The sequence below is a fragment of the Camelus dromedarius genome, chromosome 7, assembly GCF_036321535.1.
Source record: "Camelus dromedarius isolate mCamDro1 chromosome 7, mCamDro1.pat, whole genome shotgun sequence".
Taxonomy (NCBI): domain Eukaryota; kingdom Metazoa; phylum Chordata; class Mammalia; order Artiodactyla; family Camelidae; genus Camelus; species Camelus dromedarius.
The window spans coordinates 9,216,384-9,793,099 of NC_087442.1; the positions used below are offsets into that span (position 1 = coordinate 9,216,384).

At 40.0% G+C, this 576,716-nt stretch overlaps 5 protein-coding genes, 1 long non-coding RNA gene and 1 pseudogene across 20 annotated transcripts; 4 read left to right on the plus strand and 3 right to left on the minus strand.

The window, feature by feature from the left end:
* Nucleotides 1-121,755: 121,755 nt before the first annotated feature.
* On the plus strand, nucleotides 121,756-458,827 carry TPK1 (thiamin pyrophosphokinase 1). 13 transcript variants are annotated; one of them, XM_010986883.3, is made up of 9 exons: nucleotides 121,756-122,006; nucleotides 123,290-123,348; nucleotides 180,797-180,868; nucleotides 235,399-235,468; nucleotides 267,036-267,108; nucleotides 284,467-284,562; nucleotides 310,313-310,459; nucleotides 356,633-356,744; nucleotides 457,249-458,827. In XM_010986883.3, exons 2-9 carry the CDS (start codon nucleotides 123,306-123,308, stop codon nucleotides 457,365-457,367), a joined length of 732 nt encoding a protein of 243 aa, XP_010985185.1. In that variant the 5' UTR covers nucleotides 121,756-122,006; nucleotides 123,290-123,305; the 3' UTR covers nucleotides 457,368-458,827. The 13 variants fall into 13 exon arrangements, with proteins under 13 accessions (XP_010985185.1, XP_031311405.1, XP_010985193.1 ...); XM_010986891.3 differs by lacking the exon at nucleotides 121,756-122,006 and adding an exon at nucleotides 122,108-122,265; XM_031455543.2 differs by lacking the exon at nucleotides 121,756-122,006 and adding an exon at nucleotides 122,881-122,953.
* Nucleotides 458,828-483,199: 24,372 nt separating this feature from the next.
* On the plus strand, nucleotides 483,200-487,679 carry LOC105095050 (kinesin-1 heavy chain-like; annotated as a pseudogene).
* Nucleotides 487,680-498,495: 10,816 nt separating this feature from the next.
* On the plus strand, nucleotides 498,496-504,276 carry NOBOX (NOBOX oogenesis homeobox). Its single transcript, XM_064487793.1, has 8 exons — nucleotides 498,496-498,535; nucleotides 500,328-500,870; nucleotides 501,272-501,378; nucleotides 501,684-501,793; nucleotides 502,056-502,141; nucleotides 502,363-502,594; nucleotides 502,927-503,231; nucleotides 503,885-504,276. The coding sequence occupies exons 1-8, from the start codon at nucleotides 498,496-498,498 to the stop codon at nucleotides 504,184-504,186; spliced, it is 1,725 nt and encodes a 574-aa protein (XP_064343863.1). The 3' UTR covers nucleotides 504,187-504,276.
* An 11,903-nt stretch (nucleotides 504,277-516,179) lies between these two features.
* On the minus strand, nucleotides 516,180-540,432 carry ARHGEF5 (Rho guanine nucleotide exchange factor 5). Its single transcript, XM_031455539.2, has 15 exons — nucleotides 540,341-540,432; nucleotides 530,816-533,915; nucleotides 530,205-530,262; nucleotides 529,727-529,791; nucleotides 529,274-529,527; nucleotides 524,810-524,970; nucleotides 524,127-524,279; nucleotides 523,693-523,822; nucleotides 523,346-523,420; nucleotides 522,818-522,907; nucleotides 521,537-521,694; nucleotides 520,770-520,931; nucleotides 519,396-519,466; nucleotides 517,586-517,690; nucleotides 516,180-516,911 (listed from the first exon to the last, which is right to left on the minus strand). Exons 2-15 carry the CDS (start codon nucleotides 533,901-533,903, stop codon nucleotides 516,754-516,756), a joined length of 4,728 nt encoding a protein of 1,575 aa, XP_031311399.1. The 5' UTR covers nucleotides 533,904-533,915; nucleotides 540,341-540,432; the 3' UTR covers nucleotides 516,180-516,753.
* Nucleotides 540,433-540,646: 214 nt separating this feature from the next.
* LOC116154100 (uncharacterized) lies at nucleotides 540,647-545,015 on the plus strand. 3 transcript variants are annotated; one of them, XR_010381552.1, is made up of 3 exons: nucleotides 540,647-541,098; nucleotides 541,656-541,814; nucleotides 543,629-545,015. It is a non-coding gene; the product is annotated as an uncharacterized LOC116154100 (long non-coding RNA). The 3 variants fall into 3 exon arrangements; XR_004137961.2 differs by having other exon boundaries at nucleotides 541,659-541,814; XR_010381553.1 differs by having other exon boundaries at nucleotides 540,647-541,041; nucleotides 541,659-541,814.
* A 12,999-nt stretch (nucleotides 545,016-558,014) lies between these two features.
* LOC105095066 (olfactory receptor 2A1/2A42) lies at nucleotides 558,015-558,977 on the minus strand. Its single transcript, XM_031454539.2, has one exon. The coding sequence runs from the start codon at nucleotides 558,975-558,977 to the stop codon at nucleotides 558,015-558,017; it is 963 nt and encodes a 320-aa protein (XP_031310399.1).
* Nucleotides 558,978-574,047: 15,070 nt separating this feature from the next.
* On the minus strand, nucleotides 574,048-574,989 carry LOC105095075 (olfactory receptor 2A1/2A42). The gene has a single exon (XM_010987194.2). It carries the CDS (start codon nucleotides 574,987-574,989, stop codon nucleotides 574,048-574,050), a length of 942 nt encoding a protein of 313 aa, XP_010985496.2.
* Between the last annotated feature and the right edge of the window lie 1,727 nt (nucleotides 574,990-576,716).

Sequence of the window (576,716 nt, forward strand, 5' to 3'; positions counted from 1 at the left end):
TATATTATAAATCTCAGCATTTTTACTTAGAGATGTAAATGGCCCAGGCAAAAGGATCAGCTACAAGAAGAACTCTAAAGCAATAATCAGCTTGTGATGTTGAAAGCCTGGAATGAATGCTAGTGTAACTGAAGCTTAGGAAACGAAAGGAAGAGTGACAGAAGATGAGCATGGAGAGGTAGATGGGGGCTAAAATCCTGGACAAAGTGTTTTGATACCATCTAAAGAGCCATGGGCAGCCTCTGGAAGGATACAGAGAAAGGATTGATATAGTCTGATTTTGGAGAGCTGGCATGGATTAATTTCCATTAATTACGAGTGATTTTTACCATTCTCTTTTGTAACTATTGCCATGAACATGGGCTACAGAGCAGTTATTCTAAACATGGAATTGTGAGTTTTTGGCAGACATCCCTCAACATTCAACTGGCTTGTATTTAATAGTCCTGTGCAGTATTTGAACTCAACTTGATACTTAGGCCAACATTTTGCAAATAACGTGTTGCTGAGTCCAAACTACTACAATAGCCTCTTAAATTAATTCGTGTTTCCATTTTGGCTTTTGCCCGCATACAACCCAGTCAACACCCATGAGTCAGTATAATTTTTAAACATCAGTCAATCAAATCACATAATTTTCCTGCTTAAAACTTCCAATGTGGAGACTTCCGGGTTTCTTCCCAGGATGTGAAGACCTGGAAAGAACATCACTCTCAACCATACATTGCAAAAAAAAACTAAGCAAACTTGAAGTTCATGGCTTTGAACCCATCAGGTGTAGAAGGCAAGGTATATTCATTGTTAGGCTTAAAACTGAATTATCTCAGTCTCTACTGTCCTACAGAAACTATCCAGCTTTCCACAAAATTATGAGGCATATTAAACAGCAACAAGGTACAACATATTGCCAAAAGGCAAAGCAATCAATACAACCATACCCAGGTATGACACAGATGTTGAAACTACTTGACAGGGAACTTAAAATAACTATGACTAATGTGTTAATGGCTTCTTATTAATTCAAGATCAGATGGGAAATGTCACCAAGGAGTGGAAGGAAAGAAGGGAGCGAGGGAGGAAGGAAGGAAGGAGAGAAGGAAGGAAGGGATGAGGGGAGAGAGGGAGGTAGAGAGGGAGGGAGGGAAGGAGGGAGAAATGAAGTGAGAGAGAAAGAAAGAAATGCTAGAAGTGAAAAGTGGTAAGATCAATAAAGAATGCCTTTGTAGACATGACACAACTGAGAATAAATTCAGTAAATTTGAAGTCAGTAAACATCTAAAATTTTTAAAAGCCCTCAAAACTCAACAATAAAAAAGCAAACAACCCAATAAAAAATGTAATAAATGTTTGGACATTTCACCAAGGAAGATACACTGATGGCAAATAAGCACATAAAAAGAGGCTGGATATTTTTAACATAAATTAAAACCACAATAAGGATACTACCAAGTACATTTTAGAATGGCTCATATTTTTTTTAATTGAGAATGTCATGTACTTGGAAGGACAATGAATAGCTGGAACTCTCATGCATTGCTAGTGAGAGTACAAAATGCTACAGCTACTTTGGAAAATAGTTTGACATTTTCTTAAAAGTTAAGCACATACTTACCATATGACCAGCAATCCCATTTCTAGGTACTTACCTCAGAAAAATGAAAACTATGTTCATATAAATACCTTTCCATGAATATTCATCGTTTTTATTTTTAAACTGTAAAAACTGGAACTAACAGATATTCTTCAAATGGTAAATTGGTGAACTTTCATCCATTCAATACAATACTACTCAGCAATCAAAAGGAATGGACTCGATTCACACAGTATGGATGAATTTCACATGCATTATGCCAAGTAAAAGAAGCCATATCTAAAAGCTACATAATATGTGACACCATTTATATGGCATTCTGTAAAAGGCAAAACTACAGGTAGGGAAGTAGATCAAAGGTTGTCAGAGGCTGAAAGAGAAGGAAGGAGTTGATTCCAAATGGGCAGTGTGAGGCATCTGGGGGATGATGAAGTGTTGTGCTTCATGACTGCAGAGGTCAACACAGGACTTCATCCATTTACCAAAATCCACAGGACTGTATACCACAAAGAGTATATTTTACAGTATCTAAATTAAAAAAAAAAACTTTCCAATAGCCTCTACAACACTTTAAATAAAATTTAAGTTCATTTTCACGTCCTATAAGGCTTTGCACATTGTTTCTTCTGCCTGTCTTCAACCTCATCTCATTGTTCACTAAGCTACTGTCTCACAGTTCTTAGTAAACTGCATCCTTTTCCATTTCATGCTGTTGCACGTGCCATCAAATCCCTGGAACATCCTTTATCGCAGGTCTTTGGTGGGTCCCTTCCTTCCCTCCACATCTCAACTTTAACGTCAACTCCAGAGACCTTCCTCAACATCCAGTTAAAGCGGGCTTTTCACGTATCTTTCCTTCCCTCTATGACATTTCCCTGTTTAGTAAACATCACACAGCTATCAGAATCTGAAATTATCTTGCTCATTTGTTTACTGAGTTCTGTTTTGCCTTATTTGTTGATTGTCTCTACCTCTAGAATACAAGCTCCAGGGAGGAAGGGGTTACTTTCCTTTTTCACAAATAGAAAATGCCTGGAATATAATTGGTACTTGATAAGTATTTGTTAAGTGAATGACTGAATTTTAAAGCTATTATGTAAAACCTTCTGACCCAGTTCCTCCAAATGTCTCCCAGGCAACCCTAGACTTTTATAAAAAACAAAGAAAAAAGAAGAAAAAGAATTGGCTTGTATGTAAGTACAGCATTTCTGGAATGGGGTGGATTGTTAATTAATTGAGCAAATCATTTTTAAAAAGGCTATTGAGCAAGATCGTAAATCTCTACAGTAGCCTTAAGGCACAGGGTTTTGCTATAATTTTGTCTGAACATGGATTCATTCATTATTGGACTGTGGGAGTGCTTGCTTGAGAACAAATACATTCAGATACAGATTACTTTTTATCTGAAAAAACAATAATACTATAAATCTCATTGTGAGAGACATAAGAGCAGAAACTATTTTGTTTTCCCTATCATGGCATTTCAGATGTTTAGCACAGACCCATGCACACAGTAGTAGCACAATAAATGTTTGATGCATGCATTAAATAATGGATTAACACAATCCCTCTATAGACAAACCCAATGTACAAATGTACAGCATGATATAAAGAAATCACATTAGAAGAGATGGGTTCTCCTGCCAGGCTTTCCACTAATTAGTGGTGTGACCTTAACCTTTCTGATCCCCAGTTTCTGGAGAATAAAGGAGCTGAGTTAGATGGCTTCTCATGTCCTTTCCTTTTTTTTTTTTTTTTCTATGTTGTGTTCAGAAATTCATTGTAAGACAGCATTTAGAACCAGAAAGCTTTTTCCCAGCAGTCAATATTTTCAAGTGAAACAAAATCTCTCAACTACCCCCAAAGAAAAACCTGGTTTATCCTGAATTTAATGTGTTAAAACAAAGTAAAATGTATGTGTGTGTTAAAGAAAAAACAAAAAAACAAACAAGCATTACAACTATAGAATTGAATAAAACTGAAAAACAATAGAATTGAATATAGCTTATCTCATTGAACATAGTGTATCTTGAAAGCAGCTCCTAGAGGCAAAGTAATTTTAATTAGTAGAGAATGAATTGGTAGACGAAAACTATTTTAGGAATTCTGAAAATGTTCTGAGCATTTTCAAGGCCTTTTACATCCTGATGACACTGTTTTGCTTATTATATTATTATACCTACTGTTTCAAAATGTGTGACTTTTCTTCTTCTAATAATAATGTACCTGTCATAAATTTTATGCTTAACAATTGTGTTAAGTTCTTCTTTGACCTTCTAAATAGAAGAGAGAAAGATGAAGATGATTATACATTTTCCCAAGGCGGGAGGCAGGAGTGTGAAATGGGCAAGGAAGAAGGGATTAAAGACACAGTAACAGCACGTGTTGGGCTTAAGAGAAAGTGACTGTTAAACGAGGAATGAACTCAGCCTTGGGCTTTGGGGGAAAAGCAGTGGGATCAGTGGGATTACTGGGGACAAAGGAAACAAAAGGTAGGAAGGAGACATTGAGTCAAATCATTCACCCCTCCAGTGTCCATTTGCTGAGGACACCTTGGGTGGTTTCTAAGTGGACTAGAAGGTGGTACAGAGCTGCTTCAGGGCAGGTGATCAGAAACAATTCTCCCTTTCTTGTTCTTTAAACATGTGTACCTGATCCCTGCAAAGCTGGGCTTCCTGTCTTCCTGTGCTGTTAGTTTGGTCTGTTTGTCATCTCATCGATTCATAATAGCACTACCTCCTATTTACTTTGATATCATATAAAATATAGCCAACTTCCAGAGTCAGATAGCATTTTTGTTAACTTTTGAAAAATTTAAATTCTTGCGTTATCTCCCTCTAATAGATTATATGATGTAAATAGACAGAGTTCATTTACATCGTATAATTATGACTGTACAGCTGCCAGGCTACTGTGACTTCTAGAAGAAAACAGCCCTGAACAGTCTAAATGACAACCTCTTTGTTGACAAAGTAGCTTCTGATGATATGGAAATAATAGCCATGGTCCAAATAATACATCATTTGGTTGGAAATGTATTCCAAATGAAAATAAAAACAGTGCTACGTGGTCTGGTAAAAACCACAAGGAATCTAAATTTTGTCAGCTCCCTCCCTCCTCTTTGAAGGAGTCTCAGGTGATATTCCTCCCTGTGTGGACCACAGATCACCTGCACCCAAATCACCTGGGACCTTGTTAAATGCAGATTCCTGAAATCTACCCTCAGTTGCAGAATCAGAGTCTTTGCAGACGAGCCCGATAGTCTGAATTTCAGCAAGCTTCCTGCAGTCCATTTGTGTTCACGAAAATGTCAGCATCTCTAGTGGAAGGCAGGATCCCATTGTGTCAGAGTTTGGCAACCACAAAGAACACTGTCCTTCCTCTCTCCCCTCCACCCCTCGCGGTGCTTCCAGGCTTCTCTTGCCAATGACATAGATCAGATGCTTCCAAGTACTCGAAAGCCCAAAGGTTAATGAGGCATCTCATTCATATTTCATGATTGCTGTTTGCCCTTCTCTGCCTCTGGGACGCACAATGGAAAAGTGCAATCAATAGAATAATATCAGAAGCACCAGACAATTAGAAGATACTAGAAATAATCCATGGACTCCTCCTGTGTTTAAAGCAAATGCCCTGAATTAACAAATGATCTACAGAGATCGTTATTTCACTAGAATTTCCCAGTGTGTGTGGAGGAGGCGGAGTAAGGGGTTGGAATAAATATACCAAACCCTAGGAATAAATAGCACCTACCAATTTCCTTTTTCAATATCCCATTCTCCAAATGCCTGTTTTCATACTGTCTCCCTGTTCCTTGTCATTGAGACCATCATTCTGTGACTTTGTTCTTTGTGTTTACAGACTAGTCAGAGCTCTTTACTCGCAGGCTAATATGCTCACACATGGGACCATTATGGAAAAGACAGGAGAAATTCAGTATGTCTGTAGTGAAAACTAATGCCTCTGACATTCACTTGCTAAACTCTCTAAACCGTTGCTACATTTTAAAGCTCATTTATTGGGTGAGATTTTTTTCTAAAACCTTTTGGGAGAGGGGTTCTTTATTAATTACTGTTCTTTGCATTTCGTCTTCTCTGGTTTCCTTTAGCTGATCTATAGAGCCATTTGTTTCCTGTTTTTAAGTTGATTTATAATAGTAATAGAAACCACTGTGGAGTAGATAAAGTATTCCAGAAATTTTGTATGCATTATTTTTAAACCTTAAACAGGTATTTTCCAAAAATATAGTATTTGGAGCTCTAAAGGTTTTTTAAAAAAATAGGATTTGGGGATTAGGTAATTTAGGAACTGCTTCCAACTGCTTCCTGCCTTTAGGATTCTCAAAACACATGCACATATTAAATCATCGGAGGAAGTCTACAGTGGAAATAAAAAGCTGCAAAACTATTTATCCTGGAGTTTCTTATGTTAACTTGACCGTGGAACTTTTTTTTTTTTTAAGTGAAATCACTTTGGAAAATGCTGCATTAGATCATATTTGAAAAAACCATATTATTGTTATTATTATAATCTTACTTTAAATAAGGAACACTGAGGCAGTAAAAAGATAAGATGTTTTGCCCAAAGCCATACAACCGAGTGGCAAAGCTGAATTCAAATAAATCCAACCCAAATATCCTCTTTGTTTCTGTCACTTCCACTATGTTCTTTCTCTTTAATTCCCAAATCATTTCTAAAATTCTGCGAATTCAAAGAAGGAAACTCATCTCTGCCAAAAGATATTGTATACCAAGGGAAAATTCTCATTTAGCAATTATCCATAATACCTGTAAGATAAAGCAATTTAAAATATTTTTCCTTGTTAGATATTGTTTATATAATAATGAAATGTAAGCCATTAGTATACAACATCATTTTGCTCTAGAGTCATTTTTAGTGTTAAATTTTAGGACAAAATTTCTGAAGTCACAGTTCATCCCAAGCAATTTTTAAAGAGTTGGAGACATTGAGGCAGAATTTAGCAAGAAAGCATACCTCAGAGCAGGTCATCAAGGAAAAGCTTCCTCAAAAAAAAAAAAAAAAAAGGTTTGGGAGGAAGGAAGTTGGGAAGGCAGGGGAGGGAGGGATGAAAGAGAACAGAAAAGTTAAGTAATTAAATTTGGGATAAGTGAGATGGGGAGAATAAGATTTGGACTTCATGAGATCAGAGGACACAGTTCCTCACTTGTAGGAAACTCTCCTGCAGACATTTTTGCCCAGGGAGGTCAAAGTGACAATTACAAAAGTGTCAATACTGCATCGTTCATAATAAAAAAATTAGAAACAACTTATGCCCCAAATAAGGAAAAGTTTAAATAAATTAAGGTATGGAATATCGAGGCAGGTTTATATGAACAGATAGGAAATAACTACACGATAGTTTATTTCCCATTAAAACAGGGTCGCAGAATAATATGTAGAGCATGATCCCAAATTGTGAAGGGGGAAGGTGGAAGCACGGATGTGAAGGAGGTTGGGAGGGAGCACCTTGCTCGCACTCCCATATTTGTCATTGTTTATATTTAATAGCAATAGGCATGTAATCCCAGATTAACTTTACTTATTTAAAAGGGATTTTAAGGTGGAGGGATATAGCTCAGTGGTACAGAACATGCTCAGCATGCGTGAGGTCCCAGGTTCAATCCCCAGGACCTCCACTGAAAAAAAAAAAAAGGTGATGTGAAAAATAATTTTAAGAAACCAACCAAGCAGAAATTGTATGTAATGCAGGCAGTCGACTGTAGAAAACAAAGCATCATTTGTATCCAGACAACCCAAATTAAACTATAATCCTGCAACCCATTATCTGGATAGCTTTAATATTTCCCTAAATTTATCCAAGCCTTTACTTCATCAACATAAAATAGGGACAATTAACATATGTCTTTCAGTACTCCAAGGCTTGGAGGTGATGTATATAAAAAGTGCCCAAGAGATGGTATTTAATAATAACAGCAAATCACTTTGATGAATTAACAGTATATTGCATATTTTATTGTATGTTTTTCGGTATCTCGTTTCATTTATCCATTGCTAGATGCAAGTCCTTTAAAAAATACGTTGTGACTCGTACTCAGTTCTCTGTCTCCTTTGCCATATTTACTATCCACTACCTGGTATCATAGAATATTGCACATTGGGGAAATAAAATAGAATTATGCAAATTTTAGAGCTGGAAAGTATCTAAGTTTACCTAGTTCAGTTTCCAAATTTGCTACAGAGAGAGCAGTTGCTTGTCACAATTAGCTCATTTAATTCTTCAGATTTATAGTGTGTATCCGAAAGTATTGGCTCACATAAGTGTATACAACCATTATACGATGTTGAAATCTGTCCTCTTGGGAAATCTTTGCACTTAATTCACACGGGTGAGCTTCATTTCCTGGTAAGGAGGTGACAGTGTCAGAACACAGAATATTTGAGAGTAGGCATGTCTGAGAACTACCACTGCTTAAACAAACTTTGAGAAGGCAGAGTTGTTGGGGGTGGGGCAGATGAGAAGACTGGTACAAGAAACAAACTTCCCTTATTTGGCTGTTCTCCAAATTCATTGCATCATGTGACCTAAAAATAACCTCTTGCGCCTGCTTCGGTGCACATGTATGTTAGACTGTGATGCTGTCCAAAGCCGTGAGGGTGGGGAGCGCTAAGGTGATGAAAAAAACCTACCTTCTTGGCGTTCCTGGTACCCACATCGATGCAGGGTCATTGGAATAGTATGGAATATTTTTCGGTAGCAGCATTTCGGTGTTACATTAGTACACTTCAGGTTTTGTGCATTTCACTGCAGATAAAAATGACAATGGAGGTAAATCTCTTAACAAAGTAGGTGTTTCATATTTAAGGGCCAGAGGGTTAACTCCCTATGAAGTGAATTGTTTTACTTTGGGCAATGAGCAGTATAGAAAGCATAGCCTTTTCTACTGTAAGATATTTTTAGTAATACAAAATACGTATAGAAAATAACGTAACGGACCAGGTGTGCTGAAAGAACAAACAAAATATTACAGATATAAATGTTGCTCCTCTCTCCTTTTCCAGTGGTAATCACTACCCTGAACGTGGCATTATTCATCTCTTTCGTGTTTTAATACTTTGACTATAAAGTGTATATCTTTAAACTACATAGTGACGTTTGCAAGTAGCCAAAGTACATATAAATTATATCATTCTTTATAGGGGCTTATATGTCTTGTGTTATTTGTTTAAAGCTTTGTTTTCGAGATTTGTACAATATTAATACACATAGTTCCGATTTATTCACTTTAATTGCTATTGGTATTAAACACTTGTAAGAATATATTGCAATTTTTCCATTCTTTTATGGATGGGTATCTGTTATTTTCAGTTTAATTGCAAACAACTTAGTAATTCATATAAATTCATATATGTAGTTCTTATACATATAATTCTTATGTATATTTCTTACATATATAAAATTCTTTACATATGAGAACTATATTTTTATATATATATCAATACATATTGATATATAAATATATATATCTCCTTCAACTCATATATAAATAAATATCTTTATCTATATATCTATATCTATATCTATAGATCTATATCTCCTTCAGCTCATAGGCATGAGTTATCTAATTGCTAGTTTTAGGGTCATCTTGAGCCTTGCTAGATATTGCAAAATTGTTCTTCAAACTCATATTCTGATTTATACTCTAATTATATACATAAGAATTTTTTTGTTGTTCTAACATCTTCACCAATACATGACAGGGTCCAACTTTATAATTTTAAAAGAGTCAGTTTTCCTTTTCCTTAAGTATTTATTACGTTACTGAAATTTATTTTGGTTTTTTGCCATATATTTTGCAGATAACATCAGGTAAAAGAGAAATGAAAAAGGAAATTGGGATAAAGTACAAAATAATAATGATAAAACTTTGAAGGACTTCTAAGTATAAAAATGAGGAAATATTAGACATCTATCTTAAGGACTTTAACATAAGTTGAAATATAAATTCCCATTGCAAATTCAGACCAAAAGAACTCTCCCAGATGAAGTCCCTTAATGCTTTGTACACGGTACACACTTCCATGATAATTACAAATCTCTTATGACATTATACAATACAGACTAGCTAAAAATGGTAAAAGTAATTTTTTCCTGTGCTTACTATTTTAAAAACATGTTAGAACGTAATGATATGTTTGGGGTTTTATCTGAACGCTTTTTGTTTACTGACTTTGAATAGCTTTTTAGGCAACACTCACATTTCTTGTTTTCATCCTTCGTTTGTTATTCACAGTTACAAAACTCTTCTAAAGCTCTGTGATCTAAAGAAGGTCGAGAATAAGTATCTCCTTTCGCTGGACAATTAGGAGCCCATAACTGTGAACTTCCTATTGAATGCCAGACTTCATTCAAGGTGTTCTCACTTGGGTTTTTCACAGACTGATACTGATTTCCGTCTCCAATGCAGTGTCTTTTCATGTAGTAACACCTTAAGCAGAGGAGAGATTTGGAAAGAATTTGAATTTTTATCCGTTGAATACTTGTTTTCAAAACTTTCACATATATCATTCCTTTCCTTCATCTCAACTGAGCAGGGCTAAATCATTTTCCCTCAGAATTATGTTTCATATTGTAGGTTCAGGATTTCAAATAAGAAAGGGAATGCGTCAACCATCACAATAATTTAGAGGAAGAAGTGTCAAGGAAGGTAAAAGACAGCCCCTCCCAACTTCCCAGGGGTTCTATGGGGGTGGAGGCAGGTAACCCTTTCATTAGTTTGCCATAGTCTATGGCCTTGCAGGTTGACAGTGTTGGTTTCTCAGCACAAAGATGGGGACAATCACATTAACCGAGCTTATAAAGCTAACATAAAAATAAGAATATGGAATAAGTGAAGAAATTCAAAATTGATACAGGCTCAAGCTTGAGCATCACAAAAATGTCAGGGGTAAGAAGAAACCATTTAAGAATCCTAATTATCTTCCAAGAGGTCCTGCAAGATGCTGTATCTATTGAAGAAATTAAAGTTAAATATAAAGTCCCTCCCATAAATAAAACTTCATGATAGCTTCATAGATGAACTGTACCACCCAATTAAGGAGCACATAATACCAATGCTACACTCACTTCCAAAAGATCGAAGAGGCGGGAACACTTCCTGACTTATTTTATAAAGTCAGCATTATCAAAATACTAAAACTATACAAAAACATTACAAGGAAGGAGAACTAGAGACTAACATCACTCATGGCATAGATGAAAAAGTTCTAAATGAATTTCAGCAAATTGAGTCCAACAATATATAAAAAAAGATAATCCATCCTGGTTAAGTGGGGATTCTTCCAGAAATTCAAAGCTGGTTTATGTTCAAAAGTCAGTTGATGTATCAACTGATGAGTGGTAAGTAAAATGTGGTGTATCCACACAATGGAAAATTACTCAGCCAGGAAAAGAAATGAGGTTCATGCTACAACATGGATGAAACTTAAAGATGTTATGCTAAGATAAATAATCCAGTCACAAAAGACCATGTATTATATTATTCCATTTATAGGAAATATCCAGAAGAGGCAAACATGGACACAGGAAATAGATTAGTCATTGCCTAGGACTGGGGACTCAGTTGAGAGGGAATTGGAAGGAAATGGGGAGTGATTGCTAAAGGGTACAGGATTTATTTTTGGAGTGATAAAAATGGTCTAAAATTGGCAAGGGTCACACAGTTCTGTGAATGTGCTAAAAACCATTAAATTATATGCTTTAAATGGGTGAACTGTGTGACATGTAAGTTGCATCTCAACAAAGCTGGTTAAAAGTGATCAGCGTAATTTCCCATATTAACAAACTAAAAGAGAAAATCATGTGATCATCTCAATAGAGGAAGAACAAGCATTTGCCAAAACTCATTTCTCATAAAAACTTCAGCAAACTAGGACTAGGAGGGAATTTTCCTGCTTGATAAAAGGCACTTAGGAGAAAGCTACAGTTAACATCCTCCCGAATGTATTCCCCCTAAGATTACATCTGTGTCTGTCATACACACCAGTGAGGAGAAAGTTAAGTCAAGAGCTGCACGTTGTCTGCTTAGAATCTTGATCCAGTTGGATGAGTTTTGAAAAGATGACACTGGATTTCTACTTCAAAAATATAATCGAGAATATTAGCATTTTAGGAACAACAAATACTTACAATCTGCTAACTGACATTCTTCTATTAATAAGTTAAGTGGTCTAAGTTGCCCAAACAAGTATACATTTTTCCCACTATTTGCAATGGAAGGATTTTTGATTGAAGTATAAAACACATACTTTGAAAAATTTATACTTTTTGGAAAAGTCTATTTTGGGGGAAGGAAGGAAGGGGGCGCTCATGACTGTTTTACCAGTGTGCTTGGTGACTAAGATGTATATTTTGAACTCAGTTTATATGGAGAAAAAAACTGAAGGATAATGATTTTTACAAAAACAAAACAAGCGTTGTTAGCACTTTTTTATTGTTGTTATGATTAATCTTTTACAGTTTTGCTTTTGTTTTTTAGTAGTTGTTTGGGCCACCAGGAAAGATGTGTTTTCCTGAGCAGTTGGGTGTTTTCTGGTTCGGTTTTTTTTTTTATTTTAATCCCACAGGACACTATGAATTGTGTGATCCATTACATTTCGTATTTAGGTTGGTTGCTTTTAGTATCTATGCACAACCATGCACCTGAAATTTGTGTGGGAAAACATTCATCCTCATTTCATTTTATTTTTTCTACTCCGATTTTCACTCTGTCCCGATTTTGTCAACAATTTATTTTATATTTTAAGCTGATGACCCCCTGAGATCATCCTATCATGTGAGTTTCACATGCTATTACCTCAGAATCCAACCCAGTCTGCTGCCGTAAACAGTCCTTTTTACTCTCCCCAGATATTAGAGAAAGACAAAAAGAAGTGGAGATGTATACAAGCCCTTACATCTCTTTAAGGCAAGGATGCCTCTCAGTTTCTGTTTACAGCCAGTTGACTCAGGGTGTAGACAACCCTGCTTTCGTGTCCTGTGCTAACACTTTCTGTACAGCAATACCTAATGTAGGGCACTGCTCTGATTTTTTCCATTCCTTTAAGATAACACTGACATAGGGCTGTTATTATAGTAAACAGTTACTTCTCTGGAGAAAAGGGGGCTCTCTGTGCCCACAGATTAGGCCAAAATAAATACTTGTCTATTTCATGCCATTTTGTAAAAGCTTTGATATCCTTTCCCATATAAAGCAAGTATATTAATATACAGTTAAAAATCTATCTCTGTTTATGTTATATTGCTAATGTGCAAATCTGTACAAAAGTTAAAAAAAATCCAGAAAGACTTCTCTCCTCAATTATTTTCTGGAATGAAAAAAATAGGGCTAAAAATAAAGATGTCACCATTCTGCCAAATGATAATCTGAAAATCCTAAATATTGGTGGAAAGTGGAGCATCAAGACTCAAACGCTGCTGTTGGAAGTGTAAACTGGAACATACACTTCAGAAAGCAGTTAAGAAGTGTCTTGTAAAGTTGAACTTCCACATATCCTCTGACTTAGTAAGTCCACTTCTAAGAAGATAGCCTAGTCGTACTGTCCAATACAGAAGTCACTAACCACAGGTAAAAAATTTTTATATTTTTAATTTTAATTAGAATTAAATCACTCAGTTGTAATAAGCAGACTTAATGACCAGATCTTGGTCTCTAATACCATTTTTGAATAAAAGGAGCCAGGATCCTTGGACAGGTGGCTTATTCTAGAATTGGGGCAAGAAATATTCAAGATGAAATTGGAGCATCTTGAAGTGAGAGGAAGCAAGTGCTAAACACAGACACACACAGACACATACACAGACACACACACACACACACACACACACACACACACACACACACTCTGATGGGAGTTAGGAAGCAACTGAAAAAGCTGCTTTTTGGTCCCAATGACCAAAGCTGGAATAATTTGAGGAAGAAACTAAACTAAACTGAATGATAACCCAAAGTATAAAATAAATATCCAAGAGTCCATACTGATATGAATTGATTACTGAATCAAAAAGTAAATGGGGGAGAAACAACAAGGACCTACTGTACAGCATAGGAAACTATACTCAATATCTTATAATAACCTATAATGGAGAAGAATCTGAAAAAGAATGTGTGTGTATATACATGTACATACACAAACACACACATATATATGTATGTATAACTGAATCACTTTGCTGTGCACCTGAAACTACACAACATTGTAAATCAACTCTACTTCAATTGGAAAGAAAAAAATAAATGGAGGAGAAAAGTCAAATCTTACTTGCAGAAGAATTCTAAAGAATCCCCATTTCATAAATGTGGGCTGCACATAGTGACTTCGTTGCAAAAAATACAGTAAGGAAAGGTGGGAGGTGGTGGGGAGGAAGGGAGGGAGAGTAAATTGCACAGAGGAGAAACCTGACAGACACCACCTTAGCCAAGCGAGCAAGGTCAGCGTCAGTCAGCAGGGATACGTCGTGCTGATGGCTTTTGTAGTGTGGGCCCTGGGTGTGGTGTGGTTAATATGTCACTCTCCCTCTGCTGTCTTCCTCCCCCAAACCCATAACTGCAGCCTAATCATAAGGAAAACATCAGAAAATCCCAACAGAAAAACACTATACAAAACACATGACCAGTATTCCTCAAAATTGCCATGGTCATCAAAAACAAGGACAATCACAGGAATTGTCACAGTCAAGAGGCACTTAAGTTGACTTGCTGGCTAAGCGTGAGATGTATCCTAGATGGTATCCTAAGACAGAAAAAGGACATCAGGGGAAGATATTATGAGTAAATTATAGCTTAACACAAGTGAGTATCAGTTAGGTATGGGCTTAATGTGTCAATGTTGGTTCATTAATTGTTAACAAATGTGCAGTACTAATGTAAGATGTTGAAAACAGGAGACAGTAGGTGAGAGATATATGGGAATTCTCTGGGCTATCTTAAGAATTTTCAGTAAGTCTAAAACTGTTTTATAAACTGAAGTTTTTTTTAAAGAAGAGATATAATCAGAGAAACAAATTACCAGTAAAAACACATGAGGAAATCCTAGATAACGTGTACTAGCCCCTTTCCCATTAATCTTTGCATCATAATAACAAATTTATTTCAACACTCCATGGATTGATTTTTCTTAGAAATTAAGTGCACAAAATTCATTTTTAAAAATTAAGTTAGCCATAGTTTATTTTCTATGTCCATGAGTCTATTTCTGGTTTGTAAATCAAATTTGTATCTTTTTAGATTCCATATATAAGTGATATCATCTGATATTTGTCTTTCTCTGTCTGACTTACTTCACTTAGTATGATAATCTCTAGGTCCACCCATGTTGCTGCAAATGGCATTATTTCATTCTTTTTATGGCTGAGCAGTATTCCATTGTATATATATAAATATACATATATATATATTTTTATATATACCACATCTCCTTTACCCATTCCATATGCATGCATATCTACAGAAAACAAACTATAGTTCATTAGAAAGTGGGGGGAGGGATAAATTAGGAATTTGGGATGAAAAGACACACACTACTATATATAAAATAGATAAACAACAAAGACCTACTGTAGAGCACAGGGAACAATATTTAATTTCTTGTAATAATCTATAAAGGAAAAGAATCTGAAATATATATATATATCTGAATCACTTTGCTGTACACCTGAAACTAACATTGTAAATCAACTACACTTCAATAAAAATAAAATTTAATAAAAATAATAAATAAATAAAAATTAAGTTAGATAAGAAATCCAGTTTCTCAGCGTACTAGCCACATTACAAGTGCTCAAAAGCCCCATGTGGGTCTTAGCTGTGATGACACAGAGTGTAGACAGAACATTTCCATCAATGCAGAAATTTTGGTTAGACAACGCTGCTCTGGAGAAACTCTTACAAGTGTGTTCATATGATGTATAAGAATCTTCACAGGAGCATTGCTTCTTATTTTTAAAAATTATAAAAACAAAACCAAATGATGTCTATCAACAGAGAAATGAATAAATCATGACATAGCCACAAAGTAGAATCCTGTACTACAGTGAAAATTAATGAGTGTTCATACATCAACATGAATGAATCTTAATAATGTTGAGTGAAAGAGGAAAATTTCAAAAGTCTCTATTATGAACTCAGTTTTAAAAATTCAGAAACTACATTGCTTAGGAATACATTTGTATGTGGCAAAATTATAAGGAGAAATAAGAGAATAGTGCAGTCATAAAATTCAGTTCAGTCCTCTGGGATGGAGGACACAGGAGGCATTTATTGGAGAAATATTCAGAGCTTCAATGGCATGGGTAGAAGTCTTTTGCTAAGACTGGGTGGTGGCTCCAGATATGTTTGTTTTATTATTACACTTTACAATATGCATTTTATTACAGATTTTGCATGTATCTGTCAAAGCGTTCTCCGATTTCTCCTTTTGTTACACATCACTCATCACTTTTCTCAAGTATGGATTTCTCATTCCCGTGATTGAGTTTTGCTCCCCCAGAGCAGTTGAAGTTGCTGGCTCTCACAGCCCTTACTGTTTGTTTCCTGACCCTGAAAATGGTTTTTGTGCTTCCAAATTTGCATTACTACATTTGAGGCTGGGTTTGTAGCCTAATTTAGCAGCTCAAAACTCAAAATGAATATTCATATAGCTTCTCAATTCAGGGGACATTACCTTGCAAGTCAAACGAGCAAGGCCAATGCCGACAATCTATTGTTTAATCTCATATCATCCAAATATTGACTTTTTATATAATGGAGCATCATTACCTCGAAGAATCAACAGCACTTAAAATGCACAAAACGTTCAGAACTCACCGAGTAGACTTTAGTAATATTCTACTACAAAATACCATTGATGCTATTTCATTCATATTTCAAAATCCTCTCCTTGATTTACTTAACTAAATCTCCACCCACTCTTTCTAATTCTTTATTAAATACTAATTTGCTTTTATATCCTGCTAGGGTTTCAAAAAGAGTAGTCAGGTAGGAAAGCCTGTTTAAGGTTATTTTTTTAAGTTATTTCCCATGCTGGTTTTCTGAATTATTATATTATTGGTATTCACATTTTAAAACAAAGCATGTATTTAAAACCACCACAGATGGATATTCTGGTTATTTTTAATAATGCATACATTTTTGAATTATTTAACTTATTTTTAATTATAATGTTGAAAAATGCTCTGCTATTTAGAAATTAAATATTAGGAAAAACCAAATGAAGTTAATAGAAAAATAAGCAGTCTTTCCCAGTTAGCTAAACATTTCTTTTTTTTAAACCATTTTTATAAACCGAAGTATAGTCAGTTTCTGGTGTACAGCATAATGTTTCAATCATATATAAGCATAAACATGTACTCCTTTTCATATTTAAGCATTTCCAACTGATGTAAATTAGAAAGGAAACTCCATGGTGCAAAGGTGTAACCATTGATTTCTACTGCAATCACTGTTCCATTGTCTTTTCATGTACACACTGAAATATGAGCTACTTAGTAGAAATAGCTAATACCGATTTCCAAAATAAAATATTTGGGTCAATGAATTACAGTAATCAATATCCACTTTTAAATGGCTTAGTGTTAGGAAACTCCAACACCAGCCTCATTTCTGCTTTCACAATGTTAAGAAAATAAAAAGTCAAAACCTTACACTATTGTAAAAAAGTGGTGAAAGTTGACTAAACCTGTCATAAATCTCCATGAAGAACAAGGTCAGTAGAACTGGACAGAAGAACACTCAGGAGCGAGGTTCTCTGCCACCACCCACCTGGAAATAGGTAGAAATACTCCCCCTCATTTTTCCCTTTGTCTGTGCCTTGAAGCCACCAAAAATTTGCTCCAAATCCTGCAAACATCTGAGGTAGCCTAGGATACACTTTTACCCAGCAGTAACTCATTCCCTATACTCACTTAGAAACTCCAAATTCCAATCAACAGAAAGTGGCGGGAACTGGCAATGGCAGGATGAAAATCGGAAGGTGCCATTTCCACAGCGTGGGGATGGGAAGAGCAGACGATAATAGAAACAGGAAGAACCCTGGCAGCAGTGTTCACTGCAGATTGAACTTTCTATTTTCTGATTTGTCTTTGTTTTCAAAAAAGCCAGTATTATGAGTAGAAGCAACCACACTGGGTGAAACTGAACAGACACCTACTACGCAGACCGCCTCTCCAGCCGTCCCCCTACTCCTCACCGCCTGCCCCGTCCTGACACCATACAGCACACACTCCTCTGAGAACCATTTTTCTCCTCTAATCTGCGCGGTGACCACGGCTTTGATTCTATGTAACTCTGGTCCATGGGCCACCGACGATAGGACCACGGGGGATAAACAGCTGGGCCAATAAACTTGTTCCCCAATTAGTTTAGATTTGGGGAAAGTTTCAGATCAGGCAGGTTAGTTTCACCACAGAAGAGATGTTCTCTGAGAGCTAATGACAGCTACGTTTTAGGCTAGACCAGCGACAATAGCAGAACTGAGTGAATCCTAGGAGGCTGGCCAAAAAGAGGAGAAGGGTGTGGGGAAGGGATGGAAGGAGGGAGGGAGGGAAAAGGAGAAGGAGGAGAGATGGGAAGTGATCACAGGAGCAAAGATGAGAGATGGAGAAAGTCCCAGTGCCATTTCGTCCCGGGACCAGTGGCTCCCGATGCCCCTCAGTTTCCAAGATACACTTTAGCATCTTCATATTAATTTTGTTTTTGTTCTAACTTAAGCTACCTAGATGAATGTCGGCTACTTAAAGCCAATATAGTTCCAGTACCTCCATTAAATAAACAAACAAACAAATAAATGAACCTAATTGCCTCCTCCTCCCTCCTAAAAAAATTAATTAAACAAATAAAATTTTAAAATATTCCAAGGGCCCCTGTTATGATTTTCTCACCAGGGCTTGCTGTGAAATCCACATGGATCTTTTCCCACCACTAACACCTATAATATCGTAGGGTCTGGTGGATCTTATGACCAAAGTGCCAGGGAAGCCAGAAGTCTATGAGAAGGAACATAATTCTTCACACTCTTGCGTTCCCTGGCAAGAGTACGTTCCATCTCCTGGGGTCACTGCTGAAGTATTAAATTCATACTCCAACAAGGAGCCACTAAGAAAATTAATTTTGCTTATCTAGTCTTACATTCTGGCCTCCTTTTTCAAGCACTTGAGCTGACAGATAATAAATACATTGATAACTGACCCAAAGATTTAATAATATGCTTTCCAGGAAGTCTGTTGAGCTCATTCCTTCCGGCAACCATCTCCGTATCCTCCAGAACCTCTCTTACAAGAGTATGTGCTCTGCTTTGTTATCATATCCACACTCAGGACTTTCTTAAATGTAGATGATTCTGAAATCTCCATTTCTAGACCCAGTCTTATCCAGATCAAACCCACAGCCCCCTCCACTCTCTCCCATTCTAGGACTTCCCCACCACCCCATCCTGCTTCTCAAGGGAGGGAAATCAGACAGAGGCAGAGTGGAATATCACAGACAGCAGCAGATATCAAAAAAGTCTTCACCTATGTGAGATTACCTTTGAGGCTGGTCTGGATGAGTGAACTGAATTTTTATAACCAAAGAATGGAGGAAGGTAGGTCCAGGCAGAGAGAATTAAAACATCGAAGATACAGAAGGATAAAGTTTGAGGAAGAGAAGTGATCCAGGGTGATGTGACAAGCCTTATAATTTTCCAGTTAGATGGGCTATTTTTGCTGTTGTTTTGTGTTTTTTTTAATCTGAGAGACATTTCAAGGAACATAAGTCAACAGGCATAAGATAACTGGCCAGGTATTGTGTTTTACATATGGACTCATCCATATGGTTTTAAAAAAGGATTTTTTATTCCCCGGGTCATATATATGATATATCAGTTAATAATGTCTCATATAATACTCACCCCTTTTTGCAATATCATCTTATTGTAAACTCACATAAAACTTACTGACAACTATCACCTTAGTACTTTTTTTCACATTAATGATTCTGGCTTTCATTCTTTTTTTTTTTTCCTTCAAATTTGGTATTTCCCTAGTGAATTGCTTTCCATTAATCTTGATTAAACCTCACTCTATTGATTTCTGTCCTTCCTCTGACTTCTTAGAAACCTGCTGTATATCTGTTCTGTTTTCTGTGATATTAGCTGTCCCTCCTGGCACTGGGTAACATTTAAGAAAGTTTTAAAAATCCAGCAACATTGAATAAACCTCCCTTTCAAACGTTGGGTGCTATTTTAATTCAAACAGGATGAAAAAAACATGTGCATGCATATTTTACCTTAGGATGGAAAATTCTCTGTGTTCCAATAATTCGCTCTTGCCTCATTTGAGAGAATTATAACATTTAAGAATAAACTACTAAAAAAATCAAGCTTTAAGATAAGCCTCCCTTTGCAATGGGACAAAATAAAGAGAAAAGTTTATCTCCTAGAATCAAGAGGGACTTACTATTTGAGAGTTATGATAAGAAGCAGAATAAAAATAATGTATAATTACTTTTGATTTGTATGTGTATAGAATATTATACATTCATTCGTTCATGTAATCTTCATGAGAGTTCTAAGAACTAACACTCAAGTAATACAATGTGATGTGGCGAGGTGAAATTTAAACCCAGGTTTGTCCGACTCTTTTCTACTGTCACAGTATGTTTTACTTTTAATTAATTCATTCAACTTAATAACTATTTTTTGAGAGTCTCCTATTTTCCAACACACTGCTGGATGCTAGAGATACAGTGATGGACAGATACATTTTCAGGCCTCACAGATCTTAATGTCTGTGACAAGGCAAGTCCCTTAGACTCACCCATATTCTTTGCTGCACAGAAAATGAAATTGTCAGACATGAGCTCCTTCAACTGACCTTCTCTCCACCTCAAAATGTATTTATCGCCCTCCCATCTTCACTTCTCTCCCTTTCAGTTCAGAGGAAGAAATGTCCATCCTCCTCTCCTGGACCTCCTGCCAAATGCCAAAACTGGTTTGGATCCCAGGCACTCCCAACATTTCTGGAAATGTTTTCTGTCAATTATCCCAATTGACATCTCCCTCATCTTCAGTGTTTCCTTCTCAACTGATTGTTCCCTTTGGCCAACAATCTCCAAAATAAATTTTAAAAAAATGTTTGGTCTTAATATCTTTCTCAAGCTACTGCTTTTGCTTTTGCCTTCAGCAACAGCATTGACAGATTTTAGACTCGTTTTATCACTTTCATCCATCCTAGTCCCTCTTCATACCAAAACAATATGAATTTTGCCTCACCATTATTCCACAAGAAAGCAAAGGGGAGTATAAAGTACCCCAGTCTTTCACTCATAGGTGCAGTCATTCTGAGGAAGGTATTTTCCTCGGCTCCCAGAGTTTCCCCAGATGAGACCTCGGTCACCCTTGGTGGCCGAGCACTGCTCACCGGCTGCATTCCCTGCACCTGTCACTTCCTGCTTTCCTTCCCACGTGGTCTGGACATTATCCACTCAAGTCTTCATCCCAGGGTCCGCTTCTGAGAGAACCCAAATTAAGAAAAGACATTTTCAAACCAAGTTTCTGTGCATTCTAATGCTTTACTTTCCAAATATTCTCTTCCCTCCCATCCCTTCTGTAATTTTCTATTTTAAGCTATTTAGTCGTCTTTTGGCTCCTGTCCTAACTCGTCTTGCTGCCTCCACATCGTCTTCCTCTAAACCATCCCTTATATACTTTGAGTACACAGTTTCCTAAAATATAAACCTTCTTATGTCATTCCTTTGATTGAAAACTTTTGCTGTCTCCCTTATTGTCCATGAATGAAGTTAATGTCACTGACACGGAATTTTAGGTCCTTCCTAAATTTGCACCAACCTCCATTTTTGGCCTTCTGTCCTTCCATGCTCCCCATGGTTCAGCCATATTGAATTAATTACACTTTCCCTAAGCACACACCATTTACCTTCCTAATCCTTGCCTTTGCACTCACTGTTTCTTCTTCATGGAGTGCTCTTCCCTCTTTCCATCCCTCCCTCCCTCAGAAACATATTCATTCTTCAGACCCCATTCAGATGTGTCATCTCTAGAAAACATTCCTTTTTTTTTTTTTTTTTTCTGAACAGGGCTATATGTCTTATGTGACGGTATAGCACTTCATGCAGATCTCTGTCATACCACTTAGATTTTATTCAAATTAATGTTTACTTATCTTTCCTCTTCACTAGACTATGAGTTCTCCTAAGTCAAACCATGGCTTACTGATCTTCTTGTTTCTGAGCACTGGCAGTGATATCTAGCAACAGTAATTGGATAAAGAAATTAACGTTAGACATTAAAATTAACTGGCATGAAGGGAAAGAAGCAAGTGGGATTATTTTAGGTGTTTTGCTGTCCTGTCTCCTCCACCCCCTCCTCCCCCACCACCACCACCTATAAACCAAAATTATTGAAGTAGACTTCATTTTAAAGCAAGTTTCAGGTACAGTGTATTTTTGAAATAAGAAGGCCATTCCAGCTCTAAAAATATTTCTCAGACTGCCTCTCCAATTCATGAAAATCTTTTACTAAAACACAAACCTTTTACTTCAATATTAGAGAAAAAATGCTAAAATTCAAGTGACTTGGAAATTAACAAATGTCTATAAATTAGTTGTATTGACAAAATAAATTACATCTAATTCTGATGTAAGGAGAGGACTGAAAACCAAGAAGGCAGTGAGTCCCTTTGCACTGAGAAACAAAGTTTATGTGCAGAAGAAGTTTTATATTCTATATTTCTATGCATGTTCTTCTAAGTTCGGATTCTTGCTTCTGCTACCAAGTTATGTTTATTAATGTCCTATTCCCTTCGGACCATGCTCTCCTCTGCCAAGGGTAATACCAGATAAACTTGACTAGAGGGAAAGTAGACCAGTAGGTCTCATTCTTGTCTGATCACCAGAGGAGTATACGAGAATTTCTCAATCTCTCCTCAAAGTTTAAGTTCAAAACTCCAGGTTTGAGGCTCAGATATCTGAATTTTTTTTAAGCTTTCCCAGTGATTTTAATGTTCATCGAGATTTGGAAATCTCTAGCCTGGCAAATATATGACCTGTTTTGTATTTCATTTATCTGAGTTAAGTAAATACTTACTGAGTCTTGATTCTATGCTTAGCATAGAGGGATCGTATAGGTATTGTTTCACAGTGTATATGACCCTCCCCAGCCCGGACCCCTGCTCCCCTAGTGTTTTCCGTCACTGGACATTCATTGCCTCTAGCAGCGTTGTTATGGGTCAATCAGTTTGAGAGAGACAATGGAAGTCTGCCTAGAATATGAAAGTGATTTGAAAGAACGTACTGTTTGACACAGAGATTTCCTTTCCCTTTCCCTTTAGCCACCCACCTTTATTCAGGTGAGAAGGTTTCTGTACTGAAGGTAAGAAGGGGAAAGTGACAGATCACCCAGATACACTTAAATATTCAAGAGAAGAGGGTTTGGAAGAAAGGAAGATCCGAAGTCATCTCCCTGTTCTTAACAACCCCCATCCGGACACACACATACATGCACCCCTGTAGTGTTAAGGATTGTTAGAGGAAACATGGCAGCATGGCCAGAGACAGCCTCCAGGATTTCCCTTGACTAGTGGATAATAGAAAACCAAGCAAATTTTCCCCAAGTCCTGGAGAGGATCAAGGAATTACCTACCAGTCAGTGAGCCAGACCTGAGAATGTCCTAAATTCTGGTTGACATAGCTGCAACCTGTGTGGTCCAATGAGATGGGACAAAAGCCAGCCTGAATAGGTAATAACCAATTATCACACTCCTCATCCTCCCGAGACTTATGGGCAGCCTCAGACATGAGCGATATCCAGAAGTGAGGACATCTTGGATGGATTGAGGCCAGATTTTTACCAAATAGAAGAATGAGGGCAAAAATAAAATAACTTCTACTTATAGGAATTGAAAGAGAAATATGTCTCTTGCATAACTGAGTTTGTGGTCTAGTATTTATGCCAGTGCTTTAGCATTTACCTTATGTTGCGGGGGACTCTAAAAACAGCAAATTGCAGCGTCCCTTCCTCTAGATGCAGGGGAAGGAAAACAGGCTTTCAATTCAGACACACCCAGAGTGAATCCTGGGCTCCACCAAAAGCTAGGTGTTTATATTCACCAAGGCTCACTTCCGTCACCTATAAACTGGGAACGGTGTTTTAGAATTGCATGAAGGGTAGAAGTTAAAACCCTGGATACATGTTAGGAGCTCAATACATGTTGGTTCCTTTATTTCTTTAGAGTTTTTATTTTAATAAAGGCCATATTTATCTAAAAGAAAGCATAATCATGCCAAGGTATAATGACTCAATCTTGTAATTTCTGTAAAGCATAAAGCATGACTTTGGGATTTCCGTCCCTGTGTGAATCTGTGGGAAGAAAGCAATGTTCTCCTGCATGTGGGTGACAACTCCCGCCTGACATTAATATATCAACGAAGAGCTGCTGATTTCACCAGCTCCGAAATTTCCTAGATGTTTTGATCAGAGTTTAACCCAACTCACTCAGGTTACAGTGGCCACATAGAGCTAATCTGTAAACTCAGGGTATTGTTCTGATTATCATAGCAGGGGGAAGCTTTTTATGTTTGCTCAGAGTGGTAAGATTTTGTGCAACTGAATTTGAATTGTAAAATCCATTTCAAGCCCACCCTCTTTAAGTCCTGGTCTCTGTGGATGTAGCAAGTAAAATGAGGTTTCTAATTTACAGTCAGTGTTATGATGCACAAGGCAACCATAGCTTTCAGGTAAGGAACGTGGGGACTTGACACAGCAATTTAGAATTTTTACAGTTAGTATCATTTTCTTGTTAATGGGTCCGTTGACAATCATAATATTGCACCATAAAAGTTTGCGTTAACTTTACTTTGCTATTCCCTAATTTTACCCTATTTTTTCTTTTTCAAACAATTGTTGACAGTTATAACTGAAGAGAATTAGAAAGTTTAAGCAACTCAGAAACAGCCAAGTGGCGATCTCTGGGCAGAAGTCCACCCATAGGTGGTTTTATTTTCTCCCAACAAAATGTTTCTTCCTCCTGTTCTTTATTTTTTGTTGTTGTTGTAACTATTAGTTTCTATTTTTCTGGTTTTTTTTTTAAATCAAAGTATGATTTAGATACAATAAAGTGCCCAAATTTTAAGTGAATGTTTGTAAATGTGTATACCTATGTAGACCACATACCAATTAAGATACTGAACATTTCCACAGAGTTTCCTCATAGCCCTCTTAAATAACCAAAGAACCCAAGATAATCACTATTCCACTATCTACCTCCATAGATTCATTTTGCTTGCTTTTCAATTTTGCATAGAGGGCATCATACAGTGCATCGCCTTCTGTGTGTATGAGCACAGCTGCTATGAATAGTCTTGTACATGTCTTTTGGTGGACATAAGTGCTCCTTTCTAATGTGTGTCTACCCAGGAATTAAATTGCTAAGTCACAAGTTATAAATAGTTTATAAATATGCTTACTGCAACTGCCAGTTTTCCAAAATGATTGAATTAATTTATAGACTCATCAGCAATATATGAGTTCCAGCTGCTTCACATCCTTACCAATACTTGGTAAAATGTTTTCAGTAAATTTTAATTTGAATATATTGAGGGTCTGCATGCATGTTCCTCGGGCCATATAACTCCCTGTTGTCTTACACCTAGCCATTTCATATTCTCAATTTAAGTACAAGGGCCTTGCAGGCTTTTGAGTTAGCCAACTAACTACGAATTTCACCCAATATCTCATTTATCAGATTACGAAAACTGGTCCCAAGAAGTTTAACTGGTTAACCCAGCATCACATCACTAGTGACAAATTTAGAATTGGATCTCAGGCTGGACTTCTAGACCCAGCCTCTTTCCACTGCATGGCACTGCCACCCACTGACACGCAGCCCCTATTATAACTCTTAGCTCTACTTGCTAAATCTCCATGCAAATAACTTTATAAAGGAAACACCTGTCAGTGATGTGCTTCACTTGGCGCCATATTGTTGGCACATATACCACTCTCTGCTGCTTGTCTGCTTGAACAATAAATGGAAAACATAGATTCAAGTATATGTTGTAAAAGAGGTAGCATGCGGTGATTTAAAACAAAGACTGGAATGGGAATTAGCTGACCACATGCTCGTTTTTACAGTCTTCTTCAAGGAGGAAGGACCCTGCTAACAATGGCAATAGTACCATTATCATCCTGCCTCAAGGGCTGTATTACCAGATCCACAAAATCTTCCTGGAAAAGTGTGGTTTACTGGCAGGTATTTCTTCCTGGTCTCCGCCTTCTTTGTATGGTATCAACATTTGCTTAAAAGCAGAGAGGGGTATAAACAAAGTTATGTGAGTAAATATGGTATCATTTGAATTAGGCAAAGACTATTAAAGAAGGCTGAAGAGTAACCAAGGGCACTCTGGTGCTGTCTGTTGACTTTTCCTCAGTTTCCTCATATATAAAGTGAGTTAGCTAAATTATTTGTAAGATTGCCTCCGGCTTGGTAGTTGTATGAATGGATTAACCATAAATATAATTTATATGATAGAGGGAAAACATAAAACAAACCCAGAGTTTATTTATGAATATCTGGTTTGGAAAACGAACTTAATTATGTAAAATGGAGACACCTGTCACCTGATAAACTGGTATTTCCATTAATTGGCCTTTGGCATGAACTTGCTCTTATTATTATTCCATCATCAATCACCCTCTTCTTCCTCCTCACTTGCCTTCCAACTGTATTTGATTAAACAGTTCCATGTTTAGTATTTGACAAAGCAATAGTTTCTTTTCCTAAAGAGTTACACTGTATCAAAGTGATATATTCCTTACTGTTTTATCTTAGAAATATGGGATCAATTATTATGCTACACAAGGACAAAAATCTGAAAGTAATAAATCTATCTCAAACAATACAAAATTGTATTTATAGAGTCAGAAATGAAATCAACATTAGTCATCTTTTCTAAATGATCCGAAGCCTGTTTCTTCTCCCAAGAGGATCTGAAGCAATAGAATAAAAACTCAGGAAGAACTTTTGGGATTTCTCATACCTAAAAAAAGAATAAGTCCTGTTAAAAAAAACACAACTAAATTAAAATTACCAGAGAGTTTTTTGATTTGTTTTGACAGATTGGAAACTCCAGAGAACAGACATTCTTTCCTCACTCTGGGATCACCTTTTCCCCTTGTCATATGAGGATTCACGTTTTCTTTAATTAGAAATTGATCAGAAGCCTAATAAAGTCTGATGAGTGATAGCACTAAAAATCCCTTTTGCAAAATGCTGAACTCGATCCACTCACAAATGTTCTCGTGTTGCATTCACTCCATGCCCCCCGTCCATATCTGAAGGAAGGATGGGGGTGGGAGGATGCAACTCACTTTTCTTTGTGAAGGTTCTCAGTACATTTTTAATTACCAGGAGCAGTTCTGATGAGTAGGTCAGGGTAACTGAAGAAGTATAAATCATCTTTTTTTGTTGTTGTACAGAGTAAGGTGAATTAATTTAAAGATTTACTTGAGGGAGTTTAGAGATTTATACAGGTGGAGGAACCTAGGCTTAGTGGAGAGAAATCATTTATGCCAACAAGACCTTTGGTTTGTGATTCACTCAGACCAAGATCTTCAGCCCTCCCCTGCACCGTCACATCTTCCTTGTAGTCAGGACTTCCTGTGACTCTGAATTTATTGTGTATGTAGGTTGATATATATATAGAGAGAGTATATATCCATACCATAAAGCTTCTACATAGAGAGAGAGCACAGATCATTCCTGCTCTATGGCTCCACATGTCCGGAGCTGTAGGTAAATTTCCCTTGTAACGCATAGGTAAAAGAACTCACTATTCTTTACCAACCAGGAATCAAACAAAAATTCCATGGAAAGACAGGTTAAATGAAAAAGTCTAACCTAAAAGGAAAGTAGGCAGAGCACAGTTAATGCAAAAACAAGATACGGAGAGACACCCTGGCTAGAAGGTTCCACTTGGGTTCAGAAAGGGGCACACCCGGCATCAGAGTCACCACCAGGGCTCGGGCTAAGGCTGTTACATGCGCAACAGTAAAACAGAGGGACAGACAGGGGAAAGGGGGTGACGGCTAGACGGCAAAGTAAGTGATAAGAGACGAGAAGCTGTAATGTAATCACAGACAAACGTGTCAAGAGGCTGAATTAGACAGGACAGGCTTAGCTAGGATCAGAGGGACCGCAGCCAGCAACGAAGAACAGCAAAGCTTATCTGAGGAAAGTACCTGAGATGACGTCTGTCTTTCCAAGGGTTCTATTTGTTGCCGTAGTTCATGGTGATGCTTCATCTGGGGAAACGACACACATCCCCTTGGCAGTTCTGCTCCAGCTCTTTCTTCCTCGGGAGGAGGATCACAGGCCCCGAGGGGGTGGTTTCATTCTCATCTAACCGAATCTTCTCTCCATCTCTGCTGAATGCCAGTCATTGAAGCCAGCCCAGAGCCATACCCAAGAAACTAGTGAAGGCTCTGAGTCTCCTTAAACTTTCATTGTTAGCTTCTGCCCCAAGATTAGGGCTCCAATCCAACAGCTGAGCTTTTACCTGAGGTTCTGATAGAAACCAAAAGAAAAAATAAATAAATTCAAAGAGCCGCAGAAGCCAGGTACAGCAAAATATGCAGTTCCAGGGAAAAAAGAATTTAACTAGCTGACTGCTGTCTAGTGGGAAAATTGCAGCTGGATCAGCATTGAATCTGAGTGAAACTAAAAAGAATGAAAAGAGAGTGGGTAGGCAAGAGATCCAAGTATTCTTTCACAGGGGAATCAGACAAAAATTTTGTTAAGATTCCATTTAATATTTGAAGAAATCAGTAACACAAATATATTTTTGATTGTTGCTTACAAAATAAAGTGTGTTTACAGTCTTTAAAAAAATCATTGACTTTGGATGTGAGGGCAATCTGGCTGCGACATCTATCACGCCATTGATCGCCAGGGTTGATTCGGCGGATCTGGCTGGCTAGGCGGGTGTCTCCTTCCTCCCTCACCGCTCCACGTGCGTCCCTCCCGAAGCTGCGCGATGGGTGGAAGAGGACGACCAACCCCGTTAGAGGAGGACCGTTCTTCTCGGTCAAGGGTATAGGAGTACCTGTGCTGCCCTGCTAGAACCTCCAAACAAGCCCTCAAAACAAACATTGACTTTGAAATGACTGAAACAACTTGCTCGTATCCTGATGCTACTTAAAATCAACTCACATGCCACTGCTTGTCCACATACTTCAGTAAAAGTGCAGCTGAGTCTTAGCGGTGGGGAGGGCTGCTGCAAATAATGAAGAAACTAAGGACTGTTTTCCATACAACACATCTCTTTCATACACACACACACACACACACACACACACACACTACTAGCTCAGCCTAAACAGAGGGAAACAGAGGAGAGCCAGGCAATCTTGCTGCTACGGCATGGAAAATGCCACGGCTTTGAAGCTTTGAGGGATACAGAGAACGTAATGTAGCTTTGGAACTTAGAGAATGTAGAATATCGGGGTAGAGATGGTGCAATCCTGGAGCGGCATGGATAGCGGAGGATGGAGGAGAGGTGATGGCACTTAGACAGCAGAGAAAGACAGAACCGGCAGTGGGAGCCAATGCCACCACGTCCGGTTGCATTCAGACTGGCCCAATGAATAGGCAAAAAGATTTATTGTGATCCACAGTAGAGTCCCACAGCGGTAAGGCCCTCTCGGGCAGCTGTGTGTGCTGGAAACTGCACTGAATAGGCTGGAGAGGGAATGAGGGGAACAACTTTATCACAAAATGGCAGAACAAACTTGTATCATGACTGAATACGTAGTATCTTCGGGGACCCTGAGAACTGGGGGCCGACAGAGATGACTTTATATATGTGGAGTTCCTTTAGTCAAACTTGGGGATAGAAGCCAATGAAAATTAACCATACAGAGAGTAGCTACAATCCCCAGTTATGGGAGTGTAAATTGGGAAAGTCATTCTACAAACATCTGGCAGTGCTTAGTGACATAAAGTGTGGGTACATCTTATGATCCCTTAATATGAGAAAAATTCCAATAGAGTCTTAGAAAATGTTCATTACAGCTTGGTTTGTAATAGCACAAATTTGAAAGCAATGCAGGCATTCCTTGTTAGATTATTGGTTAAGTGTAGTAAGTGCCCACCATGGAATGCTGGGCAGCAGCAGAACAAGGAATGACAAATGTGTGACAGCATATGGTTTGATCTCAAAAACAGAAGAGTGGAGAGAATACAAATAAACTAATGCAATAGCTAACACATAGGTAACATTTATTACTTGTCAGGTACTATTCCAAGCACTTTTTGTTAATGAACTCTTTGCTTCTTGCAAAAAACCTATGAGGCTATATACAAGGAAATCACAGCACAGACAGATTGACTCGTCCACGACAAAGCAGCTAATGTGGGGTAAAGAGCGTATTCAGAACCAGGCCACCTGTCTTAAAATCCAAGCTCTTAGCCACCACGTGATCTTGATATCTTCTGTCAATAAAAAGTAGAAAGCTACCCTGAGCTGAATGCATTACTGTAATTTAAAAACACATGCATCCCAAATTTAAAGTACAAATGTAATGAAGATACATACCATTCCAAGAATACGTAACCAAAAAAAAAAGAAAGAAAACAGAATGAATGTGCCTATTTTGGGTTGATCAGGTGGGGGCGAGAGTGAAGAATGGGATCAAAAGAGGAAGATAAATAAAATGAAATACACAAATAAATGACGGAAAATAGAAGTAAGGCTCAGAACTGATAAGGCAGATGAGAGACTTAAGAGAAAGCAAGGGGGCCTCTGCTGGAAGTGTGGGTCCAGCAGGGTCCAGGCTGAGAGGGAAACTTAAGTCTGAGATGAATGGTCCACCATGTAAATTGAGGTGGACTCAGTAACTGAGGGAAGCATTACTCCAGGATAGAGTCCTTTCCGTGGTTGGTAATTACTGTACGATACTCATTAAATGACTTGTCTACTTATTCACCAAAGCAAAATATATTTTTAATTGAAACATAATTAACATGACATTGTATTAGCTTTACGTGTACAACATAATGATTTGATATATGTACATATTGTTAAATGATCAACACACAAAAAATGTGTTTAACATCCATCATCACAGATAGGTACTTTTTTTTTCTTGTGATAAGAACTTTTAAAATCTAATCTCTTAGCAACTTTCAAATATACAATACAGTATTACTAACTATAGTCACCATGCTGTGCGTTACACCCCATGGCTTGTTTAATTTGTAGCTGGAAGTGTGTACTTTTTACCTATTTTGCTCACCCCTCACCCCACCTCCCCATCTCCTCCCTCTGGCAACTACCAATCTGTTTCTCTGTATCTATGAGTTTAGTGTTTTTAGATTCTACGTATAAGTGAGACCATACAGTATTTGTCTTTCTCTGTCTGACTTACTTCACTTAACCTTTTAGCATGATGTCCTCAGGGTCCATCAATGGTGTTGCAAAAGACAGGACTGTCATCATTTTACAACTGAATGATAGTCTATGTTACATCTATCTATCAATCACATTCTATCTAGTCACCCATTGGCAGGTGATTAATACTGTTTCCAAATCTTGGCTATTGTGAATCATGCTGCTGTGAACATAGGGGTGCAGATAACTTTTTGAGATACTGATTTTGTTTCCTCTTGATAATACCCATAAATGAAATTGCTGGATCATATGGTAGTTCTATTTTTAATTTTTTGAGAAATCTTACTGTTTTCCTTAGTGGCTTTACCGATTTACATTCCCACCAACAGTGCATAGGGCTTTCCTTTCCTCCAAATCCTTGCCAAAACTTATTTCTTGTCTTTTTTATTTCTTGTCTTTTTGATAAAAGCCATTCTAATGGCTATGTGATTTTTGATGTGCATTCCCCTGATCACTAGTGATGTTGGGCACCTTTTCATGTACCTGTCAGCAGCCATTTGTATGTCTTCTTTGGAAAAATATCCGCTTGGTTCTTCTGCCCGTTTTTTAATCAGATTGGGTTTTTTTGCTATTGGATTGTATGGATCCTTTATATATTTTGGGGTATTAATTTCTTATCAGATACATGACTAGCAAATATTTTCTCCCATTCCGTTGGTTGCCTTTTCTTTTTGTTGGTGGTTCCTTTGCTGGGCAGAAGCTTTTTAGTTTGATGTGGTCCCAGTTATTCAGTTTTGCTGATGTTGCCTTTGCTGTTGGTATCAGATTGAAACATCATTGCCAACATTGGTGTCAAGGAGTTTATCCCCTGTTTTCTTTTAGGAATTTTACGGTTTTATGTCTGAGGCAAAGCGGAGTACATTAAACCCAAATTTAGTCAGAATAGTGCCCATAATTTACACCTTTGACATACTAATTCTCTTTGTTCTTTATGTCAAGGATAAAATGATAGTTTTTTATCTTGTATCTAATTTATAATGAATCTTTCTGATAGTAATAAGCATAACAAAGTAGAATTGACGACTCAAATTATGCACTAATATTTACTAATGACTGTAAAGTACTGGAAATGCTAAAAATTTCTTTAAAAAATAGATCTGCCAAATTTGGCTGAAGAAAATTGTGCACTTTTTGCACACAGGAAATAGTAGACACAAAAGAACACTGACGGTAGTGGAAATTTTAATCTCCAATATCAGACTAATGGATGAATTTAATCTTTGTTGTAAAATGTATGCATCAAATTGTTTTCAACTTAAATGGTTTCATTAAAATAAAAATAAAATGGAAAAATTTTGAAATGGCTTATCCCTGCTATATAGAAAAGTGATTAAGTAATTTAATTATAGTTAGCTCCAGGAAATTCTCAGTGAAAATCCGTCCATGATGATACAAAACTGACTTGATGTATCTGTAGTAAAGGGAAATCAGCCCTTCTTGGGGTCACAGCCAGGGGGTACATCAGGTTCTTATGTCCTCTTTACAAACATTAAGCTGACACCAGATACCACAGCCATTTGGAGGTGAGGTAGGGCAGGCAAGCCCACCTAAATGTACTATGTAAAGTGTATGTATGTATGTATGTATACATACTGGAAATTTTGATTAAAATTTTCAATTGCAGAGCAATCGCTGCTGGCTAAGGAGAACAGGGACTCTGTGCAGGAAATGTATTTTGATATGGGCTTTAAAGGATGAATTAAGATTGTAATGGGTAGGGACCATGGGGTTAGGGGAGTGGGCATTCTAGTTAATGGGAACAGTCTAAGAAAATTAATATAACAGGAAATATATAAAGAAGGAATGATCAAAAACTCAAAAGAAGTGATCTTCATGGCTTGATCACAGGTTTTATTTTGGGAAATAGTAAAACATACAGCTGGAAAGTTAGGCTTGAGCCAAAGTTTGGAAATTCTTGAAAACCAGGCTGTGTAGTTAGAATATGATTAGGTAAACCATTGAACAATCCCAGGTTTTTGTTTGTTTAATCAAAAAATTCATGAAAATCAAAAGACACTTTCAAAATCCTGGAAAATTTAGAAGAAAGTGTTAGAAATTATACATTAAAAGACAGGATCCAATGATGTAATTTTGCACTGACTTATCCTTATGTCTTTATAAAATATCACACTAGAAAGAGAGAGCCCTTGTAAGGTACTTGTAAGGCAATTGTTACCCTCTTTCAACAAGTAGGATAAATTTACTGCTTAAAATCCAGCCCAACTTTTTTTTTTATTGAAGTAGAGTCAATTTACAATATTGTGTTAATTTCTGGTGCACAGCATAGTGAGAGATATATATATATATACTTTTTCATTATAAGCCATTACAGGATATTGAATATAGTTCCCTGTGCTATACAGTAGGACCTTGTTGTTTATCTATTTTATATACAGTAGTTAGTATCTGCAAATCCCAAAGTCCCAATTTATCCCTCCCCACCCTCTTTCCCTTCTGGTAACCATAAGTTTGTTTTCTTTGTCTGTGAGTCTGTCTCTGTTTTGTAAATCAGTTCATTTGGTCTTTTTTGCTTGTTTGTTTAAGATTCCACATAGAATTGATATTATGTGGTATTTTTCTTTCTCTTTCTGGCTTACTTCACTTAGAATGATGATCTCCAGGTCCACCTGTGTTGCTGCAAGTGGCATTATTTTATTCTTTTTTATGACTGAATAGTATTCCATTGTATACCACAGCTTCTTTATCCAGTCATCTGTTGATGGCCATTTAGGTTGCTTCCATGTCTTGGCTGTTGTAAACCGTGCTATATAAACATTGGGATGCATGTATCTTTTCGAATTAAGAGTTTCCTCCAGATATATGCTCAGGAGTGGGACTGCTGGATCATAGAGTAAGTCTATTTTCAGTTTTTTAAGGAAAAATGAGTACTTTTTTTTTAAATGGAGGTACTGGGGATTGAACCCAGGACCTTGTGCATGCTAAGCATGCACTCTACCACTAAGTTATTACCCTGGGACTTTTGTTGGTGGCTGTCACATTGGTCTCAGGGCTCTTCCTCTCTTCTGATGAGCCAAGATAGCTGTGGTTGTAGTGGAGAGATGCCTGGACTTCTCAGCTCAGCCCCTCCAGAGTTTTGTGACTTGGGCCACTGCCTTAACCTCCTGGGCTTCATTATCTTTCCCTGCAAGTTGAAAAACTTGACCTAAGATAACTTCTAATTGCCTTCAAGCTTTGGCTTTTTATGTCTCTAGGACATTCCTTGAGTAAGCGACTCCAGCGTCTTCAGAACTGCTTTCCCCAGTGCAATGCAAAAAGTTCTTGACAACAGGTGTTAAGAGATAATGTCCAAATTTATAAGCACATAAAGCAGAAGTGGTTCTTTCTATACTCAGCTTAAAATATAGACCTTACTAATTTGCCTCATTTCCAAATACCTTTAAGTATGTACAGCTGAGCTACCTGTGAGCATATCCTATTTTAGGTGTGACATCATTCTGCTGCACAGATTAGAAAAAAAAATCAAATTCTCTTCCTTTCTTTCCAGTCTGCTTTTAATACTAATCATGGCAGAATTAAAAACAGCAATCAATAATATAAAGGTTGAAATCAGAATACCTGGGTTTGACTGTCATGACTACCTCTTACTTAGTTACCTTGGCCAAGTTATTTAATTTCCCTAAGCCCTAGTTTCTACATTCGTAAAGCGATAATTTTGTGAGGATTAAACAAGATAATGGTAATAAAGACTTGACATATAATAAGAGCTCACTAAACAGGAAAATATAATAATAATGTTAAACATATAGAAAATATTGACAAGAAAAAGGGGATCTTTTTAAATACAGAAACATCCCTTAAGAAACTGACTCACCTGGGAAACTAACCTGCTGAGATTTGCCTTCATCTAATCAAGTGATTCTCCATGTTGACTTCATGAGCGAATCATTGGGGAGTTTTTAAACACTACTGGTTCGCAAGCCCCACCCAGATACAGCAAATCAGAATACCTGGCTCACTTAGAGGAGGAGATGTGCTGGAAGGCTGAGTTGATACTCAGAGAGCTCTCAAATCTCGAGATCCAGACGTAATTTAAACTTTAGAGAATGCAAATCTAATTGGGTTGCCTCCTCCTATTAATACCTGAAATTTATAGACCTGGACTGATGTGTCAGTAAATTCGTAATACATTTCATACAGGAAAGCAGTGATTTCCCCCCCCAAACCTGGGATTCCTATATGTTCTGGATAGTCTTAGATAATTTCCATTTCAAATATTCTGATAAATGTCCAGATTTGGAGCTTGGAATCTGCTGTCATCTAGCTCAGACCTAAAGGCAGAGAGCAGGCCTAAATGACGGCCAGATTAGTAACAGTGAGCCACACTGGATGGTTTTGTTAGCTATGTTGGGTCACTAGGGATCTGATAACAGGACATGGGGTAACATAGAAAAATAGAGCTTTAAAGGTTTTTATTCCCAGTATAAAATTTAGGCTTTTTTTCCTTAGTTTGATAAAGAAATTTTGCACTTAGGAGGTTTTATTATTCTTAAAAATACACTTTAGTAGTAATAAGGCCCAAATAACTAAATTAAAGGGATTAAAATAAAGAGAAGAAAATTTTAAACTTCATATGACTGTTTCCACTTCAATTTTGTAAGAATATGAATTACAACAGTGTTATTTTAGTGACAACTTTTGTATGTTCAAATCACTTTCACTACGCATGAGCCATCCCCATGCCTGCTATGAAAGACTTTTCCATTTTTCCAGTGATATAGCCATCACTCAAAATGTTGAACTTCAATATATTGCTATGTCTATATTTAGAAATGACATGTGGTACAAAATGATATTATCATTTATCTTCAAAACAAATAATTCTTATTAAGAATTAATTTTCACGTTGGCCATTGGGAGATCCTAGACTATGCCTCCTACAGCATTTTATTGATTAAATTGGCCTAAGTAAACATCACTATCAGTCAGCAAAAATCCTGATGTCATGTCTCAGCAAAGATTTCAAAACGTAATACCTTTGAAGAATGAAGCAATTTGCATTATAAGCAAAGAAATCTTTCATAAAAATCATAGCAAGTTTAACATCTTATTACACTGGAAATTAATAGGAAATATTTTCTTTAAAAAAAAAATCAGGAGTAGAAAAAGCATTGCTCAGTTCTAGCCTCAGATCTTTGTCTAATTAATAATGTGACCCCAGAGAGATTTCTTAAATTATCTGGGCCTCCACTTTCCCCCTCCATCTCTAAAATCCTTTCTAGCTTCAGTATTCTTTAATTCTTTCATTATATGTGCTGTCATGTTTGGCATTGAGAGAAGCAAAAGCTCATTTCCATCATGTAAAAAGTGAGAGAGTTTCTCTTTGGTTATGTGCTGATCTTTAACACGACAATTTCGGTGTGCTTGGCACTCCTATTTCTCCATTAAAATGAATAAACTTACTTTCTAGCCTAAATGACTGTTCTGTGATTTGGGACACAAATTTAAGGAGATGTTTAATCTTCTATAATAAGGGACTCCCAAATACAGTGGCCTAAATCAGACAGTTCATCTCTTCCATGGATCACTCCAGCTGCTCTAGGGTTGGAGGGGGGCTCTTTTTCACAAGGTCACTCTGGCAGCCAGTTTCTTTCCTTCATGGTACTCCTCCATCCCTTTAGGGTGTTGTCCTCATCATCATTTGGGGGTTGAAATTTTCCTTAGTAAAGAAGTTCTAGTTTCAAAACCTCGGTTTCCAGATGAAGACATATTCATGGAAGGTAAATGATCTGTCCAGCATAATACAAATTCTTACAGTTAGCGTGACTCCAGTACTCTGTCACTGACAGCAGCAATGCTGGTCCTCCATCACTTCAGACTCAGACCAGCCACTACTTAAGTGTAAGTAAAGACCTTTGATTTTAGAGTGAAGCAGACATTTCTTAAATTCAAGATTTCTCATTGGAGGAAGTGGCATAACATTGCTTACCTATAAAATGGGTGTAATCCTGATTTCATGGAGTTGAAATTAGTTTGAAATAATGTAATGTAAATAAACATGCTTATCACGGAAGTAGACACAGAGCAAAGGCTTTGGCATGCTCCTCACCCTTCCTCACACAGATATGGAAGACCATACTCTTCTGTGCTCAAGTCCTGCACTGTGATGGTGCGACATTCCACCATGCTCACATCTCTTACATGACCAGCAATGGATTCAGATGGTCCTCTCTGGTTATCAAGCCACATTTGCATATATTATCTCATTGGCTACAACACTGTGAGGCGGGAAGTGCTGAGAGAATCACCTTCATCATACAACCATGTGCAAATCACTGTATCACACTTTCTATTTGCACAGCACTTTAGCACTTCTGCACACACTGCCCCATCTGACGATCAAAACTTTGTGAAGAGGGACAAGCACATCTCATTATCATCATTTTATTGATGAGAAAACTGGGTTTGAGGGAAGTCATTAGTTTGATTTATATGTAAATACATATATAATATATATATTCTGATAAAAATCAAACTAATGACTTCTCTCTATTTATAATAGACTTCTGTAATAATGATAACATTATAAAAATGATAATATTATAGTCATAATAATGACATATATATAGTTCTGAAATACTCTTTTTTAATGAAAAAAAGTGAAGGGATAAATCTGTTTCTAAATTTCAAACATTGCTTTGTTTTGAAGTCTCAGAGAAAACTGTATCCCACAGTTCGGACAAGATCTTGAGTGTTTTCTCCATAGGGACCAGGACACTCCCCACTGTGCTGTACCAGCAGGTGTCTAAGGGGTCAGAGCCACAGAAATCAGGGGTTACTTACCCTCAGCTCTTTTCTCTGAGAAGTTGTAGACAGCCACTTCTGTGACTGTGGAGCCTGCCTGACGATTCTGTCCCTCTCCTCCACTGGGAGACACCTCACCAGGAAGGAACCAGCAGTCTCAGTCCTAGGCGCCAGAAGTCTTGGTTCACCACACCATGGTGTCATGGTTTCATTGGGCCCGATCACCATCTCTTCTGCAGGACACACTGACCCTCTTAGTTCATTGTCTCTGGAAATCCTGTCTCCGGAGACTCATTCTTTTATATCCAGGAATGCTCTGGGCTGTGAGTCTATTTTTACCAAGCAGGGGTCTATTTAACAGAAATAGAAAATGTTAAGGAACTAATGGCCTTCGTTCAGGGGCTCTGTGACAGCAGGTGCAGTGTCTCCATGATTTTCTTGTGCTTTCATCATCATGGCCATATGATTGCCACTGTGGCTGCAGCCCTCACATTCCTTTTAAGACAAGATAAAGTTGGATTAGGGGAAAGGTCACACCTGCAAACGTCTGCTTGACCACTTCTCTCGCTGGCCAGATCTCTGCCATGTGGCCACTAGTACCTGCAAGGAAAGCTAATCACTTCAGCTAGAGTAACATCTCCTCTCATTGATCTCAGGGGAACAAAGTCTGCATATTTGGATTATGGAGAACTTCCTTTTGATTTCTCCCTACTACTTTTTTTAAAAATCAAAATAGAAAAAAAATGGGGAAAGATCATGAGTTTCTCTTTCTTCTCTGACGAGGACCTAGTGACACTCTCCCAATCACCTAAAATTTTCCTTGGCAAATATATACATACTGATATGGAAAAACTTGGAAAATATTTTGTGTATAAATGCAGGTAATACCTAGAAGAAGATCTGGAAAGATATATATTAAAATCTTGACAGTCATAAACTGTGAGAAGAAAAATTAGTTTCATTTATTTTGCTTTATTTAGTTTCTAATAACAACATATTTGTGTATTATCTGAATACATTCTTTATAAGAAGATACAGACTAAAAAATCCTGGAAAACTAAGTTCTTGATGTTTTAGTTACCACCTATCTTCTTCATAAATACTCTGTGTCCATACAGGAGATGTTTCTTTAGAGAAGATCTACATGGTCAGTCTCTGTCAAAGTGATTTTAATGAAATCGATTCCTTAAAGAATTGTTGCCTTCTGTACACCTGGACATTTAAAAACATGATTTAAATGGAGCAAAACAAATTTAGTTCTGCCATAAACTCTTCACATTAGTTTCTACTCCTTGGAAATAACATATAAGGTACTAATAAGATTTATTCTATGATGTTTGGTCAAACTAATATGACATATAAGTGCCCATATGTACTACTGGAAAGAGGGCAGTTGTATGTAATGACTCTATAAATTATACCAAAACATTAGACTGCGATTGGACTTCCTGGCAACAAAGAGATGGCATAATAAGCCCAAAATGGAATGATGCTCCACGTGGGATTATTAAAGCCGCAATCTTCAAAAGAGTATAAGTGCAAAACTGAAAGTACAATTAGTCGCAGAAGAATACTGATTGTACCCAGTAGTTTTATAAATAAATGACAAAATCAGAATACATAGTTCTGTGATTAGCTATTAAAACATTATGTAGGCAGAATGTATGTCAAAATGTCATTATGCTTAAGAGAATATCACCAATGGGAGAAACGCATGCCTCATCACAACCGATAAATCACACTGCACATTCCCACCTGGGTACCATGCAGATTGCTCCCTTTGAAGAAAGAAATTGCCTCAATTTGCTAAAAAATTTTTCAATTATATATATATGTATTTGTTAATGGAAGTATTTGGACACTTCAATATACCTTTCTATGATTTTAGTTATTTTTGGTAGGAAATCTCCCTGTTGTTTCCGCGGGCTTTAGGTATTTTTCACTTCATCTGTGATGATCTGCAACTTCATTGCATGTATTTAGGTGTAGAAAGTTTATAGACCACAGAACGACTGAGTAGATTTCTGCCTAGTTCAGATGGTGTTAGAGGTGAGTTTTACCAAATCTTTATAATTCAAACACTTCTTAAGAGAATCAAAAACAAAGGAACGTTATCCAGTGCATTGTCTGAATCAATTATTAATATGATACTGAAACCAAACCAAACTATTACAGAAAGAGAAAACTATAAATGAATTTTATTTATAACTTTAGAAGAAAATATTTCCAATAAAATATTAGTAAATTAAATCCAAAGGTACATATAAAAGTGTATGTCATGATAAAGTAGAATTATCCCAGGAATACAAGACTGATTCAACATTAAAATTTTTTAATGTTTCCAACACATTAAAGATAAAAAGTAAAAAATACATATTCATCTAAATACAGAAAAATTATTTGAAGAAATCAATAACTATTTATGATTTTTAAATGCTTAATAAACACTGAATATAAGGAGAATTACTTTAAATGATACAGTGAACTTAGCAAAAAACTAAAACAAATTTCATTTACTGGTGAAATATTAGGAAACATTGTCATTAATGCTGGAAGTAAGATAGGAAAGCCTGCTATGATTACTTTCAGTCAGTATTCTTCAGGAAATAGTAGTCAACACAATAAGAAAAGAAGAAAGGAAATAGGAGATATATGGATATTAATGAACAGTGACATGGTAATGAGTGTGAGTCTTGTCCTACCATTGGTGAGAAACTATCACACTCAACAAATATTGGATGAAGCAACTGTTTCCAAGAATTGGACAACAGCTGTGTAGGATGTGGTCCTTGAGAGAAGGGAAAAACCTAATGAGCTCTGCTGTCAAACTACAGCACAGAGAAATGAAACCCAAACAGAAGGCAGTGGTGCTGGGCTGAGGACACTGATTGGAGTTTGGGCTTGGAGGGACCTGGACTTTGTCAGCAAGGAGCAGGAGAGGATGAACCCTGGACAACTCCAGGGGAACTCCATTTTGTTTTTAGCCCAATCCTGCCAGCTGTGCAAACATACAGCAAATCTTGCTGAGGCTTGCTTCAGCTCTGGGGCTGAACAAGAGGCTCTGAGCTAAGTAGAGATCCTAAGAATAATACCTTTGTGGAGAAAATTGTGCAAACTTACTACAATATACAAATTAGTTATAAATACATGAAGATATAGACCATGTTTACCAGGAGGTGATATTAAATTTATCCTCTTCCAGTTAACATATAAATTCAATTTAATTCCAGTCAGAAGTTTCTGTGAAAATTAACATGGGAAAAAATAAAAGTGTTTGCAAACTCAAGACAATCTTTAGAAATGAAGGCAAAGAGGGGATGATCACACCTCAGAACAGAGAAGATGTTATGAAGACACAATAATCAAAAGACAGAAAGAAAAGGTGGATGAGTTTGACTACATCACACTCAAAACTTCTGTGGGGCTAAAGAAACTGTAAGCAATATTTAAGATCAGGGAAAGATCAGAAAAGAATTATCTAGACTGTATGCGAAATTCTTGGATATCAGTCACAAAAAATACATTAATCTAATGTAAAACTGAGAAAAATAAGAAAAGACAATTGGCAGAAGAGTTAATGCTAATGGAAAGTAAATATACAAAAAGTTGCTTAACCTCAACAATAATCAGGGAACCCCATTTTCTTTCCATCGAGGCAAATAAAAATAAGTCTGACAGTATAAAGTTCCGGTGAAGCTATGAGGAAGAGAAATCCTCATTCACTGCAGGTGGGAGTGGAAATAAGCATAGCCCCTCAGATGGGAACTAGGCAGAATCTAATGCCATGAAAACATTCATAACCTGAGCCCCTGCGATTTCATTTCTGGGTATATAACTGCTTCCTCCCCAATCCCCCCAAAAAACTTTATATATGTGCTCAAGGAAACATATTCAAGGATGTTTGTTGCAGCATATTTTTAATAGCAAAAATAAAGAGGGGAGACATCTAATTGTACATAAATATAAGAATGAACAAATTGCAGTGTCCTTATGATAAAATATTTTTTATAAATTCAAAAGAATGAACTGTATATCTATATATGATTTAAGCTTAACATAATGGCAGGTTATAAAAAGCAAATAACAAAATATGTGTAGTACTATATATACACGCACACACATGTAGATAATACACACATACATATATACAAAAACGTAAAACACAATATACAATGCCTAGGTGTGTATATTTTGTTTGTTTGTTTGTTTATGAGAAATGGAAACATTAAACATCACAGAATTTACCCTAAGTCAGAACTGTGGGTGGTGTAGCTAAATCTGTCATGTTTCATTTAAGAAAAAAAATGCTAAAGGAGATTTGAGATAAAATATTAAGATTTGTCAATTTTGGATGGGAAAAAGTGAATAGTTTTATATTAGTCTTTATCCCCTTTTGTTCTTTTAAATATCTTAAAGCTTAAAAAAATGAATGTTTGTATAACAAGTGACAGGAATTTGTGGCAGTGAAAAATAATTGAGGAAACCGTGGGTCCTTGCAAATACTATCGCAAGTTCCAAGTCACTTGGGCTATCTGGCTCTGCTGCTCAATATAGCTTTGAAATACCTAGGTTTTCTTTTTCATGGGAAGAGATAATTTAGCGTGGCTTAAGCTTTAAAAAGAAACTTTTTGTTGTTCTACCTTAAATGACTCCCATCTGAAATATTTGTTGGTAACACAGAAACTGGAGAGAATTTTTTTGTTCCCTATTATCCGGCAGTGAAGTTTTCCCCGAGAACGTTTTGAAGCAAAAACCAGATACAAGGCCATGGTCGAACGGTACCTTTAAAGGGTTGTTGCTTGGACCGGTACTTACTTAAAGCATTCCCCAGGGCCCATCAAAATAGAGCTGAGATGCTATGTTCATTCAAACAAATGTCTTGCAATTTATATCTAATGAAATTTTCTCTAATGTTGTTTCCTTCACTCCTCCCTTGTTCATCAATTAAGAGGGAGTAGAATTAAGCCCAACCACAGCATAATGTGAGAAAGTTTCCCAGCATTCCTTAACTGAGGAGTAAGCAAATCACACATGGTTTTTCAAATGTCTGCAATATATCAGAATTGGAGAGAGGAAGTTAATGTGAACTTGGGGAAAATATTACAGCTAATATTGTTCAGTTGCAGACCCTGGATATGTTTTTCTCTTTGATCTTGAAATTATTGGTTACTTTTATGGAATTTGCCAGTAAAATAATTCCAGTTTTATTACTATCCACATCCTGTGGTTTTATTTCCTAATAAAAATATATGTGGTGTTAGTGTTGTCCTGAAATGTAATTGATCTCTGAGAGATATAATTTGCTATCTGGAAAATGGTCTTTTGAATTTCTATAAAGTAGTGTAAATGGATGAATGAAATGCAAAGGGAGACTGTAGTACCAAAAAGTAATAATAGAGATAAAAATTATTTTTCATTATTTTGGCATTGGGTAGTTTTAAGTTTAGTTTACCGAGTTGTTTTAGAATTGTATATTTCAATAGAAATCTTCAAAAATTAGTTTTGATGTTATGAGATCTTTTTCATTCCTCAAATTATTATGTTATCAGTCATTTTAAGTTGAAACCCTCCTTTTCCCCTAGAAATGCGAGCAGATATACTTGGGATGAAATTAGAGATCATAGGACATTTAACTGGGCAGTGTTTAAAAATGAAAATTCCTGATGTGTTTAGAGATCAGTCACAGAAACATGCGGAAACATCCCAGAGAACTTGAGATATTTACTGAGGGTGTGTGTGAAACACACATCCTAAGTATTATGAGAGGCTCACAGACTAAAGACCTAACTGGAGAAAAAAGATGTTATCAGCCCACATTGCAGCCCTCCTTCCCCCAGCTCCTCCCCTGTACCTGCCCACAAATCCCAGCCCAGCTGTCAATCAATTTCATCAGTCCAGTAAGGACACTCCTCTCTGTCTGTTTCACTTCCCTATGTCCCATTTTGGAAAGTAGCCCCTAGGAGAAAGCTCATTTTTCCTGCTTGCTTCCTCTCAAGAACCACACCCAGCACATCTGTTGTCCAATTCTTGAAAACCGTTGCTTGGCACATTTTGTGCAGTGTTACAGTTGTTAATGACAGCAGGGTCAATCTGATATTCATGATGACTTCAGGGTCAGATGGGAAGTCTGTTCTCTTTCTTTCATATCCGTATGCCTCTTGTTTCCTCTTTTCTTATTTTCTCCCACACTGGGGCCTGAGCTACCTGAGGGCAGGGATTAGATATTTGCTTCAAGATAAACCTACAGCCCAGAGAAATGCATATTGAGTGAAGCTAAAGAGAACAAAAATTTAAATATTGTTGATGAACAAAGTTTTTCGCAACCCCATGTTTTTATTATTTCTTCTGAATAAAGATGACTCAGTTTGGAGTCTCTCTTTAGAACAAGAATATATGTATTGGATGTAACAGTCTCCATATACAGATACATAATTCCTGATCCACAGTTCTGAAAACCACTAAAACCCCCTTTTTTTTCTTTTTTTTTTTTTTTGCAAATTTTGTGCCAAAACCTATTTGGTAGCAAACTGGACCTCAGCTGGCCTGAGTGGTCAATGGTGTCTCAAAGCTCCTCCCATATACAGGCCCTAGTACTGATTGTTTTTTCATCCTGTAAATTTTGGTTTAATTGAACAAGAAACATTTCAGAAAAAGTGAATGTTTAGGTAACATTGAAAGTAAAGGAAGCATCTGTCATTATCAATGGTGTAGAACATGGACATAATGATGACTATAACGCATCTTACTGAAGAGAACAGCTTGGGAGCTGCCACTACATGTGATTTAAAGAAAGGAGACAAGAAGATGTTTTATGGTGATAGTGGTGACAAGAACCACTGAAAACTGGGAAATCATTTCAGAAGTAAAAACTGAAGAGCTTGACTGTGCGTTGATTAAAAGGTTCTGACAGCAAAAAACAAAAACAAAGATGCAAGTGTGTCATTGGTCAGTTTGCTGGACAAGCAACCAACCATGAAATATTGATCATTTCCCATAATATGCTTATCAGAGTTTTTGCCTAAGCAGGTCAAACATATTTAACATTCTGTTTTTCCAAAACTGGACTACTAAGAAAATGTGACTTCATCAAAATCCATAGGTAATGAATCTTAAGCAACTGTTATTTTCATGGGGGGAATGCCAAACAATGCTAGTAGGGGACTTTGTTCTTAGAATTAGGCTAGCCAGATCTCATGCCAGTAGCATTTCAAAACATTATTTTTCAATGTAAGTGAATTAATGAAAATCATCCAAAAAGATACCATAAAACTAATAAAAATTGAATCATCAAGTCAAATAATAATATGTAAATTTATACATGTTTATCTGTACTGTATATTAAAAATTGCATTGTTAAAAGTAGGGATTTTTTTAAGACTTTGAGCATTTTCTATTTTTCTAGCTTTCTTGTTGTGCCAGCCTATTTCACAGTAAACACAGCTAAAGAAACAAAGTAGAGAGAAAAGAGAAAATACAGAGCTACCAAATTTGTGTTAGTCTATAATACTATGAAGGTAAATTGTAGTGTTATCATAATATTCTGGTTAATTTCTATGAGGAAGAATTGGAGAAGCATTGCAGAAGTTTTGATTTATTCACCCACATGAAAATTGATTCTTTCCACTCCCTACCATTTTTTTATTTATGCAACTAACTATGTCTAATATTATTAGAGATCACAGCAAGTAGAGCATTCTAAAACTTTTTTGTGCATCATATTAGATTTTAAGGAAGTTACTGGATTTTCACTTATTTTGATATAATTTTGTTTGTATAGATGAAACCACCAAATGAATTTTTTCACTTTCTTGAATGGAAACCCAATTTAATAAACCCTGTCTTGATCCAAATTACGGTTTGGAAACCTAGAAACAATGGGTCTACTTTTTGATTTCCATAGTATAAATGACAAGTCTGAAAAATGTGTCTAATTTCATGGATTGTTTTCTAAGTTTATAAAATCTTTCCTTTCATACTTAATAATTTAATGAAAAATATATAAATCAGTTTCCTCTTTCTCTAATAAATGTTTACAAAAACATAAAAAGTATATATTCAAACATAAACAATATTCCTGTCAGTTGTTTAAATACAATTCCAAGTGATTGTTTAAGAATTGAATGCCTCCTCTACCCACTGGAAAAAAGTAGATTGTAAAAGCTGTTAAGAAAACACAAAATGATCTAATCCTAAATAATAATAAAAGATATATAGACCGCAGCAACCTTGAGATATGACTTTACCTTACTAAATTAGCAAAGGAAATTCTAATTTTAAATTTAACTTTGTTGGAAGATGAATATAATCCTGTACTGTTAAAAGGCTTTCCTGGAAAGCAATAGAACGACAGATATTGACTCATAAAAATGTTCACATGTCAATTATTTAAAATAATGGTGGTGAAAGTATAGCCTCATATGAGGTTATTTAGTATATGTGGTGAGATGGAAAGGTCACAGTAGCAAATGTTATCTTCACTATAATTGAAACGGTTAGTAAAAAAAAACCAAAATCTTGCTCTCACAGAGGATTTGAGAAAAAGACAAAGCCTTGCCTACAGAGAACAAAGTATTACTTGTGAATTTTCTCTGCATTTTTTAAGAAATAGCAACAAGGAAATTACTTTTCTTTATTATTATTGAAATATAGTCAGTTACAGTGTGTCATTTTCTGGTCTACAGCATAATGTCCCAGTCATGTGTATGTGTGTGTATATATATATTTGTTTTCATATTCTTTTTCATTAAAGGTTAAGATTTGCACAGGTTAGCCACTATATATAAAAACAGATTAAAAAACAAATTTCTTCTGTCCAGCGCAGGGAACAATATTCAGTATCTTGTAATAACCTTTAATGGAAATTACTTTTATACTCTAGAGCCACAATACCCAGTATAGTAGCCACTAGCCACACATAGCTAGTAAACACGTGAAAAGTGGCTACTTCAGATATTCCTACAAATAAAAACTGTGCTCTGGATTTCAAAGACTTAGTATAAAAAAAGAATGTAAAATATATGATGAGTAATTTTTCTTTTGATTACAAATTCAAATTATGATATTCGGCTCTATTGAGTTAAACTGTATTATTGAATTAATTGTGCCTGTGTCTATGTACATTTTAAAATGAGACCGCTAGGTCACTAGACAAGATTATGTGATTAAAGAAGGCCCTTCGGCAAAGAATTGCAGATTCTTAAGACAGGAACCCAGCAAAGATGCAGGTGACTATATAGTGGATGCAGATTCAGGTAGGGCACTGACATCTTTTCCAGGGAGATTGTTTGATGGGATCCTCCAATATTAGTGAGACAGCTTTTGGTTGCAGGCAGCATGAAATTCAACTCCACTATATTAAATAAAACAGAATGCGTTGGTTCCTGAAACTCAAAAGTGTACAGATATTTCAAGTACATTTTTTAAGTTGAAATATAGTTGAAATAATATTATGTTAGTTTCAGGTATACTGCATCGTAATTTGACATTGACATACATTATGAAATGATCACCACAGTAAATCTAGTACCCTTCTGTCCCCAAAAGTTATTACATGTTATTGACCGTACTCCTTATGCTGTATTTCACATGTCTGTGGATTATGTATTCTATAATTTGTACCTCTTTATTCCCTGCACCAATTTTGCCTCACTCCCTACCACTCCTACCCCTCTGGAGACAACCCATTTGTTCTCTGTATCTATGAGTCTGTTTTCACTTTGTTTTGTTTTTTAGATTCCACATTTAAGTGAGATTATATAGATTTATCTTTGCTGTCTTAGTTCATTTAGCAAAATACCTCTAGATTCACCCATTTTGTCTTCAATGGCAAGATTTCATTTTTAATGACTAATACTCCACTATATGTGTATATATATGTGTGTGTATATATGTGTGTGTATGTATATATACATATATATATAATATCTTCTTTATCCATTCATCCGTCAGTGGACACTTAAGTTGCTTCCATATATTACCTTTTGTAAATAATGCTGCAATAAACACTGTTGTGCATACATCTTTTCAAATCAGTGTTTTTGTTTTATGCCAGTCAATACCCAGAAATGAAATTGCTGGATCACATGGCAGTTCTATTTTTAATTTTTTGAGGAGCCTCCATAAAGTTTTCCATAGTGGCTGCACCGATTTACAATCCCACCAACAGTGCATGAAGGTTTCCTTTTCTCCACAGCCTCACCAACTTTTGGTATATTGTCTTTGATGATAGCCATTATGACAGGTGTGAGGTGGATTCTCATTATGGTTTTGATTTGTATTCCCCTAATGATTAGTGATGTTAAGCATCTTTTCGTGTGTCTGTTGGCCATCTGTATAGCTTCTTTGGAAAAATGTCTATTCATATCCTCTGCCCATTTTATAGTCAAGTTGTTTGTTTTTCTGATGTTGAGTTCTGTGAGTTTTGCCATCATCTTCATTCTCAGAGGGAGTCCCAGTTGCCTTCTGCCTCTTCAGAAGGCTCTCCAAGGTCAAGTGCGGGTCTCATACAGGCTCTCTTCAAACTGCTGCCTCTGCGTAGAACTCAGAGAAAAATGAGATTTTACAAATGCCCTATAAGAGTGAAATCCCCTTTTCCTATAGCCCTCCAGCAGCCTGTACTCAAGCCCTGCTAGTTTTCAAAGCCAGACATTCTGAGGGCTTATCTTCCTCATGGAGAAACTCCAGGCTGGGGTGCTCAGTGTGGGGCTTGGACTTCTCACTCCTTGGGGCAGACCTCTCTGATTTTGCTATTCCGCCCATTTGTGATCACTGACCTGGGAGTGTGGGTCCTGGCTCTACTGAATCACCAGCCCTCCAACATGTCTCATTGTGGTTCCTTCCTTTTGTCTTTAGTTGTGGAAAATCTTCTCTGTTAGTCTTCAGGTTATTCTCATAGACAGTTGCTCTGTAAGTAGCTGTAACGTTGGTGTGTCTGTGAGAGGTGATGGGTTCAAGGTCTACCTACTCTTCCATCTTGGCCACCTCTAATTCAGACCCGCCTTGATGCCGTGGCTCAACTATGTCACAAATATCCAACTTCCTTCTGCATACAAGAATCCCCTTGTGGTTCTCCTAATGGCAGCAAGATGGTTACCGGTAATAATGGGCTTTATGCTTCCTGTTTTAAGACCTGTATGTGAAAGTGTATTTGTCTTTTGTTGTTTTTGTTGCTTTCATGGAATGAAGAGGAAGTTTCTTTTCCAAAAGATACTAAAAAAATGCCTCCCCCTCCCATCTCATTGGCCTTCATTGATTCCCAGTCTCATCTCTAAGCCAATCACTACTGCCTAGAGTTAAGATGAGCTGATTGAATTAAGGCAGTCATGGACCACCACCTGTATTTGAGAGCTTGGGGCTGGAGGTCAGTCCTGCCCAAATTGCACAGCTGGTAAATACATAGTCATTAAGAAAAAAAGGAAAGTACAAATGTCCACTCTACAACCTCTGGCATAAACAGGGAGGCAAGAATTCTAATAGAAGTTTTAATCAACATCTTAGCATGGGGTAAAAAGTACCCACAAGGGAAAAATGAATATATAAGCTTTACGAGACATTTTTAAAAATTTGTACTATCCCAAATTTCTTTGCTTTTAATCCCTGGGGTGGGGTGGGGGTTGTTTTGTTTGTTTGTTTTCTCTCATAGTCTTAGCAACATAACCATCAAATTCAAGGGTCATAAATGCTTCTTTTTGTTCGTATCAAGGAAGGAACTAGCGAGGGGATACTGAGCTGAAAAGCAAGGAGGACACAGACCTGAGCAAGTATTAAGGATTTGGAAGGATGAACATTAAACCCCCTCTCCATGTTTTGCTTATCTGTCCATGTCCTAGTTAATCAAAAGGGGCAATGTCCCGAGTGGGCCTCACTTAATCCATTTAAAGAGACGAGGCCTCCCTTGAGTCCAGAGAACCCAGACAGCAGAGGGGAAGGAGATCTGTAAAAACAGCTCTCTGTTCTGGGACTCCCACACTCCCCTCATTGCTGCTGATCTGCTGATCCACTTTGCCGGCGTAAACTAGCATCCAGGCTCGTGGTGGCTCTCCCTTGGGTTAGGATCTCCCTGGCTCCTCGGCCAGGTATGGGGCACAGCTCTGCGGTGGGGGTTCTGGCTTCAGCAGAATTTCCTCATCACCAAGGTCAGAGGCAGCAAGAACAGACGTGGCTTTCGGTCTGTCCCTGTGAGGTCCCAGCTCATGCTGTGGATTTCCATCCTGGTCACGGTCTTCCTGATGCCTGTCTGTGGTCCCTGGGCTCCAGCATTACATGTGGAGACAGTTTTGTTGGTGGGGACGGCTTAGTCAGGCCTCACAACTCTGTCAGCCAACTCATTGCAATAAATAAGGGGGCACCTGGGGCTGCGATTCTGGAGGGAAAGGAAGTTCAGAGAGGTAAACCTGTATTGGACTCTACTTTTTCCCATGAGAGATGTGTTGATTCAAATCAGTGGCTGAGAGACTCAGAAGGTAAGAATGAAGTGGAGGCTGAGTGGGGCCAAGGGGCATTTTACTTCAGGAATAGTCACAGAAGAGAGGCCCAGCTTAACACCCATAGCTTTCAGATGTCAGGACAAAGATCTACACCTTTGAAAGAAGAGTGTTCTGGATATAGACCAGCTTTAAGGACTGAAGACCAGCTTTGATTCGGTTCATTTTCTGATTCACTTGATCCACCCTTAGCCTAACTGCTTGCCAGAAACAAAAGGAAGTATTTACTAGAGAAAGATAAGGCCAAGAGCCATAAATTATCTCCACAATTAAAAAGAAAAAAGAAAAAAAAAACACTAAAAAAAGACACTTTTTTAAACTATAATTAAGAAGACTAAGAGGAAAAAAATGAGGTATAGATATTGGCATTACCAGAGATTTTTAAATGCTGATGATATGGACAGTATATTTAATAAGAAACAATATCTTTAAGATACAAAAGGAAAGTAACTACCAAATTAAAATGGCATACTTAGTAAAAAAAAATCCTTCACAAATAAATGCAAAATCAAGTCATTTCAGACAAACAAAACTAAGGGAATCCATCTGTAGCAGAACCCATGCAAGAAAATATTAAAGGGGTTCTTCAGGAAGAATGATAATGATCAGAGTTGGAAGCATAGAGATGCAGGAAGGTGGGAACAGCAAGAGAGAAGTAAATATGTGGATAAATCTAAATGAACATGAACTTATTAACAATAGTGCTAGAGTCTTATAGGTTTGAAATATAAAGATAAATAAGGCATAACTTACAAGCACTAATTACAAGAAAGCTATTTTAGCTATAATAGCAGACAACATAGACTTTAAAACAAAAAGCATTACTAGAAATTACAGGAAACATTTTCACACTTTCTAAGAATAAAAGAGTCCATTCACCACAAAGATATTAAAAAATTTAAATTTGTATCTATGTAATAACATGGCCACAAAATATATAAAGCAAAAATTGGTAGAACTTAAAGGAGAAAAATGCACATCCTCTATCATATTAGGAGATTATCACACTTGTCTCAGTAACTCATAAAACAAAAGATCAACTAAAATAAAGAACTTAAGAGCTATTTGACCTAATTAGCATATCTAGAACACCTGAATTATAGACTTTGCACTCTTTCAAGAATACAAGGAACACTTACCAAAGTAAATTATATATTAAGTCAATCTCTTTCATAAGCAAAGATGCAAAACAAAGGAAAATTTGCAAATCAAGTCCTGCAATATATAAAAAAGATGATACATCAGAATCATGTTGGTTTTAATCCAGCAATGCAAACCATACAAGATCAATTTAATATTTTAGAACCAATTAATACAATGTACCACATTAACAGAATAAAGGAAAAATGATCATCTCAATAGGTACATAAAAAGTGATAGAATCTCGGATCCATTTATAATTTTAAAAAAGTTATAACATACTAGGGTAGAAGGACATTTCCTCTATCTGATAAAGAGTATCTATAAAAATCCTATAATATAAATCATATCAATAGTGAAATATTAAAAGATATCCCCCTGAGATTGGAAATAATACACAGATACTTGGGAATAAAACTGTTATTACTGTCACACCACCTGACTGTACAGGTAGAAAATCAAAGTATTGATAGATGAATTATTATAATTAATGTTACTATAATTATTGTGTGAATATAACAAGAGCTTGGCTTAAAAGTCAATGTAAAAGTCCAATCTAATTATTTCAGAAAACCAAGGAATTAAATGTTTTAATTTTTAAATTTAATTTTTAAAGGTGAAAATAGAGGATGTACCATGTTCACAGACTGGAAGACTCAAATTTGCACACATCAATTCACCTAAAATTATTCCATGTATTCAATGCAATTCTAGTCAGGTTCTCAGAATGATGTAGATCAATGAAGTTAGAACACTCCCTCACACCATACACAAAATTAACTCAAAATGGCTTAAACACTTAAACACAAGAATATAAAAAGTAAAACAAATGAGCAACTACCACCATACAGAAACAGGCACAGACATAATAGAGAACAAACTAGTTGTTACCACATGGGAGGGAGTGGAGATGGGGACAAAAATAAGCAAAGGGGATTAAGAAGTATAAGCTACCATGTGTGAAATAAATAAGTTACAAGAATATAATGTTCAGCATAAGGAATAAGTCAATATTTTATAACTTTGTGTGGAGTATAATCTATAAAAATATCAGATTATTGTGCCACACGCCTGAAATAATGTAATGTGGTGAATAAACTATACTTCAACAACAAAAAAAAAAAGTCAGCAAAAAAATGCATTTCAATAAGAAGGAAACTCAAAATGGCCAATAAATATGCAAAAAAGTGATCAATCTGATGGATCATCAGGTAAAATCGACCTAAAACTGCAAAGAAGGAAGACAGCAGAACCACCAGAATGGCTAGAATTAAAAATGACTGAGAAGACCGAGCATTTTTGAGCAAAGAGATGTTTCAGAAACTACTGGGAGTATAAATTGGCACAAGCACTTTGGGAAATGGCTCGAGAATATCTGCTGAGGTTAAGTATACCCAGACCCCATGACCCAACAACGCTACTCCTAGTCATTTTGAGGTTTTCAATATTCATTTTTACAAATTATACCCTGAATGCATATATGAAATGTTCCACATCAGAGACAGATTTCTTATTTATTACCTCACAGTCAATAAAAAGTGTGTTGCCCACTATATGCCTTTTGCCCCAGGTCTTAACTCCTGGGACCATGCAATTAAAGCTAACAGAACTTTTCCATACATGAATGGCAGGTTCTCCATAAGCCAGGGAAGAGAAAGAGATAATTTTCTCTTCCCTTCTGAAAGTGTCTCTTCCTGACACTTGGTATACAAATAATATCTCTCCAGGAGCCGGACAGTCACATAATCTTGACTTCTGTGAGACCCAGAGTTGTGGGGCCTCACTGGTTTTTGAAATGTAAATACCCAGATAGATTAGGATAAATAAAGACAGACAAGTCTCTGGGTATGAAGCTAACATAGGTGCCTATCTCTTTGGCTTTGGGGGAGGTCAAAGAAGTTCCACTATACTTTGCATCAGAGCAATTATCTCCTTCATTAAGGAAACGAATGGCTATAGATCTAATCTTTACGGTATGTGAATGTATTTCTAAGATAAGTGAAAGCAAATGTCTCTTGTAGCGTATTTGTTTTCATGGCTAGGACTTTTACATGAAACATGAAAAATCCAGGAATTGTTTTACTTCTCCACAATTATATACCCAACAGAAATGTGTACACATGTGTACCAAAGACATGTTCAACAATGTTCATGGTAGCTTTATTTTTCCTCTTTTCTTTTTTTCTTTCCTTCTTTCTTTCTCTCTTCTTTTCTTTCTTTCTCTCTCTCCCTCTCTCTCTCTTTCTCTCTTTCTAATTGAAATATATTGACATACAACCTTTTGTAAGTTTAGAGTATACAACATGTTGATTTGATGCATTTATATATTCCAATATGATCGCCACTGTAGTGTTAGCATACACCTTTATTATTTCACATAATTATAATTTCTTTTCCCCCCAGCTTTATTGAGATATAATTGACATGTAACACTGTGTGGGCTTAAGGTGTACAATGTGTTCATTTGATACACTTATATACTGCAAATGATTGCCACCATAGTGTTAGCTGACCAACACCTCTATTACATTATATAAATACATTACTTTTAGGAGGTCAAAACTGGAAACTCCCCAAATGTCTATCAAAAGTAGAGTAGATAATTATCTATTACATTATATTCATACAGTAGAACTCAATATGGCAATAAAAATAAAGGAAACTGCACTACATGCAACAACACAGATGATTTCACACATAGCTTTAAGCAAAAGAAGACAGACAGGAAGAAACATATACTCTGTGATTCCATTGATATAAAATTTTTAGATAGGTAAAACTAATCTATGATTTTAGAAGTTGGGACAATGCTTAACTTTCGTAAGGAAAATGGGGACAGTGAGTGGGAGGGGAGCAAATCAGGGGGTTCTGATAATAGTATGCATTGATCTGGATAATGGTCACATGGGTGTGTTTATTTTGTGAAAAATATGGGCTGTTCAATTATGATTTGTATACTTTTCTTTATGTATATATATTTTAAATTGAAGTATAGTTGATTTACAATAACGTGTCAGTTTCAGGTGTACAGCAAAGTGATTCAGTTATACACACACACACACATATACATATTCTTTTTCAGAATCTTTTCCATTATAGGTTATTACAAGATATTGAATACAGTTCCCTGTGCTAACAGTAGGTCCTTGTTTTTTTTATCTATTTTACATCCAATAGTGTGTATCTGTTGATCCCCTACTCCCAATTTATCCCTCTTCTGCCTTCCCTTTTAGTAACAATCAGTTTGTTTTCTATGTCTGTGAGTCTACTTCTGTTTTGTAAATAAGTTCATTTGTATCACTTTTCAGATTCCACCTATAAATGATAGCATATATTTGCCTTTGTCTGATTACTTCACTTAGTATGGTAATTGCCAAATCACCAGGTCCCTCCATGTTGCTGCAAAGGGCATTATTTCATTCTTTTTTATGGCTGAGTAGTATTCCATACACATACATACCACCACTTTTTTATTCAGTCATCTGTCAATGGACATTTAAGTTGCTTCCACCTCTTGGCTATTATAAATAGTGACACTATGAACATTGGGGTGCATGTATCTTTTTGAATTAGAGTTTTTGTCTTTTCTGGATTTATGCCCAGGAGTGGGATTGCTGGATCATACAGTACGTCTGTCTTTAGTTTTTTAAGGAAACTCCATACTGTTCTCTATTGTGAATATACTTTATATTCAAATGTTCATTTTTTAAAAAGGGGGAAATTTCTCCTAAGGGTTCCCACAGTTCTGTAAGAATTCAAGGTCAGCAAAAATTCCAGCTTCTGGAAATGCTAAAACAGAGAAGAGCAGCATAACACAAGTGTCTGTGTTCCCCTCCCTGTCCTTGGGGTTCCTCTACGCCTCCACCTTAGTCCTCCTTTTCTCTCAAGTCTGCTTGGCAGAGGAAGACAGATGACGTAGTGAGAGTAATTAATCGTGTGGTTAATATTGTTTATTCCTAAATGGTTTTCCTAATGGAAAATAGATAGGATTTGAGGGTCTCTTGTTTGTTATTCCCAATAGGAATTAGAACGGAGCTGATAGCTTTGAGGCTCTGTGTACAAGCAGGGAAGGCATTTATACCGATTAGTGCTGTCTCTTCCACATCGCTTATTAAATAGTTTGAATATGACCTCTGGCTTAGATTTTTTTAAATAAATAAAAGGAAAAAACTTTCCTTTCAAAGCAAATAGACACTAATTATAAATTTAAAATTTAAATTTTCTCTAATGGAAAAATCCTAATCACTGAGAGGATAAAATAAAGCAAGCTGACAGTTTTCTACACCAAAGGGACTATAGGTGATCACTAGTAAATTGAGAGAGAGCACTAATGTTCCAAAGCAATTTTCTAAAGCCAGAATCATTCCCTCACACACCTGCGGAAGATTCAGAAGCCTGGGGGGGGGAAGTAAACATTTATTTCAAAAATAAACTTTAAAGTTTGGAAATAAAAACAGACAAGCTGTTTTCTTTTATCAGAAAATGTGACTCTACACTACCAGAGGTACTGTAATCAGAATTTCAAAGAGCAGAAATAACAGGTGACAACTTACTCGGAGACACTCAAACCTACCGAACCGCAGAACAAGTGCAATTTACATCCATTAAACCTCGTATAAGCAGAGAGAGCTAGAGATGAAGAGACAAAGATTCTAACTCCAATTTTGCCGCTGACTATATGAATTTTCTTCTCTGTAAAACAGGAACAAGCACTCAGTTTCTATCATGAGAAACTAAAGAGTAAGGTGAAAATTATTCCACAGGAAGTAGCTTACAAATTACATTTGTAATTATTACTAAAAGCTTCTGGGGACTCTGTGTTTCTGTCTCCTTTTCGTTGTCTCCTCATTCTCTCCCTTTATGTTTTTTCCTCCCTCCCTTTTACCTCTTTTTTTTAAACCTTTTTTCTTTTCTTTCAACCTTCACTATCACTTTCTTAATTGTCCATAGTATGGTATTTTAACTGACAATATATTATATATATATGTGTATGTATATAGATGTATTGTGTGTGTGTGTATATATATATATACACACACCATATGGCCAGTTAAATATATATTATATGTAATATATACATATTATACATATATACACATTACATATGTATATAATATGTACATGTTATATAATATATATTATACAGTTAAATATATATACACTATATTTCTTTCTTAAACATCAACTAAATTGTTACTTTTACTTGTTTGCAACACAAAATTAATTTTGTTTCAACGAGTTACTTACTGGTTTACAAGAGAAAAAGTTAAAATTTTTTCTTAACCCTGGTCTAAAAGAATCATCCTTGGATTTATTGAAATAAAAGATTTTGTTTCTTGGTGAACAATATTTCAGGGTCACAAGGAACCAACCTACTAGTGATTTTCTTTTCAGGGACATTGAACATAACATCACTTCATTTCTTTTGGCTGCCCTGTATCTTCCCCTTGGGTGACTGTGTATCTGGCCTGCCTCCCCTCCCTGTCTACTTTCTGAATATGAAATGAGATCCTAGGATGACTGATCAATGTTTATCAATCAATAAGCACTTTCTCAGCACTCATAATATGCATAGCTTCTGTTAGATCTTTGGAAAACTGGGGTTAAGAAAGAAGTGTTTTTTTTCCTTTAAGTAACTTGCTTCATGCGTGTACCCAGAAAGAGTATAAATATAATCTTTTAAATAAGAATAGATGCATTTGGTTTTATTCACTCAACAAACACAGAGAACTCTTTGCTTGGTATTGTTAGACTGGTGAGAATACCAAGAAAATTAGGGAAGGAGTCCTATCCTCAAGGAAAGTACCATCTGAAAGGGAAGAAAGATAAGTCAACAGACAATTATGTTACAGTGCAGTGTAGAAAGTATCCTAGTCGCAGACGGGAAGCAAACAGAGAAAGGATTAACTCTGCCTGAGGGAGTCAAGGCTCCACAGAGGAGGAAGCTTCCCCGGAGGTCAAGGAAATTCACCAGGTGATGGAGCGAGAAAACAGCGCGTGAAACACGGGCTTGTCGCTTGTTGGCTTCTGTTCCTCAGATGCTGGTATCCTTCAGGGCTCTCCGCAAGATCCTCTCTACTTCCTGCCCCATGTGCCTTGTTAGAGTGGTTTCCTCCACCCCACAACGCCCATGGGAAAACTCCGCCCAAATTGGTGTCTTCAGCCTCAGAACTACTACATGTTTATCTATTGGCCAGGAATCTACGTTTAAAGGGCCTAGTGCCACTTCATGCTCATCAAGTCCAAACTAAACTTAACTTTGCTCGCTGTTTCTATGCATAAGGGTGCACCAGCCCCTTGACTGGTCTACTCTGATCCATTCTCAGTACTTGGGGCTGAATGATGTCACTAAAATGAAGATTTAGTCTGGATATTTTCCTGTTTGAACCTGTCAAAGCTTTTCCATTGTTCTCAGAAAATGTCCGAGATGGTTTTACAAGATGCTGGATTATCTGGTCATTGTTTGCATCACCACCCGCCCCGCAGCCATCTTTCTTGCTGTCCTAACCCCTCATCGTACATCCCCGGTGATACTGAGTTTCCCCAAGTTCCTCACATTTGCCACTCTGTGTTCTTTTCCTTGAACATGCTCTTCTCCTATAATCTGTCTTGGGTAAAACCTCATTCTCCAGATCTCAGATTAAAGGTTCCTGCCCCTGAAATGCAATTCCTGACCCCCACAATGCAGGCTGGAACCCCATCTTCTATGGCCCCCTGCACAGCTCTTCGTGCATGATTTGTAGTGACCATTTCCTTACCTGGTTATCCCCTCTTGACGGCAAGGTCCATGAAAGACTGAATATGTCTGTCTTGAATAGTGTTCTGTTCCTTGGCACATAAGTGCTCAACATGTGAGAAAAAAGATCAGAACCGATGAAAATACGGTAAAAATGAGAAAGAAAAAAAAGGAGGGAGAAAGCAGTCTAAAGAGTGCTGGGTGCACGTAAACCACAAGAAGGAAGGCTCGGCTCCACAGAGGGCGGACGACTTGATTCCAGGCAGAGAGCAAAGGCATTGAAACTGGCTAGCTGATGTAGAGTGAATTTTTAAAGCTTAGGTCTAAATTAAGGACTGGCTTAGACATCGCCAATTTCATGTCTAAGTCTTAGTCTCCCTTCTCATTCAAGTACTTCCTTGAAAGGAAGGATTATAATCACCTTAAGAGAGGACCCCAAAATTTTTGACTGTTCATCCTTCCTGAGAAGTCTTTTTTTTTTTCTCCAGTTCCTTCGCTTACCCTGAACTCTTGAAGGGCTTGGACCACCACTGAGAATTAACACTATGTATTGAGACATCTCTCTCACACACACCCGCCTCTCAAAAAGGGATGGATCGTTACGGAATCCGAATTGAAATAATAATACAGGCCGGCACTTGTGCGTCCCAGCTTGGTTAAGACATTTGTTCAAATAAGTTAGTATTTCTGTCTCAACTGATTGAAACAAATGCACCTACTTATGCAAAGGGAATAAAACTGAAGTAGAAGTAGGAAAAGACGTTGGTTATTTGTTAAGAGATCAACTTATTAGTTAAATAAGTACTTGATACATATCATTGGATTTGTTCACATAACTCTTAGACGTGATTGAATCTTCCATTCAGTTTTTCTATGATTAGTAATTAGCTGACATATTAGTACAAAGAAAAGTGCCAAGTACAAAGGGCTGTAATAGCTTTAACAAGGCTGACCTAAAATGTAGTTACTTCTTCCACAAACAGCATCACCCAAGTACGTGTCATTCTGGACAGTGGTAGGAAGCAGACCTAGAATTGTCTGACAGGCAGTCATTAAATTACTAGAATTTGCTCTTGTGAAATAAACTCAGTGTATTTCTTTCTTTAAAGTTCTGCATTGGCTCAAGAGCTAAATTTTATAAGTTATAAGTGTATAAATGATGGACTTTGGGTAAGTCAATAACTGAAAAACTGATGAATGTTCAATAATTGTGTGCAAGTAGATTTTTAAACATTTCGCCAGAAAAAGCAAACAGCTTGGGACCCACGTATCAGAAAGAGTCCAACAAGATGAGAGGACAGGGTAGCGTTCCCTCATGGAGGAGAAAGTCCTTCTGAGAATGGATGAAGCGTGGTTTAAGACAAGACTCTCTGAGAAGAATCCAATCCCAGGGTCTACAGAGAACAACAAAGGCCTGAACGGAACTTCCTCTGTGGGGCCTGTCGGTCCCAGGATCACTGAGGAACCGGGAGACGTGAGCGAGGACACCTGCCAGCCACTGAGGCGCTGACCTCTGAAGAAACCCCCCTCTCTTTCTAGAGAATCTATATCACAGACAGGCTGCTTTTGATTGAAACTGCCCCCCTCCCCAAACACACACACTCACACATACAAACTAGCTTAACTCACAAAGATAATTAATTATCTTATTTAACTGAAAAGCCCAAGATAATTAGCTCCCTGGGCTTCAGGTAAGTCTCAGTGGCTTAAAATACATGAACTGGACCCACTTTCTATCTCTCCATTTCTTTGCTCTGCCTCCGTAATGTAGCCTGCACTTTTGCTAGGCTCTCCTCTTGAAACCCCAAAGCAGCCTCCGCATCTCACAGAACTGCACAATCCCAGGGTTCAAGTCCAAGAGGGTCTGCTGCCTAGCGAATTCAAAGTCCCAGCTTTGAGTCTCACTGGAGACCTTTTGGCCAGACTGGAGACAAATGTCTTAGCCAACTAGTGGAGCCGAGGAGATGGGGTGTGTTGATTGGCTTAAGCCAGTTTAGTGGTTTAAGCCAGTTAGATTCTAACTTCGGAGTTGACAGCAAGTTCTAACTCAACTCACGTGGCTGAAAAATGTGGGGTATTGTTAGGAAAGAAGAAAAAAGGCTAGGTTCTGGAGAAGCATGCGAGAAATACCCTATTTCACATCATGTTTGTGACACCGAACACTTACTGTGTGCTTAGAATACACCAGCACTGTGTGAGCAGCCAGACTCGGGGAGGATGAGGTATACGGGGAAGTACAAGATGTGGAGATGAATATAGCATGGTCACTGACCTTAAGGAGCTTAACCCTCTGTTTGCAGAGACAAATATTAATAATTTCCTTGGCAAATCATGTCAGGGGCAATGACAAATGTGTGTCCTTCATACGTACGCACCGGGGGTAACTGCTGGAGAATTTGGCAATGAACCTTGGTCCCCGTCCTACTTTCACATCCCTGGTTCCCACATCCTCTGTGATAAGTTTCTTCTATATGGCATATTTTGGCAAAGCAGAAAGCATCCAGATTATTGTGAAATTGTTATAAGGAGATGGAGAAAGAAACAAATTTTTTCATTTTCAAATTTTAAAGGTTTTATGAAACCATTGATTGCCAAGGATGAGAGTACTCATCTATTTAAATCATATTCTATGTTTTCTTTCATAGTTCTCTTTAAATTTAATTTAAATAGCTGTCATGCCTTCTCTACCATTATGTCTTGCCTGCCTCCCCCCTGCTGATGGTGTTTTTAAGCAATGACAAAATGACATTAAAAATTCAATCAAAATGGCTATTTTTTTTCCATCACTCTTTGACTAGAATGATATATTAAATGTGAAGAATAGCTTTTTTCCCTCAGCCTGAGAAAAGATATTAGAATCTATCATCAAGATTCACACTTTTAAAATACCAAGGCTTGCTTAGGTTTTATAAAGTCACATTTTCTGTGACTGGAGCATTCCCGAAGTGTCTGGTTATCCCATGAAGTACTAAAAATTTTACAGTACTCTGCTGAGGTTTTAGAAAACATATTATGAGCATCTGTGATAAGAAACCTAGTAGAAGATGCTCCACCATTAGAAGAGAGGCAGGATTCCTCACTGTCGCTAGTGCCACTATCTGGGATTGAATGAGAGACCATAAAATCTGGTAAAGCCATTTTAACCCAGAAAATAGAGACGAAATAAATTCCTAAGGGTTAGTAAAGGTAAGAACCCCAAGAAACCCCAAGAAATCCTTCTAAGGGAGGCTAGCAGAGGTATGCAGACCCAAAAACATAAGTGCCAACAGGGCTATCAGATTCTAGGTTGAGAACGAGTAACCAACAAGAGAATATGGCTCTCGGGACTAGCAGGGACATGAGAGCACAGGGAGGGAGGGGCTTGTGATGGGGACCTTTTGTGCCACATGGGCGTGCGGTCTGAGCAGATTGGAATCAGACTTCACATCTCTGCTTCTGAACCTGCAGCCACACGTGCATGTAGTTTTGACTGGCTGATGCCAGAAGCCAATAGGCCCCTGCAAGCTTAGTTCTAAGGCTCTGGAATTCACATAAGGTGGTTCTGTCCCAAGGAAGATTCCTGTTGGTGGAAGGCCAGCAGGAAAAACATGTACATTTAAAGACAGTCCTCTTTCTTCCTCCTAATTAACTCTAAGACATAAATTACAGAGTGATTCTTTCTTGTTTCCCAATTGTTCTGTCTGTGCCCAGAGTAAGTAAGCGATTGGACCGCTGCAGTTTCTTTCCAGTCCACAGTAGAAAGTTGTGATTCCAGTGATGCGGCCACCTTCACCTCTAGGTTCCCGGAGACGCCAACACATCCCTGATGATGTGCAAAGAAATTGTTCCTGTGCTTTTTATGACATCTACTTAAGGCTAAAATGTGTATCTCACGTGGAATCTTTCTCCCTTATTTTGCCCTAAAAGTGGACTACATCTGCTATCCTTTCTCAATATCTCTAACTTTGTAAAGTCCCACCAGCCTATAACCAGAGAATCTAATTCAATGTTTTGACAGGCTAGCCAGTTTGTTAGATTATTTGGAGTTAAGTATGTTAGTGACCAATAAGAGTTTAATATGTTTTCTAGAGCAAAAAAGAAAAAAAATACATATTGTATGTATTTTTATATAATGTATATATTTTTAACAGAGCTTTTTAATATTTGAACAAAAATATCATCAGGGGATTACAAAAGAATAGCCTTTCAATGTCCCTCACAGGAACCATGGCTGCCCACCTTATACGTAGAAGATTTCCTCCTCCGTGCCAATCCTGCTGCAATCCTTTGTGTTTTCTTCTGCACTCAAGTATTTTCACGTTCATTTTATGTATGTGTACCTACTTGTTTATTGATCTGCCTGCCCTTTAAATCCTTGCACCTCAGTGATGCCTTAAATTCTAAGTTACCAGGGAAAAGAGAATCTGCTCAATTCTCCTTAATACAGCATCACATTTAGGTAAATGTACTTAATAAGTGGTTTTGATCTCAAGAAAAAAAGTGCATGCAATATTATGTCACAGGGTTATTTCTTCATGACATCTTTTGAGGGTTCTGCTGTTCACCTTCCTTTACAATTAACTTTTAAAAAATCTCTCTTCATAGAAGCCCCAATATAGAGGACAACAAGCAGCAGTCCTTAAGAGTGAAAAAAAAAAAAACAAAACAGTCAGGGTCCCCTCGTGTCTGGATGTAGCCCTGGTCACAGAACTCTGAGTTTCACTCCTCGGTATGCAGTACAGATCACGTCGTTTTATAGGACACGCGTCTCCCCTGAGGATTTAAGATGACAGCTTTCTACCCAAGCCACTGAATTCCGCATCTCTGGATGTCAAAAATGCACCTCTCTCTTTTTTTTTAATCTCTTCTTTTACAAATGGGGGAATTGAGATCCTTGGAGGTTAAATGGCTTGCTCATGGGGACACAGCTAATTAGCAGACTTGCAGACATCATTCATCAGCCTTAAAAATGTCCTTCCAGTATGTTGTCAAGTATAACCTATTACCCTTAGGAAAGCTCCTTTCCGAAGAGCTAGGAGGTTCGTCAATACTACTCGCCTTCCTTCATAATTAACTTTTGTTTTATGTCTCTTAACAGAGTCCATAAAATAGAGGACAAGCAGCAGTTGGTATTTTTAACCTACTGTAGTTTCTGTATGTTATTAAACCAAATTTAAAACAATGTAAATTATTTAAAAGAAGTAAGCAAAGTCTCATCAACAAAATAAAACTATAGCTTTTTGATTGTGTTTCTTCCCAGACTTCTTTCTTTAATCTATTTATACAGATTTTTAGAAGGCTCTAGTATAGTTGTGTTTGTTATATGCATAGTTATGTGTCTAATTGTTCTGTTTTTTCCCTCAACATTATCTTGTTCATTGTTCTATCTTTCTACAAAATTCTACAAAAATATATACAAAATAACTGCACCATCGTGATACAAGAGGATAATGAACTTAACCTTTTCCCTATTTTTGGAAACCATGCCTGGGACAAATATCCTCACGCCAAGTGAAAGCTTCTGTGAAACAGCGCATGCAAATATTGAATGTTGTTTTGACACAACATACATTTGCTTTGCCAGGATAGGGCTGGCAACAGAATGAACTTGTCTTTGAGATGTTTAAACGTTTTCCTTGGATAGCCAACCATTTTACTGAACTGTAAACTCTATGGGTAAATATTTATGTCTCTTAGTTTAGAGTAGGATAGGCAGTTATACTTTATATTATTATATACCTAGAATTGGCCAAAATACATTATACACATTATATACTTACAATTTACTTAATATACATTAACCAGAACCTTCCCAGAAACTCTATAGGGGAGGTGTTATTATTCTATTTGATAAATTTCTAAATGGAGAACTGAGGCTCAGAGAGGTTCAGTGATTGCCAGAGCCAGTTTCCAGTTAATTGACTTCAAGCCCATGTTCTTGACATTGGACTGTCTTGCTACGTTGGGTACCATATCAACACTGAGCAGCAGTGAGAGGATTCAACGGCCAGTTGTTTGCTGGGAGGTGGGTTGGCAAAAGGCTTTATGTGCTGCGAATGGTTGTGACCGTGAGACATTAAATTTATGGTCCTCAATTAGAAGCTTTACTCTGTTTCAGTGTTTTGTCATTCCATACTTGTAAATAGCTTCCCGTGAAGCATCTGGGAGCCCAGAAAAAAAACAATAATAGTCTTTTTCCTTATAGTAAACACAAATAACTTCACTTAAAAAATGACAACAATAAGAATAATTTTACTATTATTAATAGCTCATATTCTGTAGACGTGTCTGTTAGCCTCTCTACTAAGCTACCTCAAACACTGAAATATATTTCCAAAATTATATGAAATTTTCTTTATACTTTTGTCTTTATTTCTCTTTGTTTCAAATTCTACTTACTTTTTTCAGGTGTTGTCACATCATTTGTTTTATAATTTTAGATTTTTTTCGCATAATCTGTGGCCCTTTCTTTTTGAACATTTGTGGTTTTATCTCTTACTTTACCTACAAAGCAATTCAAAGTTCATTATTAAAACAAGACAATTTTTCTGACATTTCTGGTTGGTATAAGAAGAAATGGATATAGAATATATATATATATGCTATACTGTACACCAAAAACTAGCACAACATTGTAAATCAACTATACTTCAATTTAAAAAAAAAAAAAGAAGAAATAGATTTGACCTTTTACAAATTTATATCAAAGCTTAACTAGACCTCTAATTTATATGCTTGTAATCCCCTATGTTTAAAAATTGTTCTTTGGAAGAGTAGGCTTCCAAACACGTGGAGTTTCCCTGGCTTTCACCTGGCTTAAGTGCATCTTAATATATGACGTTGTACACCTGATACGGTCTCTAAGGTCAGATCTGAGCTTGCATCAGACTCTACCATTATTTATCAGTATGACCTGTAGCAAGAAGCTGTTTAACCCCTCTGAACCTCAGTTCTTTCATCAAAAAAAAAAAAAAAAATTGAAATACTTTTGTGGGATTTTTAGCATTGAATAATAGAACTTATATAAAACATTTTGTGCTTTTAGCAAAAAGTACTATAAAAGGGTAACCTGTTAAATAGTTTCCTCTTTCCACAGCTTTAGATTCATCTAGAATGCAGCGAAGCTTATTTCATCCCTCCCAGGGGACTTACAAGGCATTTTGGTTTTAAATACAAAGTGCCTTTGACCAGTGAGAAAGGTAAGCATTCTCTTTTGTGTTACCTGGGTCTGATGTCTGGTTTCTTAAGAAGTCAAACACTAGCTGACTAGCCGTCAGGTTCTGTTGATGGAGAAATGTGTACGAGGAAATGTTGGGATTTGTTTTATTTTATTGAAGGAAAAAGAGATGAAAAGATAAAGGCAGCTGGTTTTTGGATGGATGCTTGGGATCTGAAGAAGTGTTATAGGAACTTAGAGGGTGGAGCCTCAAGGCTGCTCAGATGGAGGTGGAAGGATGCCACTACTTGATGGGACTTGCTTAGGGAGACTTCTGACAGGCCCCTAGGCCTGTGCTTAGCAGACAAAATCTACTCATCTGCTGAGTACGGAGCTTGGCAATGGCACTGAACAGCAGTGGCAGAGTGATGGTGGGTGACCTGCTGTCTCCCAAATCGCAATAGGACTGAAATCACCCTCAGCAGTGGTGGCAGCCACAGCCCAAAAGACCAATGCTCCTCCCTACTAGGGAGTTAGAAAAGTGATGGAGCTCTTTAAAGACTCATGAATTCTTGAAAAATTCCAAAGAAGAGGAAAAGATCACCATTAGAACAATAACTGATGTTGGACTTCTTGCCAATTTTTTTTTCCTAGTGGTGGGTGAGAAGGGAGCATCTTAAGCTTTTTATAATTAAAGCAAAAAAATGTGACTTTTAATTGAAGTGTAATTAACTTGCAATATTATATTAGTTTCAGGTGTACAACATAGTGATTCAATATTTTTATACATTAAGAAATGATCACCACAATAAGTCTAGTAACCATCTGTCACCATACAAAGTTATTGAAATATTTTTAATGTATTCCCTATGCAGTACATTACATCCCTGTGGCTTATTTATTTTATAACTGGAAGTTTGTGTCTCTAAATCTCCTTCACCTATTTTGCCCATCCACCACCCATCTCCTCTCTGGCAACCTCCAGTTCTCTGTAACTCAGAGGCTGTTTTCTATATTTTGTTTTTTCATTTCTTTTTTAGACTCCACATATAAGTGAAATCATATGGCATTTGTCTTTCTATTTCTGATTTATTTCACTTAGTATAATACCCTCTAGGTTCATCCATATTATTATGAATGGCAAGATTTCATTCTTTTTTTATAGCTGAGTAATATTCCTGTGTGTGTGTGTGTGTATACACACACATACAAATATACCACATTTTCTTTATCCATTCATCTATCAGTGGATACTTAAGTTGCTTCCATATCTTTGTAGATTGCCTTGATGAGTGCGGTTATTTTAACAATAACTCTTACAAGCCACGAGTATAGTATATATGTCCATTTACTTGCTCTATCTTCACTTTCTTTCATCAGTGTTTTATAGTTTTCAGAGTACAGATCTTTCACCTCCTTGGATAAATTTGCTTCTTGATACTATTGTAAATAGGATAGTTTTCTTAGTTTCTTTTTCTAATAGTTTGCTATTAGTGTATAGAAGCACAACAGGTTTCTGTATATTAATTTTGTATCATACAACTTTAATGAATTCATGTATTAGTTTTAATATTTTTTGATGAACTCTTTAGAATTTTCTATATTAGTGTCATATGATCTGCAAATAATGACAGTTTTTCTTCCTTTGCAATTTGGATTCCTTTTATTTCTTTTTCTTAACTGATTGCTATGGCTAGGACTTCCAATAATATGTTGAATAAAAGTGGCAAGTGGGCATTCTTGTCTTGTTTCTGATCTTAAAGGAAAGTCATTTAGCTTTCCATTACTGACTGTGATTTTAGCTGTGACTTTGTCAGATAAGATCTTTGTTATATAGGGTATATTCCCTATATACCCTTTTGTTATATGTTTTTATCATCAATAGATACTAAATTTTGTCAAATACTTTTTCTGTATCTATTGAGATGCTCATATGATTTTTTTCTCCATTTTCTTAATGCAATGTATCACATTGATTGATTTGTAGATATTGAACCATTCTGACATCCTTGGAATATATCTCACTTAACCATGATGTATGATTCTTTAAATGAATTGTTGGATTTAGTTTGATAATATTTTGTTGATGGTTTTTGCATCTATATTCATCAAGGATATTGGCCATTAATGTTCTTTTTCTGTAGTGTCTTTGTCTGGTTTTGGTATCAGGTAATGTAGGCCTCATGGAATGAGTTTGGAAGCTTTCCTTCATTCTCAAATGGGGCCTGGCTGCTGGGGCAGCCTAGACAGGCCAGTTAGAGTACTGTGTTCCCCCTCATGCTATCGAGGAGGAGGGGAACACTGCAAATGGTGCTCTCCAGCACCACCAACCCAGGACAAAGTTCCAGCTGTTTCTTGCCTATTTGGCAGGTGCTATAGGGTTAGTAAGTAGACTTCTTTCACATTTAGTCTCAGTGCCCTTTAAACTGCTGCCTTTTCCTTGACAGGAGAGTTTGCATATGGGCCTGTCCGTACTGTAGATCACTGTGCTGGGATGAATTCTTGTTGATATCATGTCTCCATCTCTCCTACTTATTTCTGTGTGGCCCCTTTATTGTTTGTTGTGCAGAAGCTGTTCAGTCAGCCTTCAGTACTTCTTCAGGAGGAATTGCTCCATATGCAGGTGTAGATTTGGTGTCTCTGTGAGTTCAGGGTCTTCCTATGCCACCATCTTGGAACAGAAGCCCCAGAATGTGACATGATTTACACTCTAAGTAATGTGAGGCAATTTATGGCTATTGCACATATCTGAAAAAAAAGAACAATTATTTATTGACCATATGATAATTGGAAAACCTTGTAATTATTTTTGGCAACAACATTGAAGTAATAAATGCGTATGTGATATTATTATTATTTCATCTTTGTGAGTCCTTTTTTCAAATAAAATCCTGTGCTTTGGAAAGTAGGGATAAACCATAGGAAGACTGACTCTCCTGTATTCTCTCCTCTAGTCCCTCCCTTTTCCTTTCTCCTATATCTCTTTGCTTGTTTCTTCTGTCTCTCCTTTGCATTTTCAATTCCTCTTTCTCTTTCTTTCCTTCTCTCCAAATTCTGGCTCTTCCTCAATTTCTCCTCTTTCCCTCTTAATTCTTATTTTACCTTCCACAGCTCCCCACGTCCCTGGTCCCTGTGACACCTCTGTTTCTATTTCCCACTCGCCTTCCTTCTTACCACCCCTGCCATTAACTCCACTCCATTTCCCACCTGGCATTGACTTTTTCAAATTGGAATTTTCTTTAAATAGAATCAGTGATCTAGATCTATATTCCCTCCCTCTGTCCACAAGGAAAATCTCAGCACTCACACCATTGTTATGTGGGAAGTTTCAATTGTAAGCACTTGAGTATTTTATTTTCCAGGCAAGGATTCTGAAATCTGCATATGCCTGCAAAGAAAACTTGATATTTAAGTAAAAAGTGCCTAAAACATCTATAAAACCTTTTTTTTTAATAGTTTGTCTTTCAGGTTAAAAAAACAAACAAACATGGTCATTGGTAACAGAAAAGGTTCTTTGGGGATGAACTAAAGAAGCTAAAAAGAAGCACATATTCAGATAAAGTGTCTTGTGAGGCAAAACCGTAACACTTCAGTATAATAAGATTTCGTATTAAAATAGCTGAAGTAGAAAAAAGTATATGTGATATTCTGCCTACCCAAGTAATTATGACTTACAATCTCTTTTATTGCTTCAGCTCCAAGGCCTGACCTTGTTTACCCTTGGAACTTCTGTTCTAGAGGCAGCAAGAGCACTGTGTGGGCTGAGGACTGTCAGCAGGATTCCCGACTCTTACAGTGGCGTTGATTTGAATAGATGGGCAAAGCGTTTCCTTTTGCTGTTTCAGGGACTGGTAGTATTTTTCTGAGAGGCTGATCAACTAAGACAGTAGAGTCAGTTCATTCACATGCAGTGTGCTTTTTACCTTGAGACTTTTTCAACAAATCTCTAACAGGAACCTTGGAAATGTTTTCTAACCAATAAAATGAGTCCCTGGGAACAGAAATTTCCTAAGGAAGAGGGAACATGCAAGTAGAGGGGGAAAATAGGAGAGATGAAGCCTTACGCCTTCCTGTAAATATTATTCAGCTTTAAGATGAGGAACATTATCATGATAACCTCATGATTAAAGGTAAGAGAATGCAGACTTCTCTATGGTAAAACTTGAAGAGAAGGACTTTTGAACACTCAAAATATACTGCCCATCGTTACCTCGCCTGATGTTTCACAATTAGAGAGTGATTCCTTTGGATAAGTCCCTTCATCTCCTGTTAGCAGAATATAATCCATTAGAAGTCATAAATCAGTAAAGAAAACCTGGGGACAATTTTCCTGAGAGTTGATTTTGCATCAACACTGTCGTAAAAACATAATTTGAGTCACACATATGGTTTTAACTTTTCTAGGAATGACATTAAAAAGGTAAAAGAAAACAGAAACAGGTAAAATTAATCTTAGTAACACATTTTATTTAACCCAACATAGCCAAAATATTATCATTTAAACACATGATAAGCATAAAAATAGTAATGAGCTATTTTACTTTTTTTGTGCCAGACACAAAAGGACAAATATCACACAAGTCAGCATACAAGAGTTACCTAAAATAGTGAAACTCAGAGAGACAGAAAGTAGAATGATAGTTGCCAGGGGCTTAGCAATGGGAAATGGGCAATCATTTTTCAATAGGTGCAAAATCAGTTTGGGATTATGAAAAAGTTCTGGAAATGGTAGTGATGGTAATTGTATAAGATTGTGAATGACTTAATGCCACCGATTATATACTTAAAAATGGCTAAAATGGTAAATGTTATGTTATGTATATTTTACCACAATAAAAAGAGAAAGAAAATTCACTGCTGTAAACCCTGTGTTAATACTCCAGCCTCTTGGCTTTGTATTTATTTCCTTTACTTTGAGAATAGCTTTACCATATTGCTTCATGATCACAGTTTAGGAAGTGTTATTATATTATTAATTACAAAATTACACCTTATTTGCTATACAGTTGAGTGCAAGGTGGTTTATGCACCAATAAGTGGGTTTAACTTTCACTTGTAATTAGAAATGCTAGGGCCAGCTGAGACTCAGTCAGAAACAATGGCTAAAAACTGAGTTCCTGTTACAGAGGTGGGTGTGTTGAAAAGGAGAAAAACAATTCAGTTTAGTGAAATAATTGTTATTTAAAAAATACAGTACATGTTGTGCTGAACACTGGAATTTGACACAACATTGTAAACTGATTATAAATCAATAAAAAATGTTAAAAAAATACAGTACATGAAATTCTGGCTTCTGATGAGGTTTTTTAAAAAATGCTTTATTATTAGTAAATGAACAAAAATTAGTAAATGAACAAAAAAATTCAGTTTTTTCCATAAGGACTCCCACCAGCATGGTAATCAGCCTATCAAGATGTGTGGGAATCCAAAGTGGAAAAAAGGAGCATTTTTCTAACTTAAAAGTCAATTAATTGGCAGATATTTACTGAGCTTTAGAATAACAGAATCTTGAAACTCAAAGCTAAAAGAAACCTTATATTTAAGGGTGAGAGAGTAAGTTCCCAACTTCCCTATCACTGCATGTGTCCTGCCCACAGAAGCAATGTGATCGTGGAAAGCCCATGTTTAGCTGTTGAAGATACCTGTGGTCAAATCCCAACAGTAACATAATTAACTATAAAGCATGAAGAAGAAGTTAGACTTTTCGAGCCTCTGTTTACTCACCTATAAAATGGGAAATATTCACTTTTCAGAACTTCCATGAAGATTCAAGATAATTTACATGCAATATCTGACATTGATAAATGAACGTTATTCTCACTCTTCTTTTGGAAGTTGGATTAGGACTTACTCAACCTCTAGACCTACTATACCTTTGAGAAGAGTAAAATCTTTCTTTCTTTCTGTACCTTATTGAATAATTACAGTAATAATTAAATAGTTTGTTTAGTTACCTGTTTAACACCTCTTTCCCTTGTAACACCTTTCCCTTCTAATATTTATGTAACCTACATGAAGTCAGGGAACTCTGTGTTCTTCACAAATGCATTCCCAGATCTTTGAGAAATCATGCAAATAGATAAAGAACACTGGGAAGAAGAGAACCTTAAGGCAAAGATGGCAACCAAGGATGGAAACCACAATTCTGAGAGCAAGAGATTCATGCTCTAGCAGGACAGAGTTAGGCAGGGCCAAAAGTTAACAGGTCCACCTGGTTCAGTTGGACACCATCTCTACTCTGCTACTGTTGCAGCAAAGTGTGTTACAGCTCAGTGTTACAGCTCAGTTGGGACAGCAACCTGGATCCAGGCAAGAGACCAAGCAGCACTTGGAGGGTTGGAGAACTCAGGTTTATTACGCCAGTGGGCCCAGAGGAGTTAACACTCCAAGCTCTAGACCCCGTCTGTAGGTTTACACAGGCTTTTATAGGCTACCAGTCTAGACTTTGCAACATTTTGCAACATCATATGCAAATAAGGTATAACAAAAGTGACTAATTAGGAACAAGCTTTGTAGAAGTGGACCAATCAGGAGTGAGGGAAATAGACCAGTCAGGAGTGAGATCCATGCAAATGAAGAACTACAAATGGACCAATCAGGATTTAGCTCAGGGAACCAATAGAATCTTAGGGATAAGTTCCACTTTCCTAGAAGTAAGCCTTTTCAGAGTTTAACAAACGAGATAATACTGCAGGGCCAGGGAACCGAATGGTGCTGGCAGAAGGGTAGTGGCCCTGCCTGGGGGTCCTGCCATCTTTTTCATGGGGCTTCCCACCTCACCACCTTCTCCACATGGTTCATACTCTACATACATGACTTACTAAGGTGTGTGTGCTGCCTCGCACGGTGCCCAGCACATAATGGATGTTAAAAGATATTTGGACAAATCAATTACAAATCAGCCTTCATGTACCAGTGTAAGCGATGCCCCGACCTTGTATGATGTAATGGCACTGGTTATATAATCTGTTACTTTTTGACCAAAACAATCATAGAAATAACCATATGGTGCTCTTGGCATAGATGCAATTGTAGAAACAACACTTGATCTAGGTTTGGGAAATGTGTCTCTTAACAGCAATTTGATCTTGGTTTCTCCATCTCTGAAATAAGGGAGTTTGAATGCGTGACCTATAGTTTCCTTCCAGATATACTATTATTTGATTTTTAGGTACATATAAGTCATCCAGATAAAGAGAAAATTGTAAAAGGTGTAATTAAAACAGTGAGTAATTTCTAGTGATTCATAAGCAATACAGTAGCTTCTGGCCCCCACAGTGTTCTGGGCAGCTCATGTATATCCATCAGGTCTTAATTAAGTACTTACACGAATGTTTAAGATAATGGTTCTCATCACTCTAATATCCACTGAGAACTCTTGGGCACCTTCTCCATAGTGCTTCCCTTGGATAGAAGCTGCCTGAACCTGAGCAAGTATTTCTTTTTCTACTATGTTGACAATGTGGGCAGTAGAAAATAGACCCTTGGGAAAGCAGAACCATAAATGTATTCACTCCACCACTGAACTCATTGTTGGGTTGTAAGAGCAAACCCTCCATGAAAGATACTTGGGTGCCTATGTCTCCATCCCACCTTACCTAATACAACCCAGGAGGGTACTTCACTCTACCCTCTAATTTAAGAGGTAAACAAAGTTGTCTTTCTTGCATCTGTTCCCTCTCAAGTTTGTTTAGCTTTATTCCCTTCAGCTCCCACTTTCACTGTGTCCGATCCTCTGAAGTGGATGTAGCCATGACCTATTAGTAGCAGCCTCTTTGCTAAGGTGGTGTCCATCACCAATGGACCTTGCAAAGAGATGAGGGTGGATCAAGCTCTCTTCCGTCTTGCCTTTCTGTTCCCGCAGAATCCCCAAGATTAGGACACTGGCATTTGTATGGACAAGACAGGGTGATAGTCAAAATATGTAACGACTGGCATTGCAAGAATATGAATCTATAAGAAAGAATGAGGGTCTTTATTGCTACAGTAGGGACCTGAAGGATCCCTGATATGCCAGCAGTTAACCATTTACTTGCTGGATTCTCAGGAGGCCAGGAGTCCCAGGGATGGGTGTACAGTGGCCAGAATGGTAGGCAAAGGAACATTTAGGGGATCTCAGGGCAGCATAATAAGTAAGGAAGAATTTAAATATTGTAACAATTCATATGGTCATAACACTGTGTGCTGATGGAATATCAGCCTTAAGTATACATATGAATTATTCTACTAAAGAGTTAAGACAATCTCAAAAGAGAATTACAGTAGGAAGAAAAAGGTTAAAGTTCTAGATAAATTGGACCTCCCCTTGCAACTCTAAAGTAAAGGTAGATAAAAATGTAAACCCTAATCCTCTGGTCCAAAATGCCCACCTCCTACCATCCTCAGAATCGTGTCTCAATTACCACATGGCTCCTTAACTCTTAATGTTTGGATTTCCAACCCTTTTCTCTTGGGAAGACCACTACTTCTTCCTACAGAAAGAAATCTCTCTTGATGAACCACTTTCCCCTTCACCCAATACCATGCCCACATGTAAGCCCACAGGCTTGAGGACTCCTGAGAAGGCTCCAGCCAGCTAGACAGTGACGCCCCATTATCTTCACACTGCTGGGGTCAGAGTGGCCCCCAGTGCTATAGGAAAGCAAAGTTGGGATCCTCTGGTCTGAGCTTCTTTTCAATATTCTTGCCAATGTGAACTAGAGGCCTCCCAGTTCTTTAACTTTTATCAAGTTGTTTATCAAGTAGCAAGCACACCTACTTAAAACGCTCATTAACCATTTTCAGACTACATCATTGTTGTGAACTGAGCTGTGTCTCCCCCAAAATTCATATGTTGAAGCCTAACCTGCAATATGACTGTACTTAATTAAAGTAAGAAAGTTACGCAAAGGTTAAGGTTACACAAAGTCATCAAGGTGGAGACCCACTCTTACGGGATTAACGTCCTTGTAGGAAGAGACACCAGAGAGCTCGCTGTGTTTGCCATGTGAGAACATAGCAAGAAGGCGACCATCTGCAAACCAGGAAGAGAGACCTCACGAGAAACATGTCAACGTGCACCTTGATCTTGGACTTCTCAGCATCTAGAACTGTGAGAAATTCAATTTCTATTATTTAAGCCTCCTGGTCTGTGGTATTTGGTGTTGACAGCTCAAGCAGACTAAAATAATAGTTTAATCTCATATTAAGAATGAAAATACTTTCTCAGTTGGTATGGGATTGCCACATCCTTTGAGCCAAATGGTCTTATTTATTCTGGAAAAGCACTGTTTTGTTTTCCTTTGTTTGAGATTTGTCTTTCACTGTTCTGACCCAGAAGCCTATTTGAATTATTTTTTTAAAAAAAGAACACAAACAGTTTTAATGGTTATTTTCGAAGCTTCTGAAATAGCTCCAAAAAGGGACCTTCTGATAAGAAGGACTGGGTGGAGGCATTGCTTCTCATTCCATATGCCACACTAATTCGAATATCTTGCAACTCTGTGTAGCTACTTCCCACTTACAAAGAACTCTCTCTTGAGTTTTCACAAACCTGGATATATGGATAACTTCTTTCATTTCAAAGATGATAAATGTGAGGCCAATAATAATTGAGAAATTTGCCAAAGACAACCAAATAAAAGTCTATGGCACAGATAATAAACTAAGTCCTCTTTCTATGAGTCTAACATTTTTTCTACTATGCATTTTTTCTCAGTTTTATTCATGTTTTACTAATCTTCTCCCTTTATAGTAATAAGGTCCAAGAGTTCAGAATTGTGTCTGACTAGTCACTTTTACACAGCATCTTATTCAGATGGCTACTTGAAGCAATTTAATTCAGGAGACATTTATTGAGCATCTACTATGTGCAAAGAATTCTGTTCCAGGCTTTCAGGAACTCACAATTTGATGATAGCCTTTAATACAATTACATTGTATTTAAAAATATGTTTTCAGAGACATGCCTTAATTGATTCTGGAATAAGTAAGGTTCAGAAATCACAGTGAACCTCTTGTATTGTGGTCTCTTTAAACCCACCCAACTGTTTTGGTAACAACGAAGCTGACTTGTTCTTTTCTTATGTGAGACACCCCTGATCCCAGTTATTTGGCCCAACGTGTATAGTTGACCCAAGCTTGGCCAATGAGTCTTTTTTCTGGCATTTTGAATTTGAACATCCAGAGATCCAAATAAGTTTCCATTTGGAAACTGATGGCTTGAAACTTGGCTCTTGGGAGTCTCCATGTGACCTACTAACTGGAGAAAGGTGGTCTGCAAAGTAAGAATAAAGCCAACAGATGGAAAGAAGCAGGGATGATGGAGGTCCTCTTGCCTTTAGGTCCCTGTTTTAGCAGTTCCCAAGATCTTTGGGGAAAGTTGCTCCTGCCCTTTCTGAAATTTGGTTTCTGCTATTTTTCTTGTTTACAAAAGCTAATAATTGGGGGGGTTCTTTGAGTTTATTTGTTTGTTTTTAGTGTTTTGGGGTTTTTTTTGCTTTTTTTTTTTTTTTTTTTGCTTAGGCTAAGTCAAGCTGGGTTTATGGCTTCCAATCAAAAGCCTCAATGATACAAAGAGCCACATGTCATTTTTGTAGCAAAAGTGGAGGAAGGAATTCAATTCACCACAGTCCTAAGAAGAAAAATAAAAAAATAAATTTGAAAGTTCCTTAATGAAGCCTATTCTGTCATTTGACTTGAAAAGACTATGTTCACATAGAACAATTGAGTTTTGTTTATGGAAGGATACTTGGAAATCGCTCCATGGCAATATCTGAGTGTGGCTTTTTTTTTTTTTTTTTTTTTTTTTTTACATTTGAGGCTCCCAAGGCTCTGAGCCTTTAAACGTCACGCCCAGCTGTATCAAGAATGGAATCATGTCACCAGAGTCAAAGTAATATGTTTCTTTCCATGCAAATACGGAATAAGTGTCCAGGAATACAGTAAATGACTGCTAAGAGTAACACACTGTGCCAGACACTGGAGAAATTATTGTGCACCTGATTTATGATATCGTACAAAGTAGATTAAACATTACATTTATCTGCCATTAACAACAGTTTCTATTCTCTCTCCCAACTCTTTTTTTCAGTCTGTTATCCCTCTAAGATGTTTACCCTCTGTGTGAGGTTTTTTCCCCCAGCAAAGTTGTTTTAAATTCTACCCTATAGATTTGTGTACATTTTGTTTTTCCCATTGCTCTAAGCACAATGCATCAAAACTGAGTTGCATGTTTGATAGTCATCAGTCTGCAAGTGACAACTGAAGAAGGGATTCAATCGTTGACTATGGATTCTTTTTCCAAGGGACAAAAATTTTTGGAAATATCCATGATAAGGAGGCTATAACAGAATGAGAAAGAATCATGGAAAAACGATAGATGAAATTGAGTTCTTCAAATTCTCTCCTCCCTCTGCCAAATTTCTTCCTTGCTTCTGTCTTCTTCCCATATTTTACTTGGCTCACTCTTCCAGTCTCAGTTGAGATCTCATTCCCTTATGGAAGCCTTTTCCAGAGCCCCAGAGTAGGAGTATGACTTCCTGTCATAAATTTTCATTGCATTTCATATTTCCCCTCTTATAGCACTTATTATATTTTTATTATTTATTTATTATGTTTATTATTTTTCATTTGTTAATATTTGCATTTCCCTCAAAGATAAAGCTTAAAGGGTCATTTCTTTCTTGTTCTCTGGTGTATTTGTGATACTAACCAGGACTTGGCACAGCAAAGACATCTAATAAATCTTGTATTTACTAATTGACTGAAAATGTATCACCATAGAAACCAAAAAAAAGGAAAACATTTCAAAAAACAGGAAACTCATTCATTAGTATGTTTATTCACTATTCAATCATACATTTAATAAATTTTTATAGCTTGTCTTATATACCTGACTTATGGAGATGGGAAGAAAAAACCTACTGCCCTCTAGGAATATAATGAAGGGAGAGTAACTTCCACAAGTTCTTCTAAGCAAATGTGGTCATTTCTAGAGGAACACAGAGCTATGTGAAATAAATCATAAGTATTACCAAATATTACAGAGACGTCAAAAAGAATCAGGCATATAAAATATGTAACATACACACTTAGCGTTGAATTAGTAAATTAAAAATTTGCAATGTCTTTTGATATGTTTGAAAGTATTATCAAATAATATTTTTAGTCTTACTTTTTACTGAAGTGTAGTTGATTTACAATATTAGTTTCAGGTGTACAGCAAAGCAATTCAGTTATACATATATACATACATATTTTTTTTCATTTCTTTTTCATTATGGCTCATTACAAGAAATTAAATATAATTCCCTGAGCTATACAATAGGTGCTTGTTGTTTTATCTATTTCATATATAGTAATGTATATCTGTTAATCCCAAACTCCTCATCTATCCCTCCCCGCTCCCCATCCATAACCCCCGCCCTGGTAACCACCATTTGTTTTCTATTTCCATGAGTCAGTTTCTGGTTTATAAATCAAATATGTATTTTTTTATCAAATAATATTTGATATGTTTAAAGCTTGCCTTCTTTTGCCTTCTTTTAAAAAGTATATACTTAATTCTTGTGCTGTGAAAAGTCTGTATACAGCCCCATAGGTTTTTTTTTTAATCTTAGGCCAAAACAGCATGTTATATTTAAAATATATACTCAAGTGATTCAAAATATTTATTCAATTAATTCATCAATAAATACTCATGATACCCTATTTGCTCAATATGGTACGAAATGCTAAAAACAACCCTGAATTTAAGACTTAAAAAGCTGCTAACTGTGTAGGATAGTCTATCAGAAAGGAGATAATAAATATTGCATTATTCTCTGCTATTTATATGTGTATTCTACCCACTCTAGTGAATAATGTTAAAAGTACAATCAAAGACAAAATACTAGAGATCCTGAACCCCAGTTTAATTAGGCTTGGCAAGGATTTATTATGAGTGTAGAGAGACCGTCGAGTAGTTTAAAGAAGTGAAGCTCAGTAGAGATTATCTATGCAGTGTGCATGGATATTTATAACTCCACTGGGCTCTTTTAACTCTACAAATAACCTAATTTTTCTGTTGCCCAAATAACTTTCTCTTTTGGAGAAAATAAATTTCCTTGAACAATAGGAGCACTTATTGTTAAGTGTAGGAACTGGCTTTATTGTTGGTCAAAAGAGGCTATAAATCAAGTGATTCTTACTCTATCTGTGAAATCTATGACTAGCAATCGGGTGGGTGGAAGAGCTTGGCCTGATGAAATTGATACAGGAAAAAAGAAGGTGGGGCGAGAGGATGGCCGTGTCCCAAGTCTTGCTTGAGTCCCTGGGACGCACCTTGCCAGTGTGGGTCCTTGTCTTCGTGCAGGAAAGAATTCAAGAGCAAGCCACAGTTGAGTAAAGGTAGATTTATGCAAAGAGATACATACTCCATAGACAGAGTACAGGCTGTCACAGAAGGCAAGAGAAAGGCCAGGAGATATGGGGGTTGGGTGCTCAGTTTAAGGTGAAAGTAGATACACATTCCATAAGCAGAGTGCGGTCTGTCTCACTCAGAAAGAAGGGTGGTGCTGCTAGTTTTCATGGGCTGGGTAACTTCATATGCTAACAAGCGGGAGGATTATTCCAACTACTTTGGGGAAGGGGCTGGGATTCCCAGGAACTGGGCCATCGCCCACTCTGACCTTGTATGGTCAGCCTGGAAACTGTCCTGGCACCTGTGGGAGGACCATTTAGCAGCTATTGTATTTCAATGAGCGTATATTGAAGTTCAAGGTCAACTGGGAGTTAACTCTTCCACCATTGTGGTGCTCATTGCTGTGTGAGTCTTCTAGTGGCTGTGCTCTGCCCCCTTCCCTCCTGTCTCAAAATGATCTTGCTCTTGCTGCGTTTAATCCTTGAAGGCACATGTTCTGGACTGTCTGGGCTCCACTAACTTGTGAAATTGTGATTATTCCTTTTGGGGACAATGCCACTGGGCCTTATCTCACGATAAGATAAAGTGACTAAGTTATATTCTGGGAATGCTGCTGCTCACTCAGTTAAGAAACTGGCTTTTCTAGGGTCTGCACAATCAAGTCCCTGGAACAAAATGTGACTGCCTGATGGGACAGCCTACCTTGCACTTACAAATGGCCATGCAAACCAGTGGAACAGGTTTACTAACATTATATTATAGATGCCAGTTTATTCCGTTGAGTGAGCTTGTTGGCCTTTAAATGCCATCTCGTTTTGTTGATGCATCTTTTGCACCCTTCCTCTATGGAAGAGTTCCAGGAAATGTAGGTGTAATTAATAAAATAGATACTCAGAGCTTTGTTATTCTAATACAATCCATTGTCACGTCAAAAGCATCTTTCAATAGAATAATGAAAACCTGGAACATTACGTCCTTGAATGTTCCTTACAGTCACTGTAAACAGTTAAGGGAATTTGTTTTCCTTTTTTTTACTCTGTTTGAACTTCTAACTAACCTATTTTTTTTTTTTTCCACTCTACTCTCTTGCCATTGCTGGGTCAGTATTTATACAGCTGTTCTCATCCCTGAGCTGCTGAATAAGGGCCTGATTATTTCAAATAACTTTCATAATTAGCTTTCAAGAAGCAAATTGCTGTGTTATGTACAGTATCTGTGATTACGATAAACTGTTCTTTTTTGTAACATTTCAACGTGGGCTTGAATTGGCAAGCCCCAGCATCTCGGTGCGCATTCTGTGAACTCAATATATTGAAAAACACAGAAGAATATTTGACAATCGATAGAACCGGTTTAGTTCTTGGAGCTCCGTTTGGTATTTAAAGGATCTATTAAATCAAAAAAATCTTAAAACGCTGTGTTGTGGTTCTCCCTGGGGGTACTTCTGTGACTCCGAAGTGGTAGCGATAACTTAGCGAGCCCAGTAATTCAGGCGGAGACGTCTCACGCGAGCTGCATGTGTTGTGACGGTTCTTTACTTAGGCACTCACTCAGCAGATACTTAGGGAAACACAGGATCCCTTAGAAATACTGTCAGGTACCCACCAGGGAAGTGCTCCCCAAGGCTGCTCTCAGATGTGGCCACAGAGGAGGATGCCCGGGCAGACTCTCTCATGGAGCAGATCTTGGCAATGGGAAGCTGCCTGACCAAGAACCCACCACCCTGCCCGAGACAGAGGCCACCAAAGCTGGGGACAGTGACCGCGGACGCCATTTTCCCATCTCTTATTTCCAAAGGGAAATATTTTCTGCAGTCATTTTTTCTCCCCTCTGTCCTGTTTCCTGGGTGTGTTGGGGTGGCTAAATGTATAATTTAGGCATAAGTTGCTACATGATTAGGAAATAGATCTATCCGTACCCAAGAAGAATTTATCACCCAGAAATCCAGGATTTGAAACTGGATGGGACTTTTAGGAGAAAGTGAATGAATTTCTGAGTATACATATTGTGGGGCCAACTAGCACCCCTGAAAGTCCAACAACCCCCACTCCTGGGCCCCCAGGTGTCCACCTGCAGTCCCTCAAAAGATAAAGTGCATTCTTTTCTGGCGTGTGTTTGCCCAGCAGACCTAACAGCCTTAGGAAATGCCTGCTCTCACAGCAGCTCAGGCTGCTTTGTTTCAACCCATGTCTCCTTCTTACTGGAGTCATAAGTCCCACCACCCCTTCATAGACCCTAACTTTCTCATGGGCCCACAACCAGTCAAAAACCTGTGCACACGCTGATCGTGCTGCCCCCAATTCATTGTGTTCACCACCCCCTCCCCGTAAAAGACCCTCAGCTTTCACCATCGGTGCTCACACAGGCGCCTCTCATCTGTGTGGCCCACTGCCATCTATGGCAGTGTATCTAATTGACTCCTTTCCTGTTTTCATCCTGTCTTTGGTAAATTCTTTTACCACCCACTGGCCCACCAGATCCCATGGCACATATGATAGTTGCCTCATTGGGAGTGTCGACAACAAATTAATCAGCCGATCTAAAAAAGAAACGGAAATTTTTATTCAAGCCAAATTTGAGGATTATAACCCAGGAAGAGCATCTCAGAAACTTCTACAAGTGTCCACCCGTTAGAAGTCAAGGCACAGTTATGTAAGTTTTTTGAGACAGAGGGCTGTACATCAAATGACGTGTTACTGACAGTTTATGTAATCCAGGTCTAAGGGTCACCCTGGTGAGTCATATGACCCCTTGCAAGGTCAAGAAGGAATGTTCTCTTTTAAGGAGCTGTCTTGTTGGTGCTGGGAGAATGTTGCTCTTTACGGCTGAGCAGGTGTCCCTGCCGATGGGCGAGGTAGATGCATAATACAGATACACAGTGCACAGTGAGGGGGCACAGGAGGTCAAAGGGCAGAGAAGGATTTTCTATGTTTAAATCTTTTTTCTCTTGCCATAAAATACAAATTTTATTTCACAGGAGCATATATATATGTGTGCTTACGGAGCATACTTGAAATTGTGAATGTAAGTGTATGTATTGTATATGCTGGGAATGAAAGGGTTCTGCACCCAACTCCGGTGTGCGTGCATGTGGGGCGTGGTTTTCATACCACCGAGTAATTCTCAGACACAGGTTGGGTGTCCCATAATTCAACTCACTTCTGACACTATCTACCCAGAGAGAGCATCAGATTCCTGGGGTTAAGGGCTCAGTTTCACAAGACTGCCCCCCACCAACTTCAGATGCCTGTCACAGGTCCAGGTCGTCCCCTGTGCTTCTGACTGACCAGCTATAGATTGGAGGTTCCAATGACTCCTTCCTCAGGTTAGATTAATTTGCTAGAGCAGCTCAGAGAAACACTATTTACTGACTAGATTACCAGCATACTATAAAAGGTTATAACTCAGGAACAGCCGGATGGAAGAGCTGCATAGGAAAGGTGTGTGGAAAGGACATGGAGCCTCCATGCCTTCTCCAGATGCACCATTCTCCTGGCAACTCCACATGGTTACCAACCTGGAAGCTCTCTGAACCCTGTCCTTTCGGGATTTTATGGAGGTCCCATCACATAGGCATGATCGATTAAATCTTTGACCATTGGTGGTTGATCCAACCTGCACCCTTTTCCTCTCCCCAGAAATCAGAGGGTGGGACTGAAAGTTCCAGCCCTCTATTCGTGGTTGGTTCTCCTGGCATTCAGCCCCTGCCCTGGGATAGGATCCAGATGTCACCTCATTAACATAAAAGTTGTGGTGAAGAGGCTTTTGCTATGAATAACAAGACACTCATTCCACCTTATGGCTCTGAAGTGATTTCAGGAATTGAGGACAAAAGACCAAACACTACGATAAAAGATGCTTCCATTGCTCTTATCGCTCAGGAAATCCCAAGGATTTGGGGCCAGGAAACGCAAAGACCACATATATCTGAGAAGTAGCTTTTGGTTATTTGAGTGGCCAAATATGTATTTCTTATAAATCACAATATTGCAGGATTCCAAGAGGTGAAATCTAACAGACATTCATTGTTTCTCCCTCTTCTTCATTTCTTCTTTGTTGTAGTATAAAACCTCTCTTTTCCTTTCTCTAACTGCTTCTCTGATGGTCCTGACAATTACAAACCCCAGTTACGTGCCTCAGGAGTAGCTAAGACTGGCCACAAGGGTTCTCTAGACCTTTGTCCAGAGATGGACACTGGGCCCAAGCAGACTCATCAGACCCCTGTGCAGGGAGTAGTCTTCACGCTGGGAGAGCAGAGACGGGCACTGAGTGCTGGAGCCTTGGGAGTCCAGGCAGGGTCTCCCACAGATGAGCTTGACATGGAAGGAGGAAGGAAGGCTGCTGGTTGAGCCTCATATTATGCCAATGATGAAGTTGTCCCACTACCTAAGCAGGAAGCAAAACAAAAAAGGCTCATTTCAGATGAAACCACAGTCAGTGGAGGACCAACCCCAAACAGTGACGTGGAGATCCAGCGGAGTTGTGAGCATGGACTAAGAAACCTTGTTTGAAGACGTCTGTAAGTTCCTACAACTCTGAGAAGAGAATGCAAGCCTCCGAACCTGTCTTTGTTGGACCCGTGTCTTTGCCTACACCCAAAGTTAGAATTTGGTGGAAGTAGTGTACTTTGGTGGTGAATCCAGGAAGCAAAGTGAAGAAGTGGGAAGTTGAGACAGTAAAGCTAGGAGAAACTGTGACAAGGATGGCAAAGAACACGTCACTGATGTGGGCAGTGGGACCCCATCTTGCTGGGACCCTCTGAGGGACAACAGAGAGCAAGGGTTGTGGATGTTTATCCACCAACCATTCTCCTTCTTTAATTGAGTGTTGCCTCTGAACATTAACTTTCCCCGGGCATCCAGCTTGCCCACAAGTTTGTTCATGCAGCCAGAGGATGCTGTCAGACAGAGAGACACAGACAGATGAAACTCTCTGTGGGTGCCTCTCGGGATGAGCCCAGGGGATGTGTGCAGGCCGCTGAGACAGTCTGCTGTAATTTGTCACCAAACTTGGGGAGTAGCATTCTAATTACTTTATCTATTTGATTTAGAAAAATAAAGAAGATGCTAATCAAAATGACAAAATAAGCCATTTCATGGAAACCAAGTCCTTCCACCCCAACTCCAAATATGAGTAAGTGCAAGTGAAAATACTTACTTTAAAAGTGGTGTATTAGCGCCAGGCTCGAAAACAAGGAAAGGAATCTCCAGCCGACATAAACAGAAAGAAAGGCTGTGGTAGGGATTAGGCATTCCATGGTCCACGGGGATAACCAAACTATGACTCAGGTTTAGGACTGTAAAACCTGAGGGAAGACTACTGTTTTCAAAATGAACCAATCATCCTAGATGTGGAAAATACAGCCATTGAAAGAAAAATGAAGAAATATGTCAAGTATTTTTTCAAGTATTACAAATATGCAAAACTGACTTAATACAATGCACTGCTCTAAATTTCTGATGGAAAAATTATTTTCAAGCAAGAATTGAGTGTATATCTCACTGAATTATCAGTTGGTATAATGGCAGAATAAAGATAATTTTAGATAAACAGGGAACTTAAAATTTACTTCTCACACATCCATTCTGTGAAAGATGCCTGGAGATGTACTCCAACGAAATGAAGTTGAAAACAAAGAAAGAGAAGACAAAGCCTCCCAAAGACAGAAGTTAAAGGATGATCTGAGGTCAGAGCCACACCACTGACCTAGGGAGCAGCCAGCTCATATTGGTGCAGGAGACAGAGGACTCCAATGTCAAAAGAAAGGGGGCAGCAATATTTAATAGGTAGTATGATTGGAAAGAGAAGGCATTCCAGAGAGAATGTGGAAAAATCAAGGAGGAGAGAAAAAACATCATGTGTTTAGGAAAGTTCCAATATTTCAGAACCCCCAGAGATGATCAGAGAAGAGTCTGGGGAGGTGAGCAGAGCCAAGATCACTCAGGGGGTTGTGCCCAGCATGAGGAACTTGCTGTCATCACAGCCTCCAGTCCTATCCCTCACCCAAGCATGTGAGAATCAGGCCCCACCAGAACTCACGCCGGTCCTCTCAATCCCTTTGACTCAACACTGTGCTGTGCTCAAGTGGCCAAAGCCAAATGCGGCAAAATTTGAAGTAATCGAGTGTCATCTTTGATGACATTTTATGTATCCTTTGCTTCAATGGCTGGACCTACCCTCTGGCGTCTAGAATTTCTGCTTCAATCCTTCCACAACCAAAATGTACTTTGATGAAAGCTTCTAAAATGAATCGTCTATTTCTGAAGGCTGCTATAAATGAATGTGCTGTTATCATTTTAAGCTTTTTTTTTTTTTTAAATTGTAAAGTGAAAAGCTTAGCTCTCTGTTTAGAAGGCTTTCTATTGTTAACAATCAGCCGACAGTGATCCAGTCAAGGACACTTTCTGAACGTGTGCAAAATTATCATCATTTTCAAACAGATAAACCAGGCAGAAAGTCCCCTAGGGTTTCCAAATAGTCATCCCTGATATAATAAAATCATGCTTTTAAATTTAGCAAGCTTTAAAAAACCATGTAAGCACATAATTAAGGGAAATAATCATTTTATAATAAAAACGTTTAAGTATGTTCAGAATACTAGCAATAAGATGATGCCCATGTTTAAAATACAAACTCAAGTTAAATGCTAAAAATTAAAAACAGTTGGATTTTGGGGGGTTTACTTTTTAGAGCACTTTTCTTCTTTGTAGTCCCCGGGCTAAGATTATACTCTGATAAACCATCTTAATACCACTAACTTTTCCTCAAAGGTAATTTTGGCATTATTATTACTTGCACTTTTCTTCAGCCTAGGATTCACTACTGTATATACAGATAGAAATTTTTTTTCAGTTATACAAATACTGTCTATTAAAACATGCTCTCAGAGGAATAGAAGCAAATTAAGTTAACAATAGATATTACAATACATAGCAATGAGGGATACAATATTACCTGTTGGGAAAGACAAGAGAACGTAGTGTTAGAACAGTTCTAAAACTTTACTCTACATTTAGCCCAAACCAGCTCATAGCTAAAAACAATCACCATATTAGCAGATTTATCCATGTTAACCTTTGATGATGTATAAATAATGGCAAATGTCCCCTTTATTCACTTGAGAAGCTAGAAAAAAATCAGATTTCTGCAAAACAAATACTTCTTTTCTAACACAATAAATACTAAAAATAACAGCGCTTAAATGTAAAGCTGATATTAAGATAAATTCAAAATGTATATAAACATGCTCTATACTGTAACGTGCTGAGCAAACTTAGTATCAATGCCATAAAATAATGAACACGATAGAAACTTAATCCCTAAGAAAGATACTAACCTCTTCTCCTAGCAGAAGCAGGGCCAGTTCATAAAAATAAGATAATGTCAAGGGATTCCTAAATCCCCTAAAATTGGGGATTTAGATTGAATTTATGACCAAATCATTCATGAATTCCTTTTGTGCTAAAATATATTAAGGTCTCTAATGTAATGGATATCTACTGGTATTGCTTCCAAAGGGTTTGTTAGTTTTCTTAATGTGATTTTTTTTCTGTAGGATTTTTGGTTTCCCCATTGCAGTCTTAAAGCCATTGTGGTGACTATATGTGAAATGACCATATAGTTTATCACCCAAACCAGGCCACTTTTGAGAAGAAAGGTAATGCTATCAGGTGTAAACAGGTCCCATCCTGAGCAACCTGGGACCTGTGATCATCCTGGCTGTCAGAGAAGAACATGATTGTTTCCACTTCATGGAATTCTGCAGCTGTCCTTTATAGATTGAGGTTTGATTTTTAAGTAGGACCTACCCCAAAATGTTAATCATTTCCATTTAGCTTTTTCAGATATTTCACAACCTTTGAAAATTGGATATTTTTAACAATTGGAGATTTATTTAGACATATAAACTGTATTTTCCCAATTCTTCTGGGGATCAGTTGAAACAAGTGAAATATAAAGGATGGTATATGGTACCAAAAGAGTCATTTATTATTACAAACATGTAATTTCATTAATTCTATAATTTGTCAATAAACATTGTAAGTGCTTATTGTATGCAAGTTGCTACCCATAGTGTATTGTAGGTGACATAAAAAGAAACATACAATCAATATACAGCTTGGTAAAGACTATCCTATGAGCATGTGCAAATAACTGGTAACGGGCATGCCCAAGAGGAATACCCAGAGGAGGTGAGGCTGAAGCTGGGTCTTAAAATACAAGCTCATTAATCAAATAAGGACATTTCAATTCTTCTGTGTAAAAGCATGGAAGAACTCAGAAGCATGTCATGTCCACGTAGGGAGATGTGAGACTATTTCAGTAAGACTGAGTATCGTTTTCCGTGGAACTGAAAGATCAGTTGAAACCCTGTCATGACAGGCACTGGGCAAGAATAAGGATAAGGGGAAATTAGGACGGTTAAGTTCCAAAGACAGTACATAAGGTGAGAATTACATTTAGTTAAAATTGACCTTGAAAGTCACTTATATCGCCCATAAAGTACAGTATTCATTTGAAAAACATAATCGTAGTTGGTGTTCTTTCCTATGCCCGGTGAGGTTTGAGAATGACTAAATTTCCTACAGGAAGGAAGGAATGAAATTGACACACACGTTATTTGGTCATTCAGATCTTTCTACTTTTTGAGATAACTAGAAAATCCCTCGAATGAATGAGGAGGCAGGGAACAATCCTGTGCTAGCTTACAAATTCTCTTTTCATATGAAGCCTCTATAACTGTAACACAAACTAATTAGATTAGATGATGTGACTTCCTGTGTTGATTAAATTCATTTGATACAGACCATGCAAAATACATTTTATAGATATAGAATATCTATGCATTTATAGATACAGAATTTCTACACATTTTATAGATGGAATATATCTACAGCTACAAACTCATAATCTATGATAATTTGCTGTGAGTTAAATCACATTTCTCCATCAGAAACGATTTATATGACGAATTTGTTTTAGAGAAATTTCAGTTTACTAAGAATAAACTTAAATTTTTGAGTAACTCTTAAAGTATTGTCACACGAATACGAACTTGTAATTTAAAAATGGCATTGAAGCCTCTACTATAAAAATACTCTGTTAGCGTTAGTTTCCAACATGCTTGAAAAAAAAATTTGTTTTAAAAAATTTCCTTTTATGCATCTTTTCACTAATTTAACCTATCTCTCAAACTGCCCCTCCTACTCTGTGATACTAATTTAAGTAGGTAGTATATTACTGTTTCGCCATTCTCCATTTCCAATTAAGAATGATATTAAGCAAATCAAATTAAAAATAAAGCAGAGGGTGCAAAACCAAGCTGAGATGTATAAAGGCTGCTGATAAAGCAATAACACAAATAAGTAGAACGTCACACTGTGGTTTTTTAAAAGGATTCATTTTTAATGATAGATCACTCATTTTATGAGTATTGCAAAGCTGGGCTGAAATCTTCCAAAAGTCATTTTTATTTTTTAAAGTAATTTCAAATATACCGAAGCTACTAACACAGAATGTAAAATGAATTAGAGGTAGACACTTTCAAATGAGGAGCAAAGAGATAAGGTGTTTATCTATTTTGTCTATGTTATTTATCTTTATCTTGGTGCTTTTAAATTAATTGTACTGAGCTAATGGAAATGTGAAGTTAGCATTATAAAAAGAACCTGAGAGCTAGAGTGAGTAAGCATTTATTGAGTATCTACCGTTTAATGATCCGAGACAAGGCTGTGGGCAGAGGTAATACAGGAAAAATGGGGTGTGAGAAGATGGTTATGTCCCTGGTCTCAGCGAGTCCCTTTGAGGGTCCTTGGCTTCTTGCAGGAAAGAATTCAATAGTGAGCCACAGTAGCATGAAGGTAGATTTATTCAGAGAGTTACACACTCCATAGACAGAGTGCAGGCCTTCTCAGAAGACAGGAGAAAGTGACCAGGAGGACGGGGTTGTCGGTTTTTATGAGCTCAGTAACTTCATAGGCTAACAAGTGGGAGGGTTAGTCCAGCTGCTTTGGGGAAGGGGCTGGGATTCCCAGGAACTGGGCCATCACCCACTTTTTGACCTTGTATGGTCAGCCTTTAAACTGTCCTGGCGCCTGTGGGAGTGCCAGTTAGCAGCTACTGTGTTACAGTGAGCGCATAGTGAAGCTCACGGTCAGCTGGGAGTTGACTCTTCCACCGTCTTGGCGATAACTGCTGTGCATTCTTTTAGTGGCTGTGTCCTGCCTGCTTCCCTTCTGTCTTTTAGTGGCTTTTTAGTGGCTGTGTCCTGCCTGCTTCCCTTCTGTCTCAGAGGGAGTATCTTTATAAATACATTCAAAATGATAATCCAAGATTTTTTTAAAAAGAAACATTTCAGTATATTTCATTGGAGGGCTTCTTTTTGTTATTTAGTACTTCTGTATACCTCACCTTCCTCTACAAAACGGTTTAAAGTTACCAATTTCTGAGGATATTTTAAGGCATGTGTGAAAATAATGCTATAAATCAGTATATGTCATAGAAACTCTGTAAGCATGGATACAAGCGAAAATGCTATTGGATTCTGAAGAGAACAAACCATTTCTGTCTTTGGTGATCAGAGACATCTTTAAAGATTCACTGTTGTTTGAAGCTGGTTACAAATAATAAATAGGATTTCAATAAACAGAGTTGCAGGAACAGTGTATTTCAGATTCCAGACATAACTTGCATAAAGGAAACAAGGTAGGTGACCACTGGCTGCATTTGAGCAGAGTGAATGCGTCTGCCTGTTGATGCCGGTTGATTGACTGGTTAATTGTTTGGAAGAGAGAACAAAAGATGATCCTTTTGCTCATTGGGTTTTTTTCAAGCACTGAGTTCATGAAAGGAAAATGATGAGATTAGAAGGAGGAGTGCAGAGCAGGTGGGCTTAAAAACCAGAGGTCTGGAATCAATACCTGAGCAAGTTACTTAACCCTTCAGGACCTCTATTCTTTTCTTCTAAAACGAAGTTAGTAACTGGTTACTGCAAACCTTAAATAGGACAGCATAGGTGGAACACCTAGCCCATAGTACTGATGTGATTTTTTTTTTTTAACTGTTGGAAAGAAACGGGATAATGAAAGGCTTTGAATGAATATTAATAAAAATAATCATTTTACTGAGTGCTTATAAAGTGCCAAGCTTTAATCATTTGACAGGTATTAATTTCCAAGAGATTGAGGGAGTAAATTCTCCAAGGTCACAGAGCTAGAGCCAGGATTTAGACATCAAAAACATCATGAGCACAGCTGTGAACGCAGGGGCCCTCGGGTCAGGTTGCTTGGGTTGAATTCTCCAGGCGTCACCACTTTCTTAGCTGTGTGACCTTGTCTAGTAATAACCATTTCTTTGCCTCAATTTCTTCTTCATGTGTGAAATAGAGTTAATCCATCATAGGGGTGAGTCTATGTTACAGTAAAACTTTATGAAAACAAATAGCAGGCCAGAGTGGCCCTCCCGCCCACCCTGACCCTACCGGCTGGTGACGTTTGGAAAATCATTTAACTAACTTTTCTAACCTCACTTTCCCCTTCTGTTATATCAACATCAAAGCATTATTGTGGAGATAAAATTAAATGATGTGTATAGAAATGCTTCATAAATTCAAACTACCATAGACTTTAGATTTTATAGTATAAAGTTCACAAAATATAAATTGCTCTAATGGAAGATAATGTCCATTTCTATTGAAGTGTCCCAATCTCAGAATTCAGTGATGTTTAAAAAGTTTCCTTCCTAAAATTTACTAGAATCCATGACTAGTCTCAAAAGTTTACAATAGTTTTTGTTTATTGTTGATCTCTTGTATGAAGTCTGTTCCTCCTGCTCTGGGTTCTTGTGGGCACTATATTCTGAAACAGATCAGGTAAAGACAGAGTCCACTGACATGGAGGTAGTGATACATGCTGAGAAGAAATCAATTTACAGGCAACATTTGCCCATATACTTAGCAATATACTGATTTGGTTCATTCTTTCAACAAATATTGATTGACCATTTATTATAAGCCAAGCACTTCAATGTCCTAGAGACACAAAGGGGAATAAGACATAGCTCCTGGTCTGTGTGAACAGATCAGTTACAAAAAACTGTACTGTTTCAGAAAATGAAAATTTTTGAATGGGTTCAGTAAGCAAGCAGCATTTGAGCTGGACAAAGATTTTGCTAAGTGGAGAATGGATATGTGTGCAAAGACAGGCATGAAAGGACATGCCACGAGAGGGTGGTGTTTTACAAAATGCACCCATTTGCATGCTTTCTTCATAACATTGATCATGTCCATACACTATGTTCCATTATCCACGATTTTCTTTCAAGCAGTGCATAGTTTAAAGCAAGTTTATTCACAAAGAAAATTTCAGTTTTGTTTTACTAGTAAAATTTTTCTCTGATACAAGTACTAAAATTCATAATTATGTAAGTAAAAATTATAATGAATAAAAAATAATAATCAATATAAAATGTTAATTCCTATACCATTAAAAATGATTTCCTTGGCCGCCAGTTATATGCATTTCACATTTTGGGGAGCAATATTTGAAGGTGTGGGGAATTCAAGCAGGGATTATAAATTACCTCATAGAAACACAGAATGTTTAGTCTGGAAGGACTCTTAGAAGCCATGTAATCTAATTGCCAACATTTTACTAAGGCCAAAAGGAAAAGCATTTTGCCCAAGAAGACAAAGATATATCTTGAATTGAGAACTTACAACTTCTAATCTAATGTTCTTTCCAGTGCTACATGGAATTGGATTTAGCTTTCAATACTTAACGACTCTGATAAATACACTTACAGATCTCCAGTTTTAGCCTGCGTCATCTGAAAATTTGCTTGAAAGAAAAGATTTAATATGCCCTGTTTATGGGTAATGGCATTAATAACTTTAAAAAACATTGATGAGATTTCTAATTTCACTTGATACCACTGTTAGCCTACTGCCCAAAGCTGAAGGACTGAATAATGTCACTTGAAATAAGGCACCATATGTGTTTATCTCTGCCCTATTGTGAAAACTCCACTAACATAACTGTGAAGGATTATTTACCAAAAGGTATGGCTCTTCCCCCCCAAAAAAGGAAAATAAAAGGAGACAACAGTAGATAGAATGTAGCAATAAAATTTGGGGTGGGGGGGAATAAGAAAATAAGCAGATCCTGAATTAGCAGAGTGGAGAGAGCTAAAATTAAAGTGCCAGCAAACCAGGGCATGGGAACCCCAAAAGCAGAACTCAGGAGATCCCAGCACACCTGAATTGAGGGATAGAATTCAAAGTGGAAGTGAAAATAGAAGGATCAGTTGAGAGTCTCGATAAGAGCAATTAGACCCTGCTGTCCCCTTCCCAAAGCACACAACCAGCGAACTGGCCCTGAGTGATTAAGTCAGCAAGTCCCTGAACTTGGGACCCCAGGGATAGCTGACTGCTGCACTTGAATAAAAGAGTTAATAGAAATAAGCTTAAAGGGTAGGAGACCCCCCTTCCCAACCCCACTGTAGGAATTAGAAGATACTAACCAGGCCAAAAGACAGGACCTTCAAATACGACGCCTGAATATCCCTTAAGCAAATAAAACAATTTCCCCAGTCAATTGTCCTAGAGTAAGGCTGGCAACCCACCAACCGACTGTGCCTCCTGCCCCCAAATTGGCTTTTTAAAAATTCATTCATTTATTTATAATTTTTTATAATGTTTTTACTGAAGTATAATTGATTTTCAACGTTGTGTTAGTTTCAAGTATACAGCAAAGTGATTCAGTTATAAATATGTATATATAGGTACATTCTTTTTCAGATTCTTTTCCACTATAGGTTATTACAAGTTATTGAACATAGTTCCCTGTGCTATAGAGTAGGACCTTGTTGTTCATCTGTTTTATACATAATAGTGTGTATATTGTTAATCCCAAACTCTTAATTTACCCCTCTCCCCATCTTCCACTTTGGTAACCAAAAGTTTGTTTCCTACGTTTTGTGAGTCTATTTCTGGTTTGTAAATAAGTTCATTTGTATCATTCTTTTAAGATTCCACATATAAGTGACATCATATAATATTTATCTTTCTCTGTCTGACTTATTTCAATTAATGTGATGATATCTAGGTCTATCCATATTGCTGCAAATGGCATTATTTCATTCTTTTTTATGGTTGAGTAATATTCCATTGTATGTATATGTGTGTGTGTGTGTGGTATATATATATACCACATCTTTATTTATTGGTTAGTGGACATTTAGGTTGCTCCCATTTCTTGGCTACTGGAATGGTGCTGCTGTGAACATCGGGGAGCATTTATCTTTTCAAATTAGAGTTTTTTCCAGACATATGCCCAGAAGTGGGATTGCTGGATCATATGCTAAGTCTGTTTTTAGTTTTTTAAGGAATCTCCGTACTGTTTTCCATAGAGGCTGCACCACTTTATTCTGACCAACAGTGTAGGAGGGTTCCCTTTTCTCCACAGCCTCTCCAGCATTTATTATTTGTAGATTTTTACTGATGGCCATTCTGACTGGTGTGAGGTGATAACTCATTGTAGGTTTGATTTGCATTTCTCTAATAAGTAGTGATATTGAGCATCTTTTCTTGTGTCTGTTGTCTATCTGGATGTCTTCTTTGGAGAAATGTGTATTTATGTCTTCTGCCTATGTTTTGATTGGGTTGTTTGTTTTTTTGATGTTGACCTGTATGACCTGTTTGTATATTTTGGAAAATCACTCCTTGTTGGTCACATTGTCTGTAAATAATTTCTCCCATTCTGTAGGTTGTCTTTTCATTTTATTTATGGTTTCCTTTGCTGTGCAAGAGCTTTCAAGTTTAATTAGATTCCATTTGTTTATTTTTGCTTCTATTTCCATTACTCTAGAAGCTGGTTTGAAAAAACATATATTGCTTAAATTTATGTCAGACGGTTCTGCCTATGTTTTCCTCTAGGAATTTTAAGAGTATCCAGTCTTACATGTAGGTCTCTAATCCATTTGGAGTTTATTTTTTGTATATGATATTAGAGAATGTTCTAACGTCGTTCTGTTATAGGCAGCTGTCCAGTGTTCCCAACAACAGTTGTTGAAGAGACTGTCTTTTCTCCATTGTATATTCTTGCCTCCTTTGTTGCAGAGTTAATTGACCATAAGTGTGTGGGTTTATTTCTGAGCTTTTTCTATCCTGTTCCATTGACCAATGTGTCTGTTTCTGTGCCAGAATATGCTGTTTTGATTACTGTAGCCTTGTGATATACAGAATGGCTTTTTAATAACTGTATTTAAAATATGCATGGACCATGGATCACCAGACATTTTAAGGATCGTTTTAACACAAAGGACATGACAAAAGTAGATAGAAAAATAATTGAGAGTATAGAGATAAAGAAACTAGAAAAGCTTAAGTAAAATTGCATTTAATAATTTCAGAAAGATAGAAGATGGTTACAATCATTAAACAAGAACAGATTGCTAGCAACAATTAAGAACATTTAAAAATCAAGAAAAAGTTCTTGGAAATAATACGGTAGGAAAAAATTTTTTAATCCTCGAAATGCCAGGAATTGAAAAGAGGAAATAACCCCCCAAAAAATAGAACCAAAAGACAAATTAAGAGAAAATAGGACTAGGAGAGAAAATAGGACTAGGAGAGAAAATATTTTAAAAAGCTGATCTCCCTAGAGAAAATTGTATGGAATTGATCTATTTTAGTGATAACAGGGACATTTTCCCAAGTAGCTTCTTGGATTTCTTCTATTCATACTGTATGTGTTTGCGTTGGACTTGCTCCAAATTGGGTTATCAAATATTTTTACTGAATATTTTAAATATTTAAAATCAGTCAAGTGGCAGCTTAATCGTAAGAAAACAGTAAAATATATATACCGTCATCCTATTCCTGTCTTATTAACTTCAGCCAATTTGGCTGTCATTACTTTAAGAAACCTGCTATGTTGCAGATCTGAAACTCTGGTCTCCAGATATCTGCTTCAGTGAGCTGGGGGGATGGAGGAATGGATGAGGGGACAGAATGGGGCTGATGATAGAGGAGGGTCAGGGCTGAGGGGAGTAGGTAAGAGCTGCCTGGTCAAAATCAGCCAAGTCCTCTAAGGTGCAGTAGTTCTGCAAAGCCCCTCCAATAATATGGCCACCCACAGATGGCCAGAGCTGGACAGTAATAAAAGCAGTAAAAACTTATTTTATTCAGGAACTATTGCAATAGGGGGAAAGAGACTTCAGTATACTAGGTCAGTTCCAAATCCAGCATGGACAAGGGAGGATTTATAGACATGGAACAAGTAGGCAATGGGGTGGGTAGGTGAGGGGGCGGGTGTCAGATAACAGATAACCGAATGCTCTGTGCTTTGGAAAACAGGCCCTATAGATGGTTAGATGTATATCTAAGGAAAAGGTGTAATGATTCCAGGTTCCTGCATCTTGCCATGCATGGAAAAGCACTAAAATCATTAACTTGAGGTGTCTGTTTTTTGTGATTAGCAGCATCCTTTACTAAGAGTGTCTGCTTGGCTGCATGTAATCCCTAGCCAACAATTGCATATGTACACACATAGATAGTGGTTTCTCCCCTACCTCTTTGGAGCAGTTTCCCCAGAGCTATCAAGAGGCTGTATCCTGAGCTGTCGTCTTCATTGAAGTCCCTGAATCAAACTTAAACTCACACCCTTACGTTGTGTGTTCTTCTTCCAGTCAACACTTGGAAAACCAGTAACTCTATTTTTTAATGGGTACCATATTTTAGTTATTCTGTTTAAAATACAAAGACGTGACTTAGAAAACAAAGACTCCTCAAAGACTTTTAATGAAAAGCAAAACCTTGACTGCAGCATGCTGATCCTCAACTTCTTTCCCAGGAGGCAACAATTGTCGACCCTTTAATTTTTTCTTCTTGTTTTCTCCCTACTCTGCATAATATGCTTTTACTAACATCTCTTATTTTTTTCCATTTTATGCATTATCCATTGATTTTTTTTCTATTATAATAGATAAAGATGTAATTCATTTACACTACTTCCACCTCACTCCCCCAATCCACCCAACATAGGAACGTCACTCTTTAGGTTAAAGCAATAAACCATGGTTACATTACTCTAATTATGTACTATTGTTTACTGCAGAGCAAAGTAGTTATCTTGTGATTCTTTTCCCATTCTTATATAACCAATTGTCCCCCTGGAATTTCAAATTAATTCTTCATCTGTTCTTCCATTATTTGTCTTTCTCATATTTGAACTTTTTCCAAGTTCCTGATTACAGCATATATTCTACCAAGAACCAGGGCCTCTCTCAGTAGTTTCTGTTTTAGTTGCAACATTCTCTCATGTTTTCATTCCCCTTCACTTCTGAATTGTTCGGGAAGGTAGAGGTAATTGCCTTTATTTTTGTAATCCATCCTTTCAGTTCTATCCAGGTGCCATCTTTGTCTTCTTCAGGGCACTCAGACCACTGTGTTTTGCCCACCTCTGACTTATGATGATTTATCTCCCATGGCCAAGGTTCACTGTTGAACTGCAGAAAGTACACAGGCTTGGAGTCAGCCAGACTCAGATTTAAAATCTCAATCTGCCACTCACCGACGATCCGCTCTTATGCCATGTAATCACTCTGGTCCTTCAGTTTGCCACTGTACATCAAGGAATGGATTAAAGAATTCTTCGAGAAATATGCATTTCCTTACTGAGCATGCAACATATCCCTGGGCACTCTTCTAAACTCCTGACATACATTTTCTCATTTTATCCTCATACCAATTTGTGAAGTAGATAGTATTATAATCCCCATTTTACATCTGAAGACTCTGTGACATAAGGAGTTTAAGGGATGTGCCTCAAGTCACAAAGCAGAAAGGGGTGGAACCAGGAATCACACTCAAGAATCTGACTTCTGAACCCAGATTCTCAATTCTTATGTTATGCTTCCTCTTAGTGTGAAAATGCATCTTGACAACCTGTTCACCGTGATAATAAACCGTACGGCTTCTCCAATGCATCCATGTCCCAGGATTTATCTGTAAAGGATGATCAGCCTCATGGAACATTCTGTTAAAAAACTGATCAGCCAGAACTAAACTCTAGGCAGAGCCAGAAGCTGGCAAACAGGGTAGTGAGCAGGGTGACTGGGGACGTGCCACACAGCAGGGCTGTGCTTTAATGAGCTTTCTCCCCTCCATCATTTCCTGAACCACCTGACCATTATGTAAAAGGCTCATCACCCTTCACTGCAGCTATGAACACAAGCCTCTATCATTATGGATAACAAGTTTATCCTCCTTAACCTCCTTCCTTGGCTTATTGAAAAGATTACATGAGAATGTGATTCCCCAAATGACTGCCCCAAGTTGAAAAGTATCTCAAGTGATTGAGATGACAATTTCAGACACACACATATATATACTCACATAGATGCATTCCTGAGCCTCACATCTAGAGATTCTGACTACATACGTCCAGGGAAGGCTACATAATATATTTTTTAAAAGCTCCTCAGGTGATTCTGATGATCAGCCAGGTTCGGGGACCACTACTCAAAGCGCCCAACTCAGTTATCACCCAGGAAACACTAGCTCTCTTCCTATCGGAACACAGCAGTCCGCTGGCATCATTCTTCAGTTCCTTTCTTTGATCTTAAGAACGTCTATCCAGAAGTTAGCCCATACATCCTCTACGTAGATCATCAATGAACTGAAATCACAAGTTTGTCTCTCGGCAGGTGTGTCACTAGCTTATATGTACTACAGCTTTGCCTTTTAAATTGATTTTTCAGTAGCTCTTTTTCCTTCTGCCACTTTTCCATATTAATTTCCACAGAAATACCCAAATTCTCATTTTCCACTGTTTCTTCCACCCAGGACTTTCCTCTGGTCCTGCTCCTTTCCAATTTGCTCTCGGGTCTAAGTGTTAGAGCAGACAGATAGCTAGATATGAGCAGAGAAAGGGGGACACAGGCCAAATGGCAGGAATTGAGTGATAAAGGAGGGCCAGGGGCCAAATGCGGGAAACTGTACATCCTGTAAACAGCAGGAGTCCTTGGGCAGACAGAGAAAAGCAGGAACCTGGGGACTGATAAGAAACCACACATTTTGGGGTGACAAACGGCCTGGAGGCTCAAAAAGAGGTGGAAAAAGGCAGGAATCTCCAGTGTCCAAATGTAACCGTTTCCTCATTATACCCTCATTACAACAAAATTAGCCTTACAGTTTACAAGTTCTCATCATGCAGCGATGCCTTGACACTCTGGATCCAAACTAAAATAGGACAAAAATCCATCCTCCCCTCAGAAAGGAGGAGCTGGAATGGGAATCAGGGAATATGACCCCAAATCCTTGCCTCCCCAGTGAACATTCCACTCATTCATTTTTACACTCCATGCAACCCATCTGCGAAAAAAACTCAGGGCAGCCGCTCTGCTCTCCCCTTGAGAGCATACTATCTGTAGCTTAATAAACCCTCACTTCACTTTCTTCACCTCCTCGTCTTGTCTCTGAATTCTTTCTGCTACAAGACAAGAGCCTAATCACCAGCAGCACGAGTCATCCTGCTCCTTCTCCTGTCCCGGACGCAGAAGTGGCCACAGACACCTGCTTATCTGGAGGACAAGGCCTGAGAGAGGAACGAGGGTCAAGAAGGCACCTAGTTATCTAATTCCCCGCTGCTTCCTTCCCAGCCCCAGCGGCCCTGCTGTCTCAGCAGGAAGCCCGCAAATTGAAGATAATGGTGGGAAGGCTTTATGAGAGCAGGAGTGGGGAAGAGACCAGGGCACAGAGAGAAAAGATATCATTATCAAAAGATTGATGCCTTGTACTTTAAGACCAGAGAAAAGACAGAGGAAAATAGATGGGGAGAGAGATCTGTTGACCTGGGTTAAGAGCGGCTAAGGGGCTTGCACCGGACTGTCCGGAAGGATGAAGTCTGTGACCTCGAAAACAGGACTATTTGCTGTAAGAAGCGATGCAGGATTAGGTGTTTGAAATAAAGTTCCTCATTTGTACAATAAGCCCGGTTCTGATAAACCTCAAGCTGAGATGGTGTGGGCAGAGCACAGACTAGAGCGAGGGCTTTCATGCTGGGTGGGTGGATGCTCTGTTTTCCCCCCAAGGAATGGTGGCGGCAGGAGGCGTTCTGATTTGACTTAAAATCACACTGTTGATTCAATTAAATAATTGACATTTTAATTTCTGACGTTTATGAGTTCATATATATTTTCAGGAAAGTAAAAGTAGTCAGTGGGTTGTTAGCACTGTGTATCTGATTTGCCCAATCCTGAGTTTGCCAGATTGTTCAGCTATCCAGTGCCTGGCGCTTGATTTTCCCCTGGAGGACAAATCTGTAGGATGGGAAACACCAGCACCGGCTCGGGGGGTGAGGATGTAGAAGGGCTGGGACCGAGGTGCATTACTTCTTTTTAAAAATATTACAGAACAAAAACCACAGTCAAACAAATACTGTAACCGAGGAATCGGGCATGCCCCAGCCCGGGACACCTTCTGCCTTGCCTGGTGAACTTTTGCTTATCTTCCATTTTTGCCTCAGAGCTACTCCATGATAAACTAGTTTGTGGCCACTCCAGGCGTTTCTGTCTGGTTATGCTACCACAGTGGTTTGAACTGACTGGATACAGTACTCTGTTCATCATGATGTATTTTAAATAACTGGATGCATCGATTTCCCAGTTACATTTTGAGTTTCTCCCAGGAACTGTATTTTATTCATCTTCCTCATCCTTCTGGGGCAGAACGGTGACAGAAGGGGAGGGAAAAACTTACAAATGAGCGGTTGTAAACACAATGGAAATAGACAGCTTAAAATATTTTAGGGGTGTGTAGGCATGAAACTCTACCCAGTGCTCCAGCCACCCCGGGTTGGACTGGACATCGACCTCTAACTAAGACTGGATAGACTGAAAGTTCAGTTGCAAGAGAAAGACAGAAGAGATCCGTCAGGGCTCTCAGCATCTTGTTGATGTGTTGAATTTCCACTCCATAGCAGCTGAGAGCTCCGGCTTTGGGTCCGACAATGTGCAGTTGACCAGCCATGAGGCCTTAGGCAAGTCACTACCTCTCAAAGCTTATCTCCTCTTCTGTAAGATGGGAAAGTTAAGGAAATGAAGCCAGCACAGTCCTTGGTGCCCAATCAAGAATAAAATGTTAAATAAGATGATGATGACAATAATGATCATCCGGATTTATACAAGGAGGAAAAAACTTTGTCCTGGAAAAGTAAGTTATGAGTCACTAGCCATGCATGATGGCTGTCAGAGACTCTAGCATCAAACTCAGAAATAGAAACGAAGTACTGAGCCAAGGCCATCTGTGTGCCTGTGAGGTAGGCAGGGATGTCTGTGTGTCTGTGCCGTGGGGGGATGAGTGTGTGTGTGCACGTGATTGAGACAGTGAGAGTGAGATTGGTGAAAAAAGGCTGTGGGTGAAGAGTGATTGCCAGGTTACAGTGTATCTCATGTGCTATAGAAGAATAAACGGCTTTCCAAAGTTTTACAGACTGAATTTTGTCCCCATAAAAAAATGCATGTGGAGGAGCCCTAACCCCCACTGTGACTGTATTTGGATATAGAGTCTTTAAGGAGATAATTAAAGATGGATATGGTTGTACGGATGAGGCTTTAATCCACCAGGACTGGTATCCTTATAAGAAGACAGAGACACCAGGAGCACGTGCTCACAGGAAAATAAGACCAGGTGTGGTTGCACGAGGAGAAGGCTGCCCGCAAGCCAAGAAGGGTTGCTTCGCCAGAAACCAGCCCTGCTGGCATCATCATCTTGGACTTCCAGCTCCCAGAACAGCGACGAAGTTAATTTCTGTCGTTTAAGCTACCTTGACTGTGGTGTCTTACTCTGGCCGCCGTAGGAACTAAGACGTTGAATAGAGCAGTCTTTTGTTTCTTACAAAAATTTCCCTCTCTCTGGAAGCAGGGATTTGGGAACCATATAGTCTGACCCTTAAAGTCATCCTCTGTGGATTCCACCTCTCCTCACGCTCACACAAGCCTTCCTCCTGCTCAGGGCCTGGGAGGACGCCCCGTCATCAAAGACCTTCTTGAGGCTTGACCAGGGAGCAGATATTTACAGCAGGTTCCTTTTTTTTCTGCTAAATAAATGTCTTCCTAATGACACATGAATAGCAAGTGTGAAGCCATAATTCTCATCCAAAGACGCCCAACTCTGATGTCTGTACCCTTTCTGTTGGAAGAATGGCCTCCCGGTTTCCCAGTGCGGCACATAGGAGGGGGCCGCGAAGCGTGGCTGCTCGGTTGATTCAAAACTGAACAGTATGTCAGCTTGTCTTTTTCACACTAAGAATTTACACTTATTCATGCTTGTGTGTTACCAGATACAAGGCCATGTGCCTGATCCACAGTGAGGCCAAATAAACCAAAACGCCAGAGTCTGGAGCAGAGACAGGTACATTGCAGGACTGAGCCAGGGGGACAGTATGGTTTATGCCCAAGAAAACCCCAAACTCCCCAAAGGTTTCAGCTAAGCAGTTTTAGAGGCCAGGTGAGGGGGAGGGGTTGCAGGGGGCGTGATCAGCTCGTGCACAATTCTCTGATTGGCTGATGATGCTGAGGGAACAGGGGGTCAACACTATCAACCCTGAGGCGCCAGAAGGTCTGGGGGCCACGTGTTCATGATCACCAAGTAGCTAATTTCTTCCATCTGGTGGTGGTTTTTAGCATCTGAAAAACTCAGGAAATATGCATGAGATACTATTATCTGGATACTTCAGAAAGGAGCTGCAGCAGAGGGTATGAGTGAGATATCTTTTCTGCTCAGTTTCACTAGTTGATTTTATATCTATATATATAGAGAGATAATATATATTCTATGTTATAAATATACATAAAAGATATATATATATATATATATATATATATATATATATATACACACACACACACACACACACTTTATTTTATTGTACTTGATTTTGGACAGGAGGAAAGAAATCTGAGAAACAACTAGAGGATAAATTTGCATAAAGGAGCTGAAAAATATAATTATCAGGAGCCTGCACTGAGGTGTTTAAATTTGCCAATGAAATCTTCAGCATTACCTTTCTAATGCTGGATTAAATACACAGATGTACTTTTTTTTAAATTTTTATCTCTTTTTCTAGGAGGATCAGTCTTTACTATCTCCCTTACCTTTAGAAAAAGCACCTGTTTGGGATTTCTCAGGTTCCCAAGGCTCCAGCTCCAGCATGGAATTCGCTGATGCTCAGAAGGGGCTGCCACATGCTTACACCTCCTGCCCCAACCCCCAGGCTATTCGGGCTGCTGCTTACTGCGCTGACAATGCAGGTAAAAGGAGCAAGTGGATTCAGATGCTGCTTGAGTCAAGACACGAGAAATAAAAAAAAAGGAAGGAAGGGAAAAAGAGAATCTAACCCACCTGCCTATTTCCTTCTGTTAAATACACAGAACTCACTTTTTCCCAAAGTTTCTAGTTGGAGTTGTGGGGGAATGCAAGCCCTTACTAGCTTCAGATTGTTGTAATACTACACATTTTTGGAGATTCACACTGGTTAATTAGTTGTTTTCTTTTTTTTTTTTTAGTTGTTTTCTTTATTTGTTTACGTAGCAACCAAATAAACCTGATTAACATTTCTCTCAATGCTTAGTCACAGGTCCTGTAAAACTTGAGATGGGCTTTTTTTCCCTTTAATTTTCATAAAAGTTCAAGAGGGAAACAAGCAAAAAAATCTCTATTTCTTCTCTACAAAACAAACAGACTTGCAGACACAGTAAACAATCTTATGATTACCGGGGAAAGGGGGTGGGAAGGGATAAATTTGGGAGTCTGAGATTTGCAAATGTTAGCCACTATATATAAAAATAGATTTAAAAAAACAAGTTTCTTCTGTATAGCACAGGGAACTATGTTCAATATCTTGTAATAACCTTTAGTGAAAAAGAATATGAAAACGAATATATGTATGTATATGCATGACTGGGACATTGTGCTGTACACCAGAAACTGACACATTGTAACTGACTGTACTTCAATATAAAAAAATATATATATATATATATTTATATATCTATGTAAGGCACCACTGCTCTCTAATTTTCATCTCCTGAATATTTGAGGATAGAGCAGGGAGGAATGATGACATCTCACATTACTCCTGTAATGGACTTTTCATAGGTTGATTCTGTCCATTTTTTAAAAACGTATCTTTTTTTCCCCCAGAATTTCTATTTCAAGTATTTGCTGTCTGTAGTTTCTGAGGGCTGGTCCCAAACTCAGAGTTTTTCCCATTCTATCCCAGCTCCTCCTAAACATTTTTAAAATGTGAGAATAGAGATGGTAGTTTGGGATACTCTACAGTAATTTAATTATTTTGAGTGAATCACCACGTTAGTAAAATTTCGAGGTTCCAGAAGAAAACAATGGTCTCTTCATATTCAGGCTTGTCTATCAAGGGAAAAAAAATGATTCTAAATACTGTAAGTAAAATTATGTATCTGCTTATAAATTTGATAAAGAATTTTTTTAGAGAATTAGAGTTGATTCCTAAAATTTAATTAGGGGAGATGGGAGGACAGAGAAACACTTTTTCAACGTAATTACAACCAAATACAAAAATAAGACATTGAAACAAATCATTTTTGGCAAGCCACAGTATTGCAATACGAAAAACAAAACAAAACAAAACAAAACAAAACAAAACAAAAAAACACTTCAAAAGAATCAAATGAGAAAAGCAGAATTTGAAACTGAAAGTAAATACCTGGAAAAGAGTTGTGATTGCCTGCATATCTCATTGGCAGATATTTGCACAGGAAGAAAGCTGGGAGAATCGAAATGATGCTGAGAAGCTAAAGCACAATGTTAGAAGTGATTCAGTTTTTCTTTCTTAATCTTAGTACTAAGATTAGTACTAAGTACTTAATATTAGTACTCACGACTCCCTCGGATATTACAAAGTGAATAGGAAGTAGTAAGCTAACTAAAATTAGCCAGCATTTTTCTCTCTGGAAAGCAAGTGTCTGTTGGAAAGCAAAATATTCTTGTAAGTGACAGAAAAGCAAAGCATATACACGTTTGAAATGTAGCGTTTATATTCAAGATTTCTTTTCCTTTTCTTTCCTTTCATATTTGGACTTAGAAACCAAGTGTCCTCAATCCAGACACAGAAGGAGTGGTGACTGCGATGAGATGAATTAATATGTGTTTAGGTAGGTTGGTTACATATTAGGGAATTGACAATGAGGATGCCATTTCCAAGATACAAATGGGAAGGACAAAGTCTGCCGTAACTACGGTAGTTGCGGCCCTCTTTTCTCTTCACACAGCATCCTTAAGAAGATAAACACTTGTTGCTTTTGTTTTTTTATGTTAAGAGTACCCTGTACATTATTAGAACTAATAAATCAGTTCAGCAAGGTTGCAGAATACAAGATCAATATTAAAAAAGCAATTGGGTTACTGTATGTGTGCAATGAACATTTCAAAAACAAAATTAAGAAAGCAGTTTAATTTACAATAACATCAACAAGAATAAAATACTTAGAAAATAAATTTAACCAAAGAAGGGCTAAACTTATACTCTGAAAACTATAAAATAGTATTGAAATTAAAGAAGATACAAATAAATGGAACATGGCAATATTTCCCAAACTGATCTATAAATTCATTGCAATCCTTATGAGAAGCTCAGCTGATTTCTTTCTAGAAGTTGACAAACTGATTCTATATACATGTGGAATGACAGGGAACACAGAGAGCCAAAACAATTTTAATAGAGTAAAAAAGTAGGAGAACTCACACGTCCCAATTTCAAAACTTACTACAAAACAACAGTAATCAAGACAGTACAATACAAGCTCAAGGATAGACATATGGACCAATGAAATAAAATTGAATATCCAGAAATAAAAGCATATGTCTATGGTCAGCTGTTTTTCAACAAGAGTGACCAGACCATTTAATGAAGAAAGAATAGTCTTTTCAACAAATGATGCTGTGGCAAGTGGGTAATTAACATGAAAAAAAAAAAAGGAAGAAAGGAAAGAAAGTAATTGGATTCTTATCTCACACCATACACAAAAAATTAATTCAAAATGGATCAAAAACCTAAATGTAACTTCTAAAGGTTTAAAACTCTAAGAAGAAAACATAGGGGTAAATCTTCATGACCTCAGATTTGGCAAAAAATAATTTAAATATGATACCAAAAAAATGAGCAGCAATAGATGGAAATACATCATTTGAAAGTCTTCAAAATTGAAAGCTTTTGTGTTTCAAAGGACACCATGAAGAAAGTAACATCACACAAAATGGGAGAAAAAATTTGCATGTCACAAAGGCATCATATCCGTGATACGGAAAGACCTTACAACTTTAAAAATGGACAAAGGAGCTGAATAGACATTTCTCCAAGAAAAATATACAAAAGTCAAGTGTTTGCTGCACTTGAAAAGATGCTCAACACCTTTAGTCATCAGGGAACTTCAAATCAAAACTGCACGAGATAACAATCCACATACCCACAAGCGTGGTTAGAATTTAAAAGACAGACAGTAACAAATGATGGTGAGGGTGTGGAGAAATCAGAACCCTTACACACTCCTGATGGGAATATAAGGTGGTACAGCTGCTTTGGAAAATAATTTGACAATTCCTCAAACAATCAAACGTCGAGTTACCCCGTGATGCAGCATTTCCATTCCGAGGGATACAGCCAAGAGACGTAAAACCATATGTCCATAAAACCTGTACATGAGTGATTAGAGCAGCATATGCGTAATAGCCAAAAAGTGAGAGTGACAGAAATATTCATCAGCTGATAAATGGATAAGCAAAATGTAGTGCATCCATATAACAGAATATGATTTGACTGTGAAAAGGAATGATGTAATGATATGCACTATGACACCAGGAGCCTAGAAAACATACGGTAATTGAAGTAAGCCAGTCACAGAAGTCCACATACTATATGATGCCCTTCATATGAAATTCCAGAACAGGGAAATGCATACACATAGAAGGTACAATTGCTTAGGACTCAATGATTGCTTGGAGATGGGGGTTAGGGTGGGAAAGAGAAGTGGTAGTTAAAGGGTACAGGGTTTCCTTTTGAGGTGAGGCAATGTCGTAAAACTGACTACAGTGATTGTTGTATGTATTTGTGACTATATGAAAATTTATTGAAATTATACATCATAAACGGGTGAATTATATGGTGTATGAATTATATGGTGTATGAATTATATCTCAATAAAGCTGTTTTTTTAAAAAAGTAAGTGAACCACATCAGTAATCTGAAAAGTAAAGAAAATTATGCTATAAAATGTCTGATACATTATGCATTTTCGTCTAATCCCTTATGGCACCAGTATTTCCAAAATTGCAGCACCATTATTTTTTACAGTAGTAAACACATCAAAAATCATCTTTGCGTCCCCAAGGCTTGCAGAGAAAAATTAAAACTCCTTACTTTGGAATTCAAACTTCTTCACAATCTAGCTTTATACTACCTTCAGAAAACATTTAATTTTGAAAGTTATATGAGCACAAGGACATAATTAAGGTCATATAAAAGGGTTTATAGAACAAAGTGCAAATGTCCTTCTTACCGCAAATTCCTAGTTTCCCACCCTGGGAATTGACTAGTTGCCAATTTCTTCTGTATCTTCCAGAGATGTTTGCTACAGCTCTGTTGTGCACCCAACCTTTCCTCATCTGTCCAACACCCAAAATGGGCTGCCTTTTTACTACTGTCATTTCATGTGTGTAAACATTATGTTCTCAATGAAAGAAAACTATGTGCTGTACTTTTAAAAATTTCACCCATAACACCAAAAAGCCAGGCCCTTCCACATTGTAGATATCCCAGGAAATATTTGTTGATTGGCAAGATTAGAAGAAACTGCACAGAAAAATCTCGGCTGTCTGCTGACAGTAGAGACTCACACTGTTAAGGAAAAACATTTAGACAGGGATAGTATATGGAGGAGATGCTTTCTTGAATGTTTTCACAAATGCATAGAGATAAAAACACTGTATTAACTTCCATGGAGAATCACCAAACTTGGTATTGTTCTGATAATTTTACATATTGACTGAGAATAAGCTATGCTCCCCCCATGGAAATTCATGGTCAAATAATTGTGCTCCTGAAAAGTTACAATTACGCCTGCCAAAGCAATACATTTTTGTCTTGACATCAAAGGAATGTTCTGCTGGATTACAGATTCATTTCTAGTAACAAAAGATTTTCTGCTTGCAGCTCAAAGCCTAACAATGAAAATAACAACAGAACAATGGCTCTATTCTAATCTCTGTAAGTATTTGATTCTTGGTATTAAGAAAAGTAATGTTTCTCTTCAACAAGCATCTGTAACAGTTTCTCTTCTTCTCACATCTTTGCCTAGATATATTCTCTGACTCTTGTAAATTAATCACCATTACATTTACTTCCTTTCTTCTTTCTACATGGTTTATACCATTTAATGACAATCTTAGTCTTTATACTCTATTTTCACTTTGCTTTACTAATTGGGAACAAAGCAAATGGTCCCCTGACGGGCACAGACACAAAAGTGTGATGGATTCATCTTTCATTATTAAGTAATAATAATGCTTTGAGATTGAACCTGGTTCTCCAAGACCCACCAGTCTTCATCTTCCCGGGCATTAATTAATTAATAAAATTAACTATTAATGGCAGCGCATTACCAACTTACCTGGGCAAAATGCTGGCAGGGAGACTAAAAAAACCTCACTAGTTAATGAGTTGGGTGAATGAGCAGTCTGAATATATTAAGGTTTGAATTGTAAAATGTTAAAAACAAACAACCAGCCACTTTGCAATAACAATCGTTATTGAGAGCTTAACAATCAAAATAATCAAGTCATTTATTTGAATGATTCCAGTTGCAGAACTTCAGGTAGGACCTGGATATGTTTATTTGTTTGTACTGTTGTTAAAATAAGGATATGATTAAATATTCCATTTCTTCCTTCCGAAGGGTAGTGATTAAGTCTGCATTTTTTTAATTGAAGTATAGTTGTTTACGATGTTGTGTTAGTTTCACATGTACAGCAAAGTGATTCAGTTATACATATACACACATATATATATATATATTATTTTTCAGATTCGTTTCAATTATAGGTTATTACAAGATACTGAATATAGTTTTCCCTGTGCTATATAGTAGGTCCTTGTTGTTTATCTATTTTATATATAGCAGTATGTATATGTTAATCACATACTTCTAATTTATCCCTCCCCACTACCCCTTTTCCCTTTGGTAATCATGGTTTGTTTTCTTTATCTGTGAGTCTATTAAGTCTACATTTTATTTCAAGATTTCTTTTCAGCCACGTGCCTTAACTTGACTCAAACTAATATGGCAAATAGACCAGATCAGAACTTGCAAATCTATTTGCATTTCAAAAGAGAGGAAACATGTCAATTAACTCCAAATTTTCCTATACTTTATAGATATGGTTGCTGATTGACACTGAGCTTAAACGTAACTTCCATAACCTCATCCATTTTGTAATATGTTTAATAAAACATATTTAATAATATACTCACTTAAGAGGGCTTCACACTGCTATTTAAGAAGTGATAGAATGATGTCTTATATTTGAGCACCTTAGTAATATTAACTGACGCTCATTACAGGCAATGGAATGATCCACTGGTAGAGCTTCAATGGCGGACCCAGAGATGACAAGCTATTCAGTGAGCAATTTACTGAGTATCTCATTACCTTTGCTCTGGCCACATACACTGTAAGTTCATTCTGCTAACCTTAATAAGGTTGCTTTTGAAGCTCTTTATTTCTAAGATTTAAATGGGAACTCTGTCATATGTCAGCCTACAATGAAACCTAAATAACCAGACCAATAAAAGAAGATGTGCTAAAGACCTCATGGGCTGCAGAGGATGAGTTAAACACGCACCCTTTCTCTTAAGTGAGGCTATTTGTAGCCTGTATGAAAACTTAAGCAAGGAATAGGTTTCTAAATCCTCTGAGCACTGATGTTCCTTCATCCTTTTAGGTCAGTGAGGCTCATCTCTCTCTAAGGCTGACCTATATAATCCTCAGCCCATAAAGTTATTCTAAACAGAATAATTAAAAAATCCATGAAGTGTATACATTAAAATTTAAGTTACAAAGAACTTGGATATTTCTAACTGAGCCAGGATAGTATTAGACAAGTGATTTTGTATGACCAACACATCCAAAGATTTGGTTCTCTATACAGAAAGAACAACTGTATGTTTTATATGCACTTTACTAGTGAATGAAATAGTATTCAGAAGATGTATCATTTTTGTGGTTTGTTTGATAAAATAACGGGAAAATACTGAGGTCTTAGAGGATAAGCCCTTTCCATCCCATCCCTGACACTTAGCTACTCAGCCTCTGCTGGAAAATGCTGAGTTACAGCAAGCTGAATACTTCATTATTGAGGGGTCCAAGATAAGATAAATTCTTCCTTATGTTTAACCAAGAGCAGCTTTTTGTAACTTCTGCTCTTTTTACCTCTTATAGAAACATAAGTCAACCTAAATTCAAGGAGTAAATCATATTGTAAATGACCTCAAAAATGCATTTCAAACTTGGTTTTCTTGAATTCTTGATTAAACAGCCCAATTTACATACAAGAAGGCATTTTACTTCCAAGGCATTTTACTAGAATTTCAATGAGCACGAGAAGCCCTAATATGAAGAAAAAGATATTGTTGGCATGCAAGAGATCAAAGGTATAGTTGCAAATACTTTTCCTCCCACTTTTGTGGCCTTTCCTCCGTTTTCTTCATTTCTCCTTTAAACTAAAACTTCTTTCCCCTGGGAGTCATTTCAGTCGGGTTCCTCTCTGATTAAAGCAAATGGCATTGTTAGTCCAAGGAGATGGTTTGTTAGAATAAGTGAATACTTAATTGGTGAGATGTAAAGAGTAGGATATCATTCCAAGGAACCACTTCCCTCTCCATTTAACCCAAGTAAGATACCAGGGAGTGAAATATACAGAGCCACTGACAGTGCTTAGTAATGCACAGCCACGCATTATTTGCAAATAGCTCTGCATCTTGCAGGAAATAACACCTAGAACACCAGAACCCATCGTGCATTAGCCTCTACCTCTCCAGTAGGAAGTTATCCTCAAGGTCGCAGAGTCATATGACTTTCTCTTTCAAATGCCACTATTCAAACTGACTTCCACCTCTTTGCACTGTGCAGAATCAGACAAAATCATCATCATGTGGCATGCTCACATCCCTTGGAAGGTCCCTCATTGTGTGGATGTGGTACATGAGGACTGCAGCAGGTCCTTGGTTGCCAAAGATAAAGGCTAAGTGTGAATTTGAACTGCATCCAAAGCCTGATACTTATTTGCATTAAAACTGTCAGGTGATCCTACAAAGCATGCCTGGTGCCTGTTTCACTGGGCCAATGGCCTTCTAAGTGTATTACTGACTTCCAAGTTCCATCCCACTCTCTGAGACTTGACTTGGAGAGCCAAGAGACATGAAATTGTTGACACAAGAGGATAGAATGTCCGTTATAAAAAATTCCCTTTGTCTCTTTTATATTGGTGACTTTTTTTTGTTTTTTGTTTTTTTTTTTAATTATGGGGCAGTTAAGAATAGTGTTCAGGCAATCAGGTTTTGGACAGGCTTAACATTTAAACTTTGTTACTGGTTTTAAGCATTTTCACTCTGAACTCTCTATATCTGCATAGATTTATTTTAACTAGGTGTTGATTTAATGATTAATCAGATTAACCTTTTCAATTCTTGTGTTTTTCAAGAATTCATCTTCTGTGATGTGACAATATCACAGTACTAATTGCTTCGTACCTTCTAAATAGACGTTTGGGGTTCTTTTAAAAAATGTATTTATGAAGGTGTAACTTTCTTTTTCCTTTTACTTATAAGCACGTGAACAATTGTTAATGAAGTTTTCATTGGAAAAGTAGGTAAGAATGCTGGAGTGCGAGAGTCACTTTTAGCCTTTCTATTCAGAATATGTGGTGGATTGTGATGGATGGGAACTATATTCTATTGTGTTTCCTGGAAAAATTTTCTTAGCCTTTCTTGGCCTCAGATTCTCCACTCATAAAATGAATATAAAAATGTCATATTTTATCCAACCAAGACACCACTGATTGTAACATACACCATTATTTTTTGTACCACCAAGGGAAACAAAATACTACTTAAACTATAACACAATACTTTCTTATCCCTTCAAATTCTTGTTTTATACTTATTGAAAGATCTTTTTTGAGCTTTATTTAGATATATTTAATCATTTGTTACACATTTGTCTCTATGATTTTCTGTATACACAATAATTCTCAATACAGTAGATAAAAAAAGCTATAACCAAACCGTGAATTCACAGGCAATGGAATTTATTTACACTGGCTGACAATGACTATAACCCTCCATCAATTTTAGACACTCCCAAAGTTGGCGGTGTCAATTTGGGAAGCCTTAGACTCTACAAAGTATATAATTCTGTTATCGACAGTAGAAATAATTATTATCATTATTGCTATTATTTTATAGTTGCTGTTATTGTCAAAATATTTGTTTACCACAGACAAATATGTTCCCAACTGAATACCCAAGATGATCTGCTTCCTATAGAAAACGTTGTGTCAATGTTAATTTTTGAGTGTAGAAGAGAAAATAAATTCTCCTTTTTCCAGCATAATTTTTTGTGGGGGCTTCTCTGACTAATGTCATCAATAATTCAATATCCAATTATTTTATTGTTTGCCTGTGTTCCCGGAGCTATCAAAGACTTGCAGGTACTATGGACAGCGCCACTCTTGAATAAATGTCCCTCTCATTAAGCAGGTGCGAGTACCTTTTAGCAGTAACGCTCTGTGACATTGACCTAAGTGTAGAAGCCAGGCCATTCTATTTGCTTTTTTCAACTTCTACCTCCTCCTGTGACAGGGAACCTTAAAAAAAAAAAATGATAGCTCCATTCTGTCAAGCTTTACAGACTTTAGGGCTTTATATAAATTCCACTGAAGCTACATACTCTAACTTGATGGCCTCATCCCAGCTCAACACTGCACTCAACTGCTTCAGAGTCACCAGAAGTATCTTTGGAATTGTTTGGCATGTGCTACCCTGTGACTCCCTTTTGGAGGCTCATAATGCGAGGTATACAGTAATGCAGAATTTATTTCTCTAAGTTCTGTAACCTTCCTGGTTCACTCAACCAAATAAGAATCGCATTAGACCACATAATGCAAAAAATAAATTCTCAGGTAGGATCTTTGCAAGGAGAAAAAAATGTTTATAGCTCATACTTAAACTCCCTTTGTCTATGTGATGAAAACAAACCCAACCTGTTAAAAATCAATCACTTTTGCTTTTTCAATAAAAATAAGGGTGGGTCATTAACCAAAAAAAAAAAAAATAAAATAAAATAAGAAAAGCCAGGGTCTACTGTTGTCAGTAATAGTATGTACATTCCTGCTCATGAGACTAAAATATAAAAATAATCTTTTCAAAATCAACATGTGTTAAAATTCTGTGGGTTTTCCACACTTTGAGACTTTCAGTGACTCGATAGTTTCTGTATCTTCTCAACGTGTATCTTCCTAAATTGCTTAAATCTTCCTTTAAATGACCTAGTCACACACATCATTCCAAGGAGAGCCCTGACTGAGGGACTTTGGATGCAGCCCAGTATTTTCATCCTGAGGTGTGCTGCTCTACCGCCCTCTACTGTAAGTATCAGTAATTTCTACAAGCCTGCCAGAATGTATATGGTATTTCTATTAATTTAAAAGCAGAAAACCAAGCAAAAGCTCTAGTTTGGAAAGAAAGAAAAAAAAAAAAAGCACAAAGGTAACGTAAAAAAAATAGGCAGTAATTTTTCATTATTTATTAATTATCCCCAAGAGATGCTAGTTATAGTCACCATTATTAAAACAACTTTCCAAAAATATGATAAATCATGGTAAGCTGAGTTGTCTGTATTTGTGGTGGCACGAGGGAATTATCTCAGAGTCTTAGGTTGGAACTTTTTTGTTCACTCCAGGACAAGAAAATGAGGTAAACAAGAAGTGCAGTGAAGTCCACAAACTTTGCCTCTGCTCCCAATCTCCTCTTTCTAAGTGTCTCCTTTCTCTACTGAGAAAAGAAGTTCATTTATTTTTCTCTCTTACCAAAAATGAAATGGAATTGGTGGTCAATTGCTTGTTCTTGTTTATAGTTGGATCAATTTCACTTATCAAATGTTCATTCCAGTTAAGATTCATAACACTGTGTTTCTTTCTGTTCTTCCTTTAACAATTATTTTGGGAGCATATTCTATGTCCCAAGTACCTTGTTAAGAGCTGGAACAAGACTGGTTCCTGTCTTTAAGGAATTTACAGTCTATGAGAAGATACAAACATTTAAGAAAAAATTGGGAATAAGTATTTAATTATAATTTTCCAGAATAATATTACAAGCACAGCAAGTAGCGTATGTAAAGGACCTTAGTCGGAAGAGGATTTGGTGCATTCCAGAAACTGAAAGGTCTGTGTGCTAAAGAAATGTGCTACATGTGGCTGGAGAATGGGACAAAAGCAGATCAAGCTGGGTCGAGTTAAGGATTTTGGCGTTTATCCAAAGAACATTTGGAAACCATCTGGTCATTTTAGGCAGAAGACTGATGTGATTAGACTTGTGTTTAAGAGAGATCACTGTGCCGTCTGCAAGAGGAAAGTGGGGGCGAATGCATATTTTTCAGGAGACAAGACTAAATGCATATTTTTTCAGGGGATATTGCCTAAGTGAATTATGATGGAGGCCTGAAGTAAGGAGGAGGAAGTGGACAACATGGAGAAATCTTTAGAAGGTGTGATGGGAAGGACTTGATGTGTGGTTGTATGAGAGCGTATAAGGAGAGGTTGTGCAAAACTCAATTGGGAGACGGTCCACAATAAGAAGTTGTGACACTAAGCTTCCCTGAAAAGGAGAGGTTGTGGAACTGGACAATGACAGAAGAGGAGTTCTGAATCAGAGAAGGTGTGGATTCATTATTAGGTATGGTAAGTTTTCTGTGTAATTCAAAACTGTCCCTTTATTCCTCTCCCCTGATCACACACAGCACCAATGCATACACAGAGAAATCCCAACATTTCAAAGGAATTTCAGCCACGTTCCAGCTATATGTCAGATAAGTGATATAGAAGACACTCCTCGCACTATAAATGTATTGAAATGCCAAATATATTTAAATATATACATGTGTGAACGTATATGCATGTCTTAGTTTTATATGTGTATATTATGTGTTTATGTGTATATATGCATATATGAAATGGAATTGATGATCAATTACTTGCTTTTGTTTACAGTTGGATCAATGTCACTTATCAAATATTCATTCCAATTAAGGCTTGTAATATTGTATTTCTTTCTTTCTGTTCTTCCTTCAACAAATATTTATTGAGCATATGTGCATGCTGATTCAACTGTTGCAAACAGGGATTGAGACCCTCATACAGACCTTACAATGGGAGACTAGAACACCCAAGCACATCTGGGGCAAAAGACATTGGCTTGAAAAGGAAATTTAAAAGTCAGCTGCAAATGAATTAATGAGAATTAGATTTCTGCTACTTATCAGAACAAAAATTGTAAACTGAAAGTTAAAGTAAAATCTAATTCAGAAATATTTAAATCCAAAGGATGTTGTCCTAACCAGATACAAAACTGCTGTTTACATGTAATCAAAAATTTTGTTTCCACATATGGAAAGAAGTAACCATGAAAGTGTCTGTAGATATAACCAACACGAGAATTAAGACCTCAGAACTGTAGATGATTTAACAATCTGAAACGGACTGCAAAATAAACTTAAAATGATTTAAAAAGTGAAAGTAAGAATAGATACCATAGTAATATAAAGCAGTAAGTATGAATAAAAGATCAGGCAGATTTTAAAATAAATGGAAAAGCTAATTCTGAAAATATCAAAAAGTTAAGTGAAAATACTTTCAGAATAAAGTTAAATAACAGAAAAAAAAATTGAAGAGAGAATTGCTGGAGCACCGTAACAGAAAATGAAAGGTTTATCTTCTGGAGCTATTTAACTGAAAAGATCTGAACTCAGTAATAATTGAATTTTGAAAGAAAGGTTTTAGAGATAATGACTGTTATGGGGAATGGTAATGAAATCAATCACCCATTCTATTATGTGGTCCGCTAATCAGAAACTCCTCATCATGAACACAGAGCTTCCAAAAAACTTTTTGGGATTTAAGTTTCAATCTTATACTTAATGAAAATAGCTTTCTCCCATATAGAAGAATCCGGTGCAGGACCTGCCTTTCTGCATAAACAACTAAAAACTGCATAAAAGGGAACCTCCTTAAGGCTATCAAGGGATTTCTTAACAGAGACCTTACAGGACAGGAGAGAGTGGGATGATATATTCAAAGTACTGGGAAAAAAAAAAACAAAACTGCCATCCAGGAGTACTTTGCCCAGCAAATCTGTCCTTCAGAAATGAAGGCAATTTAAGGACTTTTCACAACCAACAAAGGCTGAGGGAATTCTTCACCAGTAGATCTGCCTTATAAGGAATGCTGAAAGGAGTTCTTTAAGCTGAAATGAAAGGATGTTAATTACTAACAGGAGAACATACGAAACCAAAAAACGATATATTTACCTTTATATATAGTCCAAGTCAGAATACTCTTATGACTGTAATACAGTATTATTAACCACGTAATTCCAGAATAAAGAGTAAAGGACAAGAGTATTAAAAATAGCTATAATAATTTGCTAATGAATACACAATATAAAAAGAGATAAATTGTGACATCAAATTTGCGACTTAAAACTCAGCTTGTAAAACTCCACAAAAATCTAGTTAGGGGTTTGAAAAGTATTGCATTAAATGTATTACATTATTTGGAGATTCTTATTTTTATTTTTTAGTGGTAATGAGTCTTCTCAGTTAAGAACCGGTTATGTCTTATTATTTATAAAAGTGTTAAAAAAAACAAGACCAGTTTTAACATAATTTTTTTTTTGGCAGGCCCAAAAATTTCTATTATCTATTGATTGAAAAGCACATCACCATCAAGACTACAATAGATAAGGTGAAGCTTTTGAGGAGTAAAGAGCAGAGCGGCAGAATATGCCACCTTAGACAGGCCACTCTGGCAGAGGGAGTATTTTTGACCTAAAGGCCCTTGAGAAGCAGCAGGTGCTAGAAGACACCTGCGCTGCTCCTTTTCTTCCTGAAAGCAGGAAATGAACCTCCCACGTGGAAGCTGCCCTCCCTATTCCAGGAGGAAAGAAACATTCTTATCACTAGAGGCAGGGAGTGCCGGCCTAGAAGGTTCTGTACAAAGAGACCTTGTTAAAATAACTCTCATCTTCCTTTAAGCTCCCATATGTTTTAGTTCCTTCCGGGTTGGAAGACATTTAGGTTTTGCTCCTTCCTTGGGTCCTCATTTCTTTAGGAGGATTCCCATGTCACATAAAATTTAAATAAATCTGTAACCTTCTTTTTTTTTTTTTTTTTTTTTTACTGTCAATTTAATTCTCAGGCCCCACCAGTGGACCTAAAAGGGTAAAGTTTTTGCCCCTACCTTTATGCATATAGCTCCTATATTTATATTCATTTAAAATTAATTTCCCATCCCCTTAACTAGTCTTCCCTCATCTTAGTAAACAAAGTTAATCCCTTGTAGCAAAAGCCAAAAATTTAGGAGTCAAATCTCTTACAACCTCTATTTGGTGCGTAACCAAGAAGAGTTGGTTCTGACCCCAAAATACATCCCAAATCTTTTCACTTCTGTGCTTCTCTACTGGAGTCACTCTAGGTCAATTAGTTATCATTCATTAGCTGATGGCTCAATTCAGACTGAAGTTGGGAACCATTTAACTAATAAATAAATAAATAAGAATGGCTTTAAGAAGATATAAGCATAAGGCTCTTTCACAAATATAACAGCGGTTGAAACAAAATAAGAATTTGCTCCCCTCCAGTACGGAAAGCTGGGTTTCTGACTCCTAAAACAAGGATGTTTTCTATTATGCCAGTGGCTGCTAGTCAATGGGAGTTCATGGAGTGGCCAGGTGTCCCCAAAGCCTTTTATGCATTAACTATTATCCATAGATTGAATAAATATTATTTCTAGCTCCTATTTATTCTAGGGTATGCTAGATATTTTTCAGTGATAAGTAGATCTTTTTGTGGTAACAAATTCCTCACAAATATATTTACATATACATGTATTTATAATAATATTTAAATTACGTAATTTGTATATACAAATTATATAAATTATGTATGTGTGTATATATATGTGTATAGCATTTGTATATACATTGAGTGCTAACTATGTACCATGTATGGCGTTTGACACTCAGAACATAGCAGTGAACAGGTCAGGCCAAGTCCCTGCCGTATCATGGAAAAAAGGTCAGTACATAAGTTAACCAGGTAAGTGTTCTAAAGAAGAGAAACAGTGTGCCACTAAGACAGAGGGAAACTAGGGGAGGTAACCTTACAGAGGAAAATCAAGGACGGCTTCTTTGAAGAGGTCACATTTGAGCTTGGAATGAGCCAATTATGTGAAGAACTTGGCAGGGTCGAGTGATGAGCATTCCAGGAGAGGAAGAAACAGAAAGACCTTGCTCTGTTTAAAAAGCACAGCAGAAGCAAGTATGTGGGAAGAATGATACAAGGTAAAGGTGGAGGCAGGAAGGGTCCAGCTTATTCAGGACCTTTTTCATTTGGATTTTATTCTTAAATCGCCTAATGAGTTTTTAGCAAGCAGGAACATGATCAGCTTTGTAATTTAAGAAGAGCTTTGGCCACCATGTGTGGACTAGATTAGAGAACGCGGGGACAGAGGAGGGCGGGGTCTGCAGATACAACAGAGCCCGGTGAGACACACGCTAGTTGGCTAGTTAGCTCTAAACATCTGTTTTCCCTTTCTTGTTTAGTAATAGTGCCCATTTTTATCTGGCCCTCCTGCATCTCATCTAAGAGATTGTATTTTTCCAGCTTCCCTTAAAGCAAGCTGGAGCCACGTGATTAAGCCCCACCGGACAATTAAGTTTAGACAAAACTATTGTGTAAGACAAAACTATTCAGGAAGCCTTTAAGGATGTTGAACTCCACCTGAGCCTCTGCCCTGGGAAAACAGTGATGGCTAAGAAATTTCCTGCCCTTTTGTTTTCTGAACCATGTCCCCCCCTCCCCACCTTCTTGTGTTCCAGGAAGAGTTACCTCTAAGAACTATCCTTCCCCTTAGGACTCGGATAAGACTTCCAACCTTACTGTCTTACGACGCCCATGAGATTCTCAGATGTCCCTCATTTTTGCCTGAACCTTTGAGGAGGTCAGACACAGTCCCTCCAACTGGAGATTCCCTTTTTATTTTTCACTTGAGATATAACTGAGATAAAGCATTATCTTAGTTTCAGATGTAGCCAACTCTCCATTCTTTGTCTCATGAATAATTAGCTGATACTAGAAATGTTTGTCTGCCTGAAAATAGCTAAACGCAGAGATAAACATGTCCTGTTCAGCTGACTGAGATTTCCCGTGATTACAAACTGTAAATCACCCCACCTGAGACTATTCTCTGTCTCCCAATAAATATCTCAGGCAAAACCACACAGGGGAGATGTCGTAGCAAAGAACAAAGTCTGATTCCGTATTAGATCTGTTCCTTTGCCCCTAACCCTGTGCTGTTTCCTGTGCTGAGTCGTGCTGCTTCTGCACCTTTTGTAAAAGAATGTTGCCTATGGCCTGAAATAGACAGGACAGCCCATTCTCCAGGCTCTGACCTTTAAAGGTATAACACTTTCCCCTTCATATAAAGATTTAAAAAGTTGCAGAATAGAAAATAACATTTGTCTTGTTGGAGGTTTATAGGGACATCATGACCTGACCTACGTGGACGGCTGCAAGAACAAAGGATTCTGACACCAAGAAGCTTGCACCAACCAACCAACCACACCCCTCCTCTTTTTAGTGTAAAAGCAGCCTGAGTTCTGACTCGGGGAAGATGTTTCTCTAGGACATTAGTCTGCCATCTTCTCAGTCTGCTGGCTTTCCAAATAAAGTCCTTATTGCTTGCCCCAACACCCCATCTCCCGATTTATTGGCGTGTCATGCAGCGAGCAGAACAAGTTTGGACTCAGGAACAGAGACACTTGGATGTTAGGATCTAGGGTGTGCTCTTTATTGCAATAGCCTGAGTAAAATCATCTCCTTAATTGCCAGGTGCATTTTTTCTTTCACATCTTTTTATAAGGCAGGTGGTATATCTTCTTTGCCCTTTCTCCTTTCTAATGCTTGAAATGTGTAGGTGAAAGCTGGAGCTCAAGCGGCCCTCTTGGACCATGAGGTAGCATACATTTAAAATGAACCATCACACTGTGGGAAAGGCCATAAAAGTAGCACAGAAGAATGTAATGAGCTCACAGAGCAAAGGAAGATTAATTGTGAGAGGCTTGAGTGAATCTCAGGGAAGACTTCAGAGACATTGATACTTTAGATAGACTTTAAAATAGTAAGAATTTTGATTGATGGATGAGAGGAAATGACAAGCATGATAGAATCTTGATCCATATTGACTTGAACAGGCTGGAATAGTGATCAATAGGACAAAAGTTGGCACCTTGCTGACTTTATGGAATGAAAGAAAAGAAATTAAAATTATTTATTAAAGAGTGCAGAAGAATGATGCCAAGGAAAGAAATGGAGATCCTGGGAGGACTAGGTTAACGATTTTGGGTTTAGCCCCTTGACTGAGGTAACAGTGAAATATTTAAGTGGAGACATCCTGAAGGCAGCTAGAAATACTGCTGGGGTTGTTAAAGTGAGATCAGGATAGACTGCATTTTGAAGTTGAGAGAAGAATTTGATTTTCTGAACAAAAAATGCTGAAGTAGATGAGCTGATAGAAGCTGATTGAGGAGCACAAATTTCAAGACCTCTTCGTGGCAGCAGTAAGAACAGCCGTTACCGCAAAGAGGTATTAACACCTGTGATCATGGTGGCTCCTAGCTTTCCCCCAACAGTTGTTCGGAGCAACACTGTTAAGCAAGATTTTAAAAGACATGCCAAGAAAACAGTGTTACAAGCTTCAGTGTCTTTGAGACATTCTGGGTTTGGAGATAAACAGCTTCTTTACTTCTGGTCTTTGGGAGATGTTTAAAGCTGGATAATGGGTTATAAATCTCAAAGAAGGTTGGTAACTGTGTACAGTGTTTTCAAAATTTCACTGCAGAAAAATTTTATGATGGAATGTTTTGGAACAACATACCATATATTTCGAAGTACACCAGTTCAAGAAAATGGGGGCAGAGTGGAAGATAACTGGGGAGGGAGATGGGAAGGCCGTCTTTGTATCCTGGAGAAAAATGAGTAACCTACCAGAAGTTCCTTCCTACCCCGTGGAATGTTTTGGGGTCATAGGATCTATTGAAAATTTGCTTGAAGCTATGGAATCTCTCCTCCGAAAACTGGATCAAGTGTGTGTTTGTTGCTTTCCCCGGAAGCCCAAACTATGACAAGGATTAACAATAATGACCATTAATTTCCCTTTAACATACATTTTTACAAACTTAAATTTCTTTAATAGGCTCATTGCAAATATATTAAATAATAAAACACAAAAGTATATAAAAATAAAAAGTGATATTTCCTTAAGCCTAGTGCCTCCTGTGTACTTCATCCCTTTATCTCAGAGGTAATTTTTAACAATTCTCTTTGTGTGGATATCCAGATAGATTTAAAAATATAGATGAGGATTTTTCTATCACTTGCATTTATAAAATTTACTCTGTCATGGATATTTTGCTATATGAGGGCATATTGATTTAGCTTATCTTTTTAGTAACTTCTGGTATGATGTACCATAATTTTTCTTTTTTTTCCTACCACTTAATGCATTTAAACATTTATTGAAGCTCGACTCCGGGTGAGGTATCTTGTTTGCCTGGAGAAATAGCAATGGACAGAATGGAAATGGTTCTGGCTCTTAGGAAACTCCCACTCTTAGCAGGAGGAGACAAATCATAAACAAGTAAACAAATAAGTTAAGTAAGTGCAGATTGTGAGTATCGCTCTGCAGGAGAATAAACAAAGAGTTCTAGATGAGATAAAGACTAACCAGTAACCAGGGAAAGGAAGTCAGTTTTGTGCTGAGGCTTGATGGATGAGTCAGGGGTGAGAATGCTTCTGGGCAATTGCAAAGAGTTTCATTATGAACCTTCAGTAAATACTCATTGCTTGCCTACTCTTTGCCAGCAACTGTGCTTGAGTGTGAGGATTGAAAAGTGAACAATTAAAATTTGGCCCTTTTTCTCTTGGAGCCTACATTTTAGAGTAATTAAATAAAATACAGAAGACTTCAACATAGTGACTGGAACATAATTGCTCAATAAATAGAAATTTGCATAATTATTTCAACTATTAAAAGATTATTTGCAATCTGGTATGTACGTTTATCTCATTGTTCCAATTTGCTTCTCCAGTTGCTAGTGATGTGTTATCTGCCATTTACATGTTATTTGCCATATGAATACCTTGTGTAATTTTCACACCTATATCCTAATAGGTGACACAGTTGAAATGGCCCGGCTACTGCAACTGTGATCGAAAACTCATGGTATTTAATTTTACAACTATAAATGTGAAGTCCCTCTCAGTTTGATCTCCAGCTGACTATGCGATAGGTGTGCACTTGGGTTAGTAGTGGTTCATGTAAAAAAATACCTGTAAGTTCTATTTGATCTGGCAGCTGAAAAAGTTAATGAGTATCAGCAGTGCTGTACTTTTCTATGGTTGGATTACTCCTGGAACGTTGTGACCAGTGTCAGATAAACACGGGTTTTAGTTAAAGCCTTGAAAACAGATTTTGTTTAGAAACTGCTGACAGTAGGGAAATAGCCGAGCTCCCTTTCTATTTATGCAGAGGTCACTGGAACATTTTAAAGTGGGGGTGGGGCGGGGAGCGTGGGCGCCCAATGGAGTCAGAGAAGTGAAACATTACAAAGGGTCAGTATAAATGCGGTTAGACCAGCTTGATTTGCTAGCTGGCAGCTGCGGAAGTTAGGACTCTATCTTACCAGAGACTGGGAGACAGAGACCCTGTCCTTCCTGATGACTGCTATTTGCAGGGAATGGCTCTCAAGTCCTTGAGAGACATCTTTGAATTGTAAGAGATACATATTCTTAATTGCAAGCCCTTTGGGAGGTCAGGAGTCTGTCTTCAGCTGTTGGCTAGAACAAAGAGTAAGCTCTCTTGGCACCACGGAGCTTTCTCAGGTAGGCATTTTAACAGGGGTGTGTCTTTTCCTAGGGACAGGCCTTTTGATGTTAAAAACCGTGGTAGTGTTTGGCCACGTGTCTTAGCCAGGGGCGTTGGCACGAGTTGTCCCGGGCTGGAGGTTGTGCGGTTCTCACCAGCACTCGGAATCACAATTTACGAGCAACATTAAACACAGAGGATGGGAACCAGGATGGTGGAGTCTAACCATCATGTCATGTAAGAACCGCGAAAGAACAAGAGTCCATCCTGTTAAAGGTAAAGCCCAGGGAGGCTTAACTCTGGCGATGTGGCTTGCTCAGTCTTGGAAAAGGCTGCGTGGCCACAGAACGAACTCTTCATCTTGGGAGCGTTGGAGCGAGTGTAGCTACAAGAGCGTGGCCTAAAGTTCCTTCCAACTAAATCATTCTGGGGTTGTTTTCACCAAGGGAAGGAAGGCTTGGGCGAAGGCATGCTCCTTAGGTCCACGGGCTACACGCGAGAGATCAAAGAGAAAGAGGACCGAGAAAAAGAGCTGTGGGTAACTGGGGACGTCGGCTTGGCGCTGATGCCAGGTCGACAAAGGGAGACGGAAACTGCTGCTCGGCTTGGAGCCAACAGCAGCCTCTATGCCAAGTTCAGTGACGAAGGTTCGGCAAAAACGCCAGCGCTAACTCGGGAGCAGGTCCAGCCTAGAGGCTCTAAAGGTCAGGGCTGCGCGGAGGAAGCGGGCGGCGGGGCGGGCCGGCAGTCGGGCGCCCGTGCGGCCGGGGACGCTCGGCTCGGGCGGGGCTCGCGGCTCGCACGCGCCGCCGGCTCCCGGAAGGAGGCGGGGCCGCCTCGCGCGCCCTTAAACCTGCGAGCGCGGGCCGCGCGCCGCCCAGGCTCCTCAGTCGCGCGCCGAGCGGTCGATCACCCTCGCTCTGGCCCCCGCGCTCCGCTCGCTGGTGGCTCCACCCGCCATTGTGTAAGTGCGACTGCGGCCTGGCGCGCCTCCCGCCTTGTCGCCGCGGCGGCGGGCTGGGGCGGGGAAGAGGCGGTCCCGCTCCCTTCGCTCCCCGGTTCCCAGGATGCTGACGGCGGCGCGGGGAGAGGCTGGCGGGGGTGGCCCCTCCGAGGCCCGCGTCGCTCCCACAGGCTTCGCGCCGCGCGCCTGGCCGAGCCCCACAGTCCCCGGGCCCGGACGCCGCCTGGGCCGCCCCGCATCCCGGGGTTAAAGCGGCCCGGCGGCCCGGAGACCTCGCGCGCTGTCCGTTACGATAGGAGAAGTACTAATGTGGCGTTTTAATGTTTTCTAACGCAGAGGCCGTTAGCCCGATATGGAGCATGCCATTACCCCGCTGGAACCCCTGCTTCCCGCTGGTACTGTATGCCTCCCCCGTCTCGCAGGGACATGGGTGCGCTCCTTCCCGAGTCCGGGGGAGGTTACAAGGGCTGCGCTCTAGACCCAGAAAGGTTTCCAAGCTGCCTCTGAGTCCCTACTATTAGACAAATTATTCAACCTCTCCTCAGTTTCCTTATCTGAAAAAAACAAGGATGGTTATTAGCCCCTGCCTGCCGTGTGGAGTTGTGAGGACTAAATGACCATTATATGCCCTCCACCTGGGGAGGAATAAGCCCCACCTGTAACGTTAGCTCTTAGGCGCCAAACAACAGTCCGAGTTAATCTTTAACGTAGCAGAACATTCGACACTAAAGGGCAGTCTTTATGGTCGCCTGCACATTGTGCCCATTTTTAATCCATTGAAAATGCCCGAGATTATCCAATAAAAGTGCTTTAAAGACAGAATACGTAAGGATTTTTATTATCTTAAAGTGTTAAGTCATTGTAATTCACGTGGAAACAGAGAACGAGTTCTTATGAATTGTTAGTTGCACCCAATATCAACTGACTTGTGTGATAATTTCATAATATTAAACATATTTTTATTTACCGGTTTAATTGTGTTTCTCTGGTGTAGAACTTCTAGTTTATCAGTTTCCAGTTTAAACGTAATGTGTAACTTCTCAATATTCAAAGTTATTTTCTGTAAACCTGTGAATTGAGTTTTGGGGCAGGGTATTGAATTTGATTTGAACTGGTCAGTTTTCCTACATCCTGGGAGTATTTATAGTAAAACGGTCAAAGGATAAGTAGTAACAGCAGGGGACACTGACTTTCCTCACTCTCCATTCAGTTGCTCTGCTAAGTTGTTTCCACATAGTTTATTTTACAAGTGAAGGAAGCAGGTAGTAATGGAGCTAGCGTCTGAACCCAGATATATTTGACTTGGTTAAGAAGTTGGGTGTTTAATCATTACTGCAAAGAGCTTTTCGTCAGTTAAGAAAATCACTGGCAAACAAACATTTTGCGAATAAAATTTCATAGTTCTTAGTTAACCAGTGGTCATGGGACCAACAGCATTTCCAAGAGTAAACATTGGATTCAGGTGGCCTGTTGACGTTCAGATTTGTCTCTAAACCTAGGCGCTTGTCTGATGGAAGGTTTCTAGTGTTTTCTGTGTTGAAAGAGGTGCATCACAGAGGTAGCGCTGCCTAGAAAGGGTCACAGCGAGGCATCACAGTCCCTGGGTTTAGGTCCCAGCTTTGCCAGTTGTGTTTCATTTTCTTCATCTGTAAAGCAGGAATATTTCGCAGGGTTATTGCGAGTATAAATGAGTGGTGATGCCTGTAAGGCGCTTAGCCTTGATAACGGTAAGCTGTTCCGTTCAGCTGTGAGACTGAAGCGGCTGGATATCAGGGTCGGTTCTGAGAAGGAAAAGGTCTGGAGCAATAGGCGGTAGGAAACATGAGCAGTTCTGCTCGCTTTGTTTATCACCGGCCTAGGAAGAAGGCCCTCACTCCTCAGTTAGACCTCTGTAAGCTCCTCGCTGGGGCAGGGGATGTGGGGGAACTGCTACAAACTGTGAGCCTGTATGAAGCACAGATTTCCCAGAATCCTGAGCTCCTTTGGGGAGTTCTGTGGGATTTCGTGCTTCTAGTTTCTTCCTCTTGTTCCTAAGGGTAAAAGTATGTAGAGATTCGTGTCTCATCTCAAACACTGGCCTAGAAACGAGGGCTTTGACTCCAGATGTGTGAGATTTAAAAACAGAACCGTGTATTAGAGGGGCCCTTGCAATGCCTGCGCCCTTACAGTATTTCAGTAAGTGTTTAGGGTTAACTTTACATTTAGAGGGATTCCCTTCATCAAACAGGTATTTACTACTTTCTAGCAGAGAAGTAGTTTTTCTGTTAATAACTTATGTGAATTTAATTTGTGGGCAGGAGGTACCTGTAATGCTTACCCAGATTTAGTATAGTGGGAAATCTAACCAGCTGGTTCTCTTCAGATTCACTAATTGCTAGATGGACCAAAATGCTCATCTCTGGAATGATCGCCAGCTGAAAGAAATATATATTTTTTAATCTTTGTTTTTTGTAACTAAAGTAAATAGTTATTAAAGAAAAATAACTATCTAATGTAGAATGTGAAAGTTTCCTGTAATCCTAGAAATAACCATTATTAACAGTTGGCAAATGTTCTAAATATCTATTTTCATATCTATACCCAGCATATGATTACTCTTGTTTTAAGTCAAATGGGTTTGTATTATAAATTGTTTTGTAATTTGCTCTTGGGGCAGTGAGTGAAAATAGATCAGTGTCCTTATGTTACAAACTTTGTGCTCTTTGTTCCTTTTCTTTTTAACAAGATAGAAGTGTTTTTAACGTGCAAAAACAAAATTCAAGAGAGTAAATATTACAGTTCTTACTCAGTGATCATTCAGCAAGTCCTGTATCTGGCAACATCCAGTTAAGGAGATAGAAAGGAGCTGTACCAAATGGAAGACTTTTATAAACCGAGGGGGACAGGAACAAGGAAGTGACATTAGCAAAAAGGCTGGTTCCAGCAAGGTCACTTTGCTTTAGGGAATGACAGGCAGATTACTGCACTAGTGCTGACGGGTAGTTCCTGATTGACTAGTTTAAGATTCCATGTTTGAAACTGTACATAATTGTGTTCAGTGTCAAGTCTTGGTTTGGTAATGTGGGGCTTAGCGTAAGTGATTCCATATTGGGCCTGTTGTCTCGTTTTTAACCCTGCAGTGAAAAGTCCATCCTACTTAGCATTCTAAAACTAGGTGTTTTTCTAAATAGGGCCTATCTATCTATCCATCTGTCTACTATCCACCTCTCTCTCTTTTTCTGTAAATAAATATAGGCCTATTGTATGCCCTTTTCTGCAGCTTATTTCACTGACTACTTTCTTGTGGTCTGTATGTGTAGGTATCCCAAGTTTTGTTTTGCTTTTTGAATGGGCAGCATAGACTCAAAGGGACTAGGCTTTCTTAATAGACATTTAGGCTATTTCTAGTTTTTACTGTTATAGTCTGTAATGCTTCTGTTTAATCATAATGTTTTTGCATATTTATGTGAATATATCAGTAGGATAAATTTTCAGAAATGAGTACTCTAACAAAAGATGTGTTTGCTAGTGGATATCTTTTGATACTAGGTGCAGTATGGCTAGAAATGCGATCCCTTCTATCCAGGAGTTTGCAGTCTTGGAATCAAGAACAGAACAAGACAGACTCCAGTTAGACGTTGAATTTATGTATGACCAAACCCACACAGGAACCGGAGGGACTTGGGAGAGGGGGGTGAGGGCGGGCTGGAGGAGGAAAGGAATCACTGGGTGGACAGACGTCAGGTGGGCATCCAGAGAAGCTCTGGGTTTAAACTGAGAGAGGCCTCGGGCAAGCAGGAGAGCGTCCTAGTGAGTGAGAGAAGGGTCTTCCTTGAGGGAGAGCTCGGGGCTGCGTCTGTCCATGAACTCATTCAGTTCATCCGGTGGCGAGTGACGAGAAAGCAGGTTGGAGAGTATTGATGGAGGTTTTGGGAGAATGTGGCTGAGCAGTAAAAACCAAATTGTGGAGCATAGAGAAATTTATTGCAGGGGAGGAGATAGAAAGCTTTTGTAAATTTCTGTATCTTCCCACCCTTGGAAAATTCTATATACAAGGAGCCTTTCATATACCCCAAAACTCAATTCAATTGTGTCATCCATGTCATGGTTCAGCATGGCTAATCACATAAAGGTTAAAGCCCTTATCTTGCCCTTAAAGGGCCCTTCACTATCTGATTCCGAACTGGTTTTCCAGAATGCTTTTTCTTACTCTCGTCGCTGAGCTGAGCTGAGCTCCCCACTGCTTACTTATGTGAACATTTGGAGCGTCAACACTCTTGCCTTAGCTCTTGCTACATTTATCACCTGGAATGTTCTTTTTCAGTCTTTATAATTGTCATTCTTAAGTTCTAGCCATTCCAGTGGGTACCTAGAGGTATCTCTGATTTTAATTTGCATTTCCCACATGGCAGAACGCTGATCTTGTCACATGTTCATTGGTTGTTGGCACATCTCTTGTGAAATGTTTGTCTCTTGGCCATTTTTCTATTGGGTTGTCTGATTTTTTAAAATTAAATTTGTAGGATTAAAAAAATTGAGATATAATTGATATATAACATTGTATTACTTTTGATTTGATATACACATATATTGCCAAATGATTACCAAATAGGAGTTTCTGTATATATTCTGGTTACAGTTCTTTAAATCTTAATTTTCTCATCAATAAAATAGAATGTCATTTTCCATGGAAAGTTGTTATGAAGATTAAGGGGTATCTATAAAGCATTTAACACTGATAAATAGTAAGGATGCAAACATTTTGGTGTTTTTCTCACTGCCTTCTTCACTTTTTATCAAAAGATTTAAAAAATTGATGAATAATATTTAACTGGTAAGCGCATTCTATTGCTGTTTTAAACTCTATATAGGTGCCTTTTTAAAATATTATAAATCTGGACTATTGTGCTGCTTCAGTGTTCAGTGTCTGATCATTTCAGTATCATGAACTCAGTATTTGGAACTCCATATATTCGAAAGTAAAGTTTATGTTAAACACTTCATAGCTAAAATAAAAGTTGAGTCAAACTATCCTCAGAATCTTTTTATATGTGCTTATTTCATAAACTTATGACACAGCAAAATTAGAGGTTTTAATTCCTGGTTTACTAAAAATACTGATACTTAGGCATTTTTTATATTTTTTGTAACAGTGCATATGCATTATGAAAATGCATTTTTAATATATTTTTGCAACATAGTACATTATGCATTATGAAAAAGATAAAAATGCGTTTCGGTCTCGCAGAGATGACCACTGTTACCTGCATGTTTGTGGACATGTGATGTGTGTGTATTTATGTTCCTCCAGGTATTTGCTGTGTATAAATATACAGTTAGGTGTTTTTAAACCAGAATGAGAATATACTGTAAGTTGCTTTATTCAGTTCATGACTCCATTTTCTATTTTGAATTTAGTAACATCTAATACCCAACCGTGTTTAAATTTTCTTTCTCAAAATAGCTTTTCCAGGTGCTTGTTCCAAACTAGGACTGACTACCAGTTCATTTGGTTCAGGCTTCTGCAGTCTAGCACAGTTGTTCCTCACATTTTAAATCCCCCTTAACGTTGAATAATGACATTTTATTAAATAAAGCTTTTACATTGATCTGAAGTGGACTGATGGAATAAAAAAATACAGCAAATTGATAGGAATCATCATTCACTTAAAAATATATAATAAACTCCAACTCAAAAGTTTCATTTTAAAAATAAAAAGTTTCATTTTATTTTCCCCACATAATTTCATCATAAATTTAAGCTAGAAGGCCTTTTATCTATCACTGTATATTTCTTTGCAAAAAAGATTATATACATTTAAATTTTAAAAAGATTCTTATGGCCATAATGCTCTGCGGAGTTATTTCTTCTGAACTGAATTACCATTATTGAGGTTTATTATGAATTGAATTACCATTTTAAGTATGATGAATACACACTTGATCAAGTCAGTATGATTATATTACACATTGTTGTAATAACTAACATTTATGTAACACTGTGCTGGGCATACTATTAATACTTCAACAGGGTGAAGCCTATAGAAAAGTTTTGGAACTAGGAGTCCCAGGTTTGGATTTTAGCCGTCCTTGGGCATGGCACTTAATTTCTCAAAGCCTTAGTTTCTTTATGTAAAATAAGAATATATACAAACATGAACTCCTTGGGCAAATTTAAGCAACTCTAAAGTATAAAAAGCAAATTTAAGAAGTAGGATTTATGCACTGGTAAAATGCTCAGTACTGATGAACTTTATTACACTAACTATTAAATTTTGAAATCTCTGTATTCATTTTTCTAACTATTTCTCAAAGGAGATAGCTACTTATTTTAGTAAATGTGTTCAGTCCAGTAAGGCAAGTCTACTAGAACTATTCTGTTTCCTGAATTCTGTATTCTTCCATGCTGCTTGAATTTTTTATTTATAGATGCATGAAATTATTAGTGGTGGTCAGTTTTTTTTTTGGTGCCTTATGATTAAGTGGAAATGAATCTGGGAATATCCCATTCAGTGTAGTATTCCTGCCATCTCTTGTATTCCTGGAACTTAATTTCCATTGAAAATGCCTGATTAAGCTCATAAAACGTGTATAAAACCTGAAGGTAGAAATTAGCAACCCCCAGTTTACTAGGGGCTACTTTGGGAACCACTGGGTAATCTGTACCTAGAGTTCTGTTCCTTTGTAATGTAAACGTGTACTGGCCACGCACATCAGTAGTTCTCTGTATTTTGCAGCAACACGTCTCTGAAGTACCCTTGGTGACGACATTCATTGGTACCAAGCATAGCCGAAAACCATCAACTCCCTTCTTTAATCTCTACTCAGAAATCCTTGTATGAATGACATAAGGGTAGATGTGAGTTACTTGCATTTGCATTTATTTTTAAGTTAAAGTTTAAAAAGTGTTCAGGATAGAGTAGTAAGACACTTCTTGGTCCCACATCCCAGCTAATTAAGCATTCTCGTTCGCGTTGAACTTTCTGGTTCGCGTCTTTAGATCTGGGCCGTCTAATATAGTAGCCACCAGTTACATGTGACTGTTGAATACTTGAAATGAGGCTTGTGTGACCGAAAGTGTTTGGAACAATGTATTAGTTTACTGGGGCTACGGAAACAGAGTGCCATAGATTGGATGGCGTAAACAACTTGATTTTCTCACAGTTCTCAGATGAATGTGTTGGTGGGTGTGGTTTCTTGTGAGGTGGCTCCTTGGTTTGTCTTTGCTGTGTCCTCACGTGTTGCCCCTTGGTCTGTGTGTCATCTGTGCTCTGATCTGTTCTTACACGGGTACAAGTCCTGTTGGGTTAGACCCACTCCTATGATTTCATTTGACCTTAATTACCCATTTAAATACCCAATCTCTGAATATAGTCACATTCTGAGGTACTGGAAATTGGGACTTCAACATAGGGATTTATGGGGGACACAATTCAGCCCAAAACAAATAGGGTATGTCAATTTACTTTTTCAGCTATAACGTTTTTTAAACTGACTTGGTCCATATTTCAGAATTTTCATGATTACCAAATAAGGGAGGTTTTAATAACACTCCAATTGCATATAGCTGGTATGTGAATGAAAGAGTTCATTTCAGTCTTACTTAGTTGCTGCTTTATATGTTTATACAAAATTTTCTCTACTCATTCAATACTGTGAGTAAATTTCGTATATAATTAAAAAAATTTTATTAGCCAGTTCCAAAAGGTAAAACAGGTGAGCTTAATTCTAATTGCATCTTTTATTTAACCTAATGTGTTTAAATTATGTGATTTCAGCATGTTATCAAAAATAATTATTAATTTAATATTTTCCTCTTTTTGTACTAAATTTTCAGACTCTAATGTGTGGTTTATACATCTAGCACATCTTGATTCAGATGCTACATTTTCATTAGAAATACTTTACATTTAGTTTGTGATAATTTGTGAAATGTTTTTGTTCGTATCAGCAAGGGCCAGTTCATAGACTCATGCTTTTGGCATAAACTTCATCCACAGGGGATAGAATGTTTCTTTTCCACAGACAGCCTTTGGAAACAGGTATTGGAGATAGAACTAGGACTCTAACCTAGATTTTCTGGCTAAATATTTTCCCTAATGTCAACAGGGCTTTTGTGTTTAAATTAAAGGGTTATGTCTGCTTTGAAACTTGAAAACTTGCTGGTTTGGTTTTGTTTTGTTTCGTTTCAAAGAAATTCTCATCTCTTTGTGGATGGCTAAGGTTGGGGCTTAAGGATTATGACGTCTTTGTTATCCAGGGCTAGCTAAGATATCCAAGAGGCAAAATAATGGACTTTCCATTTTCAAGGGTGAATCCTCTTTACTCTTCTGCCCAATTAGAAACCCATTCCAGGCAGTCATCAGGTCTCCTCAATGTTCATGGGAAACTTCCTGCTTTGACTCTTCATGCTTTTCCTTGGTGAATTACTCATAATTGTTGGAATCCTTACTTTTTATTCTCTACTTTATTTCTAACTTACTACGACTTTGTCACCTTAACTTCACTTTGTGTGTTTGATATAATTTAACTTTCCCCTGTAGTTTACTTGATTTTCAAATTTGCCTCAGTTTTTGTTGTTTTAATTAGTTTCATTATATTTGATGACAAAAATGTTTGGTTCATCTTCCCTTCTTAATAGCCAAATTGTTTCTTTTGCCTTAAGTAATATCTCATTAACTTTATAAGCCATCTTTTCCACATGATTTGGAGAATCAATTTCCTGTGTTGTAGTGGTGCCAAGTCTGCAGCATCCCTCCCCCCTTATCTTTCCATATTAGCATTTTAATAGCTGCATGCTTTCAGAAACTAAAGCTTCCTCGAGTGAGTTTAAACATGATCTTAATTAAAAAAAATCTTGTAAATTGGTGCTTTGTAGTATTATCAGAAATAATGCTATTCTTCTAGGCAAAGCAATGGAAAATATCAAGTGATGCTGTGGGGCTGGTTTTAATATGTGCAATGCTAAAATGTTATGGGTTGATCACACCAAAAAAAAAAAATCTGTGCGTTTTGATACATTAGCACCAGATGTCTTGAGGTTTTCTAGGAAAATGAGGTGTGTTTGTGCATTAAATTCCCATTCAAATGAATTGTATCATCTTTTTTTCTTGGTTAAATCCATCAGAAAGAGTTATTCTTTGTAGGTGGCAAACAGATGCTCAAACAAATGGATTTCATTCTGAGAGCATTCCTGTATCTTTATCACACCATTGTCTTTGAAGGTGTTCATTTATCACGGTGGAATAGTTTCTTTTGTTTTTATGACTTCAGAGAATTTAAGCTTTTGATTTACTCCTAGGTCAGGTGTAAGTTGTGTAAATTGGGCTCCTGGCCCAGTTGCTGCTAAGTTGAGGCAACTTTATTTTTCTTTTTCAAAGTAGGAAAACTGCCCTTGTAGTTTATTCCTAATCTGAGTAAAAATACTGTGAGTAGTGATTCTGTTACCCCAAAAGGGGAAGGGAAAAGACCCCAGTTCTTATAAGCAAAAGAAAAGAATTCAGGCGGGAGATGGAGCATATGTAGTGAAAGATTTTTTTTTTAAAGATTTTATTTAGGAAAGGAAAAGTACACCTCCAAGAATGGGAGGTGGGCCGCTCCCAGGGAGGAAGAGCCAAGGTCTTTGTTTGCCCTTTGTCTTGGACCCTGGCTTAGAGGTGGTCTTTAGATTGGTTGACGGCTCTTGCCCTGGAGTGCTTAGTCGTGTTTGTCCCCTTTGCGCATGTCCTTACCCATGATGCACACAGAAAAACCCACGGTGATGGGGTGAGGGGCACTGAACTGTAGTGCTAATTATATTACAGTGAGCCTTGGCTCATGTCTGGTTGGGTTCTTCCCGCTACCTTGCAGTCGTGGCTGTCGGTTCTGACGGGTTTCTTGCCCGCACTCATTTCGAGGAAGTAAAGCCCCTTTATGCTGGAGGTGGGCACAGCGCCATCTTCCCGACCATCCTCCCTCTCCTGCACCTGTCTGCCTGGTGCCCCTGCTTGTCTAACTATCCTACGATTCCTGAGCACGGAGAGAAGAGCTTTGAAATCCTCGTGTCCCTAGGGAAGTGCATCTTTGGTAGCGTCCCTCTGAGATGGCTATCCGGCTTTTTTGCTTGAATATATTCAGGTAGCTTGATCTTTTTGAGAAAATATATGCCATTTTTGGTCAACTGATTGTTAAAAATGTGTATTTAAACTAAGCTGAAACTGACCTTTGGTTTTCTTATTTTCCAACTGAAATCATGCAGAAGACTTTCACTTGCTTTCTACTTAGCTGCCTTCAAATACTGACAGAACTTAACTAGATCTTTTTCTTTTTTCCCTCTTTTTCCAGGCTAAATATTGTAGTTATTTTTTCAGCAAATACTTGAATACCTGCCATGGAGCAGGAACTGTTCTAGGCGTTGGAAGGCAGACCTGCAATTTTCCTTACATGTGTCTCAGATCCACTTTCCCAGTATAGGCTTCAGTCATCTACACCTGGAAAATCAGATGTTCTTTCGAAGGATGCTTACGAGAGCCTGTTTACCATGTTTTAAAAATACTTAATTTTTTTAGGGTAGTTTTAGGTTTATAGCGAGATCAAGAGGAAGGCATATAGAGTTCTCCTGTCCCCCCTGCCCATGCACAGATAGCCTCCCTCATTATCAGCATCCACCACCAGGATGGTGCATTTGTTAAAACTGATGAACCAACGGTGATGGATCAGAATCACCCGAAGTCCACGGTTTGCCTTAGGGTGCACTCTTGGTGGTGTGCATTCTCTGGGTTTGGACAAACGTATAATGAAATACATCCATAACAGAATCATACAGAGCATTTTCACTGCCCTAAAAATCCTCTGTGCTCTGCCTGTTTATCTGTCCTTCCGACACTGATCTTTTAATTTTTTCCCATAGTTTTGCCCTTTCCAGAATGTCATATAGTTGGAGTCATACAGTGTGTCATTTTTTCAGATTGACTTCTTTTACCTGTTAATACGGATTTAAGTTTCCTCCACATCTTCTCACGGCTGATAGCTCATTTCCTCTTAGCGCTGAATAATATTCCATGGTCTGGATGGGCTGTAGCTTATCTAGTCACCTACCCGAAGACTTCTTGGTTGCTTTCAAGATTTGACAATTAGGAATAAAGTTGCTGTAAACATTCCTGGGCAGGTTTTTGTGTGGACATAAGTTTTCAGCTTGTTTGGGTAAATACCAGGGAGTGTGACTGCTGGACCATATGCTGAGATTAAGTTTGGTTTTGTAAGTTACCACCTAGCTATCTTCCAAAGGGGCTGTACGTGTTGCTTTCCCAGCTGGCGTTGTCAGTGTTCCAGGCTCTGGCCATCGTCATAGGTGTGTGGTTGTATCTGTGGTATTGTTGTTTTAATGTGCATTTCCCTGGTGACGTTTGATGTGGACCTTGTTTTCGTGTGCTTAATTGGCACACGTAGAACTTCTTCGGTGAGGTATTAAAGTCTTCAGCTCATTTTTGAAATTGAGTTGTTTGTTTTCTTATTGTTGAGTTTCAAATGTTCTTTGTATTGTATATTTTGAAAAACAGTCCTTTATCAGATATGTCTTTTAAAAATATTTACTCCCAGGCTGTGGCGTGTCTCTTCATTCTCTTGATGTTGTCCTTGGCAGAGCAGAAAGCTTTCATTTTAATGAAAACCAGTTTCTCAATTACTGCTTTCACACATTATGCTTTAGTATTGGATCTAAGAAGGCTTCATAGTACCCATGGTCGTCTGGTTTACTTCTTATGTTCTAGTAATTTTATAGACTTGTATTTTACATTTGGATCTTTGGTCCATTTTCAGTTGATGTGTGTGAAGGCTGTAAGGTCTGTGTCTAAATTTTTATTTTTGTCTGTGTATGTCCAGTTGTTCCAGATCCATTTGTTGAAGAGCCTATCCTTGTTCCATTGCCTTTGTTCCTTTGGCAAAGACTGTATTTATGAGGGTCCATTTCTGGACTCTCCGTTATTTTTCACTGATGTATTTGTCTAATATTTTCGCCAGTACCACACTGGGAGAGTTTTGAGTTTCTCACCATTAAGTTGATGATTGCTGTAGGTATTTTGTAGATAGTCTTTATCAAGTCGAGAAAGTTCCCTCTGTTCCTAGTTTACTGAGGGTTTTAGTCATGAATGGGTGTTATATTTTTCAGATTTTTTTTTTCTGCGTGTAGTGAAATGATCATGTTATTTTTCTTTTTTAGTCTGTTGATGTGATGGATTACATTAATTGATGTTTGAATCAGCCTTGCATACCGGAAATAAATCCCACTGTGGTGTATTCTCTTTATACCTTTTTTTTGGATTCAATTTGCTAATATATTGCTGAGGAATTTTTCTCTATCTATGATCATAAAAAATATTGGTCTGTAGTTTTCTTGTAATGTCTTTGTCTGGTTTTGGCATTAGGATAATGGTGGCCTTATAGAATGAGTTAGGAAGTATTCCTTCTGCTTCTATCCTATGAAAGAGGTTGTGCAGAACTGGTATGATTTTTCTCCTTAAATGTTGGTAGAATTCACCAGTGAACCCATCTGGGTCTCATGCTTTCCATTTATGAAGGTTATTGTTGATTCAATGTCTTAAATAGATGTAGACCTATTCAGATCATTTTATTTTTTCTTGTGTGAGTTTTGGCAGACTGTGTCTGTGGAAAAATTGGTCCATTTCATCTAGGTTATCAAAAATGTGTGGGCATACAGTTGTTCATTTTATTCCTTTAAATCCTTTTAATTTCCATGGGATCTGGAGTGATCTGGACCCCTCTTTCATTTCTGTGTTTTCTGTTATTTTAAATTGTGGCACCTGCAGGACATTGAGAATCCTGATAGGGAAGGTTTTGGTAAATCATCAGCAGGGAAACAGTGCATGGTTTCCAGAAAACCCAGATAATGGAGCTTTGCTTGCCCCTCTTCATGTTTGTATATTTCCTTACGCGATGTTCTAAGACCTTGCTACTTAGACTGAAGTCCACAAACCAGCACCATTTATGTTACCCGGGGGGCTTGTAAGAAATGCAGGATCTCAGGCTTCACTTAAGACCAACTGACAGAATAAGAATCTGCATTTTAACCTGACCCCTGCATGAGTCTTAAGCTACTTTAAGTTTGAGAAGCACTGACCTAAGAAACATGATTCCTTTTTAACATAATTTTAAAAAAATCCATCAAATTTAGGGATAACATTTATCATTATTCATGGCTGCCGTTAAGCCAGTAGCATACAGTGGTTTTCTTTCGAGCTTTATTGTCTTCTGTGGAAAGGCACAGTCTGATAATGCATTCAGGACACACACACAGTGGCAGGCACTGGCTGACCTGGCTGTGATGCTGTGGTCCCCTTCTCTATAACCAGCAGTATCTGAAGTGCATGTCCCCTTTGCTGACAGTCTGTGCTTTTCAAAATATCTGCGTGGGATTCTGATTTTCTCTCCATATAGTTCGGGGTATAACTTGAGGCTTCTCTCTGACATAATTTGGTTTTGATGCTGTTAATACTTATAATTATTTTTTCATCTCTACAGAAGAAACATGTCCATATTTTTAGACTGTGTAATATTTCATTCATTGAGACAACATTTGGGTGCCTCCTATACACGTGGCCTCATGCTAAATCCATGCAATCGAAATATGTGGTCCAGACGTTTATGGGGATTATAGCCTAACAGGGCAAACAGATGAACAATTCAGAACTTAGAGTGCAGTGTGATAAGACACATCATGGGGAATTCCTGGGTATTAAGTGGATCACATAGAAAGGATTTGGGACTCCTGGAAAGGCTCCTGGAAAGAATCTTTTAAGCTGGGAAATCTACTTATTTCATATCTTGAAAAAATTTTTCTGTAATTAACGCTGTGAGATAGATGTATAGCTTAGTTCACTTTATTTGTTGAATGAAAATTTCTGAGAGTGGAATTACACAAGCAAAGATCTGAGTCTCTACAATTTCTAGCATATGTTACAGATGGCATTGCAGAAAGGCAGTACCAAGTTATGTGTCCAGGAATAGCAGTCAAGCAGAGTGTCCCCTTCAGTGCACACTTGCTGGCCATGATGCTCTGCAGTTCTTGATGGAAATACTCCTGGATTGTAACTACTCCCCTGCTCCCCTCCCATTTTTGATCTTTGCTTTACTCCTGTTAGTACCTATAATAATCTAAGTCGGGAAGGTTGTTCAAGACTTGAACATGAGCATAAGAAATTACCTGAAGACCCTTCGGTGGAATGCTAGGCTTGGCTAATGGACCTTCCAGTGGCTGTATTTGGGGTGTATACCTTTCACTTTCTTTTGTCGAGGTTGTTTAGGGTAGAACTTGTGATTGATAGTTCTGCAAATGATTCTTATCCGTAAAAAGGTTTTTATCCAGTAGCGATACAATTGATTGAGGCTCCGAAGAAATGACCCTCAATATTTTATTGCACTGTAGCAAAGATTTGTAAATTTTCTTTCTGTTCATGGCACTCTTACTATATCTGTCATTTTTTCATAGTGTCACTAGGCCAAAAGGAATACCTATATGTTCCTTTTATTAAGTAGTTAGGTCCAAACAACTAAAATTGTGCACTGTTCTGGTTAGTTCACCCAGCCACCCTGAGTGCCAAGGCACTCATTTTGTAAATCCTTCTTACAATGGAATCACCATTTTTGCATCTATTAGCAAATTCATTTTAGTAATCAGACACAGAATCCTGTGTCTTTGTTCAAATTTGAGCTCATTAATTAATGAGTTGAATAATATCTTTGGCATTTGTTCATTTTATATTTGCACGAAAGTCATATTTTTAAACTTTTGGAAAACTACACTTTAGCACCAATTAATTTCTATTTCAAGATTTAAAAGGTGAATAAGTAGATCATTTAAAATTTCTCTGAACTCAGTTTCCTTACCTGTAAATGATTCATCACAAGCTGTGAGCATTAAAAGTAAAAATGCATCTAGAGAAACCAGCATAGAGCCTCGAAGGAGAAAGGGCAAAGTGGGCAGGACACAGGTACCTCCCCGGCATGGTGCAAGGTGCAGTTGGTACATAGTGTTTGTTGGCGGAAGACATACAAGCAGAGACGTAGCAGAGTGCATGTGAGTCCCCAGACTCGCGTCCTGCCCACGCCTGCTTAGGCTGGGCACATCTGGACTGGCGTGTGCCTTGGAAATGACTGCAAGAGAGGACTTTCACCCTGTAGTGTTCCACATCTTTGCTGGAACCTCTAGGTGCCTCTGTCCTAGTAGGAACTTCTGGTTTGTGGAAGTGGGAACCTTTGTTCCTTGGCAGCTCACCTGAGCCTGTTCTTTGATTATCTCTGATCAGCTGAGCTAGCTCCCTGAAAAGATCCAGATCTTGGGGAAGGGAGGAGAAGGAATGAACCTCCAGGGCCATCTGCATTTGTATTTGTGTTTCCTCCCTTGTTTTCTAAGAAGATGAAGTGGACGTTGGGGTCAATAACTTTACTTCTAGGCAACAGTTATATAATTGTATGCCTTTTAATTTTTGTATGCTTGATCTCCATGTGCTAAATATTACCTTTTAACTATAGAAGTGACAACTGTTTTCCTAACCAGTCAATTCTGAAAGTGGTTCCCCCCCCCAAATTTAAAATGTTTGAATTGATACATTTTAAATTTTATAAAACTTAAAATAAATTTTAATTCTGAAATTTGCAAATAGGATAGGATGCATTTGGGGCTGATGAGGTATCTGAAGAATGGCAGGTAAAAGAAGCTGATAGATTTGTGATAGAGTTGAAAGACTAGGAACATTGACAGGAGTGTCAAGAGTAGGACAAGACTGGGGGAAAATGAGATGATGGGGATTTGCAGGTGTTGGTGCCTGAGGCTTTTAGGTAATTTTCAAAACCAGATTAGTTGTGAAAGTTCTGATTGGAGCCTTCTGGAAACTTTATTCAGCTTTTGTTCAAAACCATATAATAGTTTAATTTCTACTATCTCTTTTTTTTTAAATTGATGTACAGTTGATTTACAATATTGTGTTAGTTTCCAGTGTACAACAAAGTGATTCAGTTATGCATATATATATATATACACATATATATTCTTTTCCATTATAGTTTATTACAAGATAATGAATATAATTCCCTGTACTATACAGGAGAACCTTACTGTTTATTTTATGTATAGTGGTTTGTATATGTTAATCCCAAACTCCTAATTTATTCCTTCCCCCTACCCTTCCCCTCTGGTAACCATAAGTTTGTTTTCTGTGTCTGTGAATCTGTTTCTGTTTTGTAAATGAATTCATCTGTATCATATTTTAGATTCCACATATAAGTGATATATGATACTTGGTTTCTATCTTTCTTAATAAGATAATCTCTAGGTCCATCCATGTTGTTGCACATGGCATCATTTCATTCTTTTTTATAGCTGAGTAGTATTCCATTGTGTATATATTCCGCAGCTTTATCCATTCATCTGCTGATGGACATTTAGGTTGCTTCCGTGTGTTGGCTATTCTAAACAGTGCTGCTATGAACATTGGGTGCATGTATCTTTTCAAATTAAAATTTTCTCCAGATATGTATACTTTTTCTCCAGATACATATTTCTCTTTCTTGATTCAGATTACCATTAGCATAGGAACAGTTTGTTTTTCAAAGTTCTCTATTGCCTATAATCAGCTCACCTGCATTAGTGTTACCTGTTTCAGTGGATCTGTTGGGATGTGCCTACAATAATTTCTGTTGATTAAAAAAATCTCACGTGAAGGGAACACGTGTGCATGCTAGCTCATGCTCATGCCTCCATAGAAGCTAATGATTAAGCTGACGTGTGTGCTGGACTTTGATACTAGGTAACTGGAAGGATTATGCCTACTGTAGTATCGGATACTTGAAATCGATCATAAATTCACCCTTTCTATCACTGTTAGGAGTGAGTTATTGTTTCCACTTGCCGGGTGAGAACAAGACTTGAGATAAAGTCTGACATTATTACACTTTTGTCCTTCAACTGTTTTTCGAAGTGCAAATGGCTTATGTTTAGTCAATCTTCCTGTTGTGAAGTTGAATCATTTTTTATGGCATCTAGGAGCTGGAGTTGCTGCTGCCACTGTTGACAGACACAGAAGAACTACTTAGTTGGGAAAAGAACCTTTGAAAGATGGTTGAGTTCTGCCAGGAATTTTCTGCTCTCTTGTACCACCATGGCTCACACGACTTGAGCCCTGTGTGAGCCGCATAGCCGTCCTTCATGTTTATCTTTTTGTGTCTGCGTGGTAGCAGTTTGTGCTTGCATTATCAGCACAGATGATGGCTGATGATTATCAGTATTTGCTGAGTGCTTACTGAAGTGAAGAGCCCTTCCTAGAGTTTTTTTTTAAATTTTTTTTTGTGGGGGTGGTGGTGATTAGATTGGTTTATTTATTTTTTTAATGGAGATACTGGGGCTTGAGCCCAGGACCCCGTTCTACCACTGATCTATACCCTCCCCCTCTTCCTAGAGTTTTACATGAACACGTTGTTTATTCTCATAACCACTCTTAAGAGAAGTATTGTTACTCCCATTTTAGAGATGAAAATACTGAGGTGCAGAGAGGTTGCTGTTGTGCTCAAGGTCTCATATCTCATAAGTGGCAAAGTCATGGTTTAGACCTAAGCATTCTGGCCACAGAGCCTGACACAGAAGCAGTGTGCGATGCTGATTCTGTGTGTGTACCTGCAGGGTGCCTGATGTAGCCTTATTCCTCTCCTTTGAAGGCATTCCCAACCCCTGTATCTCCTCTCTGGGACCACTTCAGACTTGCTCTCATCCTGGTCAGTGAGACCATGCCGCCTTTAGCTGGGAAACAGTTGTATCAGTTAGAAACAGATTTGATAATAAATAACAGAAAATCTCATCTCACAGTAGGTTAAACAATTAAGGGTTTATTTTTCTTAAGTGCTAAGAGGTCTGCACGTAGGTGGCTGAGAGCAGTTGCAGCTGCTGAATCCTGTTGATAGGGACACAGACCTGTTCTCTGGGTTCTCCCATCCTTCCTGTGTTGGCTGTTGGCTTCATGCTTGTTTCATTCCAAGCAGAAAGTAAAGGATGCAGGGATTTAAAAAGGGGGGCAGCCAGCATCATTCATCTTTTTGTATCAGGAAAGAAAAAGGTTTTCCAGAAGTCTCACAAAGTTGACTTTTATGTCTCACTGCCCAGAACTAGGTCACATTACCATTTCTGGAGCCCAGTCACATGGAGTCATGTGATGACGGCTTGACTAGTCACAGCGTATCGCGCTGGACTGCGGTAGAGACATACTGTCACCTACATGGATTGCAGTTGTGTTGACAGAGAGGACAGCGGGTTGGATGGGGGTGGGTCCTGGGGAGACAGCCGACAAAGCTGACCGCGGGGATGGCTTCCTGCCCAGCAGGGAGGAGGCCCTGTCACTGCAGTCTTGGTCAGGATCCCGGCGCTCTAGTCCTGGTAAGAGTTTCCTGGATATACTTGTCTTTTTTTTTTTTTTTTTTTTTTTAAATCTCAAATGAAGCAGCTCATGCCCTGCTTTTTCTCCAAGGCCTTTTTCTAATATTCCCAGGAGTCTCCTTTCTTTGGATCTGGAAGTTTGCCCTGTGTGTTGCTTCCCACCCTTTCCAAAGCGTCTCAAGTGAGAGTCCTGCAGACTTCCAGTCTGGTGACCGAGGCCTTGTGGCTTCTTGACAAGTTTCTCTGATGCTCTCTTTTGTCCCAAACTATAATCTGCTTAAAAAGATTTTTAGAATTCCCCTGCCTGAGCTGCTTGGTCAGGATACTGTGCTGGATTGAACCTTCCTAATTCAGTAGTTCTGTTCATTGTGTCCCTAATCATTGGTGAGGCCCTACTTGAGGATAGTTAGGGGGTCTGATTATGTGGCAAGCACATAAAATGACAGTAGCATGCTACCAATGCTTTGTCGATAGTAGGTGCATAGATACTTGATCAGTGCTTAGGGAACCTGAGAGCAAAGAGGTTGAGAAATCCACGAGGTTTTTTTTCCCCTAGGAGCTGAGATCTTGAATTACATAAATGCTTAGTGTTACCAGTTTAAGCAAATAAAAAAGAGTTAGCAAACATTGTATGGGACATGGTGACACAAAAAGTAAATTTTTATTTATCTCAAATTCAAATTTAAATGGGTGTCCAGGCATTGACATTAAAAATTATTTGGCAACCCTACAGTGTATTGACTTACCAAGGCAGTGATATGTCGTAAATACCTAGAATGCAGTTGGAGTGGGGTCAGGACATAATTTTAGCTTTGATCCTCACATTTATTGGTTTTTTTTTTTTTTTTGGTTTCCTTTGATATTTCTGAGTTTGCTATTTATGTCTAAGAGGAAGGATTGTCTAGTTCTGAAATTTAGGAGAGACAAGGGACTTGAGATCAAAGAAGTAGATCAAGGATCATGAGGCAGAACCACTTACTGAGCGGTGCTGTAATTGGTCAGCGTACTTGTCTGAGTTCTTCAAGGGCAAGGACATGCCCTCTTACTCATTTTTGTATCTCCTGTGCTTAGTGTTCTACTCCATATACTTGGAGAATAAAGAATAAGGTCGGTGCTCATTTAAGTTGACTTGCCAGGATGCTCAGCTCCAAATCCCTGCCTTGCAGGCACCATGATTTCTTTTCCTCTCCTTGCGTGGTGTCAGAACCCTAAAGAACAGGCACAGAATCACGCCCAGCCTCTGCTTGACTTCCTCCGCTTCTGGTCTTGCCCCTGAGTGTTAGCAGCACCTGCTCGTGCGATTGTGAGTCTGATGGAACCTCCCGTGCAGTTTGTCTGCAGTAGTTACTATTGAAGTTGTTTCCATGGTGATTTTCCATTTCTCTCTCTCCTTTTACTTTTATTAATTGGAATTCTTTTGTAAATAAGAGCTGTTTCTTCTCTATTTATATAAGTAGGAGCTCACAGATATTTTCTTAAATGGATTATAGTCCAACACAGTTGTTTATTTTGTTTCCCAAATTGTTCTAGCTTTGACTGGTGATAAATCAGACTGGCTTCTGGGCCCTCGTGACATATTCCCATCCTTCTGAGCATTCTTAATTTCTGGCATTGCAGGTGTTCTGGGCTCATCTCGGTGCCTTTTACACTGGAGAGTGCTATTTAGAAGCCAAGATCTCAGGGCTACCTGTGCTCATTGTTGCTTTTCTGTCAGTTGCATCAAGGCCCTCTCAGTAGATGGAGCCAGGCAAGTATGTATTCTAACTCTTGCGTGCACACAGAGCTGTATTTATTTCTGTACGTATCTATCTGTGTGTATATTAAAATGCTGTGAATTCATACTGATGTCTCAGATTACCACCCAGCGTCGCAGTGTTCATTCTAGCCTTTCCACCTTATTTGCAATTTCTCCAACAATGAGAAATCTGATTCTCATTATCTACAGTATGTTTACTTATTTGTTGAAACCTAGTATACATATAACGTGCTTTGAGACTTGGTAGCATACAACCCTGTGAGAAACAAATTTACTAACTAGAGTACACAATTTGTTTATAGTTCTTGTTGTCTTCAGCCTTACTGTATCCAGTCAAAATACTGTTTTCCAAGGTTACTTTTAATGCACTGTTATTCTGCAAATTAAATAGTTGTTATAATTGTATCAGAATTAGGCGTCAATGGAGAAAAATAGGAAAAATAGGTAGTAAATACAGGAATTAGGGCCATTCTTAAGAAAAGTATATGTGTTTAAATGTGTTTCTCAGAATTCGGGACTTTTTGACTTCTGGATCAGTTGCACAGAGGCATTTTAGATGATTTTGATTCAATTTGCAGTTTGCTAGAGAGGTGATGTAATACAAAAATACAGTATTTAAATTTCTTTATGTGTGTGTTTTATTGATATGTTACCAAAACTTAAAAATATGTAAGAATTTAAAAGGTCTCCTTTGGCTGTGCTTGTAAAAGCTAGGTTACAGTGCATATGAGAATGACACGTTGCATATTTTCAGCCAGGTCCCTTTCACCCATTGTTGTAAAATAATGAGTAACCTTTTTCTTAAAGGTAGTTTTACTAGAATACTGTAGTATTTTTGCAGAACTTAAGCAGTGTGATACATTAAATCTCTCTTACAGTGGCCAAATTATTGTTCTGTTGCTTTTCTAAAAGGGGCTGAGTTTGAGAAAGATTGGGAAAGATTGTCTACTGGTTACATCGGGATAGCCAGATTAAAGAAATGGAGGCTAAGAGAGAATCCTGGAGCCTAAGATTTCTTACCTTTAGTGGAACATCTAATTTGGGTAGTATATGGTAGTGGCTGAAACCAAGTGAATGAACCAAGATTCTGATTGAATAGAGGTAAATTAGAAATGATTTAGTAAAGAGAAGTTTAAGATAGGACTTTGGACTAAATCAAACATCTGAACTGGAAAGCCATTGTAAAAAGAGAGATAGTGATTTCACATTTAAAAGAGTTTGAAAAACAATAGTTATATTTGCTCTGACTGACACATTTATGTGAGTCATCACTTACAGAAAAATATCTGTGTGCACAGTCACTTCAAAGAAATAACTCCATTAGATGGCATCTGGGTAAATGCCATGTAAATAGCCAGCGTAATTCAGTGTATGTTACAGTTTATAACATGTTACATAAATGTCCTATTAGAGAAAACATGTGCTGTCCCGGTATAATGAAAATGTAAATATATTCATTACTATGTGTTAGGACTTTGTGTACCAAAAACAGTCAGGCTTTAATGTATTTAGTTTAATAATCTTTGGAGGATTTGCTAGTTAACAAAATTCAGTGGGTCCTGTAAGGATTAATTATTGGTTTGAGTGCATCAAAGTTATGTCTATTAAAGAGTTCACTTAAATATATAGAATACAAAACAGGATCTCAGGAAAGCAATAAAAATGATTTCTTTGGCTTAATGATGTGACTCAGAATTAGAACTGCACATGCCACCTGCATCTTAATACATTACAGTGAGCAATATTATTAAAACAAAATGATTTATTATAGTTTGTTCTGGCCTGCTCTCCTTTCTTTTCCTCTGAGCCTTTAATTAAAAAAATTTTTTCCCCTCTTTTTTCTTTCAAGTCTCCTTCCAACCTGCTCTTGATCTTTAAAGGAGTTTGGGGAATAAATCAAGGAAGCGAAGGAGTCCTCAAAACAGACTTTGGAAGTGGACTGCAGATACTTAAGTCTTACACATTCTCCAGATCACCTGTGACATCCATTGTCCCTTTGTCTAAACAGCCGTCTCCTCTATCTCAGCCCTGTCTCATCCCAGAGTCTTTCATGCATAGACAGGTTTGTTTTTTTATGTAGAATTCTGTTAGTAAATTACTTATTCCAATATGTTCACTCTATTTTTGACAAAACTAAGCAGTATTTGAAAGCATAGAAACACAATCCAAAACAAATTACTGCAAAGTCATGAATGCAGGATTGCTTGGTAATTATGTGCTAAATGGTTTATCTTGCCTTCGAATTACATGAGTGAAGGCCATGGGTTGTGAACACTTTAAGCATTTTATAAGTTACTGGATGTAGTTACTGTGATTTTTGGCCTTTGTGCATAGTTGAGGATAAGATATTTGGCTTGGTTTAACAAAAAGTTAACGGTGAACAGTTGATCCCGAGAGAGTGTCAGATTAACCTTTGTGAAATAAATATATTATTGTGCATCTGATTAGCTCTAATGAACAATAACTTTAAATTTGTGTAAATATCTGTACCTAAAGGATATTTTTTGTTGGTAGTTTTAAGCTCAGAATATAGTTTTTCATGGAAGTGAAATGGCAGTGTTGGTTAAGGTCTTAGACTAGCCCATAAAAACTCATTTAATGTATAATGAAGCAGCATTGTAATACTCCTGGTAATCAGATACTGTTCCAAGTGGTCAGGACTCTGGAGGTGGCAGTGGGGGCAGGGCAGATGACAGTGGTGGAAACACCCCTGGCTGGGAAGTACAGCCCTGAAAGTGGTGGCTTGTACACATGTGGGCCCCAAATCCTCTTGGCATGTTAATATCGCTCGTGTTGTGTTCCAACTCATTTTCCTTCTTGGGGCCTCATTTTTTTTGCTATTAAAGTTCTTCTTGCTCAATAAATCATAGGCTGCATTATACTATTTTAGTTTTTTTCCCCTCTCCCAGTCATTGTGCATGAGGAATTGTAACTTTGAATTGTGAGAGCTAATTATAATGTGAAACTGGAATCGGAAAGTTCTTGAAGACGCTTGGAAGATATTGACAGCTTTTTCTTTGAAAATTACTTTAATTTCTTTTATCTTTGTTCAGGATCTTGACTTTAGCTTTTAAAATAAGAACTAATTTTTCCAAAGAGCTATTCTTTCCCATAATGTCAGAATCCTGCATAGTGATAGCAGGCAAAATTTTCATTGAAGGTTGAAAAGTAATTCGTCTCCATTTTTAATGGCAACACTGTCAAACTAGTGGTAGAATGATGCAAATAATCCTTGTGGGCTGTAACTGTTATGATCCTACACACGTAATTGCAGGTGCATTCAGTCGTTATGCAAGCTTGAAATTGGGAGCTGATCTGATAATTTGCACATGCCAAGATTTTAAAGTTTATTATATTTTTATTGCAAGTCCCCAGGTAAAGTTTCTAAGGGATGACAGAAGAAGCTGGATTACTCCAAAATTAAAGGTCTCTGGCAAGAAATTCTGCTCTCCAAAAGAATGGTGGAATGGAGTTTCTTCTGAAGTTGTAACCTTCAAATTCCCTTTTCCTTCTGTCCCTAAACGTTCCTCTGTTTAAGGCTAATTTGACAGAGCTGCGGTTAACCGATGAGACTGTTGCTTGAGGGAGAAATAATGATCTTGAGGTGTGACTACTGTAAAGGTAGCTCTGGTTCCGTTTACCCGTGGTCAGATAGCTGCATGTCTGTTCTGGTTAATTCTGACGATAGTTCTGGGGTAGGCTCTGGGTGGTATAATGTAGGCTTCAGAAGGAAAGGGTCGTCTGAATTCAGACTTGGCCTTTGTTTCCTCTTGATTCTGCCCGGCACGTTTTTATCCTTGGAGGAAGGATACTCCTCTGTTGGGACTCTCCACTTTGACAAGTCTCTTGATCGTTCTTTAGATGTTCAAGAATTGTTCTTATGGCCTCTTCTTGGGAGAAATCGTGTTGCACTGGGTGGGTGGTTGGATTAGATGTTCGCTTTCAGCACAGGAGCCTGTGGTCCTGGCCCGCCTCTTCAGGGTGCTTGCTTGTTTCTGGTCCCAGGTAGCTGCTGGGGATTCTGGAGAGCTTAACTGTGGGTGATGAAGCAATCAGATTTGTTTCCTCTGATGAACGGGCAGTAGGAGCAAGTGTGATCAGGTATCTTACAGAGAAGGGGTGCTAACTAAGGAATTCAGACTTGAATTCGGTCAGGCTTCTGCTCTGACTGAATAGTAGGAAGTAGCTAACATGTTGAAGGAAGTATTTTTTAGTGAAAATAAAGTGGGCTTTTCATTTAATGTAATTACAGATAGAGAAGACTATCAGGGCATTTATCACTGAAACTTTTTGAGTTAAGCCTCACAAAGAACAGTAAGAAATGTGAAAAGTGACAACTTCTTTGCAGTATAATACTAAAACAGTGCCATCACAGTCTCTGAAATTGAATGCAGAGATAAATTATTAAAGGAAAAGACTTAATAGAAGTAGGACGTAGGGCAGGAGTTTTTCAGTAACTTCGGGATTCAAAATAAAGTCTTTTATAATATGAAACTTGAGGATAGTATACAGGCAAAAGTAAGTACATTTCCTTTGCTACTGCAGGGTGCATATTTGCTATGAAAATAATTTTTATTTGGACTTCCAGTGATAGTTATATATATTTGTGTGGAACTCATTTTAAATTTAGTTACACACTTAACTAAGGCACACAGAAATGAAACTTAAATTGCAGGGGGAATAAATTATTTTAATAGAATGTCATAACCATAAGAGGAGATACTAGCTTACCATTTTTCTTTTATAGTCAGAGTTTTCATTACTATAAAATTTCACTTTAGAAAGAACCTTGCATAAATGTAATTGCTTGTTTATTAACAAACAGCTCCAGAAGCATGAACTCACTCCACTTGTTGAGGAAATAGAATCCATGTATTTATCCGTGTTTTGAATTTGATGGTATTAAATTGGGATTACTGACATTTGGTGTCTAAAGATATATATGTTTTGGGGATTTCTTTAGAAATATCTTCCTTTAAGTTAAAATGGAATAATCTTATTCTTTGTTTTTAAATTTTGAAATAATCTTATTCTTGAAAAATGAATCTTTAATGTCCCTTTTTCCCTAAATTACTATGAGAGAATGGAGCTTTTATGTTGCATTCAGTTATGTTAAAATTTGCATAATGTTGATTGGTATAGGTTGGAGATAAAAATGTAAATTGGATTTTGCAATTTAAGGGGAACAGAATACATGACCCCAAAATATGGCACTTTGGCATGTAGATTATTTTGAGCTGAAGGCAGTCAAGACCCAGAATTCTCAACAGAAAACTACCCACCCTTAACTACCTTAAAGAATTTAGGTAGAGGTTCTGGCTCAGAGAGAGAGCTGTTACCGGAAATAACTTTATCTGAATGACCTATCTGTATAGCAGGACAAACATCTAATTACCAAACATCTGTTCTTATTGTCCTGTGAATTGCCCTCCTCCCCTTTGAAGCCCCAGGCCCCTATCCCATTCAGGATGGCATATAAAAGCCTCAACTTCCTACTTGCCCTTGGATCTCATACTCTTACGGGATTCCATACATATGTAATTAAATTTGTTTTTCCCCTATTAATCTGTGTTCTGTCAATTTAATTAATAGACCAGCCAAGAGAACCTAGAAGGGTAGAGGAAAAAATTTTCCTCCCCAACACAATCAAAAAGATTGGTACAACTATGTGTTTTTTCCCTCTTTACTTAGATATATATATATTATGCCCTGTAAAAATGTGGACAATGAAAAATATATTTGCTTAAGAAAACTTAAAATTAAGGGAGAGTAGCATTTTTTTTTAAAGTTCTGTATTGTTTAGTGTTTTTATAAGGAATGTCATAAAATTAAGCCACCACTCGGTATCTGTGAGGAAATGGTTAACAGGACTTCGTATGGATACTAAAATCAGTGCGTGCTCAAGTCCCTTATATAAAATGGTGTAGTATTTGCATCTAACCCATGTACATCCTCCTGTATACTTTAAGTCATCTCTATAGATTACATATAATGTCTAATTCAATGTGAATTTTATGTAAATAGTTGTAAATACAATGTAAATACGATGTAAATAGTTGTCGGTTCATTGCAAGTTCAAGTTTTGCTTTCTGGAACTTGCTGGATTTCCCCCCCACCCCAAATATTTTCCATCTGTGCTTGGCCACATCCACAGATGCAAAACTCACAGATATGGAGAGCCAAGTGTACCCTAGCCAGGCGTATTCTGAAGAGGGAGGATGTTTGTGGACATGTCCACACTAACTGTGAGCAAGGAATTAGATGCCTTTCTTGAATGATACAAGGTGATGAAGTTAAGGTGTATAGTTGCAGGTAGCTTTAGTCCTGGCAACAGGAAATGAGCTGTTTCTGAAAACAGCATGAAGTATAATTCAGAGCAGCTGTCTGCTTTATCAGCAAGAACAAACTGCCCCTATTTTAAATATACCAATTACTTTAGGTACCCATTAAGGACCTGCTCAGCCAACTAATGTTTGCTCCAAACTAGAGAAAGTTTGCCTTTCTTTTTACAATCTCTTACATTTCTTTTAAGTGCCCTTTAATTTTTGAATTCATATCCACTATTAAATTTTTTTTTTTAATTTGATTTCTAATAACCAGAAAAGTATTTAGCCGGCCAACTTTCACACATCGAGTGCACCACGCAGGCAGCACCTGAGTCATCCGGTTGTTTCTATAGCGTAGCTGGGGAGACCACCTATGGCAACGTTCAGCGAAGATTAGATCCCTCGCTGACTTTTTAGTATTTCTACACCAGGCTAATGTATTTACCAAAACATTAAAAATTACTGAATTTTCTGAAGGTACCTGGTAAAAATGTTCCATTTCAAGGAATCTTCGTGTAGCCTTAAAAGAAAACATTAATGGATGTCTTTTCTAGTGATACTAGAATGCTGATCAAACGTCTCTGTTTCTGATTCTTCCCATGCTCCATGTAGTATTCAGTCTGAACAAGCACTTTTTTTTTTTTAAACTCTTAATTTGTGCCAGGTACTGTGCTGCTCTTGAGGGTTACAAGAATGAGCAGGCATCCAGGCCTTTCTGACCCAGGGTAGGGAAGTAAAGTAACAAGTCAAAAAAAAAAAATTGAAAATTGCTGTAAGAGTTTCATCCTGGACTATTTGGCAGATGGATGGGATGGAAGCACCGTTCTCAGCCCCAAAGCAGAACTGGTGCCGGCATTAAGGTCATGCTAGCCTGTAGTTGCGACTGTAAATACAACTATTTTTGATAATATTTTGTTGTTCTAAGATTTTCAGACTTTGAGTCTTAGCTTGAATGTTTTTGAAAGATTGAGCTCTTATTTGAAGGTCTGATTAATCTATAGAAAACCCTTTGATCTGACTGTCCTCCTGTCCTCTCTTTTTCTGCATAGATGCATGCCTGTCTGCTTTATTTCAACAGCAGAGAGATCAGGGCTGTTTAGAAGAGCTAGCGAGATAAAGATGAGACTGTATTACAATGGGAACTCCACAGGGTCTCTGCCAGGATCACCCTTCACCACCCGCTTTAGTCATGGGTGGATACAAAACGCAGCAGCTGGTGTGGAACCCTGACTGTGGGCCGGGTGCTGTGCTGTGTACCAGAGAACAAGGTAAGGCATAGTCCCAGCTTTCAGCATTGTTGGTCGTAGTGGGCACCTGAAATAGAATAATCGTAGTGTTGCTGTCACAATGCAGTTGGCATCATGCTGTCCACCAGAAACTCACACAATGTGGTAAATCAACTGTCCTTCATTAAAAAAAATAAAAGATAAAACAGGAAAAAGAAAAAAACATGATATGGCATGCTAATTAAATGGCTTGTATCTTGGACACTGGTCATTAATCTGTGTTTTTCGTGTTGAGAGGACAGTTGCTGTGTAACTGCGAAGTTTACCTGTTTGAGTTAATGGGGAGAGTACCATGCCTGACAGTGTCAGGAGGGTTGAGTTTACGTTAAAGGGGATGATCGGCTTGTTCCTGATTAGGAACTAATGGTGGGAACAAGCCTATGTTGAAGGTTTTTCTTTTTGGCCACAGTGTGTGTGTGTGTATGTGTGTTGTTTTGTTTTTGTTTTTTAAGACTGATAACCAAACTGTTTATAAGCAGGCAAGCTAAAATTGTTCCCTTGGCCTTGGTTAAAGCAATTGCCTGACCAGAGTTGCCAGAGTTCACTCAGCGGTTAAACACTAAATGTCTGCTCTGCACCAGGCCTGGGAGGCGCACTGGTCCTTCTAGCGTTTCTGTTCAGCTGGAGGAAACTAAGCAATTACAATATAGAAATACAGTAATAGGTTTGAAGGTGGGGAATGTGGTGGGGGAAAAAAAGGAGTCTGATTGGAAGTATGTGTGACTGGGAGACAGGGTGGGGCAGAGTTAGGAGGGGGTCTAGTGCACAAGGCTGCCTTCATGTCTCACACTAGTCCAAGTTTGGGGGTCCTCAGCACCCAGTGCTTCAGGAGCTCGCTAGAAGCCCACACAGAACTCATGAAAGCTCTGTGCTCATCGTTTATTGCAGGGAAAAGATCCAGATTAAAAGCAGCAGCCACGGGAAGTGGTGCACAGGGCAGAGCCCAGAAAGTTCCAAAGGCAGAGTGTCCAGTAGTCCTCCCCCTGTGAACAGCACTCTTGGCATTTATGTGTGATGTTTTTGGCAGCCACGTATGACAGTAGACAGAGTACTGTCACCAGGGAAGCTTACCCAAGGCTTGGTGTGCAGAGTTTTTGTTGGGACTGTCCTGTAGACATGGTTGTCTGACCAGGTGGTGTATCTCAGTCTCTTGCCCCACTGAGGGGTCAAGCTGACCCACAGCCCCACCCCAAATCACACTGTTACACTCTCCCACCTGACCCAGGGTCCCCAGGCAAACAGATGCTCTTATCAGGCTATGTAACCCCAGGGCTTGGTGATGACCTCCCAGAAGCTGAGGGCAAGGACCCCCCTTCTGGCAGGTTAAATTCCTTCACACACAGGTGGCTCTGTTAGGCCACGGGAGCAACTTGAAGGAAGTGAGGGACTAAGCTGGGAAGACATTTGTGGAAACAGTGTTACAGGCAGAGAAACAGCCAGTGAAAGACCCTGGTGGCAGGAGTTAGGCTGTTCAGAGAGCAGCAGGGCAGGGAGGGCCCGGTGTGGCCGGGGCAGGACAGGAAGGAGCTGTGATAGTTGCAGTGGGAGGCACAGGGCCCGGGGGGATTTGGGTTTTTCTGAGTGGAACAGGGGGATGTGAGCAGAAGAGTGAACTGGTCTGATTCAGCCCCAGAGTCACAAACCAGAAGTGCTTTGTTGCTAGTGGATTTGGGAGATGAGGGTGGACGTGGGGAGCCAGGAAGCAGGATGCTGCGGCCGTCTGGACGGGAGAGGATGGCAGGATGGGTCAGCTAGGAGCAGTGACGGTGGGGCGAGGCTGTAGGATCTGGGTGTGTTTTGAAAGTAGCCGTGGCTAGATTTGCTGACAGATTGATGGGGATGTAAGAGGAAGGGAGAAGTTGAAGGTGACCCTTGAGGTTTCTTTCCTGAACAACTGGAAAGATAGAGTTGCCTTTAAGGAGAAGTTTGGGTGAGATCAGGTTTTTTTGTACCTGTTAAGTTTGAGATGTCCATCATGTATACATACGGAGATACAGCTTTGGAGTCCAACGAAGAGACCGGACTAGGGCTGGGGAGATGCATTTGGGGATCACAGCACGTGGGCAGTAATGAACGCATGCGACTAGAGGAGACCATCGGAGGAGTGAGCGCAGATAGAGGGCGGCCGGGACCAAGGGCTGAGCCCGGCAGCTCTGAACGGGCTCTGGACTGAGCAAAGCAGAGTCGCTGCCGACTGCGACGTGAGCGTTTCCACAGGGGCGTGGTGGAGGTGAAAGCCTGATTGTAGTGGGTTTAAGGAGGGTGGGGTGTTAGGGATTGAGGGGGAAAGTGAGAATAGAGTTCTCAAGTTCTTTTGTTTGTTTTTTTGGAGCCATTTCTCTGTAACAGCAGAGAAATTGAGAGGCAGGCTGAGGAATACTTGGGGGGTATGTGTGTGTGTTGTAGAGCATGGAGAGTTAATAGCATTATAGATGCTGATTGGAATGTTCCAGCAGAAGGGCAATAATTATGCAGGAGAGAAGAGGGAAGGACCCCAGAAACGATGGGGTCTGGTGCTGTGATCTGGTACAAGACGGAGTGGGATCTCGGGCCCAGGGGGATGACGAGGTGTTGAGAGCATGAACGGTTATTTACATCCGAAGGTGAGCGGTGTATTTGAGGATGGAGATGCTGGGAGTGAGTGGATGTGTTTGTGTGAATTTGTGCCAGCTTTCTGACTGATTGAGTGTTATCACTGAAGAAGGCCGTAAGGTTACAAGATGTGAGTGAGAATGGGGAGGGTGGTTTGAGCACAGAGAGGTGCTATGTTCTAAAAGGGTATCAGAGAGAGTGCAGACCTTGTGTGGACCTGTGTCCTGCTCAGTTCACATTTGGTCATTTCCTCTGTCCCTGAGAAGCACATCAGAGACTTCTAGTGGTGTTTTTTTTTTTTAATTTGGTTTGAGATTGTTACTTCAGTCACTCTCCAAGTCATTTAATCTCCATGTATAATTCAGATGTATTTAAATTGCCCCCGAGCTCTCTAACTTTGCTGTTATAAAAGTTGGGGAAAAAAAGGTTTTCCATCAGTATCTTCCCAAATATTCAGTCCAGAAACGTACAGAGTGTATATAGTGCTCTGCTTAACAGTGGGAAAACGCTGGGGCCAGATGCCCCGCTGCTCCTTGTATGATTTTGGCCACAGGAGCTAACCACTTGAGCTTTTTCGTCTTAAAAACAGTAAATGTGCAGAGTACTTACACATCGCGCCGGGTGAGTGTAAACAAAACACTCAGAACTGTAAAGGCTCAGTGAATGCCGGCTATAAGCAGCGATGATCCACACCTGTCCTCTTCCCTACTGCAGCAGAATGAGCTTGTAAAACCTTCCCAGGTGGAAGTAGGTGGGCTCTTTCAGGTCAGATTTCTTCCTGTCAGTCCCTCCAGCTTCTCTGCAGCATGTGGTAAGGTTGGACCACACCCAGCCTGCTATGATAGCATCTTTCTTCCAAGTTGCCTGGGCGCCTCTTCCTGATTGTGTGGGAGAGGGCCATGTGACAGACTTCTTGGATGCTTCTTCCTGGGTCTACAGTCAAATAAGCCAAATTCCAAGAACTGGCTGAACAAAGTAAAACTGAAGCATGAATATGATTCTCTGTATCATGGTTAAAATATCTCATGAACCCTCTTGCTTTGGAGATGAGGCCAAAAAAAAAAAAAAAAGGCTTACTGTCTATAGATTTACCATAAACTGGAAATCTCTTCTAAACTGGTGATTAGTTTTTAAAAACCTCAAAGCATTTATACGTATTCTGAGAAAACATGACATTTCTGGGGGCGTGTTCATTTAGTGTAAAACTTCTTGACTATCTTGGCACTCTAGAAAAATTCACAAGTACCAGAGGATTCAAACTACACGGTGCACAAAATGCTCTGTTTTACTGAGACTAGGAGAGACCTGCTTGTTAAAATGAGACGTTTTTGTAAAACGGTTGGTTGTAATTGAGTTTCAGTGAACCATGGGGCCATAATGTGGGAGCTAATGGAAATCTTTTACGAAAGCGGTGTAGCCGGTGGGACACTGGGCCTGGTTCTAAGCCATTTTTGTTAAAAAGCGTTTATTGATCGCATGCTGAGTGCAGAATCCTGTATTGGGGAGATAGAAAGGAAGCCAAGGCAAGGTTTCTGCCTTTGAAGGATGGAGTAGAGGTGATAGAAAGTTGCAGATTTATGAGAACCAAATTTAGTCTGTCCTCCCCCTTTCAGAATCCATGATAAGACTACTCATATTTAGCTTCTCATTCTCTTGTGATTATGAAATGATGCGATGAGTTGTCAGTGGACAGATAGGATTGGAGAAGAGACTGCATGTCTACATGTAAGTCGTTACAGAATGACTGTGCTTTACCAGTTTAACCAATTGATTGATTTCACAGTAGTTAGCACATAATTATATTTTCAAGGGCCAGAACATTTAATCACTTTAGGCATTTTATTTTGTGGGGGGATATGTGGCCAGTTCAGGAAATGCTGTTCACCACCAAGCAGGCTTCAATTTTTGAGGTTTTTTTAAACCAATATTTTTATATATCCTATGTTGGTTACATAGAATTTCCTGGACACTGTTCTTCTTAAAATAATATTTAGTTATCTTTTTTTACAACTGCCTTTTAAAGACTATAATTCTATTCTTGACAAGGATCTAAAATTTAAAGTGTTGAATTTTGTGTTTTGTAGTTATTTGTAAGTGAATTTTGTTAGTAAAAGAAAATTGGTGGATACTTGAATCAAGATAATGTATACTTACAAAGTGAATATAATCGCCTGCAAAACTTGCTTTAAAATGGTATCCTGAATATTGTATCATTGTTTAATATGACAAAGTATTAAAATAAGAATTTGGGGGAGTGGCATTTTAGTATTTCATGGAAATGAATAATAAAATAAAATTTTAATTATTATCTGATTTAATGACTATTAGGAATATTGAGTGAAAGTTAAACTGGAGTAGAATAACAGTGATATAGTATTTAACTGCTTCTTGGCTAGACCTACCTCAGCTAGAAAAAAATTAACTCTTAGAAAGGCAGTATCAAGTTTTAGATAAGATTTTGGATTTCGGTGTAAGGTATTTTATATTTTTTTGAGTGTCAAATATATTCTCCTTCATTTGTTTAAATGAGAATAAAGTATTGACTCCCTACTTGTATATTTTTGAGGATGAAAGATGCACTAGTATCGAACTTTTCGCTTGTACACTTTGAGCTCTGGTGGAGGCTGGTGATAAATATTTCAGTTAGCAGACCCGACAAAGCTGTTACATGGAGGTTCACAGTGTTTGGAAGTTCTGGAAGTCCTTCCCATCAGTCAGTCAGTCAGCAGTGGAGTACATACTTTTGGTCCCAAACCCTGGTGGGCATTTGTAAGGGTTACAGAAACTTCACCAATATTTGCATATATTTCTCCAATCTTTTTTTTTTTTTTTTTTTTTTGAGTGATGGTACCAAAGTATACCCTGAAATGAGTAACTTTAACAGGCTAGTTGTAAGGTCTGATAGCATTAGCTATCTTTTGGCTAATATTTTCCTACTTAATATATTTTTCTAATTTTATACTTTGAAACTCTTTGATCCTTAATATTTTGATACCTCTCTTGCAAACAGCGTATAGCTTAGCTGGGTTTTAATTTTATATCCAGTTTGACAATCCAGTCTGTCTTTGGACTAAAGATCTTACTTTGTTTCTTGACTGAGTTTACTGATAAATTTGTATTCAGGTCTCCAATGTTTGTTTTTAAGTAAGAAAGTTTTTGTGTGACTGTTTCTTTTTTTTTTTTTTTAAGTTTCTAATTCTGACATAAGCAGAGATTGACAGGAAGTTGCAAAGAAGATATTCAGGGAGGTCCCCAAGTACCTCTTACCCATTTTACCCTGATGGTAACACTTGCGTTCATATCGTACATGTTAACCCAATAGCAAAGCTAGGAAATGGATAGTACTTTTGTTGGAGCTTATTCAGATTTCCCCAGTTTCGCATGCACGCATTTGTGTGTGCACGTGTGTGCGTCTGTCTGCACGGTTTTATCCCTGGTGTACCTTTGTGTAACCACCACCCTGTTCAAGATGCAGACTGTTCCATGAGCACAGCCCTTCCTCGCACCACCCCTGGATGCCTCACATCTCCCAGAGTGACTGGTCTTAGCAGCACTGTGAGTGATCCAGGCTCCCCGCACCCTCCCACACTTCTGATACTGTCGCCTTTTTTTATTCTAGACATTCTGATAGGTGTGTGATGACAACTCACAGTGGCTGTAATTTGCATTTCCCTAACAGCTAATGGTGAATTCAGGTGCTTGTGTGCTGTTCGTCTGTCCTCTGGTGAAATGTCTGTTCCTGTTTTTTACCCATTTTCTAATTGGATTATTTTTGTATTCAATTTTGAGAGTTCTTTCAGTATTTTAGCTACAAGTCCTTTTGAGGGCTTGGTTTTCAAATATTTCTCCCAATTGTAGCTTGTCTTTTCATTCGCTTAACAGTGTCATTTGCAGAGCAAAAGTTTTTAATGTTGACAAGGTCCAATTGACCAGTTCTTCCTGTTCATGTTCTTGATGCTTTTGGTGTCAAGTGGGATTTTTTTTTTTTCTTAAAACCTCCACTATTCTTTTTTCTTTAGGTATTTTGTTATAATTCTTACTTCTTTTTTTTTTTTATAAGCATGCGCTTCACCACTGGAGCTGTCTCCCCACTTCCTATAATTCTTACTTCATTGTCTTCCTCTTTACTCTGTGAGAAATTATATTCCCGTGTGTGTTTTCTTTTTGTCCTTCTCTTAAAATTTCTAACATGTATCTTTGACTTAAAGTATTAAGTTAATAATTATATTTACCTTTCTCCTAAGCAGATTCTGGGATCTAAGAATACTTGAAATATACTATCCCTTCTTCAGGCTTAGACTGCCATTGGTGGCTATTTCAGTTAACCTTTTTAAAGCCCCCAGTTATACATTGTATAATTGTTGTATAAACAATTGTGAGAGAGTTTGCACATTTGAAAATCCCTTTAATCATTGTGACTCATGATACTTATTTTATTCATTTTGTTGCATACGGAGGTGTGGACCCTTTATATTAGTCCACGGTCATCATCTGGCTTCCAGTGCTCCTGCTGAGAGTCAGCTGTCAGTCTGATTGTCGCTCCTTACTGCAGGGTCTTTCTTTAAAGGAAAAAGAAATTCTGATGAAACCAGTAGGAAAGGAAAGAAAAAAGTCTAATGTTTATCTTGCCATTCCTGTACAAACTACACATCAGGGTAAACAAATTAGGGATATGGGGGTTTCTCCTCACAGAAGTATTCCTGGTAATAAATGAAAGAGTAATGACAGAATTAGAACCTCAACTCCTAATGAGAAGTGGTAGAGTTTAAGAGCAGCAGCAGAATTACAGCTTCAACCCCTGACAAAATAATGGGTGTAGACTGTGATCAGAATGAATGGAAAGATGTTAGTCTGTTCAGGTGCTGTAACAGAATACTACAGGCTTATAAATAACAGAAATTTACTTCTCACGCTTCTGGAGCTGAAAAGTCCAAGATCATGGTGCCAGTATGGTCGCCTTCTGGTGAGGTCCGCCTTCCTGCTTCATTGCCTTCTCACTGTGTCCTCACGTGGTGGAAGGGGTGAGGGCGCTCTGTCGGGGCTCTTTTATAAGGTCACTCATCCCATTAATGAGGGCCCCACCCTCAAGACCGAATGGCTTCCCAGAGGACCCACCTACTAATACTGTCACCTTTAGGGGAAGCCATCCAAAGGGAAGTGAAATGGAAACACGGATTAAAAGAAACTTTAGAGTTGTATGTGCAGACCTTGTTTGAATTCTTCTTTGAATGAACCACGTATGAAAAGAATTTTTTTCGTACAAGAGGAAATTTGGACTCACAGGGTAATTGATATCAAGCAACCGTGATTGATTCTTGGATGTGATGATGTCATTGTGGTACTATCTTTTAAAGAACTTACCTTTTAGAGATGGGTTCTGAAATATTTACAAGTGAAATAATAACAATGTGTAGGACTTAACAAGGTGGTTTTTGTTGCATTTGTGTTGGGAAAATTCTCAAAGGATGTGAACAGCACTTTTTTTCGGAGTATAAAAATCATTACTATCCAGTAGCCCCCTGCTTCAGTTATGAAGTTATCAGTCATGAACGATGACCTGTCTTTAAAGTCATGTAATTCTGAGTCTTGTTCCTGAGTTTTGTTTATAATGAGCTGTTAGAAATTTATGATGAAGATAAGTGGCATTTACTGAGACACATTCCATGGCTATACTCATATGCACGTATTTTGACTTGGTGGTTTATGATGTGAACAAAAGTGTCTTGTGCTTTATGGGATAGTTAATATTGTCTTATGGAAGGAAAGAAAATCAGCTATCATTTTCTGGAGTCTTGTTGACATAGACATATGTTTTCTACCCATAAGCCTGAATATGTATTCTTCTGACATATTTACTATTTCTATAAACCATGGTATTCTTAAGCATTTCAGAAATGTGACTTCTGTGATATTTATCCTCTGCTGATATATTATTTATAGCATAAATTGGGGTTGTAAATTCCGAGAAACTCATATTAAAACATGTACAAATTCCCAAGAGACAATATTTTAGATATCAATCAGTGCTTTTATTAATTCTGAGAATTTTTGGAAATAAGTCTTTTGTCGTCAGTTTTCTAGTGCTCCTCAGCCCTGTATGATTGTACTGTTGTTCATTTCACAGCCAAAAGTAAAATACTGGAAATTTGTAAAGTTCAAATGGTATGATACAGGTACTAAAGTTGAGCACCTCCAAGTACTGATGATGCTTGTGGGGGAAGGGCTGAGCGGAGTGGGGATTCTTTGTTAAGTTTATTAACATTTTCTCAACTTTTTAGGACTTCTATGAATGGTTATATGCAACTGATTCTTGCGCCTAAAACCATGGTCATTTACTTATTTATTTATTTTTTGATGCTGTAAATGTCAAGAACTATGAGCCACCTTCGACTTTACCCTGCTCGCAGGCTGCCAGGTCTGCCGCGCAGGTCCACGTGCGATGGTGAAAGCCCCGAGACCCCGAGGTCAGAGTTGAGGACCCTTCATTACTCACAGCAGTAGCCAGAGGGCTGCTTCCCTGGACCTCGCCTCCCAGTGGATGATAAGAGGGTCAGGGACAGCTGTTTATGCTGTGGGTTGAAATACAGAGAGGAACCCAGGGCTTCTGAGTCTCCAGTTTTTTAGAATGGGAAGTAAATGCCGTGGAAAGAGAGATTATCTTTGTCATACTGGACAGTAAGGAAGCCTGCACTTTGCTCCAGAGGCGACACTCTCTCTGTCTTCCAAATTTTCTTGAAAAGATAGTCCAGAGCAAAGCTAATCGACACCTCACTTGGAAGACGTGCAGAATCACGAGAGGCCCGTGGAGTATGACCTCTCGCTGTTATCTGCTTTGTTTCTATCCTGTCTTGGTGTCTGATGAGTTTTCACAAGAATACATCACGCTTGCAGCCATTCTAGACAACCGGATAGACGTGCTCGGACCACATCTGTTCAACTTATCTTACACGGAATTTAACCAGGGGCATTATCAGTCATACTCCAGGGCGGCAGGATGAGGCCAGCGTGAGCTAGACCCCTCCCTGGTGATAGTCCAAGGGTCAGTAAAGATACGATAAAGCCGTATTGGCCAGAGCTGTGAGAGTGGCTTGGATTTTGCCTCCTGAACAAAGACTGTGTCCAGTTTAGCTTCTGCCTGGTTGTGCTGAGACCCAACAGCTGCAGTGTCCAGGGACCACTGGGTTTCAGCTTAGCTGACGGCTGTGTGAGCCAGTGCCTTAGCCTCAGGTGGCAGCCTGGGCAAAGTTCACCCCAGAAGAACCACTACTTCTTTCTCATGAAAAGCTGAGCTGTCCCTGGGACAGGCTCGCTGGTCCTTGAGTGTATACTTTCTGTCCTTAAGGGGAGGTTATTGAGCCCTTCCTGCCTTGACAGTCGTGGAGTTCAAGTTGATCCATCTCTCGGTGGAAAAATCAGGCCAGAGAGTCACAAGGCCCTCGAGGGTCAGTTTCATCAAGAGCCCAGTGGCAAGCTGCTTTTGAAAAGGGATGTACTTGGTGACCATGGCCAGATGATGAGTCCAAAACCCCCAGGCAGGTCTCTGGTTGGAGGCTGCCCCCCTTGCTTGATGCTCTGGTGGGTGAAGTCATCAGGCACAGAGGTGTAGCTCAGAGGTGATTCGAGCTGGGGGCCCAAAGGCTGAGAGCGTGTGCCCCAGCTTGTTAGATAATTTCCAGAAGAGCCTTTTTGAGCTCAGAGGGTGCTGGTTTGTAGATGAGCTAATATTAAGTGCCAGGGAGAAAATCCAAGGGGGCACCTACTGTCTCTGGAACCCAAAGAATCCAATAAGATATCAAGGCCTCATTTGGTGATGGAGGACCGAAGATCTCCTTGCCTGCCAGAGGGACAGAGCGTGGATCTGCCTGCATGATCCCAAGAAATTTAACTGGAGAAGGCTCTTGTGTATGGTGAGGGTGGACAGGCCACCTCTGCAGGCAGAGGTGTGATGGGACTACAGTCAGGACTGGAGAGTGAGGCTGCTGACTTGGCCACTAACAGCATCTCTTCTGTAGTGAAAGCTTGGAATGTCAGAGGCCACTAGATCCTGATTCGCTGCTGGTGGCAATGAGTCCAAGGGGTTTAGTTTCCCCAGGGTCTTGCCTGGAGGCTTTGCACTTGAATGTGAAATGGTCTTGGGCCTCAGAGGCCGGTGGGAGAGAAAAGAAGGTGTTGGTATCAGTCTGTGGAAGGTTCAGTTAGAGTCACATTGGAACAGAGTCGGGAGCAACAGCTTGATTCGGGCAGCGGTGATCTGCTCTCAGTACCTCTCAGATCTTCTGTACCTGCTGCTCTTTCTCACCTGGAAGTCACCCAGCACTTACGGGACCAGGAGGTACAAGCCTTTCACACACAATTCCCACCTAACTTTCAGATGTAGAAGTGACGGCAGTGTGTGGAAGAGCCCCCCCCCCCCCAAGGTACACGGTCACCTGCCCTTAGCTTCAGAGGGAGATGGACTTTGTCTCTCCAGTCTTTTGACCACTCGGAGATCCTTGAAAAGATCCTCCAAGGCAAAGGCGGTCAGTGCTTCTCTCACAGGATGGGCGGGGGTGCAGGCCCCTCGTGGAGAACCGTCTCCAGCAGTGACCCCTCTCGCTTCTCCTGTGCTTGTGGTCTGGAGTTCTTCTGTTTTACCGTCAATGCAGTCACGTCTGTTTGCTGAAGTCCTGACTCGAGGATGCTATTCTCCTTTAACTGTTTATGTATCTGGGTTGTTCCAGGAAGTAATCCTGAGAAAGCCAGTTTCCAGTGCTCCTCTTACTGATAAGCATTCAAACTGCCCTCCACATTGGCTTCCAGGAGCCCCCATCTTCTGGCTTCTTTGTCGCTCACACTGCCTTCTTGGTCTTTGCTAACTCCTTTTACCCTCTCTTACTGTAATTCTGTGATATTCAGTAGGGGTTTTCTGTTTATACATTTGAAAATAAGATTGAGCATTTATTATACGGCCTTCAGTTCAAGGCCCTGAAGCTGCAGGAACAAATAAATCAGGTAGGTAAGTCTCCCCCGTCCCTACTCCGTCTTCAAACTCTGATAGACACGTGCTAAGGTTGCACGTATTTAATCCTCACAACAGCTTAAAGACAGCAGCAGGCATTATCGTGCCTCCCCTGTTTGAGCTCTGACATCCCCGGGTGGGTTCTTCGCCTTTGGCTCTGCGGCCCCGACACCGCCCCCTCCCTGCCCCACCCTCAGAGACATTCGGGCACATGTGCAGGGATCTGGCTCATCTGAATTGCTCCTGAAGAGGAACAGTAATGAGTGTTTATTTTGAAAGCGTAAGCTACCTCACTTCCTTAATTTGTTTGCACACTTTGTACATAAGAGCTTTTTTTTTTTTTAAGGAACACCTTTCACAGTGTTCCTTAGAAGTCAGTGACTCAGCAGTAACCTTTTCTAGAGGACGTAATCAAGTGGAAACCATGAGTAGAAATCACCACTAGGTAGTTTCTCATAGTGTAAAAGAGATTTTTTCCCCCTCTATTAACTGGGGGAAGAGGGAACTGATGCGTTTAGTGAGATCTTTGTTTAAGCCAGAGTGTGAGTATCTTCTAGAAATCCTGCAGAAGGAATTTTTGCATTGTGCTTGTGATTCTGGGGCAGCCAAAATATTACAAGAGGTGACAGATTCCTTGAACCCCAAATACTGCTGTAAACTGAATAGTGATAACATGGGTGCCCTTGAGATAAATATAAAGTCATTACAATGTCCCAGTGCATTTTTTTGTTATATGTATATCCCCAGTGAAAAGATACTAAAGATGCACATTTTTAATATTCAAAAGGAATTCTAAGAACTTAGTAAAATTATTCACTCCAGAGAGGGGACCTTGTTGGTAGGGGCTGGAAAGAATAACTTACGTTTCACTCTGTCTGTCCTATCTTTGAACATTACTTCTAAGTGCATTAACTACCTACTCAATAAATGAAATTGGAAAAAGTCCTTAAAATTTTGATGAATTGGAAAGAAAACAATACTAGGTTACTTCCAGGAGCCTTGACAGTTCTTAAGATTTATTATTGATTATTCATGTCCAAAGGACAGGAAAACACACACACACACACACACACTCTATTATTAGAGGGTGAACCTGTCATAAATTCAGTATGATCATGGTGAGAAATTGACTACATTTCAAACTTTACATTATTCTTGGAAAATCTTGAGCATTGATACTTACAGGGAGTATTTATATTTACAGGATATGTTTAAATATATTTTTAAAAATTTATTCCAGATTTTTGCAAGCTTGGCCCCATAAAAGCCACAGCAAACAGGAAATGTTAACAAGCAAAACAATTTTTTTACACCAGCTTGTGAAAGAAACAGGCCCTAAACCCTCTAGTTTATAGGTATTTCATAGGTTCACGTGATAAATCTGTCTTCAGAGGACAAAATTAATTTCTCTTGGTTCTAATATCTTTTACCAAGAATAATGAGCACTGTAGGTGTTCAATATCAAATGCCAACTGCTTAATGAATTTTGGACAAAGAAGTGAATGAAATATAAAAGCAAATCAAGAATCTCACAGTTGGCTGACTGAACAAATTTTGAACATAATAACTTAGATAATTGAATATATATTTGCTTTCAAAAAGGTATTTGAATCCTGTTACTAGATTCTCGGGGGGGGGGGAAAGCTACATCTTAATTTCTGCTTAAGGAGTTAAACTTTTTTTAATAATATTTTCCCTAAGAGGAAAAAAAATGAGTTGTATTTTCTCTGAATTTTATTACATTTATTGTTAATATATTTCCATATACCTTTTTTCTATTGTATTTCCTACTTTGCCATTTTGCCTTTTATTTTAGGGGGTTTCCTTAATATATCTTTATATCTATAATGACTTTTTCAAAGACTTGTTTTATTGATTGTGTTGAATTTTTTTCTTTTGTTTGTCTCTGCTCTCCTTTTCTTCATTACTTTTTTCTCTTCCTTCCTTCCTTTGTTATCCTCAAATCTCTGAAGAGTTCTCATTTTCATCCCTGCATATTGTTTTAAGGTGGTGGTTCTGTAATGCAATGATTGTTTTTTCTTTAATATTCTTATCCTTAGGTATCTTTGAACTGTTTGAAAGATGTATGTAGTAGTGAAAGACATTCTGCGTTGGTTTAGGCTGGCGTAGATTTCCTTTGTGGTCATATGGGCTTTGATGATCCATACAGATTCTTCCTTGACGGAAATCTTCTCAAATACAGGCCTTGTGATTGGAAATGAACGTGTTACAGAGGACACCTGAATTTGTATTGCTAGCACTGGAGTGTTGGAGAAGGCCCCTATTAAATACAAGCCCTGAATGTGGGTCAGCGGCATGGCATTTCCCCCTTTCTCGAATTCTCTCAAATAGTTTTACATTTGAATGAATCAATTTTATAATTAATTTTTATTCAGATACAATTTTTTTCTCTGTTTTTGAACTATCATCAGTTTATAATGTGTCAATTTCTGGTGTACAGTACAATGCTTCAGTCATACATGAACATGCATATATTCGTTCTCATATTCTTTTTCACCATGAGTTACTACAAGATACTGAATATCATTCTCTGTGCTATACAATATGAGCTTGGTTTCAGATATAATTTTTAATTTAAGACGGTGGTAGTTACACATTGAGAAATGGATGGGTGTTATTTAACTCTTTCAATTAATAGTAATTTTGATGAAAAATTTTAGAATAGACTTGGCTCTGACCCTACACATGCCAGTCTTAGGTTTGTTCTTACATTTTAATTTTATTTATCTCACACGACCTCATGTTAATCACCTGTCTCCTGCCAGAGTCTGGGATGTCTGAGGACAGGGACCATGTTTCTGTCTCCAGTGCCTTTATACCAAGCTGGTGAAAATGCCAAGCACAATGAAAGACGTGCTGAATAAACGGATGAGAAAATTGAGGCCCGGGAACTGACTTTTAGAAAGCTTACAGGTACATAGGGAATGTTTATTACTTGTTTGCTGCAGGCAGCTGTCTTCCAGACTTTCTAGAGCCCAGGTTCATTAATTGTGGCAGAAATGGAATGCGGGTCCAGCATTATGTCTGTGTCAGCTTCACCTGGCTCTGCAAAGGAGGATTACTGAAGCACAGGAGACTTGTAGCAGACGGATCCGTTATATTTGGGGGTTAGACTCGGTTCGTCTGCTGTGAGACTTTCCCACTTGGTGGTCAGAGACGAAGACTGGGTCTGTGATTTCTTTTATGTTGTTTCATGTTCCTAACATATACGTTTATCAGTCCCTGTGTTTCCCTCCTCCTCTCCCTGATCTGCCCCGTGATACTAAGAAATAATATATTTAGCCTTGGGGTTAAATATATTTCTAACTTGCGTGGGTATTTTTGTGACTTTTTTTTGTTCGTTTTTCAAGTATAGTTGACTTACGATGTTGTGTTAACTTCTGGTGTACAGCCTAGTGTTTCAGATACATATATATATATTCCTTTTCATATTCTTTTTCATTACAGGCTATTATGAGATATTGAATAAAGTTCCCTATGCTATACAGTAGGGCTTTGTATTTATCTATTTTATATATAGTAGTTAGTATATGCAAATCCCAAACTCTCAATTTATCCCTCCCCACCCCCGGCCTCGGTAACCTTAAGTTTGTTTTCTGTGTCTGTCTCTGTTTTGTTAATAAGTTTATTTGTGTCCTTTTTTTTAAACCTGTGCACTTGTTTATTCTTGTAGTCAATGAATACTTACGGAAGGTCTCCTCTGTGCACCAGCAGTGGACAAAACTGCATGTCGTCTCTGAGCTTCCTCCCTAGTGGGGGAGAATCTAAGTACTTGGTACAGAATCAGCATTCAGTAAATGTTCCCTCCCTGTATAAGAAGTCAGTGTGTAACACAGTTTATGGAACAGAACTGGCTGTGTGATAAAGCCTTGGCACCTTAGTATCATTCTCTTTGGGGACACTGTTGGGGAAAGGAGAGTCCTGATTACCTCCTCACACATCCCTACCTGTGGCTCCTGTGTCATCAGTGCTCAAAGGAAGGGAACTGCCAAGAGTTTCCAATGACAGCTTGCTGTGTTAGCACTTAGATGCTAATTCAGATACCAATGGGATAAATTTTTGGCTTTTGTACTTAGGAGCAGATTGAACCTGTCTTCTGTAGATTTCATTCGTAAACTTATTCACGAGTTCCTTTTAGCTGGCTAGAGAGGTCTGTAATTTTAGAAGCCCTGCCTGCTGAATCATAGTGGTGAAGAACATGAGTTGATGAACCAAAATAATATGAAAAACTTGTTTCATTTTGAGCGTGAGCATGTCAGGTCTGAAGGAGACATGAACAACTTCGCAGCTACCTGGAACACCTCGACATCGCTCTAAGCAATAAGGACAGTAATAGCCATAGCAGGTTGGAGATCTAAAAAAAAAAATCTCCGTGACTTGAGTCTTTAGAATCTCTAGCTGAAATTAATGGGGAAGGGAAGATGGTGATCATTATTACTTAAAATGGCCTAAAATACATATTTTACTTTGTGACTGCTACTTCTCTCTAGGTTTTTCTACTGCCATTACCTCTGTTAAAACATAAATGGAGTCCCATTAGAATTTTCAAGAGTTGATTGGAGCAAACATCTATTCAAATCAGGCAGCCTCTGATGAGTAGCTGGGAATGGTCAGGAGCCAGGGGAGCGGCTTTAATGGAGCAGATGCAAAAACAACATGAGGACGTTGTTTGACAGTATTGCTTACGCTGTTGCCCTATTTGGGGAAGTCTAGTTAGGTGGCTGTGATTGGTCATTCTTAAATTTTGCCTGATGAGGGCACATTTCCAGTAGTCTCTGGCTTAGTTTCCTGTTTGCTTACACAGGCTTTGAAGGCACTAGAGCCACCCCAGTCCAGTAACTTCCTTGTTTTAATTTAACACCTCTTTTCCTTATTCACAGTGTTGGCCACTTTTTGGTGTATTTGGTCCCTTTTGGCATTTGGGATCTTCTCTGCCTGCAGTGCCCTGCCTCTCCCGCCCTGGGTCCTCATGCTCACCTTCATGACTGCTGAAGTGCGTCTTCCGTGACACCCCCGTCCCCCTGTGGGACTTGTTTCCCCTTCTGTGGGGCCTCGTTGTACTTAGCACATTGGGTTTTGTTTGTTGAATCTGTGTTCTTCACCCTGTCTATTTTGGGACTTATTTTCCTCACTGGTTGCAAAACATTAATAACCATCTTAATATCGCCATCCCTTTCTTGGCATCACAGGGGAGTAAAAGCTTTTAAATATAAACATTAGTTTCTGTTAGAAAAGCAGAGGACATGATGATCATCCTGTTAATACCAAGTCTCTCTTACCCTGGCGTCTTCATTCCATAAACTTTAACTGATTTGTTTATAAACTTTATACACTTCACAAATATTCATGGTGTTGATATAAAATAATAGGAAGGGTTGCTTAAATACTGGTTTTAATTGCAGCCATTAATTGTAAGATGCACCATTTCTTACTATGCTATTAAAAAAAAGGAAAAAAAGAAGAGACAAACTGACACGGTGCTAAGATACCATTGACTCTAAAATACATTCTGAATGCATCCTAAACTGCATTTTTGAGATGCTGAAATGTGCAAAAATGGGTTCATTTTTAAAATCAGTGATATGTGGTAATATTATACCTTCTTAAAAGACGTAAGAACTCCATTGAGGAACAAAAATGAAAAATTGGTTTCCATTTGGTTTCCTTTCCTTCGTTTGCCTTTTGGTAGATGCTGTGTTAATGATCAGGGAGGTCCTCAAATACTAGATGGCTGGAAACCGGAGGACTGGGTGGAGGACCTGTGCATCCATCAGATTACCTAGTCTGCTTCCATGGTACTGGACATAACCTATGAGAACTGAAAGTAGAGAACTACCTAGTCAAGTGTCTTCATAAAAGTTTTAAATAGATTCTCTTCATGTTTGAAACCCTTTGTATTAGAAGACATTTTAGGAGAAATAGTTCAAGTTGCCCTGCAAAAGGATTTGGAAGTAAAACTAACATTGGATGCATATTGAGAAATGAGTTGTTTTGCTTCAGAATCGCATGTGACTGCTGGGTACAAAGGTTAGTTGTGGGACATGAAGATGAGTTGCACTTTACTTGATTCAGCCAACAGGAAAGTACTCCTCTTGTGCTAGTGGAGATAAGGAAGCCCTGGTGATGGCTGGGTTGTTCTCAAGGTTTCTGCCAGCTTTTTCCACGCTGCCCTTGGGCAGCTTGATTATTTTGTACTAACACTGAGGTTATGGAGGACTCTGGGCATGGTACCAGCTCTCCTACTTTGAGCTAATGTGTGGTGGAACGGGCAGGGGACTCTGGGATGAGAGGTCTAAGTCTAGTCTTTGGCAACAGTGAACTGTTTAAATCTTAACTGTCTTACTGGGACTTGAGTTCTGATGTAGACGTCGTTTTGATGATGAGGTTGGAAATAATGATAGTCACCCCTTTTCTCTTCATGGACTCAGTCTGTTATTTCATAATGCCATCACATAGAATTCAGTTTGTTGCTGATTTAGAACTGGACCATGTGCTGCATTAAGTGAGGGGCACAGATATGGAGACTCCGCTGGTTTGTGCTTTACATTAAAAAAAAAAAAACTCTAAGATTGTGTTTCTGTTCATACAGGGTATGGCGACATTAGAAGCAATTTTGTAAGACACAGAAAGTCTTCAGGATTAACTTGGAAGAAATCACTGTAAAATTGTGATGGTTAACTTTGTGTACAAGTGTGTATGGTTAGCTTTAGGGTAACTGGTTTTTTAAAACGTTTTTGGGGGGAGGTAATACTTATTTATTTTATTTATTATAGTATTTTTTCTTTAATGGAGGTACTGGGGATTGAAACCATGACCTCATGCATGCTAAGCATGTGCTCTACCACTGAGCTGTACCCCACCCCCAAGGCTTAACTGTTTTAATGACATAAGAAATAGGACAAGGAATGCTTTTTAAACATGATATTACAAACAGTTATTTCATGACATCTTTTTGCCAGGACCTAGGCTAAATTTTGAAGATAAAAAGGATGAGTAAATTATTTTTTCTACATGCTTGAAGTGTATCAGCTGTTGTTGAATGAGAAGCATGTAATTATTATTAGCAGAAGGAATTAAATACTGTGGTTTATAGGTGAGAATGGTTAGTGGGGAAAAAGGGAGAGAGGTTGGAAAAAAGAAAGTAAAATATTTTCTCTAAGTTTTGAAAGATAAGGTCTTTGCCAGGGGCAGAAAGCTGTGTTTGTTGAATATTTATTTACTTGGTGTCACGCTCCTTACTCAGTGATAAGTGATATTTCACTGAATCTTCCATCGTTACAGTTCGCACTTGGTGGACTCAGATGTTAAATCAATTCCTCAAGTGTCTCAAGTCACACAGCCAAGAAACGACACAACTAGGATTAGAACCAGGTCTGGGTGGTCCCAAACCCCTTGTTCTTCATCACTGTACTATTCTGACGGGCATTCAAGGCAGGGGGAAATCCAGGTACAAAGACATGAAAATGGTCAAAGTGTTTGCTGTGCCAACAAAATGATGAACTAGTATAGACTAGCCTCCTGGACTGAGTGAGACTCAGTGTGCTGAGATGGTAACCTTCCAACCCAGTCTCTGACACAGCCCCCCGGCAAACCAGGATGTATTCTACAGTCACTGATTTATTTGATCAGTGTTACTGGGCCCCCATTGCGTGCCAGGCAACTTGCATGTGCCGGAGGTTCGGGGTGAGCACAAAACCCGAGTCTAGTAATGATACCGTTATATATGATGTCTTGCTTTGTGCATATGCCTAGAAAATCCTTGATACAGTCTTCCAAGTCCTTCATTTTTGTATTATTTTATAGTTTTGTAACTATATTCAAGTACTTCTGTCTATCCATACACATCACGTATAAACATACGTACTATGTATACACACACGCTGCATATATGTAATTCCGTAACTCAATTCTTGAATTAATTTCAGTGTGTAGTATGAGACAGGGAATTGATAAATCTCTGTCTTCAATTTTCTTACTAGGAGGCCCCTTCGTTCCCCCTCTTGCATTACTAACCACTTGGATAGTCTAGGGTGTTCATAATTTCAGTGCTCCAGCTCTCGTCTTAAAAACTGCATTCTGCATGCTGATAAAATTCTTTATAAAGTTCTGTAAACCAATATGTAAAGCATTTGTGGATAAGTGAATAAAAACGGAGACCACTTTCTTTCAACAATATGTGGCTGGTGCTGCTTCCTCTCCCTCCCTGACCCTTCCCGCTTATGTCAACTTCTCCTTTTCTGATAGAAACTAGATTTTGAGGTCGAGGCTAGCATGTTCTGTTTCCTAGTGTAATTTAATCTGCTGTCTTGGTTTACAGATTTCTCCTTTTTACCTCCTTTAAAAAAAGCTTTTAAATGTAATCCAGACTTGATTTCAGTGTCTATGATGTAACGGCAGAGAGTTAATGATTTCTCACTCCCCTTTTCTTTCTCATTCTCCCCTGGTAATTGGCTTTAACAGGTTACACCTTTTTCTTGTTCATTTCTGGTAACTCCTGAAGAGAAATGTTCCATATGAGAGAACTATGAAAATACTAATAGAATTGGGAATTGGGACATGGGTAAACTCTTAAGTTTAACATTGATTTATAAAAATCTTACCCGAAGCTTTGAAGAACAAATATTTTCTGAGTTCTTGCCGACATATTTCAGTGGAGGAGAAAACCTTGCATTTGGCTGTTTGAAGTAGAGTGAATCACGTCTCCCTTTGCTGTCGTGAGAATTCTATTGTAAGTCACTTTCCTTTACTTAAAAAAAAAAAAAAACTTTTAAATTCACTTAGCCTAATTAGCATACATTACTTGATAATTTTGGGATGAAAGGATGCTAGGCAGTGTTCCACAGGTGATCTCCTTTAAATTTTCTCTATGAAACCTAAATAATCTGTTACTTTGGTGACTGTTATATAGTCCATTGTGGTGTTTAAGGATTGTTGGCCATCACCACCTGTGGGGTGGGGGACATTGCCTGGGAAGGGTTCATCTCCTTCCATCAGTTAAACTCGTTGATTTTACTTTCTTAGAAGAGCAGGGTACCAAATTCATTAGATATAAAAGATTAACAGGTAAAAAATTATGCTCACTTCTGTTTTCACGTTCTTGTGAACAGTTTTCCTCTTTGTTCTTGGCATTTGCAAAAATATATGTATGTGTTTTCTTTAAAGAAAGTTTTTACACACATGATTGTGTAACATATCCATTTATTTGCTTTTTCCGCTTGCTTTTATCTTGGCGGTTTTTCTACAATAGGTAACATAGAGCTGTTCCACTGTGTGGGACATAGCAAAAGTCCTATGCAAGTGGATGGTTTTCATTTTTTTTCCTATTAAAAGTAAAAACCCCAAACCTCTGGATATCCTTGCTTAAAGACTGTTTTGTGTAGATACCATTACTATGAAAAAGGAAAAAAAAAAGTTGCAGTAGAGAAACCTGAACTTTTCTGTTTATTTCACCCAGGCCTGGATCTGATTCAGTGCCATTAAGGTGTTACATGTAAGACTGCTCACCTGTGGCCGAGGGAAGATCATGTGTGGGTGTCAAAGCTCTGCCTACAGATTGTAGGAGTTTCTGTCGAATTCTCTAGAAGCCTATAGTGCCCATCGGATAAAAATGCTCACCTATCCTGAGTTGAGTAAGGTTTCCTCCCGTGTGGATTTGATGCTTGATGTGATGGACTCTGTGTGTGTAATCAGTTTATGAGGCACAGGTTTTTTTAATTTAAATCTGTGCATTTTCTTCTATAAAAAGAGTGAACGCAACAACTTCTATTTTGTTCAGAAGTACTTCAGTCCTGGGGTAGTGTGATGTGTCATCACTGTCAATTTAAGAGGGCAGTTGACTGTGCTCAGTAAACTCTGAAACTCCAGATAAGTATCAGTTGTTTTCTCCTTGCAGACGACAGGGCCCAGAGAACATCAATCAGCCTGTGGTTTGAATGTGTCCCTATTTAGCTCAATGTGGACTTACTTTGATTATAAACATTGGTATGACTCGTCAGTCCTGTGTGAGGAATATGAAAAGGAGAGAAAGGAAAAGGTCTCCTTGTTGTCATTGTTTATTCACTGTCTTGTTCCAGGTGAAGCCCCCCAAGATTTGAAGGGTGCCCATCCCTCAGGCGGTTCTCACCACAAGGAACCAAACCCAGGCAGGAAGTCTAGGGAAGGTGTTAAAAGAGAGGTCGGACCTCTTTGGCCTTCCTTCAATTGCTGACCCCGATGAAGGAGTTTCTGCTCCTTTGGAAGTGGGTGGAGATGCACTGAGATGGCAGGAGCAGCCTAAGGATAAAACAGACGTCCTCTGTTTTAGAAGCACAGGCCAAACTTAGATGGATTCTGCTTTCGGAAAACTTTTTGAGCTGACTTTTCAGGTGTGAGCACTGTTGCGTGCCCAGCTGTCAACACGTCAAAACCAGTGTGATGGACTAAAAGGTTTAGTACTTTATGATGACTCCTTAGGGTTGTGACATTACATCTCCAGCTTGCTGGGCAATGATTGATTTTCTTGATTGATGGGAAACTCGGTTTACTGTGGCCCAGGTCAGCAGGGCAGGGGACAGTTGATGCAGCAGCTTTGAACTCTGTCAGCAGCTTGAGGGGTGTCTGGTGCCCAGATGAAGAAGTCGACTTCCTTCTTTTGGGTTACAGTGAGGATGTCTTTATTGAAAACAAGAATATGCCTGACCTGAGCAAGGTTACCTTCTCTTTTTATGTCAAGAAAGACTCAAAACTTTGTCAGACTTAATCCTTCTTCCCTGTTCCCCCTACTTACACAGTTGAAACTTACTAGTTGCAAAAATACAAAATGTTCTTTTTCTTCACTAACGTGCATTTGTAGCATACGTGGACTCCTGTGAGAATTTATTGGGGCACTTTGGTTTTAGTGGCATAGTTTTTATATTAGGATCACCAGATCTGGACACACCCATTCCTGTCGCATCATGGAAGCTGATGGTCTAAGATAGAAATTGACTTAAGCAGTTCAAAATATATTTATACTTTCTGCGTGAAAGCTGGAATGACAGTAACTAGACAGATGCCCAGGTCTGCGGGGCTCAGTGGAATGTGACGTGGATCTTTCTTCCCTAAGTGGGTGCTAAAGATAAACATCCATCTATCTTTAAAAGGCTTAATCTCTTTTCACAGGAAGTATTTCCAAACTCTTTCATTTTGTAGTTGCACTTTGTGGACCATCTCCATTTTCTTTAATTTTTTTTTGTGTGTGTGTATGAGTTATAATGTTCAAAACACCATTTCCCTGTTTTAAGACAGGATGATTGTTTTTTGTTGCTGTCTTTTCTAGTATCCTTCCTGGAAGATTTTGTGTAATATTCGTTTAAGAGGGGTACTCAGGACTCCAGGACCCGGAAAGGGTCTTTGTGTTTTATAAGGGTTTTGTTTCATTGTGTTGGATGTGGATGGAACCATTCGTCCTGAGTGGTCACTCTTAACAGAGGCGGGCAGGAGATTTCTCAGGAAGTACCTGTGTCTGTCTCCTCTTCGTTTACTTTCTCCATAGCAATTTTTCATGTATGACTTACCAATTCTTAGTCCATTGGTAATTTGATTATTTTAATAGACATTGGTGTGGAATATTTGTTCAGAGTATTTTAATAGTTCTGCTTTGTCTCCATGCAATTTATTTCCTCCAAGAATGAATTGACTTGACGGTTTTGATTTCCCTGTGCACACTTAAAAAAAAAAAGTCCTGCTCTTAAATATAGAAGTTTGTGCAATATGAAAATGAAATTTGGTGCCCTAGAGTTTTCATTGTTTAATTGAAATACTTTTAGGGATGAGAGATTCATAATAATAGGCTTTGGTCCTCTGACAAAATAGCTATTATATGTAATGACTGGCATATGTTTTGGCTAATATAGATTTTATCTGAGTTCCAGTATTTTTTTAAGCAAAGATCATAAACCCTAAATAACTTGCTAATGCATTTCAGTAAATTATTTTTCTATGGTAAATTGTTTTACTTCAGTGTAATTTCATTTAGAGAGTGGTCTTTAATCCTTTTTTGATCCCATACCATATCAGTTAAAAAAAACAACGAATTTATGTTTGTTTATTAAAAAAAGATTACAGATAATTATCATTGTGTGATAGATATACACATAGATTTTTTTCAGAGAACAGCAATTGAAAAGTCTGAGATTAAGATGAGCAGTATTTTAAAATAATGTTGCTATTTATAATGGCTTTTTACTATCATTAGCTTGAGGCACTGGATCAGTGGTTCTCAATTTTGATTACCCATTAGGCTCTTAAAGAATCATGCTTTAAAGAATGCTTTTAAAGAATCATGATACACAAACTCTACTGCAGGCATATTAAGTCAGAATCTCTAGGAAAGGAGATTAAAAAAAAAATCTATGATTCTGATACACAGTAAGTTTGAGATCACTGTTCTATATACTTTAGGGAAGATTTGTCACTTGTAATTGATAGTTGATGTAAATCCAAAATTCATATCTCTTCCCTCCCTCCCGCCCTCCCTTTTCTTCTCCCTCTCCCTCTTTCCCTCCCTCCTTTTCTCCTTCCCTCCACTAAATTCTTGCCAGAACTGGTTAGAGTGTATTTGAAGCCTGTTAAGATCTACTTGTGGAAGTCATCAGTTCTGCCAGTTTCTTGTGTAACTATGCTTTGTCAGAATCTGTATTATCTTCAATATGTATTGGAGAACATTGTAAACTACTCAGCCACTTGGTAAAGATTAGTGTGTGTAAAAGTCCATCATTTTGCCGGGCCCAGGTAGGCCGCATGCCCTCCTAATATGCTGACGAGGTGGGTGGGGGCGCGCGGCTGCGTGGTGTGGGGCTTACACTTTTTCTTAGGAGACCTTTGCAGTTGATAACCCATGACCACCTCCTGTCAGGACAAATGAGATGCTAGTGCTGGTCTGCATATTAACTGTCACTGTCTTAATTTCCTTTTACTTAAAAAAATGCGTATACCTTTTACTCCTACGTTGCATGACTGAGTGTTTTAGGTAATTGATTTAGAGATGTGACTAGGGTCTACCTCTGTACATAATCCAAATAATTTTCCTTCTCAGAGGTCTGAAATAAAAAGGAACTTGGTTTTCATGGGATTTGCTGTTCTATTTTCTTTGTTTTATTTTCTTAATTAACAGAAAATCTTGATATAATTATTGTTTTCCAAAGATGGAACAGAATAATCTTTGCCTTCTGGTGCAATGTTTTTTTTTTTCCCCTTGGATTTATACCTGAAGTCCAAACATACTTTTGGGCTCTATCTAAATAGGAGTTTTGTTCCCTGTAATAATTGCTGGATGACTAATTTATGGAATAGTATTCAGTTCTGTTTTTCCCCTTGCCCCAGCGTATTAAAAACTTAATACCCTTTATTATTTTTTTTAAACAGCTTTCTATTTACAGAAAAGTTGAGAAGATAGTAAAGAGAGTTCCCCTGTGTCCCCCCGCCCCCCATGTTGTTTCTCCTGTGTCAGCATCTTACATTAGTAGAGCACGTTTGTTATGATTAATGAACTCATGGGTACATTATTATCAGTTCCATAGTTGATTTAGATTTACTTAGTTTTTACTTAAGGCCCTTTTCTGTCCCAGGATCCCATTCAACGTAGGACATTACAGGTAGTTGTCATGTCTCCTTAGGATCCTGTTGGCTCTGACAATTTCTCACACTGTCCTTGTTTTTGATGAACTTTTGAGAAGTATTGACCAGGTGTACTGTAGCATGTGTCTCTATTGGAATCTGATGTTTTTCTCCTGATGAGACTGGAGTTACGGGGTCTGGGGAAGAAGATACAGAGATAGAGGGCTGTTTTCATCACCCTGTTTCCATGGTTTTGGACTGTTGCTGTTGACCTTGCTCAGCTGGCTGGAGTAGTGCTGGTCAGCTTTCTCCACTGTAGAGGCCCCCCCGTTTCCATACTGTACTCCTTGAGAGGAAGGTTCCACGTGCCGCCTGCACTGCACTATGTGTAGCCCACAGCTGGGCTTCGCCTCTTGAAGGTGGAGTATCTACCGAAATAAATGATAATTTATTTGGAATTCTTCTGCGTATGATATTTACTTCCCCCTATTTTATTAATTAACTCTTACATCAGTATTGACTCCTGGTATTTTATTTGTCTCCTTTGGGTTGCAAGCCAAAACCACTTTATTCTGTTGCTCGGATTGTTCCAGTTTTGGCCTTTGGGCTATTGCGAGCTCTTTGAGTTGGCTTTATACCCCTTGACATCCTCATCAATGTGGCTGTTTTGGTTTTTGCGTTTTGGGGGAGTGCTCCTTTACTTGCTGGCACTCTCTGATGGTCCAGGCTCATCATATTTATTTCCTCCCTCTAGTCATAGTATCAGCCATTTCTCCAAAGACGTCGGGCTTTTTTTTTTTTTTTTTTAATAATGGAAGCAAGAACTAACCCTGAGAGAGAGGCGAGATGCCCCTCCCACATTTCTTAACATCTGAACTTGAGTTCTTTAACTAGTTCTTAACCTTCCAAGAGCCTCTTTGCTTCAAGCTCAAGGCTGATGATTTGACTTCATTTTTCCTTGTTCTTTTCATGTCATAAACTTGGACCCTTGTACTTAATTCGGGGTTTCCAGGCAACCTGGAGTGCTTTGGTTTTGTTACATCCAGGATCAGGGATTTTTCATCTTCTGTAATTGAAACCTCTTTGAGAAAGTGATTCAAAGATTTTGACTTACCCTACATTTCTCTTTGAGACTGCCTTGGAACACTTGATTTTAAAAGGTCTAGTTTTTATAGCATAAGGAAGTTCTTTGTAGCCTTTTTCTTAAGTCTTTTTGCACATCCCAGGAACAGCATCGGTGTGACAACTTGAGAAATACTTGAAACAAGACCATTGGTTTCCTCACTTCCGTGGTTTTTTTCTGAGTTCCTACACATTTAGAGTCAGAGGCAACGTCCATGCTTCAGTACCGGAGAGTGACGTGGAGTTTCCTCTCGGTTGGGATACTTCCATATGCTATGTAGGTACAAGGGGTGGTTCTCGATGCTACTTTTTCTGCAGCCTCCTCTGGATGGGTAATCATGAGGGTTTTCAGTATAAAATAAATGCCAAACTGACTCCATCTAGTTATAATTCCAGAGACGAGATTAGAAAAGAAGATCAGATCCTAGTAGGTAATTATCTTTATGTATAGGACCAGACTAACATACATGCTATGTCACTATAGAGATAGCTAAAGGAGTTCATTCTTGATTATCAATAATTAAGACTGGAAGATCGTAACCATATTGTACATTCTCAGACTGCTTCACTTTTTTCAAAAATGCTCACACAGATAATCCCTGAGTAAAAGTGTGGGTTTAAAGGGGCAGGAGTGTGGATAATCCTGCTTTTCCCCTTCATCATATTGTTCTTTGAGCCACAAAAACACTGAGTTCACATATCAAAGAATCAGTGACAGACAGCAGTTTGGCTCATTCACTTAAACACACATACACGGTATTGTTGAATGCCTCCCTTAGCAGTGCAGACCTTGCCAGAGATTAAAGGACCATTGGTTTATCCCAGTTATTTGCTCCTTGCCATTAACATTGCACGGAGCGTTTACCACGTGCCAGGCTGTGGATCTCTCATTCTGGTGCCCAGTCCGTGTTGAGTGGATGAGCGAGTTCAAGTTCGCCTTCCTGCTCTGTGCTGCTCTCCTGTTCTTTAAAGTCCTCTCCACTTCCTGTTAAGATCATCTTTACCTTGACCCAGCCTGGACCATGATTGTGGCATTAGTTAAATAGTAAATAGTGAACCCCAAAATAGTACTGGCTTAAAACAAAGTATGGGTGTAGTTTTTTCTCAAAGAAAAGAAATCTGGAGCCAGGCATTGAGGTGTTGGAATGGAGGCTTTGTGGGTCACCCGGGACCCAGGCTCCTTCAGGCTGTGACCCTTTTTCTTTGGATCCCAGGTGCTCCTAGACTCTCATTCAGCGTGTTGATCAGTCTTGCTCCAGCCGGCAGGATGGAGGAAGGAAAGAAGCAGATGAAAAAGCCCCCTTCACTTTAGGGAGATGCCCTAGAAGAGACACGCAAAGCTCCCGTATGCATCTCCTTGGCCAGAACTCAGTCTTAGGACCACCTTTTTGCTGTCAAGGAGTCTGAAAGAGAGAGAGCTTTTCACCTGGACAGTAATGTGCCCAGTAAAACAAAAAACAAGAAGCCAAACAAAGCAAAAACCAAAACCCAAACAAAAAACCCCCTTAGGATTCCATTGTTAGAGAAGAGGAGAAAGACTGTCTTGAGGTAATCACTGGTCCTGCCACAGTCACTCACTCTAGTGCTGCCGGGGCAGCCTCTCTGACTCCCTCCCCCTCCTGCCGAGTGGTTCCGCCAAGTCTCGAACCAGCTGTCATGGTCTTCTTACTTGTTTACACGTAACTCCTCCTGTTTCTGCTCCTCAGAGCTGGTGGGAAAAGTCCTAAATTAGAGGAAGACCTGATGTTGTGTTTCTGTTCGTTAATCCCAGCTGAATTCCTGTTTTCACCCTTGTGGGTTGTCAGCTCCTGTAACACATTTCTTACAGCAGTTGTTTTAAATTTTCCATTCTACTTCCGTATTTTCACTTTGTTTTTGTTTACTTTCTTATAAATCTGTCAACCAAGCCCCACCTCTACCCCAATAAATCAACAGGAAATAAGTCTTGGGGAGGGGTTTAACACCTGAACAAGACTACTCTGTGCTCGGTAAATACCTGTTAAATGAATTAATTGATCCTTTTCTTTCTCTCTCTTATGTCCTCCTAATTAGAATGTAATATTTTCTATATTTTAAATACTTCCTCTGGACTTGGCTGCATCCCCCAACCCGCCCCCCCCACCTCATTTCTCAATTCAGTTTTTATTTTTTAAGAAGAGGCATCTCCCTCTTGACTACCTTGAGGCTCCTTCAGTGAACTTTCAGATTTTCCTTTGAGGTTTTCCCACCCTTGTTGGTCTTCTCTCATTGTCTAGTCTGGACGTCTCTGTAGCATGCTGTGTTATCGACGACACATTCTTGGAAATAGCCTCTTAAGTTCTTTTACCTTTCTGGCATTTCCTTCTATGTTTCCTTTATTGATGCCCTTCTGCTCAGTAATGGTGAGCAAAACATGACGATTTTGTGGTCATAATTTGTTTTTTTCTCTTTCTGCCCTTTATTTGCAGGATCTCGGCTGCATGTCTGCTCTTTGACCTTCAGCTGTTGTGTCTGTGTGGATGATTTGCAAATATACATAAATAGTCTTTACTCCTCATTTCTGCATCACTCTTACATTCCTCCTGGAGTCAACTGAGATGTCTCCATCATCCTAAACAGCACGTCTGACATCTGGAATGTTAGTAGTCATGTCTTAGGTGCCCCTCAGCAGGGCATTGCTGCTTAAACCTTCTGTGGGAACAGCAAAGCATAGCAGCTTCCAGTGCCTTGTTTTCCTCATCTGGAATGCCCTTTCCTTTATGCTCTCCTACTACTTCTCTTGAAGATCAAGTTCAAAAATCGGCATTTCAAAAAGATTTCTAGTAAGACACGAGACCTTCCTGATGGTCTAGGCTTTGAACTCCTACCACACGCATTTGTCTGTTCCCGGCACTCCTCATATCCTCGTGTGGTACTGTTTTGGGGAATAAATCGTCTCTATTATAAGTATCTTATCACACAGATACCCTGTAATCTTCCTCCGTTTTGCACTCCCAGTGATGGTATATAATCGACACTTAATAACATTTGCTGTGGAGGATGGCAGTCCCTTTTCGTTTCCTTATCTTGCTCCATTTCTAACACTGAGATTGCTTAAAAAAACAATTAATTTTTCTTATCACCAAACAAACATTTCTTTTCCATAAATGAAATGAAGCACTTGGACTGAGCTGAATGACAGATTTTCAACTGCCTGATTGCATTCTGCTTTGCACTATTTACAGGACATTATAAAGGACTTAAAGGATTTTCAGAGAAGTAAATTTTTTCCATCTTTCTTAGTCTTCTGAGTGTCATATAAAAACTTAGAAGTCATGAAGAGAGCGAGTAGCATTTTGTGAAAACAGTTTTATGTTGGAGAGTTCAAGATCGGGTGGGGCGGAGGGAGAGAAAGAGAGAGAATATGAATAAATGGGAAGGAAAGTGAATGTGAAAATGCACACCCACTAGACTCACGCTGCTTGGCAAACAAGGTCACTACACCACGCCCGCCGGGAAGAAGGGTCTCGCTTCCTACAAAAAGAAGCTTACCCAGTTGTTTTTATGATAAACTATTTTTGTAATAATTTTTTCAGCAATATAGTAATGTGACAGACATATTGAATAAAGTAGATCCAGCTAATCTATGGTGTCTTTTAAAATTCAAATGTAAGATGTTAGCTGTGATTAAAATTAGCTCTGTGTAGATTGAAAATCTGAACTAAGGAGGATGATTCCAGACTCAAATGAAGGGAATAGAAGGCTTAATTCACTCATTTACTTTATTTTACTTTTTTTTTTTTTTTTTCCCATAGGGAATTTGAAATACTGCCTTGTGATTCTGAACCAGCCTTTGGACAAATGCTTTCGTCGTCTTTGGCACAAAGGTACCCTTAATTAGCATTTATATTTCTTTACTTTCTTACTCTACTTGGGGCTGACAAACATGACTGTTGACTATCCCAGCATCCAGCTGCGATACCAAAGGGTGGAGTTTATAATATATAAGGTGATTTAATGACTGAATTATCAGAATCCATTGTTGCTTCTCTGTTAACCTGTTTATACCTGTGGTTTCCACAGCGTGGGCCTCCAAGTACAGAATTACAATGTAGCATTCCTCTCTTGAACATCAGAACTACTCTGTGGGCAGTTATCCGGAGTACTTAACAAGTATTCAAGTGTAAATATTTTTGGCACCAGTGACAGCAAAAAGCACCCACCAACCTCACTCATTCCAGCATTCAGCGATAAGATATCTGTAGGGTGAACGAATTTGCAACATTAAAAGACGTGTTACCAGTATATTAGAATCTCTAGGGATACTGAATAATACAGTTAAAAAGGATTAGTTTCGCAGAATTAATACTTCTCTGAAGTTTCATGTAAGAAATAAGCTTTATTAACTATTTTACATTATTCTTTGATTTTTATAGAATTAATTCAAGAAAATAATATTAAATAGTATTTGTTTGAACTTCTGCTCTTCTTTCATGAAATCTTAATTTTTTTTTCAAGAAGTGATACTTCCACTAAGTTATCTGTGTGAGTTTTGGGTAAAATTAGATGGGCAGAATAACTCAATTCTTGATAGATCGATGCGTATTCCTGATCCATTCTTCTCATCCCAGAATTCTTTAGTATTCTCAACATGAAGGTTGTGTGTCTTGGAATGCAAATATGTTAATAAGCTCACATCTCTGGTCAAAGGTAGTTGTAATAGTAGAGAGAATAAATATTAGAGATGATATTGTATAAAGAATTCTTTTTGTTCAGTATGATCGCAGTGAAAACCGTTGGTGTTCTAAATTTAGCCATCTTTAAGTTAGCTAACTTAAAATTTCACATTCTAATTGTACTAACATTGCTCTCAAAGTTAGACAATTACTTAACTATTAACTTAATCTTTAATATCACTTAAACTGCTTGCTTACTTGTAATTAGGTTGTTATTTGAGCGCCATCAGGCCAAGAGGTCTTGTCACTTCATCTCTATTGCCTAGTGGTGGGCCTGGCTTTTGCTTAGTAATTACAGTGAATGAGAGAGTGAATTTAGTCTGGTTGACATTGCTAATGAACACCTAAGTAAACCAATTAGGCCCATCTTTTTTATCTGAACTTACTATGTCAGGTTTTATATCTTTTAGGAGAGTGTGCGAGTGACTGTTTTATTGCAAACATTAGAAATAGACAAAATATTCGTTGATAGGAGCTGTTGGAAACTGGCTAATGAAAACTACATCTTAAGTCTCATATTTTGGAGGGGTTCATGGTCCTATTTTGCACATGGTGTGAAATGATGAGATTTTTTGAGCTGACTGAAGTTCTTCATTTTATTAGTTTTTTGGCAGTGAATTTGATTTGAAAAAGTCTCATGCCTGATATACACCAGCTCATCATTTGACTTACATTAAAAAAAAATGAGCACTTGGTCAGTGTGTCTACATGGAGAGAAGTAAAGGAACCTAAAGTGTTCTGTGTACTGAAGTGGTCAGGCAGCTCTTGTTTCCAAAGTGCCTTTTCTTCAGGTTATGGAAATGTTAAATTTCATATATGCCTCTAGGATGGTTTTCAGCATTCTGGAGCCACTAACTGTTACGGAAAGCAGTTCTGTTAACCAAGACTGAGGAAAAGGTGGAGTAGGTGTTCTGTGACCCTCATAACAGAGGCTGTGGTTTTACATTTGTGTTGCTGCTCTTCCAAGTGAAGGCAATGAAATTAGGGAAACTCTGAGCTTGAGCTGTCGATTTTTCACGAGGGAGAGGCCTAGAAAAAAGCTTGGAGCAGCACTGGGGCTTTGGGAAGGAAGACGGCGTGGTGGCTTGGGATTTATTTCAGCAAGCAGGTCATGGCTGGAGGCTGCCACGCTGCTCCTGTGGCACTCAGCTGTGCAGTGTTTCCTGTAACTTCTGTTCTGTGGGTACGAAGATTTGTCACAAGCAGAAATTAAGGGGGAAAGCTGGACTGCTAAACCAAAACACAGGCAAATTTGAAGGCTGCTGCACAGTATAAGTTCTTATATGAAATCGATGGTTTACCTTTAACCTGTTTAACCTAAAGGTAGCCTAAGAAGCCATAGCTTCTCTTGAGCAGATATTTCCTGAGATTTGTTTCTAGGGAAAGACTACGTGGAAGGTTTATTTTTTTTAGTTTTTTCCTGCAATGCTGAAGTGACATGTTACTGAATTTAGCTTAAATGATAAAGAAGGGACTCAAGGGAGATGAAAATTATGAAAGGTTTTAAATGTATTTTCCCTTTAATACTGCATGAAGTTTTAATGATTTTCTTGGTCACAAGCCTTGGAATACAGCCCTTCTTGTCCCGGTATTTTGTATACTCAATTTAATCTGGGGACATACAATAAGTACCTCAGGAGGGGTAGGTGGACACAAAGACAGGAGTTTAGTTAATGAGTATTGAACAAACTTCTCTGTAGCAATTGGAGGTTATTGGCATTTATGACGGAATATTACTCTCAGATTTCTTAACTTCTTTCTTTCTGTTTTTTTTTTTTTTTTTTGAGTCAGTCTTTTCTAGTAAATGTCTTTTTCACCCTGAGGTATGTACTAAGTGAAAAAGTGAAAAAGATAGGGATGCTTGTGTGTGAACAGTCCTGCTTGCTTCTTGTTGTAGGTCAGTTTTTCTCATCTTGGGGTCACCAGGCATCTCAGAGTCCTCAAAGATAGTAGGAGAGATCGCTGAGCGACGTAAAATTGAAAAACAAAAAAGAAATTAGAAACCAAACAGACATTCAGGCTACCTGGATAAGGTTACTTAGATGGACCATCTGTCAGGTTTCTGGGAGTTTGACTTAAAAGTGTCTCCTCATCTTTAACATGAGCTCACAGCCTCTCCTTGCCTCTTCCATTTGACCCACAGAACAGTGGTGACCATGTTGATTAGATCATGAGTTGATTATCAGATTATGTTAATGTCACACATTTATGGTCTGACACCGTTTTCCTCTAATAAGGGATTCTTTTCCTTCCCTTGATTTCTTTTTCTTGTGTTCTCTGGTAACCAACCTTAAGGTCACACCAGGGTGTGGGCAACACTCTCTGGTTCATTTCGGATGAAGCTTAAGTCATAAAATACTGGACAAATCCAGTGGGTCTTCTAAGTTAAAGGGAGGTGCATGTGGCATTTCATGGACAGAAATAGAAGCAAGATTTTTGGTTTTATAACATCATTGTTTTCCTTTCTGTTCCCTTTGAAATTGACTGATACATGTGGAGGCTTTTCTGAGCCAGGCATTGGGCTTGGAGCTGGGGACAGAACTGGGGGCTCTCATCTGTGGCTGGAATGGAGAGTGGGAGGTGGGGGACACAGGTGCAGCCTGTTCCTGATGAGCGCGGGAAGCTCTGAGGGTCAGGAGGACTCAGCTCCGACGTGCTCTGTCCCTGCTTCCTAACAGCTGGGATTATTGTAGCATTTGATGAATTGCATCTCCTTTGCTGACGTCTGTATGCTTTTCCTTTGTCCTCTAAACAAAAACAGCTCACCTGAATAAAGCCTTTTTTTAGTGGGCTCATGACTTGCTCCACTGATCATATGCTAATGATTAGTACTGCCATCGGATTGAAGTTTTAAGTAGAGTGGAAATCTGCTGTCAGCCACTTTGCACGGGCCCTTTCGTTCATAAATCATGCACCCCAGGACTCCGTAAGTCTCTTTTCCCCCTGATAATTTGTTAAGTTAAGCTCAACTAAAGTTAGCAAATTATTATTATATAAAATTTTCTTTTTCCTTTCCTTTCCTGTCCTTTCCCCATTTCTCTTTTCTCTGGGCCCTTCTTCCTTCTGGTCTCTGTTTTGTTTATTTTCATTAAAATAAGAGAAATCAAATACCTGTAATTTTTATGTGTAGATTGGTTGAATTGGTAGCTTAATGTGCCTGGTGTCAATAGCTATTTCATTCGTATTAAATCTATTTGTGTACATTATCCCTGTTAGAGATACTTTAAGGGAAACATGCTTTTAGATAATCACCTTGAAATTTCAGAATCACCTTAGGGTTATTCCAAAAAGCTGACTCTGGATGGGCTAGTCCTAGTCCATCTTGTGTGTGTGTGTGTGTGTGTGTTGTTTTTTTTTTTTTAAGAGTATGTTTCTAATATAGTTTTTTCCTTGGGCCACATCTTCCTCTGCTTCCTCATCCTGTGTATTTAATGCCTGATGTAATAGAACTGCCTTCTTCTTTTTTTTTTTTGCCTAAAATAGATTTTTACTTATTCATCTTGTAAACTTCCCCTAATCATCCTCAAAGGTCCACCAACTCAGATGCCGCCTCTTGTGAACAAAGGCTTCCTTAGGTTGAGAGAGATTTTCTTCTTAGTATTTGCATTTCTTTTACTTAGAAATATCACCGAAATCTCTCCTTGAGGACAAGCTTCTTGAACATGGATACAAGGTGCTTGGCTGACGGTGTTTTCCTCTTTGCTCCTGTGAGACTAGCCTAGGGGCAGCTGTTGTAGGTCGTCTTAGCGACTGCTGAAGGCAGTGTGTCTGATGCTTTCTCGCTGCTGTGAGCCGGTCAGCGGGCAGTGGGTGGGTGCACACTCTTTCTCTTTGCCTCTCTCTCCTCCAGATTCCCCTCTGGTTCTCAGCCTAGGTTGGGTCCCTTTTCTACTTCTGCTCAACTAGAGCTCTGTCTGTCATTTTTTTCTTTTGTTCTAAGACCCAGATGCTAATTTTGTATTTCCTAGTGTAACCAATCATGGCTCTCACCTCCTTCCGTTGTAGCTCATGTGCAAGAGTGTATTCCTTTTTTGCCTCTTCGGTTTTATGTCTTTGACAGTTGAAGTGCTAACAAATGTATCATTGGAATAGATCCTCTTTGTCCCTTAAGGCATTATGGTAGGTGTATCTTCTATTATATAGAAGGATATAAAATTATGCAACTAAGCAGTACCTTTATCTCCTGATATTAATGTCTAAAGAGATTTAGCGTATGTTTCTACTATAATGCTTGTAATGCAACTTTCCTTAAAATACTTTGTGAGAACAATAGACTAACCTTATTTTTGAGAAATAAATGCTTCAGTTTTGCCTAGATTTTCATCTTTAATTATAGAAATATGTATGCATTGTAAAAATTTAAAACATCACAGTTTATAATGAAAAAGTCACTCCTCATTAACTATTTAATATTCCCTTCATTATTTGTTTTATGCTTGCATTTTTTCTTTTGCATTATTGCCCATGAAATGATTTTTATAGTATTTTTAACCATCAATTAGGGTACTAGATGAAATGCTATGATTAAAAAGGAAATGTCCCTGAAATAGTGATTTCCCGGCCACGTGACTTTGTATGCCTTACGGCAGTTAGTGTAGACAATTTGATTGCCCGTTCTACTTTGTTTTTTTTTTGCCATTTAGATCTGTGTCCTAACTGGTATGTGGGTTTTTAATGTAACGGGAAAATGGCTTCCAAGTTAGTATGGCTACTTACGTTTATATATTTTAACTCATTTATTCATTCATTTAATTACATTGGTTCCATGTTTAATTTACAGGCACAGACACACTTTTTTGCCCGGTAGTAAGCCCGGTGAAGTGAGCCTGATATGTGGTCAGTTAGAGGAGTGTAGTAAGCACATTATTAAGTTACTCTTGCTAGAGAGCCTAAGCGGGCACATTTGTGGGGTGGTATCCTTACTGAGACAAAATAAAAGTTAAAAAAAAAAACAAACAACAAAAGCAAACCCAAAAGACAAAGAACAAAGGATTCTATCTCTACACAAAGCTGATAGTGGAATAAAGTAAAAAGTAAAGCATCACCTTGGGTCAGCTATCCCGAGATGAATTCAATATTTTGCATTTCTTAAGGTTGCTGGTGTCCAGCTCTTTAGAAAGTGTAGAGTCATCCTCGCAACCAAATTACTTGAGTCTTAGATGCCTTCCCTGAAAGGCAGTTGTTGCCACATTTACCAGCTCTTCCCAGAACTTTGTTATGGAGACATCAGGATGTCTCCACGGTGGTTTTTCTCCATTTCAGTTGCAATACAGAGCTTATTCAGTTAGTCTGAAGGGACTTCTGAAAGAGTGGGCTTTGGAGAAGCAATCGGGGAACACGGTGTGCTTCACCTCCATTTCTCCCCGTGCTTTGTAATGTATCATACTGGAAGCATTGATTTTTACCCTGCTCTGCTCTAAAGTTCAAACTCTTAGTTATGTTACGTGTTAGATGAATATTAGTGTTTCTCTGTGTGTTAAATTCTTGTCCTGCTTTGCTTAATGGCTTTTCCTTTTTGTTTCAACCCAATCTACATCTGGAAGTTTGTTTATTTTTAAGGTCATGCTACTTAATTGAATATAGATAAGTTACAAAACATTTCCACTGGTTAATATTTGTGTATAATTACAGAGTGAAACTTTTTGTGGTACGAGTCTTGGGTGAAGCTGAGCCTCTCTTGAGTGTTTAGTTTCACAGTAATATCTGGTTGGAGTCTTTGGAAAGAAGCTGCCATGGGGAAGCAGGAAAGACAGAGTGTATCACATGCTTTTTGCTACCTCACTGGGAGACATTTGGCTGAGAGAAAATCTGATCTACATTTCTATGTCTAGAGTGTATTGGCAATGTTTCGAACAAACTGAATGGGGGAAATCAAAGGGCAAAACACTTGCCTTAAGTTAGTAGGAGAGGAACTGTAGGAGGAGGAAATATTCTGTTTTCGAATGTATTCACAAGAGCTGAACAGTGTGAACTGTTAGGTACGTCTAACGGAAGACTCTCTGTGGGAGTGAAATAGTGATAGCCTCTAGTAAGGCTTCCTTGCTATCTACATGGTTCTCATGAATGTAGCTTTTAAGGACTTGCTGGTTAAGACTATCTGGAAAGGTAGAATGTCACCTACATTTCTGTCATTTAAATGCATCCAGGCAAAGATCCAGCTGATACTTTAGCTGGGAAAATGCTAGGCGGTAGGGTATCCAAATTTTAGTTAGGATGATCTGGGAGGCATCTGTCCTAGTAACGAGCAGCTTAGTCATTAGACTTAAGAATCCTGTAACAGTTAGGCTTATCACAGTTTATTGAACTACCAAACTGACGCTATTTGTGTCATTTTCTGTTCTTAGTGTTTCACAGAACTTATGCTTTGAGCACATTTAAGTGAACACTGAGGCAAAGATCTGATGAGCAATTTGCATACTTGGGTCAGGTCCATTAAGCAAAACAGTTAGGTACAAGCTGTAGTCCCTGTAAATAAGGCTGGCAGCAAAGACCGATCCCAGTCAAACATTTGGGGACTACGAAAAGTTATCTAAATAGATGACATTTTAATGTATTAGTGGGACAGGACAAAACACACATTGTCTGATGTGAGGCCAGAGACATACTCTACTACTCTCATCCCCAAGATCATGGTCCATTTCTATTGAATTAGAGCTTTCATCATTCTGGGTATTATGATATAAATGATGCCACATATTAAGGACCTCAGAGTTCCTTTGTTCCTGAGGATTCCCTCTTACACCATTATGTTCTGTTTTGTTTCAGAAACTACAATGTCATAGGGCATTTAGGGAATTGATACCAAAACTTTGAGCACTTTATAGTTGAAATGCATTCATAAATCTCCTGCTATACGTTCGAATTCCTTGGTACTTTATATGAACTGTTGTACTTGATATTTAAAAAAGGAAAGTCGTTTTTAAATATCAAGTTTTACAGCATAACATTTTCTGATATGTTGACTGGGAGACAAAAAAAATCCTTATTTATTTCCTTTTTAATCCATATTTTTTTTTTTTTTTGCATCATCTGCTGCAAGCAATGTACAAGATCTGGAATATCAGTGAGAAAGACCCAGGCTGTATTCTTACCCTGCTTACAATCTAGTGTTGGATGTACACAGTCCCATTGAATACATCCTAATATTCTTGACAAATCAAAAGATATTATCGTTATGGACTGAATTGTTTCTTCCCCCCAATAATATGTTGCAGCCCTAACCCCTAACGTGGCAGTATTTGGAGATAGTGTCTTTAAAGAGCTAATTAAAGTTAAATGGGGTGATGAGTGGAGTCCTAAAGCAACAGTACTAGTGTCCTTTTAAGAAGAAGAGATACCAGGGCTGCTGCTCTCAAAGGAAAGGCTACATTGAGAAGGCAGCTTCCTGTAAGCCAAGGAGAGTGGCCTCAAGAAAAATCAACCCTGCTGACACCTTGATCTTGAACTTTGAGTCCCATAACAGTGGGGAAATAAATTTCTGTTGTTCGAGTCACCCTGACTGTGGTACTTTGCTATGAAAGTCTTAGTGCACTGACACAGTTATACATGAGGCTTCTTGGCAAGCTGAGAATTGTTCAACTCTCTTCTCTGTGGAGGAGCATCGATCTCAAAGCTCCTTTTTATTTGTAAGCCTGAGGCCAGGGGTTCTCTTGCTCTTACCTTTAGTATGTTGTAGCTCCAGTCAATCACTGGTGGGCATTAAACCTCCCTTGGTCCCCTTTTGTTTACAAAAGACATTTCACGGACTTCAGAAGAACAGTGGACCCTGTATGTTATGTATTAATTTGATGAGTATAATTAGAATTTGGGAAGTCACTTTTGGACACCTTAAACAGATATAGAAAAATGTATGGACCAAACAGATTAAAGCACATATTTAAATAACTCAATTCTGTGATCATTTTGGGCATTGATCTATTGCCCTTTATAAAGATGAGAAGAATTTGCTTTTCTTGTAAAACTTAAGTTAGAGAGATTGATTGCATTGCTTTGGGACTGTTCTCAGCTTCAGTCTGGACATTCCACATAAAGGCCAACCTTAAGTGGAACTCTTCCGTCCTCCCTCATGGGCTGTGGCCTGCTTGCAGCGCCGTGGTCTGCTTTTCGCACTAGATTTGTTCATTGAGAGGTAAATTGGGATTACGGATCCCACCACTGACTCAGTGAAGCTGTCAGTAGTAGGTAAGATCGCTTAGGGACCGCAGGATGTTTTAGATGAGGTGGGGACAGAAGCTTTTAAATAAAGATTTAAATGTGTTTACAAAGAAAGAAAGGTTGCTTCCATGCATACTATTAGTCATACTATTATTTTTGTTTGGTTTTTTATAGTTTTGTGTTTCTGACTTGGAGACAGACATACGGCTCTTTAATTAAAATGTTTAGGATATGTTGCTTTCTTTTGCATCTCTGCATTAGAAAAGTACCTCACCTCTTTTTCTTTTCCCTCAACTCCTGCCGTGTTAATACAAATAAATGCTTGGGAGGTTTTTATGAAGTGGGTGGACTCATTGAATTAGGCTTGTTGGAAAAAATGTTCACCAGACTATCCAAGGATGGAGAATGAAGTGGGTTTGTAAAATCAGCCAAGATATACTTGCCAAACTTAGTATCTTTAGAAAGTTACCAGCATCTCTCCCATCCCTCCCTTCCTGCCTCCCTCCCTTCCTTCCATTGTAACTTAAATGGTGAAAAGGGGAAAAGTACCAATGATGGTTATTTCCTTCTCATTAAGTCATAAAAGAATGGCTGTAAGAATTGAGCATTATACAATTTTTTAGTTTAAATTCTTTTATCCTGAAGTTGCAATTTATCTACCCTTTATATAAGTGGTCAATGTGCGAAACATATTCCAAAGTAATAGAAGTAAATGGAAAATTATAGAATCATCCAGAATATTTGTTTTTGAAATTGTAGTTCTGTCCTTAAGGTAAAATTGTTCTGTAATTTTATTTTGAAAATCAAAGTGTCAAAAAATGGACCTTTCCCTACTGTGTTCCGTCATTAGCTTTAAGAACACAGGGGTATTTTGACTTTTCAGTGAAGTGATATGTCTTTGGTGTGATTTTGGGAGTTCAAAAGAGGAAGTGGCAGAGGATGAATAAGGTACAATGAATTTTTTCAATTGTCAACAACTTTTGGTTATGTGAAAAAAATAAATTGATAATACGGTGTTTAAAATGTACTTTCATCGTTACCAACCTGGATCATTCATTAGACAAATATTTATTCAATATATAACTTATCACTGGTTACAAATCCAAGCCAGTCTTTTTGCTTTATGATTATTTTACACATCTTACTTACAGTGATGCATTTTATAATTTCAGTCCTTTTCCTGGAGTTTTGCTGGCAGTTTAATCATGATTCACAGCACTGTGCATTCTTTATATCAACAGCGTATAGAACATTGCAGGAATAACAAAAGGGGCATTATCTTTGTACTGGCCAGAAATAGGCTGGGTTTGTCATCTCAGAGGAAAAAAAGATAAATATAAGCTGAAATTTATCGGAGTATGGGTGTGGACGTACATAGAAAGCAAATTTCGGGGTTTTGAGGAATAGAAGTATGCCAACCCAAGCAACTATAACTTTATTTAACAATAGATTTAATTGTATATGGCCTGTCCATGTTCATAGGCTTAAATTCACCGGATTCTCCTTTGCTTTGATTATGTAGGCAGATTAGTTCTGTTTTTCCTTACTTTTTAATTTGATTAATCAGTTATAACTAAATCAGTGATGTCCTTGAGAAAAGGGCGTTTTCATTCATAACATTCAGTAGGCCTCTGAGGACTATTTTCCAAAGCTCTTAACAGTTGAATAAAAAAAATACTGTCTCTCGTTGGAAATGAGATAGGGGTATTGTTAGAATGCTGCAAATGGAACAACTGTTCCTAGTTTCTATGGGACGTTTTTAGCAGAGCCCTCAATAATACCTTCCATTCTTCTTGTGCCTTTTTATATCTTGTCTTACATAACAAAGCACAAAATAATATGTTAATGCTACAGGTTAGTCTAAAACTAGTATTTTTTCCCTTAATGATGGTATTATAAGCCTGCCTCAATAACATCTGGATATTTTCTTGGAGAGGTGAATCATTTATCTTCTCAGGGTATAAAACACAAATCAAGATATATCTGCTCTCTGGGTTTAAAAAAAACAACACTCCTTTCCTCCACAGCAGAGAAAGAAACAAAGCGTATGGAAACTACTTTTTTTTTTTTCTTTTGTAAATATAAAGCAGTCTTTCCATACTTAACAACATTAAAGGCTGTGGATGCGTGACACTACATATGTTTAGTTAAATGTGGTGTAGAAATGGTCTGGAGGTTCTACTTGTAGAAAATGATTTTCACGTCATGTCTGTGACACCTGTTAACTTTCCACACGTGTGCAACTAAGAAACCTTTAGAGCTGAGAGCCCTGAGCCTTTCACGACTCTGCCGTTCATTCAGTTTAAACACAATTGGAGGGTGAGGTATGCACATTTAAAATTTTATTCTTTATTAGGCACAACTGGGGTTTAAACTTCTGGAAGGAAGATTGAGCTATGCCATACCTTATTGCTTGTTACAAAAAACAAACTTCTGGTTGTGTAAAGTTTTGATTAACTGAATATCTCAACTGAAGACACAGTTAATCAAGCTGAACAATTTTTCTGCCAGCTTTTACCTTTAGAAGTTATAAACCGTAAATGTCAAACTCCCAATCAGTGTGAAAGCAGCTTGGTAACGATTCCACCCATTCTCTTAGTGCATCATCTCCGTGCTAATGAGACTTCACGTTTGCAGTGTTGATCTTGGTACCTGCAGGTCTGTTGCCATTAGTGTGGGTTTCAGTTGTATTTACTGTATGTGCTCCTCATGTCAGGAACAGTCACTCACTGTTTTATATGAGGATTTTTAATACTTGTTAAACACTTGTTGGAACAGACTGGACATGGGTATTTCTATTGCATTTGAATTTTAGAGCCGATGTGAATTTACTTTTGCCTACCTTTGAGCATTTTGTTTCCCTTTTAAACAATTTTATCCTACCATGCTGTTGCTGGTGGTGTCTGTTTTTCTTTCTTATTTTTGAACATTAAACTGATAATAATTTCATCTGCCTTTTTATTGAGTTTTGCATCAAAATTAAAAGGCAGTTTCTCAACTGTGGTACATGGATAGTGTAACTTCAGTAAATTTAAGTAGTTATCTTAAGTAAAAGTAAAAATTATTATTAGTTAATTGAGCTCTTCTGTCCTTTCAGTTTTATGAATGATACCAGCACAGTTCTGTAATTTATTTTAAGGCAAACTGATAGTAAATATCAGCAAAATAAAAGAGGAAAAGTTAGAGATAAATAACAAGTTATTTACAACCATGAAATGAAAAGTTGTAAAACTGAGTGAACTTAGAAATGTATATAGAAGAATATTTATTGCTGAACTTTTTGTTATTACCCACAGTCTCTTTTTCCTTCCTTGGATGAACCAAGCCAGCCTTAAGATGGCATCTGATTGATGTTTGGTTCATCCGACTAGGAGGTTATTAGAATTGATTGATTAATTGGATGCTGTCATTATCTTTATTTCATTTGACCTTTCCAAGTAGCGTATTTTTGGCTTCGGTACCATAAATAAAAGTGAGAGGAAACACTTTTCCAAAACAAGCTAATTAATACATGTTTATCGCTTGCTTTCATCCTCTAGTAACATTGGTAAACACGTACGTGTTTGTTTTTCATTAACTTATGAAGTTCTGATCAGCTTCTTCAAATTTGCATGATTCTGACATGTTTTTTTTTATCTCCTACTCTTGTTACTTGGAATGATTAAGATCTTATTTTGGCAACTTGGGTGATATAATTGATGAAGATGTTACTTTTAATTTTTTGAGCTGTTAGAAACTTCCTTAAATAACCTAATAACTAGTATGTTAATACTACTGAAGGAAATTAAAGAATTGGGAAGTATATTTTTACCCATGGGTATTTAGAAAATACATTGTAGGTAAATTGGGGATAACCAGTATTGTAAAGGGAAGAATACAAGTTATTTCTCGATTTGTCAAAACAACAACAAAAGCAGAATTCCCATACCTGGGTGAGTAAGAGAACATTTTCCAACTTCAGAAATTCCTGTATTTTTCCTTATTTTCTTTCTCAGGGAGATGGGATCTTTCTGAACAGATTTTATAAGGCTGAACGAACCACTGTTCCTTTGAGCTTTTGGAGATCTGCAACTATAGTTGCAGATACAGTGAGAGGACTTCTCACGAGTTTTGAATTCATTTGTGCAGCATCGACAGCGATCATAAGAAGGAACCAGGCTTAAAGTGGACACTTTGGTGTCAGAATGGTGTGTTTTCCCTTCAGTTTTCTCTGTATCCACCTTCTTTGCTACCTACATTTGAAAGAGTAGGAAACTAACAAAATGGCTTCCTTGATGCTAAAGCTGTTTGCTGATTGATTCTGACTTAAAATTCTTGCAACTTGTTTTTCTCTTTTCTCTGACAAAGCCCCACCTCTGCTTCCTTTGCTCAGCTGCTTTTGTGCTAAACAGCCCCAACCTTGCATTACCCTCCCCACTCCCTGTACATTCCTTACCTAGAATAGCTCATCCTTTCACCCAGAAGCTCTGTTCTAGAAAGGTGGTCGTGGGCTGACAGCCTCAGAAGAAAGAACAGACCCCCTGGGGTTTCTCCACGACACCAGGTAGATCAAGATTAAGAACACCGCACCCCAGAAATCACTCTGATTGTCGCGTCCTTTCTGCTCCATCTGGTTTTCCTATGAAACCTCAGGACACCAGCCCCACGATGGATCGCAGTCCCTAAGGCATCAAGCTGCTGTGCCTCCCCTTTGCCTGGTAGAGCAACAAAACCGTCCCTTCCTAATTCTCCCAGAACTCTGCCTCTGAGTCTCAATTTGGCCATCGGGGTACAGAGGCTGGTTTTTCAGCAACAATTTCTGGTGACCACGGCAGGACACCTCTCCTATTCTTTCCTACAGTTGGACACCTCAGCTCATTTGGACTTTTTCGGCAACACAGTCAGTATATAAAGCAGAGCTTTTAAACTGTGTATTACCTCCTCTCCATCCACTTCCCAACTTTGTCTTACAACTGTTGGAGAACAGCAGTAGACGATTTTATTTAGGCAGTATGGATTTTTTCATGGGGGGACTACATTTAATAAAATTGTTTTAGCTGTTAACGTTCAATTTTGGATTAAGATTTGTTTTCAGATTGCTAACTGATGGCAGCTCTATTATTCCTGGCCTGAAATACGCTCTCCGCTGGGTGTAACATACACATCTCTTACTCAGCACATCGGAAACCACCTCATCTTTCCCTTAAAAGCAGGTCTTCTGGGACTTACATCCTTTGTAATTCATTAAGGCTCACTCTTTGAAGCCATCTTTAACCCTCCACTCTTCTTTATTTCAGCCTTACAGAGATGTATCAACTATTGTCAGTTTTTTTTTCCTTTATGATTTTCCGTATTCTTATCCATTCCTCTTTCCCACCAGCTAATTTCTTCTAGGCTCTAACCATGCCCTTGTCCGCTGGAGTTGTTCTCACCATTACCTGCCCTGCTCCATAGGTCCTCTGGGTACCAACTTTAGATTCATTGAGGTAGGTTCTTAGTCTCCCTGTTCAGAAGCTTTGAAGGTGTCACAAGTTCTGATTCCTTAGGCTTTTTAGGCTTTTACGTTTAAAATTTCTTCACCATCCTGGCTTACGTGTGTCATCTTCTCCAGTAGACTCCTAACTCCTGAGGGTGAACTCTTCGGCTCCTACCTCCCAGGTCAGTGCTTAGTTGAGCACGCTGCTTTGTGTCCAGGAGAATCTCTGTTACTTGCCTCTCTGCCCGCATGCTGGCCTGCCTTCCTCGCAGCCTGCCAGTCTGCGCCAGTTTGTCTACCATTATTTCATGCCCCGAATTTCCCATTTGAGGTAAATTAGTCTGATGTCTGCTAGCTACATCACTGACCACCCCCCTCCCCTTTTTTGGTAGGCACATAAACCTAGTCAGTTTTTACTCTTTTTTCTAGATGTTCAAGATAGCCACAACCAGTTTTTTCACAGAACAGTATTTGTTGCCTTCTTGAGCCCCTGATAACATAAGCGCTTTCCATATTTTATGCCAAGGAAAATTATTCTTATAGAGCACACAGTATTTCACAGTTTAAAAAGTAGAAAGCAGATGAACTCTTCATTCTGTGTATCTTTGTATTTCTGGTTACCTTCCATGCAGTGAAAGTGGTACGTTAATGTTACAGGTGATGGTAAAGGTGTCACAGAACCATTGCTTTTTGCATTTAAACAAACTTATTCCAAATACTATTTGGACAGTTCAGATACGTTGCTGCCAGGTGGCCATGGGGTTTTCGTGTCTCTGTAATATGAACAGTGTCTTTTCTAATCTAGTTGAACTCCTGTAGTAGAAAAACCAGGTTTTTCACATGTTAATATCCAGCAACTTAATAAAAATTATGCTTAGCATTAAATAGTGAATTCAGAGCTGATCTTTTCAGGAGATATTTAACAAATAGGATAAAACATTTTGTGTTCAAGGACCCTAACCAAGAAAGTGAAAAGTCAACCCACAGAATGGGAGGAAATATGTGCCAGTTTTATATCTGATAAGAGATGTGTATATAGAATATATAAAGAACTCTTACAACTCAATAAGATCAAAATTAAAAAATGTGCAAAGGATCTGAATAGACACTTCTCCAAGGAAGATATACAAATGGCCAATATGCACCTGAAAAGATGCTCTGCAAATGCTCAGGGAAATGCAAATCAAAACACATCGAGGTACCACTTTATATCCACCAAAATGGAATGAAAAAGTTGAAGTGTTAGTGAGAATGTGGGGGAATCAGAACTCTCACGTGCTGTTAGTGGGAATGCCATATGGTGCAGTGGCGTCAGAAGATGTTGTGTCTCTTCATTAAAAAGAGTTCATTTGACACAACATTTCAGTGCTGAGGTACATTCCCAAAAGAAATGACAACGTGTGTCCACATAAATCTTGAATATGAATGTTCATAGCACCATTATACATGACAGCCAAAATGTGGAAACAGTGGTCCTGAAGACCATTAACAGATGAATGGATAAAGAAAGTGTGTTATGTCCATATGATACAGAATTGTTCAGGCCTTAAAAAGGAGTAAAATACTGATACATCCCACAACCTGGATGAGCCTTGAAGACATTAATCTAAATGAGAGAATCCAGACACAAAAGACCACATGTTATGCGCTGCCATTCATAGACAATGTCTAGGTCAGGTACGTCTGCAGAAACAGAAAATGTATTACCAGGTGATTAGGGGGAGTTACTAAAAGGGGTGGGGTTTCTTTTTAGAGGATCGATTGTGGTGATGATGGTTGTACAACTCTGAATATTTTAAAACCGTTGAGTTCTTTAAACATGTTGATTTTATGGTTTGGGAATATAAGTCTCAATGAGCTGTTACAAAAATAATAGACATTAAGGTTTATGTTGTATCTTCTAATCTTTATTATCCTAATAATTCTTAATACATGTCTTGACTGGGATGTTCATTTTTCATATGATCTTTAATTTTTACCCAAATCTGTCTGACACGCTGTCCTTAATTCTACGTATATTCATGTAGTTTGGGCCAGTGGTTGTCAAGCTAAGCATGTGTCGGAATGACGTGGAGGGCCCCAAACTCAGCTTTTTGGATTCAGTAGGTCTGGGGCAGGTTCAAAAATTTGCCTTTTTAACAAGAATACCTCCTGTTTGGTTTAAGAACTAGTGTTTTAGGTCTTACCTTTTTTTTTTTTTTTTTAAAGCACATTTATTAGCTTCTGAGCTAATGGCCTTGGTAGATTCTTCTCTTAGCTCTGCGTGATCTCTCATTCTCGTCTTATGCAGCATCCCTCTCTTACCAGTGCGAGCGTAGCTTTTTAGTATATTTGGTTTCCTTTTATGAACCCGTCTCTCCCCTTTTCTGCATAATGGGCTTGAAGTTTGAGTGAAAAACTGTTTTTACTACTGAACTTTTTTATCTTGATTTTCTTCAACAGTTGTAGTAACTATTTTCTTTGCACATCTGCCTTGGAAAGTAGAAACTTTGCTAATGCTGCACAAAATATTTTGCACAAAAAAAAATGAAGCTGATTTCTTTATAAAGTGATACACTTAAGAAGCCAAACACAAATGTCAGTTATGATTTTTTGGTGAACCTCACTGTTCTTAGTACTTATTTTAATTCCCAGATCAAAGAGTGACTTTAATTTGTTTAATTAGAAATATTTTTTTACTAGGTAAGCTTTACATGGAAGAGTGTAACAGGCATTCATTATTAGCATTAAATTCTTAATGAAAGAAGCTGCTTTCAGAGGAAATTAATTTTCTTGATTTAAAACAAGCAAACAAAACATTTTCTGAAAGGGAACTATCCTTAGGGTTCTATCACCAGAAAGTCCTTAAGCCTCTTGTTCAATGTTGGGAATTAGTGATGGTTCAAAATGCTTATTAAACTCATAAATGAAATGGGGACCTGGCAGATTGCTGGGATTACGGAGTCTGCGAGACGAGACCCTTCCCTAGAAGGGATCTGCAGTCTGTCGATCTGTTGGTGAGGGTTTACAAAGCGTCTGAGGTTCACCCGTACTGTGTGCAATGCTTGGAGGGGATCTGACACATACAGGGAAGGCCTCACCCTTGAGAGTTTTTATCCTGTGTTGAGATGAGGCTCTGCACAAGAATTACCCACAGTCTGCACATCGTGTGTCGTCTGGGGGTGACAGTGCATGCTGTTGGAATTCAAAAAGGGACCTAGGGGATCGAGCTGGAGATGGGTCTGAATGCACACCTACCAGGAGTTCACTGAAAACTGCTGCAGGCAAAAATGCCCTCTCTGATAATAAATTGCAAGGAGATCAAAAGTGATCTTTCTAAAAGGAAAGTGAAACCGCTAGGATGTAGAATTCTTTATTTTATCGGCTGGTATGGAAGGGAGCCGCTGTTGTCCATCAGACTGAGGAATCCTGATGCACGCGGCCAGCTGAGTGCCCCTCTTGGGCCTACTGCATTTTATACTGGGCTTTACCTGGCCCCACGGAGTTTACGGGGAGCCTTCGGGAAGAGCAGAAAAACCTACAAACCAAAAAACAGGCAGCTGTTTAGAATGTTTTACAATGTTGGAATAAGTAATGCACCAGGATTAAGAATTCTACTTGATGAACAAAGGTAGGAATATAATGAAAAAATATATTTATAGTGAAAAATATAGTAATTTAGAGACTCTGAGAAGCTACTTAATACCTTGGTCTCATCTGCCACAACTGAGTGTTAGGACAGTCTCAGGTTATAATGACGTTGGAAAACTCTTGTTTGTAACATCTGTTCTGAGGCAAAGGATCGAATTGTCTTCCTTTATATAATAGTAATAGTAACATGACTGGTATGAGGAATGCTCTGTGCCATAGGTGGGCTTATTTGCTTAAAGCTCTTTGAATTTAACATCACAATTCCCTTTGCATTATAGGTGTTCAAGTATATTGAATTGCAGTTAAATTTTTGTAGTTATTTTATTTCAGTGAAATTAATTTGGGCCTTTTGGCTTTATGAGAGCGTGCTTGCTTGATTTAGCTAGATGTTTTAAGTGGAGCCAATATGTTCGCTAAAATAAATGACTCAAGAATTTATAAATATGATGGATACATACATAATATGTTTGTATTCTTTTACCTTATTCCAAAAATGATCTAATAAGGAAACTTGATCAACTTAAATTTAACTAACTTTCCGGCACTACTGATGAAAGTTGTATAAAACGTTTTCCTTACTCATAATGACTGGATTCTTATATCACACGTGGAGATATTTCCAGAAGAATAAAAGACTTACATGTAAAAAATGCAATAAAAATCTTTGAAGATAATCAGTTGGGGTATATGTGAATATAGGATTAAGGAAAGTCCATTTCAACTAGGTTTGGAAACGAGAGGTTTAAAAAGTAGGCATATATATGATTATATAAAAGAATAGAAAATCTTCTGTAGCAGAAAATATTATAAACTGTTAAAAATGGGTTTGGAATAAGAAGTATAAACAGATGATAGAGAAAAGGTTTTACCTGTAATATAAGTGTATAATTACGTAAAAGCCAAATTAACTAAAAAAAAAATTACTAAGGATAAAAATAGGCATTTTCGAAAAGAACTAATTCAAATAAACCCCAAACATATGACAAGATGCTCCAGTTGATGGTAGTGGGGAAAAGCGTGTTAACATAATGAGAGCCCATTTACACCTATTAGAGTGACAGAAATTAGAGTAACAGCTGTTGCTGTTGGAGACAGAGAAAGTGGGATAACCTGATATTGTTCGCAGAGATGGGAACTATTACTTTATCTTTGGAACATAATCTGGCAACCTCTATTAACATTAAAAAAAAAAAAGTCTTTTTCATTCTGCAGTTCCAACTACTGTGACTTTCTGTTCTGTGGAGATGTGAACTATATATGTGAAACACATGTGAAAGGTCTGTGTATGTACATATACACACAGACACATACATAGCATTCCTAATAGAGGCAGAACACTGGAGAACAGAGTCCACGCCTGTCCGCAGTTGAATAGTATCTTATGTTATGGGACACCCATGTTGTAGACCATCATGCCATTTTTAGAAAAAAGAATTAGAGCTGTGCTCATTGCCTGGGAATTTCTGTGAAGTATTATTGAGGGAGAAAAAAAAAAAAAAAGCAAGATGCAGAAAAGTTCCAATTACTTATCCTGTTTTTGTAAAGCAGACTTTACAAATGTCCATTTATGCATATTTTAGTGTGTATGTGTAAAAATTGATGTCAGTGATGTCTGTATATAAACATGGAGAGGCGTACTAGTCCTAGTGTGTTTCTTGGACAGCAGTCAGGGGAAGGGGATCTGGTGGTATATATGAGCATAGAGAAAAGACAAGGAGATGACAAGGAAAAAAGTATAAAAATAGCATAAATGCATTTATGATATAAACAAATTTATATGCGTAAGTTTGAGACATTTATATAAACTGTATATATGTATTTAAAAATGAAATTTTAAAAAGTTGAGAACAGTATGAAAAAGAGTGGATATGTGTGCAAAGAAATAGAACATAGACATTTCCTTTGGCTGGAATAACTTATGGGCAGAACCGTGATGATTTGTTGAGGAATACCTATTTGACAACTATATAAAAAGCTCTTCTCTAGTATTTTTTTCCTTAAGATTAGTAAACCCTTTTATACTGCAACTTTGTATTTTCAGTTGATTTAGGAAAAAATAACACATTCAAACATGGTTAGTATATAAATTATACAATGATTTTTCAATAAAAAATAGGTAGTAATAATACCTGTGTGTGATACAGATTGCGTTCTGGATGTAATAACACTATGTGAGGTGAGGGAGGTCACAGAAGACTTCTGGGAGGAAGCAGAGGATGTCTTCTTGGCAGAAAGGTAGCAAGAAGGAAAATACAGAAGTGAGATGGAGTGTGGATTTCCATGTTAAGTGCAGTGGTGCAAAAGAATCAACTAAGAAGTAGATTATAAATGAAAATTAATGGCTGAGTTTTATTGACTCTAAGACTTCATTGGTTGTAAGATGCATTATTATTTTATGTACCGCTAAGAAAGACACGCTTATTACACTATTCACTGCACAAGCATTTCTGTCTCATGGTTTCTTTGGGTCAAGAATTTGAGTCATTTAGCACAGATGGTTCTGGCTTAGGGTGTCTCGTGAGATTGTCCTGAAGATATTGACCAGGTCTCTAGTCATCTAAAGGCTTTTCTGGGGCTGGAGAACCCACTTTCAAGATGGACCACTCAGATTGCCGTTAGGAGAAGCCTTCATGCTTCGTGGAGACGCTCGAGTGTCTTAGCAGCATGGCAGTTCGCTTTCCCCAGAGTGGTGATGCCTGGGAGCAAGTCAGGAGGGTTCTGTGATGTCTTTTATGACCTGATTTCTGAGGTCACATGCCATTGTTTCTATAATGGTCCTTAGAAGTGAGTTGCTGGATCAAGCCCACTTTCCTGGGGAGGGCAGTCAGACTTCACTTTTTGAAGCATCAGGGAATTTGTGGGTGTAACTGAATCCACAACATCTGGAAAGGGAACTACAAGTGAAAAAAAATGGTTATGGTTATTTTGTAGAATTTAACATTTGTCTTCTGAATCACTTTGCAGAAGAGATGTTCATGTTTTTTTGACAAATACTGTCCTCTGTGCTATTAAGATCACTGCTGATGAAGCATTTTTTAAAAGAGCGACACACTGTTTACTCCTAGATTTTTTTTTAAGCTGCTGTCATCAAAAATGCAAGCTTTAATGCTAGTGTTTTCTTGATCTTACCAGAATGTGTCAACGAAAAGTATTGCGTGACCATCAGGGTTCTTTTTCCTTTTTCCAGTGTTTTTCAAGTGGCTTATTGATTGAACTGTGGAAAAATTCTTGTGGTCCAGATATGTCACCTGGGGTGACAGACCAAGTCTGTGCTCGCATGGACAGTGTCACAGTTGTCGCCAGGCCCAGGATTGATTTTCTTGATTTTCAAACATACCTTAATTTCAGAATGTTGAAATATTGAAAAAGGGTGCTTGTTTTTACTGAATGATGTGGGTAGCTGTTCCTTTTGTTGGCTCAGCCCTCCTCCCTTTTTGCTCCAGTTCTTTTTATTTTGTTTATTTATATTTGTCAACCAACCTCACTTCTTTTAAGGAACTGCTCCTCCCTCATGTTAACCATTTAGTTCTAGGGGAAGCTGCCAGGCGTCAGCCCCCAGCCATTGGCTGTAGTGGTGGATCCCCCAAGGTGTGTCCAGGTGAATGAGTCCACTGGCTACTGTGGTTGGGTCAAGGATGGACACGTAACTCAGTTTGTCAGTATTTTTCACAGTGTGTTTTTAAATTGGAGCTAGCCAGGCCAGCTGCCTCTCCGCCATTGTCCCCAGTTAGGAAAGATAAGAGAGGTTTCAGTTTTCCTTGCAACCTTAAGTTCCGTCTTGGGATTTCAGGAGACAGGACCTGCGGTTGAAAGCCAGGAAGCTAATAAGGGTTTTTGCAACTAAATCCTCTTGTTTTGCTTAAGGTAGTTTAAGCTGGGATTGTTTTGACCCATTAAAGATTTGTGAAATGTAATTTTGTGATCTATCTTTAGTGTTCTGCCTTTACAGTAAAACATACAAATCACATCACTGGTAAACACTGTAGTGATTTTTTTGTCTTGTGACTTTGTGACCAATCCTGTTTTTCTCATTAGCTTTTGAGTTCTGTAATTGAAGATGTTTTTACTACTGAAGGTTTTTAAGAATGTTACCCTTATAGCTGGGAAAGAAATAACCTTTTTATCATTAATTAAATGTCCATATCCACCAGTGTTTAGACTCAGGTTTTTTTTTTGTTTGTTTTTGTTTGGTTTTTTTTTTTTGGTGGAGGGGCAGGGAGGGGGAGGAGTTAATTAGGTTTATTTATTTATTTTTAGAGGAGGTTCTGGGAATTGAACCCAGGACCTCATGTATGCTAAGCATGTGCTCTACCACTTGAGCTATACCCTCCCCCACTAGATCCAGTTTTTGATGTATGGCTAATAAGAGAAGTAGATAAGCATACAATTGTTAGATATCAGAACTTTGTTTTCAAGAAAATAGTTGAGGGGGCAGGGTGTAGCGTAGTGGTAGAGCACATGCTTAGCATGTATGAGGTCCTGGGTTCAATCCCCAGTACCTCCATTAAAATAAAAAAATAAATAAAAACTTAATCTCCCCCCTCCATTCCCACCAAAAAGAAATAGTCAAGACTTTAAGGATTGCTTACTGGTTTGTCATGTGGTTCACATTTGATTTTTACCAAACTTATTGTCTGAGCAGAGTTATCATAATAAGGGAAAACTGAAGTTGTAGCAATCACAGAATTTAGAAGCACTGAACTCTCCAGTTTACACCCAGGACCTTTGTGATGCCAGGCTTCAAGCTACTACTGATGATTGCTCAGGAGAGACAATAGTCCTGTTAGGTATGAATTTTACTAGTGGCATTTATATACTGTTTATGCAGAATTTACCTAACGCTAATAACTAGGCATTACTAAGAAACTGCCTTTTATTTCTGTCCTCTGTGATTTCTTTCATCAGCGTTTTGTAATTTTTACCATACAGGCCCTTCGTGTGTATTTTTCAGTTTGTACTTAAGTATTTTGATCTCTTTGACATGATTATAAGTGATCCTGTGTTTTCAGTTTTGGTTTCCACATGTTCATTGTCGGCATATAGAAGCGTGATTGATTTTTGTGTAGGGATAAAAGACATCCTAATTTGAAAAGTGACACACTGTGTTCCCATAGGAAATAATGAACCACACAGAAGAACTCTTCTTATTTAGGCAACATTTTCAAAAACTTCTGATAATTTCTTGAGTTTTTTTTATAGTGGTCAGCCACATCATAGAACTCATTCTAAGTATAACTTTATTTTTAGAGAAAGAAAGAAAATATTTATCCAGAGAAAGTAATTTTCTAAGGAAATGAGTGATCCATGGTACATGATTTTGGGATACATTTATGGCTTAATATATGCAGAGACAACAATTTGAGTTGAATCTTTCTGTTTGCTACTTTAGACTAAATTGGTTCTGAGGATGTGCTTATTAGTTCTGAAAAATTAGCTTGATCGTCCTTGCCTCTGAAAATCACTCCTTCTAAGTAGACATTTCCATTAAATACAATGATTTGGACATCTAGCATGACATTTGAAATGAATTTACACACATTGATTTGCTCAGTCATCTATTTAAAAATATATATTAGCTAAATCCCGTAGTCAGCACACGAAGATTCATATCTGAAGTCGTGCAGTGGATTTATGTGTTATTTCCTCAGTAACGTAAGGCTTGCGGGTAACTTTGTTCTTCCCCGATAAGGCCGGCCTTTATTAGTTAATGTTGACTCTGCTGCCTTCACAGGATATTCACTACCTCTCTTTATTGGTTGCAGAGTTAGGACCACCATAAATAAAGCAAGCATGAAGAGAAGGAAGAGACGGGACAGACAATTTATTTTCATGCCTTTTTGGTTACCATCTAAATCACAATTGTCAGAGGAAAGTGAAGTTTAATGGTCATCCTTAACAAGTTTAGGGAAAAGAATATACGTTTTTACTCTTAACATGTTGTGTTTTATGGATATATCACATTTGGTTCAGAATAATGATGATTCCGTAATGACATTTTATTATTCAAGCTTGATGAATCGGTTTGGGAAGGGTTGTTTATTTTGTCCTTCCATTTCACTCTAACTAAAAGTTTGATGAGAGTGAGAGACACTGACTGATGCTATACAGAGAGTGTGTTTAATGTTTTTTAATGAAGTGCTTGAGTTAAAGTAGAACTATCTCTAGCCCAGTTCGGGCCCTGCCAGTACGAAGGCTTGTTACTTCGTGTGCTTGGTGGTTGGGGCTCCATCCAGCTTCCTTTCAGATGCATGTTTGGAGGATTAGAATGCAAGTAAGTAGGATTATATGGATATACATGCATCCAGTAATCTCTTAGAGTGCTTTACTTTTGTTACACCTTCACGATCCTTTTGTTCAAGTGAAATTAGACGTGAGAAATCTTCTGGGAGTTCCCAGGACAGGAAGTAGACAAGAGCAGAGGTTCTTTGGTTGAAGTGGCCCTGGGGCTCCCTGCATGGCATCCAGGCGTCCCCACTGCCCAGCTGCCTCCGCATCTCCTATTGATCTGTCACAGTGTAGGCAAACGCCAGGGATTCCTGCTAACCCCTCCTTCCCTATTCCTTAGGCTTATTTTTTCTACTCATGGTGGGTAGGTGGATAACTACCTTTTGATTATGAAGAAATTTGAAAATGGTTGAATGATGTATTTTAACTAGTTTGGGTGGAATAAATCCATGGCTGCCTTATAATGTGTAATTCATGATCTGATGTCACCGTAGGCAACACCACTGTGTGGACAGGAAAGTAATTTTTAAAGAAGTGGAAGTGTTCACATAGAACCATTGGAAATGGAATCAGTTGAATATAAATATACAAAACTCCGTTGTGCTTATTACCATTTCGGTGTGTGTTCACCAGTTTCCTTCTGTTGCCTGAGTAAGGACAGAGTGAAAAAGAGAAAGATGTTCAAAATGAATCGTTCTATAGAGACACTGTCACATACTTTGGACCTTCAGTTATGTGAGGTTTGAACCAATGTTCCTCAGTTAAAGCTTCTCAATGATTATTTTGTAGATACTATTAAGGTTTTGATCACTTGCCCTCTGACAGCTGGAATAAAATATTTGGCAGTTAGAATGGCATGTTGTGGGGCTTGTCTTTTGGCCATGATAGGACATAATGAAACAGGCTTGATTTCTTCCAGACCGAGGGGACAATCTATGGGTAGTTTGGACAACTGGCCTGTGGATCTGCATGTTAATAGTGAATGTTCTTAATGTATGATTTTCAGTCATTTGAACAAAAATTTTATTCTGGGATCACAAAACTTCATTACAGTCCTTTTAGGTGTTATAGCAAAGAAGCATTAGTCACCATTGCCCTGCTCTAAGTGGGATTTCTAGACGCAGTACTGGTGGGTAGCTTGGTATAAAATTTGAGTTGATGACTGAAAAAATATGTAATTATTTTAAAAGCAGCAAAAAAAAAAGTTAAAAAGAATTTAATGATAGTGGGAATTCTTATAATGAAATCTTTCAGGTATTCAGAGGATAGCACAGCATCCCCACTGAAAATCTAAGGAGTGAGCGAACGAGCGTGTGTATGTTCCTCCGAGTTGTCTACAGTTGAGTCCCTGTATTTTCTTACTTTATAAATAGAAACAATAAAGGCTACCTTATTGGATTACCGTGAGGATAAAATGAGATAATATCCAAACCTGGAAGGTTGTAATTACTTGATAAATGGAAGCCATTATTAGAATTGTTATTCTTAAGAGCAGTGTACTGTTTCTACTCTTTTAGCATCTTCAGAGTTTCATGAATGTAGTATATCTATGATCCGAGTAATGAGATTCACCACGGCTTATCCTCTTTCTGTCTAAAGCGTATAATTAGGTTATTTCCTAACTGGATTTCAGTATTCCATTTGTTTTTTTCTTAAGAAAAAAAACAACAAAAAAAGAAAAACAAAAAACCCTGCAAATGAAAAAAGGCAACTTACCAGCTCCAATATTTTTATTAAGATTGCAGATGCAATTTAAGAATTTGGACAAAGAAAAAGAAAAGGGCACCAAGAGGAAATGATAATGTAATAAAAATGTCTGTAATCGTATCACCCAAAATATCCCATTAACACCTTGAAGTATTTCTTCCTAATTGTGTGTGTGTGTGTGTGTGTGTGTATATTATATTTACTAAAATAGAATTCATGCCGCAGACAGTTTAGTTCTCTTTAAAATAGTTTGTGATTATTTTTTCAGGTCACAGCACGCTATTTGAAAATTAGTTGTATTACTGTTGTATTGTAATTAGTTTAACCAGACCTTTGTTGCTCTGTTCTGCAGTATGAGCAGAAAGTAGTGGTTTTTCTGCACCCCAACGTTCATAGCAGCACTATTAGCCAAGACATGGAAACAGCCTAAATGTCCATCAGCAGATGAGTGGATAAAGATGTGGTATATTTATACTATGGAATACTATTCAGCCATAAAAACCAACAACATAACGCTGTCTGCAGCAACATTGGATGTTCCTGGAGAATGTCATTCTAAGTGAAGTAAGCCAGAAAGAGAAAGAAAAATACCACATGAGATTGCTCATATATGGAATCTAAAAAAAAAAAAATTAATACAAAACAGACAGACTCAGACATAGAATACAAACTTGTGGTTGCCAGGGGGATGAGGGGTGGGAAGGGACAGACTGGGATTTCAAAATGTAGAATAGTTAAACAAGATTGTACTGCATAGCACAGGGAAATATATACAGGATCTTGTGGTGGCTCACAGTGAAAGAGAATGTGACAATGAACATATGTATGTTCATGTATAACTGAAAAATTGTGCTCTACACTGGAATTTGATGCAACATTGTAAAGTGACTATAACTCAAAAAAAAGTTAAAAAAAAGTAGTGGTTTTTTTTTTTTTTGTCTTGAAAAGAAGCACCACTTTTGCAGAAGAGCTGCTACTCAGTTTCTGCTTGTCTGTATTTCCTTTTGCACCGATTTTCTTTCCCCCTATTTTTTCTGTTTTTGTGCTTAAACTAATTCATAAATTTTGTTTTGGAAAAATATGTTTATTAATAGCTTCTGACTCTAAATGTGGCCAACAGATATTGAAAGGTGATAGATCCTACTCTCTTTCAGGACATAAATTTGGCATTGGGATAAACTTTGAATCTCAAAGATATTTTAAAGTAATAATAGTTCCATGACTCAATGAGCAGCCCTAATCATTTAGTATGTAGGCCATCGCTGAACACACGTGCCTTGAAAAACTTAGGCAGTAAACTTCAAGAAATGTGATGTTCAAAATTAAATATTCATTTTTTAAATATTTAGCTGATTGTGTACCAACCAATTATCCTTTTCTATTCTGGGGATCTGGTGGTAGATGGCTCCATGACAGCAGTTATCATGTCTCTACAGTTTGTTGGAGGGGGTGTGAGGAAGACAGGTCACGCAAAAATAAACAGAAGAACTGAAGGAGAGGGTCTGATTGTGGTCAAGTCAAATCAAAAGGTGAGGTGGTCAGAAAGCACCTCTCTGAAGAAGTCACATTTGAGTTGCCATCTCAAAGCCCTGGTGGCAAAGCATTTCTGACCAAGGGGGCAGCAGGTGCAAAGGTCCTGAGGAGGGAATAAGGTTGGTGTTTTTGAGACTTAGAGGGAAGTTGATTTGTGGCTGGGGGTAGTGAGTGATGAGGATATGTAGTTTCTCTTTAAAGTCATAGAAAAAGATATTCTTGAGAGTTATGTACTCACAAAAGCTTAAATAGGGTTTTTAAAATTGAGATATAATAGACAAATAACTTAATATTTGTTTCAGTATTTGAATGACTCATTATTTGTGTATATTGCAAAATGATCACCACGAAAGTCTGATTAACGTTGGTCATCCTGTATAGTTACAGAATTTTTCTTCTTGTGATGAGAACATTGAAGATCCATTCTCATAGCTACTTCATATATGTAATACAGTACTATTAACTTTAGTCATCACACTGTACACTACATTCCATGACTTACTCATTTTATTAGTGGAAATTTGTAGCTTTTGACCTTCTTCACCCATTTCTCCCCCACTCCCCACCCCACCTCTGGCAACCACCAATCTCTGCTCCATATCCGCAAGCTCAGTTTTTTGTTTGTTTCTTTGTATTTCAGATTCCGCATATAAGTTAGATCACACAGTATTTGTCTTTCTCAGATTTACTTCACTTAGCATAATGCCCTCAAGGTCCATCTATGTGGTCACAAATGGCAAGATTTCATTTTTAATAGTTGAATAATATTCCACTTTGTATATATACCACATTGTCTTTATTCAGTCATCTATCAATCAGTGTATATTTAAGATTGTTGAATAGGATTTTTGAAAATTTCCATAGCAATTATATGTGTACACAGTTACCACTTTTTTGGTCACAAACACTAAACCTGAGATGTTACACTTTTCAGAACCCATTTTAGCTTTGCTGCTTGACTACTTTCACTGATTAAGGCCAAGAAGCTTCGCGTATCCGAAACTCGAGACTTGTCGTTATTTATCAAGAAAAAAATTAGGAAGAACCTAAATTTGCATTTGTACCCATCAAGGCAGTAGCGATTCGAATGTTTGGTGATGATGATGGAGGTGATGGTAGCAGTGGCAGCAATAATTTTTTAGTGTTTAAGTGCCAGGCATTCATCTGAGATCTTTGCACAGCCTGATTCATTTAACTCTCACTCTGGGAAGTAGGTACTCTTGTTATCCCCCTGTAACAGATGAGGAAACTGAGACACAAAGAGAATGAATGATTTGCTCAAGGTCACATAGCAACATCACAAACAGGTAGCAGAGCTGGGATTCAAACCCTGATTTACACGTATCTGCCCCAAGTAAAATGTTTTAATAAGACATTGGTGATTCATTTCCTGGTGTCATATGGAAAGTCAATGATTTAAAAAGAGTAATAGAGCCTAGTAATTTAGGTTTTTTTTTTTTCTTTTTTGGAAAATAATCCCCTTTAAATACTGTGGGTACATAAAACCTGTTGTTAGAGATTTAACAAATCTTACTAGGGAAACAAGTGAGACTGTTAAGCTTTTGTCTAGTTACATTGCTCTTTTTAACGTGATAAAACATTTCTCAGGCTTTAGAATCTTTGGATCTCACAATGTTTAAGCTTTCAGTTGGGAGGTACATCCCTAAGAGCTTAAATACGTCTGTTAAGCATCTCAAAAGAATTCTATGAAAGCAGGATCTGCTGCATTTTAGATTTTTCTCAGGGTCTCAGTTAATCATTTATACTTTCTTAAAAACAGTTTGCTGAATCAGTTATAGCTTAAGATGAATAGTTAGGGGGTTAAGGGTGCAGCTCAGTGGTAGAACATATGTCTAGTGTGTACAATCCCCAGTACCTCCATTACAAAAAAAAAAAAAAAAAACTCAGAAAAGTAATTAATACTTAGTGTTCATGGACTCAATTATGTGTTACTTTTTATTAAGATGTAATGACAAAAGATAGAATATTTGTATCGATTAATATTTAGAAATGTAGCTATAGCTCCCTAAGGGGTGAACTTCTTTTCCTGCCTGTTGACCCAGAGAACTATACAGGATGTGTGATGCTGGACCGCAGCTCTTGTTTACACTCTTAGTGTGAACACAGTGTGAACTTAGTATTAACAGTCTGACTCATTCTGTGCATGTCTTGGTGATGCTGATGTATGAATATTAAGAAACAGCGTTTGAATAACTTTGTTTTTTATTTCTCCTTGACTTCAGTTAAAGTACAGTGGTGTACAGACGGGCTGTGTAGAAGAGGTAGGATTTTTAAAAAAATACATATTTTTGCAGTTACGTTTAGTGATGGCTATAATGTGCTAGACTTGCCTTTTAGTCAAAAGTATTTACAAATTACGTCCTCACATTTTACGATCATTTCCTTTAGAAGGGAGCTCTCAGTGAATGATGAGATTCATGTGAATAGATAAAAGGGATGAGGCTTTTGTTCTTAAGTGGATAGAGGAGTTTAATGAGCTCCCATGTACACATCATCCATCTTGAGCAATTACTAACTCACAGCCAGTGCTGCTTCCTATATACCCTTCCCCTCCTGACTATTGTGAAGCAAATGCCAGATAGCATGTCATTTTCATCCTCAAGGAAGGAAATTAATTTTAAAATTTATTTCTAGTCTTCGTTTGTTTTATGTGGTTGCACTTAATATTAGTATAATATACTTAGGCATTCTTCTCTTGAAAAATGCTGGAGGGCCTCATTGGGCATGCATGAATTAAGCCAGATGCCTGGGAAAGATGTGAAAACAGATGGGATTTTTATGTGTGTTAGATGTTGTGATCAAACGTGCCACCAGTCTTTCATTCTGCTTTCTGGGATAGAAACACTGAATCATCTTTGATGCTTCCTCCTCTTCCTTCTCCCCTTTCTGTTATGTCTTCGAACTCTACTGATGTTTTTCATTCTCTAAATGTTTCTTTGAATTCAACTTTAGCTCTGTGTATCCACTGCTGCCACGAAACTTCACGCATTATTACACCTCTCTCAAGCTCTTTTCTCTGATCACCTTTTCTCGTCCATTGCAGTTATCTTTTGGACTGCCCCTCCTAACTTCCACCATATCCCTTTGTAATATCTGTAGTGTTTTATTCCTTCCCACTTAAATTCTTTTTTTCTGATACCCAGTTTCCTCTGTAAGATGCCCCTGTCACAACCGCATCTTTTTTTATTTACAGACATAACCCTTTTAGGCTGCTCTCCTGGGTACCCTTCACGTGTGCTGGGCCCGGCTCGTTCTTGCCTCTCTGCTTTGATGTACATTCTTCACTCGGTTTGTAAATCTGTCCTCTCTCTTCTTTGATCTCTAATCTTTCTTTCCATCGGAGTCCAGCGTGTTTTCCCCCTCTTCTGTCAAGTCCCAGATGACGGCCCCAGGCCAGATCTTTCCCATTGCACAGCCTTCCTAAGTGTGACCAGTCAGTGCCGGGAAGCAGAGTCCTCGGCTGTGGTTTTGCTTTGTGTTATTCCAGTTTTCTTACGGATTTGTGTTTCTTCACGGGGGTAGATATCTTCTCGGGTCCAGGGAGTTTTCAAAATAGTGTTGGACAAATGATGCGTACTTGAAACTCTTGAATAGGATGTGTACCTGGACTGTTTTAAATGACCATTTGATTTTTATTATAATACACATTCTTTGGTCTTTTTGGGGGACTGTTTTCCTTCTCTCGGTTTATCTGCTTCTAATCATCAAGCCAGTCAATATGCTCTTGTCTTCTTAAGGCCGAACCGACTGGGAGAGGTGCATCCTCTCATCCCTGTTGTCATGGCCACCAGGCCTCCTGCACTGAAGGCCGGGCCCGCAGCCCCGAGGGTCTTGAGTGCTTCGTGGTCCTCCTCGACCTCCGCCTCGAATTCTGCTTTTCCAAGAAGCAGGAAGGGAGAAGGTTCTGAGACTAATTAGATGTCTTTACAAATACTTTTGCAAAGGAGCAGCCTTATTAAATGAGCAGCACGGCTTTGGGTGTCCTCCCACAGGAGAATGTGTCACTTGTGAGGAGGGGAAGGAGAGGGAGTGAAAAGCAAGAGCTGTTGACAGAACCAGGTAGGAGAAAAACAAATAGTCAGTGAGTCTGTAAAAGAAGTGCAAGAAGGAGTGCAGGGAGAGCAGTTGTGATGGGGGGAGCCTGAGAAAATGGTTTTTGGATTATGAAAACGGGAAGGAAAGATAAGCTGAAAATTTAAGAAGTAAACAATGGAGGGAGAGCCCTGAAAAGGGGAATGAATGTAGCCACCTGTGCTGTAGGGCGTCAGGGGCTACTGTGTAATTTAATCAATAATCAATCTATTTTTATTTGGGGGAGGTAATTAGGTTTATTTATCTATTTTGATAGCGGCGCTAGGAGTTGAACCCACAACCTTGTGCATGCTAAGCACGCACTCTGCCACTGAGCTGTGCCCTCTCCTCCAGGGACTGCTATTTTAGATACGTGCTACTTCTGTTGTTTAAAGGAGGGAACGATCAGGGTAAAAAGCTAACAAAAACATTTAAAACGTTGTTACCAGAAGCGACTCTTGAAAATTAAGCGAAGGGTGTTGTTAAACAGGGTCACTTGTTGGTAGCGGTGGTGGTGAGGTTTGTTCTGCGTGGCTCGCTGGTCGGGCCGTCCCATTTGTAATTTAGCCACAAAGGATTTTAATCAACCAGCTCAACCGGATCCCTAGAGAGCCTCACCCCAGATCTCAAGTGAACGAAGATAAACTTTCAGATGTGTCACGACTTCAACTTCTAGACCTGTGTTGTTTCAAGTGTGGTAGCTAGTAGCCTACATCTGGCTGTTCTGTTAACTAAAATTAAGTAAGATTTGAAAATCAATTTCTTAGTCTTTCTAGCCACGTATCAGGTGCTCAGTGGCCGCAGGTGGGTAGCCCCAGTTTGGACAAACATGTCAGTCATCAGAGTTCTGTTGGACATGTGGAGGCTGTAAGACTTACGAGCAGAAGAACTTAAGAGATTTTAAATATGATCTTAACTTTAAATATGATTAGAATGAAATTTTCATTTTTAAGTGTATGGTTTGTAGTTATGATAGGGAGAGAGCAGAATTTTTCATAAAGTGATGCATCTCAGTTGTAAGAAGTTTGTTGACGAATGTGTGAAATAGTTCCCTTTCTCCTCATTTCAAAGATTGGTCTTTTCTGGGTAGCTTTCTTCATTCCTTCAGAATCGTCAGGTGGAGTCCTGAGTGTGTGTGTTGTATGTGTATGTATATATTTATATACATTTATATAAATGTGTGTGTGTATTTGTGTTTGCATGTATATATATGCATATGATGTCCCCATGCCTACTTTGTGGTGGTTTATAACAGACTTCCAGGCACATGAAAGATAAAAATTGCATTTTATTTCGTAATGAATTTGAATGGCCATTACGCAATCTTCGTGATTAATGACATGTTCTCTGTAATTCTATATTTGGAGGTATTATTGTCTAGGACAGTGTTCCCCTATTGTGTCTAATGATAAGTTTTACCCACATCTTGTGATTCCAAGGTGCTCACTAAGAGCAGTAGATCATAATCCCCCGAGAGGCCCTGGGCGTCGTTTCTAACTTGTACCAGGTGAGTCTCACCAGGCAGGTTTGCTGACACCATTCTGACCATTGACTTACTAAAGATTAACTGTGGCAGGTTCGTGATTGCTGACAGATATTAACTTTGCTTCCCCCACGTGGAGCTGTGCACTCGCCTGGTAATGAAATATGTTTAGTTTTTGAGTCATCTGAATTCTGACATTATTTTGTAAAACAGAAAGAGGAAAATATTATGTTATTAGTAACGGAACATTATCTTTCCAGCTACGCGTTATCATGCATTTATTAAGACACAGGAAATGTTCTCGATTGGTGAAATTACTCAGCCATCAGTAGTATGCATTTTATAATAAATACTTGCAGAACAAGTATATAAGCTCTCAACTAACTGAGGATCTTCCCAGGATTGCAGCCGGAAGGCAGTTACCGCCCAACACAGTGGGCGTCGTGCTGTAGAAGTTTTGCTTGTGTTTGTGAAGCAGGTTTTTATTCTTGGAAGAACTCTTGGAACAATCCCATGTGGTATTGCAAAGTCACATCCAGTTTGTTCTACTCTTCCTTCTTAACTTAGGACCAGGAGTGATTATGTTAAAATCTAGTTTAAAAGGCCTTTTCAAATAAGTAGAACAATTTCATAGTGAAAAAGCACTGTGATAGCTTAATTGGTAGAGGGGGTTTTTTTGGTTTATTTTTTGTTTTTTCTTTCCTGGTGATATTTATAACAATGACGTTTCTTCCTGTTGATGATACCTTAGGTCTAATAGAACTCTATTATGTATTTGAGTTTAGTAGATTTAACTGACCATAAGAAGGCTATGTAATACATAGGGGAGCAAAACACACTGGACGTGACACAAGACGACATTTGAATCCCAGTTCTGCCATGTCTTAACTCTCTTATCTAGAGCAACGTCAGTGTTTTGAACCTCAAACATTTGCTGTTAAAAATGGTAATGGGTCTAATTTAGTGGTTCTTAACTAGAAATGAACATTCATCTGTTCATCACCATATCCTTTGATTCCTTTTTATGTTCATCATTATATTATTAAAGATTTTTCTTTCTTTTTTCCCCTAATAGTACATTTTACTATAAGCATGTCCCCCGGCCCCCACCTCTGCCCTCCCTTTTGACTTAAGGACTAAAGTTTCCAGCTCTTAGGGTTTTGTGTTTTCTGTTGTATAATTAATTCATATTTTTATTGCATTGAGATCATAGAGTATTGACATTTTCTTTGTGGCCTGGATACATCGTTTTTGTGAATTTTCTATGGACACTGGAAAAGATCTATTTTCAGATTACAGTGTTTGATACACTTTTCTTAATTGTACCTTACTAGTCATTTATCTTTTCCATGTCCTTTATTTTCTGGGATTGAGACAAGGGGACAGATTCTTCCACTATTGATCCATGACCCCAGCTTTCTTTTTGTTTTCACTTACAAAGTATGCCTTTGCCTATTTTCAGACTTTTAAAGTTACTTTATTTCAGATATATTATTTATCACGTACAGTTGGATAAAATTATTAGAAGTGGGGAAGAGAAACAAGTCCAGACTCAGTGGCCTCAGAAGAGATTTTAAGGAATTCTGATGCTTGAGCAAAACCCTGATGGAAGGAAAGAAGGACCTTGGAGTGCGAGGTGGGAGGGAGGCAGGCAGGGAGGTGGCCAGGTGGGCGAGTGGCAGGGTGCTTCCTGCAGGAGGATCAGCGAAGGCTTGGCTGTGTGAGGCAGCCCGTCAGTGTTTCCGTGTATTTCTTGTAACCTGAGGTTTTTTCCTAGAGTAGTTTTCTTAAGAAACCCTATGGGAGTGAAATTTCATGGGGTTTAAAATGTTTAAAGATGGGTCTTTGTTTTCTTTAAACTTAAACAGCAGTTTGACTGGCTGTACTTCCGTTTGCTAGGGACTTTACAGAGAGCATTTCATTTCCAGTATATTGAATGTTTCTGTCGAGAAGTCTAAGGCTAGCTTGATTTTCCCCCCACCTACTAAAGAATACTTTTGGACTTCTATCTTTAAGTACCAGAGACTTTAATTAGGCTCGACTCAGAATTACCATTCCATATTGTTTCCCGCCTTGGCACGTGTGTGCCCTCTCAGACTACAGTTTGGAAAATTTGTCTTTAATTTGTCCTTTATTCTCCTTGGGAAAGCAGTTACACACATGAAATTAAAAAAAAAAAAAAAAACTTCCATTTCTCTTTTTCTTTCAGTCTTTTCTAACTCGCTGTTGATTTCCGTCTCTTTTTCCTCATTTCTCCATCTTGTCTAACCTGGTCACTATGCTTCCAACAGCTTCTTGTTTAGATTTAATTTTTTGATGAACTCTGCAGTCTCGTCATTTATCTTGTTCTGTGATTTTATCATATCTTTGTAAAGCACTGTATCACTTCCTTGAACGTTTTTCCTTTTTCCTTTTACAGTGATGTTTCTCTGTATTTCCTTTGCTTGGTGGCAGTATTTTTCTGGTGACTTTTTCTCAACTGTTTTTCCACTTACTTCCTATCCCTTTCTTTCTCCCCTCTTTCTTCCTCCCCCGCTCTCTCTCCTGTAACTGGGTCTTTTCTAGATCCTGTACCAGTTCCTTTTTATTAATCTTTGAATGAGTCAAATTGCCCACTAATCCCAACCCCTGCTTTGAAACTGGTGTACGTAGCGGCTGGGAGAGTGGGGGCACCAGGAGTTCTTTCCTGTTCACAGTACAGTGCTTTCTGACACAGGGTGGTAGGTTTGAGAATGTGTAATCTCTACGCCTTGCTGCCAGCACAGCGTAGGAACCAGGAGACTCCTGACGATTCAGTCTTGTCTCTTTTCTACCTGGTCTCAGGACAGTGTTTCCTGTGCTGCTTTTGCGTATGAATCTTAAGCCAAAGACCTCCTCTCAGTACCTCCTTTACCCCATCTTGCATTTCCCTGCCTTTGACAGCTTTTTCACATACATTGTGACTGAGTGATAGCTTTTGTCCAGTTTTACCTAAGATGGAATTTCTTTTTATTCTGCTGTTGTTTTGGATGTAGGAAGGGCAGAAGCTTTCCTACTCTGCTGTCTTAAAACAAGGTCATATTTTTTTTTGTTTAAATATTTCAGTAAAATTGATTTAGCTGACAAAAAGCCTTCTTCAGAGTAATACTTAGGATTTGGCTTCGTGGTTCTTTCCAGTCTTCCTTCCATTGCTTTGTGATTTTTCTCCTGGTCGTTAGTTGTTTGACTCGAGGGCTGGATTTCACTGTCTGTCGTTGGGTTTCCCAGACGGATTAACTGACGAAGTGGGGCGTCAGTTTACTGTGAGGATTGTTTGTTTTGAGGGCACACCATGGCACTGCATTTATTAAAAATATCGTAGGGACCAAGATTTCCATTTCAGTTCATTTCTCCAGGCTATATTGTACTTCTTTGAGCATTTATGAGGTTGTATGCCTTATGAATTATTAAAACACAATTGAATACCTCTTTTAAAGAGAATAGGAGTAAGTTATTTGCCTGCCTTCTCCTCCAGAGGCACTGGTTTCCTTTTATTATTGAATTCTACTTGGTGTTGCTTTTTATGTTCCAAGGATCAAAGATGTAGGGGGAAAAATTTCCTGGTTCCATACTTTGATGGGGAAGGAGATAGTTATTTTAATTTTTATCACCAAGGACTGAAAGTTACTTTCAAATGCACTGCAGCCAAAAAAAAAAAGAAAAAAGGAAACAAAACAAAACAAAACACTACCTGCCAGTCAGTAAAAATAGCTAACAGCATGTGCTGCGTGCAGTACTTCTAATTATTTCAAATTTACAAACATGACAATGAAACACACTTTGCATAATGAAATACTTATTTTTATCCATCATGCTTGCTCGCTGCTCTCCATTCATCCTGTTTGCAAACAGTGGCAGCAGTATTTCTTGAATATGAACCAAATGTAATTTCCAGCTGTTGAAATTAATTCTCTTTTAAAGGTCTTGTTAAAATTGATCATCCAACCGCATATCTTACTTTTTCTTCTTGCTCGTTATATATTTCCTTTGAATTTTTGTTTCTTTGTTTTTATTTTCACCCAGGAATAAAAATGTGTTTCAGTGATCCGTGATGTTTGAGATAAGATAGAATTAATGAAAGGAATTCTTGTCTTTGTATAACTTACTGTATCATTCAATGGCTAGGTTGGTCAAAATTCTAATTTTGCATCCCTTTCATTTCATAATGTAAAAAAAAATTTAAAAGTCACTTATAGGCTCCAGAACAGAGAAAAGCTATAATGTTATATATATTTTTAATTGCTATCGTATGAAAACCTTATTGTTCTCATGTAGGTTTGAGTCAAGACCTGTGCAAAAGCCCTGAGGTTGTTAAATACTGTAGCCTTTTCTTTAGAGAATAACAGGTTCATATATGCAGCGAGTAAGACAGGTTTTGTTCCTGTACTGTTTTACCTTATCATGGATTTTATTTACACAACTGCTTATCCTTTAGATTTGGAGATTGTTCTGATAGTGTAAAAGTAGACAGTAGGCACCGTGGGGTAAATAATTGGTTAAAAATTATTTTATGTGTTAGATGTTTTGTTTCAGTTGTCTAAAGTTGCTTCCTTTAGAGAAAAAATAATACAAAAAGACAATTACTGTCTGTAGTTTAAATCAAAAAGGCTAATTTTGCCTAAGATTCTAAGGGATAATGTGACTAATTTAGCTTAGTTTCCATTTCATCTAGCGAGTCTGTTTGCTCTCTCAACCTGTGGGCTTCTGCCTGGAGTGGTTTCATTCCTGTCCCTTTTTTCTACCTAGTGAACTCATACTTTTTATTTTTTTATTTTTATTTATTTTTGATAATTTAAAAAATTGAAGTATAGTCAGTTACAATGTGGATACTTTTAAAATAGTAATAAACATGACTGCTTTTATAATTCGGGGCCTCAGTCCCTGTGGTTTGCTTTTTTTTTTGTGCGCAAAGCTGAATTTGCACTGGCTTTGTCCTCTCCACGTGCTCCCCACTGAGCTGTAGGAATCCTCTCCCTGTATGAGTGTACTGACCCCTCCTGCCTTACTGCCCAGGGCTGGTGAATACAAATGCAATGTGAGCCACAAATATATTTGTAAATCTTCTGTGGCCACATTAAAGAAGTTAATTATAACACTGTCTGAGTTAACTGGATGCATTCAGAATATCATTTCAACACATAAGCAATGTAAAAATTGCTAATGATAATTTACGTTCTTTTGGTACTAAGTCTTCAAGATTCAGTGTGTATTTTGCACTGAGCACATCTCATTTGAGACTAGCTGCATTTCAGATGCTCAGTGCCACCAGGGTTGGTGGCTGCCGTATCATGTGGCATAGTTCTAGACTGTGGTGTCCTTGAGAGTTGGAACCACTTGTGGTATTCCTGACTCCCGTTGGTGCTCATTCAGTATGTGCTTCCAAAGGAATGAATGAGTGAGTAATGTATACTGCAGGGTTATTATTGTAGGTTAATGCTGATCACTAATAACATGAGTACCTCCTGTCCAGAGAACTAAGGCACATGGACTGAAAAGAGGACTCAGGGTCTGGAAGGATCCTATATTCCAGTCCTAAGGTAGGACAGTGAGGGTAAGCTTTGAAGAAAAGATTTGCCAAGATTTATTGCAGGAGACAGCTAGGAGAAGAGAGTCAGAGTGGCCAGTCTGGACCCAGGATGCACTTTGCAGCTGCTGTCCCCTGTTCCAGACCTGTTGCATTTAGCACCTTTCACTTTTACTGGTAGACTCAGCTACTCCTACCACAGTAAGCAAATCTGTGATCACGTCCTGTGTGCACATATTTACTTATTTGTTTCAATTGCAGTATAGCTGATTTGCAATGCTGTGTTAGTTTTCAGGTGTACAACATAGTGATTCAGTTATACATGGACATGCTCTTTTTCATTATAGTTTATACAAGATACTGAATATAGTTCCCTGTGTTATACCTTAGGATCTTGTTGTTTATCTATTTTATATGTAGTAGCTTGTGTCTAATTAATTGCTAATCCCAAACAACTAATTTATCCCTCCCCACCACGGTCCCCGCTTTGGTAACTGTAAGTTTGTTTTCTATTTCTGTGAGTCTGTTTCTGTTTTGTAAATAAGTTCACTTCTATCATTTTTTAGATTCCACCTATGAGTGATATCATACAATGTTTGTTTTAATGTTTGACTTACTTCACTTAGTATGATAATATGTAGGTCCATTCATATTGCTACAAATGGCATTTTTTTTATGACCATGTAGTATTCCATTGTGTGTGTGCGCACACGTGCACGTGCATACATCTTCTTTATCTAGTTATCTGTTGATGGAAATTTAAATTGTTTTCATGTCTTGGGTATTGCTAGTGCTGCTAAGAACATGGAGGTGCATTTATTTTTTTTCAAATTAGAGTTTTCTCCAAATATATGCCCAGGAGCAGGATTGCTGGATCATACAGTAACTCCATTTGTAGTTTTTTAAGGAAGCTCCATACTGTTTTCCTTAGTGGTTGCTCTAAATTACATTCCTACCAACAGTGTAGGAGGGCTCCCTTTTCTCCACACCCTCTCCAGCATTTATTTTTCTTTGATTTTTTTAATGATGGCCATTCTGACTGGTGTGAGGTGATAACCTCATTGTGGTTTTGATTTGCATTTCTCTGATAACCAGCAGTGTTGAGCATCTTCTCATGTGCCTATTGCCATCTGTATGTCTTTTTTTGGAGAAATATGTGTTTAGGTCTTCTGCCCATTTTTTGATTGGATTGTTTGTTTTTTTGTTATTGATTTGTGTGAGGTGTTTGTCTATTCAGAAATTAAGCTCTTGTCTGTCTCATCATTTGCAAATATTTTCTCCCAGTCTGGTCTGTAGGTAATCTTTCCGTTTTGTTTATGGTTTCCTTGTGAGGTACCTATTTGATACAAACAGAGGCTTCAGTTTGCTTTTTAAACAATGAAGTGTATATAATTATATCAGTTATATAAATTGATATATTTGGATAATAATTTGTTATTATGTGGTAAATTAATAATATGCATATTCTGTGACCCAGTGGTTATCCATTTAGATATATACCCTTGAGAGAATGTTTCATATGTATTCTAGGAGGCATCTAAATGATAATTGTGGCATTTTTTAAAAACTTAAAACATGTAAACCTCCTAAATGTGTTAATAAGAGAAGAGGAGATCAGATAAATATTTTTAACACATTCATTTACTCTGTACAGGAATTAAATGAATCTAGTGAACTAGATTTATATTTCCAAGTGGAAAGCTGTCAAAAATACAGTTTTGAATAGTGAAAGCAAGTTTTAGAACACAGTTTTTAAAAATTAAAGATAACACATATCACACAATGTATGTAACGTTAAGTGTTTCTCCCTTGACGCATATGCATGCTATGTAAAAGTTAAACCCACAAAAACTCTAAAGGTAAACCCTACACCTGGAATAGTGTGTACTGCTGGTAAGGGGCATGGGAACAGGCTGGGTCTTCAGACAGCTCTAGGGAATATAAACTTCTGCAGTTTTTTGTTACACAAAGTGCTGAATAATAACAACTGGCAATTCTAGATGGAGGCCACAGAGATGTTATCTTACTCTTTATTCTTTGATGTGTTTTAAATTGTTCTCGATTTTATGGTTTTATACATTCAGGGGGTCCCTTTGGGTCTATACTCAGTTTTTTTGAGAGTAGAAATTTAGGATTAAACATGCTGGGGATATTTTTCTTTATTGTGCACTTCACATGAATTATTTCAGTCCTTTGCTGAAAAAGGATGCACAGGTGGAGAAGTATCCTTTTGATGCACACAAGTACAAAAGTGCATTTTATAGCTGAATTTACTTTGTTCTATATTTCAGGCTAGAATTTTAATCCAGATCCCTAAAGGGAAACACCTAATAAACTCAGCACCCCACAGGACTTTTCGTACCCTTGTGAGTTAAGATAAAAAGTATTTTTAAAAACCTAGAGTAGCCTTCGCCTTTCAAAGACATCTCAGCTGTGGTGTATTTCAGTTCAGTTTAACAAGCACTTGTGGGGTACCTGTTTGTGGCTTAAGACTTGGCGGGGATGGGGGTGAGGACATGCCAAGAAACAATAGTACGTAAGTCGGAGGAAGTGACCCCATTAGATCTTTCAAGTTACTAGAGCAGTAGGGAGGTGTCCTGTTGAATAAATAAACATTCAGTGTCAGAGAGGGAAAGAACAACATTTTTTTTACAAAATTATTAACGTATTGCCTCTCAGCTCCAAATCCTCGCTTTGTTGTCTGCCTGTGATAATGGAGCTGGGCCTTCTAAGCATTTCTCCTTTGCAGTGGGTGGGGTGTTAGGCTGCGTCAGCAGAGGGCAAAGGAAGGACACCGCTGGATGAAGGGCTTTGCTGCCCGTCCCAGCGTCCTCCAGGACCCTTTGAGATGGCTTCATGGTGGATCAGAAGGCCAGCATCTCCCTGTGAATGGTGTCCCCCGCACTTCAGAGGGAGGATTTCTTACTGTTGAGCCCTTTCCAGTGTTGTCTGCTCTGATCCCTGTTCATAATTTTCTTACATTCACATAACTTTCACATATTACTTTCTCTGCTCACATTACTGTATGGTGTCTCCTGAGGGGACCCTGATGGGTACAGAAGACAAGCTGTGTGTCCCCCTGCACGCTAACATCGATGCAAGTGACTTTGATATCTACAAGATCTCCTAGGATCTCTTCAGCCTCTTCTCCATTTTCTTTTAGTCAGACATTAAGCTCACTCTGTGAGTGGGTTAGTAGATCAGTGGATGTGAACATCTCTGTGGCTCCTTTCTTGTGCTGTTTTGCATTGGAAAAGCTGTGGGCGTTACTGTTCCGGGGAAGCTGATGTTTGAGGTTCTTACACATTAAGCTTATGCTGTTTCATCCTTTGTACTTGACTGAGCTGACTCGAAGCATAGTAGGGGCTTTCCGGTGCATCAGAAATAATGTGGACTCTATTGCCAAGTGAACCTAGGTTCTAATTCTGGCTCTACTGTTAGAGTAATTCTGACTCTTAACTCCACAAGACACAGGTGAAAAATCGTATTTTCTAAATTCAGGTTCTCAGTCTGAAACCCACAGGAAAATTTGCTAGGGAATGTGGGGCAGATCACTTTGTGACTGGGAGCTCATTTTCCTTGTCTGTAAAATAGGAAATAAAAACCCAAACTTTTTGGGTTGCTGTAAGGTTAATTATGATGTAATAAAGCACCAACAGCAATGTATGAATGATCCAGTGTCTCTGCTTCCTTGCCAGTGTTTGATACAAAATCACCATGTTTTATTTCAGCCTTGTTTTTTTAAATGCTCAGTGCAGCTCTGCCCTTCTTAAATCCCCTTCTCTTCGAGAAGCTGCCTGCAGGAGCCCACAGCATCCTGTGCTTTTCACGTGGAGAGTCTGGCTCTAGCCCCACACTGCTCACTGCCACACCCCCGAAGTTAGCCTTCAGCAGTGGTGAAGGTGATACTTTCTTCATCTGCCATTCTTTTTTTTTTTTTAAGCCATTTTTAAAAAATTGATGTATAGTTGATTTACAATGTTGTGTTAATTTCAGGTGTATAGCAACGTGATTCAGTTATGCAATTGTATCTATTTTTCAGAGTATTTTCCATTATAAATTATTAGAAGAGAATGAATATAGTTCTCTGTGCTATACAGTGGGTCCTTGTTGTTTATCTGTTTTATGTATGGTACTGTGTGTATGTTAATCCCAAACTCCTAATTTATCCCTCCTCCCACCTCTGCCCGCTTTCCTCTTTGGTAACCGTAAGTTTGTTTTCTATGTCTGTGAGTCTTTTTTTGTTTTGTAAATAAGTTCATTTGTATATTTTTAAATTCCACATATAAGTGATATCATATGATACTTTGACTTACTTCACTTAGTATGGTAATCTCTAGGTCCATGTATGTTGCTGCAAGTGACATTATTTCATTCTTTTTTATGGCTAAGTAGTATTCCATTGTGTATATATACCACATCTTCTTTATTCATCTCATTCCCTCAGCCATTTTTATAAGAATGTAGTGATACATTGTGATTTTGAGTTTCTCTGATAACTAGTGATGTTTAACATTTCTTTCATTTGCTTATTTGCCTTTCTGTAGCCTCTGTTTTCCTTTAAAATTTTTTCTGCAATAAGATTTCGTGTAATTTTCTTACAACTTTTTTGGAAAAAAAAAAAAACAGGAAGAAAACTGACCTGTTTCAGGTCAAGTTGTTCCTGAGCGTTTAAACCAGGCTTCTTTGCCAGAAGTTGTTTCAACATATCCAGAGTTATCTCAGGTCCTTTCTAATATTTTGTTCACATTTCCTTTGATTTAGAAATAACCAAAACAAATAAACAAGGAAATTTCATGTTTTATATTTTTATTAAACTTTTTTGACAATGCCATTAATTTTTCACCACCATTAGTATAAAATATTTCCACTATACAGAGACACCTGCAGGCCAATGCAATGTAGGGAAAAGTGGGAGGAGAGCTATTCAGAACTTGACATCTCTCATTGTAAGGAGAACATAGGCAGGCCCATAGGGTTATAAAACAGATGGAACAGTAAGGCTGTGGAAGATGACAGAGGTAAGCAAGAATAGCAAGAAATGTGTTACAGAATGTGGCCCAGCATTGGACAGAACGACAGTCTGGGGAATACTGAACAGTTGTAAACAGTGCCATGTGTGTCGGTTGCCCAAGACAGGAAACTAAAGGTCATCGCTGATCCCTTTTGCACCACTGTCTACATCCAGTCTCTCAGCCAACCTAGTCACTTCCAACTCCCTAATGTGTCTTGAAGGCCATCCATGTTTCCTGACCTTAAATGCTATAAACCTCGTCTAAGTCACCCTCTTCCCTCGTCCCTGCAGTAGTCTCCCAACTAATGTCGTCACCTCACCCATGTCTCCCTTTAATCTGTTCTTAACATAAAAGGAAGGAAAGTCTGTAACACCTAAGTTAGAGTGGAGCGCTCTTGAACTTAAAACCTGGGATGACTTCCTTTACACTTAAGCTCTGTTCTGTGCCATGACCTGCTTAACACGGTCCTTGACTGCCTGTCAGTCTTATCTCCTAAAGCTTTTCCCTTATCTGACTAAACTCCAGAAGTGACTGGCCTACTTTTAATTATTTAAAAAAAAATGAGCTTTTTCATGCCTTGATAAGTCATGTTTTAAAGAGTGAGATTAATTTATCTCTAAGAATGTCCGGAGATAACTTATAGACTGAGAAATGTGGTGGTTAGTAAGGCATTTATCCACACTCGAAGCTCTTTAACTGGGCTTTATTCCACTGGTTACAACTCTGGGCCTAAAGAAGGCCCAGTATGAGTTGTTGGGTAGTTTTCTCTTGCTTTTAACCTCCACCCAGTGATTCTCCTTCCTAATCAGTTTCTGGAAACATTATTCCTAATTCCTCTCCCCTCCTTCCAGCTCAAAGCCTTCACAGTCCTCCCCCCACACTTTTTCCCCTAAACAGGAAGAAGGATTAGCTTGATTGTGTTCAGTTCAAAAAGGGGCATAGTCAATTATAAGATTATATATAATATGTGAAATTCTTATACTAGTAATAAAAGTACGTAATTATTTCTCAGTTTCGAGTTACTCTGTATTAAGACCGAATTGCTGGGGTTACCCTATTATTACCAGTTAGATTTAATGATTCTTCTTTAAAAAAAGAGATTTGTTTGCTAGAAACTCTCACTTAGTAAATTGTTAAAATATTTTTATAAAGATGTAAAAGGTATTAGGAAAGGTACAGGTATGATTTGTTGGGTATTTTTTTCCTTCTAACTCTGCAAAATAAGATTAAATGTGTCACTTATTTGTGTAACAAGGGATCTGACTTTGGTACAGCTTTAGTTTTGGTACATGGAAGATTAAATCTCTCAATTGAAATATGTCTTGCCTAAGTTCTGAGATCTGATCCATTAAAAAGAAGAGGGGAAGGAATTCTAAGTGCTGAATAAATAGGCAGAGGAGGCAAATGGGTCCCAAATCCCTCTACATTCTTCTGTTGTGTAATACATTCGCATCAACAAAGTGATTTTTATTTAAAAACTTTGACTTTTGCCAAGTAAAGCAGCCACATCATTGCTATTCTGTTCTACTCCAACTCTTCTCGGTGACCAGTGGCGATATTTAGTAATAGGGTCTCAAATGAGTAGGAGGCTCCAATAGAGAGGGACGGGATCGTCTAGAAGATTACCTGGAACATCAGAGATGTTAGTACACGCACAGATGGCAGGAGAGGTGTTACTGAAGATTCACAAAGTATGAAAGAGAGGGTAGGATGGCAGGTTTGCATCTGGGATGGATTTGAATGCACTTTAGCTAGGACATAAGTTGCTTTGTTAAGTCATTTGACTTCGGAAGCCAGGTAGAATGTAGTTTCTAGGTGACAGTCTTGCTTTTAAATTGGAATTTGAGAGGATAGCGAAGAACAATCTGTTGTATAGCTGGACATGTTGGGACTCTGGGTGGCTTGCTGGGGGGTATGTGGTCCTCCAGTTAGGACCCTGGGAGTGATTTTTCCCAGTAGGGGACATTGGGCATTGCCTGTGGATCTTGGTCATCACCGCTGAGGGGCGCTGCTGGCATCTAATGGGGAAGTCCAGGGCAGTGCTGACCGTCCTGCGGTGCACTGGGCAACCCTCCCCACGGATCCTCAGACTGTGAGTAGTGACGGGTGAGCAAGCCTGTGTTCTAACCAGCACCAGCAGAGGCCTATTACATGTTTCCTTATTCCCCGTGGATGGAGTGTGCGTATCTGCCAACTTGTCCCTAAAGAATGGCCAGTCTTTAGTAGAGACGCAGTGATTGAGCGTGCACTCAGCCGTAATCATTCCTACAAATACACTTGGACAACACACATTCACTGGTGTCATTTATTAGACTGTTTTTCTGTGCTGCTCTAGCTCTTTGTAGTTTCAGCACATTATGAGATTCACTCATCTTTTAGAAAAATTTCCCTGTGCCAGTTTAGGATAAACAGACAGTCTGATGTTTGGCTGCTTTCCAGATTTCTTAGTGATGAGGTATTTGGTGCCACCAAGTGTTTAAGAGGTACCTGCTCACAGACTTTATAAATAGCATCAAAGATGATTAAATGTCATACTTTGTCTCCATAACAAATAGCTAGGAGAGGAGGAGGCCGAAGGTGGCAGAGAGAAAGGATAATAGAACTTGTGCAGCAATATTTACCTAAAAGTAATAAAAATTTTCATTACATGGCGTGATCCAGACCATTAGGACTAGTGTGGCCCTGTGCATGTAGCTGCTCAGTATGAATGCCACTTGCTTTTCATTTGCAATAGAATAATTCTGTGTTACTGACTTAAGTAAAATTTAAAGAATCTTCCACTCACTATTTGTGGGATATTACAAATAACGTGAGCTCTCTTAATAATTGCACATACTTATACTATAAATTAAACTTATCATCTAAAACTCTGAAAGAGTTATCTAAACAGCAATTAATTATGCATTTCAGCACTCCTGTGAGCACAGTAAATTGTTGCTCTGTCTCTCAGAGAGCACATATTTCCATGAAAGGCTTGAATGAAAATTTTTCCCCATGAAATTGCGACTTGATAGGGAAAGCATGCTAATTCATCTGTCAACCATGTCCATTAACTAACTAAACTAGATCATAATCAAGGCTTTGCAGGTGAGAGTATATACAAATAGGCCAACTACCTACAAAAATAAACACCTCCTCTTCAGGCCTTGATCCAGTACAGATATGAGGCATAATAAGGTATCCAGTTGGTAGAGAGGAGGATTCTGTGTCTTTGAAGTAGAAATTAATATATGGATTAGTTAGGCTCTTTCAGTTTCAAATGACAGAGAACCCAACTCAAACTGGCATGAGCCAAAAAGGGAATTTATTAGCTCGTGTAATTGAAAAGGCGATTGTTATGGTTATGGAGACTCAAACAAGAGTCTTGCCTCCAAACTTTACCTTCCAGTATCGGCTTCATTCTCTGGGTCGACAAGATAGCCCATCACAGATCCGTGCTTCCAGTCTCTCAGGTGGTGGGATGGTGGAACAGGGAACCCGGGAAGTCTCCTTAGGTTTCATGTCGTTTTAATCAGATCACACCTCAGTCTCACCATCAGTCACTCTGGTCAGGAGATTGTAACAGCATGGATTGAGCCATGTGCCAAATCTGGGTTTGAGTGTAGATATAATGCCACTTACAGGCTGAGAATGCAAGCTTGGGATTCCCTGGAAGAACATTAGTTACGCAAGAAGTAAATCTTTGCCCCAGCCCTGTCCTATTCTGCAGGAGTGCCGCTGTAGCTGTAACCAATCTCTTGTGCTTACACTTGTGAAAATAAAACAAGCAATGCCTTTACTGCTTTATATATAGATGATAGTATCTTATGTGTATTTTTTCCTTGCTTTTGTTGTTGACCAGTATATTTAACACTCTCTGCTTATGACAATCTCCAAGGAAGACCTTATATTCTCTTTTAAATAACAGCCATATCCTAAACAGACGTTCTATTTTTAATAAAGTATGTAAGAAATACCAAAAGTGAACACCCAGAAGTGTTTAAGGAACATGGTTTACTAAGGGAAACCTTCCATGAATTCTTACATGAAATATATTCCTTATTAGGCTTTTCATATAATTGAGGTTTTAACATGGCAGAGAATACTTAATAGGGAAATGTTTTTAAGCAAGAGATACTTCTGGAAGAATTCATTAATTTAGGCCTTCTTGGCTGATTTAACCATAAAGTGTGAAATACAGCTTTATTTCAGCATTGTCCCTAGTAATGAATATTGGTTAAAAAACACTGACCTTCAGTGCAAAATAGATTAAAGACTTAAATGTAAGACCTGAAAGTGTAAAACTCCTAGAAGAAAACATAGGGTAAAAGTTCTGGACATTGGTCTTGGCAATGATTTTGTTGATACGACAACAAAATTAGACAAGTGGGACCATGTCAAACTAAAAAAGCTCCTGCACAGCAGAGGAAACAAGCAAGAGTGAAAAGGCAACCTACAGAATGGGGGGAATTTTTGTAAGTCATATATCTGATAGGTGATTAATTTCCAAAATATGTAAGGAACTCCTAAAACTGAATATCCAGAAAAAAAAATCAAATAACCCAAGTAAAAATTGGGTAAGGAACTGAACAGACATTTCTTCAAAGATGACCTGCAGATGGCCAACAGGTGTGTGACAAGATGCAATCAAAATCATAGGGAGATAACACTTCAAACCTGTTACTTTGGGTATTATTTTTTAAAAAATGACAAATAGCAGGTATTGGTGAAGACATGGAGCAGTTCACACCTTTATTCACTATTGGAAGGAATGCAAAATGGTATAGCTGCTGTGTGCAACAGTATGGAGGTTCATCAAAAAATTACACTAGAACCGCCATGTGATTCAGCAATCCCACTGCTGGCTCTTTATTCAGAAGAATTGAAGGTGGATGTTTAAAGAGTTGAGTTATCTGTACTTCCATTTTCACTGCAGCACTATTCGCAGTAGCCAAGACCTTGAAATAACCTAAATGTCCCCTGATGGATGAATGGATAAAGAAAATATGGCATATACCGATAATGGAGTATTATTCAGTCTTAAAAAAAGGAGATTTTGCAGCATGCAAAAACATGGAAGAAACTGAAGGACATTATACTCCATGAAAGAAGCCAGTCACAGAAGAACAGATACTGCATGATTTCCCATGTATGTGAAACCTACAACAGTTAAACTCATAGAAACAGAGAGTAGAACAGTGGTTGTCAGGGGCTAGGAGAAAGGGCAGGTGGGGAGTAACTATTCAGTGGGAGTCAAGTGTCAGTTATGCAAGATGATTAAGTTCTAGAGATCTGTTGCACAACAATATGCCTATAGTTAACAATACTGTACTATTCACTTAACGTGAGATCTACCCTCTTAAAATTTTAAGTGTTCTTACTGTAGTAAAAATGAAACAAACCCCCCCCCCCACTTATCCTCTGTAGTATCTGATAGTGAGCCTTCTCAAATCTGTGTAGTTCTGTGCGAATTCATGTTAACACTTCTTTTTTAGTGTGTGCTTGTGTTAATGGACAATTTCTGAGGCTCTTCCAGAAGGTACATAATTTTTTTTTAACCCACAGCCAGACTAATTTATATGGGTGCTAGAGCTGACTTAAGAGTAGAAGTTAGGGATTATGTGGTTTACTGTTGTTTCTAAGGCAGGGAGAGAATACTGGCTCAGACCAGTAGTATTGACAGACTAGATTGATACCAGATACACAAAGGCTAATTGTGTCTTTGGAGCACTAGGGAAGAAGGACCTGCATTGGGAACACACAGGATCTGGGTGACTGGAGGTATTTAACTGCCCAGGGACCCAGTAAGACACCTGCTAAGTGAGATTCTGGATCTTCTCTTCCCTCTAGGTGAATGTAGGCACCTTCAACTCGGTCCTGACCAAACCTGTCAAAATATTTGATTCCTTCTCCTAATAATGAGGTTGGATCTGGAATTATTCTTGTTACTTTATGTCTCTTTTCCTTTTTTTAGTTACTGCTATTGATATTAAGATTGTAATTACAATAGAATTTATATCTCTTGTAAAAATATTTTTTGCAGCACTGTGTTTAGTGAAAAGTGTTTTTTCCATGACCTCTTGTCTATTCCATATAAATAGTCAAGCTTAAAGAGTTTGGTGTGTGCAATTCAGAAGTGGTCTTGGATTTGGATTAACAAACTAAGAAGACGTGATAGTCTTTACCCAACACCAGTTTCACTTAAGTTTGAGGAAAGGTTCAAGACAGGTGATAAATACTGGTTGATAACAAAAATAATGAAGGTCTAGTCACTTTCTGGGAGTGACTTTCAAACGTTGTGGTGGCTCCTCGTTTGCTATGCTCATAGCTGTGGAAGACATTGATTCTTGGGAAACTTCAGCTTTTATCCCTTGTCAGCTGTTAGGAGCTTCCTCAGGGGCGTGGGTCTCGCGTCCCTTCTCCAGTGCAGGTGTATCTTAATCATTGCAGACTATTGATTACTTGGATAAATGTTCCTGACATAGTAACCCTGGTCTGATTCTTAGTTTTATTGAATTTGGCATACTTCTGTACATTCTCTGAGTTGCTGTTGGAAGGAAGATTTGACCTTGACCAACGGTTATTTAGAGTTTTAAATAGCAGTATACCTTACAAGAGATAACATATGAATACATATAAGAACTACTTTTAAAAAAATGATTCCGTAAAAGGGACATGATATATTTTACCAATATTCAACTGGTGACCGTTTAAGTTTACGGTCAACTTTTTCAAGATTACAGATAATATCACAATGACTGTCCTTGTACATATGCCCTTGTGATTTTGGGCAAGTTTTATAGAGGCTACACAGAATTTCTGGCTCAAAGGGCATGCACATTTAAATTTTTATGAATCTGCCAAACTCTCTCTTAGAGTTATAATTTTATCAACAGTATGTGAGAGAGTTTTATTTCCCCATGCTGTTTCTTTCTGGTTTTATCTTTGTTGTCTCTCTCCAGCCCCTGAATAATTTGGTGAGTTTGGTCAACTATATATAATAATCTTTATTTTGCATGAGAATCAGCACTCTTGGGATTATCTCAGTCATAGGATCTAGATTAGAATCAAAATCTTTTATATCTGGTGTTCTTTCAGTTGACTTGACACTGAAAAACGTTTCTTTGATTTTTACTTTATCTTTTCTTCCATCTTAATACGTGGAGCTCATTTAATAGGCTACTTCTCAGAAAGTGAAGTTATTTCTGTCCAACTTCATTCAATAGAAATTAATGAACTAGCCAATTAACCTCTGTGAATGGAGCTCTTTATTGTCAGTAACACTAACTTACATTATGCCAGGTTAAAAAAAATCTTGTTAGTTTAAGGTGTATTTAATTATGCTTATTGGTAGTGCCAATACATAGAGTTGATACAGAGGTTTTAGTATACTTTAGTCATCAGCTTTTTATCAGCCTGATGTGTAATAAACTGTTCAGCCATTGAAGTTGCAGTATTTGATAAACGTGCAAAAATTTTGCTGTATAAGCCAGTGAAATTTTTACATTAAAGATAACTCATGCAGTAACTTCCATTCATTAAAGCTTGAGACTATTTAAATGATGATGGAGTGCATGTATTTTGAAGGCTGATCCATGATTTATCAGAAATACCTTATTTGAGAATGCCCTCTACTATCGATTCTTTTAGTTCGTCACTTTCATTAACAGTGATGTTTACTCAGTTTTCAAATTGCCATCAGTGAATCCATGCCAACATTATGTAATGCATGCTTGAAATTTTATTTTCCAAATGCAATTTTATTTATGTGGACAGAAAATATTTTATTAATAAAATTGAAAAGTGGTAGACTATATCTTCTTTGTCAAGCTTTACTGACAGTCACAAAATAGTTTTGGGGACAGACTGGAACTTGTTCTTTCAGATGGGTTGCACCCCAATCCCACCTTCTAGGTAACGAGAGAACAGTGCACAGATTTCATCAGAGTGGTTTTAGCTCCATTAGCCATTTCAAACAAGAGGAGATTACTTCCTATGACTTTGGTTTTTTTTTTTTTTTTTTTTTTCATAAACTGCTCTAAAAATGCCAGTTTAAATCTGAGTGTGAGAAGCAACAGGCATGAGAAAAAAAAAATTGGATTATAAAAGTAACACTGATCTTGGCTGAACTAGGTTTAATAATAAGCATTTTTACAGATTTGTCCACTGGAATGCATCTCCGTGTCCTCCCGTTGCGCTTTGTTCTGTCATCACTGTCTACCGAGCAGTGCGTATATGCACTTCTGTTTCTCCTTTTTCCACTATAGTGTCAGTCTGGAGAGCTAGCTCCTTTTGTTATTCATCTTTCTGTTTCATTCAGAGCCTGCCACATAATAGGTATAAATGTTGACTCTAGCTGATCTTTTCAAAATAATACAGTATGAAACATTTAACAAGTCATTCTGTTTTATAATCCTTGGCCACTGCGTCTTGGAATTTCGTTTTACTTCACTAAATCAATTTTCACATAAAAAGATTCCCTATGCTTGTTAATTTTGTTTACAGAGCAGTGTTTTATATACTCTGAGGGTAATGACTGATAGTTTACCATCTGTTTCTAGTTATCAGTCCTTCCTCTCTCCCTATTCATTTGTTCTACAGCATCTTTTATATGTGAGATTCTCTCTCTATTTTGCTTTTGATAATTTTGAACTTTCAGGTTTTGATATTTAGGAAATGCACAGAATAGTTTGTGAATCTTCAAGTTCTGTCTATGGTATAATTTGAATTTGGGTACCATTCCTTAAAGGGAAATGTGTGTTGTCGGTAATTGGTAAAATGAGATGTTCCTCTTAGATATCTTTGTAAAACTCTTTTATTTGACACTTTTTAAGGACCATAGGCTTTTCTTTTCCAGAGATACAATGCTTTTTATTTGTTTTTCTTATTTTTTTAGCCAGCTAATATTCATGCATTTTATTTAATTTTATTTTTTATTGATGTGTAGTTGTTTTTACAATGTTAGTTTCAGGTGTATAGCAAAATGATTCAGCTTTATATATGTACATATGCACATATGTTTCCAGATTCTTTTGCATTATAGCTTATTAGAAGAAATTGAATAAAGTTCCCTATGCTATGCAGTAGGTCCTTGTCATTTATTTATGTCATATACTACGTATGTGTAGTGTGTATCTGTTAAGGACACAGTGCTTTTTTAGACTTCATTTTCACTCTGACAGACATGGAGGAAGAGGACTGACATTTGTTAAATGCTGACTATGTTGCAGTGTTGTGACGAGCATCATGTATAATTACTAAGTCATTGATTGCTTAATAATTCTGTGCCATAGGTGATACTGTTACCATTTACAGATGAAGAAGCTGAAGCAAGAAAGGAGTATCTTTTTTTTTTCCAGTTGGCCTCTGTTTTATTTCTGCTCTAACATAGGGCACACAAAGGCGTCTCACATGTATCATGGATTAGTGGGAAATACACTTGGGCTTTTATTTCTGCCAGTATGGTCAATTAGCTGCCCTTTACAATATCCCACCTGTTATTAAACACCTCGCAGTTTGGAGGTAGATATTATAAGCACTCTTAAATGTATAGCTAAACTTTCAAAAAAGGGAGTTGATTTCATAACAGCAATAAGATGCAGAAGTAGCTCAAAAAATACCGTTGTCTCCTGGTGTCTGTGGGAGATTGAGTCCATGAGCCCCTGAGATACCAAAATCCACAGATGCTCAAGTCACTTATATGAAGTGGTGCAAAAAAGTGACCACAGTCAGCACTCTGTGTCCGTGGATTTCATTTCCGCAGGTTAAACCATGGATCACATTGGAAACCCTCAGCTGTGGAAGGCCGACTGTAGTTTGTTTCTTCTGAAGCAATTGGTGTCCAAGGACTTGGCTGATTTCTGTGACCTACTGATCAGTTTTAACAGCTATGGAGGGGCAGAGGCAGTTCCTCAGGGTGAGGACTTAGAATCTCAGACACCTCAGCATTGACTCTTAACATCGCCCAGGTTAAAAAACAAAACACAGCAAAACAACAATACAAAAAAACCCCAAAACAAAACAAAAAACCAAACTTTGATTTGAAACTATTAGGTAAAGGATTTTTTTTTTTTAAGAAAAGTATCAAAGGATGAATTGATGCTAAGATACTGAACATTTCTAGGAAAATTAGAAATTAGAGAAGTAACCACAACAAAAATAGTAGACCGTGGAATGAAAATTTCGAGGAATGATTTCACCAGCAGCATGAAACCCTAGAGTGATATCAGGGAAAAACACAAGGAGGCGAGAGATAAAAAGCCCCAGTTAGGGAGGCAGCCGGCCTTGGATTACTTTCGTATCTCCCAAGTTTCAGTCAATTTTGTGCCACCTTCTCAATATTTACAGCCGCACATTATCTGGATTATTAGTTAATATTTTAAAACAAGCTTACAATGTTCTGCTTATGGTGTGTTTTTAAAAGAAATCTTGCATATCATGGTAAAATATGGAGACCCATAATACCTGCCGCAAATAGAAAGTATCTATAAAAAATTAATAAAACAAGGGGACAAAGTTATAAGCTACGTCCCATTGCCTGGTATCAAGCCTGAGGCCTATTTCCTGTTAGAAGGAAGGAAAAACAAGCTTTGAGAGATACTGAAGACATCATATACCACCCTCCCTTTATTTAATAGGAGGAGTTGAAGAAGACGGAAAAGGAATTACACTTTGTCCTGGGTGATCCTGTCTTGTGAGTGTGACATGCAGGATCATTTTTAGTACCAGCAGTGTCACTGGCTGACTGTGAAATGATCCAGGGAGGGGAGCGCGGCTTTGTGTGTGTGTCTGAGGGCCTGTTTTTGTAATGTTGATCTTTGCTAAGCTTCCTATATTAAAATATTCTTTTCTTTTTTCTGTTTGAAGCTCTTTTAAGAGCCTGTGCTGACGGAGGTGCCAACCGCTTGTATGATGCAACGGAAGGAGAGAGAGAGAGGTAGGCTTGATGGCCCTTGTCCGCTGTGCACCAACTCTGCTCTTCAGTTTGTTTCATTTCCTTCTTAGGAAATGGTGACTGTTCATTTTCCTTCTAACTCGTTACAGAAAACCACCTCAGTGAGAGAGCTGCTTGACTAGGTTGTGTCATTTCTTTGCTTTAAATGATAGCTGTTAATAGCAATAAGCCAATTATATTCCTATTAAAAAATTCTGCTTCCTTCAAAGTCTCATTAAGTAGCAGTATCAACTATTGATATTTGTGGGGACGTTGAACATTGAGTAAAATAAAACTTGTAATGGCAATTAGAATTTTTATTCAAACAGTTTAAATGAATGCAAAATGATCTCATAAAATATATATTCTGTTGTAGAAGATGTGAGATTTTTATATCAGTTTTGAGTAAAACTCAGTATCATTTTAACTTACTTCTGCGTTATGCACAGACATATGTTTTAAGAGATAAACAATTTATTTCTTATTGATTTGTTATCTACCTTCTCTGGTTTTCTTGATCTTTGCCTGGTGAGCTGTTTTTAGATGTGAGAATATGTTTAATGAAAGCAAAATTTCAACCTAGCTCATTGCCATCATGTGTACAGTGCAGCCTCTGGGCAAAAACAAGCATTTATAGTCTGGATATAAATAGACCAGCTAGGAAATTTAGTTCCACTTCTATCATATGTGTTATTAAATGTACTGATGTGTTTATAGTTTGAGAAATCACCTCCTTGCTGCAAAAACTAAAATAAAAATATTATGATGCAACATACCGTAGATGTGAATTAAGTGCATGCACTTGGAAATGATGTAAAATACATCTTTATGGTGCCAGAATTTTTACTTCAGTTTTCTGATGTTGGCTCTGATGTTTGAAAGCTCACTGTGCATAGGAGGAAGGTGTGTCTTATGTGAGACTGGGTGTGCTAACGCCTAGGGTCTCGATGCATTATCAAAGATTATGGCAACAGTGACAGCCTAGGAAATAATTTAAATTCTTAACATTTTTGTGCTCCTGTATTTTTAAACTTGGTGGATTCCTCTGACTGTATTCTCTAAGACTTGACATGGACAGTATGTGAAAAAATACTTAAATGTATGTTATAAAAACTATTCAGACCAGGTAGTTCAGAGAGGATCTTAATGACCTTAAGGGCAAGGTTATGAGCTGGGTGCTGTTGATGCCTGTAACCTGCTTGCTGACAGACAGTCTGGGACTGAGAACTATTTCTCAGTTGGGGTGTACAGCTCATGAACATACTTTTATGAACCAGAGCTGTGAAAAATATTAACACAGTCCTTTCCAACTCTTCCTCGATCATGAGAACCATCTAGAATGCCTGTGAGAAAACATAGATTCCTATACTGATGACTTTCATGGGATTGGGCTGGACACTAATGAGAAAGATAACATACAACGCTTTTACTCACACTGGAAAGCGATACGCATTGCCAGATTTGGGAATGAGCACCATTATTTTTGCCCAGATTTTGAAATAATCGTTTCAATATTTCTTAACACATTTTATAGGCAGTCTTATGGAAATCTTCCAAGATTTATATGACTTATCCAACAACCATTTGTCTATATATGAAGATGTCCAATAAGAAAATGTGCTTTCTGTGGATTTTCTGGTTGTAATAACATGTTTGCAGTGATGCATGTCTGATACTTAGGGACGTGGCTGGCCTGGGTAACGGTGGAGTCCCAAACAGGGAGAAGAGTGAAGCTGTTTCCTGTGGGAATACGTCCTTGGAATAAAGCTCATTAAATCTGAACTCTAACCAGTGAGAGTAATTGGTTATAGGTGACCAAACATGATTCCTATTAATTGTATTTTTAGCAGAGAGGCTTTACAGTGGAAGTGGAAAAAATATGCATGAGCTTTTATTAAAAAGTCAGGTATGGTTTGTGGACCACTGCTTGGCTTGTTCTTATTTTTTATTTATTTAACGTCCTAATCTACAACGTAATACCTTATTATTATGCAGTAAAACATGAATATGTAAGAAGCAGCTCCCGCTGAAGAGAAAATTAGGTGTTTGCACATTGGGAATGGGAGGAAGGGAGACTGATGTAGACAGCAACAGGGGAGCAGGGTTTGCAGAGGGACAGCGCTGAGGCAGAATTCAGCGCTGACCTTTATGTCTGATCCTCTGACTGGGACCAGTCTGGTCCGAATGCATTCAACCCTCTACATCTTTCAGGAATGTTTGTCTTTGTTCCAACTTTGAAAGTCGCCTCTCTCTATTTATCAGGTTTTTTTTTTTAAATAAAATAGCCCTAAATGTTCTTGTTCATTGTGAAAACAACATATGATGAGTTGAATATTTGTTAGTGAGTTGGAAGCAACAAGAAGAAGAAAATAAAAATTCTCTTATTTCTTCCTAAGTAGCCAAGAGTTGCATTGAGGCTGCCTGTTGGTTCTGCCCTCTGGAACAACAGAAAATACGACTCATTTTTCTTACTCAGGTGAATGTAAGCGCAATAAATATAAACCCCCTCGTGCCTAGACAGTTGCCTTGGGAATATTAGACACTCAATAAATGTGTTTAATAAATATTTGATTACAGTTACTCTGTTCTCTCTTCCCATGAGGTTTTGGGCAACTTTGATTGATGACCCTCCTATTTGGGATAACTAGATTACCTCCACTCTGAGGGCCAACAGGTTTGGACTTGGGTGTGTGTTAGTCTGTACATCAGACTGAGGCTGGGTGGAGACCCAGTCCAGGAGACATAGAATGTGCATCGCCAGTGAGAGTGTGATCCTAGCTTTGATTGTGGACTTGAGATTGAAGAGGAAGAAATTTTAGGAAGACTGTCTTTGTAATTACTCCTTTACTCTTAATTGACTGTTTCCCTAACCCCAGATGTCTGTTCTTGGAAATGTGGGGGTAATAAGTCTGGGTATCAGATGGGTGGGCCAATACAGCTGCAGCTCTGACCTGACACTGACTGATGTCTCACGTGTGTATTCTGGGAGTCGTCTGTGATTGAGAAGTCCTGTCGTGGCCTCATAGCACCTGCCTCCTCCCATGTAGGTAAAACCCACCGTTGGCCGGTTCTGGGAGGGTGTAGCGTGATCCCACAATCAGAATAATCACAGGATGAGGAGGTAAGTGGAGAGAAATACAAGACAAGCAGGGTAAGACTTTGTAGGAAGACTTCATGGAGCAGATTTTTTTCTTGATCATTGTCGATAGGCTTCAGAGGTCTTTCTACTGATGATGTTACTGACACTGTATTAAATCAGGAAAAAGTATAAACTGTCCACATACAAGAATACTGAAAGATTGTTATTTATGTGCACTGGGTAAATAATAATGACTACAGGGGGATGATGCGCTCCTCCCCACCCCCAACCACCATGGCTCTCCTCCCGCGCCCCAGTTATTCCTATTTCTGCATCTTAACAGATACTCCAAGAGAAGAGCACTTTCTGCTCTAGTCAGTTTTTAACAAAGGCCTGAAAAGTCTTCAACTATGACAGTAATTACCAACCTTTTCCACAGGGGATATTAAAACAAACATACAGAGAAGTGCAAAAATTATAATGATATAGATCAATGAATCTGCACAAAGGGGAGCACGCTAGTGTAAACAGTACTAAGATGACTAAGAGCAATAAATGAATATTGCCTTAGCATTGCAGAAGCCCTCCTCGCGCTCCCTGCCATCACATCTCCCCTCAAAGGACACTACTCTCCAGCTTAATTAATGTTAGATTAATTTTGTCTCCTTTTGGACTTTATGAAATAGAATCAAAAGATACTGAGTTTTGAGTGTATGGACATTTTTTGAGATACAGGATCCATAGCTCTCTCAGTCTGAAAAAAAGATTAACAAGCATTGCTGGAGATTCTTACAGGAGAATTATGGTCACACTAATTATAGTTCAAGATGAGGGAAGCCGTGAAACCTTGTAGCAGAGAGTATGACATACAGAAACGGTCACAAAATCGATGACACCACAGAAGTGACCTCCCACTAAGGGAAAAATAGTTTATACTGATCATTAAAAAAATAATGCCTTTAAAGGTAGAGAAGCATTTGTAAACCCTATTCTGTGAGAATATAGTTAAGATATGCTGACTAAAAAAAACAAAACAAAACAAAACAAAAAAAACCAGAGAACTTTGTAATGAGATGGAGCTCTCTAGAATAACCCAGTGGCGGAAATAAGAAAGTAGTATTTAACTTGTGATTCATTCATTCATTCAAGCATTTATTGAATACCTTTTGTAGTTAAGACATTTGATAGTTACTGTGAACATATTAATAAATAAGATGCAGTTACTGCCCCCAGGAAACTTACAGTATGGGAGTAATAAGAAAGTTCTAGTTCGGCGTGATATGTTCTATGACAAAGGAAAGCATGAAGGTGGACAGTTAAACTAGAAACTATTCTGAGGGTTCTGATGGAATGTAAAAGGTTAGTTAGGGCCCTAGAATAATGATGGGGGTTGTGTGTGTGTGATATGTGTATGTATATGCGCACGCACGTATGCTTACTAGGGAGGGGTGGGGCATTTCTCCTTTGTCTCTTGGATAAAGTCTAAACTCACTGCAGTGAGAATTGGGGTTTGGCTTTTGCCAGTCTTGTCAGCCATGCCCAGTTTTCTGCTCTGTCTTCTCCAAGGCCCTTTCTCCCCACTGCCTGTGCTCAGGCCCTTTCTCATGCTGATCTTCAGCTTGTACGGGTCAGTACCACCCATAATCCCTTCCCACTGTGTGGTTATCCATTCTGATGGGTCAGTGCTTAAACATCCTTTACTGCACTGGTCTTCGGACAGTTTTGATAGCATGTGCTGGCCTTTTTTGTAGCAGTCCTATCCGTGCAGCAGAGCTCAGCTGAAATGCTGTCTGCCCCATGAGGGCTCCCCTCTCCCTCCAGTCCTTCCAGCCTGATGGGACTGGACATTTCTTACCCAGTAGTAATGCTTTTAAATCAGTGTTAGGTTCACATTTTACCTTGATTTAGAGCTGTAAAAGCGTATATCTTTTACTAGGTTGTAAATTTCTAGTGATCTATTGTCCTTTAACTTTGCATAATACTTTGTAATTATTTGCTTTCTCACTTTATCTTGTGATTTAGCGCTGTGTAGATGTATCTTAGCTCCCTCCTTAGGTGGTGAACTCCTGGAAGACGGCGATCATAATTAATCTTTTTTATGTGCCTCATAGATATATCTGGTACACTAATGGGCACCCAAGAATTTATTGAATTAATGATTTTTTCATTGATATCTTGGCAGAAATGTCACAAAGGCTGAGAATTTTTACAGCCAGAGATTTCTAAGATATAACATCAGCTATTGGAAGTGTCTTGGTGATAGAGAAGAAACTTTGGAGATACATGTATGTGTATCTCACTAGCATTTAGAAACCAGAAGTATCTCATATCTAAAAAGATTACCTAAGTTTTGTCTGAAATCATGCACAGTAATACGTTCCACTTTTTTCCACAATGTTTTACATTACATTGTGTCCTAATTCCTATCTAAGTCTTTTATGTTGAAACTAAGATCTTTGCCTTTGAATTCATTGGTATTTTGATACTGTGAGAGGTTTTTTTTTTTTTTAATTGTAATTTTATGGGACTTAGAGACTCTCAAAAATCACAGCATAAAAGTCTGAGAAATAGCTGTGAATTTTGGTGTCACTGGTGTGTGGGAATTTGAAGTGGGGGGAGTGCTGTTTTTAGGTGAGCTTCCTCAGAGTAACTGATGAGTAGAGCATCCTGACTGGGAAGTCCTACAGAAGATGATTTTTATATGAACATTGTTCTAGTTGAGTTTAGATGTGTAGGAGTTCCTTTTCTGTTTCACTTAAAAGATTGGCACCCAACAAAAATTGGCTGAATTCGTTGAAATGACCACTCAGTTAAGCACGCATTGACTGGCGGGATGAGGAGGGACCCATGGTGCTCAGACAGAAAAGCAAGATTCAGTCCTGATCTCTTACTCCTCTCACTGCATTAATTTTCTCACAGTTAAGATTTCAGACTTTCTATGTTCTTGCAGCTTTCTCATCGCAGATTAGTACTGTTACCAAACCGAACTTGGGTCCCTTTCCTGTCACACAGCAAGCCAATCTCCTGACACCAGATTGGGGCTACAGAAAGTGCAGGAAGTACAGCATTTATTGCAGGGCATCAAGCGAGGAAACAGGCAGCTTATGCTCAAAAGACCCCAACTCCCCCATGGCTTTCAGGGAAGCGTTTTTAAAGGCAGTGCTTAGGGTTGAAGCTGCAGGGTGCATGACTTTCCCCTGATTGGTTGTTGGTGAGGTAACAGGGTGATGTTTTGGGCATCATACTCATCAATCTTCTGGTTCCAGCCAGAATGGGGTCTGCCTGCTTGGGGTCAGCAGGAAGTCACCATCCTCTACCTGGTGGGAAGTCTTTATCTCCTGCAGAGCAACTCAAAATATGTGTCAGATTGTTATGTCTGTCCCTTGAGGAGGAACTAGGACTCTGCTTTATTACTGCACTGGTTTTCCTGACTGCTTCGCCTTCATTTCTGCATTCTCTCACTTCCCTAATTAATAACGGCTTGGGTCTGCTCTTTGGAAATCAGGGGAGGCCTAGGAGACTAAAGCCTTTTGCTACAAACAAGAAATGGGGGCAGGTGGGAGTAGGTGGAGGGGCCTTTGTTCTCAGGAGTGCCCTGCAGTGTCTTGCTCGGTTTAAGTCCTCCCTCTGGGCTTTGGTGCTGCCTAGTCCTGAGGGGGACCAGGGTGGGACAAGAAGGGAATGAAGTTTGGGATAGAGAGGTGAGTTGTTAACTCAGCAGGGGAACACAGTTATAGGGGGCTCGGTTTCAGTACCACTTTTCAGAGTGATCAAGTGGGTACAAAGGATGACTGTTATAACTGATTCTCCAACTAACTGCACCCCGGCCAAACTGCTTTCAAAGTATAATTTAAATAACATGTGGGAGGCTAGCTGTGTAAAACTAGCTTCTAAAGCCTTTATCAGTGTAATTAACCCAGGCATCTGGCAGCAAATCTCCACCCATGAAGGAATCTATGACTTGTCTGTCTACACGTGAATAACTTAACAGTCTTGTGCTCTAGGTCCCATTCCTTGCAGGTGGCCTTGGCCTCCAGGTTGGGAATTGTGTAGTGAAAGAACAGGCATGGACTTACTAGTTAGATGAGGATTCAGAATCTGATTCTGTGACTTCATTACTGAGATGTAATTTACAACTGTAATGTAATGAAATTACATTACAAGTAATTTCACTTCCTTGGGCTGTAGTTTCTTGCTCGGTGGTATTTCAGGGACAAATCTACCAGAGTATTCAGAGAAATCTTGATGAAGAAACATATCACTTTTTGGGCTGGCTATACACGACTTGGATAAACCGAGAGGGTGGAGGGTGACCCTTCAGAGCTATGGTGTGATGAGTTCTAGAACAGTTGAGTATGCATATGATGCGGTTTTAGGCAAAGCTGTAAATAGTCTTTCACAGTTAATACTCTGCATGCAGTAATTGTACAACTACTTAGAAAGGTTGTAAGCACTTATATTGTGGTTGGAATGAAGGAACAAAGTGTCTGGCTCCTCTGGTTCTTTTCTGTTTTTAATCAGCTTTGTTCAGGATTAACTTCACTCAATAAAATTCATCCATTTTAAACATACAATTGAATTAGTTTTGAAGTGGTGAACGGTTGTATTCACCACCGCAGTCAGACTGAAATACGTCCCTCATCCCCAAAAGGTCCCTCCTGTCGCTTGGCAGTCGATCCCTAACTCCCACACTCTGGCTCCTGGAGCCTTCTAGAATGGAGCAAGTGGAGTTACACAGTTTGTTTTCTTTGTGCTGACTTTTTTCATTCATGTCACTATGTGTGTCAGTAGTTTGTACCTTTTCACTGTTGAGTAGGATTTCCATTATACAGATTCACCACGATTTTATTTGTTCATTTAATGGAGTCGGTGGACTTGATTCTTAAGAATTGCCTTTTTAGTTGGAATCTTTTTTATTATCATTTTTTCAGGTGACTCTTTGGGAGGAACGTTAGTTCTTTTAGTTGGAACCAAACAAATTTCCAAGTTGTCAGTTCAACCCTAGAGGTCTTGTAAATAGTAGTAGACACTTGTATACAAGTCCCAATCTGCTGTATCTTAGTGAAAAATTCTGCAGAATTCTTGCTCAATATTGTTAGTTTTTATGGAATAAGACAGTAAGTATAAATAAGTATGTAACTGTTGTGGAATAACCTGGTGTCAAGTAATTGAACATACATTGTGATCTTGATAACCTCCAATATATGTGTCGGTTGATTGCAGTCCACCTGTGACTATAATTTTCTCACTGATTGGAATTTATTTTAACTAATGTTCAAGCATTTCATGGCACAGTTGAAAATGTACTTCCTCTATGCTTTAATAGACATAGAAAGGAAATGTGTACTTTGCTTAAGGAATACAAAAGACCTTTGGTTTAGCTTGATTCTTATAAGCCTAGACTTAAGCACTGTTTAGTCATTTGCTTTGGCAAGTTTTTATTAAAAAGTATTTATGCAATCAAATGACTAAGCTCTGTGAGCATGCCAGCATTATTGGGTCTTTGAATCAAAATGATGGAAGGTAAAAATGATTAGCACATTTAAAAGAAAATTTATAATAGGGGTCTTAGTATTAAAGAACCCTACACAACAAACTGTGAGGACATATTTATCTTGAATTATTGATTGGATTAGTTTAGTAATATATTTTAGTCTGTTGGTTATCAAATGCTATAAATCAGAGATCCCAAAGTTATCCATGCGTAGCTCTGAATCATTCCGGGGTGTTGGAGGAGAGGGGAAATGTGTATGCCAAGTTGCTATGTTTGTCGGCTCATGCATGAAGTCAAAATAAATTTTCAGAGTGAGATCATTTTGAGCAGCTGCAGGAAGTCAGTTTACAACTAAATTTAATCAGAGGCATTGTTCTTTATGGCTTTTCTATTTCATAAAGTATGTTCCTGACAAAATCATTTTCCTTTCCTGTACCGTGGATGGAGTCTTCAGAAATAAATTACCTTCAGATGATTTTTAAGAGAAACCTGCATCGGTCAAAAGTTTTAAGTAACACATGGCTCTATTAATTTTACTTAAAAAAAAAGTTGAATTTTTCTGGTACTTGTTAATACCATTTAAGAGCTCAGGTATTTCATCACTCCTCTTTTTTTGCTTATTTTCAATATATCATTAGATTGCTGAGTTAAGTAATAATTGAGCATAATCACATAATACCACATATACGTTGTATATTTATATGATCACATATATACCACAAGTATGTAATATATAATACATATTATATATAAAATGTTTATATAAAATATATAATCACATGATACCATGTATATAATTATATGTGAATATATATTTGTAATTTTTTAAAATTGTGGTATGGTCCCTGTCTGATTTTTCACATTTAAGTGAATGCATATACCTGCATGTTTGCACACAGACACCTAGCACACCTAGATACTTCCTGCATGTATTTTTGTTATGAAAATTTTGATTTTGTGTGATTGGACCAAGAGGAAGCCAGATAACTCCAGCAACAAGACTGCAGGTATTCTTTGTTGACACATCATCACAGGACATGAAATTTGAGTTGACGATGGGATTGTACCTGAGCCAGCTGTGGCCTTCCTGTTGTTAGGGGACAGAAAAGTGACAGCTGGAATTCAGCTAACAAAAGCTGGTCAATAAACTTTGCGGGAAAATATCCAAGTGGCAATTATACCAAGATGAGCCCTGAACCATCACTTGTAACCCTAGGTTATGGATCTGAGAGTTGGGTTCCTTGAAGACTTCAGTTTCACCTCTGCAGCCAGAGAGGTCAAGACTGAAGGAGCTAAAGAGTCTCAGAGAGGGCATTTAAAATACAGCAGAATATACGTTACCACCCTGAGAAAAGTCCCTGTGTGTGTGTGTATGTACGTAGTATATGCGAATGGCTTAACTCTGGGCATTCGTGGGCTTAGGAAGTAGAAGATGGACTGCTAGAAAAAGCCAGGAAGGGAACTGAAAGGATGAGCAGGAGAATATTCGTCTGTACATGCCGAGGCTGAAGGGAACTGGAATAACAAAATCAGAAATAGAAAAAGTGTTGACTTACTCTCTAAACTCTAAGATTTAAAACGGCAGTTAGCACTTCTGTTGAGGGAGATTAGCGGTCCTTCTGCTTGGACGATAGTGAAGAACATGCTGTCTCTCCCCACAGGAATCGTGAACTCTTTATTTTTGACCTTGAATGTCAAGTTCCTTCCATTTCTGCTGAATACCTTGTAGGGGTGCTTGATGCCGTGGGTCTGCCGCTCAGGGCTAGAGGACCATGGAGGGGGAGCTGTTTACCCATGAGCACTCTTCATTTTTTTGCGGGGGGCTAATTAGGTTTATTTATTTATATACCAGAGGTACTGGGGATTGAATCCAGGACCTCATGCGTGCTAAGCACGCGCTCCACCAATGAGCTGTGCCCTCCCCTCCTTGCATCAGCACTCTTTAACCGTGGCTATTTGAAATATTTGTGCCATCTAAATACTGGCCTCCTACTCAGCGCATCGTTTAAAACACCCCTGGAATGCCCATTGAAATGCCCAAGGAATCAGTTTTAACATCAAATGAAGATACTTTTTAATAGAATACTACATCTGAGTCATCTGTGAAAACTATTCTAAAAAACTTCTTGTAAAAATTCACTTATAAAAATCACTCTTTTGCTTTCTTCCTAGTGTTATAATCCTTATCTTTCAAAGCATGGCCCCTTTGTTGTGTTTCCTGGTAACTTCCAGTTTCCATGTCTAAGTCAAGTGTAAATTCTCTAAATAGCCCTTTACTGTCACTCCATGTTATGTTGAAATTATCTATGAGTGTTTCTGCTTAATTGGACAAAATTCCTTGTTCTTGTTTTGCTTGTCTTTTGAAATAGTCCTTGTACCCAGGGTGAGGTTTGATAAATATATTTTTTAATTGATAAGTATTACTTCTTTTAGATAGTTTTCCCTGAGAATAGTAATTTCCCTACAGATTAGCCAGTAGATGACAAATTCTGAATGAACTAAGGGCACTTGTTGGCTAGATTTCTTACTTCACCAGGTCAGGTTCAGTCACTCCAAGTCTGTTTCAGTCCATTTGTCCTCTGCGTGTCCTTGCTGGATGACCTTGTATTGAGTGGATCTCTTTCATGGCGTTTATCACAGCACATTGAAATCTACCTGTCTGCCTGTCCCACCAGCCTGTCACCCCAATAAAGGCTTATTGTCCAGCTGTTTCATTGTCTCAGCCCCAGAAACAAATTCACTATATGCTTAATATTTATTAAAGAATGATTAGACATGATGTTTCATAAAATTTTAATATATTTTTCTATCATAAATGAAGTATGAAAGCATGTTTCTGACCCAGTAGAGTAATTCTTAAAATATTGTTTTTTTTCAGCACTGATTATCGTCAGAGACTGAAACTAAAAGCTCTTCAGTAAATGTTGTTAGGAATGTCTTGTGCAGATTTTTTGTGTCCCCGGGGGTTCTCAGTTGTAAACAAGTGGAAAAAAAAAAACTGACCAATTTAAAGAACAACAAGAAATCCTGTAAACATATTATAATTATCAGAATCAGTGGGAAGCTGGGAAAGTGTGCATGAAGCTGGAAACCAGACCCAGGGCTTTGTTTGTGCTTGGAGTACAAGCCAGGTCTCTGGTGCTGCAGGTGAATTCTCTACAGTCCCCCTCACTGTGTTTCAGAGCCCGTGATTGACTGGCCGAGCTGAAGTGCTTAAGGGGATGCCTGCCCTTGCCCTTGTTTCTGGGGGTGGCAGGAGTGAACACCTGACTCCTGTCTGTTTCTGGAGTGGGCTGTGCCCAGGATCAAGACTCACACTAGGTTAGTTTCTGTAAACGTGGGTAGAGATTGACAAATGCAAATACAGTTGCAGACAAAACCAAGCCATTCCTAAAAATTCCATCCACAAGGACTTTGGCATTCATCATGCCCTCATCCAGTGGTCCTGATCATTCTCTTCTGTATTTCCCACTCCAAATGCACCTCCCTAACTTGATATTTATTGTGATGTAAAATGCCCCTAGTTATGAGATTTTTTCTTCTTCCCCCTCTTAATGACAGTGAAATTAAATGGTTACCTGCCATGCATTTAAGTGATAAAAAATACCTCTCATGCATTCAGAGAAATTTAATAAGATTCCTCCAACGTTTTAAAAATAAAACGTATGGTATACACTTGCTTAGTTTTATAAAAACTTGTTAATCAGAGGATTCTGTGTATCTTCCCTTCTTTCATGTTATCATATATTTTTTTTCTAAGTAAACTCTTTTAAATTCCATTCTTACAATTAATGATTTTCTGGGAGAGGGGGTGTGTAATGTTTTTTGGAAATCTTTTGCACTTCACAGAAATGTTCCTCTTTGCAGGGAGGGTATAGCTCAAGTGGTAGAGTGCATGCTTAGCATACACGAAGTCATGGGTTCAATCTCCAGTATTTCCATTAAAAAAAAAGTTCGTCTTAATGAAATATTACCAAGACAAATTACATTGTACAACATAGGACTTAACTTTATCTGGTCTGGATCTCTGTGACAAATGAGTAAAAGAATACAGGGTTTTGTCTGATATATAATGTGTAAAAAAAGGTTTCATTACTTGAAAGCACAGTTTTGCTTTAAGAATACAATAATACAATTTTTCTTTTACAAAATTTCCTTGGTTTGTCTTATTTTAGATGAAATTTCCCCAGACTTATTCCTTTATTTAAAAATATTGATAAATTTATAAACAGAAAAAAAAAAAAAGAAACTGCTCTGACTCGAAGCATAGTACTTAAAAAGGCACCTGAAGCTCGGAGGTGTAGGACGCAGTTCTCTTTGCACAGCTATCATCATGTATTTTACTTCATGCAGCATTCACTTATTTATCACTAGCGGCCTCTAGTGTGTATTCAATTTTTTTCCTGCTAGGCTGTAAATTAGTAGGTTATTAGTAACTGGAGAGCAGTTCCCCATGTTAGGAACAAGAAAAATAACTATAGTTTCTGTCATCTTAGCATTATATCTGTCAGGGAAAAGAACATTTCCACATAATGGTGTAGTCTTATGATTCCTATTACCAGTAATAGGGCGTTCACAGTGAGTTTCCTCCGCGTGGCAGCTGCTCTCCAAAGTGTACCTCTGATACCCTGGGAGAAAGAGTCGATGGTCACACACTGCACTGACGCCTTCTAGTGTTTTTCAGAGGATGGAATCACATTCCAATACAGGTGGCAAAGGTTACCGCAACCAGAGATTGTAGCCAAATCGTACAGCAGAAATCTGAACCCAGCTGTCCTTCTTTGTTCAATTCCAAACAAAACTATGTTCAAGTGATTTTTGAAGTAATCATAATTACAAATAAAAATATGAAAATAGTTTAAATGGATCAAATCTGAGTTATTTAGTATTTACCTTTAGTTTTTGGTTTTTAACTTTATTCCTTTTTTTTTGTTTTTAAGGCACACCCTCCCCTACCCCAGCCCACCTGCCCGCTTATAGAAGTAATTCAGTTTCATTACAATGAACTTGGAGAATACAGGAAGATAGATACAAAGTAAAACATAATAGTTTCAAATCACCTAGATTCTTACTGTTTATATTTTTGCACACGTTTTCAATTTGATATTTTTGTTTCTCTTACTGAGTGTATCTATGTGCATATGTAATAACATAGGAGTTTTTATGTATATACTTTACATCATTAATGGTTGATAAATAAGGGTGTAACAGATATATTCACAAGTGAATACATTATGTCATTAAATAAAAATTTTATCTGTTACATTCTTATCAAACCATTCTCCATGTATCAGGAATATATGTGGTTCATAATCTTACAACTCTGATGAGTGGAAACTTAGATACATTTTATTTAATTTTATTTACTTTTTAATTATTTTTTATTGAAGTGTAGTTGATTTACAATGTTAGTTTCAGGTGTACAGTGAAGCAATTCACTTATACATATACATACATATATGTATTTTCAGATTTTGTCCAGTATATGTTATTGCAAGAAATTGAATATTATTACCTATGCTATACAGTAGGTCCTTGTTTATTTTATATATAGTAGTGTGTATCTGTTAATCCCAAACTCCTAATTTATCCCTTCCCACCTTAGATGTGTTTTATAAGTAAAATTTTGTGTGAGTTTACTTAAAATAGTTTAATGAGAATGAACATACGAGGTCAAAAGTTATGACCTCGTATTTTGAATCCAAGTTGACAGTTTGCTTTCCAGAATATTTGTACTTATCTTCACTTTTATCAACAATGTAAGATCATATTTCTCTCCACTCTTGCTGGCTTTGTTCATTTATTGCTGTATGATGCAGGAAATTATGTTCAGTTGTTATTTTAGCATATTTTAGATAATGTACTCATTCCATATAAAGGACATTATTGTAAAAACTTGGGCTGCAGGGAACAAAATGTCTGACTTCCTTCAACTTTTATGGAGGTAGATACTAAGTCAGATAAATAATGAAAATGTAAAGTATATGACTGGTGATCAGGAGGACAAAAAAGCAGAAGTTATAGCATATTTGTGATAGGGCAGTAGCAATTAAAGTGAGGAAACCTCACTAAGAAAGTGACTTTTTTTTTAAATTGACATACAGTTGATTTACAATGTTATGCAATCCCACTCCTGGGCATATATCCAGAGAAAACTCCAATTTGAAAAGATACATGCACCCCGATGTTCATAGCGGCACTGTTTACAATAATCAAGACATAGAAGCAACCTAAATGTCCATCGACAGATGAATAGATAAAAAAGATGTGGTGTGTATATATATGTGTGTGTGTGTATGTATGTATACACACACAATGGAATATTGCTCAACCATGAAAAAGCATGAAATAATGCCTTGTGCAGCAACATGGATGGACCTAGAGATTATCATAGTGAGTGAAGTAAATCAGACAGAGAAAGACAAATATCATGTGCCATCACTTAAATGAGAAAGTGACTCCTGAGTTAAGACCTGGAGGAAGCGAAGAAGGCGTCACTTGGCTATCCACAGGAAGAGCATTGCAGGCAGAGGGAACACCTGTGTGGACAATCTGAGACCTGAGAATGGTATCACTTACCTTTTGCTGCATAACAAACTGCTCCAAAATTTAGTGCCTTTAAACAACAGTGATTTATTGTTGTTGATAATCCTAAAGGACAGCTGGGCAGATCTGGGCTCACTCGTGTCAGTCATATGGTTTGGGTAGGCACTTCTGCTGATGGAGACAGGACTTGCTCACATGTCTGAAGGTTGGCTGCCTGTAAGCTGGGTCCCCTGACTCTTATCTCTTCTCCGTCTTTCAGCCTCTCTGCCTTAGGCTTGCCCACAGTTGTTCTCATGGCGACAGAGGAGGTTTCTAGGACAGCAGAGGGCTCTCTTTGAGGCCTTGGTTTAGGCTGCCATGCCACCATCATTTGCACTGTATTTTGTCAGTCCAAGCAAGGCATGAGGTTAGTCCAAATTCAAGTGGGGGAGGAACAGGCTTGTATTTTTAGTACCTTTTGATAGAAGGATCTGGAAAGTCACCTTATAAGGGAGTATGTGTGGAGAGAGGACAATAATTGTGGGGATAATTTTGCAAACCATCTGCCACCAGTAGAGAGAATAAGAGAGGATCTCTTTAGGAGGAGAGTGTTAGAAAGGTAACTAAGGGTAGATCTTGTCGGACCTTTGCAGGTAAAACAAATGATTTACTCCTCACAAGATGGGAAGCCCCTGGGCTATTTTAGTAGAGGATCTGATCCGTGTTCTAGTGTGAAAGATGGTAAGAAAGCACAATTCAGAATATACTTTGCAGGAAGTCTCTAGAACTTGCTGGTAAACCAGCTATGAAGAGGGAAAAAGAAGAATCAGGAGTGACTAAGGATTTGGGCCTGAACAAGTGGAAAAGATTGATTTTCCACTTGGTGAGATTTGGAAGACTGTGAGAGGGACAGTGCTGGTGGGAAAGAAAGAGCGGAGACTCAGTGATTTCATGTGCAGAGTCTGAGGTGTTTATTACACGTATCTGACGTTGAGTAGCTTGTTGAATACACGGGTCTGGAGTTGAGGGAAGATACAACCTTCAGAGCCATCAGTAGACAGAGGGCATTTAAAGCCAGCAACCTGGTAAGATAACGTAGTAAGTGTGGACAGAGGAGGAAGGAGGCCCAGGGACTGAGCCGTGGGTACTGCAGTGTTAAAACATCCAAGTGAAGTGTAAGCCCTGTCGGGTGGGCAGAGCAGGAGTAACCAGGGAGTCAGAGGGAAAACCAGGAAACTAGTTCTTCAGTCAAATGAGGAAGAGGGATCAAAGAACAGAGAGTTGTCGGTTGTGTTACATGCTCCTGATGGTTAAAGTAACAGGAGAGAACTGATCGTTAGACTTAGCAATACAGCAATACGGAATCTTTGAAGACTGAAAACGTAAAAGCTATAAATACACAAACATATATATACAATGATTATAAATTACGCATATTATATACATATGCCCACACATTAAGGTGTTTAAATTCCTTCTCTTTGTGTTATAGCTTTTGTCTATTTGATTTTTCCTATTTGATTTTATTTCCATTTGAATAATCTATTGGTCTCAACTCTATTTGAACAAGGATAGCTACCTTTTTGTCTTTTGTATTTCTACTGAATGTTTTCCCTCGTGTGCCTTTTTACGTTTGTTAAGGATATTCATCATCTAATGATCTTACGACTTCAAGGTGACCTATTCCTAAGCCATTATCATCTGATTGAATTCTTTCAGCTTCCTACACGACACTGTCATTACTAAGTCCTATAGGGAACTCCCCGGGCTCTTGTCCCTGTCTTTTAGGGTAATGGTTCACACAGCCATCTACGATAAAACAAACTTGCAAGGATGGGAAATACAGTATTTACTTTAGCAGGTCAGCATATGCATTAAGTTCTTCTGTTTTTCTTCAGTAGGACTGAGTTCCTGCTTTGGGGGAAGCTGTGGGGGGAAAGGAAGAACGAGTGCAAACACTATACTAGCAGAATGGTCAGCTAAGCTGCTGATTACGCTCGGCTTTGGAAAATTTGGGAGGAGCGGACAACCTATTAGTGACCCTAATGGCATTTATCACGAGCTCTTTTTATTGAATTCTGTGTATTATTTCTCCCCTGAATCACAGAGAGAAGCGTAAAGCCGATAAATTACACAAAGTAATTCACTGTCAGTGAGCCGGACTTTTGCGTTTGAGGAGGTGAAGAATTGGCATTAACCTGTGTGATGCTTTGCAGCTCTTTCATGTTTGTAAATAAGACAAGACGAAAGCTTCCTCCCTGCACTGTGTCAAGCTTGGCGTGAGTCTCCTCAACATACGTAGTGCTTTCTGGCCCTCCCCTGCACCCCCGCCACTGCTGCCTTCTCGGAAAATAGCCCCAGAGCTTGCTTCCTCTTCAAATAACCTCTCTCATCCCTTTTCTCTCCTCCTCACTTTTGGAAAATAAGTAGTTACAGCGAAGGGCAGAAGGAGAAAGTGACCTATTAAGAGCCAGAGGAATCATTTCCTGGTACAACTGTGATTGCGTATAGTGTGCAGATCCCTGTTCTGGAGCTAAAAGCCACAAAGTCATTCTTCTGGTGCTTTCAAGACTGTGATATCGCTGGCCACGTGTGAATACAGGTGACTGAGGGATAAATCAGCTGGGAACGCAGAAACGAGGGGGTGATGTCATGGTGCGTGTCCCCTGCGCATCTCTTTTGTTTGCTAACGTTAGTCCTCTCACCGCTCATCTTCCCGCCTGCTTTTCTTCTCTCCGCTGCCTGGACGTGTTTATTATTTTTTCTCTCTTATCCTCTTGTCACGATCTTTATTCAGTGACAACTTTCCATGCAGGATCAACTATTTTGAAGCCTCTCCTCCCCTTCCTCTGACTGGCCAGTCCCCCTGGCTGGTCTGTGCTCTGCACCATTCTGTGCTTGACTTGGAGGGTCCATGAGTCTCTTCTGTAACATCCAGGCTTGCACTAAACACTGTTTGGGGCTGTAGTAACTTTTGTATCTTCAGCGTGGCACACATAGTATGCATTTCATAGATACTTGATAAGCTGAATTAAATACCCTGTATATGGAGGACTTGCGAGTATAAAGTTTTACCTCTGACTTCCCCTCAGAGCTCTCTGCATTTACAGCTTTCAGATGAACTTCTATCATCTCAGATTCCAGCTGTCTAAAACTTACTATTTTGTTTTAACCAGTGACATTAAGATTAAATCAAATTTCTGAGATTTAAATGCTGCTTTTACTCTTTTAAAGTCAACATTGTTTACTGTTTTGGAAACCATCGAGAGGTGATTAGCAGGACGGATGGAACTGGTTTATAGATGCCTTGATGACGAGTCTGTCTTCAGGAATAGATGCTCCTCACGTGTGGTGACTTGATAGAAGAGCGTCACCCTGAATCATTGTACTTGCCATGTATCTAGTTGGGTAGCAATTAGCCCGAGGTAAATGGTGACCCAGTCTCTTTATCACTTATCCACAAACCTCATTTCCATCCTAAAAGTTGATAATGAGTCTTTTACAAACAGCAGCTTGCAGGAATGATGAAAGACAATAAAATGACTCTGGGCTGTGTGCTTTAGTATATATAATAAATTCTGTTTTCTGGGAACCCACTGTATAAATATGATTTAGTAGAAAAACCGTCTTTTCACAAAAACTCTTGTTTAGGTCTTGACACATTATTTACCTCTGGGAAAACTTGCGAGGTAATGTGCCATATACGAAATTTATTTTAATAAACTGTTTATGGTATTTGATGTGTATTATGTGATTCAACATGTGCCTCCTTTTTGGTCTCCATGTTTTAGTGTAAATATTCTATAAATTTTGCTTCTGGGGTGCTCACTTCTTAGTGTTTTCATCTTTCTTTGACACTCTTTGGAGCAGAGGAAGCAGTACATTGTGGACAGAGTCGGTATTAAATTTTAAAACTACTTTTCTTCTAAAACATTTTTACTTCAGATTCTGCTGTTGAATTTATTTGTTTTTTTCTTCTTTATATCTCATCCTTCCCGTGTCCCAACTTGACAGGCCATTAATTAAACATGTAAACTGGTTCTCTGGAATGGAAATAATCCCATTCCCAAACTACTGATTGGTTAGGTAGTGCTGACCGAGCTTTGCGAATCGGGCAGAGCCACAAAGGCAGACCCACTTTCTCCTTCCGTGGAGAGAAGGTCCTCCCCAGGGCTCAGGAGAGTCACTGACAACACACTCCACCACCTGCATGTGAAATACTGAACTGCCAGCACTGGGGAGGCAGTACAGCGGTCTCTGATCTCGCCTTCTAATATGTGCTTGGTATAACTGTCGTAGTGGCTGACCAAGTGTTATACCAAATATTAAGTTTTTTTAATTAGATATGTAATTTATAAGATTGCTGTTAAATATTTTGTCCATTGTAACATTCGGGGTCCTGAATCACATTTGAAATTGTGTATTTGTTAATGAGAAAATGATTTTCTAAAATGTACCTTTTTCAAAATTTGAGGTGTGTCTGAACTGTAAAACATTATTAAATTATATGGATTATTTATACATTATGAATCTATAAATAAATGTTAAATATAGTTATATAATTTAATGGGGCAATTTAAGCTAGTGTGAATAATCAGTAAGATAAAAATATATGTAGAAAAATTGAAATACCTAACTTACTTTAATGACATTTGATTTTAATTAATATCAATTTCATTGTGTATATAAATGTAAATATCAAAGTTTATTCTCTTAGTGGTCATACTACATTCCTGGAAGTACTGACTTACAGTGGATTATTTTGAGCAAGTGAGAAAATAAAGAATAGTATGTGTTACAGAGCAAACTTTGTGTGATGTCAACCCCATGAAATCTATTGAGTCTTAGTTTTGGCTTCAAAGAAGAGTAGGCAAACTATAGCTTGCAGGCCAGCTGCCTATAAGTAAAGTTTTATTGGAACGCAGCAGTGCCCATTATTTTCCTGTTCTCTCCAGCTGCTTTCTTGCTATCATGACAGAGTTAAGTAGTTGTGACAGAGACCTTATAACCCACAGAGCCTAAAATATTAACTCTCTGGCTCCTTAGGAAAAAATCTGCTGACCCCTAGCTTAGCATGTGGTCTATTTTGAAGAATTTTCCATGTGCAGTTGAAAAAGAATATATATACCTGCTATTGTTGGATAGGGGGTCCTATAAATACAGACACACCTCAGAGATGCTGTGAGTGTGGTTCCAGAACACTGCAATAAAGCAAGTCACACAATTTTTTTGGCTTCCCAGTGCATATAAAAGATATATGCACTATATTGTAGCCTGTTAAGTGTGCAGTAGCATTATGTCTTAAAATACCGATGTGCATGCCTTAATTGAATAAGTTTTTTTTTTTTTTTGTAAAAAAGTGCTAACCATCATCTGAGCCTTCTGCGAGTTGTAATCTTTTTGCCTCAGTGTTGATGGCTGCTGACTGATCAGGGTTGGGGTTGCTGAAAGCCGGTGCAGCTGTGGCAATTTCTTAAAATAAGACAGCCATGAAGTACCGCATCAATTGGCTCTTCCTTTCAGGAAGATTCCTGTGCCATGCAATGTTGTTTGAGAGCATTTTACTCACATAGGACTTCTTTCAAAATCGGAATCGATCCTCCCAAACCATACGTCTGCTTTATTAACCAAATGTGTGTAATATTTTAAATATTTTACCATTATTTCAGTAATCTTCACAGTATCTTTACCAGGCATAGATTCCATCTTGAGAAACTTTTTCTGCTCATCCATAAGAAACAATTCCTCATCGGTTCAAGTTTTATGAGATTGCAGCAATTCCATCAAATCTTCAGGGTGTACTTCTAGTTTTCTTGCTCTTTTAGCACATCTGCAGTGACTTCTTCCACTGAAGTCCCGACCCCCTCAAATCATCCATGAGGCATGGAATCAACTTCCTCTAAACTCCTGTTAATATTGATACTTTTGACCTTTCCCCATAAGTCATGGATGTTCTTAATGGACTAGAGTGGTGAATCCTTTCCAGAAGGTGTTCAATATACTTTGCCCAGATCCATCAGAGGAATCATTGTCTCTGGCAGCTATAGCATTATGAAATATATTTCTTAATAATAAGACTTGAAAGTTGATGTTGCTCTTTGATCCATGGGCTGCAGAAGAGATGTTGTGTCAACAGGCATACAAACATGAATCTCATTGTATGTCTCCATCCGAGCTCTTTGGTGACCAGGTGCATTGTCAATGAGCAGTAATATTTTGAAAGTAATTTTTTTTTTTGTGAGCAGTAGGTCTCAACAGTGGACTTAAAATACTCAGTAAACCATGGTGTGAACAGATGTGCTGTCATCTAGGCTTGATACTCCATTTCTAGAGCATAGGCAGAGTTGATTCGGCATAATGGTTAAGGGCGCCAGGATTTTCAAAATGCTAAATGAGCATTGGCTTCAACTTCAAGTCACCAGCTGTGTAAGCCCCTAACAAGAGAGTCAGCCTGTCCTTGGAAGCTATGAGGCCAGGCATTGACTTCTCCTCTCTAGCGATGAAAGTCCTAGATGGCCTATTTTTCCAATTTCAGGATGTTTTGTCTACACTGAAGATCTGTTGTTTAGAGTAGCCTCCTTCATTGATCCGATCTGGAGAACTTGCTGCAGCTTCTACATCAGTTCTTGCTGCTTCATCTTGCGCTTTCATGTCGTGGAGATGACTGCTTCCCTCATGAACCAACCTCTGCTGGCTTCACACTTTTCTTCTGCAGCTTCCTCATCTTTCTCAGCCTTCACAGAATTGGAGAGTTGAGGCCTTGCTCTTCAGTAGGTTTTGGCTTAAGGGAATGTTGTGGCTGGTTTGCTCTTGTATCCAGACCACTAAAACTTTCTCCATATCAGCGTTAAAGCTGTTTTATTTTCTCATTATTTGTATGTTCACTGGAGTAGCACTTTGAATTTCCTTTAAGAACTTTTCCTTTATATTCACAGCTCAACTAGCTGTTTTGCACAGGAGGCCTAACTTTTGGCCTGTCTTGGCTTTCGACCTGCCTTTCTCAATGAGCTTAATCATTTCTAGCTTTTGATTTAAAGTGAGAGATGTCCGACTCTTCCTTTGACTTGAACACCTAGAGGCCATTGTAGAGTTATTAACTGTCCTGATTTCATTCAGTATCATTGTTTATCTCAGAAGATAGGGATGCCCGAGGGGAGAGGGAGAAAAACAGGGGAATACAGCCCGTCAGTGGGGCGGTCAGAACACACACAGCATTTATCAGCTAGGCTCACCGTTTTACGTGGATGTGATGTATGGTGCCCTAAAACAGTTGTAATGATAACATCAAAGAGTGCTGAGCACAGGTCACCATAACAAATATAGTAATAATGGAGAAGTTTAAAATATTGTGAGAATTACCAAACTGACACAGAGATGTGAAATGAGCAAATACTGTTGGAAAAATGGCATCAGTAGACTTGTCTGACTCAGGGTTGCCGCAAACCTTCAAAGTGTTTAAAAGAAAAACAAAGCGGTGTCTGTGAACCCCAATAAAACTAAGAGCAGTAAAGAGAAGTTTGCTTGTGTCAGTGAGATGAAGTTGTCTGAGAGTGGCTCATGTTCTTACTTTTTTTGACAGCTTTTTGAGATCTATTTCACAGTCCATACAATTCCCCCATATACAGTGTACAATACAGTGATTTTTGTTATATCCACAGATATGTGCGATTGTTACTGGTCAGTCTTGGAATATTCCCATCACTTCAAAAAGAAGCTCTGTACCCTCTAACTGTCGACCCGGCTTCTCCCCCCAACCCCAACCACTAATCTACTTTTTATCTTCATGGATTTTCCTATTTTGAACTTTGATATGAGTAAATCATACCTTATGTGGACTTCTCTGACGTCATTCACTTAGCATGTTTTCAAAGTTCATCCAAGTTGAAGCTGTTCAGTATTTCATACCTTTTTATGGCCACATAATGTTCCACTTATGGCTGTACATTGTTTTGTTTATCCTCTCATCCATTGATGGGTATTTGGACTGTTTCCACCTTTTGGATTATTATGAATAACCATGCTATTAACAGAAGTGTATAAGATTTTGTCGGCACATATGTTTTTATTTTTCTTGGGTATATACCTGGGAATGGAATTAGTTGTCAAACGGTAACTCTTAATCATTTACTGCCAGACTGTTTTCTCCTCTATTCAGATCCTTTGCCCATTTTTCAATTAGATTGTGTTTTTATTATCAAAATGTAGGAGTTCTTTATATATCCCAGATACAAGTCCCTTATCAAATATATGATTCGAAATCCTTTCCCTCATTCTTTAGGCTATGTTGTCACTTTCTTGATGGTATCTTTTGAACCACAAAAGTTTTTACTTCTGATAAAGTCCACTTTATTTTTTTCTTTTGTTGCTCATGCTTCTGTTGTCTTACCTAAGAAACCTTTTCCTAATCCAAGATCATTCGATTTTACCTCTGTTTTCTTCAAAAGTGTTATATAGCTTTAGTTCTTACATTTGGGGTTTTAATCCATTTTTAGTTGGTTTTTTGTATATAGTGTGAAGTATAGGTCCAACTTTATTCTTTTGCTTGTGGCTATCCAGTTATTTTAGCTATTTGTTGGAAAGTCTTCTATTTAAAAGACAACTCTTGCCCTCCAGAATAGTCTTGGTGCCCTTGTTGAAAATCAGTTGACCTTAGATATATGGGTTTATTTGTGGACTCTTAGTTCTATTCCATTGATCTGTATGTTAACCAAGTCGCATTACCACATTATCTTGATTACTGTGCTTTGTAGGAAGTTTTGAAATTGGGAAGTGTGAGTCTCTTCTTTGTTCTTTTTTATTAACTTGGCTGTTTTGGGTCCCTTGAAATTCCATATAAAGTTTAAAATTACTTTGTCAGTTTCTACAAAAAGTCACTTGGATTCTGGTAAAGATTGTGTTGAATCTGTTGATGAGTTGAATCTGTTGATGGGTAGTATTGCCATCCTAACAATGTCAAGTTTCTAAAGAAGTGCACTTCTTTTGGACAGATTGCTGGAAAGATACAAAATACTGAAACTGACTCAGAAAAGATAGGCAATTTGAATAGACCTATAGAAGTAAAGGGTTAGTAATAAATGAATTAGTAATAGAAATAATTACCTTAAAAAAATCCCACCCTAGTCCAGATGGCTTCACCACTGAATTCTACAAAATAGTCAAAGAATTAATACCATTTTTATATTGTTTCAAAGAAAATTTTTAAAGGGAATCTTTCCCAACTAATTGTGAGACTATTATTACCCTGATACCAAAACTAGACAAAGATAATACAAGAAAAGAACACCACGGTCCCATATTTCTTTCAAAATCTTCAACAAAATACAGCAAACTACATCTAGCAACATGTAAAAAGGACTATACATCATGACCAAGTGGGATTTGTTCCAAGAATGCAAGGGTGGTTCAACTTCTGAAAATCAATTAATATAATATATCATTTTAATCAAGTGAAAAATAAAAAACCACATGATCATCTTATAAACTCAAAAATGTGTTTGACAAAATCCAACACCCCTCATGATAAAAGCACTCAACAAACTAGGAGTAGGAGGGTGTTTCCTCCAACCAGGGATATCTTCAGAAATACGCTTATACCCCACTAAGATTAGGAGCAAGATAGGGATAATCTGCTCTTGTACTTTTATTCAACATTGCTCTGAAAATTCTAGTCATGACAGTCAGGCAGCAAAAAGAAATAAAGTCATCCAAACTGGAAAAGACATAGAGCTATTTCTATTTACAGATGACATGATCCTGTGTATAGAAAATCCTAAGGATATCACAAAAAAAATGATTAGAATGAATAAACAAGTTCATCAAGGTTGCAGGATACAAGATCAATATATAGAAATCAATTGTATTTATATACTTGCAATGAGTAGTCTGAAAATGAAATTATGAAAACAGTGCCACTCACAGTCGCGTCAAAAGAGTAAAATAGGACTATGTTCTTATTGTTCTTTTCTATTACTTGTCTTATCAGTTTCTAAGAGAGGATTGTTGAAAATGATAATAATAGTGGATTTATCTTTTTCAGTTTTGCTTTGAGTATTTTGGGGCTTTTTTATTAGTTGCATAATAATTAACTGATTTATCTCTTTATCATCATGAAATTGCTCCCTCTTTATCTCTATTCCTTGTTTTGATGTGTACATTGTCTTATAATAATAAATTTACTCCTACTTTGTTTGGATTAGTATTTGCATGGTATATTTTCCCCTTGTTTTCCCCTTAAATCCATCCATATCTTTATATTCAATGTGAATTTTGTTTGGACATCATGTCTTATTTTTTCATCTAATACTAAATCAATTGGAGTGTTCAGACTATTTATATTTAATGCATTGTTAATGTGGTTCCATTTAAATCTACCATTTGCTATGTTTAAAAGTTTTCCTCAGTGTTCTTTTCTTTCTTCCTTTTCCTTCTTTTGTATCAATTAAAATTTTTTTTTTTAAATATTGCACTTTGTCTCCACCATGGGCTGATGAGCTGTAATTTTGTGTCCTTAATCTGCTCTTAGGGCCATTCGGTGTATTTTTCACTTCAGATGTTGTTTTTTTTTATTTCTAGAAGTTCCGCGTGGTTGTATCTCCCATTTTCCTTTCGTCGTGTTCTTGTTGGCGTCTACTGTCCTGGGTGTGTGGAACGTGTTTGCAGTGGTTGTTTTAGTGTCTTTGTCTGCTAGTTCTCTCCCCTTTGTCTTTTCTGTGTCTGGTTATGAGTTAGGTTTTTCATCTTTGCCTGCCTAAATTTTTTTTTTTAATTTCCTGCTGCACATTTTCAATTTTGCATAATTTGTTACTGGATTTGTTGTATACCTTTAAGAGTGCTGAATTTTGTTCTGCGGCATGGTTTAATAACTTACTGATGAGTTTGATACTTTTGAAGCTTTATTTTACATTTTCTTTTGGTGGCTCCAGAGCAAGTTTTATTCAGAGGTTAATTTAGCCTCACTATTGAGGTGAGACTCTACTTAATGACTGGATTATTACGTGTCTTTGTACTTATGACTGGAACACGCATTATGCCCAGCCCCCCTATTTTATTCTCGCGGTTGTTGGGTTCATTGCTTCATGGTGTTTTTTTTTTCCCCCGTTGGCTTTCTCATCTGCGAGTGGATGCGTGCACACCAAACACTAAAGGGAATCCTCCTGAGGTTTTTCTAGAGCTCTCTTTCTCTCTGTAGTTCTATTTTCTAGCTTTTCAGCTTTTCTTAAAATTAATTTTGGTCTCCTCAGTTTAGGGAGGCCACAGGTCTCTGAGTTTTCCCTCCCTGGGCTGTAAGCGAGAACCTGCCTCTGGGAAGAAAGCTGAGGAATAATAGGGCCATCCTATTTGCTCCCCCCCTTTTCAGCAGCCACTGGCCTGAGCTGCCTGTTCCCCACTGTCTGATACCACTGTTTTACGTATTCTGATTTTCTAAGTGGTGATGGTGAGAGGTTCATTCCCATGGCAGGGGCAGTAGTTGTAATCTACATATATTAATTTTTTACTGATCCATACAATCTACATTGTTAATGTTGAGTTATGGTGCTCAGTTACAGAATTGAACATTTGTCTGGTTACTGCCTAGAATGAAATAGGCTTTCAACAAGCCTCATATGATTTCTTACTTGTGCCTCTCTTCACCAGTTCCCTATTTATTAAAACAAAGCCTACACCTAGAAGCACAAGTAGAGCCCACCTAGGGACTGACAGCGTGTGGGAGGGGGTAACTTTGCGCTCACACTGCTGCTTGAGTACCATGCAGCTCTGGTTGATCCTACAGGTAGAGCAGAGTTCAAGTAAGGACCCAGATTTTGGGAGATGTGAAATTGCATCTTGTGATGGAAGAGTGGCAAAAAAATTCCCCATTGCCAGGCAAGGTAATCCTTCAACTCAGAAAGGAGGAGGAGAGAGAATATTTTGAATCTGTGTGACACCTAGACACTGTCATCTCTCTCTTCACATCTCTCAGCCTTGGCGCTCTACCACAAAATTAGGGTGATAAAATTAACCTTAAAGAATTATTATGAAAATTAACCAAAATTATACTAATTAATAAATATATCCTTTTTTCATAATCCTGTTAAATTTTTACCCAGTATAATATGATTTCTTTTTCATTGTGTGTTTTCTTTCTTTCCTAAGACTCTCTTATCCACAATTATACAAATTTTCCTTGACTTACAATGGAGTGATAGCCCATAAACCCATTATAAGCTGAAAATATTGTTAAATTGAAAGTGCCTTCAATACATCTAATCTGCTAAACACCATAGCTCAGCCAAGACTGCCTTAAATGTGCTCAGGACACTTATAATAGCCTGCAGTTGGGTAGAATCATTTAATACAAAGTCTATTTTATAATAAAATGTGGCATGTCTCACGTAATTTAACGAGTGCTGTACTGAAAGTGAAAAACAGAATGGTTGTCTGGGTCCAGAATGGTTGTAAGTGTGGGGGTTGTCTACCCTCGTGACAATGTGGCTGCCTGGGAGCTGCAGCTACCCCCCCTCCCCAACCAACATCTCTGAGAGTATGTATTGTACCACATGTATCTAGTGAAGTGACATCCTGGGAAGAGATTAAAATTCAAAATTTGAAATAAAGTTTCTACTAAATGCTTGATTATTGTTTTCACACTCTTGTAAAGTTGAAAAATCTTAAGTCGAACCACTGTAAGCTGGGGACTGTCTAAATACCTTTTGATACCTTTATTATGTTGTAGGCTTATTGAAATAGTTGAACTGATTGTATCTATAAACCCAGTCAAAATGTGGTCCCCTTTTTACTTAATTATGTTTTAGACCATCTCCATCTTTGTCTTTTTCCCACCTGTTAAGCTTTGTGGTTTTGCAGAGAATATTAGCCCAGGTCTTTGAAGGGTCCATTCCTTGTGTCTTTAGGCTGGAGACCATTTTTTTCCTTCTATCGGGAGCCACACTCCTTTTCGACAGTGTTCTCATATATTCTCCTCCTAACATATTCCTTTGATGAAATCCCGTCCTTTCTTCAGCAGTGAGCACACATCCTTTTTCCCTTCTGCCATTGTGATACTTCTCCAACATACACAGGTTGACCAGTTTCACGCTGATGAATAAAATCGGCAGGGGGATGATGCGGCTGTGGAAAGCACTTTCTCCATAGGAAGCTCTTTCATTTCATACTTGCCTGTGCGTGGGAGGCTGTAGATGGGGCTGTTAGAGAACAAAGATTGTGCTGCCTGGGTTTGCAGTTTGGTTCTGGCTCTAGGAGTCTCCTAACCTCGGGCAAGTTCTTTAGCATCTCTAGTAATAACTTGTATTTTAACCGAATAGCTTAAATCGTGCTTACTGTGTGCCAGGCATTTTCTAAGTGCTTTATGTGTATTAGCTTTTAATTCTCCCAACCACTCCAAATTATCCTCATTTCACAAGAGACAAAATGAGGCTCAGAAAACTTAGATCATTTGGACGAGCTAGGAAGTCGGGAGCAGGCGTCATAGGAAGTTCATACTGAATGTTTTCTTCTCTTGCACTCTCTTCTTCCCCTTCCTTCCCACTCCTGGTCTTTCTCTCCCCTTTTCACCATTTTTTCCCATCTTCTCCTCTCTCCTCCCCCTCCCCTTTCTTTCCTTCCTCTCTTTTTCCTACCTTCCTTCCCCTGACCATATTCCTTTTTCTCCCTTCCCCTCCTATGCACTCTTCTCTTCCTTCCATCCTCTTTCTCTCCCCTTCTCTTCCTCTACCATTTCATGTTATATTATGATTAGCATCTGTGTACTTGGGACTTTGGGGAATACGCAGATCATTCAGAGATCCTGCTCCAAAGAACTTACAATCTAGTTGAAGCTAAAAGACATTTTACTTAAATTGTTTAAAATGAAATGGAAGGTAAGAGATTCAGTGCAATCCACATTGGAAGGGAGTGACTGTGTCTTCTTTGGGAGCAAAGAAGGCTTTGTGGATGGATATCCTTCACTGGCATCAGAAAACATCTTATAAAAGACAACAGTTGTGTTCTAACTTCATGGCTGGGTATATTTTCTAAATACATCAACCTTCCTCTTGATTATTACATGTGGTGGACCTTTAGCTCGTTAATTAATCTTAACCCTTTTTGATCTCTTATTTTGTCATTAGTGAATGGCAAGCGCAGTAAGATTTAAAATATAAACATCGAAAGAGTCTATGCCATTTTTGTAGAGTTCAGAACATCTTTTAACAAATCAGTGCCTTAGATTGAGGACACCAAGAAGAGGTCCACTGGTGTGATGTATGTCAACGGTAGACAGAAACGTGATCACTGGCGTCACAAATCTACTTACCCTTCATCAACTACGTGCAGTCAGTCCCCAAAGAGTTCTGAAAATTATCTTCCTGTGTGAACTGTCTTTTATATCACAGTATAGTTCCTCTACATCTGTGAAGTGTCATCCCCAATAAGTACCTCTTCAGAATGCCCAGGTGCCATGGCAACAGGTGCCTCAGAAAATGTTAGAGGGGCATTTAATTGCAAGGTCCAAAAGCACATTCAGGAAGTTTCAGAAACTAGTGTATGAAAAGTTGATTATTTTAGTCATCTCAGCATGTATATCAGGTGTATTTCTGACATGAGTCTTCTCAGAAAGAAGTATCCTTGTTCATTTTTAAAGCATGTGTGTTATATTGGAGAAAATTATATTAAACATTTACTGGAATTATCTTTTATCTGTGTAATTTCACTTTCCTGTTAATATTTTACATGAATTAAGAGGTGAGTTTACATGTTTGATTTCCTTCACTAGTCACAGAGCAAAAGATCTAATTCTCTTTAAGTTGCTATCTCCTAAAGGGGTAGATGTTTAGCTGACTGTATGTATCGGCTTTTATTTTTTATTTTTATTTATTGTCAAAATCCCTGTGATGCTTGGAAGCTACCAAATTGATTTTAGATATCTAAAATTTGTAAAGGAATATAGAATCAGTCCTACTAGGAAGTCGCATGACTCAGACCACACAGAGTCCTAAGTTTAAATGGCTGCTTTGCACGGTGACGTAGGTGTGATGCCGGCCACGTAGACAAAGTGCACTTGATTTCTTAGGTCTCAGCTCCCTGAAAAGGAAGATGAGGTACTGGGGGGATGATCCATTTTATCCTTCCCAGCAGTGTCTCAGTCCCTCTGAGTTGCTGTAACACAGTGGGTGGCTTACGAACAAGCACCTATTTCTCCTAGTTCTGGAGGCCGGCAAGTTCAAGGTCAGAGTGCCTGCAGAGTCACTGTATGCTGAGGTCTGCTTCCTGTTCTGTAGATGGCTGTCTTCTCACTGTGCCCTCATGTGGTGGAAGGGGCAAGGGAGCTTCCTGGGGCTTCTCTTATAAGGGCACTAATCTCTTCATGAGGGCTTCACCCTCTTGACCAAGTCACCCCCTAGTAACATCAATTTAGGTGTTAGGGTTTCAATATAGGAATTTGGGGGGAACATAAACATTCAGACCATAAGAAGCATGAAGATTCCATGATCCATATGAGTTTTAATCTGTGTGTAGTTGAATGGTAATAGGTGGAGACATTTGCAAGAAACTTTGAAAATGAATGAATTTTTGCAACAGGGAAAAAATTAAGAGATATGAACTAACAGTCTATTTTCAGTCCTAAGTAAGATATAAAGTAGTTACCTAAATAGGAGTAAAATGAAATTAAAAGTCTAAGGTTTATAGCAAGATCTTGAAACCAAGCAAGATGAACTAAAAACTTAGGTGTTTTATTTCCCAATTCTGCCTTATTTTGAGGAAACTATTGTTTTTTGCACGTGGTTGATATTCAGTGACCGTGAAATCAATTGATTAAAAATTTTAATAAGTAACCGTTACTGTTTAATGAAAAAAAAATTCACAGTTGATGTGATCTGATCTCTGTGTAAAGAACTTTCTCTTAACTATTTAGTCCTATGGTTCAAAAATAGGGTTGGTCCAACATAGACTAGCTAGATTACATTTGACCTAAGAAGTAGTATTTTCATTTGAGTTTAGAACTTAAAACTATGTCAGTAGGGTATTTGGAACATGTCTTTGAACTGCTCGCGCTCTACAAAGAATGCCTCATTCTTGTCATTTGTTCTGTTCAAATCTGTTGAAAATTTGGAACGTGTGTGAGGGTAAAATAATGTAAGGTTTGTATATATTTGTAGAAGGTAATTTGCAAAGATTATGAGTCTGTTAGGATTTTTGAGCTGGGAGTTGTTTTTTTTTTTAAGCAATAATCTTTAATCTTTATTTTTTAAGCAGGATAGATACTGACTGATAGAGTGGCTAAGTTTATACATGAGTTGGGTAGTGGATTTCCCCTTAGTCATACTGTATTCAAATCACAAGTGTAAGATATGACATCCCATTCACACTAAAAATAGAACTGTGATTCTTTTTCCTTTTGAGTTAATTAGCACTCTCTTTGGTCCTTAATCATAGTTTTAAAGATTAACAAGTAAGTAGTCTTACTTATTTGACTTACATGGAACTCTTTCTTTCAGCTTTTTGCCTGAATTCATCAGTGGAGACTTTGATTCTATTAGGCCCGAAGTTAGTGAATACTACGCTATTAAGGTAAATAAACCGTTAGCACTTTTATATTTAAGATCATTCTCGTATGATTGCTTTTCCTATATACTTTTTTCTGGTTTTCTTGGCATATGTGTAAGGATTGAGAAACTCATTGGTTACTTAAATTTTTTTTCTAGCAATTATAACACATATTTGAGTGAAATTTTAGAAAATGACGAGTGGAAACACAATCTTAGAAATTTTCTGACCATCAGATAAGCATTAATGCTCAGTCCTTTAAGAATTTGTGTTTTTAATGAGTTCAGAGTGTATATGGCTCATTAACAATATACTATTGTTGCCTCCATCCCCAGTAGTTACTGTTTTTCACAAATCACTTTTAATTTCATTTAATAAATGTACTCTATTTTAACCATTTCCCAATTGATTTAAAACTTGTCCTTTTCTTTGCACTGTAAATGAAAAAAAATCTTTGCAGATGAATTTTTCTAAAAAATCTTTGCAGATGAATTTTTCTAAAAAATAATTATGTGTTCCTAGAATTTTGGAACCCAAGTTTTTTTTTTTCCTTTAATAGTTTTCTTGAAAGTATTATTACTCTGCTGTGAATAACACTGTTCATTACAACTTGAAATTAACAGCAACGTACAGCTTACTAAGGTGTTCATGCTGTCACTGTTACCGTGCAGATCTCCCAGAGATCCTTGCCACTTAAGAAGAACATGTAAATAATCTGAGATTGACAGACACAGAAGATTATATTGTAGTAATTAATAATTCAAGCTTTCACTGGCTTTAGAGGACAATGCAGGGTTTTTATAATGAAAATTACAGTGTCAGCAGTTCTAGCCACAGCACCACGATTTGTGTTGTCCTGAACTGGCGAGAGTAAACTACACATTTTTTCAAGAAACAGCAGTTACTGAAAGAAATTTTAAATTCTTTATAAGGGTTAGGGATGGATGAGATAAATTCAGAGAGAAGAAAGAGGAACACTTTTATAGGAGGAAGGAAAGAGGGAGGGAGAGAGGTAAGGGAGAAAGGAAGGAGAGAAGAAAAAGAAAAGAAAAGAAAGAAAAGGAAAACAATTGTCGGTGAGGAAACAAGGTACTGAGGTTATAAAGTGTAGGCTGTTCTGACGGGAATTCCAGGGCCAGCAATGCCTGCAGATCTGTGCGCATCCCAGCTGCCCAGCAGCTGATCAGACTTTCCGTCAGCAAATGAAGACCGTTCCCAAGTCAGTGTTTGATATTCATGCTCAATTACTTTAACATTGGCATGTTTCTGTTCATTCCCCGCAGTCTCACTTCTCATTAACTCCACACCTCAGCCTCATTGGGATGGAAAGCCCTCAGCCTTGCTTAGAATTCAGAGTTTTACAAACTTATAGATATTAATCATATTTTGGGGAGCAGAAGAAACAGCAGGGGAGGCAGGGACAAGCAGATTTGGAAACAAGTTAAAGATCTGGCCAGATGTGACTTTTCTCCCCCTCTCTTAAATACTGCCAGCGTGCCACAACCACACGTGTCAGCCTGACAGTTCCTGTCCAGGATGAGGAAATAGCAGGAAAGGATGGGAAGCCAGATTTCTTGTTCCTGAATGGCTCAGGGGTAAAGGAAAATTTTGACTTAATGCCTTAGGATGAATTTCTCTTACATATTTCCTGCTTCACTTTTTATTTTAACCTCAAAAGCTAATTTATGTTTGTTAAGGTTTACTTTTTAAAGTAAAATTAAGTAAACCTTCTAATTCCTACATTGGCTAGTTCTGAATTGAGATAGTACAATCCAGTTTTTTTCATGTATCAATGAGAACTCACTGCCTTGGAACTCTTTGGATCTGTTCTTCGAAGCCACTAGCAATGTCTTGTATAATGTGCCCTGTAGAGCACGTGGTGGATGTTTGGCTGCAGTTTTAATGATGATGGTAATGACAACAAGTTAATGCAGCATTACCCACAATTCATATAAGCCATTATCTCCAACTTAAGTGGTGTTTAAGCTGCTCTGTTACAAATGAAAGGTTATTTCCACTTTCAAAGACACATTTTTCCCACCTGGTCTGGATCTTCAATGAGGCTGAAACTCATGCTCTATTGAAGAAAGTAAAATAAAGAAGAAATTTAAAATGCCAAAGTTTTGCTAAAACCATAAAGTGGGTTCATAGCCAATATTTATTTATACTTTTTTTCTCCCAATAGATACATCTTTGACTTATAGGAAAAATCCAGATTTATATGACTATATACAACTTTAGATTCCACATAAAGTGATATCACATGATGTTTGTCTTTCTCTGACTGACTTCACTTAGTGTGATAATCTCTAAGTCCATCTATGTTGCTGCCGATAACATTATTTCATTCCTTTTTATGGCTGAGGAGTGTTCCATTGTGTGTGTGTGTGTGTGTGTCACATCTTTATCTAGTCACCTGTCGACATTTAGGTTAATTATGTGTCTTGGCTGTTGTAAAAAGTGCTGCTATGAACTATACACAACTTTAAATTGCTTTGCCTGCTTAATTTCTGAAAATAGTAAAATATAAAGTAGTTGATTTGTTAGATTTTAAACAAGAATATACCTCTTGCCATCTGTATTAGTTAGTTATTACTGTGTAACAAATTGTCCTAAAATTTAGCAGCTTAAAACAGTGAACAGTTCTCTCATGCAAGGTCTCTGGATAAGGAGTACGGGAGTCAATTAACTTGTGGTTCTGGCTTAAGATTTCTCATGAGGTTATATCATAGCGTGTTTTTTCAGTCACCTCAAGGCCCCCCGGGGCTACAGAGGTCTCTTCCAAGATTATTCATGTGGTTGTTGGTTGGTCTTACTGGCTGCTATGTCTCACTGGTTCTTGGTTGGAGGCCTCAGTTCCTTGCCATTGGGCTGCTCACAGCAGGCATCCAGGGAAAGAAGGAGGGAAAGGAAGCATGCATGCAAGAGAGCCAGCCCAACACAGAAGTAGTACTCTTTCTTATAACCTAATTTCATCATTGATAAACCATCTCTATGGCTCTTTTACCAGATATCATTAGTCACGCAGACCAACCCTGGTGCAGTGTGGGATCGGACTACACCAGGGAACAGGCATCACTGATAGCCATGTTGGAGGCTGGCTACCAGACCATCTGACTTGGTACTGATAAAACTTGAGTGGTAGGCAGTGAGAAAGATGTTTTAATATCATCATAATACATTCTTGATCTGTAATTAATAAAACGTAAGAGGAAAGAAGAAGACATCACGATTAGCAATTGCTCTTTGATTAAATCTTTCTATGCATAACCTATTTCAAGATAAGTTACATACCAACCACCTAATCACAGGTCTTTGTGTCTATCGCCCTTAATTATTTATTCCTTTGGGTTTTGGACAAGATGAGATCAAGCCCTGGTCCACCACTTAGTTCCAGATGGTCTGTAAGGTAAGAACAAAGATAGACAGTGTATACTTTTTGTTAATATGCAGTAGTTTGAAAATTGTGTATTTTAGACATGCGGTGATCCACCACCGAACTGACGTCAAAGATGCAGTTTGAAATTTCAAATGAAGAACAGTGTGATTTGTAACTGTCAACGTATTCTTCCATGCTGATAGCTCCATATAAGCTATTTTAATATTAAACATATAGAAATAATAAACACTGATCATACATACTTGTAGTCCAACTACTTACAGTCCACTTCCCTGATGCACATAGTGTGCCATTCTTAGTTCACTCCCTAGAACTGTTCTTTTCAGATCAGCTGTAATATCTTGGTGTTTCCCCTTTTGCCCGTGTGTTTTAGGTCTTCCTTGCCTGGTTCACTAATATTAACTCAGAATGATGACTGTCTCTTAGAGATGTTCCCTTGATTTTTTTTTTTTTTTAGTTTTTTTTTTTTTTTTTTTAGTTTTTCATTCGTCAGTGTTTCTTTGATTCAAGGCTAAAATCACTTACTTCAGTCTCTTTAATTACTCTATTAGTCATGCCCCCATGTGTCTCAGTTTCCTGAGGCCTTTTGAAGACACTGTAATATCTCATGTTCCCTTGATGTTCTTTCATAGTTGTGTACTCTGTGGGGTCTTTACTGGACATAGGAAAGGAGGTTTTAAAGCATTCTTCCTTACTGCTTAGGGCTTGAGAAACTAGTTGCAGTATTTAATACCTTAAAAAGTTGCAGAATAACAAGTTTTTCCATAAATATAGATGTGTAGGGTAGAAGATAACAATATGTTATAAATAAAATGATAAATATGTAAAATAATTTAAAATATAATAATAATTAAACAGCATTATTTATCCCAAATTCACGATGTGGAAACAGGCCCATAAAGTTTAAATAACTTAAGGAAAATGGTCGAGCTAGTCAGAAACAGCTCTTGGATCAATGTCCATGTTTTCTAGAAAAAGAATTCTGTTGAAACTAGGAGTCAATTGCTACTACTGCTTAACAATTTACATATTTGGTCTGTTGGACAAGAAGGTTGTTCCTTGTGCTAGGTACATAGTCTTGAGTGTCAGAGGTGTGCATTTTAGTTTTCAAGTTTTTATAAATAATGAGGCAATAATATTTTCATGAACTAACTATGCAGATTATTTTTGAGTTGTTAGTTTACAGAAATCTTACCAAGGCATATGAAAGTTTATATAGCCCTGGCTTCCTCATGTACTTGTAATAATGATCAAATACACGTGGAAGACCTCCGCAAGCACCAGCCATGAACTATGTTAATGTAAGGCGCTAGTATCTTGTTATACTTTCTAAAATTGTTTACTTAAGAGCTTTTTAATAACTCTCCTCAGTAACATCGCTTTTTCAAAAGATGTCTGATCATTTCATTTCCCTAAGTGGACAATTTATGAATGTAGATTTGATTCATAATTAAAATCAATTATAAATATCCTTTTGTGTTTGATCGTGCCTTGGGTTCCATACCATTTAAATGTAACAGAATGTCCACAAATGTTTTTAATCTTCAGTTAAACATCTACGTTGACCTGCCTAATCTCATGAATCTTAATGTTTTCTACTTTTGGCTGTGTGTCTCTCCCAGTTCTGCCCTGCCACATGCCAACAACTTTTAGATGTAAAATTAATTAGAGAAAATGGCAACTGGACTGTGAGAAACTGTAAAACAATCAGCAAGTTTGGCTGTTATGCCAGACAGAGGAAACTGTGGAAATACATAGAGCTCAACTCCATTTATTGGTATTTTTTTTAAATGAAAAAACAAAACAAATCCCCTGAGTGTAGTAAATTCTTAGGCTTAAGCCTTAAGACTTATTAACATATGTTGAGCTATAAAGGCTTTGTTAAGGGAATTTCAGACAGGCAGTTTCCATTGACAACTGAGTGACAGGCTCTTCACTTGATATTCTTAAAACTGGTTGGCTTCCCCTTATTAGCATCTCACCAAGGGAATGATGAGACAGGCAGGGGATATTATGTGAAACTGTCTCTTGAATACACCTTAATTCTTATGCTTGCCTCAATCACAGTCTTTTCAAATTGTCTATATTTTCCAAAGCCTGTTTTGCTTGAATTTGTTTAACATACTTGAGGCATCTGGAAAGGGGGAGCCTGTGTCCTTTAAACTTTTAAGAACTCCGCATGCCTCACATGTGACCCCTTGGCCCTGCCTGCGTCTTATCTGTATCCTCCAGGGCATCTGTGACTGTTTCTCCTCCGTTGTTCATCTGGCTCGTGGCACCCCCTCTCTTCAGTCCTCTCCCATCATGGCTCCTCACAGGTAGCGGTTGAATATTCCTTCCTTCGTATTTTTCTTGCAGAGCTTGACCTAAGCAAGTTCATCATAATTGTCCTCCTTTTCCCTGTTAATATGTGATCTCCTGCAACTGTGACTGGTATTCAGGTTCTTGTTCCGTCCCAGAAAGAATTCAGAGACAGGACACAGAGGTTAAGGAAGTAGGGATTTATTAAGGGATGGACAGGACCCTCTCACGGGGAGAGCAGGCAGGCTCAGGTGAGCATCTGCCCTGAGTTTCTTCGGCAACTTGGTTACATGGGGTATAGAATTTGAATGGGTGGAATATTTATCAGGGCCAGAAGGGTTTGGGGTCGTATTCCCTTATTTTCATCCAAACCCCACCTTCCCAAAGGAAGGAGGGCTTTTCGTCCTTATTTAATCTGGATCACGAGTGTCATGGCATTGCTGCATGATGGGTACTTCCAATCTGCAAGGCTAATTTTATTGTAATGAGGGCATAATGAGCAAAAGGTTCATTCAGACACTGGAGATTCCTGCCTTCTCCCACCTTTCTTTGTCTGCCTCCAAGGCACTTGTCACCCCAAAATGTGTGGCCATTTATTGGCCCAGAGGTTCCTGCTTTTCTTTCTCTGCCCAGGGACCCCTGGTGCTCCCATGATGTATGGTTTCCTGTGTTTGGCCTGTGCCCCTCCTTGGTGCCCATTTCCTGCCATTTGGCCTGCACCCGTCTTTCTCTGCTCATGTCTACCTGTCTCCCTGCTGCAACACAACCTGAAGTCTTGGTTATTTGTCCTGGGATCTCTCGTAGTTAGTAGTTTCTAGGTTCTCCTGCAAGTTTACATGACTCAGGTATATAATCCTTCTTTTAGAACTAGAACAGCAAAGCACTGGGGCCACAACGATACTTGGTGTAAAAACGTTTCTATGAGCAAATGAATTTGTGAAATTTGACATTCTTTAGGTCCCTCTTGGAAATTCACGCACAGTGTCATTTAAATAAGCCTGCCAAAATTTCTGTTTCATTTACCTTAGTACATTTTTAAGTGAGTTTGACCACTGAATAACTGCCCTTTACCTGCTAACGTTTAATGTAGGGTACTGGTTTCCAACAGGATGAAATGTGTTTGTATACTTGTAAGTTTGTTTTACCATTTTAGGTTTTCTCTACTTTTAAAAATTGTTGAAAGAGAATCATCAACACAACGCTGAAAACAGTAATAACCCACAGTTATTTTAAAGTGCTTACAATATGCCAAACACTTTGATACATACTTTCACTTATAAATTCATTTAATCTTTGCAACAAATTTTTCTTAGGTTGGAACTGTTATTGTACATTTTACAGAGGAATATGGACGCCCAAAGAGGCTGAGTAACTTGCCCAAGTCTACACAGCTGGAATGGTTTCAGTGGGATCTGAACAGGCATCCGGGCCCCAGAATCTGTGCTCTTTTCCAGCCACTCTGCCATCATCCTCTAGTTGAAAGGAACCTCATAAAATAGAAGCTTATTCAAGCATCCTAATGTAGGAAGAATCTCTCTAGCTCTTTGTTTTAGGGCTTCCCAAGACCATCTCCAGGTTCCATAATTCACTAGCGGACTCACGGGACACAGCATATAGCCATATTCACAGCGGTGATTTATGACAGTGAGAGGTAGAAAGCAGAATCAGCAAAGGGGAAAGGCGCCTGGGGGATAATTCTGGAGAAAACGAGTCACCAGTCCCAAGAGTCCTTTCTCAGTGGAGTCACATAAAATGTGCTTAATCAAATTGTAGCAAATGTGAAATGTTGTCACCAGGGAAGTTCATTTGAGACTCAATGCCCCACATTTTACTGGGGGCACCTGTATGCAGGTACCCACACCCTCTGCATAGCATATATCAAAATTCCAGACTCCCAGAAGGGGGGAAAAAAAAAAAGCAGGTGTTCAACATAAACCACATGGTTTGTACAAATAATACAGGCACAGTGAGCCACCGTTAGGGAAAGTTATTTATCATCGTGGGGAACTAGTTACTCTGAGTTCTCAGGTGTTGGTCAGAGACCAACCTTGCAAGCAGGCCTCCTTAAGGATAGCATTCCCAAGTCTGCTGTGTTAGCTCTTTTCGACACCCTCTTCCACCCAGAACTCTGGCTCTGCTTTTAGGAAGGAAGCCATCATTTAAGACCCTGTGCTCTTCTAAAAAGACTTGTGACTTCCATTAATAGGATGTGACTTTCTTGTTTGAAACACTTAAAAGCTTTTGTTCAGTGCCATATTGAAAGGAAAGATTATTTTACAACATCCAGGACAATGAAAATTATGTCAGATTAGAATGTCTCTCAGTGTTTGGGATTGAATGGAGGATTGCTATAAGGTTAAACTGTATTTATTCTGGGTTTTTTGGGTTTTTTGGTTTTTTTTGCATCATCTAGGAAACCAGATTATATTAGGCAACCTGTTACTTAGAGTTTTTAAAAGTTTAATCACGTGACATTTCTTGCTGAAGAAATTGTGACTCGTCAACTGTCCTTTGATGATTAAAAAAAACTTTTCAGTTTGAAAAGTAGAAATGTTTTTTAGAAGTCAGGTAAACAAAACTGAAGTCTCGATATACCATAATATGCTTTATACAATAAAGAGGAAAGTAGAAAATGGTTTGTTTGTGTTTCCATTTCTACAGGGTAAAAAGATAATTTTCAATACCTGTATCAAGGAACAAAGATCATTTAGATTCCAGTTGACTTTTGGGAACTATTTCCCTTCTTAGCAAATTTGAGAAAAGGTTTGGGCTAATTTTAGGTCTGTAGCTTTGGTTATCCAGAGTGTAGATCGTTGCATTTTATGCCTGCTCTGCTCATAATTAGGCAGGCAGTTTCTTATTACAGAGTGCCGGTCAGTTCAGTTCCATGAAAGACTATGGAACCTCATTATTAAAAATGTAATATGTTCAATTTTTTGAGGACTCTTGGGTGTATCTCCCAAAATATTTTTAAGTGTATGCTTACATACAAGAAGAAAGGCTACTTTAGCCATGAATAGGGGAAAATAAAGCTTGTGGGAGCTAGAATTTTAAGACCCTGTAAGGCTATTATCTTTACTTATTTAAAAAAAATTGCATATCAATGTTCTAATGTGATGGGCTAGTAAATTATATTTCATGTTTTTAGAGCCAACTTGAAAGATGATCTTTGACATCTTCTTGCCTCCTTTTCTTTACCCTTGATTGACAGCCATTTTCCCTCCCAGAAGTGTCAGTTTCTTTCATACTGTCCTTTAGCTCCTTAGTCCTCAATTGGATCAGCCACTTTCAGTCCAAACCCTGCTTCACACTCCAAAATTATCTTCACTTTCTCTCTCTTCCTCTCCAGTGAAAGTCATCTTCCGCTTAATGAAACGGATCTGTTTGCTATTGAGAAGCAAGTACAAGTCACTTAATTCACAGTAAGAACATCATGATGGATTATCTTTCCTGCTCTTGCTTAGATTTTAAAAGGAGAAACTCTTCACCCTCATATACCAGCAGTAGGAATACACATCTTTACAGCCTTCCTAGAAAGCACTCTGGCAACATCTGTCAAGAGTCCTAAAAAAAGTTCTTACAGTTTTCCCAGTAATTTCACTTCTAGAATTTAATTCTAAGAAAACAACCAGAAGTAAACATTTATACACAGAGACATTGATCATAATATGTTTAATAGCCGAAGAAGTGAATGGTGTCATAAATATGATAAATATAGTGACAGTGTGATGAGTTGGGAAGGCAGAAGAAGGGGCGGAGAGGGGTGCTGAGCATTAGTTGCCTGTTTTCAGGCGTCTGCCAGTGCACTGGGGCTTCCAAGCCTTGGGCTAGAACAGAAGCATCATGGAGTCAGGCAGGGGTCATGCCTGCCTAAAAGCTAAAGGATTTTCAAGGATTTAAAACAGGTTCTGCTTGAACCTGCCCAAATACCCAAAGTTGAATTAAGCAGGGTTGTGTACGAAGCATGGTAGGTTAAGCGTATGGGCTTCAGATCACATACAATGTCCTTGTCAGCTGTGTGACCTTGGGCAAGTCATTTCATCTCTCTGAGCTTCAGTTTACATATCTTAAAATGTGATAGTTAACATTTATCTTATAAGGTTATCTTGGAGATTCAAGACCATAATTCACATAAAGTAACTAATATCTCCTGTAACAAAATGTGTGCTCAAGTGTTAATTTTTATTATTAATTTAGTGAGGAAGATAGTTAATTATCAATAGATCACAATTTTAAGATTCTAATTTTAAGATACTTTTGAAGTTATGTGAATTTTTAGAGAAATTATATGTTGTTGGGAAAAATGTCAGTTTATTGAAAAGTATTTTAGATTTTATAACAACATACATATTGTATTTAATTATATTACGTGAGAGGCTATGATACAGGAAAATGGGGTGCAAGAGGATGGCCTTGTCCCAGGTCTCGGTTGAGTCCCTGGGACACACCCCACCAAGTGTGGGTCCTTGGCTTCACAGAGGGAAGAATTTAAGAGTGAGCCGTGGTTGATTAAAAGTAGTTTTATTCAGAGAGATGCACATTCCATAGACAGAGTGCAGGCTGTCTCTGAGGGCAAGAAAAAGGACATGAGATCAGGGGTTGGTGTTTAGTTTAAAGTAAAAGTAGATACACGCTCCATAGACAGACAGACCGTCTCTGAGGGCGAGGGAGTGGAGAGGCCAGGAGACGTGGTGTTGCTAGTTTTTGTGGGCTCGATAGCTTCATATATAACAAGTGGGAGAATTATTCCAACTGCTTTGGAGAAGGGGCAGGGATTCCCAGGAATCGGACCACCACCCACTTTTTGACCTTCTGTGATCAGCCTCGGATCTGTCATGGCACCTGGGGGTGTGTCATTTACCATACTAATATATTATAATGAGCATATAATGAAGCTCAAGGTCTACTGGAGGTCAAATCTCCCACCATCTTGGGCCTCAAGGACAATTGGGAGCTGAGTTTTCTGCCATCTTGGTGCTAGTTGCTGTGTCATTCCTTTAATGGCTGTGCCCTGCCCCCTTCCCTCCTGTCTCAGCTATATGCAAGCCCCTCCAAATAAATTTCCGGAATCGGTGTGCAAGGTACCTAGGAGGAAATAACATTTCCAAATTCTTAACCTTATAAATGTAGTCCATAAAGTTACAGTAGAATTCTCAGCACCCATAAAATTTTTGCAGGATAATTTGCACAAGTCCTTTATTGTCCTGGGTAGATGGATGGGCATTAAATGATTTACCCTAAAGTAAATAAGCTAATAGCAAATTGGAGGATGCTTTCAGCAGACTTGCCTCTTGTTCTAATGAGGCTAAGTCTCCCGCTGGATATATAGTACATGAAATAACAGTTGATAAGTTGTTATTTTTTTTCCAAAGGACTTGTTTCCTTTCTAATTAAGGAGTTTTAAAGGAGTCAGCATAGTATAACCTGATAGGTTTTATGTGTGTTAAATGCAAAAACCCATTAACCTACTTTAGTCAAATTATTGGCAAACATTAAATTAAGTCATCGAGAATGACAGTCTAATGGCTTTCGCATTGATCTTTTGAAATTAGGTTGATTATTGACACTCATTTTCTTATAATAATTTCTTACAAGTTGTCAGTGAATTCAAAAATATTTTTATAAACCTCCACACAAAGTTCTACAGGGAATGTTAACAGTATTTGCTTAGTCTCGTAATCTTTGCTGCAAGGTGGTATGACTGTGGATGTTGCTCGAGGTTGTTTGGAAGTGCTGGGTGAGAAGTTGCTCTGCGTTCCTCTGTGCCCAGCGCTTTCTGGGAACTATTACAGGGCATCTCAATAGCACTTTTAGTTTGCGTATGAATTCCATTAAGATGAGGAAAAGGAGGTTCAGAGAGATTCTTTTTTTAATGCCTGAAAAATATCCCTTCATATTAAACTCCTCGTATATGTGTAGAGTTTGGTGGTTAAAATCACCAAAACTATTATTGGGCCTGGAATGGGGGTTGATGGATAAACTGTAGTCCACAGGCCGGATTTGGTCCACTGTCTGCTTTTGTATCTGGGAACCTCAGAATGGTTTTCACAGTATGAAATGGTTAGAAAAAAAATCAAAAGAATAATATCTCATGACATGTGGAAATTATGTTGAATTCAAATTTCAGTTGTATTGGAACACAGCCATTCCCATTCTTTTTTTTTTTTAGTCTATAAAAATACAAAGACAGAGCTGAGTATTTGTGACAGAGTCCCCATGGCCTACAAAGCCTAAAAGAATTACTGTCTGGCCTTTTATAGAAAAACTTTGCTGATCTTTGGTCTAGAGTGACAGTTTATCTCAGGCTTTTATAAATGACTTTATTCATTGTTGAGTGATTCCTACTTGCCATGTACTGCACTGGGTTCTTGTTCTGCAGATGCAAGAGTGAACAAAGGGACATAGTGGGTACCTTCATGGAGCTTACAGCTTAAAGCTAATATTTTGATTAATATTTTAACAGTCATAAGGTAGATTTAATAAATTTACATAATACAATTGGTCATTAATAAAATATTTTAATACTCATAAGGTAGACTTTTGGTCATTTAAATAATAATGAAATTGTTTGGTTAATCAAATAATAAAATTATTTCGTTAATCTAAGCATTTACCATAATCCCTATTGTTTGAAACTTTTTTCTTTTTAAAATATGGTAAGTTGACCGCATTGAACTTAAACCTGTCCTTTTTGGATGACTTGTGATTTTATTCTGATTAGGATCATATATCAGGAACATCTATTTTGGTGTTTGCTTTAGCTGTAGGTGTCGGCAGTGTTGGAAATTGACCTGAACTTTTATCATTCTAGGGCATGTTCTGAAAACTTTGTTGCTAAATTTTCACTAAGTCCCTACTATCAGTTTGTTTCCTTGTCATTTGTCTTTCTATTAAGAAATGAATTATGACTCATTCAAAAAATTGTGAATCATTTACGGCTGCATTTGTTAGCCTAAACGTACATTTGTATTTCACTTTCCCTGACTGGATGTTAACTTTGTTAACATTAATGTGTTGGTGCATTTTAATTTATGTAATTGTATATGAAGCAGTAATATTTGTCCCCATTTTAAGAAGCTTACTAATCCTACCCTAAAACATAAGTGTTCATAGTTTCCTAATGGCAGCAGGTAGCAAGCATGGTACCTGAAAAAATAACGTCATTGTAATTTTCTTTGTTAGACTCATTGTCTGGTTTACCCCCATTTATATTGTAGAGAAATGTACCATTAGTCCCATGAGGAGAGAAATGGTTTTAGCCCATCCTTCATTTGTTTATCCATCAGACTTCCATAGACTGCTTGGTATGTGCTGGTATTGTCCTAAAAACTGAAATACTGGGTCAGTTTCCTCGTACTCAAGGAGCAGTGAACTTCCTCATGCCTGAAGGTCCTGGGATCTCAGAGCAGTAGGCAAGGATTGCCAGACGTGTATTTTTGCCTCTATGCTGTGTGCTGTGTGTGTGTGCGAGTGCGTGCGTGCATGCGTGCATGTGTGTGTGAGAGAGATTTGTTCCACTTTGGTTAATTTGTTCCACGAGTGCATTCTCTCTTATGTAAGTACTGCTTCTGTACTTTGTAGGTAAATTTGCTTCTTTCTAATCATCAGTCTCCTCAATTCTGATAAGATATCATATTGACAGTAAGATTAATTTACCTTATTTCTAACTTTCTATGTATTTCTGCACCTTTAATATTTGCTTTAAAATTTTGTTTTCCTGGCTCTTCAGGCACCTACCATTTTAATATGAATTCATGATATTCCCTTGATCATTATGAATTCTTTCAATTTACGACATTTTTTATGCTACAGTACTCCATACTGCAGTTTTTTTGTTCTTCAGTTACACCTCTGCTGAGGAGAAGCTGATGTAATTGATTAGTGTTTTTGTTCTTTTTTTTTTTGTTTTTGCCGAGTTGGCATCCCTTATTGCCATGTGTTGCAGTTGGCTCTGTTTTGAAGAGTGCAGCATAGCCCCAAAGTCAAAATGGTGTTTTGAATGCCCACACTACCCCTACTACTAGGTGAAAAGAAAAGAGCAATTTAAGGGTGACCCGAAGACTGACCTTCTTTGAAGCATCTATTACACAGTGGCCAAGTATGACTAGGAATTTCTCTGTAAGGGAAGAGAGAAATAGACAAGGACCCTCCCCTTTATGCTGTCTATCTTTTTCACCCACAAACACACACGTATTTATAATTTATATATTTACTAATTATGTTACCCATGTTTTTGTTTTCCACCGGGCTGTATTACCAGTATCTGGTGGAGTCCTCCTCCTTCTGTGCACAGTACTATTTAATAAAACAGCAGACACCTGGGAAGCCCCTAAAAAAGTAGTTGGTTGTGCCTCTGGTAATTGATTTATAATTAAATTTATGTGTCTTTTCCTGGTTTGGGTTTATGGGATGAGAGAGACTTGATAAGGAAGACTGTGGTCAGTTCAACACACTGGAACCGAATTTTTCAACTAGTTATTCTACCTTACTTGGGTCTCCTTGCTTTTCCTTTTATGTGGGTATGATTTGGAGGGGATAGGTGGGCGTTGGGCTTCTTCATCTTCAAAAGATTTCTTTTTAGGTTAGAGCGAAAAATCAGAATAGCCTCGACCTGGACACATACTGAAATTTGTGATGTCAATCCCAGTCTCTTTCTTTCGAATTTTAGTATGAAACAAAATCAATAAAAAGTCATGTTAAAAATAATAAGCCAGCTTGAAAGAAGTGGTGTGTTCATAAGAACTTATTATTAGAATTGTAATTTAAATTTCTATTTGTAAAATGAGAAAGATACACAAGAAAGAGGCATAGGATGAGATTGGAGCTACCCACTGGCTCATAAAATAATAATTTGTATTCTAAGAAAATATATTTCAGACAACTGAGAAAAATCAAAGAGTACTAGTTGAAACAGGAGTATCCACTCAAACATTGGTATCTTAAGACTGTTTTAAAGAATTTTATAGTTTATGCTTTGGGAGATTACTGTATATTTTACAGTAAATATATAAAGGTATCTATTAGGAAACTAATACTGGAAATAATTTATTAGAGAATGACGTACTTTTTTAATGGGCCAAATCGCATATCTTTTATATCATATGGGTCCTTGGATAGTCAGTGTGACGTGTTCTGTTCTGTTTTGTTTTTTTAAAACATCAGGTCCAGTAAAATTCTTCACAGTGCCCAGTGCTTCTGACTCCAGGAAATGGAATCTTACTCTCTATTGTCAATAATTATAAATAGATATTTGACATGTAACGTGATGGGTGAGCATAGCTTGATGCCTAATAGCATTTTTACATTTTTCCTTGTCTGCAGGTTCTCAGTAGTTTCTCATCTTTAGTTTTATATTTCTCCTCTTTTAGATCTTAATATGTTATCCTAAGGCCAGAAGACAGTGAAAACATCTTTAGTTGACCAAAGGCCTGTTATTGCACTTTGGTTGATAATATTCTGTTTTGCAGATTTCCTTTCTAAGGGGTTGAAAGCTGCCCTCCGAGGGCTGTTGGAGCTGTTCCTACTTGTAGTGAATTTGTTCTCAGTCTGTGATGAGATTAGATTCATTTAAACTGGTGAAGAGTCCAAGAAGCCTTGGGTGGCTGATAAACACCAACACCTCAGTTAGAGTTTCTTGAAGTTCTTGGTTTAGATGCAGTCTGAATTTTTCAGTGCTGGTAATCTCCATGTCCAAAACTGAATTTTTCAGTGCTGTGTGTCCGTCTTAAACTGATGAAGTGAAGTAAGATATTATTCAAGCCTTGCTCTTAGATTTTGAGGAGCTTTTTTTGTAATGTCATTCTGTGGAACCGGCTCTAGCGATGTTGTATGACCTTGTTCTATGAGATGTCTCGGAATTTGTTCCCACTTCACGGGAGTGGATAAATTGGATTTTTTAGACGTGACTAGCTGCTAATTACCACCTAGCCATCCAGTGGTTAGCCAGTCAATCGAAACCTCTTTTTATTTTCTTAATCTACAAAATATCATGGTGAAACTAGATAGGGTACTTCTTGAGTGCTCTGGGGCTGTAATGTTTCCTGTGGATCTGTGCTGCTTCTCTGAGGATAGCTGTGAAGATAGATGGCTATCTGTTCCTCATCTCTCGGGCTTTTGTTTCTATTTGCCTTTTAAATTAGGTTTCTTCTTGTTGGAATGATTATTGTGAGTACTTTAGAGAGGAAAATAATTCCCCATTGTAGTGTATGCTATATTTAACAGTAAGGTACCACACTCTCCTACCCCTTTGCCAGCAGACATTTTTATTCCTCAAGAATGTTACTTATTGGACACTTTTACTGTACAGCAGACAGATGCCAGTCACTGGAAACAATAAGGAATAAAACATAACTCCTGTCTTCAAAGAACTTTGAGTATAATGTCTTTTGGTTTGGTGGCAGTCTGATGTCCTGATAATATTCCTGTATGGTCTGGCATATTCTCGTATCTTCTTTTTTAGGAGTGTGAGCCTGAAGCAAGTCAACTTCTTTATACCCTTGCTTGGCCATTATGGTAAATTTCAGTGTTCTTTTAGGGTCAGGAAAGTATATGTCAATGATCTTGTAAAGATGACATATACATCTTTGAGGGCATAATATATTTCTGAATGATGAGAAGTTAATTTTTTCATTGGTCACTACATTGTAAGGTCAGTCATAAATGAATGAAGCACAGGTTGAACTTGACACATTTAAAGAGACCTTGAAGTTTAAGAAGAACATTTAAATCTACTGAGAATGGTTCTTGGAGTAATTTAAGAGGCAGTATGGGTGTTTTGTATCCTTGAAAACTCTTTGAATGGCGACTTTATATACTAGATTATATTTAGCTTTCCCTTACTCAGCTGTGTGTCAGACCTGGCATTGTTTTATTCCAGAATTAAGAAGTCTGAAGCCTCACTGTGCTCTGTTTTTATAGACCCTTGCTTCTAAGGCTTTAGAGGAAGAGGTGTCATTTCAAAAATACCATTTCTTGAAGCATCTCAGTTCACTAGTGCCAGCAAGCTGGTACTTCTGTGGCGTATGTTTATAAATATATTTTAGTGTTTTTCAGTAGGTAAATTATCCATTTTGAAGAGGCAAAGAACTTATAAATTCACTTCATTATGTCCAAAAGAGAATCCAAGAGACAAATTTATACAGACACAGCTCTTCCTGCTTCTTTTTACATGGAGGGAAGAAAAGGCAGCTGTAAAGGAATTTTATAGGATAGTTAACTTGATTTTACTTAAAATGTAATTTGTCATCAGTTCAGTGTTAGTTTTTCCATTCATGTAAGTAAACTTAGGAGTGTGCTTAAAGAAATTCAAAGTTTTTTAGGAAGAGTTTCATTTTAATTTCAGATAATTTCACTGTGAATATGTTTTACAATACTTGTATCTGAGTCCTTATGTTAATCTTGAATGTCATCACAGCGGTGATTTTTAAAGACTGTTAATGTAGTATGAGCTGTACTTTCCTGGGTGAAATGATTGTCATAATCAGATCATTATGGTGATAGTCTACCACCGTTCCTGAGATGTCCTGTTATGTGAAATAAAAATGGGTAATAATAATGATCCTAATGATCGAGGTAATCACACAGGCATAGCAGGCTATGTCTTACTTTACTTTCATAGCCCTTGATCTTCTTCATAAGCCGACATCATTACTTATTCCTGCCTTTTATCTTACTTAACATAGGGATGTGAACTTATTTCAACTCCTGATCAAGACCATACTGACTTTACCAAGTGCCTTGAAGTGCTCCAAAAGAAGATAGCAGAAAAAGACCTACAGGTACTATATGCATCTGTTTGGTGGTTAGGAGTCTTTATTACCAAGAATTTGAAAATTGCTCCTTTTACTCATCTGAAATCATGGTTTGCTTTTGTGCTAATTATTTGGATTCCCTTGTCAGGTTTTTTTTCAGTAGATCAAACAAATATGTTCTTAGCTGCCAAAATATGAAGGTGTACCCCTAAATCAGAGGTCACATATTCCAGAACCTTACAGTGATGAGATGTCTAAAAGGGTGAAGTGGACCTTGTATAAAGCAATCAAAGCCGGCAGCTCAGGCTCGTCCTAAAGTGAATAGCTGCTTTCCATCTCGGGTTGATTGTTGCCACGCAGAGCTGTGTGTGTGTGTGTGTGTGTGTGTGTTGTATGTGTGGGTATGTATTATGTAGACGAAACAAACAAACACGACCTAGATTTGGCCATCACTGCAAACATATAAACAAAATATCAGTTTGTTTTTTTTTCTTTAAGTCAGAAGAGTCTACTGCTTTGCAAGGGTGAACTCCTTAAGGTGTTCGTTCAGTCATGATTTTCACTTAGCATCCAAGTTTTTAATCACATTAATTAGCTAAGGGACAAATTTGTATTTTATTTTATTTTACAAATTTTTGATACTTGTTGAAACGGTACACAGACTTTTTCAAGTCTGTATTTTGGGAAGATCAACAAGGTTAAACCTGAAGCATTGAATGACAATTGTCCATTAGTTCCCTGGGAAGGGCAGGAAGGTAAGCTGAGATGCATGATCGAACGTGTCACTTTAAACTGAGAAAACTAGGAAAACACCTTTGTGTATTAGAATGGTTTTCGTGGTACAAATACCAGGAGATGTTTCAGCCTTTCCTGCGTCATCAGGTGGGATCGGGCTGTCTTCAGACACAGCCCAGGCAGATCCTGTGTCTGCTGCTTTCACTACCTTTGCTTTGTCAGCTTTCTCTTCAGTCTGGTTTCCCTGACTGTCTCCAACGGCTGCCTGTAGCGACTTTACACCTTCACGTCTAGGGGGATTCAAGGGGTATAGGCATCACTTCTCACTGTCATTAGACCCAAGTCCTGAGATCTCTCTATTAACCTATACTTGGCTTTGGCAAAGGATGCTGAGAGCGTCCTGATTGTCTTAGACTGGAGCAGGGTGTGGGGTCAGTCCATATGTCTCATGGAGTCACACTACATGGCTCATACACCCGTGGCGGTGGGGCACAGGAGGTGGAGAGACAACCCTAATGAACAGTTCCTCCCTCGCAGGAGTCCATGAAAGATTTAGTGGAGCATGTATTTACTAACTTGAGGTAGTAGATCCTTTTCTCCGTTTGAAGAAAAGCCTTGTAACTGTCGTAATTGGCAAGTAGCTCATTGTGCAAACTCAACAAAAGTAATGGAGTGAACCTTTCTCAGCTCTGTTGTAGCTTGAGCTGTACCACGTGTGCTATTTCCAGCTGTCAACTGCTGTAATTATATACTTGTTTAAGGAAAACAGAAAAATATTGAGAGCTAACTACTTCATCCAGACATAGCTGATTTTGAGGGTTTTTTAGGGAAAAAATGGAAAACTTTGACAATTGTTGCAGTTTTTCTTAAAAAAAAAAGATCCACTTCCACTGAAAGTATTGAAATCTGGGAATGAAATCACATGATTCTCATTTGTTGTGTCTCATGGGTAGTATCTATAATACTGTATTCAGTCTTTGAATCTCAAAACAAATAATCACATGTCAAAGTCAACAAGACCAAAATTCAGAGAGAGAGAGCCTCAGACTAGGGTAGTCAGGTGTGTATGATGTGTGAAACAAACTGCAGAAAGTCTTGGCCAATCCCGTGGAGGCCTGAAGCAAGAGGACCCATTAGAGGACTCCCACACTGGGCAGAAAGGACCAGACCCTCTTGCTCCCACCGTGCTTAGCTTAGTCATAGACAGGAAAGAGCGTGACCACAGTGGCATGCCATGCTGGGTCACAAAGGGGTCGCCTTTGGGCCATGACAGCCAGCTGCCCTCCTCACAGCCCGGGGCGAGGTCCTTGTGGGGACGCTGGGAGGAGGGCACCTCCATGGCGGGCACGCATTGGGTCCAGTGCACTCTCCAGCCTCATCTTGTGTTACTCCTCCTCCTGGTTCCTACAATATGCCAGATTCCCTCCTCTCCTTTGCCTTAAGCCTTAAGATGTTTTTGCATATGTTGTTCCGTCTGTTTAGAATTTTTGAATATGTTTTGAATGTTTTGTTTGTTTGTTTTTGCGTTTTTCCTGTTTTTGCCGAGGCCGCAGTGGCAGAGCACGCCTGACATCCTCAAGGAGGACTTCGCTCCCCCAGCGCTCTGGGTTAGGCTCCGCCGCTCTGCGTTTCTGTGCCTTCCTCTTTTCTCCTTTAAGATACCCTCAATACTTCTCATAATTGTGTTAAGTGTTCTAATTGTTTGCTTGAACCCTTTATTCCCAGCTTGGCTGTGCAGCCCCTGAAGCTGGGATCAGGTCTGCGTTGTTCACACTGACAGCAGGACTTTGCACACAAGGGATGCTTGGGGAATGAAGGGTCTGTGTTACACCCTCCAGGGAACACACAGGAGAGCAGGGCAGGACGCAGTTAGGGGGATGGCTTTTTAGAGAAGGCTGAGAGGTGAGAAATAAACAGGAGTTAGATGGCAAAGGGGAGGAGATGTTGGCCAAGTGCCACAGTGCACCGAGAGGATGGATAAACACTTCAGTGAACCAAGGGCAGGTGGGTGGAAGAGCTTTAAGACGAGAAGGGTGTGATTAGTTTGGTGTTGTAAGAAGCATGGTTAGATCAACTGAAGGCTACATTACTCACCATGAAAACTACACAAGGTAGTTTTCGTTCAGACTGAAAAGGTGTTTGTGTTAAATCTGACAAAATGGAGTATCTGTGAGCTTCCACCTGACTTTGCGTTTAACCTTGCAGCACAGTGGTATCTTTGATTGAATGTAATACCAGGAGAAAAGCAAGAGAAGAAAGATTAGAAAGGAAAATTATGTAAGATTCCCCTCTATACATTTTCTTACCACCAAGTGAGATCATCGGGAGGGCTTTTAAAAATTTCTTCCTAAAATACACATAAACTGTATCAAAAAGCCCCTTACACTTCTCCACCTAATATATCTTATCAGATTATCATACATTTCTGGTTTTCCACTTACTATAAGTATGAATTTGTAATCAAAGTGTCTATATTTTGTAGTAAGGTCTTATCTCATTAGCATATATTTTAAATATTAATTATAATATAAATGAACTAAATTAAAGTAGTATTTAATATGTTAAGGAACCATACTACATGTGTAACATATTAGAACTTTATAGAATTTGGCTTAGAGTCTGTATGCTAAAGGAGTTTATTATCTAGAATATTAATTATTGTAAAAAAGTCATTTAATTACCTTATTTATTAATTTATCTATTTTAAACCTGCTCATCCTCAATTTTTATTCCTCTGCAAAAGGGTTCTCTGATACATGTGACTTTTTAATGCTTTTCTTTCGTGTTATTGTTTATCTGTAACCGAGTCATGAATAATACATTAGCAGGATGGCATCTGATACGACTGACTCTTCAAAGAGCAATATACTTTCTGATGCTGTGATACGCTTTTGAGATCTAAACCCTGGAATTCAGTGGGAGACATTAAAAGCTATTGCTCCAAGTTTCAAAAAATGTGAGATGCACATTGTTCAGGATGAAGCAGAAAGAAATCTAGATTATAAGGCCCTAAGAATAATAGGTCTCTTAAAATACAAATTAGGATATTTCCTAGTATTATTGGCAATAGAATCAACTACCTCAGTTTCTGATGTTTTAAACAGAGACTTTATATTGGACAAAATTTGGGCAGAAAAGTTGCCATTAATTTCAAGCTGCATATTGTGTAGGTTTAAACTCATATTAGTTTTATTTGCTAAAACCTCAGTACATTTTGGCCCATTTATACTCTGTTATTTTTGTAAGCAATCTTTTAATCAAATGATGCAGGATGCTGAATAGGTAAGTACTGTATAAATGAGAGCAAATGCCTAAATTATGCACATACACACAAATATTAATGACTACAAATTAAATACTACATAAAGATTGTAGGATTGATCGTTAACCCAAGGGGACAGAGTAGAAAGACCAAAAGCTCACCTTCTCTCAGGCGCACACCAAAATTACAACTGTTTACAGAACAGCTGTCAGTGAAGAAGACTGAAAACCACCAGCAAAATTCTTCTACAGCTAAAGCTATAAACAAAGACCCTTAAGGAGATGGGTAGGGGGGATGGAGCCATGGGATTTAAGCCCTGGGGGGCGATTCACAAACAGGATAATGATTACAACTATGGATGTGCTCCCCAAGGAGCAAGGGGTCTGAGCCGCATGTTGATCTCCCCGTCCAGGGGGACCTGTGCTGGGAAGATGAGCCCCCAGGCGCTCGCTTCCAGGAGACCAAGATGGCTGTGGGGAAATAGAGACTCCACTCTTAGAGGGACACAGGGCAGAAGTAATTTGAGAGGTGTCGGGTCAGACCCACCTGCTGATCTTGGAGAGCCTCCTGGAGAGGCAGGAGGCACCTGGAGCTCCCCCTGGGGACATTGGCACTGGTGGCAGCTGTTTTGGGGAGCTTGTTCTGCCATGTTGACACTGGTGCTGGGGAGCACCGTTTTCGAATCCTCCCTCTAGCTTATTGCCCTCAGGCCCCAGCCTCCACTTACCCACCAGCACCAGCCTGTAGGCACCAGTACTGGGACACTTCGCAACTACCTGGGCAAGGACACAGCACTACCCGCCAGCAAACTGACTTCCTTAAGACCCCCTGAGCCAGCCCTGGACATGGCCCTGCCCACACACCAATGCACAGGCACTAGACCTGAGACTCCCAAGGCCTTGCAGCCAGAGACCCAGGACCCAGCTCCACCCACCCATGGGCAGGCACCAGCACCCGAATACCCTGGGCCTTGGCCCTGCCCGCCAGTGTGCCAGCTCTAGTCTTGGGACCAACCTCACCAACCAGTGGGCGGATACCAGCCCCAGGACAACTGCAGCTCTGGAGCTTTCAGTGGCAGGACCCCCCACCCACCAGCAGGCCAGCTGCCATTCCACCTAGAGGCCAACACAAGACACTTCGGACCTCACAGGTGTCAGGAACCAGCCCCACTCACCAATTGTTCAACACCAGCTTTGGGACCTCTGGGTCCAAAGCTAGAAAAGACCATGGCTAGAAACATGAAAGTTATGGAAGGAGAAGTCTCATTTACAAAGGCAAGTACACTGTGAATCAACCATGACAAGTGGGATTTATCCCAGGGACTCGAGAGTGGTTCCATATCTGCATGTCAATCAGTGTGATGCCTCACATTAACAATTTGAAGAATGAAAACCATATCATATGATCAGTTCAATAGATGTAGAAAACAAAATTCAACATCCATTTATCATTAAAACTCTGCAGAGAGTGGCTATAGAAGGAACATGCTTCAATGTAGTAAAGGCCGTATGTGAAATGCCCACAGCTAACAGCGTACTCAGTGGTGAAAAACAGAAAACGTTTCCTGTAAGATCAGGAGTAAGCCAAGAATATCCACTCTTGCCACTTTCGTTCAATGTGGTGTTGGAAGTCCTGGCCACGATAATCAGACAGGAAAAAAGAAAGAAAGGGAATCCAGATTGGAAAGGAAGAGGTGAAACTGTCACTTACTGCAGGTGAGGAGTTCCACCTCTGGGTATATACTGAGAATAAAAACACTAATTCGAGAAGATATGTACGCCCCAGTGTCCACAGCAGCATTATTTACAGTAGCTGAGATGTGGAAGTAACCGAAGTGTCCATCAACAGATGAACAGATAAAGAAGATGTGCTCTATCTATACGATGAAATGTTACTCAGCATAAAAAACAATGAACTTTTGCCACTTGTAGCAACACGGATAGACCTGGAGGGTATTACGCTAAGTGCAATGAGTCAGACAGTGGAAGACATACAGCGCACATTATCACTTATATGTGGGATCTAAGAAATAAAACAAACTGGTGAGTGTAACAAAAAAGAAACAGACTCACAGATACAGAGAACAAACCAGTGGTTACCAGTGGGGAGAGGAAAGGGTGGGACAAGAGAGGGGCTGGCAATTAAGAGGTGCAAATTATTATGTTTACATAAATAAGCTACAAATATAAACGGCACCGCACAGGGACTTTAGACAGTATTTTATCATCACTGTTCATGAAGTATAATTTATAAAAATTGTGAGTTATTATTTTGTATACCTGAAGCTAATATAATATTGTAAATCAACTATACCTCACTTACAAGAACTACAGGATTATTACATTTTTTACTCTTTTAATTGCCCGAGAAGATACTGAATTGCGATTTATATGTATTAGGACCTGGTTTCTATGTATTTATGTCTGAATTGCAGTTCTTGACTATTGACGGTTAGGACTTCGGTAATGAATATCAGATTGGCTTTTTACTTAATTCGTACATGGTATTTCTCAAGTAGACACGTATGTTTATGTACTGTCTGACTATATCTGATCGGACTAGTTACTTTTCAGTATAATAAGGTATGATTCCTAGGTTTGCAGGAAGAACTAGGAGAGTTCTCTGAGGCTCATCCTCCAGGGTGCTGTGGTGTCTCCAGAACAGTCATCTAAAGCAGAATATAATAAGCCTGCTGTGTGTGTAAACATGAATTCTGAAAAAAATAAATACTAACTACATTAGAAAAAGCTAGCAGATAAACCACCTTAATCAAGGAATCAAACTTAACACCATCAGTGAGAATTCATGTTAATAGCACGTGCCTCTCTCTCTGAGTGTAAGCTGAGAAAGGCACTTCCTTAAAACCCATAATCTCAGTTTAATCTTTGATAAAAAAAAAAATCAGAAAAACCCAAATGAAGACCATCCTGCAAAATACCTGACTGGTATCTTCAAGGTAATGAGATACAAGGAAAGGTTAGGAATGGTCACAGAGCAGGAGATGAAAGAGACATGAAAGCTAAACGCGGTGGGGTGTTCTCATCTGCATCCTGAAGTGGAAAAACTGGTGCAATGTGAAAAAAGTCCAGAATTTGGTTAAGAGTGGTGTCCCGGTGTCAACCGTAGTTGTGACAAACGTGCTGTGTGTATGTGTGTAAGATGTTAACATTGATGGGAACTGGGTGAAGGGTACGCTCCTGCACTAGCTTCTCAACTTTTTACTAAATCTCAAGTTATTTCAAAGTGAAAAGTTTATTTGAAAAAAAAATATGTTCAGTGTTTCAAATATGCTCTAACTGTAGACTGGTGTGGTCTTTTTGTGCCGTGACTCATAGTAACATAGAATAAAAAGGCAAGTACTTCCTAGCACTTAGGCAAATCGAGACAACTTTCTGTGGACTCTCTCAACTTTAAAGTGTTTGCTCAAAAAGTTTCAAATTGTGAGTCTCTGCTGCATGTTTAGGCAATGATTGTACATAAAAATGATGCCTGCTTGAAAATCCCAGCTAGAAATTTGATAGTGTCTTAGCTATGTGACAGCTCAGACCCTCTCAACCTTTCTACTTTCCCACGAGATGGAAGTGTGGCAGGGTTCAGTCAGGGATGTTTTATCAGGATGGTCTCTAGAAAGGGTAACCCCGTTTATTCCTGCACTCCCTCCTGACCTGAGACTCCTGCAGTCTCCATCTCCGTTTTCTTCCTGGTTCCTGTTATACTTATACTCTGTCACTCCTGCCTTTTATCTTGTTTCCCAGGGCTTCGGTGATCATGTGTGCCATTAACTCTCTAACTTATACCTCTAATCTGAACTCCAAAGCCCTATTTCTAACCACTAACTGGAAGTCCAAAGGAACTTCATTTCAGTGTAAACCAAAATTCATCATCTTTCTCACAAAAATCTCATTTTCTTTCTTTATTTTCTGTCTCATTCAATGGCAGTACCATCCATCCACCTGGCAGAAACCTGAGAGCAACCTTATATTTTACTATCCTTGTACCATCCCTCAATGGATGGTCACATATCCTTTAATTCTGCAGGTATCTCTTTTGCCAACTCCATTTTTTCCAGTCTTATGGCTACTATCCTAGATCAGACCTTTATCATTTCTCACCTCTGTTATTTTATTAGCCTTCTGTTTGCCCCTTCACTCCATTCTCTTACTAAAATTTATACCCTGTGTCCTAAGTGGATATCTGGTTTAAATCTTTTCTCCCAGTCATCTATTCAGTAAATACTTGTTCAATGAATAAAAATGTTTCCCATAACATCAAGGCAGGTGCCAGAGAACATCCTGGCAAATCTTAGCCGGCACGTATACTCTGCGAAAGACTCTACTTGGTAGCATTTCCTACTAAGGCTCCCACAACGTGTGTCCAGATCGTTTACGTTTCTTGTTGTCTGTACCAACTGTAATAGAGAACTTGCTAATTATGGAAAGTATTGGTCCCCAACACGGTGAAATTAGAGGCTAGGTGCTCTCATGCTTGGGGTAGGTACATGACTGCAGAAAGCTATGTAAGTTCTTTTCTTTACGACTTAGCTTTCTCATCTGTAAAGTCAGGATAATAATCTACACATACCAGTGAGTTATGAGGCAAAGCACTTACTGCAGGGCCTGCCACATATAAAGTCCTTCCTAAAAATATAATAGCAGTGGTGGTATTAATAGACATGTATTACTTGTACCTTAGCTCTTGTGGACTTACAACATATTTTATATAATATGTGGTATTTTATTTTATATTTTTGTGTATTTATAGGATTATTTTATTTTACAAAATATTTTATGAATTATTTTGAGATATATATAATTATATTTCTTATAAAATACATTATATAATTGTATTTTATAATTATTTTATCTATTTTATAAAATATGTAATTTTAAAAATAAGTATAAATAAGAATATAGACTATAATATATACATAGTGATCTTTTGATTTTATAATAAATTTCATGGAATTTTATGATATTAGAACAGAATCTCTTAAAGTTTGTAGCTCAGGTTCATGGACGCAGCATGGTGTTGTTTCTTTCCTTGATTTTTTTAATGAAAATAGTTTTTTTTATTGAGGTATAACTGACATACAATATTGTATTGACTTCCAGTGTACAACGTAGTGATTCAATGTTTGTATAAATGGTGAAGTGATCACCACAGTAAATCTGGTTAACATCTTAACGGCATTTCCTTTGGACAGACTCTAGTTTTACAGGAGTCCTCTTAATACCATAAACTTGAATTAAACAGGGTGCTCCTCACACGTTGAAGTGTTTCCTAGGGGAAGTCTTCAGCCTCCCTGTTCCCCGGGCGCCAGTGAGAATGGTATCTGCATGTTTAGTGGTGGCATCCAGCGGGCAGGCAAGGTGCACAGTTTGCCCGCTGCCTTGGTGGGGAGAGAACAGGGGAGGTGCTCCAGCTTCTCCCCTCATGCTCACTGGGCGATGTTGTCACCCCAGGATAAGTTAAAAGTTCACTTCCTAGTTCCAGAGGCAGACTTTCTCCCCTTAGATACACTATGGACGCTTCTGGGGATCTTCTTCCAGTCTGTCTGACAGGCTTTTATGTGGTACCCGCTGTCACGTCATCATGCTGCGACTCAGTGACCAGATCCAGAGCCTCAAATAGTCTCCCGTCGAACAGAGGAGGCAGAGGTACAGGTCAGGACCCAGCGCTTCTGACTGTCATGGACGCTGGGCTGGCCTCTTCAGTAGATGCAGCTTTTTTAAAAAACAGATTGTCTATATAGAGCTCTTCTCTACTTCACCTCTTAACTTCTTATTTGAGAAAATCAAATAGTAAGGTTTTTTTTTCCTAATGAAGCTGGAGATCATTTCGATGAAGCCTTCCGTGACCATGATTTAAAATAGCACCCTGCACTGCACCTCCTCTCCGATCCCTCAGCTCGGCAAACCATATCCCCTTCTCTGCTCAGTTTTCCCCGAAGAACGTGTCACCATCAGATACATTTAGGGTATTTGTTTCTATTGCATCTTCACTCACTAGAATGGAATCTTCAAGTGCCCCGGGAATTGTGCACGTTTGTTCTTGTTCTTGGCTGGATCCCCAACACCTAAAACAATAGCAGACATTCTGTAAATATTTATTGAATGAATGAATGGGTATATATATGGAAGAATCCTTTTGTAGCGAGCCCTGTGTATCAAATGTTGGTAAACTTATATTAAGTAATCTGCCTTAACAAGACTTATTCCACTGCCCAGCTCTTGTTCCATCACAATTAAAACCTTTTTGGTTTTGACCAGTACGTGGAGATACCTACTCCTATTATCCACTGTCATTTGGTCATATATATACCTTCAGTTTTTCTCTCCATTTTATGGGGGGAGGGAAGGAGATGTGTGTTGTGTGTAGTTAAAAACAGTACACATAGTATCCTCTTCATCTCGTTAATTGGGTTTTGGTTTTCTTTTTTCTTTACAACTTCTGGGACTTGCTTCTTTTTCCAAGCCTAAGTTACTTGAAAAAGTTGAGAGCCAAACAATGAGAATGCATAGAGACTGTTTTCTAAGCCACTGCCATTGTGAGCACGACAAAAATCAATCTTGCCACCTTCCTTGAAGTGATACTGAAAGCAGCACCGTACAACTCCAGCATCAGCTCTGTAGCTGGGGCACTGTAAGACTTCTGTGACACGTTTTTCTACCTTCTTTCCTGTCTTTATTGACCTCAGATGGATGTTGTAAGCGTCAATGGGTAATTTTTATGAAGTTTTAGAAAGCAGCATGTGTCTTATACACACACACACACACACACACACACACACATATTCAGCTATACGTCACCATGCCTATACAAACCACCTCTGAATTTTTTAGTATATAAACAGCATTGCTATCTTTGTCAAGTGCCAAAGTAACTACTTATACCTTCCGGTTCTAGAACAAACGCGGTGATGCTTAATCAGGCAGGGAAGCAAGGAGAGGGAGCAAGGAGAGGAAAAATTTCTGGGCATCGAGCGAACTAGCAGGCTGTTTCCTAGATCATTTTGGAAAAGCCTTCAAAAGGGAAATTCACATCTCTGTTTTTCCTTCTTAGAGACCAGCAGTCGTTTTTATAGTGCTGTACAACCAGAAAAAATAGATGTCCCCAGTGCTTTGAGGTGACTCGGGAGATGCTGCCCCGGATATAAAAAGCTTACAGCCTAATCCATCCCTGCCAGAGAATAGACATGCTCTCACGGGCCCGGGACAAGGGTTAAGTTTATCTGCTTACCAGGAATCTCAGCTGGATGACTCGCTTGCCAGATAAAATTTCTTATTAATGCAGAGAGTTTCAGATACCGTTGGTGTGGTGCACCTTTGCAGAAGAACGCTGACCTTATGGGAAAAGGACTGTTCCATTTTGAGCTACTGCATTGTGGAGAGGCAGAAACTGCAGGTGGAGGAGAAAACGATTGTGAGAACTTCTGTAAGAATAATGCACTTACAGTGGAATATCCTGAAATTGCTTAGACGTTACAAAATTTTCTCTTCCTTCTGTGTATCCCTTAGCAAGACTTATTACATGTGGTAGTGCCTACACCTATAATTAGGATTGTCCACAATCCTAATCTATATTATTAAGCAATGATTAGCTTACCATTTAAGTCATGATTGAAGACCTGAGATGATGCTACTACATATTATGGGATGCACACATCAGATCAGTGTATTTTCAGTGGTAGTTAACTAGGTAATCAGCAGAAGAGATTTAGACATAGGAATACGTTCCTTGTGTCAGATGATGGGCCTAATATCTCAGGAAATTCTGTTTAAATCAGAGAAGATGGAATCCTATAGCATTCACTCTCCATCCTTCTCTCTTAGTAGCTGGAAATAGAAAATGTCTTTCTACTTCTGTGATCGTCTGTTTGCCCAGTAGAAGTTCTGCTTAGCTTTTCACGGTCAATGTGCTGGTCTGTCCCAGATGCATGGAGTAGACACAAGGCAATACCAGCTTCTTTTCTGGATCCACTGTGAACCTTAACCTCTCAACACATGTGTGTATGTGTGTACCTCACAGTATGAACAGCTGTGTCAAAAAATTTTGAAACACATTAAGAAATAGAAATATCTGAATTCAGAGTGCATCGATTACATTGTAATTCTGTTTCCTCATCCATTTCTACTAGAGATTTTAGATACCTCTAAAACTGACCCTCAAGATTCTGATTTTTTTTCCCCAAAGCATCCATGTAAACAAAGGAAATTATTTCAGGAAGAGGAAATTATTATTGACAAATATTCTATCCCAGATTGCATTCAATTTGCTATGATGCTTGTGGAGATGGAATACATTTAGCAGAATAGCAAATAGCATTGCTTATAACTTAAACTTCAGGGTGACAAGGTGATCACATGTATACATGTATTAGCTGAAGCAAACTTATGGCATTGAAAGAAGTAAGCTTTAAGTAATTAATGTCCCTGCAGTAACAGTTTTAACATTCTCATTTGGTATTATAAAATGGTCAAATGCATATCTAGAAACCAGAGTGTTAATGACCAAGTGCAAAATTTGCAATCAAAATGTCTCTCTTCTCCCAGAAGGTGGAAAGGGGGTAATTAACATAAACTATTTATATTGCACCAGATTGCAAAACCTAAGGACTGCACTGCAGCAAGCCTGCTAGCCCCCTATCACAAACTGGTCAATAAAAAGTGAAGAGAGTTTTATACCACTAAACTTTGGGAAAATAATGCACCCAAAGTACTACAAAGAGCTGAATCTAATCCATCCAGACATGGAAGCCAAGAGTTTCATTTATCATTTGAGACAAGAATATGCAGCTAAGACTTACTTTATGGCCAAAGCAAAACACAGGAAATGTTGTTCAGAGAAAACAAATCATGCTGATACAAGATAGGATAATAGCTATTAAAGAATGATCACAAGTACAGAAATAGCGATCATCGGGAACAAAGCATCTCTTACCAAAAGTCAGTCTGCAGAGATTTTGAAAATTATCTGTCTCTTTTCGGCTTGCTCAGTGGAGGGAATGACCAAAGAAAGAGGATGCCGGGTCCGTGCTCTGGTACCTCCTAACTCATTTTCCGCAGAATGGGTGGAGTGATGGCTTAGTGCTCTTTCAAATATTCAACTTTAATAGGGCATCGTATATGTTAGAGAACTTTTAGCCAGAGTGAAAAATATCTGGTGCTTTTTGAGTAAGATGGGCAGGAATGCAGATTTTAATTCTTTTTCATTCATCTACTACCAAGCAATCATTTAGCTTCTATGGACAACATTTACAGAAATTATAATATCCATTTAAGCTCTACTTCCAAATAGCCAGTGGTTTCAGAATACAATACAAATCATATTTTCATTTTTCATTTTGCCCTAAATACCAATTTTGTTGAAGGTACTATGCTAGGTATCTTGGGATTTCTAAACCACAAATAATACATCTTTCCATTTCTCTAGACCTCCATAATTCAAAAGGGGTATGAAATACCTTCATGTCCTGATGGTATGAGAGGTTTGGAGACCATTGTTACCTCTAGTAGATTTACAATATCCAGGTTATTTATACAGACCATGATTTTACGTAACTTTACTTACTCATAAATATATTCCTGACTCTTCAAAGAATTTAATTTTCAGCAGAGATAACAGAATAATATCATGTTAAAAAAAAAAAAGCCACGAGTATGTATTTTATTTATTCTGTTCAGCTCTCCTTGGCACTCACTTCCTGATACAGAGAAATGTAAATGCATGCAAATTTGCTCTTGCCATCACTAGGTGTATTTCAATGGGAGGAAAAATATCACATTCTACATTTATACATATATACACCAATAACACTGTTCTTTTGTTTATATGGAGAAAATGTCCCATTCTCAGGGATCTCCTTGTTATGGCTTGAGAACCAATTGGCCAAGTTAATCAAGGAAATATCAGTACTCAGGACAGCACTGTTACTGCACAAACAGACTTGAAATGTTTAATTCAAAGCCTTGCCTAGGATAAATCAAAAAAGCATTTCGTTATTCCAGGAATGATCTCAGTCATTGTCCTATACTCTGTCATGACCAGGGCATCTGAAATTACAGTGTTTTCAAGGATTCCAAACAGCAATCTGAGGGTAAACAAAGAAAAACTCATTGTGTGCAGTAAGAGTTCTAAGGGGAGAGTGGTCACAGCAGTCAGGAGTGCTAGAAAGGTTTGGGGTCAACATAGGAAAGACCTTTCATCTCTCAATAAAGAATTTGAATTTTGATCTACAGGTAATGTTAATCTGTTAAAGAATTTTGAAAAAAAAGTCATAATGTAATTTAGAAAATTAGTGTAATGGTTGTGTGCAAGCTAAATTGAAGGATGGAAATTCTCAGGATAGTAATGTAAGAACCAATTACAGGATTCTTTGAAGGATAACTCTTCAGTCATCTTTTCCATCAAGAATTTGAGAAAGAAATCGGGACCTTAGAAAGTAGCCTCCAAGTGTGTGCTTGGTGATGACTGGTCTTGTTTGCAAGAGTTGAAGCATGGAAACTCCAGCTCAGCTAACACATGTCTGTCACATGTCTGTCACGTGTTTCCCAGCCACTCTGCTAAGTATTGTAGGCTGACCAGTACGAACTGAATGAGACAGTTTCTGACTCAGCAAATTTGTGGACTTTGGAGTGGATGCCCTGGTGAGCAGATTACCCTGTTGCGTTGTCAGTTGTGCTGTAGTTGAGGTCTGATGAGACAGCTGAGAAGTGAACCTTCTCCAGTCTGGGCTGTCCTTGTGCAGGTGGTGACTGCAGCTGCTTCTGGAAGATCGACTAGGAGCTAACCAGAATCAAGGGAGTGTTTCATCCTGAGCATCAAGGTCAAAGGGAAAAAAAACTCTTAGATTTGGGATGTCGAAGGGTAGGTAATACTGACAGTCCTAATCACATATGCACACTGGGTCAGTGCAATGTTTACATTTGTTCCCTTTAACAAACTACCAGAGAATGAGCTAGTAGGGAGAGGACCTACCTATTGGGGTAGATCAGTCTCTCCTGGCCTTCTCCACTGCAGACTTGTAGGCAGTGTGTCAGGGACCTCTGGCAGTAAGTGTTTCTTCCAGTCTGTACAAGGAGGTTGGAGTCCACTCAGTTGAGCTCTCCAGAGAGGCACAGGGACATAAGATGTTCCTTAAGGTCTATAAGTGTTTGGGCTGCCTGGGCTTTTATGCTAAAACTTTTATGAGGGGATCTCTGCTTACAGCAGTCAGAAGTCTTAGCATTTTCATTGCCTCCGTAGTTTTTCTCTCAAATGTCACCAAGCTTGTATACATCGCCCACTTTTTATAAATATGTCCTTTCCTCTGCCTTTTTAAAAACTTTTCTTTAAAATACATGTTCAAAAACAAGTTTGTATAAACATGTTTATGACATTTTTTAATAACATACTTAAAATTTGACATAATTGGAGGAAAACACTGTGTTCCAACAAGTTCGTTTTTTTAGGAGGTGGAGGTAGGCATCCTTTGGAAATACACAAATCCCAGCCTTTCCCGGGGTGGGGCAGGGGAGGGCAGTCTCGGCACTGAGGTTTGAAATCGTGTGGTGTGTTCTGAAAACTGACTGACTTCTAGAATGTGAATGAGGTGGGAGTTGAGGATGTAACTCACGAATCCGCACTGGAGGAGTGTGGGCTTTATCTTGTAGGTTCTGGAAAGCCAGTACTTAATTTTAAGCAGAACATTGGCATGATCAGACTTGAGGTGTAGAAAGCTTTCTCTCCTAATCAAGTGGAAAATTACTTGCTTATAGAAGGCCAGTGGGGTTATCCAGGTGAGAACGATGATGCCGCAATTAAGGCTGCAGCAGGGAGGATGGAGGATGAATTATTTGAGAAAAAATCAGAAGCCTCATTATCTTGCCATTGCAAGATACATTATTTCTTTCTCACCCAAACAGACTTACATTAAACTGTGACTCATTGGGCCTTGTTGAAATTTAAATGGGATCCCTGTGGTACTGTTTCCACAGGCAGCCAGAATCCAGCCAGGTATATTTTGTGTTTGTCAGTACAGTATATTCTGATACCGTAAAACCTGGGGTTTTTAATTTCTCTGGTGTCTCATTGCACTTCACATCAATCACTGGAATTATTTTATAGGCTTATTAAAGATATTTTGACATTGCTAGGGTATTTTTTTTATCATTTTATTGTTTTTGCTCTGTCTTGATCCAACAATTTCCTTCACAACCTGCCTTGAGTCAGCCATCTTTAAATTAGAACATCAAACAGTTGTTCTAATCTCATCGTTTATTCAAGACCCTGTAGTACAGTACAGATCTTTGAAAGTTAAGAGGAGATTAAGAGTAAGGTCTAAAAACTTTTCTGAGACCCCAGTGTTTAATTTTGTTAAGCTGGCTATGTTAATATTACTCGTAATTCTCAAGCGGTCGGGTAAACGTGTGTCTTGGTTTACGTGGGATCGATTGTCCTGGTTTATGCCTGTTTTCTTGGTGTAATTATTTATAATGTCCCCCTTTTTGACTTTCAAGAGTGTCTCTCAGCTTGTATGTTAAGTAGTACGGCCACACTATCCATCAGGGAAAGTCACAAAGAAATTGTCCATTTATGCATCTCCAGAATTCAATCTATGGAGAGTAAATGCAATTAAAATATGCTGACAGCCACTGTCCCTGCTGTAGACTTCACACACGCTGTGTCTAAGTCTTTTTGAGGACAGATGGAGGAAAACATGTCATTTGTTTACTGAAAGGTTTTTTCTGCTATAATAGAAAAATGAAATTGCTTCTCCTTTTGGTGTTATATATCCTTCAACCAGTCTTGTCATGGTTCTATTACGGTAAATAACGCAAAGCCAAGTTTTTCATTTATTTTCTAAACAAAATAGACACAATTATTATTTAACCTGTTATAGTGGAAACCAGAGAACCTTGCATGGACTGTTAGAGGTGAAGGGGATCTTGAAAAATGTGTCAGGGAATTCAGTCCATCCCTTGCCTTTATCGACGAGCTCCCTGTGTCACAAGGAGGTCGTGTAACTAGTTTGCAGTTCCACGGTTGAAGGAGTGTACCATACTGCAGTCAGGTCTCCAGTGTATTAATCCAGGGTTCAGGGTTCTTTTTGCTAGACATGATTTCAGATGAAGAGCCAAAAGCAACCTCTATTCTACCACTCCTCTTTGCTAACAAAAATGGTTCATGTGAAATACCCTGACCGGAGTGTAGGAAATGTATAGAAATCAATTAGAAATTGATTTTTTACACTTTATATATGGCAGAATCTGGCAGAATAGACCTGTACTGGATATGTGCACAAATAAATTATTTAGAATATTTTATCCACAGAGCGAATAGGATTGTAAAAACACTTTTTAGAATTAATAAACACTGAATCCTGGATGTATCACAACCAATTAAAAAAACCTTTTCAGAGTAGCTTCCATGCTTTAGGGAATGGTAGATGTATTCTAAAATAAGGAGACTTGGACAGTAATTCTCTGCAACCATAGTAACACTGTTGTTTTGTTCTGTTTTTTTGTCTTTTCTCCCACTTCTTTTTCTAGAATGGGCCCTGGAGGTAGGGGTGGGTGTCTTCACTGCCTTTACTGTTTCTAGACCTGTGCTGTGTAAAACTCTGGCCGCTGGCCACCTGAGTGCTTGGAATGCAGCTAGCCTAAATTGAGATGTTCCAATACTGTAAAATACATTGAGGATTTTAAAGACCAAGTAGGAAAAAGAGAATGTAAAATATCTCAATATTTTTTCCAGATTTATTGAGATAATTAATATATAACATTGTGTAAATTTAAGGAGTGCAACATGATGATTTAATACACATACATATTGCAAAATGAGTATCGTAATAGAGTGAACAAGTCCATCACTTCACATGATTCCCTTTGTTTTTGTGGTGATGATGGTGGGAACATTTAAGATCTACTTTCAGCAACTTTCAAGTATACAACACAGTATTGTTAACTATAGTCACCGTGCTGTACCTTAGATCTTCGGGACTTACTTATCTTTTGATTGGAAGTTTGTACCCTTGGACCAGCTGTTGACATCTGCCATTCTGCTCTCTTTCTCGGAGTTCAGCTTGTTTAGATTTTCACATGTAAGTGAGATCATACAGTGTTTGTATTTCTGACTTACATCTCATGCCTTGTCCATTCATATTGTCACAAATGGCAGGGTTTCCTTCTCTCATTTCTGAATACTGTTCCATTGTGTGTATGTATATGTATATGTGTGTATGTTTTATAAAAAATATATATATCACATATTTTTCAATCTTCTTTACCCTTTCATCCGTTGACAGACACTTTGGTTGTTTCCATAACTTGGCTGTCGTGACTAATGCTGCAGTGAACATGGGAGTGCAGAGATCTCTTTGAGATCATGATTTCTTTTGTGTGTATACCCAGAAGCAACAGAAGAGAGATTGCTGGATCATAGGGAAGTTCTATTTTTAATTTTGGGGAGTACCTCCATACTGTTTTCCTTAGCGTGTGCACTAATTTCCATTCCCACCAAGAGTGGACGAGGGTTCCCTTTTCTCCACATCCTCATCAACACTTTTTATCTCTTGTCTTTTTGATAATAGCCATTCTAACTGATGTGAGTTGATGTTTCATTGTGGTTTTGATTTGCATTTCTTTGCTGGTTAGGATGTTGAACATCTTTGCGTGTATCTGTTGGCCATTTGTATGTCTTCTCTGGAAAAATGTCTAATTACATCCTCTGCCCATTTTTTAATTGGACTGTTTTTAAATTTTTGCTATTATATGAGTTCCTTTTATATTTTGGATATTAACTTCTTATCATACAGTTGTTACAAATGTTTTCTCCTATTCCATAGGTTGCCTTTTCATTTTGTAGTTGCTTCTTTTGCTTTGCAGAAGCTTTTTAGATCGATGCAGTCCCATTTATATATTTTTGCTTTTGGTGTCACATCTAAAAAATTGTTGCTAGGACCAGTGTCAAGGTCCTTTTTCCCTGTGATTTCTTCCAGGAGTTTTATGGTTTCAGATTTCATGTTTAAGTCTTTAATCCATTCCAAGTTAATTTTTGTGAATGGCATGAGATAGTGGTCCAGTTTTATTCTGCATGTAATTATCCAATTTTCCCCAAACTTCAATAGGTTTACTACAGATTATGTGTTAAAATGATACTTTAGATATACTGCATTAAATAATATATACTTAAAAATGTTTACCTCTTTCTTTTTACTTTTTTAGATGTAGCTACTAGAAAATTTAAAGTTGGATATGTGTCTCCCATAGTATTCCCATTTGTACAGTGTTGTTCTGTTTGGTTTTTCTTTTCTTCCAAAAAGTCAGTCTCTAAATCTCATGTCATCAGATTTTATTATCCTTCTCACTCATCGCTATAGTCTTCATTTGTTATAATCCTGGTCGTGTCCCCACTTGTCTGGATGAAGTTAGCATCTAGGCCATCAACGCTTTTTTCAACAGTACTGTTTTAATTCACGGTAAATCCTACGCACACTTGAATGAAGCCTCCCGTACAGTGATGTCTTGTTTTCTTGAGCTTATCCCCTTTGGTGGTTTTGTCTGCCTCTTTACCGCAGTTACTCAATTGTATGAACATACCTAGGCTTTGTCTATAACAAGATCTGTAAACCTTCCACAATCTCTATTTTATCCATTTGACTCATTCTCTTATACCCTGACTTCAACAATTCTTCCACTCCACCAGTACCCTGATCCATTGACCATGCACTTTCACTATCCTTCATTTCTTGTTTTATTTCTTGTTTTATTTCTTCATTTATGTAACAAATATTCATCAGACACCAGTAGGTATAATAATGTACCATGCTGCATTCTAAGCATGAGGGACGGAAAATCTCTGCTGTCATATTATTTTCGTCTAATTAGGGTGATAAATAATAGGACAAGCTAAATAAATAAAATACCATAGATAATGAGCAGTTCTAAGGAGAAAATTTAAATCAGGGAATGAAGATACGATCTGTTGGCATAGAAGACGGGAAGTGTTTTAGATGGCCAATGAAATAAGTAAAGAAGCTAGCCATGTGAATATCTGGGGATAATGCATTCTAGGAAGAAAGAACAGAAATGCAAAGTCTGCCAAGTAGGAGGGACTCTTTAAGAAATAGAAAAGAGAAAGGAATCATGATTGGAGCAGAGAGGAGGAAGAGAAGGGAACTAGAAGGTGAGACCAGGGGGATGCCTGGATATCCAATATTGCAGGGCTTTGGATCTTAATTAAAAAACATTAGAAAACCATTGGAAGATTTTGAGCAGAGGGATGTCATCATCTGATTTACATTTTAACAGGGTTAGTTTTGATACTGTATTGAGACTACATTGTGGGGAAATCAGGGCAGAAGCAGAAAGTTCTGTTGGAGGCTGTTGCAGTATTTCCCATGAGATGTAATGGTGGCTTACACCCTCTGACAGATTTTTGTGTCCATGTTTGTAATGAGGTTGTGGTAGAAGTGGAGAAATTCTGGATACAGACTGAAGTTAGAACCAGTAATATTTCCTGAGAGAATAAATAAGGGATGTAAGAGAAAGAGAGGGGTCAAGAATGACTCTGGGAGTTTGGGCTGGAGCAACTGACAGGGGAAAGACAGTGGGAGATCGTGACCGGGGGAAAGACCAAATTAACTTAGAGGTCTCTATTGGATTCCAAACGCAGATTCAAGTAAACTATTGAACATATGAGCCTAGAAATAAGGAGAGAGGTCTGGTCTGAAGACACACCATTAGGAAGTGTTGACATTAAGGGTATTTAAAGCCGCAAGGCTGCATGAGAACACCAAGGGAGGGAATGCAGTGACAGAAGAGAGGAGATTTAAGGACCTCGCCTCGGGCCACTCCAGAATTGTTAAGTTGGCTCCTGAGAAGGAGCAACCAGTGAGATCAGAGCGTATGGTTTGCTGGAAAACCATCTTTCTGTAAGAGATTTTATCCAGGAGGAGGTAAGAATAAATTTATCAGAACTGAGAATTGACCATTGGGTTTAGCAATGGGGACATCATTGGTAATAGTTTTGATGGAGGGACGGGGGCTAGCAGAGCCATTTCCCATCTGCACCACTGTGTTCATCTCTTAATGGTCTCCTGGTTTTCTTCTTTGCCTCCACACAGTTTGTTCCCAACATGCCAGGCACAGTGACTTTTCAAAATACATGGATCCTGTGATTCCTCTGCTCAGAATGGCTCCTCACTTAGTGCTCCTTCACGTCTGGACTTTACAGCAGCTTAATAAGGCCTCTACAAACCTAGCACTTAATTTTACTCTGAGTCCTCCTACTCATTTCTCATTCCTGACACTCCTGGAGAATGCCTGGGGCCATGTCACTGCTTTGGGGCCTTAATGCAGTCTGTTCTCTGAAAGGCTTGGCCCCAGGTGTGCAGTGCTGGCTGACCCCCCTCCTGTCCTGATCTCTGCTGCTCCTCTCTTACCTTTCACTGCAGCCCACCGTGGCTGTCATTTAAAGTGGAAGCCCCTTTTTCCACCTCCCTTTTCTTCCTCTTATTCCTCTTTAGCCTTTGCCATCTTTTCACATTCTAACTTCATAGTTATTCTTTATTTTTATCAGTGATGTATTGTCCTCTATTTGAATAGCAACTCTGTGAAGGCAAGAGATCTTGTCTTCTTACTGATATAAGTGTTTAGAGTAGTACCTAACAGGTGGGAAATGATCAAGGAATATTACCATTAGAGCAGACAGATAGTTAGATACGAGCAGAGAAAGGGGGGCCTGGGCCCAATGGCAGGGAACCACACATCTTGTGAACAACGGGCGTCCTTGGGCAGACAGAGAAGAGCAGGAACCTCCAGACTGATAAGAAATCACACATTTGCAGGGTGGGTATAGCTCAGTGGTAGAGTGCATGCCTAGCATGCACAAGGTCCTGGGTTCAATTGCCAGTATCCTCATAAAAAAAAAAAAAAAGCCTACTTACCTCCCCCAAAATTAAAAAATTAAAAAAAAGAGAGAGAAATCACATACTTGGGGGTGACAAGAGTCCAGGAGGCAGATAAAGAAAGGTGGGATAAGGCAGGAATCTCTGGTGTTGGAATGTAAGATTTTATGCCCTCATCCGAATGTAACCTTTTGCTCATTATGCCCTCATTACAATAAAATTAGCCTTGCAGATTAGAAGTACCCATCATGCACTGATGCCATGGCATTTCCAGTCTAGACTTCAGGACAAAAATCCCTCCTCCTCTGGGAAGATGGAGCTGGGATGAAAATCAGGAAGTAGGACCCCAAGCCCCTCTGTCCCCAGCGAATATTGTGCCCAGTCATTTTTATGCCCCATATAACCAGCTCGCCAAAGAAACTCAGCGCAGCTGCTCACCTGAATCTGCCTCTCTCTCCTTGAAAACACGCTGTCACGTAGTAATACATCCTTGCTCTGCTTTCTTGACCTCCGTGTCTTGTCTCTGAATTTTTTCTGCCACGAGACCAGAACCTACTCTCTAGTAACATTATCTGAGGTAACAAATGTGAAATAAATTATTTTTTTCAAAGTCACTAACTTCCCGAGCCAAGTAGGGAAGTACTATTCTATAGGAATTAGATGACCTTCACTCAGCCCAATAACGAGCTTCTTGCCTCTCTGTTTATTCAGTTTCTCCTGGTTGTCTGTGCTCAGGGGATGCTCAGTAAATACTTGTCTTCTGTGTCACACATGCTGCAGCTGGCACCTGTGATTCACAGGCCTCCTCCGGAAGGAGAGAGACCCAAGTGTATCAACAGTCATAACAAAGTGTGACTCGGTGTGCTGTGAGGAGTAATTGGGGGGGTTTAATGATCAATCTGCTGCCGACACACGCAGACGTGGAGTTAGCACCACAAAGCTGCGTGTGAGATTAAAGGGCTGTTACACTCACGGGTCCTGGAGAGGAATGTGTGCTGCGGGCCTTGTAGGGGCCACAGGGGAGGAGGCTGTGGGAAGTGGGCTTAACCAAGCAGGTGGGAAGCCGGCAGAGAGAGCAGGGACCCGTGAGCAAGTGCCTTATTGGGGGGTCAGGATGGGGACACAGGTGAAAGCAGGAGAGGCTGTCATCGGTGTGTCTGAACGTCACTAGGTCTATCAGAGAAGGGCACAGATACCAGCCTTTCCCCCTGGCACACCGGGTCATCTGAGCCAGGTGCTCACAGCCTCTTTGTGGGGATGTGGAGGCATCTGGAAAATGCCATGTTTTTAAATGTACAATATACACTGGATATTGTTTGAAGTAAATGCATAGGACTTTGGATCCAGAAGGAGAAGGGATCCTGGCAGTCCGTGGCCTGTGTTAGGTGGAACAGTCTGTCCCAGTGACACTGTTGTCCTAAAGACAAAAATCTAGGCTTGGAAAGGCTGTGTCAATATCCAGGGTTGGTGTCTCTCTCTCTTCCGTCTTTGTGAGTCTCAGATGTCCTGCTTCCGACCAGAGCTAGACAACTAGGGCAGCGGCCAGGCTGGCCCCACCGCCCCCGGCAGCTTGCATGGGGCCTCTCCAGTGTTACTCATTCTTGCTGAATACGTCCTGCAGGGAAAATGAGTCGTGGTGAGAAGTCATCTCGCTGCTGCTTTACCCTCTGGAAAACTCAGTGACTGATTTACAGATAACTGCTTATTCGTCATGATATCCCAGTGAAGAGAGTGGGAATTAAATTTCAGCCTTAAAGGTCGTGGGATCCCTCAAGGCTTAGAGCAGAGTCATGAAAAACTGAGAACCTAACAAGGGGATTCTGGAATCTGCATAGTGAGTGCACTGTTTTGTCATCAGGCCTTGGTTCTGATGTGAATTTAGGGTTCTGTGGGTAGCAATAGGCCATGTGCTTTTCACTGGAGCCTTAGAACTTTCTCTCCTTTTTATTTCCTTTTTAACTTCTTGTAATGCCTTTCTCTTCAGTTTAAAGCAAATTCTCTTTAGTTGTTCTGAGGTCCTGTCTAGTTTCTGGGCTTTCCTCCTCTGGTCTGGAGTGGCTTTATGAATAACGTCTCCTAAACATGACTAGAAGCTATCACCTGGCTTGCTGCCCCACAAAAAAGCTTGTACGTTGCCGCTTTCCTCTGACGATAAACAGACGTCCCAGTTTTCACCTGTGTGTTTGGAGTTAAAACATGCTTCCTAAGGGGCATAGTCTTCCTCTCTCCCAAATCTAATTCTTTAAGTTCTAGAAAGTTCTCCAAAGACAGTATTAGGTCCTGTAGACACGTGGGGTACTCGTCTTAAAATACTCCAGCTTTGACATGAAGCATCGTATCCAAAGCAAAACTTCCTATTCTCCCGACACTCTGAAAAGGTCAGAAATACGGAGCTCATGCCAGATTGCTCGGCTCTTGTAACGCAGTTTACTTTTTGTGGTTTCATGGAACCCCATCCTGCTTCGTATGTCCCCACGAGATGGCAGCTGCTCTTTCTCCCTTAGGCTGACGAGTCCCTTTCTTGCAGCGTCTTCACTTACTTGCTCATCAAACATTTGAGCGTCTTGTATGTGTTAGGTCCTCTGTAGGGTTCCAGGGCCGCCGTGTGTGCACCAGCCAAGCATAGCCTTTGGCTTCAAGGAGTTTACACCTCTTGCTGTTCCTCTCGAGACTGAACAGGTGATGCCGGTGTGTGGGTGACATGTTGCTCTCCTAAAATCATGCCTTCTTGTATGGACTAAACATCATGTGAGCATTTAAAATGTACTATTTTCAAACTAAAAGCCAGATACTTCCTGTCTTTAAATTATTTCTGTTTTATTCTAGGTAGACTGATTATTACTGTCGGCTTGAGTTGTATGTACGTTTTCTTATAATATTTTAATTCAGATCTTCCGTTTTCCTCTTCCGTGATCAATATACCAGCTTTGACTGCTGCTGCATTACAGGATCAGGCTGATCAGCAGAAGGGAAGAGATCAGGCTGCACTGTCTCTTCATGCTCCTTCTTTAACCATTGTCTTACACGTTAGGAAAGCATCACAGTCATTTTCTATATAAATATCCTGGAAATGTATATTCAACAGTAGGTTTACATTTAAATAAACTGTACTGTAGTCATAGGAAATGCTTTCTTTCAAGTGTGAAGTGAAAAAAATAATAAATCAAACTACATGTAACAATAATAAAAATGTTGATAGTAATATAAATGTAATAATACCAAAAATAATAGAAGAGCAGCTAACACTTTTTCAACAGCCACTCTGCTGTAAACATGTTTTAAGTGCTTCTTGCACGTATTACTCCATTTAATGACCTCATTTAATTCCCATAACAACCCGAGCAATTGGCTGTTATTACCCAGTTTTTACATATGGACAGAACATTCAGGTCCAGAGAGTTGAGGCAACTTGCCAAGTTCAGTGAAAAGACAGCGCTAATCCTGAAGACACCGGGGTACTGGCGGGGGGGGGTGGTGACAGACCTGTAAAGCGGGCTCAGTCTGCTGTGTGCTGTGTGCTGTGCGAGTGCCCACAGGGATGCTGCGGGGAGTGAGCAGGAGAGGCACCAGCTGTGCCATCAGCGAGACGTGCAAACAGCATTGTAAAGAGGCAGCTAGTTTTCCAGGTGAATAGGCAACTGGGATAGACTTAAACTTTGTACCGAAAGAGTTGGTCTGGAGACCTGACTGCCCCCCACCAATCACGTTCCTGAACAAGTGACTTAATTCTTTCATCTGAACAACACAAATCATGTCTACCTTATCAAATAAAATACAGTGTTGGCTTATCAAATAAAATACAGTATTAAAAGCTCTCTGTTGGTACTGGATGCTGTTTAATTATTTTAAATTCCTTAAGTATGTGACTGCTGTTTTCCCTTCACTTTGCTTAGGTGGATGTGATTGTGACCTTGGGAGGACTTGCTGGGCGTTTTGACCAGATTATGGCATCTGTGAGCACCTTGTTCCAAGCAACTCGCATCACTCCTTTGCCGGTTACAATTATCCAAGAGGAATCGCTCATCTGCCTGCTCCAGCCTGTAAGTGAGGATTCAATACATTGTCAGCGCTTAGCTTCGGTAAAATTGCTGCTGTTTTTATAAACTAGGAGGAAACCCGCCCAGTTTCTGTGTTTGAACCATGAGGGAAGTTGACCGTGTTTGATTATTTATCTCCTTTACTCAGTTGCCTCAGGCCATTGAACAGGAAAAATCTGGAGGAGAAACCCCAAAGCTTTCATTTTCGTTGTATTCAGTAAAACAAAACAAAAAAAGTGATTTTAATTAAGTTGACAAAGAATTAAATTTAGCATTTTTGCACTTTGAGCTGCTAAATGCAAATGCCACTTGAGAAAATCTCATCAGAGGAAACAGAACTTGGCATAAATATCTCAAAACAGAATTCTCGTGTTTTCAGTCTTGTCATTATACTTGGAAACTGTATTTGACTTTTGTCAAGCACTTAAAATCTTTAGTTTTTTCTGTTCATAAGTTGCCTGCTTGTTGATTTCACTGCCTCAGAATAGATTTCTAATGATGATGTCATTTATTTCCAATGATAAACCTCAAGGACATTTTCTACCAATGTAGTGCTTAGCGCAGAATTCTTATTACATAAGCAAGTTTTATGAGGTTGATTGGTGGATTTCACTTTGAAAACTTATCGTTTGGTAACATTTTTTAGACAGTAGAAAGTTTTTGTGTTTGTTTTTTGTACTTCATTGCCTCTCATAATGTACTGCTTGTAGTTTTGCTTCCACTGCATCTGTGATCTGCCATCTATAGCTTGTCATTACCTAAAAATTGTTATTTGGTTAAGACGGTGAGTATAATGCACACTCACCATTGTTCAGCCACTTGTGCATTTTTTTTCCTGGCTCTTTGCATTGCCTGGCTTTGTTGCTGTCTGGAATACTTCCTGTGTGGTGTGGAGAGGAACCTGAAGAATTCAGTTTTCAGACTCCCTGCTGACCATTTATTCAGTCAACAAACAGTTAGGGAGTGCCCGCTGCCTATCTGTTGTACTACTGGGCAGTTGACGTGTGAACGGAAATAGTAACATATGGTCTTCACTCCCCAGTACATGACCACTGGAGGAGACGTTTGTGAAACACAAACATGAAGCAAGGTTAAAAGGTTAGTACATAGAGATGGTGAAAGATCATACAGTTTGGTCATGGCTGTGCTAAAGAAATTTCCTCACACTTTATTTACTCAACTGATTCAATAAATATGAGTTGAGTGGCTGCTATCTGTCTTACGGGGAGACAGCAGCCAACAACACAACAAACGCTTGCTTTCATGGAACATACATTCTGTTGAGCTTACGTTTCAGCAGAATCTTGAAGGATGAGTAGATGTCTGCCGTGGGGGATGATGGGAAAATCATTCAAGCCAGAAGGGGCCACTAAAGAAAGACAGAGCTGCAGGGCATGTTGTGGGACCTACAGGTAATTCTGTGCAACCATATGGAAAATACCAAAAGATCAGACTCAGAAAACTAGTTTGGACCCTGACTGAAGAGCCGTGAATTGCAGAATGTGAACTTTTTTGCCATAGTTTATGGGAAGTCAGTAAAAGATTTCAGTGAGCAGCCTGACATGTACAGATATTCTTCTTAGATTTCTAACTGGATGTTTGTTAAAAACCTGTAATTTGCCACCAGTTTTGAAGCATGAAATTTCCTACCACTGTGAAGCACTGAGCTTTATTATTTTATAATGATTGGTGATACAAATGCTGAAATAGTCAACTGTGACTTGTCTCTATGTAAATACTCTGGCCAAGGGGTAACTAGTTAGTTAAAGATGAGATACAGTAATTTTTTAAAAAGTAAAATTGGAAGATTAATTGATAGAAAAAGCCACGTCTAAAAATGACTTCTGCTCTTTAAGATCTTTTCATTGTTTTGGGTGGTCTGTATCTTCGTTGTAGAATTGCGAACTTCCTAAAATATATTCAGCTGGGGATATCTTGGAATTCCTCCACCTACAGGTGTCTGTCCTCAGTTTGAAAACTGTCAGCCATTCTGATTTCAAATATGATCTCTTCCCCATTCTCTTTCTCTCTCCTCCTGCAATTCCAAGTAAGTCTGTATGAGATCCTCCAAGTGGATCAGACAGACCTCAGAACTTCTCCTTCCTGTTTTCTGTCTGGCCCTCTCTGGGCTGCGTTGTGGAGCTCTTCGTCACCTCCGTAATCCACCTCACTCTTCTGCTTCAGCTGTTCTATTCTGCTGCTAAACTTAAGCACCTGGCTTTTTCATTCCTGCTGTGATTCATTCTTCTTACATGCTTTCCCTTAACTCACATTTTCAAGACTCTTAAAACATAATTGTCATACTGACTTTATAGTCCAGCATAATTCTGGTACCTGCAGTCTTTATAAGTCAGCTGTCTTTTATGTTCTCTTTTGCTTTTATGTTTTGTAACCTCGATTTATTCTGTGTTTTGTGACATTTTAGCCGTGACCTCCTATTTCCAGGAATTTGACCTGCGGGAATTACTTCAAATAGGAGTTAAAAGTGAGTCCAAGGAGCATTCAGAGAAGACTTCTAGCCCAGTTATTTATAAGTGTTAATAGCTTAGGACCTTCTGTTCGAGAGTTTTTTGGACCATCTAGGTGGTATGAATTTTGAAGGTAATTCTGCTGAGAGTTTGACTTCTGGTTACAAATGCCCAAGGGAGACCTGTTCCGTCTTCCCAGCCGAGGTCGGGTCGGGCAGTGTTCCTAGTGGTCCTGTGGGAGTTTTCTATTCGTCTTTGCCCTGAGAGTCTCAGCTTACATGGTACAGTCTCCCTCTGCACACCCGCCTTGCTCAGGCGTGGTCTCCTGGTGACCTTCCATACTCAGGGGCCTACGAAGCAGAAACTCAGGTTCATCTGATTTGGTAAAAAACCAAATGCTTAAAAGATGAAACTTAGATTTGGTTTCCTTTTTCCCTCAAAATTTAGTTTTTGGCTTTCAATATTCTTTGCAGGGGGTGGGTGGGGGGAAAGTTTGATGCATTTTAAAAGATGCCCTGTAATTTTTTCCTAGCTTTTTTAGTCTCTTCATTTGACCAGGGTACTGATCGACCCTGTGCATGTTGCATTGATAATTAGCCCCCAAATCTCAGAGGCTCGACTGAGATGAAGCTTTGGTTTTTGTTTTTGGTTTTTCTTCCATTAATGGGAAATCTGGTATGGTTTGGGCAGCAGCCTCCAATTTGTATCTAAGCCCACTGGGACACGTTGAGGCAGCAGGGAAAAGATGACTGTAGACAGTGGCACCGTTTGTTTGTAAAGGCCAGGCCTGGCGGTGACGTGTGTCACCTCTGGTGGGAACTTGATTACACTGCCCTGCCCAGTGCAGGCTGGTCTAGGAGGGAAGGAAGCCTGTGGCCAGAAGAGGAGTCTAAGCAGAGATCACGTCTCCATCACAAGGCTGGAAGCTGACGGTCTGGGAAGAAAGTCTGGGGTCATGACCTTCCACAATTTCTAGTAACATAATTATTGTTTTTGTTTGTTTTCATTTTTATGTCAAACTTTAATCATTAAAGCACAACCCCTCGTTCCCCAAACATAGTCATCATGGTCAGCATGCCTGCACCGCCCCCCACTCCAGGCCCTCTCGAATCTCTCTCTGGTCATTTTGATTTTGTCTTATTGAAACAACTACAAAATCACCTTATCCTAAGCAAGGAATTACTACATAATGTGAAGCAGAAAGCTCACGGAAGACTGCACCCTCTGTCACGTGGAGGAGTGAGGATGTTTAGCTCAGACTTCCACCCGCGGGCTCAGCAGGCCTGCCCTGCTCCTCTTTGCTCCCGGGACACTTCCCCAGACACACATCCCAGGTCCCTGCTTTTCAGGCACTTCCGTGAGAGAGTAAGACAGCCACCAGTGCAGCTGCAGAAGCCAAAACGAGTATGTCTGAGGACTTAAGGTATGGCTCAGTCTCACATAGTCTGCCATGTTTCCAAGCAGTTTTAATGGTACTTTTATGAAATGTGCTTAACACCAAAAATCAATTAAAAGCTATACTAAAATGACTGCACAGAAGCATTCTACCTCCTAGAAGTGAGATGTGCACCCCTGGAGCCGAAATGACTCTGTAAGATGCATTTTCACGTACCTCTGTGCTGTGTGTCACACATGTAGTAAAGCACGTGTATCTATCATGTAGGGGGCATATTCCGGGGGGACAATCAGAGTGGATGTCTCCAGACACTGTTCCTTGTGAGCAGGGCTTATGGCAGTCACAATCAGGATGGACCTACACCATAAACGTAAACTGAAACCATGTTCAAATGTTTTGGAACTACATTCAAGAAGTGGTTTGCTTCAGTAACAAAGAATGGTTTCAAAATATTTTAATGTGTTTTGTAATTGAAAGTCATTAAACAGCTATTCTCGAGAAGGATGATGATTTGGAGACTTACAAGAAGCATCTCATTTGAGCTTCATAACAATCCTGGGAAGAGAGCAGGACCCCTTATACAGGCACACAGCAGTGTTTTGACTCAACACTTTTCCACAGCACATTTCCTCCTTTATGGGGTTAATGGACTAAGATGGAGATGACGAACTTAAAACAAACCACAGTGCATAGGCTGGTCATTGTCCATAAACGGTGTATCTGAGCGGCCAGCTGATGTGTGTATGCAGCTGTCTGTCTGTCTATTCTCTACAATATTCTTTTCAAATAAGATGAATCTTGGATACACTTTAAGGTTATATCCCACCTTGTGGCTGTACCTGAAATTAAGCAAAAATAACTGAATTTTCCTCAATTGTAACAAAAATCTACATACAACAAGAATCTTTATCATTTCAGCAGATTACCATCGAATTTTGCTGAAGTACTTCAAAAGTGGTAAAATTCAATATAAATGGTAATTATTATGAGTATTATTTTTGAAGACAGTGTCTTGTAGAATTGGTTCTATAATTCTCGGTTGTCTGAAATTGAGGATAATAGCAAGAGGTATGAGACGTCTTTTGGGAAGTGTGTTTGCCTGGTAAATGTCGTGCTGCGTCTGCTATATGACCCGTAAGTCGCTGGGATCGCCTTAGCTCTTAAAACTAAAAGATCGGTCTCTTGATTTTCTAAAAAAAAGCCTCCCTACTCTCAAATCACCTTAATGTTTCTGTAATGTTCTGTGTTTCTTTCAGAGAGTCTATACATGAACCTCGTGAGATGGAATTATTAAGGTTATGTTAGTCATTTGGGGCTGACCTGTATGTCGAGGAGCAATTCACTTATAGTTGCTTTGAATATTCCAGCCTAAAATCTTTCATCTATGTCTCTTTTCAATCCCCTTTCTATGACTTATTTTTATTAATTACAAATTGGATTTTAAAACAAGGAGACAGTAATGTAGCTCCAGGTCTACATAAATCTTGGAAGTTTTCAGCTGGTTGACTTCTTAGTATGTAATGTCTTTTCGATCGTATTTTGTCGTATTTCACTTGCTGTGGGTCACATGTCATTATGAGTGAAAACTTCAGTAGGTAGCGTTTACTTTGAAGGAATGTTCAAACTGCCATTTTAAAATAGCAAATTAAAAATAGAATGCATAATAGCTCCTCCCTGAAGAAGTAGCGTCCATCTTTTACTTCCAAAAATGTATTCTTAATAAGACATCATGACCTTTTGTAAGCAGGAGATTCTGTGAAATTGATGGGAGACATTTTAGCCACGAAGCACCACTGGTGTCAATTACTGGTTAGGCTACATTCCTTACGAGGACAGACAGGCACCCAGAGTGTTTGTCACGCTAACCATGCAGAATGTGAGTGTCTCCAGGTTTCACATACACACTTTCTCATTTTCTGGTCCTCTGCTTCTCAGGAACACGGAAACATTAGCTTCTGTACACTGAGCATAAATTATCTTTCATCTCCCAGTTTTATGGCGGTTGCTAATACAAGTTAATAGGATTTATGACCAAGAAATGAGATGTCCAAGAGTTAATAAGGCATGCCTTTTGCATTATCCTGAACCTCGTCCAGTGATTCCTATTCGGGATTCTGGTTTCTGATGGAGGACAATGGTGGTACAGGCTCTGCCAGTCTCTATCTCACTTGAACAAATTTCTAAGTATGTTGTAAGTATTTCTTCCTCATGATCTTAGTCATGTTTCCTACTGCTTGGTGTTTTTCCCTCTCACTGGATCAGTTATTTACTGTATGAAGTCCTGACATTTTCTACATTATACGTTGGTAATGCAGGTAATGAATATGATAGAAATATGTTAATGGTCTGATAGAAAGAAGCTAAATATTCATGATGTAAATTGGGCGTGCAGGATGGTTTCCGCAGAGAACCAAGGGTTGCGTCTGTCTAGCCACATGTCCAGTACAGCCTCGTCAGTGATCACACCAGAGAAGTGATTCTCAGAGTGATTTAGAGTAAGGGGACAGGGAGTTCTCAATTCTGGGCAACGCTCATATCTTCTCACTTGTCATGTCCAATTGTAATCCCTTCCTTTGGAATTATCATTTCCTCCTTCCCTTGTGTCTTCTCCATTTTTTGTTGTTGCTTGGCCTCTTAGAATCTTTTGTATAAATTATACGGTAGCATACAACCAGTAAATATTAGTGTAAATTGTGTAAAGCCTTCGAGATCATTTTATAGATGAGCAATTGCAGGGACTTAAAGGTAAAGTGATTTGCCCAAGGTTATGCACAGCATTTCTTTGAAAGAAAATTTATGCTGAAAATGAACTTGATTTCATGCAGTGATGTGTTAAAAAGGTCCACTAGGCATTTCATATCTTAAATGGCCTGCCCCACCGAGCCCTGGCAGCCTTCCTTTTCCACAGGACAAATTGCTAGCCCTTCGTTCCTTCCTCTGTCCTACACCCCACCCCAAGCTTCCTTCTCTTGGGAAGTCCTGCCACCCAGTGTCTGACATAAACACTCTTCAGAATGTCACCTGGCTTTGCTGACTCGTTTTCTTTGGCAGTTTATTGTTTTTGCTCCTTATTTATTTATTTATTTACTTGCTTATTTATTTATTTATTTATTTATTTATTTATTTATTTATTTATTTATTTATTTATTTATTTTTTAATGGAGGTACTGGGGATTGAACCCAGGACCTCATGGATGCTAAACACGCGCTTTACCAATGAGCTATACCACCACCCCAATCTTGATGGCCAGGGCAGCCGATTCTTCTCCACGGGGACTCCACACAGACCCACACCTGCCCTGAGCACCCTCTTCATTCCCCTTCTGTGTGCTTTTCCTCCTCCTCCACTACATGGCATTTAAAAAATACACAGCCAAACCCTATCCTGTTGTAGAACGGTGTATCCGTCTTACACGTGTTAGTAGGCAATTGTTAATTTTTAATGTGCGGTAAGACAAGAAAATTCCAAAGCTCCACAACCCTCTTTTGGTTAAGTCCCCTAATGTCCCCTTTAGATCTCCATAGAAATTTTCCCTCTGTGGTTTTATCCATGTGTAATTAAACTAATTTTCTCTGACTAAAAATTAGACCACACATTCATAAAGTGCTTATTTTGCCAATATTGTTTTGTTTTTTGCTGATTCTGTCTTTTTTGATTAACAGCATAGGATACTTCAATAACAACAACAAAACATTCTTTAAGCACCAGTTATGTGATAGACACTGTAGTAGGCACTGCGTGTGAAGAAATAAAACACTGCTTCTACTTAGAGTTTGGGGGAAACAACAGAAGAATAAATAGCAAAATTTATGTACATTATAAGAAAACACAGGTCACTATGAGGACAGCAGGGAAGAAACATTAAACCCAGATTGGGCACAGGGTTGGTGATGATAATGTGGACTCTCTCTCGGGGAGGTCCTGTCTGATGAGAAGTTAGGCAAAGAAAGGAATAAAGACATTGAATAGGAAAAAGCAAGGTGATCTTAGGAAACTTGGCACGTTTGGGGGAGCACTAAATTTCTAGATCTTGGGGAGCTATAGGAGATGCAGCTAAAAGTAAGAAGGTTCTAGATCATGAGGGGCTTGTCTGCATTCTCAGAAAGACGGTGTTTCTATTGAGGGCAAAGTTCAGATATTAAGCATTTTTATCAGGGTTATGGCATTAGGTTAACATTTTAGGTAGTTTGGTAGCAATATGAAGGATAAATTGGTTAAGGAAGAGATGGAGATCATTCAAGTTCCAGGAAGAAATGGTGAGTCACTTAAGTAAATGTGGGCATGGAGGAGGGATGACAGAGGTGACTGGGATGTGTGCTCAAAAGTCTTCACTGCAGGACCACAGGGAGGAGCTCAGGGCAGTGCATAGGGTTCAGGGTTAGGCAACTGAGTGTTGTCTTTCTTCGAAATACAGAACAGAGGCAAAACAGAAGAAAACGGGGAAATGGTCAGCTGACTTTGGGACGTGAGGTTGGTCTGTCTTTGACCTGAGCAGAATTGCCCCGAAGGGTTAGGATCCGTATGCACTGGGCCGGGCCTGGCGGGAGACCTTGAGAGTCATCGATCAGGATACGTGGTAATTAAAAACTTGGGAGTGGGCTCTTACTCCCTGGGAAGGAGGCGACGGAGTGGGAAGAGTAGTGGCAGGTGGCAGGACTCCCGGAAGCACCCTAAAGAGGGAAACACATCTATACGGGAGTGACGCCGAAACCAGCCTGGTTTGCAGTTTGGGGAGGCAAGGGGGCGATGAGCAAGGGCGTCAGGAATAAAAAGTGGCACAATGAGTTTGGCGGCTAGGAAGGCTTGATGAGGTGCAGTTTTCATGGTAAAATATAGGTAGAGACCAGATTATGATGGCTTGCAGTATTAAATGGGAAGGGAGGTAGAAACAGATTTCTGCTTATCACTGTTTACCCTTTTTCATTGCTCCCTCAGAGCAATTTAATTTTTGGAGACTAACCTGGGAACTAATGATGGCTTACAAAATTATTTTGGTGAGACTATTTTCTAAGTTAAAAGCAAAGCCAGGACATGTATGTTTGGGACCATGCCTTTATTTCTTTTCCAAGGTGATCAGGAGTGCGGCTGCCACCCTGCGTCTTTGCAAGACGGCTTGCACATCTGTGAAAACTAATCGTATCACTAAATACTGCTGAAGTATTTTGCAACCTATTTTAAATCCATATTCTCACTGAGAGCAAGCAAGGACCTCCTGGTCCCCCCCAGCTCCACAGTCCTGACAGGCCCCTCCCTTCTCTCTGTGGGCATCCTTGGTCTGGGCATCAGCAGGAACCTTTGAGTCGTGTCTCCACACCTTCCCCTTCCTGGTCTGTCACCTTTTCAGTGTCACGTGGCCTAGGGAAACTGACCCATCTATTGTTTTCCAAACTGACCATGATCAATCCCTTTGCCAAAAGTATTTTTTGTTAAGCCACTCTCTTCTTTTAAAGCCCTCCTCAAATTTTCCTTCTCCTACACAGAATTTCTGGATAACCCCCTCTGGACGTCCCTCATCTGGATTATTTTCATCACTTTTTAAAATCTTTTTTTCTCCTTGGGCCTCAAGCAGTTTACCTATTAAACAAAATAGATTAAGTTATAACTTCTCTCATTTTCTAAACCTTGAAAAACAACGATCACCTATTTTTAATCACAGATGGAATAACAATGATCACACTTGGTTCGTCCAGTGCTGGCCAAATTCAGACAAATGGAAAGTTTAGATGATCTCGTGCTGGTCCCATTATCAGGAGTGTTCATTGTTGCCTCCCCCTTGTGAATACAAGGTGCCCGGGCATCTCAGGCTGGGGGTCAGAGGTGTGACTTCATCCACTTATTTCCTGTTTGGCGTGTACTTTCTTCCTACTGTGTTGGAAGCTCTTGTGGGAAGTGATAGCTTCTTTTAGTGGCTGGTAGGTACTCATTCCCTTGAGTAAATACAGAAGAGTGATGGTGGCCGGGGTGGTAGGTCTTAAAGGGACCTGGATATGATGAAGTCTCAAGGGGAAGGGCTGGAAATTGCAACCATGGTACCCATCACTCACCCATGCAGTATCCAAGTTCTTTGACCTTAAGGAAGTCTTTCACTCAGGGAGATTTATAGAAAGACGCCCATCAGCAGAAAGCAGGTGATCCCTCAGTGATTCCAAAGTAGCAAGGGAGGACATATCAAATTCGGTCTCCATGGAGACTGTTCAAAACCTTATTTGAACATGGGCCTTTGATTTTCAACCATGAGTGACAGAGAATCAGTTTAGGAGACTTGATGCAATCCGTAAGAGTGCTGTGTGCAGGCAGAACAATGGTAGAGATTGTATTGGCATTTGAGCCCTGCCATCATAATTTGTCATAATCCAGTTCTGGGTAAAGCAATGGAATACTGGATGCCAGTGTCATCTTTTCCCTTACACCCCCCCCCCCCAGTCCATAGCCATGTATACTTAGTTCAACTGAGCATTGCTTCGGCATCTTCCTTTGATTGAAACAAAAGGTTGCCAATGCAGCATCAATGAACTGTGAAGTGATTTGAGTGTTACCAGCAGGGAAATGAAATGAGCCTCTGGGAAGAAGATTGGCACAAGTGAAAGCTTCTATATAAAGAGCTTCATCCAGCTCCAGCTGGGTTCTGTTACTTCTCACCCAGTTAAGGTTTCTCTTTTTTCCCTGAACTTGGGAGTATTTTGACCTTATTTGTTCCAAAGTGATCAAAACTGAAAAGTGAGGAAGTAGACTGTTTATCCAAATAAAGTTAAGCTGGGAAGGCTGGGATTGGAGGGTACTTACTCAAACTGTACGCTCACCCTGGACGTGTTGAAGCTCTTCCAGGGAATGGTGTAGGTGCCTCGCCCTCATACCTACTACACACATATGTACATGTCATATACACGTGTAGTATACATGCACGCGCACACATGCACACAAGAATCTTACCTCTCCAAAGCCAGCCTTACTGAGAGGAAGGTCTTTTTTTCTTTTTCTGTTTTGTTTTAATTTTTTATTGACATGTAGTTGATTTACAGTGTTAGTTTCAGGTGTACAGCAAAGTGATTCAATTATACATGTACATACATACACATATGTATTTTTTCATTTAAGATAGGAAGGTCTTTTGGAGGGGATTTTTTTGGAAACCACTGTCCTATATAATTGTCTTTTAAGAGCTGCACTTCATCACTCGTAACTTTGTCATGGTCAGAATTAAGATATTTGACTTAGATGCATATGAAATAGTTTAACAATAAAGTTTACAGAAATAGAACCACTTTAGCCAAGCAAAATATAACCAAGGTGATCGATAGACTGAGAGAGAGCGGAGGAGCGTTGAACTGTGACAGAGAATAGGGCGTTAAAGATGCTCCCAGTTCTGCATTGTCTCTGGAAGCCGACTGAGGTGCTGCTGATACGATGTCAAGTAGACAGGGTGATCTAAAGGTCGAAGACAGATTGAATATTAATCCACCACTGAAGTCTCTTGAGATCCATGCATGAGTTGTAAAATAGCCTCTGTACCTGAAAGGCTGGAAAATTACTAAAAATAATATTTTTAAAGTGATACAGCACTTTTGGAGTTCTTGAAGTACCTTCATCGTTGTCTTACTTGATTCTCAGCAGCCCTGTTAAGCAAGCAGACAGGTACATTGTTCCTGTTTCTCAGATGAGGAGACTGTGTAGAACAGCATTACAAGTGCATGAAAAATGCATAAACGGGCTAGGAATTTTCTGCATCCTAGTCGGTACCCTTTGCTTTGTAGCTGCAGTCCGTTAGAATCCCCACTTCCTTTCTGAACTGCATGGAACTTTCTGGAGGCTCCTAAAGCAGGGAGGAGAAGTAACCAGTTTCAAGTATCTTTTATGCACTGAGAGTGGTGCATTCAGGAACAGGCACTGAGTCATCTGTATAACTTTTTTTTTCCCTCCCCAGTCAACCTCTTAGGAAAATTGTGATATCCACAGATAATTTGAAGGAATAATATAATAAGCAACACATTCTCACCAGTTAGAAATTTTTAGACATTCTGTCATGTATGCTCTATCTATGAATATATGTATTTTTAGAGGAGGTAATCACTTGATTGTCAGTTGCAGATATCCCATCACATTATCTGAAATGCTTCAACACAGGGAATGACATTGAGAAACCAAGACCCAGGTAATACATACGCTTATTGCTACTATAGTGGCATTGCTTCCAGACTTTTTCCAGTGAGCAGAATTAAACAAAAAGTGTCTGTGTGTATAAATCACAAGTTTGTTTAAATATTTTGAAGTCAATTTTTCTATGCAGTTTCTAATCTATTTTTATTTTATATTGTTTCTTTTACCCCTCCCTCAAAATTCCTGGTTTGAAATAACATACTTCTTTTGTATTAAAGTGTATAATAACTAGTTTCAAAATTATAGTACTTAAATTACCACTAATAGTAAAACTACTGAATGAAGTTTAAAATTTCTTTGCAGATCTTTCTGACTTTCTTTGAAGACAAGTCAGAGTATTGTGTCTAAAATTTGTTACTTGAAATAGTAAATTTTATCCTTTCTGTGGTTATACTAGTAATTCGGCTCTTAGCTTCATTTGTTACAGTTTATTTGAAGTTATGAGACTTCATTTTTTTAATTATTGTTTTTCAGTTTTTGAAGTAATTACACAGTTCAAAATGCACAGTTCACTAAAAGACACCTTCAGGAGAAATCTTGCTTTCATTTCTATCCTCACTACCACCACCTTCTTTAGAATCTTCCAGATTCTTGGGAAAAACAAGAGTAAAAACAAAACAAATGTGTATATATTTCCCCCCTTTTTACATGAAATTTGATGTAGCATATACATCTGCCCCTGCCTTCCTCTTTTCACCTAATATATTTTGGAGACTAATCAATATTCTTTTATAGAGAGCATCTTTCTTTTATCATGGCTGCTTAGAACCTAAATGTACCATAATTTATCCATGTGTAGCTTTCTGAAAGAATATACTAGAAATTCTGACTAGGTAGTTCTTTGGGTTGTGGTTTACATATATTTTAAAAGTGTCCCTCAGGTGATTCTATGCACATTCTTTTTTAAAATTAAAAAAATTATTGAGGTACAGTTGATTTACAAAGTTATATTAGTTTATGGTGTACAGCATAGTGGTTCAGTTATACATATATATACATATTCTTTTTCATTACAGTTTGCTATAAGCCATTGAATATAGTTCCCTGTACTACACAGTAGAACCTAGTTGTTTATCTATTCTGTACATAGTAGTTTGTATCTGCTAATCCCCAGCTCCCAGTTTATCCCTGCCTCCCCCTGTTAACCACGAGTTTGTTTTCTATGTCTATGAATCTTTCTGATTTGTAAATATGTTCATTTGTATTATTTTTTAGATTCCACACATAAGTGACATTATATGATATTTGCTTTCTCTGACTGACTTGTTTCTAGGCTCATTCTGATGAGGGAACCACTTTGCTCTCATAACACTTTATGAGTAAGAGATGGTAGGAAGCAGTTTTAAAGATGAGCAGACTGGTTCTTAAAAAGATGCAGGGACTTGTCAAGGATCACTCTTCCACCTAATGATAAAGCCGCATTGGAAATCCATGTCAGAATGACCCTTTAGCACTCTCCCCTCCATGATTCTTTTTCCAAATACATGATTCCCAAGCTGAGTGTGATGCCTTTGAGTGTAAAAGAAGCAATTTTGTGGTGAACTCATGAAGCAAGCGTAACACATAAAAACCACATAATTCTTCTCTAACAGAGAATCAGGCTTCATTGTTACCTTTGTAGAGTGTAGATAAGTTTTTAAATAGAAAGAAGTGAGCAGACAGAATCACTTTCCTTATCAAGGAAGAAGAATATTTTCTTATGGCTGAGATAGTAACGATAATGAACGAGAGTCTTTCTTTTTTGTAAGAAGTCACGTTGATAGAGGAGCCTCAAAATTGGTTAATTGCATACACGTTAGCCTTTCCGGTTGCCTCATGATAGGAAGCCAATTTCACTCCTTCCAGAAGCCCTCAAGGTAAAAGGCACAGGATATGGAACATTGGTCTTATTTTATCAGGCAGGTTTAATGTACGAAAATGCTACTCAGGGGACAGTGGGAAAGGATTGATTTTCTCCTGGGTGAAGCTAGCCTATTAAGAAGTGGGCACTCTTTGAAATTTTGATAATAGTAATTGAAAAGCTGTGAATAGAGCTTAATATTTTTTTCTGAGCATATTTCACACTATAAAATATTTCCAGGAACAGAGCAAGTGTTATGAAAAATGACTTGGGCAGCTTTTATTTTTCATGTATTCGTTCGACCAAGATATTAACAAGGACCTATTTATATCAGGTATTTTGCTAGATTGAAGATAAATAAGTTACCCTCAAAAAAAAACTAATATTTTCTTTACTAAATCTATTTAGATCATTATTTCAAGGAGATAAGAGAGGTGGGATGTTACAGATACATACAAACTACTATGGAAGCCTAGAGAAGCAGCATGAAATGGCCATAGATAGGTGTAGGAAAGGTTCCTGGAGGAGGTCCTGTCTGAGTTGGGTCTCAAAAGTAGATGAGGAAGGGTCATGCAGAGTGAACGGGTCAGAGGGCAGAGGACACGAGCAAAGGTGTACGGTGGAAAACTGCACAGTTTATTTGGGAGAACTGTGGAAAGCCTGAGTTTTCTGGGAGAGAGAAGGAAGATCTGATGATGGATGAGGGAGAAAGAAGCTGGGTGGAGAGGCAACTGAAGGTCACGTCCTCTGGCATGTTAGGGATTTGGCTTTTCATCCTGCAGGGTCAGGCAGATGATCTTTAACTTCTGTTACGAGCCTGTTTGATGTGGGGAAAAGTATTAACCTTCTCTCCAGAAAAATGTACATTTCTACATATACTGAAATTTAAAGTAATTTTAAGAGTTTATAGAAGCTTGGCCTTAGAATTCCATTTGGAAACCGACTATCTCGGACAAATACTTGTATACCTCGTTATCTTACCAATTAGTATGGACGGGGCCGAGCTTTATCCTTAGCACGTTCACATTTTGTTACTAATGGAAACGACCAAATGAGGGGTAGCCAAGTTCTCCGGGAATAATGAAAATAGTGACCGTGGCTAATTCTGAATCTCAGCATGTGCCAGGCCCTGTTCTGAGCGATTCTTTTTGTTTTCATCTGTTGGATTGTATAAACAGCCTCACAACAACTCTGTGAAGAAATTATCATTCCCCTGTTGCTCAGCTGAGAAAACTGAAGTTCAAGGTCTTATCTACAGCCAGTGAGATGGGATGTACCCAGGACTGCTCTGTACTGACTTGCTGCATCATGCTCTCGCTGAGAAAGACGAATTGAGGCCATTTTCGACGATGCGAACCTAGCCCGATTGGTCATAGATACAAGTCAGCATGCAGATCTTCTGTTCCGTTCATTGAGCTTACATCTTAGATAGAAAGATTTCCGCCCTTACAAGCACCAATTCATTGCAGCCACATTCATAATATGATTTTGAATAGTATTAAATATGGCTACAAGATTATTAGCAGCAACACTTAATACTGCATTTCACCCAGTAGGCTGCCATAAAGAATTTCATTTCTAAAACCAAATAGTACATAATTCTTTAAAATCGCCTTCTCATGAACACACACTTCATTTAAAACAATTTTATGAACCAAATTCTAACTTACCACTTAGCATAAAAATGTTGATGTGCAACATTAAAAAAATAAATTAATGCTACAAATCTCATCCTCTATTTCTTTCATCTGCAGTGCTTTTTACCTGAAAAATGACATTTATATTCAAAATAGAAGTTTATTATAACAAGGCTCTTTTGCAGAGGAGTTGTACTCAAAGAAAGGAAAACATTCAGAACCATTAGCAAGGGGCCTAAAGGAGGTCATAGTTAATGATGGTTGAGTGAGGTGTGAAGAACTAGCTGATGTCTATACACCTCTGGTTTTTTAGGTCTGAAAGATGTGAGTTATTTGGTGCGAATGTAGGTGTTGTCTAGGGGCTTCTGGCTTCGAGTGGCAGGTGGGGGTCTTGACTGTAGGGTGCGCTGACCGTAGCTCCGGGGGTGCCCTGCGTCTCACTTTTTTCGTCTGTAAATTTGGAATGATAAGGCACGTGACGTTCATGAAAACTAAAACATAGAAGGCCTGATGTATGAAATCACTTTTTGTTCCATTTCATTTTGCTTTGGTTTGGTTTCTTTCCTTTGGGCTTCAGGTGGAAAGGGTTGAGTTCATCATACTCCCTTCCAGGCACGTCATCGTCGTCGGTCAGTTTGTATGATTTGGGTTTGTTGGTTCAGATCCCCTTTTCACCTAGGATTCCTTTTTCATCACATAAGAAACCATCCAAATATTTTATAATTTACCTTTTTTGTTTGTGTGTGCTTTGCAAAATGTGTATTGTTTTTATAACCATTTTATAAAATATTTTCTATGTATTTCAAAAAGAAAGGGACTTCTAAAAACCATACCTGAACTGCCTAAATAAAGTTAAAAAATAATTACTTCTTGTGGTAAAATACGGTTTTTACGTATTCTCTCTTGTTTTTAAGATTTTTATTTTTTACGGTTTGTTATATGGCTAGGGGTCCAAACAGGGCTCATACATTTGGGATGGGTTGATACTTTTATTGTCGCCTTTCATCAGTTCATCCCCTCGTCTGTTTTTCTTTTTCTTCTTCCTTTTGTTCTGCCCCTCACCCTTCTACATTTTTGTTGAGGAAATTCTGTCGTTTGTTCCATGGGATTTTCCACAGTCTGGGTTCATTGCATGGCATGGTATCATTAAATATTTTGCATTTTCCTTTGTATTTTTGTAATTTATAGTTAATTCTAGAGCTGTGATCAGAACAGTTAAAAGTTGGGGCAGGGGAAGAACTTCTGAATAGGTGACATTACATCGTAGCACTTGGCTGTCTCTTTACTGTGCTGTTCTGTCCGTTTATGATCAGCGTCCACCTCCATGGACTAATTATTAGTGCTTGCTCAGGGATGATACTGTTCAGCCATTTCTGCTTCATTTATTGCCTGAAATACCTCCGTAAAGAGTAGCTTCCCTCCAATCAACGACTAGGTTATCTTGTGGAACAGTTTTTAAAGGACGATAGGATACACGCTTAATTCTTCTATTTACTCTTTTTCAAAATAATGAGTTGGTTCCCTAGCATTCTTCAACACTAATCAGGTAGTTTTCTTAAGTTCATGGTTTTAAGCATATTCAGTACATATAATCAATCCATTCTAGTTATTATTTTTACTGCTACTCAAAGTGTCCTGTCTTTGGCCAGTGGGAACATACTCATTTTGGCTCCTGAGTCTTTTTGACACAAATCCAGTGGTCTTTGATAACTCACTTGCCTTCTGTTTCTACAGCGTGTTCCTGACTCATCTTGTACATTTCCTGGCTGAGCCTTGGAATGTCTCCAGTGGGCTCCTTGAGGAAGAAATGATATAGAGAGACCATAATCCAGGCATTAAGAGGGGTGCTTGTAGCTACTAAATTGGTTCAGTAGACAAAGCTAGGAATTTTTTTTTTAAAGATAACATGTGTTCATACTTATACATCCCATTCAAACTCAGTACTGCAGGGAAATAACACCTTTTGATGGGCAGAGTTTTAAAATTTTGATGAAGTCTGCTCTATCTCTTTTGCTATGGATCATGCTTTTTGTGTTTTATCTAAGAAATTTTTATCTAACCTAAGCTTACAAAGGTTTCTTTTTATGTTTTCTCTCAGAAATTTTATAGTTTTAGCTTTTACATTTAGATCTGTGATCCATTTTGGCTTAATTCCCATATACCACGTGGGCTGTGGATGGGCATTCATTTATTTGCACATGGAAATCCAGTTGTCCCGGCACCATTTGTCATAAAGACTGTTCGTTCCCCACTGTATTACCTTTGCAGCTTTGTCAAAAATCAATTATCCATGTACACATGGGTCTATTTCTAGCCTCTCTGATGCACTCCATGGATGTTTTCATTTTCTTTAAGCCTGTACGACAGTGATGTGATGACTTCAGCTACAATGAGTGCTCTTTTGCATGTGCCGTTTTGTATGTCACCAGTGTATCTTTTGGTTAGGTCCTTAGAAGCATGATTACTGGGTCAAAGTTTCTTCTAAATGCTCCCCAGTGAGAGTGTACAGAGCAATGTTAAGAGTGTCTGTTTTCCCGCAGCCTTAAAGACCCAATGGGTGAGAAATAATGTGCCAGAGTAGTTTTAATTTGCATTTCTCTGATTATGAATGAACTTGAGCATATTTTTTTTATGTCCTTAAAAGCTCTTCACAGTCTTTTTTCTCTGATTTGCCTGTCTTTTCTATAAAGTCATTGGCTTTTGTTTTCTATATTGGAGACTTTATGTATTAATATATAAATTGCATATGCTTTTCTATTTTTCTTCATTATTTTGAGGGGGTGTATGCATGCACTTATGCTTTGAGTAAGTGATTGTTTTTACCTTTTCCTCATTACCTTTTTATGTAACTTATTTTTTTAATAGGCTTTTATTTTAGAATAGTTTTAGATTTACAGATTAGATTGAATAGATAGTACAAAAATCCCTATATATGCCCCCTGTGCAATGCACATAGTTCCCCCTATTACTAACCTATTAATAATGTACATTTGTTGCAATTAATGAGCCAATAATTGATTTATTATTGTTAACTAAAGTCTTTATTCTTATGTCACTATTTTTTAACCTAATAAACTTCTTCTATTCTAGGATCTCATGTTACGTTTAGATGTTGTATCTCCTCGTGCCTTCCCTAGCTGTGACATTTTCTCTGACTTTTCCTTGTTTTTGTTGACCTTGACAGTTTGGAGGAATCTTAGTCAGACATGTTGCAGCATGGCCCTCAAGTGGAATTTGAAATTTTTCTCATGAATAAACCGGGTTATGTGTTTTAGAAAGGAAGATCACAGAATTAAAGTGCCATTTTTATCACATTCCATCAAAGGTGCATACTATCAACATGATTTATGACTGTTTTTTGTTAACCTTGATCACCTGGCTAGGATAGTGTGTGTCTGTTTCTTACACCATAAATTTAATCTATACCCCCCTCCCTTTCGTACTCTGAAGGAAGTCACAATGTGCAGGAGTGGGGAGTTATCCTGCCCCTCCATTAGGGGGGAGTAGGTACACTATTTATTTAGAGTTCTTCTATGTGAAAGATTTCCCTCTCTTTTCCCCATTTAAAATTTATTCAGTGACTTATTTTATCAGATTTGGCTTATGAATATTCACTTTATACTTTGGTTTGTATACTAGTCCTCCTTTTTCTGACTGTTCATATAGTTTTGTTTTTGAACCTTGGGAGCTCGTTCACTTGGTTCCTGTGCCCTTTTGACAGAGCCCCACTATGTGTGTGCCTGTGTGCATGTGTCCACACACACACACACACATCTGTACACACATGCTTCCTTTCTTTCTAATACAAGATGTTCCAGACTCATCTTGTAAACTTTCTGTCCTAGTCTTGAAATCAGCTATTCCTCTATAGAATTCTCTTTCATTCATTCATTCATTCATTCATTCATCAGAATGGTATTAGAAACCAAAATCTGGATGCTAGGTGCACTTATTTTTACTGGGGTGTCATTTTTAGGTGCTTTCAGCAAAGAAAGGTCGGTGTGTACAATAACCTGTGTATATGCTCATATTTATACATACAGCCATCTGCATCTGTAGTAAGTTAAACATGAGTGCTTACTGACATTCCCAGCTGTAATCTATTATCGTGTGGATCATTCTAGCCTATTTCTCTTGCTTGTAACCTCTCCCTTCAACAGTGACAACCCTGGGTCCCACCATCCATTACTTAATTATTTAATGTCAGTGTACGTGTATAACAGTGTTAGAGTCATTAACTTGTACCCCTGGAGGAGACAACTTGATCATCTAGGGGACAGCACTTTTATGCAGTTCCCTTGCCTTTAGTTTCACGGACTCTCTTCATTTCCAGAGTACCTAGGTCAGCACCCTTTCCCTACTCCTCTGTTGAGATTGTTCCATATATTTGTAGTAGTTTTTCTTGTCACAGTCTGCATTTTGCCTCAGAATCCCCTGATCCCCCTAAATGATTTTTTAAATTTGATTTGATAGAGTCCTTTCTTTGTGTTATAGTTTGTGTAAAGTTCTGTAGGTTTTGACAAACCCATACCGTCATGCATCCACCATTACAGTATCAGGTAGGCAGTAGAGTTTCACCACCGTAACAATCCCCTGAGCTTCATCGGTTCATCACTCCCTACCTTCGCCTGTACCCCTGGGAACCACTCATCTTTTTCTTCTCTCTATAGTTTTCCTGTTCTCTGAATGTCATACAATTAAGAATCATACAGTATGCAGTCTTTTTAGGCTGGCTTGTTTTGTTTAGCAATGTGCTTGTAAGCTTCCTCCATCTTTTTTACTCAGTGTTGTATTTTGGAGATCTGTGTTGCTGTGTATATATCGATTCTTTTCCTTTTAACTTTTTTGTAGCACTAAGTGTTATATATCTAGTATATTTGCCCATCCACTTTCTGAGTGCAGGACACCGATTTACTTCCAAACCCTGCATCCCCCCAAACTCACCCAGCTTCACCAACACAAAGAATTTTGCAGTGCACAACCTCACATATGTGCCCTTTGGACCTAGGTGAGCTTTTCCTTGACATATATAGCTAGAAAATGAAGTGTCAGATCAAGGGATATATGCTTACTTTATTTATCTAGTGCCAGATTGCTCTCTAAGAATGGTTTTACCAAGCCAGCAGTGTGTAAGGAAGTTGTGTGTGTATGTTTTAAAAATCATCCCCATATCCTCAGAAACTTGTGTGAGCATTATTCAAATTTCTGGATATAAGGTATACAGGAATCAAGTGATGCCTCATTGTGTTCATTGGTGTCTCTGTGATTACTTATAAGTCTGAGCATCTCTTCCTGTACTTGTTTGTCTTTACTCATTTTTCTGATAGGGATGCTGTCAACTTTTTATTGCTGATTTGCAGGTGTTCCTTATATATTTTAAAGATGAATCCCCTGTCAGCTTTGAACATTATAGAATATTTTCCCCATTACATCGTCTGTCTGTTAGCTTTGTTCATGCTGCCCTTTATGGAATAGAATAATCAGTTTAGTTTTTGGCTTGGTGGATGGTAGTACCATTTATTGATGCGCTGAAAATTGGGAGAGGAACAGGGTGGACTGGAGGTAGGAATATGGGTTTGGATTTGGTTGTGTTAAGTTAAAGATGCTCATTGAAAGTTCAGGTAGAATCTTGAGTAGGTAGTTGGATATATGAGTCTGGAATAAACATGAGATTTTGTTAATCAGTATTCTAAATTGTTTTTGTTGTTCCTTGAAGATTTTATTTTCTTTTTTTGTTGAATTTATGTTTTAAAACTTAGGGCTTTGTTGTTTAAAGTTACTGAGAAAATTTTTATTTAAGGAATTGGTATTGAACGTAATTCAGATTGTATCATAGTTTTTCCTACATGTGTAATTTTGATCATAATTTTTTTTCTTAGCCCACGTATTGAATCCTTGTAGAGTCGTGGTTACTGAAGGAAATGTGCAGTTCTAACTTGTTTCAAGGACTTGGGATATATTTCATAGAACATTTACTATTCACCTTATAAATGATAATACTTTTCCATTTCACATTTAGATTCTAAAAAAATAACTCAAGGTGACTCTCATGTTTAAATTGAATGTGAAAATAGATAGTTTTGATGTAAATCTGTAATACGTTCATGGGATGCAGTTATCAAGTGTTGAATGTTCCAGTTCCAGGGCCATCATCCTGGAGAAGAAGATGCCCATGGGCATTCAAAGGTGAGGCTGTTTTAACATGGCAGCAATTTTTACTTCAAGATTACTATCTTTGAAAGCAAAATCTTAATTAATTGAGTGCTTTTTAGAATAGAAGCAGGATACTTTTATACAGTTCTCGTCTGATTTGCGATGTCAGAAGTTTGTCTTTGGCAATGTCTGCACTTGCAAACAACAGAAAAAAAAATGAATCAAACCATAAGACTGATGTACTTTTTATCTTTCACGAGGCTCACAAAAGTCGTTAATTCTAGTTTCCTTCTAGACTGTGATTTTCTACAAGGTTAATTTATTATTTTTATTAAATAAGAGTTATTTCTGTTAAACAGTTGTATGCAAATCTGTCACCTATCTTTTTATAAACCATAACCAATTCATTATCACATATACATGTATTTCAAGTAGAGCTAATCCTTTTGGTTGTTGTAAATAATACTAAAATTCTCATTAGGGTATTCAGTCATTAACACAATCCATGGTTTTATAACTTAAAATATATTCATTGTTGATTTTTATTATTTAGGAAGAAGGTATATTCCCTTAGCTAGTTAGGTTTACAGAGGTGATATTTTTCCAACAACAGATGTTACCATCCTTAAGAAGCCAAAACAAAGAAAAAGTTTAAGTACAGGGGGAAAAAAGAGCTCCTTAATGTTGCAGTGCTGAGCACTCATGGAAATAACTGGTGGTACTTTCAAGCATTCTCCATCAGGCTTACATTTTGGAGGGAAAAAGTCTCATTTATCCACTCCATGTTCATTTGAGTCTTAAGCACTTAGAAGACTTGTCGTAACCTAGCCTCATGCTCTGAAATGGGCTATCTTGACACGTCTCAAATTCAGCAGCTCCTCCCAGTACCGCTTAGAACTGAGAGCTGGGCGACGTATGGAACTTGATTACGTTCTCTTCTGCCCTGATTCTTTCCATTCTCCACCCATCCCCACTAACTTTGTCATGCTGTTAGCTTTTACATCTCTTCTTATTTTAAAATCGGCCTCATCTAAGTTTCCCCTTTAGTGAGAAAAACCAGAAGAATATGTCGGGCATGTTGCACTTGTGTTAACACATTCAGTCGCAAAGGGCAGGTGGGGAGACAGTCAAGGGGGCCTGGAGAAGGAGATTTCTTTGAGGTCATAAGCATTGTATTTACCTTAATTCTGTGCTTTCTCTGTACCCTGTGCTCTTCCTTGCCACACCCTGCTGACTTCTCACAGACAGAATTATTCTGATTCTTTAAAATGTATTCTATTCAAGCATATCAGTTTGGGTTAGGAGAGAAAGGGTGGGAAATTTTAGAACATTATTTATTCATTGCTATCTAAGAAGTAGCAGATTTAAGAAGTGCTACTTACGTATATTATGTAAAAATTCGTTGAGAATTAAAATTTCCACAAAAGGACAGGTTCCCAGTAACTTCTTATATAACCATGGTGTTCAACTTAGAGTCAGGAGGTAAGGATTCAGATTTTGACTGCTGTTAGAATAATCTGTCCAAATAGAGCAGCACGGTAAATTGTGGGGTTGATGTACGAGGATGTAAAATAAAGCAGTAAAATTACAGCATTTTTTTAAGACAAATAATGATTTGGTTGCGTTGGTTTTTCTTTCATGCGGTAGGCTCTCTACCCACTTACTTGGTCTGTGTTTTCACAGCAGCCTTGAGATATTGGGAGAGTGACCTAACACTGCTGTGTAGACTGGCCTGAGCGTGAGGACTGAGGTTGTGCTGAATAGGCATAAAGCAGACAGTAGTGACGTTAATGCGATGAATGTGTTTCCTAGTAAAGCACCGTGTGCAGGTCGTCACTTGCTGTCTGCCTCTTGTTTTCTCCATCAGCTTATCCAATGACATTAGAGAATATTTAAAGATGGACAGCAGGACCCTTTCCTCACACAGGCACATCGTTCACACATTCTATCTATCTCCGTCATTTTGTTATTTGCTGTAACAAAATGAGAATGGAATAGCTAAGATTTATTAACAACTGTGTGCCAGGCACTGTTCTAAGCACTCAATGTGTACTACTTAATTTAGCCTTGGCAACAGCTCTGTGATGGTAGATCACATCATCAGCTCAGTTTTGCAGATGAGTTTTGAGGCATAAGTTAATAGAATTGTCCGAAGTCACTTGGCCAGTAAGTGGCAGATCAGCACTGGACCCCAGGGAGCCAGACCCTCGGAGTCGGTGCTTATTCTCACCGCCGTGCTGCTGACTCTCAGCACCGCTGTTGCCAACACAGTGTTTTCACAAGCTAACATACAGCGACTGAGATTGGGTGCCGGTCTTCTCTTATAAAATAGTCACCTGAATGGCCCTTGATAAGATCATATTAACTTTAACTAAGATAAACAACTAAATAGAAAAGCAACATTTAATCATGTCCATATGTAAGTAGAAAGAGATGGCTTTTCAATTGAAAACCATGCCTGCTTTTCAACTATTTTTCACCTGGTGTGGTTTTTTTGGACCCTTCACCAAGTACGTCAGTGTATGTCCTGTGACTGTGATGTTAAATGTCAAATATTTAAAATAATAAAGCTGCTAATTATTAGAATAAAGGCTTCCCTCGATCTACTTTCTAATGTTCCCTGCAACAAAGAATTACTGACATCTTACAGGAAAAAATTCAAAATATTTTGTTCTGCCTTTTGGAAAAAAATCATGTCTCTCTTTAATCGTCCTTGTTTCTTCTAAAGGCTGGTGGCTTTTACATATATCCATTGATTTCACTTGCCATCGTGTCATTGGCTTGTATTAGGGCACGCCAAAATCCCACATTTTGCACATTTTAAGTAAAGAACAGCAAGGTCATGACAGGATTAATCCTGATAAACGGCAAGTTCATGATAGTATTGACTGTGGATTTGGAGAATGAAAGAGGAGAGGATATAAAAATGACAGGAACATTCAAGAACATTCAAGAACAGGGCCTTTATTTTTTTTAACCTCAAAGACTGTTTTCTTACAGATGACTTCAGAAATTAAACCCTAAAAACATCCTCGGTGCACTTTTTTTTTTTCTAAATGCTTGCTTTCAACAATAAAAATACAGTGCCTTCCTTGTCCAGATCTAGAGGAGAAAAGTGCTATCAGTTATTTAGAACCTGATTTATGCTTTAAGAGAGTGGCTGCCAGTCTCTGTGATTTCAGGGAAGCCAGGTATCAAGGAGCAATTTTCAAGAATTGAAAGCTTGTGCAGGTTATGAATAAACTCTGAGAAGCTCTGACCTTCCCTGTCAAATAATAGGACCATAAATATGTTGGTAATTCTGCTTTGTTGTGGGGACCTGTTCTTTTCCATCAATGTGGAGTTTCTAGGATACCATAAATTGGTAGCAGCAGAACTAAAACAAAATTTTTATTGTATAAAAAAATTAGAAGAGGAGAAAATACAGGGGGGAGAACGTAGGAAGCAGCCTCTTGCATGTTGTTCCTGAAATACATCTGGAATCAAAGTTTCCAATTTTGGAAACTTCATCCAAACCAAATTTAAAAATAACTGTGTGGTCACATTTTGTCATTTATTTACATGAAATTAAGTAAATGACTTCCGGATAAGAAGTGGGATTGTTAATGCTTATTTTTAATGCCTCCCCCTCCACCGTGCCAAATTCATTTTGAAATATGGCTCATTCTTGCTTTAATGTAGTCTTTTTTAATAATCACATAGAGTGTAGTGAATTAAGATATGTATCATATTGTTAAGCATAAGATGTTCTGTTTTCATGATTGTGTTATCTGTCTTAATTTCACGAAGTTGCAATTTAGTGATGGAAAGAGCTTCCGGAACTCTTTTCCCTCTAACTTCATCCCTACCGTTCCCAAGTTGATAGTTCAGGAAAGAGTAAGGATGAGCAGAGAACCAATCCAGATAACCCAGGGAAGAGGTCAAACAGAAGCTGGTTGTTTTCCTATGGAAACAAAGGAAAATAAAACTTTTCATAATTTCACCTTTTAAAAGGGATCCACATATTCCTTTGAACAAAGTAAATATGTACATATATGCACATATATGTATACACACATATACACCTGTTGCTCTGTTTTAGGGACACTTAAGCAGAAAGCACATAGGAAATGAGGGGAAAAGTAGGGGGGCCTACAGCAAGCAGACAAGGGCATCTGGAAAGAGATCAAAAGTGTCAGAACCTATGGCTGTGTAACAAGCCACCACAAAACTTAGATGGCATAAAAAAAAATAAACATTTATTATGTCTCAGAATTTTTCTGCAGATGTGGAATTTGGGCTTTTTTTGGATGTTTCAAGCTTTTTTTTTTTTTTGTGGGAGGGATGAGTCTCATGAAGTTCAGTTGTTCCAACATCAGTCATGATTCCCAGGTGGCTCACTGGCATCGCTGGCAGATTGGTGCTGCTGGTGGTGGGGGTGGGGGGGAGCCAGGGAGCAGCTCCATTCCTCTCCATGTGGGCCTATTGGTACACACAGGTTAGCCCTGTTTTGTGTGGGGGGTCACTAGGCCAGGGCATAAATACCAGGAAGCAAGGTTCATCAGGTGCCATCTTGGAGACTTACCACCACAGAGAAATATGACAAAAGACTGTGAGACGTACATGAACACACACACTTGTAGGAAGAGGAGAGAGTAAAGGATTAGTAGTTCAGTTGTGAGGTAATTTTGACCGTGATCATCCTCCGACACACTTGATTTGTGACGAACATGTGACATCGAACCCAGTGCATCACGCCTGGTTCCTTCATTGTGCCATCATGATGCTAATCTCCTTTACAGCACAGAACCATGGAGCTAAGCTGTTAAGATGTGATATTTCTCTCAGAAATCTTGGCATAATTTCACCTCAAGACGTTGAAAATGATCCGCTTCTGAAAATCAGTACTTTTGCCTTTCTGATGTGAAAGACTCTTACTTCATATGTAAGAGGCACCAGAATAAGACTACTGTGACAATTAAGACTGTGATCTATGTAAGTGGAAAGGTATATTTATTTCCACATTTTGCCAATATATAATATGCAGTCTATTATGGGGTACTTTTCAGATTGCTTTCAGAAGACAAAATTATCCTAACATTCTTGACGTGAAAAGTGAGAAGCAGGTAAATTGACTGTCTAAATTTAAAAGTAATGCCTTGTTTTGTTGCCCATTTTAGTGCTTTTGTATGATGAAAATAATAGCGAATGCTTATGGAGCATTTACTCTGTGGCAGGCACTATTCTTTTTTTTTTAACATTTTTTATTGATTTATAATCATTTTACAACGTTGTGTCAAATTCCGGTGTTCAGCACAATTTTTCAGTTATTCATGGACATATACACACTCATCGTCACATTTTTTTCTCTGTGAGTTATCATAACATTTTGTGTATTATTTCCCTGTGCTATACAGTGTAGTCTATTCTACAATTTTGAAATCCCAGTCTATCCCTTCCCACCCTCCACCCCCCTGGTAACCACAAGTCTGTATTCTCTGTCTGTGAGTCTATTTCTGTCCTTTATTTACACTTTGTTTTTGTTTGTTTGTTTGTTTTTGTTTTTGTTTTTTAGATTCCACATATGAGCGATCTCATATGGTATTTTTCTTTCTCTTTCTGGCTTACTTCACTTAGAATGACATTCTCCAGGAGCATCCATGTTGCTGCAAATGGCATTATGTTGTCAGTTTTTATGGCTGAGTAGTATTCCATTGTATAAATATACCACCTCTTCTTTATCCAGTCACCTGTTGATGGACATTTAGGCTGTTTCCATGTTTTGGCTATTGTAAATAGTGCTGCTATGAACATTGGGGTGCAGGTGTCATCCTGAAGTAGGGTTCCTTCTGGATACAAGCCCAGGAGTGGGATTCCTGGGTCATATGGTAAGTCTATTCCTAGTCTTTTGAGGAATCTCCACACTGTTTTCCATAGTGGCTGCACCAAACTGCATTCCCACCAGCAGTGTAGGAGGGTTCCCCTTTCTCCACAGCCTCTCCAGCATTTGTCATTTGTGGATTTTTCAATGACGGCCATTCTGACTGGTGTGAGGTGATACCTCATTGTAGTTTTGATTTGCATTTCTCTGATAATTAGTGATATTGAGCATTTTTTCATGTGCTTTATGATCATTTGTATGTCTTCCTTGGAGAATTGCTTGTTTAGGTCTTCTGCCCATTTTTGGATTGGGTTGTTTATTTTGTTCTTATTGAGTCGTATGAGCTGCTTGTATATTCTGGAGATCAAGCCTTTGTCGGTTTCACTTGCAAAAATTTTCTCCCATTCCGTAGGTTTTCTTCTTGTTTTATTTCTGGTTTCCTTTGCTGTGCAGAAGCTTGTAAGTTTCATTAGGTCCCATTTGTTTATTCTTGCTTTTATTTCTTCAAGGAGAAAATTTTTGAGATGTATGTCAGATAATGTTTTGCCTATGTTTTCCTCTAGGAGGTTTATTGTATCTTGTCTTATGTTTAAGTCTTTAATCCATTTTGAGTTGATTTTTGTATATGGTGTAAGGGAGTGTTCTAGCTTCATTGTTTTACATGCTGCTGTCCAGTTTTCCCAACACCATTTGCTGAAGAGACTGTCTTTATTCCAATGTATATTCTTGCCTCCTTTGTCAAAGATGAGTTGACCAAAAGTTTGTGGGTTCATTTCTGGGCTCTCTATTCTGTTCCATTGGTCTATATGTCTGTTTTGGTACCAATACCATGCTGTCTTGATGACTGTAGCTCTATAGTATTGTCTGAAGTCTGGGAGAGTTATTCCTCCAGCCTCTTTCTTTCTCTTCAGTAATGCTTTGGCAATTCTAGGTCTTTGATGGTTCCATATGAATTTTATTATGATTTGTTCTAGTTCTGTGAAATATGTCCTGGGTAATTGGATAAGGATTGCATTAAATCTGTAGATTGCCTTGGGCAGTGTGACCATTTTAACAATATTGATTCTTCCAATCCAAGAGCATGGGATATCTTTCCATTTTTTAAAGTCTTCTTTAATTTCCTTCATCAATGGTTTATAGTTTTCTGTGTATAATTCTTTCACCTCCTTGGTTAGATTTATTCCCAGATATTTTATTACTTTGGGTGCTATTTTAAAGGGGATTGTTTCTTTACTTTCTTCTTCTGTTGATTTATCGTTAGTGTAAAGAAACGCAACTGATTTTTGAACGTTAATTTTGTGACCTGCTACCTTGCTGAATTCTTCAATCAGCTCTAGTACCTTTTGTGTGGACCTTTTAGGGTTTTCTATATATAGTACCATGTCATCAGCATATAATGACACTTTTACCTCTTCTTTTCCAATTTGGATCCCTTTTATTTCTCTCTCTTGCCTGACTGCTGTGGCTAGGACTTCCAGGACTATGTTGAATAGGAGTGGTGATAGTGGGCATCCTTGTCTTGTCCCAGATTTTAGTGGGAAGCTTTTGAGTTTTTCACCGTTGAGTATATGCTGGCTGTAGGTTTGTCATATATAGCTTTTATTATGTTGAGATATGTTCCCTCTATACCCACTTTGGCGAGAGTTTTTATCATAAATGGGTGTTGAATTTTATCAAATGCTTTTTCTGCATCGATTGAGATGATCATGTGGTTTTTGTCCTTTCTCTTGTTGATGTGATGTATTACATTGATTGATTTGCGTATGTTGAACCAGCCTTGTGTCCCTGGGATGCACCCCACTTGGTCATGATGTATAATCTTTTTTATGTTTTGTTGGATTCTATTTGCTAATATTTTGGTGAGGATTTTGGCGTCTATGTTCATCAGTGATATTGGCCTATAATTCTCTTTTTTGGTAGTGTCTTTGCCTGGTTTTGGTATCAGGGTGATGGTGGCTTCATAGAATGAGTTTGGGAGTATTCCCTCCTTTTCAATCGTCTGGAAGAGTTTGAGAAGGACTGATATGAGTTCTTCTTTGTATGTTTGGTAGAATTCCCTGGTGAAGCCGTACGGTCCTGGACTTTTATTTGTAGGGAGGTTTTTAATTGCTATTTCTATTTCCTTTCTAGTGATTGGATTGTTCAAGTGTTCAGATTCTTCTTGATTCAGTTTTGGTGGACAGTATGTTTCCAGAAACTTGTCCATCTCCTCTAGGTTATCCAGTTTGGTTCCATATAGTTTTTCATAATATTCTCGTATGATATTCTGTATTTCTATTTTGTTTGTTGTAATTTCTCCATTTTCCTTTCTTATTTTGCTAATTTGTGCTCTCTCTTTTTTCTTCTTTGTGAGTTTGGCCAGAGGTTTGTCGATTTTATTTACTTTTTCAAAAAACCAGCTTTTGGTTTGGTTGATTTTTTCTATGGTCTTGTTAATCTCTATTGTATTTAATTCCTCTCTGATCTTTATTATTTCCTTCCTTCTGCTGCTTTTTGGGGCTTTTTGTTCTTCTTTTTCTAATTCATTCAGGTGGTGGGTTAAATTGTTTCTTTGAGATTGTTCTTCTTTTTTGAGGAAGGCCTGTATCGCTATAAACTTCCCTCTTAGCACTGCCTTTGCTGTGTCCCATAGGTTTTGAGTGGTTGTGCTTTTATTATCATTTGTCTCAAGGTATTTTTTAATTTCAGCTTTGATTTCCTCATTGACCCATTGTTTTTTCAATAACATATTGTTTAATCTCCATGCTTTCCTTTTTTTCTCCTTTGTTTCTCTGTTGTTGATTTCCAGTTTCATGGCATTGTGGTCAGTAAAGATGCTTGAGATAATTTCTATCTTCTTAAAATTGTTGAGGTTTCTTTTGTGCCCAAGTACATGATCGATCCTGGAAAATGTTCCATGTGCACTTGAAAAGAATGTATATCCTATTTTTTGGGGGTGTAATGCTCTGAAAATATCCACCAAATCTAGTTTTTCTATTGTAGTATTTAATTTCTCTGTTGCCTTGTTTATTTTCTGTCTGGAAGATCTGTCTAGTGATGTTAATGCAGTGTTAAAATCTCCAACTATGATTGTATTCCCATCAATATCCCCCTTTATCTCTGTTAGTAATTCTTGTATGTACTTAGGTGCTCCTATATTGGGTGCATATATATTAACGAGTGTAATATCCTCATCTTGTATCACTCCTTTAATCATTATAAAATGTCCTTCTTTATCTTTCTTTATGGCCTTTGTTTTAAAGTCTATTTTGTCTGAAATCAGTACTGCAACACCTGCTTTTTTGGCTTTTCCATTTGCATGGAATATCCTTTTCCATCCTTTCACTCTCAATCTATATGTGTCCTTCTCCCTAAAGTGGGTCTCTTGTATGAAGCATATTGAAGGTTCATGCTTTATTATCCAGTCTGCCACTCTGTGTCTTTTGACTGGAGCATTTAGTCCATTAACATTTACAGTAATTAATGATAGATGTGTGTTTATTGCCATTTTGAACTTATCTTTGCAGTTGAATTGGTATATCCTCTTTGTTCCTTTCTTCTTCCTTTTGTGGTTTGGTAATTTTCCTTTGTATTTTCTTGGATTTTATTTAATTTTTGTGACTCCTTTGTAAATTTTTGGCTTGTGGTTTCCCTTTTTTGTAACTCTAGCAACCCATTACTGTAACTGTTTTTATTAAACTGATAGTAACATGATCTCAAACCCATAGTACTGTTAAAAAAATTTGAAAAAGAAAAAAATATTCTATATTTCCCTGTCTCCCTCTCCCACTCTCAGTGATTTGTATGTCTTCTTTTATAATTTCATGTTTACTTTATTTGTAATTCATGAGTTATCACCTTTCCAGTTGTGTGTTTCTCATTTCTGTAGCATCCTGCTGCTTTTCTATTTAAAATAGCCCTTTCAATATTTCTTTTAGCATGGGTTTAGTGTTGCTAAACTCCTGCAGCTTTTTCTTGTCTGTGAAACTCTTTATTTCTCCTTCTATCCTCAAGGATAGCCTTGCTGGATAAAGGATCCTAGGCTGCATCTTTTTTTCATTCAGGGCTTTGAATATATCTTGCCACTCCCTTCTGGCCTGTAGTGTTTGTGTAGAGAAATCAGCTGAGAGCCTTATGGGGGTTCCCTTGTAAATTACTCTTTGCTTTTCTCTTGCTGCCTTTAGAATCCTTTCTTTATCCTTGACTCTGGCCATCTTGATTATGATATGTCTTGGTGTGGGTCTATTTGGGTTCTTCCTGTTTGGACCCTCTCAGCTTCCTGTACTTGGATATCTGATTCCTTCTTTAAGTTTGGGAATTTTTCAGTCATGATTTCTTCAAAAACCTTTTCAATCCCCTTTGATCTTTCTTCTCCTTCTGGGACCCCTATTATGCGAAGATTGGGATGCTTTATGTTATCCCATAGCTCCCTTATGCTATTTTCATTATTTTTTATTTGCTTCTCTTGTAGTTCTTCTGAATGGGTGCTTTCTATTGCCCTGTCTTCTAGATCACTAATTCGTTCCTCTGCATTATGTAGTCGGCTTTGCACAGCTATTAGATCATTCCTCATCTCTGTCAATGAGTTTACCCATTCTACTTGGCTCTTCTTTATAGCTTCAATTTCATTTTTGACATATTTTATATCTCTAAACACTATCTCTTTTAATTCCTTCAGCAATTCGATCACTCCTTTTTTGAAATCTTGATCTAGTAGGCTATCGATGTCTATTTCGTTGATCTTTCTTTTAGGGGATTTCTCTTGTTCTTTTAATTGGGAAAGGTTTCTCTGCTTCTTCATCTTGCTCATACCTCTTTGGCACTGTGGTTTATGGAGTATCAGTTGTTTATTTTGGTCCTTAAGGATTTTATCTATCTGATGCCTATTTAGGAATAGAACTTAGGAAAAAAAGAAAAAAAAATAAGAGAGAGAAAGAATTTTAAAAGAAGGGAGAAAGAGGGTTTGAAAACAGTGTATAATGAATAATAGAAGAGTGAGTTGAAGCAGAGTATTAATTGGGTTGAGATGTCCTTTTGAAACCTTTACAAAAAAAGGGGGGGTGATGAATAGATGTATTTGAAACCTGTGTCTAATCAATAGCAGGACATCAAAACCCAAGAGAAATAGAAATGAATTAAGAAGTAAAGATTAAGAGAGTAATAGAAAATAGAACAGGTAAAAACAGATTTAAAAAAAAAAGGGGGGGGGGGTGGAGTTTGTCGGTGTTCTCCTGGAGTCTGTGTGCTTTTAATGTGAAGTCTTTCTGTCTTCCTCTTGTTTTGGAAGCTCAGCTTGCTGTTTTCAGAGGCCCTCCGTTGGCGCCCTCTTCTGTGCTGCTCCCAGCACCTGTCGGCAAGCAGATCGCGCCTCCTCCTAACACTGGGTCAGGTGCAGCTCTCTGCTGTGGGCGGGCGGGTCGCTGCCCCTCCGGATGCCGCAGTCAGATGTTGCAGACTGGCCGGGTAGGAGGGCGGGTCGTGCCCCCTCCCAGCACCTCGGTCAGGGGCTGTGTTCCTGCCCGAAAGGCTGGGGGCCGCTCTCGCTCTACCTGCGCCGCCGCCGGTAGCTCCGCTGCTCTGTGTGGCTGCGCGCTCCGCCCTGGTCGGCGCTCCGCGGGTGCGCTCGGGGAAGACCGAGGGACAGCCTTGTCCCTGCTCTGGGCCAAAGCTCAGCTCCTTGTTTGTCTTGGCGGAGCAAGTTCTCTGAGGGACCAGGATGGAAGGATCCTATCTGCCCCAGGCTGCAGGCCAGTCTCAGTCTGGCCTTTGAGGCTGCTAAGCCTTATTGTGCGGATGCAGGTTTCGCCCCCGCCCCCGCCTGAGTGCTCAGCACGGAGGATATGGCGGCTGTGCCTGAGCCCCGCCTCTCTTCCCCCGAAACTTCCCGCGGGTTTTCAGAGATGGGGGTGTGCACCCTTCCCCCGAGAGCACATCAACCGTGCTGTTTTATGGACGGCCCAGGTTGTTCTGCCCTGTGCACCCACAGCCACGGGGCGCAGCCCCTTGCGGTCCCCCGGGGCTGCCCCCGTGCAGCCGCCCCCGTCCTCCGCCCGGCTTGTGCAGCCTGGCCCTGCCCGCCGCTGCCGGCCCGCGTCTCAGGCTGGGTGTCGGGGGGGACGCTCTGTGCCCGTTTAACTTAGTTCTGTTAGTCAAGGGCTGCTCTGTACAGATCTGAGCCTCAGAGGCTCCCCCTCCATCCCGCTGGCCTCTCAGTTGGAGAGGGGTGACCCAGCGAGCGAGCGCCAGTCCTCCTTTGCCGCTCCCTCCCCACGGGACCCATCCCGTGCTGCTTTGCCTTTTGTTCTTTCTTTTTTCCTTTTCTCCTACCAGATTTTTGGTGTCTTTATCTTTTGAAGAGGGCGATGTTCTGTCGGAGTTCCACAGGTGCTCTGGTTGGCTGAGTGGGTCTGTAGATGTGGGTCTTGGTGTATTTGTGGGAGAGGGTGACCTGCGAGCGTCCTTCTACTCCGCCATCTTCTCCGTCTCTCCCGGCACTATTCTGAGTACATCATATATCAAGTCACTTAATTCTCAAAACAGTCTTTTTATTCTGGTTTAATAGATGAGGGAAATGAAACACTAATACGATGAAAAGGGGTTCAAGTCCGTGAAGTCTTTGTCCGGCACCTGTGCATGTAACCCCAGCACTGTGCATAGAACAGACCCCTCAGGCTAGCTCAAAACAAGGATTTATTAATAATGACAGCATTTCTCTCAGACTCACTCCATGGACAGAATCTGAAGTCAAGCCAGACTCCCCAGGGGTGAGAAGGAGGAACTGGAGAACTTTCAGAAAGCTAGGAGTATTTCTCTTGAGAAGTGGGGTCAGTGTGGAGGTATGTGAGTCTGCCTTATTTTTTAAAGGGATCACTTTGGCAGTTGAGTTGACTCTGGAGGGACAAGAGGAAATCTTGTCATGGTGGCTTGGAGAGGGCTGTATTGAAAGAAACTATGAGAAGTGACAGGAATCTGGATATATTTAGAATGTAGAGTAAATAGGGTTTCCTTATGGACCTGAAAAAAGAAGAAAAACTTTTCACCTGAGCAATTGGAAGGATAGATTAGATACCCACTCAGATCAAAAGTGCCGTACTAGGGTGGGTTTGAGGTAAAACATCAGCATGTGTCCAACAGGCAGTTTTATGTTCAGGACCAGAGTCAGAGAGAGAAGTCTAGGCTAGAGACATGAATTTGGGATTTGCCAACATCCAAATGACTCAGCTTACAAAGGACATAAATGAGGACAGGTTAGAGAGGAAGGTCTAGCTGAGACTAAGAGACTGAGCCTTGAAGCGGTCCAACTTGAGGATTTGGAGAGAAAAGGAGAAAACAGCAAAGGAAATTGTAGGTGAAAAAGAAAACCAAGAGATGGTGGTATTCTAGAAGCAAAGTGGAGATAGTGTATCAAGGAACAGTGAGTGATAACCCATTGCAAATTCTACTGGTAGGTCAAGTCGATGAGGACCGATAACCGACTGTTGGCTTTAGCAGTTTGGAGGTCGTTGGTTATCTTGACGAAAGCCACTTTGGAAAAGAGTTGGGGGCAAGACTAACTTGGAATGAATATGAGTGTAAGAACTGGAGGAGAGGAACTGGAAACAGTGAATTTAGACAACCCTTTCTAGGCGTTTTAATGTAATGGGTTAGTAAGGTGGTGGCTGGCATGGGAATTGGAGGTTGAAAGAGTTACATGAAAACAGCTAAGCATAATGCCCCCTATTAGGAAATATTCATTGTATTCCTACTGTGTGTTCAAGATTGTACAGTGCTTTAAAGATGTAAAAATTAATGAGATAGGGCTTCTCTCCTTGAAGTATTTATCTTCCAGTAAGGGGGTTAGACTTTAAACGGTGCTCTGTGGAGCCTAGAGGGTGTGCGGGTAACCCAGGCTGGGGTTCATGCAGGGCTTTGGAGAAGAAGGGCTTCCATCCAAGAGGTGATGATGCATGAACTGAGTCTTGGAACTTGTACCATCTGACTTAATTACTGCTTGTAATTAATAGTCGTATAAGATCTGGGCGGGGTGGGGAAAGCAAAATTGTCCTATCTGTTCCTGACTGAAAAATAGTCAAATCTTAAAAAAACAAACAAACAAAAAAAGAACACTTTTGTACATTAATTTTCCTAACCTTAGCCCAATCGTTGATTTTGCTTTAACCATTCTTTGTGAACTTCTGGGAGACCCAATATGTGTGTTTTGAAAACTTGGATGGACCTAGAGGTTATCATACTAAGTGAAATAAGTCAGACAGAGAATGACAAATGTCATATGATAACACTTACATGTGGAATCTAAAAAAAGATACAAATGAACTTATTTACAAAACAGAAGCAGACTCACAGACATAGAAAACAAATTTATGGTGACCAAAGGGGGAAGAGTCGGGGAGGGGTAAATTAGGAGTTTGGGACTAGCAGATACAAACTGCTATATATAAAATAGATAAACAAGGTCCTACTGTATAGCACAGGGAACTATGTTCAATATCTTATAATAACCTATAATAAAAAATATGAAAAAGAATATATGTAACTGAACCACTATGCTGTACGCCAGTAACTAAAAAAACATTGTATCAGCTACACTTCAATAGGAAAAAAACATGAATGAGTGTCCCACACGTCCTTATCAGCCCCCTCCTTACATTGTCTCTAGCAAAGGGCAAACTAAATGAGTGTGGATATGTGAATAGATGGGGAATGTTGAACAGAGGTGGATGAAGTCAAGGAAGGTAGTTATTTACTTATTAATTTATTTACTGTATGAGTATTTTATTATTTTAGGGCCAGCTTTGGGTAAGAGCAGGTAAAAGCTTGGCGATTGACTATAAGGAACAAAAAGTAGAATGGGAAGAAGAGCAAAGGAATGAAATGGTCTAACTGGCTTTTTAAGTGAGAAGCCTAGAAAACCATGATGATACAGTTTACAAAAAAAAAAAAAAAAAAAGAGCCTTAAAATCACAGCCTTCTCGGGTTTAGATCCCACATCTACTAATTACTAGTTGAGTGATCTTGAGCAAGTTACTGACTGTTCCGAGTCTACAGTCTCTATCTTAGCGTCATCCTACCACTCCAGGTTGTTAGGGGAATCATGGTGCCCAAAAGAAGATGAAGTCACAGCAGATATTCAAAAGTTGCTGCCGTATTTACGTCTCTCTTTTTCTTTCCCTGAAACTTTCTCATTATTTCCTCCAATACAGAAAGTCTGATAGTCATGCTGGGGTTTGAAATAAATTAATGCAAAGCCATCCCTTTCTTCCCACCTTCTTCAGGAGCACTAACAATATCCCATGAGCATTGTGAACACGAGTGGAAAGCAAAACCGAACGAAAACACCAGAATGAGACACCCGGCTCAGTTAACCGTGCCCAGCCTCTGCCACACTGCGTCTCACTTCCTCAGGCGTTTGATAGGATAATGAATAGGCTGATCCAGTACTTCCCTCCCATCAGACCACCTGGCCCCCAGCCTCCACTCCCCAGTCAGTCCTAACGACGTGCAGCTTCCAGGAGAGCAGAGAAGATAAGGGTACGGGGGCTTGATAAATCTGACAAAAGGGAGGGGTCAGGTGGAGGAGGATGTCTGTGCTTGGAGTCGCCGTGGGAAGCTGGTTTTCTGTTGCATTCAGCTCTAATCTAGAAGGAGAGCTGGCGTAGTTGAGGAGGCAAGGGGGGCAGTTGAAATACATGTTACAGCGTTGGCACTCCCATCAAAGCTCTCCCCATTATGAGAAAGTCTGAGAAACAAGTTCAGTGGACTTAGAGTCTGAGTTGAATTTTATTTAAACTATTTGCTTGTATTAAAGAAAGAGAAACTTGCGTTACCTTTGTACTTGGCTGAGTTCAAATTAAGAATTCCAAAAGTTAACTTGAAGAACTACATTTTGGATGTGATGACCAAATGTGAGCCCTCAGAAAGAGTTCAGAGAACTTTTCTAAAATTGAACAAAGTTGGGGAGGTGTGTAGACTCTTTCAGAATACAGGAACTCATTATTTATAATAGTTTACTGAAAACTAGAGCTTCTTAGTAGCAAATGCAGATAGGATTCTTCTCTTTAAGATATCTCAGCGTCTTATGAAGGTTAAACAGAAAAATGTTCACATAAAACATTTTTGTCTTTCTCCCCTCTTGCTAATATTTTATATCAATCTTGTGAAGCATAATCACTTTTTTTTCCTTTAAAAATTATTGGGACAAAGTGACTAGGTTTTTATAAAATTAAGAACAGAGAAAAGTGGAAAGAAAACTTGTGTTCAAATGAAACTTAGAGGAGTTGACAGAGGGAGAAAGGGGTAAGTGAAACAATGTTTGTAATAGGAATGTTTGAAGCCCTGTTCTTTGCATCTTACACATATGATCTCATTAGTCCTCAGAATAACCCAATAAGATAGTACTGTTATGCCCATTTTACATACAAACATGAAACGTATACTCTGTACGCACTGTGAAGTGTATTTTGACTGCTGTTTGGTGGGGTATTCTTAATTATTGGTTGTGTGTGGTTTGTCCCGGTGTCCAATGAAGTAGGCATTATCTATACAGGAAATTCTATCAAGGTGTCTGCATTGAGACCTTTCAGTTCAACTGGACCCTCCCTCATCTACTCTAATTTTGATAGAGATTTTTCTAAGCATATTGACCCCCTTTTATCAATACTTTTTCCGTTTACTCTAAACCATTAGTCAGATACTTATTAGACACTTAATATGTCCCTTCCCCTGGGCTAAAAATGCAACAGAAACAAAGGGCAGGGGTTTTTGCCTTAAAAGAAATGTTATCCTTTTAAAAGATATAATATGAACCCATTTGAGAGATGCAACACAGTAACAAGATGCTCTATTTTGTGGTATAAGTAATTCAAGATTGCAGCCATTAGAAATAAGTATGATCTATGTTAACTGGAATACAGAGGGAGGGTTCATTAAAAGGTAGCATTTGACCTTTGCTTCAAAGCTTCTCTCGGCTAAGGATGGAGAAATAGCCTAAGAAAGACTATAGACAGGGGAACGTGGGCGTCCTGATACGCCACACATTAAGTAGAGTAGCATTTGTCTGAAGTAGTTGGAGCACTCTGCAGTCACTCTGGATTCAGAACATATCTTTCATTATAACCTGTCCTGTTTCCACTGCTTGCTTCTGGGACAAGTATTGTCTTCAGAAGTCATCAGTTAAAATGTCCATATCTTTTGGAGGAGCAAACAGTAGGTTTCTGACAATTTAGTGTGAAAGCATCACCAGGTTATTTTCTCTGACTGCAATAAAAGGGCAGCATAAAGATAGGGTAGGATACATTGGGGGAAAAATCAATACCGAGGTGCTTGGAAAGAAAGGACAAACATCAGTTTCATCAGCTTTATTTTGAAATAGTCTAGTGTTGGGGGTTAATGAGGAGATTGGCCTATCATAGTATTTTACTGTCGCTAACAGCAGTGGGGGTTTCATAAATATTTTTGACTTATAAGTAAACTGGCTTAACGAGTGTTCACAAGGTTTTGTTTTGTTTAAACATGCATCCAGTATTGTTATTAACCTCTTGCTAGGAGAGTAAGCCTACCTCTCATCAAAAGATGCGTGATTTCAGCCTCAATTTACTACTGAGTAGTTTCAAAAACAAAAATCAGATGGAGGTTATTAATTTCAAAACGTAACATTGAAATGTCCCAGCTATGAAAGTATTACACCAAAAATCCTAGTTGTAGGTACTACGTGCAAAATTGTTCCAAATCAGTATGTTCTTAGGTAGATTTCATGAAATGTAAATCCTATGGGTAACTGTGAGGTGTTATTTAAGGGTCTGGTAGAGGAGCTGTAGTCAAGTAAGTTTAGGAAACACTCGCTCAGGGAAATAGGGTTTTTTGCCACAGGCATACCTAGAACACTTAGCCTGCTGGTGTGAGTTGTGATTTACAAGAGGAGGCTCCAAGGAGCATTTGTTCTAATCTTCCCTGACCCGACGAGTAGCGTTCTGTGGAATGCACTTTGGAAAAATGTGGTTCTGACACGATTTGAAACTCTAAAAGCTTTATAGATACGGTATTAATGCATTTTCAAAAGAAAACACAGTCAATCAATCAGTGATAAATAAATATCTGTTAAACCAGTGCACTTGTGTTTTGAATTCTACATTTATATAGACAAACAAAAGTAAATACACAACGACAAGCTCACTGGGAAGACCATTTCTCTTGTGACTACTTTTGGTCATGTGAGCAGTCACAGTATGACAATGTACCAGCACAATAGTCTGTCTGTTGGGAGAGGTAACCTTGTCTCCTGGCAAATGTAGTGTAGATCCTTCCGTTGACTTCTTCCACTACTCTTTCCTGCAGGCAATTTAAATTCCTGTAGTGTTAGCTGATAAATTTTTTTAAGTACTTGGACAAACTAACAAAAGATGGGTTAGCAGAGGTTAGCCTTGTGTTTAATCAGTGTACAGCAGTGTTCATTCATACCGGGTCTAACCTTGTGCAGAGAGTTTAGCTACAATTAGCCACGGGTGGAAGTTCAGCTTTAGCAGCAATTTGATGACTGGTTATTTACTTTATAAACTAGCATTGGCACCTGCTCCTCGAGTCTTTTGCGCTAAGTAGAAAGTCCTTTTGTGTTCTTCCTGTGTTCATTGGCTTTGTGAATGATCTTGTTAAATTGCTATGTATTTTGTGAGACCCACATTAAGAAATCTTTGAATAAAACTTGGCACAGTTATTGGATTTAAGGATTTAAAGATGTAAACAGGATTCAGATGGCTCAATGTTTGGTCTTTTTACACAAGCAAAATCTGGGGTGAGCTTTATCTTTTCTCTCAGTCATGTCCATTTGCAAAGAGGAGGTAAAATACAAAGGGACCGTGATTTCTTACCCCGTCATTAGGTATCTTCTTATGCATATTTTGCTCTAGTTTGGCATTACAGCCTAGGGACGGTGACTGTCATGCTGTTTGTCATTTATGTGCTTATAAGTGTGATTTCCAGCATAGGAGCCAGGCAATGTCTTTGTTTCCTTTCACTGAATTACAATTTCATCCCTTACTGAAGTTGTTAATATGTTAAAAAAAAAAAATTACCATGGTTGGAGAACCAAACTGTCTGTGATTGATTTTTGTTCTGTCTTTACCGTATAGAAATATCTTTGACTTCAAAGAGTTATCTTGGCTCAGAACACAGGACAGAACAGGAAGCCATGCAAAGATTCATGAGAGTAGATGGAAGTCAATGATTAGTGCATGTGCCTCTAGTCGCCATGAATGGCATAAATCTTTAGGGAAGTTCTTTAATGTCAGCTGCACACCTGCCTGCGTCAAATCCCATATAGGCTGGCATATATTATGAACTGAGAAATCTGAGAAATGAACAAAAATGCCTTTTTGTGTCCATTGTAACGGTGTCACATGGACTTGAGGATATAGGAGAAAAGCATAATATTGCTCTCTGTTAACCATACAAAGCTAAATTTGCCTATTTATCCACACAAAGACCACTCACATGTGGCTAAACACCTTTTGAAACAAGAGAAAGAACTGTTCATTGATTGTAGGTTAAGACCTACCTGTCTGTGACTTCTTAGGTCCACAAACTAACTTATTCCCAGATTGAAAATTTCAGGGTCTGTTGAGTCTTAAAATAATGAGGAAGGCAGTGAATATACAGCAAGGCTAGAAAAGAAAGCTTACCGTTGTGTCATTTAAATCAGTGGATTTTGTAACATTTACCCTCTCCCTGGGATAATAAAACTTAACAGGTATACGAGCTTTTTCCTTTGCATTATGATCCAAGCTGAAGAATCTCCTCAGGAAGTTAATATCCATGAGTGGAGAAATCATTCCTCATTTCCTTTACCATCCTTTGTTGGAGTGAGCCAGAGCTCCAAACATGGTCACGTGTTCCGCTGACCACTGCCAGACCATGAAGCAGGCCACAGACAGAGGGAGGAAAGTCTTCAGCTAAACGACAGGAATTAGCTGTAACACACTGAAAATAAGACAGCCCAAGGGCACGAGTCTCTTTGATCAGGAACGAAGAAGTCTGTCTCTAACAGCAGGTCTCCTTGTTGGAGACACCATTACCAGGACAGAGGTAGAGCCATCGGGGCCAGGTGTGTGTCTCTGTCCTTCTCTGTCCTGTGTCCTCAGCCACCCAGTGCCCTGGAGGCTGCAGGTTGCCCGTAACCCCTCTGATACACGTGCTTTCTGATGGGGAACCCTGGAGAATAGCCCTCTCCAGCTGGAATCCGCCAACATGAGAAGTCACCATTGCTTCCTGTTCCTTCGCTGCTGAAGCCAAAGGAATTCTACTGAAATCAAAATTTCTACAATACTCTCTCTCTCTCTCAGTAACTCCTTTGATTATAAAGGCTTTGTTACTGCTGCCAAATTCGTTAAAGTGTGTTATGTTTGGCATCTGTGGACCATAATTCGTATTTAGCATCTGTATCTTCAGAGACAATGACTTCTGTAAAGGAGAGTAGTAGGGAAAAACAAAACCCAGAATTCATGTGGTGAGCTATTTAGTGTAAATCAACTTAGGGAAAAAGTTATACAAAGAAATAAAGGTGGCTCACGGCTTAAACAAACAAACAACCCCCCCCCTTTTTTTTCAAAGGGAGAAGAAAAGCAGAACAAAGTTGTAAAGGCTGCTGAGAAGCGTCCGTATGTGGGAACTCTCACCTAGCTGGCATGGGTTTCAAACCCACCAGCATGTAGCTGTTTGTTAGGGGATCAGAAACTGAAAGTCATTGAGAGACTTAAAAACAAATTAATACCCTTCATTTTTAGAGTAGTTTTACATTTACAGAAAATTGAGCAGATTAGATAGAGAGTTCCCGTGTACCTCCTTTCCTGTTCGCAGTTTCCCCCATTATCTTGCGTTAGTGCAGTACATTTGTTACAAAGAGTCAACAAAAAAAGTGGATTAAGGAAATTCCATAATTTGCATTAGGGTTCATTCCCTGTGTTATACATACGATGTGTTTTGAGAAATGCACAATGCGACGTATTCACCGTTACAGGGTCGTACAGAATAGCTCCACTGCCCTAAAAATTGGTGCCCCACCCATTCTGCCCTCAGGGAGCCTCCTCCTGACCCCTGGGTACCTGCGCCGTGGGCAAGCAAGCCTCTTCCCCTCCCGGGGCGGAGTTGCTTCTGTTCTCCTTCGGTTCCCACACAGGCATCGTTCCTCAGGGAGCCCCTGGCTTACACGCCATTCTCCACTCCCCACACCTGGTCAGGCCTCTGATCTGTCGTCTTTCCTGCTTCCTGGTGCATTGCCTTCCGCGCGCTGATGACAGTTTGCTGTGTACAGTTGTGTAACTCGTCTCCGACTTTAGCTTAGGGGTTCATGAATGGGTAATTGGCTGCATGAAGATGAGAACGACTGCACATCTCACTCCTCAGTCCCATGGCTGCTCCTCAGGCATGTCGCCCATGTCACCAATGACTCACTGAGGCCGGCAGGGTTTACAGTCCCCCCTTTTAAAAAATCTGCCCATTTAGTTTCTATATTCTGACTCCTCTCTGGTGTAAAATAGTGAGAAAATGAGGGCCACTGCACTTTTTCTACCATTTTCCTTACCTGTGCCTTCTGACAGTTATAGCATTACTTTTGTACTGAAATATATAGAAATGTTCTACAACTATAATATGGTTTGTATGATTTTGCTCTAAATTACACTAAAAGAAAACACCAAAGATATAATGATTCAAGAACAAGATTAGTTTTTATTTCACTCCTGAGTTTTTTCCATGGCTGTATCTCGTTATTTCTTGAATTACTGCTTAGAATTATTAGACTATTTTCTCTATATGTTTTTTCTTCAGAAGAGTCTAAGAATTTGTCTTGTATCACTTAATATCTTAAAAAACTTACTTGTTATTTTATGTTTATGAGATTTCAGTGTCGAGTCAATTACCCTTGTCAGTTCATGGCACATTATCACCCCTGGTCCAAGCGAGAATCCTTGTTGATATATATGTAATCCTTGTTGATATATATATAAATGTTTAAATTTAATTAATATATAAATTGATATTAATTAATACAGTAATTTTTAAATACATGTATTTTTAATTTTGTTATTAGAGAAAGTATCTTACTGTGTTTGCATTTATTTTAATTGACATAGATGGGGTTCTGTAATTTACCATGATTCTATTTCCTACTATGCATTATGCTTTTACAATGCACTGGGTTTTCAGTCCACCCACATTTCTCTGTGTGCATCTAATCTGTTCCTTGGTGTATACCTGCATGCATTGCCTGTCTTTTCTTCCAAAGGTGAACACCAAGTTCAAATGTATTTTATATTTTCTTTAAAAATTTTCTTTGTGTATTTAAGCCCTTCGAATTGAATGTATGCCCTCTGATTGAATGTTCAAATAGAAATATATGTATATGAATTGCATAGGCAGTAAGTGTCTGAATGAACTTGTGTTAAATACAAGGACTCATATGTAACCTGGAGAATTGTTTTCCTGAAAAAAAGCAATCTTTTGACAAAAGACAAAGCCTATTCATATGTTGAGGCCTGTATACAGTAGAATAAGTTCTCAGAAACTTACAACATACAGTATAAAAAGCATAGTTATAATAAAAGTGAAACAGCGGTACAAGGAGACGTGGTAATACGTCATATAGTAAGTATAGTTTAAAAAGATACTATATTACAGAATATCTTTTGGCACTTAATTCCTTCAGAGTTATTTGAATTATGAAAGATACCTTTTTTATTCTATTATTCAACGCTTGCATGTCTTGACATTTTCCCTTAAGGACTTGAGGTATCTTTCTACAAAGATTGTATACCCTAAGGATAATGAATAGAGTTGGAGTGGAGAACCATTGTTTTGTGGAAGAGGAGTTCCCAAGTATTTTATTTAAAAGCAAACATTATGACCTTGATTGAGGATTTTAACTTTAACCCTCCTGTAAATTGAAAAATTGAAAATAAGGTAAATTATATCAGTTTTCATTATCAGAATAGAAGAAGCATTCCCGTTTCTCAGAGCAGATCCTTTGTCTCGTGGTAGAGGTACTTCTCACTGAGCATCTTCCAGAGTGGCCATGGGTATAGGAAATGGGTTAACCACTAGCAGGATTGACACTGAATGCTGAAGTTTAGAAGCCCCATCCTCAAATAAAAAGGAGAGATTTTACTTAGGAAACAATGCTGTATTTACATTCAAGCAAGTGTTGGATGAAGACCCTAGAACTCCATATCATTTAGGGCTACACCTTTAGCACGTGGAGTCAGTTTAGTCTTTGGAATTGACAGGTGTAAGCAGGAATCCTGTTTCTGCCCCTTGTTATCTGTGTGCTCCTGGACACATTTAATCTTACAAAACTTCAGTTTTCTGTTATGTAAAAGTAATAATTAACAATTAAAAAACAAAAAGACAGCCTACAGACTGGAAGAAAATAATTGCAAACATTGCTACCAACAAGGGACTAATTTCTAAAGTATACAAACAGCTCCTGCAACTTAATACAAAAAAAGCCAACCCACACAAAAAATGGACAGAAGACCTAAATAAACATTCCTCCGAAGAAGACATACAGATGGCCAACAGGCATATGCAAAGATGCTCAACATCACTAATTTTTAGAGAAATACAAATGAAAACTACAATGAGGTATCACCTCACACCAGTCAGAATGGCCATCATTAATAAGTGTACAAATAATAAATGCTGGAGAAGGTGTGAAGGAAAAGAAACCCTCCTGCACTCTTGGTGGGAATGTAAATTGGTGTAGTCACTGTGGAGAACAGCATGGAGTTCCTTGAAAAACTAAAAGCAGGGTTACCACATGATCCTAAAATCCTACTCTTGGGCATATATTCAGTAAAGATGAAAACTCTAATTTGATGAGATACCTGCACCCCCATGTATCATAGCAGCACTATTTACGACAGCCAGGTCATGGAAGCCACCTACATGTCCATCCACAATTGAATGGATAAAGATGTGGTATAGATATGATAAGATTATATATATACAACGGAACAATACTTAGCCATAACAACGAATAACATAATGCCATTTGCAGCAACACAGATGTACCTAGAAATTATCATACTAAGTGAAATAAGTCAGACAAAGGCAAATATCCTATGATATCACTTATATGTAGAATCTTAAAAAAAACAAAACTTATTTATTAACCAGAAACAGACTCACAGGTACAGAAAACAAACTTATGGTTACCAACGGGTAAAGTGGCGAGGGTGGGAGGGAGGATAAATTAGGAGTTTGAAGTTAACAGACACACACTACTACATATAAAATAGAAAACAAGGGCCTACTGTACAGCACAGGGAACTATATTCAGTATCTTGTGAAAACCTATAATGGAAAAGAATCTGGAAAAAAAATATATCTGTGTGTGTGTATAACTGAGTCACCTGGCTGAATACCTGAAGCTAACACAACATTGTAAATCTACTTTAAAAAAAAACGGTTAAAAAAAAACAAACCCCAATAAGCTATCTTGTAAAATTGTTGCTAGAATTAAGTCAGGTGAAAGTTCCCAGGATTATTCAGCAAGTACTCCATAAATTTGTTGTTAGAATTAAATATAATAAGCTGCTTGGAGTTCCTAGGATGGTACCTGGTACATGGGACCCAGGTCTTCAGTGCACTTTAAGGTCCCTTTCGTTCTTTTCCCGTCTTAATGATCATTCCTTCTCTTCTGCAGGGAAAACACAAATTGTGTGTAGACACTGGACTGGAAGGTGAGTGGTGTGGCCTTATTCCTGTTGGACAGCCATGCAAGCGGGTTACGACGACAGGCCTTAAGTGGAACCTCAGTAAGTAAAACCCTTGCATAAAGGGAGCTTTTTGAAATGATCTTTATTATTATTGTTGTTGTTAATATTATTATTACCATCCCAGTGAGTATGAAGTGGTATCTCATTGTGGGTTTTTTTTTTGCTCTTTCTTGATGACTACTGATGTTGAACGTCGTTTCGTGTGCTTATGGGCCATTTGTATGTTTTCTTTGGAATAATGTCTATTCAGATCTTTTGCATAGATTTTAACTGGGTTATCTGTTCATGCTGAAGTGTAAGATTCCTTCATGTATTCTAGGTAAAAGTCCTTTATCAGATACATGATTTGAAAATACTTTCTCAGAGTCTTCGGCTTATCTTTTCATTTTCTGAAATTTAATTAACAAAATTCATTAATTTAATTTAGTTTTAATGAAGTCCAGTTCTTTTCTTTTATAGATCATACTTTTGATGTTGTACCTAAGAACTCTTTGCTCAACCTTCTTCATGATTTTGTGTGCGTGAAACCTACTTTACTTTTCCAGAGAAGTAGCTATTCTAACTAAAGTGGAGTTCTTTTTGTAGTCAAATGCCTGAGATTTTATAAGATTAGCTATTCCTACTAAATTTTAACAGGTTTTCCCATACTTACTAAGTGTACGAGGTACTAGTCATACTGAAACTGCCAGTTTGAAAAGAACAAAAAATAAGGTGGATCTGTTCATGAAATAAATGCTGATTTAAGAAGAAACCATCAGGCATTGTGAAACGAATCAGCCCCTAGTTAAGAATAACAGTAATTTAATCAAAGAGCTTTGTCAAAGGTACGTTCTCCTGATTGACCAATACCTCTAAGGTCGTACAGAGTAAAATATGGAACCATGTCATTCTTTTATAACATGTGAAACTTTAGGGGTCCCACAAGGAAGTAAATATTTAAAGAAATAAATAAATTGAAGATAAAAAGACATTTTAAAAGGCCTTTCAATGAGCCACTGCTGAAACAATTAGGGAAAACTAGGGATGTTTCAAAGCAAATGTCAGGAAAGCGCATCAGAATTTGAAAAGGACCGGGAGAACAGATCTTCTCCAGCCCATGGAAATCTGACAGGCTTTGAAGCTGGTTAGCTCAAACTGACACCAGCTCCTGCTAGAAGCTGTTTTGGAAATATTTCCAGCCTAAAACAATTGCTGTACTGTCTGGAGTTCCCATTCTTTCTAAGGACCCAATCGAGACTATGGTGAACTTCCTCCTGGATCTGGTAGTGACCTCGTTTTCCAGGGCTGGCACCAAGACAGTTAGCTTCCTTTATCCTTTGGTAACAGCATTGTTCGGTGCTCTTTAGAATATTCTGGGATCCTCCGTGTCCCACAGTAATGCACGCATCCTAATCCTGTGTGATAAAGTTTACTCCAGGAAGGGGCCTTGGGCACGATGTGGCTTTTAATCTGCGTTAATGTTTCAATCCTGCCAAAATACTCTACACTATTACTTATCTATTTACTGCTGGCTTAGACTCTTGAAATAATTACTTTTTTTTCTACAGCTTTGTGAAAATAAGGACTAGCAGTTTCACAGGGTATGGAAAGCAATAGAGCTGGGACACAAAGTATTTCATCAGTGATCTCTGGTAAAGTGCTAATTGTTGGGGTTTTCTGAGTGGTGATGTTACCTCATTAAGAAGTACTAAAGATAACTGTGAAATGCACCATATTGGCTTGAAGAGAAGTGCAGAGATTTTTTTTTTTTCCCGCCGAGAGGCTCCTGCTTTACTCAGTGTCCTTGTAAAAACAGAGTCCTGAGGTCAGTGTCAGTTTGTCCATCACGCCTACAGAGTGACAGGGTGGGGCCGGGCCCAGAAGAGGAGAACAGAGATGCAGTAACTTAGTCAGGGGCTGCTCAGGTCTTGGGTCAAGGAGAATAAGCAAATTTCACAAGGAAAGACGTCAAAACCTTCCCCAGGTGGTCCCGAGCCTGGCATCCTCACTCACCCTGTGATGCCACAAGTTCTAAAAGGGGTCTGATTCACCTGTTTGAATTTGTGATAGTTGACATCACTGTCTTTAAAACAAGTGCCTGTGGTGGTACCCATCGCCCAGATGTGAATCTTCACAAACATTGTTGAGACTTCCTGTATTACCATGTTTTATTTCATAGCAATGTGCTGTGGATACTCTGTGGCATGTGTCTGGCTGAATGCATGTGGGAGTGCAGCAGCTGCATCACACACAAATGCATGCTCACCTGTACTCGGCACGCCATATGGCTCTGACAGTGGTTATACCCGTGCACTCTCATTCCAGGAGTATGTGAGGGCTCCCGCGCTCCATGTCCTCACCCCATTCTTGGTACTGTCAGATTTAATCATTTCTGCCAGTCCAATGAGTGTAGATGACACTTCGTTGTCATCTCTGATTGCCGATGAGGGAAAGCAACTTTTTGGAGTCATTAGCAATGTGAGTTTCCTCTTCTGTGAATTGCTTTTGCCCTTTTAACCTTTGCACTATTCGTTTCTTTCTTATTAATTCTTAGGAGCTCGTCAGATCCTAATGAGCTTCTTCCCAGCTGTACTTTGCCTTTTCCATTTGTTTATGGTGCTTTTGTATGCAGAGAGGTTATTGAGTTAAAGGTAGTCAAATTTATCAGTCTTATTTTTTAAGGTGAATTTTTGTGTCATAAGTCATTTTTCCATTCCCTCTGGTCATAAAGATGTTCTCACATTTTAGTTTTAATGTTTTCTTTTAGGTCTTTTCTTTTACCTGAAATCGATTTTTGTGTATATGAGTTAGGGATCTAATTTTTTTCTTTGCTGATAACCAGTTGCCTTAGCATCATTTATCATCCTTTCTCCAGTGATTTGCGATATACCATAAGTTTTCATATTCATGGGTATATTTCTTGAATCTCTAGTTTCTTCCCTTGACCTACATTCTTCTTCCTGCACTGACACCACACTGCCTTAATTACTGAAGCTTTATAGTAAATACTGAAATGTGGCAAGCTGAGTCTTCTAACCTTGATTTTTTGAAATTTTATGGCTGTTCCTGGTTTTTTTCTCTTCTTCATAAACTTCAGCATTAGCTTGACAAATGTCATAAACACTCAATTCCATTGTAATTTTTATTGTAATCATATTTAATTTATAGATTAATTTGGGGAGAAAAGAACAATTGGGGAAGAAAGTATCTGTATAAAGTTGAGTCTTCCCATCCATAAACATAATTTATCTCTCCATTTACTTGCAACTTTTTAATTGCTTTCAATAATATAAAGATTTTGTTTATTTAATATCCTGTACTTCTTATGTAAGATTTATTTCTTGAAACCTTATATTTTGTGCTGCTATTGTAAATTACATCTTGAAAAAAATTACATTTCCTGAGTTCATCGGTGGTATACAGAGATATACAATTGACTTCGGTATAGTGTATTAATATATTGCTGAATGTTTCCATTGCTTCTAAAAATGGGACTATAGATTCACTTGGGTTTTCTATAAACAGTCATATTTTTGTTAGTCATCAAGCTTGCTTTCTTCATCTGTAACCAATTCAGTTAGACTAACTGAAACAGTACCTTTAAAAAACAAAATGCCAGTTTTTTCCCCTTATGTAACAAAGTACAGTAGTAAGTAGTTACAGGGCAGGGTTTCTGCGATTTCTTCAAACTTTGCCTCAAAACATAAGATGTCTGCTGCAGCTCCAGCCACCATGCTCCCCCGTTCAGCATGAGGAGGGAGAAAAGGGAAGAGAGGGAGATGGGGTAGCAGGTGCAGCAGGAAAACAAGGCATCAGGGATTCCCAGTGTTCCCAGAAGTCTTTCCCGCATCTGATCTTTTGCCTCAGTGCCAGAACTATCAAATAACCATGGAGCTGCAAAGAAGGTTAGAACATGAAATTTTCTGTCTAAGGATGTAATCACCCCAAATAAAACCCAGGTCGTGTCAGTGAGGAAAGAAAGAATGGGGAGAGGGGTATAGCTCAGTGATAGAGTGCATGCCTAGCATGCATGAGGTCCTGGGTTCAAGCCCCAGTACCTCCATGAAATAAATAGATGAATAAACCTAATTACCTTCTCCCCCCCAAAATTAATTAAAATAAATAAATAAAAATTTAAAAATTAAAAAGAAAGAGTGACTAGGAGTCTGCTCTTAGGTCTATCAAAAAATGTCTTTTCTTTGTCCGCCATCTTGATTAACAGTTTAACTACATATATAATAAAAACTTCCTTTTTCTTTCAGCCATACTCTTTGGGATTTCTGTTGTTGCTGTTGATGAATCCACAGTCAGACTAATTATCTGTTCATCATCTGTCTTTAACTCTGTCCACTCTTTAGACATTACGTTTTTCTGTGACACTCTGTAGTGTTACTACAGTATGTTTAAATGCTACTTTTATTTTGTCCTAGTTGGTTTTCCTCAGCTCTGATCATTGGTGTAGTTCATCGATTCTGATACCCTCATTTTTCAGTTAAAGACAAGGCTCAAGTAGTGATTTGCCCAAACTCACGTTATTATGGATTGATGCAGTCAAAATTTGAACTAAAGTCATCAGTGCTATTCTTCCTTGTTTCCAATTAGTAAACAAAAGGCTCTCCATATAAAATAAGTTGATGTTTTTAAAAAATCACTACAATGAACTTGGGATGAAGAGAAAAAGGAAAACCGTAGATAGGAAAGAAAGTGAAGAAGAAAGGAAAGAGGACGTAATGGTAGGAAATTAAAAGTAATTTGGAAGTATCTTCTCTACACTTTTGCATAAGAAAAATATTAAATGGAGTTGCCCTCTACTTGTTCAGGCCTTTGATTCATAACACTCAAATTGAGCTTGAAATTATGCATCCATTGTTCCTTTGAATACATTTTTTCAAAGAATTATAGAAATAAATGACAGAATGGAAAAATTTCATAGCAGTGACTGAAGGAGACTCAAATCTAGCCCAAGTGAAAGAGTTCTGAAAGGAAAAAAAAAATTCTGAGAAAACAGTTTGAAAAGATTCTCCATCTCTATGGAGATGACTTGTAATAAGTGTGTACAGGTACCAAGATTTTCTGCTGGAGTTCTCTGAGGATTTTTAAGTGCCAGCCTAACAAGGGAACAGTTCAGGCATCTATTAAAAAAAACTAAAAAGCTGCACATTCTACTAATGCAGTTTTAGTGAGAACTTTTCTTAATTCTTAATTCTCACTCCATCATGCCTCACAAAGTGTAGTCAGTTGTCATGATTCAACAATAGCCGTGCACACCTAGGTTGTAACCTTTGTGAACTTGTGACACTAGTATGTGAGATGTTTCGTATTATTAAAATGTCTTGGTTATTATTTTAATTATTTCTTTTCTATTCCACTGCTTTAAAAAAAAAATAGTGCTCTGAAACTATGACATCAGTATTTCCTCTCTGACTCAAGGACAGTATCTTTTGTATCTTAGTTCTTTGATAATCAGTGACTGACTTTGAAGCTATTGTTAAAATTTTTACATAAAACACAGGGTTTAGGAGTCAAAGGTGATAAAAAAATAAGAATGACTTTTTAAAAATTAATTATTTTTGCCCCAAGGAAGATGCTAGGTACAGTTTCCCACCCCAAAACCATTTTCTCAAGTTTACAGTTGGTTGAAATGACTGTATTTCATCATATCCAAGATGTCATTGGTTGTAAGATGCATTATTATTTTAGATGCACTGGGGAAAAACTGCTTCTAATTATAATTGCAGAGATGTGAGGGAAATGTACGTGTTAAAACTGATAAAATATCTTAGATCAAATAGCATAGAAATGATCAGACTATACGCATAGACATAACTCTCTTAACCCTCTCATGAAAAATTACAGAAGCCTCTGAAATGGGCGAGAAGTTTCCTGTGTATCTTTCACCGGATTGTTAGGCCTGGTGAGGAGGGGCCTTCAAAGACTGTCTGATTCTGTAGGACACTTAGCCTTCCATGGTCTTTGATTACTTCGCAATTCTATGGGATTAAAAGTTAACTGATAAAGGGCTGATCATAATATATGGGATAACTCAAGTCCGTTGAACTTCTGTGAATACTCCAAGGATTATCACCCTATAGAAACAGCTGATTTTCCATCTATTAGCAAATCTATCTGAGCATTTCTGGTTGTCTAAGTAGGTCTGTCCTTCACTCTAGTCTCCTTTGAACCACTTTTTTACATTGTACTAGTTTTCTTATTAATTAATGACAGATAAAATCTTGGATGTGTTCATTTTATATTTGTATGAGTCATTATTTTACCTTTTTAAAAGTTATTCTTTAAGAAACCAGGTTGTAACCACCCATGATATTTAAAGGATCACAAGCTGTTGCAGTCTTAATAAAAGAAATGGTTTAATGTGTTATTGCACAACACCACTTAACTTCTGGCTATGCACAGTAGGTCAGAGGCAGCCCTGCGACAAAGATCTGATGATGTCTCTTCCACATTTGTATCCTGGAAAAAGTCTCACAAAGGGCTGTCCTTGAACTATGCACTTTGTGTCTAAAAAGGATCATGGCCATGACTGAGCCATTTAAGCCAAAGAAATCTGACTAGATGCTCTTCTAGAAGGCAAGAGTTGATTGTAGTACTAGTAAATTGAGCTGGAAGAGAATGGCATTTTTAAGCATTTTTTAAAAATATAATTCACATGTCATAAAATTCACCCACTTAAAATGTACAATTCCATGGTATTTAGCATATTCATAGATCTGTGCAGCCATTCCCAGTCACATTAAGAACATACTCATGACCTCAAAAAAGAAGCATGAACTCTTCAGCTCCACCCACTGTCCCCTCTTCTGTTTCCCACCATGCACATCCCCTCCAGTCCTAAGCAACCACTAATCTATTCTCTGTCTCTCTAGATTTCCCTATTCTAGACTTTCATATAAACAGAATTATTATATATAACATACGGACTTTGGGGACTAGCTTCTTCCACATAGCATGTTTTCAGGGTCCATCCATGTTGTAGAATTTATCAGTATTTCATTCCTTTTTATGATCAAATAGTCCACTGTATAGTATTCCATCACATTTTGTTTATCTGTTTGTCTACTAGTGGGCATGTGGATTATTTCTACCTTTTGTCTGTTATGAATAATGCTCCTGTAAACATTCTTGTACACATTTCATGTTTTCACTTCTCATGGGTACATGCCTAGCAGTGGAGTTGCCAGGTTGTATGGTAACTTTATGTTTAATCATTGAGGAGCTGCTAAACTGTTTTCTAAAGGCTGCTTTGTTTTAAATCCCCACCAGCAGTGTATGAGAGTTCTGATTTATCTACATCCTTGCTAATGCATATTTTTATCTGACTTTTTGATTTTAGCCATCCTGGTAGGTATGAAGTGGTACCTCATTGTGGTTTTGATTTACATTTCCCTGGTGACTAATGATGTGGAACACATTTTTCAGGTTCTTATTGGCCATTTGTGTACCTTCTGTGGAGATCCTTTGGCCCTTTTATAATTGGGTTATTTTTCTTTTTATTGCTGAGTTGTAGGAGTTCTTTTTATATTTTAGATACAAGTCACTTATCTGATGTAAGATTTAGAAATATTTTATCCCATTCTGTGGGCTTTCTTCTCACTTTCTTAACGGTGTTCTTTGAAGGACAGTCAATTTTTCATTTTGATGGAGTCTTATCTATTTTTTTCTTCTGCTGATTATGTTTTTGGTGTCATGTCTGGAAATTCATTACCAGATCCAATGTCATAAGGATTTAACTTCTTTGTTCTCTTTTCGGAGTGTATAGTTTTTCTCTTACATTTAGATCTTTGATCCCTTTTGAATTAATTTTTGTATATGGTGTGAACTAATGGCCCAAATCAATTTGCTGATTTCTGCAAAGAAGTCAGCTAGGATTCTAATAGGGATTGTGTTGACTCTAGGTCACTTTGAGAAGTACACTTGACCCCTGAACAACACTGGTTTGAGCTGCGCAGGTCCACACATATGCGAAATTTTTTTCGATAAATGTAGCACTATATTTTTGATCTATGATTGGTTGAATTCTTTGACATGGTATCTTGGGGGACTTGAGTACATACAGATTTTGGTATCCATGGCAGGTCCTGGAACCAGTGTCCCCCAGATACTGAGGGACGACTTTAAAGCCATCTCAGCATTGTTCGATTTACCAGCCCATGAATGTGTGATACTTTTAATTTGTTTAGATCAATTTCTTTCAGCAACGTTTTGTCATTTTCATAGTATAAGTTTTGTACTTCCTTTAAATATATTCTTAAGTGTTAAATTGTCTTGATGCTTTTGTAAATGGAATTATTTTCTTAATTTCATTTTTGGATTAGTTATTACAAGCATATAGAAATACAATTGGTTTTTATATCATTTGATCTTGTATCCTGCAACCTTGCTGAATTTATTTGTTAGTACTAATGGTGTTTTAGTGGATTTCTTAGGATTTTCTATATGCAAAATCATGTCATCTGTAAATAGAAATAGTTTTGCTACTTGTTTTCTAATCTGGATGCTTTTTATTTCTTTTTCTGGCTAAATTGTCCCACTTGAACCTGCAGTACAATCTTGAGTATCAGATAGCACTGAAAGTAGCAGAAGTGGACATCCTTGTCCTGTTCTTGCTCATAGGAGGAAAGCATCCAGTCTTTAACGTTAAGTATAATGTTAGCTGTTGGTTTTTCACAAATTTCCTTGATCAGATTGAGGAAATTCTATTCTATTCTATTCCTAGTTTGTTGGGTGTATTTTAATCATTAAAGGGTATTGAACTTTGCTTTTTTTTTTTTTTTTTTGGTCTATTGAGATGATTGTGTGATTTAAAAAAAATCCTATTGATATAATAATATATTACATTAATTGCATTTCAGATGCTAAAGCAAACTTGCGCCCCTGGGGTTAATTCCACCTGGTCATGATGTACAACTCTGTCTGTGTGTCTGGATTCAGTTTCCTAGTATTTTGTTTAGGGTTTTTACACCCATATTCCTAAGACACATTGTTCTGTAGGATTTTTTCCTTGTGACGTTTTTGACTGGCTTTATTATCAGGGTAGTACTGACATCTACTCTTAAAGTCCAGGCATTCAAGTGGGAAACTCAAGGGAAATCAGCCAAGGCAGCAAGAGCAGAATACCAGTAGAGCAGGTGTCGCAAGCAGGATGCAGATTTGGGGAGGACACCAGATAGAGGAAGCTCTGGTTGCAGGAGACACCTGTGGTATATTCCCATCCAGAGATCGGTGGGGTCTTGTACCTTGCCCCCTTTTGTGTGCTTGCTTCCAGAGAGAGGGGAGGGAGGAAAGAATGAGACATACAGGGCCAGCTTGCATCTAATTCATAAATAACTGAGACTGGCCAGCCCTTCTAAGGGGGAAGAGTAGGTCACTGAACATTTAACAGGCACAAGCTGCTGGGGAAGAATTTTCATTTATAAAAATTATATTCAGTCTCTAAATGTTCTTTTAAAAAGCACTTTTCCCTACACATGGATATGGAAGAGGAGAAGCCTTTCCCCCTCCTGTGTTTAATTAGCCGTCAGTGGCTTTGCGTCTTCACTGCTGTTGTATTAATTTAGAAAACTTGTTAATATTTTCATAGGTCATTTTTATTTATAAATGCAAAGTGCTAGCCATAAATTCCAATATTGATCCTCCTCCATTCAATAATAACTTCTAGCTAAGAATCTTTCAAACCTAAGAAAAGAATAAGTTCTCTCACAAATTTATGTAAATTTAAATGTGTGGAACAGGAGTGAAAGATTTATTTTTCATAATAGCTGTACCTAGAATATTACACTTATTTATATAGTTTAGAATGATAATTACAGACAAGTATTTTCACAGAGCTTTTTCAAAGAAGCCTTACATTACTGAATATTTTCAAATATTTGGTAAAATTAAAGTGTAACAGTATGTCCTGAGTTCATTACTCTAGGCTGCACTGAGTGATTTCTTCTATTTTTGACGACATCACGAAAATAGCAGAACATTACTTTCTTTATTAATGGGATCTATTTTTTAAAAGAAATCTTAATTGTTGATAACTGCATCTTGATTCTTTAATGCATCCTTGATAGTAAGTTCCAGCAAATGTCAGGTTCTATGATGCATAGGCCAGACTGTATGAATGCTGCTTCCTTTACTTAGATTCAGAGGATCATTGTGAATTACCTTGTTGAAGGGCACATCACTGTTTCCCTAGACTTAGAATTTTCAAGTGAAGTGACTAAGATCTAAAGTGACTTCCACAAATCACCTGGCTCCTAGGCCTGGAACTCAGTTCTCTGGGTCTCAACCCAGGGGTTTTCCTCCTAGGTTCCTTCACTAGTAGCACTGTGGAGAACTTTGATACTTGATAATAGACTCAAATATGTATAAAGATAAGTAAACTTAAAATGTGTGCTGTTTGGTGGGTAGATCAAAAAATATAACCATGTTTGTTAAAATTTTCATGGTATAAGTTTGCAGCCATAGAATTTCCAAACTGCTGCTTTAACAAGTTACCACGAAATGAGGGCCTAAAGCAGCATGTTCATTATCTATAGTTCTCGAGGTTGAAGTCCAAAATGGGTCTTAGGAGACTAAAATCCAGGTGTTGACAGAGCTGCATTCCTCCTGGAGGCTCCAGTGGAGAATCCCTTTTACCATTTCCCGCTTCCGGAGGCTGTTCCACATTTCCTGACTGGTGATTCCTTCCTTCACTGTCAAGGCCAGCAGCATAGCATCGTCACATTCTCTTTCTCTGACCTCTGCTCCCATTGTCACATCTCTGACTCTGACTCTAAGCCACCCTCTTTTAAGGAAATTGTGACTACACTGGGACCACCTGGGTGATCCAAGATAATTCTGTCTCATGATTTTTTAGTTTAATCCCATCTTCAAAATCCCTCGTGCCACGCAAGTACCTTATTTACAGGTTCTGGGGATTATATTGTGGACATTTTGGGGACCATGATTCAGCGTTTCGTATCAAGTTTGTAATCAATAAATTCAGGTATTTTTTGGAATAATACATACTGAATACTATTACTACATCAGTGACTCTTTACAGTTACTCTGCAAACTCAAGTGTGAAGATGGTTTATATTGTCCTTGAGAAACTGAATCTCAAGTGTTCTCATTCACCTTGACTTCAGATTAACTTGTGGTAAAGACTTAAACACAAACACAAAACAAATTGCGGGGGCATGAATTATTTGGTGTCCACAAAGGGAGTGAAGGTGACAATTTCCATTCACTCTGGTTTCTGTTCTCCAAGGATTGTGGTCAGGTCGAGTCCAGTGTATATTCTGATCCCTGGGAGATTCCCATGAGGGGAGTCAGGGTTTGCAGAGGCCAGAACTAAAGCTCTGGGGTGCTGTGGGTTGTAATCAGGCTCAGATTAGACATGTGCCTTCTTTCTATCCTTTTAAAATTTCTTCTCCTTTTTAGCCTTTGAGGCTGCACTTTTATGAGAAACTGATAGTTTCTACCACTAACAGGCAGCAGTCTGATGACTGATTGAGATGGTGAAAAACAGGGATGGGCGTAGCTCAGTGGTAGAGTGCGTGCTTAGCACGCACAAGGTCCTGGGTTCAAGCCCCCGTACCGCCGTTAAAAAAAAAAAAATAGACTTAAGATGGTGAAAAACAAAAGGCAGAAAACTTGATTCTTTCTTATGTCGTTTTTATAGTCACATATTATTAGACTCGCGGGACTCTACAGATCCTTAACGATCGATCAAACAGGCATCACTGATTTACTGAGCACACGTTGATTTACTGAACCAGCAAAGTTCTGGTTTACTCCTTTCGCTGATGGCACTTCTGTTCCCGCCCCTTTCACACACGCAAACACCAACACCGTATGCATGTACTTGTACTGTGGTGTAATGCAAGATGGATTTTCTTGTTATAGACATACATTTGGTCAGTCTGGGGTTGTAGAGCACAGAACAGTCCCTTTTGATAAGTTCTGAATTTTTGCGTTGAGGAATCTTTGCACAAAATGATAGTCATGGAAACTGTGAGACCCAGCTTTTATGAAAAAGCAGAGTTGGGTGAGGGGGAGGTTGATAACCAGTAGACATTATTTCTCTGAGGGAAAAATACAAAGAGGAACAAGATTTTTTTTTTTTAGACTCTGTTATTCTGAAGGATTTTCAAACATTCTACTTGTAAGCAAATAATACATTTTTGGACATACATGACTAATGACATACAGTCTACTATAAACTTGTATTAAATACTATATATTACATTAATTCAGCTCTAATTCTATTTTCTGTGTTATAGGATTTGAACCAGACATGAATGATTTTTCTCAAGTCCTTACCCTTTTGTGATTCTGCTGAGAACACAAGGAACCAACAATAATTTACTATATGCCATAATCATCCTGTTTTGTTTTTAGAAAACTCCCAAAAACCTGACAACACACATTTGTTATGGTTGATTCCAGGCATTTAAATATGAAAACAATTAACGTGCATTTGTAGGGAATATGACAAATGGGAATTTGTGAGCTGGCCAATTTTTCATTGACCTGCATTTCAAGAACACTATTATAACTCAGGCTTGCCTCCCAAGTTGTTCAAATGAGTTGATTTCCCAGTATTTGTGTGGGCAAGTTGATGGATGAGAATGACTTTGGTGTAAGCTCAGGAGTCCCTTTCCATTTCCCCTCCTCCAGTTTTCACTTTTGTGCTGATTCAGATGTGAGCCCTGTGCATTCGACCATCCAGCTAATATAGTGAGACAAGAAGGCAATAACTTATGGTCGTTACATGAATTGTAGAGAAACAATCAAGGGGGGCAGGTGAATAAACTTTCACTATGAGAGCGGCTCACTGGGCAGAATTTTCTGCTGGGTCCAAATATCCTGCTTTGTGTTTTGCATAGTCCTTTCTCCTACCTGCCTTGTCTCCACACTCACTCTCATTCAGGTATATCATCAACCCTTTTATTAATGCAGAGTCAGTATTATTATCCTCGTTTTATAGATGAGGAAACTGAGACACACAATATTACATGAATTGTTCATGTTCATGTTCATGTTTCCTAACTTAGTCCTCCATGCACAAAAAGTGGACCTGTCCCTGGTCGTTTACAAATCTATTCTTAAAAGCTTTGGACATGGTGAAGTAACCTACCTCAAAATTCTTTTTCTAAAAGAAAGTAGAATTTTTCCAGAAAGTGGGCAGTTCTAAGACACAGGAGACAGAATTAACACCTCTGCAATTAAAATCATGATGTGAGCCCTACCCAAGACATTTCCTTTCCACTCTGAGCCACACATCAGAACCCATGCAGATTTGAAGAGTGTGTAATTGAAGTATAATCTCTGCTCACTGTGATACTTGATTTCTGGGATGATTATAAACCAAATGTTGTCATTCATCATGGCTCGCAAAAGTAGTTGTGGTAAGGATTCAAGAAAAAGAAGATTTATTTAGCATTCACAGCAGAGGGTAAATAGTTAAAGAAGGGTTTTTGATGGAAAAGAACAGTGATCAAAAGGGAGGAGGGCTTGGTTGCAGGAGGCTTAGCTGGCATGCAGGTTTCTCAGCAGTGAGCTGCCACTTTGTCCTCTAGATTGCTTGGAGGCCAAATTGTAAGGGGGAAAAAAAGCTGAAAATATTTAGAGAACACTTAAGCTTAAATGAAAAGAAGGGAAGATCAAACTGGGGAAATGCCCCAAGTGCAGACTGAAATAGAAGCACCTGCATTTGAAAAAGTCTGTGTGCCCCAAATAAAGTTTATAGCGAAGAACTATTTGCATAATTTGCTTTTGCTATAATTCAAGGGATACTCAAGGTACAGACTACATGGAGAGAAAGGACGTTCTCAAGCTCAAGAGGTGTATTAGGAACTGGCAAGAGTGGGTAGAGATCTTTTGGCTTTGAGATGACAAAGCAGCCCCAAAAGGAAACAAATCAGCGCTTTAAACCACGTGACAAAGTAACTCTCTGGAGATTCAGTGTATAACATGTAACTTACCTTCTCTCTGTGTAGTTTGTACCTCGTGTTTCCCTTGAAATGTAAAGGAAAAAACTGTGTGCAGCTGTTTACTGCGGTTAATGTGGAGGAAAGATGGCAGGAGGGTTCAAGCCCTGACTCTGGAACGAATGGATTATGTGGCCCTGGGACATCCCATGGGTTCTTCATCTAGACAAAGAGGGTTGGTGGATGATGTCGCAGGTTTCCTTCAATCCGAAACTGGCTGCCGGAGCCACAGAGAAATAGGCGAGTCCAGATCATGAATGCCAGGAGCTTAATTTTTCACGGAGACAGCTGCCTCCTTCATTCCCTACGTGGTGGCAGTTAACGTCCCCGAGGGAAGCAGCAGCAGGACCAGACTCGGGAGATGTTTGTTTGGAAGCTGGGTCGGGGTCAATGTCGCGTTGGGCATCCTCTTCTCCTGTAGGTTTCGTATGATGTAGTTCACTGTACGGAAGTGGCTTTGGGCAGTGTGGAGGAGGACACCCTGCATTATCACTACAGTTTCTAAAAATCTCCTGCTGGAGGTTCTCACTCTTCCAAAGAGCACAGCGAGGCTAGAAGCAGGAGACTATTACTTCTCCTTTTACTCTGAGACAGGTGGGTGCTCTGGCTGCAGCAATGGAACACTTCCTGCTAATGATTTATTAGTCGTGTTGTGGCCTCCCGGCCGCCCCAGTGCCTGCATCACAATTTGGCTGCCTCTCAGTTTATCTGCAAGGTTTCACTTTGGAGGAATCACAGCGGCCTTTTTCACTTACCTGTTTTCTCGATTGCATTAAATTGCGAATTAACAACTTGTCTCTCCCAACTATCTCTTCTCAGATCTGGCTTTTCTTCCATGTCTGTGTGTATGGAAAAATTATCAAGGCAAGAAGGCTTTCTGATTTCACTAACTACAGCTGATAACCAATTTTTATTTTTAACCACGGGGTGGGAATTATTTATTTGCAACATACCCATGTTAAGTCTGTCAGGGGAGAAAAACAGGTTCTGGGCAATTTAAATCTGACAGATAATTAAGAAAAATACAAATTGAAACCTGTGGTGTTTTCAGTTGACCTGCACCCCACTAAAGGCTGATATTCTATAGATTAGGTTTTATTTCCTATTCCTTGCATGATTCATGCTAATTACCAGATGAATTAAGTATATAAGGCTTCCCTCTTACAGAAGGATACATCCCCAAGGTGGGTGGGTATCTGGACAAAGTGAGCAAAGACAGAGATGCTGGCCTCCTCATCTTGATTCACTGCTGCTGCAATTATGATGTAAAAATGAGCACGGCTCTCACCCCGCCATGAGTATTCATTCTCTTTGCTTTAAAATGAGTGACTTTGAACTAAATGATCTCAATCTTTTTCATCTCCAGCATTGTCTTTCTTCTCTGTTCTTCACAGCAGAATTGTACTGTTTTGTTCTCTCCTCCTGAATGTCTGTGAAAAGCATTTGCGTTCCCAACACATGTGCCATTTCACCCCGTAAAACACGCTCCTGCCCCCCAGTATTCTCAGAATATGTTCTCCCGTGAACAGCTTCCTCTCCCCTAACCCCCACTGAAATCTTACTCATCTTCAAGGGCCATTTCAAATCACATTCTCCGTGCAGCTTTCCTAACTATTTAAATGTGATTTTTCTTTCTTGCCTTTGATTTGCCCAAGTGTGTTGTGTGGCTTTTCAGTGTGTGTACCCGTTATTGTCATTCCTGGTGCAGACTTTTTATTCTCTTTGTTAGAAGGCATTCGCCTCCAGGATTTGGTGCTGTCGTCTGAGCCTCCTAGCCTTCTGGAATACAGCCCTGCGTGTTTTGTGTAATTAGCAACCTTTTTTAAATGAACAAGTACATTTCACAATGCAAATTCTGTAATGGGACACAGAGTCAATTGCATTATGGTGAAAGACATTGAAGTTAGAGTTCTTTCTAATAAACCTTTAAAACAATTAGAATAATGAAGGATAAGTTGAATTTTAAGGGTGAAAATGGTTGTAAACACAGCCAGGGGTTGATATGGTTCAAAGGAATGCCATTTAGAATGTGAATATTACCAAAGATGGTTTTTGAGAGTGTGTGTGTGTGTGTGTGTACATGTTGAGAGAGGGGCCTGTCTAAGGAGTGGGCAGTACAGGAGTGAAACTGTAGAAATACTGCGGTGTTGAAGATTTGGAGTTTCCAGTGAATTCACTGCTCCCCAGATGGTTTTCTCTGGGCCACTGGTTTACTGCTCTGAGCATGAGGCCAGGTCTAAAGGATTTCATTTTTAGTCCCTTCTTACAGATGTTGAAAATAGTATAAAACTGTAATTGGAGGGTAAGATCATTATAAAAGCAAAGGCACATGAAATTGGTTCTCTTTTTATCGTGTCTTTATTCAGGAAACTTCTAATATTTGCTTTGCAAAAAGAAGAAAAACCCTCATTCAGATTCTTCTACTGTGTCCTAGAGGGCATTCTTACAGTTTATAGAAATAAGAATTGGGTTTATGTTTGTTCCAATTATTTCGCCTCTTTATTTTACCCACCTAACTAGACGGTAAACTTCTCTATTGCGCCGTACGTGTTGCTCTCCATCTTATTTAGTAACAGCTTTAACACTGGATGTTTAATTGATTTGAGAAATAACAGGATTCCTTGTCGAAGCTGCTCCTTCTTTTCATATTCATAACAACATGCATTTCTCTACTGTTACCAACAAAAAGTAAGTAAGGAAGTGGTTACTTAGCCTTGGGAAACTGTCCTATTGACAGATTGGTAAGAAATAGTGGATCCTGAAAAAAAGTGAAAGAGGGAACAGTTGAGCAATGAGTAGGATCGTACACGAAAGAGAGTTAAAATGGTTGGATTTCACCGAAGAAATACTTTTGTCACTCTTGAAAATACAGAAGAGCCGTATTTCTATGCTTCAAAGTGGTTAAAGAAGAAGTGAACACATGTTGAGAGCACCATGGCAGCAGATTTACTGAGCCTTTTAGAAGAAGTTGATCAGTGATACAAGAAAAAAAATATAGGTATGGAGTTTTGTTACAAAGAAGGCCCTATGTCCAAAGTAAAAAGAAGTCTATTAATGTTGAAAGTCAGAAAGAGGCAAGAAACTCCAGAGACCCAGGAGAGATGGGAAAAATGGGAAAACGATGGGGAAGGTGTGGCGGTGCCGGCCCTGAGGAGACGGAAGGAGCCCCAGGGCAGCGGTGGGAGGCTTTAGAGAGATGGATGCTTAGGTCCACCTTCTAAACCAGAAACGAGAGATGCTGAATTAGGTTTCAGGGTGAAGATACTCACGGGTGAAGGCACTGATTGATGTTAAGTTGCACAATGTTTACCGGTAAGTCAGCCACAGCCTCAGTGGATGAAGCACTGGGTTAAAGTTAGGGTTTAGAAAGTTTAAAATACCTATCAAGGAGAGTGTGTTAAAAAAAAAAAGAAATAAAGAAAGAACTGCTGAATAAGTTTTAGACCACAGCAGGGACTAATTATTGAACATAAAGGATTCATCAGTTCTGAATTTCTCCTTACAAGAATTCTAGTGAGGAACAGTGGACCAGGTGGACTGGGGCCACTGATGACGGGCAAGTATGTCCTAGGGCAGCAATTCTCCGGTGCCACGTGGTCTCCATCAATTATAAACTATGCCACAAGTAATCTGTAACTAAGTTTATAAGTACTCATGATTTTGGTTGATTTTTTTTTAATTGATTAAAGCAGGTTAAAGGTCACTCTAAAAATACTGCCTCTCACTGGACGTTCAGGGGACTTCCCTGGACTGAAAAGTAATCTGGGTGGTGAGAGTCAGGGTTATGGAAATTGTACCTCCATTCACCCTCGCCTGTTGGTGCCTCCTCGTCTATGCAGCACTGTTACTGCCTTACCGCTGGTTGTTATGGCAATCACGAATTACTTAGTTTTGTGGCTGAAATTTTCTAGTTAACAGTGTTTTCTGTTTAACTTCGCCCATGCTTAAATTTTTAATAAAGAAGGTCTGAGCAGGGGAAGAAAGTGAGAGAAGTGCATCGCAGCCTCACTGCTCCTGCGCCTGAACAGCCTGACAGTTCAGTGATGCAGACGAGGCGGGAAGGAGGCAGAGACAACACGTGAGATGAATCTAAAATGATAATTTTTGCCAAGGGAGATCTCCTTTTTGTTTTACAGTCTGACTAGCTAAGATGTGTTCTGAGAGACCCCTTAACACACAAGTCTTAAAGGAACTCTGTTCATCACTATGATCCAGTTCTGCTTTGTCCAAAATCCAGGAATTTCCCATATCTGTGGAGTCTCCCAGTGGATGACAGGCTCTCAAGCCACAGGAAAACTGCATCCTTCACAGTCTCAGGGTCATTGTTGTCAGAGTCATTCACAGTTCAAGGCCAGTGCCCTGGCACGGGCCATTTATTGATGCCCTGAAATCCACACTTTCCGTTTTCTGAATCCCACCTTATTTGCTAGGCTCCTTCAAAGCAGCTAGTGCCTTTGAAGATTTAGACCTTTAACCAGATGCAATCTTTCATTTCTCTGAATCTTCAAAGCATTGGGGAGTGTCTCTTAAAGGCACTCCAGCCTTGGATGGTAACATCTGCATAATTACTTTAGGTTCCTTCCCATAACTAGGTCATAAATAGAGGCAGAAACTGGGTCCCAGTCCTTCCTATACCCTCTAAAACACAATCATATGACTTAGACGCTCATCAATGAGTGGAAAACTTGGAAGAAATTCTCTAGTTTACTAGGTGTGCGACCTTGTGATTTACTTCTCTGCGCCTACATTTTCTCACCTCTAAAACTGAACTAATGATGGAGAAAATCGTAACCACATCATAGGACTGTCAGAGGAGTTAAGTGAGATAGCACAGACGCAGTGCTTGGCGGCGTGTGCAGTAGGTGGTGGCGGTTATTGCGGTGGTGAGTGTTACGTGTACCCCAGTTGTCAGTCCCAGGAGAACCCAAGAAAGGCGCAGCTTAAGTGACTATCTTTGATTTTAATATTAACGACATTCTAAGATATTGGCTGTCAAAGAGCTGATGACAAATGTAATACCAAAAATTCAACTGTGAATATAGGCCTCTGTCCTTAATTAAGAAAAAGTTAGCAGTGGAAAATCACTTCTGAGTTTTATAAATAGGAAATTGGATTTCCTAATGGGTAATTTAAAGTGCTTTGGGAACATAAATACACCTGGAGCACTCAAGCTCTACGTCTGTGACTCAGAGAACAAGGGCGCAGGATCCTGAAATAAGCAACAGCAAATGGCCACTTAAGCTCTTAAAGAGCAAATTGCAGAAAATAAATTAATTCATTTAAATATGCATGACTCTCCTAAGTGGGGGAACAAGCTGAAATGGTGCTAAATGATTTCCTTTGTTATGTGTGTTCTGAAGTATTAATAATGCCTTGCTTTGTGCCTTATACCTTTGATGAGAGCAAATCCCCCACATCTTTGGCCTTCTCAAAGTAATTTAGATTAGAAAACAGCAAATTCCAGTCAAAGTACAGATTGGTTTCATTGATTTGGAAAAGTAGATAGTAAGTTTATCAAAGGATAGATGGATCCCAGAGGGAGTGAAAAGTGATTCTGATTAAATTGTTAGAAAAGAGCTTTGGAGAGGCTGACATAATTTTGCAGAAACTTCTTGAAAGTTTGAAAGTTGCCAACCTTTTTCCTAAAATACGTGCGAAGATTTTATCAACCTCTCTGATACTGTGTGGAAAGGCAATTTAAGTTCTAAGAATCAATATACTCACTCGATTGTAGACTATAGGGTATGTTTAGAGTATTTATGAGAATTATTACTCAGTTATATCCAGCTCTTATCAGATCTTTTAATTTTCATCATGGGAACCGCAGACACAAAAATCCCAGTATTTTATGTCCTTGCATACTTTAAAAACACATTGTACGGTTGTATAATTGGATAAATAAAGGAAAGGGGGCCCGAAAGAGGAGGGAGAGATATCAAAAGCAGAAACAACCATCATCTAAAGGCCTGCAATGTCTGAGGCTATATTCTGCCTGTTTGTTTTTTTTTTTAAAGGAGACGGATTTAAGGAAATGCTGTTTGCCCCGCACATACTGATTGTCACGGTAGCTTTCTTGTAAGGCAGCGGTTCATTTTTGATGCCAAGGCAGTGAAAGGGAGCTTGGCAGCGGAGCCAGAGCTGGAACTGAGGGGACTTGACTATGGAACAGATGACGCTCAGAAGAGGACTTGGCAGCCCTGCCTGAAAACAAAAATAATCAAAAGAATTGCCTAGAACCGTAAAACCAGGAGAGTAGGGATATGAAATACATCAACCTGATTTTTGGAACAGGGGAAAATATTAAATCTATGCTAAGTCTGTTATGATGTCCATGTGTTTCTGTGAGTTTCTGTTATTACAGTAATTTCTCTTTGGCCTTAGGGCTGTGAAATTGGATGAAGTCAGATGCTTTTTTTCTTGTTATTGTTTATTTTTTTAAGTTTGGAGAAACATATACTTCTTCACACAGGGTTTAAATAATTTGTAACTTATTAGTAAGTGCATATATCCCTGTAGTTGAATATTTCCTTTGACGCCAAGGGCTCATTATTTGTATGCTAATTTGTTCTCTTGGGAAACTATGATATGTTACAGTTACAAATAATCTTTGAAATCTTTTGGAGCAACTATAAAAAGAAACAGTCCACGCCAGGATGATGGTGCAGCATTTGCGAGCGTTTGTCATCACAGGTCAGAAGGACTTTTATGTGGCTGAAGTGTGCACAGAGGTGGTGGAAAGATCAGAGATGATACTGGAAGTGTAGATGGGATCAGACCCTGTAATACGGGAGGAAGTCTGGATTTACTCTGTAGGGAGTGGGGAAAGATTAAAACAGAGGAGGGAAACGATCACCTTTGTGTTTAACAAAGATGACCCTGGAATCATTGTCTGGGTTGGGTTAGAGAAAGAGTAAATAGACCTTTTTTTCCTTTAAGAAATCAAGCCATATATGAAACTGGAACCTTTTGTTAGTTATCTGAATAAACATTCAAAAGAAGCATTTGTCACTCATTCTAAAGGGATAAGATCTTTGAGTGACATGTTTTAAAATGATGACTATATGAAACATATTACAGTTGACCCTTTAACAATGCGGGTTTGCACTGCCCAGGTCCACTTCCATACCGATGTTTTTCAGTAGTGAATGCTGCGGGACTACACAGGCTGTGGTTGGTTGAATCCAAGGATGAGCAGGAACCACGGATGTGGAGGACGGGCTGTAAATCAGAGGCGGATTAACCCTGGGTTGTTCAAGGGTCAGCTGCATTCTATTTCTCAAAAGGTGCCACTGACCTGTAAAATTCCAAATTCAACTTCCACGTCCGCTTATGAAAGAGAACATTCTCTTCTTCAGTGATACGGTTTGCGCAATCGCTTGGTTCTTTACAGCAAACACAGAACTGAAAGTGTCTTTTCTCCTTGTGAAATGCGGCAGATTTCTATTTCTGTAATTTATTCTGCCCTGTAGTTCTGCCTCAGCCAGGTTACCTACCATTCTTTTGTTTAAAACAAAGTGATGGAATTTAAAGGGCCACACACACTGCACATGAAGCTCTGGAGACATGAGAAGATCATCACAGTTACACACCCACGAGCACACATCCACTGTGCTGCGTTGCACGTCACCTGCTGCTGTTGATAGGATTTTACTAAGAGGTAGAATTCAAATATTACCCATGGATAATGAATGTATTTTAACATGTACCTAGGTAGGTACTACTATTCATTGATGCTTCTTCAAGAGAGTATGTCTTACCATGAATTGAGAAGGAGAATTTTCAGAAACTTTCAGTGTGAAATACTGTTTGATCACTACTGTGTTTCTGGTGATTAGCTTGCTTTTTTCATAGCTCTGTGAGATGTTTTTCTAATCAGTGCACGTGAGCCATCATCAGAACTGGAATTCCTAATTCTGAGCCAAAACAGTTGGAAACCAACCAAATCAGGACCTTTAATAAGCATTATAAGGAACAGCCCATCAATCATTTATTCCCTCTCCCTCACTCTGCATACATTATTGAAAAGTTGTATCAAAGTTCCTATACTAAAAAGTCTTAAAGAAATTTGAATAATATATCTAGTAGCATGTAGTATTATCTAAACAAAGTTTGCTTTGTGAGGGTGAATCAGCTAACATAGGCATAATTTTAATCGTGTTAACGACTGTGAAATTGGCTGATAATTATTTCAGAATTAGAGGCTCTAACCTGTACATTGATAACATGTTTCCAATGACCAAGTCAATGTAATAACAATAATAAATTATACTTCTGTCTTATTTGAGATCATAAATGGGCAGCTGAAATGGGGTACTTCCATGAGAACTGAATATCCATTTTTCCTGAATATTAAGAACATGTTAAGTTTCTGAAGCTTCAAGGCCATGTTTAGCCTTGTGCCAGCAGAGGTCTGTCATGTTCTCAGGGGTTTTAATTCAGTTAAAGTCTGTGACTAAAACAATCTTCTCAGTGTCATGGTCACTGTCAGCAGTTTCCTAAGTACAGTACCCAGTCCAATGCTTTGTAAACCACTTGAAAGCCAAAATCTTAGCTATATAGCTTTGCCCTTGTTTATAGAAGGAATCCATCAAATCAGCATACTAGAAAGGCCTCAGATGAGGAAATTCCATTGCCCCCAAACACTGCTACTCATGTGTTTTAAATCTATGTGATAAAGGTAAATTATGTTAGCATAGGATTTTAAACATTTTCTTAATAAGAAAAACATTTTCTTAAATTTCTTAAACCCTTTGTTCAACCAAAATTTTACCTAGAACCTTAAACCATAAAGTTAAACAACTGTTTTGAATGACATATAATACAAATGCTATCACATACAGTGACTTAAATCACCTACAATTCTTTTTAAGTCATTGAAATACATTCATAACATTGTATATATATTTCTTACTTTACTGTGGCTGCTGCTTAATCCTCCGCCCCCCTCCCCCGCAAGAAATTATGGCTGGTAGTGACGAGTGAATAATACATTCATAACATTGTGTGTGTGTGTGTGTGTGTGTGTGTGTGTGTGTATTTCCAACTCTACTGTGGCCTCTTAATTTTTTCTGCAAGAAATAATAGCTAGTAATACCAAGTGAATACTGAGTGCTTCCGTATTTATCAGAAACTCTTTTGAGTGCCTCCTTTGAATTGCCTCACATAATCCAACAGAGTCAAGTACCATTTACAGGTTGGAAAGCTGAGCTATAGAAACAGCAACTTTGTTGCCTGGGGTCACAAAGTATTTAAGCAGTAGACCTAAGATTGTTTTCTGGATGACTGACTCCAAACTCCACTTACCACTCATGTCCCACCTCCTACCTAAAGTAAAATTAACCTTTCATGATGGTGATAGGAAAAGCAATAAGATCTCAAGTTTGCAAAGGCACTATTTTGGATAACAGAACATAGGCCTGAACCTGGGGAGATTCTGTAGAAAGAGAACGTGTTTGTGTTCACTAGCAGTAGTGGGTGAACACGTGCTCCTCGTATGGCGCACTTCCTGCTGCTTTCGTAGCCCACACTGCTGCTTCCAGCTAGAGGGCATGTCGTAGGTAAGGCCTCCCTTGTAACTGGCACTGGACAAACTGATCAGTGTCCAGGGAGGTGTTCACAGCCCCAGCACACACGCAGACATACAAATGTACATACGTAGAGGTGGGGGAAAGAAAAAAGGGGGAAAGCAGATTCCTTCTTCTCTGTGATATAAGTGCAGGCAGTTATTCTTCCATCGAGAATGAACACATTCATTCGTTTTCTCAGAAACAACTAAAAGTAGATTATATGCCATCGAGTGATTCCCATTTCAAAAAATAAATACTTGTTTAGTGGTATAACTCCACCTCCAAAAATATCCATACATTCCTCTACCCCTACCATCAATTTCAGTGTATTGTGATTTCTTAAATCATGATTTTTTCGCATTCCAGCAAGCTCACTCTGCCATCATGTTAAGGATGTTCCTTTTTAAAATTACAAATTAGAATCTCTCCTGTGATTTGCATCTGAGACTTTTGTCACAACATGGATTAAGAGAATCCTTTAAAGCATGAAGACAAATACTTGCCTAGGAAAGACAGGAGTGGACGAAAAAATAACTAATATGCTTGGGGTCTATGTTTACATGTACCATAGCCTACGGTCTTCCTTTTAGCTGGAGGGCAGAAGAGCAGAATTCTCTCTCGAGCAGCTTCCCCACTGTAACTGCTTGCTAGGAATGCACAGAATAACAGGTCTTGAATCACAGAATCACTCAAAAGTTGTACCTTAAATTTGTTTTCCATAAAATATGTCACATGTGATCTTCGAGTAGTGGAACCTATCATATCAAATGATACACTGAACATATAGCAAATTGGGGGAATTCTTTTAAACAAGCCCCACAGCTGTTCACTACAGCCTAGGATATCGGGAAGAAGAGCCCTTGGATGGGTTGTTTGTTGGTTTTCTGATCCAGACTGTTGCCGCGCCGGGATTCTGAGAGCCCTGGGGTCCTGGTTGGATTCCTCTGAATCCCTCAACTCCTAGATAATTGAGAAGTCGAATCACTGTGATCAGCTTGAGGAATTGTGGATCAGGAAGAACTGATGTATTACATCCTTTCTTGCTCTCTTTGTCCAGATTGTCATTGTGGTTTCTCATCATTCTAGCTCCCTCACTGCTTCTGGATCTGAAACATCTGTCTGTGTATTTTATCCCTCACTCGCTGTTTCTGTCACTAAGGTTCAGTTGGCCATAGAGACAGGAAGGATGAGTGACTGCTTAAAGCAACAAGCTCCAAGGAAGGGCTAGAAAGAGAACACCTCATCTCTGCCTCAGCTCCTTAAAGTAACCGGCTCAGACAGAGGGCAAGAGAGGCCGCCCAACTTGGATGGCACAGGTGACCTAACGTTCATCACCTGGAAGAGCTCAGCAACGCGTCTCCTCTAGGACGGAGCGTAACAGCCAAGAGGCTGCGGACTGCAGGGAGCCGTGTCTTTTCAGCAGTCTGATGATGAAATTTCCTCTGTCAAGAAACTTGGTCTTGACAATTGAATGGCCATGCTGATTAACTGCCACACTTGGCCATCCTCCCACGTTTTAGGATTTACCTGTGACGAAATGGCCAGTCTAATGAAACATGCTTGTTGAACATCTGATCAGCAGTGACTTGTTACCTAGCCTAGTATGCAAGCCGGAAAAAAAAACCAAGTGTAATTCAGGCGTCAGGAGAACAGTAGTCATCTGATCCTGCGGCATAGTTTGAACTATTTTGCCCCTCCGTCCTTCTATGGTTCTATCTTTTTAGCCATTGGTGACCCTGGCTAAAAGGTTAGCCAGACAGTCAGTCAGTCAGTCAGTATGAAATAGAATAAAAGTCTGAGTTTCAGGACTGGAAGCCTTGACCTCTCTCTTTCTTAAATACTTTAACCGACTTAACAGCAGTTCCTTGCTTCAGCTCGAGATGATGGATTTGCCCTCCTTGATGTCATGGTCTGACTGCTGTATGATGCCTCTGTCTTTAACCCTTTGTCCTTTACCTTCAGCAGACATTAAATCTACCTCCCTGCAGAAAATTGCTTAACTTCCTGGGTTAGGAGGTAGAATTCAAATGCCAGAAAAGGCATTCTTTGGGTTGAGTCAGACCCAGAACTCTCAGGAATGATTTATTACGTGTCGGGTTATCAATAAATCATCTGTCCACTTCAGGAGCAGACATTATACTGGACCTGGCAGCAAAGTGAAAAAGAGAGACAGCAGCCTAAACAGAGTTATTTCAGCAGTTCAGCCTCTGTGGGACCTAATGGGACCTAAGACTTTATAAGGAAAGTTTTAATTAAATTACAAATTAGAGTTGTGTCCTGCCATTGCAGGGTGAGTTCTGCTTTTAGCGTGACGGTGGCTTTCCTAGCACCCAGTGTGATACTTCAGCTGTGACAGCCAGACTTCAGAGCAAAGGATCATTGTTGGACCTGCAGTGCCATCTACAGAACAGATGGGATAACGGAGACTCCACTTCTGTGCACTTCCAATAATGCAGCCAGGAGGGAATCAAGGTGTGTGCGTGTGTGTTTAGTGTTCACTGTGGACATGCAGTGAGACTTTGTCGCTACATTAAAAAAAATCATTGTGGGTTTGCTAAATGCTATTGTATACTTAAGCCTCCATTAATTAGACCTGAAGGGATCGGAGTGTTGTGTTTTGTTTTTTCTTGAAGTAATTCATTGGAAAGCCCATTTGTTTGTTTCAAAAAGTCATTTGATAATCCTTGTCAGATGTGGTGTTTAAGTTTGTGGTTACTTTGAATAGACTGTATTACATTTTATATTAGTTTCATGATTCACTTATTCAGTATATCTATGGCTTATATCGGTCTCTCCCTGCAAGAACATAATCACCATGAGGGAGAAACTTTTTTCTTTTAATTTACTGATTTTTCTTAAGACCTAGAACAGTGCCTACACAAAAGCAGGTGTTCAGGTACTTGTATGTGAATGAGTAAATATCACTATGCTTTGCTAGTAAGAGGACAACTGTGGAAAGCCAGTGAGCTGCCCTCCTTGAATCTTAGGGTCTTGCTTTAAAATGAAGGTGCCAATACCTCTTTTTCCTGTCTTTGTGTTGTTGTAAAAATTAAACGAGATACTGGACGGTGAAGCACTATGAACTCTAAGGCACTATAAAAGTTAGGCATTTTTTTCCAAGTGTCATTTATTTTTAATTGAAGTACATTTGATTTACAACGTGGTGTTAGTTTCTGGTGTACAGTGGTGACTTAGTTATATATAGATACACACACACATACATATATATATTCTTTTTCAGATTTTCTCCATTATAGTTTATTACCAGGTACTGAATACAGTTCCCTGTGCTATAGAGTAGGACCTTATTGTTTATCTATTTTACCTATAGTAGTGTGTATCTGCTAATCCCAAACTCCTAATTTATCACCTGCTCCCCCCATTGGTAACCATCAGTTTGGTTTTTATGTCTTTGAGTCTTTCTGTTTTGTAAATAAGTTCTTTTGTATCACTTTTTTAGACTCCACATATAAGTGTTATCACTGACATCTGTCTTTCTCTGTCTGACTTACTTCACTTAGTATGATAACCTTTAGGTCTCCATGCTGCTGCAAATGGCATTATTTCATTCTTTTTTATGGCTGAGTAGTATTCCATTGTATAAATATACCACATCTTCTTTATCCAGTCATCTGTGGGTGAACACTTAGGTTGCTTCCATGTCTTGACTATTGTAATTAGTGCTGCTGTGAACATTGGGGTGCACGTGTCTTTTCAAATTAGTTTTCTCTGGATATATGCCCAGGAATAGGATTGCTGGTCCATATGGTAACTCTGTTTTTCCATACTGGCTTTTTTTTTTTTTTAAGGAACCTCCATACTGTTTTCCATAGTGTCTGCACCAATTGGCATTCCCACCAACAGCATAGGAGGGTTCCCTTTTCTCTATACTCCAACATTTATTATTTGTAGACTTTTTGATGATGGACCATTCTGACTGGTGTGAAGTGATACCTCATTGTGGTTTTGATTTGCATTTAATTAGCAGTGTTGAGTATCTTTTCATGTGCCAAGTATCATTTTTTTTTGATAGAGCTCTAGAAATGTAGAAAATGTAAGACATCCCCACTCTCCCCCATAATTTCCTGAGGTGCTTTTGAAAGGTACATATCTGGGCCCCAGACCACGTAGGTGGGGGCCTGGCAGTCATCATTTTGTAAAATAAAAATGCAGAGGATCCTGAAACACACTACGATTTCAGAACTTCTGGCATGAAGAAGAGGTAGAAATTGGAACTGAATCCAAAATGAAGGTTACTCTTTTAATACTGCCCCTCCCTCAATTATTTCCTGATATAAAGCTGTTTCTGGTAGGATGTATTCTTTGTCATAAGGAAAATACAGAAAATTTTAGTTGATCTATTATTGTTTAGCTTATGGTTTAGAGCCCTAACTTCTAGAAAAATTTAGACTAGAAGGATTCAGACATGTGTAAACAAAAATTCCATGAATATGTGAATGTTACTTAATTTTAGGGAATTTTATGTGCATTTGACCAAGTAGGATATAAATGTTACATGAAACATTAGAGAATCAAGACAGAGAAGATTCCTCAAGGTCAGACTGTTTGACCAGGTCCTCGGATTCCAGGCCTATTTGTGCTCAGTCATGCTGCCCCTCCCAACTCCTGTTTCCCTCCTTCCCCTGCACAGGATTATCAGCTCCCAGACCCCAGGAACCAGCAGAGAACACAGTGCTGAATATGCAGTCGGTCCTCAGTCAGCCTCATTTCTGATATGAGTTTCTCAGCATTCTAAGTCCTAAGGAATCTTTCCATCAGTTTGTTTGTCTTCTTTTTTTTTTTTTAATTGAAGTATAGTCAGTTACAATGTGTCATTTACAATGTGTCATTACAATGTGTTTGTCTTCTTGACAGCCTCACTGCAGCTAGAATCTTCTGGGTAGGACTACCATTCAAAAGGATGGGCTAAAAACACAGGGTTAAGTTCTAGGGATTCAGAAATGGAAAAATCGAAAAAGTCTCCCATGCTGTCAGTGAAACTTGGACATACCAGTCTGCACGTCAGAAGCCTTATTTATTTCTGCGAGTTTCTGTTTTCTCCACCCTAATATATATGTTGCTCATGTCTTCACTTCAGGGAGTCAAATATACTTAATAAACATGACCAAAAGATGTCTGTGCTCAATACACACACACACACACACACACACACACACCCCCCCCTTTGGAATGATGCCAAGCATGACCATTTTACTTGAATAGCATTAGGAAATCTATTTAATCTGTCCCAAACTTCAGGAAATGCAGAACCACTGGAGTATTTTTCCCTAATGTAGGCCAGTGATTCTTGTCTGCATTTCTAGAGGTATCGGCCGCACCTCCCCTAGGCTGCCCAGTTTTTAGTCCTGGGCACTTTGAATGAGAAAATGAGCAACGCGGCACTTTCTGGATTTTCTAAATCCTCATGCTGGGGTCCTGGGCTCCTTCTCTGGCCCTCTTACTAGCAATGATCTGATTCAAAATAGTGAAACCTGGGGAGGACAGAGGCCAGGGAAAACTGCTCCAGTCTTCCTAAGCCGTGCCTTATCCCTGCCCCGACCCTGACATCTCTGAGAAAAGAAAATGAGCCTACATTTTTAGGCTGATCATCCTCTTGTTACAGGCCAGACTTGTGGGAGGCCAGAGGCTGTTTCCAAGGGTGCAGAATGGCACACACACACAAGGTCAGCATCAATCATTCATCACTTACTGCCATTTGCATCCTTGCATCTAATCACAGCCTACAGCAACCACCTACCCATGAACAGTCCAAGATCAGTGTCACAGAAACGTTGCGGGTGTTTATCAAATTGGCTAACACTGTCAAAAATATATGCCTGCCCCTGTTCACATTTCCTTTAAAAGAGCAATAAATGTTCTCTCTCTCCCATATCACGTGCTTAAGGAGGGGCGGAAGAGGGTAGAACATTGTACTGTGGTGAGCATATGGGGTGATCACATGGCACTTTTCTTAGACCAGCAAAGAAACATCCTTTGGGCCGCTAATTCCTAGGATTACGCATACTTCCTTGCTATCTGTATACCCACATAAAGTTCATCCTTGTGCAAAGCTGCTCCACGTCTCCCTCCACCTCCCTGCCTGCTCGTGTGTGCGCACCTCCCCAGTCCCTTTCCTTGACTCTCTTCCTGGTTTTGTTTGTTTTTCCCACCAGGCTTTGTCTTAGTGGTTTCTGCCTCAGGTTCTTATGATCCCAGTTAGCCTTGATGTTTCTGCAAACTCACTCTATCCACGACCTCTTTTGGGGATCATCGTAAACAGCACAAAATCACGGGAGATGGGCGGGGTGGAAACTGCTGACATGTCTCTCTTCCTCTGTTTGGAAGTGTCTCACGCCCCTCCTGTCACAGTCGTCATAATCGTGTGTGTGCGTGTTTTGACTCAAAACCATGCCTCACTAGTCAAATACCCAGTCAACTTTCATTCACTTCTTGTTACATCGTTAATGTGCTTATGTACTTCCTACTCTACAGAACATAATTTAAGGACCCTAAACTCTCAAACTTCTGTTATATATAACACAGTTTATTTTAGTTTGAAAAGAAATGTTCAGGTAACGTAACACCCAGGTGATGGCAAAATGGTTTTGTTGCTAAAGCGTAAAATTCGAGCAAGGCTTCTGTTGCATATTTCAGTGTCATCGGGTGCAAAGACCCAGGGGAGCAGCAAGCAGAGCAGGTCAGGAAGCCCAGGTGGGTCACCTACTTCCGGCCCTGCGGCAGGACTCTGTGAATGCAGCTCTGGAAGCTCTGTGGGAACTGCATTTATACTGAGCCCTTGCAATTTTATAATTTTAACTAAACCCACTGGACCGAGGAATGAGGTGTGCGTGTCAGGAGAGAGGGGGCACAAAATGTACTGTCAGGCTCACCCAGGTGGATTTAACTGAATTTCTTTTGTTCTTCAGCTAAAAGGATTGATTGCTCTTTGCATCCTCGAGGAGCTGGAAAACTTGGTCAAGACTGAAAAGTGCTATTTTTCAGGTCAATATCTCCCCCCCCCCGCCCCGTTCCCAGTCCCACGCTCAGATCTCTTCCTGCCTACAGAGGAGGCTGAAATCACTACTCTTCAGTCCTGTTATATGTGAGGTGGCGTAAAAACTGCCTTTATTGGCGTCTCTGACAGGCCTGTCTTTAGCCTGAATAATATGATAATTAGATTTCAGAATATTTTGAGGAGGAGGAGAAGGTGGGTTGCTCCGTTGCCAGCAAGCTCACTCTTGCTTTTACGTGTATTTTGTATTCTTCCTCCTGCCAGGAATGCTCATTTTCTCTCTCTCTTACTTACCTCCTTCTCTTTCTTTCCTTTTTTCACCTTTTCCTCTTACTCAACTTTTAAGGCCCAGCTCAACTCAAACCTGAGTTGTGAGGCCTTCGCAGAGCAGGAGAGTGATTTCTCCTATATGTACTTCTTCTTGAATGTTTTCTAGAATACATAACGTAGAATTTCACTGCAAACTGCGTTCGTCACATGCGTACAAGGTGGTGTCTCTTCCAAGTGACTGTTGTGTTCCTAAGATCAGCTGTGCACCAGTGCTAGGCAGGCTGAGAGGAATGAATGATACGTAAATTAATGTTTCTTAGAATTTGGATTTTTTAAATTACTTACTGGGGGCAGGGGAGACAATCTCCTGTCTTAAATGCTTACAAATTGAATATTTTTAGATTTCTGGGAAACTAAATAATGAAACGGGTAATGTTAAAGCCATTAGGATAAGTGCTCCAATGTCCAGTGTCTATGAGATCCAACCTGAATGGATTTCACTGTTAGACATTTCTAAAATAATTTCCATAAAACTCACATTTTCAAACTTTAAAATGCTTTTGGGGAGGGGACGGGTATAGCTCAGTGGTAGAGCGAGTGCTCAGCATGCACGAGGTCCTGGGATCAATCCCCAGTACCTCCATTAAAAAAAAATTTTTTTTAACTTTAAAGCTTTGAACATAGATATGATACTAGAATCCATTTTAAAGATATTTTAAGTAGTAAAAAAATGAGTTAATACATCCATCAGCAGCTAGGCAAGGTTTTATTGAAAAGAGTAATAGGATTTATGGTATATCAAGTCTATAAATAAACCTAACTAGATATATATCATTTCTTAGAGGGAGCATACAAAATGAGGTATGCAGAAAAACTTGAAAAAAAATACCCTTTGTTCACATATTTTGAGATGTGACATTAGAGAGACTTATTCATGAGAATTTCATAATACATTAGTAAGCATGCTGCAGGATATTTTGGAAAAGTAATGAAAGCTTAGTAATGCAAAATTTTTCTCCAGCCTTCTGTTCTAAGAAATAAATGAGGTGAGACTTTCTTCTCAGCTCCAGACTTTAGCTCTTCCATCCATAATCTCATTTATCACTTCATCGTACACATTTGGATAGTGGCTGATTCTTTTTTGAATCTGCTCCAACTCTTCTACTAGATTCCAAGTCCTCTGGGGACAGATCCCCGACTTCTCCATCTGTTTGCAAGGCCTACCGGTAGGGTGCCCAGTGCGACGTATATGCATATGATAGAAGGAACTCTTGTTCCAAGAGTTTGCCAGTAGACACGGGAAACAGCGGGAGAGGAAGGAGAATCAGGGTGAACGACGGCCCGGTTAGCATCACTGTCCACCAGGCCCTGTGCCCCATGCTAGCCAGGCCCTCTGTCAACATTGTCTCCTTCACCCACACAGCTGTCTTCATCCAGAATCTCCATCCGACACTGACTGAAAGTCTCTTGGCTGCTAAGCACCTTTCTCTGAGTATCTTCAGGGAGATTCCTAAACAGATAAGGACATTAAATAGAAATGCCGTACAGTGAGTTCTGGATTGTAGTGGTGGTGGCAGGGGCACAGGGAGAAAGGCTTTTATTTTATTTTATTTTTTTTTTAACGAGGAGTTGATCTGAAAGAGGGGGACATTCTGGCAGATCGACACCCAGAAAACAGACAGGGAGGTGGGAATAGGAGGGGAGGTGCGGGGATCAGATGGCAGTTTGCTGTTGCTTTAAAAAAAAAAAAGCGTAAGGCACAAAATAGTGAGAAATGGGTATTCAATCAGCTGAGGCCATACAGTAAAGAACCCTGATAAGCCAGCTAGTGAGCTTGGACTTCATCTCATGAAATGAGCATCCATCAGACGTTTAAGAAGAGTGACAGGATAGTCTGGACAGTTTAGTCTGGCAGTTTTGCAAAGAACATATTTAAAGGCATAGAACTGAAGGCAGGAAGACCAATTCGTAGATGGAATGAGATGAGAGACTCAATGGGCAGGAGTATTAGCATTGGACATGAGGGAGGACTGAAGAAGGATTTTGGTGGTATAATTACCCCTCTGTCTGAGAACTCTTTTTCAAATATAAATCATGTATCACTTCCTGGCTAAACCCTTTAGGTGGTTCCTTGTTGCTCTGAGAATATAGTGTGCACACATCTCCCACGGCCTGTGAGGTTCCCTCCCGCTTACCTCTGAGCGCAGACCCACATCCAGTTCACCCTCCATCTCCAGGCAGGCCTCTTTTCAGGCTGGAATTGAATATTTCCCTTCCCCAGGTCAGTTGGGCTCTGATAAAATCCCAGCAGATTAGGCTGTGGTTAAATAGTTCCTCCTGAGGGCAGGTCTTGCTAAGAAGAGCCGAACTCTCTGGTGTTTTTTGAAAAGGTTCCTCTGCCCCTCCCCCTGCCAGAAGCTCGGGGAGGGTGGGTAGGGGGCGCGCAGGGTTCTCTGATGTTCACTGTGGAAATCTACTCAGGCTCCCAGAAGTAAAACTCCCAGAAGTGTGGGGGCCCCCCATGAATGGGTCCCCGTCGGGCTTTTGCTTCTGGGTTCCAGGGAATCTTGGGGAGATTCCCTGCTCTCAATACAGGATCTGCTGGCTCCACTTCACACACAGTTGTCCTGGACACTGGCTCCTGCCTTGCCGTCCACCGTTCCTGGGTGGGCCTGCACTCTCCTGGTCACAGGTAGCAGGGAGAACTCTGTCCCTTTAGTGCTGCAGGTAGCAGCATAAAACCTCAGGTGTCTTTCTAAGGAAAATTCCCTTAAAGTGCTCTAAAACCTCAGCGTGTATCTTTTCAGCTAGAACTTGGGCTCTTGGATGTTCCTAGTTGGAAGGGAGACTAAGAAATGCTACCTTTATCCTCGGGAGCTGTGTACCCAGACAAAAAGCAGCAGTTCTGTTATTCAAGATGAAGAATGGCATGGGGACAAGAAGCAGTTTCTGCCCAGACTGCAAATGACACGGAGAGTAGATGGTATTGGTGTTTTGTTCTGTTTTGTTTTAACCTCGAAACCCCCAAGACCCATGGACTCGAGTCAAAAACATGGAAAACTGTTGAGTAGTTGTAACTGAACTTACAGGTTTGTTCTGCATACTTTCCTACCAGCCACACCTTTCACGATGCCACTTGAGTCATTTATTTCTAAATCCATCCCCCGATTTAAACTCTGACAGAATTCACATAGAATATGCAGCTCACCACCAGACAACTGGTTTTGACCAGACTTGTGACAGCCGAAATCTATACTGGGGTTTGTATTCTGTTCCAGATCTACCACCACAGAATGAAAGGACATTTATTTAGGAACATGATGAATTATAAAATAAGGGTGGGGATTTCATACAGTTACTGTGTATGGAGGAGTAAAGTGGAAATGTGATGATGCTGCAAACCATGAAAGTCAGGTAAAGCCACCTGACTTCACTTAGATTCGTGGCTCTCAGTATGTTTGATACACGTAAAGATAGGAAGGAGGAAATCGAGCTGTTTGACATAAAAAGCCTAATAATCTGAGTGGATATTTTAAATCACCCACTCATTACTCAGAGACATGAATCTTTGTCACATATCTACTCAACTTTTTTTTTTTTAGCTGATTTGCTTTCCTCCCCCTTTAAATTTAAGTATGAAGAAAAGACTGGGGGTAGATTTCACGTGTCTCTTGAATCAAGTCAGTTCCATCAGAACGTGAAAACTTTGAGAAACGAGACTGTAACTTGATCAGCAGTTTCAGTAGAGGCGCAAGGGCTCTTGGGTACCGAGGCTCTCCTCTGCGTTCCGTACCTACGGTGAATGACCTGACAGTTACTTTGCAAAGTTTGGAAATACAACTTGGGAGGAATGATAAGGAATATAGAAACCCAGAGTATATAAATGAATTGGAAACCAAATGCTGTTTTGTGTTGACACTTACTAAGAAAAAATGTTCCTTTACCTGGATTTGAATTTGTTTGTTTCCACCACATATGTATGTAAATCATGCTGGAGTTCCATATTACTCTGTTTCTTTCCAATCTTTGTTTCATAGCATTTGGGGCAGTTGCACAACTAATTAGGGTCTAGAAATAAAGGACATTTTCCATCTTCTCTACTTGTTGTTAGTAAAACCACTTAAAACGTGGTGTGAAGAATATATCTACATATGTCTTTTTTCAGACGCCTGATAAATTTTCCTCCTCTCCCCCCCCCACTTACCACCCTTTTCATTTTTTAAATTTTTTGTTTCATCTTATTATAATAATCATCTCATAAACGAGTATACCAAACATGATTGATTTGATACCTATTTCAGAGGACAGTGCCATTTAATTTATTGTGAAGAAATTACTCATAAAGAATCTTGAAAACGAATGAAGATGGTGACTGGTGGCCACGGAGACCACATTAAATCACCTTTCAGAGGTAGTCCTCGTCAATACTAAAAGAAACAGACAGGAGGGGAATTTCCATCCTGTAGGCCATGGGCTCTCTTCCTGAGATTTGTAAAAATATTTCCCAAATACCAAGGACCATGAATTTTCATGCTTGTAGCTCTGCTCTGGTCACCTATTCAGCATTCACTCAGCACAGGTTGCCCTGGCCTAGCCTTTGGGTTTGTATCTAGCTGAGGCTGTTTTTTCTACTTATATCTGGAAGCATAATATATTACTTAATAAAATAGCTTGTAAGCATACATGCCTTTTTGAAAAATAAGATTATTTTCCTGTAAAACAAACTACATTTCCCCCCACTTCTCACACCCCCTTCAGGATTCTCAAAGTGATGCTCATTTTATGGGGGGTGGAACAGGTGAGCCAACAGACCCTTAGAGTTACTTTAAAAAATGTTTTAAAGTCTCTACTCAAGCCTAGTTTAGGAAGAACAATCCAGTGACTGCAATCACATTCTTTCAAAGACAGCTTTAAAGAATCCAGAATGTGTCTATCAAAGGATGTTTAGGGAGATGAACTCAAAATTTCAAGTAAATGAAGAATGGCCTTGGGAGGGATGCAGAGATAACTGGAGGCTTAAGTGAAAGAAGAGAAGGAAAGAGCACAGTTACATTGGATGCTTCTTTTCCAGGCCTGTGCGTTGTCTGTGTTCCTTTGAGTTTTAAACTTGTTAGAATTATTCTTTTATTGCTGCTCTCAACTATCACATTGATCTGGGAGAAGCAAGTGGGGCCGGCGGTTAAAAATCTCATTCCAGTTGGAACTGCCTCTAGATTGATTTGATTGGTAGCAACAGCAAAGTGGCTGAAGAGGAAGGGACGGTGAGCTTTATTTCTTATTGACCAAAGGTGTGTCTGTCTGATTAGTCTGTGCCAGGTATAGAAACAGCAGGCACACGCTGTTGAGGGATGCAGCGACTGAGGTGTTGTGCTTCCAGGGAGGCCAGCAAGACGCTTGTCCCAGATTGATCACCGCTGGATTGTCTAATTGCTTTCCAGACTCTACCACTGGAGAGTCACTCATTCTGACATTTCAGTTCAAACATACTTCGCAAATATATTTTTAATCTAATCCTTATGCTCAGAAGTCAATAAATGTGGACCTATCTAAGAAATTTCAAATCTAGAGGATGGGGAGACATGTTTGTGTGTAAGAATGTGTGTTGTGTGATTATGACTGCTCACTTCAAAAATAGCTGAAACTAAACATAAGGAAACAAAACTAATTAAAAAAGAAGACTGGGTTAGAAAAACCTATATGCTGACTGTGAGAGCTTCATTTAAAGCAAAGTGACTCAGAAAGGTTACATGTAAACCAAGTTAAAAGTACTGACAAGAATAGAGCTGCTGTTGAGATGTTTATTAGACAAAGCTGGATTTAAGGTAAACTACATCAACAGAGAGATGAATGGGAGATTTATAATATTAAAGGACATAATGAGGCGATAACTATATACCCAAATGCTATTGCACCAAAATCCATAAAGCGTAAGTTACAGGAAAATAAAAAAAGAAACTGACAGAAACACAGCGTGATTATAGGTTACAATTAACTTCTGTACACCCATGACAGATCAAGGAAACAAACAAAAAGAAGTGAAAGATCTGAATTACAACTGGTAAGGTTTACATTATAGATAAATATATGTATGCATAAATATATATGTCTATGCATATGAAACATACATGCCAAAAATATATACATATGAGTAAAAGTATACAACAGAACAGTTTTTAAATCACAGTGGAAATTTTAAAAATTGTAAGTGACAAAAATTTCTTTTCTACTCTAAAATAAAAATTAAACATGCATTCTGATCCAGTGCAGTAAAACTAAAAATTATAATAATTTATAATTTCATAATAACATGTTCTGGAAAGTAAAAGTTTACTTTTTAGCAGCTCTTGAACCAAAAGGAATACTTACACGTTTCAAGAATTGAAAAAAAAAATCTCTGCATATCATAAAATACAGTGAAGTTTGCTCAGGAAAATATATAGCTTTTAATATTTTCATTCTAAAAAGGGGAAAAAAAGTGAATCTATTTAACTCAATAAGCTACAAATGGAGTAATACAGTATGCCTAAGGAAGTCACATGAAGGAAATGAAAATGATCAAAGGAGAAATTAAAAAATTACAAAATTGTTAAGCCGTTCAAAAATTGGCTTCTTAAAAATAGCAAGAAACTATTAGACCATTAAGAAACAAAAGGGAGAAAGCACAAGAAAAGTAAAAGTAGGAATGTAAAAGGGCAAACCGCCACAGTTAGATTGACAGTAGAGATGAAATGAATGAGAAAAGTAATGTGCAAGTGTCTGCCGAATAAATTTGAAGCTTTAAGCAGGAATCTGGCACCAGGGACAGACTCAGAGCCACTTCATGTGAGCAGATACCCCCCTGCTGAGATTCTAGAATATCCCCAACACCTGATTAGATTAAAATATATTCCTTCCCATCCCTCTTGAAATGGCTGCTTTTTGGCATGATGAAGAAGAAGGTTGCCATTTCCTTTGGAAAATAAATTTAAAACTGAATATAAAACCGCATATGCTATGACTGAACCTTGGAAAACAGAAAAATCACAGACATGCATTAAGACTGAAAGTGGGTAAATATATTTAATTAGGGTAATAAGATTATGGGTGACTTTTCTTATTTTCTAGCCTTTCCAAAATTCTGTCTGCATAATAGAAGTGGAGAACAAAGTAAGGTGTCTCCTGTATATGAGTCCGAAACTACAGTTCTGCCGACTTTCTCCTAGTCAAAGAACAAAGGACACTTTCCCTATCATTATCAGACTGTAGATGGTATTAAATTATTCCTTCAAAGGGCACCTAAAGTGAACCATGTCCTTAGTCGAGTGCATAGTCTTGAGTTGTCACCCTCTAAATACTATTACAACAGTCCTTCTCATAGGAAGGCACTCACACAAGAAATCTGCTGTACAAACTCAGTTTGTATGTTTTGTGGGAAGCAGAGCACATTTCTTGGTAAATTAACAGACCCTAGTTAGTGGAGCGTTCCATCGTCCCTTACTGAATTCATGCGAAGTTGAATGGGCTGAAAGAACACCCTGGATACTCCATTAGAGAGGACAGACGTGGGGGACGATTCTGGTCTTGGACGCTCAAGCCTTTCAGTTGAGATGACTGTCAGATACTTCAGTCTCTCAGGCACAGAGAGAACGGAGGCAAACTTTCCACCATGTAGCTAAAACTGTCTAAGCCTTTGCACAGATAAAATGATTTATTTCGGTGCTGGTAACTAAATGGCACGTTTTAAAATGTCTTCGGGATTTGTTGAGATTGGCAGTGGTATTTCTTATCAAAGGATGTCTTAGAAAATTCTCTATTGCTACCTATACTGTATTTTTGTGAGCTAAAATTAGCTATTTTGTAATAGAAAAGGAGGGACTATTGCCCTAAATTTTGGTTATATTTAGTGCTTCATTATAACTTTTGGTCTTATTAATACTTAGGCAATTTTGGATAAAGTACTTCTACAATTTTTGTACATCATTAAAAATTATATATCATGTCAAGAATTGGATGAATTGATGACAACTTGGATGAAATATGACCTACTTTGCATATAAATAAATATTTCAAATACTGTATTCAGATAGAAAAGTATAGAATTTTAAAGTCTTTGCAATTACTTGTTCATAGCAAGACAGTCTAGAACTTAAGAAAACACTGCTTCTATTTCCACCATTAGTAATTACCACAAAGCCTCTACATCGAGAATAATACATAGCACATCGCTTAAAGAAACACATACTATTCTATTATTCCTCCTTTTAAGTAAAATCTTCAGAAATTTGATTCAGGCTCCCATGGCACTTACAGTCCATGTCTTTGATTATAAATGCCTACAAAAATAAATAAAATTTAAAATCAACCATGAAAAAAATTTTTTTTATAAAAAACTGTTTTGCCAAAGTAATGAAACAGTGCAGACGTATGAAACATAGACAGTGGAAGCCCCATCACAGTCTCGCTGCCATAGGCAACTACTTCCAAAAGTTTGGTATTTATTTTCCTAGAATTTAACAGCTTTTTACTCTCTATGTATATTTTTAACCAAAAAAAAGTTCTTAATAAACATAGTCTTCTGTATTTGCTTTTTTTCACTTAAAAACATAGTTTATGTATTATTAAATTATTGCTTTCTTTTATAAATACAGATGCAAATAATTTGTTTAATGCATACAAAGTATCATGTTATACAGAGCTACCATGACTTATTAAACCAGTTCCAATTTGATGTATATGTGAATTATGTCTTTTTTTTTTTAACTTATAATGTCGCAGCCAAAACATGTACTTTTGTGACTAGTCAAGAGGACCCAATGTCCAGAAGTAATAAGAATGTCTGAATCATATATATATATATTCACACACTTACCAAAATGAATGCCCAATCTAATGGGGAAAATTGTCATTTTAATTCAGTTATTAGGGAAATTATTATTTAATTATTAGGGAAATAGAGCATCATTTCCTATAATTGTAGGCTTTGTAAATTTTTTTTGAATTGTCTACTCATTGTCTTTGCCCACTTTTCTGTTGAACTGTTCATCTTCTCAATTGTGTGGACACTTTTTTCTGTTAGGATCATTGAGCTCAATGTATAGTACATTTATTTGTAGTTTGTCTTCTGACATGGTACACAGATGTCCTTGTTTATTTTACTTCAAAATTTTTTGAATTATTTTTGTACAAATGTAGAAAAATAATATAATTCGCACTCATATTTCTACCATCCAGAATTAGCAATTCTTTTTGTTTCCAGTCCTTTTATTTTAATTAATGTAAAGAAATGAAACATTTAATACACTGCAAGAAAAGCCACTACTCCAGACCTATTTATCTGCCTGAGTGACAAAGTGTGTATTATATTCTAAAACTTTTGTGTATTTTGAATGCCTACATATGTTTCTATAAGCAATATATATATGCTTATTATATTTTATTTTTTTTGTAAATAAGAGCAAATTTTATAGTGTAAGATTTAGACTTACTTTTATTACTGAACACTTTGTTTTTGAGATTTATCTATGTAGAGGTACACATAAATTCAACTAATGGTTGTTTAATTTTTATGCACTCAGAGTTAGTCTTTTAAGTCTTGTAATAGACTTTCCTCTTGTCAAAAGCGGAAAGTGGTCCAATTATTTTTTTTTTTCTTTTTCTTTTTTTTTTTTTTTTGGTTGTTTCCCATTTAAAATTTTGATGTGGCTCATTTGAACTTTATTTGAGGATAAGAAGTAATGTGTAGCAGTGGTTGCACATCATGAATGTACTAAATGTCACAGAGTTATGCACTGCACCACGGGGGAAAAAATAAGTCATGTCAGTAGGGAATCAGCCCAGTTTTCTGGCTAGTTTGCTTATAGCTCATAAATCAAATCATCATGTGCTTATTGATTGAAAACACTGCCTTTATCAAATATCCAGTATCCTGGTCCATGTGATCAATTTTTGTGAGTTTTCCATGTATTTTTCTTAGCCCTATCCTGTTTTTAACCAGTATAGCTTAAGTTTATACTGTTATTCCCCTCACATATTTTCCTTGGTATTCTGTTTATGCTTTCAAGGAGCTTCAGTTTTATCATATTCCTAAAAGAAAATCTTACTTTTGCAATTTCACTGAATATATAACTTATTTTTTTCATAATTTTAATTTGTTCCCCAGGCACATATTCATTTACTCAGATCTTCTTTCATGCCCCTTCAGTAACATTTACAGCTTCCTTCATACAAGTTTAGTAGATTTCTTCTTAAACTCAGGTCTATAATATTTTTGTTGCAGTTGAATGTAAAATCTTACCTTTCATCATGTTCTCATTTTCTGTCTTAACAGTTGTATATTGTATACCTCTATCAAACATGCCAAATGTTCTCAGTAGGTTTTAGCTGATATTCACGGGTTATACAGGTTTATTTGTCATTGTATGTTTTCTTTGGTAACGTCTTATTCAAATTGATGGTTCTCATCTGGGGCAATTTTGCTTCCCTTGGGATCATTAGCAATGTCTTGAGATATCATTGGCTGTCACAGCTGGGGATTCTACTGGCATCTGTTGGATAGATGCTGGGGAGGCTGCTAAACACCCTTTAGTGCACAAGGGAGTCTCCTAATATTAGTGAGTCGTAAAAGTTCTTTATATATTCTAGATACAAGTCCTGTTTGGGATATATGTTTTTCATGTATTTTTCCCAGTCTGTGGCTACCTTTTTTATTTCCTAAGTGTCTTTTGAAGGGCAAAGTTTTCATTGTAATGAAATTCAATTTATTAACTTTTTGAAATTTTTTATAATTCATGCCTTTTGTGCCTTACTTCAGAAATCTTTCTAACCCAAGGTCACTAAAATATTTTCTTGTATTTTCCCCTGTAAGTTTCATGGTGTTGGCTCTTACATTTAAAATCCATGATTTATCTCAAGTCAGTTTTGGCAAATGATGAGTTAAAGCTTGAGGGTTCTATTTTTACAAATGGCTGTCCTATGGTTCCAACTCTAATTGTTGAAGTTTTTCTTTCCTTTCCCCAGAGAACTGCCTTGAAATCTGTATTGAAATTAATTATTCATATATGTGTGGATATATTTCTGGATTCTACATTATGCTCCACTGACCTGTCTATAATCAAGGACCACAGTGTCTTGATTACTGAAGCTTTATAATGTGTCTTGGAATCAGATGGTGTAAATCCTCTAACTTTGAGCTTTTTAACAATATTGAATCTTCTGGTCAAAGAACACAGTGTATCTCTCCGTTTCTTTAGGTTTTATTTAGTTTTTCTCAGCAATGTGTTCTTATATTTAGTTTAAAACTCCTACATTTTTTGGTCATATTTATCACTAATTGTTTTATATTTCTTGAAGTTATCTTAAATAACTAAATTTTTTCAGGTTTGGGGTTTAATACTATATTAGCTCAATCAAGAATATAACTAAGAAGCACTTTTTCTGTCTTTTCTGTTTTTTGAAGATTTAGAGGAATTAACAAGTGGAGTTTTTGTGCTTAAAATGCTTTCCTCCTTACTTTTCTGTCAAATGCTACCCATCCATTTGAGATTGTGGGAAAGACTTTTTCTTTACCCTCCTAGGTTCTGTGGCAAGACTTGAGAATTAAAGTGACAAAAGATGGATAAACTGGAGAAAAGCATACAAATTTTATTTAATGTTAATATTTTTATGCATACATGGAAGCCTTCATAGATAAGAAATGAAGATTCAAAGAAGCAGATAGGCCTGGGAGCTTACATACCATTTTAACAAGAACAATAAATTGTGGAGATGTGTCAAGACAAAGGAAAAAGGAGTCGGACTACAGAAGATAAATTATGGGAAAGTGAGTAGGAAATATAGAGGGAAACTAATGGAAGAAGAGGGTTATTTTAGTAGGTTGGTTTGTACATTTTCATGTTGGCATTGACTGCAGGTCTTTGATGATAAGGATGCTGTCCCTCTAGGTACAGGGAAGGAACCCTTCTCATGGGGAATTTTATGCCCTGCTTTTAGGCTGAAAAGGGCAGGGGGAGTGGTGTGTTCTGATTCCCTTCAAGATGTGACTCTGTGTAGTTTTTCTGTACACTATCAGTATAGTGAATTTCATGTCAATTATTCTCCCTGCAATTCATTTGATAAGCATCCTAACTTCCATTACTCACTCATGTATAAATATCTATATATAGTCATTATTTCTTAATTATTAATGTCACTAAACTTCCTGTGGATTTATGCTTGTCTCCCCTTCTACACATTGTATATCTTGAGGCTTTTCTTTTTAGGACAGAGCACGATGCATTATACATCTTATACAGGACGAGGAACTCAGTCACTAATGCTTGAGTCTTCAAAGATAGGTCTCCATAAGAAAGCTTAAAATACAATTACTTCTCTGAGGTAGAAAAATTGGTATGTTAGGATGGATGTTTCCTGTATGGATGCCTCTGGCTAGTCTAAGGATGGTCTGACAATTTATGGATGATTGATTATTGAATCACTGTTTCTCTAGGACACATGTCTGACAGTCATTTCCTTTGGAGAAATGTTAGCAGGAAATGGTGAAATAACATCAAAATAAAAAAAAAAATCAGAGCAAGATTAAACGTAAAGAGCCCTGGAATTTATTAAAGCCTTAAAATTTGCACCAGGTGTGATGAAACAAAAAAGCCATGCATGGTATTCACTTCACATAGAGATACGTATACCCTAAAAATTGACTCATGCAGTTAAAGGTTTCGTATATTTTTTACTGGAATGGATGTTGCTGCTAATAGGGACGCTGGGACCCTATTGAAGAACAATGAGAGAAGGAACAAAAGGCTTAGACCTAGAGAAATGGTCTGAACAAAGAAAACCTATATCCTTTTTAACATTCAGATTAATAGAGCATTTTTAACTAAGGGCCAGAAAATGAACATGATGGGTTGGCCGGCCAGACATCCAGGAGAGCCTGCGTTCACTGGGAGGTCTCCTGCTGGACAGAGTCGTCCCCCAGCAGAGACAGGCCAGGTTAGGGGTGGGGACAGAGGGGCCTGCAGCTCTGGACCCAGAAGTACAGAAGCATCAAAAAAGACACATACAAGATGTGTGCCCCCCTTTTATACATTTTTAATACTAAGGAAATCAGTTTAAAAGAGAAGATTGAGGGCAAATTTTTACGTAGGGAGGAAAAAAGGAAAGTTTTACTGGATTGTCTCCGTAAGAGCTTCAGGTCTTTTGAGCGCTTACTAATGCCACCACCCCCATTCCTGCCACTGGCTTGGACTCCCTTGCCCCAAGGAAGCAGAGGGAGCCCGCAGGTGGTCTAAATGTCTAAAATGTGGTACTTGGTGCCTGAGGATAACTTCTGTCTTCCTATGGAAGGCCCGCCAATTCCCTGATCAGGACCAAAATCTTTATCCCAGCTGCTCTCCATCCCGACCCCCAACTCGCACCCCCATTCCATGATAAAGCAGAACTCTTTGGCCAACCATAAAAATAACAACAAAAGATACTTTTTTGAAGAATCCTAACCATAACCTACGGATAATACACACCTTTCCCCAACCCTGCAGCACACACATGCATGTATACTCATGTGGGTTTAACTGATTCTCTCCTTAGATACGCTTTTTCAACCCGTCAAAGAACTCAAGAATTTTAGTCAGGTATTTCTGTTTCGAGTCTGATTTATGAACTCTACCTTGTCTGGCCAGGTGCCGGCCATGCTCCACAATTCATAATCTGTCACCAGGAGTAATGGCGCATTTCCAAAGGTGAAGCGTGACAGTTCTTTCTGTGCGCACCCGATAAACAGATGGCGTGGCTGCTCAGCGATCTGTCTGAAGTGGGCTGAGGAGGACGTTAACCTCTCAGCAACCCCCCCCATTTTCACTGTGGTTCTTCTCTTTTATGCTCTTCATTTTTCTTCATAAAAGGCCAACCAGATGAATAACACAACATCCAACCACTAGTGAGCAGATTGTTCGAAATCCATAGAAGGTGAGCAGGTGGTGGGACCCAGTAAATTTCAGAGCACCTCAGCCCTCAAACCTTTGTCGTGTGGAATGCTGTTCAGAGGGCGTCAGGTTTCAGTTACACGAGGTGAGTAAGCTGTAGGGTTTGCTGTACAACACGGTGCCTAGAGTTCACAGAACTGCACTGTGCACTTGAAATTGTGTGAAGAGGGTAGATCTCACGTGAAGTGTCTTGCCACAATAAAAAGCCAATATGAAGGAAAGAAAGTCATTGGGATTCAGTGGAGAATTCGGTTTGGTTTGGTTTGGTTTGGTTGGTTCCTCAACAGCATAAGCTTTCTCTGAAACACTTGATGGTAAAAAATTCCATGGCTTCCATTGACTGCTTTTTTCTTTCCTTCATTTCTAACACAAGACAACAGATAAACCTCTGCATTCTAGGATTTAGGAAACTGAAGTCTTCGGGAACAAAATCTAAAAATAAATAAGCTTTAAGGACTAGGCCCCATTTTGTGTCATGAGATCTCTGTGTGTACTTCTGGGTTCTTAGAGACAGAAAAGGCTGGGGCAGTGCTGCAGGAAGCATTCAGGACATTTGGCCTGGTGTCAATCCAGCCAGCTGAAGCAGGAGCCCGGAGCTGGAGGTGACGCAGGCTAAGAACGAGTACTCGAAAGTCATCAGGTGCCAAATGCCGCTAAGATAGTGCCTTTTCCAGTCAGGATAAGGACGATGCACGTGTTAAAACTGGATCTGCACTCACCCAAGTTATCTGTCTCCATCTTTTTTTTTTCTTAGTGCTTTTTATGCGTGCATGCAAAACTACACTGGAGTAAAAGTCAAGTGTCAGAGTTTTCATTAAGAAAATTTAAAGTAAAGGGAGCAGAGGCACAGAATTCGTTCCTGGAACGTGGTGACCAAGGAAACCCCGCTGTGAGAGTCTGATCCGTAAGGGAGAGGTCAGCCACTGAAGGTTGTAGGGCATGGGGAGAAATTTTTGATTTGATTTGATTTGATTTGATTTTTTTTTTTTTTTAATAATGAAGCCTGGGTTGTTTGAGGAAGGAAGGAAAGAAAATGGTGAAGGAAAGAGACTAAAGGCACGGGAACCAGCAGGGAGGAGGAGGGTTCATTTTTAAAACAGTGACCTCAGTCAGCACTTCTCACATTTTAATGTGTCTTGTTAAGATGCAGATCCTGACCCTGTGTAGGTCGGGGTGAGGCCTGAGGTGATGCTTTTCTCACTAGCACCAGGCGGTGCTGATGCCACCTTCAGGGCCCTTAGAATCAAGCTGGGAGACCCAGTCCACACAGACGAAACTGGTCATGATTCTTTCAGCACCTACTGTGCGTAAGACAGTCCACTAAATGCAAGTGAGTTGCTGAACAGCAAGGTACCTAACAATAAATGCAATTAAAAATTCTCCCACAGTAAGGCTGCCATGCATCCTGAGTGATGAGGAGATAACCCCCTTGTTAGGGACGATGAATGGCGTTTGGTCATTGAGTTCATGTAGATAACACACGTAGAAATGTTTAAAAAATTCTATTAGTTCTCAAGTAATTAAGACAATATACTTGAAAAGCATAGAAAATGCAAGCCAGAACCATCAAGGGTTATTATTATAGTTTCAATTTAAAAACTGCTCCTGTTTGTACTTCTAACATTTTTATGTACACATGCTCACCACTGTGCTGATACGTACAGGAAAGAAAATGAGGTCTTGTTTCATTACCTGCACATCCTTGCATCTCTTTAAAAAATCTGAGCATGCATTCACACATTCTTGCTTAGCATTCTGATCTTTGTACGTGTAGGGGAACAGAAGGCAGGTCCTATCCCTCTGCATCTACTGAGCAAATTTGACTTTTCTTTGTTTAAGAGGTAGAGGATAGCTCTTATATGTTTTAAACTTGAGAATGACCTGATGAGAAAGTTCTGTGTCTCTTCATGAAATAGAAACATGAATCCTCTCTGACTGAAAGAAACATAAAAAGATGATAAATAGATTCATCAAGTTTTTCTCCATAGATCCTTGGACTTACTAGCACAATGTAATAAAATGTTATATGTTTACCACAACCTACATTTTAAAAAATTTCTCTTTTTTTTTTTCAAATGAAGGTACTGGGGATTGAACCAACTAAGCACTCACTGTACCACTGAGCTATTTCCCTCCCCACCTAAATTTTTTGACAGAGAAGCAGAGGCTGTAATCTCTACACTACTTTTAATACTGGCAAAATTAAAAGGGTGTTATTTTATAATATTTTTATCATTACAGATTAGGTATTATATAGATATTATAGAATTATCTGTGCATAGAAACTGTACATTTCTTTACAACCTCCTGTAAATCCATAACTATTTCACAATAAACGTTTTTAAAAGCTGAACAAAAAATATACAGAATTAAAATACACAGCAACCATAACATATACGGATCTAAGTTGTGATGGTTAAATGGAGTTGAAGTGTCCTGAGAGTCTTGTATTGTCCAGAATGAGGGTAACCACACTGAGGAAAATTAGTCTTTGTGTTAGGAGAGGTGTGCTGAAATTTCTCAAGGAATCACTAACAGACTAGAAGCAGCGTCTAACTTCCAAACTGGTAGACAGGTACTTAGGTGGGTACTTAAGAATGAGTTTGTTTAGGGAATTTGACATTGAAAAAGCATAAGGGGCAGCACAGGATTAAGGGAGCCTGTTGTCAGTGACAAGACAGAGACGTTAAAACAAGCGCAAATGCAAGTCCATAAGCTATGACTCGAAGCTAAAATTGAGAATGTGCTCCAGGAAGTCAGATTTCAGTTGAAGGAATTAAAAATACTAAAGCAATATTTTTATTCTGATTGGAGTTGGGTTCATAATAGGATCAAGGGCTGCATTTGGGGGTTCTTAAAGTGCACAGGAAAAGCAAGGTTGAGTCAAACAGCGATTAACATCAGTTCAACTTAGTAAGATGACAAGGTCGTGGTTATGACCTAGATAGTAGGTTCTAAGCTCTAAATGTGTGTTAGGGAGATGGTTTCTATTCTTTCTCTTTTTTTACTTGAGATACAATTTATAAACCATAAAATGTACCACTTCATATAATTCAGTGGTTTTTAGGACATGCACTATGTTGTACAACCATTACCACCACTTAATTCCAGAACATTTTCATTGCCCCAAAATGAAACCTTGTATTTACTGTAGTCGGTCCCAATTCCTCATGCTCTCTTTCCTACTTTGTTTCTAGAGATTTGCCTGTTGAATCATGCAACATACAGCCTTTTGTGTCTGGCTTCTTTCAGCATAAAATTAAGGTCCAGTCACATGGTAGCATGTAATAGTACTCCATTCTTTTTTGTTGCTAAGTAATATTCAATTGTGTAGCTACACCACATTTTGTTCATCCATTTATCAGTTCGTGGACATTTGGGTAGTTTTCACTTTTTGCCTATTATGAATAATGCTGCTGTGAACATCCAGGTACAAGCTTGTTTTCAGTCCTCTTGAGGGCATATCTAGGAATGGAATTCCCAGGTCATGTTGGTAATTCTCTGTTTGACTTTTTGAGAAACTGCCAAACTTTTTCCCTCAGTGGCTGTTCCACTTTACATTCCTCCCAGCAATGAATGCTGGCTCCATTTTCTTCCACATCCTCACCAACATTTGTTATTTTCCTTTTTTTTTTTTTTTAATAGCCATAATACTGGGTGGGAACTGGTACCTCACTGGTCTTGATTTGCATTTCTCTAGTGATGAGTGATGTTGAGCGTCTTTTTATGTGTTTATTAACCAGCTGTGTATCTTCTTTGGAGAAATACCTATTCAGATCCTTTGCCCTTTAAAAAAATATATGTTATTTGTCTTTTTTTATCGTTGAGTTGTAATCTTACAACTAGTTCTTCTGTACTTATACTAGACCTTTATCAGATACATGATTTGGAAATATTTACTTTTTCTGTGGCTTGTTATGTTCTCAATACTGATGTGCCGAAGTTTTTAATTTTGTTGAAGTCCAGTTTGGTGTTTTCTTTGGTTGCTTGTGCTTTTCTATTATTTTTAAAGCTGTTTTCATTGAAATGAGATACTGCTTTACATTTTAAATGCTTGTTGTCTCTCAGCGATGTAGTTTGGATAGCTTCTAGAGAGCCGTCACTCAGGTGGTAGCCTGTCTCACTAATGAGATGAGGTAGTAGTTCCCCACGGCGGCTGTAACAAAATTGCCACAAACTTCGTGGTTGAAAACAACACAGATTTATCACTGTGCAGTTCTGTCGTTCAGAAGTGTGAAATGGGCCTCACTGGGGGTCAGCTCATGTGTGTTTCTTTCCAGAGAAGCATCTGTTTCTTTGCCCTTTCCAGCTTCTAAAGGCACTCACATTCCGCTTCAGCTTTTTTCTTTCTCCATCTTTGAAGCCAGCAAGTTGGACCAAGTCTTACTCATGTTTCGTCACTCTGACCTCCGACTCTGCTCCCTTTTCCACTTTTAAGGGACACTGGCTTCATCTGGATAATCCAGGAGACTCTCCCTATTTTAAGGTCAGCTTCTTAGAAAACGTAATTCCAGCTGCAACCGTAAAACCTCATTTGCCAAGCAACGCGTATTCACTGGCTCCGGGAATTAGGATGCGGACGTCTCTGGGCAGCCATTTTTCCCGTACCAGTGACAACCCTACTGCCGACCTGCTCTCCTAAAGCTGGGGACTGCAGGGCATCTACTGTCGGCCCATGAAGTTGCCAGAACTCAGAAATAACCTGACTGTAAATGTCTTCGGTCTTACCTCTACAACCCCCTGGGGTTGTGGCAGAAAGCTTAGTAAATAGGCAAATTATTGATTCTTAATAAGCCTGTTTTATAATCCCTGAACCGAAAGTTTCTGTTCTTGTAATCCTGGCAGAGAGTAGCTCAGAAAGTTGGCATTAAGGATAGCTGTCTTAAACCTGGCTTTCTAGGAATGTGTCACGTGGGCAGGTACTTCCTCTAAGGGCAGTGTGTTACAGTCAGAGAGCATGGGCTTTTGACTTAAGTGGATCCAGGACTGGGTGTCAAGCCACGCCCTTTTTTGGAAAGTCCACTGGAATTTGACTACATCCAGAAAACCCTAGGTTTTTATGCGTATGTACAAAACTTTGCATTTGTGTAGTAGCACATTTCAAATACCTTTAGAGGCAAACTGATACTTTTTTAATGAGAAAAAATTAGTGCTTCAAGTATCTTAAGTAGTCTAAAGACATTTAGCCATACTGTTTATCAAATGATAATGCCTCTAGGACACATGTTAAGCGTATACATTTTAAAATCAGTTTGTTGGTGTGACGCTAGAGATAAAAGGGTTCTGTCTGCTTAATGCTGTTGGAAGACACCAATAAGAGGCTGCGAGTGAATTCTGTCAAGTCTTGTCTTTGATTAAAAGGAGAGTGAGACAGCAGACAGGCCGACTTTTACCACGAAGCTTCCTCTCCCGGCTCTCCTGCCCACATTTTCTTGCCTAAATTATCTATTGCCACATCTAGACAGAGAGAGAAAAGGCTCTGATCTAAAGATGAATAGACTAGCATGTGGGTGCTCCCAGTGATGTACACAAAGTGTGAATTTTTCTATCTTTGTATGCATCGAGGTGTCTTTTATCGTGGAATATCTGGATTGTGAGAACTCGGATTATTATTAAAGAGGGCAGCAGGCAATTTAGGAGGTGCCCTGTCTCCCTATGACGAAGGCTTTGCAGCTAAGCCGAGTAATTTATGGTGATAAATTGCAGCTAGCAGAGTGTCCAGAGCACTTCGTGGGATATGTTTCTGACTTTGCATTTTTCCTTCATGTGTTCTGATGTATAAACTTCTATCTTTAAAAAAAGGCACAGCAAATTCTGGAGGTATCCCCAAAACTGTCACAGTCTGGTTTGGGTAAGATTAAACAAAAGTAAGAATGATAGTAACAGATTATTATGAATGTTTCCTTTACCCCCAAAGTCAATGAGGATCTTAAGGTGGAAGGAAAGTTAGAGAAAGACCATTATTTGAATGAGTTTAGGTTTCCAAGAAAAGGAAAAAAAGTCCTAAAGATGGAAAAATTGATTCCAAAATAGAGGAAAATACATACATACTAACAAAAAGTATGAAAGGTCGTGGGAAGCCAAGGTAGTTAACCTTGAACTACAGGCTGCTTAAAAAAGTTTTTAAAATGGCAATGAAAAGGGCACCAAAATTGCACAGATTAAGTTCTGTATGTGACAGTGTCATGCCCTGTGTAATGGGGAAAAAGTGATAGGTTAAAAAATCTACATTAAAATCAAGAACCTGCAAACTTTGATTCGAAAAATCCATTTTGCCACTGTATCCGTTAAGCTGTTAGCCCAGAGATGCTGTTTCGTACTCAGAACTCAGTGGTTTAAAACTCTAACCGTATGTATTCTCACGCAGCTGCAGCTCAGGTAGGGCTTGGCTAATCTAAAACTGGGCTTGTTTCGTAGCACCTGGCGTGGCGCTGCTCTGCCACTTAAAGTGAATTCGCGGGGGATCTGGGTGGCCAGGGTCCTTACATCTCTCTCCAGACTTAGTGCTAGCACATTCTTCTCAATGCTCTCACATTCTCAGGGCCCTGGCAGGCGCTCAAGCAGCAAGGAGGAACACGCAGAGCCTGTCACACCTGCGCTCTTGCCCAGCGGGCCGTCCTCTCTGTTCACGTATCCTTGGCCAAACAGTCACATGGCCAAACTCATGTCAAGGGGCAGAGAAGTACCCTCTGCTCTGAGTGAAAATCCCTGCAAAATTGTACCGAATGTTGTACCCAAGAAAGCCTCTGCTGTAGAGAGTAAGGTAATCCAGGTAGATTTATAAAGTCTTTAAGTGAAATTCTTTGGGGGGGCACTCTAGTTTTTAAGCCACTTGTGCATCAAAAGTCTTAACCTAAGGAACAGCTATTATACCTTTTAGCTTTCACATCTCCATTAAGTTTTCTACTCAAAAAATGATCTAGTTTTAGAAATGTTTTTTACTATTTTATTCCTCTTTTTTTTCATTTGCCAATGTTCACGTAATAGCCGTAGAGATATTTTTGAAAATATTTGTTGGGGAAATGAATGGCTGAAGCTATCTTAGCCACGGAAACTGAAATCATTGCTTTGCTAATCACGAAGTCCCGGACTGACCGTCATTAACACTGGCTAAACATTCTCCAGGCATCACGCTCTCACAGGGGCAGCTGACTGCATCACTCAACATAAATAGTTCAGTGCTCTGGGAAAAATCATTTAAAGCCTGGGTTTTTGCTAACAAGGGATTAGTAGTTAACACCTTAGTGGAGCAACAGCATATTGTAAGCTAAATGCAAAAGTATTTTATTCCAATTCCTGCTTCAGTACGCAGTATCGTATTTGCTGAGTATTCCTTTATATTGCTTTCATGTCGTCATTCTTTACAAAACCTATTGCTTGTTAGTCTAGAATTCAGATCTTTTTGGATCTGGGCTTTCTAGGGCCATCAATCCTGTCTCTTGAAAGAGAATGCCACTCTGCAGAATCATCGATATTAGTGACATCTGAATGTGTGCTGTGGCATACTTCTGAACTGGGGAGAGGTCACAGAGCTAGCTGTTGAGGGACCATCTCCTCTCCCTGTGTTCCAACATCCAGGAATACACATTTTTCACAGGAAGCAGAGTGAGTGGTGCGTCGTAAATAATAATTGCTTTAAGATGAGCAGTCAGTTTTAGGGAAAGACTAGAACAGCCAGGGGCAGGGAGAATTATTGTGGGCATTAAATATGGTATAGTCAGATAAATAGAGGAACTTGAGGAGGCCACAGCTTCTTGTCCTAAACTTTGGTGCCAATTCTCAGGTTCAAAAGCAGATTCAGAAAGAATATGTTACCCAGAATAATTACAAAGGTTTATGTTCTCATCTGGAATAAGTCTTGAAGGCCAGCCAGGATAAGGGTCTTTGTAACTTCTGATATTTACGATTGTTACATTTGAAGGTGGTATGATTAATGATACTTTGAATTAAATGTCACTAATTTGGCACGTGTGATTAGTCATCAAACCTTTTATTTTCTAAAGAGAAAGGATTTTCATAGCTGGGTGAACAGTGAGTGGGTCATTTAAACTATTGGGGTAAACAGATCATTTTGAAGAATTTTAGGGTACACTGACTTTCTTAAATGAATTCATTTATAACTATTCAGATTCACCCCCTTATACCTTTCTGCAACTCCACCTACTCCAGGTTGCTATGAACTTACTTGGTTTTTAGATCTCACACCATACTCTGAGGAAATATTTCATGTCTGCAGGACTGCGTAATTAAGCCTATTTTGCATGAGTCTCAGGGCTAAGATAAACTGAGGCCTGTGCATGCAACCTGATGGGAATTCTCTGTTTTGACTCATCAGACTCCTTTTTCTCAACTGATCTGGTTGGACTAACTAGCTAGATTTGTTGAGATAATCTAAACCAGTTTGTGCACATAACCACACACCATCAGATTCGTCCAACAAATTTCTGAGAGTGATACCAAGAGAGCAGAGGTGGTTCACCTGGCAGAGGAGTCTCCTCTCCGTCTCCCATTAAAGCTCTTCTGGCTGCAGGTCTTAAAAAACGCAAGAGGTAGAGAGAGGAACTGTGGCTTGGAAAGTGATGTAGTGCTGTTTGCTTGGTTGTGAGTTTGCATTATTTTGTGATTATTTTCATGCCCTTCCGGATAAGCCTACAACTTACACAGGGTAATTCAAGGCTAGAGATGGTAATTGCTAACTTCAGGGGCCCTTTTATGACTAGTGGTAAAAATACAATCTCTTACCAATACTGAGTCCTGCAGTCCTGGGGAGTACGCTTTGCCTGGGCAATCTTGGCCCAGAAACCACCCATCACTGGGAGATAAGCAGCCACCTCCCTTCCAAGCTTGCCCAGGAGTAAAGACCTCAGACAGCTGTTAGTGTTCACTGCCTGTGGCAGGTGCCCCGCCTAACCAGGTGAACTTTGTTTTTCTTCTCTGTTTATTGCGTTAACGCCTCTTGCAATTGATCGAGAGAGTGGCGAAATCCTCCTGTGCAGTAGAATTTATCCTCAGAGGTGACAGTTCTCCGTCAGGGGCATGTGGGTAACAGATAAATAACCAATCACATGCACAGAGAGGAAAGTCAGTGCTCTGAGAGAATGTCTTTTCCTCACCACCAGGAAGGAAAAATGAGACTCCAGAGCTGGCATCTGGCCTAAGTTGAAGTCATAGTGTTAAACTTCTTTTTCTTTTCAATTTATTTTGAGTCAAGCACGTTTTCTTAGAGGTAGTATATCAAATTAGGATGAAATAAGAGTAGTCATGTGGATAAAATTCTGTACTTTTCCCCAGTTCAGTTATACAGCATTTGGTCGAACTTGCTGTTCTTAACATCAGACTGCACGAAGCTAATAAAATCTCATTTCTGAAGTCAAGGTGTCTACAATTTAGGGGGAGAAAAATATGCATATTATGATGTATAAAATATAAGTGATATAAAGCAGGATATATAATTTTTTTAAGAGGATCAGTATTTCAGCATCTTAGTCTGTTTGGGCTGCTATGACAAAATGCCATAGACTGGGTGGCTTATAAACAAATATTTATTTCTCACAGTTCTGGAGGCTGGGAAGTCCAAATCAAGGTTCCAGCAGATATGGTGTCTGGTGAGGACCCACCTCCTGGGTCCTAGACTGGCCACCTTCTCTGTGTCCTCACATGGCAGAAGCAGTGAGGGAGACCTCTGAGGCCTCTGTTATAAGGGCACTAATCCCATTCACGAGGGCTCCACCCTCATGAACTCCTCACACATTTATATACCATCACCTTGAGGGTGAGGACCTCTGCATGTGAATTCAGTGGGGGACACAAGAACAGTCCATAATAGCAGTTTCAGTCAAACAAACTTGTTGGGGGTGGGTGGCAAGGACAGTGGGGATATTTTTCCCCCAACCCTACAAGAAAGGAACACAAGGCAAAATAGACAAAAAATAGAAAAGAAGAGGACCACAACTTCCCCATAACCTTCTATTCCAAAGATGACCATGGTCAACACTTTGGGGTTTATTTTTAGTCTTTTGCTATGTCAGATTTCTTGATCAGAAAAGAAACTCCTAGCTGAACTAGGTTTCTGGCTTTTGTTGTGTTGTTTTTAAGCACCATATTTATTTAACCATGATTTATTCTGCATCTACTCTGTGCACACATTAGGTGCTGAGGATTCAGGGGGAAGTCTGGTGCTCAGGAAGCTGAGACTCCAGGAGACCATTGCTGTTGGCTAACACTCAGTTCACAGTCTATTCAGACCCAAAGGCTCCCCAGTTAAGCTCTTCCTGTCCAGAATGTATGTCCTTTAACTCAAATATGAGGCTTCACATTTTCCGGTAAACATCCTCCAGTTGCTTTTGTTTGTTTACATAAGTGCTTTTGTAAGACATCATTAACATACCATAAAACTCACTTTTTTAAAGTATGTAATTCTCCCATTGCTCTGGGTTCATAGCTTTTCAGGACCATTGTAAATCTTTTTTCTTTCTTTAGTTTATCTCTCCCAGTATTTTGTCACCTACAGGTCAGCTTTAGGAGTTTTATTCCAAGGTGATGATACACTCTTGAGTGGGAATAGTTCCAAGGACAGAATCTTGCAGTTGGCAGAGCCCTTCCAGAGAGCCACTGATCAGTCCTCTCGGGGAAGGGTACTCCCCATCTCTCAATTCAAATGTCTGTATAATCCTTTAGCCCACACTTCGCCATGGTATTCTTGACAGTAGAAAAAAGTAGACAGATAATCTCTGAAAAGTAACTCAAGTGTGACTGAACCATCTTTTTCAGTGGTCTGAGTCCAGCAAACAGAACTCCAGCATCATCCCATGCCTTGAGCTCAGTTTCCTTTGTAAGGCACACAGGACCGTCTCCCCTGACGAAGAATACAGAAGTCCGGGAGTTGAGTTACTGGAGCTGCATGGTCTTCTCCAGGCAGAGATCAGCTCTTTTTTTTTTTTTTTTTCCTTTTGCTCCAAATATAGCTCTGAAGCCCCTTTTTGTTACTGAATTTAGCACTTTTTGGTTCCATTGATCTTTCAGATCTTCAGCTTTTCTATTTTCCCATCTTTTAAAGTATTCACTCGAAAAAAGGAAACTCTTCCTTTTTTTTATTTTTTTATTGATGGGTAGTTGATTTACCATGTGAGTTTCAGGTGTATAGCAAAGTGATTCAGTTATTTAGATGTATGTTACTACGTCTATTCTTTTTCAGATTCTTTTCCATTATATGTTACTACAAGAAATTGAATGTAGTTCCCTGTGCTAAACAGTAGGTCCTTGCTGTTTATTCTCTATAGAAACCCTTCCGTTTGTTTTTCAGTGGTGAGCCCATCCTCTGAGTTACGATTATGAAACAGTTACATTTAATCTGTTATGATAAAATGTAGAATTCTGTTTATTGGGAGGGTTTCTGTATGTCTGCTCTCTGTCAGTACACAGGACCTAAGCCATAAGGGGTGCTCTGGCTAGCTTTTCCTGGGAATTTCAGAACATCCCATGACTTCAGTATGGCATCCAAAAAGATACCCCATCCATCCGGGTCCCCTGCTTTGGGCAGTTTATCTAATGACTGTTTCCTTTCCTTTCCACATTTGAGTTTAAGCTCCTCTTATCTAAATAATTTATAAGTTTCTTCCCAAATTTTTTCCTGTATTCTGTTTTGAGCCAGAAACCCATCCTTTGTTCAGTGTCGGCAGGCAGAGAACTGTTTGCTCCCTCCTGTCTTTTTCTCCTTGGTCTAATTTTCTTTCCATTAAGGGCAGCATCATTAAAGTAACACAGTGTCCACAGCATTACGAACCCTGTCGTATCCCCTTGTTCCTACACTAAGGAAGAACATCTCCCAGTCGGCAAGGGATTCTGTATGGGACTTCTTGGCAAACTGGTAACTGTCTTCTGGGGACTTGTCCTAAGCCTTTAACAATGGGGAGAACGACAAACTGACACTAAGGCTTTTGTTTCAGGAGGGATTCAGGGAGTTCCATGAGTCCGGCTGCTGTGCAGTGTGCATACAGTGCCCCACGCTCATTTTCTCCCTTGGCTCAGTTCCTGGAAGTTGGAGGGAGTTCCTTTCCTTACCACGTGTGTTAACAACCTATTGTTCCTCCAGCTGTCATTATCTTTTCTATCCACAGTAAATTGATTCCAGTGGGAGGGAAGGCAAGAAAGTAAATCAGTAAATCCATGCTCTTATTTCCCCTTTTGTTCAACCCTAATTACACTTTATTTTCCTAGAGCAGCAGATTTTCAAAGTGAAGTCTTAAGAATTTCAATATTTATACATGTTCATAATAGGGGAGAAGACTTCACTGCTCTCCCCTTCAGTTCACACCGACAAACACATTTGCCATAATGAGATAAAGGTAAAATCCTTTTCTCAAAAAGATGACTGTGATTACCGAATAATACCCTCCTGAGTTTGCCTTTTTAGAAATGAGTGAGTGCATGTTGTGGAGAAGGGAAAAATACAATGATTGTTTTCATTCTTTTCTAAAATCCGTGTGAGCAGGGTAAGGCCCCTGGAGGCTTCCCCTTCCAAAGGTATGCCCTACTTGCCTCTAAAGCCCCAGGAGGCCACAGCGCCCAGCAAAAATAATTGTTTGAGTGTCACTGTTCTGACCTCTCTGGGCACATTCAGTTAATTAATTAGAATTTCTTGAGTATATTCCATGTGTAAGGCATGATTTCACGTGGTAGAAAAATAATAATACTCAACACATATTGAGCTCTTGTTTTTGTGCCAGGAAATGTGCAGGAAATCTGGGTTTTTCAGAGTTTTTCCTACCTACTCCTGTTGTTATTTCAAAGGGAAAAGGCAAGGATGGATCTTGGGGTGGGACAGATGTGTGTTCCACACGGGGAGATTGAACCTCTCTTGAGTTCTAATTTCCAAAACAGGAGTAACGGTAATACTGCCTACTTCATCTGGTCGTTATGGGGATTATAAAAGTTAATTCAGGTGAAGCTACAGTCAGTTCATAGCTCAACAGAGCAGAACTATTTCTAAAGTTAAGAAATCAAGAAAGAGGCATTTCTACGCATGTCGGTCACAGTACTAGACACTGAGGATACACATTGTATTTGAAAGAAAACAAAGTCATTAGTGATCTTAGTACAGTTTCAGTGGAGTAACAGAGACGGAACCTCCGCTGCAGCCGGGTGTGGAAGGAACGGAAATTTCGGAATAGATAAGGAATTCCACTCTCACATGGGCGGGAGAGACAGATGAGAGCTGAAAGGGGCATGGGGGGGAAGTGAAAGATGGTAGAGCCTTGGACACATCTAAGTGCTCCCAGAAAGAAAGAAAGAGATGGGAAGAGTCAAAGAAACAGGAGAGAGCGGTGAGTAATCTGCAGGTCAAAGCTGTGAGAAGGTTGGGGACCGCAGGATCCAAGGCACTGAACAGAAGAGATGCTGGCTTTTCTGTCGTAACCAGAGGAAGGGAGGGACTGAGTGGATGAAGCTACAACTGTTGGGGGTTGATGCTGACAAGACGCCGAAGCAGTTCTTTGGCCTGTTTTCCCTGGAGGCTGGGGTACAGCCATACGCTCAGAGTAGATAAGTATTGGGCAGGTAGACGTACAGGAGGTTCTGGCTGTGTGGAAGGCTCTAAATAGTAGCTATCAAGGACTTAAAACTAGTTGCCAAGGAAACAGAATGATCGCTTCAGCTGAGGGCCTGGTTGACGTTCTTTCTCTGGGTCCTTTTTTACCCTCACCGTGGAAATAAATGAACACCAATCCAACGAGAACAAGCAAAGACTATTTAATTTATAGTCACTTGCAGAGTGACTCAAAGGCAGGCCGAGGAGGAGGAAAGCTTTATAGTGGAAAAATGGAAGACATGGAGTGTACCTGACCGGAGTCTGTTGGTCTGGAGAAGCCGTAGGCAGGCTAACTAGAAGCAGGCCCTCCTGCGTGATTGTTAAGAGGAGCGTATTTGGTGTACGGCTGTTAGCGTATCTGACGCCATCTTGGGCCCATCCAGTTCTCCCTGTCCTTCCGCCGACCCCACCTAAGACCCTACTGGGTGGAAAATCCTGTCTATGTTGTCAAGGGCTTTGTAGTTAATAGGTACCATTTAGTGATCGTTAGGTCCAGGCAGCCCCTACGCTGTTACGCACATACCCCCACACCCTAGGTTAACTATAAAATTGTCCCAGCGGCCCCATGGTGGTGAGGTGTGCAGCTGTGTTGCTCCCGGATCATTGTCTGCCTGATCAATTCTGTAAGTCACCCAATAATAAGCTGATCCATTGATTATATGGCACTGCCCGCCTTGTGTTTTGGTCTCGAGGTGCCTTCCCATGTCGTTCCCTCTGTCCACCAACATTTGGCTTTCTTTGGATGGTCTTAAGGTTGGAAACAGGAACAAAAACTAAGGAAGCTCTCAGTTATTAGTCAAGTCCCGGCCATCTGGGGTCCATTGTTATGAAATTATTGTTTGGCTTCTTGGATTGCTCATGGGTGTAGCAGTCAGACTTCCTACAAGTCTGCCTTATATATGACAGGCTGGCTTCCTGCGCTGGTTACTGTAGATAAGAGGTTGGTTTCCTGGGCTGGTTTCTAGAGGGTGTGGGTCAGAGATTCTGTATTATGTACCGTCTGGCCATTGCCTGTTTGTATATTCAGTCTCTCACCACTTAATTATCATGAAACTTGAAATAGCCTTCTACTTACAATCTAGTGGTCCTTCAGTTAAAAGAATATAGTGCGTAAAAATCACAAGAGACCCAGGAAATAGTCAGTAGTGGAATGGAGGTAAGAGAATTTGTAGGAATATGTTTCAGGAATTAAAATGGAAATCCACATTGTACTATAAAGGGAAAGTTTTTGAACCTTGCATAAGGTAAACCCACGCTGTGGGAGTGGAGCCTCAGGCCAGATCTCTCAGGTCACAGAGACCTCGGAAGTCACCTAACACAAACTTCGCATTTACACCTTCAAAACTGAGGCCCAGGCCAGAGGCCCGTCTCAGCTACCTGAGACTGGACTTCCAATCCAGTGTTCTCTCATCTTCATTGATCTGATATCTACCCATTAACAAGCATGTTACAAATTTTTTTTTCAAATCTAAAATCACAGAATTTAAATAACGCCAGACGGTAATTCATATGTTCCATTTATTACTCCACGGAGCTGTCTAGAACCATAAGAAACCTGTTAGGAATACCTATTATTCATACTGGCTGTTTAGGCTTAAGAGAGTTTAAGGAGAATTTATAAATGTGTAACCACCAAGCATGATAAATGTTACGATTAATGTGATGTCAGAGGTGCATACTTTTAGGATTATTGTTACTGTTCTTGTTCCTGTAAGGGATGTGAGGAGCAGCTTCCCTGATAAGACAAACAAGGGTGTATAACCAGTAATTGATTACACAGTAAACCTTCACCTCGCTCCTCTTCGCATAATGAATCTCCCGTCTCCTCACTGCCTGGTGGGAAAATTTAATGGGATGTCTCCTCCAGTAGTAAAACCTCTGAGCCATAGAGAAAGTGCATCTTACGTCTCGTGAGGGAAACACCTTGATACCAGCTGGGAAGAGTCATGACTTCTGCCTTAACGTTGTGCTACCGTGAAAAGCTTAACAAAACACTTCGTTTAGCAGAAACACAGCAACACTTCTCAGAGCTCCACCTGTGGACGTGTGGTAGCTTAGGGCTCAAACAGAGGTAACATGAAGATGCTAATGATCCCACAGGGATCTTAAAGGACAGGAAGGGAAAGAATGGGAAACGAGGTTCTGGCCACAGAGGCAAAGGGCTCCGTTCCCCCGGTGCTTCTGGCCTCAACGGTGTAAGGTGGCCTAGAAGCAGGATTAAATGAGTTCTAGAAAACTGGGGTTGGTAAACTTCGATCCTAATAGCCATGTAAGGAAATGCTGAGTTCTAGGAAGAGAACCTCTTTTGAAGTCAGTAAAAGACCCTTATTTGAGAGCTCAGGGAGAATCAGGACCAAAGGAGCGTGGGTGGGTCTGGCCTCGGCTTTCTGGGTGGGTTCTCTGACACTAGCCCCTCGGCCTGGGGGGACACCCAGTTTCAGGCAGGTGTTTATTGTCATTTCTCATCTTTGTTTTATTCAGATATTCATTCACTCAATAAATATTTACACTACGTCTACTCTCGACCTGACACTATGCTAAGTATACAGTATAACGGAGAGCAGAACAAACCTGGTCTCTCCCGGGCTTACGTGATTCTCAGTAGTGAGCAAACTTTAGAAGTAATATTTTTAACGTCAGAGATTCCTTGTTTTTATTGGAGTTTGCCGAATTAGCAGACTGTATTCTACAAATTGACAATAACCCTAAGCATAATTACAGAGCAGCATTCTTTACTTCACTTTTATCAAGTTCTTTGTTCATAGCACCAAGGCTCTAAATTTGCACATGGCCCGAGCCCTTAAACCCTACTCGGCGACCTCCCAGTATGTGTCACAATGTCAGGGTCTTCAAGGATGGAACACAGCAAGCCCGCTGTGGCGACAAATAATGGACTGAGGTGGCACCTTTCAAGCATTCTGGCTGAAGCCCGCTCTGCTAGGGTGTCTTGCCTTTTTTAAAACTCATGACTCTTTCTACTAAACATAGGAAGACCACCCTTAATATCTGAATTTTCACAATAAATTTTGCACTTAAGAGATTAACACAATTGCAAGGACTTTTTTCAATATACATAAAACTCCCCATTCTACCCCTAAGAATTACTCTTGTATATAATAAAGCATATGAATATCTGTGTAGATGAACAGTAATTTGTTCTTACTCATATTTTTACAAAATTTTAAAAATTCACTTTGTACAAAGATTTCAGGTATCGTAAAATGGCAATTAAATCAACGCAATAGAAATTTACTGTTCTCTCTAAAAAAAGAGAGAGATAGACCTTAAAGGTGCAATTTTTTTTGGTTCCCATTATAATTATACTGTGTCTTAAACTCCAAATGTCAATAAATGAACTATATGGGAGGGACTTAGACCAGAAGATAGTCGGCTGTTTCTGTGTTTCCTACAGTGACCTCCTGACTGTTTCTGAGGCTGCGTAAATCCCTTTGTACCCTGGGTTTTGGCTAAAGCCAAACAGAAGGTAGACCCTTTTATCTTAGCATTTTAGAAACCAATACCATATATCACATGCCAGGAGCATGTCTTTTGCAATTCACAAGCATCATGTTTGAAGGTTGAACTACATGCAGTCAATTGCACTGTTAAAAATTTAATGTCTTTGCCTGCAGAGTGTGCCAGTATATTAATTCAGTGGTGCAGTCAACCTCCACATTTGAGGGTCATGAGCTTATATCACCCAACCTGGTGGATACCTAATAAGGTTCAAGATGATAAATATATGAGCCTTTTTTTTTTTTAAGTAAAGATAGCTTTTTACTTTGATTTTACAGATTTTTTTCATGGCATATAAAGTCATTTACATAAGATACATCAACTAATCCTAAAACACACCACCATTCTTGCATTGCACATTACAAGAGCCTGTATACAGGATTAACTGTTTAAAAAAGCAGTCTGCATTTGTGGCAAATTTTTTTTAAAAAGCTTCCTTCTTTATTTAAAAATCTAAAACATTAGGGCAACATCAGGAAAAAAATACCTACAATTTTAGTAAACAGTGTGAGTGCCATTTATTTAGAATGTTGAAGCACATTTAAATTCTTAATCAAGAAGAAATCAGCCTCTCTCGGGCAAAATGTCTAGGAGGGTGCCAGCAAGAAGGTCACCAGGGTACACATCAGAGGCAGATGTGTGTCCAGATGCCTAAAGTCATGCCCAGATCTAGAAGATGCTCATCCCTATTCCCAGGGAAAAGCCTAAACATCTCTCTTTAGATGTTTAGAAGGAAAGACGATCTGCCAAGATGGTTTCTTCATCCCCTGACAGGGACACAGTGCATTGGAATAACTTGTTTGTATCTTTGGATTTATTTGGAAGGATAAGCTTACTATGGAATAAGGGCCAGAATAGAGAGATTTTTATCAGTCAGGTAATGCCTCCCATGACTTGGCAGCATCCACAGTCATGCAGTGCATACTCTAGGAAATGCCCCTTTGAGTCTGAGGAGAGGAGACAGACATCCCTGCCATGCCCATCAGTGGGGGGGAAATGGGACATTCCAGCACTAATAGAATGTGGCTGTGACACAGGAGGCTTCCTGGCCACTGCTCGTGAGCTGCCCCAAGGCCAAGATCAGAGACAGATGATGTTACTCAGAGCCATCAGATGGCCACAGGTGTCCAAGTGGAAGCCAACCTGTAGTCACTCCGTAGAAAGCTCTACTATTAAATGCAGAAGAGAAAGGCATCGTGACGATGTCTGTCATCTCTGCAGCAAGGATCTGCCAATAACCAGGACATCACAGGCATCTCAGTGAGGTCCCAAGGCACCCACATCAAATACATTTTTCCAAACGATTGAGATGTTCTAGGAAGAATAAGAGGAGAGAGATTTACTGCCTCAAATTCCTTCTTGAAAACATGTCTTTAAGAGAAGTCACAGTTGTAACCAGCAAGAGAGTGGGTTAGAATGCTCCATCCACTACTGATTAGACCAAAATGAGCTTAGACCCTGCTCATCAGCAAGGCACCACGAGGTCCTTCTGGACCTCAGCAGTGCGTCCCACTGAACAGCCCCGCCAGCTAGATGCCAGATGGCTCCAGAGGAACCAGGGAAGCCTTGGCTCTTTCACTCTGTCAGCCTAGATACTTGCAGGGAATGTACGGGGCTGTTTGCTTCTCAGTTACTCATACAGGAAAGATAGTCTCAGGCTATGTCTAAACGCACATACTAGTTGTGCTTTCACAGTTTTTAAAAATAAGTTCAACTTTAGTATTGACGGTTTCTACCAATAGGGTTGTAAGTTTGTCTGTATCATGCCAAATAAATATGACTTCTTACCCTGCAGCTTTGATAGAACTGTAGCTTGTGCAAACTGTATAATGAAGGGTTGTTTTTTTTTTTTGAGGAATGATTTTTTTTTTCAATATAACAAAAAAGTTACCATTCTCCATCCCTCCTTCCAAATTTTTTTTACATAAAAATTTTTATAATCATCTGATTTCGGTAAAATTGATGTCAGATATTTTGAAACATTAGCTTTCATCCTGACGGTTGCAAAGACAGCTGCTCCTCACAGGTGATTATCTTTTTCCCTTTCTCTAACAATAGAGATCAGCTTCCTTACAATCGGTCTTTCTTCTATACCATGAAATAATCTTCCCGTATTCAAAGTGAACGTAGACTAGCTGAATTTCACCTTAAATTTTATCTAATGTGTTTTCTATAGCTACAACGAGGTGCTTTTACTAAAAGCCCAGGATTGAACCACATCTGAGCGGCTAAAGCCTGTTGGATCATGTTCTGTCCCTCGTCTAGACTGTTAGCACTGCTTTCTTAACCAGCAGCTAGCGCTGACAACTAGAGAAACACTCCTACAGTGTTTTATTAATGGAATTAATGCATTGTCTAAGTAAGAAAATGCAGTGCAAGGTGCTTCGGGTAAGCCTTTCATATCTGTATCTCATGCTCTGTAGCTTCTTCTAAGACAGAGGTTTCTGGCAAGAAACCTCTTAGCCAGTTTTGCTGACCGCAACACTGGTCACTCTACAAGAATCACTTTCTTCTGTTTTGTGACTAAGCTTTAGAAAAATTTAGGTAACACAGCTATATTTCAAATATTCAGTATGTAGCTCAACTCACTTAACTTTGGCCAGTCTCAGAATGGTTCTGGAGAGCTTACCACTGTGCAGTCCTGGAGTCTGACTGTGACAGCAGAAAGCACACCGGGCTGGAGGTCAGCAGACTTGGATTCTGGCGTGCGTCCTCAGGTCAGTGAGGTTTCTTGAATTGGCTTCCCAGCCTTGATGTCAAGGGCTTGGATATTAGACCTGTGGTTCTTGGACTACATTCTCTGAAGCCCTAACTCCAAAGTAGGGGCAGCTTCAATTTTATCTGTGTCAAACCACTGAAATAGATACAGATCAAGTTCCTTCCAGATTTGAAATGATATGATAACAAGAGTTAGACCAAGTCACATACCTGATGGGGAGAAAAAGACATTTGAACATTTAATGTACAAGATAGAATATACATGCCACCATTCCAGTGACAAGGTAAATGCTAAATAGAAAGTTATAAATCTGAGGCTGGGATAATATAATGTGCACCTTTGTATGCAAATAGTTAATGCAAAGGAACTTCATCAAGAAAAGAGAGAAGTTCAGGCTGTCAGCAGGAAAGGATCCATGGTATGAATATTGAAAAGTGAATTGATTATTATAACCAGAGCAAGAGGGAATATATTAATTGTGAATTAATGTAGCTTGCTTTTAAGAATGGCTAATATTTTCAGACTCATTAGAATATTCATATAGTAAGATGCCAGCTATTTCTAATAAGAAATATTGTCATTGTATATCAATGAGGGGGAATTAGAAATGGAACTAGGTCATGATGAAATATATTAGGAGCAAGCATATATATATATTTATACATTTATGGACAAAGTCTAAGACATTGTTCTGTTACCTTCAATAAGACCAGTCATTTCTGTTAATACTGAAACATTTGACATAAATGCCGTTTTTCCTAAAAGACAGTTTCATTTAGTGAGGGTCTGACCACTATTCTAAACATAACCCGCATAATTAAATTAACTCTGTTTTGATGGTAAGCACCCTTCTACTATTTGTTTTGCAAATATTTTTTCAACAAGGCAGGGAAAAGCCACTGTGACCTTCGGGATTTCGTTTTCAAGAGTCTCACAGAGTTTCAGGCTGAGCGGTATCAGAAGACCATCTATTATTAAAAGAGCTGAAGTCAAGTTGCAGTGATGTCCCTGGTAGGACAGAGCACGGGAGGAGAGTGGCGGTGGGCTGGGGGTGCCAGGAAAACTGGAGTTGACCTGGAATCTAGAAGGGAGCAGGCGGTGGAGCCAGAGAGGAACACGGAACCTGGCAGGGATCCAGGCAGCAGGGACGGTGCCTTCGCGAGAGGGGTGGGCGTTTCATCAGCAGGGGGGGCCCTCGGGGGAGCAGGCAGTCTGGCTGAGGACTGAGCTAGAATCTCACGGGGATTTACACGGCAAATCCTTCAGAACATCAAGAGCTTTTGTGAACTCGAGGACTCAAGAGTCCTCCAGCTCATTTTCCTGGGCCTCCCCAGCCACATCTAGATGGTCAGCTTCTAATAGCTCCTACCTTTCTTTCGCTCCTGAGATTTATCAGTATATGCAGGAATTTTTCTAATTCTTCCTAGGTGGTGGCAATAGAGATTTTTTTTTTCTTCTCACATTTAGTTGTGTGTGTTGGGGTGGGGTTATTCGTCAATATGTATGATATTTTAGTTATTTTTGAAATTAGCCTCGTGGTGACCCAATAGGGGTGCCTTGTGTTCCGAATTTGTAAATCTTTCTCCAGAGTGGTCCTGCTCTTTGCTCTAAGGAGGCATTCCTTCTTCACAAGGGTAATATGGAAATCCATGCCATTCTGTTTGGGGGCATTTTTCATTTATTGTTACAAAACGTAACAAGAAAATTTAACTATGTATGTTTGAAAATGTCCCAGTTGTGATCAGTGTATATACAGTTTGAAATGTGAGCTTTTTCCTCTTATATGTCTACGTTAAGCCAGTTTTCTATATTGCTGCATAAATATTAAAATATTCTATATTTTTAATTCTATATATTAATACTTATCAAACTTATGTAACATAAAATATTAGCTTGGCTTTGAGAAACTGTAAGAAACTTATTCTTAACTAAGTCAGAAAGCATTTTTGTCTGACCTGGCGTCCAAGGGCAGCAACGGTGGCTTGTAAAGCAGACTTACCCCTTTCAGAGCCACCTGGCTTTATTTTCATGGACACCCCTGATCTAGTCCTCTCTGATGTCACAAGCCCTTAATGATTCCCACACTTTGACCACTTCCATCTATACCCAAGGCGACAGCTTCAATCCAGATCCTGCCCGTCACATACTACAGCCAGTTGAAATCTTTATGGTTATTGATCAGCTTAATGGGCGCCTTCACCAGCTGAACATACATCTTGCTTGTTAAATGTTTGGTCATCTTATGCATGAGGTATAAACAGGCTGGCTTATAGACTAGTTTAATCAATTCTTATTCAGATGAGTAATGTCCTTCAAAGTAGTTTTGGGGGTGCCACCAATTTCTTCCAACCCCACACATGTCATTCTTCTAATCTCTTTCCTCTTTCTCAAGTGATGAGGGAGGGGTGTAGCGTCCTCTATTTAACAGTTCTCCATCATTCCTTATTCCTCCTGATACGTTCACACCTTTTTTTGTGCTTAACGTTTATATGTTGTTTTATTTGTCATCCTGTTTGGGGTCATCTGATTTGACGGTAAATTCTAAAAGAGCTGGACAGTGTGGATGTCACCTGCAGGTCTGAGACTGATGTGAAGTAATTATACTTTGCTGCCTCACATATTCCTTCCTTTTTTCACTTTTCTGTGCCATTCCCATTTGTTTGATGTACTTATAATAATCTCTGTTGACATCTGAAGGATAGAAGCAAATGCCACTTTGAAGCTCCCTCAGTGCAGACACAGTGATGATAATAACACAGCCAGTTTTCCGTACTTTCATGGAGACGTCAAAGCCCTTCAGAGACATTAACTCATCCGTCTTCACAACAGCCGCGTTAGAGATGACTGGGGACAGGTATTACTGGCAGTTTGCACGTAGATGCTGACGTCACCTGAGGAACTTTTAGCAAAAGCCGTAGAATAGTGGGAGGTTCAACCCTGTTTTCAGGGTCGGCACTGCGGCCAGCAGCAGTGACTTGCCTGGTGTCCTACAGCCAGTCGGCAACCGACTGGGATGAGAACCTGGGACCCCGGGCTCAGTCCTCTTGGCCGTGCACAGCCATCATCCTCCCGCTTGTGTGAATGTGCTGGGGACAAGCCAGTGTCCAGCGGAGGGGAGGCGGGGCCCCAAGAGTTGCAGGAAGTAGTGCAAAGGACATCAGCTGAGAGCGGCCTGTGGACAGACGGGCATCCGCCTCTTTGCATATACATTCCAATCTGGTACAGACTTTTCCCACTGAACATTTTGGGCCGGTTTGACACAGAGCACTCCCTTGGCCACTAATAATGACTGCAAATGGGTCACATTTGGTGGCTTTGGGTGGCCCTTTTTATTTTGTAAACCCAGTAAGTGTTGGGGTTTTTTTCTTTTCCTAATAGCAGTTCCAATTGGCTCTTTAACTGCAACCCGGGGCCTGTGAGGAGACTGTGCTAATGACAGGACACATTAGGGAATTCTTTTTAACAAAGAAGAATAATAGTAATTTTTATTTTGGGAAAGCATGAACATTTGAAAGTGCCGCTGTTGGGAGACGTTTCTCACTGGCCTAATGAGCTTTGACACCTCCCAGCAGCAGCGTTTTCTGGGTCTAATTGTTTCTCGGACGGCAGGCTGAGCCACACAGCCTGGGCAACGTAGCGATGGAAGAATAATTGAACATCAGAAGCCTTCTGATGACTTCCAGCCCTAGTCCAAGGGCAAGGAGAACTGTGCCTTCTGATAGAGATGAAGATGCATGCAGCCACTTTCAAAGAGAATTACAAGGGCCCTTCCTTAGACGTTTGAGCTCAAGAAAGGATTAGTTGTCAGGACAGAGAAGTGACCCGTGCTCTCACCTTGGGAGGAGCCTGCAGCAGATCAGCATTTTGAGAGATAACGTCCTAAAAGAAAGCAGGACCAGGGCTCCTTATCAGAGCTACGCAGAAGGATGGGAAAGTCTCCTCTCATCACTGCCAGGCACTCACACAAGTGCTGGTACGTAATTTGGGTTAATTTCAGGTCCCTTGCATCGCTAAGTGTAAGTAAAGGTTGTCCTTGGGGAGCTGCAGTGAGGTCACGAAGGCAGGAGCCCGTCCCGCATCCCAGGCTGTGTGCTCCGCACCCCCCTCGGGCCCCTCCAAGAAGCGCTAGGTGACGTATTCCTAAATCTGACCCACATTTGCCTCAATTCGGAGTTACTGTAACCCACTTCAGTGAGCATTTCTTGATGTGATTCCTCTAATGGCATTACTTCAGCTTTGGGGGAATAAAGGTGAACAAGACGAAAACACTTCCCTCCACGAGTTTCATAACCTGTTTCCCAAATTTCTGTCCAGATTTTAATGTTGAGTGGTAATCCTGAAACACTTCAAACCTACAGAAAACCCTAATACAGCAAAATCTGTATACCTTTCACCCAGATTTATCAACTGTTAACATTCTTCTATATTTGCGTTTCTTTCTCTGTGTGTATGTGCGTGTGTTTGCTTTCTGGACCGACTGAGAGTAAGCTGACGACGTGACATCTAACTCCCAAAGCTCTTCAGCTTGTATCTCCTAAGAACAAGGACATTCGCCTACATAGCTGAGCTGCAGCGCCATGAGCTGTTCCAAAAAATACAACACTAATAGAATACTGTTAGACAGTCTGTAGGCGTATTCCTTTACATTCTCTGTAATGCTCTTCATAACCTCTTTAAAAATCTAAAAAACCATGCATTGTATTTAGCTGTCATGCCTGTTCAGTCCCTTTTAATCCAGAAAAGCGCCCCCGCCTTTTTGGAGTGCCTTGACACTGACCGTTTTGAAGAGCCCAGGCCTGCTAACTCGTCACGTGCTCCCCACCCTGCCTTGGTCGGATAGTTTCCCCATGATCATATTCCACTTAAGGCATTTTTGGCAAAAATCATTACAGTAAGTGATGTGTTCATCCCAGCATCGTATCAGGAGGCACAGAATGTCAGTCTGTCTTTTTACTGGTGATGCTAAGCTTGATCATTTGGTTAAGATGATATTCACAAGATCCATCAGCTGCCTTTTCATTATGAAAAGTACTACGTGGAGTGGTACTCTGTAAATATCTTGCCGCCCAACATGTCACCTAGTGGTTTTAGCATCCATTGATGGGCCTTGCCTGGACCATGTATTACACTGGCAGCTGCAAAATGGTGCCTTGCTAATTCTCTAATTCTGTTGCTCATTCCTTTAGTACTTGGCAGTCTTCTGTAAAGAAGAGATTTTCCTCTCTTTGCATGTTTTTGGGGCTTCTGTTTATTGTTGAATATATTATCTGCGTCACTGTTAGTATTCTCTATCTCAGTGCCCTAAATTTTTTTTTTTTTTTTGAGCACTCGTCCTTTCTGGAACAAAATGTTTCAGACTCATCCTGTACTTTGCCTTCCCTAGACTAGGAGTGTAAATAGCCAACTTTTAATACAAAGTATATTCTAAAGAAGCAATCAAGTCATTTGCAAACAGAAAAGAGAGAATTATTAATTCAGCCTGCAGCAGGTAGAGAATCCAAGAGAGCTGTTCAGGCTAGAAGGAGACATTTGACTTTTAGACTTGAAGGGTGGAGCTTCAAGACAGAAAAGGCTGGATGTGTTCCATGTGTTCCAGGGGAAGGGCACACGTCAAACCTTTTTCCGAAGTTCCTGATCTGTTAAGGGAATAGCAAGTAGCTTTATGTGGCCGGCAAGTAGGTTATATGGGAGGAAATAGACAGATGACAGAGGGTCTTAATTGCCAGGCCAAGATATTTGGGGTGGGGAGCGGGGAGGTTATAGGCAATTGCCATCCATTAGTTGTTCTTTCATGTGGGAAAGACATGACCAGATATCAAACTTAGGGGAGTGGGAAGGAGAGGTGATTTGAGTAAGGAGCACAATTAGAAGATAATCTGCTACACGTCCAGGAGGAGTCAGTATATTCCTTATACAATGCAGTATATATTCTTCTGGTAATTTTTAAAATTCTACTGCTAAATTTTAAAAAAGTATTTTTAAAAATTGGTTTGTTTAGATTTTGCATTTTCAGTTTTTCCTACAGTTCTGCTCTATATTTCTAAGCTCTCACGTTGAACGGCAGAGGACCCAGTCTTTCTCACTGCTGAGCATATGTTAAATATCTGAACATTTCTTGATCCAGTCCTATCATAACGTGAAATCATTTCACATGGATCTGATAAGCTCACCGTGAATGTAACAGTCACTTTCTAACACGAGACTCTATCACTGCATATCTGCAGGTGAAATGAAAATCACTATCTGTATAATCAATCCAGAAAATGATGTTCCTGGGGAAAAACAGACAGCCGAATCTTAAGTGTGGTTCCTACTTCAATAACTTGGATCTGTACTGTCAAACTGTGGTAGCCACTAGCTACTGATGGCTCTTGAACGCTTAAGATGTGGCTTGTCCAAATTAAGATATGCTGTAAATGTATGTACATACCAGATTTCAAAGACTTAGTATGAAAAAGTAATGTAAAGTATCTCAGTATTTTTTATATTGGTGGCATGTTAAAATGATAATATTTTAGGTATATTGAATTAAATGAATATAAAGTGGCCCACTCTCACCACTTTTTATTCAGTCTAGTATTGAAGCCCTAGCCAGAATAATTGGACAAGGAAAAGAAATAAAAGGCATCCACCCCAGAAAGGAAAAAAACTGTTACTATTTCCAGGTGATGTGACATTATCTAAAGAAGGTCCTAAAGACTTTACCATAAAACTGTCTAATAAATGAGTTCAGTAAAGTTGTAGGACACAAAAATCAATATTAAAAAGTCTGTTGCACTCCTAAACTCTAATAATGAATTATCAGAAAGAGCTATTAAGAAAAATCTCATTTTAGAGTTTCATCAAGAATAAAATAACTAGGAATAAACGTAACACAAGGAGGTGAAAGATCTGTACGTTGAAAACTACAAGACGCTGCTGAAAGAAACTGCAGAAACTGAAATAAGTAGAAAAAAGTAGTCCATGCTCCTGGATTGGAAGAATTAATGTCGTTAAAATGTCCATACTACTCAAAGCAATCTACAGATTTGTTGCAACCCTATCAAAATTCCAATGGCATTTCCACAAAAATAGAAGAAACAATCATAAAATTTGCATGGAACCACAAAATACGTCAAATCGCCAAAGCAACCTCAAGAAGAACAAAGCTGGAGGCATCATGCTTCCTGATTTCAAACTATATTACAAAGTCATAGTAATAAAACAGTATGGTGTTGGCATAAAAAGACACACAGGCCAATGGAACCAAATAGAGAGCCCAGAAATAAACCCAGTCTATGAGTTTTTGATTTAAAAAAGCCAAGAATATACAATGGAGAAAGGACAGTCTCTTCAGCAAATGGTATTGGAAAGATGGGATGGCCATATGCAAAAGAATGAAACTGGACCTCTGTCTTACACCATACAAAAAATTAGCTTGAAATGGATTAAATATTTTAACCTAAGACCTGAAACCATAAAATTCCTAGAAGAAAACATACAGGGCAATCTCTTTGGCATCCATCTTGGCAGTGATTTTTTTGGAGGGTGGGGGATGTGACACCAAAAGCAAAAACAAACAAGTGGGACATACTAAACTGAAAAGCCTCTGCACATCAAAGGAAACCATCAAAAATGAAAAGACAACCTGCTAAAAGGAAGAAAATATTTGCCAATCATATATCAGATAAAGGACTAATATCCAAAATAAAGAACTCATGTAATTCAATACCAAAAAAACACAAATAATCCAATTAAAAAGTGGGCAGAGGAGCTGAACTGACATCTTTCCAGAGAAGAGATACAGACGGTCAACTGGTACATGAAAAGGTTCTCAACGTTGCTAAGCATCAGGGAAATGCAAACCAAAAGTAGTGAATTATATTCACTTTACACCTGTTAGAATGGCTATTATATAACTAACATGTTATATGTCAATTATATCTCAACAAAACAACAAATATACTATTAACATTTTACCTATTTTTACTTTTTTAATGTGGCTACGAGAAAATTAAAATTTAGATGTGTGGACTACACCTTTCTATATGACAGTGCTGATAAGATAACTGAATGTATTTCTTACTTTGATAGATGGTCTCGAACTTGCTTTTTTTTTTTTTTTTAAGAGTCCAATAAATTCATGAAAGGCATGTACTCTACACATCTAAACTAAACTAGACTAGTTTTGAGTTTCTGTCTTCAAGCAAGTGACAGGGCAATATATCAGTTTAAGTTTTGAAAATTTTCAAGAGCAGCCATAAGTATAAGCACTATTCTAGAGGACATAATTTTAATAATAATAATATCTGACCAGAGATATTCTATTTATATCTATTTTAGAGCAAAAGACAGCAAATTTTTTTCCATTGTAGATTATTACAAGATATTGTATATAGTTCCCTGTGCTATATAGTAGGACCTTGCTATTTTATATATAGTAATGTGTGTATGTTAATCCCAGACTCCTAACTTATCCCTCCTCCACTTCCACAACTATGTTTTTTTTCCCCAATGTCTGTTAGTCTATTTATGTTTTCTAAAGTCCATTTGTATCATTTTTTGATTCCACAAATAAGTGATATATATTTGTCTTTCTCTTACTTACTTCACTTAATATGATCATTTCTAGGTCCATCCATGTTGCTGTAAATGGCATTATTTCATTCTTTTTTTATAGCTGAGTAATATTCCATTATATACATACATATATATGTATATATATATATATATAATACACACACACATACCACATCTTCTTTATCCAGTCATCTGTCGACAGGCATTTAGGTTGCTTAACAGTGCTGCTATATTGGGGTGCATGTATCTTTTCAAGTTAGAATTTTCTCCAGATATATGCCTGTGAGCAGGATTACTGGATCATATGATAACTCTGTTTTTAGATTTTTAAGGAAACGCCATACTGTTCTCCATAATGGCTGCATCAGTTTACATTCCCATCAACAGTGTAGGAGGGGGTTCCCTTTTCACCACACCCTCTCCAGCATTTATCGTTTGTGAACTTTTTAATGATAATCATTCTGACTGGTGTGAGGTGATACCTCATTGTGGTTTTGATTTGCATTTCTCTAATAGTTAGTGATGTTGAGCTTCTTTTCATGTTTGTATTAGCCATCTGTATGTCTTCTCTGGAGAAACTTCAGTTTAGGTCTACTGCCTGTTTTTTGATTGGGTTGTTTTGTTTGTTTGTTTTATTGAGCTATATGAGCTGTTAATGTATTTTGGAAATTAACCCCTTGTTGCATTGTTTGTAAATATTTTCTCCCATTCCATAGGTTGTTTTTATTGTGTTTATGGTTTCCTTTGCTGTGCAAAAGCTTTTAAGTTTCATTAGGTCCCGTTAGTTAATTTTTATTTTTGTTTCCATTATTCTAGGGGACAGATCCAAAAAAAGTCTTGATGCAATTTATGTCAAACAGCATCCTGCGTATGTTTTCCTCTAGTTTTATAGTATCCAGTCTTACATCTAGGTCTTCAATACATTTTGAGTTTATTTTTGTATATGGTGTTAGAGGATGTTCTGATTTCATTCTTGTACATGTAGCTGTCCAATTTTCCCAGTACCAGTTATTGAAGAGGCTGTGTATCTCGCCTCCTTTGTCATAGATTAATTGACCATAAGTGTGTGGGTTTATTTCTGGACTTTCTGTCCTGTTCCACTGACCTATATGTCTCTTTTTGTGCCAGTACCATACTGTGTAGTAGTCTGAAGTCAGGGATCATGATTCCTCTAGCTCCACTCTTCTTTCTCAAGGTTGTTTTGGCTTTTCGGGGTCTTCTGTGTTTCCATACCAATTTAAAAATTGTCATTGGTACTTTGATAGGGATTGCATTGAATCTGTAGATTGTCTTGAGTAGTTTGGTCATTTTAACAATATTGATTCTTCCAATCCAAGAACACGGTGTATCTTCCCATCTGTTTGTGTCATCTTCAGTTTCTTTCACTAGCACATTACAGTTTTTGGAGTACGGATCTCTTCCTCCTTAAGTAGGTTTTTTTCCTAGGTATTTTATTATTTTTGATGTGATGGCAAATGGGATCGTCTCCTTACTTTATTGCTCTGATAGTGTATAGAAATTCAACAGATTTCTGTATATGACTTGTATCCTTGCAACTGTACCTAATTCATTCATGATCTCAAGTAGTTTTCTGGTGATGCCCTTAGGATTTTCTATGTATCATATTATGTCATCTGCAAACAGTGACAGATTTTACTTCTTCCTTTCCAATTTGGATTCTTTTTATTTCCTTTTCTTCTGATTGCTCTGGCCAGGACTTCCAAACCTATGTTGAATAAAAGTGGCAAGAGTGGGCATCCTTGTCTTGCTCCTGATCTGAGAGGGAATGCGTTCAGCTTTTCCCCGTTGAGTATGATGTTGGCTGTGGGTCTGTCATATGATGCTGAGGTATATTCCCTCCATGCCTACTTTCTGGAGAGGGTTTGTCATAAATGGATGTTGAATTAGCAATTTTCAAATAAAAAGTTTGCCTTACATATATACATAAAGACCCTTTTTTAAAATCTATGTTCAAAAAATTAACATTGTAAAGAACAAGCAAAGTGAACTGAGTTTAGAGGCAGTATAATTTGCTTTTCTGCTAATGAAGTCTGAGTCATATTTTCGTGATGTGTAGCCATTTCTCCAAATAGGCTACACATGTGCAGAGAACACCTGATGGATGTAGAACATACAGTGGCTCCATTATGTCCATTGTCTAACTTAACTCCTAGAACTTACCCTAATGTTCCAGGGTGTTAGGAAACCTTGAGATTAATCCTAATAGGTTCATTAGACATTTGTCTCTATGGTATAGACGGTATTCCTTTAAGTCTTACAGTGGTTTCTGTGCTCGGAGTCATCCACTTGCTCCGCCCCGTCAGGCTGCTGACAGGTCTACACTTCAGGGAAACAGACCAGCATCAGTTCTCTTTTTAAAGCCCTTCAAAGTATTGCTTTAACCTCCCTTAGTAACAGCTTTTATGCTCATCATAGCCTGTGGATTGAACCTCTCTGAGCTTACTTTTACTCATCTGTAAACTGCAGATAAAAACCTGCTGCATCTTGAGCAGCGTTAAGTGCTCAGATGCTGTCTTGAATGAGTGAGAACTGCTCCAACTCAAATATCACCTCTTTGCAGAGCATCTCCCAGGCAAAGCTCATTCACTGCATTCTCTTTTACTCCCTCAAGACTGTATTGATTTTTAGAAACATTTGTTTGCATTGCCTGTTTAAAATATTTTTACAAGATAACCGGTGTCAATCCACAGATTCTTGGGAAGTCAAGCCTCCAGGGGACGCCGGTGGCTTCCCCATCCCACTAGAATACACAACCCATCCTGGCTACATCCTCATTAGCTCCTGCCTCAAGCTTCTGTCCTGTCCGTTCAGTTGCACTATACGTACATCTTCCCCTTTTACTAAAATGTGAAGTCCTCGAAGGCAGACACACCCATGTTTGTATCCCTAGTGCCCAGCAGAGTACAGCCTTAATAAACATGTGTCAGACAAGTGAGTTTGTACATGTGCGCAGATGGCGCCGGAGATGATTTTAAGGATCACACGAAAGCTCAGCTGGCTCTAATAAGTTACTCCACTTGCATTAATTAAGGCCTTTGCTAACTGTTCAAATCATGACATCTCTCTTTTCCCATCTTAGAAGATTATTAAGGTAGGAGAGGAAAATCTGATCTTCTTTCTTGACAGATGAACAGAAGAAAGCAAAAGGGGTGAAAACTTCTTGACTACTCAGGAGATGTTAGGATTTTAACTACATAGTCCATACAACTACTCTGTGAAGTAGACATTATAATCCACATTTTACATATGAGGAAACTGAGGTCAGAAGGTTACATAACTGAGTTCACAGAGCTAGCGAGTGGTGGAGCCAAGGCTTGCACCGAGGTCTGACTTACTAACCTCATCACGGCGGGGTTCCTAGGTTTTGACCCCGAGATGCCTCCTCTGTAAAAGCACCTGAGCCCAACAGTCACACAGGTACAGAGGGAACAAAGGCCCCCTGCTCCTGATTTCCAGTGCTTGGAGGCATCAGAGGCCTCCAGAATGCTCCTTTGCACTCTTGTCAGCCAGTTCTAAAGAACACAGCCCGCTAAATCAGCTTGCAGAGGTAAGGTGGCCTGGAAACTGGAACAGACGACCCTGCTTACCCCCAGCTGACACGAAATGAGTTGAATACATGAATTCTAACAATTTGCCAGCTTCTGCCTTGTAGTCATTAGTCTTTCTAGGCTTGGAGTAAAGCTATGGGACATCACTGAAAGCAAAAGAATATTTAGTGCCTAATTCTCACCTTTCCTTTGGGAAAGAAAATAGTTTGAGATCATGGATGAAAATTATAAAATCGACTTTAATGTTTTTCATATTTTTAAGTTCTTCTTTTTCTCTAAAATATGAAAACCCAGAAGTCAGTCAGGCTGTGTTCCCTAATATAACTCACATTAAATTTCACTGGAATAGGAAGTTAACCAGTCCTCACCAGCCAATATTCTTATTGTCATTAAACTACAATTGTCCTTTAAACAATTGATGACAGTGGCTTTGAAGCAAATAGATAAGACACAACTTTTACATTCAGACAGAGAAAGCCATTTTAGGTTACATTTATTACACACTCTATGCTTGCTTATAGTTTTACACATAGCCACTATCACTTTTATTTTTGTCTATGGTTAAAATCAGGGCTTGATCTGTATGAAGGGTTGCCTTAGAACAACTGTGTTTCCCTCTACTGTACCCTCTGCAAACAGAAAGGTAAAAAATTTGAATCTAAATGCTCAGTCATCCAAAGTTTTGGACAAGTCTGCTGGAGTAGAAATGAAAAAGTAATTTGTGAAGGAGTGACATCATCAAGATGGAGACACAGGTCATTCCCAACTTCAGTCCCCTTCACAAGAAGACCGAACAGTAACTATCCACTGACACGACACCATTGTGAAAACCCTGGGACAGAGGGGTGAGGATAATGCACCCCACTGCACCACAGAGACCAGGGTGGACCACATTAGAAAAGTGAGAGGAGCAGCCGTGCTCTGACAGCATCACTCCTCCCCCAGGCTCCCCAGGCCTACAGTTCCTCCAAGGGGAGAAAGAAAGACACCTAGCTCCTCCAGCATGCATCATGGGTCATTTCCTGGGAGACCTTGTCAGGTCTCACCTTAGGGACATCTAGTGGGGACTGGGGAGGTGACTGCAACAGAGGAAAGGGGAAGGGACTTACAGCAACCAGTGCTCAGATTCAGGCGGAGTTCCTACTCCCAGTGGCACCCAAGTAGAAGTCCCAACCAGGAATTTTGCTCGTCTGCAAAGCCAAGATGGTGGTTGACTCTCATCAGGAAACTCAGCAGGACATAGAGCTACCTGGCTCAGGACTCCAGACAGTAAGCCTTGCCGGCCCTGGAGCCTGCTCTACCACTCCATCTGTATGGGAAAGCTAACTCATAACCCTGCCCCATTTCTGAATGCAGCCTCCAGCCCTGTGTGACCAGGAAACCTAACCAGAGCTCCTGGGAACCTGTGTAGCCCATCTTGCAACTCCAATTACAGCAGCACTCGAGTGCCTTACAAGAAATGCTAAAGGGAGCTCTTAAAGCAAAAATAAAATGATACTAATTTACATCATAAAATCAGATGAACAAAGGTATAAAACTTACTGGTATTGGTAAATAATCAAACCCAGATTCTCTTACATGGTACATAATGATCTTACGACTCTATTCTAGAAGTTTAAAAAATGTATTTAAAAAATAATAGCTGAAATAATCTGTTATTGTATACACAGTATTTTAAAATGTGTAAAATTAATATGTGAGCAAGGAGAGCAGTAAAGTTTAGGAGTGCTACTTAAGTTAAGTTATTGTCAGTTTAAAATAGGATGTTATAAATATGATAGTTTATGTAAGCCTTATGGTAACCACAGATGAAAAAACCTGTTACACAAAAGATCATGATAAAGTGAAGGCATACCAATACAAAGAAGTCATCATCACAAAAGACAACAGGATAAGAAGCCAGGAACAATGGAATTATGAAACAGAAAAACAATTAACAAAATGGCAACAATCAGGCCCCATACTCCCCAGGCGGCTGACTCTCAAGCTGAAGAATAATTAAGTCGCAGAGGCCCTCCCACAGGAGTGGGAGTTCTGAACCCCACATGAGGTTCCCCAGCCTGGGGTTCCAGCATGGGAGGAGGAGACCCCAGGACACCTGGTTTTGAAGGCCAGTGGGACTTACCTCCAGGAGCCCCACAGGACTGGGGGAACAGAGACTTCATTCTCTTGGGAAGGGCACACAGAATCTCACGTGTGCCAGGTCCAAGGCAGAGGCAGTGATTTCAGAGGAACCTGGACCAGACCTGCCTGCTGGTTTTGGAAGGTCTCCTGGGAGGTAGGGGATGGCTGCGGCTCACCCAGGGGACATAGAAGCTGGTGGCAGACCTTCTGGAGTGTTCATCTACATGAGCTTTCCTGGAGGCTGACATCTTGATTGGATCATTAGCACCAAGACCTAGCCCCACCCAACAGCCTGTAAGCTTGAGGGCTGGGAAACCTCAAGCCAAACAACATACTGAGTGGGAACACAGCCCCACCCATCAGCAGACTTACTGAATCACAAATGCTTCTAGACATGGCCTTACCCATGAGAGGTCCAAGACCAAGCTTCAACCAGCAGTGGGCAGGCACCAATTCCTCCTGCAGGAAACCTGCATGAGCCTTTAGTTCAACCTCATTCACCAGGGGACAGATACCAGAAATAAGAAAAACAACAATCCCAAAGCCTATGGAAGGAATCCATAAACACAGGCCACACTCTACATTGGGACTGGCTGGACCCTGGCCCTTGAGTGACAAGAGAGGAGTGTACTGCTGGGATGCACAGGATGTCTCCCACAGAGGGCCACTTCTCCAAGGTCGAGAAATGTAACTAATTTCCCTAAAAATACAAACAGAAAGATAAACAATATGAGGCAGCAGAGGAGTATCTTCCAGGCCAAGACACAAAATAAAATTCCAGAGGAAATAAGTGATGAGGAGACAGGCAATCTATCTGAGAAAGAATTTAGAGTAATGATGGCGAAGACGTTCAGGGAACTCAAGGAGTATAGATGCACAAAGCGAAGTTTTTAGCAAAGAGTTGGAAAATATGAAGGGTACCCAAACAGAGCTGAAGAATACAGTTACTGAAATGAGTAACACTAGGAGGAACCAAGAACAGACTAAAGGAGGCAGAAGAACGGATCAGTGAGCTGGAAGACAGATTGTGGAAATGACTGCTGCAGAACAGAAAAGCAAAAAAATGATGAAATGAGGATAGTTTGAGAACTCTGGGGCAACATGAAGTGCACTAAAACTCACATTATAGGGGTCCCAGAAAGAGAAGAGAGAGAAAAGACCTGAGAAAATTTTTGAAGAGATAATTGAAAACTTCCCTAACTTGAGAAAGGAAACAGTCACCCAAGTCCAGGAAGCGCAGAGTTCCACACAGGATCAACCCAAAGAGGAACACACCAAGGCACATAGTCATCAAATTGACAAAAATTAGGGATAAGGAGAAAATACTAAAAATCAACAAGAGAAAAACAACAAATACCATACAAGAGAACTTCCATAAAGTTAACAGCCGATTTTTCAGCAGAAATTCTACAGGCCACAAGGGAGTGGCACGATACATTTCAAGTGATGAAAGGGAAAAACAACCAAAAATACTCCATCCAGCAAGGCTCTCATTCAGATTTGATAGAGAAATCAAAAGCATCACAGATAAACAAAAGGTAAAAGAATTCAGCACCACCAAATCAGCTTTACAGCAAATGTTAAAGGAACTTCTCTAGTCATCAAACCACAAGAAAAGAGAACAAATAGTAGAGGAAAAAAATACGTACCAAAACAATTAACAGAATGGCAATAAGAACATATGGTATCGACAATTACCTTAATTGTAAATGGATTAAATGCTCCAACCACAAGACACAGACTGGCTGAATGGATACAAAAACAAGACCCATATATATGCTGTCTACAGGAGACCCACTTCAGAGCTAGAGACACATGCAGGCTGAAAGTAAGGGGATAGAAGAAGATACTCTATGCAAATGGAAACCAAAAGAAAGGTGAAGTAGCAATAGTTACATAAGACAAAATAGATTTTAAAATAAAGACTGTTACAAGAGACAAAGGACACTACATAATGCTCAAGGAATAAATGCAAGAAGAAAATTTAACATTTCTAAATACATATATGCACCTAACATAGGGATATATAGAGAGAGAGCATGAATATGCAACTGAGAAATTGACAATAACACAATAATAGTGGTGGACCTTAACAGCTCGCTTACATCAATGGACAGATCATCCAGACAGAAAATAAGAAAATACAGGCCCTAAATAACACATTAGACCAGATGGACCTAATTGATATCTATAGAGCACTCCATCTGAAAGCAACAGAATACACATTCTTCTAAGTGCACATGGAACATTCTCCAGAATCAACCGCATGCTGGCCCACAAAGCTAGTAGCCTCAGTAAATTTAAGGAAACTGAAATGACACTGTAAGGTTAGAAATCAACTACAAGGGGGAAAAAAACTGCACAGACATGGAGGCTAAACAATATGCTACTAAACAACCAATGGATCACTGAAGAAATCAGAGAGGAAATCAAAAAATACTTTGAGACAAATGAAAACAAAAACACAACAATCCAAGTTTTTAGTGATACAAGCCTACCTCAGGAAGCAAGAAAAATCTCAAGCAAGCAACCTAGCCTTACACCTAAAGCAGCTAGAGAAAGAAGAACAAAGATTAGAGCAGAAATAAATGAAATAGAGATTAAAAAATCAATAGAAAAGATCAATGAAACTAAAAGCTGATTATTTGAAAAGATAAACAAAATTGATAAACCTTTAGTCAGACTCATCAAGAAAAAAAGGGAGAAGGGCCCAAATTAATAAAATGAGAAATGAAAAAGAAGTTACAACTGATCCCACAGAAATACAAAGGATCATAAGAGGCTAGTCTGAGCAACTATACACCAACAAAAAGGACAACATAGAAGGAATGGGCAATTTCTTAGAAAGGTACACTTTGCCAAGACTGAACGAGGAAGAAATAGACAATATGAATAGACCAATTACCAGTACTGAAGTTGAATCAGTAACTGAAAAACTCCCAACAAACAAAAGTCCAGGACCAGATGGCTTCACAGGTGAATGCTACCAAACATTTAGAGGAGAGTCAACACCTGTCCGTCTGAAAACTATTCAAAAAAATTGCAGAGGAAGGAACACTTCCAAGATCATTCTGTGAGGCCATGATACCAAAACCAGACAAAGGTATCACAACAAAAAGAAAATTACAAGTCAATGTCACTTATGAACATAGATGCAAAAATCCTCAAAAAAATACACTATACTATATACAGAAACCAGTTGCATTTCTATACACTGACAACAAAATAGCAGAAAAAGAAATTAAGGAAACAATGCCATTTACTATCACACCAAAAAGAATAAAATGCCTAGGAATAAACCTCCCCAAGAAGCCAAAAGACTTGTACTCTGAAAACTATAAGATACTGATGAAAGAAATTGAAGATGACAAAAACAGACGGAAAGACAGACCATGTTCTTGGAGTGTAAGAATCAATCGTATTAAAATGGCCATACCACCCAAGGCAGTCTACAGACTCAATGCAATCCCTATCAAATTACCAACAACATTTTTCACAGAGCTGGAACAAAAATGTTAAAATTTGAATGGAAACACAGAAGACCCCAGATAGCCAAAACAATCTTGAAAAAGAAGAACAGAGCTGGGGGAATCATCTTCCTGATTTCAGACCATACTACAAAGTTACAGTAATCAAAACAGCATGGTACTGGCACAAAAACAGACACATAGATCAATGGAAGAGGATAGAAAGTCCAGAAATAAACCCATTCACTTATGGTCAATTAATCTATGACAAAGGAGGCAAGAATGTACAATTGAGAAAAAATAGTCTCTTCAATAAGTGGTGCTGGGGAAACTGGACAGCTACCTGTAAAAGACTGAAATTAGAACATTCCCTAACACCATATACAAAAATAAATTCAAATTGGATTAAAGACTTAAATGTAAGACCAGATTGTATAAAACTCCTGGAGGAAAACATAGGCAGAACACTCTTGGACATAAATCACAGCAACATATGTTTTGAAACCACTCCTGGAGTAATGTAAATAAAAGCAAAAATTAACTAATGGGATCTAATTAAACTTAAAAGCTTCTGCACAGCTAAGGATACCATCAATAAAACGAAAACACAACCTACAGAATGGGAGAAAATATTTGAAAATTATGTGCCCAACAAGGGACTAATTTCCAAAATAATACAAACAGCTCATATACCTTAATAACCTTAATATTTTAAAAAGGCAACCCAATCAAAAAATGGGCAAAAGACCAAAACAGACATCTCTCCAAAGAAGACAGACAGATGGCCAACAAGCACATGAAAAGATGCTCAACATAAGTAATTGTTAGAGAAATGCAAATCAAAACTACAATTAGATATCACCTCACACCAGCCACAATGGCCATCATTAAAAAGTCTACAAATGATAAATGCTAGAGAGGGTGTGGAGAAAAAGGAACTCTCCTACACTGTTGGTGGGAATGTCAATTGGTGGAGCCATGATGGAGGACAGTATGGAGGTTCCTTAAAAAACTAAAAATAGACTTACCATATGATCCAACAATCCCACTCCTGGGCATATACCCAGAGAAAAATATAATCCAAAAAGACAGTATGTACTTGTTTATCTATCTATATCTATATATTAGCTAGCTGAAATTAGAACATTCCCTAACACCATATACAAAAATAAATTCAAATTGGATTAAAGACTTAAATGTAAGACCAGATTGTATAAAACTCCTGGAGGAAAACATAGGCAGAACACTCTTGGACATAAATAGCTAGCTAGCTATCTTAGTATCTGCAAATCTTGAACTCCCAATTTATCCCTGCCCACCCCTTTCCCATTCCCAGTAACCATAAGTTTGTTTTCTATGTCTGTGAGCCTGTTTCTGTTTTGTAAATGAGTTTGTTCTGCTTTTTTTTTAGATTCCACATATAAATGATATCATATGGTATTTTTCTTTCTCTTTCTGGCTCACTTCAGTACAAAAAAAGGCATATGCACCCCAATGTTCATAGCAGCACTATTTACAATAGCCAAGACATGGAAACAATCCAAATGTCCATCAACAGATGACCAGGTAAAGAAGGGGTGTGTGTGTGTATGTGTGTACATATATATATATACACACACACAATGGAATACTACTCAGCCATAAAAAATAAAATGCCATTTGCAGCAACATGAATGGACCTGGAGATCATCATTCTAAGTGAAGTAAGCCAGAAAGAGAAAGAAAAATGCCATCTATTGCTTATATGTGGAATCTAAAAAAAAAAAAGGACACAAATGAACTACTCATTATTTATAACTTAGATGATTGATTTCTTGAATATGTGTAAGTATATTTTACTGTCCTTTATGATTGTATTGCCACATTCTGTTGATTCTTATTTTGTGGTTGGCTTTATTCCTTTGATAACCATGTAAGTTTAAAAAGCTAAAGCTCTAAACTGTTCTTAGAAACAATGAACAGTACATATATATAAGTTTTTTTAAATATGGGCAGTATATTTTATGCAAGTATTTGCATGCAATATATTGTATATGGGCAGTCAAATTGTATCAGTTTTATCTAATAAAACTGAAAAAATGATTTTTAAAAGCAAAAAAAGGCAATGGTAAGTCCTTATTCATCAATGATTACTTTAAGCATAATGGATTAAATTCTCCAAAGACACAAAAATTGTCTGAATGATTTAGAAAACAATATCCAATGATAACTGTCAACAGGAGACTCACTTTAGCTTTAAAGACAGAGACTGAGACTTAAAAGGATGGAAAAACATACTTCAAGCAAATGGTAATGAAGAAAAAAGCAAAGGTAGCCATACTCATATCAGACAAAATAGACATTAAGCTAAAAATGATAAAAAGAGACCAAGAATGACAGTATATAATGATCAAGGGGTCAATCCATCACGCAGATATACCATTTGTAAGTATTTATGCAGCCCCCAACATCAGAACACTTCACTATATAAAGCAAATTAACAGAACTGTAAGGAGAAATAAACAGCAATAAAATAATAGTTTGGGACTTTTAACACTCCAGTGTCAATGGCTAGATCATCCATACAGAGGAAACAGCAAGAAGGAAATAGTGGATGTGAACAATACTGTTGACCAGGTGGATATAACACATAAACAGAGCACTATGTCTGACAACAAAAGGTTACACATTTTTCTCAAGTGCACGCAGAACATTTTCTAGCATAGACCATATGTTAGGCCACAAAATAAGTCTTTGCAAATACATGAAGACTAAAATCACACCAAATATCTTCTCTGACCACAATGGTATGAAACTAGAACTCAGTAACAAAAATGAAAACTTATGACTACCTGGAAATTAACAACAGTCTCCTAAACAACCAGTAGACCAAAGATGAAATTAAATGAGAAATAAAAAAGCATTGAGACAAATGAAAATGGAAACAAAACATACAAACCGACGGGATGCAGCAAAACCGGGTCTCAAGAGGGAAGCTTATATCAATATGTACATACCTCAAGAAAATAGAAAGAGCTCAAATAAATAACCTATCTTTTACACCTCAAAGATCTAGAAAATGAAGAACTAAACTCAAGTTAGCAAAAAAAAGGAAATAATAAAGTTCAGAGAATAGTGAACTAGAGACCAGGAAAACAATAGAAAATATTACAAAACTAAGGACTGGATCTTTGAAAAGATAGACAAAATAGACAAATCTTTAGTGAGACTAACCAAGGGAAAAGAGAGATCCCAAAGTAACAAATTATAAATGAAAAGGGGGACATTGCAACTTATAATATAGAAATACAAAGGATCATAAGAGGCTACTATGACCAACTATATTGCCAACAAGCCAGACAACCTAGAAAAAGTAGATAAATTAGTAGAAACAGAACCTATCATGATTGAATTAGGAAAGAAATGGAAAATCTGGACAGACGAATTATTAGTAAGGCATTGAATCTGTAATTTAAAAAAAAAAAACCTCCCAAAAAGGGAAAGTCCAGGACCAGATAACTTCACTGGTAAACTTTACCAAATATTTAAAAAGAATTAACACCAATCCTTCTCAAACTATCCAAAAATATTGAAGAGGAGAGAACACTTCCAAACTCATTTTATTAGGCCAGTATTATCCTGATACCAAAGCCAGATAAAGACACTACAAGAAAAGAAAATTACAGGCCAATATCCCTGATGAATATTGATGCAAAAATTCTCAACGGAACAGCAAACCAAATTCAACAGCACATTAAAAGGATTATACACCATTACCAACTAGGATTCATCCCTGGGATGCAAGGATAGTTCAACATATGCAAATCAATAAATGTGATAGAGCATATTAATAGAATGAAAGATAAAAATCATAAAATCATCTCAGTAGATGGAGAAAAAGCATGTGACATGATTTAACAACAAAAAAGCTGGAGGCATCACACTTTCTGAATTCAAACTATATCACACAGATATAATAATAACAGTATAGTACTGGCATAAAAACAGACACATAAACCAATGGAACAGAACTGAGAACCCAAAAATAAACCAAAACATACGCTGTGCACTAATATGACAAGAGAGCCAAGAATACTTAATGGAGAAAAGACAGTCTTTTTAATAAATAGCACTGAGAAATCAGACATTCATATGGCAAAGAGTGAAACTGGATCCCTACTTTACATCACTCACAAAAATTAACTCAAAATGGGTTGAGGAATTAAACATAAGACCCAAAACCATAAAACTCCTGGAAGAAAACATAGGAAAAAAGGCTTCTTGACAGGGCTCTTGGCGATGATTTTTTGGATATGATACCTAAAGCACAAGCAACAAAATAAAAAATAAACCAGTGGAACTACAGCAAACTAGAAAGCTTCTGCACAGCAAGAGAAACAATAATAAAATGAAAAGACAAACAAAGCAATGAGAGAAAATATTTGCAAGTCATATCTGCGATGGGGTTAATATTCAAAATATATAAAGGACCTGAATAGACATTTTTCCAAGAATACATACATATGGCCAACAGGTACATGAAAAAGGTAGTTAACATCACTAATCCAAGAAGTGCAAATCAAAACCACAATGAGTTATCACCTCACACCAGTTAGACTGGCTGTCATCAAAAAGACAAGAGATAACAAATGCTGGAGAGGATGTTGAGAGAAGGGAACCCTTGTGCACTGTTGGTGGGAATATAAATTGGTACAGCCACTATGGGAAAGTAAACAGTATAAAAGTTTCTCAAAAAAGTAAACATTAATCTACCATATCACCAGCAATTCCACTCTAGGTATATATCCAAAGGAAACAAATCACTACGTCAAAGAGATAACTGCACTCCTATATTCAATGCAACCTCACTTAACAATAGCCAAAACATGGAAACAACTTAAATCTTCCATTGACAGATGAATGATTAAAGAAAATGTCAGGTGTACCAAAACTAAAGACACTACCAAAAAAGAAAATTACAGGCTGATATCTTTGATGAACATAGATGCAAAAATTCTCAAAATACTAGCAAACTGAATCCAGCAATACATAAAAAAGATACATACACTAAGATCAAACTGGATTCATCCCAGGAACACAAGGATGGTTCAACGTATGCAAATCAAAGAGATACACCACGTTAACAAAAGAAAGGACAAAAATCACATATCATCTCAATAGATGCAGAGAAAAAAACATTTGATAAATTCCAGCATCAATTCATGATAAAAAAAACTCTTACCAAAATGGGTATATAAGGGCCATATCTCAACATAATAAAAGCTATTTATGACAAATCCACGGCCAGCATGATACTCAGTGGTGAAAAACTGAAAGCCTTCCTGCTAAAATCTGGAACAAGACAAGGATGCCCTCTCTCATCACTTCTATTCAACACAGTGCTGGAGGTCCTCACCATAGCAACAGACAAGGAAAAGAAATAAAAGGGATCCAAATCGGCAGAGAAGTGGTAACTGTCAGGATATGCAGATGCCATGATACTGTACATAGAAAACCCTAAAGACTCCACACAGAAGAACTGATAGATGAGCTGATAGATGAATTCAGCAAGGTAGCAGGATACAAGATTAACATACAGAAATCTGTAGCATTTCTTTACACTAACAATGAAATATCAGAAAATTTCTTTTAAAAATCCCTTTTTAAATCACATCAAAAAATTAAATACTTAGGAATAAACCTAAGGAGGTAAGAGACTTATACACAAAGAATTATAAAACATTGATAAAGGAAATTAAAGATGATTTTTAAAATGGAAAGCTATCCCATGCTCTTGGATTGGAGTAATTAATATTGTTAAAATGGCCATACTACCCAAAGCAGTCTACAGATTTAATGTGATCCCTATCAAATTACCAAAGACATTTTTCACAGAATCATAACGAATAATTATAAAATTTGTACGGAAACACAAAAGACCCCAAATACCCAAAACAATCTTGAGAAAGAAGAATGGAGCTGAGGGGACCACACTCCCTGACTTTATACTACAAAGCTACAGCAGTAATCAAAACAGCATGGTATTGGCACAAAAACAGACAAATGGACCAACAGAACAGAACAGAGAGCCCAGAAATGAACCCACACACCTACAGTCAATTAATCCTCCACAGAGGAGGCAAGAATATACAATGGAATAAAGACAGTGTCTTCAGCAAGTGGTGTTGGGAAAACTGGACAGCTGCGTGTAACTCAATGAAGTTAGAACACTCCCTCATAACATACACAAAAATAAACTCAAAACCGCTTATAAGACAAGACACTATAAACCTCCTAAAAGAAAACAGATGAAACGTTCTCCAACATAAATCTTAGCAGTGTTCTCCTAGGGCAGTCTACCAAGGCTATAGAAATAAAAGCAAAAATAAGCAAATGGGACCTAATTAAACTTATAAGCTTTTGCACAGCAAAGGAAACTATAAACAAAATAAAAAGACAACCTATAGAATGGGAGAAAATACTGCAAATGATGCAACTGACAAGAGCTTAATTTCCAGAATATAAAAACAGCTTATACAACTCAATAAGAAAAAAAATTAATAACCCTATCCAAAAATGGGCAGAAGACCTAAGCAAACATTCTTCCAATGAAGACACAAATGGCCAATAGGCACATGAAAAAATGTTCAATACAGTTAATTATTAGAGAAATGCAAATCAAAACTACAATGAGGTATCACCTCACACCAGTCAGAATGGCCGTCATTCAAAAGTCCACAAACGATAAATGCTGGAGTGGGTGTGGAGAAAAGGAAACCCTCCTACACTGCTTGATGGGAATGTAGTTTGGTGCAGCCATTATGGAAAACAGTACGGAGATTCCTCAAAAAACTGAAAATTGACTTACCATATGATCTAGCAATCCCACTCCTGGGCATATATCTGGAGGAAACTCTAATTCAAAAAGATATGTACACCCTGGTGTTCATAGCAGCACTACTTACAATAGCCAAGACATGAAAGCAACCTAAATATCTATCCACAGATGACTGGATAAAGAAGTTGTGAGATAGACAGATAGACAGACAGACACACACACATACATATATATACACACATATAAACACACACAGACACACACAATGGAATACTACTCAGCCATATAAAAAGAATGAAATAATGCTATTTACAGCAACAAGAGTAGATCTGGAGATCATCATACAAAGTGAAGCCAGAAGGAGAAAGAAAAATACCATATGATTCACTATATGTGGAATCCAAAACACACACACACACACACACACACACACACACACACACACACAAATGAACTTATAAAATAGAAACAGACTTACAGACATAGAAGACAAACTTGTGGTTACCAGAGGGGAAAGGAGGACATGGAGGGATAAATCTGGAATTCAGGATTTGCAGATACTAACTACTACATATAAAAATAGATAAACAAGGAGGTCCTACTGTATAGCACAGGGAACTATATTCAATACCTTGTAATAGCCTATAATGAAAAAAATATGAAAAGGAATATATGTATGTATTTATAACTGAATCAGTATGCTGTACACCAGAAATTAACTCAACATCATAAACCAACTATACTTCAATTTAAAAAAAGAGAAAAATGTAGTATCTCTATACAGTGGAATACTACTCAGCCATAAAAGGAAAAGACATCCTGCTATTTGCAACAGTATGAATGGACCTTGAGTGTATTATGCTAAGTGAAATAAGTCAGAGAAAGACACATACTGTTATATCACATATATGTGGAATCTAAAAAAATCAAATTTATAATAAAAGATCAGATCTGTGGTTATTAGAGGCAGGGGTTGGGGAGAATTATGTGAAGGTGATCAAGAACACAGGCTTCCAGTTATAAGTAAATGAGTACTGGCTATGTAGGGTACAGCATGATGACTGTAGTTGGCAATGCTGTATGTTTGAAAGTTGGTAAGAAGAGTAGATACTAAATATTATCATCACAAGGCAAAAAAATTGTAATCATATGAGGTGATGGATGGTAATCATTTCATAGTATATACATATGTCAAGTCATTATGGTGTACTCCTTAAACTTACAGTGTTACATGTCAGTTATCTCTCAAGAAAAAAATAATAATAAGAATTTGCTGTATTCCTATCTGCAGGAATTTGTCTCTCTGCCAGTCTTATGTATTTTATTTCACGACTGACCCTCAAACATTTGGGAAGAGTTCAGTATTAATTCCAGATATTTTCCTTTAATAAAAGAGAGATATTTTCTTCAAAGGGAGACTTTAAGGTTTTGTCCAAAGGCATGATTCTTTGAAGAAACCATATTCCAAAATAATATTAGTGACATAGTAAATTGAATTTCATGATTTTGTGTTTCAGCTTATTCATCTTAGTTTCCTGTCATTTTTATTCTACTTTCCATAAAGTTAGAGATAATCATATGCATTTAATTATAATGTGTAATTAATTCTAACTGTATTGTTATGGACTGTTCGTGTTCCCTCCAAATCTGTATCTTGAAGCCATAACCCTCAGTGTGATGGTATTTGGAGGTGGGGCCTTCGGTAGAATATTAGAGTTGGATTAGGTCATGAGAGTGGGGCCCAAATGACAGGATTAGTGCCCTTATAAAAGAGGATGAGGAGAGAAGAGAGAAGATGGCGGAGTAGAAGGACGCTCGCAGCTCACCCTCTCCCACAAATACACCAAGACCCACATCTACAGACCCACTCAGCCAACCAGAGCACCTGCGGAACTCCGACAGAACATCGCCCTCTTCAAAAGATAAAGATGCCAAAAATCTGGTAGGAGAAAAGGAAAACAGAAAGAACAAAAGGCAAAGCAGAGCGGGATGGGTCCCGCGGGGAAGGAACGGCAGAGGACTGGCGCTCATTAGCTGGGTCTCCCCTCTCCAACTGAGAGGCCAGCGGGCCGAAGGGGGAGCCTCCGAGGCTCGGATCTGTATAGAGCAGCCCCTGACTGACAGAACTAAGTTAAACGGGCACAGAGGGTCCCCCCCTCCCCCGACACCCAGCCTGAGACGTGGGCCGGCAGCGGCGGGCAGGGCCAGGCTGCACAAGCCGGGCGGAGGACGGGGACAGAGGCACTGAGGCAGCCCCGGGGGACTGCAAGGAGCTGCACATCATGGCTGTGGATGTACAGGGCAGAACAACCTGGGCCCTCCATAAAACAGCACGGTTGATGTGCTCTTGGGGGAAGGGTGCATACCCGCATCTCTGAAAACCTGCGGAAAGTTTTCGAGGGAAGAGAGGCGGGGCACAGGCACAGCCGCCATATCCTCCTGCGCTGAGCATCCAGGCGGGGGCGGGGGCGAAACCTGCATCCGCACCAAAGGGCTCAGCAGCCTCAAAGGCCAGACTGAGACTGGCCTGCAGCCCGGGGCAGATAGGATCCTTCCATCCTGGTCCCTCAGAACTTGCTCCACAAAGAAACAAGGAGCTGGGTTTTGGCTTGGAGCAGGGACAGGGCTGTCCCTCGGTCTTCCCCGAGCCCACCCGTGGAGCGCCGACCAGGGCGGAGCGCACAGCCGCACAGAGCAGCGGAGCTACCGGCGGCGGCGCAGGTAGAGCGAGAGCGCCCCCCCCCCCCCCCCCCGCCTTTCGGGCAGGAACACAGCCCCTGACCGCGGTGCTGGGAGGGGGGCACGACCCGCCCTCCTACCCGGCCAGTCTGCAACATCTGACTGCGGCATCCGGAGGGGCAGCGACCCGCCCACCCACAGCAGAGAGCTGCACCTGACCCAGTGTTAGGAGGAGGCGCGATCTGCTTGTCGACAGGTGCTGGGAGCAGCACAGAAGAGGGCGCCAACGGAGGGCCTCTGGAAACAGCAAGCTGAGCTTCCAAAACAGGAGGAAGACAGAAAGACTTCACATTAAAAGCACACAGACTCCAGGAGAACACCGACCTCCCCCCCCCCCTTTTTTTTAAATCTTTTTCTACCTGTTCTATTTCCTATTACCCTCTTAATTTTTACTTCTTAATTCATTTCTATTTCTCTTGGGTTTTGATGTCCTGTTATTGATTAGACACAGGTTTCAAATACATCTTTTCATCTTTTCCCCCCTTTTTTAAAGGTTTTAAAAGGACGTCTCAACCCAATTGATACTCTGCTTCAACTCGCTCTATTATTCATTATACACTGTTTTCAAACCTTCTTTCTCCCTTCTTTTAAAATTCTTTCTCTCTCTCTCTTATTTTTTCTTTTTTTCCTAAGTCTTATTCCTAAATAGGCATCAGATAGATAAAATCCTTAAGGACCAAATAGATAACTGATACTCCATAAACCACAGTGCCAGAGAGGTATGAGCAAGATGAAGAAGCAGAAAAACCTTTCCCAATTAAAAGAACAAGAGAAATCCCCTGAAAGAAAGATCAATGAAATAGATTATCGATAGCCTACTAGATCAAGATTTCAAAAAAGGAGTGATCGAATTGCTGAAGGAATTAAAAGAGATAGTGTTTAGAGATATAAAATATGTCAAAAATGAAATTGAAGCTATAAAGAAGAGCCAAGTAGAATGGGTAAACTCATTGACAGAGATGAGGAATGATCTAATAGCTGTGCAAAGCCGACTAGATAATGCAGAGGAACGAATAAGTGATCTAGAAGACAGGGCAATAGAAAGCACCCATTCAGAAGAACTACAAGAGAAGCAAATAAAAAATAATGAAAATAGCATAAGGGACCTATGGGATAATACAAAGCATCCCAATCTTCGCATAATAGGGGTCCCAGAAGGGGAAGAAAGATAAAAGGGGATTGAAAAGGTTTTTGAAGAAATCATGACTGAAAACTTCCCAAACTTAAAGAAGGAATCAGATATCCAAGTACAGGAAGCTGAGAGGGTCCAAACAGGAAGAACCCAAATAGACCCACACGAAGACATATCATAATCAAGATGGCCAGAGTCAAGGATAAAGAAATGATTCTAAAGGCAGCAAGAGAAAAGCAAAGAGTAAGTTACAAGGGAACCCCCATAAGGCTCTCAGCTGATTTCTCTACACAAACACTACAGGCCAGAAGTGAGTGGCAAGATATATTCAAAGCCCTGAATGAAAAAAAGATGCAGCCTAGGATACTTTATCCAGCAAGGCTATCCTTGAGGATAGAAGGAGAAATAAAGAATTTCACAGACAAGAAAAAGCTGCAGGAGTTTAGCAACACTAAACTCATGCTAAAAGAAATATTGAAAAGTCTACTCTAAATAGAAAAGCAGCAGGATGCTACAGAAATGAGAAATTCACAACTGGAAAGGTGATAACTAATGAATTACAAACAAAATAAAAAAGAAATTATAAAAGAAGACATACAAATCACTGAGAGTAGGAGAGGGAGGCAGGGAAATATAGAATATTTTTTTTCTTTCTTTTTATAAATTTTTTAATGGTAGGATGGGTTTGACATCATGTTACTATCAGTTTAATAAAAACAGTTATAGTAATGGGCTAATAGATTTACGAAAAAGGGTAACCACAAGCCAAAAACTTACAAGGGAGTCACAAAAATTAAATAAAATCCATGATAATACAAAGGAAAATTACCAAACCACAAAAGGAAGAAGAAAGGAACAAAGAGGATATACCAATTCAACTGCAAAGATAAGTTCAAAATGGCAATAAAGACACATCTAGCATTAATTACTGTAAATGTTAATGGACTAAATGCTCCAGTCAAAAGACATAGAGTGGCAGACTGGATAATAAAGCAAGAACTTTCAATATGCTGCATACAAGAGACCCACTTTAGGGAGAAGGACACATATAGATTGAGAGTGAAAGGATGGAAAAGGATATTCCATGCAAATGGAAAAGCCAAAAAAGCAGGTGTTGCAGTACTGATTTCAGACAAAATAGACTTTAAAACAAAGGCCATAAAGATAAAGAAGGACATTTTATAATGATTATAGGAGTGATACAAGATGAGGATATTACACTCATTAATATATATGCACCCAATATAGGAGCACCTAAGTACATAGAACAATTACTAACAGAGATAAAGGGGGATATTGATGGGAATACAATCATAGTTGGAGATTTTAACACTGCATTAACATCACTAGACAGATCTTCCAGACAGAAAATAAACAAGGCAACAGAGAAATTAAATAATACAATAGAAAAACTAGATTTGGTGGGTATTTTCAGGGCATTACACCCCCCAAAAATAGGATATACTTTCTTTTCAAGTGCACATGGAACATTTTCCAGGATCAATCACGTACTTGGGCACAAAAGAAACCTCAACAATTTTAAGAAGATAGAAATTATCTCAAGCATCTTTACTGACCACAATGCCATGAAACTGGAAATCAACAACAGAGAAACAAAGGAGAAAAAAAGGAAAGCACGGAGATTAAACAATATGTTATTGAAAAAACAATGGGTCAATGAGGAAATCAAAGCTGAAATTAAAAAATACCTTGAGACAAATGACAATGAAAGCACAACCACTCAAAATCTATGGGACACAGCAAAGGTAGTGCTAAGAGGGAAGTTTATAGTGATACAGGCTTTCCTCAAAAAAGAAGAACAATCTCAAATAAACAATTTAACCCACCACCTGAATGAATTAGAAAAAGAAGAACAAAAAGCCCCAAAAATCAGCAGAAGGAAGGAAATAATAAAGATCAGAGAGGAATTAAATACAATAGAGATTAACAAGACCATAGAAAAAATCAACCAAACCAAAAGCTGGTTTTTTGAAAAAGTAAATAAAATCGACAAACCTCTGGCCAAACTCACAAAGAAGAAAAAAAAGCACAAATTAGCAAAATAAGAAGGGAAAATGGAGAAATTACAACAAATAAAATAGAAATACAGAATATCATACGAGAAAATTATGAAAAACTATATGGAACCAAACTGGATAACCTAGAGGAGATGGACAAGTTTCTGGAAACATACTGTCCACCAAAACTGAATCAAGAAGAATCTGAACACTTGAACAATCCAATCACTAGAAAGGAAATAGAAATAGCAATTAAAAACCTCCCTACAAATAAAAGTCCAGGACCGGACGGCTTCACCGGGGAATTCTACCAAACATACAAAGAAGAACTCATACCAGTCCTTCTCAAACTGTTCCAGACGACTGAAAAGGAGGGGATACTCCCAAACTCATTCTATGAAGCCACCATCACCCTGATACCAAAACCAGGCAAAGACACTACCAAAAAAGAGAATTATAGGCCAATATCACTGATGAACATAGACGCCAAAATCCTCACCAAAATATTAGCAAATAGAATCCAACAACACTTAAAAAAGATTATACATCATGACCAAATGGGGTTCATCCCAGGGACACAAGGGTGGTTCAACATATGCAAATCAATCAATGTAATACATCACATCAACAAGAGAAAGGACAAAAACCACATGATCATCTCAATCGATGCAGAAAAAGCATTTGATAAAATTCAACACCCATTTATGATAAAAACTCTCGCCAAAGTGGGTATAGAGGGAACATATCTCAACATAATAAAAGCAATATATGACAAACCTACAGCCAGCATATACTCAACGGTGAAAAACTCAAAAGCTTCCCACTAAAATCTGGGACAAGACAAGGATGCCCACTATCACCACTCCTATTCAACATAGTCCTGGAAGTCCTGGCCACAGCAGTCAGGCAAGAGAGAGAAATAAAAGGGATCCAAATTGGAAAAGAAGAGGTAAAAGTGTCACTATATGCCGACGACATGTTACTATATATAGAAAACCCTAAAAGGTCCACACAAAAACTACTAGAGCTGATTGAAGAATTCAGCAAGGTAGCAGGTTACAAGATTAACGTTCAAAAACCAGTTGCATTTCTTTACACTAACGATGAATCAACAGAAAAAGAAAGTAAAGAAACAATCCCCTTTAAAATAGCACCCAAAGTAATAAAATATCTGGGAATAAATCTAACCAAGGAGGTGAAAGAATTATACACAGAAAACTATAAACCATTGATGAAGGAAATTAAAGAAGACTTTAAAAAATGGAAAGATATCCCATGCTCTTGGATTGGAAGAATCAATATTGTTAAAATGGTCACACTGCCCAAGGCAATCTACAGGTTTAACACAATCACTATCAAATCACCCAGGACATATTTCACAGAACTAGAACAAATCATAATAAAATTTATGTGGAACCATCAAAGACCTAGAATTGCCAAAGCATTACTGAAGAGAAAGAAAGAGGCTGGAGGAATAACTCTCCCAGACTTCAGACAATACTATAGAGCTACAGTCATCAAGACAGCATGGTATTGGTACCAAAACAGACATATAGACCAATGGAACAGAATAGAGAGCCCAGAAATGAACCCACAAACTTTTGGTCAACTCATCTTCGACAAAGGAGGCAAGAATATACAATGGAATAAAGACAGTCTCTTCAGCAAATGGTGTTGGGAAAACTGGACAGCAGCATGTAAAACAATGAAGCTAGAATACTCCCTTACACCATATACAAAAATCAACTCAAGATGGATCAAAGACTTAAACATAAGACAAGATACAATAAACCTCCTAGAGGAAAACATAAGCAAAACATTATCTGACATACATTTCAAAAATTTTCTCCTAGTAGAAATAAAGGCAAGAATAAACAAATGGGACCTAATGAAACTTACAAGCCTCTGCACAGCAAAGGAAACCGTAAGTAAAACAAGACAACCTACGGAATGGGAGAAAATTTTTGCAAATAAAACCGACAAAGGCTTGATCTCCAGAATATATAAGCAGCTCATACGACTCAATAAGAAAAAAATAAACAACCCAATCCAAAAATGGGCAGAAGACCTAAACAAGCAATTCTCCAAGGAAGACATACAAATGATCAAAAGGCACATGAAAAAATGCTCAATATCACTAATTATCAGAGAAATGCAAATCAAAACTACAATGAGGTATCACCTCACACCAGTCAGAATGGCCGTCATTCAAAATTTCACAAATGACAAATGCTGGAGAGGCTGTGGAGAAAGGGGAACCCTCCTACACTGCTGGTGGGAATGCAGTTTGGTGCAGCCACTGTGGAAAACAGTGTGGAGATTCCTCAAAAGACTAGGAATAGACTTACCATATGATCCAGGAATCCCACTCCTGGGCATATATCCAGAAGGAACCCTACTTCAGGATGACACCTGCACCCCAGTGTTCATAGCAGCACTATTTACAATAGCCAAAACATGGAAACAGCCTAAATGTCCATCAACAGGTGACTGGATAAAGAAGAGGTGGTATATTTATACAATGGAATACTACTCAGCCATAAAAACCGACAACATAATGCCATTTGCAGCAACATGGATGCTCCTGGAGAATGTCATTCTAACCAAAGTAAGCCAGAAGGAGAAAGAAAAATACCATATGAGATCGCTCTTATGTGGAATCTAAAAAACAAACAAACAAACAAACAAAAACAAAGTGTAAATACAGGACAGAAATAGACTTATAGTCAGAGAATACAGACTTGTGGTTGCCAGGGGTGTGGAGGGTGGGAAGGGATAGACTGGGATTTCAAAATTGTAGAATAGATAAACAAGATTATACTGTATAGCACAGGGAAATATACACAAAACGTTATGGTAGCTCACAGAGAAAGAAATGTGACAATGAGTATGTATATGTCCATGTATGACTGAAAAATTGTGCTGAACACTGGAATTTGACACAACATTGTAAAATGGTTATCAATCAATAAAAAATGTTTAAAAAAAAAAAAAAAAAGGATGAGGCAGGAGATCTCTGTCTCCACCATGTGAGGATACATCAAGAAGGCAACCAGCCAGGAAGAGCGTTCTCACCAGAACTCAACCGTGCTGGCACCCTGACCTAGGACTTCCCGAGCTCCTGGACTCTGAGAAACAAAAGTTTGCTATTTAAGCCACCCAGTCTAGGGCATTTTGTTATAGCAATCCACAGCCAACTAAAACATGTTTAATAACTGGTCCTGGTGGGATTTTAAACATTGCAAAATAAAATTAAAACACGATTTGTAAGATTGGATAATATTGGCCTTGTTTAACTCATATATTTCATGCAAAGGAAAAATTGTGGCTTCACATAAAACTATTTCAGTTCTTTCCGCATTTAAGAATTAACTTAAAAAAGAATTAACTAGGATGCAACAATGCCTTAGAAAAACCAGTATGTATATAATACAGAGTTGTCTACCGGGGATAATCCAAAACTCACTGTCTGCCTTCAGAACATCAGAAAGGAATTTATGCGCTACTACAAACTAGAGAAGCAATTTCACACCCTTGTCCTTTGAGCCCAGGTGGAAACAGGATTTTAACCTAATGAGTTTCCAGAATCTTAAATGCGTTGTGTCCAGTTCAGGTGGGTTTGTGGGTAACCTGTTCTCCACTGGGGAGTTTCCACTGTCAAGTTGGTCCACCAGAGCACCCGAAATTTGCCTTTCTGAACAAACGGCAGGAAATGTTTAGACTGAGCCCCTGCTCTTCCTCAGTGGGCCGCCGGAGCCCCCAGGCCCAGCATGGACGTCCAGAAGCACCTGGTGCCCACCCCGCGCCCAGGCACGGCCGCCCTTCCTGAGAGCAAGGCTTCTTCCCTGGACAGACTTTGCTGTGACTCCCTCCCCAACCACCACCCGAACCCACTATCCATGTCATAGTGTCTGGATTTGTAAACTTAATATATGTGCTTATCAGTGTCATTCAGAAACTGCATCTCGGAAAAGCCCCAGATTACTGAAGAGGCAAAAGCTTCTTGTGCTGAGTTAGGGCGAGCATTCACACGAGGCGGGGCACTTAGGGCAGTATCCACGTGAGCTTCACTCTGTGTTCCTGTAAGTTTTACTTTGTAACTTCATGTTTGCATTAGAAAATGTGTTGACAACTATGAAAAAGAAACAGTTTGAGTTTTAACAAGGAAACTGTGAACTGGCAATACTGGTTATACTTTGTCCTCTAACACTATTTCTGAATTTTGAAATTGCCTTTTCAAGATCTCCTCAGAAAGATAACAGGCTCCCTCTAGCGGGAAGTGAACATTATAACTGAATTATTTACTCCCAAACTGAAACTTCATAGTTGCACTTTGAAAGGAAAGGGACTCCTGCCTCTTACAGGGTGGTTTCCCTAACACTTATTTATTTTTTCTCTTTCAATTTTAGAAAAGAAATTAATACTGATTATTAACAAATGTCTATAGGACTGTCATGGTTGAGAGTCATGTTAACAACGTGAACTTCTCTTATGTAAGCAGAGAAGTGAGGTTACCAGTAGAAGCCTAGACATGAACTGAAGCCAACTTGTTAGGAAAAAATAAATATTTATAGATTTATGTTATTTATAAATATATAAACTCTAATAATATAACTTCACTCCAAAGCCTTAATTTTGATAATTAGGTAATTTAAAGGATTGTCTCATCTCTTGCCCTCAGTTTTACACTATTTAGTGTCTTGCTCAAGATTACACATTTGGAAGCCTGCTTTTTGACCTTTGAGTTCTGATTAATTTTACAGCAAGTAAGCCTTGCTCACTTTGGCCTTTCTTACCCTATAAGAGAAAGATGACCCAAATCCCATGCTTTTTTTTTTTTTTTAAGTAATTAGCTTTCTGCCTCATATCATTTATACTTGAAATAAAAACTGCATTTTTATAGAGACTATTCACATATAAAAATGTTAATTCTAAATCATCAAGAAAAGTTAAAACTGCACCCATGCAAGGAAGTAAGTAACATATTACAGAAATGGGTTTCGGTTTTACCATTGGTAAAGAAAAAAAAGAAAGAACTTGATGAAATTTAATACTGAGAGTAACGTACGTCCCAAACTGGTAAATAACCAGTAACCAACACCAGGAAGAGTGGTTATAGCCAGTTATGGGAACTTTCAGTTTTAAAATAGCGTATCATACATTTTACCTACCCCACATTTTATACATCTTCTATCAAAGTGTGTGCTTCATTGCTTTTTGGCAAGAAGTTTTTCTTTATTTTTTATTGAAGTATAGCTGATGTACAGTATTATGTAAGTCACAGGCGTACCATAATGAAAAAGTGTGACGAGGCATATATGTGCATACAGGTACAACTGAGGCACGGTGCTGCTCACCGGAAATTGATACAGCGTTGTAAACTGCACTGCAATAGATGTTACTTCCTCAAGAAATAGGGAAATACAATAATATGTTACTAAAAAAATTAAGTAAGCTTTTTGGCAACTACTGATGGTCATTCTACACTGGAGGAAGGTTGGCTCTCACTAAATTTTTGTTTTCTTATTTTCCTGCAGCAAATCATATGCTTAGTTTTGGAACACTGGTCAGTACTTCCAATACCTACGATGGATCTGGCGTTGTGACTGTGGAAACGGACCATCCCCTCCTCTGGACCATGGCCATCAAAACCTGACCCATGGACTGACGTCCACAGCAGTGCCTCTGACTTACCTCGCTTGCCAACAACTTCATGCCCAACAAGAGCAGCTCACCCTGACCGGAGGGGTCTAAACCTGTCCACGGGAAGCCCGCTAGTTTTAAAGATATCAGTGTTTAGATAATCCAGGTAACATTATCAATGACGCATCTCAACTTCACAGTGAGGGGGGACATCATTATTTAAGAAAGGAAATAAGCTCTGTTACATTCAGTTGGAAAGCGAATGTGGGTCATTCCACTCTAAAATTCAGTACTGATTACTTATGTGACTAATCATTCCATTTATCCTAGAAAATTGTTTTTACTTTTGAAGCTGAGGAAACTCTGTTGAGGCTTCTTCGTGTCCAGCACGTAAACCTCCTCCTGTTCATCCTTAAATGCTTAACACCAAACGCTACATCTGTCTAATAATTCTGAATCCCTCTGCATGATATTTATGTCCTTTCACTGAAAGAAAAACAAAAATTCCTTCCAGCTTGGGATGTTAGAACTGCACTGTTTCATTCCGGCCTTAACTGTCTATGGTATTAGCTTTCAAAACTAAATTAAAAATCATTGGCCTGATTATTAAATTTTAAAACAGGTAGTTCCGTGAGCTGTAAGTGAAAAGATAAATGGCATGAAAGACAAATGACAGTTCAGAAGCCCTGCTGACGCCTTCACCCCAGACTCAGCTGCTGCAGGGAGTGTGTCCTGCTTTCGGGGGTGACAGGGCCAAATGGCCTTCGTCACCACTGCAACGCAGGCTGAAAATGTTGGGCATAAGAAACTTAAGCATAAAAACTGAATCATTTCTGACATACCTCAGACTGCAAAAAGCACTGGTTCGTAGACCACATTTATTCAGGTGACCAGCAAATGAGTCTGACAATCTGTGGGGACACGTGGGCACTAAGAAGCCTGGCTCTGACTGCCTGCTACCCTCCTAAATTCCCTGAACCCCCCTCCTTAGCCAGAAAATAGAAGGGGCCGGACTGGCGGGGCCTGGTCCTCCCTCCCACACTTAGATTCCAGATGCTGACGCTGGGCGGTCAGTAGGCGGATGACACGCAGTCACTGACTCACTGGGCTGGACCACTGGGGCATCGCAGGGTAGCCACGCTTCCTTTATGATGAGACCCTCTTCTATCTCCTTACCCTTTTTCTGTCCCATTTACCAAACCAAATGTTTCCATAGAAACCATGACACAAGGAGAAGCTGCCCAGCGGGTTTAATGTACCCGCAAAGCCAGTGCTGCTGTGAGGAAAGGGACCAGCAGCTCCTTCGCCCGGTGCTCCAGGAGTGAGGGCTGCACCGGACGTGGAGAAGGAGGGGGGATCAGCGGAAGCAGCGTGCAGTTGCACATACTTAATCATTAGAGATCACTTTTAATTATTTATGCAAATACATGTGAAACTGAATCCAGATGTCAAATAAAAATATTTAGTTATTAATGTGCCTGTCTCTGAGCAGTTTTTAAGAAAGTAGTCCATTTTCTCACCTGTATTTTATCATGACCAGTCTTTCATAATCAATGTATCTGTATCCAAAAAAGGAAGATCTGCCCAAAGGATGGTTAACAGCTATGGTCCTTCACTGCACTGATTCTGGAGGGCAACCTAGTGTTGTTATTAAGACTTTCTCTAGTCGCCATGGAAGGTACTTCTAGAGCGCGTGAGCCACGTGTTTACACTTAATCTCTCTGGACCTGGTAGCACCTGCCTAGCTTGTAGGACTTAGAAAGGAAGGACAAAGCAGATTGCTTTCCATGATCTTCCTGTGCGGGAGAAAAAAGAACCAACAGAGGGAAGGAACTGCCCTAGCAAAGCAAGTGAAGAAAACCGGTGGAGGAAGAACCCTGCGGAGGCGAGAGAAGGGCCAGGGCACAGGGGAGAGTCCTGATCACACCGTCGGTGCTGTGGGGCGAGGCCCGCGTCCAGGCCCTTCTGCCTCTTGTCAGCCAGATGCAGAGCCCGGAGCTTCTGTCCCCACGCCGCCCCCTTCCCCCGCAGCAGAAGCAGCCTATAAAGAAGACAGCAGACAGCTCAGCCAAGCACTGGCTCCTTCACTGACTCATTTGACTCAGAACCTCCGAGAAAAGAACTCCAGACCTCCAGACACTACCTGCCCCGGAGGCAGCTGGCAAGGAGGGGAGGGGCAGCGGCGGGGCGCGGCGCTCCCGGCACCTGTTAGTACTTTCTGGGACACGTGCAGGCTCAGGTTCCGCTCTTCTCTCTTCATCCCTAGAGCTGTATTCACAACACACGAAATATGGAAAGAAATACGTCCCCTGGCTTAAGATTCTACTACAAAACAATCATGTCCCGTTTACCCTGAAAATCTTACCAGTGTTAATAAGCAGACACTTGGCAAGAAGGACAGAGTGTGCGGACGCTGAGTGGGCACCCGAGCACTGAGATCTATCCCAGCCCACCGCCTGCGTGTCACGCAGAAGCCCCTGGAGGCCGCAGAAGGGCTCCCCTGCACCTCGGGCTCCTCCCGCGGTCCCGCCAGGCTACTGCGGAACTAGGTGCCTGCCCCCTTTCTATCCCTGGAAACTACCCGAGTGCAGTTTTCCTCTATGTGCTTCCTCGCCACATCGTTTCAACAAGTATCCACTTTGTTTCCATCCTAACATGAGTGTGCAAGCATGGATGTCAGGGGCCCCCGGGGAACTCTCAGCGCCCTGGGCAGCCCCTCTGGGCGCCCCTGGTTCAGTCCAGAGCCTGACCTCCCACCTGCAGCCCTGGAAACTGGAAGCTGGGCCCATCAGGAAAGCGGCCCGTGCTCCTTGGCCCTTCTGACTTCCATCCTTCTTTTCATGGGTGGGGTTTGTAGCTTTTAAACCTAGCAGTGGTCGCCCTCAATGGCATCTGGCTGCCTGAGTCACCGAGGGGTGAAAACACACTGCGATCACTCCTCTCTTCTGGCAGCTGGGAAAACCTGGAAGGGGCTGCAGCCACGGAACCCCTGGTTGGAGCCACAAGTGACTGAAATGTGAGTTTTGTGTGCAGTCCAGGGAATTGGGCCACCCTCCCAGACACAGGGCGGGCTGACTAACACATCTACATTTGATCGATTTTTGAGAAGCAGTTTTCTCTTGGCATGGGAACTAGGGCCCTGTCACTAGTCCCAGGGGATCAGTCGGAGCACAGAGAAGGCGGCCGTGACAGTCTGGCCGCTCATGAAGGCAGCTGCTCACGCTTTCCTGTCGTGCTTCCGGACGTGTGGGGAGCCCCAAAGGCAGGCCTTGCCGACTACTCCTGCCCAAATTCATGTCTTCCAAAGCTTTATCTGAGTAACCAAAATAAAGCAGTACACGGATCTGACGTGACTAAGACTGATGCTACACGCCAAGTCCATAAGCAGCACGAAACCATCCTCTCCCCTGAGGCTCTGTGATTATCCAAGGAGTATGGTCTGAATTGTGACCTGCAAACTATATTGACCACGAACCGCAAGAAATACAGTCTGTCTTGTGACCTGGTCTACATACACGTGTGCAGTGTATTCTAATAATTTCATTCTAAACTGAAAAAACCTCCAAATCTACATTAGCTTGAAAAAAAAAAAATACACCAAAGGGTAAAGTAAAATGCACAGAGGGAGTTTTTAAGATGTGTGTGTGTGGCTGTGCGCATGCCTGGGCTCCACAGTGGACATACAGGCCTTTCCTAAGCTGAGGACAACGTGGTTGTCATTCCCCACTCCGTCTTTACCACTTGTTAGTGTTTATTCTCATACATGTGCTGAGAGGAATAACCCACCAATGTCAGCAGGCTGAATGTGATTTGGGAATAATAAAACCATTTAACTTCATTAGGAGTGAGGAAGAGAGCTAGATTATTTAAGTTATGTCTAAAACATTCTACTCAATAAAATAAATGATGCCAGTACCTGGGGAAGATTAAAATTGAAACCACAAGGTCAAGTTATTCCCAGGGAGTCAATATATACAGAATGGAAAATTTCTGGCTCATACAGCCAGGTCCCCCCTTCCCTGCCCACAGCAGACTTCACTTATCAATCATACTTTTCTCTTCTGATGAGCCCCAGTCTGAGCCTCATTTCAAAACAGTCCTGCAGGCAGCCGTGATCAATTACTCCGTCCTGGCCGGGCACCCCTGGGGGCGCAGCGCTAACGCGCCATCTTAACCACTGTGCACAAAACACCTACGGTTACAACCTGGGAAAGAGGTCACGGCGACACCATTCTCCTTGGTAACGGATAGGTAAACAGATCCAAGGACTTGTTCCCCGTGAACATGATTCCACCTCTGAAAGCAAGGGCTTTGTGCAGGACACGGCAAAAGAAAAAGAAAAAACTAAGGCCATCCCTGCAAATGACTTGAAAAGCATCAGCAGAGCCCTGAGATCACCCATAGCTAAGAAATGTGAAATTTCTCATGAGACCTACAGCTGGTCCCTGAGAACCAAGAAATCAGAGATATATTACTGTGTTAGTCCACAGGTTGAAAAGAGGTTTTAATAGTAAAAGGAATTGATACAAGATTACAAATCATATCGTAAATATTTAGTTCCTTTAAAAATAACTTTTCACCCTTAAGACTAGTGAATATCTTAGTAGCCAGTTGTTTTTGAACAATAAACATGGGAAATGAGGGGTATAAAAATTCTGCAGGACCTGAGCAGAGTCCCATCTGAATGGCAAAATTAATTTTGTGCTTAAGTTTCTTAACATTGTGAATCCTCTGCTAGACTCTAAACCCTGGGGAGTCTGTGTTTGGACCTTGTGTTTCTTACCTTCTGACTTGGAGGAGGGTCTTGTCTGCAGCAGATGTGCCAGAAATATTTGTGTGGTACCCCTGGTGCATGAACTAACCTCCCTGCTTAGACCCAAGCCCCAGGAATATAATGCCTGCCTTCCCAAGCCCTGAAAACTATTTACTCTTTTGCTTCCTTGATCCCTAACTATCCAAGATTGAAGCAGATGCTAAAGTTTCTCTTGAACTGGTTCCTCAGTCCTAAGGTTAAGCGCCCTAATTGTAGATGGGACAGGCCTGATTACGTACTGGCCCCCTCACGTTATCTGAAGGGGGAAAGCGTGTCCGCAGCACCAAGGCTGGGCTTACAGACATCACCCAAGGCAAAACACAGCCAATAACAAAGGAGAACCAAAAGGCCAGGGAATCTGAAATGGACAAATAAAGGAAATGAAAGCCATGGGACAGGACAGGTCATGACAGAGGTTTGGGAGACTGGATTGGACCAGAAGAATCAAGGTCAAAACAAACACAAAGAGCACTTTTAGTTGGCCTGACTCGCCAAGAAGAAAAAAAAAGAAGAAATTAGAACAAAGAAAATTTTGGAGTTGGAAATCCTGTAGTGGAGCTGTTCCAGGCTTTGGAGGTTCCAGGAATGCCCTTGGCTGTCATGAGTTAAGACTACAGACAAGAATACGTGTTATTTTTCAAATCCTTAGAGACCATGGCATTCAGTTCTGATATTTTCTTTGCTGTGTTCACCTCCACTTGTTCCACAAGTTAAATCCTTAACATGCATATGAAATTGGCCTGGGGAGGCTAAAACCATTAAAAAAAAAAAAAAAAAAAAAAGGGTGTCACCTTCAACAGCATCACCCACATGAAACTGCATTATTTGTGATTTTGATTTCGCCTTCTCTATTAATAAATAGCATTGTTAAGTTTTATAAAATCAATAATGCCACAAAATAATTCGTTTTTATAAAAAAAAAAAACACCTATCTTATCCAAGAAACTTATCCTTTTTTATTGGAGTGTAGTCAGTTTACAATGTTGCGTTCATCAAAAACTTATCTTCATATTACTTTAGTAACATAGATGGTTACTCGGCAAATATCTATAGAACGCATGAATAAGCATTCTATAGACTATTAAGACATTCTACTCAGCTTACAGAAATCCCCAAGCTTTGTCCCACCTGCTGGTTGACTCCAGTAATTTTAGCATCGGTTATAAAACCAGTGATTAAAAACAACCATCTCAAAAATAGTGAGGCTTTCAATACAATGTCCATGGGACCAAATACAGGAAGGCCGCAGAGTAAGGGAGTCTTTAGAATAAAAAAGAGGTTTTACTTTTTTGTACTATGGGGAAATAGTAAGTGTCCATCAATTCTCTTTCAGCTGTATCAACTTCATTAATTTAAGAAATACTTTTCACTCTACGTTTCATTCCCTATTCATGAAAACAATTTCCTAGGCCCCCAGGGTCTACACATTGTTCTTTTATTTGCCCTCCTTAAAATTCAGGGACGCCCACATGAATAATGCGATAGGGAGAAATGGTGCAGAAAGTTGCTGGGGTCGCTTTCACTCCGTGAATTTATTATGCGTAGTTTAAAGCTGACCTTTTAATCCAAGTTTTTATTCAATTCCATTGCAAGGAATTCAGCAACATGGTCAGAGTGAGTATCTGTATGCCAGTGGCACTAACAATGAGCTTCATGAGAAAAAGGCACAGATTAAATTGTGCCGAAGCCAATATATTCTTTTTTAAGGCCAAATGGAAGTAAGATAGAGGTTTTTTTAGGAAGAAAGTTTTCTATGAGAAAAAAAACTTGCCCTAAATTTTAAAAAATTCATATGCAAATTGTTTTCATAATTTCTTCTCTAGCTGAGATGTTGCTTGGAATTGTGTTTCTGTATAAATATATACAAGGGGTTAGGCACATCCATGCTACTGTGAGTCTCTCCCGTTTCCCAGAACAAATAACTTTCCAGAAGTTGCTCTAAGGCTGCTTCTCCTTTCTCTTGGGGAGGTGTGTGATTTCTAAGAGCTGAACTCCACAGCACAGAAATCAAGTAAATAATATCCAAGTCAAGAAGGCAAGGATGAATGGACTGATCGCAAAAAATTAAGAGTTGCAGAAGCCCCCAGTTACCAGAGTTTCCACTTACTCATAGTCTCACCTAAGCGTTCCTACTCGAAACATATCAGGACCTTGTACAGACTTTATAGGAGGCACATTTCAACTTAATATAAAAAAGAATCCTCTAACAATTTTGCCATCCAGCAGCCACAGAGCAGACTCACTCCCTCACGTGGCAAGCTTCCTGGTGTTCAATCCGAAGTCGGACTAACACTTGTGCGATCCGGCCTCTGAATTAACTTCCAAGATTCTCTATTGAGTAGCTCCCCAAGAAATCCAATATTTTATTCCCATGGGAAGTCTGAGGGTGAGCTATGCCGCCTTCTGGATGTGTGCTGCTTAGCTGGGAGCATCAGAAGCAGTCTTGACTTTGTATTTCTTACAAACGTGTTCTTATGGCCTCATTGAAAATTTACTGCTGTTGTGTCTGCTAATCAGGTTTCCAGGTTGAAGATTTATGGCTGGTGAGGCGTTTGGCCTGTGTAAGAACGCAGATGGAGGAATTTAGAGGAAAATGAGCTTCCCTGGTTCAGCGAGAGCTTCTGAGTCCCAGGCTGGAGACTAACCCTGTGCTGTTTCATTGTAACAATGAGTCAGCTTTCAACAAAGCAGGAAGTCCAGATAAATAGGATATTCCAAGTTGACATACTGTTGTCCTTAAACACGAATTTGAGTGCCTACTGCAAGGCAGACACCAGCACAATGATGCCATCACAGGGGTACGTTATAATTAAATGAATAGGAGGCAAGAGAGAGAGGAAGGGAGAGGAAAGAGAGAGGGAAGGAAAAAATAAAAGGCACATGGAAATGAGACAAAAAAGACTGCAAAATGAGGCAGAAAATAGGACGTTCACCTTGGATGAAGAAGATGGGGAAAAAAAGAAAAGAAGAGAAAGAGAGGAAAGTTTGCTCCCCTTTCTAACCCATTCTGAATGCTAGTGAGCACAGCCTTCAAATATTAACACAAGAGTTAACATAGCGTTAGAAGACGGACGTTTATGTATCCAGTAAAAAGAAAGACGTTTGTGAGAAGTTCATGTTAATAGGTTAATGTCAAGAGCAAAAAGGACACAATGCACATGAACAATCTGATCACAGCTATGTAAATATCAGACAATACCGGAAGAGAAATATTTAAATTTTTTACCATGGTTAGCTCTGAATAATGAAATTGTAGGTAGCTTTTTCTTATATCTACTTCTGTCTTTTTCTATATTTTTTAAGAAAATAAGTAGCATGTACAATAACATTCTACTTTTTGAAATATAATAGTATTATTCAAGTAATATAATAGTATTATTCAAGTTAAAATATTTAAAATCCCTATATGTAAGAAAAAATAAGTGATCACACTTTAATAAAAACATTTTCTAACATTGCAAAGACATTCACGTCAACAGGCCCAGAGAAACTCACAGAGGCAGGTGCAGTCAGATTCTCAAAGACACTAGTAAACAGCACAGACAGATTAACCCCAGGAAGACAGACGGACAAAGAGGGCAAGGACTGACATGTCCACACAGGATGTCCACCGGCATGCAGACCCACACTGTCTGATTCAGTCTGTATTTTCTCAGGCACTGAGAGACGGCATGATTTCATCACTCCAAAACACAGTATGTTATTCTTTTTTAGAAATGAAATTTCAGCATCTCATTCAATCATATATTCATTCAGCAAACATTACTGACCATCTCCTCCTTAAATTCCATTTCAATTATTGTAATCATACCCTTGCTTATAGCCTCAACTCTCTTGCTCACTTGGCAAAGCCAAAACTCTAATAATTTTACTTATTTTGGGGGGGGGGGGGAATTAGGTTTCCTTACTCATTTTTAGAAGAGGTACTGGGAATTGAACCCTGGACCTCATGCATGCTAAGCATGCGCTCTACCACTTGAGCTATACCCTCCCCCTACAAAACTCTATTTATATCTAACTCTTTGCTTCCCCTGCACCTGAAAATAGCTGGAGAAAAATATGCACCCAGGTGACTAACCTCAACTGAAATTAAGTATGTGCATACATACGTGCCATTCTTTAAGTGGGCCCTTAACAATGCCTGGCAGTCGTATTCCATGTCCATCATCCCTTCATCCCTACACCATCATTCTTCCTCTCCCCAGATCACTCTCATTGGCATTTTAAGAAATACTATCTTAAATTCTTCTATTGACCTCACTTTGTCTATCAGCAACCACATCATTTATTTCTTCTTTTTTTTTTTTTGCAGTAAATTCCTTTCAAAAATTGTCTAAATAAATTCACTTTTCTCAGCCCCCTCCCCCTCCACTTCTCTCTCTTAAACCCACCCCAGTGCTGCCCTGGCCCCACCACTCCACCAAGCTAACTCTTTAAGGTCTCCAAAGGCAGCCACATTGCTAAAGCCAATGATGACAAAGCCTCGGTCCTCATCGTACCTGACCCATCGGGAGTATGTAATACAAGCATCATGTTCTCCCTTTCACTTCCGGGACACCACACTCTTGGTTCAACTCCTGTCTCACTTCTCTGTACCCTTTCCTGGTTCCTCCAATATTCCTCCAGCCTTTGATTGTAGGAGGTCAGGACTCCTAGGTCAGTCCTCACTGATTTTTTCCTAGTTTTATTGAGATATAACTGACATACAGCACCATGTAAGTTCAAAGTGTACAAAATAATGATTTGACTTACATGCATCATGAAACGATGACCACAGCAGGCTCAGTGGCCATCCGTTATCTCATACAGATACAACATTAAGGAACTGGAAAGTATTTTTTCCCAGTAATGAGAACTCAGGATTTACTCTTTATAATTTTCATTTATAACATGCACAGCGTTAATCATCTTTATCATGTTGTACACCAAATCCACACTCATTTGTCTAATAACTGAAAATATATACCTTCTATCTTCCTCTAACCCCACCTCACTCTTCCCCCTGCCTCTGGCAGCCACAAAATCGAATCTCTTTTCCTATAAGTTTGTTTGATTTTGAAGAGTAGTTGACCTATAAAACTATGTTAGTTCTTGGTACACAGCAAAGTGATTCAATATTTCTATATATTTCAAAATGATCACCATGATAAATCTAGTTGTCATCTGTCACTATACAAAGACATTACATAATTATTGACTCTATTCCCCACACTATACATTTCATACCTGTGACTTATTTATTTTGTAGCCAGTCTGTACCTCTTAATCTTCCTCACCTAGTTCTCCCCTCCCCCAGCCCCTTCCCTTCCTGCAAGGGAAGGGATACATAGTCCATATCTATGACTCTGTTTCTATTGGTTATAGTTATTCATTTGATTTTTAGATTCCACATATAAGTGAAATCATATAGTATCTGTATTTTTCTGACTTATTTCGCTCAGCATAATACCCTCTAGGTTCATCCATGTTGTTGCAAATGGCAAGATTTCAGTCTTTTTGTGACTGAGTAATAATCCATTGTGTATATATGTGTGTATGTATGTATGTTTGTGTATATATACATACACAGACATATAAACACACAACCCCTTCTTTATCCATTTATCTGTTGATGGACACTTAGATTGCTTCCATGTCTTGGCTATTGTAAATAATGCTGCACTGAACACAGGGGTACCTGTATCTTTTTTAATTAGTGTTTTTGTTTTCTTCAGATAAACACCCAGCATTGGAATTCAGCGTGAAAAGTACAAAAGGAAATATCTCACTGGTAAAGGCAAATATACAGTAAAGATTGTAGATCAACCACTTATAAAGCTAGTGGTAAGGTTAAAAGATAAAAGTAGTAAAATCATCTACATCCACAAGAAGTAGTTAAGGGATATACAGAACAAAAGCTTGTAAAATATGTTGTCATGAACAGTAAGCATCGGAGTGGGGAGTAAAAATGCACAAGTGTTAAAATGCATCTGAACCTAAGAGATTAGCAACTTCAAATAATCACACACACATATCACATATACATGCATACATATATATATACACATATACATATACATACATACATATATATACACATATACATATACATATACATACATATGTACACATAAACCTCATGGTAACCACAAACCAAAAATCTATAATAGATACACATCCAAAAAAAGAGAAAGGAATTCAAACATAACACTAAAAATAGTCATCAAATCCTAAGAGAGCAAAAGAAGAAAAAAAGAATAAAAGGGAACCACAAAAACAACCCCAAAACAATCAACAAAATGGCAATAAGTATATACCTATCAATAATTATCTTAAATGGACTAAATGTTCCAATCAAAAGACACAGGTTGCCTGAATGGATACAAAAATAAGATAGATAGATAGATAGATAGATAGATAGATAGATAGATAGATAGATAGATATGCCACCTACAAGAGACTCATTTCAGATCTAGAGACACACCCCCCCACACGATACTTATATTAGACCTTATTAGAGAAAATAGACTTTAAAACAAAGACTGTAACAAGAGACAAAGAAGGACATTTCATAATAATAAAAGGATCAATGCAAGAAGATATTAAAATGTAAATATATATGCACCCAATATAGATGCATTTAAAACAAATATTAACAGATGTAAAAGGAGAAATTGACAGTAACACAGTAATAGCAGAAGACTTTAACACTCCACTAACATCAGTGGAGAAATCATCCAGACAGAAAATCAATAAAGAAACAATGGCCTTAAATGACACATTAAACCAGATGAACTTACTAGGTGTATATGGAACATTCCATCCCAAAGCAACAGAATACATATTTTTTTCAAGTGCACATGGAACATTCTTTAGGACAGACCACAGGTTAAGCCACAAGACACAAGACTCAGTACATTTAAGAAGACTGAACTCATACCGAGCATCTTTTCTGACCACAACACTATTAGACTAGAAATCAACCACAAGAAAAAAAACCCTGCAAAAAACACGAACACATAGAGGATAAACAACATGCTACTGAACAACCAGTGGGTCAGAGAAGAATTCAAAGAGGAAATCAAAAAATTCCTGGAGACAAATGGAAACAACACCACAATAATCCAAAATCTATGGAATGCAGCAAAAGCAGTTTTAAGGGGAGATTTGGTGATACAAGCCTACCTCAGGAAACAAGAAAATCTCAAATAAAAACCTAATCCTTACACCTAAGGGAACTAGAAAAAGAAAAACAAAATGCAAAATTAGCGGAAGGAAAGAAATCATAAAGATCAGAACAGAAATAAATAGATTTAAAAAATAGAGATCATTGAAACTAAAAACTTACTCTTTGAAAAGTTAAGCAAAATCGATACACATTTGGCCAGACTCAAGAAAAAAAGAATTTACAACCAACACCACAGAAATACAAAGGATCATAAGAGATGACTTACTATTTCCTTTTTCACTGTGTCTGCTCACTCTCTTCGTGATCTCCTCTAGGACTTACGACTTCAGGAAATGTCTGCATGAAAACTTACATATTGAGTTGTCTACTTGACATCTCCACTCTGGTATCTAATAGACTTTTCACACTCAGCACAGCCACACTGAACCTTTGCTGTTCTCCCAAAAGCGTGCTCCACCTACTACCTTCCCATCTCAGCGATGGCAGCCCCATCCTCCCAGATGTTCAAGCCCAGATCCTCCAGTCCTTCTAGTTCGCTCACAGTTGCTGGCTCCGCTTCCAAAGTGCATTTAGAATCCGGCCACTTCTCGCTAAATCTGCCAGTATCACCCTGGTAAGCGCCACTACTGTCTCTCATCTGAATTACTGCAGTCACTCCCCAATGGTGCCTATTTCTACTTTGTTCTCTTCCCCAACTATTTTCAGCAGCTTCCATGTCCAGTCATGGCAATTCTCTACTCAAAACCCTGCAGTGGTTAAGTCTGTACAATGGGCCAAAATGCTCCAATGATCTGGCCCACGTCCCCTGTAACCTGTCCCTCACTCTGCGCAAGCTGCACGAGCCTCCGTGCTATGCCTCAGACACACGCAGCCACACTCCTCCCTTAGGGTGTGTGCTCTAGCTGGTCTGTTTGGAAGGCTCCTCCCCAGATGTCCACTAGGCTAGTGTCTTCGCCATTTTCAAATCATTTCTCAAATCTCATATTCTCAATAAGGCCAACCTGAAGCATGATTTTTTTTTAAAGCATGCTTTTTAAAAAAGAGGCATGCCCAATGACTCCAACTCCATGCCACCCCATCTCTGGCACTTTCAATCCCCTTAACATTGCTTTAATTTTTTTTCCCAAAGAATTTATCACCTTCCAACATGCCATGTAATTTTCTTATTTATTATTTTATCTCTTTTTCCTACTAGAGTGTAATCTCCAAAAAGACAGGGATTTTTGCCTTATTCACTGATATACCCCAAACCCCTAGAGCAACACCTGGCACGTGGTAGATTCCTGCATTTAACAAGCACTTACTGAGAATTTACCGCATGCCAAGCCCTGGAAATTGAGCAAGGAGTAAGACAGACATGGTGTCTGTCCCCTTGGAGCTTCCAGTCTCATTCTTCTGCAGATTTCCTAGAGGCAATTAATTTTTATAACATTCAAAAGAAAATGGAAAAGCATCAAGAAGCACTGCACCAGCCATTCTCACAGCTCATTAAATGCTCTACCTAAACTGTCAGACTGATGACTGAATAAACATGATAACCATGTGCTTCGGGCTTCAGACTTCAGTGCCAACCCATACGACTGACGGACTACAAACCAGAACCCCAAGGTTCTTCAGTCCAGGATGTAAAAAAGAGTTTGCCCTAATGACACCAGATATAATTCATCATGAACAAAATAAGCCACGTAAGACATTCCATGTCATTCTAGTCCTTTGATAACTCCGCCCCTAAATAAAAAGACATGCTCCAAATAAAAAAAAAAATCCCTATTTTAAAACCATGATAATCAACTCTTTTGCTTTATTTAATAATTAGCTGGACTGAAACCCTTCCATGCCTTTTTTTTTTTTTTTTTTTTTTGCAGTACTGGCAGCAAATTGATAACCTCGGGCAATTTTTAATTAGCACCCTCTAAAAATGGTTTGCAAAATTAGTCAACTATGAAATAACCTCACCCAAATGATTAAGTTCCAACTGCATTTCAGATCCATCACCTGGTTTTACTGTATGAACACACCATCACTCCAGGATTGCTAATGACAATGTTCACCGGCCTGTGTTTTAATACACGCCCAGCACAGCGTGCAGCAAATGCCAGCTGCCACATCCCTGCACTGCTGCTGCGAGTGACCTGCCAGCCATTTGGTGTTGACATTTCTATTACCAGAAATAGCTCTGCCTCCAACCTTAACCCAGCGGAGAGAGTATTTAAAGATAAGCTTCCGCACGCCCAGGGAAGTCACGCGTATTACTCAGTGTGAGGAAAGCCAGGGGCTGCTTCAGTGAAGACCTGGCGGTAGCCGTGCTTAACTCACAGGACCGCTGTACTAATAATCAAGGGAGGTCTCTCCTTCCTCACACCGTCACAGCCGAACAGTACTCCCGAAGCATCTGTTGTTCGGCAAGTATGTTCATATGACCTTGTTTCATTTCAAAATAAGACTAGGAATCAGGTAGCTTTAAGTCCAACACATAGGTGAGAACATGGAGCACTGGAGGCTGCAATAACTCACGCAGAGCTAGAGGCACAGCCAGAAGAGAATTTCTGGTTGCCTGCTCGTAGCTCACCTGCCACCACCTAGTGCCACCGTCAGCTCCAGCCTCTATGCCCCCGAACACCTCCTCACTTGTCACTTTTCCCCACGTTTTGTCTCCCTCCAGTCAGGTCGCTACACAGCAGCCAGAGTGATCTTAAAATGCAAGCCTGCAGGTGCAACTCTTCTGGACACGGCTAACCACGGCTCTCAGGCCAAGGTCCCCGATCATCCCACAAGCCCTGTGCCATCTGTCCTCTGCCTCCTCTCCTGTCCGCTCGCCACCCTCCAGCCACCCTGACATCTCCCAGTTCTACGGACTCTCTCTTCTCTCTCACGGCTTTCACCCAAGCTATCTCCTCTGCCCACAACCCGGTCCCTACCCTTCACACTTGCAGTACATTTGTCACTGGGCTTTCCAGGCAACCACTAGGGAAGCCAAACCCCAGGCACTTGACTGGAGTCTGCCTTGGCCTCTCCCAGGGAAAGGGCAGCACTGGTGCCCACGCCTGACTTGACCAGACCCATAGAACCCAGCCTTCCCCTGGAGAGGACAAGGTGGACCGTGGTGTTAATGAGGGGACAGCGATGGTGGGACTCTCATGGACCAGGCAGCCAGTGGCCTGGGAAAAGGGGAGCAAGAAAATCTGGGAAGAGGTATAAATTTGATCCAATATATTATTATTAACTAGTCTACAATATCAAGATGTTTCTTTCATCCTAGAACCCAAAGGTAAATAGATCATTCTCCCTTGGCTTGTGCGGTCCTTTTAGACAGTGGTAAGGAAGACGTCGACTTAAGTGAGATCTAACAGGTGACTAGCATTGTTCAAACTGACCTTGCCTGCTTTTCCATTCTACCTCCGGCGTGTCCCTTGCTTACTGGGCTGTCGTCTAATAAAGGGGGATGAAGATCTTTTCTTGTCCGAATTTGCTCTACGTGACTGGCTCTACAAGCGGATGGTTCCTAGGAGTTTTCACACCTAGGCTGGAACTGTTAGGATTCTATTCTAGCTCCATCTGGCAAGAAGGATCCTAATGATTCTGGCCTCAGTATTTTCTCCAGAGCTACGTATAGACTTGCACAACCTCAGAGCTGGGAAGAACCCTAGAAGATACTGACTCTGGTCCGAGAGGCTTATTTGATTAATAAGTAATCCTATTTGCAGATAGACAGGTCTCTGCATACATACCACAAACACAGCTATATTCATGTTAAGTCTTTAATTCCCCAAAGGCAACCAAACTATTTCACAATATTTTTCCAGGCATCCAGACGCACACACAGTTGACTTCTGGTACATCTTACTTACCTGTTTGATGTTGAAATGCACCTACTGGAGAATTTCCTTCACCACGTGGCAGCCAAGCCTCAACTGAACTATAGGCTGTCACTCGAACTGCCCTGATAAACAAAAAAATAAACAGCTTTAAGATCTAATTGCATGTGGACACGTTTGTCTCGACTTTGGACCCCATGGAAAAGGCGTTCTCTGGAGGATATTCGAAATCAACAAGTAAGTGATACGGTACTTGATGGTTCCTCCCTAACTCAGGGATGACACTGTACCACTGACAAAGGCAAGGCTGAAGGAAGAGGATTTTGTAGTGGCCTCCCCACTGGGGATGCTCTGGATGCTCTGCCGTTAAACGCAAGACAGCCGGTCCTCTTGGCCCTCGTCCAGAAGGACTTGAGCATCAGCTCTACACTTCAAGGCGTCAGCACTTACAGGCTACACCGTGCTCAGGACCAGCTCTCCTTCCGGGAGCACGAAGCTGGCTGCTTCCAAGCAGAACGGTGACTGAGCTTTGCCTCGCTTCATTCATTTCCTCGCATTATGTGCAGGTGGGGGAGTCCATTTCCTCACCGAACAGTGAAGTCCTTTAGGGGCAGAGACGGCATTATTCATCTGTGGTTCCCCTTCTCCTTCTCCAGGGCTTGGTCGCCACTTGTCTCCTCAGTCTATTCTCTCACCGTGTATCCTTACAACTCACTTTCTTGGCTAACTCCACATCATGTTTCTCTTTTTCTTTTTTTGGTAGGGGGCTTTCCTGATGCCTTCAGACCCTTCTTGCTTAAATTTGCAAGAATGGGTTTTGGTCGGTTGCAGCACAGAAGCCTGCCTGATGTTGGCGAGGACTACAGTATGCCTCCAGTGCCTTCAGCACTTAGCAGAGCATCCCAAGTACAGTCAGAGCCAATGCCGAGAAGGAGGAAGGGGCGCCCTGTTCTACACGCAGTAGGAATGAACGGGTTCCCCATGTTAGCACAGGAGACTTCTAATATCAGACTTCCCTCTCTCTGTCTCTCTCTCTCTCTCTCCACACACACACACACACATATATAATTTTTTTTTTACTATACTAGAAGGATGGAATGCAAAATTCCCCCTCACTTTCCAAGCCTCTGTCCTCAAGGAAAGATGAAGTCAATGTTTGGTTGCTAAGAGTTTATTTTAAGGACAAGGTTTGAGGGGGAAGGTGGAGAGGGCTAGAGAAGCAGACGACGGGAAGGAGCGTCATCTGTGGCAGGAAGGTCTGTGCCTGGGCCGAGGGGTGGACCGTGGCAGGAGGGAAGCACAAGACCTGGGATAGAAGGACCGTGTGCAGCAGGACAGCAGGACCCTGATCCAGCTGCCAAGGATTCCTTCCCTCCCCCTGGAGAGATCTCGGGCCTGAGGGCGATGCTGTGGACAAGGACAAAGATGTCCCAGTGATGACCTACATGGACAGATGTCAGAAAGCCAGGTGGTCCCTACTATATAAGGCCCAGAACCTTGAAGAAGCCCTTAGAATGACAAGTTGAATTCTTGGCAGCCTAGAGAGAGAGAGATGTTTAGCATCAAAATTAGAACGACTTAGCAAACATCAAGAAGTATGATGTTTCTTACGTATCAGAGCGTGTGAACCGAGATTCAGAGGTGCCACAGATACTAAGTACATTGGAAACGCTCGGGGTAAGTTTCTACATTTATTCAGCTTGTGCACTGAGCTGTTGGTCGCACCATTGGTCTCTTGATTTGACCAGGAGGCGCAGGGCGTCTGTAATGCATAGAAACGAGGGATCAGTGATACTGCGTGTGTTTTTACAGGCCACTCGGGACAAAGCCCTTCCTTGCTCAAGGTCAGGGACAGAGATCACGTCGGCTTCTCTTCTGGTGTTCAGCATTACTGGAAGTCTAAGGTCAGATTTATGATGTAGAAGGCTCCCAGAATAAACGCTACTTTCTCACCTCTTTGCCCCTAATGATTTACTACAACCATGTTCCAACTCAGAGGTCAAGGAAGCAAGGAAATGAGACCTCCTTCTTCAACTTTTAAATTGAAATCTACAAAAAAATATGCCAGGGTGAGAAAAGACATAAAACCATATCAATATATAAAGTACAAGACAAAAGAAAATGGTTTAATACTCTTAATAAAAAACTGCAGAGGAAGGCAGCCTCCTTGGCCTAAGCCCTTGCTGACCGGAAGGGGAGGAAGGAAAGCTCTCCTGCTTGTGCCAGGGCAGTGGAAAGTGGAGACTCCTCTGGATAATTTCATATGAATAGCACCGGGGTACAAAACAAAGCTTTGATACACCGTGAGGTTTGAAAAGGAGGCTGTCGCAGGGAACTCACAAGGAGGTGAGCACTATGCACCCACACGAGGGAGTAAATGTTCCCTGCAGGCCACGCCCACCATGTAGTTTGCAGAACATCTCCCGGACAGGAGCCAGAAGGTCACCATGACAACTGACTTGTGGCCTGAGGATGCAGGTGTGCTTTCGTGAAAGCCCACGGGGTTATAGAAACAGACGCCCAATCAAAGAGTCACATACTGTTGACAATGATCAGGATTCAGGCCAGTTTTGCACTAGGTACCCGCCGTTTACAGCCAGCATCCATTCCGATCAGCCAGGACCTGTGCCCTTGCAGGTACCTACTACTCCATCACCCAGAGCACTCACACGGAACCCCAATTCTGGAAGTACAGCCAAATCTCCATGGAAGTGGGAAGAAGGCGGCAGTTACTGTACCCTACCTCCCCGATGTGACCACCATGGAAGCTCTACGCCAGCAACGGTGAGACAGATGGATTAACAGAGCCAGTGATGGAGACAGGTGGCCCTGAAAACAGTCTTTGCAATAGGGAAGGCATACTGTTTTGAGGAAAAGAAAGATATGAGAGGTATGGCAGAGAAAAGTTGGCCAGAGATTGTAACAGATACAGGGAACCCTGTATCTCAAAAAGAATGGCCATTATGAGGATCAAAATCACCTGGGCCACCTGCTAAAAACTGAAGATTCCTGGACTCTACTCCAGACGCACAACATCAGAATTGTAGGAGAGGGGGAGTCAATCAAGGAAACCTGCATTTTTAACTCATTTCCTAGGTAATTCTTGAAGGAATAAATAGTATAAGGAGAGAAGGATGGCGTGCCCAGTCTTTATAAGTCTGGGGAACCAGGGAGCATCCGAGAAGAAGGCTCTGAATGTAACTAAAGCCAGGAGACAAAAGGAGAGAGAGTTCAGATCTAGAGTTGCAGGTCTTGGATGAATCTGAATTTTCTGATAAAACACAGGCAGGTGATGACACTCAGAGGGGCCAGCTGGGTTACACGGCCAACCTCCAGGTCGCCTCCTCTTTGGAAGAGCCCTCACTGTGAGGACTTTGGTGGGGGGAGGGCCCTCCTTCTCACGACCAGAACCTGGAGGCCGGCTATTCCCTGGCTCTACCCTGTAGTGGCTGGAGTGTGAGGACGTATCAAGACCAGGTCAGTTAGGTGCTTTGACCCAGGACTTTGAGTCGCAAAGGAGAGTCTCAAAGATGCAGAAAGAGTGAAGAAATAGAATCACAGCAGCGGCCTCACCGGTGTCAAGAAGCCATGGGGATGCCCAGTCCAGACTCTTCTTTGGGTGGGAGCTTGGCTTCCGCTGAGTCATGTTTCCATGTACGCCTTTTGACTCTCCCCTTTGAAGTTATGAACAGCTCATACACTTTTCAATAAACTCCTTGTCTGCCTAAGTCTGTAAGATTCGGAGAACACCAGAGGACAAAAACAGAACCCATGATCGCTTCCTCCGGATTCTGGAGAGAAAGAAATACAAAGGTAGAAGAAAGAGGAAGCTCAGAGAGCAGAGGGTCAAAGGATTTCTTAAGATCAGGATTCAGGCAAGTAGACTCTCATAGAAATTAAGAGAGTGTTTACTGAAGAAAGAGAAGAAACTGATGCACTGGGGTTGGCCATTTCTTTCCTGTCCTCCCAGACTGCTTTATCAGGTTTCTACGTGGGGGGTTACCACACTGTATTACAGCTATATACCCCCAGGAGACTGTGGGCACCACCAGGGTAGGAGCCATCACTATCCCCTGCTGAGAGTGCCGTCTCCAGCAGGTGCCCTGGAAATATATGAGGGAGGTGGGAAGAAAGGAAGGAAAGACTGGGCATTAGAAATGTTCAAAAAAAAAAAAAAAAAGTGGAATGGGAGTTCCCCTGGGCCTCCTGAGATGGAAACTAAGCCACCCCAGGGCAGCCCTCCCTCCCCTCTGGGAGGCTGCCGAAGCAGGGCCTGCCCCCCCACCCCCCAGCCTCCCCCCTGGGAGGCTGCCCAAGCAGGGCCCGGCCCCCCCCCCACCGGCCTCCTCCCTGGGAGGCTGCCGAAGCAGGGCCTGCCCCCCCACTCCCCGGCCTCCCCCCTGGGAGGCTGCCGAAGCAGGGCCTGCCCCCACCCCCAACAGCCTCCTCCCAGCTGGGCGATTCCCCAGCTGGCTCCTTGCCTTCTCTTCCCCACCAGACCCTTCAATATACTTGGCTCCTTTAAGAAAGTAGGCAGAGCCTCTCATTTCAGGCAGCTTTCTTTGGCTTTCTGCCCTGCAAAAGGACAGTCAAAGGACTGTGAGGGCTTAACCACCTGCTGAAATATGAAAGAGGAAAAAATATGACGAACAAAATACAAGCCCCGTTTTATGGTGCTTTGCTTTATTGAGCTTTGCAGGTACTGCCTTTTTTTCTAAAGTGAAGGTTTACGGCAACCCTGCCTTGAGCAAGTTAAGTCTATTGGTGCCTTTTTTCCAATAGCATATGCTCATTCTGTGTCTCGGTGTCACAGGTTGGTCATTCTCGCAGTATTTCAAACTTTCATTGTTACCGTGTTTGTTATGATGATCCAGGGTCAGGGATCTCTGACACTACTATTGTAATTGTTCTGCGGCACCATGAACTGCGCCTGCGTTGGGTGGTGGCCTTAGCTGATAAATGCTGCGTGTGTTCTGAGTGCTCCACTGACTGGCCCTTCCCTCTCCTTGGGCCTCCCTACTCCCTGAGACGCGATACTGACAGCAGGCCCGTCAATAACCTTACAGTGGCCTCTAAGTGTTCGAGTGAAAGGCAGAGTCACATGCATGTCTCTCAGTTTAAATCAAAAGCTACAAAAGATGAAGCTTGGGGAGGAAGGCATGCTGAAAGCTGAGACAGGCCAAAAACTAGTCCCCTGGCACCAGTCAAGTTGCAAACGAGAAGGAAAAGTTCTTGAAGGGCATTAAAAGTGCTACTCAAGTGAAAAAACAAATGGTAAGGAAGCAAAATAACATGACTGCTGATATGAAGACAGTTTCAGTGGTCTGGACAGAAGATCTAACCAGCTACCACCTTCCCTTAAGCCAAAGCCTAATCCAGAGCAAGGCCATAACTCTCTTTAATTCTGTGAAGGCTGAGAGAGGTGAAGAAGCTGCAGAAGAAACCTGAAAATAGCAGAGGCTGGTTCATGAGGTTTAAGGAAAGAAGCCGTCTCCATCCGATAAAAGTCTGAGGGGAAGCAATAAATGCTGACGTAGAAGTCGCAGCAAGTTCTCTAGAAGAAATCTAACTCAGATAATCGGTGAAGGTGGATACAATCAATAACAGATTTTCAACGCAGATGAAACAGCCTTATCTTGCAAGGAGATGCTATCTAGGGTTTTCATAGCTAGAGAGGAGAAGTCAGTGTCTGACTTCAAAGGACAGGCTGACTCTCTTGTTAGAGGCTAATGCAGCTGGTGATTTTAAGTTGATGCCAAAGTTCATTTACCATTTGGAAAACCCTAAGGGCCTTAAGAATTTTGCTAAATCTACTCCACCTGTGCTCTATAAATGGGACAACAAAGCCTGGATGACAGCACGTCTGTTTACAACATGGTTTACTGAGTATTTTAATCCAGTTGAGACCACTGTCAAGGCCTACTGCTCAGACAAAAAGATTCTCTTCGTAACATTATTGTTCACGGACAACGCACCTGGTCAGCCGAGAGCTCTAAGGAAGATGTACAATGAGATTCACGTTTCCATGCCTGTTAACACAATATCCATTCTGAAGCCCATGAATCATGGAGCAATTTCAACTTTCAAGTCTTATTATTTAACAGACACTACATTTTGTAAGGCTAGAGCTGCCACAGATGGTGATTCTTCTGATGGATCTAAGAAAAGTAAATTGAAAACCATCCGGAAAGGACTCACCATTCTAAATGCCATTAAGAACATTTGTGATTCATGGGAAATGGTCAAAATGTCAACATTAACAGGAGTGTGGAAGAAGTTGATTCCAACCCTCATGGGTGACTTGAGGGGTTCAAGACTTCAGTGGGGGAGTCACAGCAGACGAGGTGAACATAGCCAGAGAACCAGAAGTGGAGCCTGAAGATGGGACCAAATTGCTGCAGTCTCATGATAAAACCTGAACGGGTGAGGAGATCCTTGTTACGGATGAACAAAGACAGTGGTATCTTGAGATGGAATCTATGCCTGGTGAAGATGCCATGAAGGATGCTGAAATGACAACAAAGGATTTAGAATATGACATAAACTTGGTTGATAAAGCAGAGGCGAGGTTTGAGAGGACTGACTCCAAATTTGCAAGAAGTTGTACTGTGAGTAAAACGTTATCAGCAGCGCTGCATGCTACAGAGAAACCGTTCACAAGAGGAAGAACCGATCGCTGGTGCAAACTTGTTATCTCATTTTAAGAAACTGCCACGGCCACCCTAACCTTCAGCAAACACCACCCTGATCAGTCAGCAGCCCTCAACATCCAGCTACGACCCACCACCAGCAAAAAGATTATGACTCACCGAACACTCAGATGATGGCTAGCATTTTCTTTTTAACCAATAATGTGTTTTTAAAATAAGGGATGTACATTGTTTTTCAGACATAATGCCACTGCACACTTAATACACTGCAGTCTAAAAGTAATTTTTATGTGCACTGAGAAACTGAAATGACTCACTTTATTGTGATATTTGCTTTTTTGCACTGGTCTGCAACTGAGCCTGCAGTATCTCCGAGGCCTGCCTGCACAAATCAGCATCTCAAAAAGCGACCCTGCAACATCTTTTCCTATCTACTTTCCAGGAGGTATGAGCACCACTGAGAACCCAGAGTCTCCCTCATTGGTGTTAATCTGCAACCTCAGGGTCGTGCTTTGTACTCAGAATGTGCCTAACACACCTAACAGTAAAATGCATTCAAGCAGAAGGGATGAAAGCAATGGAAGGGCGGAGGCAGGGGGACATAGCAATGCAAATAGGTGGGTAGAAGTTCCTAGAGAAACTGGAGGAATTAGATTCATTACATAGTAGGGGAGCTTATACTTAGAAACGTGAGACCCCTCCCAGATCGCAAGGAAAGGCCTCCAGGAAGTGGCCGAAAAGGCCCCCTTTCTGGTGAGAAGAGGCCACAGGACAGAGTGAACGAACACAACTCCCATTCTCGACCTCCTAGAACATGAGTGTTCGCTGCAGTTAACCCATTCTTGTCCCACCACTGTGTACGAGTTTGTGGGCATCCGCTAACTTGTCTTCTTACCTTGTATCCCCAGACCAAGGGGCGCCAGGGCCTCACCTGACCCTGTGACTACTGTCCTGGTGACAGATGCACTGGTCACATAGAGCTTTTAGATCTTCTCTGGAAGTTGGGGAGAAGGGAGCAAATCGGTATGTGGTGACCAGACGAGCAGGCTAAGGCAGGGACAATAATGCTCCCCCAAATACTCCACTTTCTCACCCATTTCCCAGTTCCCTGGCAACTAATCAGGGCTGGATGACTGGTTCAGGCTGACAAAGTATGAGCAGAAGGGATGGGGGTCAATCCCAAGCTGAGGCAATTAAAGGCCCTCACTTCTCCTGCTGGTCGTTCTGAGGAACAGGATGTGGTTTCCAGACGATGGGGTGAGATGATGGCCAGCGTGGGTCCTGAGTATTTAGAGCAGGATGAACCACGGACTGGTGCTGGGTATGTAGTCTGAGTGACAAATAAGCCTGGTTGTTTCAAAGCACTGGGATTTCAGGGTCTTCTTCTTCTTTTAATTGCAGCATAACTGATCCTATCCTAACCTGTCCTACCCACGTCGCAATCTTCTTTTTCCCCCGTGACAAGATTTACACTGTTGACAACATTCATGGATGGCCTTTATGCACAATCAACATGAGAGTCTCAAACCAGCCTAAAGGTGCTAAACAGCACGGTGGTCATTCTAAGTCACCACCTGCCATGCATTTCTGTCACTCCTCTAGAAAAGTGCTTCCAATAGCATTAGGGGAAACTTCCAACTAGACGTGGCAAAAGAATTGTGGCAAATTGATAGTTCCCTTCAGGTTTTAGGGCCAGTAATCTAGTCTCATACATTTTCAAAGGCATTCAATTTCTTTCGGAACAACAAGGTACCCAGTTCTCTACAAGGTTTTATAGGAAATCTGGGCATTTGCTAGTTTCTAATCCCACTTATTTCTGTCTCCTACAATCCTCACACCTTGTCCACTTTCTCTTGTGATCAGAAAAAATGACAGACCACCCAGCCTCGCTCACTGACTGTCAAATGTTTCAAGATGCTCTAGCCCTGTCCCAGAGGTCTTTGCTGTAAAAGCAGGATCATGTTTTAGGCCTCACTGGGCCCGGTACATAGGACAAGGGATGTAGGGAGACATACTTGCTGGTCCTGAGCATCTAACGTGCTGGCTCTCTAATGCTCTCAAATCGAAAACTCCTCTGTAGCAGCACTGGACTAGTTGCCTTCCCCAAAGCAGCTCAACTTCTAACACTGAGCATTTAGAATCATACAACAAAGGGGAATTCTGTACTGAAGTTATATTTAACTTACTAATGAAGAATATGAGTAAAGGTCAACTTTTGGACCTGCAAATAGTATTCTGGGTGCTGAGAGAAGAAGGGAGAAATAAAAGGGGATAAACGTGGAAAAGGTGGGGGACAAGCACGGGCATGCTCAGAGGGAGACTGGGAGTCCAGGAGGGACAGAGGGACAGTTGAGGCATTCACATACGTGGGGTGGGTGGGAGTTTGCAGGGCAGGAAAGCTGTTGGCTATTCACTGTTTATCAGGCAAGGTGCAGGTAGGCCACCGTGGGAGTTAGTTCCTATACATCCTCTCATTTCATCTTCCCATTAACTGATGAGATTGATAGTGTTATCTCTGCTTTACATGAAAATATTCAGATGGAAATGAATTTATCAAGCTAATAGGTGGCTAAATCACAAAGCAAAACCAAGACTTCCCTTCTCCAAAGTCCAAGTTCTTTTTCTTCAGCATGTGATAAATTTTACCTGCCAGGAGTCCTAAACGTGTAACATCATTAATTTTCCTCCAGCAATGCAGAGCGCGTGGTGTACCCTGCTCTAAGCTAAATCGGGTGTGTTCCCCCAGAATTCTACGTGGGATAAACCATATTATCACACCTATAAAAGGAGACTGTCCCCTTAACAGCTGCATATGCCTGAGCGAGAGCAAAATTGACAGCTGGGTTTCACCAAAACTTTTTCCAACCAGATGACATCATTAAACAACCACAAAATTTCAGCACACCATTCTCCAAACCAAGCTGATAAAGGGCTAAGAATTTCGAATATTCCAGTATGTCAGATCCATATGGTATCAAATTATAGACTCTTTTCTGACCAATGGACTTTTAGCCAATCATGTGTAGATCTATGGGGTCATCCTGTTTTAGTCAGAGAGGAAGTTGTTTGCAATCATTACCCAGCATAACCACCCTGAAACCCTCCTCCTAGCAGACAAAGTACCCTGATCCCCACTTCCACGAGCCCTACCTCAAGTTGATCACTTAGTGAAATTCTTCAGTGGTGTGTTCTCCCTCACCTGGCAAGCAAATAAATGAACTCAAGATTTTTTTTCTTTATAGTTAAGGTGGGCTTTGTTTTATAGGGTGACACCTGATTGCCCGTCCCCATCTTGACTGTGGAGCTAGGCTTCCAAACTGTTTTGCTCTTTTCTAAATTGTCAGCTTTCAAGAACAGTCAAGAATCCTGAATTTCTAGTATATGTTACCCTGATTGCACATGTCCAAGGCAATTCAGGGGATGTCTCAGCCGTACATCTTTAAGATGCTGGACTTCAATCAGGCCAGACGTATCCTGATTCCAATTATGTCTCAGAGTGGAAGCTGTGTTTTGAAAAGGGTTACATTAATTCCAAGGAAATTCCAAGGAATAACCTTTCCTGCACTTATTTCTTACAGACATCAGTCACAGAACCGCACCATCTGTGAAAGAGAGAGGAAAAACTACTGGCTATGAACTGTTTTAATGGTGGGATAATATCCCAGAAGGGAGCCAGCACCTGCTCAGCGTCTTTACTGATAAACAGAATGTGGAACACCTGCTAGACGGTGGCAGCTATTCTAGCCCAAGTTTTATTTTGGTTTTCTTATTTATAATTTCCAAGTTCCTCAAATAGGCAGGCCAATACTATCTGCCGAGAGCAAGACTGTGCACTGTGACAGGACGTTCACTCATTCAGCAAACATCTGCCAAGAATCTACTGCAAGTCAGGTACTGGGTTAGGCTGAGGGATGAAAATGTGAATACGATGTGGAGGTTATTACCCTTAAGAAGATGAGGAGATCTCAGTCAGGTGGAGAAGTCTAACTAAGGATCTCCATAGAAGTGTCGTGAGTACCTGATGGAGGTATATCATGAGTACTGCGGCAACCCAGAGGTAGCAACTAACACTGAGGTCCGGAAACGTTTAAAGAGGAATTGATGACGGCACTGAGTCTTAGAGAACAAGCAGAATGTGGCTAGATGCGGGATACATAGTCTTCCTAGGTGGAGAGAAGAGCATGTGTGATGCACTGAGAATCAAGAAGTTTGAATACAATCAAGATGTAGCACATATTTTGATTTACTAAGAGTGGGTGGATGCTGGTTCGGGGGTTGTCATGAGGTCAGCTTGCAAAGGACTGAGTAAGCTAAACTAAGGAGTCTGAACTCTATCCTGTAGGCAGCAGAGAGCTAACTGAAATGTATAAAGTAGCTTGTGGGCACTTCCAGCCAATATGGAGTGACAGACACGACCGGATTTACCCTACTATCATAAACAAGTCAAAACGATACAAAGTATATGAAACAATGACTTTCAGACGCTGGACAACAGCCAATGCAGGAGTCATTCCTGAGAAGAGAGAACACATGAGCTGAGACTACAATTCCCCCAGCATATCATCTGGGGGAAATGTCTAGGTTGCTGAGCAGGGGTTGGCCCTTCTGACTTGAGGATATAGAGCTGAGAATTCAGGGGGACTAAGGTGGTTGGAATTCACTGGATAAAGTGCTAGAAGGGAAGCTCTACATGGAGAGGAGAGAGCCACACCTGTTGCGGAAAGATGTGTTACAGCTCGGTGTTACAGTTCAGTGTTACAGCTCAGTTGTGACAGCAACCTGGATCCAGGTGAGAGACCAAGCAGCACTCGGAGAGTTGGAGAACTCAGGTTTATTACGCCAGCGAGCCCAGAGGAGTTAACACTCCAAGCTCTGGATCCGTCTGTAGGTTTACACAGGACTTTATAGGCTGCCAATTTTACACTTTGCAACATCATATGCAAATAAAGTATAACAGAAGTTGACCAACCAGGAACAAGCTTTGTAGAAATAGCCCAATCAGGAGTGAGAGAAATAACCAATCAGGAGTGAGCTCCATGCAAATAAAGTACTACAAATGGACCAATCAGAAGTTAGGGAAGTGGACCAATCAGGAGTAAAGGAAATAACCAATCAGAAGCAAGCTCAAGGAGCCTCTGGGCCAGGAGAGTAGTGGCCCTGCTTGGGGGTCCTGCCGTTTTTTTATGGGGCTTCCCACCTCACACCGAGAGGAGAAAACTGCAGAAGAGACAGAGACAGAGAGACAGAGAGAGACAGAGAGAGTGTGAGCCAGAGAGAGAGCCAGAGATCTGCAGGGGATTCCCCGCAAATCCCCAGCTGAGTACTGATCACTGCATGTGCATGGGGAAACTAGCCTAGGTGGGAAATGAACCAATGAAAAGAAAAGGTAAAACAGCCACTGGGGCTCACACAGTGCTGGCGACTGTCTGTATTCCTACAAGCCGGAGTGGAAGAACCTTGCAAAACATGATGCATCAGGTACTCAGAAGGGCCCTGCCTCAGTAGTGGGGAAAGTTAGCCTTAGACTGAAGGCTTCTCTGGTTCTATGTAACACAATTTCAGAGTGAGTCTTGAAGGGATTAAAGTGTTTCCAAATAACAGAACACAGAGCAAGGCTCAGGAATAAATTAATATGTGTGTGCATATATACATACACACACATATATGCACACACACTCATACACACACACACACACACACCCTTGTTGTATATATAGGAGATACAGATTTAGACACTTCTATCTATATACATATCATCTATACATACAAGGTAAAATTCACAATGTCTGACATTGAATACATTTCTAGACATGCAAAGAAGCAGGAAAATATGCCTCATAATTAGAACAAAGCATATTGACAGAAACAGACCCAAAAATAATAGACAAGAAAATTCAAAGTTATATACTTATATTCCATACATTCAAGAAGGTAAAGAAAAATATGTGCATGTTAAGGAAAGACATGGAGGATATGAGACCCAAGTCAAACTTCTAGGGATGGAAAAAAAAATCAGTGTTTTAGATGACAGTGTTTTAGATGAATGGAATTAACTGTAGACACTAAAGAAGAAAAGATTAGAAAACTTTTAAGACATAGCAATAGAAACTCTCCAAAATGTTACATACAGAAGAAATAGCCTGTTAAAAAAAAAAAAAAAAGCAGCATGTAAAGCATCAGTGAACTGTAAGACAACTTCAAAAGGCTAAGCATAATTTGTGTCCCCTAAGAAGGAAAGAGAAAAAAGGGGAGGCAGAAGAAAAATTTGAAGAAATAATGGATGAAAACTCTCCCAGTTTGATGGGCACTATGAATATACAAATCCAAGAAGCTATATGAACCCCAAGCACAAGACATACTAAAAAAAAAAAAAAAAAAAAAATACATTAAGGTACATGATAATCAATCTGCTTAAAACCAGTCATTAAAAGAAACTCTTAAAAACAAAACCCAAAAAAGTCCCCCCGGGGTCCCCACCGCCCCGCCCACCCCCGCTGGGGAGCCTCCACCCCCGCGAACCCTGCGAGCCCGGCGCTGCCCGCGTACTCCAAGCCTGAGCGGCAGGGAGTGACTCCCAGCCTCCGGCCCCGGTGGTGAGGAAGGTGGTGGACCCGGCCGAGTGCAACATCAAAGTGATGTGTCGCTTCAGACCTCTCAACGAGTCCGAGGTGACCCGCGGTGACAAGTACATCGCCAAGTTTCAGGGAGAGGACACGGTGATGATCACGGCCAAGCCTTGTGCATTTGACCGGGTGTTCCAGTCAAACACATCTCAAGAGCAAGTGCATAATGACTGTGCGAAAAAGATTGTTAAAGATGTACTTGAGGGATACAATGGAACCATATCTGCGTATGGACAGACCTCCTCTGGGAAGACGCACACAATGGAGGGTAAACTTCATGATCCAGAAGGCATGGGAATTTTTCCAAGAATAGTGCAAGATATTTTTAATTATATTTACTCCATGGATGAAAATTTGGAATTTCATATTTTGAAATTTATTTGGATAAGATAAGGGACCTACTAGATGTTTCCAAGACCAGTCTTACAGTTCATGAAGATAAAAACCGAGTTCTGGGTGCACAGAGCGTTTTGTATGTCGTCCAGATGAAGTTATGGATACCATAGATGAAGGAAAATCCAACAGACATGTAACAGTTACAAATATGAATGAACATAGCTCTAGGAGTCACAGTATATTTCTTATTAATGTAAAACAAGAGAACACGCAAACGTAACAAAGACTGAGTGGAAAACTTTATCTGGTTGATTTAGCTGGTAGTGAAAAGGTTAATTAAACTGGAGCTGAAGGTGCTGTGCTGGGTAAAGCTAAGAACATCAACAAGTCACTTTCTGCTCTTGGAAATGTCATCTCTGCTTTGGCTGAGGGTAGTACGGATGTTCCATATCGAGACAGTAAAATGACAAGAATCCTTCAAGACTCCCTAGGAGGGAACTGTCCAACCACTGTCGTCATTTGCTGCTCCCTGTCATCGTACAATGAGTCTGAAACAAAATCCACACTCCTGTTTGGTCAGAGGGCTAAAACAATTAAGAACACCGTGTGTGTCAATGTTGAGTTAACTGCAGAACAGTGGAAAAAGAAGTATGAAAGAGAAAAAGAAAAAAATTAGACCCTGCAAAACACCATTCAGTGGCTTGAAAGTGAACTCAACCAATAGCGTAATGGAGAGACAGTGCCTGTTGATGAGCAGTTTGACAAAGAGAAAGCCAACCTGGAAGCTTTTGCAGTGGACAAGGATGTCACTATTACCAACGATAAACCAGCAGGCACGTTTGGAGTCACTGGAAACTTCACTGATGCTGAAAGAAGAAAGTGTGAAGAAGAAATTGCTAAATTATACAAACAACTGGATGACAAGGTAGCTGTCTGGTTCTCCTGGCACTGCTTGCTGAGGAGACTGTCTTTTCTCCATTGTGTATTCTTGCCTCCTTTGTCATAGATTGACTATAAGTGCATGGGTTTATTTCTGGACTTTCTATCCTGTTTCATTGATCTGTGTGTTTGGTTTTGTGCCAGTACCATACTGCTTTGCGTACTGTAGCTTTGCACAGCTAAGGATACCATCAACAAGATGAAAAGACAACCTACAGAATGGGAGACAATATTTGCAAATGATGCAACTGACAAAGGACTAATTTCCAGAACATACAAACATCTCATACACATTAATAGCAAGTAACCCAGTCAAAAACTGGGCTGAAGAACTAAATTGACATTTCTCCAAAAAGATATCCAGGTGGTCAACAAGGACATGAAAAGATGCTCAACATCACTAATTGTTAGAGAAATGCAAATGAAAACTACAATGAGATATCACCTCACACCAGTCGGAATGGCCATCATTAAAAAGTCTACAAACGATAAATGCTGGAGAGTGTGGAGAAAAGGGAACCCTCCTTCACTAATAGTGGGAATGTAAATTGGTGCAGCCACTATGGAGAACAGTATGGAGGTTCCTTAAAAAACTAAAAATAGACTTCCTGTATGATCCTGCAATCCCACTCCTGGGCATATACCTGGAGAGAAATATAATTCAAAAAGATACATGCACCCCAGTGTTCATAGCAGCACTATTTACAACAGCCAAGACATGGAAACAGCCTAAATGTCCATCGACAAATGACTGGGTAAAGATGTGGTATATTTATACAATGGAGTATTTCTTAGCCATAAAAAAGAATAAAATAATGCCATTTGCAACAACATGGATGGACCTGGAGATTGTCACTCAAAGTGAAGTAAGCCAGAAAGAGAAAGAAAAATGCCATGTGATATTCCTTGTGTGTGGAATCTTGGGGGGAAAAAAAAGGATACAAATGAACTTATCTACAAAACAGAAACAGACTCTCAGATATAAGAGAACAAACTTATGGTTACCAGTTGGTAAAGGGGGTGGGAAGGGATAAATTGGGAATTCAAAAATTGCACCTCTTGGGGAGTGATGGAAGTGTTAGCTATCTTGATTGTGGTGGTGGTTTCACAGGTGTACACATCTATCAAAATTCATCAAATTGTACCTCTGAAATATGTGTAGTTTACTGTACAGGAACCATACCACAATAAAGGTGTTTAAAAAAAAAGGTAAAATGATGACTATTCAGACATATAAATACTGAAATATTTATCACTAGATTTTTACCACAAGAAATGCTAAAGGACCATTGGCAGCAACCATGGATGCTCCTGGAAAATGTCATTCTAAGTGAAGTAAGCCAGAAAGAGAAAGAAAAATACCATATGAGATCGCTCATATGTGGAATCTAAAACAAAAACAAAAACAAAAACAAAAACAAAACAAACAAAGCATAAATACAGAACAGAAATAGACTCATAGACATAGAATACAGACTTGTGGTTGCCAAGGGGGTGGGAAGAGAGAGGCTGGGATTTCAAAATTATAGAACAGATAAACATAATTATACTGTACAGCACAGGGAAATATACAAAAGATCTTATGGTAGCTCACAGAGAAAGGAATGTGACAACGAATATATATATGTTCATGTATAATTGAAAAATTGTGCTCTACACTGGAATTTGACACAACATTGTAAAATGATTATAAATCAATAAAAAAGTTAAAAAAAAAAAAAGAAATGCTAAAGGAATTCCTTTAACATGGAAAATGACACAAGATGGCAATCTGTTCTTTCCAAAGAAATAAACATTTATTAATGGTAAATACGTAAGCAAATATAAAATACTATTTTTCTTATTTTAAAAATATTTTTTAAAGATATGGACTGTTGAAAGCAAAAATAATAACAATGCATTGTGGGTCTTACAGCATATGCAGAAGGGAAATGTAAAACAACAGTACAAGGAATGGGAGGGAAAACAGAAATAACACACTGTGGTTCTTACATTTTTGTGAAATGGTATGACGTCACTTGAAGGTAAATTGTGGTAAGTTAGACATGTATGCCATCACCAAAAAGTAATATTATAAATCAATATTATTTTAATAACTACAAATGAGATAAAAATGAATCATAAAAACACCCGATTACTCAAAAATAAGGCATAAAAGAGGAACCAAGAACAGATGTGATGAGTAGAAAGCATACAAAAAAATAGCAAGAGGACAGATTGAAACCCACCCCATATCAAGCATCAAATGTAAATTACATTATATGTAAATGGCCTAAACACCCTAAACAGAAGGCAGAGATTGGCGTACTTGATAGAAAACAAGATTCACCTATATGCTGTCTACAAGAAACCCACTTTATAAAGTTGTTTGTGCCCATCTCTGAAGAGGGCACCAGCCCCAGCAGGCTGCAGCTTTCACTCTTGCTTCTCCTCTGAAAAGCCATGGCTTCTGGTGAATATGGACTTTACAAAAGAGGCAGGCCATGTCTCACTGTTCTTTACAACAAGCACTAAAACACCATATTTTATCCCTGGCTTCTGGCTTCTTCAGTTCTCAAAATGGCCAACACCTTCTGGAAGCATTCCAACTTAATGGCCTTATCAAATCCTGTTACATGTTGGGTTATGAATGACCAGAAACTGCAATTTGTGCCATGAATCTAATAATCTTTTTTTCTCCCTCCCAACGGGAAAATCTCATGTCTTTAGTTCATTCATTCATTGGACAAAGAGTTAACATTTATAAGCCAGCCACTATCTGTTGTATGCACAGGTATGTATTGGTTAAACAAAGCAGTGTACCCATGGAGCTTAAAATACAGTACACAGTCTGTAAACAAAAACATATGATCACATGTTGTGTTAAGAGTAGTAATACAATCAGTGGAGAGGGCATAGCTGAGTGGTAGAGCACATGCTTAGCGTGCCCAGGGTTCTGGGTTCAATCCCTTGTACCTCCATTTAAAAAATACTACGTAATTAAGTAAATAAAGGAACTTAATTACCTCCTACTCCCCAAAAAAGAAAAAAAGTGAAAAAAAAAACTCTGGAAAAATAGGTCATAAAGAAGTAGTACTAAAAACAGAAAGAAAATACTAGGAGGCAGGTATTAAGTAGATAGCGTGGCCAAAGGACTCCTCACTGAGAAATAACACGTAAACCGGGACCTGAGTAGGAACTGGCCAGAGCGGCCCAGAGCTTCCCGGCACAGGAACAGCGTATGTAGAGACCCGGGGACAGAGGAACTTACAATGCCTGAAGGACAAGAGCAGGCACCTGAGACGAAGCAGGAGCAGTAAACTGGAGCCACATCGTGTAAAGCAGTAACAGGGCACTTCCACTTTCCTCTAAGCACAACGGAAAGTCAGTAAAGCATATAAACAGAACAGCGACATGTGTGACAACTAAGGCTGTCTCGCTCTCCCTTGCAAGTCTGTGGGGGCAGCACTAAAAGCAGGGACATAAACTGAGGAAGCTGTCACTAAGGAACAGGCAGGAGAGGAGAGGGACCTGGATCAGAGTGGTGACGATGGAGAGAAATGAGAGGACCTGAGATGCATTTTGGAGGCTGGACTGGCCGGAATGTTTTGGCAGTTTATACGCAAGCGGTGAGGGAGTGAGTGGAATTAAGCATGAGTCTAACGGAGTGGCTGACTCAAAGGGAGGACCAGAGGTGTTACAAGTTTCAGGGTGGAAATCAGAAGTTCAGTTTGAGAATCAGAAGAGTCTGAAAGCCATCAGTGTTTGCCTTTGCTCGTGAGCCCAAGTCATGTGGACCTTGGAGCAGTACCTCTAAGAGGTCAGCTCAGAAATTAGATCTCCTGACCAAAGAAGATGGATCTCAGAATGTCTGGAACATCTCTGATCCCCAATATGAGTTTCCTCTTCTCTGCTGCTTTTTTCTCCCACCCCTTGGGACTGCTCTGAATGACACCTGACTGAACTCCAGGTGGCCCAGTCCAGGCCCACACTCCCTTGCATCAATCTTACAACACACGCAGCAACCCAGTTACAAGACAGAGACAGTCAGACGCCTTTTGCAAGCTGAAGACTGGGTTTAGCAGCCCATCCAGTTCCGTTGCTCCCTTGTCTTTCCAGCAAACTGCGAGCATGACAGGTTTGGCAGGTCTAATTATTCTCGGGTAATCAATCTAGTTTCTATCATTTCATCTCTCTGCCTCACTAAACGCACACCTAATATTTCACCATCCCCTCCTGCACGCAAAGGAAGTTGCTGCTAGCGTCTCACCTACACAGGTGATCATGCCCTTGACTGAGTATCAAGCAAAAGGAGACATTTCAAGACAGAGGCAGGTCATCTTCAATTCCAAAGACCTGAGACTGTCACTCTAATGTTAGGGGACCTGAAAGCTTGGTGCCGCCAAAACAAGAGGGGCCTGCTGACCATGATGTGACCCTGCCTTTCACACTATTTACTGGAGCTGGAGGATACCTGGGTCACGGGAGACAAGAAAAGCCCAGGGGGATCCACGTCCTCAAAGCACTAGAAGAACAGTGAGGAGCACGCTCTGGCCACAAGGCAGAGCTCTCTTCCTGTACGCTGACGGCCCCTGGCAGAGAACTTTCTCCTGGGAGCCCCGACCCTACACCCAAACACCAGAAAAGTCTGTCAAGCCACTGGCAGAGATACAGTCCCAGGATAGCAATGGAGAAAAAAATCTTGTTCAGGGAATCTTCCAACTCTCCGCAGAGCTGCCCTGCTGGCCTGTCCAGCTTAGGATCTCAGAATTCCAGGCCCCTCCCTGGTGGAAACACTGTAACTGTGTACTTGCCAGCCTGTCTCTGGGCAATGAACAACTTTGTGGTTCCTCATGGGTTTGGGACTGAAAAAAAAAAAACACCACAAACAACATAGGCCAGATCAATTACCAACTGGAAGAGATTTTTTTTTAAAGTCTGTTAAAAGTAAAAACAAGAATTAGAAGCTTTATTTCAAATTTCCTTTTAAATTAAGAAAATGTAAGGCTTCAAATTGAAAGTTTTTGCCAACAGGTGGAGAATAAATTACACTGTGGCCACACAATAAATTCTGAAGATTGTAATAATAATGGACTGTGCTTTTCACAGTACACTGTGGGCGGGGGGAGAAATGCTCAAAATTATATACGGAGAATCATCACAATCATGTAGAACATGTACAAACACAGTAACAGCAAAAACACTGTAAGGATGTGCACCAAACTCAATACCTGACAGCGTTCGATGGAAAATTTTTTGTTTGTTTCTAATCATTCTGTATTTACCAACATTTTCCTGATAAGTTTGCATTCCTATTATAACAGAGATGTAGTTATTTTACTTTTGAAACAAATTAGATATAAATTTCTCTACTTGCCTCTCTAAGCCCCTTTTAAAGAAACAGATATAATTTACATCTAGAAGTTTTAAAAATATGGTCAACAAAAAGTTAGGGGTCCTGCTCTACACAAAATACCATTTCTGTGAATTAAATTTACTGAGTCCAAGAGAATTGAACATGTGGTCAGAACACTGGGATTAATATATACACATGCACATATATTTACTTTTTATGTTGAGATAATTGTAGGTTCATATGAAGTGTTAAGAAATAATACAGAGATCCCATATACCCTTCCCCCAATAGTAACATCTTGCATAATTCCTGTATAATATCACACCAGGAAATTGACATTGGTACAATCCACACACCTTACTCAGATTTCACTAGTTTTACACACACTCATTTGTGCGTTTACATGTGTATATACAGTTGACCCTTGAAGAATGTGGAGGTTAGGGGTGCCAACCCTCTGCACAGTCAAAAATCCATGCATAACTTACAGCTGTCCTCTGCACCTGTGATCCTTCCCTATCTGAGGTCCCGTATCTGCGGATTCGACCAACTATGGATCGTGTAGTGCTATAGTATTTATTACTGTAAAACATCCACGTAATAGTGGACTCGTGCAGTTCAAACCCCTGTTGTTCAAGGGTTAACTCCATTTAGTTCTATGCAACTTTATGTCATGTGTAGATGCTTGTGATCAACCCTACAGTCAAGATTCAGCTCAGTCCCATCATTGTTTCTCCCTTATGTAGTCACAGCCACGGCCACTTCCCTCCCTCCCTCCCTCTCCTGCTCTCATTCCTAGCAATGGTGATCCGCTGTTGGTCAACGAACAATTATCCATCCCCATGTGCCAACCACTATGCCAAGCACTGGAGGATCTTGATTCAAATATAAATGACATAAACAGGAAAGCCTCGTGGTTAGCAGTATGGGCGGGGACCAGACTAACTGGGTTCAGAGCTCGGGTGTGCCACTTACCAGCCCTGTGACCCTCGGCAAAGCACTTAAGCTCTCTACATCACGATGTCTTCTTCAATAAAATGTGGCTAATAATAGACTCTTCCAGGGTTGCTATGAGAATTCAATGAGCTGATGTTAATCAAGCAAGTAGAAAGTGCCTGGCACCAACTGATACACGGTAACATGTAAGAACTCACCATCCAGTGGGGAACACACAAAGCTTCTCATCAGGTCAGCCTACGTTAAGCGACATAAACCCAGCACAGTGGGAGGACACTGGAAGGAGCAGCTCCTTCTGGCTGCGGAAAGCTCCAACAGGCTTCCCAGGAAAGGGAATATGCGGGCTGGGCTTTGAAGTATGAATAAGACTTAGACAGAAATCACAGGGACAGGACGATGCTTCGTGCCTACAAAACAATGTGATGTGTGGCCCTGAGGCAGGAGAAGGCAAGGGCCATTCTGAGGGAGCACTACGAGGAGGTCAGAACAAGAGGAGACTGTCAGCAGATGGGAGGCGCTGGAGTGGGGGTGGAGGAGGAGGAGGAGGAGGAGGAGAAGCGGCCACAGATGAAGTCTGAGGGAAGGTGGGGCCAGGTTTTGAGCAGGTCTGGAAAGCTGTGCCAGAATTCGCACTACAGCTGTGCCCCCTGGAGAAGCCCAGAATGGAGCAGAAAGAAGGAAGACGGCTTCCGAAACAGAGGTGCATCGGGACAGGGCTGGAGTCGAAGGGAGAGTACTTTGTAATTACAAAGCACGAGCAATGGGGATTCGTCATGCCTGCAGCTGACTCGAAACTAGTGGCAGCAGCTGTGTGGCTTAAACACTGTCGCTATTCTTGTGAGACACATAATGTCTTAAGAGTCTGGGGCACAGGGATTGGAAGCCATCAGGCTCTCCCAGGCCAGAACCTGTTTTCCCCTTACCAGGGCAGTTTCTACTTAAACCAGGTGTTCCCAATGCCCTTCACCGGCAACCTCCGACTAGCCTTTCCCGGAGTTTCCACAGGAAGACGCTGGGCAGAGACTCTGGCAGTTCCCAGTGTATCTCTGGGTCATTGGCACCATCAGCTCTATCATTCTGAGCCCCCAGCGTTTATCTGATCATCCAGCCAGCCTCCTTCAGGCTCAGGACGTCGTGATCCCTGGTCCTGCCAGGGGCTCTGGCTTCTCTTGACCCCAACCCCACCGGTGCTTCTCACCCAGGGCCATGACTTCCCTTGATCTCCCTCCCCAGGGCCTACACAGATTCCTGCCTCTCACAATTGTATTCTTGCCTTCTGATCCCAGGACTCCCAACGACCTGTTGCCACCAACACACAGGCGTGGCATGGAGGACAAGAATGAATTACCTCTATTTCTGCTTTGAAAGTTTTTCTCACTCAATCTCACCTTCTTTTGGTTATTTTTCTCTTCATAGAGACAGAGGGAGGAAGGCTTCTTTCATTTGCTTAAACTAATTGTATCGTTAACTCTACATGGACTAAAAAAAAGATTAATTCTATTCTCTAGTAGCTTCAGACCTGTTCCTTTTTGCTGTCATTCTCCAATCTATGCGAAGAAAAAGATGTTGGAATAAATGACTCTTGACAAGAGGGTGGAGGCGGTGGTTTATAGTTTTGCCCTGAAAACTAAGGAAGCCCTTCCAACACCTCCCCCTCAAAAAAACACCTTCCCTCTAAACGAGACTGAGTTATAGAACGTGCCTGAGGATCACACAGGTGACGTGCAACAAAACAAGACTCAGAAATAAGTATCTCCAAGAACCCCTAAGACAATTCCTTTTCGTCTTCCCTATAAAGAGCAGTCTCCCTTCCCGACCTCCTTCCCTGGATGTTGACCCATGAAAAGACAGGACTCTTAACAGCGCACATCATGAACACAACCCCTTCCCAACCAAATGCGTCAAGACGCTCTCCTGGGCCTTCTTAGACCAAATTCACTTGCAGCCGTTAAATCAAATTTTCGTATAAACAAACAAACACACAAAAAACGGTATCATGAAAAGCCACAAAACAACCAGGCAAGAATATCAAACTTGAGGAAGGGAGGGAGGGAGGGAAGGGGCAAGAGAGGGCGAAAGGAAGAAAGAAAACTTCGATTTCCCTCATGTCACGCCCCAGCACAACAAATCCAGTGATTTCTGTGGTTAGAAAATGCCAACACCTTCAGTTCCTGGAGTCTCACAGCAAACCCTTTTCTACAATTAGACTCTGTATCTTTCCAAGTTTTATGTAAGGGTGGTGGCCAGTCTACAGGTGATTGAAGTCCCTGCTCTTCTGCCCTTCACCCAGGCAGGGGGCACCCAGACCGTGAGAGGAAATACAACATAAATGATGGCAGGGAAGGATGATTCATTCTTCATTTAATGAGATAGGATCACCCATTAAGAAATTAATAATGCCCTGCTTCTCACTACAGCGGACAACTCAGTTAAGGACAAAAGGTCATTTCCTTCCCCCCACGCAGGCCCCCCCACCCCCTTCCCCCACTCCCGTCCCCAGGATGGTTTTAGTTGACTTTGTTTTTGAAGATCTAAGGGTATCTCAGACTCTAACGTGAATAAAAATCACCTGAGAGGCTTGTTACAATTTGTAGGTGGCTCCCTGGACCTACCAATTAAAATTTCTTGGGATGGGGCCTGGAAGCCATGTTTTAAACAAATTTGTTAAGAAATTCTGATCCAGGGGGTTTAAGAAACTCTTTGAAAAACACTAGCTCAAAAAAGACGATAAAACTAGAATACCTGGGTGTCGGAAGCTGGTGAGCTGAGACTTCAGAGGAAAAAAGACCCCTCTCCCAGTTAGAGAGCATGGTTTTTATGACACGGGCAAGCAGGGGCCACCACAGGGTTTAAGCAGGGCTGTGACCTGCTAAACTTGCCTCTCCTTTAACCCTCAGCTCTCAGCTTATCACTGTTTCCAAGAAGGCCTTTCCCGCCCCCACCCCCAGCAGAGGTACCCGCTCCTCTGTGCATTCTAACTCGCCACTGACCTCATGAAGGGACACTGTCCACTGCCTTCTGTCATTGTTCTAATCCCCTCCCTGCCAGTAAGCTTCTGCAAGCAAGGAAGTGACTTGTGCACAGTGCCAGACAGTCGGTGTCCTATAGCTGTTTAATCAAGCAGACCATTGCATTCCATGTGGTGCTGACTTTTCACACAGAAATCGACTTCAGTGCACGCCCCCCCACCATTCCTTGCTCACATGGCCTAGAAAACTTCACCTCTAACTAATACTGGGCCGTATTTCTAAACCCCTCATTTATCAGGCAACATTGGTTTCATAGGAATCAAAATGAAACATCAGATGCCTGGAATTCTGATGACCTTGTCAAACGGAGTTAATTCATTTACATTTTTACGTTTCAGAAAGAACTAAAGCTCTTACAACTCTCCAGAGTTCACAGGCGTAGACCACGCCCCTCAAAGGAATTTAAAGCACAGGAAAATGTACCAACAGGTAATTACAGCATGAAAGCATGTGATGTCCAGTCTTTTAAATCCTAAAAGCAAAACACCTGGATTATGTTCTGGCCCTCACCCTCCCCCACCCGCAGCGCCAAGCACCTGTTTCAATCTGGCCAGCACCTTCCACTTAAGGGCAGATGGAGGGAAGAGGCCAGGAGAATTTTAAATTCTTAAGTTATTTTATAAAGAAGGCAAGAAACATCCTGTGAACTCGGAGTCATAATGATGATGCGCGTGAGATCTCCATGGGACTCCCCTTCATTCTTAGGGAGTAAAAGTGATGTTAAGTGGGTGGAAACACAGCGACAAAACTTGGACTAGCTAGAGCTTTGTTCCAACTTACCTGTGGCCTCCGGTACTCGTGCATCTGGGTTTCGTCCAAGAAGTCTGCGCCGTCGGCTTCACCCTCTAACCAGGGTTCTTCCAGGTCGCTTTCATCACCCAAGGACAGCACTGTGCTCTAAGGACCTTCCATCAGGTCTTGGGGGCTCATGCATCCTGAGGCTTGGAGAAACCTCAGTGAGCAGCTGGGAAACCTTGGTGAGGGTTTGGGGCTCCCTGGATAAGCCGCTCCCGAAGTTGCCTTCCACAGTTCCCACTCAAGGACTCCGGGTCTCCAAGGCCAAAGCCGTCACCAAGTCCATTTGCAAGTCCAGTCAGGGTGCTGGTGGGCCCTGGATTGATCCTAGCTCTGGAGGGCGAGCCTCCGCACCCGCAACGCCAAGGGACGGCTCCTGCCCACGCTCCGCGTGCAGCTTCCACGAGCGCGGGGAGGGGCTGAGCGCACACCTGCCCCCGCTCGGGAGCGGGGGAGGGCGCGGGGGCGGGAAGAGGCGTGGCCTCCCGGCCTCCCCGCCCCCCAGCTGCCCCACGCACCGCCCTCCCGGGTGGGCCTGGCCCAGCAGGCTGCAGGCAGCGGCCGGCCGGCTCCGGGCGCGGGCTCCCGGGTCGCGTGCGCCTCTGCGCACCTGCCCGCCCGCGAGGCTTCATTAGGCGGCGCCTGGGCGGCCCCGCGGCCGCGTGCGCATGAGTCCAGGCCATGGAGCCCAGCACCCCGGAGCCTCGCCAGGAGCCGCGGGGTGAGTGCGCATGGGGGGCCTGGAAGGCTGGGACCCACGGCTCAAGTAGGCCAAGGGGCTGGGTAGGGCTGGGGTGGGGCGGCTGAAGAGGGGCCAGGGAGCCCACTATGCCGCGCCCTCCATCCTTGGGGTTCCGATCTCTCTGCATGCAGAGAAGGACAGCAGTCCCAGGCTTCTGCTCGAGGTCCCCACACCCATCACCTTTCTTACCTGGGTCTATCACTCTGATACGTCACATTTATGGAGCACCTACTGCGTACCAGGTTTGCTAGGTACCGGCTCTCCTAAAATGCTGAAGAACAGTCTGGCCCTCCTTCCCAGTTACCTGCCGGCCTTGCGGCTTCACGCCTGCGGTGGAGGCCTGCTCACCCTCTTCAGCGGCTTCTACGCTGGGAAACAGTCTGACAAAGCACCGTGGCTCATGGCCTACGTCTTTCTTGACACACCGGTAGAAAGTCATTCCTTAAAGACGTTATAGCTCATGCAGTTTTCGTTAAAAAAACAAAACCAACCAAACAAAAAACACTCGCTCTTAGTCATTCGTTAGCATCCATTAAAAAAATATTCCAACTTAGAAATGATAAAGCAGCTCCTTGAGCTGAGAGGGTCCTGGAGGTCATGAGTAAGTCGGGAGGTGACTGGGGGAGGGGTTGTGACCCTGGGAAGAACTCTATCTAGGGACCAAGGGCAACTGCTGTGTGATCTTGGGCAAATCACAAAACTTTTTTTAATTGAAGTATAGTTGATTTACAATGTACAGCAAAGTAATTCAGTTATATATATATATGTGTATATATATATACACATACACATACATACTTTTTCAGATTCTTTTCCATTATTGGTTATTACAAGGTACTGAATATAGTTCCCTGTGCTGTACAGTAGGACTTTGTTGCTTGTTTCAAATTACTCACCTTTCTAATCCGTATGTCTTCATCTGTTAGAATGAGATATTAATACTGCTCCCTGGACCGATCTACGAAAGGTGCTTAGCACAATGCCTGGGACGTAGTAACCTCCTAATGAATCAGTCAGGGCTCAGAGGACACACAAGCTTGGAGGATGAGTGACAGGAAATCTCAATGCCAGCCGGGTCACTCTTCCTTACCTGTGAAAGGAGGGTGGGCCTGGGCTTGAGGCCCCTGAGTGAGGCTCTGCTTGGCAGGGAGGAGGACGGGGGTGTGGACGAGGGTGAGGAGGGTGGGCAGGGATGGAGTGAGTTCTGTGGGAGGTGAGGCTGTATGTTTCTATTAGCCTCTTTGATGTCCTTGCTGGACTCCTGGAGACCACCCAGTCCCGCTGTGTCCTTGCTCTAAGCACTGACACCTGTGTCTGCAGCAGGGACAAGATCCAGTCTGAAAAGAAGCAGTCTCAGTCAGTCTCTCTCTCTTTTCCCAGTCCACCCCCAGCCCCAATCTGTGTCCCCTAGAAACACCTGAATAGACTCTGGTCCCTCAAACTCACATCCCAGGTGTCTGGGGAGAAACTGGGGACTCATAAGGGGTACGTACCCTCCACATTAGGACTGCTCCCGCACCATCTGGGTGTGTGAGCTCAGGCCCCCTCATGGTTGCAGATATTCGCCTGCACTCTTCAAAGTTGCAGGATGATCTCATGTGATCCTCATAGTAGCCAAGTTAGGAAGGTATGCCTGGAATTATTACCCCATTCGACAAGTGGACAAATTAAGGCTTTAGGTCAAACAGGAAACCAGTTGCCCAGCGGGAGGCAGCACGTCCGGGCTCTTCCTTCTCTGGTGCTGAGGTCAGTGGGTGCTGGCTCTCCACAGGCCAAGAAGGGGGAGGCCAGCCCCCAGCAGCCAGGCTGGAGGAGGAGGGGGAGGAACCACTGCAGAGCTCAGCCCCCCACACTCAGGACGTGTCCCTCCTGCACGCTGTCTCCGGGGAGAAGCCACCATCGGACATCCCTGGAGAAGCAGGTGGGGCTGATGCTGGGAGAGAGTGCCAGCCCCTGGGCCCGGGGACTCCCCACAGAGGCAGGACTCTGGCTCCACTAAGACCCCAGCCTCAGGGGCCAGGGTGTCCCCTCCCAGTGAGAGAGGGGAAGGCAGGGAGGAGGCCCTCCTCTCCAGCCCCAGGTAAGCAGAAAAAGCCCAACACTGGGGGTCTGGCCTCCACGTCGTCTCCCAGTGTCACTAACTCAGCACGGGCCACGTACAACCCCGTGCCTTGTGGGTCCGGCCGGGGGTCCTGCCACCTGGCCAACCTCCTCAGCACGTTAGCCCAGAACAACCAAATAGCAGACCCAAAGAAGAAGTCTCCAGAAGTGACCTGCCAAGGCCGGAAAAAGACTCGAACCCTCTACCGCTCAGGTAAGTCCCTGAAGGTGAGAGGGGACCTCTGGGGTCTGGGCAAGGTGGGCTCACCAGACAGTGCAGCCCCAGGAGACTGGAGTGTGGTTAGCTGGCACATCACCTTGGCTAGATGCTCTCTTAACCTGTGTGGGGCCATGACTTCTGACCCTCAGAGGGGAAGGCTGGCTTGCTTCGTCAGAAAGTGACACTGGGCCCACGTTAGAAGGGGCAGAAAAGTAAAACATGACACAGTCCCCTGCCACAAAGCCCAAGAGAGAAGGGGCCCCCGCCCAGTGGGGAACCTGGTTGCAAGGCTCTGGGAAGGCCGTGGGTTGGGGACAGTGGTCCATCCAGAAGGCTCTCTCCTCTGCTGTCTGCTCCCTGGTGTTCGTCTTCATGGGAGTGTTTTCTTCCTCCAGACCAGCTGGAGGAGCTGGAAAGGCTCTTCCAAGAAGACCACTATCCGGACAGCGATAAGCGGCGGGAGATCGCCCAGACAGTGGGGGTCACGCCCCAGCGCATCATGGTAAAGGGGGCTGGCCGGCTGCTGTCAGTGGGGAGGGGAGCCCAGGGCTGGGACTCCGGGGAAGCGGAGCAAGCCCTCAGCCCCTCCCGAGTCGGGGCTGAGGTGGGGCCTGAGACGAGCCTCAGGAAAGTGCCTCGGAGGCCATCTAGATGAACCTTTTCAGGAAGAAACCCAACCTGACAGAGGGGCAGCGAGGCAGGGTGGTGCAGTGACCTCCTACCGTCCTGGAGCTATCGCGGGGCAGCCGGATGGAGCCTCAGGCTCTCCTCCATTTCTCAAGCCCTGCAGGTGTGTCTCCCCTCCAGGTGTGGTTCCAGAACCGCAGGGCAAAGTGGCGGAAAGTGGAGAAGATGAACGAGGAGACCAAGGACACCCCTGCAGGCCCTGCCCCCACCCCTGCCAGCCACCAGTGTGGGTAAGAATTTCTGCTCTTCCTGGCCCCTCCTCGTGGGTAGGAAGTGGGGTCTAATCTGGGATCCTGGGGTCTAGGAGGAGAAAGTGTTGGAAGGCTGGGCCTGGGGAGTTGCTGGATACTATTCAGAGGGGTTTGGGCTGGGTGGGGTTGGGAAGTGGCCAGGGCCTTGTAGGGTGGCCACGCTTGGCCCTTTTCCAGTCCGACGCGCCAGTCTGAATCCAGGGACCACTCGAGCTACAGTCATCATTCTGTCTGCCTCCAGTTCTGCAGCTGAGCTGGCCCCTGCTGTGCGCGCGGACCCGGAGCCTGGAACCTTCCCTCAGGAGCCCCCTCTGGATCCCCTTCCAGGTGAGCTGACCACCTTCCAAGGGTTGTCTGGGGCAGATGGCAGCGCGGAAGGCAGCAGGGACAAAGGGTTCTTTCTTGATGGACACGGGAGCGGCCAGAGCTCTCCACTATTTTGGTCCAGTGGGGGGACCTGGGCATTCTGGACTTCTCCCACCTGGCACTGCCAAGCATACACCCCCATTTTCTTACTCTTACGACCTCTCTTTGACTTCTGTTCCCAGAGCCCCCCACAGTGCTGACATCTGACCAGACGCGGACCCCAGCCCAACAGAGTGAGGGTGCTCAGAGGGTGGCGGTGACCCCACCACTCTTCAGCCCCCCACCTGTCCGAAGGGCCAACCTTCCTTTTCCCCTTGGCCCCGTCCAAACCCCTGAGCTGATGCCTCTGCTGCTGGACACTCCAGGCAGTGACGGCAGCCACAAGGATGGCCCCTGTGGGTTGTGGGGGACAAGGTATGCGACCTGAGGCGGCTGGTTGCTTGAGTTATCTTGGGAGATGTACAGAAGGAGGAAAGATAGATGGAACTTGGGAGGGGAGAGGGTGAGCTGGGAGGAGCAAGGAGGGGTAAACGTAATGAGGGTTAAAAGTGTAAGTGGGTCAGGGGTGGGAAGGATGTAGGCTGTCACAGCAGCAGAGCAGGGAGGGTGAGAAGCTCGGAGCAGGAAGAGGAAGAAGAGGCAGTATGTCTGGGGTGACAGAGATGCGGAGGGGAGGAGAGGGGACGCCTGCCACGTGCTAGAGATGAGGCTACCAGCCGAGCCTCATGAAGTCCTTTCCCCCACAGCATCACACCACCCCCAGCCTGCTCATTCTTGGAGGAGCTGGAACCCCAGGATTACCAGCAAAGCAACCAGCCGGGACCGTTCCCGTTCTCCCAGGCCCTACCGCCCCCGCTTTTCCAGCAGCCCCAGCCCCAGTTTCCGTACCTGCCTCCCTTCCCCTTCCACACGCCCAGCTCACTGGCGCCTCCGCTGCCAGAAGACTCTCTCTTTGCGTGGTCCTATGGCCCCATCGGGGGCCCATGCCAGGGCGGCTTCCAGGGCCCTCCGTCCGGGCAGACGCTGCCGCAGCCACCCGCTGGGAGCATGGGTGAGTTGGGGCGCTTTGAGGTCGAGGAAAGTGAGATGGGAGAGACAGCCTCCCTCAGGAGCTGGAGGGAAGGCCGGGCCAGGCGGGGGCTGAGCGAATCACTGCCCCTCGTCTGCTGTGGTCCTTGTGATGTTCTCAAGCTTCTCAGAGGCGGGAGAGCAGAGGAAGAGTCAGCTAGAGAGCTCTGGAGTGAGGGAAGCAGAGGTGGGAGGCCCACTCAGCAGTCACACGCTCCCCTGAGTGTCCCAGAATCTGAAGTGGGGATAACACTCCCAGGCCTTAGGGGGCTGGCGAGGGTCAGGGAGGGGAGGGGTGCCAGCCTTGGCACAGAGTAGATGGCGTCTGACGGGCCACTGGACCTCTGAAGTCCTGGAAGTGACCATCTTTTGAAGACCCAGTTCCCGTAGAAGGGGGAATAAGATGAGGGTCCCCAGTCTCCTCCGGCCTGTGTGAGAGGGCACTCGGCCCCACCCACGGTCCACTTTGTGTCACTGTCACCCGAACTCGGGAGTGTGGCCTGGTCCTGAGGGGAGCCTCATTCTTGGGTCCTACCCGGGGTTTCTGTGGAGCAGGGAGGGGCTCTGACCGGGGGCGTGCTGGAACGTGGTGGCTTCCCTTCATCCCACTTCATCTTTGTTGTGCTGACTCCCCAGGTGCAGTCCCCTGGAATGACCCCTGCCTGCCAGACCTGCCCTTCCTGGGTCCCTTCTGCCCGCAAGCTCTGGGTGCCCACCTGGCAGGTGATGGCTACTTCCCGGATCTGTTGGCGGCCCCCTATGGCCCGGCTTTGGGCTGCCAGCCTTCCCCCGGCCTCGCCCGGGTGCCTGAAGGGGCCAGGCCGGGGCCCGGGCCCCCACTCAGCAAGGGCCGGGAGGGGCTGCCGGCCGCCTCTGTGGAGCTGCCCTCAGCCCCTGAGGAGGGCCAGGAGGATGACGAGGACAGCCCCAGCCCCTAGCCGTGGGCCCAGGAGGGAGAGGCCACCCTGCCGGAGGGGCTGGGGCACCACCGACGCCAAGGAGACGGCGGCTAAGTGTCAGGAAAGACTGGCCTCTATTGACGGGGCGAAGTTGGACATTTCCCCCCTTTGTGGGCTCATTTTGCTGGACACGGATTTGAGAAAGAAGAGGGCTGGCCCTGACCCTTGCCCACACCTCTAGGCTGTGGTCCTGAAGAAAGAGGAGGGCCCGTGTGACCTCTGGACATTATATCAGTTTGTGTTGTTTCTTTTCCTTGCTACACAGATGAGCCAGCATGTCCACTGTCGGCAGTAAATTAGTCTGTTCTCGGGTTTCTCTCTGTAAATGTGTCTCCCCACTCACCGAGCTAAGCGAAGCGCTCCACGTCCTTCACTGCCTCCCTCGCGGCTGACCAGCTGCGGCTCTGGTCCTGGGCGTCCTGGGCCTCCTTCCTGGGCCCACCTCTCCTGCTGGAGAAGGAGATGCTATCTTGGGCCTTGTCTTCAGTCCTGCCGTGAAACCATGTTCTCGTCCAAAATCCAGAACCAAACCCGAGTACCGGCCCTTCTCTGGAATTGGGGCCCTGCAGGGAGAGGATTATGAGAAGCCCAAGGCTGTTTCAGGTCACGACTCTAGGGTTGTGAACCATGATTTCTTTTCCCAGAGCTCTTTTTTTGGGGGATGGGTTAGGAATGAGAAGTGGGAGCACCAAGAACAGGATGCTTATTTCTATGTAGATAGATAGATAGGTAGGTATCTGTATATATAGAGAGAGACATCTAAAGGTACAAAGCACTCACATTTGATGGCCCTGCCGTGTCCAAACAGCTAGAATTTGAGAACCGCTTATCCAAACCACCGTGCATTTGAGGGGTATATAGGGGGGCGGTGCCAGTCTGGACCTCCAAATGCTATGATTATTGAAAAATACACATTTTTTTCCCCAAAATGTGTATTATAAGCAATTATATTCATCACAGTAGTTCTGGAGTCATGGCCTGTAAGAACTGAAAAGGAAAAATATTTGAAAATGGAGAAGAAACTTCTCAGCTACACAACACACACGTCCGTGTATCTGTGTAGGATTTTAAAGACCAGCACTATTTAGTAGTTTCACTCTAGCATCCTAGCCACTCTCTGACTGCCTCACAAGGATTGTACTAGCCAGGTTTCAGCAGCCTGCATCGAGGAATTAGAATGTACACACTGAAGTATGAAATGTCTTGTGTTATGACGTCACTGGGTCTTTTAAAATACACATTTCACATCTCTCTTTTTCACATTCTGTCTCTTGAAGCCCATGAAATGAGCAGCCTGAAAACAGACACAGAGGAAAAGATTCTCCCATAACGGGGGCCGAGGAGGATTACTGCTCCTTACGTGCCGTTTTTCCTCTCTTGCCATCAGTCACTACAACGTACTCTTGCTTTCAAAGCCCAACGGGGAGACTGGATATTTCCTCTAGACCTTAGCTGGTTCCAGCTTCAGCCACTCAGCCTAGCAGTGCCTTTGTATGGATAGCAAACAGCAGATCTCTACAGCCAAGACCTGAAGCTGCTGGACTTTATATGCAACAATCAGATTAAAAGTGTCAGACAATCTAACAGTATACTGCAAACAAAATGAGTGAATTGAGAATTAAGAATGTACGGTAGACCAGAGAAAAATAGAGAAAACTTCTCAGAAGCGTAGAATCCGAGGCTGACGAGCCCAGTCACCTGGCAAATGCAGGAATGACCTCGATCCCACCCCTGAGGGAGGGTCCCTGGGTCTCGATTCTCCAGTGGGGGCTCTAGAGAAGAGGGCAGCTGACTCCTTCACACAAGCACCTATAGAATTTTTTAAAGCTTTAATTATTACGAAGTTCTTTCTTCTGCTAGGAGGACGTCAATATTGTTTAATTGATCTGAGTTTTACTTTCCATGGGCTACAAAGAATGAACCTAGTATCACCAAACCTGAGGACTGCATGTCGTTCCTCAGAGCCCTAGCCTCCTTGCTCGCTCTCACTTTTACTACCCTAGACGCCTCTTTTCCAATGCACGAGTTTATGTTCCTTTTAAGAGGGGTGCCAGCGCTGAACCTCACTTTGCGGTCTGGTCACCTGCATCGTGCAGTGGAACAGTTACCACCACCAAATACACATTCTCTCTGATTAACGTTGTCTGGGGAGGAATTTTTTTTTTCAGCCAGTTCACATTCTTGGTCCAAGACAAACTTTTTGTCAACTAGGACTCCTAGGTTATTTCAATAGAAGCTGTTTTAAAACCATTCTCTCTCATTTTGCATTTGGAGAATTGATGTTTTGAGTCTAAATATACAAAAATGTACATTGCTTGTTCAGTTTCATTTGGTTAATTTTAGCCCATGATTGAGATCATTGAGATAGTCTGACGTCCTTAGAGTGTTGGTCTTCTAGGTCCTCTTTGCCGTTCTCATATACAGCCAGACTCATTAGTTCTCAGCTGTGCAAAGTTGGGTAAGTTTCTTAGCCCCTCCAAGCATCAACTTCCTCATTTGTAATGAGAATAAGAAAATACCTACTTCATAGGATTATCATGAGGATTAAGTGAGTGAATACATATCAAGAGCACAGAACAGTATCTGGCTCATAGGAAACACGTAATAAAGCATCCTTTGTTATTTAAAAAAATAGTTTGACGTCCTTATATAAATTAGCCTTATTTTTTGCAGTTTTGTTCTCTCTGTAAATTGGTTCAGTATGTTTTATACATTTTATAAACAAGTCATTGATAATTAGTAAATAGGATATAAGTAAGTACAGAACATTTTGACATACCTCCTTGAAAATACTTTACTAGTGAGCACTTTTTTGAGTAGAGTTAAACTAGCTGAAAATCTTCCTTAACTGTATTATCATCCAGGGCCATCATTTGCCATCTCCAGGATTTTAGAAAAGGATTTGGGGGAAAAAACGTTGCTGTAGGACTCACCAAGATTGAAACATATTCTCTTTGTAGCATGCTAATCATTTCACATTCTTGGAAACCTAACAGCATACTGAGATTCGTTTGGCATGGCTCATTCTTAAGGAACCCCTATTGTCTTTTATGATTATTTTTAATCTAAATGTTCACAAACCACCTTTCAATAATCTCTTCTGGAAATTTATAAGAGTTTTCCATTAAATTTAGTCTCCTTTAGTGTCTACAAATCATCTCTTTGAACGTTGGGACAACTGCCTCTATTAAATCTTAGGGATCCTCTCCTGGTATGCTCTGGAAGAAACATAATGATTTAAATCAACTATAAGACTTCTGTTTGGGGTTTGAGACCATACTGTGTTTTTCGTCCAACGGTTTTAATTCCTAGAATGTTTTCCTTTATGGAGAAGACAGGCTGAAGCAAGAGTCAAGTGGCTCTGCTCTCTCTCTATTATACGTTGACCTCACAATGTCAGCCTCGAGCAGCACATTCATTTCTTCCTCGTTCTTTCTGTTCCAAGTCTGGTTTTATTATTACCATCGCTAATGCTACTGTCAGGATTAGTCATTAACATTTCACAGCACTGAGTTTCTTCCAGGCACACGTTGAGATACTATCCTTAAAATTCCAATGCATGCCTCCTTTTAACTTTTAAATCCTTTTTAGTCCTTTTAAAATCTGAGCTTGTAGCCACATTGTTACCTTTTGGATGAGTTCTTTCATTCATATTAGAATTATTTGTGATTACATCTGTAGAACCTCGTAATCCCACCTCCCTCTGAGCCGTCCCCATTTGGAAGGATCTGTGCTTCCTCGCTTTTGTTTTGGATTTGGCTGGAGGGAGCAGACTTTGCCTGCTGGAGGGCCATGGCCAGGCCACTGGTCTTCTCAGACCCCAGGGCAAGTGAATTTCAGCATTCCTCCCACATAACCTCCCCCCTACCACCCCCATCCTGATGTCGTCACCCTCCAACGGTGTAACTGCAGAGATTGCAGGTTGGCCAGAGCAGAATCCTTCCTTGCAAACTCAAAAAAAAAAAAACAAACAAAAACAAAAACCCCAAAAACAAAAAACGAAAAAACCCCACCCTGTCTACGCCTCCAACTAAGCATGCACTGCCATGATATTTCCACTAGATGGCAATCCACCACCGGTCTCACGGCGGCCTTAATCTATTCTGGGGGTTTACTGGTATGAAAGCCTATGATCATTCTTTCTCCAAAATGCCCTAGAGCCACTGAGATCAGGTTCAAACATATTAAAGTCATTTGGGTGGCAGCTTGGTTTGCCAGATGAAATACAGGATGTTCAGTTAAATTTGAATTGCAGATAAACAAATAATTTGTTTAGTATTTTGCTAAACCTGGCAGCCTGAGCTGCAGTGCTTTGCTAGCGACGTCCACATCCACCAGAGCTTCGCAATTTAAGCAGACTGTCCAGGAGCCAGGAGTCAACCTCTGTATCTCTGCTCAGCTTTCTTACAGTTCAGGCTCCTGAATTATCCTGTTCATTTAGTACATTCCTCCCTCCTACCATTATAACCCTTCATACAGGCTCCACACCGGTCCAAAAAAATGTTCTAAAATCTGTCAGATTCGTATTATATTTTCTGTTCCTGTTAGTCAAATTTTTAATATGAGTTATTTATATATTTCTGAGAGTCCATTAGAATGTACTTTGAAATGCGTATTTTAGCTTCATTTGCATGAAGAGAACACAGAAAAACAGGCTGCAAAAGACTATTTGGCTTTTGTTGATTTCGCTCCAAGTCTTAAGTGGTCTTGAAAAAGCGTAAGTCTGATTTCCTGGAAGTGAAAAATCTTCATTCACCCAGAAGTGGTGTTATTTTAGGCTACAGGGACAGTCTGGGAGATTTAGGGTTCTCATAGTTGTAATTTGGTTTATAATGTTCTTTCAAAAAATGCCCTCTCATTTGAGTTTCATCACAAAGTCCTGAGAAATGGAGGCTGACGTTCATTCCATCATTCAATGGGGACTTATGGGGACTTATGGGCACTGACGGCACTGGGTGAACACAAAGATAAATGTCTTTCTAGATTTCAGGGAACTAATCATCTCGTTGGGGAGGCTGACAACACAAATGACCAGTTATAGTACAGGCGGGCCATGCTGTGCAGGGCCAGCCACGAGGACAAAGTGTGGCAGAAGTCGGACAGGTACAGCAACCATGTCTGTGGGAGCTAAGAAAGCCTGGGAGTCCTAGGCATTACTCCCAAAGGAGAGGAGAGTTTGGATAAGCAGAGAAGGGAGGAAAGGGTATTTCAGGCAGAAGGCACCATAAGTGGAAGGTCACTGAGACTGGAAAGATGATCAGGGAGGTCAGAGTGGCTGGATTTGGGTGGAGAGGCCAATGGAGGCGCTGTGGCAGAAGATGAGGCTGGCGAGGGACGGTGGGAAAGGCTTCAGATTCAATGCTGGGATGCTTGAGGTGTATTCCTCGGGTGATTAGAGAGGCACTGTCATTAACACACCTGCATGACTTGCCCAAATGTGTGTTTTAGAAAGACACACGGAGCGCAAGATCGGAGGGCTTCGGGAAGAGATGGAGGAAAACGAGGCAAGCCTGCTGAATGAGTGTAAGTGAGAGATGACGACGGGCTTCGAGGAAGGGAAAGAAAGGAGCCAGAGTAGAGAAATATTTACGAGTCAGAATCATTGTGATGTGATAGAAAATTAGTTGGAAGGAATCAAAGAGAAAGAGAAGAGGACAAAGACTTTGGTAACTAAGAAATGCTGTTGTTTGAGAAAGGATGGGGGTGGAGCGCACATCGGGGAAGGGGGGCCGCTCTGTGTGTGGATGCAGGGGCTGTCGCTCCTGTGGTTGTCTTGGGGGACAAATCTTCAGAGAAAAACGTGGCGCTGGGGCCTGGGAGACTCCAGGTGGCCATCGGGCTGCGTCAGCACAGAAAACGCCAGTTGAGGTCAGGAGGCCGTACAAGATTGCTCAGAGTGTGCAGCGTGAAGGAAAGCGGTCTCGGGATGGACTCGGAGAGGCGCCAACAGAGGAAAGAAAAATGGGGCCGAAGGAAAGACGACACTGGATTGATAAGGAACGGCTCAGGGCAGAGGTGGAGAGAACAGGAAGACGCGCTGGGTGCGGAAGGATCCAGCCCAGCTGGGTCAGTGGGTCTGGAGAGGAGGTTGGACAAATTATTGTGCAAATTAGTTCTCATCATCCCAATTTACAGAGGAGGTCAGTGAGGTTTCAATGATTTCCTAAGAATGCCTTAACTGAGAGGGTTTTTTGAGTTTGCTCTATTTTCCACTTCACCGTAGGCAGATAGAGGAGTCTTGCTTCCTGAATGCCCAATATATCATCTAAAAACCTGAAGGAGCCCTACTAGGTAAAGGGCTATCAGTCATAGCCAAATTTGTGTACGTTTTCTGAGACCACAGGAGGAACTGAAACAGCTTACTTACTTGACTCAGAAACTAGTCCTCAGATAAAACATCAGTGATGGTGGTAACCATTTATTTAGCACTTATTGTGCATCTAGCTCTTTAACAGGTGATTTCCTCTTACAACAGCCCTATAAGGGTATTATTCACTTGACAGGTGAAAATCTGAGACTCAGAGAGGTTTGAGTATTTGCCCAAAGTTGCAAAATAAATACACTTTGGACAGGATGTCACCTATGATAGGAGGTGCCAACTCCAAGAATTGATAGATACAAAAAGTGATGCATTTTGATAGCTTTAGAGGCAGATGAGAAAGAAAGTCAGAAGTTGGGGGTGAGTGTGATGAAATGATGGGTGTAATCTAGTTTAGATTTAGAATCGAATCCTTCCTTAGACCCTCAGCCTGCGTTTAAACACTCAGTAGTTTGATTTAAAAAGGAGTAGGGACACCGTTGTGAGACAAAAGGAGAAGCGGACATGGCTAAAAGGGAGCAGGAAGCTGCCTATTCCAAAACTGGGAAGGGAATTAGAGTACGTGAAAGGAACAGGCACGGGGGGAGGGGGAGCATCTTTAAGGGGTCACATGAGAAAAGGAGGGAGGGGGAGCTGGGTGGCAAGGGTGGGTCCAGCTCTGACAAGCCTTATCACCTGGTAACTCATGAGAGGAGTGAACAGGATACAGTCATTGTGAGATCATTATCAGGCACTCTTCGAGAAAGATCGCAGGTGAAAAGACCGGGAGCAGAGAGACCAGGGGGGATGTCATGCCGGCGTCCTGGAATGAGGTGTTGCGACTAAAATGGTGTTAGGGGAAGGAGAGGGGAGCATCACCCTGAGCAATGCTGGGAAGAAATGAACAGAACTTGGCAGTATGGCTGGGGCGGAGAGAAAGTCCAGTTGACCTCAGGTTGCAGGGCCCGGGCGTGTCATCTGTAAGCCACGGAAGTCCAGAGGAGCCGGCTTCTGCCCCAGCACTCTGGCTTCTGCATCTTCGTTTGAAGCTTTCACATTTTATTTCTTCCTTAGTCTCATTACGCCAGTCAAGTTGCCTCAAGTACATTCCTTCTATTGTCTAAGGATGGAATTTCCACCCACAGAGATTCCACGGTCCTTTCTGGTGCACATTTTCTCTCTATTGCTGTTTATGTTGTCCCTTCCATCTGGTTCTATCCCATGCATCCTTCTCCCCGGTTTGGCACCCTCGCCCCAGTCTGCACTCCTGTAGCCACCCAGGGATATAATCTGGGGTTCTGAGTCCCCATCAATGGCAGGCAGTTAAACTTCCCACGACATTCCAGCTTGCCCACTTCTCTGTTTTGCCTTTTTGCCCATTACTCATGCTACTTTGACTTTTCTGTTACTTTCTGTAACTCTTAATTATTTGAATTGGTGACATTCAAATAACATTTTCATACCCAGCAAACTAAAATGTGTCCCCAGAATCAATTTAAAATTTTGAAAAAAAAAATACTGTATACATTCATTTTCTTCGATTGTCAACTGGAAAACTCCTCTTTCATCTTTTCCCCCTTTTATTTAATGCCAGTATTATTCAAGGAGAAGGAGATGGTGCAATTGTGGTTTAATAGAAATAGCCCAATCACTTGGAGGTGTAATGACCCACAACCCTGTTCTCTAGCTGGGCCGGTCATGTTCTTCATCCAAGGAGGAAGCCCAGTCTCTCTGCATCAATTCTCTTGTCCTCTTCTCCCCTAAAGCTGAACAGCCACCCCTTCAGACACACACACACACACCCCGCCCCCCGGACTCTCCAGTTCTTTAAGTCCCTGCAGTGTAAGGACAGTGAATGGCTGTAAACACCCCGCCTTATTTCTTTCCAGTCCGTTGGCCTGGCCAAGCTCAATCCAATCACTAAAACTTGCTTATTAACATTTCCATGAGTCTGACTGCCAGCTCCTCTCACTTTCTCAAAGGCAATCTGCCTGTATGTATCCTGTTTACTTCATCTTTGCACTTGATGGCAAGTCACACTCAACCTTTTGTGAGGCGCATAAACTCAGCAGATCCGTTGCTTGAATCCTACAGGTGAACAGCAGTTTCCCCTAACTTGTAGTTACAACCAACTGGCTGCGTGACATTAGATAACTCACCTCTCCTCGCCAGGCTCCACGTGGCAGTGAAGGAGTGAGACACAGAGGTCTTTAGGGAAACGCTCTAGCACTGGCTGGATGAGTCCCATCCAAGGGTCCATCTTTTCTTTCCCGTCTGCATTTTCCTTTTCTCCCTGAAACTGCTTGTGTGATGGTTGAAATCTCTTGCTGGGCTTGCGGACTCTTATGGACCCGACCACTGTCTCCCATGACCTGTTGCCCTCCGCCACTCTTTCCAGAAGAGTCTGAACTGTCTCCTTGGTGTTCTGGTGCCCCTCGGCCTGTGAGCTGACTTAGAACCTCCACCTCACCCAGCCCAGTGAACTGACCCAGCTCCTGCTCTGCCTCCAGACTCCCATCTGCATGGTTCAGAGAAAACTGTGTCTGCATCACTCAGGCCACGTGCCAGGAGAATGTCTGCCTGCCCACCTGGGCTCCTGGGGAGCTTTGTGGGCCAGATGCAGGCCCCTCCCTGAACCGGGCTCTGCCCTCAGGCCCGTGACTCACTCACCAAGCAGCTAGGATCAGTAGTCACGCCCTCTGAGCTCCCTCACCAGCTCGGGCAGGGTGGGGAGTTTACAGCTCACACCAACCCCACTTCCTTCCCTCCCGGGCTCCCTGTTTGCAGGCCACCCAGAAGGAATAAACACCGTCTCCCACTCACCAGTGCTCCTGAGTCTCCTTTGTGCTGTAGGCTCACTTCTGCGACGTTCCTGGGAATTCTGCAGGCCTGATGGATGTTATGCTTCCTCCTCTTCCAAGGAAGAGGCCAGAGAAACTTCCACTCCGTAATCGTCAGGGAAAGTGGGTGGGTTGGAAGAAACGGGTCAAATGCTATGAAGCCTAGAGAATGTTCTCTGTCTGTCTGAATCATGAGTAAGTTTGGCATCTGTTTCTCTTTAGCTCATTTGCTTGTAACCTTTGGCCCCTCGGCACACCTGACTTCAGAGTCAGAAGATTAAACAGGCTTCTAGCTGCTGTAATCACGTGGCTCCTGAGTCATATTCATAGCAAATGCGACTCAAGGGTAACTGAGCTCTATCAGTGATAGGGCCAAATCACCACCACCAAAAAGTATTCACGTAGAGGTTTGGAAAACCACGTACCAACATGTCAAGTCTCAGTGGTGTGTCCCAGGGTGGGTGGGTGAGGAACAGTTGTGTGTGCAAGCAGCCATGGTACCAAAACACTGGACTGCTGATTTAACCTCAGTTACAAGAAGAGGTTATGATGAGGGCAGCATCACTAAATACTTAAAAGCACACAGTCTATGGGCAGAGCAACATGGGATCCCAAAGGAAGTTGGGTTTATTTCAGGGGAGCCAGTGAATATAATTTCTTTACATTTTCAAAGACTTTTAAACAACTTCTATCCCAAAGACTAATTTAAAAAAAATAATCAGTCTTCCTGAGACCAAAATCCATATTATCTGGTGTCATGGCTGTAGATTACTTAAGAGCTAGAAAACAAAGCTAGGGGAAATAAACACATCTCAGACTGTGAGCTGTCCAGACACTAACACATTAGCTGATCTAACTAAAGTCATTACACATGACTGCGACAGAGCAGGTGACGCCCAGGGAAAATCTGAAGATCACGGCTAGCTCGAAGTGAAAAGTTGATGCTGAAAATAAGCTTCAAAGAGCAGCTTTCTAAGCTGCGTGAGGAGGCGAAGGTCACAGACGGAAACTCAGTGTGGCCAAACACACAGAGGAAATGACTGAGTGGGTATTTATATGAGGTTTAGCTCCGGGCTTGTTACAGTTCAGAAAAGGAGCAATCAATAGGACTGCTGTCAATGTCTCCTGCAGACACTGTCTCCTGCGTGGTTTTGCTTAAAAAGCCAACCAAACACTATTCATAGCTGCCTCAGGTGAAGTTGCCCCCCAAAATGTTGGTTAATGGTTGTCTTCACAATCTCATAAAAAATCGCCATGTTTCTAACACAATGGTGCCAATCAGGATTCAAGAATAAATTCTGGAAGTCTTTAGAAGGAAGGGACCATAAGTTGATCTGCGCCCAATTTTCCAAAACCCAAAGTACAGAAAATTGAGTAATTCAATTGAGGACGAATGACTCATACCTAAGCTCTTTCTGTTGTTGCTTGTTTTTTTGTTTTTGTTTTTGTTTTTCTTTTTTAAAACCAAGGACACGTAGAAGTCAATTGTCTCTTAATTTCCTAGATTAGGTAAGAATAACCTGATTAAACACATATACATCAAACACCTAAAGACAGGAGTTTTAGTCTTACAAAAGTCAGCTCTAACAGTACTCACAAAGCCCCAGCAACTTCAAGCCAAGAAGCAACCATTCAACTAAAAATCATTTGTGTGTTTATCATTCAGACGTTGGTATTTTACCTCTCTGGGAAAGTAAGGGAGAATTTGCCTAGAAAATATAAGTTTGGATATGGCTTTGTTTGAACCATATGGCCAGTATTCAAATACTGGTGTGGACAAAAAATTTGAATTATAAGTATTGTTACTGCTATTAAGAAGATTCGGTTGTTAGTTTACATATAATAAATACATATTAATATATCAATACTAATAATAAAAAGCTTGCTTTCTGAAAATCATGAAAAATTTCAATCGAACTTCTCTAAAATCATCCCTATTTTAGACTTTTTTGGCAGTGTCAGACTTCTTAGGATAAAATAATATTAACTCAAAGTTAATTGCAGTCAGTAGTGATAACTTTTCTCACAATTAAGCCAGCCAACTTACATTTTAGGATGGACTGAAAACAAAATGTGTGAACAAAAGTGATACTATCATGTCATAGCATCGTTCATTGGGTACAGGACAGAGTTTATAGCATTATTCGTACCTGTGTGCAAAGCTGCAGTGCAAATCTGCTTTTGTACTGTAACGAGCTAGCTTGAAAGACGACCATACCACTGCTGTCCGAGGGCTCGACAGGAGGGAAAAAAAGGTCAAGGATGGTGTTATTCAACTGAGAAAGGCAACCCAATGGGAGATAGAGAGTCATGCAGTGTAGACTTGGATGGGACTCTGGAGGTTACTTGTCTGAACCTACATCTTACATCTAAGGAAACTGAGACGCAGACAGGCTGCCTCGTGGCCGTGCAGTAACTGGAGTTCAGGTCTGACTTGGATCCTAGGACTCTTTCCAACACACGATGCTGCTTTTCACAAAGAGGATGAGACGGCGGTGGAGATACCCTCACGGTAATTCGAGTGAAAATGTAAAATCATGAATGGTCTGAGTAGGGTATCCAAACCCACCCAAGCTCGCCTAGACCTTAAGGAGGTCTGAATGGGGTTTTCATCACCCATCAACTCATTCTAATCCCTTATACAACCTCTGAGGCCAAAACAAGCAGAAGAAGTGCCCAAACTCTCAGGAGTCAAAGAAAGAGTCAACCAGTGCCACAACCAGTTGGCACCATCGTGGTCTTTCTTGATACCTAAGTCAAATAGCCTGGAATCCTCATGGGATTCCCTGTTCTGAATCTTGTTCGGTGCTCAGGAGTCTGAGAGGAAAACATACTTGGAGAAGTGCCAAGTTTATTAGAGTGAGAGCGATTCACCCTCACACAGCCACCGCCCGACACAGGTCCCAGAGACGCATGCGCTGACCTTGCACCGCTAACTATGGAATATCTCTAGGGTTGGAAGATACCTCAAAGGTTGCCGGGTTGACCCTCCCATCTGATACCCTAATCCCCCTTAAACGTCTCCCTCCAGTGGCCTGAGGTCAGATTCTGTTGAACATATGACCATGATGGAAACCAGTCAGCTCTGAATCTGCACCCTGGAAGAAGAGAATGTTTAAGTGTAACAGGGTAGTAGACATAAAGTTCCTTGGCTTAGGCCCTGCTGGTTTCCTTTTCCCATGAGAAAAGGTTCCCAGAGTCCAGTAAAGTCCCTCAAAATCCCCCCACCAAGCACAAAGCACAAAAAAAGGAGGCCTGGGACTAGCGACTGGCAGCTCGAGTTTGTCCTTCGGCTTTTGGAAGGTCTAGTTCTTGGTCCACTGAAGGCCTCTGTTGCTGGGTTCTCAGGGCCAGCCCTGTCCAGGGACATCTGGTCCTTAAGCTCAGGGGATTCCTCCCAGGAAACATCTAGGGCTGCTGTTCCACCAGCTGGAGTTTGGCAGTCTTGACTCGGTGGGCTTCCTTCAGGTTCCGCGCACGGACCTCTGGGTTGGAAATGAACTCCACTTGCTGTACAGGGAACCAGCCTTGCTCCCCATCTGAGAGTCTCACGCCCTCCAGCCAGCCTACGGGCACAGGGTGGGTGGGAAGAAGAATTACCTGGGAAAGACTCACAATAACTTCCCCCGGACCTCCTTCCAGGAAACTTGTCTGAATTTTAAGGCCGAAGGGATGGAGAGCCCCCAGAGCGGGCAATCCAGCCTCCAGGGCGCTCACTCTGGCTGCTTTTGAACTTTCTCTAGTCTTAGGAGTTAAATTGTATTCCCCCCGGATGTGTTTGAAGTCCTAAGCCCAAGTACCTCAGAATGTGATCTTATTTGGGAATAGCGCTGTTGCAGATGATTCGTAGTTAAGATGAGGTCATACTTGAGTAAAATGTGCCATTTATCCACTATCATTGGTGTCTTCATAAAAAGAGGGGAAGGTGGGACACATACACCACACACAGAAGGAAGACAGAGGTAGAGACTGGAGTTACGCTGTCACAAGCCAAGGAACACCTGAGGCCTCCAGAAGCTGGAAGAGGCAAGGAAGGATCCTTCCCCTGGAGCCTTCAGAGGGAGCCTGCCAACACCTTAATTTTGGACTTCCAGCCTCCAGAACCATGAGAGAAGAAGTTTCTATGTTCTAAGCCACTCAGCTTGTGAAGCTTTGTCACAACAGCCCTGACAAAGGGAGACACCCACATGGCGTCCCTCCTTCAAGGCCCAGCCTGCTCCTCGTGGGCTCTCCCTCTTACCATCGCTGCTCTGCTGAGTCACCATCACCACGTCCGCCTTCTCTAGTGCCAACTCGTCGTTCTCTCGGGGCTTGTAGGCTCGAAGGCACTGCACCTGCGGGGAGTCTTTGGAAGAGAAGGGCAGGAGAGAGGTTAGGAAAGGCTGGTGACTAGAACACGGAGAAGGAATCACAGGGGACACTTGGGAGGACTTGGGAAAGAGAAAGTTTGGGCTGTTGAAAGTTACAGATAAGAGAGACCATTGGAAAAATCTCCATCCTCTGCCAGGGAACAAAATGGTTGATAAGGAAGTAGAAATGCCAGAAAGGAAATGAATCAAAAATTCTATTTCTCCAGTGAAGACAAACTGAGAAATATGTTGTGAACACCTTTTAGAGACTCATTATCACAAATTACAGAGATTCTGCTAAAGGCCCATCTTCCCACCGAAACGCTAACATTCCCTGATTCTCTGGTCCTTGGTGAATTCTGAACTCCTTGAAAACTGGCTGTGACAAACCATTTATCTGTTACCCAATTGTTTCACGTACGTGCTCTGCTTCTCCAACAACACACTGTAAACTTCGAGTCTGTGACTCATGCTTCATTTTCTTCACAGAACACGACATGGGACTAGAAGAGGCTTAACCAGTGGGTTTCCAGGAATGACCTAAACAAGGCACTTAAAGCCCTTCACCTTCAAGTTTCCTCATCCATAAATGACAGGGTTGATAAGATGACTCAAGGAAATTCTGGATTTTCTATGTTTCTGTATTTTGAAAACCAGAGGAAATTTCTACACTTTTGAAGTGCAAAATAACAAGCCTCAGAGCACACCTGACTCACCGCCCTCTACCGTACGTGGGTTTATTTTCCTTCGTACTTTACCGCGCTGCGCTGGTTCTCTTAGAAAACAACTGAAACACTGCATTGTTATCTGTGCTTATTTTTCTAAAGGTCGTCGATACCTGACATTCGCAGCATCACAGTGACAGAGGGAGAATTAGCTCGCCCTCCTTACCTACTGGGGAACGATGTGTCGCACCCTGAACAAGTTACCAGAACTCAGTTTATAGCCTGTTTCTCCTACTTCCTTTTCCAAAGTTCCTTGTATTTGTTTGAACTTTTGAGGCACCAAAGGCCCAGTGTTCCTCTGAATTCAGTTCCTCTCTGGATATGAATTAGGGAATACTTGCTGGAGGACAACTGTGGGGTTTATATGAGACTCAGAAGTCCACTCTCTGGGGTAGGAGAGAGCTCAACGGTAGAGTGCATGCTCAGCATGCATGAGGTCCTGGGTTCAATCCCCAGTATCTCTATTAAATTAAAAAAAAAAAAAAAGAAGTCCAGTCTTAGCATGAATGCAGACGCATTCACAGTGTGCTGTCTGGAAGCCTGGGACAGAGGCAGTGTCTCAGGTCATCCTATACAGGAGGGCGTGTGGTCAGGACAACTCTACTATATTGTGATCCTCCCCAGCTCCTACTCCAGACCTCCTTTCTCCCCATACTTCCCCAAGACCTCCAAGTCAGTAAATTCTAGGCAAAATAATAGCAGGATAGGCCTGAAGGGACAAATAAAAAAAAAAAGCAAACAATTGCCCAAGGTAGGGAATGTATGGGGAGGGAGGAGACACTGTCACGGTGATGAGCAGCTTTAAGCATATACACCTCAGGAGTTCAAGCTCCAGTACCCAGCCTTCCACCTGAAATTCTGAGCCAAAGCAATAAATGGAAGCCTCCCAGAGTTACTTCCTAGCCTCCTAAACTCCTGCACCCAGAGGAGACTTCTGACCCCACCATTTCTCTCTCCCTCATACACTTCTACGCACCATAACACTCCAGAAGGTCCAGCTCCTCTCTTGGCATGGCCAAGGCTGAGATCCATCGAAGTTTTTCACTCCTGAGAAAACAAAGAAGGGTCATTGCTTCAGCTGCAGCTCTGGGGGTGCAGGACAAGGACCAATGACGAGGAAGGGAAAGGACTGTGGGAAAGACTTAACTAGTTCAAAAAGTTGTCTAGTTCCATAATGTCTAGGACAGAAGTCAACGGGGACTCCACTTGGATGGAAATTTGGCAGGACCGTGAACTGCATGTTCGTGTGTCTCGTCATCCTTCATCTTTCCCCTTCTCTTTCCAAGCTTATCCCCTTAATGGCATCTCCTCTTTCAAGTCGGGGCATAAAGTTAACTGTCAATTACACACATGGAGATTTTCCATTTTAGGACGTGCACTCAGCATAATGAGCATCTCAGTCTCGATCCCCTGCATCACTTTGCACACTTCTTGACACTCTTCTGCCCACCTTCCTTCCATCGAATACCTCAGAGATGAAGACTATTCCATAATCATAATTGGATCAGGGAGATACATCTACTATTTGTTGTTGTTGTTGTCGTTGTGATGTAATATCATCCAAGCCTAACTGTGTAATTAGTTGAAGGTTTTTGCTTTATCTTAGCCTCTGCTTCCAAATGTGCTGAAGTAACTGAGAGCTGACGCTCTAACTCTAAACAAGGCTAAAGCTCTAAACAAGGAACCGGAGTCTGGATCTGATGACATGACTTGGGTGACGTTTTGTACCTGTTCCAGCCCCTCTGTTCCATAAGTGAGGACAGGCATTACTGACCCCACCCTGAAGTGTCTTCCAAGGGACAAAACTGCAAAATGGTCCTCAGACCATTAGGTATCTCATCAAACATTTTAAAAAAGAAGAGATTTTTGTCTATCTTTCGTAACAGCAAAAATAACTACAGCTGTTCACTATGGTACTGTGCATTAGCTTTTAAATATTCCTCACATTGTGTGTACATGTGAATGTGTTTTATAATTATTGTCATTAAAAAGATGAGCAGATCAACATTCTCAACACTGTGGATTTCAGCTCAGTAGAGGACTGGGCTGGAAGGTGACAGCAAAGGAACTAAAGGCACCTCAGTGCTTCTCTTATTCATGTCTTAGTCACGCATATGCCCACCAGCCTTGGGCACTGAGGAATTTCTGGCTTGTTACTCCATGCCAGTCCATCTCCTCTCTGGTGTCTTACAGACTTTGTCCTGGGGATTCCCTCCGGATGCCCCCCCGTCCAGAATGGACTAAACAGTGCAGCCGCTGTTTTCTGAACACATGTGCTGCCTTGGTCCCGCCTCCTCGCCTGGCTCTCGTCCCTCCCTGCCCCCAGCTCCTCTGCTCAGCCCCGTCTTACTGGGTCTCCGTGCGGAAGAGGAACTCGGCCCGGGTGCCCTGCACGTTGTGCCGCAGAAAGAGTCGGAAGAGGTTTTTGTGAGGCCCATGTAGCTTCATTTCGCACTTCTCCACTCGGATGGAGGAGAAGGGAGCGTGGTCGAACACCAGGAATCGGCTACCCCTGCAAAACACAAGACTTTTCAGCCTGATTCTGGAGTTGTCATACTTCATGCACCCTCGTGTCTTTGAATTCAGAAATCCCTGTCCTTAGCATCTGCAGCCTGCAAATTCTCATGAAAACCACAAGCTCATATTAACTTGCTCTTAGGATGCTCGGTAGCTATGAGTCCCCAGGGATGTAAACTACGTATCTAGTGCAACAGATACTTCACTACTTTCAAGAGTTAAAGAAATAGAACCAAGATAAAGTTTCTAAGCTCCTCAGGACCAAAGAGTGAGGATCTGGAACTGGCTAAGTACCTCTTGGCTGGCTGGCGGAGCCTGGCCCAAAGAAAGCATAAATAGACCGATCTGAAAACGCGGCAAGCTCATTTGCTGCACTTTGTGCTGTGTCTGTAACATGGTACATACGGGTCCTGCCATGTGATCTCCTGATACAATCTGGTGAGATCTTTTTCCTCTTCTCTAGGTCATGACCTAGACTCCATGGGTGAGCTGTGGAGAAGGTCGCTCTAGGAACATGAGCCTTCTCTGCCCCTTTCAGTCCTTCACTGTTGCCCCATCCCATTTCCCCTTATGCTCTGGCCTCCCATCCCAGTCACTGACTCTCGGGGCCGAGACAGCAACAGACAGTCATTGAAGAGATGCAGGTGGACCGGACGCGTGTTCAGCTTCCTTCGCAGCCCTGGGGAGATACTGAACTCCAGAGCGATCAGCTCTCCACTCTTCACCAGCCAGCGTGACTGCGAAATGAGCGGGAATATCTAGAGAGTCGGGAAGAGAAAGAAGACAGTGTCGTAGACAGGACGAGCGCGGACCTGCGCTCCTCCCTGTGCCTCTTCCTCCTGCGTCCCACCACTGGCAGCCACCTCCTTCACGTCTTCCTTGTCGCATAACCCACCCACTTAAACCTGGCTTCTCTCTGAGCCGACGAACTACTGGCGTCTGCTGTTGCGTGGCTCCCACGTCCACAGCTCAGGCATTGGAAGGTGGTTCCAACGTGGTCCAACCCAGGAGAGTGACTACATGAGAAAGCTCAGCCCTCGAAGCCTGAACTGAAGAAGAGATGGAAGAACCCAACTGGGGCACGTGGGAACAAAGCAAAGAACAGTACGATGCCTCTTTTAGAAGCTGAAAGTTTAAGGCAGCTCTGAAACCTGTTCTTTCTTTGATTATAATCAGAGACATGAGAGGAGCAGTCGGAATCAGCTGTGGGGATGAGAATAAGGAGAAGGAAGTGGGGTCTGCCTGGAGCTGGGGTTTGGGTAAAGGTAAGGCACTGAGCTACGATCAATATGTAGGTAGGGGATTTCCCTCTCTTCTAGGGAGATGGGTGGTTTCTGCTCTGGGCTGAAGTCGAGGTGCACAATGACTACTTTAAATTTGTATTTGGATTAGAGATTTTCATTCTATATTTAGATTCAATTTTATATTGCTTTGGTTAGATGAGGAGGAGACAGGATAAAATAATCAATGGATCAAGCACCAAAAATACATCTTTATAAAGGCTTACATTTGATAAGTTCTCCCATCTGCCCAGTTCCCAAACGCACACTCTCTCCCTCAGGTAGACACTGTCCTTCATTTCTATGTATCTTTCCACAGTTTCTTTATGGATACATAAACAAATATATATATACAGATTTGTATCTTCCTACTTTTTCATCAAAGGTAAGATATGTGCCCATGTTCCTTTTTCACTTAACAGCAAATCATGGATACTGAAGTAGGCAGTGAGGTCTCCAGATACAGGGCAGAACAGAACGTGTGCAGAAATGAGGTTAGAGACTGGGAGACTGCGAGCAGGAAGGTTCTGTGTTAGAGGGTGACCTGTGGGATTTGCTAAAGAGCATCCCGGGCAGGGTGGGGCCCTTGGGGCCAACTTACTTTGCACTCAAACTCAATCTTCTGGCTCAGGTAGATGAGCTCCTCTGTGCGCCGCATTCTCTGGACATTGCTATTGCAGTCTCGGATCAGCTGAGTGTTCAGCAGGGAGAGGAGAGAGGAGCAGGACAGGGTTAGAGGCTTGGGCTTTGAGTCCCCTGCAAGAAATCTGGGAGCTGGTCGTGACAGCCTCTTGTCTTTTCTACCAGCCTGGGATTGAGCGGAGACAGCAAGACGCTGAAGTTCTAGGACTGTGGTATATTTTGCATGACCTGATAGAACATTTCTGGGCTGCGCGAAAGTAAGATTTAATCTGGGGACCATGGCAGGGAGCGCACAGTCCCTTGGTGTGGAGTGTCCTTAGTGTGGGAGTGGAGGCTGTGGGATGTGTGAATTTGGCGGTTTGCTGAGTGCTGTGAGGTAGATGAGCATGAGTGGGGCCTGCACTTTCTGGAGTCATAGGCCTAGGCGGGGGACAAGTTCTCTGTGAAGGACAACCAGGGGATCAGAGTAGGGGTGGTGGCTGCCTACCTCCTCCAGGGCGTGGTGTGCCTTCGTGGCCTCCGCTTCCTCTGAGGAGCCAGGCTGTGTTCTCTTCAGAATGTTCTACAGAACACACCGTAGGCAGGAGCCAGATGGAAGGAAGGGATGGGGAAACAGGAAGAGGTGATTGGGGGCGAGTTAATGGAGAAGTCTAGGAACAAAATTTTAGCAGCAAATATTTCTGAGAAAGAAGGGTGTGGGCAGTGGGGAGACTGCTCACATTGTCCACAGGGTGTGGAAGAGTGGCAGAAAAATGGATGGTCCCCTTTCCTTTGGGGCTACCCAAGACCGCCCCTTTGAATTAAGCGGAGAGGACTGAGGTGGGATCCGCATACCTGGAGCAGCAGTTTGAGACGGGTGATGCGCTGGAAGGGCAGAATCAGAAAGGACTTGAGGGAAAGGCGCTGGCAGACAGGGTCACTCTCCAGCTTCTCCAGGACCTCTCGGAAACTGCTGTTGCTGTTCCTGCGTGAGCAGCGAGCCTCAGGTGAGGAGGGAGATGGGGAGGACTGGGGGGCACAGTGAAGCCATGGGGAGTGGAGGCCTGGTGGAAAATGTCTGTAGGTTGGGAAAGAACGGTGGGTCCAATGACAGGGGTCCCAGATGTGATGGCCGAGGGCACCTGATCTGGAAGCTGGGTGGGGCTTGAGATCATGGGGCAGGGACAAGAACAAGTGCTCTCGGGGGAGGACTTTGGGTTGGGGATTGCGGGTTTGTTGCAAGGTTATTGCAGGGCCCACATAGGGACTCAAAGGGAATCAGGTCTCACAGTAGAGTTTGGAAGGTGCGTTCCTGGTAGGTCTGGTTGGTGACATAAGGCAGGTAGACCCGGCGGAAGTTGGGAGCATGGTTCAGGACCACATCGCACACTTGGAAGGTGAAGATGTTGTTCTCAAAGTTCTCTTCCAGGTCTGAAAGGAACCTGTACAGAATTCAAACATGTCTTGTGAGACTTGTGGGTATCGAGGGAGGAGTCGGCTGACCCCTGCCATACTTTGAGCTTTTAACTTCTTCTCTCCCTTAGTCAATAACGTCTATTGACTGTCCTTAGCTCTGTCGCCCTTGCTCTGCACTAGAGTTCTCTCCAAGGCTGTCCCCGGTTGGCCCCTGATCGAACTCTCTGGTCCTAAGATTCCATTTCTTGTCCTTCTTTTGATCCTGTTCTGGTTTTCTGATGTTTAGATGTTTCCCATCTCGTCTCTAATGCAGTGCATGCCCACAGTACACCCAAAACCGCAACACTGGAGGCATTTCTCACTCATTTATCCATTAATAGACCCATCCACCCACACATCTTCTCCCCTCTCTGCTCTTTCTATCCCTACAGCCACTGGAAGTCATGGAGGGAGCAAGGAGAGGATTCTGAAAAAGGAGAAAAAACAACAAAGAAAGGTTTACAGGCTAAAGACAGTGAGGGTGAGTGAGTGGTATTCGGGAGAAGGGGAAGCTCACATGGTGCTGACGTCACGCACATCCTGTAAACGTGAGAAGAGCCACTGATGATCCTGGTTCGAAAGGATGGCCCGGAGCTGCTCTGAATGTTGGAAGTGATCCACAGCAATATGTAGACTGCGCAGGTATGAGGCCTCCGACACAATCAGCTCGAATTTGGCCTGGGAGGTTAGGGAGGGGGAAGACTAATTAAACACATTTATTGAATCCTTGGCATATGCTAGCTACTGTGCAATGTTTTAGGGGCAGAGCGGTGAGCAAGATGAATCTTTTTCTAGCTCACAGTTACATCAGAACCTAGCCTGATACCGGGGGAGAGGGAAAGAACGTTTGAAAATGAGGGGAAAATATGTGTGAGCCTTCAAAGGTAGAAGAGAAAAAGATGCTCTCAAGAAACTCAAATAAATTGAGTATCCTGGGAACCAAGTGTCCTAAGCAGGCAGGGGGCCAAGCTGAGGAGGCCAACAGAAAGGAGGTCTGGAGGGTTATGTAAACTAGGTGAAACAGTTTAGACTGAAGACAATGGGAAAGCAAAAAGAGGCTGTCTGTAGGGGAATGACTTGATCTAATTTGTTTTTTATAAAGATATTTCTGAGCACAGTATGGAGAAAAGATTTGAAGGAGCAAGGCAGTCATATTAGGAAACTGTGACAGTGATTCCAGATGTGAGATGAAGGCCTAATTAGCCAAGGAAGTGAAGAGAGGTAAGCCAATTTCATAATTATGTAGGAGGGAGATTTGGAGAGCTGGAAGAGTCACAGCTAACGCCTCCTGAGCTTGGTAACTGAGTGGATGATGGAGTTCCTTACTGAACCAGAGAACTTGGAAAAATGAACAGATTTAGGGGATGAAGGTAATTTGGGGTATGGGGAGAAACAGAAGGAAGCAGGCTATTTGAGAAGGAGATGGTGCAATTGTGGTTTAATAGAAATAGCCCAATTACTTGGAGGTGTAATGACCCACAACCCTGTTCTCTAGCTGGGCCGGTCATGTTCTTCATCCAAGCATGCAGCTTCCAGACAGACGAGTGGACAGAAAAGAAAAAGAACACAAACGCACACATCTTGGTGATGACTTGGATAACTGATGACGCTGGCTGGGTGATGCTCTCATACAGCAACACTGAGCCAGGACACTAAAGGTTCATTTGTGTCCTGGCTCTAACATTCGCTGACTGTGTGACTTTGGGAGGCTCATTTAACCTCTCTGAACCTCGGTTTTCCTGTCTGTGTAGTTATAGTGACCTCCCCCCTCACAAAGATGTTGTGATGGTCCAAAGAAATGGAGTCAGTGGAAGCACTTTTGCCCACAAGTGCTATTTTAGAAAAGAAATCTATGTATATAAGCACAGAGACTTGCCTTCTCAGAAATGTGAGACCAGGGCTGGCCCAGGAGCCCTGGTGGACTTCCTAGTACTCTGCAGTTGGTGAAAGAGAGCCAGGGTTCATATCATCTGCCCATTGTTTGCTCCATAAATATAAGCAGATTAGTGATTTTCTAAATATCTACATGTGCTTTAAGAGTTGAGGTCAGCACAAAGCCTGCAAGTCTGAGTTTCAAAGAACCTAAAAAGTTATACCTCTGTTTTTGGTTTAGTAAAAGCATGGTTTATCCATAAATTCTTTTGGCCAAAATTTTACTCCTGAAAGAGGGGGGGGGATGTATGGAACCAATATGTATCAAACTATGTAACTAGACACTATACTAAAAGCTAGATATGTGCTATTTCATTTAAACTCAACAGCAACCCTCAGTGGTAGGCATATTACCCTTGACTTTTAGATAAGGAAACTGAGGTTCAGTGAAGTTACACACCTTGTTTAAGGCTACACAGCTAGTAAATGGTTACACGGCTAGAAGCCAAGATTCAAATCCAGGTCAGCCAGGCTTGAAATTAAAGTAGTAAACCTTTTGCATGTGGTGTGAGGAAGTGTAGTCTCGTTGTTTCCCAGGGGGCTGTCCAGCTTTCCCAGCACCATTTACTGAAAAGACTGTCTTTTCTTCATTGCATATTCTTGCCTCCTTCGTCACAGATTAATGGGTCATAAGTGGGTTTATTTCTGGGCTCTCTATTCTGTTCCACTGATCTATGTGTCTGTTTTTGTGCTAGTACCATGCTGCTTTGATTACTATAACTTTGTACTGTAGTCTAAAGTCAGGGAGCATGATACCTCCAGCTATGTTCTTTTTTCTCAAGATTCCTTCGGCAATCTGGGGTCTTTTGTGGTTCTGCATAAATTTTAGATTATTTGTTCTAGTTCTGTGAAAAATGTCACAGGTATTTTGATAGGGATTGCATTAAATATCAACTCGAAATGAATTAAAGACCTAAATGTAAGACCAGAAACCAGAAAAATCCTAGAAGAGAACATAGGCAGAACATTCTTTGACATAAATCATAACAGTATTTCTTTGGATCTTCTCCTAAGGCAAAATAAAAGCAAAAATAAACAAATGGGGCCTAATTAAACCTAAAAACTTTTGCATAGCAAAGGAAACCATCAACAAACAAAGAGATAACCTATTAAATGAGAGAAAACATTTGCAAATGATATGACCCATAAAGGGTTAATATCCAAAGTACATAAACATTCAACTCAACATCAAAAACGTAAACAACTTGATTAAAAAATGGACAGAAGGCATGAATAGATGCTTTTCCAAAGAATATATACAAATGGCCAACAGGCACATGAAAAAATGTTCAACTTTGCTAATCACCAGAGAAATGGAAATCAAAACTACAATAAGATATCATCTCACACCTCTCAAAATGGCTATCACCAAAAAGTCTAAAAATAACAAATATGGGTGAGGATGTGGAGAAAAGAGAACCCTAGTACACTGTTGGTGGGATTCTAAATTAGTGCAGCCACTCTGGAAAAGAGTATGGAGATTCCTCAAAAAACTAAAACCAGAACTACCATATGATTCAGGAATTCCATTCCAGGGTACATATATTGAAGAAAAAGAAAACCCTAATTTGAAAAGATACATGCACCTCAATGTTCATACCAGCATTATTTACAAGAGCCAAGATATGGAAACAACCTAAGTGTCCATCAACAGATAAATGGATAAAGAAGATGTGGTATATATAGATACATACATGTGTGTATATATATGTGTATATACACATACATATACACACACACACACACACACACACAATGAAATATTATTCAGCCATAAAAAATGAAATACTGCCATTTCCAACAACATGGATGGACCTAGAGAGTATTATGCTTAGTGAAATAAATCATACAGATAAAGACAAATACTCTGTTGTCACTTACATGTGGAATCTAAAAAATAAAATAAAGGAAGGTACATCATAAAACAGAAACATATTCATAGATATAGAGAACAAACCAGCGTTATCAGTGGGGAGAGGGAAGGGCGGAGGGGCAAGATAGGGTTATGGGATTAAGAGATACAAACTACTATGTATAAAGTAAATAAGCAACAAGGATATATTGCAAAGCATAGGGGAATATAGCCACTATTTTGAAATAACTTTAAATGAAGAATAATCTATAAAAATATTGAACCACTATATTGTACACCTGAAACTAATATAATATTGTAAGTTAATTATACTTCAATTAAAAAAGTGGTCAACATTTTTGGATTGATTACTATGTACTGGGAACTTATCTTTGTGCGATTCTCTCAATAATTCTTTGCAACCCAATTTTACAAGTGAGGAAATAAAACTTAGAAAGATCATGGCCAAAGTTAAATAGCTAGCAGATATTAAAGTCTGCTTCCCATCCAGGTCATTTACGCCAGAACCTAAACACTTAAACATTGTTTCATAAAGCTTTTCCATTGTGCCATATTGTCTTTCGAGGAAGAAATGTTTTAACCCATATTTTAGATTGATTATTAAGATAAGCTCTCCATGTAAAACATATTAATGGTAGTAACTTAACATCAGACCAGTGGCCTTTACCACAATCTTGCTATTGGGAGCGAGGACCAAGCAGAGACTGATGTTCATTCAAAAGCTTCTATGAGACCAACGGACAGCCGCAGGGGGCACTCTTCAAGGGACCCACCAAAAAGCTCCTGCATGTGTCTTGGTTGGAAAGGAAAACTTTAGTGTAGACTGAAACCCTGGTTGAAGAGGGAAATTTTAGTCTAGCCTGAAACTAGACTAACTACATTAACTCCACACTCCGCCCAACAAATTCAGAGGCATGGTCTCTTTGTATGAGCCCAAACTAACAGGAGTAAATGGCACGAGGAGGTGGGAAGAAGAGATAGTGGAGACACCTGGGAAGCAATTCAAACCCATCAGTGTGAGGATGACCCATTGTGGCGGTGTGCACGTGTGTGGTGAGTCTGTGGGTCCATGGTGGGGACAGCCCGCTCTTGGTGATGGCGGTGAGTAGGAGATACGGATGAGAGCACTTCCCTCCTGTCTCCCCTTCCCCTGCCCCCACCCAGCCCTGCGGGTACCTCCTGGAGTTTTTGGTCCTCATGGGTCATGGAGAGCAGCACAGCGCTATTGCGCACCGCCGGGATTTCCTGCCAGAGGGAGCCACTGGAGGCCATGGAGAGACGTTGCAGGTAGGACTCCGAGGGGACCAGGGACTTCCGGGGCTGCCGGGGGGAGACAAGCCCAGGTGTCTCTGTCAGGCTGTCCAGCCGCTGCTGGCTCTGAATCTCCTTGTTCAGAAACACATCACTGTACTCCTGGTAGAGCAGCTGAGCTACAGGGTCGAAGAGGCATGGGGGAGGGAGAGAATTAGGGAGATGGGAGTGGAGGCACAGAAACAGACAGAAGCCACCAAGCCGCTTCTGGCTCTCCTGGCACCTCCTCTCCCTGCAGATACCACCACCCCGCTGCTGGCAGCCAGGGGCCCCTCTCCGGTCTTGGGCAGGTCTACGTTTCTGTTTCAAGGTACTCACAGGAGTTGATGAGCTTGGAGCAGCGTCTTGAAAAGCCTCCCGTCACCTCCTTTGGCTTTTTCTCTCTGTGGAGTGAAAAAGCGCTTGCTGGCCATCAGACGTGGAGAAGCCCAGGTGACTGTAGGTTCAGACAGGCTCTGACCTCTGGGACGCATGCTGGAATGTCAGGGCCAAACACCCAGAGAGGCCAGCGGCAGCCTGACTCACTTCAGGGCAGCTCGAAGCTATTTTGGATGTCATGCTGAACTTTCACAGGGGGGTTAGGTCATGGCCAAAGCGCCTAGAGGGACAGGATTTAGAGACCCAGCTGACAGAATCAGGTAATAAAAGCTCTGTCTCCCCTGAAATCCTGGTGTCTGTCTCTTCCCCTCCCTGCCGCTGGAAGAGACAGGGTCCCAGAACCTTTGCCCACTAACGAAAATCTCAGTATCCCGAGAAAAGAGAGCACAGCTGTATCTGTCAGGAGAGTGTCACTCACCGGAAAACAATGGCATCTGAAAGGCCAAGGGATTTTTCCATGGCTGGACTTCTTGTGTCTGCAAATGGAGATGGGCAAAGTCACTGCGATTTCAGAGGGACATTCAGAGAGAACCAAAGAAGGGAAGACCTGGAGTGGGAGATGAAGGCATCCGGGGAGGGGTAAAAAGGTTCAGCCGGGAATCTGTGAGAGCGGGGAGTGCCAAAGTAGGAAGCATTTGAGCACATTAGTACCCGGTGTGTCCTCTTCCCTGTTTCAGAAGGTGAGCTGAACAAGTAGATGCCTTCTCTGTGACTGGAAGGACATCAAGCAGCTGTTTGTAACTGGAAAGTGGGATGGGGGGCGCTCCAGAGTAACCTTGGGAGAGAGAGATGTGCAACGAAAGAACACCATGGCTGGGCGACCGACGGAGGTAGAAGGGAAGGAGAAGAGCATGGCCATGAACTCAGACAGGCTCTCAAGGACGTTCCTCCGCGTTGGGGTTGGGTATGCGGCTGAGTGAAGCCCACAGGGAGGCCAGTAGGCACCTGGGGGACAGAGGAGGGGTGAGGTGGTCAGAGCTGGGAAGAGCCTGGGCTGACACGAGTGAGTGGTCCTGACTCCTCACTCACCTGCAGGGCCCTCGGGCAGGATGGAAGCTCTGCGCAGGCCTTGCCGGTGCCAGTCCTTGTGCTTGCTGGACCCCTCGCTGGGGTCCCGTCTGTGGGGCCAGCTGGACGCCTTCTCCAGACAGGGATGGCTGGGTTTTTCTGGCTGCCTGGCTTGGCCTAGGTCCGACCTCCTCAGGCCATTGGCTCCTTCCTGAGGGGCTATTCTTCTCAAAGATCCTCTGGCAGGGACTTCAGATTCTTCTGAGAGCCCTGATTCAGAGGCTGGTCCCTGGGCCTCTGGAGTCCAGGGGTTAGTGGGGGAAGAGGGACTTAGAAGTGTTGTCACATTGCTGAAAGCCATGCCAGGGGACACTTCGCTTTTACTCCTGCTGGTGGAAGCCAGAGTGTCTGTGGCTCTGCCCGTGGCTGGAGGCCAGGAGGTTCGCCCCCCAGAATGGGGAGTGGAAACTGTCCACTCCTGACAAACAGGCCTTGTCTTGGCTTGACCCCCTGAGTTCATGAGTCCTCCCTGAGAGCTCCTGCTCCTGCCCCTGGACTTTGGGGGTAACGGGGGTGCTTCAGCAGAGGGATCCATGATCGGGACTGGGGGCAGAGGCTTGTAGACCCTTGAGCTGCTTGAAGAAGAAACAGGAGGATGGTGGGGCTGGGGCAAATCAGGAGTTGGAGGCAACGGCTTGTTGTATCTCTGCCTGGGGGAGAAAGAGGTCTGGCTCTGGTGGGGAGTGTCTGGGGTGGAGGGCAGAGGCCGATGCTGCCTTGCCACGAGGGGGTCAGGAGCTTGGGGAGGTGGGCCTTTAGGGGGGCCATGTAGCCCTGGACCCAGGGCCACTGGAAGCGGAGGGCTGCAGCGCTTCAGCGTGGGGGCCACCGCATGGAGATGGCCGTCTCTCTCCACCATAGATGGGTAGACCAGCCTCTTCTCTGGGGGAGGAGGGGGCGGGGGTTCATGGACCCTCGTATCTCTGGAGACAAGGGGTGGGGGAGAGCTGTGGGCAGGAGAACCTGGGACAGAGGCTGAGTGATGTGGGGAGCCCCACTGCTGACTGTGGGGGGGACTGCCAGGCCTTTCTGGGCTTGCGGTGAATTCCCGAGAGCCCTGCCATTGAGCCAGTAACGAACTTGCCGACTCTGGAACGATGCCGCCGCCCCTTCCGCTTTTCCTGCTCCTCCTGGGGATCACAGAGCCATAGATGGCAGGTCTGGGGGGCCTCAGGGGCAACTCTGAATGGGAGAAGGAAAGTGGTAGTCCCGCCAGGTCCGGAGCTGGGTCTGTCCCGTGGGAACCCGGAAAGGAGTTGCTTCTCAGGTGCTGGCCCGGCCCTGAGCGGCTGGCTGGGGGACCCTGAGGGCTGGCCCGGCCTGGCGAGGGGAAGCCACGGAGGGCAGCTGGGGGCGTCTCCGAAGCCCCGCAGGCAGATGGGCTGTCGGTTGAGAGAGGGGCCCTGGAGGTTTCTGGAAAAGATGCAGCAACAGAGGGCTCCCTCCCGGGAAAGACAGCAGGGGGGCTGGCAGATGACGAGGCAGTTGTGCCGGGGGCACCTTCAGAGGGGCTGGAGGGCGCTGACTCTGGTGTCCTCGGGGGGGTCACAGAGGCGCTGGCAGGGACCACCTCAGCCCCCGGGCTGGATGCCGTCTCCTTTCCTGGCTCAGATTCCTCTTGCTGGTTGTTCTGGGCTGCTTCTTGGCCGGGTGACTCCCCTAGCAAAGAGCTAGGTAGAGAAATGGGCTGGCAGGACCCTCCTATTGGCTCCAGCGTAGGAGTCGGAGCTCCGGGGGGCAGCTCTTCAGCGCTGGGCTCTGTCTGAGTCCCAGGAATCCTGCCCGTGGGATAACAGACATCCGGAGACAAGTCGCAGGGAGAAGAGACCTCAGGGGCTACCGGAGCCAGTGCAGAAGCACCGTGCTCAACTCCTTCTGCTCCCTTCTCTTCTCCCACCCCCTCCCATGTGTCCCCATCCCAACTCCCTGGCTCCTCCTCGCTCAACCCCACCTCCTCCTCCTGCCCCTCTACTGGCATCCCTCTGCCCTGAACGCCCAGATCCTCTTGCTTTCCAGTTACTTTCACTGATTTTCCCACTAAGCTTTGCTTCTCCTCGCACTGAGCATCCAGGCTACTCTCTTCTGGCCCCGTCAACCCCCTCCTCTTCTGCTCCCCTTGTTCTGGATCCTTCTGGCCCTGCACCTTCCCCTCCCACTCACCGTAGCTCTGACCACCCAGCTCCCCGTTGTGCCCCTTTCTCTCTCCTGGTCCTGCAAGAGGCACAAGCTCTTGAACCTGCTCCTGTTGTGGCCTCTGATCTGCATCTGCACCATTAACCTGCCGTCCCATCTGTTCCCGGTCCCCTGAAAGCCCATCAGAACAAACATCCTCCCCCAAAGCTCCTTCCCCCTGAAGTGCCCCGTCCTCTCCTCCCCGTTCCTCCAGCCCCTCGGCCTCCTGGAGGCACCTGGGCCCCTCTCCCCCTGGGCTTTCCTGCCTGACAGCCCCACTTTCTGGGTCCTGCGGCTGGCTGGTGTCTACGAGGTGCTCTTCCCAGGACGGCCAGACGCTTGTCTGAGCAGAGGTGTCTGGGTGAGTGTCCTCCTTCCCTTCCGCTTGTCCAGGTCCCAGTATCAGAGAAGTGAGTTCTGGTCCAGATTCCACCTCCACGCTGCTGCCCAGTTCACTGGGTATTGGGGCGTTGTCTAGACGTTCACCCTGGTCGGGGCAGGCCCGGGGCTCTGGAGGAGTCGGTGTCCTTGCGTCTCTGTCTGCTGGGCTCTGGGGCACTGCCCCCAGGTCCGCTGGAGTGTCGCAGGCGGCAGCCATCAGGTCTTCCTGTCTGCTCTCCACATCTGCAGAGGCCTCCTGGGGGACGGAGGTCATGCCCTCAGCTGCATAGTCATTCACATCCCTCCCCTCTCTCTGCGGGGTCTCCAAGAGTGTGTGTCCCTGTGCCCACTTATCAGACGGGCCCTCGCCCTCTTCCGCTTCCAGCTCCAAGGCAGGGGCCTGGCTCCCTCTCCTGGGAGCTGCGGGGCTCACACTGAACTCCGCTCTAGCAGGGACGGGAGCCAAGGCTCCACATGGGGGCTCCTCAGCTTCCATGAGGGTGGAATCCTAAAGAGGAAGAAGAGACAAAGCTTTATCACCTCTTCTGCTTTTACGTGTCAGAGGGACAGACCCTGAAGAACGGGGCACTCCTTTGGTTCCATTTATAGTCATTCTTTGGGACAAAGTATACTTCCAAAAACAAGCCAGAGAACCTATAAAATTTATCATGGATTTATTCATTTAATCAACATTTACCAGGTGATCCTGTCCAGTGTGGGGCGTTCAGCATGGAGCCTGCAGTCTTGTGGCGGAGACAGACAACAATTAGAGCACAAGACCATTGTCAGAGAGGACTGAGGTTCCCAGTGGTCATTACCCTCTAGATTGGATTATGTCACAGTGTCTCTCCCTGTCTACACGCTGGACACCGAGAGTGACTCAGTCCCATATAACTCCCAGACTCGGTGAGTGACACGCCCTAGATCTAACAGCCCAGAGAGTCTGGAGGGGGAATCTTCCTCCTAAACTGCTGATGGGATTAAAACAGGTCTGGCCATTCCGGCTGCCGGCTAGGGGACCACAGTACAGTGGACTCTCCCTTATACAGCATCTGGATTCCACTCATCTTACTTCCTACAGGGTCTAGCAGAGCTGGTAACTAACAAAAGTATTTTTTTTTTTTTTGCAATTAAAGAGGCAGCTGCTGTAAAGTGGAATGATAACTAGACTTAGGTTAGAAGCATAGTAGATACAATAGTTACCCACCCACTTCAACCAGATCCACGAAACTGTGAAATCCTCACCACCTCAGTGGCCCCTTCTCTCCAACAAAGCGAGAACCCTTCTCACAATTTTGACCTTCCCACCTCTCCTCTCCCTTCCAGCAGAATATCTCATCTCCTACTTTGCAAAGAATTTACAACCCAATGGAGAGGAACTGATTCAGTTTCTTGCAATTCAGAGCAACCCACATTTCACTCCTCCCACCCTTCCCCTCTGATGGAGCAGAGCACCCTCCTCTCCACGCGCCGTCTTCCTCTCCCTGCTTTCCCGGGACCTTCGGCTCTGGCTTCTCTCTCTCTCACACCTTCACCTTCTCTGTTGGAACCACCCCAGCAGAATTTAAGCACGCTCATGTCTTTCTCATCTTTCCAACGTGTAAACGGAGTTTTTCACACCTGCTGTCTTCCTCCCCTCACACCTCACCTACCTCCAACCCAGGGTCAATGGCACCACTCAGCCCACCTCCCCTGCAGTATTCAACTTGCTAACTCCAAACAAGACTCTATGGATGCTTATTTTGGTGGTTCTTGTCAGCACTGGGTACTACCGTGGACACTCATTTGACATTAGAAATACTCTTTATCTTGTTATTTGGGAGATGACGTTTTCCTGATTTAACCCCTTAAGTTTCCCCAGTCCTCTAATGAGGTTACCGTCCTCTTTGTAGCTCTTACCAGCTTGAGTTCACTTGACTTCTCCTTGGAAGTAACTATACAGTTACATTTTATATAATTAGGTGTGTCTTTTGGTTTATCATCTATCTCAAATAGGTGGTAAGCGTCATGAGACCAAGAACAGTTGTCTATACCAAGCACAATGCCTGGCCATTCTACGTGCTCGGTAAACATTTTCCAATTACAGAATTAAAGTCTTGCTCCTGTCCTGGCCCGCATTCCCCATAGCTAATCAGTCACCAAGTCTTATTAACCCCACCTCCTAAATACCCCTCAAGTCTGTCCATTTTCCTCCACCTCCGCTCCAAAGCCTGGTGCAATGCTACTGTCCCCTCTTACCCTGGCCTCTGCATCGGGACACAGCTGGCTGCTGGCCTCCACGCAGCTTCTCTCCCCAGCACCTGAGTGATCCTATAAGCCCCACTTCTAGTTTAAATTCTTCAGGAGCCTCTGATGACCATTGGGATGAAACTCAAGTATCCAGCATGGTGGATCTGCCCTCTGCTCCCTGGCCTCTGCCCTCCTCTCCAGCAGCCTCCTCACCTGTCAGAACCTCCCCCACCCCATCAGCTTCTGGTCCCTTTAGTTCACCTCCCTCTCCATCACCTGTAGGCCTTCACATGTGCTGTTCCCTGCCAGGAATCCTCTTCTTCTGCCTGGAGACCCCTTGACTTCTTCTGTCACACTAAGTGCCCTTGGAGTTACACATTTCATGTCTATTTTCTGGGCCAGACCATGAGCTTTGTGAGGACATCAGTGCTGCTGTATTAACTGCTCAGTCCTCTCTGCCTGATGCTTGGTTGACCCTCAACAAAGATTTATTGCATGAATAAAAGAAGGAAGGAAGAACACAGACTTAAAAGAGGGCTGTCCAACTTTTTGTCCTGCCTTTTTTGTATCTTGCTGATTTTAAGACAATTGTAGAAATCATGTAATTTACTGGAACATTCTTTTTCTTAGTTTTAGAAAGGGGATAATATACTCCCTTTGCAAAGAGTTCTAATAAAGATTAAATAGGACAACACAAAAAATAAAGTTCATCGTTAACTCTGAAAGTAATAGAAATGTTAGGGATTGTAAGTACTGTTGGAGAGAGAGCGAGCGAGAAAAATGTGTAAGAGAGAAATACAGGATCTATGAGCTGGAAGGACTTTTAGAGACACAGAAAACTCCGCCTAATTTACGGATGAGGGAACTGAAGATCAGGTAACTCAGACACCTGATCAAATTTCCTAAGCAAATGGTACAGGTGAACTCAAACGAAGTTAAGTCATCATAAGCAACCAGAAGTCGGGCTGTAAGAAAGCTGGCAGGTCACTCGTCCAGAGAAGACCCTGGGGGCCTATAGTCTCACAGCTGCACGTGGACTCACACCTCTCCTGTCTGGTTTAGGGTTCAAGGAGAAGCCCACCGCCCTAAATGCCTGCTGTCTGGCTGGGATATTATACAGGTGTGCACTCTTACACAAGTCCCCCCCGCCCCCCGCCCCATACACACACACTGAGCCACCCTCTCAGGTTCTATGCAGGAGAGCCTCACATAACCAGACAGGCAGGTCCCCGGCCACCCTGCCAATGTGGTGTGTGACAACTTCTCCGCCACCTCACAGACACAGATACCGTCTGTACGGGGCCGAGGGCCACAGCTAACACAAGCATGCTGTGCAGAAGGACTTTTACGTCCTTTTTCCAGTTAATTGACACAGTGCCTGATTTGCACCCTACATTCAGCCCTAAGTACAAAATACTATAATCACTCTGGTTGATACCATGACGTGACCCTATTCTCCTAACCGCACGTTAAATAACATACTTGCTCACGGTAAACACTTTCTGAAACTTGGCTCCTACCTGCCTAAGGAGACCATGTCACTCAACCTGTAGCCACCCCTCAGTGGTATGTGTATTGTCCCGGCCCTCCACCCAGACACCCTGTCAAGTCCTCAAAACAAGCGGCCTCTAAATACATAAGCGTATTTCTGCTACATTCAGGTTATGTCTACAGACAGCGTGTGCGAGGTGAACACCTTCAGTTCCGTGCGAGGTGAACACCTTCAGTTCCATGCTAGTGACACTGAGTGTCTGTCCCCTGCAACCCCATCCACGTGACTATTTTTTTTTAATCGAAGTATAGTCACTTACAATGTGTCAGTTTCTGGTGTACAGCATAATGTTTCAGTCATATATATATACATACATATATTCGTTTTTATATTCTTTTTCATTACAGGTTACTAAAGGTATTTAATATAGTTCCCTGTGCTACACAGAAGAAATTTGTTTTTTAATCTACTTTATACATAGTAGTTTATATTTGCAAATCTTATCGACATTATTTTCAACACTCTCTTTACCCGTTTGGAAACACCAGTGGTCATGGGCTCAGCATTTCCCTATACTTGATTCTGCCCTAGAAATCCTACTGGAATCAGGCATTCCAAGCCTAGAAGGTGACAAAGCTAGAGGGCATCTGTTAAGTCGTAGTTTTACTCACATAAAGGCAGCAGGAGAGAGACTTCTGGCACTGCCCCATGCCAGAGCCGCCTCCTGGCCTCCCCCACTGAGGGGGAACAATCGCTTCTATCTGAGCACAGCAAAGGCAGAGCATGGCACCATGGTGATCCGGCCTTCCTCCAGACCAGAGTTGTTTCTGCATCTGTGGACCTTGTCCACTTGCGACTTCTATCAAGACAAAGCTCCGAGTCTCCCCAGTAACACGGTGTGTGACAGAACTCAGCATCCCCCTAGGGCGCCCCAGTAGCTTAGCTATTGCCCATTTCTAGTAACTAGATGTGAACCTGTACTTTAAAGGTTTCCCTCCTCCTCACCCCGGCCCCCATCACACTGCTTCTTCCAACCAACGTCAAGCGCCTTGTGTACTTTGAGGACCGTGCTCCCTGGATTTTTTAGCGGCGTCAGTTTGCAACACTCTGACTTACACCACAAACCACTGATGTGCTCTTGAAGTTACAATACTTCGGCGTTTACACAGCATCGTCTATATTCTACCTTAGGAAAATACCCACCAAACTGAAAGATATGTGCTCAGTTTGATTTCAGAAACAAGATCACCAGATCGGTGGATGCCTCTATTCACTGTTTGACATTATTGCTCTTGATGCTATAAAGATATCAAAGCAAGAGTAGCTTTCTGGACCACCAACTGCTAAGCCCTGTGCTCTGCTCATTTTAGGAACATCCCAACATCCCAGTGAAAACTGTAATAAACACTTCTTTCTATTCTCTAACCTCTGAAAATATCACATCACCCACTGCCTGGTAGAACCGATGGGGACACAGACCATGGTGAGTGGCAGTGGGAACATGTACCCCACAAGCCCATCCATGGCCCTGGTGCCGTCCACACAGATGTGAGTGGAAGTGACCTGTTTGTGTCACCTGCAACATAGACCCAGAGGGTGACCTTCTTCTGGTCCACCTTGTAGACACTATACATGACCAGCTCCTGTTCCCTCTGCAGACCTGGTGAGTGACTCAGCCCTGTCTACACCAGATGCTATACCTCATCTGTTTGGGTCTACACCACTTAAGTGACGCTGACCTCCTTGTCCACACCACACAGTGAATGACCGCTCCAGACACCATGAATGACATGTGCCTGTCTATCCCACAGACACTGTGGCCACAGACAACCCCAGACAGACCACGCTGTGGGCAGCCACACGCTCTAGGGGCCTGGATCTGTGAAGACTCTTGACCATATTTAGTAGAATCACTATATTCTTCTGGTAAGAGGGATTCCTTTACACACCTCCTGATGGCATCCATTCCTCCTGCTGGACAGTCTTGCTCAGAATTGACACCCCACATCCCCCCCAGCACCCCAAGAGCCCCCTCAATGGCCATGGCTCCAGTTTCAGGCCCACAGATTGGTGAACAAGCAATTCCCATTTTGCCAGGGCCGAGGCCCGGAGCTCCTTCACACCCCAGGTGTGGCTGGAGCAGGAAGTCGGAGCAAGGGGCCACCACCGGGAGCTCTCTAGCCAGGAGCTGCGATTCCTGAAACAGCCAAGGATGCAAGACCCTGGAATGCAGGGGAGGGCGGGGGTAGCAGAAGGTAAGAAGCTAGAGAAGAAAGTCGCCCTCTCTCCCTTGTCTGTTGGACACACCTTTTCCCCTCAGTCTGACAAGCGTCCTGGCCAGAGTTCACTTCTAGGGAGACAAGAGGGCAAATCAGTCTTGGGAATCCAAGATCCAGGAAGGGGAGCAGGGCTGAGACCTGAGGACCAGGTGGCTCCAGGATGGGCTCTCCTAGGACAAACTCGCTGCTGAGGGCAGTGCAGATGATGCCAGCTACCAGAGCTCCCAGGGGGGTGTCCTACAACCACCACCCCCCAGCTCTGAAGCGCTCCCTTCTCCCCAAAGTTCTGAATGCCCTGTTGTGATCACCAGGAAGCTTTGGAAGGACTCCCCAGGTGTAGGGAAACAGGGTGGGGGCAGGGCAGGAGTCTTTTTTGTTACAGGTTAAAGCACCTTGGCTAACAGAGAAGAGCCGCGTACTTAGACAAACACGGTATGCGAATCCAAAGGAAGATAAATGAAGGAAGGCCCAGGCCTGGTGAAGAAAAAGGAGCCAACAAAACATCTCCAGGTAGGGAGTCCGTCCACAAAGGGCCTCTCAGTTACTCCTTATTGTAGAGGTTGGCTTTCCCCAGGGCCTAGACTTTGAAGAAAGAGCCCTGATCACCGGCCCGGGGCACATCCAGGGGCGGGGTGCCCATTTCCAAGGCGGGACCAGGCCGGAAGCAAATTTTTCCAGGGGAGAGCATTTGCTCCAGCTTCCCTCCTCTCCCAGCCCAGTGGGGGACTCGGTCCCACGCCCCGAACCCGGCCTCTCTGCCCAGCTCCCGCCCTCGCCGCGCTTTCCGGAGCCCGCGCCCGGCACCCAGCTGGGGCAGGTCCCAAGGTGAAGGCCTCGATCCCGGTGCTTCCCGCCCCGCCCTGACCTCCGCCGGGGCTCTCCGGCCGCCGGCCCGGCGCGGGGCGGGGGGCCGCGCGGGCGGAGGGCACCCACCTGGCCAGTGTCACATGCTGTCCGGACCCAAGAGTCCCCTCCGGGCCCCCGGCGCAGGCCCCGGCGCAGGCCCCGGCCGCCCCGCCCGGCCGGGAGGGAGGGATCTGGTTCTCCTCGGAAGTTTCAGGTGAGGAAACCAGGGACACACCTTCCTGGGGGAGGGCCAGGGCCCGTCGGCGCCGGAGCCTCATTGGCGTGAAGGGAGCTCCCGCGTCAGAGCTGGGAAGTGCCGGCCGGGCCGGGAGGGGAGCCCGGGCGCGGAGCGGGGCGCGGGGCCGGGCGCACCCGGGCCGCGGCCGACGGGGCGCGCCGAGGGCGCGGGACGCCCTCCTGGGCCCGCCTAGGTCTCCGATTCTTGCCTGGGCGTTCCTCCGCCCCGGTGGTTCTTCAGGTCACTACCTGAGCCGCTGCTGTTTTCCTCCCGGCCAGTCCGCGTCCCTGAACGTCTGAGTGTCTGTGTTCGTCCGTCTTTGCATCTTTATCTTCAGGTCACAATGTTAATTGCCCTTCCTTGAAGTCTACCCGCCTCTCCCTGTATCAGGAAGGGTGTCCCCTGCTCTCTCCACCTCTTTCTCCCTCTCGCCTGTCCCGTGCTCCCCTGTCTCTCCGCTTCGTCTCCTTCGACTCCCTGGGAGGCCATGTCTTCTGCCTGGGAACGCGCATCCCTGAAGCAGCATGAGCACGTCTTTCCTCCGTGTATGGTGAGTTCACGTCTGGCAGGGTGGTGCCGTCTGCTTTCTCCCCAGGAACATGTGTGTGTAAGTATCTAAGCCTATGTCTCAGGCCTGTGGGTTTTCTCATGCCTATATATTTTTTTTTTCCGATTTTTTTTTTTTTCAGGGAAACCTTGTTTTCTCTTGGTCTCTGAGGCCAAGGCTGAGTGGGTCTATCTTCATGACTCTCCATAGACGTCAGAGAATGCCAAAATGTTCTACAGTGCAGACACACACACACACACACACACACACACACACACACACACACACACACAAGAATCCCTCTCATGGGGGACAGAGATTTGTGGTATGTTCATTTCAGTTACATCAGCCCCCACCACCTCACTCATTACTCCGGAGGTTTCCGTAGTGAAATCAATCAAGTGGAATCTTAATGGGTTTTCTGCCTGTTTTGTTCTTGGGAATGCCATGATCTATAATCCCAAACATCTACTCAGTTAGACCATTTCCGGATTACTGTGCTCATTTCTTACTGTGCCCATCGGCTGATGCACTGATCCCAGCTGACCGGGCCTACCAGTGCTTGGAAGGGGGCTTTAGGATAGACAAACATTAAAGCAGAATGGTTTCTTTTCCAGTAGAGTCCTGAAGCATCTCTATGTTCAAAGAATGTGCTACTTTGATGGTGTTATTCTGAGGGGCTAAGCCCTAAACGGTCCAGGAGCCTTCAGCCTACTCCAAGGTGCCGAGTAGGATGTAGGAAGCCATGGGGAAAACCAGGACTCCTCAGAGTTCAGGTATGTAAGGGCAGGCCTCGCACAGACCATGAGCTCAGCAAGAGGAGGAGAATGGGGTTGGGGGGTGGATGGGTGCACTAAGTCAGAGAGTTCCAGCTAGAACTGTCATTTCTTGGTTGGGAGAGACAATTCAGTTTCTAATGGGTGAGCAAAGTTAGTAAACTTCTGATCCTTGGGCAGAAGTTGCTGATCCCTGCTCTGTTCCACACTGCCTCCTGGGAGTGGGCGGTATGCTCCAAGTCTCCAGAGCTGCCTTCTAAAGCAGCCTGGCTGTTTGTTCTGCTCCACTCTGGCTTCTCTAGGTTCTCCCTCAGCAACTCTCTAGCCCTTTATTCCCTCTGAATGTCAAGTCTCATAGATTTGACCTCCCTTTGTTCTGCCAGCTCTAACCTATCAGCGTTTTTGTTTTTTTAATTCACCACCCTTGATTCAGTGACCTTTGGGTCATTGAGAGTTAGGCATACGAGCTTGCCCTGAATTTTCACGTACTAGTGAGATGGAGGGAAGTTAAAACTCACCAACTGGGGAGTTGATCCTTTCCACAGGGCACACCCGTCTGCAGAGGATTTGCACGTGGGGACCGATCCAGCACCCCAGGCTCCTCTTCCCTTCCCCTTGCCAACTAGGGTTCTCTTTCTTAGCTTCTTTACCCTTTCTTGATGCTTGCTCTTGATGAATGGGCTTCTTAATCCAGCCAGACACCCTATCCCAACATCCTGATTATTTCATTTGGGCCTCGATTTCCTCTACAAAGGCCCAGAGAGGAAAAGGAACAGTACAGTAAAAAGAGGGTGGGTTTTAGATTCAGGCAGGAGTGGATCTGGATCCCGCCCTCTCCACATACTGAGTGCACAGATTCGGCACATTCACCTTCCTGTGCTTCACCTTAATCTTTCTATGCTTCATTTCCCTACTGTCTTAAATGGCGATGATAATATTTAATCACAGCTGCTGCACTGGGTTGTTGGGGTGATTGTCAGGTAATCTACAGGCTCATCTCAGGACACGGGTAGAAGGTGACCGGTCCGGGTTGGTTTCCTTCCCTAATAGTGCCTGACAGTTAGACATGATGAATGAATAAATTTACAATAACAAGGTGATAAGAGCTGGGAAAGGTAAATCGATCCAAAGTAAAGTTATTTTAAAGTGAGAGCTACATTCGATGGGGGAAAAATAAAAGGTTCTGGTTTGGGGGGGGACATTTTAATCGGAGACAGTGCCTTTGAGATCCAGCCATGGTGGGGGAAGGACAGAGAACTGTCCTGTGTAGTCAAGGGATTGGGACCTAAGGGATTACAGTGACCTTTTTTGAAGCAGGAACTCATTGGAGTTCTCCCTGGGCTGTCACTGCCCCAACCAGATGTGCTCCTGGGGCCACCATCCCATGTTACTGGCTGTGTGGCCCTCCCACTTGGTGAACCCTGACCCTCAGCTGGTCCAGTGCTAGTTTCTGAATACTGCCCTGGCCTTTCTGATCCTGCTTTTTTCCTGATTCTGTGGCCCACCTTTGAACCTTTTGGAACTGATTTTGAACTCAATTCTTTTCTTAACTTGGTTGAACATGGTCTCTCCATCTTTCTCCTTTAAATCCACCCTGGGGATTGGCCAGTGTGGTTCTTAACTATCCAGTTCCATTCCGATGAACATATTTTTCTTTTGGATCCTTGGTTTCCCTTTGTTTCTTTCCTTGGTTTCCCTTTATTTCTTCTCTCAACCTTTGCAGATGGGCACTAGCCTAAATATAATGATGTTCAAAGTATAAAGAGTAATGCCTCATTCTTCTTAAAATTCATTTACTTAATGTGCATTTTTAGAAACCACATATGCAAAGGCCGAGTCTCTGCTCCTAAGCAGCCCTCAGTCTGACTGAAGGACGAGCAAGCAGTGACAGCAGAGTGTGATGCATATTAAGCTGAGACCAGCACAGAGTGGGATGCAAGCATGGAAGGGAGAGCATGCCTGGGGACCAAGAGAAGGCTTATTGGATAAGGTGATGTTTGAGTTGACTTGTGTAAACAGGCACTCTGCTCCGCGGTGGAGAGGAGGACGGAGGCAAGGCATGCCAACAGCGGGAATGGCATATGCAAACATGGAAGCACGAGCACACTCTGTTCAGGGAAGAACAAACGGTGTGCTTGACATGAAGTGTGGTAAAGACATGCCAGAGAAGAAAAGGGAAAAAGAACTGGCAACTATGTAAGGTGATGGCTGTTAGCTTGATTGTGGTGATCATTTCATAATGTATGTATATATTGAAACACCAAGTTGTACACCTTGAATATATAGAATTTGTCAATTACCCTCATTCAAACTGAACAAAATCCTTTAAGGAGCCCCAACTCTGGAAGTACAGAGCCCTAACTCAGTAGCACATATAGCCTCCTTTGTGATCTGCCTGCCTCCCTGGCTTTCCCACTGCCCCCAGGTGTCTAGAAGCTCATAGTTCTTGAAATTTCTCCTATGGGTATGTTCTTAGCTTGGGTGCATATATCAGAGGAAAGTACACATGCCTCTATATCATATTCAATTAATTATCTCCAAAATGTCTGGGAAATAATGTCTAAGAATGACCACATCTTTCCACCCAATGGTTACTGCCAGGGTAGGGTGCCAGCCGCTGTAAAGTGACAGCAGAAGCCTAACCTGTCTGGCAGTCAGCAGTTCCTGTTCATATGGTGTCACTTTTTTGGAGTGTCTGGTTTTGGGATGTTTCAGAAGTTCTCCCACCCCAAAATCTTGGAAGATAAGGATGGGGATGGAGATGGGGATGATCCCTGTTTGCAAAGAGACTAAAACCAATGAAGTCCATTCAGTGGAGTCCTGGCTCTATTGCAGTGGTTCCCAAACCTGGCCAATCAGCAAAACATTCAGGGAAGATTTTTTGTTTGTTTGCTTGCTGCTTGTTTAAGTGTCCCATGTGATGATGATGAGGCCAGATTTGGGACCCTTGATATAAAAGTGGTAGTTCTTTACTAGAAGTTTTTTTTTTTTTTAATCATAATCACCTAATGAGTTTTATGAATTTGCCCTAAGCCTGTGGAGTTTTCATGGCGTGGGGGTCAAGCAGAACTCCTGGAAAAGGCTCCTTGCTAATTTGGATGCCTCATGATCACGGGGACCCTCTGATCGACATGATCGACAGCAGTGGTTTTAAAACATCTTTTATCCTACCTTCTTTCAATAAAAACATTTCAACAAGTATCCCCAAAATGTGTGTTAATATATAAGTGTTTTATTCATTTATAAACTATATGCATGTACTTCCTCATAATGTGCAAAAAACAGACATTTAAAAGAATGAGGTAAAAATAAATATAATGAAAAGTTCTAATATTTCATCTCATTCGCCATCTGAGCATCCCACTGTGTGGACCTCTACAGAAAGAATGGGACCAGTGGTTCCTTAATTGGACCGCAGCTCTCACTTAGATTTTATAGTCTCTGGTAGCTGTCTAAAAGAATGGCCTCCCCCGCCAACCCAAATACAACACTTACTCATTAATTTAATTCACTCAGTCATTATCATGTTCCCATTATGTGCAAGGCATTGAATGAGGGGCTGAGGATACAGTGGTACACATGGCCCTTATAATGTCAGCTTATATAATGACAGCACAGAAACATTAAACAAGTGATTATTTAATAATTATGTTGTCATCATTTTAATGGGTGCAAAAAGTAACCTAAAAGAATGACCCCATTTGGAGAGTTAGAGAAATCAGCAGTTTGGAAATAATATTTCTGCTGAACTCTAAGGATGAATAGACAGGATTAGGCAGAGAGCATGGGGAAGAGAGTTTCAGGGGGAGGGAAAGGACACACAGGAAGGTCACTGGTTCATTTTAGGAACTGAACGAAAGCCAGAGGGAAGGACAGTGGCACAAAATGAAACTGCTGATGTCAGTGGGGACCAGAGATCATGGAGGCGTAGGTGACCACACTAAGGATTTGGGTCTTTATCCTGAAGGCAGGGGAAGATATTGAAGGATTTAAAGCAGGGAGGTCACTGGGTCAGATTTGCATCTCAAAATGATCACTGCGGAGTATAACAAATTATCTCTACTCTTTCCCTTCCTATCTTGGTTGTACTTAGACACCTCTGCTTTCACAGTGCCCTCAGCTTACACTTCCCCTTTTCCTACTGTCTGCAGACCCTTGAACATCCATCAAGATCCAACATGCAGGTCATTTCTTTGGTGAAGGTTTCCCTCTTCTCTATTGCAAACTTCCACATCATTTGGAGCTAATCTCATAATGGCTCTTCCTAGGTTTTATTATAATTTACCTGCTTAACTTTTATTTGGGAAGAGCAGGTGCAGAAAATTGAATTAATTAGTCTTCTCGGAAACTGTCATCTCTGGCTCTTTTGTTTTGTTCATGTTTCCTACTTAGCTTACTTATTTCTTTTTTATTATTAAAAAAGCTCTGTATTGTTTCTGTGCACATATTTTCAATTTCCATAAATGCTGTTGTGCTATCAAACTTATGATTTTCACTTTTTCCAACTGGAATACATTTTGAAGGTCTAGTCACTTTTCTTTGTGAACCCTTATCCCTTCTTATCTTCCTTTTGCCCTGTTTTCTTTCAACCACCTTTAACTTCATCTTGTGTGTTAACATGTATGTGCATATATATGTTTATGAGCCATATTATATTCTTTTTGGTATGAGAAACACATAAACACATACTGATACATACATAAATGTTTATATCGGATCTTACACTGGTAGGAAGAGGGAGTTAGGATCCCAAGAATTCCTCTGATGGGGGCTTAAAGTCAGATGTTTCTTCAACCATTTTTACACATACATATTTTTTCTCTTATTTATGAGAAGCTGGAAAAAGTGCATTGTGTCCTGATTTTTTTTTTTTTTTTGATTTTAGCTTTTCTTAGACTAAAATCTCATCACATTACTGAAAGAATGAGTTGGGTCTTTATGTATCACCTCTCCTTCTGATGGACATAATAAAAGGCAAAAACTGATTACCACGTGCTGGTTATTTTGAACACGGAAATGATCTTAGTTCTGCCCTATTGGCCATACTCTGTCTTTCCCTTGTGCTGGTAGAAAGTCACTGGCCTTCTCCCTAATCTCAAGTCCTTGAGGGCCAATTCTGGAAGTGTCCTGTCCCAGCTCTCGAAGTCCCCAGGGACCGTCCCTGGACACAGGTGTACCTCTTCCACCCATATCCGTATTATCCGATTCTTCTTCCAAATGTAGCCACAACCCCCTGAATGGTACAGCAGGCTCTCTGTCCCATTCCTAAAAGTGGGCTCAGAGCATCCTGTTGTAACCATGCCCCTGAGCTTCCACGTTCCTGCCCTTCCATCCCTGTGGGACAGGGAGGTCATGGTAACAAAAGGGAGGGGGAGCGACCAGCCATGTATCGCTGTGTCAGAGTTCTGACTGCTCAGGCGGAGGGCAGAAAAAAGGAGCTAAGAACAAGGATGAACAGGGAGAGATGCTGTTCACTTCAGCAGAAACATCCTTCCAGTTCCCTTATGATAAAAATATTCCTGCTTGCTTGGCTCCCTCCAGGCAGAGATACTGAAGACATTAATGTCATAGAAGCAAAACATTAAAAAGAGCTAGGAGGACAATTCAACCCTATCCTCTTACTGATGATCAAATTGCTCCAGAGAGGTTGTGACTTTAAAGATCACACCCGTAACTCCTCAGCAGTGGCCGGGAGGGCTTAGCGTCCTCCTGAGTACTCAGGCTACCAGCTAAAGCCATTGAGCTCTTACTGTAGATTGTCTGCATTCACTACAATATGACTATGCGTAAATTCAAGGCAGGATGCTCGCTGTTGCGGGACATACAAAGGCAATTATGACATGCACTCTGTCCCAGGAGAATTTGGAACATTTAGATGCAAATGGTAATATTCTAAAGCAGCCTCTGGTCAGCCCAAAGAGAGGTAAAAATATCCTTGCCAGGGAATTTAAAGAAAGTACGATTAATGTAGGCAAGAGTGAAAGGCTCTACGGAAGATGTGAGTCTTGATCTATCCCGGGGAGAAAGAGTGGGTGGGGGTGGGAGATACTTTCCCACGATGGTTGACACCCCGCGCCACTCCTTAATACCCAGGTCCCGTGCCTGACAGTGGTAAGAGCAGCACTTTGGAGAAGCAGTGGGCTGAAAGGTGAGCACGAGGGGTTGAGGTATTGGCTCAGGCATGTGTGGAGGAGGTGGAACTATTACCGCCTGGAACAATCTTCACCCTTGTGGCCCAAATCAACCTTCACCAGAAGGCTTTTGCACCAAGCGCTTCTTTGACAGATTCATCAACAGACCTGGTGTCCGATCAGAAGTCTGTTTTGGATTCCTAGTTCATGGAGGAAATGGGAGTTTTCTGCTCGGCAGAAGCCATAGCGCCATCTTGTGGACATAGATGCTTTAATCACAAGCCTTTTTGTTCTGAAAATAACTCGTCTTTGAAAAAAAAAATCCATCATGGAATGCACTCTTGACCCTAGATCATGCTTGGAATACACAGTTTATGAGTAACAAAAGGTTTCTCATGCATTCTAATTCCTGTTAGCAGCTCTTCATCACTGGCAGCTTTTTCCGTTTCGGAATAATCACACATACTTAGGATCCAATCTTCTCTCGTCCCAGACTTGTTCCTTTTGGGCTGTGTGTCCTTGGGGCTGGGTTTTAACCGTGTCCCAAGGGATCCTGTCTTCTTTGAATTTAGCAAAGCAACTCTAAATCCTGAATGAAAATAAAGTAAAGGAAGAAACCTGGGTGTCATGGCTTTTTTGGTCTCCAGAGGAGTTTGGAAAAGGAAATTCCTTATTTAAGGAGCTAAAACACTGTAATGGGGAGCTCAGGGAAGAATTCGTAGTTTCCAGGAATTTATGGAATCATTTTCTAGAATTTTTCCTGGGGTCCACTAAAACGTTCCTGGGAATATGTTTTATTTCAAATCATAAATTCATTGCATCACTGAATAACTAATGACTTTGAAGTGTGAGTACGCTACCCTCCGGTGGAGGGGAAAGATGCCCAGCCTTCTCAGTCTCTCTTCACTCCAGTTCGGTCTGCATCAAATGTGGAACTGATCTCCCTGTCAAGGTTGGGAACTTCAATAGGCTGCCCTTTGTAGAGTCTCAGGCTTCGTTAGAGTTTTAGGTTAGTGTGAATTTGTGTAAGTTGAAAAATCTGTTTTAACTTTTTCAAAAATTGTATTTTGAAAAAGTCACACATTGACATGTTTCAAAATTTAACAGTATAAAAGTTTTCCTTTCACACATGCCTCCCAGCTATCCAGTTTCCTTCCACGGATGCTCCAATATCACACGCTGTTTGTGAGATGCTTCCAAAAATATTCGGTGCTTATAGGAAATCTATCACATCAATGAAAGCCCAGAATGTATTTTGAAGCTTGCACTTTTAACTTAAAAACATAGGCTGGTGATTGTTCTATAATATCAGTATGTAAAGAGCTTCCTTGTGTATTTTTCAGCTGTACAATATTCTGTTGAATGGATGTAGCATGATTTATTTAACCAGGCTCCTACTGAGGTAGTTTCCAAACATGCGGCAGTAAAAATGACGCTGCAGTGAATAGCCTTTATGTCTTTTGCTTTACACATGTGCCAGTCTACCTGTGGGGCATATCCCTGGAACTGGACATGCTGGGTCAAATGGGAGCGTCAAATCTGAAACTGTGGGAGACACTGGTAAACTGTCCTCCATGGAGGTCATTCATACCAAAGCATGTCAACATATGACACCCCATGCCCTCCCTAACTGTGTTGTTTAAACTATCTGATTTTCACCAACCTGAGAGATGAAATATATTTCAATGTGGTTACTGCTGTTTTTACAGTTTCCTTGTTATGAATTTCATTATATGAACTCAGATTTTCCGTAAGACTTGGTCACCTAGTCAATTCTTTTTCTCTAATTTTTCTCCAGCTGTCAAATACAATGTTTTTATAATTGAAGTACTGGAGTGTAATTGATTTACAATACTGTGTTAGTTTCAAGTGTACAGCAAAAGGAGTAGGATATATATATATATATATATATATATTTCAGATTATTTTCCATTATAGGCTACCACAGGATATTGAATATAGTTTCTTGTGTTATACAGCCAATCCTTGTTGCTTATCTATTTGATGTATAGTAGTTTGTATCTGTTAATCCTATACTTCTAATTTATTTCTCCCTCTTTCCTCTTTGGTAACCATAAGTTTATTTTCCATATCTGTGAGTCTGTTTCTATTTTGTATATAGATTCATTTGTATAATTTTTTAGATTCCACATATAAGTGATGTCATATAATATTTGTCTTTTTCTGCTTGACTTACTTCAGTTAGTATAATAATCTCTAGGTCCATCCATGTTACTGCAGATGGCTTTATTTCATTCTTTTTATGGCTGAGTAATATTCCATTGTGTGTGTGTATGTATGTGTGTGTATACACACACATACATACACACACACAACATCTTCTTAAGCCAATCATCAGTTGATGGGCACTTGAGTTGTTCCCATGTTTTGGTTATTGTAAATGGTGCTGCTATGAACACTGGGTGCATGTATCTTTTTGATTCAGAATTTTCATCCTTTCTGGATATACACCTGGGAGTAATGGCCCCACCAACAGTGTAGGAGGGTTTCCCTTTCTCCACACCCTCTCCAGCGTAATTACTTATAGACTTTTTAATGATGGCCATTCTGACTGGTGTGAGGCGATATGTCATTGTGGTTTTGAAGTGTGTTTCTCTTAACAATTAGCGATGTTGAGCATCTTCTCTTGTGCCTGCTGGCCATGTGAGTGTCTTCTTTGGAGAAATGTCTATTTATGTCTTCTGCCCATTTTTTGATTGGGTTGTTTTTTTTTAATATTGAATTGTATGAGCCATTTATTTATTTTGGATATTAAACCAATTGTCAGTAGCTTCATTTGAAAATATTTTCTCCCATTCCATAGGTTGTCCTTTTGTTTTGTTTATGGTTTCCTTTGCTGTGCAAAAGGTTTTAAGTTTAATTAGGACCCACTTGTTTATTTTTCCTTTTAATTCTTTGGTCTTGGGGAACTGATCTAAGAAAATATTGCTACAATTTATAGATTGGCTTTCTTTTATTTTAGTTTTTTGAATAGGTAAAAATGGCTCAAACGCCTAACAGCTTTCAAAAGTTTTTATTGACATTCTCCTTCCCCTGCTTGTCCCCAGAGGTAGTGATGCTAGTGAAGCTTAAGCTTCAGAGTCCCTACCAGGACCACTTCCAAGGCCAGAACTAATTTTATAGTCATAAATTCACATTCTTTTTCTTAAAGACGCTTCCCCCAATTTTATAAGCCTCAGCCTAGTTACGCATTTCGTTCTCCCTGTCATCCCAGTCTCCAGCCTCTTTCTTGGGTTTCTGATGTATCCATCCAGAATTAGTTTATGCACACAAGGCACGTGCAGATATAGATCACCTGCACCTCCTTCCTTTACACTTGCTTCTCTCAGTGTATCTTGGAGATGCTTCTACATAAGACAAGAAGCACATCCACATTGGTTTTGGTTGGTTTGTTGCTAACTGCTTGACCTTCCATTGTGTGGAGGTTCTGCTCTTTACTCAATCAGCCCCCACTGGTGGAGCTTAGTGAATATTTGTTTTGCTTGGTTTTGGTTTTTGCCATTTTCTTGTCTCCTGGCAGGTTTCGGAGACTTAGATGGCAGCTCAAAATCTTCTGTGGCCACCAGTTTCTGAAGAGGTAAGGATTAAAATGGGTGAAATTGGCAGGGGGAGCGCCTGTCTCCCTCACTCTCCACCCTCTTCAGGCATCTAGGACTGCAGCTCTTATCAAAACAGGACCCCTAGTGCCTACGATTCACAACCTAGCATGAACATGTGCATCTGAATATTTATCTATGATTGTGAAACAAAGGATTGTCTTGCTAAGGAAATTCTGAGTATATGAAGGCAAGAGGAGGAGATCACTGTAAGCCTAGGGAGCCTCTAAAATTGGACTAGATTGGCGTTGGCTTCACAAAAGGGCAAACGGCCCATGAGGTCAGCATTACTCAACCAGGAGCATTGCTGCAGCCCACAGACAGATTCCGCTGCACACACACTGACAATTTGTTCTGCTGGATCTGACAGAGAAGGGTCGAACAAGCCAGGCATGGAATGCTGGGTGTCTTCTGCACCCAGAAGATTCAGTCACTTAGATTGAATCTTTACCAAATTCAGGTATTACTTCCCTTCTGTTCTTCCAATTCAGTGCAAATAACATGGGCATATCATTTTGGATAACTGGCAAGGCACCTTTCCACTCTCTCCACCATCTTAAAGCATCAGCTGTCCCAACACCTATCACAACCTACTTTCTGGGAGGAAAGGATCACAACTAACAGATTACCCCAAACCTAACCCTCTGCCCAGCTGTAACTTTTGTTCAGACACTCCTTTGGCTCATCTCTAATAATCTTCCCTGGAACTGAACTGTAGTGGGTTTTAGTTAAAGGGAACACATTTCAAATCCTCTATATGTTTTACAAGGCGTCAGGTAAAAATTACATAGAGAAAGTAAGAGAGGAGAAAAAAAAATGTGAGAGAAGAGAATTGATGACTCTCCACGCTGTAGGACTAAGGATAATGTTTAGTACTTCTTTTCAACTTAAAAATTGTTGACATGTGGTATTACTTTTTGAAGCTGGCAACACCCTCTTGGAACAGACAGGTTGGGTGGGATCTTAGCATCATTTTATAGATGGGGAAACAAAAACAAGGATACAGCTGATCATGGCATACCTGAACTCAGGTCCATGGGGTTCCCTGCTATCTAAAGATCTGATGATCAGGGCTGACACTGGCTGGGTCCCTCAGGAAGTGATCTGGGGACCATTAGTTCAGAATGTGTCTACTGTAGTGGGGCCCAGAGGATTTGTCTTGAAGCTTTATTTGGGTTATAGTTCACATAAACTTGAACACAAATCCATTGTATGTATCCATGGGAGTGCTGCTTCTGAAGATCTGGGAGGAGGCTCAGGTCTCTCTATTCCACCCCCTTAGTAGCACCAGCTCTCTTGAGTTTCACTGCTGTCCTCAACAGCCAGAGAGCTGGGGACTCAGAGCCTCTGATGACTTGTGGCAGAAACTGCTAGATGTTTACCAAACTGTTTCCTATTATTCCTGGGAAATAACATATATAGACTACATTTCCCAGACGTCCTTGTGTTTTTGTAGGGCCATGTGACCTAATTTTAGCCAATGGTTAAAGCAGAAGTACCAAATCCACTTTTAGGCCAGACCCACTAAAGCCTCCATGACTTTTTCTCCTTCTGACACACATGACAACCTTGGGAACCAGATGGGGATGATGACAGATCCACAAGGTGTAAGGACCCTGGGTCTCTGAGTCACCAGTTGATAGCTAGCTGCTTACTGACTGGGGACACTTTCTCTGAACAAGAAAAAAAAATGTACTGTGTTAAAAAATACCTTGATACATATATTGTTATAGTATAACAAAATCCTAAATGATATCAATCATTGCTTATTTTGTCCTGGGTTTAACCATACTGTGAGCAAATGTATGCTGACTTATATGAGGGCCAGAAGGTCAAAAGATCAGAATAAGTTAAAGTGAATAAAACTTTTCTCTTCCTTTTTTTGAAATGGCAATACTGACACTTGTTTACTTTAAATTTTTCTAATAATGCAGTATTATTTTCCACTGTATACTTTCCATTTTGAGAGTTGTCTTCTTTAAGTCTTTAATATTTATCATTTTGAATATTTTCCTGTGCCTTAACTGTATGTCTACACACACACACGCATAGGTAAGTTTTTCTCTACAGGAATGAGAAAATACTATATCAATACAACTTTCTTTTTACATGTATTTTATGAGAATCTTCCCTGGACATTACAGAGATAAAAGTTGTTTTTAATAATATTTGCAAAATATTCCATAATGTCGATTTATAATGTTTTATTTAACAGCTCCACTATTGAAGGATATTAGATTATTTGTGGCATTTTGCTATTACAAGTATTTCAATTAAAAATAAATTTACACATTGTTTTTACATATATATATGTGACTATCTCTGTAGGCTGTGTTTCTAGAATTGGCATTGTTACATCAAAAGTATGCAAATTTTAATTTTGGAAGACATATTCCCAAATAACCATGAAATCAATTTATATTTTCCACTAAGATATGGAGAAATTCCTATGTGCCCACATGCTCAGCCATACTAGGAAGTATCAATCTTTTTATTTTTGTCCACCTGATGGGCAAAAATTGGTATCTCATGCTTTAAAATTCATTTCTCTGATCACTAAAGAGGCTGTACACCTCTCCTCATGTTCATGAGTGGCTTTCACTCATTTCACTAGCATGGTTCATTTGTCTCTACTACATCCGGGAATTTTTGCTCAGTTAAAAAACTGGTTTGTGTATTACTATTTTGTTGATTATACATCTAGTGAAATTCTGTTAGATACAGTTTTATCTTTTTCTTAAAATGGTTTTTCAGAATATTCAGGCTGATTTTCTTGGGTCTCACTTAACTAAAGGCAGAAAAAGATTCCAGAAGTCCAGGCTACAGGGCGGCAGTATGACTAGTGGCTATGGGTGTGGTCTTTGAAGTCAGGTTGACCTGGATTAGAACTTAAGTTGTGTCACACACTTGCTTGTAACCACAGGAACGTTCTCACTACGTCTGTGCCTCCATTTTTTCTTTCCAAAAATGAGGGCAATAAAAGTGCTAAGCTCATAGAATTGATGTGACGTTTAGACAAGATAATAACGCATATATCTCAGCACAATGCCTGACACTAAAGTGCTCGATAAATACTAGACGTTAAAATTATTATTTACCATGTGGGCAACAGACATATAGAATTAGACATTTAAGTTTTATTCCAGGTCCTAGAAACTTTTCCAGTGAAGTTACTCTTAATAAGATCCAAGAAAGCTAATAAAACTTAACTGTTCGTAGTGTAGGCATTTCTATTCATGTTCCAGCCAGCCTTATGCACTATTTCCCAGAGCACTAAACTATTCAACTCATTTATTCATCCAGCAGTTGCTCCTGAGTTCCTACTGTGTTTAAAGCCCAAGATACTCGATTATCTAAGAATCCATTTCATTTTCTCTGTATGAAACTTATTCTGTATTGCTTTGGAAAAAATGAAAACCCAAATTCCAATGAAATGTGAGGAAACCAACAGAGAAAGGGAAAATTAGAAAATAAGGAAGAACCTTAAAGATTGTCTCGTTCACCTTCATTTTACAGATGAGGAAACTGAAGGCCAGAGGAGTTAAAGAACTTTTCTAAAGTCACACAGTGAGGTAGTGGGGACCTGGGATGAGAACCCAGACATCCCACGCCTGAGCCAGCACTCTGTTGACTAAATCGTACTGTGCTCAACGATCCACCTCTTGGCCCAACATGGTTTCAAAAATTAGAAACAAAGAGAAACACAGGTTAAAAAAAAAAAAAAAGACAGATCAAAATGATCCAATGCTATTCAAAGTCTATCAAGATGCAAGAAGTGTAAGACACGTCCCTCTGGCTGGGAAGCTGTAGCCTTGTTTTCACCATGAGACAGCATTCCACCTCTCCTTTCATTTGTTTATGCCTCCTCTCAACAACCCATATTTAACAATGACACTCTACACTCGCGGCAAATGGTAAACAACAATCCTGTAGGTCGGTGGTTGGCCATCCCTGGCCCACATGCCAAAGATGCTGCAGGTGCCAACTTCAGGAAGCAAGTGAACCGGTTCCCAGTTCCTATCATGTCCAGTAGCCACTGCCCATAAATGTCTCCTCCCTCTTGCCAGAGTTTTCAAGGGCAACACTTACCGTTGCTTCCCATGTGACACCAGTCCTATCCCAGACTTCCAGAACCACAAGTTCAGCCATTGGACATGCTCCTCTGGGAAGCTAATCATCACTGCGCCCTATGAGAGAAATGAATAAACATTCCCAGCATTTTTTATATTCAGTGCTAAATTTCTAGCCTAATGTTCCCTTTCTTCTCTGTGATCACAGAGCAATACCATATTCTCCTCAATTATTAATATCCATTAAATAAGAACATACTAAAAGTTAGAATTGGGTAAATCTAAGGGACAATAAGATATCTAACTTAAAAGAATACAGGATAACACAACCCAGGCCTATAAACTATGGGTAGAAATGTGGACACAATGATTATTCATTTGTTCATTCAGTTTACTGAATGTCTGCTATAAACAGTCCTGAGGCCAGCCATTCAGGATGAATATCAGTAGGTCCTCTCCAAAAGAGTGGGTCAGAGTTCATTTAAAGCCAGACTGCCTAGTCTTGAGTTCTGTTTCCACCAGTGAATAATTCTGTGACTTTGGGTAAATTAATTAACTTCTCTAAATTTCATTTTTCTCATCATTATATAAGGATACTAATTGCACCCACTCCACAGATTTGATATGAAGATTATATTAAAGCATTTTATTTAGTTCCTACCACATAGTCAGCACTCCATCATTATCAGCTACAGTTCAATTTCTACTATAGTATAACCCACAAGTAGAGGGATTTAAAGAAGGTTAGAAATCAGAAGATAGCTCCACTGAAAATTTGGAAATTGGGGCCAATAGGTAGTTAAGGGGTCCTTTATTAATTTAACGAGTGTTCACTGAGTGCTCACTTTGTGTTAGGAATGTCAAGGTACTGCGGATGAAGAGAGAAACTGACGCTTGTCCATCCCCCATGTGGAGAGATTGACACATAATCGAGAAATGTACTATAAATCCCAGGTTAAAGATCAGAAAATGTTGAAAATCAAAAACAAAATCTGAATTCCTTTGCCTAAAAAAAGGTCCCACATGTTTGCTTAGCGGATGGTCTAGGAAGAGGTTCAAGGGGAGAGAAGTGCCCTGAAGCCTTTGCCAGCTGACTCACAAAGGGACCACTGAGTCCAGGCTGCGGCTGGGACTCCTTGTAAGTCTGCCCCTCCAGCGGGGAGTGGTCTCATCTGCTGCTGAAGGGGACATGCTTCTGCGTGTGGCAATGCAGCATGCAACATCTGTCATGAAACTAAGCCACCATCTAAAGACTGTGTTAGGAAACACTGGAATTACAAATCATATCCAGTTTGGAGAAATTTCAAGACCCCTTTCTAATGCTCTTGAATTTGCTGAACCGTCATCAACTTCAGACTTCACTGTCAGCCTCTTTCTTCCATTGCTTTCAGTTTCTTCGTTGCTCACTGAGAGGCTCCTCCACCCCTGACCTTTGCAGTCACAGTCCTTTCTTGCCACCTCACCCTCATTTTCACACCAGTACACAGTCAAGCTGCATTCTTGAGTGAATTTGAGTACTTTTTCCATATGGAGCTCAGTGTCTATCTTTGTCTGGATGCCAAAAGTTTTTCCTTCTCTCCTCTTTTCTCCTCCTGGAGCATCACAATCTTTTTGATTTTTATATAGGGGTTATGATTATGGACTCAGGAATCAGATTGCCTGAGCACGATCTTGGACTAGGTACTTATTAGCTGTGAGGCTTTAGTTAAGGTACTTAATCTCTTTGTGCCTCTGTTTCCTCACCTAAAAAGTGGTTAGTAAGAGTCCCTATCTTACGGGTCTGTTACGAAGATTTTAAAAGGTAATACTTAACCGATGTTTAGAATAGTGCCTCACCATAATGACCACAGAAAGTGAGAGACTACAGGATTTAATCAACAAATAATTTTTCCTAAGCCTAGGCGGGCAGGCATTTAGGGACATTTACGATTGGTAAGAGGATTTACAATTGAGAGGAAACATCTGAATGGGGGGTGAGGATGGACAAGGTGTCAACAGATTCTGAGTCTCTGCCTGGCTACAGTATTTAAAAAATATTGTTACTGATGTGGCTAAGTCAGAAATGCTCGCTGTTCTGCTATTCCTGCACAGTCCTGATGAAGTCATGAGTGTCTAACTTTTGGTACCCACAGCGGCGGGTGAAATAAACTTTTTCATCTAGATAGTCTTAATTCACTAAGAAGTTAAGTGAAAAAATAAATATGTTTGATAGAATTAAAATATAAGAATACAGTAAAACCTAAATACTTTATGGGGAAGGAAAGAGAGTGCCTCACAGAGTGTCTTGGGTTGTTCAGTCTCAGATATAAAGAGTGATGAACGTAGGTGGTATTCAGTGTCCAAGTCTCCGAGTGGACTACCGGGGGTGATGCGACTCAAATGTCACTCCGTTTGGAGATGACTTTCCTTGAACAGCACCCTCCTCAGGGCACCCCTGACCTCTGCACTCCTCAGACTGTAGATCAGTGTGTTCAGCATAGGGTTGAAAAGACTGTAAAACAGGGAAAGGACCTTCTGCTGCTCCTCGGGGTGTTGAGATTTGGGGGCCATGTACATGACGATGGCACTGCCAAAGAAGAGCCCCACCACGCAGAGGTGGGAGGAGCAGGTGGAGAAGGCCTTTCTGCGGCCCTCAGCTGCCTGGATCCTCAGGATGGAGAACAGGATGTGTGTGTAGGAGACCAAGACTAAGCAGAGGGGCCCGACCAAGATAAACACAGAAGCAATAGAGATGACAACTTGGTTGAGCCTGGTGTCAGCACAGGCCAGCTTGAGGACAGACAGGAGTTCACAGAAGAAGTGGTTGATTTCATGAGGCCCACAGAAGGGCAGTCTCAGGATGAGGCTCACATGGACCAGGGCCAGGAGGGAGCCACAGGCCCAGGAAGTCATCACCCTGGTGATGCAGATCATCACCAGGGTGATGCAGACCCTCCAGCTCATGATGGCAGAATATCGGAGTGGGTGGCAGATGGCCACATACCGATCATACGACATCACCACCAGGAGAAGACATTCAGTGTGAGCAAAACTCAGAAAAAGAAAGGTCTGTGTCATGCAGCCTGCAAAGGAGATGGGCTTGGCTGGACTGAGGAGGTTTAGCAGCATCTGGGGCACCGTGTTGCAGGCATAGGCTACGTCCACGATGGCCAGGTGTGAGAGGAAGAAGTACATGGGGGTGTGCAGCCTGGAGTCCAGGGAGATGAGCCCCAGGATGGCCCCGTTCCCCAGCAGGGTGAAGGCAAAGAACAGGGAGAAGAGCCCAAAGAGAAGCATCTGAATCCTTGGGCCAAGACAGAATCCCAGTAGGGTGAACTCTGTAACCATTGTCTGATTTCCCTCCATTTCACTATGCAAAAGGTAAAATGGATAGCTTAGGGCAAAACTGTCGAAAACTAGACATTATTTTACAGTCATTTTTAAAAGACAAAATTTTAAGGAAATGGTTAGTCATGCATTAAATTAATTACTTAATCTGACATCCAGTTTTACAGAAGGGGATTGTGTCACCAATGATAGGTTACCTAGAGCTGTTGACACATGTGATAGGAAGAAGGAACGTCAAATCAAAAGAGGAAAGAAAATCACCAGGAAATAGGGACCATCCTGGAGCTGCACCTGTCAAAACTGTTCAGAGACTATCTGGAGTGTAGAAGTAATCTGTAACAAAAGAACGCTACATGTGAGAATTAGAACAGTCCTAGAAAAGAGATGCAATTCCAGTTTCTCAATAGAAATATCAACTGTGTTGCTTTCCACAACCAAAATCAACCTTTGCTCTCTCGAGCAGCTTATATGATAACAGAAGGAACAAAAAGATAAAAAGCAACTTTTATGACAACGTGATTGTTTACGTTGTTAAGAAGGAATCAAAGGATGTCTTGCATGCAAGCTCTAATGAATATTTTTCTTTTCAGAGTGATGAAACCAAGCCAACCATTGGCCATTTGGCAGTTAATCTCCTGATGGATACACAGGATTTACCAAAAAAAAAAAAAAAAAAACAAAAAAAAACAAAAAAAACCCCCAAAACTGTTTTGAATAACAACCCCTACATTTTGTAGGAATTGGATTTTGGGGGGCTGCCCAGTGTTCATGTATGGTGAATACAGACTTTGGGTGCAGGGCTGTAAATGAGTATGAAGCCAGGCATTCACACATGGATTTGAAGGCTGTGGTGAGTGTGTGTGGATGTATATGGAAACACTTCAAGGGGTAGTTCCCCATGCACTATTTCTAACTCTATTACAAGAGCAAATCTATGTAATAAGTAGGAAAGGCCGTACCTGGAACAAGAGTGTGCTGCAGGCCTCACTCTTTGTGTGATGGCTTAACATCTGTATCACGTATCATATGTGAGATTCAAAAAGACAGCAGATGACAATTCATTAAAAAATCAACCCTGCCCTACTTTGGCAACACAAGAATTGATAACTGCTCTACAGAGAGCTAAATTTTCTTTTTGCAAAGAGATCGTTTAGTGAATTTGTCATTTTACAGATTTCTATAGCACGAAATTGGCAGTCCTTTATTTGATGCTTCTCTGAATTGGTGGTGTGCCAAATAATGGCTGTCTTGTCCTAAAGTCCTGGAAAACAGCTTCCTCAAAATACCACCTAGAAATCTAGCATCTTTGCTGATGTAAACAGTTAGCAACTTAGCTAGGCCAAAATAACCTGAGACTGAACTACGGAACTCGAGCCTGCCTGCCTCTGAAGAAAAAGCTTCTCCAGAATTAATGCATGGAAAGGAAAGTTTGTTGACAAGACCCTGGTCCAGTTGTCATTAATACCAAAGGAGACATAAATGAGATGCTTCCTGAGGAACTTGGAAGTAAGAGAAACACTACTGATTTTTGAGAAGCACAACTTGTAAAATCCATTCATGGAAGAGAAGAACTGGAGGAGGCAAACAAGAAAACCTGTGCTGACGTATCGCTGGAGAGTTCTGAGTGCATCCAAGACTATGCTCAGGGGCTTTGACGCAGCCTCACGGAAGCAGGGGAGGACGATCTGACTGTGACTCGGGAATCCAAATGTAACCATTGTGTGAGGCTCCTGTCTATGGAAGGACTAAGGAATAAAGAAGAGGGGTGAGCCACGGGGCCAGTGTTTGTCAGCACATCTTCACCACTGTCCAGGGGAGACTGGCCTCATGGTGTGAGAGTGCTGTCCCCCTGGCAGGTCTGTATCTACAGCTCAGGTGGCCTGAGTGATCAGGGGTCAGTAACCCTCCCTGGTAAGATCTCCTGTGAACCCCCTCTGCTCTGATTCTGTGCTCCCCAGTCAACCACGCGGTATTACAGTTTGCCTAAGAGGGAATGTGCTGATAAGCAAAGTTCTTGCCAAGTTTTTATAATAAGTAATTCCATTTATGTTTATTCATGGGTTTTTTTTTTTTGAGTTTGAATAGAATGATACAAATGAGAAATGAACAAAATTTCCAAAGCTGCATCGCAAAGCAGGGGCAAGTTCCTGAACAGAGATAACCTCATTGAAATACAACCCAAGCAAAGCATTTCTGAGCAGCTAATTGGAATCCTGAAGGACGTCCCTGCTACATCCCTCTCTAGAAACAAATGACTGTTTTTTAAAATAACTACTATCAATAAATTATTATATTACCAAGACATAATTGAATCTACTATACTATGAACTCCTAACATGAGACTAAAGCTTATTTTTTTAGGATGATACAAAAAATTACAGCACTAGGACAACTTTCTACATTAATTTGGAAAACATACAAAACATATGAAAATATTTAGTTGTGAAAATGCATTTGAATCTACATCTTATAAAAAGCTTAATTTCTTAATTCAGTCCTTTATTTCCTTTTGTAACTTCCAAGATGATTACATAAAGGAAAAAGAAACATTATTTACAAATCATGAATCTCTTTAAAACCTAAAGGGACAGTCAACAGACAGGAGGGCCTAATGAGTGCTCTGGGATTAGCAGATACAAACTACTATATATAAAGTAAACAACAAGGTCCTAATGTATGGTGCAGGGAGCTACAGTCAATATCTTCTAATAACCTGTAATGAAAAAGAATACGAAAAAGAATATATACGTATAATTGAATCTAATGACTATGCTGTGTACCAGAAGCTAACACAAAATTGTAAATCAACTATATGTCAATTAAAAAAAGATTCTTTAAGAACAGTTGCCATATCGACAGCTGGATAGTAACTCATGCCTTGTGAGCAAGGAACTGGTGCATCCATTTTTGTATTTCTGGCACTTGGCAAAGGTTCATTGAGTGAACAAATGAATGAATACATATGAATGAGTGAATGCCTAAATACTGAATGTGTGGACCATCCTTGGACTGGTTCTGGAATTTCCGGCTTGCTTAAATCTTACCTACCATAATCATAGCCAAATAAGGACATTCTTCCTAAGGCAAAAAAGAACACTGTCAGAACTTTGATAAGAATAAATATAGAATCTCCAAAATGTTTAAGCATTGAACATTTGAAAGATATTTCTATTTTCTTTCTTTCCCCCCATACTTTATTTCATTTTACATGATATTAAAAGCATCTTACTTGAACTCTAATGGATTAAATTTGCTAAAGGACAAACAGAACTGAAAGGGGAGACTAAGAAAGACTGAATATATCCCAGTTCCCAATGCAACATTCAGGACTTGTTTTATGCTATAAATGATACATCTAATATGTAGGTACAAGTTAGCAATTTAAAAATTGGCAAATCATTTGATGACTAATACATTATCCGGTCTCTGTGGTTTCAAAGCAAGTATCTAAGATTGAAATCATTTCTCTACACATGAACAAACCTGTTGGTTGGTACTAGATGGGGCCTATGTTTCAAAAAGTAAAATTTAAGATCTGATGAGCTGACAAACTCTTTCCTAATGTTGAAGGCATGAGTCACACAGCATTCGTAAAATGAAAGCTATTTTTAAATCCTCAGTTTGACTTAAGTATTGCATTATTCCAAGTAATAAGAAATATTTGTTACAATTAATGTACTCAATAAAACCCTTCTGTTCCCTTTTTATTTTTATTTTTTTAAATTTCTTTTTTAGGTAAAAATATTTTTACATTTCTCTTGAGATTTCTTTTTTGAGCCATGCATTACTTAGAAGGCGGTTGTTTAATCTTCAAATATTTGGGGGATTTTCCAGCTCTCTCTCTCTGGTATTGATTGCTACTTTAACTCAATTATGATCTAAGAACAGACATTGTATGATTCCTATTTTTTTTTTAATTTCAGGTGTATTTTATGGCCCCAGATGTGGCCTATCTTGGTGAAGGTTACATGTCAACTTGAGAAGAATGTGGACCCTGCTGTTGCTGGATGAAGTGGTCTGTAGGTGTCCATTACATCCAGTTGATTGACGGTGGTGTTGCGAACATCCTGACTGAGTTTCTGCCTGCTGGATCTGTTCATTTGGAATAGAGGGATGTTGAAGTCTCTGTCTGTTCTCTATGTCTCCTTTCAATCTACTAGTTTTTGCTTCATGTATCTTGATGCTCTGTTGTTAGGTGCATACGTGTTAAGGATTATGTCTTCTTGAGGAAGTGACCTTTATCATTAAGTAATGTCCCTCTTTCTCCCTGGTAACCTTCTTGCTCTGAATCCCCTGTCTCTCTTGGTGGCCGTGTCTTCCTTATCCCTGTGCCTCGCTGTATCACTGTCTCCACCCTGACCTCTTTCCTTCCTGGCCCTCTGTATGATATTCTCTCTCCCTTTCCCATTTTACTTATACCTCTTCTATAAGTCCGCCTTCTCAAAATCTCTTTCTTAACTCCCCAAAATGCATCTCCACAGTATTTCTAGAGACTTGTCAATAGTTTCAATATTTGAGTGGTTTCTAAGAGGGTTGTGATTACATAGGAAGTCTGCTTTTAGTTTAACTGTCTTTAGCCTTGGAAAATACTATCTGATAATTCCTAATAGCATGAGTATCTGTCAACACGCTTATCTGGGATATTGACATATCCTCTCTTTATACCATAATGGCCAATAAATCTATTACTTGTACTTTAGAATTAACTTAACAAGAACTTGTGTTTAAAGTATACCCTTAGATTGAAGAAATCTTTTTGATCAAGGCAGTGATGAAAAGATCAAACATTGGGCCACGCATGGTACCTAGAACTTAGTACGTGTTTCATAAATATTCACTGATGGACTAGAAATCAGTTTTACTAAATCTAAGAAGACAAAATGTTAATGAGCTCTCCACATTGTGCCTTGAGCCAGATTCTCCAGCCAAAAATAAATAAAACAACCCAACCAAAACCAAAAAACACAACCACCCCAAAAGCATTGAGAGGCACTGCAGAGTAGTAACTAGAGTGGATAAGCTTACGGATCAGACACACATTTACTACGGGTATGGCTTTGAGTATATTTCTTAACCTCTCAAGCCTCAGCATTTAACTTTTTTGAAAGGAGAAAAGTGATAGTACCTGTATCATGAGGTGGTTGTGAAGATTAATTAAGACAATACATGTTAACTAGTTAAATTAATTAACTGAGATGATATGTTGAGCATATTCCTTCTACACAGGGGATATTCAATAACAGGGATCAATTATTATCAATCTTTAACAGCTTGGATAGCCTATGGTCACACGGATCTGAGAAGCATGGCTTCTCTGTAGTTCAGAAAGTCCTTGGAAATCAATGACCTCACTGGCCATTATCCTCCTTAAGTCAGTTTTGCAAAGTCTTCATTGCAACAAAAGTCAACAAAGGGATTTCGTGGATAATATACCCCTGAAGGATTTAGTAAAGCAAGTTTGGTTCCTGACCTTTTGATGGTTTTGTTGGGAAAGTGCACAATTAGTTGAAGAGGTATTAGGGATTAAAAAGAGCACAAAACAGACAATTCTATTAAAAACTAAAGAGCTTATCCCTTAAGTAGCAGCTTCTCCCCTCTTCTGCACTCTCCTCAACCACCTCAAACACACACACACACACACCTACACATTCGCACTCACTCACATACATTCCAGGTTTGAGGAAGTCTAACACTGAAAGTTACTGAGTACTTTCTGTGTGCCTGACACTGTTCTCCAGGTTATGGGTAACGGATGAGATGTGTATGGGCAGCATGGATTATATATTGTGGTTTTGTTGATGAAACACAAACACAAGGACTGAACTAACGCCAGTTTCCCTGAAATGAAAGATCACTCCATAATATATCCCAGTACAATCTTCCTTGGTTTAGGAAAATTATTCCATGTATTTAACCTACACCCATCACACAGGCACCTCTTATTCTTAATCCAGCATCAACATCCACAAGGCTATTGCTTTCATGCAGCTGCTGATCTACTGTACGGAATGGAATCAACCAAATTCGATACTTAGATTGTCTGTGAACATTATATCCAATGATAATAGCGTGAACTTTTTCTCAAACTATCCCCATAGCAGAATCATCACCAGCCCACACTGACGGAGGACTGAATTTCCTTATCTATGCTTAAAAAAAATTGCCATGTAAGAGTAAGAGTCAACAAAAGACTACATGCTACAACACATCTAAGAGAAATTGATGATAAAATAAAATAAGGCAACCTGGTTAGCGCCCATATTTGGACTCAAGGACCTCAGAAGAGGAAAGCACGTGTGAAGGTTGGATAGAGTCCTGCTTTGGGGACCTTCTGTGGGAGATACAGAACCCTCACTTCTGTTCCTAACTGAAAATGGAATGAGATCGTCAGAAAGCAAGGTTTTATTCTCTGATGGGCTCAACCTAGCTGGCAGCTCTTGAGGGCTCGTTGGAAGGGGTGGGCTGTGAGATGTGGTGCATGCCCACCTCCACTGGGAAGGAGACACAAAGCAACCCTCATTTTCTATTTCTGTTCTCATCCCCAGCAGGACACATGATTAGAAAACCCAGAGCACACCCCTGAGACAGCACCACTCATCACAGTCCCCGAATACTTGGCATTATTTGGATTCATGCATCCCAGCACTGCCCTAGTTCCCAGGTCTCCAGACGGTTTGGGTGAACCTTTAAGGAAGCAGAACCAGTGTGACAACAAATAAGCTCCTGGCATCAACCTCCGTAATTCAGCTTCTCCCCAGTGTAACCTGGGTCCCTGGTGTTGCAGCACAGGTGGGCAGAAGCATCCCGAAAAAGCAGCTCATTCCAAGTAACAACTCAACGTGTGAAGATGCTGGTTATGGAGGCTGGGAGCAGCCTGGGGAATCCAGAGGGGCAAGATGTCCCGAGGGGCTTATTAGCACCTGGCTGAGGGGGAGGGTTTTCTAGGACACAAACCACCAAAGTGAGTCACCCGCCGGAAGTATTCTCTAATCTCTGCTCTGAAAGAGGTGCTGCGAGAGTCTGTTCCCTCAGTGGAGGGGAGAGGACCCTCTCCACGGCAGCTTCTCCTAGAGGCCACTGCCTCTCCCGGGAGGGTGGAGACACCTGCTGCCTAAGGTGCCCTCCCGTTTATTTGCCCTTCTCTCTTATACTGGACACAGGAGGGATGTGAATCTCATATCAAGCTGTTGGGCAATTCACAAACGAATGAGCTTGTTACAGTATGATGCCCCACCTGCTGGGATGAGGGCATAAACTTGAGGAAAATCGTACACAGGTTAACACATGTTGAGAACACGCTTACCTGTGCTCCAACTGTGTATGTCCATTATGAGAACAACAGCATACTTATTTAGGGACACAAAAAATGGTCCTGATTACATAAAGTTGGTGCAGAGTCGGCAACCCATAAAGAACAGAATATTTTCTTCTTTATTTCTCTTTTCTTGCCCACGTGAACTGCAGAACATCTGGAAAGTAGAAAACTGATGTAAACTATAAAAATCCTGCTAAGTCCTGTGAAAACAACGTTTTTCTATACTTAACACTGTATAAACATCAGTTATAAGGAGTCATTTTAGGGTATAAAAAACAGAAAGTTTTAACTAAGACAATCAGAAGTTAAATATAAAATTTTGGAAAGTCATCACCTCAAAATATCCTGTTTTCTATTACATATTAAGTTGATGCAACTTTTAACTTGTGGGTAGCCTCTAAAAGTGGTCAGAGTGAAATGTGAACAAATACAAAATATAAATGTATACAGAGGAACATAACACAAAGAGAACAGTCAGATCTTATTTGATATGAATACGATCTCAAATGTTTACACTATACACCAGCACATAGAAGTCAAGAAATTGCCTTTCACAAACAAGTAGTAAACTGTGTAAAGAACTGCTGTAGAAGACTCATTTCTATTATCAACACTTTAGGAATATTGATTATAAATGGACATTTTCATAAAGATGAAAATTTAAAAGATAATCAGTAATGAAGCATAAGATTTGGGATTCCCACACAAACTAAAACTTAGGGGAAAAAACCCTTTAATAATATAAACATCAATATCTATATTAAAATTACCTATATTCTGTTAAATTGAAATCACTTTTATCTTGATAGTGTTTATTATTTAAAGGAAATAGAAGTGACACATAAATATATGAAAGAACCCAGCACACAGACAACACAGGATTAGTTAAAATGATAAACATTTACATTATCTGCTAGTGTTGGGCATCAATTTCACCAGACATTTATAACTTTGATGCTCAGGGTGAAGCGTGGCTAGAATTTGACCATAGAGATCGTTTGAATGCAGTATGTATAAAAGTCAGCATAAAATGGGTAGATTAAATCGCCTTTCAAAGGAAATTTGTAAAAGAGCAGAAAATAATGTAAGAAATTTCCAACACACCAGTGAATGTATCTTTAGGGCTGAATGTGTGCTTAACAATGAAAATGATAATGCTCAAAATTGCATTTCATAAGTAATTATGAGTTAAAAGGACGGAGTTTATGATCTCTAACAGGGAAGAGGCAGAATTTATGAGGGCTATTTTTAGGGTTAATTTATGTCAGCTGTTAGTGTTTCCTTAAGGAAGACATGGCTCCTTAAAAGATGTGCGATCTTCTTCCTTATGCACCATTGTCTCTGGGAGCTAAATGCCCGCACGTGGCTGCATTTCCCAGTCTCTTACTTTGAGGGGGGCCGGGGAGGGCTGTCATGTTCTTATCAAAGAAATGTAAGCAGAAGAGATCTGTGCCACCTGCAAAGCTGCAGTGCGGATGAAGCGGGTTATGCCTCCTGCACGATAGCTCTTCCCATCACTGGCTGGAAGTGGAGGTCCCCATGGCCCTAGAGGATGGTGGGCCTGGAGATGGAAGGTGCCTGGCTCCCTGAATCAGCACATGGAAGGCTGTCTGGCATACCAACACAGGACTGTATGTGAGCAAGAAGTAAACTTTAACTTTGTTAAATTGATGTGACTTGGAGGTTTCATCCTTTACAGCTTGACCCCTACATTATTATGGAAATAAAAGGAATGAGGAAGGGCTAGTAAGTCTAAGATTGAAGCATTAGGAGTCCCCAAGATTAATTCATATTGTAAAGCATATCAAATTGCTGTGCAATATATTAACTTTTTGTTTATGTCATGTAATTGCCTTAGAGTCTGGGGAATCATGGCTTATTTTGTATATTATTTGATTTCTTATTCCAATTAACTAATAACATAGGTTACTTTAAACGTTGCAGCATAACATTGAATAATTAAGAAAAAGATTTTCAAAGAAACACCTTTTTAGCAGTCAGTCCAGCAAAGTTCTAAATTGCTTTTAATAATTGTTTCATTTAATTTTGACTTCTGAGGAGTGGGTAATGATACACATTTGAGAATTTAAGGGACCAGGGGTGACTTGAAAGGGTTTTTTTTTTTTTTAAATTCAAAGATTAGTACATATTTGCTGTAAGATTATAGAAAAACAAAGTATTTATTTCTCATAGCTCACTCCTCTTTCCAAAAGCAGCTTCTGTTGACTGCTCAGTGTGCATCATTTTTATATGCAGAAATATGTAAACACACATGCCCACATGCACCCACATCTGCATTAATTCATGTACATCCAGGAGTTTTCCCTACAAAATGAGAAAGAATTTTTAAAATGTGGCTTACTTTCTTCATGTAACTATATTCGATGAGCAATTTCTGTTGCAGCCCATTTTAGATAACACTTGTTCTCCTTAACAGTAGCATTACATGCTGATCACAATTTAGTAACTCCAAAATTAATAAATATTAAATTATTTGGATTTTTTGCAGTAAATTTCAGATTAAAATTCTGGTACATTTCTTTTGTGCAGTTACATACATTAATTATATCTCTAGAATAGATTCTTAGGATTGCCATTCACATTTTAAGTACTGAGTAGATATTTCTAAACTTTTTTGCATCCAAAATCTGTACCAGTTTATACTTCCATCAACGATGTTTGAGTGACTACTTTGACGCACATATTCGCCAACAATACATAGTATTAACTTTTGTTTTTTCACAATCTGTTGGGCAAAAACGTGTCCCCTCCTTTTAAAAGTAGATTTTCCTGACGGAGGATAGAAACACTTTCTTATTTACTGGTGACTCATGTTTGTTCTGTGAATAGTCTGAGTATCTCTACCTACATGTTTGCCTAATGTCTCCTGGATCTGTATTTTACCCTTTTGTTTTTTATACATGTGAAGATATGTCAAGGATATTACTATCCCCTTTCTTAGGACGGGTTTTCAGGCTGCTTATTCCTCTTGAGCTTTAGTTAACTGTAGATAGAGGAGTCTCCACTGAGTGTAAGTGAGTACTTAGACATGGTCTTTGGTCTTTGGAAGACCCAGATGAGAGTCCTGCTGTGTCTAACTGTGTGACCTTTGAGAGGTGCTTAACTTCTCTGTGCCTTGACTTTTTTCATGTATAAATTGAATATGATAGTAAATCTTTCCTCTGGCAATTGTGAAGATGAGATTGATAATGCATGTACCCTCATAGAATAGCACGTGATATGGAATAAGCACTCAATTAATGCAAGCTATTAATATCATTATACCAACCGTGTTAACACCAGCACAGGAAATCTGAGACTCTTCGCAAATGAGTGGTATTCTTAATCTTTTCAGCAGGATATCAAAACCCTTTTTTTCTTAGGGAGGACAATTCATGTGGAAGATCTTATGCCATTCATAGTTCTGAGATCTTTAATTGAAGTATATTATTCATAATTTGCTGGTTACTTTAGAACTCCTATTATGTGCAAGGCTCAGGAATTAATTATATTCAATTCTAAAAATAATCTACTTTATTTCATCTCATGTAAAAGAAAAAAAAGAAAACCTAAATCCTGGAAAGCTAGTAGACAGGCATAGAATTAGAGAACTGAGAGGAAACTGTAGGTCATCTAGTCCAGCATTTCATCTTACAGTGGGGCCACTAATGCCCACAGCAGTTATGTAACTCTCCTAAAGTCACACAGCAACCTGGTACAATTGGAATAGAAACCCAGGTGTCCTGGCTCCAGGCCAGCCCTCTGAGAATTAACCCAGGCTATGCTCAGAAATGCACCTTGTTTCCTGGCCCAACAGAGAGACTCAAAAAACAAACAAACAGCAGAGAACAAGCAAAACAAATAAAACAGATCGAAGTGAGCCAGCAAGGAAAAGTGGCATCTTCCCTGTGATCTGGGGTCAAGCATCACAGCCACGACCCCCTGTGAGACCATATTCTGACTCTTCTTGCATTTTCTCCCCTCTTCTTCCTAAGAACCACAGGTTTAACAACGCTTCTCTATAGCATAAATATTCAAAGTGTGGTCTGTAGATCAGTATCAGCAGCAAGACAGGAGAGATTGTTTGAAATGCAAATCTCTGCCCATCCCACTCAGACCTGCTGAATCAGAACCTGTGTTCTTGCAAGATCCTCAGATGACCCGAGTTCATGTTAACACTAGAGAAGTGCTGGTCTACACTACCCAGCAAACAACAGTCGTCCTACAGGTCAGTGACTGGCAGTGCCCATGTGACATGCTGAAGACACTGTGGGATCCAATTCCAAGCAGCTTGTGAACTGGTTCCCACCCACAGGATCCCATACCTTTCATTTTCAGTAGTTACAGCTTCTAATTCTCCACCATCTTGCAAGACGTAGGAGGGTTAACACCCTCAACGTGGCTACCCTGCTACACAAGCGCCCTCTGACGTATCATAATCACAGTGTTTGGCTATTCGGCATGCTCTTTTTGAAAGACGCATAACCTCTGTTCTACATGACAGAATGAATATTCATAGCTCTTTTTTATTAGGTAATCTTAATATGCTTGCAATTCCTTTGGATCACTGGCAAGTAGGGTGTAATTAATTATTAATATTCATCCCATAAGAAATTTTTTCAAGAACTGAGTACATACGGAACTAAAAGTGACTAATAGGCAAGATGCCTAAATCTGAAAGACTAATGGTTGCCATATTTACATTACATATTTTATGGAGCGCCATACCTTTTTTTTTCTCTTTTCAGATAGAAGTTTGGGCTAAATGATGATTCATTTTTTCATTTGGTCATGATTTATTGAGAGACTACTAAAAAATCAGGTCTGGTCTAGCCACTGAAGATGTAAGTATCAGAAGGTCCTTTTCAAAAAAAAGTATTCACAATTAAACTAGCAAGATTGGATTGACTCGACTTGAATTCTGACTCCACTACTTGACATTTTAGTGACACGGAGTATGTCAAATCTCTACATGTCAATTTCTCTTCTATAAATGAGAATACTGTTAGTGCTTACTTCACAGCTTTGATATGAGGATCACATCTAAGGAGTTTAATACAGTGTCTGGTACACAGGTGGTACTAAATACATTTTCGCTTTAATTATTTTCTACCATACTACATTCTGCAAATAAGGGTAATTTTAAAATGTGAAAAATCAAAAGATAATTCAATACTGAAAAGTGTGTGTAAGTAGTCAGCTGATAAAGGCTCATAAATTCACCGGAACAGTGATGTGGAGTGCTCACTCGATGCTAGGCAGTGTGCTGGGGTTGGTGAAAAAGTGATGAACAGAGTCCAGTTTCTGCCCTCAGGGAGCTCTTCATCTTATATGTGGAACTTCATATCTTCCTGAGCAATGCTCAGGAAATACTACCTGAAAGCTTTCAACAATTGTGAACACTGAAAATGAAATCTGAATTCCTTTGTCTTGAGGTAGGGGTCTTTTTAGGTACAATACTACCAAACATCCATTCTAATTCTCCTCCACTGGTGAAACCCCAGTGGGGAACTGTAATGTCAACCTTTTCTTTCACTGTTTCCTCTCTCATCGCGCAGCTCATTTCCAGAGCCCTCCGCCACCTCTGACCCTTGGAACCACCATTCTCTCGTTACCACACCCACTTTTCACATATCAGTTTGGAGTCAAGCTGCTTTCTTTAGCAAATGTCAGTCCTTTTCTGTGTAAAGCCTCATGCCCTCACTGGGGTCAGTCACCGGTTTGTTTCACCCTCGAGAGGTCCCAGACCTTTACCCACAGATGAGCTCTACAGAGGCCGTGTTACCCAGTGGTTAAGGCTGTGGGCTCAGGGAGCAGACTGCCTCAGTTCAGTCCTCAAGTGATTTGTCCTTAGCTGTGAACTGGGCAAGTTACTCAATCTCTCTGTGCCTCAGTTTCCTTAACTGTACAGTGGGGATTGTCTTTTGCCTCAAAGGGCTGTTTTGAGGATTAAATGAGATAATACATGTAAAGTGCCGTGACTGGCCTACAGTGAGAGAGACAGAGAGACAGAATCAGAGACAGAGACAGAGAGACAAAGGGAGAGACAGAGCGTATTAGTGTCTTGGTGTGTTGGTTTGGGGTCTTAGCTGAATTAAATCACTGATCTCAGTGAGAAAAGCCTTTGTTCTCACCTTCTTCATGGTCTATATTCCTCCAAAATTTCAATGAGTTTTGCAATTCTGCCCATAGGGTTCACTGTCCAGGACAACCAGCCCCTCATAAATAATTTCCAATCTTCCACACCTTAGAAAGCACAGAGCAGCAGCTCACTTGGGCACACATGAAGCAGTATGGAGACCCTCCTTCAGTGAACACATCCTTCCTTGGGATAACTTAGCCTTGTTCTTTACTTGATAACATTTATACTGACTTACTACACTGTTATGGTCAAGCACAGAGGACTCAGGAACCAGACTGTCAAGGTAAAAGTCTGCCATTTGCTATTTTCTGAAACGTGTATATATGAAATAGACTGTTAATGGGACCTTCTTCATGAATTTTGTTATGATGACTGAATGGGATGATCCATGTAAATGATCTGTATCAATATGGAGCGTACCGCACTGGATAAGTGATTGATTCAAGGGTTGACCATTATTGTAAAAACCCATTTGGTTTTTACATTCAGTTAGCTTTGCTGCCCACACACAGTAATTAAGAGTTGGGTTGAGCAATTATTAATCCCCAAATGAAGGGTGCAGACTTAGTCTTCTGAACAAGTCGTGTGTTCACTCTTAATTGTGAAAGTGAGAAAGACTGGAAGCAAATCGACATCCTTGTTCCAGGGCAGGTTGGAAAGTGAATTTTATAGTAACACTTGAAAAAGCCACCTAAAATATGCGAGACTCATTCCTGACCACTGGATTTGGAAAGTAGAATTAATCAGTAAAATGAATCCACCATCAGGCAGAATAGCCAGCCATACCGTACTACATGCTTACACAATCTGGTAAAATTTTGCTATGGAAGTGTTGATGAAAAGACACTGAAAACCGTATACAGAGATAGTCTGTACGCATGCTTAACTTACAGCTCAACACTCAAAATTTTCTGGAGAATCTATATAACAACCCCAACTATTTCTTTGGTGTCTATTATCAGCCTATTCAAGGGAATAATGTCCAATTTTACCCTCTTGCTAGCTATGAGCGAACCAGTTTACCCCCAGAGTTGTAAACAACATGACTGTTCTCACACTGCCCGCAAGAATTCCTCTTATCTACTCTGCTTTCTCCTAAATACCTTGTATTAATTATGTTCCTCACTCAACCTGCTCATCATCCCTCATATGAGTCAATAATTTTCATGTGAAATTTCTCAACATCATGCAATGCAACCAACTAGGCATCCCTGAGTTACTCCTGAACAAGGGAAGTGCAATTTTGGGAGGGCGGACAAGTGTGCCTCTAGGTTTTGGAGATCCTTCCACTGCAGTTTTTTGTCTTTTCTCCTAATTTGTGACCTATGCAGTTAGTGAGTTTATATAGTTAGGGTAAGGAAGTGGAAAGACTATTCAACTTTTGGGACTTAGAAAATGATTTAGAATAACTTTTAATTTCACAGATATTCAATTCAGAGCAATAAAAGAAAAATCATATCTGATAAAGTCATATCTGATAGAAAAATCAATGAATGCAATATATCTAAAATCTTTCCCTCAAAGGAAGAGGGAAGGCTTGCTCTTATGTTATTAAGTCACATGCAAGAAAAGAGTAGGTAACTTTTCTGGATTTAAGCAATATTGGAGCACTCAACCTGGTGATTCAAATGTCACTCCAATTGAAAATGACTCTCCTTGAACAGCAGCCTCTTCAGGGCACCCCTGACCTCTGCATTCCTCAGACTGTAGATCAGTGGGTTCAGCACAGGGTTGAAAAGACTGTAAAACAGGAAAAGGACCTTCTGCTGCTCCTCGGGGTGTTGAGATTTGGGGGCCATGTACATGACGATGGCACTGCCAAAGAAGAGCCCCACCACGCAGAGGTGGGAGGAGCAGGTGGAGAAGGCCTTTCTGCGGCCCTCAGCTGCCTGGATCTTCAGGATGGAGAACAGGATGCGTGTGTAGGAGACCAGCACCAAGCAGAGGGGCCCGACTAACACAAACACAGAAGCAACAAAGATGACAACTTGGTTGAGCCCGATGTCAGCACAGGCCAGCTTGAGGACAGACAGGAGTTCACAGAAGAAGTGGTTGATTTCATGAGGCCCACAGAAGGGCAGTCTCAGGATGAGGCTCACATGGACCAGGGCCAGGAGGGAGCCACAGGCCCAGGAAGTCATCACCAGGGTGACGCAGACCCTCCAGCTCATGATGGCAGAATATCGGAGTGGGTGGCAGATGGCCACATACCGATCATAGGACATCACCACCAGGAGAAGACATTCAGTGTGAGCAAAACTCAGAAAGAGAAAGGTCTGTGTCATGCAGCCAGCAAAGGAGATGGGCTTGGCTGGACTCAGGAGGTTTAGCAGCATCTGGGGCACCGTGTTGCAGGCATAGGCTACGTCCACGATGGCCAGGTGTGAGAGGAAGAAGTACATGGGGGTGTGCAGCCTGGAGTCCAGGGAGATGAGCCCCAGGATGGCCCCGTTCCCCAGAAGGGTGAAGGCAAAGAACAGGGAGAAAAGTCCAAAGAGAAGCATCTGAATCCTTGGGCCAAGACAGAATCCCAGTAGGGTGAACTCTGTAACCATTGTCTGATTTTTCTCCATTTCACTATTAAAGAGAGAACCAGAAAGCTATGTGACATCTATTTTAATGTTGCATAAACTTTTAGTGTGTGGAAAGTTATTGGTAAACGTTTTAAAGAACTCGATGAATTGAGAGATCACCTCACACCAGTCACAATGGCCATCATTAGAAAGTCCACAAATGATAAATGCTGGAGAAGGTTTGGAGAAAAGGGAACCCTCCTGCACTGCTGGTGGGAATGCAGTTTGGTGTGGCCATTATGGAAAACAGTATGGAGATTTCTTAAAAAACTAAGAATAGACTTACTCTATGATTCAGCAATACCACTCCTGGGCATATATCTGAAGAAAGCTCCAATTTGAAAAAACACATTCACCCCAATGTCCACAGCAGCACTATTTACAATGATCAAGACATGGAAACAACCTAAATGTCATTGACAGATGATTGGATAAAGAAGTTGTGGTGTACACACACACACACACACACACACACACACACACACACACACACACACACACACAATGGAATACTACTCAGCCATAAAAAAGAATAAAATAATGCCATTTGCAGCAATATGCTTGGACCTAGAGATTGTTATACTAAGTGAAGTAAGCCAGAAAGAGAAAGAAAAATACCATTTATCACTTGTTCGTGGAATCTAAAAAAAAAATGACACAAATGAACTTATTTACAAAATAGAAACATACTCACAGATATAGAAAAAAAAAACTTATGGTTACCAAAGGGGAAATTTGCAGGGGGTGGGATAAATAAGGAGTTTGGGATTAACATATGCACACTACTATATATGAAATAGGTAACAAGGACCCAGTTCAGTCAGACTTGAAATTAAAGTAGTAAATGTTTTGTACATGTTGTGAGAAAATGTTCTAATCTCATTATTTTACATGGAGCTATCCAGTTTTCCCAGCAGTACTTACTGAAGAGATTATCTATTCTTTATTGTATATTCTTGCCTCCTTTGTCATAGACTAATGGGACATAAGTGGGTTCATTTCTGGGCTGTCTATTCTGTTCCACTGATATATTTGTCTGTTTTGTGCTAGTACCATGCTGTTTTGATTATTGTAACTTTGTACTATAGTCTTTACTCAAGACACATGATACCTCCAACTCTGTTCTTTTTTCTCAAGATTCCTTTGGCATTTTGAGGTATTTTGCAGTTCTGTATAAAATTTCAAATTATTTGTTCTAGTTCTGTGAAAAATGTCATGGATATTTTGATAGGGATTGCATTAAATATCAACTCAAAATGAATTAGAGACCTAAATGTAAGACCAGAAACCATAAAACTCCTTGAAGATACCATGGGCAGAACACCCTTTGACATAAATCATAGCAGTATTTTTTTGGATCTATCTCCTCAGGCAAAGTAAAAGCAAAAATAAACACATGAGGCCTAATGAAACTTAAAAGCTTTTGCACAGCAAAGGAAACTAGGGGGGAAACTGGAGGTTGAGGGATAAACTGGGAGTTTGGGATTAGCAGATACAAACTATTATATATAAAACAGATAAACAACAAGGTCCTGCTGTACAGCACAGGGAATATATTCAATATCTTGTAATGACCTATAGTGAAAAAGAATATGAAAAGGATATCTATCTATCTACCTACCTATCTCTCTCTCTATATATATGAAACATCATGCTATATACCAGAAATTAATACAAACTTGTAAACCAAATATACTTCAATAAAAAAGAATTCATTGAATTATAAA

Excerpts from the sequence above, each read along its gene's own strand:
- TPK1 (XM_010986867.3), top strand. The coding sequence starts at position 141,230 with ATGGGGGTGGGTCCTGGGGAGACAGCCGACAAAGCTGACCGCGGGGAT. Across the intron at positions 141,348-180,796 it reads ATCCCGGCGCTCTAGTCCTG|GGAATTTGAAATACTGCCTT; the intron begins GTAAGAGTTTCC and ends TTTTTCCCATAG. Across the intron at positions 356,745-457,248 it reads AGGCCTTAAGTGGAACCTCA|CAAATCATATGCTTAGTTTT; the intron begins GTAAGTAAAACC and ends ATTTTCCTGCAG.
- NOBOX (XM_064487793.1), top strand. The coding sequence starts at position 498,496 with ATGGAGCCCAGCACCCCGGAGCCTCGCCAGGAGCCGCGGG. Across the intron at positions 498,536-500,327 it reads GCCTCGCCAGGAGCCGCGGG|GCCAAGAAGGGGGAGGCCAG; the intron begins GTGAGTGCGCAT and ends GGCTCTCCACAG. Across the intron at positions 503,232-503,884 it reads GCCACCCGCTGGGAGCATGG|GTGCAGTCCCCTGGAATGAC; the intron begins GTGAGTTGGGGC and ends CTGACTCCCCAG.
- ARHGEF5 (XM_031455539.2), bottom strand. The coding sequence starts at position 533,903 with ATGGAAGCTGAGGAGCCCCCATGTGGAGCCTTGGCTCCCGTCCCTGCT. Across the intron at positions 523,823-524,126 it reads CGCACCTTCCAAACTCTACT|GAACAGCAACAGCAGTTTCC; the intron begins GTGAGACCTGAT and ends CTGCTCACGCAG. Across the intron at positions 516,912-517,585 it reads GACTCAGCAGAGCAGCGATG|GCTGGCTGGAGGGCGTGAGA; the intron begins GTAAGAGGGAGA and ends CTGTGCCCGTAG.
- LOC105095066 (XM_031454539.2), bottom strand. The coding sequence starts at position 558,977 with ATGGAGGGAAATCAGACAATGGTTACAGAGTTCACCCTACTGGGATTC.
- LOC105095075 (XM_010987194.2), bottom strand. The coding sequence starts at position 574,989 with ATGGAGAAAAATCAGACAATGGTTACAGAGTTCACCCTACTGGGATTC.